Source organism: Eublepharis macularius, chromosome 5 (genome assembly GCF_028583425.1).
Source record: "Eublepharis macularius isolate TG4126 chromosome 5, MPM_Emac_v1.0, whole genome shotgun sequence".
NCBI classification, from domain to species: domain Eukaryota; kingdom Metazoa; phylum Chordata; class Lepidosauria; order Squamata; family Eublepharidae; genus Eublepharis; species Eublepharis macularius.
Genome location: NC_072794.1, coordinates 146,597,490 through 147,111,720, shown reverse-complemented (window position 1 = coordinate 147,111,720; position 514,231 = coordinate 146,597,490). Strand labels below are relative to the sequence as shown.

General features: G+C 43.3%; 3 protein-coding genes and 2 long non-coding RNA genes across 8 annotated transcripts; 3 read left to right on the top strand and 2 right to left on the bottom strand.

Annotated features, from left to right (window-relative positions):
• Positions 1 to 7,949: 7,949 nt before the first annotated feature.
• On the top strand, positions 7,950 to 11,048 carry LOC129330816 (uncharacterized). Its single transcript, XR_008597073.1, has 3 exons — positions 7,950 to 8,006; positions 8,146 to 8,277; positions 10,602 to 11,048. It is a non-coding gene; the product is annotated as an uncharacterized LOC129330816 (long non-coding RNA).
• A 1,546-nt stretch (positions 11,049 to 12,594) lies between these two features.
• CSE1L (chromosome segregation 1 like) lies at positions 12,595 to 48,759 on the bottom strand. 3 transcript variants are annotated; one of them, XM_054981020.1, is made up of 25 exons: positions 48,675 to 48,759; positions 41,934 to 42,029; positions 39,219 to 39,361; positions 37,992 to 38,093; positions 35,411 to 35,556; positions 35,166 to 35,256; positions 32,452 to 32,559; positions 31,743 to 31,835; positions 31,074 to 31,241; positions 30,851 to 30,980; positions 29,729 to 29,794; positions 26,465 to 26,667; positions 25,086 to 25,170; positions 24,357 to 24,418; positions 23,355 to 23,491; positions 22,932 to 23,035; positions 21,898 to 21,995; positions 20,150 to 20,300; positions 19,100 to 19,308; positions 17,835 to 17,932; positions 17,592 to 17,677; positions 16,312 to 16,393; positions 14,478 to 14,624; positions 14,032 to 14,263; positions 12,595 to 13,092 (listed from the first exon to the last, which is right to left on the bottom strand). In XM_054981020.1, exons 2-25 carry the CDS (start codon positions 42,016 to 42,018, stop codon positions 13,003 to 13,005), a joined length of 2,916 nt encoding a protein of 971 aa, XP_054836995.1. In that variant the 5' UTR covers positions 42,019 to 42,029; positions 48,675 to 48,759; the 3' UTR covers positions 12,595 to 13,002. The 3 variants fall into 3 exon arrangements, with proteins under 3 accessions (XP_054836995.1, XP_054836997.1, XP_054836996.1); XM_054981022.1 differs by lacking the exon at positions 48,675 to 48,759 and adding an exon at positions 48,626 to 48,662; XM_054981021.1 differs by lacking the exon at positions 48,675 to 48,759 and adding an exon at positions 48,105 to 48,325.
• Positions 48,760 to 48,887: 128 nt separating this feature from the next.
• On the top strand, positions 48,888 to 76,697 carry LOC129329629 (uncharacterized). The gene is made up of 4 exons (XR_008597000.1): positions 48,888 to 48,973; positions 50,230 to 50,347; positions 75,027 to 75,155; positions 76,611 to 76,697. It is a non-coding gene; the product is annotated as an uncharacterized LOC129329629 (long non-coding RNA).
• On the bottom strand, positions 50,942 to 113,569 carry ARFGEF2 (ADP ribosylation factor guanine nucleotide exchange factor 2). The gene is made up of 39 exons (XM_054979132.1): positions 113,273 to 113,569; positions 104,857 to 104,887; positions 102,951 to 103,074; positions 102,327 to 102,473; positions 101,420 to 101,599; positions 98,133 to 98,352; positions 95,276 to 95,347; positions 94,824 to 94,987; positions 92,417 to 92,547; positions 91,479 to 91,713; positions 91,133 to 91,232; positions 89,159 to 89,298; positions 87,594 to 87,702; positions 86,202 to 86,403; positions 85,261 to 85,372; positions 84,262 to 84,467; positions 83,508 to 83,592; positions 82,500 to 82,671; positions 79,491 to 79,642; positions 79,025 to 79,153; positions 78,127 to 78,285; positions 77,331 to 77,478; positions 75,951 to 76,050; positions 75,221 to 75,261; positions 74,957 to 75,126; positions 73,286 to 73,437; positions 73,002 to 73,174; positions 71,710 to 71,870; positions 70,675 to 70,805; positions 70,454 to 70,583; positions 69,593 to 69,728; positions 67,151 to 67,289; positions 67,013 to 67,067; positions 66,617 to 66,731; positions 65,039 to 65,169; positions 61,743 to 61,911; positions 59,063 to 59,201; positions 58,007 to 58,124; positions 50,942 to 55,593 (listed from the first exon to the last, which is right to left on the bottom strand). Exons 1-39 carry the CDS (start codon positions 113,421 to 113,423, stop codon positions 55,417 to 55,419), a joined length of 5,406 nt encoding a protein of 1,801 aa, XP_054835107.1. The 5' UTR covers positions 113,424 to 113,569; the 3' UTR covers positions 50,942 to 55,416.
• Positions 113,570 to 163,968: 50,399 nt separating this feature from the next.
• On the top strand, positions 163,969 to 465,112 carry PREX1 (phosphatidylinositol-3,4,5-trisphosphate dependent Rac exchange factor 1). Of its 2 annotated transcripts, none has more exons than XM_054981047.1 (40): positions 163,969 to 164,303; positions 280,895 to 280,966; positions 286,903 to 287,025; positions 300,539 to 300,643; positions 307,264 to 307,365; positions 330,357 to 330,518; positions 342,739 to 342,872; positions 352,850 to 352,965; positions 355,475 to 355,624; positions 363,594 to 363,741; positions 370,855 to 370,955; positions 373,072 to 373,175; positions 374,134 to 374,183; positions 376,387 to 376,462; positions 381,232 to 381,304; positions 386,164 to 386,306; positions 400,031 to 400,123; positions 407,754 to 407,902; positions 408,883 to 408,968; positions 410,115 to 410,254; positions 413,419 to 413,590; positions 416,369 to 416,556; positions 419,698 to 419,859; positions 421,866 to 422,076; positions 424,566 to 424,842; positions 426,885 to 427,091; positions 438,763 to 438,851; positions 439,866 to 439,948; positions 441,141 to 441,231; positions 445,028 to 445,156; positions 447,403 to 447,444; positions 449,109 to 449,326; positions 453,863 to 453,962; positions 455,566 to 455,709; positions 457,067 to 457,181; positions 458,424 to 458,490; positions 459,268 to 459,446; positions 460,511 to 460,613; positions 461,575 to 461,642; positions 463,543 to 465,112. In XM_054981047.1, exons 1-40 carry the CDS (start codon positions 164,139 to 164,141, stop codon positions 463,583 to 463,585), a joined length of 4,980 nt encoding a protein of 1,659 aa, XP_054837022.1. In that variant the 5' UTR covers positions 163,969 to 164,138; the 3' UTR covers positions 463,586 to 465,112. The 2 variants fall into 2 exon arrangements, with proteins under 2 accessions (XP_054837022.1, XP_054837021.1); XM_054981046.1 differs by having other exon boundaries at positions 330,357 to 330,530.
• Positions 465,113 to 514,231: the final 49,119 nt, after the last annotated feature.

Below are 514,231 nucleotides of genomic sequence, written 5' to 3'. Positions count from 1 at the left end.
TTGTGGCACTTAAGAGACTACCAAACATTATTCTAGTATAATTTTTGTGGTTGTGAGTCAGAGATCACTTCATCAGATGCACTGAACTTATTAAACTGACACTTTTATATTTGCAACAAAAAGGATTTGGGAAGGGCATTATAAAGCAGCTGGTTTTAAAAAGAGTAACAGGTGGGTGTGGGCCACACCCTACTGTTGTTAGATAGGCAAAGTAGGATTACATTTAGTGTAAGATAAATCCATACAATATGAATTTACAGAGAGATAGCTGAACTAATTGACATCTGTAAGGAGTTGGATTATGCAAGACAAATGCCAACAGTGAGTCAGGAATTCCAAGTCCCTGTTTAAGGAAGCACTATTCAAAAGCTCTAATAAGCATCAAGATAGTAGCCAATACTTTAGCAATACTCAATTCTATCACGCCAGACCTACTGTTCCTCAGAAACTTGTTGGGTTTTTAACATTCAAGAAATATTTAATCTATTGACTTTAGCATGATCAACTGCAGCTCTCTAAAACATTTTTTAAAAGCATGAGGTAACACTGAAGCCCAAAATAGAAGAAGCAAACCCTCCCGGGAAAGGATGGTAACTTTGATAATTTTTCTTCTTCATGTAGTAGGATCAAAACATCCACCTACACCATAGACCAGATTTCTATTATGTATTTCCCTTTGCACTCCTGTAGACTTCTGCACGGCAAGGAACAGAGGATTCTGGGTCTTGTAGTCTCCACCAGAACGGCCTCCAAGTCGCTGAGCCAAGCATGTTGCTCTATTTAAAGCAAGTTAATTGGCGGCCCCCCGGGGGCTTCTGAAAAGTGCTTATGTGGCAGTTTGGTGAGTGCTTTTGCAAGCTGTACATCACGGCATATCTTGATAGTGCTCACAGTGGCAAGGGAGCAGTGCCGGATGGTTAACTGCAGAAAAATCTCTGTGTGCGCTGTATATTGCAGTTTCCGATTACAGCACAAACAAACAGGAGTCTTGCAGCACCTTAGAACTGAACAGCCATACATTTTTGAGGATTAGACTCATGCAGCAAAATTCAAAGCACTTGGAAGTAAATTCCATGGAGTTCAAGGGGAGCTTATTGCCTAATGAGCATGCTTACTCGAAAATTAGTGCCTCCAATTTAACTGAGTGGGACCAATTTCCAAGTGCTTTATTTTCGGGTGACATGTAAATAGTGGATGATGGAAGCGGGGTAGCTTTCTGGATTGAGAATCGAAAGAAAAGGGAACCCCAGATTGAACTGTTAATCCTAGCTCTGAACTGCTTCTGTAGAAGGGTGCCAGTTTAACAACAACAACAACATGTGAGGTGGGTGGGGCTGAGAGTGCTCCAGAGAGCTGTGACTAGCCCAAGGTCACCCAGCTGGCTTCAAGTGGAGGAGTGGAGAATCAAACCGGCTCTCCAGAGTAGAGTCCCGTGCTCTTAACCACTACACCAAACTGGCTCAGTTTGCAGTCCTATGCATATTTACTCTGCAGTAAACCCCTTTGAACACAATGAGATTTACTTCTGAGTAAACATTCTTTGAAGCACACTGTCAGATTGCCAGCCCACTCACATTTACTTACGAGCATACAAGGAGCCCTGCTGGATCAGACCAGAGGTCCAAAGTCCATCAACCTGTTTCACACAGTGAGCAACCAGTTGCCCTGAGGGCTAACGAACAGGTTACAGAGGTTAAGGCCTTCCCCTGATCTTGTCTCCTAGTGTTGGAATTCAAAGGTTTGCTGCTTCTATATATGAAGGTTCCCTGTTTAGTCACCATATTTAGTAGCCACTAATGAGTCTCTCCAGTTAATCTAACTCCTTCTTAAATCTATCCTTGCTCCTGGCCATTGTTACATCCACTAGCAGTGAAAGTAAGTCTTAATTATCTCATTGTTGCTTGCTTATGAGTAAATGTCCATAGAAGTGCATTGTATGGTGCTGGAAGCAGGATACTTAACTTCTTAGATAATTACTGCTGAAATATCCAATATTCAAAGTAATGCTTCTAGCCTTCAGGATTATTGTTTTGGTTTCTTGTGATTTTGATCATCACCTTGACTGTGTAGTTATTCCACCTGTGTGTACATGTTAGAAGTATACAAATCTCTAGTTTCTTCTCTGTCCAGTTTATTTTATTGAACTTCTATTCTGCCCTCCCCTCAAGCATCTGATACAGTCCTAGAATGGGCCACAACCTGTACTCTTTTCACCAGGCAATAGTCCAAATGCCTAGCCCAGGAGCCTATTTTTTGCACAAACTGGTCCTTTAAAAATGTGTCAGATGGGATAATAAGCAAGGCTGCAACATTTAATCAAACCAATTAATCATTGCCTTCCAAATTATTACAAGTATTCCTAGGGGGTGGGGTGGGGAGCTGGCTCAGTTTAGAGTATCTGCTTGGCATGCCCAAGATCCCAAGTTCAGTCCTTGGAATCTCCAGTTAACAGGAGCGGGTGATGGGAAAGCCCTCCGCTTGGGAGGGTAAACAATGCTGATGTTGATAGACCTGTGGTCCGATTCAGTATAAGGCAGCTTCATGTATTCCTGTTGCTCCTCCTTTCCTCCTCCTCAAATGCGCTTTGTATTTCTCTATTCTCTCAGCTAAAACAAGACCAGGAGCTGATTGCGATACAGATCACGAGTTGCTAATATCAAAAATTAGAATAAAGCTGAAGTGAAACACTAAAAGAATCATAATTCCAAAATACAATCTAAATACTATTCCTGAAGAATTTAAAGACCAGGTAAGGAACAGATTTGCAATACTACACTAGTGGCCAAAATTGTGGAAACCTTTTGGAAAAAGTGCATTTTTGAGGTTTGATGGCTCATAACACCACTTTATTTTGGAGTAATACCATAAAATTATATATCAATGGAAAGATAATTTAATCAGGAATGTAATGCAACAAAGTTTGTTCAATTATCTGTATTCTATCAAATGTTATAGCCAAATAACCAGGAAAAGGAAACACAACTTGCTTAGGTTGATATGAAGTAGCTTTCCTTCATTTGAATGTAGCCATTCAACGTAATACGATTAAAGAAATGGCACAAAGAGTTGACTGGTCACCCAGAAAGCGATGTAAAATAGTACTATTAAGTGAACAAGGCTACAGTTATGAAGAAATTAGAAGAAAAATTGGTGGAAACTTAACCAAAGGTGGCATTTCTAAATTTTTGAAGAGGTATAAGGCAACTCAGTCACTACAAAACCAGACTGGCAAAAACAGGAAAAGGTGCACACAAGCAAGGGATGATAGAAGAATTGAGAGACTGAGCCTAAGTGACAGAAGAAAATCGTCGGGGTGTATACAGAACGAAATGGCACAATTCAATGTGAAGTTGAGTGCAAGGACTGTTCGGCGCAGACTGGAGGAATTTGGTCTTAATGCTAGAATTTCACGAAAAAAAACATTGTTATCTCTCAAAAAAAGGTTGAAATATTAAACGGAGCTAAAACCCATGTTAGCTGGACAGCGGAACAATGGGACTGTGTTATTTGGAGTGATGAGACCAAAATCTCCCTGTTTGGTAGTGATGGCATAAAATACGTGAGAAGAAGAATCGGAGAAGATTTGCATCCTGATTGCATTACACCTACCGTGAAACACCCAGTTAGTGTTACGATATGGGGTTGTATGACATCAAAAGGTATGGGCAGAATTTGCGTGATAAATGGCAATATAAATGCCCAAAAATACATAAATGAAATACTTGAGCCCAAACTGAAGCCTTCCACACATATTTTCCAAGATAATGAAGCATTTATATTTCAACAAGATTCAGCTCCATGTCATGTTGCTGCTGTGTGCAAAAAGTGGTTTCAAGATAATCATATTCCACTGTTGGAATGGCCTGGGAATAGCCCAGACCTTAACCCCATCAAAAATCTATGGAGCCAACTAAAGAAACCGGTTAGTGAGAAGCAACCCAGCAATAAACCGCAATTAATAGAAGCAATAACTCAATCGTGGTTTCACATTATAACAGCTGCAGAACTAAAACACTTGGTTCACTCCATGGGAAGGCGTTGTAAGGCCATAATTAAAGCAAAAGGTTACCCAACTAAGTATTAACTGACATGGTGAGAATTGTATAACTCGTTTTTTCTGTGTGTTTCAATTTTCTTCTTTATAACTAATGTTCTAAAAAAAAATTCTTTCATTAAAGTTATTGCATTACATTCTTGATTAAATTATCTTTCCATTAATATATAATTTTATGGTATTACTCCAAAAAAAGTGGTGTTATGAGCCATCAGACCTCAAAAATACACTTTTTCCAGGTTGCTACACTTTTGGCCACTAGTGTAAGTTTAATTGATTGTGAGCCAGAAGAACTGTGGGATGAAACCAGAGATATTATCAAGGAAGAATGTGCAAAGACTATTCCTGCTAAAGACAGACGAGAAGCAAAAGCAAAAGGCAACAGAAATAGGGTCAAAATACTAAATGCAGCTTTTCAGAGGCTTATATGCAGACAAAGAAATCTATTATAATAACTAGTGCAAAGAAATAGAAAAGAACAACAAAAAAGGAAGAAGAGACTTTTTCCAAAAGATCCGAGAAATCAAAGGGAAATTCAAGCCACAGCTTGGGATGCTGAAAGATCAACATGAAAATACAGTATCTGATCAGGACAAAATAATGGAAAGATGGAAACAATACACTGAAGAACTATACAAAAGAGATGGAAGGATGACAGATACTTTTGACGAAGAGTCTTTTGATGAAGAGCCAGAAATCCTAGAAAATGAAGTAAAAGCTTCACTCGAAGCAATTGGGAGAAACAAAGCACCTGGAGTAGATGGAAAATCAATAGAGCTATGTCAACAAATATGGAAAACAAAACAATCTACATTCCAATCCCAAAAAAGGGGATGCCAAGGAGTGCAGCAACTATTGGACAATCGTGTTAATTTTCCATGCAAGAAAAGTGATGCTCAAAATTATACAGCAAAGGCTCTTACCATATATGGAATGAGAAATGCCAGCTGTTCGAGCTGGATTCAGAAAAGGAAGAGGCACCAGAGATCACTTTGCGAATTTATGATGGCTAATGGAACATATCAGGGAATTTCAGAAGAAAATCAGCATGTGTTTTATAGATTACAGCAAAGCTCCTGTGTGGATCATGAAAAGCTATGGAGAGTCTTAAAAGAAATGGGGGTGCCATAATATCTGATTGTTTTGATGCACAACCTATACTCTGGAGAAGAGGCTACTGTCAGGACAGAATATGGGGAAACGGAAGGGTTTCCAATTGGCAAGGGTGTCAGACAAGGATGCATATTATCTCCCTACCTGTTCAACCTCTATGCAGAATATATCATAAGGAAAGCTGGATTAGATCTAGAAGAAGGTAGAGTTAAAATTGGTGGAACATTAACAATTTGAGATACACAAATGATACCACATTACTAGGAGAAAATAGTGAAGACTTGAAACGACTAATGATGAAGGTTAAAGGAGAAAGTGCCAAAGCAGGATTACAACTGAACTTCAAGAAGACAAAAGTAATGACTACTGAAGAATTACACAACTTTAAAGTTGACAATAAGGAAATAGAAGTTGTTCAAGATTTTCTATTCCTTGGCTCAATCATCAACCAACAGGGAGACTGCAATGAAGAAATCAGAAGAAGATTGAGACTTGGAAGAGCAGCTGTGAGGGAGTTAGATAAGATCCTTAAGGATAAAGATGTCTCTCTGGGAACCAAGATAAAAATAATCCAAACTATGGTATTCCCCAATGCCATGTATGGAAGTGAACGTTGGACAGTAAAGAGAGCTGACGGGAAGAAAACTGATTCATTTGAAATGTGGTGCTGAAGGAAAGTTTTGTGGATACCATGGACAGCCAAAAGGACAAATAAGTGGGTACTAGATCAAATCAAGCTTGAACTCTCCCTAGAAGCTAAAATGACAAAACTGAGGCTATCGTACTTTGTTCACATCACAAGAAGACAAGATTCTCTGGAAAAGTCAATAATGCTAGGAAAAGTGGAAGGCAGCAGGAAAAGAGGAAGACCTGAAATGAGAGGGCTTGACTCAGTAAAAGAAGCCACGTCCTCCAGTTTGCGGGATCTGAGAAAGTCTGTTAAAGACAGGACATTTTGGAGGTCTTTCATTCATAGGGTTTGCCATAGGTTGGAGACAACTTGATGGCACATAACACACACATACACATTTCTCTCTTCACCCTTGTGCAAGTGGATGGCTAGACATAGGCAAAAGGTCAGAGCTGTCCACTGCCAGAGTTAAAGCTGATCCTCATCTCATTGAGTAGGATCAAAGTAGGTTCAAAGCCCAACTCTACTATGAAACTTGTTGAGCCGGCTTGGGTTGCAGTTGCCAACAGGCCTGAAGAGAGACATCCTACCCCTTTAAATTTAGGCTTAGTGTGTGGTAATGGGCAGTCCCAGCTTTTCAGGGCATGATGGAAAGTAACACCACCTGGTAAATAACTTCCTATATTTAACATCCTGGTAAATATAACATAAATAACTCTTCTATTAAAGGGAAAAATTTTTGTCCTGGCCTGTTGTCAATGCAAGCTTGAGCCAGTCACTCATTTGGCCTAACCTACCTCACAGGGTTCTTATGAGGACAAAATAGAGGAGTGGAAAGAATGGGATGAACATGTACTAATAATCCCACCGAAAACTGCTTGTGCTTCTGGGAGACAGCGCCCCTTACCCTCAGTTTCTTCTGAGCTGCCAAAGTCTCCAGATAACAGTGAAGAGCATCAGCAGGGCAGGAGGAAGGGTATGTGTACCTGCTCAAAAGACCTCAATGAACAAGTTACAGAATCAGACAGTTGGAAGGGGCCATACAAGTGTATCCCCTATCCTGTATTTGTGCTTTACATTTTTGTGGCCAAGATGTAATACTGTGCACTTATCTATATTGAATTGCATCCAGTTCACAATCTCCCACTTCTCCAGAGTATTCAGGTCTTGTTGAATTTTAACTCTATCTTCTTGGGTGTTTGCCACTCCTCCCCATTTGGTATCATCAGTAAATTTACCCATTTACCCCTTCATCCAGATAGTTGATAAAAATATTGAAAAGTACCGGGCCCAAAACTGAGCCCTGTGGCACCCCACTGGACATCTCCCTCCAATCTGATGAAACGCCATTGACCACCACTCCTTGGATGTGGTCCTCTAACCAATCCCCTATCCACCGAACTGTCCTATAGTCCAGTCCGCAGTCTTCCAGTTTTCCCATTAGAATGTCATGGGGAACCTTATCAAAAGCTTTACTGAAATCCAGATAAATCACGTCGACAGAGTTCCCCCGATCCAGTAAGCTGGTCACTCGATCAAAGAAGGAAACCAGGTTGGTCTGGCAAGATCTGTTAGGAACAAAACCATGCTGACTTCCCCGAATCACTGAGCAGTCCTTCAGATGCTTACAGATTGATCCCTTTAAAATCTGCTCTAATATCTTCCCAGCAACAGAAGTCAGACTGACTGGCCCGTAGTTTCCCGGGTCATCCTTCTTCCCTTTCTTAAAGATTGGGATAACATTTGCTCTTTTCTCCAATCTTGTGGCACATCCCCAGTCCTCCAGGAGGCCTTGAAGATAATGGACAGAGGCTCTGCAAGTTCTCTAGAAAGTTCTTTGAGCACGCTTGGGTGCACACCATCTGGCCCAGGGGATTTGTATTCATCCAGTGCAGCTAGGTGCCTCTCCACAACCTCTCTATGTCAACTAGCCCCCCGGGTGTCCTGTCGTGTCTATTACCATCTCTAGATGGGCTCAAGTTCTTCATGGAGAAAACAGAGGCAAAAAAGTCATTAAGCCTGTCTGCTTTTTCTCTGACCTCCATCAGAGTTTCTCCTTCCACTCCCAACAGTGGTCCAATTGCCTCTTTTACCCTGTGTTTGCTTCTCACATATCTGAAGAAGTTTTTCTTATTGTAGCGAGCCCCCCTGACCAGACCCAGCTCATACTGAGCTTTGGCTTCTCTGATGGCTGATCTGCAGTACCAGGTAAGTGCAACTAAGTTTTCATTCTTTTGTGCAGTCCCACATGGGAAATTAACAAGCCACTTACCCATGGAGGTGGGTGTGCCCTTTATTGAAATAATGACTGAAGGACTGCTTGGCCTGCTGCTTTTTTTCTATCCAGCACATCAAGGCATAATGTCTGAAGAATGTCTCACCGCTGCTTTACATATATCTTGTAATGGCGCCCCTTTCAGGAACGCTGCTGCTGAAGCTTATGACCTGGTGGAGTGAGCATGCTCTTCCAATGGATAAGGTAGGTTAGCTTTCCCATAAGACACCTTGATAGCCTGCACCACCCAACATTCAATGGTCTGCAAGGTGGCCTTTTCCCCTTTATTAGGTCCCGCATAGCATATAAATACTTGTGTATCTAACCTAAAAGATGCTGTATGATCTAGGTAAAACAAAATAGCCCTATGGACATCTAGTATATTGTGTTCTCTCAGCCTGTGATGCTGGTAAAGGGAAAACTACAGGGAGTACTGTCTCCTGAGACATGTGGAATTTAGTAGTTACTTTTGGAAGAAATTCCAAGCTCAGAACTACTTTTTCTTGATGTATCTTAAGAAAAGGCGGGTTGGTTCAAAGTGCTGCCAGTTCACTTATTCTCCTGGTAGAGATGATTGCTATAAGGAACGTTATTTTCATTGATAAGAATCTCAGATGGCATGTAGCTGGAGATTCAAAGGGTCGTGAAATCAGTCTAGCTAGCACTAGACTGTAGTGGCCAATCCTAGATATTGTTGGAAACATTCTGTAGACCTTTTAAAAAAAAAGGTCTACAGATGTATAGAGGGAGAAAGATGTATAGAAGGAGAAAACAGTTTTCCTTTCTATAGGGGGATGAAATGCAGAAATTGCTGTCCAATTAATTGATGAGTTTGAAAGACCCTCCTTGTTTAAGAAACAGTTGGAATCCCAGTATTTGGGCTAAAGGGCAATCAGAGGAATCCAAGCCCTGACTCCTGGCCCAACCAGAAAATTTCTACCATTTGTATGCATATGATTTTCTTGTATTGTTTTTTCTGGAATTCAATATGTTTGCAGCTACTCCTTTTGTCAATCTGCCTATTGCAGAATTAACCATGCTGTTAGTTTCAGTCTGGGTAAATCGTGATGTAGAACAACTGAGGAGGTCTGGAGTTCATGGTAGATGGTAGATTGAGCTCTTGGACAGCTGCACTAGATGAGGAACCATGGTTGACGTGGCCAGAAGGGAGTCACTGCAATGACATTTGTTCTGTTTGGATTTTGCTGACCATACGTGCAATGAGTGGAATCAGAGAAAACATAAAAACGATGTCCTGGCCAGGTAATTTGGAATGCGTTTCCTAATGACCATCTGACATATTCCGCCCCCTCTTTGAACAAAACAAAGGGGGGGTTCCAATTTACCTTTATGGCAAATAGATCCATCTCTGGAAATCCCTATATCTGAAATACTGGTCTTATATAACCAGAGGAATTAGCCGTGTTAGTCTGTAGTAGCAAAATAGTAAAGAGTCTAGTAGCACCTTTAAGACTAACTAACTTTATTGTAGCATAAGCTTTCAAGAGCTACAGCTCTCTTCGTCAGATGCATCCATAATGGTCTGTATTTGTCCTAGTAATGACCCTCTAGAAGGTGCTGATATGAGACAGTCATCTAAGTAACGACTTATGGAACATCCTTGGTCTTATATCAGCAGGGGTTGAGTGAGACCCGTCTTTGTTTGGCTTGCATTTCTTCAGTCATGAATGATGACGTGTGTGAACAAAAAGGAGCAACATCTTCTCTAGTGTTATAAAGGCTTTCTGTGTTCTTTGATGTGAAAGGTACTGAAGCAGGCTTCTCACAAAGATGTCATCATCTCTATGAATCCCTTAATTATAAGGAAGGCAAAGTTTGCAGGATTTCTGGAGTACAGATGTTGCAGGATTTTATCTTTAGGTTTTGGTTCAGGAGAGAAAATCTTGAGATCCAAAGATTTAGCCATGCACAACTTTTTTCTGTGTACAAATGGAAGTCACCTGTGGGTGAGGTTGATCCTCTTCCATGACTGTTTCATATAGGGACAGGTCTGATGGAACACTTGGGCTCCTATCACCTGGGTAATGCTCCTGATCAGATTAAGTGAAGTTAAATGCCACTGCTGATGTAGGCATATGATATAGTTGTCTTATGTCCTTTTGATTGCGTGAATCCCTCAAAGGTAGATACAGTGGACTCTGTTCTATAAGGCTCACCCATGTCAATGCAGTAAGCAGAGAGTCCCTCCTGCTGGAACCATGACTGACATTTGCGGGAGCAGCATGGTTGTTGAGATTCTTGCTCCCTAGTCTAGGAAATCGGTTGCATTGTTGGTTCAATCAATTCCCCTTCTTCTTCTGAAGAACAGATGGACAGTGACCTTGAGTGAGGTGATGGGAGCGTGTGGTGCTTTGATGAATTGTACTTCAGGTACATCAATCTCTTTGGCTGAAATATGTTTGGATCTCCTTTCCCTTTGTGGAAATATCAAGATTTTGTTTTAGCCTTCTTAGGTTCAATGAATTCTGGAGATATCCCTTGCTTATGGTTGGGTCAATCTCCCACAGGTTGGATACTGAAACATCCGTTCCGATGATCACCACTGTCAAAGGTTCCCTCAACTTTGGATGATAGAAGGTCGCCTGTGGCTGAACCAGTTCTGACAGACTCAGTGAAGTCGGTGCCGGATGTTGTTGGGTCCATGGGGCCTCAATCAGACTCTGCATCTCTGGAGTTGGATGTTGATGCTGGATTCGAGTTGGTGGGATTGGATCCAAAGGGCTCATAATTATCAATGTCGAGGCTGCTGTCAGAGCTGAATAGCGAGATCAGGCCTGACTCATCAAGTCAAGTCTTTTGTTTGGGTAATAAAAACAGCTGAAAATTTTCTATATTTTTTGTATCTGCAAGCTCATCCAATTCAGATAAGATTCTTTCTGAATTCTGACCAGATTACATTGCTCCTCAGCGAGATTATTTTTGCCAAACCTTAGATTGATGGTACAAAATTGCCTGAATTTTATGATGAAGAGCTTTTTCAGACTGTATGATGGCAGAAGGGTGTGTAACCAGCACGCCTTGGAGTCACTGCATAGAGAATATTCTTTTTATTATCACCGCTTAAGATGCAGTAGTGATTTGCTCAAGGCCACCTTGTGGTGGAGGGAGGATTTCAGCCTGTACATGCAACAGCAGATCCCATTATAAACATTCTGAATGGAACAAATTGTGCAGGAACAACCACATTATGAAACATTAATCTTTCAATGAGCAACCAAAACAAGATTGTACAATTTGTGTAAATCTTTTTTCAGGAAATTAAAGAGATACATGTTCCCAGACTTTTGCTGCAATTTTTTTTTTTAGTATTCACACTTATTCAAAATACTTACGTTACCCTTACAAATAAGAGAGACCTCCCGTCCCAACTAGTGAGACAGCAGTGATCTTATGGTTAAATTAGCCTCCATAATAACTGAAATTGCAGCCAGTCACGTCTGTGCTTGTTGCCCAGTTCAGACATTACATTTTCTCATATAAGTATACACTCAAGAAAGGGCAGAAGAGTAAAAATACTTCCTATAAAGAGGCTTCAAGTTTAAAGCAAAAGCTTTTTATATCGTAGAGCACTAAGACACTTAGAATCATGAGTTCACCTCTTCCTACCTGGACTGTGCTATACCAGAACCAGTCTCTGGCACTATACGTTCCAGATCACAAATCCCCAGCAGAAAAGAATTTCAGCATACAGCTCACTTTTAAAGAACGAGGCTGATTTCACTGTCCTATCCTTCCTACTTAAAGTAGCTTGAGACCAGACCCACACTTACCTTTATCAGGAGAATGGTATTACGTGTCTTCAGAACATTCTCTGGGCCTCGGGATTCTAATAGGAAGGCTGCAGGGGCCTTTACTTTCAAGGAATGCCAAATTCTGTACCATTGTAAAAATGTCTAGCACTCCTACTTATATTGCACTTTTGATTTGCAAAGGGCTGTTCAATCTTTGTTTGCCATCTCAGCAACATTCATCAGAGAAGCCACTAAGAGGCTCCCCTCATGTCATCATCTTTTGAATATTTAGAACCCCAAGCCAGCTTTGTTGAATAAAAGTCTCTCAGATACTCACAGCATTATTCAAACTAGCCGATTACTCTCCCCTAAACAAAATTTAGTGGCACATGAAGTTCTCTCTACCACAGATTTTCAGTGTTTGGATATTAAATGAAGAACACCAGCAAGTCTCAAATATAACTAAACATAGTTGCTTAACAAGAACCACCTGCATGAATTAAATTTAACAGACATTTATTATTTTTTAAATAGCTGTGCATTGCCTGTAAAGATTGAGTGTGTTTGTAAAGGAGTGCTTCCTTACATTTTTGCCAATGGAAATCAAAATGCTATGAAGGTGCCTCTTCAAATACAATTTTAACTTCATCATGAATAGTGTTAGAGTGGCAAGCAAAGTTACACACACTGCATATGGCATGGGACCAATGGCATCACTTGCAGACAGTTACAATTTATTCTAACAGAGTAAGACATACATTGTTAGACAGACCCTTTAAACAAGAGCTTATTTATTCACAATCCAGATAAACTTTAAAGACACAAAAGAAATTAAAATGAGAAAATTTTTAGTGACACAAAATGAGTTTGCAGCCAGTGCTCTTTACATTTTAAAATGTTACCCAAAACACAGCGGATGCAGAACTTCAGTCAATCCCAAAATGAGAAACTCCTATTACTAGTTCCCTTTGAAAGCAAACCGGGAATGGGAAAGTCACTTGCTTCTTTACTATGATCACGTGAATGAAATCTTTTGAGATCTCCATCAAGCAAACAAGTCGGTGAAATGTTTTTGAAGTAGCAACTTGCTTCGTCCTCTCTAAGCTTTGCTTAGAAGACAGTCAGTATCAGCGGTCTTTGACACAATTTTGAAACTCTGACACCAGAAAGGAAAAGGTCAGAGCAACGTGACGCTTGCAGCTTGTAAGTATCCTTGGAGAAACTGCAAAGCTTCTGCATTCAGGCTGGTGCTCAGCATTGAAGGCACCTTAAAACACAAGACACAGTGCCGCTATGAATATGCATTCAAAGTCACAGTATTAATGGCAACTTCAGCTTGGTGGGAACCATTATGCTTCCCTGAGGCAAAGCATTAACCAGCACATAGGAGTGTGCAGTTCGGTTCAGTATTCAGATTAAAATATTTAATTTTGGCTGTTTTGGCGAAATCTGGGTATTCCAGATCATCAAAGTGAATGCTGAACTAGATTCAGTATTCTGGATTTTTTCCTGTACTAATTCAGTAAAGTTTGGCCGTGGGAAAATCATTTTTTTCTATGGGAAAATCAATCAGGGGACAATCCAGTAGGCTGGCGGTGTGTGTGTGTGTGTGTGTGTGTCATTTTTCAAGCAAACTTCACCACATTTTCAGGGGACCTACTCCTGATAGTCCTTTAAAGATCCCCCAAGTTTCAGGAGCCTGGGGTCAAATTCTATAGTCTCCTAAACAAGGCGACCCCAGCCACTCCATTGTTTCCTATGGGGGAAAATAGTCAAAGCTGACTCCCACTGCAGAATTGCACTGCACTGGGGCAAGGCTGCTATGGCCCACTTCAAAATGCAAACTGAGCTCATCCCAGAGAAAGCCCAACAGAACCAAACTACAGCATGGGAATGGAATCCCCTCAGAACCAAAGTGAAGGGGACCAACATCACACCAGAGAATCACCCCATTCCACCCAAACCAAACTGAAGCAAGATACATTGTTGCAACTTAGCCCAAGAGATGCAAACTGAAGCAAGGGAATGCCTTGTGCTTCTGGCTGGGTATTGCTTGGTTCTGTTTTGTGGTGTTCCCCCACTGGCTGAACCCAGGGCCTGGCTGATGCGAATGACATTGGTTCATTATCTCCTCCACCACAGCTGCCCTCCCCTCAATCCTATCTCCCAAATTAAGAGATTACAGGCACACACTGAAGTTACTTACCCTGCCTGGACATGCAGTAGATAACTTATGAAGGGACTGTGCAAGATGGATTTTAGGATTGTTCACCATTTGGCCCACTGGATCATGTTCTTTTTTCCCAGCAAAGGCAAGCTGGGAGAATGCAGTCTGGTATCCTGGTGTGTCTTCTATGTCAATGAAATGTTCTTCATCCGGAAGGGTGTCATCTTCAGGCAACTCAAAGAGACCAATGAGGGACTGAAGTAGAGGTGTCCTAAAGGGGAGACACATCGTCAGTTGTTTTGTGTGTTAAAACTTGCTCATTTGAGCCAGAGTAAAAGTAAATTTAAGCAGGGGAAGTCTTACAGAATTCTGTTTGCATTATGGTTGGGCTGCGGTTGGCTTTCTGAAGGGGCCAAAGATTATTGTATTCCAGTTGCCACAATCATCTGAATGATAAACTTTAACAAGGGAATAGTTGAACGTACCAAAGTTTTGTATACTCTGTGTCCATCATAGGAGGACATTCAGTGAGTATTTTTGTGATGCCGACAGCACAGATTTTCTTTTCTACTTGTCCAGACACTTTCTGTATTTCTGGTATTATGATCTTCTCCAAAACCATTCCAAACATCCTGTTAGGCATGAAAATAAATCATTTTAAATTTTAACGTAAGACAGCTCAAAGACATTCATTACATGATGTGCTAACAACATTTAGAGATTATACAAGTTAAGGTCTGCAACATCATTGACTCAGAAATCTGAACAGACCTGCAGAGCATTATGAGGGCTTAGCATTCTTGTGGAGAAACTCTTTACAAACTTGATGCTAACTGAAAAGACATCTACTCAATACTCATAGTTTGGTCTTACATCAAGAATACAGGGACCTTCCCACCATGCACCCAGTATACTCATGTTGGGGCTACTGTTGCTGACCTCCCAGATCTCCTGTCCCCTACTAGATGCAATAGCTTTTACAGCGAACAGAAAAAAAGGGCAAAGCTTAGTCAGTAAATGCTCATGACCCATACGACTTCTGGCTAAGCCATGAGGCTTCTAAGAAGTTAAAAGCAACTGGTGGCACAGCTCAAAGAGTATGCTCTTTACAGTACTTGGATCTTTCAATCCCCAATCTCTGTCTGCTTACTGTTTCTAACGGTTCCTCAATACAGAATATTTGTCTCCAAAGCAAGTCTAAATGTCTTGCCATTAGGAGAACCAGCAAGCAGATTCTTAGGAATTCCTTTCTCTGAGTGGCGACGTGACTGTAAATCCGACGACTTAGACACCATTTGGCATTTTTTAAATAGATTGTAATAAGTACAATTTGGCTCGTGACAAACAGATCAAAATCTGTCTCCAAAAATGCTGCAAAACAAGATATTGTAGCTAAATTATTATCAGATACTGATCCAAATGTGACTCTGACAGTAGTAAAAATTTTTGTCTATGGCATCAAATGGCATCACTCTGATCTAAAATTGTATACTTCAAATTGCATATTTATGCAATCTGAAGTATACAATTTCAATATATAATTTCAGTATACAATCTATACAATTGTATAATTATGCATTTCACAATGTTTTTATATTAACATAATCTTTCTTGTATGCTTATGACTTGTTGGTCTATGAGTATTAATAAAAAACTGACTGACTGAAAGCAACTCTACTCTTTTTAATTTCTACTCTTTTTAATTTGTACAAAGCTATGATACAGGAAACGGGAAAATGTATAAATTAATTGTAGACAGATCACTGCTAAACAACTATTGTGGCTGAAGAATAAGCGAAGGAATTTGTTTTTAGCAGAGTAATACTTTTTTCCAATATTAACCAGAAATATTGTTGCATACAAATGGTTCTCAACAGGGGCAGCCAGTGTGGTATAGTGGTTGGTGTTGGACTAGGATCTGGGAGACCCAGATTGGAATCCATGTTCTGCCATCAAAGTTTGCTGGGTGGCCTTGGGCCATTCATACACTCTCAGCCTAACCTAACTCACAGGGTTGTTATGAAGATAAAAATGGAGGAGAGGAGAATGATATAAACTGATCCGGGTCCCCAGTGAGGAGAAAAAGAGGGTATAAATGAAGTAAGTAAATATTTTACCTTGACCAAGAAAAGGGCTCATGAGTGTTTACTAGTCTCTGCAGTGAGCTACTCCTGCTTTTCTCAGAAGTGGGTCTGATTTTCAATAATGAGGCAAGCACAGGACAGACAAAATTTGGATCCTACTACAGTGGCCCTTGAGAATACAGATTATTAGCCATCCCGATATGAAGCAAATGATATTTTTAATAAAGTTACTAACTTTGACTGTATACTGTCAAATATTTCCTGAAGTGCTATTGCGCCGTATCTTACACAGTACAAGTTGATAAAGACCAAGAAACCTGTTGAGAGAGAAGTAAGAGTCAATTAAAAATGTAAAGAAAACTCCTAGTACAGTATGAGAACATTGTGTTCTTGTTCTCCCAACACACACTCATTCTCTTGCAGAGCAACTGTCATCAAGAGCAACTGTCTGCCATAAAACCCTCACTGGTCCATCGTAAGCACAGATCGAACCAAAACTCAAGCTTTTCAAGTACCACCCTTCAGGCCCTTCCTTCTAGGGGTGTATGCTTTGGGTATCCGATCTGCTTTGGGTATCTGATCTGGGTAAAATACCTGAATCGAGCTCGATTTGGAAAGCTTCGGTATTTCCGAATTGGGGGCAGCATGTTGGCCGCGATTTGGAAATACCGAATCAAAGCTTCCTGAAGCATTCATAATGCTTCGGGGCCCCAGGAGTTAAGTTTAAAGGGCCCTTTCACAAGTGGCAAGGCCCTTTAAACGTACCCATTCCCCACCCTTACTCTCTCACCCCAACTTACCTGGCACCATGCTGGAGAAGGCAGCCCTTCCGCCTCCCTGTTGGCTTCCGGTGGCAGTGGTCCTCTCTGCCGGCCAGCTGCCGTGGGCCGCAGCTGCACAGTGACAGTGGCAGAGAAGGCCCTCTCTGCTGGCCAGCCATGGCTGCACGGTGATGGCAACAGGGAAGGCCTTCTCTGCCAGCCAGCTGGCTAGCATGGCGTTGCCTCCAGGCTTCCACCTGACCAGGTCAGTGGTGTGTGTGTGTGGGGGGGGTTATGCTTGGAATCTTTATGGAGCATACCGAAGTGACTTAGAAACCTGAATCCGAAGCGGCACCAGGTAAGTTGGGGTGGGGGAGTAAGGGTGGGGAATGGGTAAGTTTTCCACACCCCTACTTCCTTCACTTTTGAAAACAAAAAACAAAAAAAAACCACTGCAACATTTTAACAGCTCACACCAAAAGTTGAAGTGGATATTCACAAGTTAAGCATCCATCCATCCAATATAACAGCATTTATTAATCCAGGAACATATTTTTAAGATTGTGTAGTAATGCTTTCTAGATCACAAACTGCAATCCTATTCAGAGTTATTCCAGTCTAGGCCAACTGTTTTCAATGGGCCTCGGACTAGAGTTACACTCCAATCTCTTACATGCCAGATTTCTCTTTACAGGAAATTTACACTATTTAACAGTCTTCCCCAAAATTATAAAGCCATTGACACAGAACCTACTTTTGATAAATTTTGTTGTTTTGGAATTCTGAAGTCTTTGGAATAGCAGCATGAAAATTTGCTTTCTGTACTGATCAATGGACTCTCTGGAAATATAAACGATACACACAGAAATTGGTTAGTCAGTATAATATACCATGGCACTAAGAGTACATCTTAAACACACACACCCCTCATATTTGGATCAAGTGTCATTAGAAATGCAAGCAAGGAAGAGCAAAAATCTATGACTTTAGTACTCACGGAGGCATATGTTCTATAATACTGTTGAGAAGATAGAATCCTTGGTGGTCATTAAGTTTAGAGGCAATAAGTTTCTGGAACACACCTAGTAGGCCAGGCTATAGATTTTAAGACAAAAACAAGTTTGAAGTTATTATTTGGTTAAAGAGGCCACAAAAATCACTCCAAGGGAAGATGTCTCCCATTTATGTCTACTGAACTTAAAAAGCCAAAGTGTTTTGGAACCCACTGTACCCCACAGTTGCACCTGACCTGGCAAATTGAAGCTAGTTTTTCACTTCAAACTTTAGTTTTCAATTCTGGCTTGAAGGACCAATACTAACCATGGTTTTCATGTTGGACACTGTGTCTAGTGATAAACCAAAAACAGTTGGAAGGTATGCACAACAGGAGAGGAGGAAATGTGCAAGCCCGTGTCTGAGCCAGTTTGTAAAGAAATGTAAACAAAACCATTTGAAAGGAGTTTAATTAGAGATGGGCACGAATTGGAAAAAAACCAAACCGTGCGGTTTGTGGTTCGACGCATTTCACGAACCACGACCTTTCACGAACCTACCCCGGTTCGTGAACTGGTTCATTTAGTTTGTGAAAACGTCACATCCGGGTCAGCAGAAGGTCTGCAGGAAGTCCATCCCCTGTTGCCTAGGAAACTGACTGATTGGTGCCAGGCTGTCTGCAGTGATGAACCAAAAACCAAACCAAACAAACCAGCCTAAAATTCATGGCAGCTCGTCAGAAATGGGCTCTGACGAACCGCCGGTTCGCAAACCATGAACTTTAGTTCGTATTGGTTTGTGCCCATCTCTAAGTTTAATACAATAAAATATACAAGGTCTGTAGATTCTACCTTTGGAGACTGCCATCTAGTATAGCCTTTTGATTTATGCTGCACTTTGGCAGCTAAGCACAAACCTACCTCAATAAAAACTAAAGCACTTTCCATTCATCTGGCCATCCAGTAATAAACAAATTGATCTACTAATCTTTATTTTCTTAAATGGAGAGCCAGCGTTGTATAGTGGTTAAAGTGCTGGCCAGAATCGGGGAGACCCAGGTTCGAATCCCCACTCTGCCATGGAAGCTCAATGGGTGACCTTGGACCAGTCATACATAATCAATCTACCCCACAGAGTTGTCATGAGGATAAAATGAAAGAGAGGAAAACAATGTAAGTTCCTTTGGGTCTCCATAGGGGAGAAAGCCAGGGAATAAGTGAAATAAATAAAATGCAATACGCTGTGGCACCACGATAAACTTATACTTACTATTTTGTCGGCTGCGGCACTTGCTATCGTATTGGCACCTCTTTCCAAGTAGGCCTGAAGGAGTCTCACCAGAGGGGGAATGTTCCCTGATCTCTCCCACAACACTGGCTGAAGCAGATGTGGAAACAAGGACATGTAGGATGAAGGAATATCATTCTTATGCATCTCCAGGAGTAGAGACATCACTTGAAACACATATGGAATGAACTCTGTCAAAAGGAGGAAGACAGTATATATTTCATACAAGTAAGGGACAAGTGTTTACAATAGATACCTTTTTAAAAAACTTATCTACAACATTTTATTTACAGTATATTCCTGGACAGGATCTGTGGCTCAGTGTGTGAGAGGATTTTCCATTTGCTAAGCATGACCAGCATCTCTGGCCTCAATCCCAGGCACCACCAGTTAAACGGATCTTGGATAACAGGGGTGGAAACAACCTTTATCAGTCTGAGATCCAGGAAAGCTGCTGCCCATTGACAATGCTGAGTTTGATAGGCCAATTGCCTGACATGACATATGGCAGCTTCATGAGTTAAACACATTTTTTTAACAGCATCTCTCCATTAAAAAGACTTATAAAAGATATGGAATAACAAATCCCCAAACAAAAAACTAAGACTGATTCCTTTAATACTGGACTTGGCTTGCGCAAAAATATGAGATCTTCTCAATCTTTATTTAAAATGAAGAATTACATTGTAAACTGAAATGAACCGAGTCAGATAAAAAATGGCTGGGATCCTAAGGTGCTGTTCCATCCGGAAAGCAGCAGTTTCTCTGGTGGAATGGCTTTACCATCTGCGGAGGAGGGGAGGGACAGTTTTATCAATTCCCTCATTCCGCTACAGACTCCTAAGAGGCTCCCCACACTGACCCACAGTAGCACAGTTCTGGGGATTTGCCTTTCTCTGGTATGATTCCTGTTGCACTGCTTTGGATCCCAGGAAATGTTATTCAAACTACAGGTATTTTATTCAGCATCTGCCTACTGCCGTTAGCCAATTTATGTAGTTTAGTTCAAGCGACTTTATATTGTATTCATACCTTGCACGTCATTCTGCAGAATTTCAGTGAACACCATGAACAACGCCTCTTCAAAACTTCCAACTGCAGTGGGGTTGGCTTTGCAAGTTATCCTTATTGACAAGCAAATTGACTCAAACATATAATGATTGAAGTGAGGCTTGCTTGGATTCTAAAGACGACATCAAACAAACAGCACAAAGTTGCTGATGTGACTTCACAGCAAACAGAAACAGGATATTGTTTTGTATACTGTAACCATGTGGAATATGAGAATTCTGTTTTTATCTGACAGCAGGCAGCCGACTACTTACATGAGCCTCCCCAAATCATGCCTTTAGGTATGTGGCCTAAATCATTATCTCTTCTCTGGAATTACCAGGCCCTTCTAATACTTTTGTAGTACGAGACATATTAATGTAACTTTACATCACACTAACATCAAAGTATATAGATCAGTGGTACTCTCTCTGTGGCCCAAAAAGAGCCACTTTCACAATTACAATCACCTAAATGAGCTACATTTACTTCCATCTCTGGAGCGAGTGTCAGTTTACTAACTCCTCCAGTAGTGGCTGTTTCAAGGTGGAAACCACCTGCCAACCACAAGACCCACCACATTAGGCCCTTTCCCTCTTAGGATACATAGGATAGGTGCCACATTAGGGAACAATGCTCAGAACAGCGACTAGTGGCATGTCAAGGAACTGCATGTGGTTCCTGAGCCACTGAGGATTGCTAGTGTAGACAGAGCTGTCATGAGTCTACAGAAAAGAGAACATTGTAATTATAATTTCATACCGAAGCCTGAGTGATGCCTAGTCCTTCTAGTCTAATGTGTAAGTTGAGTACATGAATATGCAGCAATAACGAACTGAATAACAGCAATAAAACAAGCTGGGGAAAAAGTCAACCAGTATTCCATTCACAGTGTTCAGGACACCATGTCCCCTTCTTCAGCAGCTCATCTGCATCTAAATTTTTAGTTTAAATCTAAGGCAGGTATTTGTTCTTCAGTAGTCACAAATATTAATGTACAACAGGAATGCTGACAACAGTGTTTTTGCATAGGTCACATTTCTTTTAACGAGGTTGGTAAAGGAAAACTTTCGAGTGGATTTGTGCTCTTAACACCTCAAACACGCCTAGATGGTCTGCAGGAGAGAAAAAAAGCCACCCATGGAGTGCACAGAGCTTAGGACATGTGTGTCAAATTCTGAACATGCTGCACGTAAAATGCCACTGTTTGTTTTCACAATGTAAACTTTTAACATATAGCTTCCAGACAAAGAGAAAATTTTCAAGTGTTTGTGATCAGCCAAGTGATCCCCCCCATCCACCTTTAAACAGCAGACCCTCGTGTGACCTCATGAGCCACTTTTGCTACTCCAGGGCTACTTTTCAAGCAACAAAGTCCCAAGCATGGTTGGGCAAACAAACCAGGTAAGTGTACTTTTGGAACCTGGCAAATCTCTTTATCACCTGACAAGTTGCTCCTGAGCTTTGGGGATCCCTGGGAACAGTGAAGGACAACAAGTATGAAGTCCGTGGAAATGGCACTCCCTTTCAACCTCTGCATGAGTTAAAGTGTCTTCTGCTGTAGGATCTAGCCCACAGGGTGATTCTCTAATAACTGCACTGCACCCAATCTACAAGCAAAGTGTATGGTCTGTAGGGTGACTATTATCAAGCATCTAATCAGGTTGACAAAAAGAGAACAGAGGAAGATATAATTAACAATGGCAGTTTTATATAATATATATATTTACCTTACTGACAGCAAGCAGTTTCTGTGTGAGCTGGGTGATGAGAGAAGGGATATAAGGAATTATGGCTTCCTGAAGCAGAGAAAAACTTCTCATGATGGCTGGAAATTTAGAAAATTGTATTAATACAGGCAGGAAGGATTGCAATGTCATTTTATCTGTGTTTATGAATTACAGAAAAATATAAACCTTATAAGCTTTAATTACAGTAAGAATTTTGCAAAGCAAAGGTAATCAGTTGAGCTTTCCTCTTTGTTGAAGACTGAAAGATCATCCCAACTAAAGTTTGGTTTTGAGGGTCAGGTCTAAACAATAAAAATGAGGAGTTGCACCATGTGCCCTTAGAATGCTCTTATGATGTCAGGAAACCAAATCAGGAAGCCTGAACTGGACTACGCCACATCTAGCTACAGGAACTCTTAAGTTTATTCAGAACAACTCACTGTGCCTTAGCTTCAGCTGCCTTTCACCAAAATGACATCATTGGTGCAAAAGCAGGGGGGAGCTGTGAAATACTCTGCACATTTCAGAGTACTGTATAGAAATCTTACATGGTTGGTAATTTCAGTCTCCAAGCCTATTGAGGCTATATGAGCAGGGTAAGATTTATTTATTCATATTCTGCCCTATGACTGAGGTTCAGGGTGGCCAGTGAATTAGCAATTTAACACATATGTTCAAAGAAAAGTAGAAAGGACAGCACTCAAAGAACCAGAGGTATTTCTTGGAAGTTCACAGAACGAGCTGTTTGAACAAGTGCTAGAAGGAAGGGAACACACTGGACTCAAAAAACAGCATTCCTCTGGCCAGTGCGGGAGGAAATGCTTTCCAGCCCTTGCTAACGGACTTCTTGAAGATATGCTCTGAGCAGCCACTGGTTGGCTGGGTGCTAGGTGAGTCTTTGTGTTTTTCCCTTTGCCTTTTTTCCCTGGGGGCAGTAATGGTTGTATTTCGCAGGAAGGGACACAGTGGTGTACTTGAGTGTGTGCGTATGCATGTAAAACTAACATTTCTGCTCCCTCAGCGCAACCTCTTACCTTTCATAATATATTCATTTTCAGATGACCCTGGAAGTGTCAGAGCTTTGAAAAGATTTGTTAGTAGCATTTCAACGTATGGTGCCATCTCTCCAGCTGTAATTCTGCAGAAGGAAAAACACGTTCGAGTACCTAGAGAAATGTTCAAATTGCTAAGCTCCCCTCACCCACCACAATGCCCTTCTGGGTAAGGAAGTCTATTCCAACCAGACACCAGCAAGAATGTATGGACCATTACACCGCAGGGATGTACAAGGGACAGAAATCAAGAAGGCCAACGTATTTCAAAATTTCTGTAGAACTAGTCAATGGTTAACTTGGCTCAACAGAACCTGATTTTGGAACCTTTGTATCTAAATGTGGATGCTGTGCTCAATTAAGAATACTTTTTAAAAAACAGGAAATAACAGGATGCAAACTTACAATGTTGTATTGTTAGCCCCCTTCATCGTAAATAATCTTTCAAGGGCATGAGCCGCGTAAGTATGAACTACAATACTTTCTGCTTGAAGGTGATTGATCAGGAGAGGAATAGACACCAAAAGCTGTTCTTTAGGTACCTAAAAAATAGACACACAGGTTAAAAGTATTTTAGAAGCAAATACCAAAAAGCATGGAAAAATTCAACATCTGATCAAATTTTATCCACTATATCTTGAAACCTGCACCTGTTATGAGAATGGCTTCCATAATTTCTTGATAATGGAGACAGAAGACCATAGTCTTCTTTAACTTACAGACACATCTTTATTAAACTTTTAAAACTGGTGCTGTGTATTCTATTAAACCTAGATCATGGGTACGGCCAAGACCAAGTAGAATTTACTTGGTTGTTAGATGACAGTTACAAGATGACTGTAGCTACCATAGGCAAGGTTTTGCAGAAATTACACACGGGAAAGCAAGAGCCCTGCTTCTAACTCGCTGTCCAATGTGAAAGCTGCATGCACCGTTTCCCCCTTAGAATTCGATACTGGCCACCTTCTTGGATGTCAGGGAAAAGAGTGTCCCATCAGTGGACTATTTGTGATCCAAGTAATGCTAGAGAAGATATCTGAAACAGCAAACAAATCTGAACCCCAATATTAACACAATGGGTTGGATCCAGCCTAAATCTGCAATTCCCTTCCTGCTGCAGATGCCCCCACCCCATGTCACTCTTCAAGGTCCCCTATTCCCCAGGAGATCAGTGGGCTACAGCAATGGGAAACAGGAGGCAGCAAAGCTCTGTTCTGCTGATGGAAAATTTAGTCTGGATCTAACCCAATTGTTCTTTTAGAGGAATCCATAATATATTGCAAACGCACGTCATATGAAGGCAGACATACATTTAAAATCTGGTAGAAAATTTCACATACAAAATACTGTTGCATAAAAAGTATTTTAGTTAGACGTTTCAAAATTCGGAGTAACAATGCAACTTACTTGGTTCCTGAAAATCATGATGTACTTGATACCATCAGCTTTAAGTACAGGAAATTCATTCACTGTAAAAAATAGTTACCTTAGCTATCTATATTGTAGTACATAAAATTCAATAATATAGGACAGCACTTTTAACGAGTAATTCAAATTACACTGTACAATTCCACTGACTCTCTCAGCTGATAGTGAGACAAGGAAACACCCAATTATATTTATCTATTGTTGATGTTTTCTGCTTTTTTTTTTTGGTACAGACCTTTGCTTTATCCAATTGGTCATTTCTGTTGACTTGTTCTATAGTTTAAATACACTTTGGGTGGCTTTAGTTGTTAATTAGTTTTGTTAGCTGACATGTGCAAAGGCGGGAAATCCATTTTTAAATGAAAAATAAGACTGCAGAGTGTTATGTAAAATATCACATCTGCACATTACTTGCTTTTTCTTTATCTCTTTCTCTATTTTCCACTATGAAGTATTCTAGCCTTCCTCTAACCTACACAGCACCCAAGTTTCCTCAACAAAAAAAAAAATTCCAAAAATATCCTTAAGTCTTCCCGAAAAGATAAATAAAACAGTCTTGCAATGTTTTGGTAACTTGTATGTTTTTCTCCTGCAGTTACATAGGCACAGGGGCTTTCAAATAAACAGGAACTACAGACATCCTAACAAATTCTCATGTTAATTTGTATCTATAAGTTTAAGAGATTACACATAGAATTACAAACTTACCATTAGGAGACTTGAGATCTGGTAGAATATGGTTCACAAAGAACTCTGTCAGATTTACAAGTTCATTGGCCTGTGTTATTCCATGCTACCAAAAAACCAAAAATGCGTTTGAAATAACCTAAAATAATTTCTGGATTGGGTTATATGGAAACCCAGCTAAATAGGTACTGCTAATGCGCTCACACACTTGACAGTTTCTCCTTACACATTTTTCTCCCATAAGTTCTGAATTAAAAACAGAACACAAGCAGTTGAACAAAGTCCTAAATAAACGTTTAGATATTAGAAGCATAACAAATATATCGGTCCTTCCTGTTCTTCCAGAAGCACTGAAGTGTAAACTTTTAGAAGGCACTTTAACACTTGTTCCCCATGGAAATCGATGAGACACATAGGTTTAGGTATAATGCAAAAGTATGTTTTATTTTAACTATGCTTCATTTGTGAAAAAAGGATTCCGCTTACAGACAATCACTCAAACCCTGGTTTGTCTCAACAAATTTCATTGCCTTCTCTCTTTAGCCTGGAAGGCATTGCCAGGGTACAAATACAGACATCCTGGCTTGTTAGTCATGTGAAACCATAGTTAAGACTAACTGTGGTTAAATCAAGGTGTCACAAATGCCAACTAACCAGAATTAGTGGAATGTCCTGCTTTCAGACAATCACACTCACTAACCATAGTCAGTGTACTTAAACTACGGTTTTGTGTGATATCTGGACACTCACTTACAATATTCTAGGTTCTACTGCCTCCCCTGCTCCTGGGGGAAATTTCAGCCTGCAGCAAGGGAGGATGCAGGGAAGTTCCACTATGTTATCAGAAATTCCTTCTATCAGAGACTTTCCAGAAGCACCCAACCCTTACTATCCAGTTTCTCAACAGTGTGGGCAGCGTGTACTTGGGAACAATGACCACAGGACCAGTCCCCAAAGGTCCCATTTTATTAGTGAGTAGATAAGCCCAAAGTGAACTTTTGTCTTGGTATCCACTTATCTATAAGGCCGTGTACCACAAAAATCCCTCAAACTATTATGAAGAATGCCTACGGCCAGTATGGTATAATGATTACAGTGTTGGACTAGGACCTCAGAAACCCAGGCTTGAATCCTCACTCTGCCACAGAAGCTTGCTGGGTTACCTTGGGACAGTCATGCACACGCAGCCTAACTTACCTCACAGGGCTTTTGTGAGGATTACATGGAGGAGAGAAGAGAAGGTGGGGCATAAATGAAGTAAAATAAAGCAATAGGATTATATAGCAGAAATCAAGCATTTCTGAAGAACCACCCTTTAATTTTAAACAATGGTTTTGTTTATTTGCCTAGGGCAGGTAACTTTTGTAGAAGTAAGTAATTCCAGTCAATACTGATGGTACCTTTTGTGTTTGAGCTTTTGAAGCCAAAGACGTTACAAGATAAATAGCAGCATCTTTATGCTTCCAGTTGACAGATGGATTCTTTGCATATTCTTGCAGCATAGAGTTGACATAACCAGAAAAAATCCCCGTCACAGGTCCTTCAAAAAATTTGCATAAACCCCGTACGAGATCACAAGCTGCTCTACGTCTTGTATCAATATCTACAGAAGACACAAATGAAAATAAAACATATGGCATATTACACACGAACAATGCAGTCTCATCTTGATTTTGAAGAGCTACTTGGCCAGCACACTAGAACTTAGATCCATTCTGCTGTGAATACAGAACAACTCAAGTCGAAGCCCATAATTTTATAGAGCTGGAGCAATTTAATAGGCTAATGGGAGCATACTCTAATCTCAATAAAATCATGATAGCTGTATTAACGATAAAGGATTACTAATGTACCAAGTTGTTTACTCTTATGAATAGCAAATTAAAGCAGAAGCTAGGCTACTGTGTTCATAAAGGAGGAGTAAGGTAAAATCCGGGGCCAGATTTACTGCAATGTGGCCAGCACCTGCTGAATCCTAGATCTGAGTCTTTAAATTCTCAAAAACAGGGCAGTAGTTGTGACACTTTTTGCAAATCTTTTGCTGATAAAATCTGTCAGATTTGTTCCAGTTTGGATGGTGGTGAAGAAAACTGCCATCAAGTCATAGCTGACTTATGATGAGTGACCCCTGCTGTGGTTTTCAAGGCAAGAGACGAACAGAGGTGGTTTGCTTCCCACATCTGATGGTGTACAGCTGACCCTCAATGACTCAGTTAACAGCCCAGAGGTTATTCTGAACTAAGCACTACCGCTAGAGAAGCAAGTTTATTCAACGGCAAAAAGGCTTTATACAACCTTTACTTAGTTTGCAAGATAGCTTCCTTGACCTGGCCATGTGGGTTTATGCCACAGTGACCCTGAAGCTAGACTACTATAATGCACTCTGCATGGGTCTGTCCTTGAAATCAGCTTGGAAACTGCAACTGGTACAGATTGTCCCAGCTTAGTTACCATAAGGATCTAGGTGGAGTATGCATATTGTACCCATTCTACAGTCACTTCATGGCTACCTATCATTTACTGGGTACAACTCGAAGTATTGGTTATCATCTACAAAGCCTTTTATGGCCTTGAACTCATGTATCTAGAGGACTGCTTCTCCTGCTATGCTCCACCATGACAGATTTGTTCTTCTGAGCTAAGTGTTCTGAAGGTGCTACCATGCAAATGTTTAAAATTGATAGCTGCCTGTATATATGTATCATCTGTTGTGGCTCCCACCTTGTGAAATGGCATGCCTGAGGAAGCCAGAAAGGCTATCACACTTCTGTCATTCTGCAGATTGTGTAAAATAGGATTGTTCACAAGGACACTTTTATAAAAAGAGGTTAAAAAAAGTTAAAGGTAGACTCCTGTGCAAGCACCAAGTCATTACTGACCCATGGGGGGATGTCGCATCACGACGTTTTCTTGGCAGACTTTTTACGGGGTGGTTTGCCATTGCCTTCCCCAGTCATCTAAACTTTATAAAAGGAATAGGTCTATAATTTAATAGAATGATTCAAGAGGACACTTCATTATAAAAGGAACATATTGTAGTCTACTCCGATGTTTACTGGGGTGGTTTTGTCCTGCTCTTAATGCATTTAATCTTTAAATTCCATTTGGGGCACTGCTTATGATATATCCTGCATGATACTGTTTTCTTTTGCATTTTTTCTAATGTTGTAAACGTAGTCATATTGAATTGTTTAGTAGATGCCTTGTGCTGTCTGCTTACATTGTTTACATCACATGATATGCCTTGAGTCTCAGCGACAAAGGTGGGGTATGAATAAAGTAAACAAATAACTATTTGTTTCTTCTCAAAAAGCAAAAAAACCCTCATTCTTGACAGGCTAGTAATACTGAGTCAGTCTCCTCGCCATTATAAGACGTAACCGGATACAAAGATAAATCAGTTTAATTATTAGCATTCAATAAATTCTACCATAGAATTTTACTAGAAAACTGAATTTAGAAAGCTATCTAGTCTAGAAGGATGGCCTGCATCCTGTGGGCACTGCATTATGACACACAAACTCTTGCTACTTGGTCGTATGCATTACTAAGAAGTAAACGCCAGAGAGTTCATTGGAGACTTTGTCTCAAGTGGGTATGCAATGTATTCATATCTTCGAATAAGTAGTTAGTGGAGCACCGTAACCCATGTCTGAGCTAGGCCTTCTGAAGGTGCCACCATGCAAATCTGATAGCTGCCCGTACAAATGCATTCTGTTGTGGCTCCCACCTTATGGAATTCTCTAGTACTCATAGGAACTCATAGTACTCACAGGCAGATCATGAGAGGGAGGGCAGGAAGGGTTACGTCAGTGCTTAGTTCTTGTGGCCCCTTCTTACATGCCCAGGGTAATGCCAATAGCCACCTTGGGGTCAGGTAGCAATTTTGCCCAGGACAGTTCAGCTAGGGATCCTGACAGTGTTTGGCCATCTTCTGGGCATGGAGCAAGGGTCACTGGTTGTGTAGGGGGGAAGGAGAGGTAGTTGTGAATTTCCTGCATTGTGCAGAAGGTTGGACTAGATGACCCTGAAGGTACCTTCCAACGCTATGATTCTATGAATAAGTCATATATATGAGAACAAAGGGAAAGTACTGCTGTAAAAAGGATGGAGCAGTGTATTACTTACAGGACGGTCTCCAGGTCACTGATATAAAGCAGAAGTATATGCATATCTGCTTGGGACAACCTTGGAAACTGATACATTTCCAGAAGTATAAGGATGTGGATATTAATTAATTGAAGGCACAGCAGGTGACTTACCATATGTCATGCTGCTGAAATATTTTCACATACACACCCAATCTTTTAACAACTGTAATACAACTATCAACACAAGTCAGGAAGCAGTTAATACTCCGATCAAGCAAATTTGCTTTAAGGACCATCAAATGAATCCCATCAAATGAGTTTTGAAAACTCATTATCCTGGAAATATAGTTGGTCTTTAAGGTGCTACCCAAATCTTGCTCAACTACTCTAGCCAGAATCTCAGGACAAATGCAAAAATACACCCATTATATACCTGAAGCCTAAAGGACAACAGCATTTAATACAATAATAGCTGACTGCCTACTTTAGGGTCAAAAGATTTTCCATTTTCAGTATCAAACTCCAGCAAACTGCATCAAGTTCTTTAGCACCAATATAAAAATCTGTGATTACCTGATCCTTCCAAATCTCTTCGTATATATTCTTCAGAATTATCTTCAAAAGCTTCTTCATCAGCCGCTGCAGAAGTAGGTCGTAGAAACATTTTAAAATCAGTCACATCCACTAAGATTTGTGTTAATATTAAACAATTGTTGTAAATAATGTATTAAGTTTGCAATACACTTTTTAATTGCACTGGGGCTGAAAAGCCACCAATAATTTCAGCTGGAAATGCCAAATACAAAACTCTTTTATGAGCTATTTCTGATTCAGACCAGGATCCAAACCATCATGGAGCTAGCTTCATGAGCCCAGGCAGGAGTCTGACTTGCTTTTTAAAAGAGAGCTCTCTCTTGTTGCACTACAAACTGTGTATGAAACTGAGGGATTATTTAAAAGCCCTTCGTGATCAAAGAAAAAAAACCCTTCATCTGGTCCTCTGTAAACAGCATGAGTCTCATTAGCTCCTGGACTCTACTGGCACGCACTTTATATAATAGTCAATACATTTTGATGATTACTAAGAATAGAAAGAAACTTTTGAGAACAACATACTGGGGAAAACAGAATACTTCAACAGCTCTTACCATGAGCATATTTCTTAACCTGAAAGCAAACTCTACTTTTAAGTGAAAGAAATAAGACTTTGGAGGCAGTGAGGTGAAACTCAACTTCTCCAGGAAAGTAGTTTCAGGTGGGTGGCTGTGTTGTCTGTAGTAGAAGAGGAAGATCTGGGCCCAGGAGCACCTTAGAGACCAACTATATTTCCAGGGTGTGAGTTTTTGAGAGTCTGATGAAGGCAGCTTCCAACTTTTGAAAACTCATATCCTGGAAATATAGTTGGTCTTTAAGGTGCTACTGGGCCCAAATCTTGCTCAACTTCTCTAGAGGTCTGAAGTAATTTCACTACTCACTATTAACATGTATAAGCAGAGGAGCGCGTTTGCTATTCTACCTACTCAAATTCATGTTGTTATGTTAGCCTATTTAGTATGTTAGTCAGCAAAAAGCTATCACACTGGCTATCACTTAAACTTTCTGACATGATATACAAAATGTCCTCCATTGAGTATTTAGCAGTGTGTGTTTCCTGGAGAAACTATCGAGCTTCCTTTTAAAAAGTAAAAATATTACCTCTGAATTCCATGTTGGGAACAATGACTTTTTCGCAAATACTCGTCAGCGTATTCTGGTCTTCAAACAGGTGTGTATAATGGGGTCTCTCACAAACTGAAGCCAGAAACTGAATTGCATTACTTACCAACTGGAAGACAAGCCATAAAGTCAGTTTAGTTTAAACAAGTACTAAAAAGTTCATCTCCAGCTGGAGAGAAAAGACCCATATAGATAAACTTACCAAATCATATTTAACTTCTTGACCAGTTGTGACTAATAAATTCCAAATTGCTGTGACAAAACGGGGCAGGTAAGGCTGAAATTCTTCATCATACTTTTGGGCATACAAAGCTGCATTATCACAAATTTGGGATTTCAAAAGTTCTAGCAGACCAGCTTCCTCTTCATCCTGATAATAAATAAAAACACCCCCCCAAACCCTTTATTATCTATTTTTAATAATAATAATAATAAATAATAACGTTCAATTTATATACTGCCCTTCAGGACAACTTAATGCCCACTCAGAGCGGTTTACAAAGTATGCCATTATTATCCCCACAACAAAACACCCTGTGAGGTGAGTGGGGCTGAGAGAGCTCCAGAGAACTGTGACTGACCCAAGGTCACCCAGCTGGCTTCAAGCAGAGAAGTGGGGAATCAAACCCGGCTCTCCAGATTAGAGTCCCACGCTCTTAACCACTACACCAAACTGGCTTTTTACCATTTTTACCCTACCTTTCCCATACAAATATGCTTATGTCACAAAATATTAAAAATGACAGCAACAGAGATAACATTTTATTATTAAGCTGAAGGATATAGACAGTTCTATTTCTTTGTTTGTTAGACAAGCCTGAAATGTTGTCCATTACATGAAACTTTACAAAAGGTTTATGCAATTACTTACATCTGTCTGTAAGAGTTTGTTATCCAAAGTTAAAAGGTTGTGGAAATTCATCATCCAGGTTTCCATGTTATCTTCAAAAAATTCAGGAAGGTCCTAACAAAATTAAGATCCAGATTTTAAATTAATTTGTCCAATTAGATAACATTTATTTAAATTTATATTTTTCCTTCTATTTTGGCAAGTAATCTGCTTAAAAAAGTAGTATCACTTGAGGAAGAATATCAGCGCACCCACTCATGGATCCTCTGTCATGGTGCATAAAAGTTACAGTTAAGGACTTTTAAATTGGAAATTCCATTGTCTATTCTTAAATAAGTCTAGCACTCTCAGATTAGAAACTCTAAAAAGCCATTACTCCTTTTTTCCTGTTGTCTCCTATCATAAGTTTATTAAACTGACTCTTATGAGAAGAAACAAGTGGCATCCAAATCTGAAAGACCAAGATTGTATTTTAATGCCAAGCGAGAATTTGCTCCTTCCTTTAATTTGTTAGCGCTTCTTAAAGTAATTATTCTAGCACATTTACATATCCAGATTTCTGAGGATTTAAAATATTTCATCATCTTTGACTAGTAATACTGTGATCTTTGATCACCCACCCATCCCCTCTTGAAGCTGCTCTTTGAATTTTCAGGCACCTTGGACATGTTAGAAGATGGCTCAGATTTATCGACTAGTAGGAAAACGAATTAAAATAAAGACGGCTTACTTGAAAATTTAAACTGTAGAACAGTTTAGCAATCAGGATTAGAGAGGAGAAGAGCACTTTCAAAGCACTGGCATCATTGGCATGAGTACTGCAAAGCTCAATTGTGGCCTAGACAAAAAGATTAACACCGCCAGCAAGATGTAAGTACAACACACTAGACAATGTTTCATTTTGATTCCAAATACAGTACTAAGAGCTTGAACAACTCTAGAGGGTAAGAGTTCAATATCCTCCTCCTGTTCTCCCAGTGATGAGATGCATGCACACACTATCAGTTACTATGTTCAATTCAAGGTATTGGCTATCACATACAATGCTCTTCATGGGCTTGGCCCATCTTATCTATGGGACCGACCTCTCCCTATGTTCCACCACAGCAGCTGTAAGGAAGTGGTCTCAGAGAAATGTATCACTAAAGAGATAGGGACTACAGACTTTACTACTATGTATTATCTGTTGGTTTAAATATAATCCTACTAGGTAGTTCTACGTTGCTTAATATGACAGTCTTAGAATTGCTTATACTCTGTTTCAGCATTTCTTTAACTCTGTGTTACATTTCTGCTGGTTTAAATCTTTACAAATTTGCATTTATATACAGTATTACATTGTTTATTGAAACGTCTTTGAAACTGACTGTATTAACTCGCATGGCGCAATCACCTTGAATCTCAGTGAGAAAGGCAGACTATAAACAAACAAAATTAAATAAAAATAAAATTTTCTCAATTTAGCTTCAAGTTTTACTTATCCTTGATTATCATATTAATGGAAGGGGATGTACCATCCAACGAATGTGAGACGTGGGTGCAAATTTCATCTCAGCAGCAAAATTGAGCCACTTAATATAAATGCATCAGCCTTACAGATGTATACTTCATGCATCTGATGAAGTGAGCTCTGACTCGTGAACACTTATGTTGGAATTAATTCAGTTAGCCACTAAGGTGCACTGAACTCCTGCTTTATTATGCTGCTGCAGTCTAACTTGACTAGACATCTGGAACAGTATGTTAGTATCTTAGCCCGTAAAATAAAATTAGTGATGCCATATCCAAAAGCAACACTGAAAGGTGGCTGTGAAGGAAAAAAGAACTTTCCACAGATAATGGGCACTAAGAATTCAATTCTCTTGCATTCGGTTTCGTTTTCTCAGCCATGTCGGACGCTCCTCTTTGCAGGTCCGAGAGGAAGCGCCCGAGCACCCTGTCCGGGCGGCTGATCTGCGAAGATTAGCCCCCAAAACTCCCAGTGAGGGAGGCTGGGTCCGGGACGCTGCGGGAAGAGCCCCCCCGGAATCAATGCGGGGGGTTAATTGCCCGTTTGTCCCTACGGAGGCCGGCAGACGTGCACGGCGCCTCGAGTGCTGCCGGGCCATGGAAAACGGCAAAGAGCAGAATTAGGCGAAAGCCTGCAAGTAAGCGAATCCCTTCTGTTACTACAAGCGCACGTGAAGGAGTGGTGGGATCTGAAGCTAAGAAGGCTTGTTCTTCCCCTTCACTGAGTTTCAGAATCTGGTTGGCGGTTTCCCCCCCCCCCCTAAAATGGCAACAAAAAAACAAAGTCCCGCTCTGGGCAAGTCAGTTTCGGCTGCCCTGAAGGGAGAGTCGTTGGAGGAAGTAGTGCGGAGGGCGGTTGGTGAAGCCATAAAACCCTTTGTTGACAAGCTGAACGAAACAGATCAAAGGGTGGGCTTAATTGAGAGCGAAGTGAAAACCATTAAGGAAGCAGCGGGGGGGGCAGAGAAGTCTGCTCGGGAAAGTGCGTCACTCGTGAAGGCTACGAATAAAGAGCTTAAGCTGGTGGAGAACCAGCTGATCGGGCTACAAGTGGAACGAACACAGACAATTTTGCGCCTCCAGAATGTGAAAGAGGAGGAAAATGAGGATTTACGGGGTCTGGTCTCGGAACTACTGGCGACACCCGCGAGGGCAACTAAAGAAGAAGTAAAAAGCGCCATTTTGGAAGTCCGTCGGGCTACTTCAAAATATGCAATGAAGCGTCAGCTGCCTCGCGAGATCATCATTGATTTTTCATCTAAGAGGATCCGGGACACTATCCTATATAATTCATACAATGCAGATTTGGACTTTTTGGGTAATAAAGTTAAGATATTGAAAGACGTCCCATTTCTAGTTCGGAAAAGACGTTTTAAGTATAAAAAGTTCGCAGCTCTTCTGAGAGAACGTGGAATAAAGTACAAATGGTTATTTCTGGAAGGAATCTGGTTCAGTCACAAAGATCAAGCTTTCAAGATATTATCAGAAGATCAACTAAGGGATTTTGAGGATAAAAATCCGGAATTTCAGTGCACCAAGCAAGACGAAAAGGAGAAGTCTGGGGGGGGGGGGGAGGAAACGAGCACTGCGGCTGCAGTTGCTCAGAGAGAATTGCGTCCGGGACCCAGGAGGGGAAGGAAAATTTAATTTGAATTTAAATTGTAATTTGCATTTAGTAAGGTCAACCACTCCATCAATATAACATAAAGCTTTAACTTTTGAATAATGGCAGTATGAAGGGAAAACATTTTGTGTAGCATAGTTGTTACATGTTATAGTTGTTGTGTTTTTTTTTCCTTCCTCCCCTTGTTCCCTTTCTTCCCTTTGTATTGTTAGTTAATGTAGTTAATAAAAAATAAAAATATTATAAAAAAATTAAAAAAAAAAAGAATTCAGTTCTCTTTTAAGTAAACTCTAGTTTTCACAATGTTGTACCTTAAAAAGATTTGTCAGTGGTAGTGCAAAGGCATCAAGGACAAGTTTGATCTCCGTCCATAGTTCATTTGATTTAAATTCATGACGGTACCTGTCAAAAAACAGAAGTCATACTAATGTGTATCTGATAATTTCTAAGGAGGGCTGACAGTCAACAGTGAAAAGAAAACGAGGCAGTAGTCTAAAGCTATTCTTGCTACAACAAAGCTTTTGCTTTCAAATCGAAACTTGATCCTTCCCCATACCTTTTAAATAAAGAGTGTGCTGTGCGAAGGACTCCGTTAATAACATGGAAGTCTCCACTCTGAAAGCGATTCACCATTTCTGTTAGCAGGTCAGGCCATTTCTGAGGGAAATCTTCTCTACCAATAATGCTGATGGCATCACTTAACTAGAAAGAAATTATAAACATACAGTGATTTGTAAGAAAATATAAAAGCTAATGACAAAATTGAGGCTATCGCACTTTGGTCACATCATGAGAAGACAAGATTTTTTGGAAAGTCAATAATGCTGGGAAAAGTGGAAGGCCTAAAACAAGATGGCTTGACTCAATAAAGGAAGCCACAGATTCCAGTTTGCAAGATCTGAGCAAGTCTGTTAATGATAGGACGTTTTGGAGGACTTTCATTCATAGAGTTGGAAGCGACTTGATAGCACATCACACACACACAAGAAAATATATCATTAAACACACATTAAGTTGCCTGATACTGAATCACACCATTGATGCATCCAGGTCAATACTGTCTACTCAGACTGGCAGCAGCTCTCCAGGGTCTTGAGTAGAGGTCTTTCACATAATCTACCAACTGATCTTTTTAGCTGGAGATGACAAGTATTGAACCTGGGATACTCTGCATGTCAAGCAGATGTTCTACCACTGAGCCACAGCTCCCTCCCCCTCAAGTTGCCATAGTGTTATCTAAATGAAGGACTATAGTATTGTGCTAAACACAAGGCTGCTAATGAAAATAGCTGAAATGTGCCTACTGGTTCCCACACTCCCTACACATTGTGTAGCATGCCCCAAAGTCACAAGTTCATATATTTCTGTGCTTCGTATATTTAGCAACTTACTAGCACAATATGTACATGAGAGGAAAAAGGAATGCCATGATGTCAGCACGTAGACAAGCTTTACTGGATGTGTTGTACAGAGAGCTAGACATGCCACTGGCAGCAGCTGCCCATTTAGTATCACATCCAGTTTGGCCTCCAATTTATAGAATCTACATCAAATGTTCTTGGCTTATATGCACCTGTGCACATTCATGCACATTCTGTCTCCCGGGCATCAAATTAGGGCAAAATATTGCCATGTGAGCACTGGAAAAAGTCACCATAGAATAAAAATACTAGCTCACACTTAATTGATCAAAGATCTATCCAAATGTCTGTGGTATGATATTCTCCCCACCTTCTTCTCTGAACTACTCATCTGAGATAATATCTGTTTCTCTGTAGGACCTTAGACAACACTTCAAGAGTTTATTCTGACCTCTTCACAGTATCAGCTGTATTGGAAATATTGAGAAGAGATGAATCAGATCCTTCTGAATTGTTAATGCAGGCTCTCCATCACCTTTAAGAACAAATAACTACAATGTGTCTTGCAGAGACAAGAGGCCTGTATCCTACCACTTGATTGGAAGCCTTCCCCCGAAAAAGAACCTTCTTTCAATTAAGTAGTTCTTCCTCTAGAGGAAGCATTGCTTAAGTTGGAGGAAGGCTTCCAGCTTAGCTGAGCAGAGCTTCATGATGAAACAGAAAAGAGGAGGGCTCCTCCGAGTCTGGAAAACTACCCAATTACAAAGAGAAAAACTTCGGAGGTACACTGGAAATTAAATGAATACATTTTTATAATTTTTGTTGTGCAGAGTGCAAAGTGCCAAAATATAATTCCTAATAAATATTATATATAAATCTCCAATAAATACTTACAAAAATACATATAAATTCAATCAAGAGTCCAACCGGTATATTTTCACGACTAAGGTGATGAAGTGAAACCTCCGGAGATGTAGTTCATAATGTTAAATCCTTTTTCTGTTCTTTTGTAGAACCCTTGTGGAGTTTCCTCAAAGGACAATGTAGTCTAGTGGTTATAGTCTAAGGCCAAAAATTATGGCTGAAGAGCCATGACCATCTCCTCCCTATTTATGCATAGCAAGTAGAGATAGGCACGAACCGGGAAAAAACTGTGTGGTTCATCGCATTTCACGAACCACGAACTTTCACGAACCTGCTCCAATTTGCGAAATGGTTTGTTTGGTTTGTGAAAATGTCACTTCCGGGTCAGCAGAAGGTCTGCAGGAAGTCCCTCCCCTGTTGCCTAGGAAACTGATTGATCGATGCCAGGCTGTCTGCAGTGACAAACCAAACGAACCAGCTTAGTTTGTGGCGGTTCATCAGAAATGGGCTCTGACGAACTGCTGGTTTGCGAACCACAAACTGGTTCAGTTCATGCGTAACTCTGGTTCGTATTTCAGTTTGTGCTCATCTCTAATGGCAAGGCATGAGCTGCCCCAAGGCCACAGAACCTGGATTCCCATTCCTGTCCATCCATGCTTTACTGAGCTAAGAAATCATGGGTTTTCTGAGATGAAATAATTATTAATATATAGACAGATATTTAAAAACATATCTATGTTTGAAAGGATATACCGATATCCCAGCTTTGTTTTAAAATTATTTGCTTAAATCATGTGTTATTGTATCTTATTTTGAAATGAGTATTTGGTAACACATCTTTCTCCTCTGCACATACACAAACCTCCCCTGTTGAAATAAGCAGGCTTCTATTTGATGTCATTGTCTCCTTACCTGCTTTTGAATTTGTTCTGGACTGCTAAGCATCAGGTGTACTATGTTGGATTTAATGGCTACTCTGTCTGCTTCACAAATTTTGTTTGGTTCATCTTCGATCTACAAACAAAATGTTAAATACATTTTGACAATGCCCAAGGTGGCTTAAAAATATAGAAATAAAACACATAAAATAATGCATATCAACTGCAACTGATGCAACATATACCATCACCAGCTGCCAGAGACATTCATTAGTTATTTCTGCCAAAGATGCATCAAAATAAGTCTGCTTTGCACCTTTTATGGAAGTGAGATTGTGGAAGCTAGCTGTACTACATCCAGCAGGCTGTTCCAAAGTGTGGAACAGCCTGCTGGATGGCCATGGAAAACGAGCATACATGTGCTGTACATAAGTGGACCTCTCATAGAGAGAGGACTGCCGAAAGTGATGCACCTGACAATCTTAATTGGTGCAAAGGATCATGTGGGGAAAGGTGGTCTACTAAATATGTGGGTCTCAGGCTGTGAAGGGCTTTAAAAGTAGCAATTAGCACCTTGAATTGTGCCCAGAAACAAACAGGTAAGCAGTGAAGCTGCTCAAGCACTGGTGTCATACTGGTTAATAATTCAGGGCAGTGTTTTGTGCCAACTGAAGTTTCAGAAGTTTTCAAAGGCAGCCCCACATATAATGCATAACCATTTATCCTCAAGGTTACAGTGGCATGGATCGGCATTACCAGTTACTAGCATCACAACACCAGCTGTATCTCCGCAAACAAATGTTTTCACAGAGAAAAATCTGGACAAGCTCAGTGCGTCTCAAACTAAAGGGACACTTCATACAGTTAGTGACAAATCCTTTAAAAGGTGGATCAAGATATTTGCATCAGCGAATGCTCTAAGTGGCAGATGGAATGCATGAAACCAGAAACTTCCAGTCTCTGATAAAAAGTTCACTAAGTCTACAATCAAACAGCCTGACAATGGCCCCAGCTGTACGGTCTACATTGTGGCATCTAGATGCATTGGGCAAAATGGGTGACATCTGCTGACCAAAGCAAGCAAAATTCTCCTAAGGTGCTGGTTTTAAAAGAGCAGCACAGAGGCTGCTATTGCATAGCTTTAGTTGTCAGTTCTCTTGCCAAACTTCCACTGTTACTCACACAAGCTCAAGGGCTACTTGCAGTTCTATAGGATCCAATCCCTATGTTATGTGCTGGCATGATTTACCAAAATACTTACAATTCTCCAGTTCCTTTTAATGTAATTCTTGAATGTGACAGAGGCACAGACTTTGATAACATTATCCTGTGACTTCTCCAGCAGTGTTAACAGTAGTAGTGGGTAATTTTGGCTTCCTTCAACCGATTCAAGGAATTTTTCCGCTGGAAAGTAATGCCCTGAAGTTAGCTTAAAGTTTTAACAATTTACAGTTTACTTCAATAGCAGTCAGGCAGATGTTAATATTTAATATGGCTGATAGAGGGAAGCAATAGAAATGAATATTTTCATGTTTGCTATACTTTCAGTCTGACAAGTACTACATTTCTTCCCTGACAACTGCAACCAATTCTGAATACAGATTCAGCGGCTGCTGCTTAAATTCTGAATCCCTACTCATTTCTGATAAACCGGCACAGTCCAAACAATCTTCCTCTCTTAGTTTCTTTAGACTTTTAATATGCAATTCAACAAAATAAGAGTACCCACCCAGTTTCAAATGTTATTAGGAAAAATCCTACTTAATAACTGATTATTTAAAAGTAACACTGTACTAAGCAGAGAAAAAAGGCAGTAATGTACTAGTATATTTGAAGTCTGGAACATATAGAAGCTGATTAATTAAATACATTTTATATATTTTGCAGAACTGAATATCTGAATATTGATAATATAGATTATATTTTTGTGTTTGTAGAAAGTACTGTATTGTAGGGGTGTGCGTTTTGGGTCTCCAATTCGGAAAAAATACCCGAATCGGACCCGATTCGCAAAGATTCGGGAGTTCTGAAACGGCCCCAGCATACTGGGGCTGTTTTGGAAACCCTGAATCAAAGATTCCAGAAGCTATTTGTGTAGCTTCGGGAAGCTTCAGGTCAAGGAGTTGAAACGTCCTTCTCCCTGACGCTGCACTGTGGCAGGGAGAGGGGCATTTCACCCCCGACTCAGCCGCTTGTCAGGGGTTTCCCTGACAAGTGGCTGAGTGCAGCCTGCCAGGGTTTAAATTTCCCTCTCTGTGCTGCTGCGCAGTGGCACAAAGAGGGAAATTTAAATCTCCGACTCAGCCGCTTGTCAGGGGTTTCAGGGGTGACAAGCGGCTGAGTGCAGCCTGCCAGGGTGAAATGCCCTTTTAATTTTTAATCTATTGGGTGACTCAATCACTCAACGAAGGGGAGATGGAGGAATTTCCCCGTCTCCCCTCCATCGGTAAAAGAGGCAGCGGCGGCCACAGCAAATTTGAGCTTGCTAAGTCGCTGCTTTCTCCTTCACCCGACGGAGGGGAGGAATTTCCCCGTCTCCCCTGCATCAGGTGAAGGGGAAAGTGGTAGCCTGGCAAGTTTAAACTTGCTGCGCCGCCACATTCATCCAATGGAGAGAAGATGGAGGAATTCCCCCATCTCCTCTCCATCCGGTGGATGAGGCAGCGGCAGCTGAAGCATGTTTAAACTTGCTGGGCTACCACTTTCTCCTTCACTCGACAGAGGGGAGCTGGAGGAATTTCCCTGTCTCCCCTCCATTGGGTAAAAGAGGCAGCGACAGCAGCAGCAAGTTTCAGCTTGCTGAGTCGCTGCTTTCTCCTTCACCCGACAGAGGGGAGATGGAGGAATTTCCCCATCTCCCCTCCATCGGGTGAAGGAGAAAGCAGCAGCTCGGCAAGTTTAAACTTGCCACGCTGCCACTCATTCACCCAATGCTGGGTTGATGGAGGAATCCCCCCGTCTCCCCTTCATCACGTGGATGAGGCGGCAGCAGCTGGAGTGAGTTTAAACTTGCTGGGTCGCTGCTTTTTCCTTCACCCAATGGAGGGGAGATGAAGGAATTTCCCTGTCTTCCCTCCATCGCGTGAAGGAGGCAGCAGCGGCCACAGCAATTTTAAACTTGCCACGCTGCTCTTCATTCATCTGATGCCAGCTAGACAGGGGGATCTCCCCCGTCTACCCAGTGTTGGGTGAAGAGGAGGCTGCGGGGCAAGTTTAAACTTGCCACACCGCCACTCACTGACCTGTTGCCAGGGAGATGGTATTCCCCCCCTCTTCCCAGCTTGCTGCTTCGGAAATTGCTTATTTCCAACTCTTTTTCCTGCTTCATAAATTATGAAGTGGGAAAACCAAATATTTTTTGCTGCACACCCCTACTGTATTGCTTTCCATGTTTAAGAAGCTAACTGCCTGAAAAATTTTCCTATCCTAAAGCTAGTAAGTACAAGGCTGCAAAATATGATCCCTTATTTTACTGAAATTCTTTCTGCATCTCTTGCAATTCCCACTTGTTATACCTGATCAGAATTTTGTACCAAAATGATTTTTATATGCAACTGAAATTTTAAAGTGCAGTTTTGGAATTCTACTGTTGCAGGCTTTGAAGAGAAAAACTGCCAAAATTCGGAATTATGCACAAGCACCTGCTTGGCTTCAAACCACAGCTGATACTGTCTTCTTCTCGACTCCCAACATCATGAGTGTTATTTTGTGGCACTGGCAGACTAAACGTCAGCCCACTCCTTGTCATACATGAAGTTCTCTGTGACTTGTTTATTTGATTACCAGGATGCTGTTTCAGATAAAAGTCAGGTCCCAGAAAGTTTCAAGCATGTTTCTCTTTAATATAGAATGCTATTTTGCAAAACCCTTATTCTTGAGCAATATACCATTACTTCTGAAAAAATCTAGTAAACATTTAAGGCTGAGAATGGCTAAACAGACACAGAACACAAATGCTTGCATTTTAACTGTTTACCTGGACGCCTTATAGCAGGATCAGGATCTAGTGTCTTCTTCAAATATTCAGTCAGAGTCTGCAAATTGGCATCACTCAACTCCATAACTGTAGAACCTAAAAATTAACAAAATGTTCTTGAATACACTTTTAGGTGACAGATAAACAACTATGAGACCCATTTTATGCTTCTCAACACACATCTGTTGCTTTGTTCAGGACACTGGTGTGAGAACATCTCCCTGTAATGCCAGAAAATACAATATACTAGAAACTTTCCTATCAACAAAAATTAGATAACTTATTACTAAAGCAGAAATAACTTGCCATTTACATGTGCAACTACCATCCGTTGCACCCTATGTGGCTTTTTCAACCCATTTACACATCTAAAGGATGACTTCTCAAATACTGTCACCAAGTTCTATAAATGTTGTAGAAACACTGATTTGGTTCACTGATTTATAGAATACCAGCAGACACCTCTGCAAGTCACAGCTAAAGACCAGTTTGAGAACCACAGGTTAAAGAATCAGTATTTTCCTGCCATGGGGAGCTTTCAAGATAAATGTTTCCAGAACAACAGGGTTTTTGAAAAATACAAATGCTATGCCAGGAGCATGCGATTAGACAGACAGCCCTGAAACCAAAACCAGTTTACATTCGTATGTGCCAAAAAAGGATTTTTCCACAGCATACCATTTAACATGGTGCTTTGAGCCTATCTATTCACTCTGCTGCACAAATAACTTATCTAACTATTGGAAAAATATTTCAGTTATTTTATATGTGCAAACATCATACATTTAAACTCCCAGGCTACTAGGGTGCCTAGAACTTTTCCTGTCCTGCCCATCCAATTATTCATGCAGTCTATCGCAATCCACAGTATTGCTCTTTCCCCCACAGCACTGATCCTTTATATGCCTCATGTTTCTCACAATGCCCATTCAAGGGCAGCTTTCAGAAAAATTTTCAGACTGAAAGAAATGAAAATCACCCACATTATACACAAGAAAAATTAAACAGGACTAGCACTTCTTCACACATCAGCCAACTAGTAAACTGCAACATAAATGAACTCTAATCCTCATGAAAATTCTTACTGTGTTTTTTCAACAACAAAAGAGACCATTGGTTCTAAAAATATACTAAAGTAAATTCTTTTTAAAAAACCCTATAGCCTCAGTGATACTAGTTTTCTAGAAAATTTTGATTTGCAGAAATTTCCAATGAAAATTGATTGGGATCTGATGTATGTGTATTTGACATATTTAATAAACAAAACTAAAGAATTCCAGAAGAGAACATGAATTTGCTAGCTACATCAATATTCTTATGAAACCTTGAAAGCTTTCATAAGTCAAAGATACTTTATCAGAATTACATTACATAATACATAAACAAAGGCTACTGGGAGAAGGAGGGGGAGGAGTTTTACAGATAGATGCCAAAAGGCCCAGGAGCCCAAGACATGTGTCTTATATTAAATTGCAGAGCACAGGCAAAAACATAATGCAAAAACATAATGCAGTCTAAAGAGTAACAGATTCAATGAATTAGTAAAAAAAGATGAATATGAATATAAATAAAGTAAATTGCTTTACACAGCCAGCGAGCCAACAAAAGAAATAAACCATGTTCATTTGACATGTTATATAAATCTTTCAACTGCTTCTCAATAGCCAAAATAAGCTGAACAGCAACGTATCAGAAAAGCAAAGCAATAAGACACACTTACTAGGGTATATTTAATTTATTATGAATATTTAGATCCTGCTCTCTCTCTTTTTTAAAATTTCATTTATACCCCACCTCTCTCTTCCATGGGGAACTAAAGTGGCTCACATCATTCTCCTCTCCTCCATTTATCCTCACAACAACCCTGTGAGGTGAGTTAGGTTGAGAGTTTGTGACCAGCCCAAAGTTCAGTCCATTTCCGTGACAGAACAGAGAATTAAACCCAGGTCTCTCAGATCGTAGTCTGTCACTCTAGATACTACATCACACTCAAAACTGGAACTCTTATTTATTTACTTCCTTTACAGCCCATCTTTCTTCCCAACAAAAACCCACAGCAACACTGTTCTTTTTTCCTCCATCTTATCCTAACAAAATTCTGAGGTAGGTTAGGCCAAGAGCACGTGACTGGCCCAAAGTTACCACCCAGCAAGCTTTCATGGCAGAGCAGGAATTTGAACCTGGGCCTCCCAGATCCTAATCCAACACTCTAACCACTATACCACCCTAGCTCTTGCTTGTTCTGCCTGAAGCACTTCCATCAGTGCTAGAAGATCTGCTAATGCAAAAGGCAGAGAGAAGTAATTTTGCTCACTTTCCTCTTCCCAATGCAGCCATCTGTATTGAGTACCTTTTCATACACACAGGACCCCAACTTTGAACACTGCTCTTTGATGCTGACTGGTGGCTGCCTCACCAATGCCTTTTGTTGGTGCTGCATAAGCAGGTCCCAATCCACAATGCTTACTTCTGCCCCTAAGTTTCTGGACTAGCCCTCATGCACTGATCCTCTGCATCCTGAAAAGGCACTCTTGAAAGTTCAGGGCTTTTTGGTTGCCATCCTCAACACAGCACAATAGAACATGAGGACAGGGTTGGAAGAAAAATACCAGAGAGCTCTAGTTCATGTGTGAAAATTCTTGGTTGCATGCACATGGTTCTTTGGAGCCAGTCCACGGTAAGTAATGACAACATATGTGGCCCTTAAATCTATTTTCATGTTGGGGTACAGACAACATAATTGATATTAGGTAGTACTTTACTCACCATAATTATCGTTAGTAACCTTTATCAGTAAAGGATTCTGCTAAAGGTTCAGAAAAATTTTGGAGAAGTACAAAAGGGACCATTTGAGGAGTCTGAGGTGATCTTGGACATGGTGCTAGAGATCCCTAGAGTCACTGTATTGGGTGATTTGAACATTCACATCATAGTCTGGTGCAACTGAGAACTTCAGGGACTCCACAGGACTGTCCTAGATCGTACTCAGCCCCTCACATACCTGCTGGATTTATTTTTCTACATTGACCAAGGTTCTAATCTAAGACAACTGCCTGCTACCTGATTAAGCCACATGTGAAAATGAGTAGTTTCCATAAATCTGATGACTGATTAGTCTGGTCTGTTTGGGAAAGCTTACAGATCCAAAATGGATACTGGAATTCTCTAGGGGATGATGATACAAGGAAAGCTAAGCCAAATTCTTCTCTGCTTCTCCACATTTTCTATTCTAGTGCCAGACTGCAAAAAGGCACACAGCTTTAGCAGCCTGGGTGGATCATCATCTTAGGTTTTTTTCCACACAGGGCTTTTTTTAAGATCAGTTCTGACCCCAAATTGCATTGATTTCTCTCCAGAGTTCTGCATGCACAGTACAAACATCCTGATTTGGTCTCCAAACTGCTTCCCAGGCGTTTGTGTTCTGCACACAGAAAGGTTGCATCTGCCAGAGAATAAATCTTTTTGCGGCTTTCTACAGCTTTTCTCCCTGTGCGCATACCACAGTGTTGCAAGGTAGGTGCTTTAACAAGAAAACAAAAAAACCCTTGATTGACAGGTCCTCAGTTTATCAACTGACAAAACCGATGTGTTCTCTAAAAAGCCCACAGCAGAAATGGGGAATTTTTCTAGTGCAGAAAAAATAAATAGACACTATTTCAATTTGACTCCTTCAAGTATACAATTATAGAGGCCAAAAGCTGATCCGATCCTCACTGATCAAATATCCAGACAAGCTGATGTAAATATCCATGCAGAAGACCCCCTGGCATGAATATAAATAACAATACAGCTTTGTTAATCTTGTTGGGTCTACCACTGACTTTTGATGCTATGAACCACATCATTCTCCTAATATGTTTGGAACAATGATCAGTTTATAATAACAACATTTGATTTTATATACCACCCTTCAGGATGACTTAACACCCACTCAGAGCAGTTTACTATGCCATTATTATTATCCCCACAACAAAACACCCTGTAAGGTGGGTGGGGCTGAGAGAGCCTGAAGCTGTGACTGACCCAAGGTCACCCAGCTGGCTTCAAGTGGAGGAGTGGAGAATCAACCCCAGTTCTCCAGATCAGAGTCCCACGCTCTTAACCACGACACCAAACTGGCTCTATTATAGCTGGATCTCCATGGTTTCAATCGATTTTTGAAATTAATGTCAGAAGATGCTCTTGAGTGAGATCAGTTCAAGAAGAGTTCAATATGTTTGCAACAAATATTTATTTACTTCATTTATATCCCACTTTTCTCCTTAATGGGGGCCAAAAGTCCAAAACTCTAACCACTATGGAATGCTGGCTGACATGATTGCCCAGGCTTTCAAATATCTAACTGAAGTTCCTGGGAGAGGTCATCTGTAGTTCTGGAATATGATAAAATAGAAAAGAACTTTGTAGCCCCCTGGAAACTAACGATTTAAAGCATGAGCTTCTGTGAACATAATACATCTGTTTCCCTTGACAAGACTCTTGTTTTGCTGTAACACATTACCTGGCTGCCCCTTTGGAATCGGGAAAAAAGCATCTCTATTACATTGACCACAAGCCCAGGAATCGCTGTCTGCATCCCGAATCAGTACTTGGAGGCAGTGTTTGTGGGTGGGGGTGGGCAAATAGATTATAGATGAATCCAGACTGTGCCACTCAAGAGAAATCCTTGTGTGTTTTCCCTGTGACAGATAATGTTGGGATTTCCCTGTCTAAATGAACTGGGTCCGCCTGAATCTATTTTTAGAAAAGCGGAGAGGGAAAGTAGGCCAATTTAAGCATGCTATTAAAGCGGCCAGATATAAATCCAGTAAACAAATATTTTAAGATCAGCATAGTGAATAACTCAAGAAATTTATAACACATTCTTCTTGTTAATAAGCACAAGCAACACCAAACTAGTTCTGTCTGCAGAAGAAAAACATACCATTCACAGTTTCTGCTTATTACTTAAAACATTTTCCAGTGTATAACAGATCTCATTGTATCATCTTAGTGAATAACTCTCACTATTTCTTTTATAAGCTTTTACAGTTCCTTTAAACTGAATTACGTTACTTCAAACTCTCTTGAACTCTCAACAATAACGGATTGATGATCACAAGTCTAAACTAATTTTTAATTTTTATTACTACTAAACATTTATGTACTATTCATGGCAATTTAAAGTAACAAAGAGAAAACATGTGGCTCTGTACCAAGGAGTTCTTTTACATTTCTATAGTAAGAGAAACAGCAAAATGAAAGACAGAAGGGAAGAATAAATAGCTTCCAATGAGCGTATATCAGTAGGTCTCTACTGTGAATGAGGACTAAGCAATACAAATATTTCAAGAGCACATTTAAGTTTAGTTGCCAGCTATATTTTACTTGATAAAAGTATGCATATGCATGCCCAAAGAAAAGAAGGAAAAACAAATTCTGCATTCTGCAGCAGATTCTTCAACTAGCATGCTACCTGCAAGCTACAAAACCAAAAATAAAGAAAAGACACACTTCAAGCACAGTCTCAACTGAAGTTGCAGTGAAATGAATTGGATCTTCTTCCAGGTACTTAAAATTGAGGTGAATGCAACCTCATTCTTAAATATGCTACTAGTGATTACAGAGAAAGCAGCAAGGTGGGGCTATGGCTCAGGTGCAGTGGTAGTGCATCTTCTTTTTGTACAGAAAATCCCAGGTTCAATTCCTAGCTTTTCCAGTTAAAAAGGTCAGGCAGGTGATGTGAGTGACTAGAAATTTTGGAGAATACTGCCAGGGTAGAAAATATTGACGTTATAGACCAATATCCTGACTCAATGTAGGCAGCTTCATTTGGGGTCATACTGTTAAAAAGCTCGTTTTGAGCATCAGAGCCCAATGCAAGATTTTACTGATAAAACACATATGATGCTACTTTATACTCTGGATCTTGTAAAGCAACAATACGATACTGAAATCTTATGTGGCGTTTAAAGGTTAAGAGACTAAACTTTGTCATCCTAGAAATTCCTGGCAACCCTCTGTCACAAACTCAAATGCTATTTATCAATTTCTACCTCTGCATAGGAAAGAATACACCATGTTACAGGAGATTGCCAAAACACTGAAACAATGCCAGCAGATCACTTTAAATATGTTAAACACTAAAGAAACATGTGTCCTCTAAGCATATGCAGATTGGCTTTCTCTTACCACTTCGTAACTGCACCAAACTTTTGGCCCCCGCGTATTAAGAGACACCGTACTTCCATAAAAGCTTCAAGTGCACCACGCCTTCTTATAAAAAGACATTAAGGTTTATTGGGTTCCCTTTACACCTAGGAGCAGTAATGAAAATCTATCTCTTTCTTGAGGGTGAAGGTCTCTTCTCCCTCCATCCAGACTCAAGACGTAAAGAAGGGTTTGCTCTCCCCGGGTCGATGGTGATGGAAGGAAAATGGAGAGAGGAAAGAGAGAGACTGAGTGTGTTCAGGCCACACTAGCCCGTCACCCGTCTGAGTGACAACCACGAGGTCCAATCAACACGGGTCTTTTATGGCGGACTAGGCTCAAGAACCATTCGCGGCGCGCGCAGCCAAAAGGGGCGGGCTCAAGTGGACATAGCATGTTCAGATGCGCCTCTCCGTTGCGCGGTGGGCCCGCAGCCCGACCTCCACCCAGGGAAAAAGGCTAGCCTCGAAGGTCTCTCACGGCGTTCCTTCCTCCTACCTCACCTCGCAGGGAGGGAGAAGCAGGTTACCGCTCCCAGCGCCGCACCCTCACCTGACGGGTCTCCCAGCAGCGACTGTGGAAGCAGCAGCAACGCCTCCTAGAGCTCCAGCTCCGCTTCACATTCAAACCTCGGTGAGAGGGCGCGGCGGCTGCGTAATGATGTAAGGACGCGGGAGGCCGCACCGTTTTCCCTCTTGGAACCAATCACAGGCCGGCTCCTCAGAAAGGCCCAGCCAATCTCAAACGCGCTCCTTCCTCAGCTGGGCCAACCGACGGCTCGCGCTTCTTCCCAGGGCCGTCCCAGAATGCAACGGAACATGGCCAGGCCTTACCAGCGGGAATTACTTTAGGTAGGGTATATAATTGCCAACCTCCAGGCGGTCGTTGGAAATTTCACGTTATAGTTGCTCTCCAGGCCACGGAGAACAGTTTTCCTATAGAAGATGGTTGCCTTAGAGGGTGGACTCTATGGTCCCTCTGCTCACCAAACCGTGCTCTCTCGGGGATGTACCCCTCAAATCTCTAGGAATTTCCCAACCTGGAGCTGGCAACCCTAGCTAACTTTATCAAGTTACTCTACAAATCACTCTCCAGCCCAAAAGGTAGAGTGGATTTAAAAATGGAGCTCACTCCACAAAGTCACCTAGGCTAACTGGGATCAGCATCCTCAATTTCATGACCAGCGTTGCTGTGACTTGGAAAAGCATGGTTCTATTCCTAGCTCAGCAGTAGCGCTCTCTGGGTAACAGGCTGCTTACCCCCATTGCAGCATAGCAATGCAGAAGAGAGCAGCCCAAGATGATTAAGGACTTGAAACCAAGTCCTTTTCCTATGAGGAAAAGCTTCAGTTTAGAAAAAGACAACATGAGAGGGAAGATATGATAGAGGTTTATAAAATGGTACTCGAGGCAGAGGAACCATGTAGAGAACTTCTTGCTTCCTCTTCTCCACAAGAAGTCAACTTCAGCACTGTGAGAGATACCACATCCTATCTATCCCTTTTGTGGCTGTGTCCCAATTCAGACTTATCCTTTCACAGCATGTGTTACGTGGATTATCTTGGAAGTTTATCTGCAGTCTTCCCAGATTATCAACTGGCTGATGAATGCTTCTAAGGATCAGGAAAGACTAAAAAGAGTTCCCGGATATGGTCTGAAAGCATATGATATAGTAAACTTACTGAAAGTCAGCAAGTTTGATTCTAATAAATTACTCAAAAAGTACTAGTGCATTGACACACAAGACAGTGAATGCTTTAAAAGAGTACTATAGTGCTGTGCTTTAAAAACAGAAAAAATTGAGATCACAAAAAATTGCTACACCTACTGCTATATTCACTGAACTTTCTCCATCTAGAAGCATTGATGGGGGTGCGCCTCTCCACTATCTAGTACAGTTATCCCAACCCTGTTGAACTTGTGGGCATATTTGAAATTTTGAGAACAGGTAGTGAGCTCCATAACAAACCATCTACCACAGGGTGGATGCGACCAATTATAAAACGGCTGCTATGGGGGCTGTGCCCAATCTCAAAATGTTGTGAGGGTGCAATCCAAGCATCTTCCTGTCATGGAGACAATTGTTTCTGAATGAATGTTCTCTGCAGACAGGTTCTTTTGAAGCACTTCCTGCTCCAATGAAGTGGAGGAAAGACTGGATAGGCTCTTTGCTTTGATGAAGAGATGCTTTATAGAAAGACCAAGTGGATACCAATAAACACACTGGTGAGTATCATGGCACCACGATCTGGTATACATGATAGGTTATCAGAACTGACAGTTCTATACTTTAGCATTCTTGTAACAGTTTTGCAATTAGAAATGTGTACCTGATGCAAGTGGATCAATTCCTCATACCCAGCTGCTAGGTAATAAGTTACATGCAATTAACCCATTTTCACTGTGATCAGGAAAGATATGTGAGAATAAACCATTTCCACGTAGAGATCACTGTTGGCTGAACTGGGTGATGGGAATAATGTATTTGTAAACAGATTCCAAAAGACTGTCAGATGATAATTGAAAGCAATGTTAGAAAGTTTTATATTTCTATTGGATATAAGTATGAAGCATATTTGTTCAATAAGTAAAAGCATGAAGCCTATTTGTTCACTGAGTAGGTAAAAATAAGTAATTTTTTTCATCATAACTGCTAAAAGAGGGAATGGCCAAAGCCCTATGCCTTGCCCGCGTTGCAAATTTCCAAGTACTGAATTCAAACGTGACATTGTTCAGGCACATCAGCAAACCATGGTTTGCTGTTGAGTGAACAATCCTCAAAGGAGCTTTGAGTTCCGCAGCTACTACAGTCTCTTTCCTTCCCTCATATATAGTGATGAACATCCAAACAGTAGCTTACTTCTGCTATGAAAAACAGTGGTTTCATCTTGGTTTGTAGGAAAAACATGATCTATAGTTTACCAGTTCAGATACAAGGACAACTATAGTTTGTTACCATCCTGGAAATAAAAAAAATAGGCCTCTTGGGTTCATCTAAGCAAGCTTGAAGCACTTTCAAGATCTACTGATGTCTATAAATCATGCCTTTGATTCCTCTTTAAAAGCCTTCATAGTACCACCATCAAACTAGATGCAAACTGATAGTTTATGTATGCTTTAAATCACTATATAAAAAGTGATGTTTGTTTTTAAACTTTATTTACCACCTGATTAAAGCATGGAGTACAACAATATTATACATAATATTTTATGTAAAAAACTTTACATTGCTTTTCATATTATATAATTATTCTGCTTTTCTCTCAAAAATGTATACATCCATCGGGCAAGGAATGCTTTTCATTAACTTAATGATATTAAATGCACTTCATAATAGAAGATCTCTTAAGAAAAAAGTAGCTTGTAACTTATTTTAGGCATTATATAGATAAAACATACATTTGCACAAAGTATATTTTATTTAAAGTTGCAAAGATATTCTGGACAAAATGTCAAGACATTAGAGAATTGCACCTCTCACAGATCACTGTTTTGTTGTTTGCTTCAAAAGCTATGGATCACATCACATCACTGGGTTAGTTTTTAAATAGTTAAGGGCAAAATTTTACTGGCCACTTACAGTGGCTTACATTAACTTCAGCAGTGACCAAACTGCCCTTATAAAATGCAATGTACAAACTATTTCAATTAACCTGACGCCATCCATTCTTATTAAAACTAAGCCTGCTTATGTGCAAATATGCAGGCTTGAGACATCTATGGTCTGTAGTCCTGGGGTATATTTGTATTGCAGAATTTTAACTGTACTGAGCATTTGTTTCATGTTTTAGAATTTATATAAAGAAAAAAATTACTTCCAGATGGGGCATAAGAGAAGACAGATGCTATTTGCTCCATCAGACAACAACGCAGGGATCCAAGTTAAAGTCATCTTAAGGACTTCTCTCATTAACAGGCTCACCCTCTTCTTTCCTTTTTGTGTAGGGTGCCACTTCAGTACTGACAGAATGAGTCTACGAGTAGGTCTATGCATTTTGTAAGACTGGATTTTAAATACCCATTTGCAGCATGACTTTCTGTAACTAGTGAATTTTAATCTTATTTAAAATATAAAAAAGAGTACTCTGGCCTACGGCAGTAATCCTCTAACTATGGTTCAGAGTTCAGGAGCAGATTGTGGATTTCTGTGCTCTTCTCTGGTATGAATTTCTCCTTTTGTTTGCTTCAATCACTATTAGGATTACATCTGCACTGACATTAATGACAGTTAACATTAACTAGGGTATGCTTCTTCAATACAAGTTTTGAAGCAGGTTTGCCTGCTGGGGTTGGGAGGAAGCCTATTCATGTTCTCCATGATTAACCACAGTGTAGATGCAATCTTTAACCATGACCAAGTCCATCAAGGAAAGAGAGAGAAAGGAGACCATCCTGGACAGGGCAAAAGTGGATCTACATTCCATGTGAGCTCATGACTTGACCCTGATCTCTTAGCCATGATTAAGAGAGACTGATAACATTACACAGGTATTGTAAAGGTGGCAGATGGAAATTCTGGGAAGAATTTATATCATTGTTATGATTGTCCACAGAGCTTGGTGTTGCCAAATAGGGAATGAAACCCCCAGAGTACATTGGAGAAACAGCCACTGTAAGAACATGTTCAAACATTACATCTACTACTTCATCACTCTCTACAAATCTAATAAACACACACAGACTCTCAGACACATCTGGAATAAGGCTGTTATGGAATCTCTTCCCATCCCATGATAACCCACATGGTAATCTAGAGTTTATTTTCCAAATATCTTTAACAATCGGCCATTTGAAGATGCAAGTGTTGACTGCTAAACATAGCTTTCCTAAGGAAATAAAGTCATTTAACTCTAAGGCTTTAAAAAGGCTGTAAGTTTTATGATCAGAATATTCTACATATAAGCAAATATCTCATATATATATATATAATGCTTCACAGTATTTTACATTGCAAAGATTTGGAAGATACTGTGTCAGTCCCATATGTATTGCACTTCTCATTTAAATTTTGAAAGATCAGTTGTAATGCTGCCACGGTTTCTCAAGTAAATCAAATGGATGTGAATTTGAACAGGTAATGTTTGACAAGTAGGGACGGGACCAAGCTGCATTTGTACTATACATTAATAGCAGAACTATCACAGTGAAAAAAATAAATAAATAAACCCAATTACAAGTAGGGTGTGGAGCAAGATAAGGTTTAAAGAATATAAAAATAAATGATTTCCTGCATTACTTTGTGAAATGCCTCTTTAAATTGCAAAACATAAAAGGCTTAATTATTTCAAATACAGAACAAAGTTAAACTTCTATTATTTTTTTCATTTAACCTTTTGCCAGTAACTAAATGTTCCCCTGATCCTGTCTTATAAGTCAGAGGCAGTTTTGCCAACACACTTCACATGGGACAAAAAGCCGCACTTGAAAAATCTTTGGTAAAGAAATTAAATCTCAGAAAGTGTTTTCACTCATCCTACTGATGACCAAAAACAAAAGAAATATAAAACACAAACTGCTAAGTTATAAACAAAAACTAATTAAGAGAAAAAGAGAGCACCAGTATATAATAAATCCAGCCAACAATTCTGGCCCTCCAATATCCAACACATTGGCTTCCAATGTTAAATTCATTTTAACTCAGATGCCACCATCTTCAAAGGAACTTACTTGAAAAGATCTTTGCTGAGAATTACACTTCAGGACACACAACCTCCCCCCACCCCCACCCCACTTTAATTAATACTCTTAGAATTCTCTTTTGTAGATATGGGTAGCATAAAATATAACTGATAATACTTTTCCAATTGCATTTTAATACATTTGAATAGAATCCATTTCCATCCTTCTCCTCCTTCATACAAATAATATACCCATTATAGTAGAGGGGAACATGATTACACAGATTACTAGCCTGCCTTACCTTACAAAACTACTATTGCCTTCAGTGGGCCAAGAATTCTATAACACAGCATTACAAAGGAAACAAAAAACCCTGCGACCCTAGAGTCAGAAGAGCTAATAGAACTGAATTGATAAAATTCAAAATTTACCTCATTTGCCCCCTAATAAGCGGGCTTTTGTTGCAAATACATGTGCATTTATATTAATAAACCAGGTGGTCCCAAAAGGAACCAGACTTTACTCCCTCACATCACCACTGACAAGTAGCACTAACCAAACAATTAACCATTTCTCTCAGCAACACTGTAAAAATATAATATATCTTGACACATGCCAAAGATAGACCGCTTCTACCCAAATGCTAATCTAGGTACTACTCAAAAAGGGAAACTGTTGATTAACCAGTAAAAATGTTAATCCATTCCATGTGAACTTCAAAGATTTAAAGTTTTGTTTTACCATTTACTTTGTATTATTAAATATAAGAATCAAAAGGATTTCTAAAGCTCTCAAGAGTTTTGCCCACTCAAATTATCAGAGATTTCAAATTGGATCAAGAAGCTGTGATAATGGTGTCCTGCTGGTTTTTTGGGTGGGGTGGGGGTATATTTCCTTTCCACAAGTGACTTTGTTGAACTTCGACATCACAGTTTAAATACAATCTTGGTATCAAGGGGTGGTGGAGAAAACTGGCTACAGGCCAATCCAATATCGGCAACCAGAGCACCACCATACAGCAGGTATCCTATAACATACTGCTACTTGGCAATATAGATAGGTGCAGATAAAGACTGCTGTGGATTTTTGCTGGCTCCAACTGTCCAAACACTGTTGCTATGTGTTTACAGAAGAGGCAGCACCAAACCATTTGGAAAAAAGGGACCCATTTTAAACACGTAGATCATTTTTAAATCAGATGCACAACAGTGAGAAAAAATTATTCCAGCATGATTTTCCCAATCATCTTCATTACTTTCTTAACTATTAATATATTTGCTAATATCACAAGCCTGTATGAATACATTCAATATTATCTGTGGGAATTAGTTTCCATTGATTAATCATTTCCAGCAGATTAAGGGGAATTATGCTGGAAGGCATTAAAAGAGGGGACCACTGCAAACAGATTTGAAGAGACAAGCTTAGTGATCAAAATGACTTGACATTTACTGCATTAAATCATGAAAATGCTAACAGCTATCTTTATAGGGCAGCCAGAATTTTAAAAGACACATTTTCCTTCAGAAATACCAGCTTGATCAATATAACCCTGCGGTTCTCAAAGGTTTTCTTCTTTTTCTTCAGACAGACCTGCTAGTTACAAATTTTTCTCCTCCTGCCATCATTCTTTAAATATAATATAACTCAGGCTTTTGAAAAGAGCAGCTATTGAGCTACCATGCAAGCGAGTGGGTCCCAGTTGTCCGTAACTGTTCTTCAGGAATCCATATTTTGAACACTACACCTATACGTAGGAAGAACTTCCGCAGCACGGCTCGGAGCTCTGGGATGAGGTCAAACTGCATTATTTCACAGAGATAGGGATAATATGTTGAAGCATGAGCTCTGAACTTGAGGGGGAAAAGAAGAAAGGTGAAAAAATTAATGATCATACACAAAAAAGGTAAAAGTTAACTTCTATTTACTTAAATATTGTGGCATAGCAATATGCTACACTGAATTATCAACAGCTCTTGAGACCACTGCTAAGCCTATTCACTAGTTTCTTCTCAAATCGAGATCTATCTAATGCAGATTGGCCAACTGGCAGCCTATAAGCCAGATCTGCCCCATTTTATTTATTTATTTATAGTCTGACTTTCTCAGTGACACTCAAGGTAGAACACAGGATATAGAACAGTGCCATCTAAGACAACCAATTAACAATACAGTTGGACTAGAATTACAGAATGAGAGAACGGGGGGAACAAAAGCAACGGTATACTGTAAACAATACAGAAAGTGGATCACAAGGTATAGTACAATGTGGTAAAAGCAGGAAATGCCTATGATAATCATTACAGTGAACTACAAGGTGCCCTCCTGGTTTCTTCCATTCTACTACAGTTCTAACCTTTAAAAAAAAAAACTCCCTCCTGAACATTTATGTTTTGCACACCATGAGGAACAACAGAATAGTAAAACTTCTTTGGCTAAAAACTTCCACTCCTCTCTTTGGGAAGTGGCCCGAGCACCAATAACCACATATGTTCCACAAGTGTGAATTGCTTCTTCTTGGTCATCCAGTGATCCAGATAATGCCTTTTCATTTTGTTATCTCAACATGTAGTTATATACAAATGGTTTATGGACAACTTCTTACACGCAGGGTGGCCATTTGCAACCTCTTAAAAAATTCAGCCTTCAAGTCTCAAGGCCCAATACACACTGTACTTAATTTAGGGGCTGGTAGTTTAGGGGTTGTCATTTGTCATGCACGTTTTTTTATAGGAACAAAAGTATTTTGTTCTGCCATAGAGAAACCCTCAGAAGCAGGCAATTGCTATTCCAACTTCTCACATGGAAAACTGAGTAGGTTACCTAGTACAGCTGAACTAAGATTTTAAACCTGGATTCCATGCACTTGGGATGGAGCTGCTCTGGACCCCCCACTTGAAGCTCAAAATAGTCTGAACCAGGTAACTTTGATTAGTGCCAGTACAAAAACTGAATAGGATGACCAGCTTCTACCATTCTGTGAACTTCTCCTTGGGGCTCTGAGGAATCCCAGCAGCTACAAAGAATCTTGAGCCTGATTTATCTCGTGGCGTTTTCTTGCATGTGACTTTGACTATGAGACACAAGGCTGCTTCTCTTGTATAATTTCATATACATGCATAAATGCTTCTTGCAATGCAATGTAATACGTGACTTTTGTGTGTGTCCTGCTACACCCATTTGAAATCAGAAACAAGGATCTCCTCCCAGAGCCAGACTCATACCTTATTACAAAAGACACATAGCTTCAAGTAACAGTACAAAGGTACATATATGAAACTAAGGTAATAAGTAGCCTAGTGATCTGTTCAAAATGCCTAATCAATCTTTTTAATTAAAAAAAAACAGGCATCTCGCTCTCATTGCTACAGAGGACCAGCTGAAAGCACATGATGGTGTTTCACAAGGTGCATAGTAGCCACCACAGGGACACTGTAAGTCTCATGAGTTCCTTATGGGAACTCAGTTTGCAACTGTGCAGGACTCTAATTTGGATCAAGTCTGCAACATGCAGGGAGAAGGGCTCTCACCTCCTCATTCCCACATGTGATTTTCTCAACCCATAACTGCCTCTGGGAGGGGCTGATATTTGCTCTGTTGAGGGATGGGCTACACATGCAGTTGCCAGTGGGACAAGTAGCACGGTGGAAAGCAAGAGCCACCATTCCAAGCATGCTACAGTCCAGAGCCAGTTCGGGGCCTCACATGCCTGAGAAATAAGCTAACTTTGAGATCTTACAGCTGATGTCTGAATTTAAGTCTCGTGGTAATATGTCAAAGTAAGGTGAAGTTTGACCCTAAGAATTCAACGTCTTGGGACAGTTCCTCATCTCCCCCTACCCCACCCACTGTCCAGCATGCCTGGTCTCAGGTCACCTTCCCTTAAATCTCCTTTTTTATCTAGCCAAAGCTTGTTCACTAGTTGTGGCATTTGGTTAATAAAAACTTAGCTCCTGGAACCTAAACCATTGTTAAACAACTATGCGCGAGATTACTAAATTATCACAATAATCACCTAATTTACACACTAATGCATTTCACATATGGAATCTAGCCACTACCTTTTCTCCATGTTTGGTTTGTGTATGTACTCTTCTCTATGCATTTGGTGAAATTAGAACCCCTTTGCTTAAACCAAAGGTAATCTTACTGCCTATGCTTTTAATTATCTAGTATTTTGTCCAGTAAAGCCAGAAAGACTGAATGAACCAGAGAGAGGAAAGAGACATTTTGTTCATATTCATTTCTTACAATTTAATTTCTTACCTTTTCATCACTGACTTTAAGTGTTTTTGTTAAAAGCAGCAATAAGAGATTAGTCCAGGCCTCTCTGTGGCTTTCTGAGTTCACGGTAATAAAATAGGCCAGTGCTTCACTGCACACACTAGAGGAAGATAATGCACATTTTAATTCATATCAAAAGGAACAGTAAGCAAACAGCTTAGAAAGGTTTTTCTACCTACCCTCCTGTCCATGCGGTATGTGTGAGTTTTGATAGGTGCAGTTTAATGAAAAGGGGAAAATAACAAATCCCACTTTTTTTTAAAAAAATGTTAATTATTTAACATAATGTTGCCTTTTTAAAAATCATATTGCTGAAGTCCCTATTGAGTTTGCAAATATTACCACAGGCTCTATAAAGGTGGGATTGTCTTCCATCTGGTACAAAAAGGCTTTCATTATTCTACTTAACAATGAAAGAGGTAATTATAACTTGGCTTTTATTTTCCCAAAGGAAATAGAGATTTTGTTCTTCTTTGTCCCAGTAACTTTTGCTACAAACTGAAGTGTGTTGCACCTAGCACCATCTAATCTAATTAATTCTGCACCATCTTCAACCTTTCATCTTAGATTTGGGTCTTTTTCATCATGCCCTGAAACACCTCTGTCTCCCTCTTTTTTTTCTTCTGAACATCCAGCTTGATGAATTCTGGAGAATCTTGCAAGCTTGCTCTCTAGCTGTAACATTTGAGCCATCATTGTCCTACTTCGATAGCCCCAAATTTCCCTTTTCCATCTTCAAACAACTTTGTCCATCAAACTGAAAATAAAACCTAACAGTGGTACACTGAAATCAGGATCAGTTGCCTCTTGTACAGAATAGTATGGATGAACTACATGTCCTAAGCCAGATATTTATGTGCACGTCCTAGCTTTGCATCCATAAATTTCAACAGAAGTGTTCAATCTGCATGCTTATCCCTTGGCATGTCTGGACTACAGTCCTATAGTGAAATAGATAGGGGCGTCTAGAGAAAGGTATTGGAATCCTGCAACCACTAGCCTGTATCCCAATGCCACAAGGGAGGAAATCATTCTTACTTCAGAAGTCTTTCTTGTATAGCACCCCAGGAATCTTTGCGGTTTTCATCAACATACATTCGGAAAAGGATTCTCAGACAACAAGCCAAACTGCTGGTCTCTTGTTTTAAAAGATTGGGTTTTGATTTACCCTTGAACCCTGGAAAATGAAGGGCAATACAAACCTAATGAGTTGAATTAAATAACTTCACATGTAAAAGCTAATGGAAGAAGTATCCTGGTAATGGAGACAAAAGGGTCCAAGATCTGCTCCTTAAAGATTTAGATGTTGATCAGTTATTGCAAGATCTAGCCACTATCAACACTGCAGGACTTCAAAACCAGGAGCGCTGGAAGTCAGGCACTATGTCTTGGACCCTATGTCCACACACTTAGCTCAAGCTGCAGCACTGCAATCATTTTGTATGCTTCTAGATCAGAGGTAGCCAAGCTTTTTGAACCTGGGGGCAACATTTGGAATTCTGAAAAAGTGTGGTGGCCGCAGCCACAAAATGGCTGCTGCAGGAGATAGAATCAGTCACAAAACAGCGGATACAGCTTACCTTCAGTCACACAGTGAAGATCCTTGTGCTGTGGAAGCAGCTTCTGCCAAAGCAATATGTTTAAAAATCTGCATAGCCCATCAATACTCCAATGGCCAGTCAGAAGCCATGCTTTGCAAAAGCCCCAACTGGCTCCACCCACTTTCTAAAAACACTTGGCAGGGACCAGAATAGGTGCGTGTGGGCACAATTGTGCCCATGGGCACCACGTCAGGGATCCCTGTTGTTATGACCCCTTTCTTTCTCTCAGTTACATTTTGCCTTTAACCCTTTTCTTCTTGCCCCCTCTGGTAGATTGCTGCCACCAGGAATTATATTCCAAAATAACTTAAATTTCCCCTTTAATAACATGCCTAAGTGTTAGGCTCCTTTGTGGGCCTATGTGGCCCTGAGGATAGGAATGGGATATGGAAATAACAGATACTCTGGGTTGGAAAAAAACAAAATAAACTTTTATTTTTACAATAAGTGTATCATTTTCATATTATTTCTTAAGCTTGATGGTTTCAAAATAATGTTATTTGTTCTTCAAGTTACTTTTCATAGACACAGTCACTCCGATCTCTCAGCCTGCACACGCAGTTTGTCTACTTCTGATATCAATTTCTCACTCAAATGACTTTCTCTCAGGCGCACACACAGTTTGCCTCTCTTGCCCTGACTGAATGTTCTTTCACCAACAAACACAGTTCAGGCTTCCACACAGGTTATATTTCTTTTAGAAATTCACAGACACTCTCAGGCTGCAAACAGCTTGCTTCTCTTGCCCTGACTCAATATTTATCTCAGAAATGCTTAGACTTGCTCAGGCAGAACACAGCTTGCCTGCTTTCCCCAGACTGAACCTTTTTTCTCCACTCAGTAACTGAAACAGCAGTTCACTCTGCCCACATTCTCAGTCATCAGCCAATCATATTACTCACTCATCCCTCTCTTTCAACCCCTTTTCATCTGTACCACACCAAGCATTTAAACACACACACACACACACACACACACACACACACACACACTTAAAATCATTACACCCGTGCTAGAACTTCCATTTGTGCAAGGCTCTTTGAAAACCACTGATCATGCACAAATGGAAGTACTGACAACAGAGGAAGCAAGCTGCGCTGTGGCTGGAGCAAAGCATGTTTAGAACACAGAAATAAGATTCAAGCCAATCTCCTTACATACTGTATCACTAGGACAGCTGGCCAGAGAGAGCAATGAGCAGAACTATCACAGGAAAAATTCTCATAACCACGGCTTGAGAACCCAGAGTGATGGGGGCTGGGCAGGTGGAGGAAGCTCAGGGTTTGATGAAAAATCAGTGTCCACAAATGGAATTTGCCGGGAGGTATATGGACCCACAGCTAACACCTTTGGGAACACATGACAGCCCAACTGGTTTTTGAAACCGAAAATCCACTTTGGGGTAGGACAACTGGTATATAGGAAATGGTGGTGGACAGGACTAGAGGAAGATGTTCAACCCTTTACCAGTCCACAGCTCCACTGACTCAAACCACTCTCAAGCAGTTTTTCTACCCTGCCAAGTTCCAGGCAACTTGATGTGGCAAATCCCACTGTGACAGGGGAAACTTGGTAGCACAGAAAGATAAGTGTCCTACCTAGCCATTTTACTGCTTCTCCTGGTCACTCCCCTCCTAAAGTGGTTTTTTCCAGTTTAAAGCAGTGTTATTTGGGTTACCATTTCATTCACATGCACATAATGTATCGTTTGTGCCTTGGTGGAAATCACACGGTTTGGTTGAATGAACCTGTATAGATCCACAGAAAAATAAGCCTTGGGGGCCAACCTCATTCCCAAAGTCTATGAAGTTGGATCTACCACCTAAATGCTTCAGTTCCCTAGAATCCAATCTGCAGAATTCTTCTGTGATGCAAGAAGCATGAAAAGCCATTTTATACAAATGATCACCACATCGGTGATGTAAGTTTTCTGGAAATTCTAAAGAATATATTTAACAAGAAAACCAAAAATCCAAAACAATGATTCCATGCCATTAGATGAATAGTCTAGATTTTTCAATTTAAGATTTTAGTCAGTGTAATCTGTAAGATAATGCCAAGAAACTTTAAAAGCATTTTGTAAGCCCCTTTGTGCTTTACGCTTTTTACATACTTACCAGCTCTCCACAGGACAGTTCGTTGTTCATAATTTGAGTTAAAAGCTTTTGAGAATGAATGAGACTCTTGCAGACAATCCAATAACTTGAAAAGATGTTGAGAAGACATGTATTTGTACATTCCTTGATCCTCAGTGTCAATGTGAATGTCTGTATCTAGGGTATCCCTCTAAAGTAGAAAATCCAATGATAAGGTATATTGTCTGAAAACGTAAGTGTTCTCAAATCCAAATGTTTCCCCCTTTACCAAGAACTCCACAGTTTTCCCAGAGATGATCTTAGTAGGACACACTTTTCCCAGAGATGTTCTTAGTAGGGCCCAGGGCAAAACTCAAGGATGTGCCCTCAGAATCACACAGGCAGAGGGGGAGAGGGATCAGCTGTAGGACAGCAGGGGCCACCACCTACAGCTGGTCACCCTCCCCATCTGCATAAGTCTCATGCAGCACGGGGATCAGCAGTGACTACATGATGGTGGTGGGGCTTCCTGTGTGCCCCCCCACCCAGTGCAGGGCCTGGGGCATCTGCCCTTTATGTCCCATGGCCAAGACTGCCTATCATATTGGTAAATGCACTAGGAAAGCAGCAACATGCTCCATACACAACCAGAATCAGAGCAAATTCTAAAAGTTCTATATGATGCAATCAGTGAAAGTCATATGCCACACCAAAACACAATGGATTCAGAAGCATGGTGCCTTGCTTTGAATGTATACACACGCAGGTCCTTTTTGCACTAGGACTTTAAAGTGTTTCAGTATCTGAACTCCTTTTCTGCCATTTTTATCAGTTAAGCGAGGTAAGGGTCATACGGCTGCTTCTCAGTTGGCTTCCTTCCTCCTGGGTATTCATGCATTTTCTCATTTTTTTTCAAAGCCAGAAACAATTCCCAATGTTGCTGCTTATTCCCTACTGGCTTTAAAAGCCAGCAAAGAGTTAAATGGCTGCTTTCCCCTTCCTCCCTTGGGGTATGCACACACTGGTTTTTTTTCCAAAGACAAGAATGTGTTGTAACATTGCAACAGTATTTATTTATTTATTTATTGGACTTCTATCCTACCCTCCCTGCAAGCAGGTGCAGGGCTTATAAATAAAATAATTTACATTTAAAAACATCAATAAAACAGAATTCTCATTGATACTACCACCCCACCCCACCCCGACAGCAGCCTTGCAACCACCCCCTGCCAGTAAAACACAAAGGGATGGGTAAAAAGAGGGGGAACAGGCCTTTTCAATCAAGCAGTAACTCATACGGGGGGGGGGATGATCACATGGCCCCCCTGCCAAGAGGCCGGTGGGGAGGCTTTTTGGATGACGGCTGATCCAGCCTCAACCATATGCCTGGTGGAACATCTCAGTCTTGCAGGCCTTCCAGAACGCTAAGAGATCCTGGCAGGCCCACATATCTTCTATCAGTTCCACCAGGTCAGAGCCAGGACCAAAAAGGCTCACGCCTCCAGGACCACCAGTAGATGTTTATTGGCTGACCTCAGCACTCTCGGGCTCATATGATGAGAGGCAGTCCCATGGGTATGCTGGTCCCTGTTTGCTAAGGGCTTTAAAGGTCAAACCCAACACCTTGAATTTTATCTGGAACTCCATGGGGGGTCCGTGCAGCTGCTGCAAGATGGGAGTAATATGTGTCCTATAAGGAACACCAGTAAGGACGTGTGCAGCAGCATTCTGGACCCGTTGTAATTAACACTGTAACATTGTAATGTTATGGCACATTCCTCCTAAATGACTGCTTTCCCCTTCCTCCCAGTCATGTTTCAGGTTCTGCCAAAGAGAAAAAAAACCCAAGCCTTTTGCACAGCCCTTTGAAAACAAAGTGGCAGGGAAGCTGCCATGAGGGGACGAAGCATCAGCATTTTATCCCTTTCTGGCTGGGTTAAAAAAAAAGAGAGAATGCAACAAGCATGAAAAGTACATTCCCCCCCCCCTAGAACTCCGCCACCAATTGCCTCTCCAGTGGGCATGGGAAAGCCCAATCAGCAAATATAGGGGAAGGGTCCCAACATTACAACGTTACCATGACTGCTCAAAGTTTTTTTTTTTTAAGTGTGACATGAATTGCAAAGCCCCGAAAGCCCAAAACTGCACTGAGGCTTCAAAGCCCGTATAAAATGAAAAGCAAGACATCAAATTGAAACTACCTCAGACAGTGTAGAACGTGGGGGTGCCATGCTGAAGCCACTGTGGCGAATGCACATAAATGGCAGTTTAAACAAAAAGCAGTAATCACATTGAAGGAAAACATGCAGAATGATCTCAGATAGTTAGTCAATATTATAATGTTTAGATTTACACTGCACTTACACATACTTTAGGTTGGATCCAACCAGCTTTTCTGCTCAATCTCACCCAATTCCCCTTCTTACCACAGGTCCCTGTTCCACATGGCTTGTGTCAATGCAGCTCCCATGGTTCCCAAAATAGCATTTCTAGTGGCCAAAGGAGACTCCCTCTTCCCTTTTACTTAAGCCAAAAACCTGTTTGGATCCTTGTTGTAATCCTTATATCCCTGTAATCTTTACGACCACCCTGTAAAGTCAGTTTTAAGTGGGTAGCTGTGTTGGTCTGCAGCAGAACAGCAGGGTTTGAGTCCAGTGGTACCTTAGAGACCAACAAGATTTTCAGAGTGTAAGCTTTCAAGAGTCAGAGCTCCCTTCTTCAGACACCAAAACGCTTACATTCAAAAGCTTACACACAGAAAATCTTGTTCGTCTCTAAGGTGCCACTGGACTCAAACCCTGCTATCCTGTAAAGTTAGTATTACCATTCCCATTATTATAGATAGAGCATTGAAGCCAAGACAGGATAGCTTGCCTAAGCATATTTTGTGGTTTTATGGCAGAAGTAATATTTAAATCAGAGAGTTCCTTAATCTCGTAGCCACTTTGCTGCAACTGCTCAGTTCAAATGTGGTTTTTACCATCAGAGAACTATGCATTTTAACAACAAGTTCTGTCCTATATAATCTGCAAGTCTTTCTTCCAGTCTGGAGAAATCCAGGGCAGTATCTGTTTTGGACTTATCCTTCCTAATCACTGCCTGCTCTAACTTTAACAATTAGTAACTTGCAATATGTAGCTTAAGAAAAACTTGCTTAGTTTAGCAGCTATGCTTTTGTGCACAGTTAGGGGGAAGTGCTAAACCCATTTAGGTAAACTAAGTGTTTCAGGGAGTTTCAAATACAATCTATAAGACCTTTCCCCTTTTCTTCCTCTCCGCCATATCATCAGCAAACATACAAGACATCGTGAACTTGGAACATATCAGAGGTTTCTTACCTGAGCAGCAGCCATATGCTCAGCATCTTCCTTCTTGCTAGTTGCTGGGTAAAATACTATGTTGTCAATAGTCTGAATCAGTTCCAGCTGCACAACACATTTGATGAGAAGGCTGGCAAAAAGTTTCTGGTCTGAGAAAATACCAGTGGGCTGAGCTTTATTCCAAAAGCAATTTCAATTTGTTCACACAAATCAATGGATGTAGGCACAAAAGCCCTTTTGGCACCAAAGCCCCCAGACTAGAGATGGGCACAAACCGAAATACGAACCAAAGTTCATGACGTACCGGGCCGGTTCATGGTTTGTAAACTGGCAGTTCAATCAGAGCCCATTTCTGACGAACCGCCACAAATTTTAGGGTGGTTCGTTTGGTTCATTTTTTGGTTCGTCACTGCAGACAGCCTAGTGCCGATCAATCAGTTTTCTAGGCAACAGGGGATGGACTTCCTGCAGACCTTCTGCTGGCCTGGAAGTGGCCTTCTGCTGACCTGGAAGTGATGATTTGCTGACCTGGATGTGACATTTTCACAAACCAAACAAACCGGTTCGTGAACTGGGGCAAGTTCATGAAAGTTCATGGTTCGTGAAAGGCAACGAACCACGAACTGCACAGTTCGTTTTTTTCCCGGTTCATACCCATCTCTACCCCAGACCTTTCTTCCAACCAGCCTCTTTCGCAAGCATGGAATATATGACATCCGCTACAACCAGGGACCCATGAAGGCCCAGATCTAGTGAGGACTGCCATTCCCCTTTAAACTACTTTCATATCATTGGTGATAGTGTCATTTTGTGAGCCCTTCACAATAGAATACATTCTTCCTTGTAATTAAAGTAGCAAAAGACTCACCAAAACACAAAATTGCATCTCCTATAAATCTCAATAAAATGGTTGACTTGAATTGAGCTAAAAAGGAAGGAACTAGAAGAGCATGACTGGGCTATCAAACACTGATCTATGAATCTACTTAAAAAGCATATACATAAGGTTTGCACTGGGTGTGGAGTGAAACTACAGGCTTGGATCCTATGAACTATGAACAGAACAGTTCACAGGAAAAATCTTTGCCACCTCTCACTTCTCACTGGAGTACCTTGAGGTTCCCCCTCCAAAAACCACCTCTGAGAGTCAAGGGACCCTTGAAAATGACCTGAGATATATTGCAGGAAGCAACTGCCCCCTTGCCCCAAGTTGCTGAGCTCTTGATCCATTCATGGAAGAGCTCACACAAGAGGAAAGGACAATTCCTCCCAGTTCCCATCTCCAGTTATAGCCCCCCATAATGTTCTACAGCTTGTTTGGACTATCACGAGCAGCTTTCTGGTGGATTTAGTGGAACAACAGAGGTAGCAAAGTTCCCTTCTGTGAACAGTTCATAGGATTACAGGCTATGTTTCCAAACCTCTTGCTCACTCTGACAAATCAGACAACAAGGATGCTGGCATGGCTTCCTCAGAGCCCTCTTTACTGCCCTCTCCTTAGGGTATTAGGATGGGGGTAGCTTGTAAGGAAGTGTGAATGAAGATCAGATCATTTTCACATAGGCAGATGCTGAGGAAGCTGAAATAGAAACTTACTTGAATAAGGGCCACCTTTCCAGCTTTCATCTGTGGGATTTGAAAATTGGCTTAGTCCTCTTTCTGAAGCATTTTTATCAACACTGCTTAAAGACTGGCGATCCAGGTCCACATCCTAGAAGTAAACAGAATCTACATTTATGTTCGTTGAAGTTTTAACTCTGTGTTTCAAAGTGATACAACTTATTTCTTTAGACACTATACAAATTACTACTACCACCAATTTCAATTTTTATTTACATCCTTTCATTAAGACTTTATAATGACAACTGACTTCAATGGACAGAAAAATTCTTTGAATATCTTCTATTCTCACATTAACATTACCTAGTCACAGAGACCTTTATTTGGCACCCTTCCCTCCAAGTGGAGATGAGGAGAAGTCAGAGCTCTTACCAAGTGCTTTTCAGATGAATCATCTTCCATTCCTGCTGGCCTCCAAGTCAACAATCTGCAAAGGAAGAAACAAATATGATTATAATGGTGATTGTGAGCCACCTGACAATGTTCTGCAACATCTGGAATTCTACTCACACGTGAGGAATTGTCGTTTTGAAGATCTCTAGCATACAGTTACAGGTCTGGTCCCAAACCTCTGGACTGAATTTATGCCCATTTAATATAACCAGGCTTTCTAGGCAGTTGGTACCCGATCGAGCCAGCTGCTCATTATCTATTGGGGAAAAGGGTTAGATTAAAAAAAAATTTAAACAAAATTCATATTCATTGTGATTATGTTTGTATCCTTTCAGGATTCAAAACTAACTTTCTAAACAACCTGACCCGAAAACTGGCTTTGCTGACATGCAGCACATATTGTCAGCAGAACAGACAAAATGTTGCAAAATGGGATCTGAGCAGTTCTCTCCCTTGTCCCCACTTCAATTACATGTGCACCAATAGTAAACTTGGTTCCCTTGAAAACCAGAATTTAAAATTGTAACTTGGTTTGTGCAATAGACCTGGTTTTCAAAGTAGGACAGTATTAACCCTGGTGTGTATCTGCAGTATATAGAAAGAAAAACCTAGATTAATGACAAGTGGGAAGGGGCAGGAGGAGGGAAACTCCTCCAGAGAGGAGGAAGCATGAGCTTCCAAGGCCAATTGTATTACATCTTTAGAAGATCATAATAATAACAACAACAACAACGTTAGATTTATATACCGCCCTTCAGGACAACTTAATGCCAGGGGTGTGCGCTTCGGGTTCCCGGTTCGGGGGAAAAATCCAAACCGGGCCCAATTTGTAAAGATTCAGTATTTCCAAATTGGGGCCAGTATGATGACCCAGATTCGGAAATAACGAATCAAAGCTTCCCAAAGCAATTCAGATTGCTTCAGGGCCTTAAAGGGTGCCCGGGTTCCTGCCCTCCCACCACCACCCCACTTACCTGGAGCAGTCTTCTAGTGCCGCCGCGGGTGGCGCCAGCACCAGCGTTCGCTACCGCTTTGCCGGCCGCCGCAGAGGCCGAAGTGGCGGAGCAGACAGTGGCGGAGGCAGAGTTCGCTGCCGCCCTGCCAGCTGCCGCTTCGGCCTCTGTGGCAGCGGCGGTGTTCGCTGCCGCCCTGCCAGCCACCGCAGAGGATGAAGCAGTGGAACGGGTGGCGGCGCCAGTGTTCACTCCTGCCCTGCCGGCTGCCACACAGGCCGAAGCAGTGGCGAGGGCAGCAGTGGTGCCGGCATTTGCTGCCACCCTGCTAGCCGCCGCAGAGGCTGAAGCGGCAGAGCAGGCGGTGCTGGCACTGGCTGCAGCCTTCCCCACCACCCTGCTGGCCACAGCAGTGACAGCAGAAGGCCTGCTCCGGCCTTCAAGGTAAGTGGGGTTGGGGGGAGGGGCAAGGGGGGCTCAGGGGGGAGGTGGGAATCTCTCTTCGGTATGCTCCAAATCACTTCGAAGCATACCAAAGCGATTTCCAAGGAGAATTTGTGATGGGTGGCTGTCATAGGCTGTTGGGCTTCTTCAGGCTGTTTTAGACTTGTACATATTGATGCAATTTTATGAGTTTTTTTAATTGATATCTTACCCTGGTGTCACATTTGTAAACTGCTTTGAGTCTTTGGAAGAAGGGTGGGTAATGTGTATAACTGTTTTTCATAAATATTATTACAGCTTCATGGGCAAAGATGATCAGCAGAACACTTACATACAGAGCACTAATTTTTGCATTTCTCATTTCCGGGGGTGGGGTGGGGGGCTAAACGTAACTTTAAAAATCCAGGAGCTGAGCATTGGCTCCAAAATATATAGAAAATGTTAGAAGGTGATTTTTTGTTCGTGCCAATTTTCAAAGTAGCCCTAATAGGATAGTAGGAACTATTTAGCCAATCAACTGAAATTCCAAAGACTAGAAGTATTCATGAGAGTTATTTAGTAAATTTCAGCATTTAATAACATTAATATTCGATTTATATACTGCCCTTCAGGACAACATAATGCCCACTCAGAGCAGTTTATAAAATATGTTATTATTATCCCCACAACAACAAGGGGCTGAGAACTCGGAGAGAGCTGTGACTGACCCAAGGTCACCCAGTTGGCTTCAAGTGGAGGAATGGGGAATCAAACCTGGTTCTCCAGATTAGAGTCCTGCAGCTCTTAACTACTACACCAAACTGGTACCAAACCGAACAAATGATAGGTAACTGAAAGAATGGGGGAGATTTTAATACATAATTCCTCAAAAGGGAAATCAAATTTTAAAGAATCTAAAAACTTCGTATCAAAATAACAATAGCTTTTTTAAACACAGTGTTAGCAACAGCACCAAAATTTTTAATAAATGGGTAGCTAAAATCATTCCACACTTGTTAGTAAAAAATGAACTTATTTCAAGAAAAAACATTTTTTTCTGAAGAGTTTGTCATGGAAAATCATCAGGTAGGGATGGAAGGGAGAAATGAAGACCCAGTTTATAGATACCTTCCCATAAATGGTATTCATTCAGAATAATGTGACATGTATTTAAATAAGCTACCTTGTTTTACACACCAGTGTAACTGTGCAAATATGTCAGAAAGCAGGATCTCATTCAAAGCTTCATAGAACTGTGTGAATACATCACAGATTGCATAAAGTGCATGGTTACATGTAGTGGTCATCCATTCAGATTTCTGTTGAGAGAAAAAGCAGGCCTGAATTCTTGTTCGGATAGACAAGGAAGGGTTTTAAATGAACCATTTAACGAAAATCATAACAGAGCTTATAAAACACACAGAACACACATGAATTGCTTCCTTCTATCCATGGTCAAAAAATATATTGCCATTTTTGCTTACGTTAGTCTGTAAGGTACTATGCCCTATAAATGGCACAAATGACATCAAATAAGTTGCCTATTGAAGAACAGAGTATTTGTCATTTTCCTTAAAGTAAGAGATGCACAAAGGCAGAAGGGAGAGAAAGCCCTAGTGTTACCATTGTCTTTGCTGTTCATTTCTTATTCTTCAATTTTTGTATATTGCCTTTTGACAAAATCATTATACCATATGATGGTGGTGGAGAGTGCCCTCAAGTCATAGTTGACTTATGGCAACCCCTGGTGGGGTTTTCATGGCAAGAGACTAACAGAGGAGGTTTGCCACTGCCTGCCTCTGCAACTCTGGTCTTCACTAGAAGTCTTCCATCCAATTACTAACCAAGGCCAACCCTGCTTAGCTTCTGAGATTTGATGAGATCAGGCTCACCTGGGCTATCCAGGTCAGGGCCATTATAACCATGTACTGCATCGCAAAAGAAAACTCAACTAAGAGTCCCTAATTTCATTAACAATAAAGCTGGCTTTGATTATTGCTTTGAGGAACTCAGATTGGATCCCTTCTTAGAGAGTTTTTGATACCTCTGTTTGCTGTTCTGGTAGCTTCATGTTATCAAATATCCTGAACACAATGCGAAAGAGATCCTGCCACCAGTGATTCTCAAAGGTGTGGCCATAGCTCTTCATAATTTCAAACATAACCGTTAGGCCTCTACAATATAAAAAACAGAATGCAAATTAACAGGGAAGAAATCTGAAAGCTGAGCAGAGCCCCTATGACCCACTTTGAAAAAACTGTTTACCTTGTGCGCACATCAAGCTTGCACCGATTGATAATACAAGAAAGCTCAAATAAAATGGGGAACCACCCTCGGACCCAAACTCTGTCTCCAGGAGCCACATTCATATCGTCACTTGTGTATTCTCTCAAAACCTGTGAATGTAGATACAGATATATATGTTTGCGTACACATACACATAGAGATGACAATGCATTCCAGTTTGAAAAAAAGCTTACACTACCTAAACAGGTTTTGCTGCAAAACTGAGAAGTTTAACAGTTTGGCGAAATGACAAAAGCTCAACATAAAGCAAAGCACAGATTTATGAATACAAAAGTCACCCTACAAGATCCATTACATTTTTATTCCACCTTTCCTCCAAGAAACTCAGGGTCACGTATGTGGCTCTCCTCTCTTCTTTTTTAGGGAGCAATCCTGAGCGTGTCTACTCAGAAGTAATCTCATATTATTCAATGAGGCAGCCTTATTCTCATAACAGGCCTGTGAGATAGGTCAGACTTGTCTACTCAGAAATAATCTCATATTATTCAACGAGGCAGCCTTATTCTCATAACAGCCCTGTGAGATAGGTCAGGCAGAGGGTGACTGATTAGCCCCAACGTCACCCAATGTACTGCACAGCTGAGAGAGGATTTGAACCCAGGCCTCTCCAGTACTAGTCTGACACTCCAACCATAACATCCTACTGGCTCTGTTTCTAATATTTTAATAATATGTTTGATATCCATATAGCAGCATCTTTGTTCTCCTGGTGATGGCAGTAATTTTAAGATGTAAAATCCAGGGTATTTCATGTGGTAACGCTAGACTTCTCTAATGCCTGTTAATCTTAGGCGGGGCAGGAGAGGAGAACTATGATTTCCTAGGGTTATGGTAAAAACATGTTATATTTTCTTACTAAAACAGAAAACTATGAGATAAGATTTCCCCAGCTAGAAAATAAGTTCATGATCCTCTTAAAGTAGGTCAGCAGTGCAATACTTATTTTTAAGCCTCAGCAAAAACCCAGAAATATAATCAGGAGAGAAAAAATACCTGAGGTCTTTCTGAAACATATTTAGCACAAAAACGGATAAGTCTAATTGCTTCCATGCTGGTATCTGGAAATGCAGCATTACAGGAAAACTCTGACAAACACTTTACAGCGTCCTGGAATGAATCTATTGCTGCAGGAAAATGCTGTTGAAAAATATTCGCTGAGGGATTGAAAAACAGAAAAGATTTTTTTAAAAAGCACAATCACCACTTTTCAAAAGTTATTTCTACTGTGTTGGGACCTCTCGGTAGATCAGACAGCTCAAATAATGAGGCCAAGTAAGTTGGGCTGTAATACCTGCATGTAATACATGCACAGTTGCAATTCCGGCAGCTGATCAACGATAATAAGCCTGTATAACTCAGGACTCCCCACCAGGCAGACCAAATATGATAGGCTGCCAGGGGCTGAACAACTCACTGGTTTTTACTGCCTGCCTAGGTCTGAAACACAATTGGGTTGTCAAGAACCTACAGGCCCCAATGAATGGCCTTATTTGGCTCAGAGGATCATATGTGGTATATAAACTTGAACTGGCATAACGTATTTCACAGTAAAAATCTATGCTTGCCTGGCTTTTTCCTATGTGACTTGTCTAGGATTAAGCATTGAGTCATGAAGAAGGAATCCAGTAAAAATAAGACACTGTTCTCAAAACGTTCTTTAACTAGAGCATTATAGTTGGAAGCAAAATGTCAAAAAGGTTAGTGGCAATTGCTTCCGATTACTTCCACCATCTTCTTCAAGAGGTGGATTTTAAAAAGCATCTTATTACCCTTAAGTGCTTTCTGTCAGCTGCCAGTAGCAACTATTGATTAGGAGGTGGGAAGGAGAAGGAGGAAGAGAGACAAGACCACACCTGAAATGAGAGCCACAGCCCTGATTTTGCTAACAGGAGATTCAGTGACAATTCAGCCCTGTTCATTCTCAGTGTAAGCTCTACCCACACATCTTACCATGAGCAGCAAAGGCTTGCTCCCATTTAGAGCAAGCCGCATCAGGCCAAAGGGGTGAACACGTAACAGGGGTGAAACTTCTGAAATGCATCATTTGCTGATGCATGCGGAGCTACAGACATGAATGAATTTTTGAACATATGGGATGACTGATTCTCCTACTATCTAAAGTAAGATACACAGGGCGGGGACAGGATTCAATTTCTCTTAAATTGAATTTATTTGATTTTTTATAATATTTTATACAATCTAATATATTGAAGTGCATGTTAGAAACAGGTTAGCTGTTTCTATTACTCTCTTTTGTCAAATCAGCCATGATAAACTTTACTTACTAACTATATGTCCTGTTGTCTGGAATGCTAACTCCACGATATTCCCATCATGATCCGATGCTGCCTGATGAAATACTGCAAAAATATTTTTCCACCCTGAGCGGATATTAGCAGCTTGAGAATTCACCATCTGAGCAATGCAGCGAATCACCATGTCACGAATTGTTGGAGATCTTATTTTAAAAGACAGAGAAATAAAGATATGCTACCTTATTTATGGTATTGCACATGACAGCAGTAGCATGCACATGAGCATAATCTTTTGTGCTGTAAGGAGCACTTACCTATTTTTCTTCATAATGTGCTCAAAGGGCCTCAGAAAGTCCTTTTGAAATCGGAAGTTGGCCAGCTCTCCTTTTTCAAGAAACTTCATTGATAGCTGTCTCAAAGAATCAACTGCAAATATGGCCACATCTTCATTAGGATTACAACCAACCTACCAAAGAGAAAAAGGCATTCCTTCAGAAAGTCTGGAATTCATGTCTTGGTCATAGTTACACCCTTGAAACGAACCAGAGATTGAGAAATGTGGCCTTTGAGAAAGGGAAAGCTTTTAATATCACAAATAACTTGAAGTGCATTCTGCCTGCTTAGTCTCTGGAATGGCTGTGGGTCAGTGCTCAGAGCTCGGAGGTGTGAAGCGCAGGCTTACTATTGGAGACCAGCTATCTCCAGGATGGGAGTTATCCTGGGGGGTTCCACAGGACACAATTTTATCATTCATGTTATTCAACCTTTATGTAAAGCCTAGATGAAATAATTTGTAGCCATGGAACTTGATGTCATCGATAGGCAGATGACAGCCAGCCCTATGTCTCTCTATCCAAATCCCCTGGTAATGCACTAGAGGTTTTAAATTGCTACCTAACAGCTGTGGTCAGATGATTGAAAGCAAATAAACAAACTGAACCCAGGCAAGACGGAAGTGATGCCAGTTGAGAAGGCAGAGATCTTGAAGGACATTATGCTCCCCACTTTCAGTGCTATTCAGCTGACCCTTGCAAACTCAGTTAAGAGCCTGGGGGTTATACTAGATCCAGCACTGCTGCTAGAGAAGCAAGTTAATGCTGTTGCAAAAAATGCCTTCCACAAACTTAATCTAGCCCAGAAGATGGCTCCCTAACTTGATATGGCTGATCTGGCCATCTGGCTCCACAACCATGGTAACACTGAGGCTTGACTACTGTAATACATGCTACATAGGACTCCCCTCAAAGTCAACACAGAGACTCCAGTTGGGACTGAATGCTGCAGCTCAGTTGTTATCAGGAGCTAGGAGGAGCTTGCATATTATTCCCATTCTGTAGTCACTCCACTGGCTACCAATCAGTTAGCAGGCACACTTTGTGATTTTGATTATCACATACGAAGCCCTTCATGGGCTTGGCCCCTCATATTCTCAGGAGCTCCTCTCTCCGTATGCTCTGTCATGGCAGCTTCACTCATCTGAACAAGGCCTTCTGCAGGTGCCACCCTGCAAACTGGCAAAATCAACCGCTGCCCAGACATGCACATTCTCTGTAGTGGCCTTATGGAACAGCCTGCCTGAAGAGGTCAGGAGAGATTCCACTCTCCTGGCTTTCCACGAGCTGTGCAAAACCTGATTATCCAGGAGGACTTTCTTACCCAGGTAAGATGGCTGTGCTGTAAGGAAATGATTTAAAGAGATGCTTTGATAAAGGGACAGAGAATGTAGACTATATTATTCTCCACTGTCTCTGACCATTGTTTATTATGTTATATCAAACTGCTTATGCTTTGCTTCAACATTGTTTCAGCTCCATATCTGATTCCTGTTTGTTTTCAAATTTCTGCAGTTCATTGAATGTGCCAGCTGTTGATCATATTGTATTACACTGTGTAATTTATAATAACAGTGATGCGATTGTGTACACCAGTTAACCTTGGTGTCTGTCGTGACAGTTGAGAACAACTTGTTTACAGGCTTCACATACCTTATTGAAATGATCACCAATCACATGCCATATCCTGGACCACTGTAGCCTAATTCTATTCATGTTGTAGTAGGAGATCTCAACAATCTTCTGTAAGCTGAACATGCGAGGGTGGTGAGGGGAAGCCAGCTCATCCATGGAAACAGCGCACAGCCATCGAACGAAGTCAACTAAATGTTTTAAGAGATGAGATGTAAAAGTAAGTCTGAAAGAGTCCAATACAACTTGCTCTTCATTTCAGTGTATTTTGCAAAACGTACATACCTATTGCATTTCCATCCAGTCTTGTTGACCCAGTAAATATTCTGTGGAACAAGTTCAGATACACAGTTGAACAGAACATGAAGAACAGAGTCAGTGCATGGAAGAACAGTATACAAATGTTAACAATTTAAGCATGAGGGGTGGGGTTGGGAGCAGAGTTCCACTCATGGAAAGGGGCTTCCGTGCCTCCTCCTTCATGCAAGACTATGAGTTCCCAACAAATCTACAACTGTTGCTAGAGGGACCCTCAGGAACAGCATCAGATGTGGCGGTGATGACTGCAGTTGGCAGGGAGACCTAAAGAAATCACTGGACCACTGCCATCACTGTTTTGCAGTGGAAATGTCTTCTGCCCACACAAGCAGGGGCTGGGTTTCAATGTAGAGAATGTTACAATTTGACTGTTATCAATAGGGAAGCATTTAATTCATGTAATTCCACACTGATTACAGGGGAAACTGCTTTAGATTCAGGGCAATATATCTCAGGGAGCGGGGAGAAAGATGAGAGATGGAGATACAGCAGTGGTTACCTATCTTTTGTTCCCCTTCTACATTTTTTTTAGCATCTTGGTCCACTCTGCACACAGCCCAGGGATCAGCCCTGGAATACTGTGGATTTTTTTCAACATTAAAAACAAACTATTGTTTGAATCCCAGAGTAGAACATACTGTGATAATGACTACAGCTTCATATTTAAAAATAAAGCAAACACACACTCAAAAGTTACCTGTCCACTGCCACCACCACACTTTGTGAACTGGTTTCTCCCACAGATTCTTGAATACTGGCTATTTGCCTTTTATCAACACTTCCACCAACAAGATTGCCTATACAGAAAGAGACCCCCCCAATCATTAAATCTAATGAAGAACACATCACTAAGCATCTATTATGATTGTATTAAGGTGCCATCAGTATTTAGACCATCAACCAAAAGAAAATGGAGAACTAGAAGGACAGGGTAAGGTGGTTTAAAATAAGAATTACAGAACTTTCCAGAATATCTTTCTGCAACAAATCATACTGAGTGCTCAAGGATGAATTACCCACAGGTACCTGAAAAATATGGTCCCTCTCAACACATACATTTATCCATTATCTGGCATATTGATGAGCATTTTGCTAGTAAGTTAGAGATACTCTTTAGATGGCAAAAGTGCAGAGTGCTCTTTGAAATGTTAGAAGTGGATTATTCCATCCTTCTGCCATAACATTTAAATGGTTCAGCTCTATGGATGAATAGCCAATTGCCAAGGTCTTTCTTACGCAATCACCTGGGTTTGCGACTTCCTTACTGCTACCATTATGTACAAAGCACTAGATTTTTAAAAAACTTATATTTTAAAATACTTATATTTTAAAATAATGGCATTTTAATTGTTTCTAGGTAGTGTTTTCTTTACAAGCCAGCCAGCAACTGGAAGAGTATTTTCAGCCTAGAATCCCACCTGTAACATCAACTTGATAATAGGTAGTCACTTTTTGCATTATACTTGTCTACCTCCCCCCCGCCCCGCCTTTTAAAAAAGAGACAATTAAAAATGGTGGTGATGTTATCTGTGTGATACACAGGTCACACAAATTCTGGGTCACAATGATTTTTAAAGGTGTAATATTACATATGCAACAGAATTCCCTACTTACGTGAAACAAAAGCATGCACGCTTTATTCAAGCAATAGAATCAGGTTTTCCTGGATCCAAAGGGAGTAAATTAGAACTGAAATGCTATATAGAAGCACACTATACACACTGTAAAGCACACAGTAGATTTGGGTGAAGAATTTACTATTTTATATCTGCTGGAAAATGTGTTCCTCTTTATATAATGTCTTCTTTATGTAATATTTAATGTTTAAAAGTTTAATTTACTTTATATTTCAAAAATGGAAATATTAACTAATCCACCGGATTAGTCTCTTGCTCACTTTTTAACAAAAAAATTCTGAATTCAGTGAAAAAGCATCATCTAATATAAAGTTCTCCTGCACTTAAGGTTTAAGCAATTATTGATGCAATCTGAAATAAAGGAACTGATCATTACTCACAATCACAGAACAGCTGGTTTCAGTTAACTTGGAGAAGAGAGTCAAGGATATGCTTCTTACCTAGCCCAAGCCCCATGAACTCTTCACCTCCAGATGTAAAACTTTTGAGGCTCCCTTCTCTCTCCCGTCCAGACCCAGAGAGGTAGCGTGTTTTAACTCCAGTACCTATGAGTTGAGCTAGCTCCAACTGGCTGATGCATTTCAAGATCTAACAAAGTATATACAAATTCAGTGCCAGTGCCAGCAACTATAGACCGCATGATCAGAAGCACCATGATCAGAGTTCCAGCACAAAAACAAAGTATTTAATGACCAAGACTTCTCCATTCCATTCACTGCAGTACTGAGAGACAGGCTGGTGTACATAATGCCCTTGTGAACCCGCTTGCTGGAGAGCTTTACACTCCCTTTTCAAACCAGGTCACAGTTCTGACTTAAACATACTCCCTCTAGGCCACACTTCCAAGTATCAAACAGCTACCACCACTCTCTGGGACACTATCCCACTGCCAGATATGAAGTCACTCATGTGCCATTCAGTACAGCCAATCCAAAAATATAACTGAAAAATACCTTATTGGTATTTTTCAGGTATATCTGGGAATCCCAAATAAATATGGGACTCTCAGATATACCAGTACTGCCATTCCTGGATAAACCTGAAAATATTGCATTTTAAAGGTTACCAGCTTGTTTGTTCTCCCTTTGCAGGTTTCCTGGGCAAGAGGAGGGTTGGGGGCAGAGCTAGCTCTCATGGGCAAATGGAATTTGGCATTAGGGGGAGCTCTAAGTGGCTGGCCAACTGCAGTGATTCTCTCATGGGGTAGCCTTTTTCAAATCCTCACATATTGTTTACCTCATGCCAGGAATTCCCCAGATAGTTGCCATCAGTGTGGGCCACAGTAATAAGAGTCTTGATTGTATCTATGTTCTTTTGTTTCATTTCTGTGATGCTGGAGCTGGCAGTCAACAAAGAAAAGCGGGCAAGCGCTTGCACATAAGCATCTCTTTCAAGCTAAAATATTAAAAATAAAAATAAAAGCAGAGGTAAGCCATAACAAATTAAGAGCTATTTCCCAGTAAGTCTTGGGAGGTAACCATGCGGTGGAGACCAAAGCCTTGATATGAAGCTGAGGAATTTGAATGGGAGTGAACAAGATGAAAGAAACCGAATGCAGAACATTTGGAACCTTCCATCCATTTTTAAAGAACATGGGACCAAGGAAAAGACAGACTGAAAACAGGGCATTTGAATGGAGTGGGATGTGGAACTAGTCACTGCAATGGGAGTAAGTTGGTACAAAGTAGTGGAGGAAAAACGCTTTTTAATATATTCTTAAGCTAGGCAGAACAAGTGCTATCCCTGGGGAAAGTAGGGATCCAGACTAAATTTTTCAATGTCAGAATGGAACTCTCCTGCCTCCCTTTCCCCACTGATTACCATGGAATGCTGCTCCTGGAGGACAGGGGACCCTGAGGAAAGCCATGAGGGGTGTCTGCAGTGTATGGGGGAATTAGTAGCAATTTCCCCATTTAGTCCGGATCAAACTCACTTCGTTTAGCAGCCTATAGTTGTATGCTCTAAGATCTGTATTTTTAGACTAAATTACTCATACATAGGGAGGCAATTTCTGCAATTGGATAGGAAACACACACTTCTGTAATCAGTGCTACTGAATACCATTTTGACAATATCAGGAACTTTAATATTGCCCTGTAGTATCCTGGATATAGCCAGCCTGCTATATACCAACCTGCATGCCAAAAATGCAGGCGATTCTGATAGCACATCGTATTCCTTCCAAGCACAACGATGCAACTTCAGTGTCATCACAGTTCTGAAGGCCGACACTATAAGCAGCTAGTAATGGAGTCCACACAAGCTAACAAAGGACAAAGAAGAGTTTGTACATTTCATTATAATACAACTACATTTTGCCCTGGATTAATACCTGTTTTACTCGTTCTCTTTCATGTGACATCAACCAGTCCAGGAGTATCACAATACTTAAAAAAAAATACCAAAGGTATCTTTCACCTGTTATGCCCCATTACTCCACTGTTTCTATCTCCCCTTCCACATACAATTCATCACTGTGCATCCTAGAAAACTTCAGCTTCTTAGCTTTAGCTTCTTTGCAAATATACCCTTCAGAGATGTAAAAATTCTGCATCTGGCACACTTGGAAGCCACCCATGACTTTAGAGATCCATACTCACTTTGAACATGGGCCTGACATGATCCAGATGAGTTGCACTAGTAAAAGGGGCTTTTGCATGGCTGACTGCCTCCATCAGAGCTTTAGCAGTCTTTGCCATCTGCTCCATCTCCAAGTTGTACAACAACCGTCGCTGCTTCTCACTGGCTACGTCTAGGAAATACAGACAAAGCTTTTAAAATGTGTCATTCAGGCACCCCAGGCCTAAGTTCTAAACAAGTCAACAATACAGACTTGAAAAACAAAGACTACTTTTCATATCTCAAAAGAAACAGCAACTTAAAGAAATTTACGTTACTGGGCCATATTTTTGCTGAGCAAAACACTGTCTTAAGAATTATAAATATACTTTATTGTATTTCTCGGGTACGTTTCATAAATACAGTGAAGTGTTTTGCTCGTCACTGCTTCTTTCCCCCGCTCCCTGCTGAGAGGAAAAATGACTGCCATCAAAAACCTACCAGTCTGTCAACTCTGGACAAAAACTGGCCAATTCATGTCTTTTGTAGTTTTGCTTTGGGAAATCAGTAAGATTATCGAATGTTAACATTTGTGTTATGCACAACTAACCTGGAATTTTCTTTTAGCTTTAATCTTTTTAAAATATATAAAATAAGGGACCTGGTAATATTGAAACTGCAGTGTTTTCTTTTAATGACAAAATTCTTCATTTATGCACAATATGAGATCCAATGTGCTATTCTGCAGTTTTCAAAAAAGTAGAAAGTTCTTGGGAAAACAGAGCCTGTAGCCATCTTCTTTTCCAAGACTGCCTACTCTGTCTCTCCCACATTACATGGACAAAAGATCCCTGGGAGTTTATCCAGTTTTAAAGGTATTAAAACTGTTAACAATCTTTCAGTGTCTCTCCAATCTGACTTTTATCTGTTGCAGATTTTCAGAAGAAGACTTCTATACCCTCACTTTCTTTTCAATTAAACATGCAGCTTTTGTTTAGCTATGGATAGGATTGCAGAAAAATCTGCAGTGATTAAACATGCAGCAGTTGCTCTGAGTCTTACTGTACTTTTCTCAGCCCTGTCTTCTTGAGACATTCCAGAAAGGGGTGGGGGTGGGGAATCACCAGACCAAATCAAGCTCTTAGCATCCATATGGGAGAAACTGCTTCCATTAGCAGTGCTTTGTACTGGTTGGGTTATTCAGGAGTTTTGCTGAGACAAAAGCTGCCAGTTTCATTTCCTAGCAGAATTACAGGTAGCTGCAAAAACCCGGGTGGATAACCACGTCTAAGGGAACAAACAATGTACCATTAAAGACTCTCTTCAAAATTATATTATGTGAAATGTTCTTAAAGTGGCACAGTGCATATAAGACAATAATTATTTTAGGATTGGCTCCCACAAAGTGCTGAAAGTTCAATAGGGGATTGCCAACCAAGTCCATGCTGAAAAGTGCAAAATAGTTGCTGTTTGATTGTAGATATTTATGTTGTTGTTTTCATATTTCTTGACAGATGGAACAAGGAGATGACACAACTTAAAGGACTAAGGACCCGACAAGGAACCAGTTATTATAAACGCTTGTTTCCAGACTGCATCAGGGGTCACCAGACCGCCTCCCCATGCACTTTCAAAGCAACGCTGCCGCTTGGGCAATCTCAGGCAGCATACGGCGCACCCCTCTTTACTTGGCCGTGCACACGGCCTTAGTCCTTCAAGTTGTGTCATCTCCTTGTTCCATCTGTGAAGAAATATGAAAACAACAACATAAATATCTACAATCAAACAGCAACTATTTTGCACTTTTCAGCATGGACTTGATTGGCAATCCCCTATTGAACTTTCAGCACTTTGTGGGAGCCAATCCTACTCCCATTATTGGTCGGACTTTTTGTCTTATAGTCACTTTGTAAATTGGTGTGAATTAAGTATGAAATTGTAAAAAAAATAATTATTGTCTTATATGCACTGCGCCACTTTAAGAACATTTCACATAATATAATTTTGAAGAGAGTCTTTAATGGTACATTGTTTGTTCCCTTAGACGTGGTTATCCACCTGGGTTTTTGCAGTTTACTTCTAAGGGTGCTTCTCTTTTCCTTACGAATTACAGGTAGCAGCAGCAGCAGCAAACATCTTAGCTTCAGTCTTGCTGTAATTCCTACTCTTGCAGTACATGCTTCAGATATTGCTGCATTGAAATGGGGGCCTCAGTTTACAACTAGCAGGAGGCAAAGACACAAGGCAACCGTAAAAGTGCATAGAAGCCCTTGCTGATGGAAGTTTTCCCTCATTTAACAGTTATAACTTAATTTCATCCAGAAGGATTGGTGGTATGATATGACATCTTAACTTCCCTTTCAAATAGCCACAACACCTCCCTCTTATCTGAACCTCAGCCCACTTGCACATTAAAACAAAGCATCCATCTTACAGAGCTATATTCCAATACCACCTTCCTCCTTTCCACTATGCTGTGTAATAAAGAGCTGAAATATATTTCAAATTTGAGGGTTTAATCTCATTTCAACTTTATGGGTGTTTACATTTGGACATGGTAAGATAGAAGTCCGAATGACCTGAATATTATTTTGTGCCATGTTTAATGATCTCCTATGTTTCTCTTTCATGAAAACCAGTATGTGCTGCTGAAGTTGAATTTATCTTACCCAAGCTTCACAAACACAGAATTGTAGAGCTAGAAAGATTGTAGCCTGAACTCCCCTCTATACTACTATATCAAATTACCCACCATGCCCAATCTATTCTTATTCTCCCATGATTACGTATACCTTCTTGGAAGAAAGGAGGAATCAAGTCTATGCACGCTTTCATCCTCCCAACAATCTCCCAACAAGGTAGCTTAGATTTCGTGCGTGTGAGAGAGAGAGAGATTTAGGACTAAGTGAAGACTCAAACCCTAAATCTCTCTTGGTTAAGTCCAATAATCACTAATCCAAATCTACTGTATGTCAGTAGAGACACTAAGAAAACAAAATACTAAAAACCGTGGTCATTTTATATGCTGAAGTTTACTGCTGAAATCTTACTTGGCTTAGCAGATTTCGTTGCAATTGCATATTCTTTTGTATCCTTCATTGCTATTTTCTTCCCTTCTATTTCATCATAGATAGTAGACAAGTAATCCTCTGGAAGGTCTTTGCTGTCATTGATGCCACGGTTCATTTTTATGTATTGCTCTTTTGTCATCTTATTCTTCACCTTTAAAGGCAAACAGGAACTTTGGCAGACAAGTTTTGAGAACTGGACAGAGACCCACCTATGTGTCTGCCAGACACAGGCATCCTGTCCATCCAGTGCAGATTAAACCCACAAACATTTATGGCCCATTTTCTCCCTAGTGAGGTTCCAAAGGGGCTTATAACATTGTTCTCCTTTCATTTTATCATCATGACCCTCATGGGAGGAAAGTTAGGTAGAGAGTGACTAGACCAGAATCACCCAGAGAGCTTCTATAGCAGACTGGGAATCTGAAGTTGCACCTCAAGAATCCTAGTCCAACACTTTAGCCATTACACCATGCTAGCTCAATTGGGACCACACAGGACTATGTTGTAGGTAAATCTGAGGAGAAACTTCAGATTTACAGAAAATACAGTTTAAAAAAAGTTACTTAAAAAAAACAGTAAAGCATGGTATCTGCACATGCGCAGATATCACAAACAGGAACCACAGACCTCCTTGTCGATTGAAATCTCATGAGAACATCTCAAGAGACCTTGGTCACCATTTTGGATTGCTGAGACAACTGTCCACAAGAACAAGACCTTTACCTCAAGTTCTGTTCTGGAGAATCAGCAGTAGGTATTGATGCCTTCCTTCAAGTGTTGTGTGATCCTTGGCAGAGGGCACTAAAACCTACAGCAGGCTGCCAAACACAACGTGAGGCAGAGACCTTGCCATTATGGGGGGGGGGGGTTGTTTTGGTAACAAAGAATGGTTTGGTGGCAGTAGCCATAACAAGGAGGAGGAAAAACATGAAAGAGCGATAGGGGTGCAGTTTCTACCTCTTACTTGTAACATGTTTAAAAATATACCTGAGGACTGTGCAAATCTGTTGTCAACATTATAATAGAATATGCTAAAACATAGGCAGTGTCGGCACTAGCAAACAGAGTTTGTCTGAAAAGAAAAGAAAACATATTTTTAGAATCTTAAAACTTGCTCAGTCATCTCATTACACACAGAGATTCAACTGAAAGAAAAAACCTTTACAAAGAGTTCACGGCACCATTTCCTAATGAAAGGTAGAAGCTAAGCTGCTCATCCAGCTATGAGTGACAGCTTAATATGACAAAGTCACAGTATTCATTCAACCTTAGCAAAAAGGGGGAGAGGGGCATTCCTTCAAGAACATCAGGATGGCATGAATGGTCCTTCCATTCCCATTTTATTCTCGTAACAGCCCTGTGAGATAGGTTAGGCAGGGAATGCATAACAGGCCCAAGGTCACACAGGGAAGTTCACAGCAGCATGGAGATCTGAAACTAGATCTAAGACCCTCTAATTTTCTTAGCATTCTAGAGTTTGGAAACAAAACCTTGATGTTTTTAGAATACATGTAGTTGATTTGAAAAATCCATAGGCTTCTGACCACAGCCTATTTAAATAAAATAGGTATTAACATAAGGAATTTTTTAAAAAACTTATTTAAATAGCTGCTAATATGCTTTCTTTATGAACAGCCTGCTTAGCAATTTCGTAGGTTAGCCTAAGAATCATCTGCTCCAAATGGAAATTCTAAAGATGAACTTGTTTCAGTGATGGCTTGCCCAACGAGTTTCAAGTTACCCTTGGTTGCATTCAATATATCTAGCAGCAAACTTTTCCATTAGTCTATCAATCTTCTGGGCTTCACCAGGTAACCGAAATCCTTCCAGAAAAATGCGCAAAGCGGAGACAAAGTCCTTTCCGCAGAAATCAAGCTGGTCTACGTAGGCGTACATCACTTCTTTGTTAAACTTGTTACTGTCCCCCAGAAATTCTCCCACTTGGTTCTAACAGAAAGCAAGACAAGACAATACAGAGAAAAGAAAATAAACCACTTGTGAAAAACCTTTTCTAGCAACTAACACTGATAATCTGCTTCTCACTATTCTATTACAAAACCAAATCATGCTGTGACACTCACAGCCATGGACGGAAATGAGGCAATATAATGGGGCTTGTTGTTACATGTTCTCTGCACAGAAGCAACTGTTTGAAAGTACAATTCCTGTACTGAAATCTGATCATATAATATCATTCTGTAAGCTTCACTGCTCTTCCTCTAAGCTCCAGCTCATCCCTTTGTGCCCTTCTTCAAATCTTAGCCTCATCTAAAGGTATCACAAGCATCGTTCTCAAGTACTCATAGTAGAACTCACAGTAGAACTTACTTTTTCAATACAGCACAGACTAACAAAAAGATCACACTAGGCGTTCCAGCTGCATACAGAACCTCTTTGCCTTTAATCCGATTCAATTAAATTTAAAAGGATACTTTCTACAGTACTGCTATTTTAAAAACAGAAGCACTATTTAAAAACATGCCTAACATGTTTGTAAATCAGAACTGTGGGATTTGTAATTAAGCCCCATGAAGCCACAAGCAACAAAGCATGTTAGGCCTCCATTAAATAATACTGCTCAGATTTCTTCAGAAGGAAATAGCTAAAACAATTGGCAAGCTCGTTAATGTGATATTTACGCACACACATCACTCAGGTACTATGCTGTATGAATTGCATACAGATATACATCACTGTTCAGAGAGTCACATGGAGCTGTTAAAGCAAGATCCAGTCTTACAGAAGAGAGACGCTCTTCTTGGTGCAGGAACTGTGCTATGTCTTCTACTGTTAACCCAAGCATTCCTTGCTCCTGCAAATACTGCAGCCCTCTCTTCGATTTTTTATTAAACCTACAATGTGGAGGGAAAGATTAGTCAGTCCCAGAAAAGAAGTCACTGCAGTTTTTAAAGGCTGAAACAAATGTGCATCCTAAATTATGCTGACCATAAAATGTGCATTTGGAAAGTATGAAGTACAAATCAGATTTAAGATACGAGCTTAAATCTCAACTTACTAACTACAGTATCTGAACGTTATAAAAGTTCCAACATTATTTAAAAATATTATTATGTGCACATCACAAGAAAGAGAAAGCAGAATTAGAGAAAAGCTATATATAGGACTGTAACGACCACATCATGAGATAAGAGTTAATTTTTTCCAATAGATTTATATTCAGGACAGAAGAATAACTCTGCGGACCTACAAATGTTCAACCAACTAAGTAACAAGCAGAAGCATCCTTTCATTACTGTAATCCCCACAATTTTCCATAGGTGGCCTATGAGAATTTTGTTATTAATCTGCCAGTCTCTCTTTAACCTCCATAATATAATATATAAGAAAGCTAAAAGAGAGGTGAATCTCAAACATGCCAACTGAAGAACTTACAATAGGATACCTAATACAACAGCAGCAACACAATCCTAAAGCACATAGATTCAGAAGTAAGTCCCACTGAATTGAATGAGAGTTACTCCCTGGTAGGTGCATTCAGGAATGTAACAAATTCCTCATACAATTCCAATATGGCGTTCGCCTCTCTTTTTACATCCTTGCCCACTTTTACCCTCCTTTTCATTTCACTGCTGCAGTATGTAAGAAGTAAACTCAGCAAACTCTAAAAAACATACTCATAAAAAAGCACATTTGATTCTTTAAACGATAATTCCAACTCACAATTCAATCCCATGTTCAATTATCTCTTTTTGTTGCTTGATAACCTCAAATTGCTCCGGATCATCATGGAGAGTGGTCTGGGTGCCAACGCTCCCGATTCCTGAGGAGACCGTTGAATCCAAGGAACTTGCACTACTTCTTCTTCCTCCCATCTCTAAACATTTGACTTCACCCATTTCCTGATCGGAAGATTTCTCGGGACCTACATGTGAAAGTGACACAAAGGAGATATTCTTATTTGAATAAGCAATTAAAAGAAATTGGCAGAAAACAGCCTCCCGCCACTCCACAATTTTATATCACAGAATTAGATTTAGAGGAGACCAAAAGTCATCTGGTCCATTTGTTTATTATGTCCCAAAGGCTTGGATCCCACCTTTCTCCGGGGGGGGGGGGGGTTGATTGTTTTTGGACCCCCTCAGCAGTAGTCAAAACTCCCACAGAGGGCAGAATTGGAGAAAACTGCCCCTTACCCCTACAGAAATTCTAGTCAGAATCCAAGCCCTTTTTTCTCCACCACTGTTTTTGCAGGCATACAACATAGGGACAACTGACTTTGGATAGTGAATATGTGGGTACCTCAGAGCAAAAGGTACCTGTTTTCATCAGAATCGGTCTTATGCAAACAGCACCCAACTGGGAAGCCACCATTAATATAGGCCCCACGTTTCCAGTCACTTCCAGATATACATCTTGCTCACTGTTCTTTGGTATTAAACAAAATATCAAATCACAAAGCTTGTCCCAGAGATTCCTGCACTGGGATGATAGAAGACAGACGTGCTAAAATCAGGTCTTTGAAGCATGTTGTAAGATAGCTGGAATCTCACATGCACCTTATTTTAAGTTTGCTTTCTGCCAGGCTTATGGCTGAGAGGGGCAGTCCTTTATTTTTTGGCCTCCTTACTCCTGCCTGGGCGACTCTGGCAGTTCTCCTCCTGACCTGTACTGTGCAGTTGGTTACAGTTGCTGCATTTTAAACTCCCATGTTGAGTTTTTAATTGTGTTTTAATAACATAATAATAATAGCATTCAATTTATATACCGCCCCTCAGGACAACTTGACGCCCACTCAGAGCAGTTTATAAAGTGTGCTGTTATCATCCTCACAACAATCACCCTGTGAGGTGAGTGGGGCTGAGAGAACTCTGAGAGAGCTGTGACTGACCCAAGGTCACCCAGCTGTCTTCAAGTGGAGGAGTGGGGAATCAAACCTGGTTCTCCAGATTAGAGCCCTGCCACTCTTAACCACTACACCAAACTGGTGCTTTGATGGTATTTACTGTGTATTGTTCTGGTTGTAACCCACCCTGAGCCCATTTGCGGGGAGAACAGGCTAAATATACAATATAATAAATAAAAAATAAATAGAGAAACACAGCAATGTCTTACCGAGGCTGGCCTGATGGTTGGGATTCACATACAGGTCTTTGCTCCATTCTACCATGCACTTTAAAATAGAGACTAAACATTCAAGACCTTTCTTCCTTAGGCTTAGTTCCTGTATAGAAATAAACAAAGAAGAAGCTATCAAGAGGTCAGATACCAAGAAGAAGAGAAAGTTAAGAGGAGACATGACTCCTCTCTTTAAGTGTTTAAAAGGCAATCACTTAGGGGAGGGAGCTGTTCCTGTTGGTAACAGAGGATAGAACTCAAAACAATCACTTTAAACTATAGGAGGGAAGGTACTGGCTGGACATTAGGAAGAACTTCACGTTAAGAGTAATTCAGCAGTGGAATCAGCTGCCTGGGGATGTGACAGGTTCCCCTTCACTGGTAGTCTTCATGGAACGGATGGACAAATACTTGTTGGGAATGCTTTAGGCTGTTCCTGCATTGGGCAGGAGGTTGGACTAGATGGTCTGTAAGACCCCTTCCAGCTCTGTGATTCTATGATTAAAAAAACACACTCAATTCAGGCCTCAATCTGAACCAGCCATAACTGGAATGCAGACTTCCAGTCTGAACTTCCAGATATACAGGAAAAAAACAGAGTTAAATCAACTTCTTTCATTTTATTTTCTGTATGCCTGAGAATCTCGTCTCTTGATTCAATGGCCTCTAGAAGCTGAACTACAGCTCTAATGATGGTTCATCCCTCCAAGCTACACAGTTAACTCAAACACAGCTGTAAACCAAACATGATAGCACTCCAAACTGAAACACGTTTTTGATCTTCCAGCCAATCACAAGCCATGTTTTGCTAAGTTTGGTGTGAGAGCCAGTTTGGTGTGAGAGTCAGTTTGGTGTAGTGGTTAAGAGCACGGGACTCTAATCTGGAGAGCCGAGTTTGATTCCCCACTCCTCCACTTGGAAGCCAGCTGGGTGACCTTGGGCTAGTCACAGTTCTCTGGAGATCTCTCAGCCCCACCCACCTCACAGGGTGTTTTGTTGTGGGGATAATAATGGCATACTTCATAAACCGCTCTGAGTGGGCATTAAGTTGTCCTGAAGGGTGGTATATAAATCGAATGTTGTTGTTGTTGTTGTTGTTATAATGCATAAAGCTAATTAAGCCATGGTGAAGCTTTCTTAACCTTGGAGTTTGGCACGATATTTGAATTAAGCCACAATGCAGAAACATAATTTCACATAGATATAGGAATCCCCAGTCAGCAATAGACTATGATTTTGGTGCAAACATAACCAGGGTTTAGGGACTAAACATAGACTGTGCAAATAGTGTCTCCAAAACATCTCCTGGCCCATGCGTGAGTCACCACAATCATCTGCATTACATTTCATTCAGCCCACTTGCACTAACCCAACTGTGAACCGACACTATCTTACGCTACAGGACATAACAGAAGAACTAGAACATACTTATTGAAGGAAAGAATAGTGCTAAATGCCACTAGCAGTGCAATCCTAAGCAAAGCTCTCTACTTCAAGCCCATTAATTTCAATGGGCTTAGACTGGTGTAACACTGCATAGAATATCACTATAAAAGCCTTACCTGTAGAGGTGTCATTCCTAATTCATGCCCACTCCGTCCCTGCGCAATTTTAGACAAGTCATTTACTAGCCGTTCAAAGATATTAGCAGCATTCAAATCACAGTCATAGTTAACATATATGTCCACTACACATTGAGCATCTGAAAAAAAAGTTTACATGATGAGAATCTGGTTGCAGAAAGCCAACAAAACTTCACAACTAATAGGTTAGTTTCCATTTTTAATCTAGGAAATGTATTGGGGAGGGGCGAATGAAGGGATAACAAAACACATTGTCTGTAGCAGACTATGAGAACTGATGTTTTAAAAAATGCATTTCCTTCCCCCTCTAAAAAGATACTGAGTACCTAATGTTCAGAAGGCAAGGAACACCTGAACTTCTATCCCTTCTTTTCACCTCACCTTCCTCTATATCCTAAGAATCTCTAGACTTTGCCCTTCAGCAGACTACTTCAGAGTTCAGACTGTACATCTAAAACATACGTGCAAAGTAGAGTGGTATGTTGGGATGCAAGAGGCTCAGGTTTAAATCCTTTCCAGCCAGCCGCCGAGCACATCAGGTGACCCTGGGCTACTCTCACCATGCCTCAAACTCTACCCTACCCTCATTAGCTGCTGTGAGGATGAATGCTGGTAAAGCACTCTGTATGATTGCCACTGGAGTGAAGAGACTTTGACTGGAGAAGAGATCCAACTAAGGTACTCCTTCCTAAGCAGCCGGCAAATCTGCACACCCTCACCCCCTTTCTCACCCCTCTCTTCCACTTGTCACTGTTAACCCTTGGAGCACACTCTGTTCTCGTTGCAACCAACCTGGTTTTAGGATTTTCCTATAACTTGGGGAGGGTCCAGCTAATTCAGCTGGTCCATCTAATTTCCTGGACAGCACCTCCTTTCTCAAGCAGAGAGCAGCCCAGATATGCAACCAAGGTGAAAACCCAGGAAGAGTTTTAAAAGGATTTATTAAAGGATTATATTTAAAAGACAAAATAAAAAGGGTACAGGGTTAATAACTTGCAATTTGAAAATACCTACTCTTTGGTTACAAATTACTCCTAATGAATAGAAGGCAAGAAAATAAAGTCCTTAATGTGATTACCTTGAAGTGGTGCCTAGTTCACCTATATTACCTGGGTCCTGGCCTTTGAGCCAATCAACAAAGCCACACTTCCTTGTGGGAGGACACATTTTCCAACCTTGTTGAGCAACTGTAGGAAATGCACATAGAACTCTTTGGGAGAGGTGTTTATCAGTTTCCTCAGGCTCCTGCCCTATTCCTCAGAACTAGATACAATTTGTCCTCCAGAATGGGCCAGGGCCAGTCCTGATCTCCTGGGAGCTTTAGTTAGGAAGAGAAGGACTAGTGCCTCCCCACCATAGCAAGAAATTCTCCCTTAGGCGCAAGGCTCTCATTAAGGAGCCCAAATGTGAAAGACATAGCCATGAGGGCCTAGGAAGGCCATATGGACCCCAGAAACCACGGCCAAAAAAGGGGAAATTTACATGCAACTTTAGGTCCAAGTTTCATGACAATGAAGAAAGGCCCTTCTTTAGTTACTTTCACTTCTTCAGGAATGTATTGTGTTGTCCTGGTAGGTTTATCGAGGGAATACCTTAAAAGCACATATTCTGGGATTGGTTTCAAGGATTCTGATAAGCATGTCTCCACTAGTGGTCTTTTTGCCCAACTGTACTTAGATTGTTATATCAGGTTGGATCTGACCACATTTTACTCTTCTGAAAAAGGCTATGCTGGGAATCATTGGACCTGCATGGATAAAAGAAATGTTGGACAGGAGCTATAGTAGGGAGAGGAACTGGGCAAGATTGAGGGGGGGAAAGCTGTCTGGATCCAACCCACTATATCTACTTTTTATTCCATCTTGTACTCCTTCTATATTTATATTCTAGGTAACTACAAAAAGAAAATGGCCCCTCAATGATGTTAAGATATTTATTTCTAAAATGAAATACCTGCAGAAATTCTAGTCAAGGTCTGAATCACCATCCATTTGTGCTCAAAGGAACTAGAAGAAGTTTCTAAAATGTTCAAGAAGATCTCTTTGAAAAATACCTGTTGAAAGCAAAGGTAAACACAGATGTGATCTCTGTAACAGGAGACCATATTCTGAGTACCTCATTAACTTATTCTGAGCACAGTTATCTATTACAAGAAACCATTTACCACTTATTCTTAACTAGGTAATATACCAAATTGATAAATACATTGGGACTGTAATATGTAAAGCAATGCAATTTCCTTTTACTTTTTCACATAACAGAAAGAGACTATCAGATGGAGAAAATACAGCTCTCTTACCTCAATCTGCATTTTTAAATGGGTCTTAAAATTAGAAAGAAGGGTGAGGAAGATAGCAAGAGACAGCTCAAAGACATCAGGAACAGAAGACACTCCATTTTTGGATAATGCTACACAGAGATATTGCTTGATTGCATTTATAAACATTTCATGTGTCCGGAAGACTGGGCCAGCATTTTGCAAAACCGAGAGAAGCAGCTGGAGGGACACTATCTTGGAGCGCAGCTCGTGGGATCTGAAAATTGTAAGAAGGAAAACTGAGTCAGTGTCTTGCTTTTCATAAACTCTTTATGGGCTCTGTTGACGATGGCCTCAGTCTGACTGTGCCTCCCTGTTCAATAATGGATCATTTCTAAGCCATTTCAGAACATATGATAGTTTTGACTATACTCATGCCTTTGAAATAGACCTTCCCAAACACTGGCCTTTATAATATTAGAGTTCTACCGAAGGTTGCATCAAAACGTATATGCCTTTTACTGATAACATATGCCTTGTACCCCATAAGAACCTTCATCCATTTTCCATTCCAAGAAACAAAAGCAACCAGTCAAGAATCTCTCAGACTCCTCTATCTTCTATCATTTATATCCTGAAGGTGCTATTCCTATTTCTCTCTTCTCACATTGAGCAACTAATCCATACACATACTTGGGTCTTTCTTTTTCTGTGGGAAACAAGAATACACACAAATGTGTTGAGAATGTGAAGCCAAGCCAAGCAGCTGGCCACACTGAAATTTCTCAGAACATGTCTCATGGCCTTGAATCAGCCATCATCATTTGGAAAACCATAATTTGCTAGTTTCATTAATGGGGAACATTAAAATCATCAATGACATATTAATGCAGATAGAAGGCACATTCATTATAATTTCCCCATAGAGCATAATTTTTATATGGCAACTGGCAGAATCCAGAAAGATTTATCTTTTTTACTTGGGATCCGGTGGCCCATCACCAAGTGGTTTCATTGAAAGCTTGCACAGTGACCGGAACACAAGAAAGGCATCCTTCTGAAGGATATGGGAGAACTTGGCAGCTGCCTGGGGTCCAGGGACATCGGTTTCCTAAAAACGCAAAATGAAAAAAAAAATAGTCAGAAGAACAGCTACACAGGCCTATCATGTAAGAAATGGATCAGACAGATGTCTTGGTAAAGGGACAAGGCCTGCAGAATGTGTATTATCTGTTGGAATAGATGTGCTCCTACTGAGAGTTTCCATGTCATTTAATACATTCATGTCAAATTACTTGTTTTGTTTCTGCAGTGTTTCATAGGTATTTCAGTTCTATGCTTGCTCTCAAATTTCTGCAATCCATATTGTTTGTTGAATGTACCAGCTTTTGATCATATTGACTTACACTGTGTAATCTGTCTTGAGTCTCAGTGAGAAAGGCAGACAATCAATCAATCAATCAATCAATCAATCAATCAATCAATCAATCAATCAATCAATCAGTGCTTAGAAGCAGGATATGGCCTGGGGTGTTATACTTAAGATAAAGAGGAATGCTTCTCAGCAGTGATGCTTACATCAGAGAAGTTTTAAAGGAGAGAAAGTAGTATTTGTAGCCAAACAGCAACACTGTTTGCATTGTCAGAGAACTCAAGACATCTGGTTATAACCTACTAAATGCGATCAGCACAACAGCCCTTGACAAAGGAACAGGAAAGAAAAACAAAGCAAATGTAAGCAGTTATTACAGTATTTAAGAGCACTACAAAGCTATTCAAATGAGGCTTCAGAATGGCTCATACATAATCCGAAACCATGATTCAGAACTATGTGAAGCAGGCCTGGGCTTGTGTTCTTCTCCTCTTCCCCCACATGCAGTTAAAGTCAGTGAATTTCATTTTAATGCAAGCCACAGCTTGGCACCACATTCTAGCCACTACACTGTGGTTTATTCAGGATTGTAAACTGATCTGAAAAGTTGATGTGCAATCTGGTTTGAAGAGAGAGCAACCCATTGTTTGGTAATTCCGATGCAACACCAAATGATGGTGTGTAACAACTTGCAACCATTAACCAACTCTAACTGCATGACTGAATGGACTGAATGGAAAACAGCACGCAAGCATAGGGATCAACTGTTAAGCCACATTTTAGCACTGAACCACCCTCTCGCTTTCAAAAAGAGTGCTGTGAATAAGGAAGGGTCAAGCCAAGTGTTAGCTCATGAAAATTTCACATATACATACGCTGTAAAACATTTCTGATGGGCCCTCTACCAAACAAGCTACTTCACCATTTCAGCTAATAAACCATCTGGTTAATTTAACGAACTAAAAATAAATATTAATATTGCACATTCAAAATCCTTCATGGCCTTGAACCCTCGTAACTGCAGGACCACCTCTCCTCCTATGTCCAGCTCCATCCTCTTCAGTGATCTACAGGGGCCATCCTGCAAATGGGCAAGATCAACAACTACCCATGCACAATCATTCTCGGTAGTGACCCCCCACCCCCACCCTGTGGAACGGCCTGCCCAAGAAGATCAGGAAGGCACCCACACTTCTGGCTTTCCACGAACCGTGCACAACAGAACTGTTCAGGAGGGCATTTTTATAAAGGAAACAGGGCTGCATTACAACAGAATGATTCAGGCATTTTTGTCATAATCTCTAAATCATAAGACAGTGGACACATGCAATCGTAGGACGTAAAAAGCTTGTCAGACTGCTGGAAGTCCAAAGGATCAGAATCTGATCTTTTAAGCAACTGGGATATCAGTGGTGGGAGAGGGGTGTGTGTGAAATGTGAGCTCATAAGATTTTGTCATTATCCCTATAATTAATAATTATCCCTGTAATAATTAATAATTATCCCTATAATTATAATTAATAATTATCCCGATAATTGAGACTGTGTGTGTGAAAGTCTACTTGTGCACACAAATCTCCTTAGCTGGATTCAGGCAATAATCAGTTTTGGTAACTATTTCCTATATATTTGCTAAATATCATGATAGAATCTAGTACTGGATGGTGGAGGGGAATAAATCCGCCTTGAATCTTCTTGAGAAGGGCGGACTGCTAGTGTTGTCTATTAAATAAATATATGTTTCCATTTGATACAACAGACATCATGAAAATGTCCTGCATTATCATACAAACCTTTTAAACAGAGTACATTTTTCAAGCTTCTCACTAAGATTCATTCAATCCTAAACGCTTAAGAAGCTGATGAAGCATAATTGGAGATTTGGTTGTAACGCATTTTTAAAGCTATTTTAGCTATGCCTTTCCAATGTTCTAGTTTCTCTTAATCTCTCCCCACTTCCTACCAACCCTCCCCAGGGTGTTAAACTAAGTTTAACGCAAGCATATGAATCCTACCAGATTATCAGTGGAAGAGACTGACTGCCTATCATCTGGAATCCCATTTGCTTGTGAATTTTCATTCATTCCACCAGGAGAGGCAGGAGCTGCAGTTTCCAGTTCAGGCAGAGTTCTACCCACTTCCAGCACAGCTTGTTTTTTTGCTTCTTCTTCTAAAGAGGCTAAGAAAACAAACATTTTACTACAGATGTTCGCATAAATATTTATTTTTCAATAATCTCAGAGAGGTCAGTTGAAAAGCATTGATAGAATACAGCACTGCTAAAGAATTAGAGGGCACTTCTCTTTTATGACAGAGATAGGAGGTAACAAGTCTAATGCAGAACTCTAAATGGAGAAAGCATTAGCCATTTTCTTATTTAACAAACTCAAGATCTAAAGTTTGGAAAAAAGTGGCTATATCCTTAAAGGCATGAAGAAAGCAAGAGACTTCCCCAAAGAAGTTTTACCTCTAACAGCTGAAGTGACCACATCCTCCAAGATTTCCTTAATAATTTCTTTGCCTCCATCAGTTTCTTCTTCTGATAAAATATATCAAGAAATCATTTGAAAATGTTTCCAATTTAATTTTTTGTTTAAATGATATTTTTGAGAATTAAGTTACACAAGACACCATGTCATAGGTGAGGGTTCGTTTTATTTTTTGTAGTGTTTCTAAGAACTAGCATTATGAATTGTGCCTGGAAACAAATAGGCTGCCAGATCAATATCAGGTTAAAGTTTTGGTGTTGACTCTTAGTTTGGCATTAATTAGTATTGGCTGAGAAAAGCCTCCAGCACTGCTTTCTATTTTCACTCTTTGTCTTTTAACTGAGTCATCCAACTATATAAAAGGCTAAGCATATTCAAGACTAATCATTTCCTACCCTGGTGCGCCACAAGAGGGTGCTGTTGTGGAGGGAAGCCAAGATGAGGCAGCCAGACCTCCAAAGAGTGCACCACGATGGGAAAGCCCATGCTAGGATCAGGAGGGGAGCAGGTGGGAATGCCCATCCCCTGCCATCACCCAGCTGAGATCAGGAGTGAAGCAGGTGGCAATGCCCATCCTCCACCTTCATCCAGCTGGGATCAGGAGTGAAGCAGGTGGCAATGCCCATCCTCCACCTTCACCCAGCTGGGATCAGGAGCGGAGCAGGTGGCAATGCCCACCCTCTGCCTTCATCCAGCCGGATCAGGTGCGTAGCAGGTGGCAATAATAATAATAATAATAACAACAACAACAACAACATTCAATTTATATACCGCCCTTCAAGATGACTTAACACCGCCTCAGAGTGGTTTACAAAGTATGCCATTATTATCCCCACAACAAAACACCCTGTGAGGTGGGTGGGGCTGAGAGACCTAGAAACTGTGACTGACCCAAGGTCACCCAGATGGCTTCAAGTGGAGGAGTGAGGAATTAAACTCGGTTCTCCAGATTAGAGTCCCGCACTCTTAACCGCTACACCAAACTGGCTCTCTACACCAAACTGGCTCTCCCCTTTACCCAGCCAGGATCAGGAGTGGAGCAGGTGGCAGTGCCTTTCCCCCTTTCACCCAGCCGGGATCGGAAGTGGAGCAGGTGGCAGTTCCCGCCCCCCATTCACCCTGCTGGGATCAGGCGCAGAGCAGGTGGCAATGCTCGCCTCCCCTCCACTCAGCCAGGATCAGGTGCAGAGGAGGTGGCCATGCCCGCCCCCACCCCCGCCTTCATCCGGCTAGGGTCAGTGATGAAGAAGGAGGGAATGCCTGCCTGCCCACCCTCCCTTTCTAGACGCCATTGTATTTTTTCCCACAACAGGCTTTGTTGCTAGTCCTCTTATAATAGAGATAAACAGGGATTAATATTAGTGACAAGATAAAACCAAGAGCTTGGATACAGCAGATCCTTTCCATTTGGGTAATTGCTGTATCATTAGCAAAGAGCACCAACTGTCTTATTGAGTAACCTACTACTATGTGTAAAACATTGTCTCCAAACTTGGTTTTCTACTAGAGCAAGGAGCTGTAATAAGATGTCAGGACAAGCTGCAATTAAAATGTGATCATTCATGAGCACAACATGTTGCCTTGCAAGCAAGCCCACTTGTTCTGTCCTCCTCTTCTGCAACTTTCATTCAAAACTTCCTGAAATGATCAAGCTTCAATTGGCCGTGACATCCAGAGTCACCTCCGTAAACTGATGTTTGTTTACAAGCCTGGATTCTATGTGTACAAACACATTTGCCAAGACACCTCCATTGGGATATCATAGCCAAGTGGAGCATGACTGTTCCAGGATCGTTTGAACAGAGTGCAAGGAGAGATGGGGGAAGGATGAAGTGGAGTGTTGGCACATGGAAACAAGCTGTGTTAGTGAGTGATAGCACAGTTTGCCCCAAAATCTGATTGTGGCCTTTGCACAACCTCAGGAGTATAACACAGAAAGACACAAACATTAAACAGTCTGTGCCAAAGGAATTGTAAGATTTCTCTTTCATTAATTTTCGTAAGATCCAACTTAATGCTTACAGATAAACATGATCTGAACTCTTATTTAAGTCAACCCCCCTACCTCATTGTTTCATTCTACAGATGATTAGTCTCAATCCCACATACCATCTAGATGTAACATGCTGAAACATAATTTCAATCTAATTTGCTTTATTTCATATTGAGCAAATCACTAGCTTTCAAAACTTAGACATAATGACTATGTTTTTGCAATATGCTTGCACGCCTATAGGAATTTCCCCTACTAACAGTCTCCAGAAAGGCTATACAGCTTGTATCACAGTTCCAAATATAAAAGTCAAATAATAGCTGGTTATGCTACAGTAATGACATTTCTATCTTCTTTTTCATTTTTCCCCAAGGCCACCTATTCTCCATGGATAGACTTTCTAATGTTGCCAAATAATGTTCACTTTTGACACCAAAAAACTTGGGAGGAAAAGCTATTAGAAGCTACTGACTGCATATATGGAGAAACTGTGCTCTGTTGTGGATGACTAGATTGGAGAAATACCTAGTGTACTAATTTCAGAGCAGTAGATAGGAATTAAATCTACTGGCTCACTAGTAGATGAACTAAAGTTTGTACATTTCAAAAGCTTTTGTAACTAGCAATGCAACAGTAACAGGGATTAGAAGCAATTTCTTTTCTTTTGGGTGAGTGGGTTAAAATTGCAATAGGAGAAAAACTTACACCATAATGACTATTACAAGGTACACTATCAAAGCTCCAAAGTATGCAAGTCTCCTGAGAGGAAGTATAAGTCAGCATTCTCCTCCCAAACAAATCATTTTACTTTAAGTCAGCAAAAACATCACAAGCTTATTTACCAAATACTGGAGGAGTCAAATCGTTCTTTGGTTTCCGCTCTCCATTTTCTGTACCTTCTGGCTCACCGTTAGTCAGGTCTGCTTTTACAGGAGTTGAAGGTTTGCTCTCCTGCTGGCTATGTTGCAGTCGGCCGAACTTTGGAGACCCTGACAACGTATGAATCACGGGGGAGTGGGATTTTTGTAGGTTTGTTTTTTCTAGTTCTCTAGCCTCTTGTATCTAAAAAAACAAAACAGAAGTGCTTCTTCAGCATACATCACAGTATACATCACAGTATACAGCGAGGCCAATTGCCAGAGCATACTTTAAGTATGGTTCGGGGAGGGTGTGTGTTAGTCTGTTTTAAGCAGCCAAAACAATAAGATATATGACATCTAAGAAATTTACACATTTATTGTGTTGTAAACTTCCATGAACCAGAGCCCACTGTGTCAGGTGCACAAAGCTTTCAAACACATGACTTGAAACCATGATGGTAAGTGGGTTTCACAAGCCATTTGTTTAAATGCAATTGCTGGTGAGCCTTATCACAGTTAGCCTAATTCAGACTTCAAGTACTGTCTCTGTCTTCCACTGCATCAGCTTTCTAAAGCTGTTCAGCTTCAACATTTCCAAGACAGTTAATGGATATTTCAAGATTAAGTCAGGGTTCCCACATATAAAGTTCACTTTAATCTACACGTAACATCTTAACTTTAAGGGAAACAGGGGCAAACCATAATGTGTACCTGACATCTGATTTCTAAAATAAGGACAGTTTGCTTTGCCTGCAAATGTTACATAAAGAAAAAGGACAGGAATCATTTAGACAGGAATCAAATTGCGCAACAACAAAATCAAAGCATGATACAGAAACAGTGGTGTGGAATACACACTAGGCCACTTCAGACTAGAGACGGGCACGGAATGGAAAAAAACCGAACAGCTTGGTTCGTGGTTCATTCATTTTCATGGAACATGAACCATGAACTTCCAAACCACAACTGGTTCCTGAACCGGTTCGAAGTTCGGGGTTCGTCTGAGCCCAGGACAGCCCCCTTCATGCTCAGAGAGCCCAAACTCGCAGGGAGTTTTCAGCAGGCTCTGCTCCATCCCCTGTGCCTGCCCGCCTGCAGACAGTAAAGCTACCCATGCAGTTGTGAGTCAGCGGACAGCCCCCAAAACCACCTCCATCCAGACACTGTCCACAGCTGGAAAGAGTCTCAAAATAAAATAAAACAGTGTGCACGGTGACCGTGTGCATGTGCACAGCAAAAGCAAGCTGCACTAGAGAAGCGTGCAAGTGGGGAGCCTGCAGACAGTAAAGCTACCCATGCAGTTGTGAGTCAGCGGGCAGCCCCCAAAACCACCTCTACCCAGACACTGTCCCCAGATGGAAAGGGGATCAAAATAAAACAAAACAGTGTGTGCACTGATGGTGTGCGTGCGCACAGCAAAAGCGAGCTGCACTAGAGAAGCATGCAAGTGGGGAGCCTGATGGTGTGTGCAGTAGAGACAGTTGAGCAACCTCGTGCAGATGTGAGTCAGCACACCAGAGGCATGAGCCCACTGGCACTGGCTGGAGAGACACTCCAAATAAAAGTGAAGGGCACTGGAGGAGTGCGCAGAAAAGAGGTCAGACTTCACTGCACCACACAAGTTCACAGAGAGCAGCCCCGTGCAGGTGTGAGTCACCAGAGGCACAAGCCCCCTAAAACACCACCCAGTCAGTGGCACAAGCTGTAGAGGCACTCCAAATAAAAGTAAAGGGCACTGGAGGAGTGTGGAGAAAAAAGGAAAACTGCACTACACCACACAAGTGCACACAAGTGCACACACAGGGAGCCAGCCTACAGAAAAGTGAGGCTCCTTGGGGGGGGGGGGAACCCACCCAAAACAGAAGACAGACCCTCCAAAAAGCAGAGAAAGAAAAGCAAATAAAAGAAGGGCTCCCTGGGGAAGGGGGCCCACAAACCCCCAGAAACCAAACCAGAAGATTGGAGCTCCAAAAAGCAGAGGGGAAGAAACAGAGAAAAAGCAAATAAAACTCACTTAGAAAAGCAAGAACCCAGCTCTACTCAAAGGCCTAGGACTAGGCTGTGGTGGGGGGAGGTGAAAAGCTAAGACTGGGATGAGGTGGGGGAAGAAAGGAAAAAAGCACCCTTTCCCAAAAAATTCCCCAGTCCCCAGTAAGAAAAGGCAGAAAGAGAAAAGAAGATTTTCAGTGTCTTTCCAAGAAGCAAGAAGTACACTGTAGGCCAAAGATCCCTCCCAAGTTCCTCTCCTAGCAATACAGCCAGCCAGCAAGCTCTTTACTTCCTAACTCACTCTGGAGAAAATGAAACCAGGTCACATGGCTTCCCCTATTTATGGAAAATGCCAAGATTGAACAACACAGGAGCACTCTGGTAGGCAGAAAGAACTGTCTAACATGGTTTGGGAGGAAGAGATTGGTGTTACTGTGGCTGCTGAAGGCCCATTTCCTCAGCTGCCTTAGAGATCCTAACTCTCCCCCCCCCCCCTTTTCCTGCCTGGATTGGCCAGAAATGGGAGCTCTCTACTTGGCAAGGACAGCTGCCAATCAAGCATGAAGGTCTCAGATTGGGGGCAACCAAAAGACTGCAACCGTTGCCTGGCGATGGATTGAATGGTGCCAAAGTGTCTGGCTTCCCAGAAAAGCAGAAACAGAACAGTAGGTAAATTCGTTTGTTCTGTAAAAACGTGGAGCCATGGAACGCATTTCTTTGCAAACGAACCAGACGTTCTGTTTGGAATTTTGTTCTGTGTTTTGTTTCGTGCCCATCTCTACTTCAGACATAAGATTCCTTTCCTCCCAACTATAGAACTGCGCATGTGCCAAGGGCCTGCACGCTTCTCCCGTGTACAATCTCTCTCCTCCTTTCCCTGTTTGTTATAATCATAATTTCCTGGGCCATTCAAATTAGGCACATTAACACAGCCAGGAACTGTTTCCAACCCATGACTTGAAAGTGGGTTCTGCAAACCGTGATTTGGAGAAAATTCCTGGCTAACACTATCATGGTAAGCCCAATTTGGACATCATGAAAAACTAATTACAGAAAACCAGGAAAGGAAGAAGGGAGTCCATGTGGGATGGAGCTGGAAGGAGTGCACAGACCCACAGCATGGCCCCAATCATCAAACCCATAGTTCACTGGTCTGGAGCCAATTGCTAATCAAGCCATTTTTTCTATCTTACCACAAGGACTCAAGAAGCAGCAGCAGTCAACTATACATTTTCAAGACAGTATATTAAAGAGAGATCGATCAACATGTTACTACATACAGCTTGGTTCTCCATTCGTGTGAAAATAACATTCAGCATCTGCGTGAGGGTAGCCTTGGCAGTTGTCTGATTGATAAGATTTTTACTGGCTAGATAGATGTTATAACAAGTTCTAACAGTCTGAAGAATTGTTCCTTCATGAATTTCTATATATGGGGATGTGACAGCAGTAAGAAGAGCCTGAGGAAAAAACAAAACAATACCAGACAACAATGATAACTAAGGAACAAACCTTACATATCTATATGCACACAAGAAACAGTACTAGCAATCTATAGCACTTCTAAGCAAATGCATTATTTGATCTAAGTTTTCAAGAAAATAGTAACGGATGCATATTACACCCATCTTTCTGGAGGATGCGGGATTGAGGGATTGAGGGAGCACTATAGAGAAGAGAAAGCTGTTTCGCTAACAAAGGCATCGGCTTTTTCTGGATACAGGTTTGGTCTCTCAACACTGAACTGTATAGGACTACAGTATTCCATGAGCTTAAAAGTTAGCAAGAGCCTTTTTAAAGATCTGGAATTTTTACTGTAAAGGCAATAAATATTGAATTTGTTACTAGTTCAAAAGGAGTCTTAAAATAGCACAGGTGATGTTGCAGCAGGACATATCATCTAACTACTGTACACAGTCAGTCAATATCCATTAGACAATGGGAAATCAGATCTTAAGAGATAGGGGGCAGACTCTGAGAAAATAAACTGAGTATACAGAGCACAACATGCAGCTGGCACTCATATTTAGCAAGATGTCAGCTCAGTTTGGTAACTGAAGGAATAAACTGTACCATCTCTCTAAATTAGATTTGGAGATCGTCTTACTGGAATATAATACTAGCTTTTTCTGTAAGCAAAGCTCTCAGACAAAACAAGTTTTATAGAACAAAGCAAAAATGAAATACCTTTATTATTTGTAGCTGCACACCTTCATCAGTTTGAGGACCTTGAAAACAACTGCAGATTGTTTCAACTATCCGGTCTATCAGTCGTTTTCCAGGAGCTCCACTGTCTGGAGCATTACCAGTGATATGTCCATATGCAATAAGTTTCTAGGCAAAAAAAAACCCCTGCATTAGCACTATTTCCAAGCACTAACTGCTTTCATTTTCAAGCAGTAAAGTCATTTAAAGGATCTGAAATGTCAAGGAAGATTCACTAATACATTCGGGGGGGGGGGTAAAATGAGTTAAAGCCATTGATAGAAAAACTGAGGGGGGAAAACTAAAGCATAATCTGATGCTGCACCTAAGATTTCCCATAGACCCGTATGACATAAAAGCCCCATTAGAAGTGCTCATTTACAAGAGTATGTGCAAAACGGTAGAGTGCTTGCAAAGCTAAAAGTATAAACAATGATAAAAGCCTATAAGCTGAAGACATTTTCAAGAAATACGGCGAGAGAGAGAGTTATGAAAGGAATCAGATTTTTATCTCCCATCTGTAGATTTGCAATACATACATATATGCAAATGCACACAGATAAAATTGCAGCAAAGTTTGGCAATGTCTTAGTTTAAATGGGATACCTGTAAGCAGTCCAAGGAGGTGCTGACAATTCGCGGAGACTTTGACTGGCAGGCTAATTCAAATGGCAGGAAATATTTATCTGCTTCAATGAAGTTTGCTTTTGGTGTAGTTACACTGCCTTGGCTAATGAGGAAAAAAGAAATAAAATCAATATGCTTACAAATTGCTAGAAATCTATTTTCCCATTAACTGCTCACACACAGAAAGTAGTTAAATAAAATCATTTTTAACAATACAATTTTAAAACATGGAATTTGTTCAAAATTATTCCTATATCTGAAAAGGGATTCTTAGAAAACTAAATGTACACAGCTACTTCCAAGACACATTTGGAAACTACTTAGAACACAGTGCATACGTCTGACTGACAATTCTTTGCAGTTCGAAGATTTGGGCTGCGATCTTTCATACCTGCTTGGGAATAAATTAGTGAGCTGGCGAATGAAGACTTGAAGACTAGGGCCCCAAGCCCAGATGTCCATGTGTGCCATCTTCAGCAGACACACATGCAGGGGCTCTTTCCATACGCTATTCACAACAGCGGCTCACTGCCAGGCTTGCTTGTGCAACATGACAACTGGCTTAACTCCACCCCACGTATGTTTGTTGGTTGAGAAAAGTCTATGGAGAAATTCCTTCCTGCATGCACGGTTTTCAGGACCACACAGTATGGTTAACTGAATGGTTCTCTCAAGAAGGCATGCCACATTTTTTCCTTTTGTGCCCCAATTCTGACATTTCTGTCAGAGTGGAAACCCTAATGTGAAAAATCATTAATTTAAATATTTTTAATTGTTAGCTCTACGATTATTCAGGAGGGAGGAAATTTCAGATGAATCCTGCAACTCCCCAGATTACATGTATGCAACGTGGGAATACTCCTGCATGTCACCGCCATGTCCAAAAATCCTCCTAAAACAGGAGAAGGATTAACAGACGTATCTACCTACACACACAGAGTGGGGAGAGGGATCAAATAATCAAGCTACTTCTAAATCAAGAACCTTAGAACAGGCAAGTAAGGAAAGTGGAAAAGCACAAAAAAACCATTTTCAAAGAAGTCCAATGCAAAAGTGACAAACACAGTTTTTGATTTTTTTTGCCTTCTTCTATGTTACAGAAGTCTCATTAAGAGACTCTTCCTAAAACATCATTAACATCTGTATCAGGAACAGTTTCCATTAAGGAAATAGGGATGCAGAAAACCACAACATAACTAATTTTAAAAGTTGATAACATTAGAGAGAAAGCCAAATATCAACAGACAAGGTTAATTAAACACAACAATAGATTGTTATCTGATCAGGCCAATTAAATACAGGATTTGTGGCCATATGAGAAAAGGTTACAGATGAAAAAAGAAAATAAGATTTTGGACTAGTAAATAATGGCCAGAACATCGAAAGCACTGAAAGAAAAATCCAGTTGAAAGAAAGGAAGTGGTAAAAACAACATGTTTGGGAAGTCGTTTCCTTGTAACTGAAATACAGTGGTAGTTTTACCTTTACCACCCACAACCTCAAGAATTGCTTAAACCTGCACACATTCTCCATAATCTCCCACATGATGCAACTAACACCACTGGCGGCAGCTCTTGGTGCGCACTTACCACATCCCAAACTGTCTTTTTGTATTAATTGCTCAGGAACACACACAAAAGCAACCCTGAGAAGTGTGTTCATTCAGATACTTCTGTAGCACACAGGAGAAAATATACCCCCAACAGAGAAGACTAATTTGTGTATTGGTATATTAGCTTTTAGCAAATTATCTGGAGTAGATAGATAAATGCAGTCTGGACATGTCTTTGCATGCACAGTACCAAGCATGTTGGTACCTAGAAGCCATGCTTGTATTTGCATACTAGATTTGGTCTTTGATTTGCAAATTACAGCTTGTACTCACCTTTGCTTTTCTAGTTCTGCTTTTATTTCATCTGGTAAAAGAGAGAAGAGAAAATCAGATTATGTTGCAGATTCATACTATAAACTAATGCTGATACCAGACAAAATTTGGTAACTTTTGGCACAGACACAAGACTCCAGCAACCATCTATATACTATAAAGACAAAGTGAATGGTACATAGAATAGCTGTACTTGGAGGTGAGACACATTTTTACAGATGCCTTTTAAAGAATTTTACAAATATAGGATAAGAAGCAACAGATTATTAAGCCTGCTAAACAGCTGCTTTAAAGTTTTGCTGATAGCAACATTTCTTATAAAGCTAGCCAGCTATTAATATATCTCAATAGCTAATGTACAATTTAGTATGACTAATTTCTTATAGCACCATACAAGATGCTTTAAAAACTTGCAAATCATCTTCAACTGGAACCACCAAGAGGTAGCCCTTGGGGAGCATTCAGTCTATAAAATAATTTTGTTTACCCTGTGGGCGCTGCAAATCCTAGGCAAAGAAACACCATGCTATGCAGCTGCCCACCTTACCCATACAAAAGCAACAATGTCATAGTCAGGGAGGGACAGGATACAAACTTTAATAGGAGAAATAATCCTTCCTGCTAACTATGACAATCTACGTATCCAGAATGAACCAATCCGTAAAAAGTATATGAAGCAACAGTAAAAATCATATGGACCCTTTGCTTAGAAAGCCAGCAATATCTGTGTTTGGCTGCATGCCAGGAAAACAGGTACTGTTAGTTTTTCAAGCCTACTCTATTAAAGCAAATACAGTATTAGAGAGAAGTAAACACATCAACCTCCTAGCATTTATAATGCCAAACACTTTAATAGCAAATTGCTGTTCACCATCATTTATCTACAGTTCCTACACTCCCATACTCTACATAGCCTCTGTACTGGAAAATGGCATAAAGCCAGGGCATTTCCCCACTCCTGCCATTTAAGAAAAATTACGTCTTAGAACAAGGGTTTTTCTCATTCTTATGGACCATTGCATTTTTCTGAGGAAGAGTAATGCCTAATTTCAAATGATACCTTCCCTTTTACGTGAACAGGGATGTTTTATTTAGTAACCTACTAGCTAACAGGTTTTTCACTGAAACAGCTGAAGACTGGTGTGATTCAAAAGACAAAATCCCAGTTCCAACAGCAGTCACTTGGATTAAAGTGTTTAAGCACTGGACTGCTGTGAATCATACACAATACTCTAGCAAAATTTGTTCTGGAGCTATCTTCAGGGGAGGTCATATGTTCAATATTGCTTCAATTATGTGGAAATTCTTTCATTCTTTTTCTTTTAACAGAGCAACAGATGCATATTACTAATGTTCTGGCTGACCAAACTACCTCTTTAAAACTGGCCAGGATTCCTTGTGCTACTTCCTAGGGAATAAAAATATATCTCAGAAACGTTGCTTCTCTACCATTAAAGAGCAAGGAGATATTTCTTTCTTTCTCTCTCTCTCTCCCCCCACCCTCCCCCCATTACAAGGGCTGAATTATGCTGTACAAGATTGGATTGGATCTCTCAACATTTATGTTTTTAATGAAATGCAGCTTCACATGGCACCATCTGATCAGATCAGGGGAACTTTGCTGATGGAAGAGAGAGAAGGGAGGGAGAGAGGATATTTACCTTCGCCCTCCTTACTGCACCCCCTTCCCCAACTTGGCCATTAACTCGCACAGGCCACACAACCTCAGGAATAATCTTTATGGGAATCAAGAGACTGCAAGGGGAGAGGAGGATGCAGGTGAAATCCACATGCTTTCTACTGGCAGTTTGTTGGACACGAGTCATTTTAGCCATATTTGCAACGCTGCGTTGAACATTTATACTTTCTGGGAGATGGTATCACTTTTACTTAAGGAAAGTCTGGTACAAAACACTCACAGAGAGGCTACTTTTCAAGGGATAACAAAATCACATTCAAGCTACGATAAACTGACAACTCAACCAACAGACAGTGCCCACTCAGGAAAAACAGCATCACACAGAATGGAGAAGGCAGTACTTGTATAAGACCTCCTATACAAATGTTGGCTTCAGCAGCCAAGGACTGTTGCACATCACCAGTATTCTCCATCTAGCTGCACAATTAGGGCAATCTGGCCCTGCCCTTTTAAATTATGCCAAGATCTCTAATGCAAGGAACAGATCCTTAAGAACAGGGCCTGTGTTGTCATGCTAGTGGCTAGTCCGTGAGTCAGGGTGCTAGATCAGCCCAGGAAGAATCATGAGCACCGCACACATTATCCAGGAAAGCTTAGCCATTCACTAGCCCATTGCATTGAAGTGAATGACTGCTTTTTATTCAGAGTGAAACCTCCCATTCCTTACAGGCCAGTGTGAGACAGCTAGGACCTGGGAGTCCCAGGTTCAAAACCCCACTCAGCAATGAAACTGAGCTTGGCCCAGGGACTTTCTTCAGCCTAACCAACCTCATAGAATTGGGGTTTTTTTGTGGGGTTTGTGTGGGAGAGGGAGAGAATATGAAGGAGGACCTCTAGGCCGCACTGATGAAGGGTGCTCTAATTATCGTAAGCTTGGAAACCTAGTTGGTCTTTAAGGTGCTACTGGACTGAATCTTGCTCTTCTACTACAACACAGCTACCCACCTGAAACTATCTAGGCCACACTAAGCTCCTTGGAAAAAAAGGCTGGATAAAAATATGATAGTCAAACCCTGTGCAATGGGATAATAAGGACATAAATATTTATCATGGCTTCCACTTACTAGAGTCTGTCCTGAACAGTGTGTGCATGTGCAAAGGAGGGACTGGTTTCTGTGAGGAAAGAATTAGGCATTTTCTATGTACAGCACAGGACTCTCTGCTCAACTCCTGCTTCTCTTTGTATCTTTAGAAATTAAAGACCAAATGCTTCATCAGCAGAAAGAGCTACTTAAAGCCAAGCTGCTTTGAAACTTTAATGTGGCTGCTTAGAATTGTTATCCAACAATCTCCTGAACAATGTTGTTATTAGAGCTTTTAAAAGCTCTAGGTTTGAATTTTAATTTGCAGTGAAGGAACTGGAGTGGAACAAGAAAACAGTAGTGTGGGTCTGTGACAAACTGGGGTCGTCTAGTGCAGTCTAACAACTAGGATAACAGGACTGTTAGCTGTCAAATGCCAACAAACATATAGAGTTCTGTGGGTGATAAGTCATGAACTGCTTTTCCAGAATATTACTGCTGAAGCAGTAGTCAGTGTTTAACAAAATGAGAACAACCCAACAGCACGTTCTTCACAATGAGAGTAATACTTCCCATTCCTATAAGAAATGGTGTGTGGGGAGGGGGGGAGGTTGCTTTCATTGAGAAGCAGTCATTTGGTTTGATGTTACTAGCTAGTTCTGAAAGAGCCCATTCGCTGGGTGGTACCTGCAGATAAGGAAATGATTTGAAGAGATGCTCAAATAAAGGTTGTCACTGTTTATTATGTCATGTATGCTTTGTTTCAACATTGTTTCAAATTTCTGCAAACTATACCCTATCATATTGTTTATTAAATGTCCCAGCTGTTGATCATATTGAATTATGCTGTATAATCTGCCTTGAGTCTTAGTGAGAAAAGTGGATTATTGTGATGGACTGCACTTTTTAAAAGTTTAAGTGCTGTACAAACAGCTGAAGGACTGTGAAGGGTTAATGGTCCACAGAAACAGAGAGCTTTGAGCGACAGGCTACTCCAAGGAATCTGATTGGGTAGCATGAGCTAAACAGAGGAAGACTTCTGAACTGGTTGATGGAGTGAGAAGAGTCTGATTTCAGCCACAGCTGAGAGGAGTCAAGTACTGACAGTTTGGAGATTCAGCCCTGACTGAGTGCAGTTTAACACAGACAGGAGAACTGGGGGAAAGTTGGCAAGGAAGTTTGGGAAGTAGGTGCAGACTCCCATTTGAGCCGAAGAAAGAGGACAGATCTTTTAGTGAGAGGAGAATTTCCCTACCCAGTCAAACAGGGAGTTAGCTCCGAAAAGTGAAGAGATCCCTGGTCTGGTTTGAAATTGCCTTTGGAGAACTTAAGGGTCAGTTAAAAACTCAAGACGAGTACTGGTGTTTCAAGATAAGGGGTTTGGAGACTGGAAAGAGGGTACCAGCCTTCTGAAAACCAAAAAAAGAGAGTACTCAAAGAAAATGTACTGGAGTATTTGGGAAAACACTGGAACAAACAATTTAAGTAACTGTGAAGAACTCTCATTAGTGAGAAACATAAGACCTTCAGTGTGTGCATGTCCTGATTTTAACTCAGAGTTATCTATATTGAGTTACCTCAGAAATTTTCCACCTTGGTTTCACCTGACCTTTCCCATCTATGTTAAATAAAACGTTTTGTTATTTTTTTTAATTTAAAAATATTTCTTCACATGCAGATGACTAGATTCCAAGCTACCACGTTTAACTGCAGGAAATTGTTAGAAATCAACACAGCAACATATTCCAGCAAGATTCCAAACACCTTTATTTTCTGTATCTGGAGAACTGTAGATAAGACCATTTTTGCAGTCCCAGCTTTAAATAATGCCTTAACTCACAATCGGGAGTCATTTCCTATGGAGTATAATGAAAAGGCATCAACGGCACCATCTGGGGCAAGCAATTTTGTAAAGAATGTAATTTTATAAGCCATCTAGGTCACAACCTCAACATCAAAGAGCAAATTTTCTCAGGAAAACACCAATACCAACTAAGAAGTAATGTATGTATTTTGTTATTTGAGAAACCCACTGCACTTATCATTCCTATTTACCAACAATATGAAAGAGTCAACAAAATTAAGTTTCTACTTTCACTTTACTGAACAGCAAAAGAAACAGCATGTGAAAGAAAAAGTACCTGCTGAATGTAGTAAGATTTAACAAGATTCTGCTTACTATATTTTAAAGAAACGTTTCTCTCATAAAATATTTCATAGTTTATATGTACAATTTTTAAAATAAAAATGAAATGAAAATGAAATCCAGTCATTGGAATACCAACAATGCAATCCTATACAAAATTACTCCAGAGTAAGCCCACTGAAACAAACAGGTTAAGACTAGAGTATATATCAGACTGCACTGTAAATGGCCTTTGACTAATGTTACATAATGGGGAGGCAGGGATTGGATCAAAATTAAGCTTGTGAAAAATATGTTTCAGAGTCAGGATTACATGCTGCCTGACATTTAGTGTTGCTGATGTGAGAAGTCTCATGATAGGCATCTTAATTACTGATAGAAATGGTTTACTGAATGCTAATACAGAGTCTTGCTGCATTGTATACAATTTAAAAGTCTTGCTACTACCATAAATATCCCCCCATTATTACCTTGGATCTCATAATGCCTCTTCAGTCAATAACCAAATGTCAACTTTTTATCAAGATGATTCCATGCTTTACTCAACCTGTTACTTGCTAATCAAACTGTTACTAATTTGCAAGTAAAGTTCCTGGCTGTTGTTTTCTGCCCTATGTTTTGACTCAATGATAAGTTCCAGATGGCAGGAAATGCCCATTAGAAAGGAGCACTAAAGATGCTCTGGTAAACAACAGAAGCGCACCACACTGTCTGACATGTGCATTCTATCATCCCCTGCATCCGTTCTTTCTCTCTTCACTAACAAAGATACATAAACACATTATGATGCTACTGGACCCAAATCATGAACGTATCAGACTATCTTATACAGTCAGACCCCTCGTCTATTTAGGCCAGTACTGTCCAATCTGACTGGCAGTGGCTCTCTGAGTGCCAGGTACAGGTCGTTCCCATCTGCCGCTATCTGACCCTTTAATTAGAGATGCCAGGTACTGAGTGACCTTTGACATGCAAAGCAGATGCCCGCCCACTCCTAAGATGTCATTCAGGATACAACATGAAAGCACAGATGTGATCCTTCTTTTTCTCCATCATCCTCTGGCCCAATTATTACAATTATTCTCATTTATATAGCACTTGAAGTCATGTACAAATACCAGAGTTTAAAACTGTAGGTCCAATAGCAATTTCTTCCTATGGTAACATAAGAATTATTAAAGTGCTGCATCAGCCTACAAGGTTCTTTACAGTAAACTCTTCATCCTCATGATACTTATTTGGATCAGGCCATAATATTCCCATTTTACAGACACGAAACTTGCACAGATGGGTAACTTAACAGTAATGTGACAAAAATCAAAAAATATCCTAATAGCTTGAGCGGGTACTTTAAATGCTATTTCAAATCTCTAAACTGACTGGATAAAAAACATAATAGTGTCACTGAAGTAGATGGCCTACCTTAAACAAAATATCCCCCAACATAAAGTAATAAAATCTCAGTGTGCAGTGCTCAGAAAAGGCAGTTAGTACATTTTAACTGGAAAGTTTGTAAATTTTCATTTTATATGGTTATAGGAAAAAATGCAGAACCATAATAAATGAACAAAGATTCTCGTGACAGTTTCTTAATGGTCACATTAAACAGCTAGTTCCCCAAAATATTTTTACCTCTATTTTCTTTCATCCTACAAATATTTAAATAACTATTTTTCATAACACTAGTGACAAGGTACATTTAATTTGTAACACACTTTTATAAGATGTTTTGACCCAAATAATTCAGAAAGTACCACTGGATTTATTAAAAAAAATTACCTGACAGCGCTCTTTCTACTTTTCGGAAAAATGTTTCACAGACAGTCCAGCCATTTTTTAATCACTGCCTAAATATTTTATTTGTTTAAAACGTTTCTATGCTGCCTTTCCATACTTTCCCCAAGGTGGCAAACATTAAAACAGCATTTAAAATAAGGCATGTGCACATATATATAAAAACATTTAAACAATTTAAAAAAATAGAGAGGTTTGTTCCTAGCTCCAAGATCTCCTGAGCAGTTACTACTGCTTATTACTATCAGATAAGGAAAATGAACCTTGCGCTTTCTGGGGATATGTGTGTGGAAACCTTCTCTTTCTCTCTGCAAACAGACACTTCCTGTTCATAAGCAAGGGAAGATCCAACGTGGCAGATTGATCTGCAGAGCAGTAACTGATGTCAACCTCAATCACAAAGTACACTCAGCTGTTTATTAACACATGCCAGTTTGAACATGCTCATCTACAATTGGAAAAGTTGGAAAAAGTACATATACACTGGAAAATACCTAGAGGCCTTGGCAGAGCTTATCCAAGCACCTATACCCCCACATCAGTCTATGAGAATAGTTTACCAGCACATGGAAGTTTACCAGCACATGGTCTGTAAGATGTGAAGAACACACTATACAGGGCTTACCTACCAAAGTAACAGTCTTATGAACCCTAAACTGTTAACAGTGGGTTTGGGGTCTTTCCTTCAATTCTGCCAGTTTATGCTGCTAATGAGCTTGGGTCTGTGATCCTATATCAACACTGGGAATTTGGGCTCTGCAGAACTTGTATTTTCAGCAGATACGCCTGGGGCCAGGTTGCAACTTTTACAGAAGCTGATTGTACAGTTAGGCTGATAATCCCTGCCAGATTTCCCTTTAAATTAACTGGTTAAACTATGCTTGGGAATATGTCTGTTGGTCTTTCTGGTGCCACCGTTTTATTTAATTGGGGGGAGTAAAGCAAACATTTATGAAGAGAAGACAGATCAGTAAGAACAGGCTTTTGTTTCAGGAGAAAAAGGTGGATCCAATTCCCGGTTGAAGAGACGCTTAATAGATCCCCCTAGGGCTACCAACCTCCAGATGGTGGCTGGAAATCTCCCAAAATCACAACTGATCTCCAGGTGAAAGAGATCATTCTCCCTAGAGAAAATAGCTGCTTTGGAGGGTGAGCTCTATGGCATTACACCGAGCTGAGGCACCTCACCTCCCCAACCCCCATCCATTCAAGGCTCCACCTCCCAAGATCTCCAGTAATTTCCCAACCAAGTGTTGGCAACCCTAAATTGCACTCTTATTTCTCAGGAGTCAGTCCTATGGAAATCTCTGCTGAATAAAAACGCCTAAGAGCACACAGAAACACGAGTGACAATTAGAGTTGTCAGATCTAGGTTGAGAAATTATTGGCGTTGTGGGGGTGCAGCCTGCGGAGGTGGGAGTGGGAGCTCAGCAAGATGTAAAGCCATACTGCCTACCCTTCAAAGCAGCCGTTTCCTCCAGAGGAACTGTGGCCTGAAGATCAGTAGTAATTCCGGGAGATCTCCAGGGCCCGCCTGGAGGTTGCCAATCGTCCGTTGACAGGTCCGCCTTGCCTGCCCGGCATTAACATTTCTGAGCGAAGGGACCAAGGCTTCGGGTCAGGCGTTGGAAGGAGCGGGAGGCGACGGAGGCGGCTGTGGGCGACCAGCCGGCGACACTTGACAGCCTCCCTCTGAGGGGGCGCGTGCTCTTGGCCGGGACGGGCTCGGGGGCGGCGGGGCCTCCTGGCACTCACCCAGCGCCACTTGGCAGGCTCTCCGCAGCTGCCCGTGAGGGGGCCGCTTCGCCTCCTTCTCGGAGAGGATCTTCTCCAGGGCCCGCGACACGAACATGCTCTTGGTGCGGGTGTCCTGCTCGCGGGCCGAGGGCGACTGTGGCGGCTGCATGGCCCTGACAAGCAGACGACCTCCCGTGCCAGTCCTTCGCCGAAGGGCGGGAAACGGCACTCAGAGACTCCGGCCACGGCCGGGCTCCGCGATCCGGAAGAGACGCGGCTCCCTCAGAGGGAGTGGACAGCAGCACGGCGCCGCCATCTTGGAACCGTCACGTGACCCTCTTCGGCTTCTCGCGGCCACTTTGTCGAACGACGCTCCCCCGGCCGGAGCCAGTGACGCCAAGGGGCGGGGCTTGGCTCCCCTGCGGGAGGGAGGGGCGGGGCTTGCCGGCCACGTGGAGCGGGAAGGAACGGCAGTGTAGCGTCGCTCCTGCCTCTGTTCAGTGCGTTGGAATCAGCGTTGCCGGAAATGTGTTTGGCAGCTTGCTGCAATGGGAAAAGGCTCTCTGCTGAGGACTAGTAGTAGCATAAAATGGTGTGTGTCTTATGTCACGTTTATGTGTGTTGACTGAAGAATCACTACATGCATCTGACAAAGTGAGCTGTAACCCAGAAAAATTATGCTACTGTAAATCAGTTAATATTTGCATGCCGTCAAATCACAACAGATATACGGCAATCCCAGCAAGAGGCTTTCAAGGGAAGTGAGGAGCAGAGGTGGTTTGCTGGTGTCTTCCTCTACAGCGTCTTCCTTGGTGGTCACCCGTTCAAGGACTGACCCTGCTTAGCTTACGAGATCGGGCTATACCATGCTGTGCTCCCTCCCAGTTAATGCTTAAAATGCAACATTTTTAAAAAATTCCTGGGATTAGTAGATGTGTATATCTGTCTTCTCAGTTGTCTTATTGCCAAATCATTGTTTCCACAGCATGTTACAGTTTGGCAAGTACCGAGTATTACAATCCCTTTTTTCCCTCACACCAACTTTGTGATGGCCACTGCATCCCTCTTGCAGAACCAGCACTGAAAGTTCTGTACTCACATTTATTTATTTATTTACTTCACTTTTCTGCCCAAAGACGACCTGAAGTAGCTTATATCACTCCATTTATCCTCACAATGACCCTGTGAGGTAGGTTAAGCTGCGAGTATGTGACTGGCCCAACGTACCCATGGTGGAGTGGGGATTTGAACCTGGATCTCCAGCTCTGGACCACCACTCTAACCACTACAACACACTGGATCTCAAAAAGATGTTAATAATAAATATTCCACTTTTCTCCCCAATGGGATTGGCTGCTTTAGATATGTACTCCTATGCACCACCAGTGCTCCATGTTGTCTAATGTCAGTCCTAGAATTGATTATGTTCTGCTTTAGTATTTTTTCTATTGGATTCTTGCTAATACTACGTCTTTTAAACTATTTACCCCATGGCTTTGCTTACTGTATGGAAATGTATGTGTTACTGATTGTACTAATCTCATACTGTGTAATCCGCCTTGAGTCTCGGTGAGAAAGGCAGACTATAAATGACATAAATATTAAATAAATAAATAAAAACATATTACAGCATTGTTATTTCCTCCTCTGTCCCCATCCCCTCACAACAATGACCTTGAGAGGTAGGTTAGGCTGAGAATGTGCGGCCCACGCTCACTCCCCAAGCCTCCATGGACTATGGCAGAGGAGGGATTTGAACCTGGCTCTCCCAGATCCTTTACATATCTTAAATTCCCTACATAAATCAAAAGAAGGGGAAAAAGTGTGGGGGCATTGTTACTATCTATATGCAGATTCAGTCTTGGGGATGAGCCCTAGGTGAGTATACACTTTTCATGCAGAAAATCCCAGGATTTTATAAGTATTCAAGTAGGTAGTCAGTATAGTCAGTATCTGCCCTAAGCCTGCTGGTGCGGGGAGGGAAGAATACAAATTGAATTAAATAAATAAATACATAAAAGTAGTTTCAGGAGATGCTAGTCAGCAGCAGAAGAGCAAGATTTGGGTCCTAAGGGTGACATAAAAATGTCATAAAATGATTAGCGTGCAAAGATTTGAACCAAAGTCTATGCCTTTTTTCATCTAAACTATCTGCTGCTGCCTTCAGTTTGCAAGACCCGAGTGAGGTTTTCAATGTTAGGACATCTTGGAGAGCATTCATTCATAGGGTTGCCATAAATCAGAAGTGACTTGATGGTAGGTTGTCAGCTCTGGGCTGTGAAATTCCTGGCGATTTTGAGGGTGGGGTTTTGTGTCAATTTATATCTTTTGTGTAGGAATGCACCTGTCCAATGTAGAAAACAGAAGGGCATTGTTGGTGGCATATATCACACTGGACGGAGAATGAAGAAGTGGCTATGCCCAAAATGGTTCGGCATAATAATAATGTTGTCACTGTATAGGGAGAAATTTGGCATTATGGTTTGTTGCAGGGCCCTGGGTTTCTCTCTCTGTTAGGCGGCCACTGGTCTGTTTAAGAAGCATGTTTTAGGCAAAGAGCTGTTTCTATCTCTTCCTGCCCAGGGCTAATAGGGACATTTTGTTTCTAACTCGCTGTAAGTGCTATTTTTTCTTAGGAAAACCTGGGACTTCCCACCTATTACAGATATGAACTAACTTAGCAAAACTAGTGAACGGTTCCTGCATTTTGCATGCTCAGAGGGATTTCACATACCTACATTTCACCCAGTGCTCCCTGCATTTCATGGACCCTTGATCCTGTTCTTAATTTTTTTTTCATATGTCCTGCATAATTGGTCTGCCTGTGAGGATCCACTGCATTGCATTTGAGGAAGTAGTCTCCAGACCACAAAAGCCTATATTGGAATAAAATGTTAGTCTTTTTAAGTGCCACAAAGCAATCATTGATAACAGTTTAGCCAGTTGCTGCTTGTCCGATTTTGAACTTTGCTTTTCATCTAGTTGCAGCATGATGGTACCATGCTTATGTTGGCCCTGAGGAGCCTTAAAACAAGCATCCATAAGCAAGTGGCTCCTGACCAGATTAGCAGTGCAATCCTATGCAGGGGGACTCTTGTCTCAAACCATTAAAATCAATGGGAGCCCCTCGCATAGCATTGCACTCTTCACCACAACCACAAGGTTTTTCATAGCACGGGGCCTTCGGTTTTGTTTGGCCAATACTATCCATGATAGTGGTGGTGAGATTCTTGAGATATGCAGGCCTGAGCAAATGGGCAATCTGTTCCTCATGTGCTGACCAAGTCTTGTTTCCCACCCTGTAGGTCCATATAATGAGGCCGCCAGTATGAGGGTTTGTTCTCTCTCAGCTACCAGATTCAGCAGCCCAGGAAGGAACTGGAATTGCCTCCTGGACCCACTTTGCTGCAAGCCAGATTCAAATTCAGTTTGAACCTGGGTAGTGTTAGCACAGAAGGAGACCGAAGGTGTACTTTGCTTGGCAGGCTAAATGCTCTGAATCAGCTTTGCCCACCCTGTATCCTTTCTTGGTCCTGTTTTTGTTTTTCTGGGTTGTGTATCTGGCTGCTTCTAACCTTGGCTCTTGTTCATTGTTGTGCTTGTAACCTTGGTCAGATCAGCTCTGAAAGTCATTGAGCAACCTAGCGCCAGTCGCTATCTTTTAGCCTAACTTAATTCACAAAGCTGGAAGGACAAAACGGGGTGGGAAACTTGTATGTCGTCCTAAGCACCTCAGAGGAAGGGTGAGATTAAAACGTAATAAATGTTGTGGACAAGGTAGATTGCAGGCTGGTAAGAAAAACAAAGCAGATAATATTTCTGGCCAGCTCAAGAATGTGTGTATAGTTCTGCTCCCAGAGAGGTTTTCCCCTCAAGCCAGTTTAGTATAGCAAAACATGTATAAATCTTCTTTTGTAGGTTGGAAATCACACAATTACAGCATGTAGTCAGGGAGATTGTATTTGAACTTCTAAAGGAGGCTTTGACTTTTGTTCACAAGTACTGAGATTAGAATGTAGTTTTGGTTGTGCAGGAATATTTTAGCAAAGCTCTTGTGATGCTTATAAACAAACGCTATCTACTTGGACATAACCTGTCCTGACAGCCACCACTTCTTACAATTAACCTTTTTGGCTTTTCCAGAGTCATGCCTGTCAGTTTAGTTTAATGCCAAGCAAAATCTAAGAACTGACATCTCCTGATCTGGGATCTTGCTATGAAATGGATGTATTGGGGGACACCTCACCAGTCAGAATTCAAGCAGGTTTTGCATTTATCAAGGTACCTCTAACAGATTTGCTGAATACATAAACATTATGCTTTGACTAGACTTCAGACCTCTAAATGTCAAAGCCAGGCATGTAACTACTTTGCTAATTCAGAAAAGTGCAAACAGCCTGTTCCCAGACCATTTGATATATGAACTTGGTACACTATCATAACATGGCCAGGCAGAGAGAAAAAGGGTCCACGACCAGGATAGTCCAGGTTAGCCTGATCTCATCAGATCTCAGAAGCTAAGCTGGGGACCAGGGTTGCAGAGCCAGGCAATGACAAACCACCTCTGTTAGCCTCTTGCCCTGAAAACCCCATCAGAGGTTGCCATAAGTCAACACTGACTTGAGTGCACTCTACCACCACTCCTAATCCACAGTAAAGGCACAATATACTACAGGATGGAGAAGCAACAGTTTCTAGAGCATGAAGTACTGAACACATTTGCAAGCATCTTTTTTTTAAATTCTGAATCCTATACTGTTAAATCTAGTCCCATGCTAGCTATAAACCACATGGTTTCCTTCTGGTCAGCTATTCCTCTCTGCCTACTGGCTTAGTCACTTCATATTAAATTTTTAAAAACACATAGTATCAATAAAAAGATTTCTGCCAAATGATTGTAGTTGAAACAGTGGAACATATGTTATTATATTGCTTATTTTACAAGGGCATCTGTTCTATATACATTGGTGGTAGAAATGCTGTCAAGTTGTAGCTGGCTTATGGCCGCCTCTGCTGGGGTTTTCAAGACAAGAGACTAATGGGGGAGGTTTGCCATTGTCTGCCCCTACATAGCAACCCTGGTCTTTCTTGGAGGTCTCCCATCCAATTACTTACCAAGGCCGGCCCTACTTAGCTTCTGAGATCTGACAAGATCAGGCTGTACCCGTACTTTAAGTTCCCTGGAAGAGCTGATAACTTCCCTCCTCCTCACAGATTGCTCTATTTACTACTACTACTACTACTTATTACATTTATAGTTCACCCTCCCTGCAAGCGGGCTCCGGGCGGATCACAGCAATACAATACAATAAATAAAACAGTAAAATCACAAAATCCAAGATGTAAGTTCAGCAGCATCAAACATAGCTCCACAACATAAATTCCCGGTGTTCCGAGATTCCCTTCACCCTTCCCTGTAACCCATACAAGGAGAAGAGGGGGGGTGGAGACGTGACTTGATGCTTAGTTGGTCTCTACTCATATGTGTAATGAATCCACCTGCAAAATGCCTAAATCCTGTGCTTTGGCTTGGTTAATAAGAAAGAAGAAATTAATAACCTTTTTTTTTTATAAAATTTTTATTGGATTAGAAATTATGTAAATATTCAATACAATCATTTCCCTTTAAATAATTTCAATTCTAACCCCCTCCCTTCCCCCCCCTTTTGTTGACTTCCAACAGTTTTCCAACCCCTTGTCTATCTTTTTTCTTACTCATTTCAAACTTACTTTATACTATTAAACCTACACTTTCATTCTCTTCTAAGCTTCAATAGTCATCATGTGTTAATTTACAGTATAATAAGGCTATAAATTCTATTGTTTGTATATAGATATTGTAATTGTATGCAGACCGTGCTGTTAAGTTGTTGTTGGCTGATCTTTTAATTTAATAAATGATAACAATGATGATAATGAACAATAGGATTTCCGCAAATATCATTGTAACTGACATCAGCCATTAGTGTGAGGCTGTGATAGAGTATGGTGCCAGGTTCTGTTCCCAGTTATCTCCAGTTAAAAGGCTTCACTAATGGATGTTGATATGAAAGACCTGAGAGGCCCTGGAGAGCTGCTGCTAGTTAAGAGTAGACAATCCTGACCTTGATAGACTCAGTAGGCAGCATCTGCATTTGACACTGCAGGCTGTACATCTTCTCACAGGTTTAGGAAATATTTATTTGGCATTTATTCTATCAGTGGCAGGACTTCTCTTTCTAATGCACTATCAGTCACTTTTTGCTCTGATCAACTGCCCCAGTGCAGGTTTTGTCGTTGCTCAGAAATTGTTCAGAAATAAAATTCAATGGCACCTTAAAATTAATAATTAAATTTAATTAATTTAAAATTAATTTTCTGCAATAGCCTAACTTGGCTACCCCTTTGCAATCCATTTGGAAAGACATGGGGAGATTCTAGCTGTGTGAAACTGCTTTCCTCCACTTGAGGGCACCATTGATCTAGTTTGACCATCGCAATGAGAACCTGAGTATCCCCTTGTACTTTGTGCAGAGCAGTTATAAGCCTATTAACCGGTAAAGTCTTACTAGACCTCAATAATTGTAAAAGTTTATAGCCAATATAATAATAATTCTAATAATAAGCCATTAACTCCCCAGTAAACGTGCTTAAGGTTGCAGCTTTAAGGAAGTACAAGTTCAAGTGTGCCAAGCCAGAGCAATATACAAGTTGCCACTCTTAATCGCAGTCACCAATGCCCTCCTCCTGTGAATTTGTATGTGAATGCTTCTGTCTTCTTTGAATAGTTCCAAATAAAGGATGATATATTGCCTTAGAAGATACGCTTGTGTGTGGTACAAATACTTCCACCCAAATAACATGTTTATTGCACAGCTCATTTGGGATGGGCGGGGATAGATTTATTTTTTTTATTTCAGATATTTATACCCCACTTTTCTCCTCCCTTGGGAGTGGTTTACATGGTTAGAGTGTCAGGCTGAAATCCAGGAGACCCAGGTTCGAATCCCCACTCTGCCATGGAGGCTTGCTGGGTGACCTTGTTCCACTCACATTCTCTCAGCCTAACCTACCTCACAAGGTTGTTGTAAGGATGAAACGGAGAAGAGGAGAGTGGTGTAAGCCTCTTTGTAAGTCACTGGAGGGGAAAGTGGAGTATAAATGAAGTAAATAAATAAAAATTCTCCCCCACGTCCTTACAAGAACCCTGTGAGGTAGGTTAGATTGAGAGACTGCAACTGGTCTAAGGGTCGCCCAGTGAGCTTCAGTAGTAGAGTGGGTTTCCAGATCCCAGTCCGACACCACCTGTGTCTATATTTAGCCTGTGGTATAGTGGTTACAGTATCAAGACTTGAGTTCAAATCCTTACTCAGCCATTAAGCTCATTGGATAACCTTGGGCCAATCTCTCTCAGCCTAATCTACCATACAGGGTTGTTGTGAGGATAACACAGGTGGGGAGCCATGTATGCCACCCAGAGTTTCTTGGAGGAAGGGTGATTTAAAAACAGATCAATAGTATGTACCCCATGGTGCATAGTGGTAAACTGCAGTACTTCAGCCCAAGTTCTGCTCACAACCTGAATTCGATCTTGGCGGAAGCCAGGTTCAGACAGCCGGCTCAAGGTGGACTCAGCCTTCCATCCTTCGGAGTTCGGTAAAATGAGTACCCAGTTTCCTGGGGGTAAAGTTTAGATGATTGGGGAAGGCAATGGCAAACCACCCCATAACAAAAGTCTGCCAAGAAAACATCGTGATGCAACATCCCCCATGGGTCAGTAATGACTCAGTGCTTGCACAGGGGAGTACCTTTACCCTTTTTTAGTATATGGACAATAGGGAAATGATATGCAAAGAATGTACATGTACCTTTCCCTTCAAAAGTTGAGTCTGGATCTATGCTAAATCTCAGTGGCGCAACACGTCTTTGTTTTATTTCTCGTTTTGTTTTTTAATTTGGAGGCTGCAAATTGGCACGGCTCCTGTTTTGAATTTGTCTCAAGCCCTAGTTAGCTCAGATGTTTCCGCAGCGTCCTTTGAACAGAAGGGGTGATTTAGCAGCCTTTTATAAGTATTAGACAACCACTTCCTTCATTTCTCTTTGCAGCTGCATCTGCATGCAAGCCACACAGTTCTTGCTAAATCCAATTCACAGGCACCACAGGCAACTGAGCGTTCATTTGATGTCATGTGCAAAGGGACATCTTACACATGCCTAATGTGTTTTTCTATGGGGAGGCTTGAGAAACTTGGGTATTTTTGTATTTGATGTCCCAAATACCTGGGCAGTTATCTTATTTCTTTGTGCCAGTCTGCCCTATTGTTTCATCCACCTGCAATATGTGTAAAATGAACAAAGGCATTGGTTATTTAGACTTTGCAGAACGTTGCTTCCTCAACAGCTGTCTAGCTGGTTAGGAGAAAATCTGAGCATGTGGAAGTTGAGAATCCTTGTTCTAGACTGCTTATGGGAGCTGATCTTTCTGGGATGTATGCCATGAGCAAAAGTCCAAAGCGTACCCTCCCCTTCGCACACTATATAGATATGCAATTTCCTTATACCCCAAATCCTTGATGTGTCTTTTCCTCTGATCTTGTGAGCTGGGAAACAAGTATCAATGCAGCAATGTGCCAACTTGACTTAGGGCTACCGTCAGGAGCATGGAACCAGTCTGTTTTTGTGCAGGCATGCTACAAATCACTTCTTCCTGAGCTGTCCCTACTGTCATGCTAGGGGCTAAGAATATGGCTCATGATTTATTTAATTCAATTTATATTCTGCCCTCCCCACATCAGCAGGCTCAGGGCGGATTACAACTGGTATAATAATTTAAAATACAAATAGCTTAAAAACCTCTCATGCCATTCAATGAGATAGGGCCTCTCATGCCGTTCAATGCTCTGGACAGTCATCTGAGTCAGAGAAGTTTTTTTTTCTCGGGGGGGGGCTGTCTTTCCTGTCTCCCCACATTGTCAGCATAGCTTGGACTGTGAGGAAGTGAGCTTCCTATTTCTGCTTTGCAGAAATGTGCCAGTTTCTGCTTTTTTAACTTCCTCCAGCTGGTTCTGTCTTAACCCAGGTCACAGCTTGGAAAATGAATCCTCTTTTAGACGGCTTTTTTTTTTTCGAAACCATTTTCCTGACTTTTGGATATCCCCTTCCACAAAAGAGTTATATAAGGTCAGGTGACCAAAGACTATCTCAGAAGATAGTCACCGATCTACACAGATGAGTAGGCTAGGCGAGATAACCCTCACTCTAAAAACTGAGTCTCCATCAGGAAAGGTTAGGCCAAGCTGGGCTTGCCAGGCGTAAGAATTTGTGGTGATCGTTGGAGGCTGGACATCTTATGCTAAGAAAATTCCATTGATAGATGTATTCTGAGGCACCCAATCACTCAATTTAAGTATTCAAACATAAATAAGAAAAAAACTCAGTTCTCTTCCATGGAAACTGAAGAAGGCCCTAGGCCCCAGATTATTTCTCTTCAGGATCTCCTGTTCAGGAACTTCTGTTCAGGAGATAACCCCTGCTCAGTTTGCTGACTGAAACAAGGATTCCTTGTTTAAAATGTCGGTACAGACATTTTAAATGAGACGTGTGTGTGTGTGTGTGTGACATTTTAAGAGGATGGTTCTTTTTTCCTTCCTTGAAAACCATGAATAAAAGCACAGGGTACTATTGGCAAAACCTGGAATCTTCTATGCTGCCCTGTGGGGAGGTAGGAAACCCTCGCCCACATGCCTTGCCCCCACCCCCGTCCCCACCACACCATGGGGAAGAAGAACATGTCACCCACCCTCTTCCTCCCACACCATGGGGTAGAAAGGAGAAAGAAGGCCTGCGAGGGCACCTCCCAGGGCTGCTGCTTGCTGTGGAAGAGTCCAGCACTGCCAGTGAAGGAGGCAGGGCAGAACCAGGGCTAGTTTGAGCCCTTTCACCTCTGGAGCTCTAGGCAATTGCCTAGTGCACCTAACGGACAGACTAGCTCTGTTAGATGCTTGTATACCTGTTTGGTAGTCTGTTCTCTCAAAATGGTCCTTTGGATACCGATCCTGCTCTGTCTTAACAGCTGCAGCAATTATTCAGCTACCAGCTCTGTGTGTGCGCTCAGGCCAGGCTCCTGAGACTAGACACAATCATATAACTGACAGCATGTCCATTGAGGCTTTTACACTTGTACTTTCTCTCTTTGGCACTGCATGGACACGCAGGGAAATTTCAGCTCAGTTGTCTGCTGATGCCTGCTGTTGGGCGCGGGGCGGGGTGGGGGCGGTCATGAGAAGGATTTGTGGAACCACTCCCCTAGCAAGATTGTGAAATTAAAAATTTGCCTATGTTCTGTTTATTTGGGAATGCCAGTGTTTGCAAAACTTACACTAAGTCTGATATTGAGGATGCAACAGCATTTCCAGTGTCCAATTTGCATATTCTCCCCCCCCCCCTATTATTAGTTTAAAAAGCAGAAGAATTTGGATAAATAAAACTGAAAGCATGCCTTCTTTTCTGCTGCAGTCAGTCCAAACAAGATGGAAACATGCTCACAGCAGGAGCATCCAAGTACATGTAGTCAGTCTGGGTCCTGGTTGTCCAAAACTATTCCTGATTGTTCAGCGACTGGGATACAGGAGGTACAGGGAAGGTGCCTTGATTGGTCTGTAGTAGCTGTGTTTGGTGGCAACAGGTGGTTGCTAGGGCTGCCCGTGCAATCCTAAGCAAAGTTACACCCTTGAAGTCGATGGATTTAGAAGGGTGTAACTCTGCTTAGGACTGCACTTCAAATTACTTTCAGTTTTGCAAATGCTTTAACCTGTTCAGTGATTTCACAAAAATGTAAAAACTTGTTGCATTAGCCAGGAAGTGTAAAACGACCCCATGATTTCCCCAGTGTAGCACTCTAGTCTTTCCCCATCACCAGCTTCTTGCTGACTCAAGGAGGACTTCTGATTTGTGTTCTGCATTCTTTGCATTCGCTGAATGGGCTTAGAAGGGTGTAACGCTGCTTACAATTGCCCTGTAAACCTGTCTTCTGGGTCCTAAAGCGAGGCAGTCAAGTTCAAAATGGGGAGGAGCTATGATATAGTAGTAGAGCATGTGCTTTGCATGAAGAAGGTCCTAGGTTCAATCCCTGGCATCCCCATCTAAAAAAATCAGATAGCAGGTGATATGAAAGACCTCAGCCTGAGATCCCGGAGAGCCTGTCAGAGAAAACAGTATTGACTGTGGCGGACCAATGATTCAGTTCAATTAAAGGCAGATTCATGTTTTGATATGTGTACAAAGGTATGTTTTTCTTTTGATTTATTGTATTTTTCTTTATTCTGTTGAACTATTCCAGTTGTTCATTTTTTGCCTTTCCGGACGAAACTATTATGCCCAGAAACATATTATATGGTAATTCTGGACAGATAATGGAAGAGAATCTGGGAATGGCCAAAACAGGAATTTAGGGTTCCTTTGTTTATTATTTTATTTTAATCTTCCCCTTCCTCCATGGTGTCTAGGACAATACACAAAGCTTAAGGCCTCATCATATGTTGATCTGGCCTTGATACAAGCTCATGTAGGGACTCCAGGTGAGCTTATGTCCCGAAAACACTTGGTATCCCCATCTCTCTTAATAATTTTGCTCTTAGATGGGAAAACAGGAAACACCTTTAATTTGTAGTGTCCAGGAAGCTGCTATGATATCAGAGTGGCTTAATAAGGCCATCCCTTCTGTAATTCCCTGTGCAAGACATATTAGCAATCAACTTTATCATCCAATTAAAAAAGGAAATCTCTTTCTACTCTGTACACCTGGTGTGAAATCTTTTGTGTGTGGGGCGGGGGCGGGGGTTAGCTATTGTTTACCAAAGAAAAACCAACTAAGCAAACTGCAACAACAATTTTAAAAAAAAAACTGCAAAGGAAGCATTCTGTCATCATCAGAAAACATTTTTTCAGGAAGACTGTAATCTGATTGATGCCTGAATACTTGGGACAGAACTTTTTTGGACTCTGAACAGGCAGCATAGAAATAAATAATTAAGATGAATGAAAGTAATGTTACCAACACCTCCGTCTATGATTGAAAAATCTCTCTTAACTGTTTTGGCGAACTGAAACTGAATTTTTGAGGTATACTTTCCACAGGCAGAAATCTCTTCCATCCACAGAAATGCTTCAGTGTATGTGAAGCCCTTTGAACACCCAACTATGTGGCACAAATATTAATCAGTATCTGATGACGTGAGCTTTGACTCACAGTAGCTTGTATCCTGGGAAATGCTGTTGGTCTTTAAAGAGCTGCTGGTCTTAAATATTAATGGTTATCATTGGTCCAATACTGATTTCTCACTCATGTAAAAAATGGCAGCCGGCTCCATCTCCTCAGAGTTTAACGTTTTCATGTTTTGATATGGTGTCAGTTTGGCCTGAGATATACGACAAGCATATGTCCTTGAGGATATCTTCTTCACAATTTTGTGTTGGTTGTTATCTCCCATTAATAAATCAGGGGAAAATTGCCCTGCCCCGATGTGTGATTTTATTCAGATAAATTTGGAGAGGGGGGCTACTGGCACTCACATTTAGAAATATCTCCAACTTTCACACACTTTTCCTGCAATTCATTTTTCTCTTTATGACTATGATGCTGATTTCAGACAGGACTTTTACATGGAGGATACGGACATGGACATATTGATGGTACCTTACGATACAAGCATATGCGTACCTTTCTTGGACTAACAGTGCAATCCTCTGGAGAGTTACTCCAGTCTAACCCCATTGACTTCAATTGACTTAGACTGGAGTAACTCTGCATAGGATTGCACTGTTTGTACCTTGGAACTTCTGAGTAAACATCCATAGGACTGAATGGTGTGACTGGATTAGATCATACAATGCCATTGATTTTTTTAATTCCAGACAGTGTTTTGGTTTTTTAAAAAAGGGTTTCTATGCATATGAATGTCTAATCTGAATGCTCACTTTCAAAAAATAGATATGCTAATATCCTCAGGAATATTCCAGGCTACTTCCCTAAATTTCCAACCTCCATTTAAAAAAAAAAAAAGTAATCTCAGAGGATTTCCATTTGAAGAGATCAGGAAAAGCATGTTGTTATTTTGCCCAGCTGGAGATGTGTTGCTGAAGGTTTGCTTCCATGTGATAGCCTTTTTGCACTGTTGAAGGAGTCTTTTTTTTCTGCGGTCATCTGGAAGCAGTAACCCAGACAGTCGGATCCATGCCATGGTAAAATCAAGACTAGAGTTCTGTGTTGCATTCTGCATAGATCTCCCCTGGAAGAGTACATGTGAAGCTGGAATTATTATTTTTTTTGCCCCAGTATGCATCACTTTACTCTTGCTCACATTGACATTTTAATGCCCATTTCCCCAGTTTAGAGAGATCCTTTTGGAGCTCTTTGCAATGTGTTTTTGTTTTAAGCACCCTAAATAATTCGGTGTCATCCTCAAATCTGGCCACTTCACTATTCACCCCTAACTCTGGATCATTTATGAACATGTTGAAAAGCAGTGGTCACAATATGGATCCCTGAAGGACCCTGCAGCTCACATCCCTCCTTCACAAAAACTGACCACTTATTCCTACTCTCTGATTCCTTCCTGATTTTTTTTATTTTCAATCCCTAAGAGGGCTTGTCCTCTTATCCTATGACTGTGAAGTTTGCTCAGGAACTTTTAGTAATGGACTTTTTCAAAATCCTTTTGGAAATCCAAATAAACAATATGTACTGCCTCATTCCTGTCCACATGTTTATTAAAACTTTCTGCAAAGGTAAGTCCTGTCTCACTAAAGTTAATGAGACAGGTTAGCAAGACAGGACTTAACTTTGCAGAAGCCACATTGTCTTTTATGCAGCAGGTCTTGCCTTTCTATATGCTTGTCAATTTTATCTTTAATAATGCTTTCTGTCAATTTCCCTGGAACAGATATTACGCTAAGCAGCCTGTAATTTCCTGGATACCCCTAGATCCATTTTTAAAAATGGGTGTTACATTGGCCATTCTCCATTCCTCCAGTACAGAGGCTGATCTTAGGGACATGCTACATATCTTAGAAGATCAGTAATTTCACTTTTGAGTTCCTTAAGAACTCTAGAATGGATACCATCTAATCCCGGTTAGTTGTTTGCAAATTGTCCGTAAATTCTAGAACTTCTTCCTTTGCCACCCCTATGTACCCCAGTTCCTTGTCCTCCCTTCCTGAAAACATCCATTCAGGAACAAGTATCTGCTCTATATCTTCAGCCGTGAGGACAGGGGAGAAGAATTCATTTATCTTCTTAGCAATCACCTTATCCTCCTTTAATACTCCTTTAATTCCATTGCCATCCATGCAATAAATAAAACATATGTTTTTGTCATATCAGCTGATTAGAACAGACCGAAAGGGTGAGGTTACACAGCCCAAAGCTAAACTCATCTTCTCAGCCCACTGCTTATGGGTCAGAGAATAGAAAGTGGGCAGAGGGTCTCTTGCCTCTCTCTGATGGGCAGAGGGTCTCTTGCCCAAAACAACCTTTCTTTGATTGCAACATGCTGTCCAATTTGTGAGCCAGTGTGGTGTAGTGGTTAAAGTGTTGGACTAGGATCTGGAAGAACCCAGTTCAAATCCCACTTTGCTATTGAAACTTGATTGGTGATCTTGGGCCAGCCACACATGCTTAGCTTAATCTACGTCTCAGGCCATTAAGATTTAAATGGAGGAGAGGAAAACAACGTAAGCTGTTTTGGGTCTCCTTTGGGGAGAAAGACAGTGAATGAATGGATGGGTGGATACCATTCTGTGGATGAAAATGGAGTTTTCTACAGGGAGGTTATAAAAACTGAACCAGTGCCTGGAAGTAGTTTTGGAGCGGATGTGAGCTAGTAAAGTGATACTTAATCCCTACAAGATGCAGTGCTACTGGTGAGCAGAAGGTCTGACCTGGGATTTAAGGCATCACTCATTCTGGGTGAGATTGCTTTCTTCCTTAAGAAACAGGTTCATAGTCTAGGGGTGCTCTTGGACCCAGGCCTACTGCTGGATAAGCAGGTGGCAGCTGTGGCCAGGACTGTGCCTTGACTGGTTACCCAGTTACAGAGTTTCCTGGGCAGAAAATATCTGGCTACTGTGGTACATGCCCTGATTGCAGGAAGATTAGATTATTGCAATGCCTCCTGTGTGCGGTTGCTCTTGAAAAGTGTTTGGAAGCTTCAGTTGGTGCAGAGTAGTGGGTCATAAGGACCATATCACTCCAGTCTTAGTCCACTGACAGTGGCTTTCAGTGCCACTGAATTGGCACAATTCAAGGTGCTGGTGCTGACCTTTAAAGCCATTTATGGTTTGGAAACAACATAACAACATGCCCCTACTCCCCATGAACTTATCGTACCACTGTGTTCATCGTCTAAGGCCCTGCTTTGGATTCCCTCGCCTTCTGAGATTAGGTGGGTGACAACCCAGGAAAGGAACTTAAACTGTGGCACTAAACTTTACAACTTTCTCCCCAAGGAGATTCATCTGTCCTCTTCTGTTGCCATCTTCCACCAACAGGAGAAGTCATTTTTGTTTTGTTTGGCATTCCTTTGGTGATCCCTTCTTCCTGCCCATTTTTAAAATTGTTTTTATGTTGTTGTACGTATTTTAGACTTGGTTTAAATTATATTAATGATGTATTTCTTGCTGTGTTTCATAGCCTTTAAGATATGATTTTATTATACATGTTTTAATTCATTATCTGCTTTGGTGGCCTTTATGAGGGCAGAAAGGCCGGGTATAAATGTTGTAAAATTTAAAATAAAAAATAAAATTTAAAATAAAAGATTAGTTGTGCCTACTAATAGACAGATCTGTGGGTACACTAGTAATGCTTTGAGGTTCCAAAAACAATTGTTTGTTTTTAATGATAGCCTAATAGGTAACAACAACAACAACAACATTCAATTTATATACCGCCCTTCAGGACAACTTAATGCCACACTCAGAGCAGTTTACAAAGTGTGTTTTTATTGTCCTCACAACAATCACCCTGTGAGGTGGGTGGGCCTGAGAGAGCTCTGAGAGAGCTGTGATTGACCCAAGGTCACCCAGCTGGCTTCAAGTGGAGGAGTTGGGAATCAAACCTGGTTCTCCAGATAAGAGTCCTGTCACTCTTAACCACTACACCAAACTGGCTCTCTGCACTGTGCAATAATTATTGTGTGTGTGTCCGTCTTAGACCAGGGAGGCCTGGGTTTGAATCTCCATTCAGACCATGAAGCTCATTGACTGATGATGATGATAACAACAACTGTGCTTGTATACTGCTCTTCTAGACAGATTAGCGCCTCACCCAGAGCAGTGAACAAGTTAGTGTTATTATTATCCGCCTTAAGCCTGCTGGAAATGTGGGGAGGGTGGAATAAAAATCGAAAATAAATAAATAAAATACAGCTGGGAAGCTGAGGCTGAGAGGAATGGCTTACCAAAGGCCACCTACTGAGCTCATGGCAGTAGTGGGATTTGAACTGGTAGAGTGCTGATTTGCAGCCAAACCACAACCACTAGGGTTACCAGCCTCCAGGTAGTGGCTGGAGATCTCCCGGAATTACAACTGGTCTCCTGGCCACAGAGATCAGTTCACCCAGAGAAAATGGCTACTTTTGGGGTGGCCTCTATCGAATTATGCTATGCCAAGGTCCTTTCCCTCCCCAAACCCCACTTTCTCCAGGTTTCATTCCCTAGATCTCCAGGAATTTCCCAACTTGAAGCTGGCAACCCTATTAACCACTATGCTACAGCAGCCATCTCTTACTTTCAGCCTAACCTGCTTCATAAGGTCTGTCAGGAGAAAAATGAGATAATCCCACTCCAAGCTGCTGAGAGGAAGGGTGGGATAGAAATATGAAGAATGAATGGAGAAGAGGGTTTTTTGCCTTTGTTTGAAGCACAAGATGCCTGACAGAGCAGAAGGACAGAAATGAGAATTAGTATCTCATGTGCATTTTGAGACCTGAGATGTAGCACACCAAACAGCAGGGTAACAACCCACTTTGCATTCCTTCCGGCATCTGAGAGAGGTGATAATGAGGCTCTCTGGCAATCTGGATGTGGAGTGGCAGCTACTTGATAGACTCTCAGGCAACTGATTGCCAACCACACACTTGTCTTGACTTGTGTATTCAGATAAGACTGTTTTAGTTTCAGCTTTGCTTTCCGAGTCCCAACACATCCATGACTGTGCTTCAGACAACATACGACTGATGCACAGTTTCTAGTTACGGTTAGGTGCGTTTAAACCTGATAATTAACAATAACACTGATGTTGCCTTAACCAAGCCAGTCTGCTGGGTGAAATCTGGGGAAAGGAAACAATTTCATTTCTGTACTGTGGGACCAGCCATATTCTAATCCACAAAAAGCCAAGGCGTTTGTCACATGTAAAAAACTTATTTCACCAAATAGTGAAGATCAGCTTCAGAAGATCAACTGTGCTGTATGCATTTGCCTTTCAGAAGCAAGGTAGGTGAGGACCAAGGGAAGTCATGTTCTGCTGCAGTGCTGGGGCTTTAGAACTCCTTCGGGTTACCAGCTCCGAATTGGGAAATTCCTGGAGATCTGGGGGGAGAAACCTGGAGAAACCTGGAAAAAGTGGGGTTTGGGGAGGGAAAGGACCTTGGCTTGGCATAGTTCCATAGAATCCACCCCCCAAAGTAGACATTTTCTCCAGGTGAACTGATCTCTGTGGCCTGGAGACAAGTTGTAATTCCGGGAGATCTCCAGCCACTACCTGGAGGCTGGCAACCTTAGAACTCCTACTCCACAGAGGTTTGCCTGGCACAAGTCAACTATTTTTTAAGCGCCAAGCAAAGACATAGGGCTGGATCTTACAGTTGCAAAAACAATGGGGCTCATGGAGGCAGCTGTTCTCCATTTCTCCAAAGCCATGATGCCCGAAAATGCATTGCTAGGAGTTTTGGAACTCTTGCAGACGAAAGCCACCAGGCATGGGCTATAACAAGGCAGGAAAAGGAGGTGAAATCATTTCCACTTTCTTCTGACAGAAGAAGCATGGTACAACACATTTTCTGTTGGTGCAAGAATGAGGGAGGGGGGACCATTTTTGCCCCCTCTTCCTTCCTCACAGCAGCTCCCCAGGGATCCCTGGTAATGCCATTCCCAGGGCCCAGAAGACTGCTATGGGTAGGAGTGCCTTTGCCTTTGCCTCACACAATTATAGGATCCAACCCATCTTTGTATTTTCATTCTTTTTGTTAAATAATTTCCCCTTCCTCGTTCTGTATTGTTCCCATATTTTTTACTGCTAGTTTTAATAAAGCCCAGTTTCTCTGTTGGCTCTTTTGTTAAATTGCTGAGTTTTTTTTAAAAAAAAACACCTGGAGTACTGTCGCTGTATTTATTATTGTCAGGTTTCTATTGTTCCTTTTAATGATTTCATTTTTGTTGCATTGATTTTTAGGCTGCTGGCTTTGATTCATATTTTTGTTTTAATGGCAATGGCAAGCTGCCTTGAGAATCAGGAATATATATATATTTAGTTCCCAGCATATTAATATTTTAAGTAAATAAACATATACATTTAATTCCATGCATATGCTCTGGGAAGCTATAGCTAATCACTTGCTCGAGGAGGGGGGAGAATAATGACTGAAGGAGTTATAAGGTACAAATCAGGTAAAACCTAGAAGACACCAGGGCTTTTTTTCAGCTGGAATGCGGTGGAACGGAGTTCCGGAACCTCTTGAAAATGGTCACATGGCTGGTGGCCCCGCCCCCTGATCTCCAGACAGAAGGGAGTTTAGATTGCCCTCCGAGCAGCGCAGAGGGCAATCTAAACTCCCCTCTGTCTGGAGATCAGGGGGCGGGGCCACCAGCCATGTGACCATTTTCTCCGAGGGCAACCCACTGAGTTCCACCACCTCTTTTCCCAGAAAAAAGCCCTGGAAGACACGATTACAGCTAGAAAAAGAAAAAGAAAACCAGTAGCATGGAAACAAAACAAAGTTAGAAACTTATAAACAGATGGAAAGAAACACCATGGTAAAGATAGACTGGCCATATCTGATTCATATTCCACCTGTGTTGTGGGAACTATTCAACTTATGGCTTCTTCCCACATATGTACAAGTAAGAACCATGTACACAAGGACAATAATGTGGTCCTCTTTGAAGGGTCACAAAGCTGACTGAGGGGAGGGCACAATGTTCATATCAAGAAAGCACCATATATTTAACCCACTCGTATGGTTCTTTCAGGCACATATCACCAGAGTGGTGTGGGGAAAAAACACCACAGGGAAGTAGCTCTGATACTGATGCTGTTGCCAGTAAACATGAATCACTTCTGAAAGGAGATGAGGCCTAGGAAGTTCATATAGAGCAATAGACTGAAAGCCAGTCAAAGCCTGAGGAAATTGTTGCCACACTTTCTTGGCCTGCCAAGCTAGCTCAGATATAGGGGTTTTTAATGCCATGGGTATGCTCCCATAGAAAGGATCATGAGACTCCGTACATGTGTTTGGGTGGGGATGGAGAATTTTAATAAAATTTAATGAAAGTGCCAAAGTTAATTTTCACATTGCACATGATGGGGAGGCTGCTGAAAAACAGTAGTGAATGTTCTTCTCACAGACTATGATGTATAGGACATTAATCGTTGCCACCACATGGAGAATTTCTGTGTGCCTGCTGTGGCAACCGGAAGGGGTGTGTGGTGGCATTCTGTGGAGAGCAATACCACTGACCCACATAATCACTGATAATTCAAAATGGCATACTTTGTTGAGTAACAACCTTCCTTTGGTAGGTTCTAGGATCTATGATAAAAGAGCGGGGCGGGGCGGGGCGGGGCGGGGGGTGGGTTGAGATTCTGCACCCATTGAAGGCATCGACTAGCTTAGCAAAACTAGTGAACGGCCTCTTGTGTTTTTCATGGTTAGATATGAATTTTACATAATTACATTTCACCCTATACTTTTCATGGCCCCTTGACCCTGATGCTTATTGGGTTTTGGGTTTTTCCTCCCCATGCTAAGGAACATGATGACATGAGGATCGACTTCCTGCATCTCAAGAAGTAGGCTGTAGGTCACAGAGGCCTTTGCTAGAACAAAGTATCGTTAGTCTTTAAGGTGCCACAGAAGTCCTGCTTATTTTTGCTGCTCTCTCTGAGAAATGATTCTGCTTTGCTTTCTTGTTTAATGGATCTGTAGTGCCTGATAATCTTCTGTGCTCCGGAGCTCCTCTCACCAGTATCTACAACTGATTCGCAATGCAGATGTTACAACTTGGAAAGGTTTTCTGACAGCATGGATTGCACCACCTCTTGTGCAATGAAACCTCTGTGTAAGTCTCACTCAGGCTTGGGCAACCCCACCTAAACTAGCACAATAAAAATGGAATCATTAGGCCTTCAGCTTGTTGTGTGATTAGATTCACGGAACACAACTTCTGATACTGGACAAAGAGTGAGGATAGATGGAGACTGGAAAAGGTCAAGCTTTTCAGAAGCAGTTCCAAAACACAGCAGAGTCAAACAGGCAGGTAGTCTAGTTTTCTGTAAAACCGTAGTGATAACTTGTCAAGGGGTCAAAGTGACCCCAAGAGAAGTCTTATTGATTAGAATGAATGGGGCTGGAATACTCACGTTCATAGCAGTTTCAATGGACAGAATGAATGGCTCGTTTGTGGTTGCCACCAGGAATTATCTCACATCCATCACGCGCACTCATTCTAACGAAATAAAAACCTGCCAATGATACCAAAAAGAGTAAGTCTGAATGCCTCTGGATGATCCCAAAAATTTAACAGTGCCAGTCTAAGCAGAGCTACACCCATAAGTCTAGTGAAGTCAATGGGCTTAGAAGGGTGTTAACTGTACTTAGGATGGGACTGCAAGAGTAGAAAGTTTTGTCCCAAAAGGAAAATTCTCACTAAAAGAAAGCGTACAAAAGGATGAGGCATGCTGAAAATGTGCATTACAGCACTTGTTGCTTGCAAAATGCTACGAATCTGGAATGTTTTGTGTCTTTATAATATCCAATGATCTGTGTCTCTTCATTCACGTTTGCCACCTCCAAAGGATTCAATTTACTATCTGGGATTTATCTTGGTAAGGCTTGTCTAAAACTTGATTGACGCAGCAGAGCTTTGTAATGTCCCAAGTTGATACTGTAAATTGAACAGCATCGGCTTTTATTTTCTGCAGGGAAATAGCTGCAAAAGGAAAACTGGTTATCAATTAAGAAGGAATAATAATTACACTGTATTCCTCATGAAGTCTGTGAATTGTTCGCAATAAGTTTCACCCAGAATGAAATGCGTTCAGTTCAGTGCTACCCTGGTCAATATTTCAGGATTAAACAGAACACACGGTAAAGAAACTGCATGAAAACCTATGCATTTTGTTTGTGATATAATGTTCCCAATGGATGGGCTATGGCTATAGAAAGGAATAATGCACCCAACATGCTCTGAAGCAGCATTCTTCTTCTACGTCTTGTTAGTGCCAGCTCATCTTTGCTGGCAGAAGAGATAGACTAATGTAGCCACTAGGCATCCACAGCAAAATTACCATTTGGGATATAGTCAATGCAGTTACAAAACAGTTTCTCAGTGCACTTATAGAACAATTTCTGAACATAAAATCAGCAGTGTTAGTCTGGGGGAAAAACTGTTCCAGTGATTGTGAGGCAATCTTTCTCACAGTCCTTGGGATCCTCTGCCTTTAGGCATTATCATCACTTGATAACTGCAACTTAAAGTCATGTGTGAATGGGTCATCTGTAGATAGTGCTTCCTTATCTCCTTATGTTGCCCTAGACACACACTGCTTTCAAACTGGAGTCAGCTTTTGCATTTGGCAGCTGGCCATCAAGTAAACACTAATCAAGTAACGTGTGAACCAGTCCCATACACATTCACATAACCATTTTACAGAAACTGAAGCTCTTTTTATCAAAGAAACTAAGACAAAATATAGTGAAAATATAGTGAAACAGCCTAGAAAATCCACAACAACCATCTATAGTGAAACAGTTCCTACTAAACTAATGCTTCCTGGCTGCATAGCTTACTTTTCTCTAGTATGTTATGTGTGAGTTGTACATGAAGGTTTATTCACAGATATATTTTCCCTACAACAGCTTCAACATTGTCTGTTTTTCAGGTATGCCCATCATATTAAGGCAAGATCATGACGTTTTCTTATAACTGAGATCAACCACTGTAAAAGCACCAGAAACAAGGAAGCAAATCACTTTTTAAGAAGCAGCAATTTTTGTAACAAAAATAGCCACATTTGTGCTAAACATTACTTCTAGCTTTGTAAAGTATGGAAGGGTATATGTGTGTATGAAAAGCATGCTCTTATTTTTTCAGCATAGAAATAAAGCGAGATTATTTCCCCAAATGTTTAAAGGTGTTCAGTTATTTGCAGGCTTCTTTTCTTTACTGTTCCATTGTGGGAATATGTCAAATAGTGACATTTTAACTTGATTCTACCTGGAAATAAAAAAATAATGCTTGCCAATGATGCGATATCTTATTTATTTAATGTTATTTATAATCTGCCTTTCTCACTGAGACTCAAGTATCTTATGTGAAGATAATTTCAGGTGGGTAGTCATGTTGGTCTGTAGTTGAACAGCAAGATCCAAGACAGGGCTGCTAGGTAGAGGTGCCAACTGCTCTGGTAAAAACTACCCTGTCCAATTAATAGAGACTTGACATGTGGAAATGGACAGTTGAGGCTTTTCATGGCATGGAAGTAAATAATACCACCTGCTAAGCCACCTCCCATTAAACTCCATTAAAGGGACAGGACATTTTTCTCCTGGCCAGCTGGCAATCATACTGTTGGGGGGACACACAAAATTTTGGAGGGGTGGTGGACAAAATTTTGGAGATCCATGCAGGCAAAACGGCCACAGCAAATGATGGACAGAGAAAAGTGCTCAGAAAACTCATGTGGAAGCTCTGTTGCCAATGCGCTTCTCCATTCATGGTGGTAATGAAAGCAACACAGAGAATCCTCACTGGGTAGATACTGCCTGTGACTGAAAGTTGGGTACACTAAAAGGGGAAGGAGTAAATAGTTTGGAGATGCGCACATTACTAATTCTACTTCTTAGAGTAATTCCTGCTTGTGGAATTGGATTTCCCAAGTATTCTAGGAAGAGGAAATCACCATTAAATCAGAGTAAGTTTGCAGCATAGATATGCCCTTACTACATCATCATCATCATCATCGTTTATAGTCTGCCTCCTTCAATCTATGTATTGCTTTTAAAAAAGGAAATACTGTTCTTCTTTCCTTAAAATATTGTTAAATGTTAGAAAATTAATACATTCTCATACATAAGTTACAAAATTCTTAAACAAAGCATCACTATCTCACCTCTACTATGAACTCACTAAACAGGCTTTGGCAAACCACATTCTCCAAGCCTTAGTCTTACCATATATTAGTTGTTTTAAAAAACTGCAACAAGATAATGTATGCAAAGCACTATGAATGCTCTAAAACGCTGTATAAATGTTCATTATTTATAAACACCCCGATCCAGATTTAGTTAATACTGACTTTATGGCTGTCTTGATCTAAATTCATTCCTGCAGACAGGAAAATGAAGCAGGGGATTCTTTTTCTTTTAATCTCTTATTAATTTTTCTTTTAATTGCCTGCCAGTGGGGGGGCATATGTTCTCCGTCTCTGTACTTATTAGATCATTGGCCACCTCGCCCCATGGTCCCTGTTGTTGAGAAATAGGATGCAATATGTACGCTGCATCAGAATGTTTTAAATAATGTATTTATTGATTGCTACCAAGTTTTTATATTGTATGTGGCTGGCAAAGGCCAATGCTGATGGTCTACGGTCCTCATTGGAGGCCATTGTTAACACGTCCTTGGGCACTGGGGGTTTTCCTGGGCCATTAAAGGAAGCCGTAGTGAGACCTCTCTTGAAGAAACCCTATGGTCCTGGTCAATGACTGCCCAGTTTCGAACCTCCCGTTTCTGGGAAAGGTGATTCAGCAGGTGGTGGTGGAACAGATACAGGGTTTCCTGAAGGATGTCTCGGCCCTAGATCCCTTTCAGTCCAGGTTCTGGCCAGGACATGGGATAGAGACGCTGCTGGTCACCCTCACGGACGACTTTCGCAGACATCTGGATCAAGGTGGTTCGGCGCTGCTGATATTATTGGATTTGTCAGCAGAGTTCGACACAGTTGATTACGATCTTCTGACCCACCACCTCACTGATGTGGGGATATGAGGGACTGCCTTACAGTGGCTTGTCTCTTTTCTCCATGGTCGGGGACAGAGGGTGGCACTTGGGGAGAAATTGTTACCTCATCACCCATTGGTGTGCGGGGTCCCTCAAGGGGCAATACTCTCCCCTTTATTGTTTAACATCTATATGTGCCCCCTTACCCAGTTAGTGCGAAGTTTTGGGCTTGGGTGTCATCAATATGCAGATGACACCCAGCTGTATCTAATGATGGATGGATGGCCCAACTCAGCTCCCGATGTCCTGGAACATGCATTTGCAGCCATGACTGATTGGTTGAAACAGAGTCGACTGCAACTGAACCAAACAAAGACAAGAGGTCCTGTAGTTGAGCCACGGGGGACTGCATTCAGGACTCCGGCTCCCGGCCCTCGATGGGGCACAGCTTGTGCCAGTTCCGAGGGTCAGGAGCCTGGGGGTGATCCTGGATGCCTTCCTGAAAATGGAGGCACAGGTCGCAGCGGTTGTCAGGTCTTCTTTTTTCCACCTGCGGCAGACCAGGCAACTTCTCCCCTACCTGTCTACCTGTGACTTAGCTACAGTGATCCAGGCAACGGTCATCTCTAGGTTAGATTACTGTAACACACTACGCGGGCCTACCCTTGAGCCTGACCCGGAGATTGCAGCTGGTGCAAAATGCAGTGGCACGCATCATTATGAAAGCACCAAATAGGGCGCATATTACACCAATACTGCACGAGCTGCATTGGTTGCCAATGGAGGACCGGATCAGGTTCAAGATTCTGGTATTGACCTATAAGACCTTGTGCGGACTGGGGCCAGCATACTTGAGGGACCGTCTCTCCCCATATATTCCCCAGAGGACCCTCCAGTCAGGAGAAAAACATTTGTTATCGGTTCCTGGCCCCAAGGAGGCCCGCCTAGCCTCGACTAGATTCAGGGCTTTCTCAATCCTGGCTCCTACTTGGTGGAACACTCTGTCTACTGAGACCAGGGCCCGGCAGGATTTACTATCTTTCCGCCGGGCCTGTAAGACAGAGTTGTTCCGCCAGGCTCATGGCTGAGGTTGGGCCTCCGCTGGCCGGAGGATGCAACATCTACCTCCTCCCCTCCCTGTGAAAGCTGTTGTTTTTCAGCGGCTGTTACTGTGCTGCTATATCTAGTTGTACTACTGTATTGTTTGTTAATAGTTGTATTGCTGCCGCCAGGCAAAGAGTGCTGCTATTTTTATATGATGTTTTAATGTTTTAATATGGAATGTTTTAAAATGATTTTAAGGTTGTTATCCACTCTGAGCCTGCTTGTGGGGAGGGCAAAATACAAATATGATATAAATAAAATAATAAAATAAATGTATTTTATTATGTAGTCTATCTGCTCTGAGCTCACTTGTTGGGAGGGTGGACTACAAACAAAACAAAACAAAACAACACAAAACAAAACAATGACCAGTGGTGAAAATGCAAAATACCCTGTTGGAGACTGAGATAAACACACTTCATTAACACAAACCACATGCAAAGACATACCTAGCAAGAAGCTGCAAGCCTCACAACAGATTTACTCCAGAGGAATCCCCTTTAGCTTTGCATAGGGGAGTTAAAATGGCGTAAATGCATAGGGGATTGTTGTAGCCCTCACTTTGACCCAAAGCAAATTGGGACTCCTTTACCAGCATGACTGACTTATTTTCTTCACCAGCCATCTTCAGCTTACTACCAGGTGAAAAAGGCAGACAAAAGGAAGGCTTGCCTGGCCCCTGGATTTTTTAAAAATAACTTTTTATTTCTAATTTTAACTTTTTAACCATCAACATCATAAAACAAGATAAATGGATTTCTTTACAGGAGATAGTTCTGCATCAGTTTTTTCTGGTTTGGGCCCGTGTGACAATGGCAGGATGCACATGCCTTACAACTTCTGCTTCAGTCAAAACAGCATCCTTCCTATGAAAAACTGCTTAGGTTTGCTAAACAGGACCCATCTAGTTTGGCTTTCAGTGATGAACGTGGTGCTTCCTGTTCCTGCTCATCCCCTTCCTTCAGATCATTTGCCCTAGAGAGAGGCACTTTTTCAATCAGCGTTGCAATTGGTAAGAGCAAGAGTCCAGTAGCCACCTAGAAGACTGACAACATTTCTGGTAGGGTTTCAGCTTTCATGAGCCACAGCTCACTTCTTCAGAACAGCTGAAGAAGCGAGCTGTGGCTCACGAAAGCTCATACCCTACCACAAATGTTTTCGTCTTATAGGTGCTACTGGACTCTTACTCTTTTCTACTGCTACAGATAGACTAACACCAGAGCTGGATCTAGGGGCGCGGGCGCCCGGTGCAACCCTTGCCCGGGTCTCTGTGCGTGCACAGTGCCAGCTCCACGGCGCACTGTACGCTGGGGTGACCGGCTTGCCACGCAGCTGTCTGAGCACAGGGCTAGGAGGTCCTCCGTGTGGTTCGTGTGCCCTGCTGCCCTGTGCTGCCCGTGCAGCAAGCCGGCCGCCCTAGTGCATGGTGTGCTGCAGAGCTGGTGGCGGCAGCGGCGGCAGCGAGGGCATGTGCTGGGGCAGCTGGCTTGCCGCACAGGTGGCTGAGCGCAGGGCTGGGAGGTCCTGCGCGCAAGGCAAGCCAGCCACCCCATTGGCAGGGCTGGCGAGGGCCTCCTAACCCTGTGCTCAGCCTCCCGCGTGGCAAGCCGCAGCATGCTCCTGGGTGGCTGGCAGCCGCACCCGGTGCCCCCTCTTTGGCAGCGCCGGGGACAGGCTACCCCCCCTGCCTCCCCTCGATCCAGCCCTGAGTAACACGGCTACCCATCTTGATCCGTTGCAATAGATGGCAGTGCAATCCTAAGCAGAGCTATATCAGGCTAAGCCCACTGAAGTCAATGACCTTAGATGGGTGTGACTGTGCTTAGGATAACATTGTCAGTTTCTTAAAAAAATTCTCATAGATGTGAGATATTGTTATTTTAGATTTACCCACATTCAGTGAGAGATACTTTTGATTCTGAGTAAATGTGCAGGCTTATATTTATTTATTTGGGTATTTATATTCCACTATTCTCCCCGCTGGGATCTCAAAGGACCTTGCCAAAAAAAAAAGTCAGAAACGTTTGCCTTGGACAAACCACCAAACAAAGCAAAATAAATATATACAGGACATCTCCATGTACTTGATCCACAGGGCTGACTTAATCAGGGCTATTGGTTGCTACATGTGTCTAAGAGGCAATGGCCAGGACATTTGTTGCCTTTCAGCTCATAACTCTGGCCGCACCCAGGCAAAATACCTGCAACAGAAGCTCAACCCAAATCTTGTTTAGTTAACAAAGAGAAACTTCCCTCTCATGAAATAAAAGCTTTGGGCTGCTCCCGGTAACAATCAAGCTGCAGCATTCTGCGCCAACTGGAGTATATAGGAGGACCATAGGACAGAACAACAGCCTAGTCATGTGAATACAATGCACACCCTTTCTGCTGCTTTTGTAAGACTAAAAATTAATATCGACTTTCAAGCACCCTCTTAAGCACATATATATAAAACCAGTATGGAAGGAACTTGCTTTCTACTGCATTCACATTCTCAGTAAATTCTCAAGACAGGTTCTTGATGTTTGCTCGCTAATGTTTATTGAACAACACTTTATAACTGAGATTTTCCTCCAGGACATGTTGAGTCGGTCATGCAAAAGACTGTGTTCTTGTTGGTTTTTGTAATTGCTACTTGCTAGTTTTTGCTGCTTCAAGGCCTGACTTTATACTATGAGCTTTACTAGCAGCCTGGTAAAAAAGTCCCTTCAAGAACTGGCAATTTAACACAAGGCTCTTCTATAATAACCCCCCACATATCTGCTAGTCTTCATCTGCCTTCTCCTGGCACAGACAGAAAAAGTAATGTCTAAAAGCTGAAAAAGGAAAGAAGAAAATAGACGGCATTTGTGAGACTTGCAATCTTTCATCTGAGAGAGAACCTCTTTGTCTTTGGAAATAGATTGAGCAGAAGCACTGCTAGCTACTGCTTTAGGGAGGCATACGCTCCTTAACACCAACAGCCAGTACTCCACTTTCTACCTTCAGCTCAGATCCATTTGTATCTCCGGCTACCAAGAACCCTCACACTATGGAACAGGGCAAAGTCTGCTATGCTTAACAGCAGGAAGCAAAGAGCGAGGGATTAAAACAGCGCATCCATGCCGTACACATTCCCTCCATTTGGTGAGAATTTTGCTAACGTTATTATAAAATAAGGTTGCCCAGTTCATAAGTTCAGAAGCGTACAATTCCAAATGACCATCTGAACTGATCTGGTAAAATTCATGACTTCAGATCGGTACAGGCACTGTGACATCTTTGTGGAATGACTTAAAAACAACCCCTCTTCCCCAGCACAAAAGCTGTATTTTCAAATGAAGCAAATACATAGGACAATAAACATTTCCTATAAAATGAATAGCAGTTCTGGAAAGCTAAAATAAGAGCTGCGAAGTTAAAATGACAGTCTTTTGAATGTGTACATTTTCTTGAAAGCTTTTTGATTCTCATCAAAAGAAGTCATTCCTAGAGCAGGAACTGCTTTGTTCTCTGGGAGCGTCAGACAATAACTGATACAAAAATAATTCTACAAACTATTGCCTTGAAAACAGCATGCAGAAGTGAGAACAGACTTAACAGTTGTGATAAACTGCGCACTTCAATTACTGAGCACAATGCTGACCACAAACACTTTTGAGGCTGGGGAAAAAAACCTCACGTTGGCACGTTGTACATTTTCCCTTTTAAAATGAAAAATGTTTTGTACACACTTTAAAGTGTCCAGGATAAATCAAGCATTTGGTGGATCCTTAGACTAAATGTATGGTGTCAAAGGGAAAATCAAAGAATGTAGATTACATATTCACTTTGACCACTAGTGTGGCTGTATTTTACTATGCCTATTGTCAAAAATTGACTCATGGTAATATAAAAAAAAACTCTGAAAATATCAATTATAATAAAATAAAGAGATTATCATTGTGGCGGTACTCAGCAAGGATTCCTAACTGCTGCCTCTTCTCTCACAACCCTTATCTCAAGTTAAAATAATCCTTTCGCAAATATTAGAAAGATTTGCGGGGGGGGGGGGGTTACAGCTTAATTGGATGTTATTTAGCAGATGATGCTATTTATCTCTATGCCATGAAAAAGCTTCAGCAGCCCATTTCCACACATTAAACCTCTATTAAAGGGGCAGGACATTTTTCAAGCCTGTGAGCAACCATACAAGCTTCATGAGGCAATGTGGTCTAGTGGTTAATGTGCTGGACTAGAATGTGGGAGTCCCAGGTTCAAATCTCATCTCTATCTGCCAGCTCACTGTGTTAACTTGGGCCAATCGTGCTCTCTCAGCCTAACTTATCGCCTAAGGTGGTTGTGAGAATAAAATGGAGAAAAAGAGAACGATGGGCACTGCCTGGAGCTCCTTGGAGGAAGGGTGGGACAAAAAGTACCACCACTCCCACCTAGAGTTGCCAACCTCCAGGAGGGGCCTGGAGTTCTCCCAGAATTACAACTATCTCCAGACTATAGAGAGCAGTTCCCCGGGAGGAAATGACAGCTGCAGAGGACGAGTTCTATGGTATACCAATAGATTCTAGTTGAAACTCATGCCCAAATTCCCCCTTCAAAGGCACCACCATCACATCTGGAATTTCCTAGGCTGGTAGCCCTACCAGCCATTTGGGTTGAGCCTCTTATCCTTTTCCTCTTAATTACCCTCAAATCCTCTGATTCCCACTTCTCAGAATTACAGAACAAAAGTGCATGTAGGAGATACGTGGGTGGGAAGGATGCAACCTCTCGCCATTTGATCCCCGGTATACCTGACCTGAGCTGTAAGGACTTGGAACACCCCGCCCCCACACTTGTTACCAACTTTTTGAAAGTTAATAAACATTCCGGAACAAAAAGTAGTTTTTTACTGGCCCTTGACATTTGCAGGCACTGACAATGAAACTTTAGCAACTCTAATGGATTCTCAAAGCAAAACCAGGACATCGCATCTCATTTTGGAATTACGCTGGAGGAGTTAGTCAGCAGTGACATTAACAACATTCGCCATTCAAAATGGTACTTAACTAATTGCTCAAAGAGCATCCTGTGTAATTTGTCTCCTGCGTCATTCACTCCTCCAAAACACCTTCAGTTTTTTTGAATGTCTCCTTTCTGAAGTGTGGTTGCCAAACTCCAGGTGGTGTCTGGAGTTCTCCTAGCATTACAACTGATCTCCACACTAAAGAGATCTGTTCCCCCAGAGCAAATGGCAGCTTTGGAGGGCAAACTGTATGGAATACAATAGATTCTAGGTGAAACCCCCCCTCAAATTCCCCCTTCACTGGAACCAGCCCCAGATCCCCAGGAGTTGGCAATCCTATTCTGAAAGCTACATCTGCTCTGGAAGATTCAGGTTTAAGAATGTAAGTAGAGCTTGCAGATCACAGCAGTGGCCTATCTAGTCCAACACCCTGTTTCACACTGTGGCCAATCAGTTGCCCTGGAGGGCCAAACAAACAAGGCCTAGAGGCTGAGGCCTTCCCCTGATGTTGCGCCTCCTCACACTGCTGTTCAGAGGTTCACTGCCTCTGAATGTGAAGGTTCCCTTTAGTCACTAGAGCTAGTAGCCACTGATAGACCGATCCTCCATGATTTTGTCTAATCCTTTTAAAGCCCTCTATGCAGGGGCGTATACTTTCCAACTTCGTGGGGGCGGGGGGAGGCTGGGGCTGGGCCAGAGGCATTGCTATGCCAGTGACATCACAGGGAGGGGCCAATGACATCACAGGGCGGGGCTTCCATTGCCACCATCTATGGAGGCGGGGCCATGGGAGATTTAGGGAGGGGCTCCCCACATCCTCCAGCAGCAAATTCCACAGCCTGATCATTTGTTGAGTAAAGAACTATTTCCTTTTGTCCATCCTGAATCCACTGCTTCATTGGATGCCATCATTTGGGGAGAGGGAGAAAAAGTTTTCTCTGTCCACGCTCTCTATCCTGTGCATAATTTTATCATGTTTCCTCTTAGCTGTTATGTTTAAAAAAAAAAAAAAAGACTGCAAAGTCCACTTCAGGCATGGGGCGGGGGTGTAGTTTTGAGTATAGAAAGCTTACAAGAATAGAAACCAAACAGGCAAAGGTTCAGTTGGAAACAGGGTCAGAATTTCAGAGAACAAAGAAGAAAGAAATAACCTGCATTTTTGTTTTATCACAGGCAAAGATGAAAGAAAATCTAAACGCTGCAGCAGCATTAAGAATACAACAAAAAAGTGTAATTAAATCAAACTCAAAGGAAACAAACAATGAAATCAAGAGTTTATTTTATTTATTTATATCCCGCCCTCCCCGCAAATGGGCTAACATCAACAAAACATCAATAAATACAAGCTTAAAAGTATACAAGACTATCACCAGTCATAGTAATCCAATTCCAGGTGCTGTTAAAATACACAGGTCATTATAAAAAACATAAAACTCAAATCCTACAAGGTTAGCTGTGGTATGGCACCCAAAGTGAGATGTAAAAGGGGGCATAACGGTCAAGAAAAGGATGGAAAAGGAGACAGACACCAGTCATCGGCCAAAGGCCCAGTGGAACATCACCGTCTTACAGGCCCTATAGAACTGCAAGAGATCCCTCAGGCCCCAAATCTCCAATGGGAGTGCATTCCCCCAGGCTGGAGCCAGAGCCAAAAAGGCCCTGGCCCTGATTGAGGACAGGTGAACATCCTTTGGGCTGGGAATCACCACCAGCAATTGCTTATCCGCAGAGTGCAGGGCTCTACAGGAGACATAGTGAGAAAGATGGTCCCGTATGTATGTTGGCCCCAGTCCGTTAAGAGCTTTGAATACCAGAACCAATACCTTGAACTGGATCTGGAACTTGAATCAAACATGTTCTAGAGGGCTTGCTCAACGTCCCTCCTCTCTACTGGGGTCTGACGTGTAGCTGTTTTTTCCCGTATCTCTCACCTGTAATGCATCATTACAAGGTATAAGACTGAAAATAAACAGCGTTGGTGCAAATGTAAGTCCAACACCCCCTTAGCTCTGGGGATGTGCAGGTGCCATTCCAACACCCAATAGATTAGGGGTCCGCACCCTTTGGCTCTAGTTCAGTGTGGATCAAAACATCAGCTCTTTGAAAAAAAAGGGATGAAACATTTGTGTTTAGGTGTATTGGAGATATAGGTGGGATGCTAGAATAACCAGTACGTGAAGAGAATAGCAGGCAGAGATTTTAACAAGACTGAAGAGATATTTTACAGAAAGCAAACTGACAGAGTTAAACAGGCACCAGGAATCTAAGTGCAAACACACAGATTTATGTCAGTGCACTAAAACAGTCACACAGCGTGCTCCGGAATATATTTATGATTGATTGTGAGACCCCATGTGTGCCACTTTCTAATAAAGGACTGACAACAACTGGGGTTTGGGCTGGGGAAACGTTATGGATTGTTAACCAACATGTCAGCGATCAGTAACTAAGCTGTATATTTTCATGTTATACAAATGGGCTTTCTTCTGCTGGCTTTTTGTTGATCTCTCACTCTGAATGTTGACATCATCTGGCTCTTTACTCGTAAAAACTTGCTGGGCCCTGCAATAGGTTAACTGCTGCCTCTCCAGGAGAGCAGCTCAAACAGGCCCATGAATGCGCTCTAAAGGCATGGCCCCACAGCCAGCCAGAAAGAGGCTGCCCTGTGTGTGTGTGTGTGACTGTCTGTAATGTGGAGATGCTGCATCAGCGTAGCATTTGTGGTCTTACACATGACTTCTAATTTTGGAATTCAGCAATTGTTATAAAACCCCTCTGCCTGATGCAATGGTAGTAAACTGTTACCAGAACTGCTCTTTATTATAATGGGGAATTAGCTGTAGCAGTCTGTAACTTTAAAATTAAGCGCGGATCATAACCTATGTTTACGGAGGTCCCGATCCCAGACACTCTAGTGAAAAAGAGGCAGACAAGGAGTAAGGTCCAAACACGTGTATTGAGTGTAGCGTAAGCCTAGCTTGCACAATCATACAAGGAACATACAAGGTCTAAGAAATACAGAGTAGGAAATACAGAGACGTTCGCATTAGCTGGTTCCCAACGATGATAGGGGGAATACTCACTTATCCTGGAGCGAAGCAGAGACGCAGCAGCGAGGGTGGCCCAATGCCAGCACTGGGACCACAGACGGACAGCAAGGAGGTCTGGATAGGGAATGGCCTGAGCACCGAGTGGTCTGAGAGACCAGCTTAAATACCCCAAAACGTACCCTGGGGCTGGTGCTGTACTTGGTGGTTCTCACAGTTTAAAACAAAGGGTCTAATGGGCTACTGAATGGCTTGGATGGGCCACTTTAGTAATCAGATTGTGATAAGTGACACCTCAGGAAGAGGGGACAAAAGAGGGAGGGGGAAATATTACAGCAGCAGGGTAATTGACACGCAGGCAGGAAACTGACACGTGTATTAGGACACACACGTGCTAAGCAGTCTTTGTGCAGCAGTGAAACAGTAATGCAGGAAACTTTAACACAGTTCATGGCAGGCCTCAAAGCAGGGGAGGGGGCCTACTTGGCAACAATTCCCCCCCTCGGAGACCCCGTGACGTCAGGCACGCGGGTCTCCGAACTTGACTTCAAAGGCGAGGTGGTCGGCAATGTCCGGTGGTCGAGCTTCGAGCGAGGAAGGAGTGGGAAGGGAAGGGGGAGGAGGCGTCACTCAAAAATTTAGTTTGGAGAACCACCTAACCGAATAAGTGCAATTTAGATCAGCCAATGGGCTGCAGGTCTCTGGGTTCACACCAGGGGGTGTGCTAAGTGCAATTGTCAGAATAAATAGTAATAATTCATAGCAATAGTAATTCATAGTAATAGGCAGCACTGATCAATTCATGCATATAAATAGCAATAATTCATATTTGTGTACATTGATTAATTCATGGATGAAGGTAATTCATACGGAATTCATGATGGGTTAAAAGCACTAAAAACCAGGAGCAATTAATATACATGGATCAATTCATGGATAGTTAAAATCATAAATAGATACATAGGATTAAAAGCAGGGACAATTAAAAGCAATTCATACAGGGTAAAGTGAAATGTGCAAGCATGGCATAATTCATCAAGGGTAGAGTAATTCATAAATGGCTAAAATCATAAATACATATATGTGATTAAAAGCAATAGTTCATGAAGTCAAAAGCAGCAAGAATAAAAGCAAGTGCGTGGAAACAATTCATGAGGGGTAGGCGGCGGAAGGGCTCATGGGGGCAGAAAAATACACTCTGCAATTAAAAACCAAATCAATATGGCTGGATTAAAATCAAATTCATAGACTAGAACTGCCTCGGCGGAGGGAGTTGGGTTAAGAAGGCAATTCAAAAGGTTAAAATCAAATTCATCGGGATAAAGTTCATGGGCGCACTTGCAGTAAATAGAGGGAGGGACTAGTTCGGGGCTAAATTCATGGGAGTTAAAATTCATAAAAGCAATGGAAAGAAATTCATAAAACCATAGAGTAACAAAGATCACAGACGGCTCAGTCCGCAGTACAGCTGCTGGACTGGGTTGCATATTTACAGGAACAAGCAAGCTTAGTCCATGTGTTTCAAAACACACTTCCACCCCCCCTTGCTGTCTGCGTCAATCCGCAGAGCAGGGCCGGCAGGCGGCGAGAAGGGCTTCAGGCACACAGTTCTAGTCCTCATGGAGGTAGTGCCGCTGGCGGTCGTTTGGAGACGGGCCGTGGGCTGGGAGGCAGAGAAACATGTCCCCCCCTAGTCCACAAGAGGGCCTCGGAGCGGTGTCCGGCAGCAAAGCGTCCATGGGGCCGGCTCAGGATCCGTACACGTAGTAAAATACAAGCATAGTTCATACCAGCACAAGCAATAAAACAAACAAGGGTTAAAGGAGGGCGCCAAGAATCACCATTAGGGCAAGAGTGGGTCTGGATTGTATCGATCCATGCGATAAGACAGCTGGAGTTGCTGGAGCTGTCGGCGGCTCCAACAGCCCAAATAAAGTAGTGAGGTGCACAATAAAACTTGAAAGGCCAAAATAACGATGATTGGGTGCAAAGCCAAATTGTAAATTCCAGTGGCAGTGGGGCTCCAGCCAAAGAGGGTTTCCCACCACGAGTGCTCACCGGTGGTCTTGATCCGCTGGGCAAGGTCCAAAATCTCCTTTCCGTTGTGGGACACAACCAAAGCAGTGGTATCCCCGTCCCTCTGGATGCTCTGGAGGGTGCGGTGGAGCTGGGGGTGGGTCAGGAGCTCGTGGATTAATTCCAGACCGATGCCAAGGGGAATGGGCTTCACATATCGATAGATGGAGGGTGCCACCAGGATCTCTTCTTGGGTCCAGACCGGTACCGTGTAGGTGAAGTCGCAGGCTGCTACCGAAGACAGGTTGCAGAAGCAGCGGTTGACTCCCGGGACCGCGGGCTTGAGCTGGAACGAGTTCAGGATCACGAAGTCACAGGCCGTTCGCACGCAGGCACATCCTTTCCCAATATAGACCACAGCAGAGCTGTTCTCCCGGACGACCTCGAAGGGGCACTCGTTGAGGGCGTCTACTTGCGGGGCTACACAGGGGTGATGAGGTGCAAAGGCTTGGTCCTGGCAAATGAAGCCGGTCTGGTCTCGATGCTGGCACCCTTGGAGGCTGACGAGCTGCCATCCGGTCGGGGTGAAGCGGGCCCAATGGTCGGGGTGTCTGGCGTAGAGGACGTCGGTGTCGCTGACTTGGAGTCCCAGAGGCACAACTGGATACACGTGGAATGACTCGTGCGCACTGGCCGTTAATAAAAATAATTTAAGCTCCTGGGTGGTCGGTGAGAATGAGGAATTTACGAGAGACCACCAGGATTCAAGCTCCAGTTCAATGGGTGACAATTTGGGCATAATCAATCTTTTAATTTCCAGGGGCAAGTGCCCGTCCGTGGCTTGCCGAATTAGCCCCATGGCCACAGCCTGGTTTAATTGTTGGGCTTGCATACATGCCATGGCTATTGACACGTTGCGTTCAAAAGACTGTGTCCCTTTGAGCAGCAGAGAAAAATCTCTTTCAATTTGACTCTCCCAGTTAACTAAAATGGAGCTGATCTCGTGTTGCCCATTCGAAATGGAATTTAGGGACTGCACCACCGGTTTACCTAAGTCGGAGATGCTAGTCGTGACATGGGCAAACTTATTAGCGAGAGTCTCAATGTTGACCGAATCCATGATTGCTAGGCCTCCGGCTGCAGGAGCAGTCCAGTCGGCAATGCTTCGTTTGGCACGCGAGAGAGAGGGAGAGGGATCGATCCACAGTTGTAGCCATGCATTCCAACCCTTGCTACCGGCCTCCAGATAGGGAGCGCACTGCGGCAGCCTCTGGGTTACATTTAGCTCAGCTAAGTCTATGCGGATCTCTTTTAAAGACATTTGCGGGCGGACTAGAACTCTCTCTCGAATGTCAGTTTTCAAAACATGGGAGCCCACTATATGCGTGCCGCCTTGGCTTAATTGTTCATTGCTAGCAATCAAAGGGTCAATTTGGATGGTGTGGGTCTCCTGGGTCCGGATCAGCAGGGAATAATTGCCTGGTTCGTGAGTCAAATTTACAAAGAGCAGTCCAAGCCGGTGAAATTTCTCTACTAGGGGCTTGGTTTGGCATTCGGGCGTCTGTTGAACCAGTATCCAATCGGGTGGGCCATGTTTGGCTAGGTCTTCCTCTTTTACGATCCAGGTCAGGTTCTCCCAGCGTTCTATAGCAAAGGAGAGAACTGCGCCTGAAGGGGGCGTGATAGTGACTGATGCAGATTCAGTGGCAGTGGTGCCTAGTAGGATGGTCATTCTAAAGGGGTCTCCTGCCTTCCATACTGCGGCCGACACTAAAATAACTTCACAGTATGGTCCGAAAGCCTCAGTGACAAATGGCGAGGTTTCGACATTGGCAGGGGTGGTATATTTGTCTACCACCGGGACTGCGGTGGGGGCTGGCCTTATACGGGGAAGAAACATACATGGGATCGGAGCAAGTGGTGACACTGTGTCAGTAGGTGAATAGCACACTAGCTCTTGGGACATGGTTTTCACTCCCACACATAAAATAACAAGCTCTGGGGGTCGGATCCACTGCTCTTCGCAACTGCGGAAGTTAGTGCGGTCCGTGGGGGTGGTCATATTGATCTGCTGCACAACCTTGCAGACCATCATTTCATTTTCTGCTAGGGTATTGATACATCTCCAGTGGGGGTAGGGCATTAATTTGGACGGGCGTCCCTCTGTTAGGGTGCCTGTCAGCACGAGCAAACACAGAGTAGCCAGGTGCCTCATCTCCTGGCCTTCTTTTCCTTTCTGTAGTGAAAATATCCTGGGGAGACCTGCAGATATAAGTACAGGCTCCCTGAGTTCATTGCAGCAAAAATAAAATAAATGAAGTGAAGTAGGGAGAAAGAAAAGGGAGGGCGTTTTTCTGCCAGCACTGTATGTTAAGCGGGGTTCGAACGAGAAGTCCCGGAGCACTAAGCGAGCCTTCCAGCTTGTTGCTCTGGGGAACTCCTGTGCGAAGGTTTCTTCCTAAAGCATGTATATTTCAGGGGGGACGTTTTTGCGTCGGGCAAGGGTCGGCTGTACGTTAGGCGGGATTATGCAAACTCGCCCCAGGGGTCCCTGGGTGCCTAGACTATGTGGCCTTCAGGTGCCCCTTGCTTGGCGGCGGGCTACTTTTATTTTGCGGGCTGAGAGCTATCGGTCCGGCTCGGCCTGGCCTTGCCGCTTTAAAATGGGAAAAAAAACCTAAAGAGCGGCTTCCATTAACTATAAGGGTTGCTGCAGACGGGGGCCCTCGCTTTAATTTTCAAAAATAGGCCTTCGTCATATGTTTGCAGGACAACCAATTTTTGGAGGGACTCCCTCGGGAGGCCCCATTTTCTGGTTTAAAAAAGATACATCGGGCAAAAAGAAAAATATACTGAGCAAAAGAAAAATGCACTGAGCAAAAAGAAAAACACACGGAGCAAGAAGCATACGGGTCTGGGGTGCTTTTAGGTTGCCCTTACTTGGGGTGTCTGGCAGGGCTTCATTATATCTTCAACATGTCTCCCCCCCTTCTTTTCCCTTATACGGTACGGGCAAGGGAAAAGATTACGTGGGGCGGGCGGCTGCTGGCGGAAAGGGCCGAAGTGGAGCCGAGGGCGCTCGGCAGCGTTTATCGAAAAGCGGCGGAGACGGCCGAGATCTGCCGGCGCCACTGGGTCTGGGTTGTTCGGGGGTCATCTTGGCGCAGGGGATCCTGGCTATGTAAATGAGGCACGCTGCCCCTTGTGCGTAGCGAACGCACCCCAATAACATATTCCAGAGGGCACATATTTACAAAATACTGGCGGGTCTTTTACCTTTGCACTAAAGCGTACTAGATGGTGGCGCCGTATAGCAACTCACCATGACGAATATGAACATTAGTAAAAGAGAGGTGTTGGGCTATCTGGGGGTCCTTTCCCAGGGGAGGCACGGCCCTCAAAGCCAAAGCCGACCATCATGCGAAAGCGTGGGTCTGGCAGGTGAGACCCCGAATCTACGTAGATGCGGGATCTTCACCAGCACGGCGGGTGAAATGTTTTCAAATACAGAGATCACCTTCATTGGTGTGTCTCCAATATTGGAAATGCATTCACTCTTGGGCTAAAGCCTCTCCAAACACTTTCACACACAGCAAATCTCTTTTGCCTGTGCAATTTTTTTCCGAACATGCGGCTTACAATCCAATTACGAATCACTCTCGGTGGTGGTCCTATTTGGCTTTGGTTGCCGTGTCTTCCCCAAGGGTCCCAACTGTGGGGCCCGCCTAATGAAGTTAAAGAATAGAACTGGAAAAACTTTTGACATTCACACCTATATCTACATATTCTACTGTTTCTTTTATACTAAGGCTAAAAAGGTCTGGTCTAAGGGGACACAGGGTATCTCTGGCCCAGGGTGAAGGGATATCTGGCGAATCACTGGGCAGAGGGGGGCTAGGCTGGTGGCGGCTCCCCCAGGGTCATACACAGGAGGGGCAGTTTGCAGCGGCTTCCCTTTCCATTCTTTTAACTGAGAGGCGTGAAAGTATTTTAACCAAGTGCCTCCTGTCTTTCTCTGGATAGCTACCTGATAGACGGCTGGGGAGACTCTTTTCGTGATGGGGACTGGGCCTTGCCATTTGGCTGCTAGTGAATGCGCCTTTTGTGAGAACTTCCTGTACAGAACGAGCTGTCCTTCCTCCCACTGCCTGGGGTTCCTGACCCATCCTAATTTGCGGTCCATATCTTTCTGAGCGGTGCCCAACTTCTGGGCCACTTGCATGTGGACAGCGTGTATGGATGAGAGCAGATCCTGGACCCAGGCGTCATTAATCACTACAGGCTGTATATCAGAAGGGAGCTGCGTATCTAGCCAGAAGGCTTCCGGGAGCTGCATTCTTCGCCCTGTCATTACCATATGGGGGGTGAGCCCGTGAACTGCGGTGGTGCCTCTGATGGCCATTAGGATTATGGGGAGTTTTTCATCCCAGTCTCTCCCGGAGGAGCGAACCATTTTGCGGAGAGCCTCCTTGAGGGTCCGGTTGGTTCTTTCTATGGCGCCCGAGGCTTGAGGGTGGCCGGCTATGTGGAAGCGCTGCTGGATGCCTAGCGCCTTGCAAAGCTCCTGGGTGACTTCTCCGATGAAGTGTGAGCCTAAATCAGAGTCCATGACCCTCACAATGCCCCATCGCGAAAAGACATTGTTGAACAATAGTTTGGCTGTGGTGGCTGCATTGTTGCGCTTGCACGGAAACGCTTCGACCCATTTGCTAAAGGGGTCTATGACAGTGAGACAGTAGCGATTGCCGCGAGGAGTGGGGGGAAGGGGGCCGATAAAGTCAATTTGTATGCGAGCCCATGGTCCGTCAATTCTCTGATGCTGGAGGGGAGCTCTAGGTCCGGTGGGGTCTGCATTGACCATAGCGCAGGACAGACAGTTGTCTACCCATTGCGCTACTTCGGTGCGCATGCCAGGCCACCATCCAACCTCTTTTACCCTTTCCAGAGTCAGGTCCTTGCCTCGGTGTCCCTGCTCGTGGACAAACTGAATCAGGTCGGCCCTGACTTCCAGTGGCACTACCCAGTGGCGTTCGCCGGTTGCATCTACTGCCCAAACTATGCCTTCCTCTTCTCGGATCATTAGTCTTCCTGTCTGATCTCTTCCTGCGGTTAGGAGGTCAGTTATTTCTGGGTCAGATAGCTGTAGTTGCGCTAGGTCTAGTGTTCCCGTAGTTCCCTGAGCCTGGCTGCGGGCTTGTGCTCGAGTGGTGACAGGGTGTAAGGGGCAATCGGTAGCTGGTTCCGGTAGGGGAGCATTTTCAGTGGCGGCTGCCTTGGCTGCGAGGTCTGCCTGGTCATTCCAATAAGCGGTCTCTGAGTTTGTCTTCTGGTGTCCCTTGACATGGGTAACCTGCGTTGGGCCTGAGCGGGACTGAAGGAGTGCTGCTACTTGTTGCCATAGCTGTAGGTGGGCTACGGGTTTCCCATCACTAGCTCTCCACCCCTGATTCTGCCATACCGGGAGCCAGACCGTGGCGGCTTTGGCCGTCCAATCCGAGTCTGTGTAAATGGCCAGCGGGCTTTCTGGGGGCTCAAACTCAAGCACTGCCAGAAGCGCTTGCACCTCAGCCGCTTGGCTGGAATGGGGGCGGGCTGGACCTTTGAGAGTACGGGCGTCGCTCACTCGCACGGCGCCGTAGCCTGTCCGGGGGGAGCCTCCAACGTGGAAGGAGGAGCCGTCACAGAACCAGCATGTGAAGCCGTTCTGTCGGGCTTCCTCTAGCGGGACTCCCCAAGTGACTGGCCAAACAACCTGCGGTGGCGGGTCCAGGGGGCACTCGTGCTCGGTTCCAGTTACTAACAGGCCATAGGGGGCTGGTGGCTCGGTGGCTTCCTTTTTAAATTCCACTCCGCGGTTGACTAGGGCCAGGGTCCACTGCGCTATGCAGGCGTTTGAGACTTGTCCATCTTGTATTTTTCCCGACAGGATATATTTGAGAGGCGTGTGAGTGGTTTGAACTATTGTGCGTGACCCTCCTATGATAAATTCCCAATGGGTCAGACTCCAAACTAGAGCGAGGCAAGTCTTTTCGCATGGGCTAAACTTGGTCTCTACTGAAGTTAGATTGCGAGAGGCATAGGCTACTACTCTAGCGGTTCCCGCTTGCTGCTGGGTGAGCGTGGCTCCTATGCTCTTGTCTGATACTGCTAACTGAATAAAGAATGGCTGGGTGACATCTGGATGGGCTAGGGCCGGGGCTGCGGCCAGACTGCGCTTTAGCTCGGCTAAGGCTGTCTGTTGCTCCGGTCCCCACTCCCAGGGAGTGTTCTTCTTGAGGAGGGCGTAAAGGGGGCGAGCCTTGTCTGCAAAGGACTCGATGAAGTCTCGGGAAAAGTTAAAAGTTCCTAGAAGGGCTCTGAGGGAGGGGACATCGGTGGGTGCAGGCAGCTTGGAAATGACCTCCATTCGCTGGGCATCCGGGGTGCGACCCTCGGGTCCCAGGGTCAGACCCAGGTACTTGACGCTGGTCTGAACCAATTGGGCCTTTTCCCTGCTTGCCTTGAACCCAGTCTCGCGGAGGAGTTCCAGGACTTCCCTGGTGATTTGGCGGGCTAATTCTTCCGTGGGGGCGTGGACTAAAATGTCATCCACGTAGCTCAGTACGTGGGGCCTCGAGGAGGGTTGGAGGTGTTCCCACATCTGAACCACATGGGCATGACAAATACTGGGGCTGGAGTGGAATCCCTGGGGTGTCCGTTTGAATGCGTATTGCTGGCCGCGGAAAGTGAACGCGAACTTGTACCAGCAAGACTCATGCAACCGGATGGAGTGGAAAGCGTTGGCCAGGTCTATGACCGAGTAGAACCGGGACCCAGCGGCAATGGCCGTTAGGATCTCATTGTACTTGGCCACAACCGGGGCAACTGGAGGGGTGGTGGCATTCAGGGCACGGAAGTCGACCGTCATTCTCCAGGTCACTCCATCTGCTTTTAGAACTGGCCACAATGGGGCGTTGCAGATGGACTGCATCGGGAGTATGACGTCCCACTCAAGGAGTCCTTCTATAGTTTTGGCTATCCCTGCCTCAGCTTCCGCTGGGTACTTGTACTGTCGTTGGGGAGGGGGGTCCTTTCCTTCAATCAGGACGCAGGCGCCCTTCACTATCCCACACTCGGCCTTGTCTGTCACCCACACTTCGGGAAAGTCCTGAACCCAGGGGTCTCCTGTGATGGGGGCGAGAGGAAGGGGGGCCTTAAGGGCTGCGCACCGATGGATTGCATTGACGAAGTCTGGGCCTCCTGGGATGCGCCACAGGAGCCCATTTGCTAGGTGAATGGTCAGTCCCTCGGCACGGAAAAATGGCATGCCCAAAAGTCCATCATCTTCTCCCCGGTTTGCGCATGCCGAAATCCTGGTGGCCAGGTTCCCAACGGAGAGGGGGATATCCTGCCAGACCTGGGATTCCTGCATGCCGCCTCCAAAACCGGCGAGCTGCATGGTGGTGGGGGTCTGAGTTCCCTTAGTGACTAAGGTGGGCCGGAGTATATTAAGTGAAGCCCCGGTATCTATGAGGAGAGTGGCAGGCTTCTTCTTTTCCCCGGGAGTCCCGATCCCTGCCTTTACTGTCGGTCTCCCCCATGTGTCCGGCTTTAGTTTGGCAACTATGCCCACGGAGGGAGACTGGGACTCGGGGCAACCCTATTCTGATCCTGCACACTGGTCGGTGGAAGCGGCGCTTCCTCTAAAGGGGTTGTTGGGGCTCGGTCGTTCCCGGACCGCAGCTATCGGGGGACTCGAGAAGGGAGGGTCTGGCGGTAAGGGGGGCGCTGACGGAGGTACTGGGGGCTGTTGCTGGTCTTCCCACTCCATGATCGCCTTCATTAGAACGGACGTGGGCTTCCCATCGAATAGCTCCATGTTCGCTCCAATGTTTTTGAGGCGCATCCACAGTTCCCAACGGAGGGAGTCCCTGGACTGGGGCGTGCTGCCGCGGTCCCGGTAGCCCTCGTGGTCGCCCTGCGATGCTCCCCAAGCGTTAGACTGATCTGGAGGCGGGTAGACCTGATGATTGTACGGGTGTGATGCTCGCGAGTGAGAAGGGGCTAGGGGCGCCTCCTGTAATCGGGGCTCGTGGGGTCCCTGCTGGGAGGAGGAACTGTAACTCGGGGTGGGCGCAAAGGAAACTCCCGGGCGGTAGTCCCTTGGTCCTCTTCCCCGGTTAAAGCTACTGCTCCTTCCCCTCAGGATCCCTCCCCTTGCCTCCGGGTACGGGCTGCGTCCCTGCGGTCGGTATTGAGAGTGGGGGCCATGATTGGCATAGGTGACTGCACTTATCGGCTCGCTCTCCTTTCTACGAGAGGCCGGGGACTTCACATGGCGGATGGCGCCGGTCTCTCGCAACAGGCCAGCAATGCTCCTGATGCGGGATTCCAGCTCTCCCCATGTAATGCTCCCGGGCTCTACTCCTGCTAGGGCCAGGCGGGTGGTGCTGTTGAGTCCATCTATGACTGCCCTCCTAAATTCTAAGTCGTCGAAGTCCGGCATGTCGCTCAAGTCTAAATCCACCTCGTCTGCTAGTTCGGCTAGGAGCTGTTTCCTGGCTAAATATGCCTCTGGATCCTCTCCGGGTTTTTGAGACTCTGCAATATACAGGGCTTTTAAACTCTTGGTGGGCCACAGGAAGGCGCACAACTCTTTCATGGCACCGTACTGACTGCGAGTGGCTAGTCTCCGGTTAGAAATATATGCGTTGAGAGAGGTGACTATTTCGGGGCTGGCACAATGGCGAGCCAGCTGAGCTACATCGGAGCCACTGGCGGAGGGCTGGGACATGGTCACGTGAGCAAACCATTGTATAGCTGAGTCTCGGTTCAGGGGTCCCATTCGATCCGCTATGGCTTGGAGCTCATCGGGCCTCCAATTGCGGGTCTCCTTAACTATTCGGTCTGTCTTCCTGCCATCATCGTCTGTGGTTACAATTTCTTTAGTAGCTATTGGATGGAGGGGCTGTGGAGCTTCCTCGGGCTGGGACGAAGGGGGTGACCAACTGTCGGTACTACCTTCGGGGAGGGCCAAGAGGGCTGAGGGGTGCACGGCGGAAATTACGGCCTGTTGCATCCCCAAGTGTCGCTTCAGGGCCTCTAGCTCCCTCTTACAAGCGGAATGGTCCGCGGCTGCGGTTTTAGACTGGTTGTGGTCCGCCATGAACCGGGCGGCATGGGTGAGCTTAGTAATCTCCTCTTGTCCCTCAGTTAATGCGTGCTCAGCCATATCGGCACGAGCGGTGGCCGCTTCAGCCTTGTGCTGGGCGTCCTGGAGGGCGGTAGTTAATCCTTGCTTTTCTAGTATGAAATTGACGCGTTCGGCGCGCCACTCAACTGCCTTTTCCTCATGTTCTTTCTCCTGTTCGGTTAGCTTGGTCCTGAGAGTCTGGATTTCTAGGCGCAAGGCGTCCTGTTCTCGTTTGGACCTCTCCTCTAACTCCTCCTGTGCTGTTTGCAACTTGCTAATTAGGGACACACTGTCCTGTAGGGCGGTGAAAAGTGCCCAGGCTCCATATCTGTCCTTTTTGCTAGACCTAGGTTTCTCCTTGTCACAGAAGTCCTGGAAGGCGCTTCTAACTATCTGGAGTGGGTCGGGTCCCTTGAAGGAACCGGCTTCCCAAGGGCAATCTCCCTTCTTAACTAGCCACTTCTCCAGGCGGGGCACGGTGGGGGCTGCCCGGTACATTTTTCTTTTTTAGTTTACGGCTGATCTCGGGGGAGGTTAAAGAGTGGATCAGCGACACCAGGGGTGGGGCGATTAAAGCTGCTCACGGGTTTTAACAACTTCTTCCTCTCTATGTCCCTTTTGGGAGGTTTATCCTTCCCTCAGGTCCTCAAGGGTTTTTACCAGGGGGTTTTAAGGTTCTACTTTTAGGTTCACAAGGGTATTTTTAAGGGTTCTACACTCGGCTCTTCTCCACCGGGGGAGAAGGAAAATTCCTATTCCCGTTTCAAGCTTGCCTACAAGCCACGGGACCAGGAAAAGTTTACTGGCTCAGAGGGTGCTCTCAAGCTCTCTAAGCCCAAGAACCAAAAACGCTCAGTGCTTCCAAGCCTCTGCTCAGAAGCCAAAGCTCAGGGGTCTCCCAAGCCTATACTCGGAAACCAAAAAGTGTCTCCAAGCCTCTGCTCGGAAACTGAAGTGCTCCCAAGCCTCTGCTTAGAAGCTGCAATTAAGGGGTCTCCCAAGCCTCTGCTCAGGCAACCAGAAATGCTCCCAAGCCTCTGCTCAGAAGCTGCAAATGCTCTCAAGCTCTCTGCCCAAGAACTATACTCAAAAGTGTCCCCAGGCCTCGTGCTCAGAGACAAACGGTTAAACTGTCTCCAAGCCTCGACCAAAAGACTAAAAGCGCTCAAGGACTGCCTCTGCACGTCCCCAAGCAAAAGTGCTCAGGAGTAAAACCACGGTACTCCCAAGCGGAAAAAGCGCTCAAGAGTTCTACCAACTCTCAAGCGAAAATGTGCCCAAGAGTCCCACTGACTCCCAAGCGAGGTGCGCCCACGAGTCTGACTTAAAAACTCGCAAGCGGAAAGGCGCCCAAGAGTCTATCTTAAAACTCTTAAGCACGGTGCGGCCGGCTGCCGCGGGGCTTCAGGAACCTGGCTTCAGATTCCCAAAGCTAAACTGACTGAACAACCAAACGGACTAACAATCCCTTCACGTTTCCTCCGGAGCGGGGATTGAAGCCTAAGTGCTGGCAGGAACGGGGTTTGGACGGGCTTAGGAGAGACGGGGGGGGGGGCGGAAAAGAATTTTATATGTGCTTCTTCAGGATGTATATATATATCTATAGAGCCTACTTCTGGGATCCCACCCACATAGACGCGTTTAGGCGGCCCGGAAGGTGGCCAGGAACTTCACCAGTTCAGAGGTCCTCACCCACAGTACACCGGTTATAACGGCTGGAGGGCCTCGCGGTGCACCACAAAAGGCAAGTAGTCCAAAGCTGGCTGAAGGAGGAAATGGGGAAAAAGCCAACCCACAAGATAGAAATGCTCACTAGAGCCACACACACTCACACTTTTAATTCCCTGAGCTAAATTGCGCTCTTTACACTGAGGTCTGGAAAATTTTCCTCTAAGTCAGTTCGCTGAAGACACGCGTGTCGACTCACGTGTATTCACACGAACTGGGTTATGCCCGCATATTCTCCACCAGTAAACTGTTACCAGAACTGCTCTTTATTATAATGGGGAATTAGCTGTAGCAGTCTGTAACTTTAAAATTAAGCGCGGATCATAACCTATGTTTACGGAGGTCCCGATCCCAGACACTCTAGTGAAAAAGAGGCAGACAAGGAGTAAGGTCCAAACACGTGTATTGAGTGTAGCGTAAGCCTAGCTTGCACAATCATACAAGGAACATACAAGGTCTAAGAAATACAGAGTAGGAAATACAGAGACGTTCGCATTAGCTGGTTCCCAACGATGATAGGGGGAATACTCACTTATCCTGGAGCGAAGCAGAGACGCAGCAGCGAGGGTGGCCCAATGCCAGCACTGGGACCACAGACGGACAGCAAGGAGGTCTGGATAGGGAATGGCCTGAGCACCGAGTGGTCTGAGAGACCAGCTTAAATACCCCAAAACGTACCCTGGGGCTGGTGCTGTACTTGGTGGTTCTCACAGTTTAAAACAAAGGGTCTAATGGGCTACTGAATGGCTTGGATGGGCCACTTTAGTAATCAGATTGTGATAAGTGACACCTCAGGAAGAGGGGACAAAAGAGGGAGGGGGAAATATTACAGCAGCAGGGTAATTGACACGCAGGCAGGAAACTGACACGTGTATTAGGACACACACGTGCTAAGCAGTCTTTGTGCAGCAGTGAAACAGTAATGCAGGAAACTTTAACACAGTTCATGGCAGGCCTCAAAGCAGGGGAGGGGGCCTACTTGGCAACAATGGTCAAGTTAGCTGGGAGCACTTCGGGTCAAAGAAAGAGGAAAGTCAGGAAGGATGGTGAGGTTGTTTTTTAAAAAGGCGGAGATCCGGTGTTCTGATTCTGTCTTTGGCTCCTAAGCAATGGAGAAATGAGCAATCCACCTGGAGGAGCTGTACCTGGACGTGCACATGGTTGTATCTGGTTTCTTTATGCAGGCACCAGCTTTTGGAAACTCCATACAAATGTTCATATGGCTCTAATTTTGGGGGCTCAGCCTCTAGAAAGTGCTATTTCATGTCCAACACATCTGATCCCAATAACACAAGCCAGCAAGGCGCTTCAGGCTCTTCTGGTCCCCTGCTAGTTGATGCAGATATCAAATGCCATTGGAGGACCAGCGGACGCCGTGCATCCTGCCCGACCTGCTGCTGGCTCCCTGCCTTGAACTGCAGAGGTGGATTTTCCATTGTGAAAAGATAGGCCCTGTTCTTGCATTCCATGGACATGCTTGTAATGCAGATACAGACCAACAGTACAATCCTAAACAGAGTTACTCCAGTTTAAGCCCATTGAAATCAATGGGCTTAGACTGGAGTAACTTTGCTTAGAATTGCACTGTAAGAACTCAGGAAAGAAGGCCTGAAACACAACTAACCGTTTCAGATGGAGAACAAGATTCGAGTCCAGCAGCACCTTTAAAGACCAGTAAGATGTCCAGCTTTGTATCTGATGAAGGGAGCTTGGACTCTCAAAAGCTTATACCCTAGAAATCTTGTTGGCTTTTAAAGTGCTGCTGGACTTGAATCTTGTACATCTAACTGTGCAGTCCTTGGCAGAGTTACTTCTGTCTGAGAGCAGAACTACAAGTGACAAAAGGCACAGATTGGACACTTGTCAGCTTCCCTCAAGTTTTGATGGGAAATGTAGGCATCCTGGTCTCGCAGCTTCACTCTCTGACTGCTGTCCAATCGCCTTTTCAACTGTCACTTGTCCAACATTCCGCCAAGCTGCCTACATTTCCCATCAAAACTTGAGGGAAGCTGACAAGTGTCCAATCTGTGCCTTTTGTCACTTGTAGTTCTGCTCTAAGCTAACTGAAAGTAATAGGCTTAGACTGGAGTGATTCTCCACAGAATTACCCTACAAGTTCTTCAGCAATGAGACAAATATGTTTTGTGAGAGTGGTGCCCTCAGTGCACCCACTCCACTCCTTCGGATGTTTCTTAACGTCATTAAATGTTTTCAATTTCTTGTGTACATAAAATGAATTTTAAAAAGATGTGTCAGTTTGAACCTATACCTAAAAACATCTGCCCTGCCTTCCGTACTGCATTATCAACAGAGATGACAGAATGGGATTTAGACAGATTTCACACGTGCCACCTAGAATGCTTCTGAGCTTCTCTCCTACTCTTGGCATGCGTGTGTGAAAGTCAGAAATGCAGTTTTCAATGGTCTCATATCAGGTGTTTAGATCTATTGAGAGCCATGCAGGAAACTGCATTTACAATAGCATTCCACCTTCCTGTGATTTTATGTTACTCTGTGAAAGGATGTGTTTTGTCTGAAGTGTCTTTTTAGCGCACCGCCCATTTTTCCATAGGAAAAGGCCTTTTCACATTTGATTCTTTTTTCCCTCTGCAGAAATGTTTCCTTCATCACTATTAACAGGCAGGACTCCCTTCTCTCCCCCCTCCTTCCCTTTCGGTCTTTGGGGAAGCTGACTTGTTTGAAAGAAAGACTTTTGGCTTCAGCCTGCTAGTTTCCCTCACCCATCTCTGTCCCTGGACTGGATAGAAATTGATATGGTGGAGAAAAGCTCTGTCAGTTTCACAGATGAGCACCTTTTCTCCAACCAAAGGCACTCACCTACCTAAAATGAAACAAACAAGCCTGACAAAGCGGGGGCTTTCTCTTGGATGTGCCAATTTCACCAGTTATGATGATGCTAACAACAATAATAATAGAGATGGAAGAGGAAAGAGGGAATTTTAACATTTTTAACTGCATATTTTGTTTACAGTGTGTTGAGCTGTCTTGGACACTAATATTCAACCAGATAGAAACTGGTAGAATATTTTATTTATTAATGTAATTTATAGACTACCTTTCTTGCTGAGGCTCAAGGTGGATTACATAGTGTAAGTCAATATGATCAATGGCTGGTACAGTCTACAAATGTTACAATAGGGTAGAGACTGCAGAAATTTGAAGCAAGCATAGATCTTAATGCAGGTATGAAACACTGCAGAAACAAAACGTAAGTAATTTGGCATGAGCATATTAAACACTGCAGAAACGTGCAGTTGGAGCATATCTAGACCAACTGGTAGTGCCCAGTGGTATAGAATAGCTAGATACGTATATAAAGAGAGAAAGGGGACAGCCAGCGAAATATCAATGGCAATATATTTCCATGGGAGGCAATCGTGTTCAAATGTCATAGGTATTAAGTGGACCTGGGTAGCTCCTGTCATCTAGCTCAGCCATGGCTAAGGAATTACGCTACCTCCTGCTGGGGAGGGGGGAGACTTCAGATAAGTTGGGCCTGGCGATGAAAGGAAACAAGCCGTGCTGCTAGTGAAGGGGGGCAGAAGGTCTCAGGTTCTATCCCATTCATTTCCAGCCAAAGAAAAGATAAGGTTGTGGGTGATGTGGAAGGCCTCTGCTGACCCCCTGGAGGGCTGCTGCCAGCCAGAGCATGAAACAACAACAAATGCTGAGTCGATAGACCAATACAAAGCAGGTTCATGAGGTAGTTGCAGCTGTCATGATTTACAAAACCAAAAGTTTCAGGTGGGTAGCTGTGCAACAGAAGAACAAGATTAGGGTCCAGCAGCACCTTAAAGACCAACTAGATTTCCAGGGTGCGAGGTTTCCAGAGTCGGAGCAGCGGTCATGATCAAGGAACTCTTCTGCACCTGGTAAGCAGCAAGTAAGTTCTGAACAGCGGGAAACCAAACCCTTCCTCGAGAAGCCTCCTAGAACCGCTTCCACCTGATGAATCCCCCCTCGAACGCGGCCCGCACCCTGCGCGCCGCCGCCGAGAGACCCGCTCCGTTCTCTGCAACGCGCGCCAGCCAGACAAAAGCGCCTTTGCAACGCACGCTCGCGTGACCGGCTGCAGCTCCCCAGAGGGTTGCGGCGCACCCAGCGCGGCAGCCTCCCGTCGCAAGAGCCGAGGCGGCCCCGGGGCGGCTCGCCAGTTCCCAGCCGGGACTCCTGCAAACCAGCGAGCCCCGGGCGCCCGCCGCTCCGCACCGCTCCCGGGAGGCTTCCCGCCGCCCCTTTGTCTCAGCCTCGGGCTTCCCTCCCGGCTCCAGCCCCGGGGCTCGTCCCGCCACCGCGCCCCGCCTCCCAGGGCCGCCCTCGCCCGGCCTCAGCCCTCCGCGGCTGCTCCTCGCCACGCCCCCGGCCGCCCTGCCTCCCTCCCTCTCTGCCTGCCTCGCTCGGCGCTGGGGCTTCCCTCGCTCGGGCTGCGTTCAGTGCCGTCCGCGCCGCGCTCAGCTGTGCTCCGCTCGTCTCAGCATGTCCCGCGGCGCGCATCCGGCGGGCGCTGGGAGCTGCTAGGTGGCCCGGGCAGCCCGTCCGCTCTTCGCTGCGCGCTCGGGGATGGAGGGCGCCTGAGGCGGCGGCGGCCAGTGCGGGAGCGAGAGGCAGCCCCTCGCCATGGAAGCGCCGGCGGCGGCGCCCGCCTCGGCCCCCGGCCCCGGCGCGGCTCCCGCGGAGCTGGCCAAGGATACCGACCGGCAGCTGCGCCTCCGCCTCTGCGTCCTCAACGAGATCCTGGGCACCGAGCGGGACTACGTGGGCACCCTGCGCTTCTTGCAGTCGGTGAGTTGGGTCAGGCGCGGCTCGGGCGAGGGGAGCGAAGCGGGGAGGGGGCGTGGGAATGGGGGCGCCGGGGGGCTCCTGCGGCTGCGGCGCGTCGACCCAAAGCGGGCGATCCCTGCCGCCAGGGTCTTGCTCGGAGGGTCTTGCGAAGGGGGACCCTCCCGGGGGATTTGTGTTGGTGCGGCCAGGGTGGGGGGCTGGCCCCTCGCTGAAGCTCGTCATTTGGCCGCAGGATTGGAAAGGGGTCTCGTCCCTACGTGAACAGGGATCGATCCCCTTCTTCCCCTGTGCGTTTGGGAAGCGCGGCCACCGACGGAGTTCGGAGTTTGTGGCCGGCGCCGCCTGGTCGAAAGGCATCATCACCTGTAGAACCGAAGCCCCCGGTGGGCGGCCCCGGGGACAAGGACTGCACGGGGGGTCGGTGAAATGCCACGGCTTAGAGAGGGTCGATTGCTAAGGCGAGGCTGTTCTGCTCTTGCATAGAGTGTCTTGCCGAAGATCCGGGCTTCAGGTGGCACAGCGCACTCAGGCCCGGGGTGGGCAACACAGTTGGGCCTGACTTGACCAGAAGACACGGCCCGGCCTGTCTGCATTGGGGAAAGCAGAGTGAAGGATTTCCAGGGTGGGATGTCAACGCAGCAGGGTGCAACATCCATTGTGTGGGTTTCCTTCATCTTCATGTTGACTCTGGGGGAGGCGCTCTGCTTTCAGGAGGTCTCCAGAGGTGGTCTTCTTACCTCAAGCGGCAACAGCATTTCTTCGCTTTGGAGGGATAGCTGTTTAGCCCACGTTGGAAACGCAAACCCGGTGGCTGATGCTGGGCATGGTGTTTAAATCACCCCTCTCAAGATGGGTATGCAGTTGCTTGTTCCTGAGGTTGTTCGTCAGGTAGTGGAGTCGGCGTAAGAGGGAGCTCTTTGCAAACAACAGTAACGTTGTTCTGTTGGTAGGGCTTGTTTTAAGGGCAAAGCAATTGGAATGTTCCCCGTTTTAAGATTTGTTTGCCTTATTTTTTTTAAAGTTGCTTTTGATTCCTGCCCCTCAAACGATGTCTAGCAGAACATATGTGTGTAATGCTTTGTGCCCTTCCTGATTTCTCCACAAGTGCGTTTTAATGCTTGGAGATCCTTTTGCTTTTAACTTGTGGCTGTTTGAGAAAGTTAATTTCTGTTACTTGCAGCTCAGCTGGAAACTGCTGCTTGAGGTTGTTGTGTTTTTTTGTTCTGTTCCGTTTTGTTTTGCTTCATCGTTGTCAAGTTAGGTGCAGGCTTGTTTGGAGGGTGTTTTGGTGTGGGCACAATGAGTATCCTCAGGCAAACCAAAAAGTAAAAAAAAGAATCTGGCAACTCCCCCCCCCCCCCCGCCCCTGTACTTTACATCAGCATCCCACCGCATTTCTGTGTGCAATTTTGCACACAACCGCTTTGTGGCTAATTCATTTCTCACAGTGTTCTAAAAGTGTGAGAAGGGACAGTTAGTTTTGAGCATTGCCTGCAAACATCCGCAATTGTGCTCGTTTTCTAGAGAGTCTTTGTTAGTGGCACAGAGAGCTTGGATTGGCATAGCCCTTCTGTGAATTCATCATGTCTGTCCTGTGCCAACATCATATGCTCTATAAATGCAAGACCGCCTCTAGGAATCAAATTGCCGGAGTGTGTTTCTGTATTATGCACTACAGAAGTCTGAATAATTCAGAATACATTTTGCAGAGTGCCTATCTGCATTATTTTGCTCTTGTTTTTCAAATGAAGCTAGTATTTCCCTAGTAACAAGGTCAAATGGCTGGATGCCCATATCCCCCGAAAGAAGTGCAAGCCAAGCTGTCTCTGACCGGGTCCCCTCTGCCCAATCCAGCCACCTTTTCCAGAGCTTTTCTGCCAGCGTTGCCTAGGGATTCGTTTGCACCATTAACCTGCCCTGGATGTAATGGGAGGTATGATGCGGAGGCATGCCTTGCCGTCTTGCCAATCTGAACGTCTTGCCTCCTGTGCCGTTGGTTATGCATCTGCTGCTGTATTATGCATTTCTGTGTACATAGGCTCCTTATCCATGGTGTCTACCTTTAAGGCGCTATCCAGCTTGGTGCTAGGGTACTTGAAGGACTGTCTCCTCCCATACTGTCCAGCCCACCTTTTAAGGTGGACCCTGTTCTCTGTATTTCTGAGGCAGGTAGTGGTCATCTTTCAAACTGGTCCTATATGTTCCCATCTTCTCTTGACAATCAGCAGAGATAGAAACTAGTTCTTTAAAATTGTATTGTTGTATATTGTAGGGAGGGGATCTCAAGATGATCCGCAAATGAGTTAGGAGCCATAGACCTCATCACTATGTTGTATTGGATTCCTACTAATGCTATGCCTTTGTGAACTTGTATCTGTTTACCTTACAGCATTGTTTATGGAATTGTTCTTGATATTGACTGTACTAATCTCACACTGTGTAATCCACCTTGAGTCTCAATGAGAAAGGCGGACTATAAATAAATAAAATGGAATTTGCTATTCCTAGAAGCCCAGTTCTCTTCCTGTGCTCTGCCATAGCAGCTTCAGTCATCTGAACAGGACTTTCTGCAGATACCACCCTGCAGATGGGCAAAATCAACAGCTGCTCATACACACATTCTCTGTATTGGCCTTCACCTTATGGAATGGCCTGCCTGAAGAGGTCAGGAAAGCTCCTACTCTTTTGGCTTTCTGCAAACTATGCAAAACTGAATTATTCCCAAGGCCCCGCAGTGGCTGAAGAAGTGGCAGAGAGGCCCAGCATGGTGGCCAGCCCTCCCAAGGCCCCTGTAGCAGGGGCCTGCCAAATCAGTTTTCTAGAGCCCGTTATATTTTTCCACACAACGGGCTCTGTTGCTAGTTTAATATATCATGTCATTACTTCTGTTTTGTTTCAGCAATGGTTCATCTCTGTATTTGTATTTGGAGAGCCCCCACTCTCCAAGCTTTCTGCAAACGATACAAAACCAAATTATTCAAAAAGGCTTTTGTATTGTAGGGAGGGGTCTCAGATGCTCCGCTAATGAGTTAGGGACTATAGACTTCATCCATAGACTTTACCACTCTGTTGCCTTTTGTACTATCTGTTGCTTTAAATGTGTTCCTATGTCAGCTCTAGAATTGCTTATCTTCTGTTTCAGCGTTTCTTCAGCTCTGTATTGCTAGAATTGCTTATGTTCTGTTTCAGCATTTCTTCAACTCTTGGATTCTTCAACTCTTGGATTGGATTCTTGCTAATATTATGTCTTTGTAAATTTGTGTTTATTTACCCTATTACATTGTTTATGAAATTGTCCTTGATACTGACTGTACTAATCCCACACTGTGTAATTTGCCTTGAGTCTCAGTGAGAAAGGCGGACTATAAATGACCTAAATTAAAAAAATGCTTGTTTTTTAATTTCTGCAATCCGTATCTTAGTGTATTACTTGTTGCATGTCCCGGCTGTTGATCGTATTGACTTGCATTGGGTAATCTATCTTGAGTTTCAGCTAGAAAGGACTATAAATAACATAAAAATAAACAATAAACTTTGTGTAGCAAAATGACATGCTGAGAACATTGCCAGCAAGATCGAAGTCACACGTGGGACATGCTTGAGGGCTTCCCTTTGGTGATCACTTGGGAATCTTCTCATGCTTCAGTTAATGTGCAGTACCGTTCTTCGAAAGTTATGCTTGTCATGTTTGAAATGCCAATATACCCTTCCAATTGGTCATGGAAAATGAGCGGGAATCTGGCAAGGGAACTGTGCCCCCTTGCTAGTATGCAAAAGGGTTATTTCCATACAGGAAAGAGAAGTTAAATTGTGAAAAAAAAAATCCCAAATATGTGCAACTGTATGAAAAAAGGCAAGTGTTGGACTAAAACGACACTGCAGATCTGTTCACATGTGATGCAAAAAGCAAGGAAGATTGAAATGTGATATTGAATAAAGCCGAAGAACAGAAGAAGAGCCCAACTGGGCCAGACCGGTGGTCCATCTAGTCCACCATCCTGTTTCATATGGTGGCCAACCAATTGCCTTGCAGGGCAAATGGGGCACAGAGGGTAAAGCCCTCTCCCCAAATGCTTCCTAGCACTGATAGTTAGGGGTTTACCGCCTCTGAATGTGGAGGTATCCTTTAGAAACCATGGTTAGTAGCCCTCACTTGACCTCTCCATCATGAATCTATCTAATCCCCTTTTAAAGCCATCTATGCTCATGTCCGTCTTCCCGCATTGGTCACTTTTAAAACCCTGATAACAGGAACATTTAACACACTGCAGTCTTGCACATGGGCATGCCAGCAGCAGGAGAGCGTCTCATGTGTGAAATCTGAATTCTGTGCATAACCCCTCCGTTTCCCTTTGTTATTTGCGTTGTTGGCAGCATAGAAGGTGTGGGTTTTCTTCCTCTTTCTTTTTTCCTCTGTTCCCTTTTATTTTTCTAAAATCTGGCAGTGTAAAGTGACTTATTCACAGCAGACTGGCGAGATAGTTGCTTTAAAAATGACACTAATTTAAAATCTGGTTCTCTCTCAGAACTCAGAAGTATATAATTGCTAAAACTTCTCAGTTAAAAGAGGCTGCTGGCTTCATTTCTTGAAAGTGTTTCTATAAACAGCTGCTGTCCCTCTTCAGGCAAAACAAATCAAACATCTTTGACCCAAGTACTGAATTTGTGCCTTTTGCCATTATCCAGTGACTCCTTGCCAGGAATGAGCTGCAAACATTTACCTTTGACATGGCACAGGCGTTTATTTTCATTGAAGTTAGTTCCTCTAACTGTCACACACAGGAGGAACCCCATGTTCTCTTAAGAGGTGTTGGGGTCCCTCAGAGGACAGGAGAAATAGAACCTGTTTCTTTGTAGGCATGGGACTGTCTGGTAAGAGAGACTGATTAAAGTAGCTGTCTAAAAAAATAGCTGTACATAGGACAGACAGGCCAAGTGTGGGAAGGTGGAAGAAAGTAAGTGCGGGGAGAAAAGTTGGTAGCAGTGCTGGAAGGAATGAAACCTCAGGGTGGTCGTGCAGAGGCAGAGACCAGGGCCGTCGTCACACGGGCATCTGTTCCGTTAAATTTACAGCATATAGCGTCATAGCTGATATCGGCACAGTAACGTTTCTTTGGGTCACCTCGCGTTTCTTCGCGCTCCCAGCTGTCCACACCTAAGCACTCTGTTCCGTTCTCTCTAATGGGCGCAGAAGCAGCTCCTCCCCCCTTTTAAAAAAATTTTTTGCCGTTTAATTCCACTATAACGGAATAACATTAAGCTACCTAATCTACTGCTGTTTCCTGAATAATCTGAAATCCGTGTGCACAACTGAAGTTGTTGTCAGCTGGATGAGGCTGCAATTTTCCGCACCTAAGATCCTCTCGGTAACGCAAAACTGAAAGCGGAAGTCAGATAGAATGGTTGCAGAGTTTAAAATTTTCCTGCACAGACAAAAAAATTCATTATGTTGCAATAACAGAGTTATGTTAAAAAAATTAAAAAACCAAAAACGACTTTACATGGACATTTGTATCGTGGTGTGTTTTTGGGTTAATCTTTCTCCAATGGCGATTGAGTCATTTTTACTTCAGCAGAAAGTTTGCATAGTGTTATGTTGTTATGGCGTTATAAGGACATAATAAAATAAAAAAAAGGGGAGTCGCGGGAAGAAATGGATTCTGGGATTGAAGGGAGGGCATAGGGTGTTGCGAGGCGAAATACATCGATGTGAGGCATTCACACTGAGGCACAAAATAGCGCGACTATCAAGCACAAAGCAGAAGAGAGAAAATTGCTACAGTGTTGGAATAAGGTGGGTGTTTGCCAGGAAATAGCGCCATTTTAGTGCTAAATAAAAGCCAGTGTGACGACGGCCCAGAGCAGGAACAAAGCTTGTAAGAGATGGATCAGATCTAGTGGTGGTAACAAATACAGCACTTGTAGCAGTGTCGCACACAAGCAGTTGGCCTGTGTGAGGCACATGAATAAACCAGATCAAAAAGTGTGTTTACATGTGACAGGATGTGCGTCCAGTGCTTTCATGGGCAACTCATGACCACCATTTTGTCTGTTGCATCCTTGAATGGTACACAATAGGTGCTTTGTCTCACAGACGCATGAGTGGGGCAAAACTCAGTCCAGAGAAATACTACTTCATGCTGACCCATGGAGTGACCTGCTGGGAAGAAGATTCTCTCAGGGGCTTTTCCAAATTGAAGCGTTCTCTTTTCTTTTTCTTCTCTTCTGGAGCTGTTAGCAGGGGCCCAAGCCAGCACCACCCAGGATTCTCCAGACCTCTGGTTTCTGTGCCTTGTCTATCAAGAAATCAAGAGTTGTGGGAAGCAGGCCTCACTTTGACTAAGTCTGTTCATAGGGTGGGGAGCTTCTACAAATCCTTTTCAGAGTACCCACTTCCTCTGTCAAACGAGAAGTACTACCTGGGTGGAGGCCTTGCTAGGAGCTCTTAGGTTTTGCCTAGCCCACTCAAGTGCAAGGAATGATCAGTAATCCAGATAGTTATGGGCACAAATCATGTGACCACAATTCTGTCCCCGGTTCCTTGGGAACAGTGGGTAATGTCAGAGCAGATTGCTTCCGGTGCCATCCATAACACCACAGAGTTTGTGGAGGTGAGGGGGAAGAGCACTTCTGAATTCTATGGAATGAGGAAGAAGCAAAACTGCTCACATCTGTGACACATCTGTGTGTCTTTACCTACTGGAAGAGTACAGTAATCTTTTTGGCTCTTAACTTCCTATTGTCTGGATCTTTTTGAGTAGCCAGGTGTGCAGGCTGGTGGTTAATGTCTTACCTTCTGTGAGGACCCCGCTGCTCTTATCCATCTTTAGATCCTCTTTTCCTCGGCTGATGGCAATGTGTCCTGGGTGGGGCTACCATTTCTCCTCTCCCTCAGCTTAGGTGTACCTGATAGCAGTGGCGCTTGCTACCTGACCTTGATTAATTGGCTGTTTCTTCAGGGATGAGAGCTGCTGGCAGGAATTCATCCGTAATTTGGAATGTAGGGATGAAAGATATATGCTGAATAGTAACTAATGGGCTGTAGCTATGGCTCACTGAAATGGTGAAGCTGTGTGTGGGCTGTATCAATTCAGACTGCTCATGTGTGTGAATGTTCTGCCCTGTGAAAATGTTCTTTTAATGTGGAAAACTCGCACATGAAGAAGGCTGGACCAAATCTATTCTCTTTGTTTCCTACTTTTCTGTGTGAAGGGATTTTTAAAAAAATGTATGGAGGTGCATTCCGTCTTGTGAGTAGCTTGGAGTAGTATAGCTCAGACACAGTCAAACCACCTGAGTGAGAACAAGGCCTCAGTCATGTCTTCCTACATCTTCCTTCTATGCATGCTCATTTGGGGATAAATTTCACTGAGGCCAATAGGTCTGTAGTAAGCTATGGTCAGTTTGGCAACAGGACCAAAACCTGATTTGTGACTTCTTGTGTGGCAGATTGGAGGTAAAAGAGACTGACAAGCTTGTGTAGAGTTTTTCCAGCGGTTGCCTCAGGAACCTTGGTTGTAAGACAATATAAAAAGTGGTGCCAGTTGTTTTAAAAATGAGAGATTTTCTTCAATGGTGCAAAATAAGCACTTCCTGGAGTGGGGGAATTGGGCGGTTTAGGCTGGTACTCCTTGTTAAATATTTAGAATTCACACCCTAGACTTCACTTAGTCCTCCCAATAAATAATGTGGTGGAATCAAACATCAGAGTTCGGTGAGTAGCGTGGTAGCAGGCCTTCCAGTGACTTCCGGGCTTCCCTGGTAATGTAAAAGAATCCTCCTCTTTGTTTGATGTAACATACTTGCTTATAAATCAGCCTCTACTACTGTGGGCATTTTTACTTTCCTTAGAAGACTAGTATGTGGCCATGTTGCAGTTAGGGAAAAGTTTTCTTTTGTGTAGGCCTAGAAAATTCCCCAACCCCCCTGCGAGGTGTGTGGGGGTTCTCTCCCACACATAAAGGCCCTATTTTTATTTGTTTTGTACAAAAAACTCTGTGGCCTTTATTTTACTTTTCTGAGTCAAAAAAGCATTAAGTGGGACAGAGAGGGTGGGAAGAGAGTTTGACTGAAGTGACAAATATTTTCTCTAAGTCCCCTGAAGAAGCCACAATACAAGCCATGCAAAAGGGATGTGTTTTCAATGAACACAAAAAAGTACTGCTCTTAAAAAAGGTTTAGGTTAGAAACAGAAGAAAACAATATTTCCCTGAATATCCAACAGCAGATAGCAACAGGCTGCGTGATTTTGAATTATGAACAAAATAAATTTTTAAGGCTGCAATCACTGGTTTTGCCTTTTGCATGCTTTAATTTGTCCTTTTGCTGAACTTTGAATCACTCTGTGGATGCTAGTGTCCAAACAGCTGCATGAGAAAAAAAACACTTTGGCGTGTGCAGAGGTGTGTGTATGTGTGTGTTAGCAATTTCCCCCAAGAGTTGGATCCCCCCCAGCAATACACTGTGTACCTCCACTGGGTCTCTTACCCTTCAAGAGTGGTTTTTCTGGGCTGCAGCAGTGGGGTCAGAAAATCCCCTGTATGCACACTCTTTGCACACAACTTTATACAATCGTTTATTTTGCATATTATTAAGTATTTCACAAGGCTGCATATTTTCATTGACCTTTACTGAATGAAATTTTGAAAATCAACGTTGATCATTTAACATGGAACTGTGTGCGACTACTCAGAAAGAAACTTCAGAAAGTTTCTAATGATTCCTAGAGCTATCCTTTGTCACTTGTAGGTTGTACCTGAAAGTGATGTAGCAGTGTTGATGGCATCAGATGCACACTCATGATCCCTGCTCCCAGTGCTCCTGCAAGTTGCCAGGCCTGGCCTGGCAACCCTAGTCATGCATGAATGGAACTACGCACTGACTAAGGAAAGCCTGCGTGCTTGCTTACCAGTCCCCACTGAGCCTCTAGTGGCTGCGGCTTCTATTGCAGACATGGCAAATCTTTTTATTATTTATTTATTTATGTATTTATTTTATTACACTTCTAGACCGCTCTCCTCGTCAGACAGGCTCAGGGCGGTGTAACAACATACTACCTCTACATAAAAATTAAAAACAATAAACACATTATAAAAACATTGAAACATTCATTTTTATTTGAATGAGGGCAGCAAATAACAAGCCCTGCCTTAAATTGGCCGTGACTACTTTCTGAAACGCTCAGTGGGTGCCAGGGGAAATATTGGTGGGTGCCATGGTGCCCATGGGCGCCATGTTGGGAAACGCTGTTCTAAGGCATGACATGCCACAGTGTGGAAAGTGGGTTAAGGTAGAAGATGGTGCAGTGAAAGAAAGTTGATTCATACAAGAAACACTGCAGTGAACGACAGTCCTATTCTCTTATAAAAGCAACCCCTTGAATTGTTCCATTATACGACAGTTGTTATCTCTTTAAAAGCAAAGCTCCTGAATAGTTCTTTGTTGCACATTCTATGAAATGATTAAAGTATCAGGGCCTGGTAACAGCTTCATCTTAAATATGTTTATCTAGAGGAAGGCCCTAGTGATTTCAGTGTGATTTACTTCTAAGTATGTGCATCCCAAATAGATTTTTAGTATCCAGGACTCATCATAAGAATGGGGGATAGCAGATTGCAAACATATTACTGCAGTAAAACATGTGGCAAAGGAGCAGAAACCCAGTCATGCAAAGGAATTTTTTTCCACACACGGAGCATGCAGGTTTTAGCCACTATTAACCCTCCCCTCCAGCTTGCCTTTTTGATTTGTGCAAAGATAATATTACATACATATGAATTCAGCTGCGATCTTTATCTTTAAAATATTTAACATGTGGGGAGAACTTTATTAAGCTTGCGTGTGGGCCAACGCAAGACGTTTGTGGTTGCAAAAGTTCCTTTAAACACACCAACTGATATTCATATTTTCAGTTTGAAATGTGAAGAAAATAGTGTATGTGTGGGGGGGAAAAGCCCTAGATACTAACAGAGATAAAGAAATGTGCAACAGAGGAGAGAACAAGGAAACGGAACAAGTCAAGGTTTAAGTCAGTTTCTGGTGGAACAAGATGCTTTCAGTTTGATGGGAGGCTTTAATAAAAGTTTTGAAAATAATTTGGTGTTACACTGTACTGCATATAAGTTCAATTAGTTGCTTCTCAAAGCTACTGCCTTTTACTCCTTTGTTTTAAATTAAAACTTACGGCTGTTTTTTGATGTATTATTTTGACCTTTGCAACACTGATTTTCTTTGCTTGAAATAAAGCAGGAGTCCAAAGTCACTTGACAAAATCTATTCCAGCACAGGGTGCCCATGGATGTATTGGTGCCTGCTAACACCTTTCCAGGTGTTTTTAGAAAGTGGGTGGGGCCAGTGAGGCTTTTGCAGAGCATGGCTTCTGATAGGCCATTGGAGATCTGATTGACTGTGCCGATTTAAAAAAAAAATGCTTTGGCAGCAGCTGTTGTCGCAACACAAGGATCTTCACTGTGCGACTGAAGGTAAGTTGGGTGTATGCAAAAAATATCTTTAAAGACTATGTTCATTTTAAAAGGCATCCTGTTAAACAGAGCTTCTGCCTGAAATCTTGAAGATTTACTTTTAGAGTTATGCATAACCCCCTACTCCCTGACATTTTGTGATTGTCCATCTCCCGCAACAGGCATTTTGTGACCCTGCTCACTGCCTTGAGTCGGAATTCCAAAGGTTCCCCAAGGTTCAAAAAGCTTGGGGACCCCTGTTCTATCATAAGCTTTCATGAGTTAGAGCACTTGATGAAAATGAGCTCTGTCTCATGAAAGCTTGTGCTTTGGGTTGCCAGGTCTTCCTGGCAAACAGCAGGAGACTTACCTCTGTGGAGGGAGGGAGGGGACAATCACTGTCAATGTGACAACATCGCTGGTGATGTGTTGATGTCATCAGTGTTGTGCTGACATCACTCTCTGTGCACCTAGAAGTGACATTAGTGCATCATCAGGAATGCTCTAGCATGTCTCAAAAACTCTGTGCTTTTATGATAGAGTCTATGAGGGATACCAAAACATCCCTTGTCACTTCTGGTTTAAACCAAAAATGGTGCCAGTGCTATGGTGCAACACTGCATGCCAGACCTCCCCCCCACTGTTTTCTCCCCAAGCGCACTGGTGAGCATTGAAGGGAATTGATGGCATCCCTACTTAATGCTGAAATAAATTTTGTTCAAGGTGTCAGAGATTCCTGTTTTGTTTTACTGCTACAATCTAATATGGCTGCCTGTCTGGAATTTTCTTAGGGTTGCCAACTTCCAGATAGGGCCTGGAGATCTCCTGGAATGACAAGTGATCTCCAGACTACAGAGATCAATTCATGAGGAGAAAATGGTAGCTATGGAGATTGTGCTTTATGGTGCTATTATACCTTGCTGAGGTCCCTCTACTCCCCAAACCACACCTTTCCTAGGCTCCACTGCCCCAGGTTTTTGAGAACTTCCGAACCCAGAGTTGGAAACCCTCATTTATCTTCTTGGCCAGAGTTACAAAACAGAAGTCAGCTGATGTCCTCTGGGCCAATTCATGCACTAGCTGAAGCAATCCTGGGTTTACCACTCCGTATGTTCCTCCGGTATGGCTCTGCAGCCAAACTCCCTCGCGAAAGTAACCAGACAATACATGTCTTTGCAAACCTGTGTTTTCCACGTTCATGCTTTGTATAAGTAGTATGTACTTACAACATAAAAATATGTGTGAAGTAGCCATTTTATCTAGGTTCAAAGTTCCAAAATGCTCTTTGTGAATGCAGCATGTGCTACTGTGCTGCATGAAGAAAGGAGAGGGAAATCTGGGGCTGATCAACAGCAACCCTGTACACACTTATTTACTTGTCATACAGTTGGGGAGGGGCAGGTGTTGGGAAATCAGATTGCCTGCAGTCTTACTTGAAATGCATCACCCTGAAGAGCAGGGCTTTTTTGCCAAGGGCAATTTAAACTTTAAAAAACGCCCCCCTTGTTCCAGCTGACCCAAAGTGACATCATTGTGCGGTCCTGAGTTCCACCACTGAGTTCCACCACCTCTTTTCCCAGAAAAAAAGCCCTGCTGAAGAGTCTTTAGTTAAATATCAAAACAATAACCATATTCATATCAACATATTCAGGATTTTGAATCTGAATTGAAGGCTCCCAGGGCAATCCTAAACAGGGATTTCCTCTTCTATGTGGGTTGAAGTCTGTAGGCTCTGAAAGGCGAAACTCTTTAGAATTGCACTGCAATTCAAATAATGCTCATGCTTGCTTCTTTTTCTGTTTTATTAGATTTTTAATCATGCTGTGACCCTAAGGAACTCAGAAGGGCATGTGTGTGTTAGCTGTCCTCAAGTCGCAGCCAACTTATGGTGACTCCGTAGGGTTTTCAAGGGAAGAGACGTTCTAGAGGTGGTTTGCCATTGCCTACATCTGCATAGCGACCCTGGACTTCCTTGGGTGGCCTTCAATCCAAGTACTAATCAGGGCAGACTCTGCTTAGCTTCTGAGATCTGAACCAGTGTGTGCTGAGTGGGACATGCGTGCCGTTGATATTCTCCTCTTAGCAATCCTCTGAGGTCACTTGTGCTGAAAGAGAGTGACTGCCTAGGAACACCGGGTCACCTTTTATGGCAAAGTAGGGGTTTGAACTGCAGCCTGCCTTGATCCTTGTCCATCATTCCGGACACTACAGCCTGGGGTTATGAATCCCTTGTGAACTGTTGTGCTAGTTATTCCTCCTGCGTTGGAATTTGGAGCTTTGTTTCCACCTATTGTGTAAATGGGCTGTGTTAGCACACGTACTGCCATCAAATAAAATTTACCCACGTCCTGCTGGCTTAAAAATATTTTGTTTGGTAACCCTGCTAAATATTCAGCTGCTTAGTATATCTGTAATGCCTCCCTTGCCTTGCCCGATTTGGATGTTTGCTGCTCCTTTGTACTCTTCTCCGGCAGCATTCTCTGTGTTTTGCGATGGATGCTCAGGCCCTTGAAGGAATGCTGGCCTTGGCTGCTTCTTGGCTAAAGTTTCCTTTCTTAACTCTGTGCCTGCTTCCAGGCCCAATAGGTGCTGCTAATAAAGCTTCTGCTTGCTGCTGCTGCTGGTGGTGGTGGTGGTGGTGGGGTGTTCCATCTGGTTTGTGTAAAAACAAGTTGTTTCCTTTCCTGCAAGGCAGCCTGGAGAGGAAGGAGGGAGGGAGGTGGTGAAAGAGAGAAAAGGGCAGGTCTCCGTGAGCTTTTCCTGTTGTTGTTGCACTGGGTCAGATGCATGTGCTCGGCAGTTGTGGCAAGGTGTCTGTCTGCAAGGCAGCTGGGTTTGTGTATGTGCACGAGTCTGTGCTCATTCCAACCCCCCCCCCTTGTCTGTTTTGTTAGATCAAGAGGCTTCCTTCCTCAACAGCATCCTCCCTTCCAGGGTTCCCTTGTTTAACTGCAGGCATCTCCTGAAACAAAGGAAGAGTCAGCTCAAGCGAGGGAATGTCTTTGGGAAGCAGTTTAACTGTGGGAGGCAATTAGATTTCCCTCTTGGAAAACCACCTAAATTTAAGAAATGAAACAGAAGCAGACAGTTTGAAAAGGGAGGAAGGGAAACTCCTTTGAAACATCTAATAGCTGTGCTTCCATCAGTCTTAAAGCCACTTGGTGCATAGAGATTTGGAGCTGTACGCAGAGGCCATAGTACTGCTGAAGTATGTGCATGTTGGAGCATTTAGTCCGTATTGGTCTCTTTTTTGCAGACACACAAGAGTGGCTGTTAAGGCCGATAAGAATGTTGGATTCAAAACTTGGAACGTATTCCATAGGAATAGGCTGGAGAACAGTGTAGTGAGAAGAGTGTGACCTTTGCATTTCAAAAGAGAATTGACGTGGATTATTTCAGGGTTTTCTATATCTTCTTGCAGGCTGTATTCCTAAGTCTGGAGGCAGAGAACTATTTTAGGAATGATGAAAGTAGTCTGAGAGAAGCTTCACTTCTCGAGGTGTGTTCATACATTACTTTTGTTCCACAGGTGCTTCTGCTCAATGTAGCTTTGCATTATTTTTTGGAAACCATATTTACTGGAGGCAAAAATGAAATGAATGTACATACTGTGAGCAGCGGCGACCCTCTGAGGAAGACTGCCTGTCCCAAATCCGTGTGAAATAGACAAGAAATGTCAGCCACAATGCAGCAAAGTGACTGACAGGCTCACAAGCACTAGTTGCCTGGGTTTCTGAGAGCCAGGCTACAAGTGATGCCTTACACAGGTTGGACACTTGTCAGCTTCCCTCAAGTTTTGATGGGAAATGTAGGCATCCTGGTCTTGCAGCTGTAATGGAGAGCCAAGCTGTAAAACCAGGATGCCTACATTTCCCATCAAAACTTGAGGGAAGCTGACAAGTGTCCAACCTGTGTCAGGCGTCACTTGTAGCTTGGCTCTGAAACATGCCCTCTGTCAGCAGCACCCCTTGTTCAGCTACAGCTTGCTTTTTCAACACCTGGGAGAATTGAGGAGAGCTTCCAAAGAGAGAAGAGCTAGGAGATCCTGGGTTGCAATCAATGCAAGGATTGTAGATCATCCCCACTTAGGGTTGCCAGGTCCCTCTATCCTCCCAGCGGGAGAGTTGGGACCTGGCACTTACCTTTTGCTGCCCAGCTTTGAATCCTCGCGTGTGCGCTCCAGGTGCAGCATGATGACGTCACTTCCATAAGTGGTGAGTGCGTGGCATCACTTCTGTAAGTGACATCGTCATGCCAGTCGTGGGAGCGTTCTTGCACGCTGCACAGCTCAGATTTGGCCGGTTTGGGGCCTAAATTGGCTCCATATGGAGCGCAGGGACACTCCCACGGCCAGCATGATGGGTGGGAGCATGTGCACGGTGCATGCTCCTGAGGTGCTTGCTGGGCAGCAAAAGGTAAGTGCCAGCTCTGGGAGTTTGCCCCCTCCCACTGATTGCTGGGCGATAGGTGGATGAGGGGGCAAATCTTCGGGAGTTTGCCTGCCTCCAACGGGCACCTAAGAACCATATCCCCACTTTCTGTCTCCCTCCAAGCAGCCATTTTTGACCTAGTGAAAATTTCTTTCTTTCTGGGGTTAGAAGACCCATGTGAAGTAAAAGCTGCATAGGCCAGTGCGCTGCGGTGAGGAGGGGGCAAAATGGCTTTCTTCTTCCATTAGTGAGACTCCATGATGCAAGAGGCAGGAAGGACAACTTTGTCCCTTTCCTCTTCCTCACTGCAACCTTCTGACCCCTGTATTAGTCCCGTGATCCTGAGAATAAATTTTTCCAATTCTTTAAAAAATGTACTCCATTTATAACCTGCTTTTCTCTCCAATGGGGATCCCAAGTGGCTTATATCATTCTCCTCTCCTCCATTTTTTCCTCACAATAATCCCTGTGAGGTAGGCTAGTCTGAGAGAGTGTAACTGACATAAGGTCACCCAGCGAGCCTCCGTAGCAGAGTGAGAAATCGAACCTGATTTGCTCATATCCTAGTCCATCACTCTAGTCACTACACCAATCAGAGTTGCCAGGTCCAGGTTGTGAAATTGTTGGAGATTTGGGGGGTGGAGCCTGGAAAGGGTGGGATTTGGGGAGGTGAGGGGCCTCAGTGGGGTATAATTAGGGTTGCCAGGTCCAGGCTGGGAAATTCCTGGAGATTTTGTGGGTGGATCCTGGAGAGGGTGGGGTTTGGGGAGGGGAGGGGCCTCAGAATGGTATAATGCCATAGAGTCCACCCTCCAAAGCAGCCATTTTCTCCAGGGGAACTGATTTCTGTGGCCTGGATGTCAGTTGTAATTCTGGCAGATCTCCAGCCACCACCTGGAGGCTGGTAGCCCTAACCACAGTGGCTTGGGGAGGGTAAAGAGGAGGGATCCATGATTGTCATCTCCTTCTGCTGACAAATCTCCTTTTGTGTGTTCATGGCTCCAGATCTTAGACCTTTATTCATATATTGCTTTGTTGGGTTTCTCGCCTGGTTCTTTATGTAGTGACATGTGCATTCTTTTGTTAAGGAGAAGGAAAATCAAAGGGAAAGATGGAACAAGTCATTGTGTGTACTGAATACAATCTAGCATTTATTTTTGAAGGTCCACTCACTGCTGGCCATCCATAGTCCACAAAGCATAGAGTGAAAGTCACTTCTCTTAATGTTTCTAGGCTTTTAGATGCTTGACATGAAGTTATGTCAATAACTTCATGGTCTTCGTGGCCTTAGTCCCTTGTATCTGTGGGACTGTCATGTCTGTGCCCCATCCATGCCATTACTTGATGCTGACCTGTTGTTCTGAACCAATGTTTCATGCTATAACTTGATGTCATATTGCCAATGCCATAAGTGTTGTGCTTTCACAGGCTTATTGAAGCTCCAGGTGTCTTATCTAATGGACTGTAGAAGATCTCAGTGCTTCTGACCTTGTACACTGCTCACTCCCATGCACTGCTATGTTTCAACTTTGATCTGCTTTCTCAATGTAGACTTGATAGTACAAATATGTGAGACGTTCTCAGGACAGGTTCACGCCAAAAGTCCTGTTTTACTGATGGGAAGGGGAAGGAGTGAATGTGTGTGTTAAGAGGAAGGGTTTTCCCACATGTTGCCATTCCTGTCAACCTGTTCTTACTGCTTAGTTGCTTACCTTGCTTCTGAGTAATCCTCTGGACATATCTGTGGAAATGATCTGATTCCTGAATAAAACCTTTAATCAAGAGCCTGGATTCTTGCTGTGATGGTACAGGGGTCTATCTGCCATAGCTTGTCATCCATAGTCTGACAGGAACTGTCTCTCCCTCTGTGCTCTGCCACAGTAGTTTTGCTCATTTGAACAGGGCTTTTTGTAAGTACCACCCATCATATGGACAAAATCAACCAATGTCCATACATGTGCCTTCTCTGTTGTGGCCCCCATTGTATGGAATGGCTTGTCTGATGATGTTAGGAGAGTTCCTACTCTCCTGGCTTTCCATAAACTATGATGTCCTGTGTAGTCTGGCTTGAGTCTAAGTAAGAAAGGAAGGCAACAAATAACATAAATTTATAATTATTGGGAATTAGCAGAGTTAATGCAAAGATTGCACATTGGAATTAATGAGAACAGACACGCACACCAGTGTAGCTCTGTAAGAATACTTTACTAAAGGATAAAAATAGAGTTACATTGGAGAAAAATAAGAAATTGCTAAACTGACTACATCTTGCTAAAAAAGCAAGTGAGAGAGACTAAGAAAGCGAGACAAAGAGCAATAAAACTTCAGTACATAGCATCACTTAATTGCCCCCCCAATAAACAGGTTGCCCAATAGAAAATCCTAATCATTATGCTTAGAGACTCCCCTTTCTATGGCGGGAATCCAAATTCAAGGCCTAAGTGGTTATATGCAAATAAGTTTACTAACTTAGTAACACAAATAGTTTAACTCTTTCATGACTGAAATGGAAATGCTGAAATCCCAACAATAATCCACCTATCTCATTGAGACTCCCGGAGGAGTGCACAATTTCAAGGCAATGTAATAGGGACTGTGTGATATAATTAAAAGGAATTCAAATATGGCAAATATAATAGGTGCAATAAACAATAAAATGAACATAATGGTTTCATTAGCTTTTTCAGGTGAGGTGGGGTAGGAATGGTCCATGTGAATGTGAATAGCCTTGACCTCTACATGTATAGTGGAGGCCGCGCTGATGGTAATATGATAATTATTGTAGTGCTGGTTTGAAGCCATTTTCCATATTGGCTGAAAGGGCCAATAACTTTCTATAGAGTAAGCGTGGACAATTTTGAATTTGGTTTGTCGTTGGGCCCTCCTGCCAAATGGGGCAGATAAGAATCCTTGCCTCATGCTGTGTTACGAGCTTTTGTTAATTAAGTTTTTTTTAAAGGGCTGCAGGTTTCTCAGATTAAAGGGGAGCCAAGTAATTACCGCTCTTTAATAAAGTCTCCTGCAACTGCCTTGTCACGATGGCTATATAGAAGTGAACCCCCCCCCGCCCCTTTAGAGAAATGATAAAGATCAGTGTTGCTGTGTGAGGCATCCTGTGGTTTTTATGGTTGCCTGCTTTGAGCTGATATTGGACAGTTTTGCTTGTGCCTCAGGAGATTTCTTACTTGGCCCCCAGAGAAACCAAAGAGCCCTCCCCACCATGATTTAGATTGGAATGAGGAATGTTGGGTAATGCCTCACTATAATTCTGTTTGTATTTAGCTGCCATGTTATGAGCCTTGGCAATTTACTACTGTCGGCCCAGCCCAAGACATTTTCCTTGAGGCAGAACGTTCAAGCAGCACTGCCCCCTCCCCCAACAGTAATTAATTCCATCGTTTCATGCAGTGTATGTTATTGTTTTATCTTTGAGTTGTTGTAAGCCACCCTTAGGGCTCTATGGAGTCATGTGCTTGGATAAAAAGAGAAAAAAAATGTAAACACTAATAAAAGGCAGAGCTTGGGAGGCCTTGCTCATGGCTAGCTGTTTAAACCAGGGAGCGACATCCCTTTACAATTAAAAAGCCAAACTAAATCAAAATTCTGAGGAAGAGATTGACAAAGAGACAGTATAAGAAAGGCTATTTGCTTAGCTGAAACAGTACAACGTTGCTGATAATTGACATGCTGGTTAATAAATAGTGGCACACGAGTTCTCACAAGAAGTCATAAATAAGTTCAAGAACACCCTGTGCAATTGTTTTAGTGCACCAGCATAAATCTGTGCATGCTTTTTACTTGAATTACAGGCAATGGTTCACCTCTATAATAATAATAATAATAATAATAATAATAATAATAATAATAATAATAATAATAATAATAATAATAGATTTATATATTGCCCTTCAGGGCAACTTAATGCCCACTCAGAGTGGTTTACAAAGTGTGTTGTTATTATCCTCACGACAATCACCCTCTGAGGTGGGTAGGACTGAGAGAGCTGTGACTGAGCCAAGGTCACCCAGCTGACTTCAAGCGGAGGAGTGGGGAATCAAACCCGGTTCTCCAGATTAGAGTCCTGCTGCTCTTAAGCACTACACCAAACTAGCTTTCTTTCTATAACCCATCTGCAAAAATCCTTTTCAAGGCAAGAGACTTCCCTGGTGGCCTCCCATCTGACTACTAATCAGGGCAGACCCTGCTTAGCTTTTGAGATCTGATGAAATCAGGCTAGTCTGGACCATCCACTATTAGCTGAGTTTGAGATTATTTTAATATGCAATGTTGGGATTGAATTTGGGATTTGCTGCATGCAATATATATATTTTACTATGGTCTAGGAGTTATGGGCCTACTCAAGTATGAATGTAAAACATACAATTTTATCCTGAATGGGTATGCAAGTTTTGATTCTACTGTCTCTTTCTTCAACAGAGGTTTTATATTACCTTGTGTACATTACCTTGTGATGGTATTCAAGCTGAAGATCAGACTTGAAATACAGAATGTTGTCATGAATGTACATACCTGTTTTCGCTCACATGCCTCTGACTTTAAGGGTTTAACACTTTGCATTGTATTTTGCATTTTCTTGTGTCCCACTAAAAATCAGTATGTGAGACAAAGTGGTATTTGAACTTAAAACGTAGAATCATGCCCTGAATGTATGTTCCCACAGGTAGGTCTGTATTCAATGGAGTTGTCATCGCATTGCAAGCAAGCCAAACAAACGTAATGGAGAAAGTGACTTGTAGTTCAACTAAACTTTGCTCGGCCAATAGATAAATTAACAAAGTGCCCAATTCACTGAGGATTTCCCCAGGAGGGTTCAGCATTGGCTCACATATTCATACCTTTGATCAAGGAGAAATGACATTTTCTTTCACTTTGCTTATGCTGTGGATTGGTTATATGGGTTGCCTTTCCTCAGAGCTTAGCCTTGGCATGTCTCATCTTCCAGCCCTGTAACCTGTATCATTTATTAATAAAAAGAATGACCCTAAGCCTGATTAAGACCGTTTCTGTGTCATCAAAACAAGTGCCCTGCACATAACTGGAACACTGAGCAAGTCAGAGACTGTGGCCTTTAGGAAGACTCCAAGCCACCGGCTGCTCTCTTTTTAGAAATTAGCTTTGACTCTTTGCCAATGGTTCTGTCTCTGCTGTAACAGCCAGCTCCACCTCCTCTAAGCACTGCAAGTGCACCACTTGGCTGGGCCACGTTCATCAGCCGTGAGTGGGGGTAGGGAGAAAGAGTGGCACTTTTGCAGCCGCCCTGGGGTGCCTCTGCAGCTGATGAAGCCTTGCAGGCTGCAGCAGCTGGAAGCGGAGTGGAGAGGAAGTGCACAGACCCACATTAAGGCATCTTTATATAACCAAATATACAAAACAACAGAATGGTTGAAACTGAAGGAGCTGGCCGCTCCTTCCTGTTGCAAGATACATTTGTAGGCCCCTGTAGTCTCTGCCATGGCCTGAGACCGTTTTGAGTCCATCTCCCCAATCTAAAGAACAGCTTATACTTCTTTATCTGTAGCAAAGCAATGATAAAGTCATCCTTACTGCTTCTATCAAATGCAGCTTATTCCCCCCCCCCCACAAAACTTGTATGTTAACAGTGAAATCCTAAGCAGAGTTACTCCCGTTTAAGCCCATTGAAATCGATGGGCTTAGATTGGAGTATAACTGTTTAGAATTTTACTGTAAATCGCGTAATATTTTTTGTATCGGGAAGGAGAGAATGAGGGATAAATGTTAGTAGTGTTAGTGTAGGTTAACGTGCTGCATTTCAACTGTATTACTCCTTGCTGAACAGCAGCATTTAGTTTTAACTGCGTGGATTTCTGGGCGAATCCCAGTACAAATGGGTAGAATTTGTTATTGCGAGTTTGTCTTAATAGAAAAAACAGCCAGATTTGGGGTCAAAAGTATGAAGTTGTGCAGTATTATTTTTATTTATTTTATTTATCTCATTTATACTCTGCCTTTCTCCCCATTGGGAACTCAAAGGGGCTTATATCATTCTCTTCCCCTCCGTTTTATCAGCACAACAATCCTGTGGGGTATGTTAAGCTGAGTGTGTGCGACTGGCCGGAGGTCACCTAGCAAGCTTCTATGGCCGAGTGGGGATTCACATTTGGTCCTTCCAGATCCTAGACTGATACTCTCTTAATGGCCTGCATGTGCTTTTAAAGGTTGCACCCACCACATAGTTGGATAGTATGCTATCATTGTGCTATAGCAATAGTTTGCAACTGGATTTGCTTGTGTATCAATACAAGGCATTTATTAATAATGCAGTTCTTCTGCCTGTTAGCTCTGACTTCCATTGGCAAGTGTCACCATTTTATTTTTATTTGTGTTCCAGAAACGAAACAGTGCAAATATAACATGCACGTTTTATATCTTATAGAATTGTAAACACTTGTCTTTTCAAGATTATATCCTCCTGACAGAGCACATTTCAATAGTTTACAATAGGGATCATTGAACCATGAAATCATTTGACTGTACTCTGAGTTTAGGAACAGATATTATAGTATTTTGTTTCAATTTCAACGATATTCAAAATCTTTCTTACCTATTGCTTCATAGCAGGTATGCAAAAGAATAAATGGCACCTGCCATTAAAGCTAGTGTGGTGTGGTGGTTGGAACAGGTCTGAGAAGAACTGTACACAAATGTTTACTGAGCCATAAAATGGAATGGGCGGCCACAGCCAGTCACTCTCTCTCAGCCTAACCAACCTCACAGGGTGGTTGTAAGGACAATCAGGGAGGAGAGAATCAGATACGCCACACTGAACTCTTTGGCGGTAGGATGAGATAATATCTGATAATTTAACAGTTTTAAAGGCAAATAAATGAAAGACTTCAAAAGCCTTGTGACACTTTCTGAAGTAGTGAACTGAGTCTCAGCTATCTGTAGATTTCTTTTAATTCCTTGCTTAAGACACTTTGGAAGATGAGGGCAAAAGATGTTAGCCTCCTTCCTGCCTCATTTCCTTGTTATTTGAGAATATTGCGTATTGCAAAATAATGTCTGTCTTGATACAAAATAATCCTCCTTTGTGAGGGTGAGATTGCAGCATGTCCACAAAGGCCATTTTCTTACCTCCTCTGAGCAACTACACTGAAGGCCTAGCAGGTACCTCCGCAGCTGCCTTTTAACTGTGGAAAATGCAGAGCCTTTTGTTTGGGGCTTTGGATGACAGGAAAGAATTTGCAGTTCATTAGTGCTGGTGATTTACTTCCATCCACTTTTGTATTGGGGTGTGGGACACTTAATCCGTGTTTACACAGCAATCTTTCTGTTATGTGCTCTGAATTGACAGACAATCCCTTGATGGATAGAATCAGCGGGGTGGTACTGTTTCAGAACACATGAGGGCTCATTGGTTTAAAATGTTAGAAAGCTGCCATATCAGGTTTTACATTCTGTCATCTTCCTTTGTGGCTGTCCTGGTTCCTCTTCCTGCGCTGTCCTGTGGTAAAAATCTCCCTGTAATTTGCCTCTTCTTGTCTCTTGCAGGAATTTACATAGATTGTTCTACAACAGTGTTGTCAAAATCTGTCTTTTAATAGTTTTAGGGCAGTGGGAAATCTGACTGGCACTAAAGCTGTTCCTGTTGAATATTTCTGCCTCTTATGAAACTATCCCAAGACACAGAAACATTCTTTAAGACCAATAGCCACCCTAGCCTGATACTGAGACAAAAAGAGAGTGCAAAGGGTACCAAGGGACTCTAGACACAGTCGCAGTGTGTGCAGTGACAGCGACCCATGTGGTAAGTTGACATCTCTAGGTACAGCATGGATGGAGGACTGATTTCAACAATTTCCCCGTAGCTGATATCCCCCAAACATGACTGCACATCAAGTCAAGGTGCCGTTCTGGTCCTAATCCTAGTTGCCAGCAGTTACATGTTATATATTTGAGGAAAGAGCTTAAGCTAAAGGCCTTGTGGAACATAAACCTGTAAGAGGTTTTCAGGAAATATTTGAAGGTAGCACCTTGCGTATGCTTAGAGGGGGATTTTCAGGCGTAGGCAGCAGTGAGAGAATGAATGGAGTCTCATGAGAGAGATCAAGAGGCTTTCAGACTTCCCTCAAGCATCAGTTTCCCAATGTTAAACTGACCTGGTAGGGTGCTATTTTGGGAAACACGTGAATTGTCTTTGATACACTTAGGTTTCCTGATAGTGCCGCCTTAAACCGTTACGAGTTGGGAAAATGGCGGGGGGCAGGGAGAGGAGAGGCTGAACAACCTCCTCTATTTATGTCTCTGTCATGATCTTAATTGGGCTCCACAGGTGTAGGAACTGAGGAGAACCCATAAATCACATTCAACTGTGTTAATCAAATTCAACCTGTTCTCCATAATGTGCGAATCAGTAGTGGGCTTGCCTAGGCTTTGACCTCCTGTTGTTCAGTTTTGGAAATAGTTCTGATTTAATCTAAATCTGTCTTTTTATAGTTTAACTTTATCACCTTTTGCCTGCTCCTTCTTGAAAAGTTTCTTCCTCTTCCTTCCCAGCCTTCTATCCTTTATTGTTTCTTCTTTACTGAGGCTGATTTGGCTTGCTTTCTCTTGAACGGGCTGGCTTTTAGGCCATTCACTATACATACAGCTTTTTGGTTCCTTTCCAAATTGTCACATGGCCTTCATGAATTGAGATGTCAATACCTGAACAACTGTTTCATGAAAGGTCTCTGGTCAGATAGGTAACAATTTCCAAGATTCAGGAAATGGTACCGTTCGGCATTGGAAATTGTTATCTAGCTGGAAATTGTTACCTAGCTGTCCAGAGAACTGGTGAACATCTGGGCAGGACCTCAGCTTGTATCCTGTGCAGATCAGCTTCCTGTAGATTATCTAAAGCCACCAATAAGATTGGACTGAGAAGAGATCAGTGAGTTTTCATTGGTCAACAGACTTTACAACTTATTTCCTCCCCCCTCGTTCCCTATCCAGTATCCTGTACTTTGTAGAAATGACTTCCTTAGTGAGGCCCAGGGGCCCTTTGAACTACAGACACAGGCCAAAGTGAGAGAGAAAACAGGCCCCAGGCTTTCTAACTCCATTCTCTGGGTGATGTGGAGGCTTCCTAATTGGGAGCCTATTCCCCCTGCTTATACAGCTGATGGCCAGATGTCAGAGCACAGGAGAGGCACAGCCAGCAGCTGAATGGCAGCTTTTGATAGCTCCTTGGAAGTTTGATGACAGAAGCATGGGGACTTGGCCTCTGTGGTACCTGTGCATGAGAATCAAACTTGTGCTAGTTCCTAAGCAAGTGCAGGTGTGATTCTCATGCACAGGCACCACAGAGGCCAAGTCCATCGCAGCTGTAAGCATTTGCAATTAGACTAGCTGCCAGATGTATGGCAAGTTGGAACAGGGCTTCCCTGTTAGGTTTCTTTTGCATGTGTGACTGGATAGGGGTTCTCAAGGTTATTGGATCTCTGTGGATACCTGGTTGATGGAACATGGACCCTTGACTGGAAAAGCACTTGCTTAGGAACCAGCACAAGTTTTATTTATTTATTTAATTTTTACTCTGCCTTTCTCCTTAGTGGGGACCCAAAGCTGCTTACATCGTTCTTCTCTCCTCCATTTTATTCCCACAACAACCCTGTGAGGAAGGTTAGGCTGAGTGAGTGTGACTGGCCCAGGGTCACCCAGTGAGCTTTTATGTCTGAGTGGGGATTTGAATCCAGGTTTTCCGGATCTTATTCCGTCACTCTAAACACTATACTGTACTTGGCTCTCTTCTAGATTGGAGGCAGTTGTAGATTTGAGGCAGGATATGTTAAACTGTGACAGGTTTTGCCATTCTCAGTCTACCCTAATAGGCCGTGGTTCTTCACAGGTGTCCTTCCCAACCGTGGATTCTGTAACAGATCATAATTACAGGCTCAGTTTACAAACTTTGTTGGCATGTAGTGCTTATTTCACTGTGACTTTGTTGCTGGTCCCTATATATTGTAATCTGAGCTAGAAAGAGCTTCTTTTTGATTTACCTTCCCTCCTTGTTGCTTTCCCCTTTACCTGGCAGCAGTGTTGGCAGCAAAGGGGGGCTGTGTTGAAGCCTGGGGCCTCCTCCTGTGGTGTAAGTCAGTAGCAGAGCATCTGCTTGGCATTCAGAAGGCCCCAGGTTCAGTCCTGGGCATCTCCAGTTAAAAGGATCAAGTAGGAGGGGATGTGAAAGACCTCTGCCTGAGACCCTGGAGAGCCACTGCATTTCAGAGTAGACAGTACTGATGTTGATGGGCCGATGGTCTGATTAACTATAAGGCAATTTCAGATGCCATATTAACATACTCCAACCGCTTTTTGTAAAAGCTGGTGGAGTGTGGCTGTGGACCACGAAGTCAGGAAGTCTCTGGATCAAATTTCGTTTGGCCAGCTACACAGGGGGGATGTTACTACTCTAGCCCTATAGGGCTGTTGTAAGGATTATGTCAATTTATCAGTCATTGTAAGGGTTATTGAAATAATATAGGCAGCCCTTTGAATTCCACAGAAACATTGGCATGTATACAAATCCCACAGTCCTTCCAAAGGAATGGCTTTTCTGTTTGCAGAACATGTGGTGGTGATTTCCATTGATTTCCCCCTCCTACTTTTCCCCTTGCACTCTTCCAGAGGGTCTGCTGGCTCCGAGGAACAAAATTTCAGGGGCGTAGGAAGGTTCGGCTGCTTGAAGTCTGAGGATGGTTGGAAATGCAGCACTTTCTAAATGGTGACGTTATTGATATTGCCTAATGTGTGTGTGGGGAACTCAAGTCATAGCGGACTTATGGCAACCCCTAGGAGAGTTTTTCTGTTAAGAGACTAACAGAGGTGGTTTGCTATTGCCTGCCTCTGCAACCCTGGTCTTTGTTAGAGATCTCCTATGCAATTACTAACCAAGGCTGACCCTGCTTAGCTTCTGAGATCTGACGAGATCAGGCTCACCTGGGCTATCCAGGTTAGGGTGGTATTGCCTAATAGTGAAGTTGAATTTGAGGACTGAATCCGTCTGTCTGTCTGATAAATAAAACAGGAAAAGACCATTTGGTAGCATGTTGCCACACGCTGAGCTTGGACTTCTGTTGCAGATCTTGGTCTCAGAGCGCCAGCAGTTAAGTTGCATTTGGCATCTGTGCACATCACCTGCTGGAGATTGAGCTTGTATTGGGTTCAGTGAGTTCAGCAGCTGTTTGTCAAACAGCTGGAGCACAATTAGTTCCATGACAGAGTAGTTAAGTCCTAGAGCTTCCTTGCTGGAGACCCCACATGGCTGTGGCCTCAGGTCACCTTTCTACTAACTAATGCATGAAATCAAGTAAGTAACACCTCTTACATCTTCACTTGGTAAAATTGGAGGACTAAATCCCAGCACAAGCAGCCTGTGTTAAATAATATCACATATACAGAATTTTTAAAAAGAGATGCAAATTAAAAATGTTTTTGGTCAATGGTGTGTTCTCTAGGCGTTGTTCCAGTTTGATTGTTCTGCAGATCCTGTAGAAAAGAGCTGTTTGGTCATCTGCACAGTTCACCTGAAGCTGTGTTGAAAGAATGAGAGAGCTTTATTAATTGCTATTGAATTCTGAGGCTGAGCTATGATTGGAACCCAGGTTGAAGTCTTACACTAAGCACGAAAATTCTTCCTTTTTAATACTTATAAATGATGGCTCATTGACATGTGCATGAGTGTGACATGTTAGTTTTCAGAAGCCCTGTGGTGTTTCATCTGTTAGGCTTGCCAAGCTCCAGGTGTGGCCTGGAGATCTCCAGTAATTACAACTGATCTTCAGACTAAAGGCATCAATTTGCCTGGAGAAAATGGCAGCTTTGGAGAGCGTCACATACCTGTGGAGCACCCTCTCCTTCCCAAACTCCATCCTCACCAGGCTCCACTCCCTAATCTCCAGGAGTTGGCAACATTAGTTGTGAGACGCGTACGCGCACGTGCGCGCGCGGAACTTTTACTGTTGCGACCATCAACAGATGGCCAGGCAAGTGTAAATCAGTTTCCCAGACTAGTAACTAGTATTGTGAGGAGGGCAATCGGGGAAAATTCCTGACAGAGAATTCTCAGGACTGTTACCAAACTACAAACTCCCAAGATTCTTTGGGGGAAGCATAGCAGTTGATGGTATAAATCTGGATGGTATAAATGCCTGTAGAATTTGCATCTGTGACATCTCTCAAGATTAGGTGATCCATTGCAACAGGTCTTTGACTGCACATTCTGCACAGTTTGAGTACTCTACTCAAGGCTTCCTAGTTGACTAGCTGCTGCAAGGCCCTGCACTATTGTCCGATCTATCCCTCACCTTCTCTAGACACCTCCCTTCCTGTCTCATCTTTCTCCTTCCCCTTTTTCTTGGTGTGGTTGTACTCGTTGCCCAGCCCTCACATAGGTGCAGTACAGCTCCTGCCTGATGGGCCAGGATGAGCCCTTAAAGGGCATCTTTGAGGTAAGGGGATCTCCCAGGGTGCTGTCATGGGAAACCTTTCGCCTGGGATCCTGGGAAGAGGATAGCCAGGCAACTGGTGCTTGTTCCATGGAAGTCCCACTTTACTAGGCCTTGCCAAGGGAGCTGACAAACTTACCCTCTTTGACAAAACACAAGAGGGACTAGCCCAGTAGGGCCCTGGACACAGCATGGCTTCTAGTTATGTAGAGAAAAAGAGCCACAACCCTCTTCCCAGATGTAATTGTTAAATCTCTACTCTTGATTCTAGCCCAATTCAACTCTTGGTATAATTTCTACAATATGCTACTTTAGAGCTGGGCTGTATTGAGAAAATCCCTTTTCCGTTGTTCTCTCTTTCAAGTTTTGGTGGTACAGAACTGAAAAGTCATTCTTAGACCTTGCAGTGGAGCTTAGTAATTTGATAGCTTGGGCTTGATGATAAAGCTTATGCAGTTCATGGAGATTTTATCTCATTGAAGTGTATCAGTGTGAAAAGTAACAAGGCAAGAGACTGCAAGGTTTCCAAAGAGGGTTCTCCCTTGCTTCTTTGGGGCCATTTGTTTGAAACGCTTTTTAAATCTTGGCAACATAGGATCCCCTCTCTTTCCCTTTGAAGGAGCAGTAATGGCAAGCAGTTAAACTCTTGCCCTTGCTAAAGCTCAGCAATTTGCTCTAGCCTGTTAATGCTTATGGCCCCCTGTATACTCTTTAAGCACTGAAAGGTGTTGAGAGGTTCTCAGTTGTTTTTTCTGTTCATCAAAACTCCTTTTGGAAAGAGTTCAGAGGATTGCAAGGAGATGCAAATTAAATCAGTAAGAGCAAGTTGACAAATTGCTACAGTAGAACCCTTCCTAAAGCTGAAGTCTAAATAACTCTTTTGTGGGCAAGCCCTATTATATAAAATGGGTCTTACTTTTGAGTAGACCTGCTAAGGATTGCTCCCAACAGAGGTACATATATCCCAGTTAGTATAAATGTCCCTGATCTGGTTGGTCCAGGCTAGCCAGGTCTTGTCATATCTCAGAAGCAAAGCAGGATCAGCCTTGATTAATATTTGGATGGGAGACCTCCAACAAAGACCAGGGTTGCAGGGGTAAACCATCTCTTGCCTTGAAGACCCTACAGGGTAGCAATAAATTGCCTGCTATTTGTTTGTACTTTTCACCACCAGTTCGTGTATACCTCCCCTTATTAAGTCCAAGTGTAGTTATTGTTTTATCAATGTATTTTTATCTGTATGTTGTAATCCGCCCTGAGCCTGTTCGTGGGGAGGGCGGACTATAAATTTAATAAATAATAATAAAATAATAATAATAAAAAGAGTAGTTTTGTGGATTGCCAGGGTCACCCTTTTGGGATGCTGATAATCAAGAAAGGTCAGACTGCTGAAAAGTGAGTGGGAAATGTTTTATTTTTGAGCTTATTGTTTTGGAACAATGGCAACAACACATCTTTGAGCCCAACCCACTCCTTGTAGTGACTGTATCCACACCAAGTACTCATCTGGAATGTGTCTTAAGCCATGATTGAGCCTGCAGTGCTGGGGAGGGGATCAAAGGGCACCCCCAGGTCAAAAGGGGCCCTTGTCCTCACCGGCATAGGCTGCTCTTGCCACCGCCACCACCCACTCTTGCCACTGCTGCAGCCCCTTTGCACCAAATGAGAGCCGGCCGTGGCTGCAGCGAGAGCAGCCTATGCTGGTTAGGACAAGGGCTCCCTTTGACCTGAGGGCGCTCTTTGACCCCCGCCTGATGATATCACTTCTGGAAGTGACATCATCACATGAGCTGGGAGTGCAAAGATGGAATCTGGGGTAAGTGCCAGCTCCCAATCCCCCACCGGGAGAGTCCAGGGACCTGGACATCTCCTGTCAAGGGGCTCCAGGTCCCTGGCAACCCTACTCAGAACACAGGACAGCCAATAAATAAGGGTTATCAATTAAAATACATAGAGTGCCAGTGCATCGCAGACTTTGCTCGAATAAAATTGTAGAGTCCAGTAGCACCTTTAAGACTAACTAACCAACTTTGTTGTAGCATATGCACAGCTGTCTTCATCAGATGCATGCCAGCTGTGGCTCTCGAAAGCTTATGCTACAATAAAGTTGGTTAGTCTTAAAGGTGCTGCTGAACGCTTTACTATTTTGCTTTTACAGACTAACACGGCTAAGTATTTTGCTACTACAGACTAACATGGCTAACTCCTTGCTCAAGTAAGCATCTTTGTTGGCTCACATACAGTTACATGGAAACAAAATATTACATGAAATTTTTAAGTTGTGATAAAAAATGTGCCATGTCAATGAAGCTCAAAACTGTCCATAGTGTATTTGAGTTATCTTTGATGTATGCATATAGTAGCAATGGCAGTTCTGGTTATAGAGGTTGCACACAGTTCTTTTTAAAAATGTCTCATCGCACCTTTCATGTAAACCACAAATGGTATAGACAGTTTTTTGGTAGGACTAGTACACAAGATGAAGTTTTCAATCCTGACTGCAGTTCATCTGCATCTAGACACTCAGCACAAAATATTAATTGTTGAAAAATGGAGAATCCACCATGGATGATTAGTTGTTGGAAGTTTGGTGAGTACTGATAAGATCGAAAATTCAGTTCAGATTACCACAACTGAGCAACAATTTTCATGTTAGGTTCACCTGCATTAAAAAGTCATGGCCGGGCTTTATTGCAGAGCAAAGTTCCAGGTTTATCACTGATTACTTGGAGGTCACGGCAGCTTATTGTGCCCTTTGGGGGAACTTCAGTCAGAATGCACCTGGAAGTGCATAAAGCACCCTTTGAAAGACCACTTCTCTTTGGACACTCCTGTGTCTCAGTTTGGAGGCTGTCCATGTGTTTTAATTACAGTCATTAGCAGTGTGCATGGATTGGGGTCCATTGTAGGCTGGATCTCCTATGGTTCCATTGTCTTCGTTTCACCTCATCTCGTGGACTTCAGTGGCCTATCGGATTGGGCACTCCCCTGAATTCATTCAGTCTCAGCAATAAACACCGCGACACTCAATTGTTCATTCTCTTCAGATGCATTTGCTTTGCTCAGAGTAATTTTGCTTGTGTGTCAACTTCTGTAGCAGCTACTTTGCTTCTCTGCTCCTATACTCACTGTTCCCTGTTTATGGTAGTTTATCAAACTGGGATATTGGCAGAGGCCTTAGCTCTGTGGTAAAGCATTTGGTTTGCATGCCGAAGGTCACAACTTCAATCCCTGTCATCTCCAGTTTCTGAAATTAGATCAGGTGATGTGAAAGACTTTTGCCTGAGACCTGGGGAGCTGCTGTCAGTCAGAACAGACAATTTTGACCTTGGTACTGCCAATGGTCTGACTCAGGAGAAGGCAACTTCTTGTGTTCAAGATTTGATCAAGGGAGTGTGTAGGATTGTCATGAGTTCTATACTGGTTCTCATAATTCCATGTTTTAATTCAGCTTCAAAATCAGGCAAGCTCTTAGGGCAGCCTCTCTAGTAAGAGCGAGAGGAGTTAGCCGTGTTAGTCTGTAGTAGCAAAATAGAAAAGAGTCCAGGAGCACCTTTAAGACTAACCAAATTTTACTGTAGCATAAGCTTTCAAGAACCACAGTTTTCTTCATCTCTGCATCTGACGAAGAGAACTGAGGTTCTCGAAAGCTTATGCTACAGTAAAGTTGGTTAGTTTTAAAGGTGCTACTGGACTCTTTTCTAGTAAGAGCGAGAACTGGTAAGTAAATTACAAAGGCCCAGAGTGTGGGATAGGGTTTCTCTTCCAAAAAGAAACAACCAATTGGTGTGCTTAGCACAGGAAAAGAGTACCTATCCATGAAAAGGGCTGTGATTATAGCAAAAATGGTACATGGGCCACTTTCCTTTCCCAGGCCCATATCAGGCTGATGTGGCTCAGTTCTGTGAACTATAAGCCATTAAGCTACAGCTCCTGTTCAGTCATGCTGCATCAGCTTTTGGTGATGTTTTGTCTGTTTTATAGTATTCTATGTGTATGAAATCCTTCCCAATTTTCTTTGTTTCCCCCCTGCAAGTAATTGCATAGCCCTTCACTTCTTACTCCGTTTTCTCCAAATAAAGTTAGAAGCTGTTGTTTAAGAGAGCCTGTGCCATCCTGAGCTGAGAGCTGAGGTGTAAATGGACTGGGTTATGTCTAGGCCAACTCTTAAGTGAGCCAGGCTGTGTATTTAATTGAACAAGTGCGTTTTTTTTAGGGTTGCCAGCTCCAGGTTGGGAAATTCCTGGGGATTTTGGCAGTGGAGCCTGGAGTGGGTGGGGGTGGGACTGGGAGGGATCTTAGCAGGGTATAATACTATAGAGAGCATCCTCCAAAGCAGCCATTTTCTTCAGGGGAGCTGACCTCTGTGGCCTGGAGATCAACTGTTATTCTGGGAAATCACCAGTTATTACCTGGAGGTTGTCAACAAATGTTGACATGTGTGTGAGAGAAAGAAAGAGGGAGGGAGAGAAAGAGAAAGAGAGAAACAGACATAGAGAGGCTGAAGTGGGCCTTTCAAATTCTGCCTCCGATCTCTAAGTTATGGGTGGTGGCAGCTACCTGGTGAGTGTGTGGGAGTTTCCCCCTGCCTTTCTTGGACATGACAAGGATGTATTTGATTTGGAAGCCCCGGTCATTTGTTAGAAGCATGTATCCTGAGTCCCAGAATTATTTGCAGTATTCCTTTAACACCACCTGCTGCATATAATCAGAAATAAGACCCACAGATTTCAATAAGATCAGAACTGGAAGTTATAGATGGTGCCTGGCTCCTATAATTTCTAAGAGTCTCTCTACACAAGACATCTTACACAGGAATACTCAAGTGAAAGATCTTACACTTGTTCTCCCATTGTGGATACATATGCACTGCTAGGGAGACAGAGTACACTTCAGTATAAGATCACACAGAAAGTAAATCACTTGAGTGTCTCTGTGCAAGATGCTTTGTGTAGAGAGACTCTAAGAAAACGTGTCACTATGGTCCACTTTTCTCTGCCCACCCAAGAGTCAGTCAATGGAATGAGTGGGGAAACACTGGAAAGAAGTCATGTGTTTTATATTATTAGACATGACATGGGCAGGGAGGAGAAGGAGTGGTTGTTTTTTGCTTCAATAATAATAACAATAACAACAAACAACAACATTCAATTTATATACCGCCCTTCAGGATGACTTAACACCCTCTCAGAGCAGTTTACAAAGTATGTTATTATTATCCCCACATCAAAACACCCTGTGAGGTGGGTGGGGCTGAGAGAGCTCCAGAGAGCTGTGACTAGCCCAAGGTCACCCAGCTGGCTTCAAGTGAAGGGGTGGGGAATCAAACCCAGTTCTCCAGATTAGAGTCCTGCTCTCAACCACTATTCCAAACTGGCTGTAGTTCTGGAGGCTACCTAGTTCTGGTTTTACTTTCAGATAAGGTGTAGTGTAGCGTAGCGTAGCGTAGCGTAGTGTAGTGTAGTAGTCTAGAACTGCTATTCTATATGCACTTAAGCTCCTTTGAAATAAATTGTACTCACAGTGAAAGAACCATTTGGAAATGGTTGAGCCTTTCCAGCCTTTCAGTGGTGAGATACTTCTGGTGGCAGGCTGAACAGTAACGTAAGGCCACATGTGTGTGACAAAGATTCATCGTCTTGCGTTCATTGTTACTGCAAATGCAGAGGCATGTGGATTGGCTGTGGAGCTTCCACATGGGCATTTTCTACATATTTTCCTCGGTCAGCTGCCATTTTCCTTGCTGTGCCGCTGGAGAGATTTTGGAAGGCTTTAAAAAAAATTATAGTGCTGTGTCAATTACCAGTATAAGAAAACAAACAAAAAGGCTGTCAGTGTCTTGATGGAGAAAACGGTGGCTGCAAGGGGCTTGTCGAGGGAAAATTGTACTAATGTGGGCAGGACCTTCATTAACATGCACCTTTGTTCCTGGGGGTATGATAACCCACTTGTACTGCATCTTCCCCAAAAGATTGCTGAAAGGAAGGTTTGGGAAAGTGTGTAGTATATGGGGAAAGGACAGTTAGTTCATAATCACATCAGATGTTGTGCGGATGCTCCAAGAAAAAGCACTCCAGTTTGATAGCCAAAGCAAAGAAAATCTTCCAGATGAAAGCAAATTAAGAGAAGGCTTTTAAGAATACCTCTTTAACCCTTTAGTCCTTTGTTCAGTGCATTTTTGGAATATTTCAGAGCCCTGGCAAGACTCTTCCTTATTCAAAAAATTCCTTCCCATGTACTTCTTAGGCTCCCTCTAATCTTTTCCCCCTCCAGTTCTGTTCTTCTGATGCTGGCCTGAGGAATCATTCTTATCATAGAGGTTACAGGTAGTCTATTTAGGCATGAGCCTAAACCAAAAGTTGTATAATAAGAGCTTTTCTTAGGGCCAACCAAAATAAACTCAAGATAGTGTCCAAGCTTTCCACTTTTCTAGAACATTGGACTAGATGTTTTAAAAACAAAACAGAGTTAACAGCCAGCCTGATGAGGAGTTCTGGAGAACTTGAAAGCTTCTGCACTATTTTGTGTTATTTTGGTTGGTCCTAATAAAAGGTTGTAACACCTTTGGTTGTTGTCTTATCACAGTTTGGGAGGAGGAAGAAGGTATTTTGTCTCAGAGCTATAGGAGTAGCCTGAAGGAACAGTAGGGGGCTAGGTCTCTCACTATATTGGGAAAACTCCTGTCATTAATCTTCCATTCCCCACTGTCACTTCTCAGGTCAGTGAGAGGAAATTGAAGGGGGCTCACCGTATTTTGCTTCCTGCACAAATCCAGAAGTGATGTCATCACATCAGGTGGTGTTCTAAGATTCGACCCAAACTCTATGGTTTAAATATAGAGTTTTGGGGCAAATCTTAAGAGTGTTGCCCCGACGTGATGACTTCATTTCCAGTTTCATGCCTGAAAGTGACGTTGCATGTTGGTGCAACACTGAACCTGTCCCTGCCCCCAATTTCTCCTTGGCAACCCTATGGAAAAGAGATTTCTGAGGGGGGAAAGAGAGTTTTGCAGAAAAAAGGGAGACAGAAGCCATCTGGGTCTTGGGAAGAGAACAGCATAGCCTAGTGAGGAGCTAAACCCAGAGCTGCAGTCTCTAGCGATTGGCATGAGGGCCAGCGAGAGCCAGCCAAACTGTGGGACAATTGGAGAGAGACTTGCAGAAGCCCTCTGAGAGTCAGTAAAGGCTCTTACCTCTATTGTTCCAACTTTAAATTGTGTTGCCTAAATTTGAGTTTTATATATGTGTGTTTGACTTTGTCTCCATCCCTCCTTGTTAAATTAAAGCCTACTTGTATTTTTAGTCAGAGGAGTTGTTGCACTATCTCAGAATAGTGCAAATGGGAAAAATGCTGGGAGTTAGAAGAAAGCAGAGCTCCATGTTATGGCAGAGGTAAGGCTTCCATTGAAAACAGCGGCCTTCCTCTCTCCTCCATAATGTCTGATAAGGCAAATGCATTACATAATTGAGTTTCAAATTTCCCCATCTCTGCCCAGCTTCCTTGACTGTTGCTTTGAGAACTGGTGGAACTCAAAATGCAATAATGTCACGCTGAGAATTTTGCATTGCTAAATTTTATGGAGAAATGCAGGAGGAGATGTAGGGTTGCTGGTTTTGGCCCCGTCAGATCAGCTATAGCATAGATTTAAATCAAGGGATCTTTTAGAAAGAAAGCTGGAACAAAAGGCCTGACAGCTTTTTCCTTGAAAATGTCAAGGCCGGCAAAGTGACTGAGGAGGCAGAGGCATACTGAATCAGTGAGTAGTGTGGCTGAATGCATTGTGTACCAGTCAAGAGCCAAAGAAACAACACACGTTGATATCTAGGAGCTCACAGTCAGATAGGAATGTAAGAAAAAGATTCCAGGACACCTAGCAGGAACTAGAAACTTCTTGCTGAAGATAAGCTTCTTTGGGTTAGATTCTCCGAAATGGAATGAAATCACACCTAGAGAAAGGAAAGACATTTGAAAAGATTATCTGCAACAAGCCTATGAAATTAGGTAAAGCATTAAATGCACTTAACAGTGTAAGCCTAAGCAGAGTTGCTTCTTTCTAAGTGCACTCGAGTTAACGAGTTTAGGATTGCATTGCAAACTAATTGGACTCACCTATAAGAAACACCAGTGACAGAAACCTTAGATATTAAAGATGTCTTTTTATTTATTTCTATTCCGCTGTCAGAGTAAGCAGAAACATCACTCAAGAAGACTACAACAGTAACCTTTTCTTAACAGTCATGAACTGAGGATTTTTAGTCCCCTTTTCAAGCTAGTTTCAGTGCAGTAAAAAAAAAGTATCAACCACCTGGAGTTTCTTCCGAGTAGGTTCCTCTATCTAGTCTCATTTTCTGCTCCATGTTGAGGCTAGTTCACACACAGATAGTTGCCAGTCAATGAATGTGACTTGCACATGTGAATCGCCTATCTCAGACCAAACATTAGAGGCAGAAGTTACAGATCATGGCAGGTGCACTTCAAAAGAGATTTTCAATGTAGACAGTTCAGATGTTCATCTGTGATTCAACAAGTTACAAGAATTCGATTGATCAGGCATAAGATACTAGATGAGTTTCAGGTACAGGAGTCAGCAGTACATTAGAGGAAACTTTCTAACAGTAAGAACAGTTCAACAATGGAACCAATCAGCTAGAGATGTGGTGGGCTGTCCCTTGCTTGAAGTCTTCAAACAGAGATTTGGATTTTCTGCAATGGATTTTGGATTTTCTGCAATGAACAAGGAGTTAAACTAGAGGGTCTGCAAGACCCTTTCCACCTTTAGGATTCTATACTCTCGTATTTCCTGGCCTCTGTACCACAGATATGACCAAATCTGTTATTTAATGTCGGTAGCTGTGCAGTTATGTTTTATCTTGAACTGCCTATTAATTTCCAAGCCAGGTGCACTGGGATGCTGCAAGAAATAAATGAGTTAATGTCTCCTTTGATCCCAATGGATTTACACACACACAGAGGTTGCATGGTTCACTGCTACGGGCTCTTCCTGATCAGCAGAGCAGGCAATTCTGCCCTGTTTCTGCATTGGGTGTGATTGGAGAATTCAGTCACTTCCAGTGCAGAGATGCAGTACAATTGCCCCATGTCTGGGGTCGGCATCGCTGCTTGCCTGCCTCTGACCTTGATCTTTTTGCAGCTGTCCAGAGACACATGCCACTCAGTGACAATGGCTGGCTGGAACCAAGCTTGGGTGTGACTTGGGTTAGCTCCTTTCCCTGGAAGCACAGACAGAGGAGGGAGATAAAGAGCAACCTAAAAGGAGGAGGAGGACCTGGGTGAGAGAGAACCCCTTTTCCCCCACCTGTGGTCTCCAAGTTGGGGGGGGGGCAATGGGCCAAGTGCAACAGAGTGACAGTTAAGGCCAGCACTATCTTGGACTCTGCAACACCCAGTGGGAGACCACCTGTTGTGTCTCTGTATGATTCCTTGGAGACAACAGGTGGACTCCTCTGAGTCACTGATCAATGGAAAGTTTTTGCCCTTCTACAGTAAAAGTAAAGAATCATCTGTTCCCACTTGCTATTCAGAGAAAGTGTGCTGACTAAGATTTCAATGAAGCTCTTTAAGGAAAAAAACCCCTTAAGGATCTCTTTATCTTCCAGCTTTACACGCAACTTTGCTTTCTTCCATTTTCATTGTGAATCTCAAGCTTTTTGACAAGGCTGGAAAGGAATGCTGAATGAGCTGCCTCCTGTCCTCCGGAGGAAGCTGGGGGAGTTAGTTACCCTTTTGCACAGCAAAGAAACTTACCACCTTTCTCAAACAATTGCATAACTAAAGCCACAAACTCTGGTCAGCAAAGCATGAACCAAAACTTTACTGTGTGTTGCTGGAGGAACTGAAAATTGAAGAAAGGAAATTGCAGCGGCCACATTTGGAAGACTGGAGTGCTACAACATTTGTTTTGAGGTGGAGCTTTCACACAAGGTTTCTTTTAATGTGGTTCTGGAAGTATGTTTAGGAGGTCTTGGTATCAGGAAGTGGCTCAACCTGTTGGGGAATAAAATCCCCTAAAAGCTCTTGGTCTTCTTTTGTTTACTTTGGAGAGCAGTCTAAAAGTGGGTGGGGAAAGAAGGACGTTTTGCAGTTGTCCATTTTGACATGCCTGAAAAGTTAGGCTAACTGGGGGTCACGAACAAAAGAGCTGGCAAGCTTGGGAATAAAGCGGAAGGCTCCAACTTCATTTTTTTCTCACTTCCTTTTACAGGCAACGAAGCCAAATAAATGGTAGACTATGAAAGCAAAGGCTTATTTAGCTGAAGGAGTGGCATAAGAAGTATTCACAATTCTGAGAATTCTTTGGCAGCCTCTGAGGTGCAAGTTGGTGATCTCAGCTGAATTTTTGGGGCCATAAGAGTTAAATGACAGACGCAGTCAGATTTGTGATGGAGACACCAGGGGCTGCTTAGGAATAAGGGACACAGCTACTTTCTCCCCCTTTAGAATCGCATCTTCTGGTTCAGGACTTTAAAGGCATTTACTTAGACTTTGTTCCTTTTTCTGTATTTTGTAGATGGAAGGAATAATTCTCAAGGACTGCAAGTTACCACTTTCTGTTTAGAGTGTGAAAGAAAGAGAAAATAAGTAGGACTCTTGAAGACTAATGTGATGTTTTTATTCCAGTTTAAATTTTTGTGGACTAGAACTCACGGCAACCTTTGCAGGGTTTTCAAGGTGTGAGATGTGCAGAGGTGGTTTTACCATTGCCTGGCCCTGCTTAGCAGCCCTGGACTTTCTTGGTCTCCCATCCACCAGGGCTAACCTTGCATAGCGTCCAAAATCTAAGAAGGTTAGGCAGACATTTGTATACAAAGTGAGCTCTAGTCCACAAACTTATGCTGAAATAAACTTGTTAATCTTTGAGGTACTACAAAACTGTTCTTAACTTTTGATGCAACAGACTAACACGGCTACCCTTCTGGAATAGCTAGTCCATATGATCCTTGAGAGGCAGGGACTTGCTTTCTCTCAGTTGACTAAATATCTATGTAGTCTAATGGCTAAGAGAATGAGCTGTGTTCTGGCAAGTTTGTGGTTCAAGACTCGCCTTTGCCGCAAACACACAGTGGCTTGAGGCAAGCTACAACAGCGACAACAACAACATTCGATTTGTATACCCACTCCCCCCTTTCAGGACAATTTAACACCTACTCAGAGCGGTTTATGAAGTATGTTATTATCATCTCCACAACAAACACCCTGTGAGGTGGGTGGAGCTGAAAGAGCTCCTAGAAGCTGTGACTGACCCAGGGTTACCCAGCTGACTTCAAGTGGAGGAATGGGGAATCAAACCCGGTTCTTCAGATTAGAGTCCCACACTCTTAACCACTATACCAAACTGGCTCTGAAAGCTACTCTCTTAGTATAACAATCCTGTTCTACCCTATAGGGCAGTTGCGGTGGGTTGAAAAAGATAAAAGATATGAAAGTACCATATAAATTTTAAGCATTATTATTTATTGCAAGTGATCTCTACAGACAGCACATGCAAATTTTGCAGAAGCTGCTGAAATGAGAAGTTGTGGTTTAAACACTTTATTTATTTGTGATTGCTATTCTTCCAAGGCATACAAAGCAGTGTTGTAGCCTACTGGCTCGTGACTTCTTGAGACAACAGTGAACTTCATAGCTGAACAGGGATTTGGTTCTGACTTTCCCACTCGCAGAAGAACTGAAGCCATTCCCATCATGTAGAACAATGGTTCCCACTTTTTTGGTATGGTGACCCACTTATCAAAACAACAACAGAGCATTCCCAAATCAGTAAAACTGACCCACTTTCACAGGCTTCACAACCCACTTTTCGGTCAGAATGCACAGGTAGGGAAATGTTGACGTAGAGGGCTGTGTAAAGAGACATCAGTGTAAACGGGGCTGGAGCCCACAGCCATTTCTGTGATTTTAGTGGTTGCAGCCACAGTAAACAAAATGGCCCTGAGTGGATTTATGAAATATATTCAGAAAGCCTGGGGTTTTAACAAAATAAAAATATGGCAGATGCTTCCTTTTAGGCTTTTAGTAAGGGCTGAAGTAAATCTCTCTCTTCAGATGAAAACTTTATTCAAAGAAGAGTGTGCTGAAAGCAACCTCTTTTCCTCCACATTTTTACACATCAGTCAATACCTTCAGCCTTTTGTACATTCTCTAATCATAGAATCATAGAGTTGGAAGGGGCCATACAGACCATCTAGTCCAACCCCCTGCCCAGTGATTGTTCTTGATGCAGTCCTTTCAGTCTTTCCTGCTTCTCTAGGAATATGCATCTGAAGGTGGGGAGGAAGAGAAGAGTGTGGGAGCCTGCATAGCAGCACCACAGTAATTGCTTAAATTAGTCCTTAGGCACACCTAGAGTGGTTATTGTATTGCCTCTTAATTGAGGAAGCTCTATGGGCAGGCTTAACTTGTGGTACTGCTTATCACAGCTGACTTCAGGGTGATGTTTTCGATGCAACCTTGGAGAACTGTGCAATTAGGATACCTTAAGCCACTTCTATCTTACACTTCATGCAGAATCATACAAAAGTATCCCTTGTCTCCTTTTCACAGGTTATGTAAATGCTGTTTGAGAGGTTGCCAATATATATTTAACACCAGAACAATTTATCCTTTGGTCGTTTTCAGTGGAAGGATAATGATACAGTGATTTCTAGAGTGGTGGCAGAGTTTTTAGTGGGTGTGCTTAAGATTCATACAAGCTTTGTGTAAATGTATTGTTTTCTGATATTTTATGTAATTTTATAGTGACTTGTTTGCTGTTTTAGATGCTTCTGTGCCATTAAAGGTATTTGATTGATTGATTGATTGAAATGCTGTAGGGAGAGATGATTAACCCAGGTTTCTTGATATGCATTTTGCAGTGTTAGTGTGGATTAAAGTGGTTAATGGTTAAAGCAGTGGACTAAAACTAGGGAGAGGGTGCTTTAGATCTCAGCCTTAACCCTCCGCACAGGGTTGTTGGTTGTTGTGAAGTTAAAGAGGAGAGAACATTGAAGGCTGAGCTCTTTGGAGGAAGTGTGGGGGAAAATGGGGTAGATATTATAATATATTTTAAATGAAAAAGAAGAAGACGCACAATGTAATTTCTGGCATGTACAAACTTTATGACCAGGAGGTCAAACTCAAGAATCTTCACCACAGAGAAGACTCTGCAGCTATAATTTTTCATCAAAAATTCTCCAGTTATTTATTTATTATTTCTTTAATTCAATTTCTATTCCATTTGTCCTGCAAGCGGGCTCAGAGACTATCACAACCAAGAATAAAATCAACAGGGTAGCATAAAAATATAAAAACATCAGTAACAATTAATTAAAACTGCAGCACACATATGTTGCACGACCCTCTGGTATCAGCAGATCTGTGGGGGCACGGTGGCCAGCTGATCAGCAGCAGAACCAGGGGGCATTTTAAAGCACATGGCCCTCCAAACCATCCACACCTTCCTAGGCTAGTCTTATACGGATGAAGTGCGGATATAAAAGAGCAGGATGGGAATGCGCAAGAGCAAGAAGGGACAAACAACAAATGAAGAAATCAAAACAAGGCATTCTGGCTGCAAATTCTGGAACATCACACTACTGCTTGCCTTATTACTTGCTACTCTGAGCCACAAATTAAATAAAAACATATTATTTCGTGCCTTGCAAATTTTATTGGAACGGTTGCAGGGTTTGCTAATGATGAGGCACACAGTAGTAGCTATTGGCGTGGAATGTGGTGGGGCACCCTAGGCTAGTTTCGGGATGGCAGGGGGCCTGAGGAGGCCTTTTGGTTGCTTTGCTAAAACGTGTGAAGTTAACTGTGCAGAATGCCTTTCCTTTCCATCCACTCTCCCAAACCCAGCTAGGATACATATGAATGTTGGGTCAGAGGCAACAACAGAGTGAGAGCCAGGAACCACAAAGCAGCTGATAGACACAGTAGATGTTGTTGCTGCCCAGACAAAGTTCCAGCCAGACCCAAAGCCCTTTAAAGGCCTGGAATAGTACTGAGATGATGGAATGGACTGAGTCTGGATAGAGAGCTGGTGTGGTACACTGTTTTTATTTAAATCCCCACTTGGCTCTCTGGGTGACCTTGGGCCAGTCATTCTTTCTCAGTTTAACCTGCCTCACAGGGTTGTTGTGAGATAAAATGAAGAGAGAAGTTGTATATCATGAAGGCTGTGAATGTGGGTGACAGGCATTTGCAGTTTTATTTGGTTTCCACATGCTTTTTTTTTTTTTAACTGGGTCACTATACCGAGTAAATTTGGACTTTGTGTATAACCATATCATACCAATAAGTTTAGGAACCACCAATGACTTCAGGTAGTGGGACTAGGATTTCTGCTTCATGCCTTGGAGATCTGACTATTGCTAGTACAAGCAAACAGTTTTGGGATAGATGAACCAATGATCTGAACTTCATTTAAGGAGGTTTCATATATTCATAATATTTATTTTATTCATCTCATTTGTAGTTCACCTTTCTCATGGGAATTCAAGGCAGATTACACAGAGTAAGTCAATAGAGTCCGGAGGATGGGACATCCTATAAACAACCACTACTATGTCTTGGATCCTTGCTAATGCTATGTCTTTAAACTTGTATATGTTTACCTTGTGGTATTGTATTGAAATGTACTTATTTGATACTGATTTTATTAACCTCATACTGTGTAATCCGCCTTGAGTCTTAGTGAGAAAGGCGGACTATAAATGACGTAAATAAATAAATAAACAGAACCAATCACAAACCTGAAAACAGAACTGAAGCAAAGCATAAATATAAAGATGATGTGTTAAGCAATGCAAAAATTACATAGTGGGATTCTACTTTCAACATCAGGCAATACAAGCTATACGTAGCAGTATAGAACACAGACCCTAAACCTTTATCCAAGTCACTTCCTTAAACCATTTTGTGCAGTATAAGCGTATTATCTGTATAGAAAAGCTTTCCAGAAAAACTCAGTTTTGTATAGTTTGTGGAAAGCCAGGGGATTGAAAGCCTTCCTGACCTCATCAGGCAAGCCATTCCGTAAGGTGGAGGTCCCAAGAGAGAATGCACATGTACGGGCAGCTGTTGATTTTGTCCATTTGCAGGGGGCACCTGAAGAAAGCCCTGCTCAGCTGAGCATAAGGGGAGAGGTGGCCCTACACATATGAGGGACCAAGGCCACAAATGGCTTTGTATGTGATAGCCAGTACTGAGTCCGGTAACTGATGGGCAGCCATTAGAGTGACTGCAGAATGGGAGTAGTATGCATGTCCTGTGTATGTCCTGATAATAACCGAGCCATGGCATTCTGCACCAAAAAGCACTACCCTACTTGACTTTGAGGGGCAGAGATCCAGGGCACAAGTAGTGGCCTTCACACATCCCAGGATCTTGTCAACATCCAACATGGAAACTGAGTCAAAATGGTCCATAAGTAGATCAGGCGGTGTAACCTGTTGATCTTGCTGTTCTGCTTGAACTGTCAAGGGTGAGCCAAACTAAGCCGGGAACACATAGTTTGTTGCTTGCTATGTGTGTGAAGCAAGTTAGATTTAATTTATCCGTCTTGAATCTGTGGTCATTGCCATAGCTTCCTTTCATACATGACAGTCCTATCCTGGACTGGGACATAAAAACAGCCCTGGGGCAAGTGAAGCCAAATGCCCCCTAAGATGCTGTCAGTGTTGCAAGCTCCACTGGGTTGGGTTGCTGTCACAATGGCGACTGGTGTAGGCTCATCTGGACATGTTTGATATGCCCTGTGATAAAAATGAGGCAGATGATAGTTGGAGAATGCATGCCACTTTTTTTTTAATTGAGCATTTTTGCACCATGGGAAACATTGCTATTTTTCTTGGGCTGGTGTGATCGCATAATACGTTGCTTCTAGTCGCTGCCTCTGAATTTATCCTCGTTTTGACATTTATTAATCTATAAACATACATTCTGTCTATGCTTCTTTTCGCTGTTGCCATGTTACTGCCTAGGTTTACTAGGAATTTGGCATCCATTATTCAAGGTAGGAAGCATTTGGAACATTACCAGAGATTAATATCTACCTCTGCTAAGTTTGCATAGCAGGCACAGCTTGAGAGGTGTAGTCCCTTTATGCGTGGCGCTAGCTCCAAATGCATGTAAAAGATTCAAATGCTGGGTGAGTCTGGAATGAATTATGAAGGGCAACCGTGCTTACCTTTTCAGGTGTGAATATTCATGATGGTTCTACTCAGGTGCTTCATTTTTCTTTTCATGGCTTCTATTTGTCTGTAGGGGGGCGGTGAATTCACATACTTGCTTTGTCTTTTCTAGAGATACCTCTTACTTCTATATATGATACAATGCTATGGGAAGTATGGAGGAGGACTTAACCAAGAGGCACAACTGAAAGTATTGCACAGTGTGTGAATTTTCTAAAGAAAATATCTCTGGGATGATCTGGTGATGGGCCACTTGCATTGCAGCTATGGGAGAATAGCACTGCTCTTCTATGTACTTCCTACTGATGACAATTTTGGCTTCCTTCCATTTGGGTTGGATCCACACTAAATTTTCCATCAGCAGAATGAAACTTTCCTGCCCTTTTCTTTCCATTGCAGCTGAGTGGTCTCTATTAAATGCTGCTCCAAGAGGATAGGACAGCATGACGGGGGAGCAGTCTGCTTCTGGAAGGGGGAGATTGGTAGAAATTGCCCTTCCTCTTCTCTAAGCAGAAAAGTTATACTTGATGCCACTCATATTTATGGGAGTCAAAGAAAGAAAGCGAATGAGAGAGAGAGAGCGTTATAGGAAGAAATAGAGTATCAAATATGAAGTGAGGAAAAAGAAACTACGTGGTGGCATTAGGCAAATCAACAAAACAACCAGGTTCAAATCTCCACTAAGCCATGAAACACATTGGATAACCTTGGACTCATTATTTTCTTTGGGCCTGATTTACCTCATAGGGTTACTGTGGGGGTGAATTGAATTTTTAAAAATCATGCCTGCCACCCTAAACTCCTTTGAGGAATGCGAGATAAAATGTGATAGCTAGAAAAACAGAAACAACAAATAGGGGAACAGCTATTTTTTGTTTATGCTTAACTATATATGGAAGAAACATAAATAAGGCAGACCCGGGGTGGACGGGTGGGGAGAGATTCATGTGGCCCACCAGTGACCTCTCACGTGTTAATGGGACGGACACCTGCCTTATTAAAAAGCATGTTGCATTAATAAGATGAACTGTCTTGTCTACATAGCTAATGCATTATTTAATATTGGAAGAGTGTTAACATCTGCTTTATGTGTTGCTACAAGATGTTGCCCGTTCCTCTTTTTCTTCGTTTAATAATGTTACAACACACTTGGTTCTTATGGACTTTTTTGTGTGTGCTTACTTCCATGAAGTCCTTCCTTAGGGACTACTAAGTATTCTGGACAGGTCAGCCGTCTCCTTCCCTTTTTCTGTAAGTTGTCTTGCTTGCACTTCAGATAATACAGGAAAACCATGATCCTGTCTGTCTGTCTTATTTTATAATTAAAACAACTTTCCCTTTAATTTTAAAGTGCTTCAGGGTAGAAGACAACCATTCCCGTGTAATCCTACTATATAAAAGGCAAGCCGTATTGGTGACGATTCACTTTCTATCCTCACGGAGGTGCGTTACTGATGACTCTGGCCTCGAGGCCACTGCGAAGCGCCTGCTTGCTGCTGAGAGGGGGCCACTGAATCGATGGCCTAAGCCATCCCTGCACCTCCCCTCAGTGCCCTCCTGCTCTGGCCTCGAAGCCACTGTGAAGCGCCCGCTTGCCATCAGGAAGGGGCCCGCTGAATCAGTTTTCTAGAACCTGTTGTATTTTTTCACACAATGGGCATTGTTGCTAGTAATTAAATATTTACTCACAGAGTCCAAATGGGAACAAAATCTGGACCACTGGAATGTGTTGGGACAAGAAACCAGTTTGGGGGGGGGCACCTTCAGTTCTTTCCCTTTCATTTCCCTTGTAGCTCTCTTCATTTGGGAAACTTACAACTGTTGAGATAGTTTGTTATTTCACTATTAACTGGTCAGTGTGTACATGATATACGATTGCCTCAGAAATTGTTGCTGGAACAGATTTCTAAACGTGCTGTAGAGAAAGGCTTGGTGTGGAAAAAAACAGAAGATGTGATTCAACAGTGTATTCAAAGGGTGGTTTTTTATGAGCTGTATTCTTAGTTTACATCAGATAGTTGCTAAATTACAAGTGAAAAGTGGCTTGTAGTTCAGTCCTATGCAGAATTACCGTATACCCTTCTAAGCCCATTGACTTCAGTGGATTTAGAAAAATATATTTCCTTTTAGGATTGCGCTGTTAGTGTGTAGGACTCTGAGTAAGGTTTGGATGGGGCTTGTCTGGAACTGGTCATCTGGCACTGATCAGCAATTATCAGGCAATGGCTACTGGATCCTAGAGAACAAGTTTCCAGGTAGTAAAGAGAGGTCAAGATCTGCAGCACCCAGGAGAGCTCCCAGCAAGAGTCTTCTGGTAGAAGATATGTTTCTTCAACAGGCTGAGTTTAGCTAGACAACTAAAAAGCAAACCAGGCCCACCGCCTGCCTAAACCATCCACCTTAGTTGAGTGCTGTCCTGACCAGGAGAGCCCAGGAGAGCCTGATCTTGTCAGATCTCAGAAGCTAAGCAGGGTCGGTCTTGGTTAGTAATTGGATGGGAGACCTTCAACGAAGACCAGGGTGGCAGAGGCAGGCAATAGCAAGCCACCTCTGTTAGTCTCTTGCCATGAAAACCCCACCAGGGGTTGCCATAAGTTAGCTATGACTCAAGGGCAGGATTTTGTTTTTTACTTGAGTGTTAACTATAAATGGTACAACCACAGTGTATCCTTTATCTTTTCAGTTGAGAGGTTAAAAAAGTGAGTAAACAGGCATTGTTGAGATGGTAGAAATGCAGATTTTGGTTCTTTGAGTGAGGTGAGGCCGTAGAGGCTGAGTCAAGCATATCTTCTTCTAGGTAGCTTTCTTCCGGGTGCACTCCACCACTGCTGGATTACCAGCTGACCCATTATTTGTTTTGCAGAATATCTCTCTGGCTTAAAATCATTTTCCAAGTAGAGCATTTTTAAATATTTGGACTACGTTGTTGCTTTATTGTGATTTTATTGAATATGTTGTGTTTTATATTGGTTTTAACTGTTGTGGACGGTTTCAAGCTCTTAATTGAAGAGAAGGGGTGTAAAAAAAATCAAATAAAAATAAATAAATATCTGCAGACTAGCAAAAACTAGCTTTGCTGTACAGAGATGGGAAATAGTTTGATTATAGTCTACTGGTTCTATATTTCCTTGCTAGTTAGAAGCCTTTGCAGCATTAATGTATCCTGACAATTTCTTCCTTGACTGTGTTGGGTTTTCAGACAACAGAAGGGAAGAGCTTTTGTCTTGCATGCCTTCTGACTAATAAAAACCATTTTATTACAAAAACAGTTGCCTCATTTGCAGCATTGTTGGCCAAATTACTCAGGGAGTTTTTAATCAATACTGTCTGTTGTCAAGGGCATATGCTATAACTTCAATGTTACAATGTTATTGTTATATCACTTAGTGATGTGTGTGTTTGTAAGATTGCTGTGACCTTTGGCCAGCAGGCATTATGAAAAGACTAACCAGTTTGGTTAGAGGCTAAATAAATGGATCAATATGGCTAGAAGCAGAGAGAGAGAGGGAGGCTACAGACTTCTGTTGGATTGGGAATGAATGGGAAACATGTAATACACATTGCTGAATGCATGACACAGGCTAGTGTATATTATCTGTTAGCCAGGCAAATGTACAAGGTGGCTGATAGGAATACTTAAACCAGCAAGGATTGAAACTCAGCTGCAGCATTATATAGGGAACTGAGAGCCCCACCCTTTCCTCTGTGCCAGGGCTAGTCCCAAATCCTACAAAGATCTAGAATTAGGTCATTGATCTAAACATGGTCTAAAGAGCTGCATCTTCTTCCTGTGAGACGTAAGAGTGTGGGAGACCCTGTGCTGCCGATCATGTACTCCTGTGCCTGGTCCAGATGTCATCTCTGGCCCTCCATCATATCTGTTCCAGGGGGAAACTCTGGTGGTGCAGGAGATGGACAGATCCACTCAGGGGGTTCTTGGTCTGCTGGCTTTGAGACAACTTGAAGGGGAGCATGCTGTTGGGGAGGAGGCATAACACCTTCCCCTGGAGCTTCTGGTGTAGCCCTGGGAACTGTGGACAGCTGTTCTTATTCTGAGGAATCTTCTTCCCATGTGCAGGCAGGCCTTGACACCCATAGAGTGAACAAGTTCTTTCTTTGGTCTGCCCTGAATATATTGCCTATTGACTTCATTGAGTACTATAGTTGTAATGTTATGGGGGAGAGAGAACTTCCTGTCCTCTTTCTCCACCCCATGCATCATTTTATAAACCTGAATCGTGTCTTCCTCCTTAACGGTGCAGTGCAGATCTACTCAAAAGCCTACTTAGGTCAGTTCTGTGGGGCTTGCTCTCAGATAAGTTGTTCGTAGGATTGCACTGTTAGCCATCTGTTTCTAGAGTGAAAGCCTCTCTTCCTAGGAAAGGTGCTCTAACCTCTTAATCAAGCTGGATCTCTAAGACCAAGAACAGCTGGAAGTTTTGAGCAGAGAACATGTTAATTGAATGCAGCAAAAAGTTGGGCAGGAGATCACTGATTCAAAGCATGTTGAATAGAACAGAATGGAAGTCTCTGGAGCAGTTTGAGGATCCGGGTGAAATATGGCCATTAACATATTTTGGCATTAGAGTAATGTTTCTTAAACTTGTAGAACTTGGACTCTCTTGATCTTCCCGCAACCATCTGTTCCACAGGTGAGTGAACAGAGATCTCTGCGTAAAAGTTACGCACATCCAGCTTACTGCTGCAGGCAAGGATTTGTGGACTGAAATGCTGAGACAATGTTGGCATTAGAAGAGGAATAGAGACACTTACTAAAATCATGTATAGCTAAGCGTTATAATAAAGTAGTAACTCTTCTTCCCAGTTCAGGTTGGGATGATGGATTAGGGTAGGACCCGTCAGTGTTAGGAACCTCCACAAATCACGTGTGCATCAGTGAGTAATCCTCTACAGGGGACATCCAGGTCTTGGCTTATCCGAGGGTAATCTCCCTCTGTAGATTAGTTGTCCCAGATCAATCTCCAGGTGTTCTACATTCTTTGCATTTTGAGAAGCAGTACTTAAACAAGAGATGCAGCATCTTGAGGATATTAGTCATACTCATATTTCTTGCTAAGAATGTATGTGTTTTCCTAGCATTGATACCTGCTGGGTCACTTATGTCAGCCTAAAGTATTTCTGGTAAGAGTACTGCATCCCTGTAATTGGTGGCTAACCAACTGCAGGGGGACATATTTAGTTTGGAATATTTCTTCCACTTAATTTGATTGATGGTATTTTATTTGTGCCTTTCCATTAACTGGAAATAAAATGCCTTTCCATTAACTGGTGGCCAAGGAGATGTACAGTTAGTGATTCGATTCAGGTAGCGTCAGAGTAGTTCAAAAGTGGAATCAGCTGCCTAGGGAGGTGGTAAGTTCCCCCTCACTGGCAGTTTTCAAGAGGAGGCTGGATGAATACTTGTCAGAGATGCTTTAGGCTGATCCTGCACTGGGCAGGGGGTTGGACTAGATGGTCTGTATGGCCCCTTCCAACTCTGTGATTCTATGATTCTATGAAGTCAACCAAAAAAAGATAATACTACAAAATAGCAAAAGAAGGCTGCAACAGCTTCAGTGGCACCTTCTCTTTGGAATGTTAGGTGAAAACAGGGAGGCAAGTGTGTATGTGTTGGACAAACACATGTGTGCACATGCGCACACACACCCTTTCTCCAAGTTTATATTTTCCTGATTGCGCTACCTAAGCAACATTACTCTCTGGTGGTAATTACGTATATATGTCATTGCAAGGTTAGAATACCATGACATGCATCCTAATGAGGTGGGTAGAAGCAACCTCTGCCAATAGTTGGAGCAACCTGTTCGATGTTGACTGTTGAGGGATCTTGCAGACGTTTCACTAGCTCAGTTTGTAAATGGAATCCAGTCAGCAATGCTGCGGTACGTTATTTATTAACCCTGCTTTTCTCTCCGAAGTGATTTGCATAGTTCTCCTTCATTTTATCCTCACAAAAACCCTGTGAGGTAGGTTGGGCTGAAAGAGTGTAACTGGCCCAAGGTGACCCACTGAACTTACATGGCAGTCTAGGGATTTGAATTTGGGTCTTTCAAAACTCTAGCCCGACACTGTAACCACTACACCGTGCTGACCTCATTGTGCACCGGAGTGTCACGTCATGATGACAGTATAACTTTTTCATATGCTATGGGCCTCTTCAAAATCTCTGTTCCTGATTCTTGTATTATCACAGTGTGTTCTGTGGATTGTGAATGCTAAGAATAGACGAATGTTTTTATTAGCCAAAAGTCTGTCCGGATCTTCACACCCTAGCAAATCTTATGATGTCATTATGATGATGTCTCATTCCTCCATGAGTCCTACAGGACTCAGTTTTCAGCCCTTTTCATTGCATTAGGATTTAAGCACTCTTCAGTCTCCCTGGATTATTCCCTTTCACACAATATGTGGGAAGATTGATGGCTCTCTGGCATATTCACTCTTCCATTGAATCAGTCGCATGAATCACTTTTCTAACTAAAATGGTAATCTTCCGCATAACTCATTTAAGGATAAGACTCACAGCAGTCACTGAGCCTTACTCCTGAGTAAACATGTACAGGATCAGGCTGTTCGTCTGCAGATGTTCATTGATGAGGACATAAAATGACAAAGAAATATATTGTAAATACATTTTCTCAGGTTTACCAGGTAATATTTAGCAGATATTTTGATGATCTGTAAGGAGTCAATAGATGATTCAGGTAGCAGATGAGCCACCACGTTACATGTTATTGAAGAGGAGGTTACTAAGGCATGGGAAAGGAATTATCTACAAGTAACTGTTTAAGGAAGTGAAGCAAATTAAAGGAAGGAAGGCATCATTCTGGTCTGAGGACCTTTGATGCTAAAGAATTTGCAATAGGTATTTTATGGAATATGCCCCGGGTTATATGGCTTTGGTTTAGAAACGCCTTTGTTTAGGGTTTTTTAAAAAAGTGCTATGTATCATTATTAAAAATAGATGTTCAGGTTGGTGTGTAAAAATCTTTGCCATTAATTTCTATGACTCAGGGAAAATATGTAGAATAAAATCTTATTTTGTGCTTTACTATAATTGTTTGTCCTGTCGTCTTTTTGCATTCCAACTGCCATCTTTGGTTTACCTCTCCCACCTCTTGCCTAGGATATAAAAATAGAAAAGACTCCAGTAGCACCTTTAAAATTAACCAACTTTACTGTAGCCTAAACTTTCGAGAACCACAGTTCTCTTCATCAGATGCATCTGATGAAGAGAACTGTGGTTCTCGAAAGCTTAGGCTACAGTAAAGCTGGTTAGTCTTAAAGGTGCTACTGGACTCTTTTCTATTTTGCTACTACAGACTAGATCCAGGAGTTATAGGATATAAAGGCTCAGGGAATTCCTCTCTTGTAACTGAAGAAGGGAGCTTTGACTCTTGAAGAAAATCTTGTTGGTCTCTAAGGTGCCGCTGGATTCAAATCCTGCTGCTCCACTGCAGACCAACATAGCTACTTACCTGAAACTTTGTCCCATATTTGAGATGTTTGAATGATTAGCTGCAGTACAAAATATGCCAAGTAATTATTTTTTATTGACCAACTCGTACAAGGGTAGTAATATGCTCCCTGCGTCTTTTGAAGCATCTCTGTGACTTCTGTCTATACAGACTGTTACCTGAAATCATGGTTGCCCCTGCTCAAGAGAGATGGGGGTCCTGAGGATTTCCATTGGCTATCTATACTCAGCAGACTCTGATCCAATAAAAGATATCCCCTAATCTGTATATGATGCCGTTCTCTGATCATGTATTAGCAGTGAAACTCTACATGCCCTCTAACTGCTACAATACCAAAATTTCTCCATGTTGGTACATTTATTATTTGTTTAGAACATTCATAACATTGCTGTTGATGCATACTATATTTCTACTTTAGAAATATACTATATTTCTACTCTCATCTGATGAAGAGAGCTGCGGTTCTCAAAAGCTTATGCTACAATAAAGTTGGTTAAACTTAAAGGTGCTACTGGACTCTTTACTAGTTTGCAACTACAGACTAACACAACTAACTCCTCTGGATCTATTTTAGGAAGCAAGCTTTTGTAGCAGACTGCTCACCTTTGTCCTTCTTTAGCATCTCCTTCACCAATATCAATGAAAAGATAGCCCCATTATGGATTCTTAGTGGAATTGGCTGTTTGTGTTGTGTTATATACTGGTACAGCAATGGAACAGGGCATTGTTGTAGTAAAAGTAGTTGAAGCAGAACGTGTATTTATGTATTCATACATTTATTCTGTGATTCCCCCTACAGTGAGGACTCAATGTGCCTTACAATACCATTCTCCCTTCCTTCATTGTATCCTCACAGCCACAATGCTGTGAGGTAGATTACGCTGGCTGTTTCCACACACGTTGAATAATGCACTTTCAATGCATTTTAGTTATCCTTTAGAAGTGGATTTTGTGTTCCACACACGAAAACCCAGTTCCAAATGATCACTAAAGAGCATTGAAAGTGCATTATCCAACGTGTGTGGAAGCAGCCGCTGAGAGAGAGAGAAAGAGTGGTTTGTTCAAGGTCACCTGGGAAGACTTCCATGGCAGAATGGGAATTCCGACCTCGATTTCCTAGATCGTAGTCCTACACTCTCACCATTACACTGGTGTTCCAGTCCTGCTTAGATGTTCTGGTTTCTCCAAGAGCTGATTCCGATGTTGCTGCAACAGTCTCACTGTTCACACAAATGGCTTTACTCATACTGTCCGTGTCGTATCAAAAGAATGAACTTGCACAAGATTGCTGCTTGTTTTCCATGAAGAGGACTATTGTAAACTGTAGGTTTTTCCTCCTCGCGCTGTTTTGCCATCTCTGTCTGAGAACCCCATGCTTTTATAAATACATTTGTCGCGTTGCCATCAGCCAGCATTCCTGGATGGGGTTGCAAAACTCACCCAGATGGTGCTGTTTTCTGAAATCTGTTTCTGAAATCTGTTCGCATGATCTGTTACGATGGAGCAGATGCCTGGCTTTTGGGGAGATCTCACATTTCAGGGCCATGGCTAGAGGTACATTGTCAGATGTGCCCTTCCTTGAGACAGGATCCTCCTTAACAGTTGCTTAGATTCTCCTGTTGTTTCTAAGAGGTCTTGTGCTGACACACTTGCCTAACAGTCCTTGCCTAGTGTTTAAGGAAAATTGTAACCCACTTAATGTAATTGTTGAAAGCCAACCTTTCATCCCCAGAAATCTGTTATTCTGTGCAATTGTTCCAATGGCACTTTAGTCAGTCTTTTCAATAACGTTTGCTTTGCTTCCTATACACACATTTGATGTAAGAGAGGGCTATGTTGTTGTGATCCCCTTTATCAGGCTAGATTGGCCTTCTGTTTCAGGACAGTGGAAGCACACAGTTTCCAAAGAATAATGAAAATGTAAACCCAGTAACTGCAAAAGGAAGAGGAGAGAGGTATAATAAGAAACCTAACAATGAGGACGTAATCTTTTTTTAAAAAATGTGTGTGTGTGTGAAATCAGTTGTTGCATCATTAGTAGAGGTGGGCATGGACCGGGAAAACCCCATGGAGCATTGGCCTGTGGTCCTTCATGTTTCACGGACCATGGACCACGAACTTTTCTCGGACCCACCCCGTTCATGGACCGGTTCGTGGGTCTGTGGTCCTTCACTTCTGGGGGCCCTAGGACCACCCCCTTTGCTCTCAGAGATGCCAAACTCACAGTGAGGCTTCAGCTGGCTCTCCTCCAGCCACCCATCAAGTTTGGCCAAGATTGCATTTTGGAGGTCTGAGTTACGGACCCCCAAAGCAGCCGCCCCCGGGAAACTTCCAGTAGATACTAGGAGTCACAAATGCCAATTGACTTGCATTGGCTTGCAGCACCAAATAGTTGCAATGAAGCAAAGTCAAACAGAAAAGGGTGGGGGAAGAGCCCCCTCACTCCACCACACAGACAGCTTCCCAGCCATTGCCTATGGAATTAATTCTTGCTCCTTACTCGCATAGAGAAGAATGAGAGCTCTCTGATTGGCAGCCAGAGCTGCCTATCAGGTTTCTAAGGGCTAGGATTGGTGTGTTCCCTGGGCTGCAGAAGGTCTGATAGATCGGTGCCAGGATGTCTGGACTCACGTACCATGGACCAACAGACCTGCCCAAATGGACCAAAAATATGAGTCCCATGAACTGCGTGTTTGTGAACCACGAACCGAGCAGGACCATGTCAAATTTAGGTCTGTTTTGCGGTCTGTGCCCACCTCTAATCATGAGTAATATCACACAATGGTATTCCACACAGCAAAGAAGCAATTATTGTACTTTCTGGGAGAACAATTTGGGGCACGCAGTAAAGGCATTTTGAGTGCTAGGAAGATATGATATCCTTTCAATGGAAAAGCAGTCTTATTGCAAGATGTGTAGAGTTTGCATGACCGTGAGGCTCCTCCTTCTTTGGCAAGGCCCCCTCCAATTCTCCACTGTCCTGTCACAGGATCAGAAAGGCTCCCTCAGGAGAGGAGGGAGGGGGTTATGTCACCTTGTTCCTCTCCCTGAGACCATGGCTCCCCCCATATCTCCATGTCCAATCCTGCGAATGGAGCTTCCCTTTTAAAGGCCTCTTTCCACCCCTTCTTGCCATCCCTGCTGCTGGGCCATCCTCTCAGGGAGCACTGGGGCTGGCTCTTGGCTGCAGCTGTAGCTGGGGCCCTCCTGCCTCTCCTTGTCTCTTCACTGCTGCAGCGGTGGTGATTATTCCTAGCTGGATGAGTGAATCTCTGCCCAATGTCCCCACGGGCCCTTGAGATGTGAGTGTAGGGTCCAGGGGCACCTTGGTTGAGTTCGGGCCTAGTGTTGAGGCCCAGATCTGATCAAGGCCTGATGTCGGCTCCAGACCACAACAATTAAAGAAGTGTGCAAGCTAGGAAGAGGCACACACGAAAAGATCTATGCTTTCAAATGTGTAGCTGTCTGAATGACAGCTCCGAAGAAGGCTGTTTCTTTAACAATGCATGTGCTGAGGGCAGGATGTCATTATGTCACTTGAAGATCTCTTGCCCTGGACTCTCTGTGCCCGCTATCAGCTCACACCGTATCCATTTCAATCTCCTATGCCAACTTCTCTCCAAAGCCAAGCCAACTCAGTTTCTCTTTGCCATTCTCGATATCCATCTCTCAGTTGCTTTGTTCTACTCTCAGTCTTTCTGCAGGTAGAGCGCTTGGCTTAACACCAGAATTGTCTTATTTTCCTGGATCCTCCTTAACTTTTCCTAAATAGCAATGGGCTAAACCAGACTTTGTTGTAAATGTTCACCATTGAGATTGACAAAGAACAAATAGCATCTCGGTCCATCACAGTATGATGTGTTTTGTTTGTTGGTATACACCAATAGCATTAGTTAAAATTTTTATGAGCCATAAGGCACATTGGAATTGCAAGTCAGTACTTTAGATCTGTTGCTTATTGTGTGACTTTCTTCCTATGAGAAAGAAGGGGAGGAGGAAGAACAATATTGGATTACCATGTCCATAACCATTAATCCTGCACATCTGAACCCAACCTAAGAACCCTTTTGACTTTGCCAACTCCTTGGTACAACTTAAATAGATTGGCTGATGGGACAATACAAAGCTAACCATCATTGTGCTGGGCCATTACCCTCTTAGATCACAAAAAGCCTCCTGTGAAAAGTGTTTCAAATGCCATATGCTATTGTAAAGTGACAAGGCCCTTCAGTTTCAGCAGGTTCAGTGCAGGGCTTAAAGTCTGTTCTGAAAAGAGGGAATATAGCAGGAATATATACATGGTCGGATAACACCCAATTCCTCTGCCTGGATTGAAATGCCTCTGTTTCTGCAGCAGGTCTCATGCCAGATGAACTGGCTGTGAATCTCTGGTGACAGAAGTAGGGAGAAGGGAATGAATGAATGGATGGACATTTCTAGTTTTAGGTAGGCTAGCTGATGAGCTTCCCTAGATCAAGGGCTGTTGGTTCCTGGGCTCCATGTTATCGATTCAGATGAGTTCTCCCATGGTTTTGAACTTGCCTGATTCTTCACCATCCAAGCTCTGGCTTCCCTGCCATTCCAGACAGAGCCCAAAGTTCAAGTGAAGCTAAAGACTAATCAAAGGAGAATGCAGCCAGGCAGGAGGCAGAGATAGAAAGCCTGGACTTAGAGATAAGGTGAGCAGAGAGAACAAGGGGGTAGATAAAGCCAGCAGTGAGGATAGGCAGAAAGGAAAGACAGCAGAGATGTTTAAAGCTAAGCTTGAACTGAACACAGTTGGGTAGAGGAAACCAGTGTAAGAAATAGAAGAGTCAGGCAGTGGTAGGATGTGCCTCTAGAGACATAGATTTTCAGGCCTGGGGGGGGGGGGAGCAGGTTTTCCATGAGAGGGGGGAACTGATTCTTTGGAAATTTATATGCAATACTTACTTTCTTCCCAAACCTAAACTGTTTTAAGAACATAAAATACATCATTCAGGACTTTGTTGGCACGTACACTAAAGGAGAAACCGATCTCACTTCATGAAAGCCATTTAGACTGTTCCCCCTAGAGTTTGTATGATAGGTTTATTAAGTACATTGAAAAATACGCAGACATTGTAGTATTTTCATGTAAATACATGTCTTGGAATATGTACATTTTGAAGTTAAAAATCCTCAAATTCTTTAATGGAATGGGCCTATCATCAACCCCCCATGGAAGCTGCTTGCAGCTGTTTTTTATCCTACCAACTATAGAAACCAAGAAGCATCATCCAGTCCGGATTAAGATGCACCTTTTACTGTCCCGTGGCTCTCTCTCTCTGGTGCTGTGGACAGCTCCTGAGTAGTTGAGCAGTCAAGGTGCCTGCCTAGATTTGTTCTTCCTGAGACTGCCTGGAGAGTCAGTTGCTAATGATGGATTTCTATGGAAATGGAGGCAGGTAGAAAGACAAAGGTCTGCTATGCATTAAAAGTGTTGCTATGAATCATGGTTGTGTGCATAAATCTGCCAGATTATGTTAGCAGGGGGAAAAACCCCTTCCCAGGAGGATAACTGGTGTCAGCAATATGTCTGAGACAAATGTCAAGTCTTGCATGCCTTGTATAGGATGCGCAAGGATGCCCAGTCAATGAAGTCTTAAATTCTGGCCTCTTTTAGAATCTCCTGCCTGAGAAAGCAGCTAAAGTCTACGTTAAACCTAGGCATGCTCGCATTATAATTCTCTTACTGTGCATTCTGTGAGAGAGCTGGTATAGTGTAGTGGTTACACTGTTGGACCTCATTCTGGGAGACATGGGTTCGAATCCCTACTGTGCCATGAAGCTAGTTATGTGACCCTCGGCAAGTCTCAGCCTAATTTATTTATTTATGACACTTTAAATTTGACTTTCTTTAAAAAGGACTCAGAGCAAGTTAGATTTTTGTTTAAAACCATAATAAAAATGCCAGGCTCTAACAACATTAAGGTCAGAAGATCAGAGACCACAGGTTCAATAAAGGCTCATTTAAATAACTGTTTTGCACAGCTTCTCAGGAAAGCAATCACATGAGTGTCCCCCTAACGTCCTCATAAAGAACAAATGGATGTCTTTTTAACCTGCCTGCAGTGTGACACAGCTTGATCTGTCCAGCAGAATTCTCACAGTAGAGCATATTCGGACTTACCTCAAAAGGTTGTTGTGAAGAAAAAATAAAGAAGAGAGAACCATGCCCGCCATTCTCAGGTCCTTCGAGGAATGGCAGGATAAAAGTGTATTACAGGGTTACCTGTACTTGTTGTGCCTGCAGTCACTTTTGAAATTTTGAGAACAGGTGCCACTACAAAATGGCTGCCAAAGGGGGTGCAGCCAACCACAAAATGACTGCTAGGGCCAATTGCAAAATATTGGGGTTTGCAAGCTAAATATCTCCAACTGGCCTGGAGAGAAATGTCCTGTCCCTGTAATAGTGACTTAATGAGATATTATTTACCAGACGATGCCATTAAAGACTTCAACTGTCCATTCTCCCTCTGAGTCGGAGGACATCTTGGGTGATTCCCACCATCCAGTCAGGGAGGCAGGAACTCAATTATTTCTTCCTTTTCCTGTTGGTGTGTGGGTCACCCCTTCTTTCAGTTCTTTCCTGCCTCCAGGGAGAGCAGAAGCCTACAGTGAGCTCGCTGAATCTTCTTTCACTTTCGCTTTCTTCGCTTCTCTTCTTTTCCAACTACTACTTCTACTTGGTTTGGCTGTTTTCTTCTTCTTCTTCTTCTTCTTCTCCTTTCCCCTCTGTCTTACTCTACCCTCAAGAGCAAGCTCGGCTACCAGTCGGAGATGGACTCCGACGTGAGCTTCATGGGGGAAGATGGAGAAGAGATGAGCCTCCATGCGAACGCCACAGTTGTGGTCGTTTCGCAGCTAACGGTGCAGTCCTACCTTTGCGGCTGGAGTCTGTTCCTGGCTTGTGGCTGGAGTTGTGCATTCCTGCTAAGAAGCCCAGACGACAAACACTGGAGGCACAATCATCGGTGCAGCTGTGTTCCCAGACAGAGCGAGGCGCCTTGCAGCACTCAACCCAAAAGGCGGGAAAATGCATTGGCAAGTGCACCAAGCTGTGAGCAGGCAAAGAGGATGTGCTGACCAACCTCCCGCCGGGAGAAAGCCTTTCCAAGCCCGCGAGTGCATCCCATCACCCACAGAGTGCTGCGATGGAGAGGGGTAACATACTCAGCAGTGTTGCGACCCCCCTCCCCTTCTGCTGAGCTCCTTGCCCTTATACAGCAGACGATGAGGGATGAGTTGCAAGGCTTTGCCAGCTGCCCTCCAGGGCCAGCAGTGAACTATCCTTCCCTCCTCCCTCCCCCATCCGAGGCAGCTCAGGGGAAAGACCTAGAAAGCCCAGGCCCAGGTCAAAGGAGTTTACTCCATCTTTTTCACAGTCCCAAAGAGGAACGGAGATTGGAGACCAAGTTTAGATCTGAAATTTGTGAACAAATTTCTAAGAGTAAGAAGATTCCGGATGGAGACGCTCTGCTCTATATCAGAAGCCCTCCAGCTGGAAGAGTTTATGACGTCAATAGACCTGATGGAGGCTTATCTTCATATCCCCATCAATCCATCCCATCGCCGTTACCTGCGCCGTTACCTGCGCAACCATAATCACAACCACTACCAGTTTCATGCCTTACCTTCAGGCTGGCCACATCACCGAGGGTCTTCACCAAGGTACTCACCAATCCAATAGTCTGACTCAGGGAGAAAGGAGTCCATGTTCATCCTTATCTGGACGACATCCTCGTCTGAGCCATCTCACAAGAGAACGCTTCAGGACACCTGGACAGTGATACAATTCCTGCAGCTTCATGGCTTCCTGATAAACTTGGAAAAATGCTCCCTTCAGCTCACTCAGACTGTCCAACACCTAGGTCTGGTAATCGACACAAAAAAGTGCGGCTTCTTTCTGCCTCAGGAGAAAATACAAAAGACCAAGGACTTAATAAGAACAGTCCTCTAGAGCAGGTTGGTACCTCTGATGACACTATCCAAACTCATGGGCACTCTAACAGCAAACTGTGAGGCCATTTACTGGGGGCGACTTCACTCTCAAGATCTAATGTTGCTATTATGCTCTTACCAATTTCTCATCATGACGAAGTCACAGATGTCTACATACTTACCTTGAAAGGTCAAACAGAGCCTCTTTTGGTGGACCAGATTGGCTGAGCAGACAAGCCATTCAGCCAGGGGAGTGGGCTCTCAAGAGAGAAACTTTTCAGACAATAGCGAATCATGTCCAGATTTCAACACTCACGCTCAGAGAACATAGACGCACTCACTTCTCAATGACCTCAGGGTCTCCTGTACACCTTCCCGTCAATACTGATCATTCCAAAATTCCCCTGAAAGATACGGGAGCAGGGAGCTCAAGTCATACTGATAGCTCCGTGGTGGCCGAGATGTGCACGGTTCTCGTCTCTACAGAAGTTGGCGGAGGTGCCTACCACTTCAGACAACTCTAGACCTTCTACATCAGGGGCCATTCTGGCATCCCTGCCCAGATGAGTTGTGCCTGACCTCCTGGAAATTGAGAGGGACTCCCTAGCTGGTCTAGGATTCCAACCGAGGGTAGTCAGTACGATACTGGCTTTGAGGAAGGTTTCAACTATAAGAATTTATAACAACACTTGGAAGGCTTTCACGAGATGGGCTAGGCAAAAAAAGGTGGATCCTCTACACCCATCCCTAAGTGAGGTGTTGACATTCTTACAAGATGGCCTAGATTCAGGACTAAAAGGCAAATTGCAGTCCTGGACTCGACTTTACCACTTACAGAAGGGCTAAAGTTGTCTATCCATCTGCATGTCCAGTGTTTTCTTAAGGGGGGCAACTTTACTAGGCCCACTGTCAATCCATTGGTTCCCAACTTGGAGACTCAATATAGTTCTCCAGGCTTTGACTAAACCTCTGTTTGAACCACTGAAAGAAGTTTCTCTAAAATGGCCAAGGTTAAAGACTATTTTCCTGGTTGCTATCACATCCGCTAGAAGAATATTGGAACTCAGTGCACTGTCAGTGAAACCTCACCTATGTATATTTCACAAAGACAAGGTGACCTTGTGCATGGACCCTACCTTCATTCCAAAAGCAAGTTCCACCTTCCATAGACGTCAAGAGATTAGTCTGCCTTCCTTCTGCCCAGTGCCGAGGCTGGAGAAGGAATGGTATTGTCTAGATGTGAGAAGGTCCCTCAAAGCTTATCTCACCAGGACAAAAGGCATCAGAAGGTCAGAGTCCATCTTCATTAACATCAGCCCTCCCAACGTTGGGAGGAAAATGTCTTCGGTAGCCATAGGTAGGTGTATCAGATCCTGCATCACAGAGGCATACAGAGCATCAAATAGAGAGGTACCCGAAGGCATCACAGCTAATTCTGTAAGGAGTGCAGCTACCAATGCGGCATTCAACAATCAAGCATTGGTAGAAGAAGTGTGCAAGGTGGCCATGTGGTCGACAATCTCCACATTTTTAAAACACTATAAACTGAACTTGTATGACACGGCAGATGCTGCCTTTGGGAGGAGAGTTCTCCAACATGTGATCCAGATCGAAGACCATAACTCACCCGAGGGAAACTGACTGCTTTGGGAGTGCCCAAGATGTTCTCTGCCTCAGAGGGAGAACGGACCATTGGATACTTACTGTGAAGGGTCCTTCTCCTCTGAGGGAGGACATCTTGCCCTCCGAGGGTCTTCGTATACGGGTATCTCCTCACTTTTCCTTTAAGTACTATATTATACTATCTTTTTACATCTTTCTTCCTCTTGCATTTCACAGTTAAAGTTAAAATTCAAGTTCAAGTTCAAGTTAGGTATTAAGTTAGTGCTTCATGGAGTCATCTGAACTGAGAGGAGGGGTGACCCACACACCAACAGGAAGAGGAAGAAATAATTGAGTTCCTGCTTCCCTGATTGGATGGTGGGAATCACCGAAGATGTTCTCTGTTCCTCAGAGGAGAAGGACCATTCATAGTAAGTATCCAATGGTCTGTTTCCACACACTAGGCCTCTATTAAAGGGACAGAATGTTTCCCCCAGGTCAGTTGGCAACTGTATCCTTAGAGGAAGATGGTACTTTCTGAATGGGTGCTCCCTGCAGATGCAAAGGTGGGGTTTTCTGATGCACCTCCTGCTCCAGTGAGGTGGAGGAAAGCCAGGATTGGCCCTTTGCTCTGGGGAAGGAGGAAATGGGCACCAAGAAATACATCTGTAGGTGCCATAGTGGGGGTACTGGTGTTCTAGATAGTAAGTGTAGTATAGCTTTGTTACTAATACCTGGTTTTGCTTCCAATGTCACCCGTAGAAGAATTCTTTTATGAGGTCAAAGTGTGTTCCTTTATTTGTAATATATATTTGTTTGCTAAGGGGAGATAGAGAATGATCTTCCATAATGTTCCGAGTACAATAATCAACCCATGATCTGTGAACTGGGTCCGCTCTGCAGTTCATACTCTCATCTTAAACAGATGCAGATGTAGTCTTTGAATGGTCGCCTGTGCAACCAAATGAAAGCCACGCCTCAGAGAGATGAGCTTTGCATTCAATCTCTGAGGCAGATCTTAGAACTAGTTGCGTGTGTCGTAATTCAGACAGAGTGTCTGTGTTTATTTTTGGATGTGGGAGTGTCTCGCAGGTCAACTCATGAAACTGTAATGCGAGAAGCAGCCTATTAAAGTTTGCTGGCCTCATATTCTGTGGCTTTCCCGGTACAACCTTTCTTGCCTCACCTTGATCTCTGTTCCTTTGCAGTGAGCATTGCACTGGCTAAACCTGTCTGAACTGCTGAACTTCTGTTTGAACATAACATATGCAAGATAGTATTTGATTTTACTTCGTTCTGAAAACGTTTGACGCAGGAAGGAGAATATTCAAGCAGAATTCTAGTGCAGTGTGGTTCCTCCCCCCTTCCATATAACATGATTATTTTCTCAGCTCTCCAACATGACTTGTAGAGTGTAATATTCAGTAAATGGCAGCTTTGCCTTAACAAGATAAATTAGTAAGGGGTGTAGGAATGAGTGGTTGGAAGAGAGAAAAGGGGAGGAAAAAAGATTGTGGAGAGTGGTGGGGGGGCTGCATGGGGAGAAGGACTGGGAGTATAAAGGAACAGAGGAAGAGCTGTTCCTCTTTTTTGGGGAGTGGGGGAAGGAGCTTTTGAATGAAGATTGTGGAGTGCAACTACGCAGGCTAGTTAATACCCATGAATTCTCAATTAAATGTGGAAGTGGCGGACAAGAAAAGGGGTAAAAGGAGATATTGTCCAAGGCTGTGTGGTAGAGGATGCAGGCAGAAACTTGGGAAACAGTCAGAGCTGGAGTCATGAATAAACACTCAGTTTCCTGGGATTTGCTGCCGATGGGTTTGGGGGCAGGGTAGGGAACGGGGGGGGGGGCAGGGGGCGGCTCTGTCATTCAGAAATGTTGCCTTGGCAGAGGCCCTTTGTCCTTCCCCACTGGACACTGCCACAAAGGAAAGCTTTTATTCGGCTTCACGCTGCCAAGCTGACAGGCTCTTTTCTAGCATTGCCTGGTTGGGTGGGGGTCCTTCCCCAGGCCAAACTCTCAGAGCCTCTCTGTGAAGTCTGATTGTTGTTTGGCTTGGAAGTGCATTGTTAGCAGCTTGAATTTTTCTTGATCTTTTGCCTAGATAGCCTCAACTGGCTCCCTTTTTTCTTGTTATTGAAAATTACAAGCACAATATGCTATGGGTTATTCTTCACTCCTACCCCCAGGTTTTCTCCCCCCTCTTCCTTCCATGGGATGGAGACACGGGGAAATAATCAATCTTGCTGTTTAGCCAGCTTGCCACAAGCCGCCTTTAATGTTGTATTTTGATTTAGGTCAAAGGGTGAAAGTTCAGGTTCTCTCCCTTCGTCACAATTGGCTCAAAACTGCATGTGTCCATAGTAACCTCTCCTGATTGGGAGGCAGGAAGAGATTCTTACACATTTTATTCAAGCACTGCCTGTTGTAACTACCAGTGGTTGGAACAGATATGCTCATTGTTTGTCCATGGAGGGAATTTGACATAAACACTTTGCAATTCTCTGGGCTCCAATATATACTTTGGACCCTTGTCAACCAAGTCTTCCTCAGAGCAAATCTAGGAGGTATGAGTTCCATGTCACAGAAGTGGAACTGAAGTTGAGGTAAAATGCTTTTCTTGAGACGACAAATAGAAACTGGTTCCCATATTTCTTCCTCCTGCCCATCCCTAGTCTCCTTGCATAGTTATAGTTGCTTTGTGATTTCCTGTTTAGCACAAACCAAACTTTTACTTGATAAAAGTTCTGCTTTAGTGCAAGCCATGCCTCCAAACTGGCAAACGGCTTTGCTCTTCCATCCAAACTATGAACGTAAACTGCCAGTTGAAGCTGGTTTACAACTGTTCTGTGGAAGGGGAAAGGCAAGCCATAATTTTCCAGTTCTGATACAACAGCAATGTTTAATATTTCATTATCAGCTAATCATTATTTTTAGAGAAATTTAGATGAACAAATACAGTGTTTAAAGACTGATTCTCGTGTTCTCAGACTCTCTCAGGACCCTTTGGCTCTGATTTTCCTGCCTCTTTCCTCCCATTGCAGGAGCAACATTTTGGAGGGCCCTGGGGGCTGCAATGGAAGGAAAGAGGCAGGAAAATCAAGCTCCACAGACTGTAATCCTTCCATGTGTGTAAATTTTAGGTGGAATTAGAGCCAAAGGACCTTGAGAGAAAGAGAGAGAGTCAGGCCTTTATATACCGTTTGCTTATCTTTAGATCTGGGTTTTTTTTTAATGAAAGTGCATTTCACAATTATCCAGTAGTACAGATTTCTCCCAACTGCAAGCGTGCATGCACAATGTATTCATGCAACAGTAATAATGATCAGTTAAAGAAACAATACACATCCTTTGGAACCTTGCTAAAAAGCTCAGTTTCTCTAAAGACAATGGTTAGCTGATACGGGAATATGAATACCAGTAAAGTATGGAGAATATGATTTGCTTTGCCTCACCAGCAATAAACTCTGCCTACTGTTTCTGCTGCAACACATAGCTTGCTGTTGCATCAGAACAGGCAGACTATGTTTTGCTCTCCCCCACAAGGTCAGACCTTTTCCTGACTGCTGTGCTGCCCCCAGACTCACCCTGGGCTCAATGGCTGAGCGCAGTATCAGCCATAGACTCCACAGTGCTGCGAAGAATGCCACCTCCGAAGAGAAGGAGGGTTGGCACCTCCACATTGTGAATGGCCCCTTTAATGGGCCAGCAGCAGCCACGGCTGGCCCGGACAGTGGGTGGGTGCAGGGACGGGGCAGACACCCTACAGTGGTTGGAGCTGTCTGTCGAGAGGAGACTCTTAGCTGCCTGTTAACAATTGTCTGTGAGTTATCTACACAGTGCGAATGGCTGGCAGTCAGTGCTACTCACTGTATGATCAAGACAAAGCACAAATCTGCAGTTAATTTTTTAGTTTACTTTCTATCATCCAAGCAAACTTTCCAGATGTTAGAAAATTGTATTAAAGGAACATTTTTTTAAAAAAAACAAAACACCCTCTTTTTTAAAAAAAAAAAAAATTAGGAGTGCCGTTAACAGATACTCATGACATGTATTTCAGCTTTGCCTCTCTCTGTTAAAAACAGTCAGAAGTATAATACATATATATATATATATATATATATATATATATATATATATATATATATATATATATATTTGGTCATAATCGGGACAGTAAATGACCCAATATAGGGCTATAGCTGGTCAGGATGAGTTTTGGGGTGGATGACAATGCAATCCTATGTATGTCTTCTCAGAGGCAATTCCCACTGTGTTCACTGGTGCTTACTCCCAAGGAAGTATGCATAAGATTGCACCCTTAGGTTACTGTATGGGTGGGTATCTTGCTTTGGCAAGTTCTAAGCCTAGCGTTGTCTTCAGTATATTGTCATTAGGCCAGCAAATCAACTGCATCTGAGTTGTATAGTTGAGGCTTCTCCCATACCACTGTCCCATACTGTTACCATTCAGCAAGGGTTAATAAAACTAGGCCTTCAATGCTAACTAGTTAGATAACAGAGATAGATAACATGCATAGGATCAGACCTTACATGTCTGATCCTATGCATGTTTTCTCAGAAGCACACCTGACTCTATCAGGAGTGAGACTGTGGTGTAATGCTAGAACATCTGCTTTACCTGCACATCAGGGAGGGGAATGAATGGAAAACAGCCTTCAATACCCCTTTGGGACAGTTTGAGTGCCAAACAGTGACAAAGTCATCACAAATCTCCCTGGGGTCCAATGCAGTCCAGGAATCCTGCTTGGCACAGACAAATGTATTATCCCGTCCTTCTGGAGCTCACAACAAAGGAAGCCTGCTGATGAGAAAAAGCATAGCTGGGGAGGGGGGCTGGTTTCAGCAAAATACATACAGGAATGTGGTATACAAGCAAGGGCATTTTGCAAAGCTGATTTATGTTTGATTGGATTTATGTATGTATGTATGTATGTCATTTATAGTCCGCCTTTCTCACTGAGATTCAAGGCGGATTACATAGTGTGAGATGAGTACAATCAGAATCAAAGACATTTCCATACAGTGTCAAGGATATTTCTATATGGTGTCAAGGACATTTCCATAAACAATGTCATAGGATAAATAAAAACAAGTTTACAAAGACATAGCATTAGCAAGGAAGGATCCAATATGGAGTTGAAGAATTGCTGAAACAGAACATAATCAATTCTAGGACTGACATTAGATAACGTGAAGTGCAGGTAGTATATAGGAGTACATATTCAAAGCAACAAATAATATGCAAGGCAACATAGTAGTGAAGTCTATGGTCCCTAACTCATTAGAGAAACAACTGACACTCCCTCCCTACAATACTTCCCTCCTATCTGAGTAAAAAGCCTTTTTGAATAATTCGGTTTTGCATCATTTGTGGAAAGCCAGGAGAGTGAGGGTTCTCCTTACGGAATTTAGGAAAAATGTAGGAAAAATTCCCAGAGCCTCCATCATGTAGCTAGCTGCATAGATCTAGAGCAGGCGCACAGGGGAATTGGATTCTTATGCCTAAATCCAGGGATCAAAAATCCCTTCTTATACAGATAATCTTCCTCCTCAGTCTCAGGAGCCTCAATGCCTGCCAGTAAATGCAGTTTAGCCAGATTAACTCCCTGCCTATTTAGGCTGAGGCTTGAGAAGACTGCTGTACTGGATCAGCTGGTCCACTGGGTGTAAGCTTCGTGCTCCAGCCCCTGCTTTCAGCTCCAGGTTCCAGTCTATGCTCCTAAGTCTAGTCAGCTAAGTTGGTGGCCTTACTCTAGAGGAGCCCAGACCTGACCAGCCTGCAGAGCACAGGACACCGAATGAACTTCCATTGCAGAGCGGGGATTCGAACCCAGTCTCCCAGCTCCTCATCTCCCATTCTGTCTGCTAAATCACGTGGGCTTTATCATGGGGATAGTTAAAATGATGTCAATTTGGGCTATTCTAGGGATGAAACAGACCTCACTGTGCCTGGGCAATGACAAACCTTTAGCAGAAATGATGTGATTGCTTTACTTTCTCTGGTGTCTTTTAATTTCGAGAGATCGATCATTGCACATACCATCTTTGGTGTGTTTGATGAATTAATGGTTTGCGCTGATGGTATGTTTTGCACAGCATGGCCTGGGAACTCAGTCCCTGCTGCTAGAGAGAAGCATTGACTACAGATTTTTTCACGTCCTGCATTTGGCAGGGCTGTTGTCACTTGAGGCCCCGATGATGTCAATGTTACCTCTGCTGGCAGAGGCTGTTAGGAAGCAAAGCAGCAATTATTTTGCATGGCTGTGACAGACTTCTGAACAACTGTTGTCGAGTTACGTGTGTCACTCCTCGCCATTCCATCCAGATCTTAAAGTAGTAACTCCTAAAATGTATGCGTAAGCACACTAGTGTGCTGTGAAAGAACTGCTAGTGCGCCGTGAGAAATAAATGAATTAAATAAGTAGCATTTCCTATTAGCTCAAAGTTTCTGTTTGCAGAGGTAGCCGCCTGGTGCCTGTCTGCAGGATTCCCTGCTTTCTAGCTTTTCTGCCTTCTGTTCAGCCTCTGCCTGGGTGGGTAATTCTGTTCCCTACTTTGTTGAACATAATTTAGTTATTGCTCATGCAGAGGCACAGCCAAACTAGCACCCCTCACAAGTGTTTGCCCGTTGCATCACTGCATGTTACTGTTTTGAGGTAATTCTGTTGCAGCTACGTATATAATTAAGCATTTAAAAATGGCAGAATCGCTTACTCTCAGAAGAGGCTGCTTGATAGATCTCATCACGCTCCTGGTCTGTGCTTCTCACCAGCTTTAATTTGGAAGAACTGTGTTAGATGCTTAGAAAACATTGTTTTAAAGATCACTTTAAAGATGTATACTTTTAAATACGTAACTGAATAAGCATCAATTTAAAACGTTTCATGTCTGAAAAAAGGGACTGTTGAAAAACAGCATGGATTTTCAGCAATTCATATTTTGAGTGTACAACATGTTCTAGCAGAGAAGGGTGGGAGAGCAAAGAGCATCTCGGTTCCTAGGAAGATAGATTGCATGTCAACAGCTGGAATTGACATCCATCAAAGACACCTTTGTGACTGTCTGTCCCAAGCCAAAAGCCATATGGTGGAACGAAGGAGGAGTGACATTTCAGATGCCGCCCAGCTGTCCAGTCCACCAAAGCAGGCTTTTTTGGTGTTTTGCAGCCCCCTTTCTCTGATCACTTCTCCTGTTTCTTCTGCTTTATAATAGTAGCTGTTAACATTTCTGAAAATAAAAACTGTAGGGGTTTATCTTATGAAGTTTAGGGATATTTATTGATCGATTGATTTACGTCATTTATAGTCCACCTTTCTCACTGAGACTCAAGGCGGATTACACAGTCTGAGGTTAATACAATCAGTATCAAGTAAGTACATTTCGATACAATACCATAAGGTAAACGTATACAAGTTTAAAGACATAGCATTAGCAAGGATCCAAGACATAGTAGAGATACTGAAGCAAAACATAATCAATTCTAGACAGCATGGAGCGCTGGTTATACATAGGAGTACATATTTAAAGCAGCAGATAATGTATAAGGCAAAAATGGTGACGAAGTCTATGATCCCCAACTTGTTAGTGAAGCACCTGAGACCCCATCCCTACAATGCAGCCTTCCCATTTGAGTAAAAAGCCTTTTTGAATAGTTCGGTTTTGCATCGTTTACGGAAAGCCAGGAGAGTGGGGGCTCTTCTGACTTCCTCAGGCAGGTCATTCCACAGGATAGGGGCCACCACAGAGAAAGCCCTTGTACGGGCTGCTGCTGACTTCACCCATGTGCAGCCTGGTACCTGCAGGAGACCCTGTTCAGATAAGCGAAGCTCATTTTTGGCTAAAACATAGAATGAGACTGTATTAGTCACAATCTGGCTAAATATGAAGTTACTCTGGGTTGATTTCTTGATGGCCACTTGACCCTTGATTAACACAGGCAGCTGCTGTTCCTGCAAGCGCTCGATACTCTCTTTGGAGATAATACTGATGTGTGAAAATACCTTTTAAAAAAGGCAATAGAGCTGATGTCGTCTTCAAGGTCTGGTTTGCACTGCAGTGGGATAGGGAAAGGCGATTGCAGTTTCCTCCCACAGTGTCATAGGAATTGGCAGTCTTCGAGAAGTGTGGGGCTTTCTGGCAGAATTCTCAATAAATTCACAAAATCACGGTTGTTTGCACTCCTCGTGGAAAGCATGATGGTTTTCAAACAGGTTTATGTTGGCACTTTGGATTACCGAGACCAGGACAGACAGCAATGTTTTCTCAAGAGCTGTACTATATATGACAAGCAAGTGACTGACTATCAAACGATGGTTATGCACCCAAAAAATTTCTGGGAAATCCAGCTATGGGTTTCAGGGATCCCCAAAAATCTGAGATCCCTGAAACTCGAGAAAGATTCTCTGATCTGGTTAAGAAAGATCAGAGAATCTTGGGTTTATTTGGCTATTATTTCCTAAGGGGTAAACTGAAGGTTACCTGAGTGGGGCTGGGGGGGGCATTTTTTCAAGAAAAATCCACCAAATTAGCAGAGAACCTACTCCTGATTATCCTCTAAAGATCCTTCAAGTTTCAGGAAGATTGAACCCCAAGATCCAATTCGATGGTCCCCTGAAGAAAGTGTCCCCAGCCACTTCTTGTGTATCTTCTAGACGTAGCCTCTCTGAGTAAATGAGGAAGACATAGCAAGATGACTTGGAGACAGGAACTCCAAAACTTGGTAGAAGTAGTAGTAGAGATGAATTGATCTGCAATTGAAGAGCAAGATCCTGGTCCAATAGCACCTTAAAGACCAACTCGATTTCCAAGGTATAAGCTTTTGAGAGTCAAAAAGGAGCAGTGACTCTCGAAAGTTCATACCATGGAAATCTAGTTGGTCTTTAAGGTGCTATTAGACCCAGATCTTGTTACTAGAGATGTAGATGCCATAACTTTGGCTATTGTACATTTTTTTTTGGTTTGTCCATCCATCTATCCAGGCCATGTATTAGCGCAAAATGTGTGGTTCTGGAATATTGAAGTATGTTTGTCTGTCCTCTTACCCACCTAGTATATTTTTATCCCATTCGTTGTCTAAGGAGCATATGGCGCCAGTGTGGTTAGAGAACTGAGTGAGGATCTGGGAGATCCAGTTTTAAATTGCTGCCATGAAGTTCACTAGGTGATCTTGGGCCAGTCACACTAGGGTAGTATCTTTGAAGAGATTTTTTTGCTAACTTTAGATGGGATATATTGTCGAAGGCTTTCACTGCTGGAGAACGATGGTTGTTGTGGATTTTCCGGGCTGTATAGCCGTGGTCTTGGCATTGTAGTTCCTGATGTTTCACCAGCAGCTGTGACTGGCATCTTCAGAGGTGTTGCACCAAAAGGCAGAGATCTCTCAGTGTCACAGTGTGGAAAAGATGTTGGCAGGTAATTTATATCTACTCAGGAAGGTGAGGTTGGGCTGAGTCATCCTGTAAGAGTTTCAGGGTGTGGAATGCTAATGGAGGGAGGCTTCACTGTATCCTGAGGAGGTTCTTTTGCATATGGATTGGTGCTTGATATGCTAATCTTCTCTGCAGGGCTATTGTAGGGTATAGAGTATTTTGTTAGCCTGGTGCTTTTCCAGGACTGGAAACCATGCTCTCTTCATTCTTAAAGTCTCTTCTTTCCTGTTGATATTGTGTGTATACGGGATGCTGCTCTGACTTTCTTGGAGAGGTGAGATAAAAAATATTCTAGATGGATAGTGTCAGTTAGATCCCCAGTTACTTCACTGAAGACACTTCAAGAGTCCAGTAAAAGTTTCTTTATTAGAGATCCATCAGTATCAGTGCACTCAGACAGCAGCATTGGCAGAAGTGACGTAAAGGGAGAAAGTAATGTTAGTTATAGGTCAAAGTTCCTGCCCTGGGATAAGGACCGTTAGAATTTAGGCGCGCAGGGCCTAGGAGGTTAGAGGGGGTAGGAAGGGGAAGACAAAGATGAGCTCATTTCATGTCTCAGGGAGATAATGGCTCCGGCCAGCATTTCGAGGAGACGTTCCCATGCCAGTCGAGAAAGTGAAAGCAGCCACCTGCAAAGATAAGCTACTCTTGGCTACATAATCAGACAGTTACACAAATAGTTCTTTACACATTCTCAGAGGCCCAGAGTACAGAGAATAATAGACATACATGGCAGATAAGCAGGGTGCATCTGACAGATAGCAGTGTCCATGACTCCCTTTCTCATTTCCCCCCTCACATCATAACTATTCCATGCAACTGTTTGATGTACTATTTAGGGTGTCTGACTAGGATCTGGGAGACCCAGTTTGAATCCCCACTGTGCCATGGAAACCCAGTCGGTGATTTTGGCCCAGTCACTCTCCTGCAGTCTGACCCGTCTCACAGACTAGTTGCTCTGAAGATAAAATGGAGGAGGGGTGAGCAATATTGTATGATGATCAGAGAGAACAGTGGGCTATAAATATCTAAATTAGTATAAATTAAAAGAATGCAAACAATTCTGTGAGGTGGGTCAGGCTGAGAGAGAGACAGACCAGGATAAGATTGCTCAGTAGATCCTGTGGCTGAGGTGATTTGAACCCCAGTTTTCTAGATTACTCTGGATTACACTGAAAATAATGTGATCTGGTCTCCAGGGACTTGTTGCTTCTTGAAATAAATAGCACTTTTACAGGAGCTGAGTTGTGGTTATGGGCGAGCACCAGTTTTTCCTAGATTTTAAAGCCCCATTAAAGAGTGCTGTACTTTGCAAATCCTTTCACCAAAGAATTAGTCTGTGAAAGACAATGGTGCTTCTTAGGAGTAAATGGATTAAGGATTGTGGCTTTGGTCTCCAGGACATGCACATTCATCTATTTTTCTGCTTTCATATGTTCTTCCTGGGGATGTATGAATAATATTTTTTCATTTATTCCAATTTTTTTGTGCATGATCAGCAAGATTATTTGGATTCTGCCTATTTTTGTTTTAAATTCCCCATTTCTAATGTTATTGTGTTATTTATTTATTTTAATTCTGTCATATTATGTCATTTTAACACCATTGGTATGCAATCAGTGAGGAAAAGGCACCAGTTTAAACAGCCGTATTTCAGTCAAGTTTCATTAAAGTGGTAAAGAAAAAGGATAATTACAGTTTCATCCTGAGCGTGAAGAAAATTTGTTCTATAACTTAAATCTTAATAACCCCACAACCCTGAATCAGTCCCTATGTCTCTTGCTTGATCATATGAGTTATGAATTCAGAGCTACACATAAGGCCCGGACTGATATCATTGGATGGAGCTCCTCTGGCATCTTCCGTCCATATTCCTTATGTAAGCATGTCAAGCAGAGCAAACTGGGACTAATTGCCAAAGCAGAGGCAGTGGTTTCTGCTGTCCTCAAATGTGCCTGTGTGTTGGACACACATGTGTATATTTAAGACCACATCAAAAGCCCAGTCATAAATAGAAAGGGTTTCCGATGCCAGGAGAGTGAACCTTAAATTAGAGGCGTGGCAGCTTCCAAAGCATTACAAAACCATTCCCAAGGAAAGCGAATGGCCATGTAGTATACTGCACTGATTAGTTTGAACTTTCCTGGCATAGTATCTTTGTGCTTTTGTATAAATTGAGATGGCCAAGTACTTTTTAATGTTAGAAAGGCAAAAGCTCTCCAAGTCTTGAGTAAACGCTGCAGTTTTCACGCAACTAAGGGTGGCTTTCCCCATCCACGTTCATTTAGGCACATTTTTAAAATTCCAAGTGTATCCGTTGAGATTAGTGTTGATTGCCAGGGTTGGTGAAATTCTCTGTTCTGATCTGAGTTGCAGGTAATAGGGGAGAAAGTACTGTAGAAAAAAAATTCTTGAATATCAAACAATACTATTTCATCTGCCTTCAGGGATGAAAGTGCTTCACATAGACTTTTCACCATAATCTTTCCAACAGTTCTGTAAGGAAGGTCAGCCCTAGTCTCATACCGGGGTGAGGGACTGAGGTGAAGCATCTGCTTGGCAGAAGGTCCCGTCCAATCTCCATTATCTCCAGTTAAAAGGACCAGGCAGTAGGTGATACAAAAGACTTCTTCCTGAGGCCCTGAAGAGCTGCTGCCAATCAGAGTAGACTGTACTGACCTCGAAGTACCAATGCTCTGATTCAGTAGAAGGCAGCTTGGTATGTACATAGTAGTTGTGGTGTATTGGGCCTAGCTTCAGTAAACGGTAGGCTCCTCTGGTCTCAAATCTTATTGGTAGTTACTGTTGGCAGCAGCCAACTGGTCCTCTCTAAATAAAGACCAATCTCTATTGTGCAAATATGTTATATTGTATATAGCTGATGCAAATGAAGGATTCTAGTTATGCAATTCTTATTGGTTATTATAACACAGGGCGGGGCTTGTGTATATATATTGATTCCTGTTGAGTCTGGGGTTCGGCTTCTGTGTGTACTGCTCAATAAACATGTTGCATTGAACCTCTGGCCTCAGTATTTAATAGTAGTACTCTGCAGGATCTCATGTACAGAAGGGTTGTTGTTGTTTTTTTTGCTAACTTGTGACCTGAAATCTTTTAACAAGTAATGCCAGGAATTGCGACCCAGAGCCTTCTACATGCAAGCATGTGCTCTGCCACCTGAGCTATGGCATTTACATCATCTCCAGTGGCCTTCCTTATTTCCATCCATACTGGTTTTATATCCCTTAGCTGGTTAAAAAGCAGTAGGCTCCATTTGCTCTTAGGCTGATAGAGCTAAGAAGCAGCGTAGAGCAATTGTGTGTGCTCAGCACTTGCAGGTGTTTGATCAGAAGCAAGGCAGTTTCCACCTTCTTCCTTTTTGAGGGATGGCATCTCGCCTTCAGCGGTTTTCTGAAGTTTTCCGAGTTTCCACTGGAGAAGAATTCCCATGCTGAGAGCGGGACCACAAGTGACACAGGTTGGACACTTGCCAGCTTCCCTCAAGTTTTGATGGGAAATGTAGGCAGCTTGGCGGAATGTTGGACAAGTGACAGTTGAAAAGTCCATTAGACAGCAGTCGGAGAGCCAAGCGGCAAGACCAGGATGCCTACATTTCCCATCAAAACTTGAGGGAAGCTGACTAGTGTCCAACCTGTGTCAGGCGTCACTTGTGAGTCTGATGGGGGTGGCAGGAAGGTCAGAACGGAAGTGCTTATGCATGGGAGCTTGTGGACAGGAGAGAACCATAAGCAAAGCAAAATTATCAGACAATGTTATGGACAAAAGATAATTCTGCCTGCAGAAATTCCAGCAGCACTGGGATTTAGTTTGGGAAGCTATTTCTGAAGAACTCTGCCCATTTAGTATGAAGGGAAGATAATGTGGCGCAAAGCAGTGTAACGAATAATTGGAGGCCTGTTCTTATATTCCTAGTGTTTTATAATGACTTTGCGTTTGGAAAATAAAATAATAGCTTTAAAATTGCATTTGTTGTGAGAATTAGAGCTGCTTGCTGTATCTAGCAGCACTGTAGGGACAATACATGCACTAAAGCCAGAGACTTCCCCCCTTCTTTTTTTTCTTCAAAATGGCATAACATTAATTTAAAGCTATGGCTCTAATGCTTTGGAAAACAGCTTTGCATGTGCATCACCGACTCAGCCTCCCTTGCTGAGATGGGGGAAATAGCTGGAGAGAGCTGCAGGGTGAGATATGGACAGCCCAGAATTTCCAAGTCCTGGCATTACCCGTTCAGTTAGTCAACCATAGCCTCCAGCATTTCACAGATGAAAATAGGACACATTCAAGAGTCTTTTGTGGGAAGCCATAATCATTAGCAATTGTGGTGCAGATATGCCGCATTTTTCAAGCAATTGCAGCCCTACTGATTCCATGGGAAGCGCACCCCAATTCTCACAGAGGATACTGTCCAAACTTCACCTGCATCCACAGGGCCATCTGCTGAATTTATTTTCTTTCCTACTGGATCGAAAAGCCGGGACCGTCTTTGTTCTTTAGGGTGAAGATACATTTATAACGGTCTTAGAACAGTTGAAAAGGAGCCTCACCAGCAGGGGGAACATGCTGTGCTCTAAATGGCTCCAGTATTTTGAGTGTGTGCATATTCATTAGATACAAGCATCCGTAGCCCCTACTCAAAGATTTAACTAGAGATCCTGGGCAGGGGCTGAACCCTGGAGAATAACTCAACGTTTAGCGATCAAGCATTTAGCAAGAGCAATTTTGTTAGGCTGAGGAACAGGAAATAATGGCATGAATTGTCCCTGGCAAATAGGGAGTCTGTCTCTAAGGGTGTGTCTATTAACAAAGCTGTGCTCGTAGACTGTAAATGCAGCATCTGATCTGGGTTGGGATGTTCATGTTTGCCTTTAGGCCTTTTTTAACTAGTGGTTCCCAGGAGAGTTTGCACTTCCTGTTGTAAAACCTGCATTGAGCCTCGGGAGGTAAGGCAGGATATAAATATTTTAAATAAATAAAAACAGGCTACAGTTGCTTAAAGGAAGAGGGGATATATCTGAGACAAGTTTAATTCTAAAGGCTCCTCCAGAAGAGTTTTGAGTAATGAGAGTTGTCTTGTCTTCAGTATGTCTACCTACCCATTCAGTTCTGTAGGTTTCCTGGGCCGAAGAAACATCTGTTAAAATGCCGGTTAATCTGAAGGACTTCCTTTCCCCTTTTAAACTGTGCACCAGCCACACTGATCTTCTTCGGCTTTCCTTACTGTTCCTTCTCATAAGGAGGTCCAGGAGGTCTTAGCCCATCCTATGGCTTTTTTCAGCCCCTACTCCAAGGCTCTGGAATGGGCTACCAGTGGAGGTGAAGAGGACTATTTCTTCCTTTTTTCTGGTTTTCTGGAGAGCTCTTTTTATTAATTTTTATTTTGAGGAGTTGGGCAGTTAGATATTGTAGTGATGTCATCATGGTATATATTGTTTTAAAGTTGATTTTCAGTATGTGGTTGATGTACTTTAGTGTTGTTTTTTAAATATTGCAAATTGTGAGGAAAATCTCACATTTGTGAGAAGAGGCGGTTGAGAAATATTTCCAATAAACAAATAAACAAGTTTCTGTCTGTAGTGCAAGTCTGTAGTACATTTTTATCCTGCTGTTATGTATTTTGGCCCTCATTAAGAAGTGTGCACCCCACCCAGAACTTCTTTAGTCAGTCATTTTGAACATAACCTTTTTCAAGAGTGAGTACTCTATCACTCCCTCTGGTATACAAACAAGCTATGCCTCTAATATACTCTCTGTTTGGTGTAGTGGTTAAGAGTGACAGGACCCTAATCTGGACATGGGTTTGATTCCTCACTCCTCCACTTAAAGCCAGCTGGGTGACCTTGGGTCAGTCACAGCTCTCTCAGAGCTCTCTCAGCCCCACCCTCCTCACAGAGTGTTTGTCCTGAGAATAATAATAACACACTTTGTAAATTGCTCTGAGTGAGTGTTAAGTTGTCCTGAAGGGTGGTATATAAATCGAATGTTGTTGTTGTTGTTAAGCATGCCCTTCCTTCTAGGAGCTCAGGAGAGGGGGCATGGCTCTCCCCTTCTCTCTTTTACCCTGACAAATTCTAATAAGATACTAACTACTATACCATGCTAGTATTCAAGGCAGAATGTTGTCTTTTCTGACTTTGATGGCTTGCCCATATCTCATGAAAGAGAAGATGAAGTGGTTAGACTAGAATCAGGGAGACCCAGGGTGGAATCCCCACACTGCCCCCTGGGAGCTTGCTGGGTGACCTCAGGCCTGGTACACATCCTAAGCTACCTCACAGAGTTGTTATGAGGGTAAAATGGGAGTCAAGGAGAGTGATGTAAGCCACTTTGAATTCCCGTTGGAGAGAATGGTGGGGTATAATTGAAGTAAAACAACCCACATGCCCCATCATGCATTTTCTGGGACAGTTTGCAAGGGAACACGGCACTGTTCTCCCCTTGCCTTGAGCACCCTCTCAACAGGCCTCTGCATTTGCAAACAGCATCCAAGACTAACCTCATTATGTAGTGCTGTTCCTAGCTGAGGGAGAACTGTGGGCCCTTATCAAGGGCAACTGCGTTGGCTTATTACAAGAACCCCAGTCATTAGTACGTCAATTCAAAGCTCTCAATACAGTCCCTCGTCCGCAATTATAAATCAATCTAAATCTCTTTTCAAGTGAAACTGCAGCCGAGCTCGCCTGGGCGCATTCACCCAGAGGGCTTACTCTAGTTTCCAGTCAATGAATATCTTTGTAACAGCTTTTTCTTTTGTGTGTGTGTGTTAAAAAAAACAACACTGTTGTATTTTTCAGACTAAACTGTGGCAAAACAGGCAAGATTTCACATCTTCTCTGGGAAAGTGCTTCAGAACTAAATAAAAAGGAATATTTTTTTTAAAAACATCCCATCTCTCACTGTACTATATTGATTAGTTTTATGTGTAGAAGTAATTTCTTTATAATATTGATATCCTACTTTTCTCACAATCAGTGGGACTCCAGCATCTTACTAACAGCATCTTTGCAGGGTTGGGTGGGTGGGACAGTTTCCCTAAATTTTGCAGTGGACCACATGAGGGAGAAAAATGTCTAGGAGGCAGGAGAAAGATTGGGACACCCCCTCCCCTCCATTGTCATCAGCAGGGCTCATTTTGAGGGGGGAACGCGCAGGAACACAGTTCTGGCAGTTCTCCAAAGAGGTCACAGGTCAGGTGGCCCCGCCCACCTGACTTTCCACCATTTTGGGCCTGTTTCGGCTTGGATTGGGGCCGAAACAGCCTGGATTGGATTGGGGCCAGGCGGGGGAACCCTCCCCTGCCCAGAACTGACCTGATCTGGGCCGTTTCGGCCCCAAACCAGGCCCCAAAGGGCCCAAAATAGCCATTTTTTGGCCATTTAGGGTCCCCTTTTGCCATTTTGAGCCCAGTTTTGGCCCTGAATGGCCAGGATTGGGTCCAAAGCAGCCAGGATAGGTGATGTCAGTGGGTGTGCCATATGCAAAAACAGTTATGCTAATGACACACTTCTGGTGTTGTCAAGGGGCATGGCATATGCTAATGAGTTATGCTGATGAGTTATGCTAATGAGTTGCTCCAGCTCTTTTTCTACGAAATGACCCCTGGTCATCAGCAACTGGTTGAGGACTGGTTTCTTCTTGAAAGGAAGACCAACCTTTCCAGCTATGCAGAGAGAACTTTTCCAGAGTGCTCTTTCCTTCCTCTCCCTCCCCCTCAATCTTGCCACAGTCGTTGTGAAGATGCAAAGAGCCACTGGTAAAATTCGAGGTCTACAAGGACTTGAGCATCACACACACACTTTTGTGCCGCCCCACCACCTGACACTGTGACTCATGTATTTCATTTCTTTTAATGGTGAGCTGTCTTAGTTTGCCTTAAGTGGCCTGCTGATAGATAAATAATAAGAGAAGCATTTGAAGAAATTGCTGCCCATGGGGCAAACTGTATATGACTTGAGGTCTTTACCTGTACTTATTCATGTCTTCTTGTGTAGAATAGGTGGTGGGTGAGGGGCTATTAGGGTATGTCAGTTGGGGATGCTGAGCCATACTGCTTGGCTCATGCTACTCTGGTTGGATAAGATTTAGCTCTAATCCTGGCTCTGGTACTAGTAGCAGGCTGGTCTTGGTCAGATCACAGAGTGACCTAAGGTGAGGGAGGGGCAGGATTTAGCTCTCTTCTCCTGCACACTTGTTTTTTTTGTTTCAGATTAGTAGCTGTGTTGGTCTAAAGTAGAAGAGCAAGATTCGAGTCCAGTAGCACCTTTAAGACCAACTAGATGTCCAGGGCATGGGCTTTTGAGAGACAAGAGAGCTTTGACTCTCGAAAACTTATACCCTGGAAATCTAGCTGGTCTTTAAGGTGCTACTGGACATGAATCTTGCACTCGTTTTTGTGTCACAGGCAGAACCTTTTTTGCCTGTTTAATACATGAATGGGAGTACACATAAATAAACAGTGGCTTCTTCTGTCATGCCTAGTTTAACTCTGAGCCTCTAAAATAAATGTAGTTTCAGGAGGGTAGCCATGTTGGTTCGCAGTAGAACAGCAAGATTTGAGTCCAGGAGCACCTTGAAGACCAACAAGATTTTCAGGCTACATGGTTTTGAGAATCAAAGCTCCCATCTTCAAGTACAAGCCTGAAAATCTTTTTTTTTTTTTTGAAAATTTTTTTATTGGGTTAGAATCCATTATTTTTAACATTACATTCAATTTTCCCCAAATTTTTCACTTCTAACCCCCTCCCTTTCCCCCCCTTTTGTTGACTTCCAACAGCTTTCCCACCCTTTGTCCCTTTTCCCTTACTTCTATTAAATTCCTCTATCTAAAACAAATATACATTCTCCATTATACTAAGCAGTACATCCTTAACTACTTTTCTTGTTATATACCCAAACTGTAAGTCTTTGTTTCCATCTTGGATAAACAATTTATCCCATTTCCAGTTTTAAATATTTCTATATATCATAAACCTATATATCATAAACCATAAAAATCTTACATTTAAATCAAACAATTTGACTTATTCTCTATATATTACTCATTGTATCTTTTTATGGTAATTCTATATAACACAAGCCTGAAAATCTTGTTGGTCTTTAAGATGCTACTGGACTTGAGTCTTGCTGTTCAAAGGAAACCTTCATCACTCTTTTCTACTTACTGGGTTCGTAAAACTGAGGTGGGGGGACATGGAATGGTGTGGGATAGCACAATTCAGATCTTGGAAACTAGGCAGGATTGGTACTTGAATGGGTGACCACCAAGGAAGACTCTGCAGAAGAAGGCAACAGTGAACAACCTCTGCTTCTTGCTTGCCTTGGAAGCCCCTTGCTGGGTTTTCCATCAGTTGGTTGTGACTTGACAGCAGATTCATACATAAAACTGAGCTGGGCCTGCCCTTTTGCCTTGAACAGCAGCTTCATATGCAGCAATCAACAGGGGAAGCTTTTCCAGCATAGAGGGAAATATCCATGACCAGTGGCCACAGGTCAGGTGTTGTTAAAGGCACAGGAACATGGGCTGATAAAATTGGGAACCCTTTTTATTTATGAAATGTACATAATCTGCTCTCTCTCTCCTGTCCACTCCCACTCCAATGTACACTTCCCAGCCTGATTCTACAGTCTCTTGTAAAAAGGTGAGATGGTGCATGGCTATCAATGCTATTTGGAGTTAAGCTCCCCGTTAGGAATGGAATCATTGTTTAGCCAGGGATTTGGGCTTTCTCCTCCTGGCAGCTTCAGTCTATGTCAGTTTACATGTTCACTGGTTGAGAGGAAGGATAGCATAGGATCTCTTTTCACTTGTATAGCCTATATAAATTTTTTAAAGGTAAGATCCAGACCCACCATTTATAGGAAATAAACCAGATGGAGCAATTTGCATTCCTAAGAAATGCATAGAGCTCAAGACCTTCACCTGCACTCTTTATATCCCATGCCTCTAATATTCCCAGTTGATTTAAAGGTTCTTTTAATTATGCCAGGCTACAGTGATTAAAAGCTTTCTGGGCTTCTAACAAGGGTCTTGTCATCTCAAGTGGTGCCTCGTACATTGCAGTGAGATTTGCTATGGAAAGCCCCAGTGATGACCTTGGAAGGAGGAGGAACCAGGGGAGTTGCTTAAATGTTATTTACTTAATGTATACCCTGTTTGTTGGCTGTGGATACATATATTTGTGGATATATATTTGTGCCTTGGAAGTGAATGGTTACTGCAATGTTAAATTGATGCTTCTGGGTAGGGGTGTGCAGGAAAAAGTGGTATTGTTTGGATTCAGGTATCAGAAAGGCTATAAATACTAGTATCCCCTTATGTTTGGGTTCTCCCATACTGGTTTTCCCCCTCCCCCAGTTCTGAAATTAACCAGATCCATTGTTCCTTATGGGGGAATCCTATCTGGATTGGCTGTTTTTGAAGCAGACGACTCCAAAACTGCAGTGGAATGAGGGCTGCCTGCCCACTAAACGCCCTGCAAGTTTCAAGAAGATTTGGTCAAGGGGTCCAGTTCTACAGGCCCGTCCCACCCCCAGTTATTCTTTTGTAACAAAGATTTTATTTCTTTGTGAAGGGGCTTTTGCTGTTCCCTGGAGCTAGTGAATTGCATCCCAGGAGCAGAGAGGGGAAGTTAGGCACGATACAGAATTCTTTAATCTGCCAACTGTCTGAAAGATTGCAAAAATGGAATTTATTTCCTGATCAATGTGTAGGGTTGGCTGTTGGGGAGGCGGAACAACCACATTTGGGAATATATTAGGGGATTTTGGCTCTAGTTCACTTACCTGGTTAGACATTGCCTAATTTCTTTCTTAATATTGGCAGATTTAAAGTTAAATGAATGGGGCAGGCATGCCAGTTCATTAACTTGAAGAAGATCTGCTCCAAAATGAACAAGGAAACAAAAAGAAGAAAATAGGCCTGGCTTTTATAGAGGAGGGGGAAGCCATGCTGTACTGAAAAAGCCTTTTGATGTGTTGCTCATTAAAACCCTCTCTTTGGCTTAAAATGACCTTCTCTATTGGCAGACCTCCTCCCCTTTAGCTCAGACCCTAACCCAGTTACCCTCAGAGAACCACTTAACAAACACTGAGTCTTGTCCTAGATTGTGCATCAAAAAGGATGGCAGATCATAGGTTGGATCCAACCAGCTTTTCCTCTGAAAAATGAATGATTGCTGAAAGATGAAGCTAGGGATTGTGGTGCTTGTCCGAACAAAAGCCATATGGGTTGGGGGCTGCAGTAAGGAGGGGAACCTGGTAAGGTTAATTGCTGGGTGCTATTAATGTTTAAATAAACAATGCTTTTATATTAAACATCTATATCCCACTTTTTCCACTGTAAAGCATTTCAAGGCATCTTACAAACTACTGTATAAACACCAAAAATTACGACATCCAATAAAGCAAAATCAGCAATATAACAGCACTGGAGCTATAATGAACAACAACAACAACAAAATGAACTAGCACTTAAAGCTTGGGCAAAGAGGATTGACTTAGTGATGACACCAGGCAAATCTCCTGGGGAGGTAATTTCATAGCCAGAGGGGCCTCCTTAGAAAAGACATTCTCTTAAGGTGTTAATCACCTGCAAAAGCAGTTCTGGATTATATAATCTAACCATTTGCAGAGGGCATTTTCCTCTGCACTAAATAACCATATTCAGCCAGCCAGCCTCATTCAGTTCTGCCTGTGAGTTTGCTGACCTTCACATGCAGAGGCAATAAACTTCTGAGAAGCAGTGCCAGGAGGCAACTTCAAGGGATGGCCTCAGCCTCTTTGTTCCGTTTTTGGTCTTCTAGAGTTGACCACTGTGAGAGACAGGATGCTGGACCAGATGGACCACTGGTCTGATCCAGCAGGGCTCTTCTTATATTCTTTTGAGCCTGTGCGCTTTAATTTTCGTCTGTTTTTAAATCCGAAGGCTTTAAAATTTGTAACTTGTGTCTTTAATTTTGTTATTTGAACTATTATTTATGCCCCTGTAGCTTGGTTGCTGCATTGTATGCCCTCTGGAGTCCAAGGTGATAGAGCAGTACGGAAGTAGATAAATAATTTTGAATTGAAAAACTGTTTCATTTCATAGAATCATAGAATCGGAAGGGACTTCTAGGGTCATCTAGTCCAACCCCCTGAACAATGCAGGAAATTCACAACTACCCCCCCCCCCACTCCCACTGACCCCTACTCCATTCTCAGAAGATAGTGAAAAACCTTCAGGCCTGGCCAAACTGGCCTGGAGAAAATTGCCTCCCAATCCCAAAGTGGCAACTGGCATTACTCTGGGAATGCAAGAAATGGTAATGCCAGTTACCACTTTGAGGTCGGGAGGCATTTCATTTCATTTCCACCCTGCCTTTCTCCCCATTGGATACCCAAAGCGGCCTACATCATTCTCCTCTCCTCCATTAAAACAGCCTCTCCTCTCCTCACAACAGCCCTGTGAGGTGGGTTAGGCTGAGAGTATGTGACCAGCCTAGGGTGCCAGGTCCCCCTGCTATCACTCAGTTGGCTGACGGGGGGACGGGGGGGAACAGGCCTCCTGGGTGCACTCCTGGGGTGGCGTGACAATGTCATTTCCGGAGCATGCATGTGAAAAGAAAAAGGTCCCCTCTCCCACTGGGAGGACAATCCTAGACTGGCCCAAGGTCACCTAGCAGACTTCCACGGCAGAGAAGGGTATTGAACCTGCATCACCCAGATCCTAGTCTGTCAGTCTAGCCAATATACTTCGAAGCTTCTCTTTCTGGTTTTCAGGCAGGCTTGAACTCTCTTGCTTCTTGCTCTACGCAAACTTCCCTTCAGTCCAGCAGTGAGGACAGACCTCTAAGGGTAAAGTTCAACAAAATTCTGGGGGGATATGGCGTAGAATTAGACTGCAAGTCTGTAATATTGTGCATGCTTACTAGAGAGCATGTCCTGTTGACCTCAGTGGAACTTGCTTGTTAATTAATATGCACTAGGTTGTATATAATTTATGGTTGCCCTGAGAAAAGTACAGTTTATTTTGCTTTCTCAGGAACGAGTAACTTTTCCCTTTCATTATAATGGAAGCGGAGGTGCAGACTCTTGCATTACTTTTGAAAAAATGAGCCTCTGTGCATATATTTATGGAAAAGGTATACCAGGATGGATTATCCGTGTAACCTTTCCAGAGACATTCCTGTAAGCAAGGTCCTTGAATCATTCCTGGAAAAGTTAATTTTTTCATGGAAGGATTTCAGAAAAAGAAACCATCACAGGTGTGAAATATGAGCTCAGAATTGGCCCGGAGACTCTTGCTCCTTGGAAAGTGATAGAAACTCTCCAGCCTGGCAGCCACAGAGTGTTCCTGGCACTGAAATGGGAATCTTTTACTTTGCGTGAAGATTTAGCCTCCCTCTCCCCTTGACTTGAAGAGGCTTTCAGGCCACGCTGTGCCTATTTGATTGGATTAGGACTTGGATAGGATCGAGTAAGGGAACATGATAACAACTACCAGCCCCGGGGAGGGGGAGGGCTAAAGGAAGGAAAGTATGGAGAAAACTGCCCTGTCGATGCTCCATTGCCCCTGCAAATGCCTCTGCATTCGAAGCAGCATGAAGAAGCAGCCGAATAACATGAAGGTGACCGTTCTGTTTGGTGGCTCTGGGCTGGAGCCTGTGTTCTGTGGATGTACGGATCTTGGGAACGTCCTTGCTGTCTCATGCCCCTGGAACACTTTTGAAAAGTAGCCATATGGGTCCGGAAGCTGCAGAGGGGAGGGGAGTGGGGTCCAAATTGTTCCCTCCTCTTCCTCCCTATGAGTGGAACTCCACTGATAGGAGAAGTTATTCTGTCCTCTTCTTCCTCCCCCCTTCAGCCTCCAACTGCACATGGCTATTAGTCCACACAGATCCTCTGACCTCAGGGATAAACTTTGCTAGTGCCATAAATGACTTGTGTGGGGAGGGGAAAACAGGGAAGATTCACAGCCATCAGAACTTTCCTCAGGCAGATGGTTGTCAGATCCAACCCACTTTCTGGGGTGGAAGGGTTAAACCTCCTCCCTCATCCAAACCAGGCCCCTTCATGGCTGAAAGGGGTTGGAGTGGCTTTCTTATGAGGAAAGGCTGAAGAGTATGGAACTTTTCAGTTTAGAAAAAAGATGACTGGGGGCACAGAAACATAGAGCTGGAGGGAACTCCAAGGGTCATCTACTCCAACCCCCTGTGCAGTATATGAAATTTACAGCTATTTCCCTCCCTCACCTCCCCCACTGACCCCTGCTGTATGCCCAGAGGAAGGCAAAAAAACACCAGAATCCCTGGCCAATCTGGCCTGGAGAAAAATTCCTTCCTGACCCCAAAGTGGCGATGGGCATTACCCTGGGTATGTAAGAAAGAACCACGAGAGCCTATCATTAGCTTATCCTTCATGCCCTCCCTCTCCCGATCTGTGTACATTCATATTGAGTCACAGAATCATATTACTGTCAGGTGGCCATTAGCTTCTTCTTAAATACTCCAAGGAAGGAGAGCCCACGACCTCCCCAGGAAGCCTGCTCCAGGGAGGAACTGCTCTGTCAGGAAGTTCTTTCTAATGTTTAGCTGAAAACTCTTTTGCTTTAATTTTAACCCATTGTTTCTGCTCTGACCCGCCAAGGAAACAGGAAACAACCTCATTCTGTCTTCTGTATAACAGCCCTTCAAATACTTGGGCTGTTGTATGACTTCTCAAGTCATCTCCTCCCTAGGTTAAACATACCCAGCCCTTTAAACTTTTCCTCATAATTCTTGGTCTCCAGACCCCTCACCATCTTTGTTGCCCTCCTTTGTACATGTTTCAGCTTGTCAACATCCTTCTTAAACTGTGGTGCCCAAAACTTGAACACAGTACTCCAAGTGAGAACATGATAGAGGTTTACAAAATTATGCACAGGGTAGAGAGGGGTAGACAGAGAGAACATTTTTTCCCTCTCCCAAAATGAAGGGCATCCAATGAAGTTGCTGGGCAGTAGATTCGGAACAGACAAAAGGAAGCACTTCAGTAGATTCAGGACAGACAAAAGGAAACATTTATATCCTTCTTTTCTCTCCTATGGGAACCCAGCAGCTTGCAACACTGTTCTCCTCATGTCCATTTCATACTGACAGCAACAGGTTGGTTAGGCTGAGAGTGTGTGACTGGCCCAAGAGCACCCGGACAGCTTCCATGGCTGAGGAGGGATTCAAACCTGGGTTGACCAGATCCTAGTTCAACACTCTAACCTTTACACCACACTGCTCTGCCATCATGGTAGTAATAAGCATGCTGGATAACTTCACAGGTTATTCTTCTACATAACAAAATAAGCATATTTTTCTGGCATGCTTTCTCCCTTACATCACTTGCCAAAACCAAGAAAGAGCAACAAAATAAGGAAAGCTACAGATCCTGTGTTGGAAGGGACCTAGGCGTTTGTCATTTTCACTGAGAAATTTGAAGTAGTCGTACTTGAAATTTGAAGTGGTCCTCCCCCTGCCCCCCAATGCCTCTCAAATGCACGCATGGTTTTAATTCATTGAGATTTTTCTCCAGAGCAATCGAGAGCCACATTGTTGAATTCAGAAATGTGCTCTAGTGTTCTTGCCTTGTTGGAAATTGTGTATCTCTTGGCTGAAATTCTGTACAATCTGCTTTGAAATATTTCCACTTGGAACCCCAAAGTTGTGCTGAGCTGAAGCCACCCTGCCCCCTTTTCACATCTCAGATGATTTATAAAAGATTCACTTTGAATTTGAGTAAAAGGACTCTGATTTTGAAGCAGTATTATTATTTCATTATTCCATTCCATTTCACGTGTTTCTATTATTCTTTGCTCAGAAACCTCACTTCGTAACTGTGCTTAGTACTTGGCAAAACTGCAGGTTTGCTTTCATGACATGCTAGTTTCTTCTTGGCATTAAAGCTGCAGCAGCTGCCCTGCACTCATCAAAGAACCTGTGAATATTAAAAAATGTCTTACAAAGACAATGGTGTCAAGTCCTTGTTCACGAACTTTTCTTAGCCCTTTTCAAATATGTGATTTTGACTCAGCAGGCTAATGTGGGCTGTGCTCACTTCTCCTGATATGGCAGTGGTCATTTGTGCGAATGGAGCGACACATGTATTTTCCATGTGTATACAGATTTTGTATGTGCTAGCATGTTCCCTTAGAAATATGAGGTTCAGTTGTCACATAACAAAGCTGTATGCACATAGAAAATACATGTTTTCCCCTTTGCGCCAAATAGTGATCACACTAGTATGAGGATCACACATACTTGCACACTCCATGCACTGTAGGAACAACAAAACCGAACATCTGAAAAGGGCTGATATAACTAGTTTTAAAGTGGGAACTTTTTGTCCCTCTTGATTCTGCAGATACTCAGTTGAACAGAATATGCGTTGGCTTTGCAAATGGTTATTTAGGGCAAAGTTGTTGTGATCTGCCATTCTGGGATCCTCCACTTCCTCACAGCCGTCCTTCACATGAGATGAGAGCATGTGCAACCTTGCTTCTCTGGCTTCCAGAGGGAGAGGGAGAGCATGTCACCTTGTGCAAGTGGTGTTCCACCTGGGGCAGTTATTCCTTGCTGCTGGTGAAAAGCAAAATACATGGTGGAAATATGTTAATTGGTTGTGAAAATTGTTATTACTAAATGCTATTCTCTTGTTGTCTGTAGCTTGTGGTAGTTGTTATGACTGCACCTCATCATTTTAATGGCGTGCATTGCAGTTAGTTTCAAATTAAACCATATTAAAAGAACTACAGATTGAATACACATAATAACATTAAAGCCAAAAAACAAGAACAAAGGGAATGATCCAGTTAGAGCAAAGCTATTTAAAAATTCCATTGATAATTACTGGTTGACATCTATGCACATGCCTAATTGCTGTAGTGAAGTCAATGTGAATTTGAAGCATTTTGCCTATATTATTGTTCTTCCTTGACCACAGTTCCCACCTGATTTATTTAGGCTTCTTCCTCTGAAGCACAAAAAAGTACTGTGGTTGGATAGATCTTTTACTATCACATTAAAAAAACTCTGAGCACTGAGCACTCACCAAACACAGAAAGTTTGTCCTTCTGGAAATTCAATTATTTTAGGAGTTACAGACTTGAGGGATGAAATGGAGGGGGAGCGGTGTTTAGTAGCTTTTGTGTTCCCTGGGCTCATAAATCTCAGATAGTAATAGATTGGGGTTTTGTTCTGATTGGTGTTTGATCAAAGAATACACTGGAGTGGGGGTAGGGTGGGTTTTTAACTTTTTGTACTGTTTTCGGATCCCAAACATTCTCCTGGAGCTGTTGTTTTGCCCTGTTTTGGGACACATGCAGGTTCTTTGTAAGATGCCTGTTATGTTTTCTCCAACAAGACAAAGAACAGCTCTGAGAAAGGACCATTTGAGGTCAGTGGAAAAGTGTGTATTTGTGTGTGTTGTGGGTGGGAGGAGAGATTACATCCCTTCTTTCCTCAATCGTCTTTCCAAAATCTGAATCAGGGCCCCCCACAGCTGACATTTACCGAGGAAAAATACATTGTCAATTGATTACAGATCATGAGTCATTCCTTTTGGTTCATAAAACAGTTCATGCAAAATCAAACAGAAAACGAGAGCCAAAAATATCATACAACAAAATCCAAAAACCATCAGCATCAGAGATGGCCCAAGGGATTGTGGAGCCTGAACCAGAAAATACAAATGGGTTTGGAGGTCCAGTGACAGATGTTCCAAATGAGAAATAAAATCCTACGCACTTTTACTCAGAAGCAAGTTCTGTTGAAGTCAGTGGGACTTGCTTCAGAGTAAATTTACAGAGGATTGTGCTGTAAATAATGGATGGGTTGCTATTTTTAACTGCATCCCAGAATTTCAGGTCTGAGACTTTCCTGATGGCAGGGCAGCCTCTCCAGTATTTTATGATTCGGAATAATAACACTTCACTTGAAAGTGAAGTGATAGAAGTCTGTCATCTCTCTTGTGGCCAAGAGTTCCATAGAGTAGGCATCACAAGTTTGAGAGTTGTTTCGAGCCATTGTACATCTTTCCTCACTCCACATAGTAACACAAAATAGGCCTGGAAGAGACAGCAACTAGCTCATATAATAAAGAACATTCATATATCTTGGTCATCCTAGCATTGCAAAGGGGTACCCTGCGTGATCATCATGCAAACCCTTTTTACTCATAGCTGAGAATCCCCACCATTGTATGTCTGACACACATGATTTTCTTCTCTTCATAGTTAGCTGTTGCACAACAAAACAAATAAAAATAAATTTATTTTGACTGGATTTTTAAAAAAAACCCTACACCGTAGCATCAAAATACAATGCCATTTTAAAGAAATCAAAAATAATCTCAGCAGCCTTGGGGTATTCCGATAAACAATGAGCAATCCCTTTCAAGTGGCTTTGGCACACTTTTTTATGTACTTGGACAAGACAGATTCAGGAAATAATAAAGAAAGAGATGGGAGCGTAACACTAAGGGTGGGGGGAGGTTGATTGGAAAATAGCAGAAGGCGAAACAAAATCCCTGGCATTTCCTGTCTGCCTTTGTAAAAAATTTAACATTATTATATGCAATTAAAAAAGGAAAGAGCTGGTTATGAGATTACAGCTGGATGGGAATTGTGAGTTTGCACAGTACTTCGTTTCTTACGTAGCAGCGTACCTGCCTGTAGTCAACTCTATCCTGATAGGCTGGGAGACTGAAGCATGGGTGGACTGTGTCTTTACTGGGAGCTGTCGTGGTGTAATGGCCAAGAGAATGAGCAGGGAGGTACTTGTTTCAGATTTTATCTCCAGGTGAAGACACTTAAATGGCCCTTGCCTTAAGGAGAGCACTTTAGCTAATAAACAGTAAAGGCCACAGAGGGCTTCTTTCAGCATACTGAACACATTTTAGCATTTTAGTAGTATGCTAGGGATTCCATTTTCATTCCACCCGCAGACTCCCAAAGTTAGGCCTGTGGAGGAGTTACCTGTCTGATTTCTCTCTCCTGCCTCTTAAAGTCACCAGACCAGGATCTCTGTTAGTTCTTTCTGGTGGATTATGATGTCCAGATTTCAAGTGCTGACAATTAAAGGGACATTACTCATGAATTTTTGTCCCAGAGGACTGATCTAACTGGTGTCTAGAGCAGGACTGTCCGTCCCTCACAGGAGGGGAAAACTTCCAACTAGTACAGTGTTTAGGGATGCGTTTCAAGGTTGCTGTTCATTTAAAGGGATATGATATTGATACTTAGAAGGGATGCTGTTCAAAGCGCTTCACGCTTTATCAAGCGGTAATTCTTGTAGCAGACCTGTAAAACAGGACAGTGTTATCCATATATAGCAGAGGGGCTGTGGCTCAGTGGAAGAGCGTTTGCTTTGTATGTAGAAGTTCCCAGGTTCAATCCCCAGAGTCTCCAGCACCTCCACTGGAGCTTAGCAGCCCCCCATCTTTAAAAATTATTTGAAAAAAAGAAGGAAAATTAAAACAAGCCTCATACACATAAAAATAATGTATGATAACAGTGAGAAATCGGATCCTAGTCTGATGCTCTACCTATTACATCACACAGGCTTACTCATTAAAAAGCACTTTCACATTCTGAATAATACACTTTCAATACACTTTCAGTGCACTATGCATCTGGATTTGACTGTGTGATGGCAAAATCCACTTGCAGATGATTGAGAAAGTGCATTGCTAGTCTCTGTCATTTTGGTGGGAAACTCTATCAGAGGTGTTAGTTTTTTATGCTGGCCCAAACCATTTGCTTCTCTATGCACTGGAGTGCTTGGTGCTTGAAAAATTAGTGATGCATCCCATGCGCCATTCCCCTTGTCAGCTATGAACTGGTAGATGGGTGTCAGTACATGAACAGAGTGCTGTTCTGATAATTGAAGTATCTATGAGATGTTTGTGGTGGAAGGCATTGTTCCGCACCCTGCACCTCCTGTTAAAAGAATCAGGTAGCAGGCGACATGAAACACCTCTACCTGAGACCCTATCAGAGTAGCCAGTACTGAGTGTGAGAGACCTAAGGTCAGATTAAGTGAAACGTCAAGAGATTAGCAAGGAGCAGGACTATAACAGAGCTCATCTCCCAGTTTGATGTGGAATGCCGGGGACTATGAAACTCTGTATCTTAGTGAAATTGCAGCACTTTCCTTCTTGATTACACTTTTCTAAATCCTGAATGTTGTTATGCAATTACATTCCCTATAAGCATTTGGGCTACCTCTGTGCATAGGGATAGAATAACAGAGAGCAATGACCTGCCTCTCTGAAGCATTCAATAATTGACCAGGGTATTGGAAGCAACCCGAGGAAAGCTGTGTAAATTAACACACTATGATAATGAGCTTCTGTCACTGTCCGAAGAGAGGAATGGTGGCCTAGGTCAAAGCAGTTTCCGATCTGAAAAGCTGGCCCAATTCATTCTGCACGTTTGTTCTGAATACCAATCAATGATTTCATTATTGCAGGGGAAGGGTTAGGGTGTATTAACTGGGGGCCGATACTGAAGGCACCTCAGCTGAAACCGATGCCCATTTGGGGCAGTCAGGACAGGGGGAACGAAAACAACTTAAATTTGCATCAAGGGCAACAACAGGAATGACAATAATAGGGTCACTCCGGGTTGCTTTGTGCGATTACAAGTTGCATGTTGTTATATAATCTGTTGAGCATTTGGTTGGTGAGCGAGTAGCACACAACTGCTGAATTTTTATTCTGCACCCTCAAGTGTGAAAGATCTAAGTAAAAACCTCAAAAAAAGTTGAATTGTGGCTAAGAAGTCATAATGTTTGAAAAAAAATACTGAATTAGAGTCTCTGTCCCCTGTAACCCTTGTTTGTGGCCCCTTGCTGTTTGTGGCTAATACAACATGTAACCTTGGAAGCTAGAAATTTGAACTAAATTAAAAAAAAAACCTGGTGAGTTTTTGGGATTCTCCCAGGACCTCATAGACAGTCTAGCGGTATCTCTAGCCTCCAAGAAGTTCCCATGTACCTTATGTCACCCACCTGCAGGGCTTTTTTTCAGCTGGAACACAGAGGAACGGAGATCTGGAACCTCTTGAAAATGGTCACATGGCTGGTGACCCCGCCCCCGATCTCCAGACAGAGGGGAGTTGAGATTGCCCTCCGCGCTGCAGCGCAGAGGGCAATCTAAACTCCCCTCTGTCTGGAGATCAGGGGGCGGGACCACCAGCCATATGACCATTTTCTCCGAGGGCAACCCACTGAGTTCCACCACCTCTTTTCCCAGAAAAAAGCCCCGCCCACCTGTATTTTCATATGGTAGGGGCAAAAAAAGTATGCATTTTTGAGAAATGCAGCCTGAAGTTCGGTTTCTTTCTCTTGCAGCACAGGCATTTACAGGCTCTTGCATGAGGTAGACCAACCATATTATATTAGTTGTGTGATCCTCTTGCAGGTTCCTCATAGTGCTGTATCCGTTCCCAAGGGCTAATTGAAGGAGTGTGTTGGCCCTGAAGGCCAAGTGAGCTGCTTCATAGAAATGACTCTGTGTGTTCTTCTGAGCTGGGAAAAGTGAACATAGAAACAGAGCTGGAAGGTACTCCCAGAGTCATCTAGTCCAACACCCTGCACGATGCAGAAAATTCAAAGGTACCCCCACCCTGCTCCCCTAGTGACCCCTGCTCAATGCGCAAAGGAAAACAAAGAAACTTCAGGAGCCTTGGCAAATCTGGACTGGAGGGAAAATCCCTTCTGACTCCAAAATGGCAACCCGCATTACTCTGGGCACGTAAGAAAGGGTCGCAAGAGCTGAGCACTGGCTGCTCTCCCTCTCACAATCTGCCTAAAGTAGTACAACTTTCCTGTCTCACAAGGGCTTGGTCAGTTTCACTTCTGCTCTCTCAAAAGCAAGGGAAGTATCATTACAAGACTTTTTTTTTGTATTCATCTTGGCAGTGAATCTCTCCATAAAATTTAGAGAAGCGTCTTAGCTGGGCTGGCTGCTAAGATGAACTGGACAAGGTGGTTTTCCAGACTGCCTACCGGAGAAATTTTTTTAAAACAGTCAGTTTCACCGCAGATTTTTCTCTGCACCATTTAAAATAATTTTAATTAAGAGAGAGCGAGAGAGAGAATGAGAAAAGAAAAAGGTCACCAAATGATGCAGAAGGGAATGAGGATCGGGACCCCTATCCTTAGTCATCTTATGCAAGGAAATGGAGGCATATTAATCACAATTGCAAAGTAATTATTCACAATTGCAAAGAAATTGTGTAATTGCAAAGTAATTGGTTACTTTGCAATTGCACAAATACAAAGTAACCAATTGCAAAGTAACCAAACATACTGTCTAGGCCAAGAATGGTATTTTACCCGAAATAAATCTGAGTACTAGAAAAATGAGCAATGCTTTTAACAGAAGCCTAACTCTGTGTGAAAACATGAGGCTTGTGCACTGTGAAACAACTGCATGTTTGTTTCTCATTCACACATACACAGAGTGCAGAGAGTCTCTTTTTTATTTACAAAAATATCTCTGCCGCTTCAGACCAAGGCTTCAGACTACTCAACAAGGCATCATAAGATGCCAACATCAAGTAAGGAGTCTTAAAATGTAGCAATATACAAGACAAATAGCAAATACATGGATAACCAAAAGAGGTGGCCAGAGACAGTAGATGCAAACAGATTCACCTTTCCAAAGTCAGCTAAAATAAATAAATTTCAACCATCCTTTGGAATGTAGGCAGGGGTGGTGCCAAATTACTCTTTGCAAGGAGGGCATTCCAAGATTTTAAAAACAGAAAAGAGGAGCAATGCATAAATTAATTAGAAATAGTTATCTGGTAGATGCAGGTAACTTACAATGCAGTCCTACGAATACTTTCCTGTGAGTAAGCACTATTGTGTTGATTTCAGTAGGATCCTGAGTATACTTGCTTAGGAAGACACTGTCTCGGGAAAGCGTTCCAACAATCTTATTTTTAAAATATGCACACATATTTAGTACTCATAGTTCTATAACATTATCCTGAAAACAAGGACATACAGTTTATTTATTTCATTTACTTCATTTAAATCCCACCTTTCTCTCCAGTGCAGATTCTGAGCAGTTTGTGATGTTCTCCTGTCCTCTGTTTTGTCTTCACAACAACCTTGTGAGGTTAGGCTGAGTGTATGTGATGGCCCAAGATTACCCAGCAGAACTTCCATGACAGACTGGATTTGAACCTGGAGTCTCCCAGATCCTAGTACAGCACTCTTACCACTACACCACACTGGCTCTCCCTGGAAAGGTGCTTTAGTAATCATCTATTTCACATTGGCACTCCTGCCCCTGGGCTCTTAATATAATGTGTAAGGGTAGATTCTGCAGAGCAGGTGAGAGAGATCCATGTTTCTCAGCTGCTCCATACTTACTGGGGAGTCAAGCAGAAGCAGTGGGTGTTTCAAAGCCGCAGAGATGGAACGATTTATGAGCCAGTAAGAGAGTTAAGAGACTATCTGGGTGGAGGATGTCAGGCAAGAGATTGAGACAGCTGTTACAAAATTTAAAGCTGGGGATGGAGTGCCATAGACAGAAGTTGAGAAGTCCTGGTCAGTGAGAATGGCGACTTATTTTATTCGAGGCTAGGATAGGAGAAAGGGGGCTGACTTGTTTTTTGAAATGCTCCCAACAAATATGAAATGCCTTGGTGTCGTGGTTAAACCTTTGGACTAGGAACTGGGTTTTCCAGGTTCAAACCCTCACACTGCTGTAAAGCTAGCTGGGCAGTCTCGGGTCAGTCACACACTCTCAGCCTAAACTGCCTTACAGGATGGTTGTGAAGTAAAAAAGACAAGGGGACAATAATAATGTATGCTGCCCTGAGCTCCTTTGAGGAGGGATACAAATATGTTAAATAGATACATTTTTAATTCTCAATAGGGTTATAAAAAATTATTCCAGAAAGTAGGGTGTTTCCAAAAAGATGTTAATTTGGGGTTTGCTGCTTTTGTTTTTTAAAAAATAGAAACTTGTTTTTGCTCACTTTGAAATGTTTTCCAAGTTTCAGGCTTTATAACGGGGTCAAGAAGTGTGATCCTTTTTATTTTATTTTTGTTTTTCTCCCTCCTGGCTCTATATATAGCTTTCAGATGTTGGCAGGGTGGAACATGTTATCTCCTCCAGGACCTTCATTACAGGCCTGTAATGAGAACCAGTCAAGTCTCCGCTGACCTTTAAGATTGCATGGCATTGCATCGCCTCCTTGCAAACGGCACTCTCTTTAATAAATAAAGAAGCACTATAAGGCTATTTGTGCATCTGGCGCACAGGATCTGCTGGGCTCAGATCCATAAGCCTGTTTTGCAATCTTCTTCCGTAGGTGATCACAGCTTGGTCATGAGTTGCTTCCAAAATGTGCTTACATACCTGGCCATTAATAGCACTGCATTCCTTGCTGAGAACACTTTTCTTTTTTTCCCCTTAGCAAATTATTGTTACCATGCTTGCAGGGAAGAAGAGTGTGTATGGATAACAGCAGAAGTTTCTGAGTCTTGCATTCTGCAGCGCAAGTGTCCCTTCCCGGTTCACAGTAACATCTGGGATGGTCATTGGCATATATGGGTTTGCAAGCCTAAAAGGGCTTTTCAGCACTTTTTAACTCTTGTTTTTCCTATCAGTGGCCCCTTGGGTCTGTTCCCTGTCAAGGTGCCTTCCTGATTCTGACGCCGCCACTTTGCACATGAGTCAGATCATTGAAATGATCGGTGCTGCTTCTTCTGGCTGGCAGCCGCTGTCCAGGGTTTCAAACAGAGGTCTTTCACATCACTTACTATTAGAACCTTCCCTCTGGAAAAGTCAAGGATTGAACCTGGCACTGCCTGCATGCAGGGCAGATGCTCCACCGCTGAGCCATGGCTCCTCTCTTAATTGCTCGATAAACCTCCCTCACATCTGTCCTTCTTGAAACATCTCAGATGCAGGGAAAGATGGAAACAGGCTCAGGTGTGAGAAAAGAAATGGGCAGATGGGCTGGAGGAGGTCATGTGGCTTTTGTCTTCCTTCCCTGGAGGAAAGAGTGTAACAGGGGGAACTCTTTATCTTGTTGACCTGCCTTGTATGTGGCTTCATGCTTAGAAGACAGAAGGAAGACCTTGCAGAGGGGATGAAAATTAGCAGGTGGAAGAGGACCCTTGCCATGTGTCTGGGATGCAGGCAGCCTATGTTTGTGGTAGTTTCAGAGAGGGAAAGGGTTTTAGACACTTAGTGTGGCTTCAAATCATTGTTGGGTTTTGCCTGGTTTTCTTTATACATTGGGCTGCCTGTTTCCATTGTCTGGTTTGTGTTCACTCAACAGTAGATTAAAGTCTGTTTTCATTTGTATTGGTGGTACGGTATCTGCTCTGCAGAGGGAGAACTGAGCACATCTGTCTTATCATGGTGCTGGGTTTTTGATGTGATTAGAGATGTAAAATTTCCAGAAATATCGAAGCTATGAAAAAATGTGGTTTTTTCATATGCAATACTTACTTTCTTATCAAACCTAAACATGTTTCACAGCTGTATACAACATAAGATGCGTCATCCATAACACAATTAGCATATAAAAACATGGTTGCCAGAAGCATTCTTGTACAGTTGCAATAGAACTGCCAGTATATCTGGATATCAAGTTAAAGGGAACGTATGTAAGGTTAGCCTTATAGTGTAATCCTAAACAGAGTAACACACTTTTAGCCCATTGACTCTGTTTAGGATTGCTCTGCTACTTATACAAGTTTGGTGCCCCAAGGAATTGATATAAGTTCATAAATAGATATGAACTATAAAGTGTTTTAGTGCAAATATAAATGTATTTACGCCCCAAACCAGTTTAGTCTGTAATAAATCTGAAAGCAGAGCAGCTGTGACATTATTGAAAAAGAAATAGTGCCATAATTTGTTCATTAGTATCTGGTAGTTTAGGAAAACATCAAATCTTCCCCCTAGTTCCAAATAAGTCTTTGGAAATACTGTTGCAAACAACTTTCTCTTGCATATCCTATTCCTTGCAGAGTTTCTTCACCCATAGTTTCTGGATTTTTAGCAGAACTCCTGTAGTATGAATCTAGCCAAAGAAAGAAATATCTTGTCTGGTCTTTTAAGATAGTTACGGCAAAGTCATTTATTAGGGCGTCTTTAGGATATTCTTCCTCCATGACTTTGGCATTTTTACACACAGGATATAAAGAAATGGCAGGTCAGGATTAAAAAAAAACCCTTTCAGGTAGATATGCCTTTGCACAAATTAAAAGGCCTAGCAGGAGTGCCTTTGAAACAAGCCCCCTAGACTATTCCTGGCTCCAAGTCTTATCTGAACCCTGCTTCCAGAACTTCCTGCAATAGACCAGGCTAATAGAAGCAATTCCAGCCAGCTCATACTATCTTGAAATGAAAGATAGAGTAGGGCATTCCCAAAGTTTTGGGCGTGTATGTGAAGGGGGACTGTGCCATTTAAAAAATAACTCTTTGTAGGATGGAGTGAAACACCAGTTGTGTTTTATGTAGGCTCCTTGACCAGAGAGGCCCAGGCTAGTCTGATCTCATCAAATCTCTGAAGCTAAGCAGGGTTGGCCCTTGGGTTGCCAAGGCCCCTTACCCTCCCAGCGTGGAGGGGAACTGAGCACTTTCTTTTACTTTCTTCTCATATGTGTGCGAATTGGCTTGGTGCGAAGCCTGGGAGCATTCCTGGGGCCTGCGTGATGACATCAGTCCTGGGAGTGATGTCATCACACCGCACCAGGAGCGCACCCCCCGGGAGGCCTGTTCCTATGCCTTTCCCCCTGCTGACCAGATGAGTGGTAGTGAGGGGAGGAGGCTGGGAGCAGAGGATCCCCTGCCCCCACTGGGGGAACAGCAACCCTAGTTGGCCCTGGTTAGTATTTGCAAGGGAAACCACCAAGGAAGTCCAGGGTTGTTGTTATGCAGAGGCAAGCAATGGCAAACCACCTCTGTCAGTGTCATAAGTTAGCTACAATTTGACGGCACTTTACACGCATGCACACACTTTCTTGCCCATCCCCTTGATATCATTGCTGCATCTAGACATTTTGACAGTCAACAGTTAATCGTGGATGGGGTGCAACTGCAATGTGTTGCTGTGCTTGAGCATGCACTGCGCCTCGCTCCCTCTTCCTCAAGTAGGCAGGGCTTGATTGAACACTTCCTTGCAAGTTCCAGTTCACCGTGTCTTTGGAATTCAGGGACCGCAGTGGAGATTGTTTACGCCACACAAAATGGGATTCTCAACTGGGATTCAGTTGAGGTTTAGAACCCTCGCTTGCGGTGGTGGTAGGGGCTTCAGTTTGTGAACTTATTGTGGCTTATTTTTATATTGATAAATCGCACTTTGTTTTTATGATTTGATTAGGTGGTTTTTACTTTGTGAGCCACCTGGTTCAGGATCTGAGAGAGGCAGCAGATACATTTTCTAGATAAATAAATCAAAAATAAGGAGCGATGAGCAGTGTCAGCTCAAGGTTGACTCAGCCTTCCAACCTTCCAAGGTCGGTAAAATGAGTACCCAGTTTTCTGGGGGTAAAGTGTAGATGACTGGGGAAGGCAATGGCAAACCACCCCATAACAAAAAGTCTGCCAAGAAAACGTTGTGATGCGACGTCCCTCCGTGGGTCAGTAATGACTCAGTGCTTGCACAGGGGGAAGCAGTGCCTGTGAAGATAACATCAACCTGTGTTTTAACGAGATTATTAACACTTTATATGATATCTGAATGCAAATGGTTTCTATACATGAAAAACAGTTCTTTAAACAGGAACGATCCAGAGGAACGGTTTCTTTCCCCCTTAATGGAGGAGATTCATCACCTCTATCCAGCATTTGAAGAACTGATTAATTTGGAACACAAGCCCCCGTGTGTGTGTGTGTGTGTAAAGTTCTTATGGTAGGGTTGTCAGGTCCCGCATAGGCCAAACGAAGGGCTGGGCGGGGCGGGGGGAAGCGGGTACTCACCTCCTGCACCCACTTAATGAGCTGGAACATGGTGTCATTTTCTGCCTCAATCTGAAAGCATGCAAGTACTTTGTATGCATGCCCCCCAGCCCTAGGTGAATGGAAGCAGGGGGGGGGCAAGGTTGGCAGCCCTGTCTTGTACCAATGATGTCTGTAAAGATTAAGTGGATTTTTTCTTGGACCTTAGTTTTGCTTTCCTTACTGCAGTTCCTGCTATCTTACCAATTCAAAGAAATAGGAAAGAAGCACTGGATTGCCCTCTCTAAACTCCCCTCTGTCTGGAGATCAGGGGGCGGGGCCACCAGCCATGTAACCATTTTCACCAAGGGCAACCCACTGAGTTCCACCAACTCTTTTTCCACAAAAAAAAGCTCTGGTCACATTGCTGTCCTATCATTTTGCCAGTACTAGAGGTTTGGGAGGAAGTGAAGGGCAGCTGTCCTACTACCCTCAAAATTTCCAACCATTTCCAGGTAGGCCAGAATATCAGGGCGTTGCTAGGCAGCTACCCAGTGCTTCTTTCCTATTTCTTTGAATTGGTAAGATAGCAGGAACTGCAGTAAGGAAAGCAAAACTAAGGTCCAAGAAAAAATCCACTTAATCTTTGCAGACATCATTGGTACAAGACAGGGCTGCCAACCTTGCCCCCCCCCTGCTTCCATTCACCTAGGGCTGGGGGGCATGCATACAAAGTACTTGCATGCTTTCAGATTGAGGCAGAAAATGACAAGAGGTTCTGGAACTCCGTTCCCCCGCGTTCCAGCTGAAAAAAAGCCCTGAATATGACAGTGATTTTATGTGTGGGCATAGCTGTTCTGCATATGTGAGTCATTCTGCTGCAGTGTGGAGTTTGTTCTTGTTCAGGACACATGGCCCAGTCAGACAAACCCCTCCCCCCCATGTAGCTTCTCTCCACCACCACCAGCTGACTTCCCTCTGTAGCTTTGGTCTCTTTGCCCATATTGTCTGGCCACAAGTCCAGCCCTTCATGTTTCGATTCTTCCAAAAGCAAATTGGCAGGATTTTCAAAAGCGTTTTGCAGGGCTGCAAGAGTTTGGTTGGTTGAACAGATGAATCCATTCATCACCTTTAAAATGTGAAGCTGTCCATTTGGAAAGGATATATGCTGCTGATAGTGCAATAGCAAATAATTTTATAGCATCATGAATTCCTCAAAAAAAAATCTATTAAAGCTGCAGTGATTTCTGTCCAGCCTTGAATTTGTTCTAATGTCTCCCCTTATGATATCCAAATCAAAAACTCAGGTTAATATAAATGTTTTTCTTGTTCTCCCCCCCCTTTTTATAGGAAACTTGTTGGGTATTAATAAAAGCAGTTCTTTGTTTTTAGGATGATGCATTTCTGTTTAGCAGCAGGCACTGTCCTAGAAGAGGCATTCCCTCCAAATTCCGAAAGAAGAGAGAATGGGCATGAGCAGGATTTAGTGAAGGCACTGTTCTTTGAGATGTATGGCTTTTAATGTTTCTATTTATATTTTAATATAGTATTTATATTATTTTAATGTTGTGTTTGTGGGATAATATTTTTAGTTGGTTGACAAGTTTTTAGAATTTATGCATTGTAATCTAGTAGTGTGCTCCTAAAACTCGAGCAGAGGTTGAACACAACATTCTGCTTAAAGAATCTGTTTATTCAACTGGCAGTGGCTGAAAGCTCAGTTTGATGCAGGGAATTCCATGAGGCTTGATGGATGTACCACAAATCCTGGGCAATTTTGGAGTATTGCTTTTTATTAAATTTGAGGGAATTTTTTCCACTCTAAATATTTCATTATGAATAAAAGCCCTTCTCTGTGCTAACAGTCTGGGGCTGGCAACTGGCTGAACCAGAGGCTTGCAACAGCGACATTCAGTCCAGTGTGTAAATTGGGGAGGAAAGTGTTAAATTAGCTATTTGCTTTGGCTGGGGAAGCTCTGGTGGGAGAGCTGGGGCTGGCAACCTGATCCGGAGCTTCTTTGAGGGTGGGAGGCCGGTTAAAGCAAAGGCGGTGTCAGAGGGAATGCTGTGGGGACAGTACCTGGAAGAAGGGAGAAGATGCTGATAGTTTCTGGGTGGCAAGCCCCCCTACCGAGAGAGAGTCTGAGTGCCAGGTGTGTCAGCCCTGAAGGGGGCTCTTCGTTTGCATTTTCTTGGCTAGAGAATAAGTGCTACTTTTTTGGCTGAAATGAAAGTTCAGCTGAAGAAAGAGAAACCCCAATGAATGAGCTGCTTAATGTGGCAAATCAGTGTCCTGGATCCTTAGACTTGCATGCTTAATGTACTTTTTGTAAAAAGCGGTATTCTTAGTGGTGGGATTAGGAAGCCTTGGCTTGGATGATAATCCTACCTTTTTAATCCTTGGCTGCCAAACCGCCTGCTTTCATGGTCAAACCAGCCAGTATCCAGAGACCTGAAAGTAGGTACCTCCAGTGGCTGCTTAGCTAAAGGGGTGACATCCATTTGGAAGAGCATCAGAGTTTTCCATATCTTTTACCAGTTGAAATAGGAAGGATCCGTTCTGTATTCTGGTCAAGGCCAGGTTAAACTCTCCATGCCTGCACAGCAGGTTGTAGAGAGCCAGTGAGCTCGTATGGTTAGTATGGCAGACTGCAGTCCATGAGACCTGGAACTGAATCTCTGTTCTGGCAAAGTGCTGTTGGATGACTATAAACCAGTAACACCCACTCAGCCTAACCAGCCATGACGGAAGAACCCTGTATGGATCCTTAGAGGGAGAAGAAGATGAAGATGCTCTAGATAGGCAGTCCTCAAGGTTTCCAGGAAAAACAGACTTCTGTCTTTCATGTAATACGGTCACACACCAAGATAGCTCTAATTCAAAATTCATGGTCTGGGATTTTTTACTGCATGCAGTTCTGATCGCAGTATCTCAAAAATAGGTTTGCTAACCTCCACGTGAGGCTTGGAGATCTTTCAAAATTACAGCTGATCTCCAGAGGACAGAGATCAGTTCCCCTGGGGAAAATGGCTGCTTTGGAGAATGAACTCTTGCTTTATACTTTGCTGAGTCCCCACCCCCAAATCTCCAGGAATTTCCTAACAAGGAGCTGGCAACCCTAATCAAAGAGGACTAGTCATCAGCAAACTTAGCCACTTCACAGCTTACTCCCAACTCCAAATCATTAATGAACAAGTTAAAAAGCACTGGACCCAATACTGAGCCCTGCGGTACCCCACTGCTTACCACCCTCCACTGTGAATATTGCCCATTTATACTCATTCTCTGTTTCCTATTCATTAGCCAGTTTTTGATCCATGAGAGGACTTGTCCTTTTACCCCATGACTATTGAGCTTACTTAGCAGCCTTTGATGAGGAACTTTATCAAAAGCTTTCTGGAAGTCCAGGTAGACAACATCTATTGATTCCCCCTTGTCCATATGTTTGTTCACTCCCTCAAAGAACTCTTAACAGGTTCATGAGACAAGATCTTTCCTTACAGAACCCATGCTGAGTCTTCCTCAATAGCTTTTCTTCATCAATATGCCTACTAATTCTTTCTTTAATAACGGTTTCCACCAACTTACCCAGTATTGACATTAGACTGACTGGCCTGTAATTTCCTGGATCTCCTCTGGAACCCTTTTTAAAGATGGGGGTGACATTAGCTACCTTCCAATCCTCAGGAATGGAGGCAGATGTTAATGAAAGGTTACATATCTTTGTCAGGAGATCCACAAGTTCACATTTGAGTTCTTTCAGAACTCTTGGATGTATGCCATCCGGGCCTGGTGATTTGTTAGTTTTTAAATTGTCTGTCACTTGTAGGACCTCCTCTCTCATCACCTCAATCTGACTCAGGTCTTTCCACACTCCTCCCGAAATCAGCGGTTCTGGAGTGGGCAAGCACCTCTCATCTTCTACAGTGAAGACTGAGGCAAAAAAAAAGAACGTAGCTTCTCGGCCATTTCCCTATTGTCCTTCAGAATTCCTTTTACCCCTTGATTATCCAGGGGCCCCACTGCCTCCCTGGCTAGTTTCCTGCTTCTAATGTATTTGAAGAAATGTTTATTGTTGGTCTATGTTTTTTGCAATGTGTTCCTCATAGTCCCTTTTTGCCTGCCTGATCACAGACTTGCATTTTCTTTGCCACAGCCTGTGTTCCCTTTTGTATACCTCACTCCGACTAGCTTTCCACCTTTTAAAGCAAACCTTCTCACCTTTTATAGCATCCTTTACTTTGTTTGTTAACCATGCAGGTCTTTCCCCCCTACCTATTTGTGCCTTTCTTAACCTGTGGTATATATTTTATCTGAGCTTCTAGGATTGTAGATTTTAATAATCTCCAAGCTTCCCCAAGGGTTTTGACCCCTTTGACCTTTCCTTTCAGTTTCTTCATCAGATGCTCCCTCATCTCAGAGAAGTTACCCCTATTAAAGTTAAAAGTGGTTGTGTTGGTCTTTTTGGGCAGCTCCCTATTTATGCAAATGCTGCAGCTGAACTCAATAACCTGATGGTCACTGTTCCCAAGCGGTGCAACCACTTTGACATCTCTCACCAGATCTTGGGCATTACTTAGGACCAAGTCCAGGATCGCCTCTCCCCGGAAGGTTCTGCAACCACCTGCTCCATAGCACAGTCATTGAGAGTGAGAGAGGCAGCAGCAGGGGAGGCCTGTTTGCTCTCCAGGGCAACTGGTTGGCCATTGTATGAAACAGGATGCTGGACTAGATGGACCACAGGTCTGATCCAGCAGGGCTCTTCTTCATATTCTTATGGACAAAGCTCTTTCAGGGCTTCCCATAATACTTTTGCCCTGAGACGTCCCTCCACAGTTGCATTTGCAAATGCAGCTTATACAGGACGGGCTTTTGCAGTGACTGTGGGGAAAGGTGTGTGTGTGTTTGCCCAGGGTGTTTTCCTCAACTCCACTGCAGTCTCACATGGGAATACAATTAGCTGCCATCTGGATGTGCCCTACTGTGAAAGTGGGGAAGCAGAAAATCTCCCTGCAGCAGACTCTTTGCACAAGATCTCTGTGATTTGTTCTCTTTCTATCCCATTGTTCTTCTCAATGTTTCCTCTTTTTTCTTTGGCCCTTGGGGCTGCGTGGATGCAATGTCCAGCGTTAGGTGGACGTTTGGTTGCACCTGCTGCCATTGTGCCATGCATGTGCTGCTACAAATGAAGTGCATATGAAAATGGCCTGTGCTGAATTTGCGCGCACATTGCACAGGGTGTTTGAGACCTGGATTCCAGACTGGCTCCAGTGAATCACAAAGGCAAGGGAGTCACAAAAGGAACTTCAGGGATCCTGCCAGCAAATCAGAGCAAGCAAGCAACGGGAGTTCCCAGAACCAGGCTGAATGCAGGGGAAGGCTGGGAAGAGGAGTTTCTCGATTAGCATTTCATTGCCATGTATGCTAGCAGGCTTCTTTCCTCCTCAGCTTCCCCTTTATGTTTCAAACAAGAATGGCCTGATTCTTCTCCCTGAGCAAGAGGAAATTGGCACTTGAAGCTACTGTGATATGATTGTGTTTTTGCAAGAACTGCACTCGGAAGAAATGCCACAGCACAGAGAGAGGGGAATGGCTTTTTCTTAAACGCTTTAAAACAAAGGAAGCATAGGATATGGGAAATGTCATGGAGAGGACTCAGTCGTATACTTCTGTAGGGCCTCCAGTCCAGCAAAATATCTTTGGGTAACACAGACAGTTGATGGCTGTCCAGATCTAGGCAAGTTGACTTTCTCAGTATCAGATCTGAAATTGATAGATGACTGTGGTTGGAAAAGGCTGTGAATTCCTACGGTCTTCCTGCCTATACAAGCACTTGGGCACACACACAGACAATGCAAAGAGACTTTGCTGGGAATGGGAGATATACACAGACTTCCTTTTGCCTACAGTGATCTCTTGTGACTGTGTTGGTGCAGAGAGATTTAAAAAAATAAGGCTCTATGAGTTCTTGGAGAATTCCTTGCCTTCGCCTGTACTTAACTGGGGCATGTGTTGCATTTAAAAAGGATTTAAAGTCTATAGGTAAGTATAACACCGGTGTGATGTAGTGGCCGGAGTAGTAGAATAGGATCTGGAAGCCCCAGGTTCAAAATAAGGAAAGTAAAATAAATAACATTCAAATGACAAATAAGAGAGTAGTATTTCTTTCTACATTAAAACCAATCTGAAGTTTTGATTTAGCCAAGGTACACTGTGAAACAAAGAATGGTATTTGTCCCTTGTTTTTAACCATTAAAAAATCTTGCTATGATTATTGTTATAGGTGACTTTATTTTAGAGTTTTAGAAATTGTTTTTAATTTTACATTTTACTTAGTTCAAGTATGCTATCAGTGAGAGATGGTTATATGTACTTTTTGTATGGTATCTATCATCGCCGTTAAAAAAGTCCATATGTTAAAAGAAGTAGAAATAAACATGTATATTTTTAAAAGTCTAATAAAGTAAAATATCTTGTAATCAGATCCTTAAAGAATCTCACTATCCAAGTTTTTAAAAAGCCCTCATGATCTTTGAAACACAATTTTTCAACCATTGGCACAGCAGAAGGAAAGCTTCAGAGTTCAGACAATAGCGTCCTTTGCATAGTAGCCTGAATTTCGACTGCTTTTCCATTTGTGTGTAAAGGTTTGATCTTTTAGCTTTCAGATGCTCATACATAAAGTGACTTCCAGTGTCTGCCAGTTTTCTGAGGTGGAAGAATCCACAGCAGGGAGATCTCAGCGTGCGTTTGGATTTCAAAAGCTGCCAAGTAAACTGTATTAGCCACATATTATCTTAGATAATAGAGAGATGAAAGGAATTCTCAGGTTCTAGATTTTCCTCCGTTAATCAGGCTTGAGATAGAAGGCCCTTGTTTCCATGCTAGTGCAGTTCCTCTAGTAAGATACTGCAAGTGTTTTAACTGTCCATGGAGATACCACCGAAATAATGCCATGGTTTCCCTGTACATTTGCAGGCTCAAAGGCCGAGGTCGTGGCTGAGGCTGCCCCTGCTATTGGGTAGGAGAAACTGTTGGAATGGATCCTTCTTTTAGAAGTGAATGATCTTCCTGCACAATGCTTCCTTTCTTTTGTAGTGGTCAGTCTCACTTCATAACATAAATGACTAAATGATTAAATAAATAAATGTATTAGTCCTGGTGCCCTGATTCTCCCATTCAAATCTAGTTTCAGATGAGTAGCTGTGTTGGTCTACAACAGAAGAGCAATATTTCGGTCCAGAAACACCTGAAAGACCAACTAGATTTCCAGGTTATGAGGTTTCAAGAGTCAAAGCTCCCTTTGTCAGTATCTCTCCCTTGGAAATCTAGTTGGTCTTTAAGGTGCTACTAGGCCATGGAAAGGTAGCTCAAACAAGACTGGTCTGCCTTTTCTGGGAAGTGATCAAGCCCAGATTTTGGCAGCCTATCATTCTAAAAAGAGTAGAAGTGTCATCTAGCTTATTTAACACTTTCACTCTGAAGTGCACAAAAAAGAACTATTTTTCCTGTCTTGTTTTCCTTGGATGTCTGTGTTGGATTACCAAGTACTGGCGTTCATGAATGTGCTGAGACTTTGGAAGATGCTCAGTAACTTTCCTCAGTTGGAACCTATTCACAGTGAGGGAAAGAGCTCCAGAATAGTCAGGGGGCTTCATTGGTGCTCTTCTTTCACCTTAGGACAATTTACTGTATAAACAGTCCCTTTGTCAGTGCCTCAGGCAGGAGACGGGTGCAAACAGAGTGGTGTGGCTGGGAGTGCTGTCACGTGCCTGCTGGAAACACTCTCCAAGACCTTTCACAGTTCACATTGTTTGCAGCTTCTTCATGTAGCTGTTTCCTCAGGCTGTGTCCAGATCAGTTAAAACATTTCAGTTCTCTAACTATCCTTATGATAACAGGCCCTAGATAGCAAAGGGTGCTGTCGCTGAGTTTTTCACACCAATGCACATGATGGCCTTTCTTCCAGCCTTAAGGGCCTTTCCTCCCATGTAACAACGACAACAACAACAACAACAACAACAACAAGATTCGATTTATATACCGCCCTTCAGGATGACTTAACACCCACTCAGAGCGGTTTACAAAGTATGCCATTATTATCCCCACCACAAAACACCCTGTGAGGTGGGTGGGGCTGAGAGAGCTCCAGAGAGCTGTGACTAGCCCAAGGTCACCCAGCTGGCTTCAAGTGGAGGAGTGGGGGAATCAAACCCTGCTCTCCAGATTGGAGTCCCACGCTCTTAACCACTACACCAAACTGGCTCTCAAGTAAGTGGCTTGTCCGTACTGGAAGAAGTTTTGAAACTTTGCTGTGTGGCATGGTAGGATACAGGCCATGGTGGCCTGTGACCAAACAAACTCAGAGGGAACCCCTGCATTGAGACAACATAACCCAGTTGAACTCTTGTCGAGAACCACTCTGGAATCTCTGATTCTAGGCCCTGGTCATACATAAACAGAAGAAGCTGCCTTATAGGACGTTTAATGTGTCATGTCTACACGCTTATGCTTTGTTCCTGGTTTCTTTTCAGTTCTGTTTCAGATTTCTGCTTGTTTTCAGATTTCTGCAGTCCTCTTGCACTGTTTACTGGATGTCCCACTCTGTTGATTATATTTGATTTACACTATGTAATCTGTCTTGCAGACTATAAATGATATAAATAAACAAACAAATAACATTGAAACAGGCTATCAATGATAGTGTTGTGTCATCTTACTGACAGCAGCTCTCAAGGACCTCAGCCTGAGGTCTTCGTTATCACCTACTACCTGATCCTTGTAGCTGGAGGTTCCAGGGACAGCACCTGGGACTACCTGCATGCTGTACCACTGAGAGCGGAACTACAAGTGACAAAAGGCACAAGTTGGACACTTGTCAGCTTCCCTCAAGTTTTGGCAGGAAATGTAGGCAGCTTGGCGGAATGTTGGACAAGTGACAGTTGAAAAGTCCATTGGACAGCAGTCAGAGAGCGAAGCTGCGAGACCAGGATGCCTACATTTCCCATCAAAACTTGAGGGAAGCTGACAAGTGTCCAACCTGTGCCTTTTGTCACTTGTAGTTCCGCTCTCAGTCATGGCCCTTCCTTGTTTAGCTGAAATAACATCTCCCAAGGAGACAGCTGCTGGCGGGAACTGGGCCCTCCACCTCCATGCATGCTCACGTGGAGGTGTAATTTCTTGTCCTTCCCCCACAAAGGGAAAGGCTTTTGAACTCTTTCAGGACTGCTTTCTGCCGAATGGATGAAATGGGGTGCGGAATATGTCTGCCTGTTTTTGAGCCCCTGTTGTGTTGAGTATCCAGGCCTGACAAAGCAACAACGTTTTGTATTCAGGAAGGCTTGGCTGCCTACCAAGTGCTGGCAGTTGCTGTCAAGACCAGGAGAGGAAGATGCTGTTTGGATCTCTCTTTGCTGGTCTTCTGGTCCAAGATCCAAATGACACGCATGATCTGTGAATTCACTGCCATGTGGAGTTTCCATTGTGATACCATGAAAGGGGAGGCTGTCCCAGTAGCTGGTGCATGTTGGAGACTGACATTTGAAACCAGTAGGAGCCATCTGTGTGTCTCACAACGTCCTTAGTTTTGTAAATGTGCAGGGTTTTTTTTTTTTAATTGTTAAATCTTGGCATCTTGTTTAGGTTTCATTTGCGGAGGGTAAAACACAGTTGCCGTTTCAGGAGGAACCCTGCCATCAGTTATGCGTTGGCCAGTACAATTGGCTCCAGCTGCTCTGGTTGTGAAGGAGAATTTCTAGGCAGAAGATGGTAGCCTTTGATAATAGCGAAGAAGGGCTAAGATGGGGGAAATTCTTTTGTACTTCATGTGAACTGGCAATCAGCCAGAGAAGTCTTAAAGTACGTCGAGGAACAAAACGCTGTTCTGGTATTTTGAATTTTTCTCTGATGGCAAACCACAGTTATTTTGTAAGTGGTAGAGCAAAAATGGACTCAGTAACTTGTGTCCCTTTCCTACGGGCTCTTTAATCCACTTTGCTTTTGAAGGCAAACAATTTTTTTAAAGGTTTTGCATGCCTCAAGGAAAGGTTTTTAAAGGTTTCACATACTGCCCTCCCACAGTTAATGAACGTTTCATTCAAGTTGTCCAAACCCCGTTTTGCTTCAGTTTTTTTCATTGTGCTTTATTCTTAAGGTGTATGAAACCTTAAAAAAAATCTCTTTACCCTCAGCAGTTAAAGCCCTTTAAAGGGAACTAAGGAGTGAATTAGCAACATATTTTACTGAACAACTGCATGTGAGTAGGTTTGCTGCTGCTCCCAGATGGGGGAAATCCCCCCACAAATTTGAATATGCTAATTGGAAATGCTAATTTATTGTAATATATAAACATTCACACTAATCTAGTTTAAAATATTCAAATACTTGTCCCAGAGGTTTAAAATAAATCATGGAGGCCATTACAACAAGCCAAAATGCAATTCCAATATAACATTGAGGAAGCAGTACCGCGTTTCTTAAACCTTTGAATTTGTTTCCACTAATTGTCTTTTCCTTGGGGAAGGACTATAGCTCTGTGGTGGAGCAGTTGTTTTGCATACAGGATGTCATAGGTTCAATAGCTGGCATCAAAAGATAAGCAGATATTGGGTTGTAGGTTTTAAGGAAGGTCTTCCTAAGAGTCTCTCTGCATGAGACATCTGACACATGAAGAACACATGTTGGGAGGTGCAATGTTTGCTGGGAAGAATAGTTTAAAAAGACAGAGGTGGTGGCAAGGCAAAGGCTTTGCTATATGCTGGAGCTGTGTGAAGGGGCCGTGAAATGCCAGAAGGGAAACCCAGCCCATTATAACCTCTCAAGGTCCAAGCCTGGCTCTGGAAGGCAGCTCCAGCCCATTTCCATTCCTCCTTGCCTCTGCGATCCCACACAGTTTTAGACTGGAGAGGTGAAATTGACAGAGTCTTCAGGGAGGTGAAGATGAAATTAACAAACCCTCTGAGGAGCAATCTCCGCCAGCTCTGTCTTTTAAAAACTATGCTTCCTGGCTAACATTGCGTCTCCCTACACTTGACAAACACACGCCGAGGCGTCTCATTTAGAGATACTCTTAGACCCTGGAAAGCCACAGCTAGAGTTGACAATACTGAATTTAATGTTGATACTCAGGCATAAGGCAGCCTTTTATGTTCTGCCGTGGGCAAACTGTCAAATTCTATAGCAGCTGTCTTTTGGGAGGATGAGTTTGAGATCCTGCCTTCTTTTCTTTCGACCGTGTCTTGGAACAATCAGACGCAGGGCTTTTTTTCTGGGAAAAGAGGTGGTGGAACTCAGTAGGGGAACTCAGGACCGCACAATGACGGCACTTTGGGTCAGCTGGAACAAGGGGGGAGTTTTTTAACGTTTAAATCGCCCTCGGTGAATATGGTCACATGGCCAGTGGCCCCACCCCGCCCCCTGATCTCCAGACAGAGGGGAGTTTAGATTGCCCTCCGCACAGAGAACAATCTAAACTCCCCTCTGTCTGGAGATTAGGGGGCGGGGCCACTGGCCATGTGACCATTTTCAAGAGGTGCCGGAACTCCGTTCCACCGCGTTCCCTCTGAAAAAAAGCCCTGATCAGACGGATGCTCTTGCAAGGCAAGGGCATGGAAGTGACGAGAAATGAGAGAAGGGTGAGTGCATGCCTCCTGTCTCCTCTTTTAAGACCCACAAATTCTTGAACACAGAAGTAAGAGCCCACTGCACCAGCAAGCTGGTTGTGATGGGAAAAAGTTTACCTGTTTCACCAGCTGATTGTCTACCGGAACAGCTTTCAAAATAGTACTGGCTGGGTGTACTCTTCTCTGTTGCCCACACTTTGGCTTTCTAGGATTGTGACCTAAGAAAACAAACTGTTGGCATAATTCAGGTTCAGAGTCCATCTGACTCATGAATTTACCATGTAGCTTAGTAAGATGGACTCTTTTTGGTGTCTTTGGGAAAAGTGGGGATAGTACTGTTTTGTAGGGACTCCTTTATATGATAAAGGTGAAAAAATACATTACGGAAAGCATTATGTGACTATTAAGTGTTTTATTTATTTGCATATTCATGATTATTATACTCCCACCTACGGTATTTATATCTTATCTGGGAACCCAGATAGTTACAATCTGCGTCATTTGGCAGACTTTTAGAATAAGCCATAGTGCACAAATAAATCTTACGTGGTTTGACTAGGTTATTCATGGCATTGTTTGTGAGGATGTATTTAATTTGAAGTCTGCTGCTGATTGGAAAGTTGTCTGCATTCTCACTTGAATTTTCAGTGGCTCAGTTCTAACATGATGCAAAACCGTGGCTGAATTGAATGGTTGTTAGTTTGCTTCAACAAATACTGGTTCTATTTGCCCTAGCTCTATGCCCTCCCTGTTCCGAAGCAGCATGGCTGATAACAGGGAAGATTTAGATGCATGGGTACTTCCTCTGCATGTTCATATCATGCAGATGGCTGTGTGGAGGTGGGGGTAGGGGTTGGGGGTATGCCCACTGTCCCTCCCTATGCAGTGAGTCAATGCATGGACAAGTTGTCTGTGCTGGGTTTCTTGGTAATCTGAGAGGTTATTGCCAGAGAACAAGCAAGAATGGCTGCATCCAAACTAAGAGTAACTGCTTAATAAACCAACTTCAGACCCTAACTGACCATCGTTAGAGAGGAATGGCCTGCATGCATGAACCATTCATTAAACCATAGTTTAATTCAACCATGGATTTTTGTGATATATAATAATAGTGCTTATATACCATTCTTCTAGACTGATTAGTGCCTCACACAGAGCGGTGAACGAAGTCAGTGTTCTCATTATCCCCACGATGCAGCTGGGGAGCTGGGATTGAGAGGAGTGGCTTACCCAAGGCCACTTGCTGAACTCATGGCAATATTGGGATTCAAACCAGCAGAGTGCTGATTCACAGTCCAACCACTTACACACTATGCTACAGCAGTGCTTGATCTGGATTTAGCCAATGAGAGATCCCCCCCCCCTTTCCATTTACTTTAAAGGCTTTTACTGAACATTTGCAGAAGTTTTATGGGCATCGTTGCATTTTTCACTGGGGATTTTATCATAGTTCTGTATTATGCTGATTTCTGTAATGCTTCCTTTCTTTTGCATTTTACTGTTTCACGTTGATTTATCTGGCTTGGATCCTGTGTCATTGTTCCCTCTTGCTTCTCCCTGAGTGCAGCACAGTTTTACCTTCACTGCAGCATTCACTTCTTCTGATGCTAGTACTTCCATGGCCCCCACTTTGTGAAATGGCCTGCCTGAGGAGGTCAGGAAAGTTCCCACGCTACTGAATTTCCACAAAGTATGTAAAACAGAATTGTTTAGGCAAGCATTTCTGTAAAGGTAATAAGGCTAGAATACAATGGAATGGTTCAGGAAGGTGCTTTTTACAAAGAATGAGACCGTGGACTAGACCACTATGCATAGTATGCTTGCTTCTGTTTCTGTTTCTGTTTCTACTTATGTACAGTGCAATGGGCTTAGACTGCAGTAATTCTGCTTAGGATTGCACTGGTAATGTCACTTTCTGCATTGATTGACATATCACATCTAATAATTTCTACTTTGTTTTAGATTTCTGTAATCCTAGTCCAATTATATTGCTTATTAGATATCATATCCTGTTAATTTACTGATTTACACAGTGTATCTCCAAGCCTTGATTGACTTGACAGGTGACCATAATGCCCTGCCATTGCCCACAAATGCCTGCTGGTGGGGAGGGGGAAAGAGGAAGGAGGAAAAGGGGAAGAAGCCAATGGGAAGGGATGCTCTAACATTACTTAAGGACTCTGTGGGAAAACAATAGAATTTATAGGAAATGTCACAGCGTCCCCAGCGATGTGCTGATGTCACTTCTGGGTGCATGGGCGTGACATTGGCGCATCACTGGTGACATGAGCTTGTTGCGGGCACCATCTTGAAATTGCTCGTGAAGTCTCCCCACGCCAACAGAAAGTTTGTCTCCTGCCACTGTCAGGGGGGACCTGGTAATCCAAGCCTTGAGTCTCAGTAAGAGAATCAAGATGAACTCTTACATAAAGTAAATAAAGAAATAAATTAAACATTGTTCTTGCACATGCAGCAGAAGAAATAAGCACCACAGGGAAGGAAAACCTTTGCAGCAGCCTGAGATAAGCATGAGGTGAATAATGCCATTAGGAGTGTGCACAGCTAAATTCTCAAGTCAAAGACGTACACAGAAATGTCTGTTTTGAATCATTACCTTAATTTTCCAAAATGGTAACACAAATCCCAAGATGCTTGGGATTTAGGAAACCCCCTCCTGAAAAAAAATCCTTGGGTTTTTTTTTGTTCCAATGCCTGCCCGGCAAGCTGCATGATTCTTTGATTTCAGATCCTTGCAAGTGAGGAACATGGAGTGCTCCCAGCCAATCCCAACCAATGACAAGCTGCAGTCAGCTGCCTTCTCCTTCCCTCCTCCTTTAAGGAGATTTCCCTCTGAAAGTATAAAGCTTGGAAGAACAAGTGGCCATAGAGATGGAACACTTGGTCCAATTTGCTTGAAATTTGGTGGACAGTGGACAGGCTATAGTCATTCCCTTGCAATTTTGGAGTCATTTGGTTGAAAAATAGCCTCTCCCCCTAAAAGTCCCTAAATAATGGAAAAGCTGCCAATCTCCTTCCTTTATTTGTGTTTCACAGACCGTAACAAGGAAGTATGACAAACAGAGAGTTTTTAGCAGAAAGGTAAAAATTGTTATTGTCAGTCAGCCAAAGTAAGAGCAGGAAAATGAATTGAATACTGGCAAGGGGTTTTTTTTTAATGCCAGTGCCCACTTGAAGCTCTCCTTCTGTGAATCATTAGAGAGAGAAGTACGGCTGAGTAGAGAGGGACTTACTTTGGGGGTCTGTAGAATTGACTCCCAGTTTTCAGTCATGAAACTTAGGGGGAGTCTTTAGATTAGAGGGAGGACTGTACCATTGGTGCCATTGTCTTTATAAACAGGTGCCCCAGACCCTTGAATAGATTTCCCATTTAAAATAATGGTCCTGGAGAAAAACTATACAGATTTGACTCCTGAACTGGTAATATCCTACCTGGAAATAAGCAGTCACTGTAAAGTGCCCCCCTCCCAAAGTCCGAATCAGAAATCATCATGAAAGTTTTCTTGATGCACATCTCTAGATGTCATAGGACTGAAGACTTTTGTCTTTAGAGAGTAGCTTTTTTTAAAAAATGCTAAGTCTAATTTTCTTATAATTTCACTGATGATTATGGTGTGAAATACAAGAACAGTGCTCTTGTGGATGGATTTCCCATACATTTATTTCTTTAATGAGTAGAAGAATTAATCCCTGCATATTATTATGTTTTTAAAAGTATGGCTTTGGTTTGATTGTGTCTTGGCCATTAGTAACCAAATTCTATTCAAGCTGTTTTCTGTTCAGATAAAAAGAAAAAGGATCCATAGGCCATCCAAGTAGCTTCTGTTTTTTTCTTGGGTTTTCTGAGACATTTACACCTTGTGTAAACATGTGTGATATGTTGGAAGTTATTCCTTGTCCATGTGTCATTTGGTAGTCCTTTGGGATCAGACATTATGCATCAATAAATGTTATGTGGATAGAGTAGCCCGTGGATTCAGAAGCAAACCATACTCTTAATGGGTTTCATTTTGGCACAACTGTGCTTCCCTTGCAATTACCACTCCATGCAAACAAGGAAGTAGAATCATATGTGTACTTTCTAAGAGGAAGAAGTATATATCCTTACTGATTGGCTTGGGTGCGGAATTAGTCACTTGCATTGGCCATTTGTGTGATCTTTCCAGTGAGAATTGACATGTCGCTTCTTTATGGGAAGAGTCATGGCTCAGTTGTTGAGCACACATTTTGTGCGGAGAAGATTTCCAATCCAATCCGCAATTCCAGTTCAAGAATCTCAGGGATCAGGCCAAGGATTTCAGGGAAACACTCTTCTCTGCCTGAGAACTGCTGTCAGTCAGAGCAGTAAGCTGTTCTGCACTAGAGCAACTTCATATGGTCACATGAGACGAAGAACTCAAATGTCACAACTGTAGCTCGGCTGATAATGGTGCAAGATGATTTAGGCAGGCGGAGCAGAGGTGCAGGCAACCACCTTCTGTCTCATGCTGTTGCTTGTTTTTCTGGCTGCAGAGGATTGTACTCTTGGTATTTCAGCCTTGATCTCCTGTTCCTCTCCCAGTCTGAGTGTTGTAGTGCCCTGTTGACTGCTGTCTTTTATACCCTTCATACTGGGCTGGCGTCAGCATACCCTCAGGTGGAGTAGCTTCCAGGGCTGTTGACAGGGCCAACTGCTGTTGACCCCCCCCCATGCCTTCCCTCTGCCTGCTGACTTTTGAGTGCTCCCCTATTCATGCTTGCAACTACATGCATAGCCCAGCACCATCTGGGAAAGGGCTGTGGGCAGGGCAGCCACCTGTGAGCATGGGCAGTGGGAGAGCTCGCAAGCAGAGCATGGGTAGGATGCACAGGCAAGTCGAGGGCACATGGTGAGTGGGCAAGAAAGGAGATACAAGGAGGTGATCTGGTGATGAGCAGGGGAGGGGGTCCCCAGGAAATGTCTTCCCACTCCACCCCACCCCAAATCTAGAATCATAGTATCATAGGGTTGGAAGGGACCTCTAGGGTCATCTAGTCAAACCTCCTGCACAATGCAGGACATTCACAAATACACCTCCCCCCCCGACTGCCCCAGTGACCCCCACTCCATGCCCAGAAGATGGGCCAACCTGGAGCTTTTGGTGGCCCCTGGCTTCATCTGTCTTTATCCACCTATAGCAAGAACAAACAGAGGATATTACCTTTATTGTACTTGTATTCACTTTCTTCAACATTTGCCTCTTCTAATGGACTGATGGTTTTGTGGAAGTCTTGGATGCCTGGATAATATGAAGAACGGAAAGTAAACGGACATTTATAAAAGGATTTTTTTCCAGCGCTGAATGACTTTCTGTAGGCTCAGTCTTATGAAATTGACAAAGTCATTCACAGTTTAACCTACCTCACAGGGTTGTTGTTGTATGGATAATATAGAGAATCTTGTCATAATTTGCTTTGGGATCTCAGTGGGGAGAAAAGCAGAGTATAAATCCATAAGCAACATGGCATGGGGGTGCTTTGAATCTCTCCTCCTGATACACATGGTTTGATTGGTGGGTCTCACACAGCTGCTCTCGAGCTAGAAAATTCTCAGCTTCTCAGCGCTAGCATGTGAGGTGCGTGCAGCCCATGCTCAGAGAAGGGCCCGTCCCAGGAAAGGGGTTTAAAACATTGCCGCTGTCATTCTGTACCAAAAGCAGCAGCACCCAAAATATTAGCAGCGAGGAAGACGAAACAAATCTTCTTTGCACTCTCAAAAGACCTCACAAGCTCTTAGTGCAGCAGTTAGAGATGGAAAAATCATGAATGGCGACTGTCAGAAAAAATCTGCCTTTCCTTCTTCTCCCCCTTATTTTCATGCCTGGACCACTTAATTAGTCCCAGGAGATTGTTTCCTGGATGGATTTGACTGTTTGAGCCTCACCTGCAATCTCTTCAGAGAGGGGAGGGCAATTCCCCTCCCTTTATATTTTAACCCAATAACAGCCAAACACTGTGCAAGGTTTATGCGACATTACAGACCCGCTTTGTGAATTTCATAGCGGCTTATATCCAGTCGCCATTGTGAGGCTTGTCGCTATTCTCTTTTCCTTTCTTTATTATCTCTAGCCTCTAAAAATGTGGAGGTAGCCCTTGATGAATTTCCTAGTGGGCTTGTGGGCCTTTGGCTAACCTCTGATGGGAACAGAGTGTGGATCTAGCAATGCCATCCTACTCAGAGTTCTAAGCCCTTCTAAGCCCATTGTAGTCAGTGAGTTGAGAAGGGTATGAATCTTGCCTATGACTGCACTGTATTTGTCACTTCTGTTACTTCAACAAGGCACTTTGTATGTGCAAAGTGTTGATAAGTATTGCAAATCCAAGTGGCCAGTAACAAAGACGGCAGTCAGGTTACTCCTTATGGACCACCGTTTCTCTGCTCAGGAACTACTGTAGGAAAATGAGGTTACGTTGAGACCCTGGTTCTAAACATCAGCGTGTCTTGCTTGCAGAGAAATTGCCCCCTCCCTTTCTTTGCAGAGTTTTTCAGTGACACCGATCCCTTTGTTTGATGAGATCCAGGCATCTTGCTTTCCTACTTAATCATGTCAAAACAACCGCATTTTTGGAGAAAGGAGGGGCAGCCGCAGAGGGAATACACAAACAACGACTTCCTTTGGTGTGCTGATGGTACTCGATATGGAAGTAAAATGAGTGTCAGGAACACTTCAGAGGGAAGGATGCTTGTTGCCAGGCAGAACTTAAGCAACTTTAAAGACATGCCGCTTCCCTAAGATGCCGGGTGTCCCAGTAATGAAGTAGTGCCTGTTTTGATAGTTTTAAGAGTGTAAAGCGATCTGCCCTTTGCGCCCAAAGCTCCGGATTTCCATTTGGGTGGCTGGATGCAAATGAAAGCTCTGGAGATCAGTGAAATTAAAGCAGTTTGATGATAATGCTTCCCCCCCTCTCCCTTTTGTTTTCCCTCTTAGGCATTTCTGCACAGAATTAAACAGAATGCTGTGGACAAAGCTGAAAAATATATTACAGAGGAAAACGTCAAGGTATTTATTTCAGAATCTTTGTTTTTTTTCTTTGCAAATTCTTGGAATAACAATGACACAGTCCATTTCAGTAGATACCAAATGCTGACAGGGCAGGTTCATATTTATCTTAGCAGCGGACTGTTGTGAAGTGGTAAAGTCAGAGGATGGCTGCAACATTTCTAACGCATGGAGATTCTGCATCTTTTCCTGGTGTGGAGATGCAGTGATGGTAGAAATTTCACCTCTTCATTGCAGTCTGTGATGCTGCAGTTAAAGCTACAATTCCTCTTCTATTTTTTTTTTAAAAAGTCAAGTCCCAGCTCTGACCTCCACTCTGGTGTGCCTTTTTCTCCTGGACTGCTGGAAGGCAAGTCGGATGCACCTTAGGATGCCAGAATACAACATGGAGGTTCTTCCCTTTCAATCTATTGTGCAATTGTAAGATCAAGCTTCTCGGTGCCTTCTGCACCCGTTTTGCCACCAGTCCTGCCATACAACCACCCTCCTCTTCTCTGAGATACACCTGTGGTCTCAGACACTGTAGGGAGTGAGAGGGAAACAGGTGGGAGAAATGGTAGCCTTATCAACACACCATTTGTGGAGGGGATCTCTGGCGTGAATTTTGCAACCCTAGATCCTGCAATCCGTGTTGCCCCGGGGCACGGGAGCCACTGGCCTTCCTGTTTCCTTCCTTCATCCTCTGGAGCATTCTGTTTTTGTGACCCTCTCTAGGTCATAGGTTTGCCGACAGTTCGTTTCTTTGTTTTCATCAGGGTTCGTGTGCTTGTAACAGCTGTGCGACAAGCAGAGATTCAGCCAGTGAAGTGTTTTTCCCTACCTGCAGATGCAGCAATTGGAAAGATGCTGATGAGCAATATTCCTGTTGTTTTCTGTTAATTTATCACTGCCCAAGCTACTAAATATAAATGTCACATGGCAAAATGCCACGTCCAGAATTCATTTGCTATCGGTAGGTGATTTGCAGTGCAGTCCTCAGCACAGCGATGCCCTTCTAAGTCCATTGAAGTCAGCAGAATGAAAAGGGTGTAACTACATTTAGGATTGAACTGCAGTCCTGTGCCAAGTTACTCTGCTCTAAATCCATTGATTTCAATAAGCTTAAACGGGAGTAAAGCTGCAGAGGATTGCACTGTAATGTGTTTGTGGCTGAGCTGCTTGGGGGTATCTCTGTAGATGTGCCTTGATTTTTCTCTTACTCCTTTGCTGGAGCACTTGAGTGCTGGAAATGGAAAGACCGTATTTTCATGAATTGACTGAAGTAGGATTCAAACCTCACGTTGCTTATTTTCCCAGTTTGAAATCCTTTTGGTGTTCACTATAGCAAATAGTCCTATGTAAATTTTGTTACCTTGACTCCGTTTAAATTTATTATTCAGGCTATAAGCTTATGCATGCGTACTTGGCATTAGACCCCACTGAACTCAGAAGAAAACGTTAAATACGATGAACAGATCCTTAAGAATTCCCTGTTGCTTATCCACCTCACACCTGAGAACCCTCCACTTATTTGTATTTCCTATTCATTCCTCTCATGCTTGATTAAAGCTTTGAGCACAGATGCATGCCTCCTTGCTTGATATGATCTAGTTTTTGATACTGGAAGTTGTAGAGTGTTGTGGCTACAGTGTCAGACTAGGAACTAGGAGACCCAGGTTCAAATCCCCCCTCTTCCATGGAAACTTGTTGGTTGACCTTGGATCAGCCACACACTCTCAGCATAACCTACCTCACAGGGTTATTGTGATGATTAATGGGAGGAGAGGAGAACTACGTAAGTCACTTTGGGTCCTCACTTGGGAGAAAGGTGGGATACTAAATGAAGTAAAATAAAAAATAAAAATTGCCTGTGATTGTCAGTTCTTTCACAGCTGATTGCTTACCAGGATGCTTATTTCCTCTTCTTGGGCTTCCACACAGTTGCCTAGCCAGGGGGAGCAGTGTGTCTGGAAGTTACACCAGTTCATACAGACAGTGAAGCCATAAGCAGGTCATGAAGTTGCAAAAGGACTTCATGAAACTTGGTGAAGAGGCAACAGAGCAGCAAATTTAGACCAAATGGGTTGGATCCTGCCAGCTTTCCACCAGTGGAAGAGTTTCAGCTTCCCTTTCCCCCGTCAGCATCCTCTGAACTCCAAAACGGATACTGATAACTGTGTAAGAATCTTGTGGCTAAAATGCCACAGGGCTGTGGAGCTTAGTGAAGAGGGGAATTGGGCAGGAACATCCCTCTTCCTCAGCAGAATATAAACCCTATAAAACCGATAGGGTTTAATCCAGGAATCCATCTGAGGAAACTTCTGTTAACTGCAGATTTTCCACACATTTCCATTTCCTCAGAACTTTCTAAATCTGAAAATGTTTATTCCAGGGCCATAGGACTGTGTGGACTAATAGCCATATGGGTTAGGAGGCTAAGAGAAGAGAAGTTTCTCTTTCTGCCTCTCCCGTCTGTGGAACTCCGTGGACAGAAGAAGGATCGATTTCATGCTCTTTACTCATTAGCCCCCCCATGACTACTACTACTACTACTACTACTACTACTAATTAAATTTCTAACTCGCCCTTCCCACAAGCAGGCTCAGGGCGAGGTACAACACTTATAAAAATATAATACAAATATTAAAGCAATTCATAAAACAACCTGTATTAGTCCTTGTGGGTCCATGACCCTAGGAATAAACTTACCCTGTCACAAAGGATGACTGAGGGAAGAGGAACATGGGAAAATCAATAACCTTTTTGTATGTGGACTGCTGGATCTAACCTGTAGTAAGAACAGGAGGTGGGCTATTGCCTTACGCATTGCCCAGAAATTACTGGACTAGATGGATCTTTACGTTCTGCATTGACACTAACTGGCACTAACCAAGTGGATAGTCTTCAGCTGATTGAATGATTTCGATACCACCTTTCCTTCAAAGTATATTTAAGGTGTTTTATAAAATACAAGCAATAATAGATTTAAAATAAAAGATACTAGGCAAGAATAAATGGTACATTGAAGCAAGGAAAAGCCGTTCAAATTCAGAGCAGCTAAACTATACAGATAAACAAAAACACTTTCCTCCGTATAAGATAACCACCTAATGCTAAAGGCACAATAGAACAGGGGCCATATGCACTTGTGCCAAAAGAAAAGAAAGTGCCAAGCAGACCTTCTTTGGAAGGGTGTTCTGCTACAGAGAAGGCCAGTAGTCACCCAAAGAAGGATGGCCTTCTGGTGATGATCTCAGCTGCTGAGTAAGAAAAAGCAGTCCTTCAGTTCAGTGGTGAGTTGCTTAGATGGTGCAGGAATCTTTCATGCACCCACCCAACCCAAGACCTTGGAATGACTCCATTGACACTGACTTTTGAATTAGACAATCCCAAATAGATTTCTCAGTCTTCTGCTTTAGATGATCACAGCTTGAAAGCGACACAGAAACTTGGTCCAAATCTTTGCAGTCGTCTGCATGTCTTATGATAGGAATATCTTAAAACAAACCCCACTGGCAAATTGGAAAGCCCTCCATGGCTTTGACAGCTGGCTGAACTGAGGAGTGTCTTCAACAGGAAGCAAGAAGGTGATGACAGATGGAGGTCTATGCCTGCCAAGCAGATAATTAAAGCCAATCAAAACCCATTAACATTGTTGGCCTCTGCTCCGCAGCCCAGTGCACGCTGACAGGGGGACTGCAGACGTAACAGGCAGATCAGGCAATAAAAACATGAGGAATGCACCCCTATTGGGCAGGTCCTGGCATGGAATTGGGGTTTGGCATGGCTGGATACCTGCTCATGGAGATGCTGGATTGATTGCCAGTTTCCCAAGGGGAGAAATGCCTGGGGTAGTGTGAGTGTGGGAGAATTGTGTTGTGCTGCATCTTCTTTTCCCAGTCAGCCCAGATACCAAAAAGCAAAGACTTTTAGGAAGGAGTGTGAGACTGTAGCAGTCTGTTCCCTCCATCATTGCCACTATTGTAGAGAAATTAACTACAAATATACCCACGATTGAGAGGAATGTGGCCACATCTGGGAGGGGAAAGAGAACTGTGATGGTGGGGTACATGGAAACCCTCTCCCAAAGTAACTTCTGCAGCCAACCAAGCACCTTTTGTGAAACCAAATGTGAGCACTTCTGAAGTCTTTCCCCATCATCAGCCACCCTCCCTGGCTTGGAGTTTCCAATGAAAACAGTTTTTTTTTTTCAATTTAAATTTTTTATTAAACAATAACAACTTTCTAATACAAATGACAACTCGATGTATATAACAACTTGGTGCATATAGGATGACAGTCGTATTGTAGGGCTAACATATCAATCGTATTGAAAACAAAATTTTTTAAAAGTGTAATACAATATAGCAATGAGTATATCTTTGAATATGTTATCATGGCTCTAAACAGTGAACTTTAGTATTAATTTTTATTGTTCTAAAATATTACGGTATAAAGAACTTGAAGGCGGCATACTTTTTTTCTCAATGAACTCAAAGAAGGGCATCCATTTCTCATAAAAATTTGTTTTCCCAGTAAGTGAATTAGAACCTTGAATCCTATCAGTAATTTTTTCAATTATAAATTGGTCCCAAACCCGAGAGTACCACTGTGACATTGATGGGGGGAGGTGGCTTTTCCAATTAAGAGCTATTAAGGACTTTGCTACGTTCAGGAGACTTGTTATGAGTTGACGATATATGTTTGGGATCTGTACCTCATGCCAAAGGTCAAGGAATATCAATTTAGGGTCTATTGGAATTTGGTAAGTTGTTATATTTTTAATTTGTTCTATGATATCTCCCCAAAATTTATGTATAACGTCACATTGCCACCAACAGTGTGCGTAAGTGCTGATCTCTCCACATTTTTTCCTGCATAAGGGGGAATAAGATGGAATAATTTTAGACAGTTTTTTGGGAGTGCTGTACCATCTTGTAAGAATTTTAAAAGTTTGAAGTCTTACATTATGAAAACAATTTTATGAGTGACCTTGGGCAACTTCTTCTACTGCCCCAGTCTTAGTACGTAGGAAACCATTCCCTGATATCTGGCTTAAATTTTCATTGCTGTAGCTTGAGCCTTTTTTCTTTTGGTTAGTCTGTGCTTTTCTCAAGATATCTGCTCAGTAGTTTGGGCTTGGTTTCCTGATGAACTGTTGCCAGTTTTCCTCCATGCCACACCCCCATCTTAAGGTTACTAGTCCCCTGGTGGGATAAGGGAATTCCCTACTCCCAGCCTCCACACCTGCCACCATTTGCCTAACCGGTAGGGGGGAAAGCATGAGCCCATGAGGTCTGGAGTGTGCCCCCACACGTTCTGGGACTCTTTCTTGTTGTGCCAGGAATTGCATCATTCCTGGTGCAACAAGGAAGGGAAGGCCGCTGATGAAAGTCAAAGGTAAGACCCCCCCATGTGCTCCCACGACCCCACCCCCAGGTTGGGCTCCAGGGAACCTGGCAACTCTACCCTGTCCTTGTTTGTCCAGGATATGTGGAACCCCTTACCTTGTCTGATGGTTGCCCGGCTTTGATGCCTTTGTTATCATAATAGTAGCTGTCCAGACTGTTGAGATTCACAATGGCACAAAGTGGATAAACAATTTGGAAATCTCTCACATACTCCTCCAGATCTCCCACTCTGGGGCTTGAGGAGATTAATTTCTCCCCTCTGCCCCTTTTTTTCTTTTCAAGTGAGCTATTCTTAGGGTGCCAGTCTTTCTGTTTCTTTCTCCATTCTCATCAAGCTTTTTCCCTTTGATTGATTTTCAAAGTCAGTCCGCCAAATAGTAAGTCTTTGGTGGGAGGCCTGTTTTTGATACCTCTTTATTATTATATTCAGTGATGAAATTAAAAGTTTCAAAATAAATAAGGATGATTTTAGTGTACGAGGGTGTAGCTGAAAGCCCTGCTCTGCTTACTTTCGCAGTTATTACTAGAGATTTCTTTGTATTGCAGATTTTATTTTCCAACATAGAAGACATACTTGATGTTCACAAAGAGTTCCTGACTGCCTTGGAATTTTGTTTAGAACCGGAACCTCAATCTCAGCATGAACTTGGAGATGTTTTCTTAAAATTTGTAAGTACAATATATTAAAATGCTGTTCGACAGTTCATTTGTATGATGCTCCATTTCTTCTGAGGCTTTGTGATTAGATGTTGACAATATATATGTTGTACACAAATAAATGAGAAACATTATTATGTTTATAAAACACTATAAAACCTTTCAAACCTGGGCCATTTCCACACGGCTTACCTTTTGCCGGGATGCAGCGTGTTCTCATATGAAATCGCGCCAGGAAGACGTTGTTATCGCACGATTTTGCATGAGATCATACTGTTATTGTGCGATTTTGCGCTGCATCCCGGCAAAAGGTGTGTGGAAACGGCCTTGGTTGAGCCAGAAAATATCTTTGGAACTCCTCCTTTTCGCTTTGTGGAAACCATTCACATTTTAAAAACATTTTGTTTACTTCATTATAAAACAGTTTCAAAGGGGTTCCCAAATTTAGAACCAGTGAGGAAGAAAATAATTACAGAATAAGTTGAAGAACTGAAAATTTTCCACTGCTGCCCCTCCACCAGACTGTTTGGAGCAAACCTTGGGTATATTTCCTCCCTTATGTTCCTCTTCCCCACCCACTGTGAGATTAAATGAGTATATTGAACTACTTTATATGGAGTCAGCCCATTGGTCCATCTAGCTCAGTATTTTCTTATCTGACTGGACAGCTCGCCAAGGCCTCAGGCTGAGAAAGATCTTTCTTGACACCTAATAATAACATCATAATAATAACAACAACTTAACAACAACAACAACAACAACAACATAATGATGATGATGATGATGATGATGATGATGATAATAAATCGAATAATAACATTGTTTCAGTTCCTGAAATTGAGGGAATATATGGGTCTAAGGCTCACTCCTGATGTCTCCCTGGATACAGTCTTAGTATTAGACCCAGGAGCTTTGTTATACAAAGGGCTACCATCTTTGTACAAGGCTTCCTTATTTATCTACTTCCTTTACATACACTCCTCCTGCCTTTCTTCCCAGTGGGGACCCAAAGCCACTTACATTGTTCTTCCCTCCTCTATTTTATCCTCACAACAACCTGGTGAAGTAGTTTAGGGTGAGTGTGTGTGACTGGCCCAAGGTCACCCAGTGAGCTTCCATGGCAGAGTGGAGTTTTGAACCTAGGTCTCCCCAGGTCCTAGTCTAGCACTCTAACCACTACACCACACTGGCTTCCTGCAGAAGGATGAACCATTATTGAGGCATAGAGACATTTTGATAAATGGAGTAGGGCTTTAATAAATTAAATTGGTTAAGAAGGTACTGCCGTAAAGGGAATAGGGCTGTATTTTATTCCCCTGTTTATTGTATGTCGTATCATACTGCATTATATTCTCATTTTTGTAATCCAGTTATTGCATTGTTTATGGTATGTCTTGTACTATGATTATTGCATTGTGTTTCTACTTTTGTGGTCTACCTTGAGTTGGAGGGCAAAACTAGATGTTACAACGTCTCTGGGTACGACCTGGGGCTGGCACTGCCATTTTAGAGCTGAATGCAGACCATTTAAAAATGCCATGAGGCCCTGATCCTGATTGGGCCTACAGGGCAGTAGGACTGGGCAGTCTTGTTCTCCCCCCAATGCCTTTTCAAGAGCTGAAATAGCTGCCCCCCAAGCATTTTTGTACTTGAAAAAATGTGTGTATGGGTGGGGGCCTGTTGTGTATCCTGTGCTCTACACGTGAGGCAGGCCTAGACGTCTCCGGAGTAAAGCCCCTGGCTTGACTGAAGTTTGGAGCTGAAGGCAGGGGCTGGGACACAGGGCTTGCACCCATGGACCCACTGATACAGCAATGCAACTTTCCCAAGCTTCCCACTCATACGCTTCCCAAGCTGCTAAATAGGCTGGGATTTGTTCTGGCTCAACTGCACTTGCTGGCAGGTGTTGAGTCTCCTGAGACAGAGCTTTGCCTTGGCTAGGATCCTGTGAAGCAGCACTACTCTCAAAGCCCTGTTCAGGCTGGGGTTGCATGCTGTCAGTCAGTCACTTCACCTCAGCCCAGGCCTTCCGCCCAGGCCTTCTTTGCTTCAGCCCAGGCCTTCTGTCGATGCCGTTTTTGTGGAGTGGGAGCCAGTCTTGAGGGACTACAGGCCTGGGTTCATGTCCTGCCTAGCAGAGGCCTAGTGGTTATCTGGTGGCAAGGTCTTCCTGGCAGGAAGGCCTCTGGTGCTTCAGCGTCAGACCCTCCTGATTCTTCTGGCCCTTCTGGTTCCCTGGCCTTGGATCCTCAGGCTCTTCCTCTTAGCCCTCCGAATCAGAATCACTGGGGCTGGTCAAAGGGGGTCATGACACTGTGGTGCAGGCCCAGTCAGTATTGGGCCCTTGTGGCATTTTAAAATGACCCACATTCAGCTCTAAAATGGCAGTGGTGTCCCTAGGTCATCTCTGGAGATGCTGCAATGTCTAGTTGTGCCGTCAGTGAAAAAGGTGGATGATAAGCAAAGTAAATACATAAATTAGTAAGATTGAAATTAAAGGCAGTAAAACCTTATTCTTGATCCTGAAGCCATTGTCCGGGGATGAGCAGTCCCGGCACCCCAGGCTTGTCACAGTCGACGGCACCCCAGCAGCAGGTTCAGGGGGCCCAGAGGCTCCAGAGAGGGCAACACAGCTCCAGCCAGCAGCAAGTACGGGAGTGGGGGAGAGCCAGAGGGGGGAAGCCAGCCAGGGAAGCGCAGCCACACCCAGCCCCAATGGACAGGTAGCCCAGACGCTGGCCGAGGCGGCACCTCGTGAGCAGAGGCAGAGACAGCCGAGGCGCATCACCTGGAAAGGCCCTGCCAGCCCCATCCTGCAGGAAAGGCTGAGGGAGAAGGAAGGAGGAAGAAAAGGAGGCCCACCTGGGGGAAGCGTCAGCTGGGACACATTCACATTCAGCCCCACCCTGCTAGAGAGGCAAGGAAGGCCAGGAGGAGTTAGTGAAAGGGTAGGAACACCTGAGGGCAGACACAGCTGGGCAGCATCAGGAGAGGGAAGAAGCTTGGAAGGAAGGGCGGGGGAAGGTGAAGGAATCCCTATAAAAGCTGGCCCAGGAGAGTGTTCGTGGTGGGTTGTGTAGGAGTGATGGAGTGGAGGAGGAGTGGAGATAAGCGAGAGAGTGCAAGGAGGCAAGTTGACAGAGGAGCAGATGGAGGAGAGTAAGAGTTTTAACAGGGTCAGGTTGAGTAGGCCAGCGAGTGGACTGAGAGGGAGCCAGGGTGAGGTATCCCGCTCCTCCTTCCACAGAGCAGGGTCCTGCAGTATCCCTGACACCCCCCTGAAGTTGGAGCCAGGTGTGATGGTGCCCCGCCCAGTGGTGTCTGCAGTGAGCCCGGACAGCCATCATTAATAAGGGTACTAGGCACATAAATTGCTATGCTACACTTGTGTAAATTTCTTCGTGCTCATGCAGTGTACAGCAACTGTCATAGGTTCTCCTTACACTGCATAATACAGCAGCTTACACACTAATAGGATCATTTGCATATTATCATCTGCTCATGTGAAACACAACAATTGTCCTTGCGGTAATGGAGCAATGTGTGGTCCTTAGTTACAGAGAGGCCCAGGGAGGGAATTTGCTTCATGAGAGGTGCTGTTTTTAGGAAGATGCTGCTAAAGACCGTAAGGCGCTTGGTAAATGCAGGTTCAACTTTCCAGGGCTAACGTCTGTAATTATGTAACTGATAATTTCCTCATACAGCAAAGAAGCCTCAATGTCACCCAGAGAGGAAATTAAACACTTCAGGCACTGGGCAATTTAAAAGCATCACTTTCATACTTGTGGATCTTGTGCATGAAGGGCAGCTGGGAAGGACTTGATGAAAGCCCTCTGGCATGTGTATAATTACTGAATATATTGAGTGGAGTTTTGCCAGGAGATGTCATGATCTAAATATAACCTCTAAAAGGTTGCCAAAGTCAAAGAGCTGAAGTTGCAACTGACACATGACATTGGGTCCTATGTGCGTTGTTCTTATCTGGAAAGGGTGCTGTGATGCCAACAGCTACTGTATGAAAGAATCTGATTTAACATAGTGAGTGCCTATCAGGAGATTGGCATCAGGGACTCTGGGCTGCCAGTGGGAATTAGACTTTCGCTCCCAGTGTGTTTATAGCCCATTTATTGTGTGACTTTTCAGTTGTTCTCCCATGTTGGTGATGTGTTCATGTGACAAACGGAAATACTTTAAGTATCCTGTTTCCCATGTGTGACAAAATCAAAATCAAGCAGCTATAAACGTGCTTGTACCAGGTTTTGGCATTGACTCAAGTTCAAGAAGGGGAAAAAATGATTTGCCATCATTCTTCACTCTTCTGGTATTTTATTTATTTGAAATGTTTATTGGCTACATCCTGTACAAAACTGCCCGAGGTGGCTATTGGTAAATTTGAATTGCACACCATAAAATGTCACTAAGGAAACAAAAAAACAATATAAAATAACAGATAAAAGGAATGAAATCCAACTGAAGATAGAGTAATGTGACAACAGGGGAAGAATGCTGAGAGCCCTCAGCATGGAAGAAAATAGGGGTCTGTAAGGCTGGACCTTGTGATTGGCAGGTAGCATGAAGTTTTGGGATTGGCCAGGTCACACTTTTTATAAAAGCCTGGTACAGTGATCTCCATCATGATTCCCATGAGTATCATCATTGTATTGATGTGTTTCTTGGTGCCTAAGCATCTCTTCCTCAAAGCAAAGAACCAGTCCTGTTTTCCCTCCATTTCACTGGAGTAGGAGGTGTTTCTGTCTTCAGAGAGCACCCTTTGGAAGCAGCTGCCTCTATCATAGGAAGATGCTTGGGTGGGGGCCTCCTAACATTTTGCGAAATATCTCAATGCTTTGTGATTTCCCTAAGTCCTCAAATCAGCCATTTTGTGATTGCTATGGGGGCATAGCATCCATTTTGTTGTTGTGCTTACGGCTTTTTCTCAAAATTCCAAAGGTGCCCACAGGTTTGCCAAGGATGGGAACCCATGGCTTAATGTTGCTGTTTTTCCTCCTTGTGATGTGTATTGCTGTGTCTTCAGAAATGTGGTGGGGTGACTTTTTGCCATTCCGCACTAAATGCCCAGAAAGAAAGGCAGCAGTCCCAAATATTTTTAAAGCTTGTGGTGTCTGGGATGTATAAATTGGCCTTTAGAGTGGAGAACAAAGTCAGGAGCCAGCCAGTGATCTATCTGGCCCAATGACTCCCAAACTGTGTCCCTTGAGAGGGACTGAAGTTTATACTGCAAAATTAAGCCTCTATGTCAGATATGTATATGATACTAGTTTGGCATGAAATCTCCCTTCACTTTGCCAGTGTATCAGAAGAATATATCAGGTTAGAAAATTCTTGGAGATTTTGAGGGTGGAGCCTGTAGAGGGTGGGGTTTAGGGAAGGGCCTCAGCAGGTATAACACCATAGAGTCCATCCTCCAAAGCAGCCGTTTTCTTTGAGGGAACTCATTTCTGTTGTCTGGTGATCAGTTGTAATTCTGTAAGTTGACAACCCTTGGGAGTAATGATATACTTAGATTCCCTAATGCAGCTCATGATACAACTGACTGGCATAGAAGAATCCCAGACGTCTTGCCATTGCCCGGGAAACAAATCCCATTCCTTAGCTCCAATTGATGAAGCCAAGAGGAGGTCAGAAATGATGGGATGGAATATAAACTGTGCTGTCCTGCAGCTGCAAGGAGAATGCCTGCTCCTTAATCTAGCAGCTGATTGGGAAAATGATAGAATAAGATATCTATAAAAATTTATATTTTAGTGTATATAAGAACGATGTATGCCTTATTCAGGGGAAAAACTGGGCCCTGGGTATCAGAAGTTTGGCAAATAGCTCAATGGTCTTCAACCCATACTGCATGACCCTCATGTAGGTAATGAACCATGATACAGCTATCATTTTTGCTGCCTTTTGGAAGGCCCTTGCTGCTTATATACATGCATGGAGAGCAAAGCACCACCCTCCTGCCTCTCTTTGCAGCAGCAAGATGCTGAAGCCAGTGATTGGTGGAGATGATTCCTCCATGCTTTGACCCTTGACTTGTTCCTCACTTCCTGGTGCTTGGCTTGTGTTTCATGACCCTGACCCTTTTGATATGCTTCCCATGGTCCTGACACCAAGGAGGTCATGCCTGCCTCCTTCCATGTCATCGTGTAACTCTGATCTCATGTGACTTTGCATCGTGTGCTTGCAGCTCAGTGAGTTCCATGCTCAGTTTGTCATGGGTCTGAAAAGGTTAAAGATCATTGACCTGTCCAATGCCTGGCTGGTAGCTGTTCTCAAATGTGGCTCTTCATGGTATCAGATGCAATGCTTTCCCTTTGCTGTTTCCCAGTTACCTACATGTTATGTTCAGTTCTGTGAATATTGCAACCATGGAAGCTGCAAATTAAAGTGGTTAGATTGATGTAGGGAGAAAGGAACTATTGACCTGTTATTTTTTCCTACCAAAAATCATAACCATTGATATGTTTTTACCTGATCTGAGGACAACTTACAGATGCTTGTTTCTTCTCCCGCCCCCCACCCCAAGGTAGTTCCTCTCTAAGAAATGAGTGACTATTGGAAATTAAGGGTTGGTTGGACCATGAATGTTTATTAAATAATATTTCACACTTTGTTTCAATTAAAACAGTTAATCGGATAATAATTGTTTGTTCTCTAAGTGCAACGAGAGAGACACTTAAGTTTATTTTGTAATAGTTTAGTAATGAGCTTAGACTGCCGGCAGGTACTGGTTTATAAGGCATTAATTCTATTGTTTAGCATGACTGCAGGCTTTGTTTCTGGCATTGGTAAATGGGTTGGCTCTTAGGTCCATTGTATTCTTTATTTTAAATCTCCGTACATACGAAGCAAATACTCACTCCTCCCCCCTTTCTCTGGCCTTTCTGTTTTCTTCCCTTTCTGTCATATGTTCTTTTTATTTAAAAAAAAATCCCACCATTGCCAGTTCCCTCTTTTCTGTTGCATCACACATGCAGCACTGCCATTTATTTTAAATCTCCGTACATACGAAGCAAATACTCACTCCTCCCCCCTTTCTCTGGCCTTTCTGTTTTCTTCCCTTTCTGTCATATGTTCTTTTTATTTAAAAAAAAATCCCACCATTGCCAGTTCCCTCTTTTCTGTTGCATCACACACGCAGCACTTCCATTTCCTGCATCTGGTGGCCAGGAACTTTTGCCTTTATATTATTCCCAAGCCTTGACTCAGAAATGCCTGAAATGGAAGTATTTGTAGCTCCAGATGTGTAGTGCAGAGGATAAATCCCTAAGCGAGTTGCTTTTCAGCTCCTTTCCTTCATCTTTTTGTGGCTGCTGCTCCATTGGCTGCTATTGTTGTGTTTGGATGTAAAGATAAATAAAATGGCAAAGCAACCATCTCAGCAGATGAATGAACAAAGGCCGTTTCCACACGGCTTACCTTGTTCCGGAAAACAGCGAAATCTCGCACGAAATCGCGCAAGAAGACGCGATAACAGCAATCATGCGAGATTTTGCTGTTTTCCGGAACAAGGTAAGCCGTGTGGAAACGGCGCAAGTCTTGACGAAGGAGGAAGAACCAGTGTTATGTACAGAGGGATCAGGGAAACCAAGGTTCAAAACCCTATTCAGCCATAAAGCTCACTAAATGGCCTTGGGCAGGTCATTCATTCTCAGCCTAACCTGCCTCATATGATGGTTGTGAGGATAAAGTGATGGAGGAAGAGCCGTGTTCATCACCCAGAGATCATTGCAGGGAGGTTGGGCTAAAAAATGTGCTAGATAGATTGATAGATGGGTAGATAGGTGTTGGGGATCCCCCGTCCCTGCTCCCCACACTCCACCCTACTTACCTGAGCAGCGGGGGGTGCGCACCTTCCTCGCGCACTCCCCTGCGGTGCAGCGCACTCCTGCGTGCTGCAGACACTGGGATCGGGCCCGTTTTGGCCTGGATTGGGGCTGCTGTGGAGCGCGGGAGCGCTCCTGCGCTCTGCAGCGCTCAAAACGGGCCAAATCCATGGCAAACCGGGCCCATTTTCAGCAGCGGCAGAGTGCAGGAGCGCTCCTGCGCTTTGCAGTGCCGCAAAATGGGCCTGTTCTACCACGGATCAGGCCCGTTTTGAGGTGCTGCAGAGCGCAGGAATGCTCCCGGGCTCCACAGCGCTCAAAACAGGCCCGTTTTGGCATGGATTGGGCCTGTTTTTGAGCCTCTGCGGAGCGCAGGAACACTCCTGCGCTCCGCAGTTCCCAAAACGTGCCCGTTTTGCCACAGATCAGGCCCATTTTGAGGTGCTGTGGAGCACAGGAATGCTCCTGCTCTCTGCAGCACTTCAAAAACGGGCCCGATCTGCGGCAGAATGGCCCGTTTCCGGCGCTGCAGAGTGCAGGAACGCTCCACAGTGCCCGGAAACGGGCCTTCCCAGGGTCCACACGATGATGTCACTCCTGAAGTGACATCATCACGCCTGTGGGGGCGCACATGTGAGCTCTGCATGCACTCACCCCTCTCTCCCCAAAGGTAAGTGCTGGGCCCCTGTCCCCCGCTGGGAGGTTGAGGGTGCCTGGCAACCTAGTAGGTGTTGGTATAGATAGGTAAAAGGAACACATTAATTGTCTCAGGGTCTTGAGTAGAGATGGGCATGATCCGCAGTACGATCGAAAAAACCCCATGATCGTACAGTCGTGACCCGTGCAGTCGTGACCTGGCAGATCATGATAATCTACAGCCAACGATCCAGCGATCGGGATAGGCCTGAATCGGGCGATTGGGCTTGGTTCGGGGATCCAGACACTCAGGCTCCAGCAATCTATTCCCCTGGCAATGGAGCCAGGGGAATGCCTGAGCTCTGTTTGCCCTCCTTCTGTCGCCCTGGAAACCCAAATGGAAGCCCAGCTTTCCTTGATCAGCAGGGCTTCCTTGCAACCACGGAGCAGCAAAGCAGTCACAAGTTGGGAGAAGACACCCGGGGAGGGAGGGGGAAGGGGATGTTCTGTAGCCATGGGCACTCCAATCTCATCCCTGCAAACCCTGATAGGCAGCTCTGATGGCCAAACACAGACCTCCTGTGTTGCTGAATGGGTTCGTCACCGTCTCCCCGTGCCCGCTGGGCCCGGCGGCTGCTGCCAGCACCCACCATTCATGTATTGCTGGGAATACCAGCGCGCTCCACTTCGGCCTGGCGGGTGGGCACATGGGGGGTGCCGCCGGCAAGCGGCCAGACCCCCCGCCCCCTGAGGGGAGGCAGCTCACCGCCGCCTCCCCGTACTCGCCAGGCCTGGCAGCCGCCAACACCCACCTTCCTTTCTTGCTGGGAATACCAGCACGCTCCTTTTTGGCCTGGCGGGTGGGCACATGGGGGGTGCTGCCGGCGAGCGGCCAGACCCCCCGCCCCCTGAGGGGAGGCGGCTCACCGCCGCCTCCCCGTGCCCTCCAGGCCCAGTGGCCGCCACCAGCACCCACCTTCCCACATAGCTGGGAATAGCAGCGCGCCCCACTTTGGCCTCCACGATCCACGGCTCGGGAACGGGAGATGATCGGTGCAGATCGTTAATTTGGGATCGTCGCCGGTGCCGATCCACTATCAGCTGGATCGTTAATTTTTTTTGGATCGTGCCCATCTCTAGTCTTGATTCTCAGTGAGAAAAGGAAGAACAAAATATACATGTGGAATTCACTGCCACAAGTTGTGGCCTGTGAGGATTAGACATGTTCGAGGAAAGTAGATGTGCCAGTGGCTACTAGTCCGTTACAATTCAATACAGTGTTCGGAAACAGGATAACTCTGATGGAGGCAGCAAGATTTGAATTCAATGGCACCTTAACGACCAACAAGATTTTCTGGGTATAAAGCTTTTAAGAGTCAGAACTCCCTTTGTCAGATTCAAGATTTTATCTGATGAAGGGAGCTTTGAGTCTCGAAAACTTAGACCCTGGAAATCCTGTTGGTCTTCTACTGCAGAACAACATAGCTGCCCACCTGAAAGTATATGATAGAGGCAGATATAGAAGATGATCTCACATCCCCCCTAGAGGCATCTGGCTGGCCACAGTCAAAAACAGACTGTTGGACTACATAGACCTTGCTAATGTGATGACCAAGCCAGAGCATTAGATATGTTGGATTGTATAGGTTGGATCCAACCTGGTTTTCTTCTTGTGAAAAAGGGTGGAAAGGGTCTCCTTTGTCCACAAAAATGCTATGCTGACTGCTGAGTTTCATAGTATTTTCATGGACAAAAGCCCTGTGGAACTGAGCTGTAACCAGGAGAGGAATTGGGACTGACTGAGTAAAGCAACTTGACTGGATCCAAGCCTACATATCTGTTCTCCAACTCAGAATCCAGTTGCTGGAGCTAGGGTTGCCAGGTCCCCTGGAGGCCAACCCAGGAGATGGGGGGGGGCAGTGAGGGGTGGGAGGTAGTGGAGACTACACCGCTTGCTCCCATAATGATGTGATTTCTAAATGATGTGCAGAATCCTCTTATTGATACCCGGTTGCCAATACTGGTTGCCAATCCTAGGGACTGATTTTGCAGAAGAAGACTCTGCGGCCTAGCCACTCTCACTAGCCTTGGTGTCCTTCACAAGTGAAATCTGAAAAGATCACACATAAAGCTTCCTTATGCTGAGCAGACCATTTGTCTATCAAGCTCAGTATTTTCTACTCAGGCTGGCAGCAGGTCTTCAGGGTCTCTGGTGCAGGTCTTTTAGTTTGGTGTAGTGGTTAAGAGTGCGGGACTCTAGAGAACCGGGTTTGATTCCCCACTCCTCCACTTGTAGCCAGCAGGGTGACCTTGGGTCAGTCACAGCTTCTAAGAGCTCTCTCAGCCCCACCCACCTCACCGGGTGATTGTTGTAGTGGGGATAATAATGACATACTTTGTAAACCACTCTGAGTGGGTGTTAAGTCATGCTGAAGGGTGGTATAAATCGAATGTTGTTGTTATTACTATTATATCACCTAGTATTGGATTCTTTAACTGGAGATGCTGGAGAGTGAGTCATGCAAAGCAAAAGCTCTTCTACGGAGCCATAGCCCACCACCCATTACTCACTTTGGTTTTTTTGTAGTCACAAGTATACCATTTGAGCAACGATCACATATTGAATTACATGCTCAGTAGTTGCTGGTAAAGGATTGTGATTCCAGCCATAGAAAGAACCTTGGATTTGGGCCCAGGGCTTCCTGATCTATCCAGCACTAAGAATGAATTACACTGTCTTGCTCTCAGTCATTTATGGGGGGGAAATCAAAAGCTGTTCAAAACCAAGTGTTGGAGCCCATAACTCCCTTTTGCCAAAGTGGGCCTAATGACTTGTATCCATCAGCTGCACGGAATGGAGATTTTAGCCAAAGTTTTGTTCCTGGCTGGCAGGGGAGAGTCCAGAACACCATGAGATCAAAGTAGGGACCTACAGTGGAAGGGAGGAATAAGCTGAAATTCCTTCCCCAAACAGAAGTGTTTTTTCTATAATACACACAAAAAAATTCTTCATAGAGTGAAGACTTAGTATAAGTGAGTTACTGGATTCAACTTGGTGGAAGGGAATCATTGGATTCAACCTTATTTTAGCTTTTGCTTTATACTAAATAGTATTTAATTACAAGCTTGAACAGTATTGTATGAAGAACATGTGTGTCAGCCACGAAGATGCCAGACGATCAGGAGCTAAATGAATATTTAATACCAGGGAAAAATCTCTTAGTTTTCCTGTTTATACCGTGCCGAAATAGTCCCAGCAGGCTTACAAGATATGCAGCCAATCTCTTTCAGCCATGAAAGGTTTTATTAGTCCTTGTCTGATTGATTCAGGCATGGAAGTGGTTTTACTGCTTCTTTAGAAAACATTTCATGGCATTCTGCTGATGACTTGATATTTGGTGGTGGTGGGGAAACTGAGGACGTCTGATCTTTATGCAACAGGAGAGATTTCTTCTGCCCAGCTTAAGTGTGATGTAGAAAATATAGCTGTACTGTTATGGCATTTGCAAGGAGGGAGAATTAATTTAAGTGACAAGGCTGGAGAGTTCGTGTCAAAGAGAGAGGCATGTGTGTATGTGAGAGAGAAAGAAAATGAATGAATGTGTTGTTTGTTTTTAAGGATATTTATCACAGACATACCCTAACCTGGATAGCCCAGATAAGCCTGATCTTGTCAGATCTCAGAAGCTAAGCAGGATCAGCCTTGGTTAGTAGTTGGATGGGAGACCTCCAACAAAGACTGGGGTTGTGGAGGAAGGCAATGGCAAACCTCCTCTGTTAGTCTCTTGCCATGAAAATCCCACTAGGAGTTCCCATCAATCAGCTATGACTTGGGGGCACTCTCCACCATCACAGACCTGATGTTCCTGTGCACAGCAGAACTCAGTGTATAAATGCAACTTTTTGTGTGTGCGTCTTCACCACCAAAGAAACAAGCTACACTTTAGATTGAGAATGGCTTGCCCCTTCGGCATTGAGAATTGGTGCATCATGAACAACAATGTTGCAGCTGCATAGACCACTCACCTGTCCCATATCTCACATCAGGTATTTAGATTTTGATCACATGGAGTGTACTTAATATTCTCTGGGTTGTGCCCGTCATGAATAATGTTTGTGGGAATTCTCTATTCTGTGTGTGAATGTGTGTGTATAGATTTAGGAATCTATTTTTCCCCTGTGCAGACCTTTTATCTTCCCCGCCCCCTGTCTGTGCCATGGCTGATCTTTGTATAACTTTTTTTTCTGATAGGAGTCTGAGGTTGATGCCCCTCAATTTAATTTTGAGTTCTGGTTGCATCGAGTGTTTTTGTTAACATGGATGTAATGCCAATAAAGGTTGCTGCTGCTGCAATTTAATTTTGAAACGAAAGTTTGAGGTGCCACATTGATTGCATACATATGCATACATATACATTTTCCTTTAAAGTGCATCTTTGGAGGATTCTCATAAAACCAGTGGTTTGCTTACAGGATAGACCTTAGGATAGACAGAAGAGAATCCAAGGGTCTTTTAGTACCTCCCCCGTGCACACTTCCCCCCTTTGTCTTTAAAAGAAAACTGCAAGTGCTTCATTTGAAAACACATTTCTCAAAAGTGGAAATCATCCACACAGTGTTGTGAAGCTACAGCTAGTTTCTGCAGACTGCCAGTCGCAAGGGATTTGGTAATGTCCATCTCTGGTGAAACAAAATATCCGCATACAGTTGAATGAACTGGAAATCCCGTCCAATAGCACAACAATCGCTTTAAACTACTTGAAAGTCAATATTGTTGATTCAGACTTACTTCACCTGAAAGACATGGGAGTTTGGGAGGCAGTCTTCCTGAAGTATGATGTAAAATTTAGTAGCAGCAACAGACAGACTCTCCAGTGTCGGCACTATAATGCAAAGGTTTCCCATAATGCCCAGTGTATGCAGTCCATATTCCTTTGTCAAATACTTTCAGTTTGTATTAATTTGAAGGGGGGGGGGGAAAGAAAATACACAAATCAGAGGGATGCCTTGCAGTAACACAGACATTTTCTGTTCTTTCCCTCTCATTGCAGAAAGACAAGTTCTGTGTTTATGAGGAATATTGCAGCAACCACGAGAAAGCGCTGAGGCTCCTCATGGAACTGAACAAGATCCCACCCGTCAGAGCATTCCTCTTGGTAAGCAATGGTGTCCCCAAAACCTTTGGGCCAAATTAACATGTGATGTGTTCAGTGGGTATACTTCCTGGGCACCCCCCACCCCTTGGCCACAGAAGCGGCAATCTGTATCAGATGGCCAGAGAATGTGGAGGAGGGCTTCTCAGCCTTTCCTGCCCAGTGACTTTCCCATCCACGAGCTGCTTCATCTCTGCCTTGTTTGGGAGAATAGAACCCAGCTGCCCTTGGAAAGGAACCTTGTGATGCGGAATGTATTGGGCTTGATTGGTTCCTGGGCTCCTTTGATGTTTCCTCTTCTCTCCATTTCCTGTATAGGTGCCTTCTCTCTCTGCCTCTATTTCAATTCCTTTAAAACAAAACAAAATGTCACTTCCCATTTCTTTGCAATAGATTGCCACTATGTGTTATTGCTTCTGGCCTCTACTATGTAAACATTGTGTGAGAGACCACAGATTATGGGTAGAAATGTTCCGGGAAGTAAATTGTGGTGACATTATTTCCAGATTACTAAAATGTCTAGACTCTTAGTATGTCTAGTGAAAGATTGAAGGTTGCTTTCCTGTTTTCCTGGGCCACAGAGTGGGTGCTTTGTATAAAATTTTGATTTGTGGGACTGGGTGCTTAATGGGGACACCTTAATCAATTATTCATTAGTAGTTCAATCAAAATTTGCTCCATGGTACAAAACCAGGGCTCATTTCGAGGGGGATTACACAGGAACGCAGTTCCGGCAGTTTCCCAAAGAGGTCACATGTCAGGTGGCCCTGCCCACCTGACTCAGCCATTTTGGGCCTGTTTCAGCCTGGATTGGGGCCGAAACAGCCCGGATCTGGCCTCTGACGAGTGGTGGATCACTCTCCCACTCAGCAGTGGCCCGATCCTAACCATTTTGGGCCCCTTTTCAGCCATTTTTTCAGCCCCTTTTTGCCATTTTGGGCCCAATTTCAGCGCTGAATGGCCAGAATTGGGTCCAAAACAGCCAGGATAGGTGTTGTCAGGGGGTGTGGCATATGCAAATCAGTCATGCCAATGACACACTTCCGGTGATGGCAAGGGGCATGGCACATGCTGAGTTATGCTAATGAGCTATGCTAATGAGTTCCTCCAGCTCTTTTTCTACTAAATGACCCCTGTATAAAACTATTTTAAAAAGATCATCTCAGAGCCTTGTACTTGGTAGATATAACAGTGTATAACCTCACAACAGCGTGTCTGGATGTGAGTTTTTAGAGAGAGATGTAATTTTAGAAATTTTAAAATGAGTTTTTAACTTGTAAAGGCCTATGGCCACATAAAATAAATTCGTTTACTACTAGTAGTAGTATAAAAAGCCTTGTTTGTTGAGCAAATGTCACTGGAGAATTCCCTTGTCAGGGGCCAGGATCCCCTCTTCCCATACTCACTAGCATCTTGGGGGACAACTAACCCTCACGCCATGTCAGTCTAATGCGTGGCTCCAGCACTGCCTGAGCCAGAGGCCTGACTGAGATGAGGGAGGCATTGTCCAGGCAAACAGTGGAGACAGAGGCAAGGCACTACCCCTATATGAGCTGACTGTGGCCACTGCCTAGCCTGGAGACAGGGTGCATTGCCATTGACATGCCATGCCTGCCATGTGCCTGGAAGCATGGAGGACAGCTTCCATATTCTCTCAGGGCCTGCAGCATCTGGGCAGCTGGCCTATTGGTGAACTGGAGGGAGGGAAGGGCCAGTGGGAGAGTTGGTTGGTCCCACCCCTTTGTGCTCCTGACAAGGCCACACTCCTTGAGGTATGCCAGGAAATTCCTGGGCCAACCTCCCCCACCCAGCCCTTCCTTTTAAAAGAGAGGCTGGAGGTGAGCCAGAGAAAAAGGGCCAGAATCCTCTCCAGCAACTTAGGTAGAGGATTGAGACAGGAGAGAGGGGGCTTTGGTTGTGGTTAAACCCCCTTTCTCTCCAAAGTCAACTAAAAAGACTTGCAGAGAAAGGATGCTGGAGGGTACATCAACCCAGGAACCTAACCCCAGGGAGTAGGGTTGTCAGCTTCCTGCTGGGAGCTGGAGAAGTCCCAACCCCTGCTCTTGTTGCCTCCCACCACTTAGTTGGGTGGTGAGCAGAAATTCGCAGGCAAAAGTGGGAGGGGATTGGCATAAACCCTAGAGTTTGGGGGAAATGCTAGAGTGCCCCCTGCAATTATGTCACTTATGGATCATGGCGGAAATGACAGCATTGCGCTAGGGTTGCCAGTGCCCCCTCCCCCCAGAAATCCCTACCTCCCCCCTTTTCCCCCAGGGAGCCAGATCCTGACATCCCTCTTATGCCAGTAATAATGTAAGAATTGCCTTTTTAAATCAGAGCAAGATCCATCTAATCCCATATTACATCAGTGACTGGGGCTTCTGATTAGAGATGGGCACGAATCAGAAAAAAACCGAACCATGTGGTTCGTGTTTCGTCAAATTTCACGAACCACGAACTTACATGAACCTGTCCTGGTTCATGAACCGGCTCATTTGGTTTGTGAAAACGGCACATCCAGGTCAGAAAATCATCACTTCTGGTTCAGCAGAAGGTCACTTCCAGGCCAGCAGAAGTTCACTTCCAGGTCAGCAGAAGGTCTGCAGGAAGTCCATCCCCTGTTGCCTAGGAAACTGCTTGATTGGCACCAGGCTGTCTGCAGTGACGAACCAAATGAACCAGCCTAAAGTTCGTGGCGGTTTGTCAGAAATGGGAACTGACGAACCGTGGTTCGCGAACCACGAACCAGCCAGGTTCGTGCTTAATTTTGGTTCGTATTTCGGTTCGTGCCCATCTGTACTTCTGATTCCCCAGGGAAGCTTATAAGCAAGGCACCCAAAAAAGTAAGAAGATCCCTGCTGGATCAGACCAATGGTCTTTCTAGCCCAGCATCCTGTTTCCTGCAGTGGCTGGCCAAATTTCCATGAAGGCCCACAGCAGGGGTACAGGGCTTAAAGGTTCCCCTGTAGTTACTCCCCATCATCTGGCATTCAGGATATATTGCTTCTGAACATGAAGGTCCCATTTGGTAGTCATGGCCAATAGCTACCAGTGGATCTTTGTTCCATGCGTCTCTCCTTTTCCATTTGAAAGTAGTGACAGTCCCCACATTCTGTGGCAGTGAGTTCCACAAGGTGATAACCCCCTTCTTGAATCAAAATCTGAATCAGACCATTGGTCCATCAGAGTCAGTATTGTCTATTCAGGCTGGCCGCAGCTGTCCAGGATCCTAGGAAAAGGTGCTACTACTACTACCTGATCTTTTAAAGATCAGGAGATTGCATGGAAAGCAAACCCCTGAACTAGGGCCTCTCCCCCTCCTCTCTTAATGCAGAAGTTCTGTTTCATTGTTGTGGCTGCTGGCCACAGTATCCTCCATGAATCTGTCTAAAGTTCTTGAAGTGAGAGGCCATTATCACATCAATTTTATTTCCCTTCTGGCTCTTCCTGCCTCTTTAAAAGGCCCTTTAGTGCTAGGGCTAACTTGGATCAATGCAGCTACCTGTGTCTATTGTCTACTTTGTGGATACTGGATTTAGCTGACAAAGAAATTGATTCTTCAGCTGGAGGAAATATAACTTGGTAAGACACAGTTAGGTAATGCCAACCCAGTCTGGCTTACATGCCCTAAAATTAACCCCCAGTAATGGCAATACCAGAACTAGTATGGTTTTCCCTTTGCTATCAACTTTTTAATGGATGCATGTGTTCTGTTTGGTGTCAGAGAGGCATTTGATCAACTGCTGGTTTTTGTATTCTTGACTGGTTGGCTTCCATTTGTTTTTCTTTCTTGCCAGAAGGCCAAAGGTGGAACCTTGTGCTGTCTACACACTGCTCCCATTAGGGTGGCAGAGCGTTCTAGCCAGGGTTAGACAGATTCTTTAAGATTGTTACCCCAAAGATTTTTTTCCCTTCCCCCCTCGTATGATGAAGAGTTCTGGAGAACTTCAACATTTGTCCTCTATGTTGTGTAATTTTGGTTGGTGCTTTAAAAACAGTATGACTTTGCTTATGCTTTTGGACAATATTTGCAAGTTTAGTGGTGCTCTGCCCCTTACTTGCACATATCATAAAAGTCGCCTCAGCGCAGGGCAGAGAGAATATTTTTCGGAAGCTGAATCCTCCACCCACCTTGCTATCTTACTTTACTTCATGCATCTTGAAATTAATCCCCAGTAGAAAGATAAAATACTTGTTTTGTAATGTGAAAATAATTCATTGTGAATTGTTTAAAACTGGAAAAGTATCTGCTGTTGGAGCCATCATTCCAGAATGTTCTCTGTGCTTATTCATTGAACTCTTGGAGACGAACATTTATTGATTGATTTGTGTAAGGTGCTGTCAAGTCACAGCTGACTTACGGTGACCCCATAGGGTTTTCAAGGCAAGAGATGAGGTGGGTTTGTCACTGTCTGCTTCTCTCCACTGACCCTGGTCTTCCTTGGTGGTCTCCCCTCTGAGTACTAACCAGGGCCAACCCTGCTTGACTTCCAGGATCTGATGAGATTGGGCTAACCTGGACAGTATTGATTTACTTGTATTTGTATTCCAGTTTTCTCCCTAGTGGGAACCCACTGGTAGCTTACAACATGTTTCTCTCCTTCTCCATTTTATCCCCATGATAATAGCCCTGTAAGGTAGGTTAGGCTAACAGAGAGTGAGTGGTCCAAACGACACCCACTGCACTCTATTGCAGAGTAGGGATTTGAACTGGCCTCTCTAGACCAGCACTTTAACCAGTGCTTTATGCTCGCTGTTCAGGTTTGTCACCTCATCGCTGCACTGGCCAGGGAGGACTAGAGATTGTGGTGTCACACTGCTAGCTGCAGTTTGTTGACACCCCCCCCTCGATTATTCTTTAAATAGTTGTATTCAATGTGGATATCAGTGCTTGTGGCTTGTATTCCTTTTTGTCATTCTTCTTTCTCAGCCTTCCTTCTTCAATCCTGCCCATCTTTGTAAAGTCACCATTTAATGAGGTCACATTAGAATAAAAAGAGCTTTTTGTACGAATAGAATTGGCCTGGGCCCTCCCAGAGTCTGTAACAGATGCCCGTCTTGGAAAATGTGGGAATACTTCAGTTCTGAAAATGGTGTGATTTAAAGGGGCAGTGTGGGGGCAGGAGAGAACAACAAGAGGACAGAAATGGCTTATGATTCACACAAAAGGACTGGAAAATTGGATGGAAGGTGAGGGCCAGATCTTCCAGTCGGAAACATTCTAAAGAATGGGTGCCCTTGGAGGAGAAGAAATTTATGACTGGGGTCTAGCAAGAACATTTCTGAAAGGAGAAATTGTTCAAGCTGCGTAACGTCTCAGGAGTTTTAGGTAATTTTGTCCTGGAAAATTTTCTTGTGAGAGAGCAAAGCAGGCAAAATGTGGCAGGCCCAGAGGTTGAAAGGATCTACCTATAGTTCTAAATCCAGGTATTAAATGTAAAAGTAATACCTCCATTGGCTGGAATGTACGATCAATTTAAGATTGCTCTCTTTAACATTCAGTCACTCATTTAACAACATACACATATGCTCGCAAATAGAGGCAGACTCAAAAAGTATTTTTTGTGTGAGTGCTAGTGTAATGGATTGAATGCCAGAGTAGACCCATGTTCAAAGCCCACTCAGCTATGAAGCTCACTGAGTGACCTTGGACTGATCGTTCTCTCAGCCTTAGGGGGCAAATAGGAAGAAGGGAAAACTGCACACATTCCCTTAAGCTCCCTGGAAGAAATGGTGTGGGTAGACTTGCCTATTTAGTCTTGTGTCTGCTCTGTTCCTTCATAGAAGGGGGGTGGGCGGGATATATGAGGATCTGCTTTTAGCATTAAAAGAGGTGTATGGGCAGGGAGGGCAGAAGCTGAGCTGTTTCCTTTTTACTGCCTTTTCCCATGTTCCACTGCTTTTGGAACTTTTCTGTTAGCCCAACTCACAGCCTATATTAGAGCCAGGGGAGGGAATTGGGAGCCTCTGAGGGAAGGAATATTATCTAGGAGGGAATTGAGGGATGGAGAGGAGAAAGCTCCATTTTACACATTGAGGGTTGTCTGGCTGGAACAAAACTGGAAAACGAACCCTCGCTAGTGCAAGAAGTCTATGAAATTTTGGGCGAGTTTGAGCTTACAGATGGAGATAGAAATGCTGTCACATCATTAGATTAGAGTGTGCTACAAAGAAGGAAAGTTCCTGAATACTATTATGACTCTAATAATCCACAGTTCTGACTGGAATGCTGTCAGTAGTTCGGTGCATCTTTAAAGTGTTCTTTTAAGGCATTTTATAGGATGCAAATACAAACACACGTGCACATACTTGTCTAAATGCAATAATTTCCCCAGAATCACTTTGCATTTAGAATACCCTACAGAGTTCAGTAGGATTCCTTAAGGGTTTTTTTTAAAAAAAATTATCTAAGTCTGCATAGAATGGCAGCCCCAGTTGTAGAATTTGGAAGTTTTGGGTGCAGAATTTGTGTGTTATGATGATCCTCTTTTCATTTTCTGCTATACAGTAGATTGATACTTTTCTCAGCTCATAGCTTGTGTGGGGTTCTGTAAAAATATTGTTATTGGCATATTTGGAGGCTTCATGTCAAGGGTAACATTATTGTTCTTTTCTCATTACAGAGTTGCATGCTTTTGGGAGGGCGGAAGACAACAGACATTCCACTAGAAGGTTATCTGCTAACTCCAATCCAGAGAATTTGCAAATACCCACTTCTCCTGAAGGTAACATCACAAATGGAAGAAGTTTGTTTTGATAGCAGTGTTCCTACATAACCCATGCTAAGTTTCAGCTATGGTTGCTACATATTCAGTTCTGTACTTTTGCATATGTGAATGAGAACTTGGCTCTAGTTCAGGTGGAAAAAATATCTGTCTTTCTTCATGTGCATGTACAGTCAAAGAGGTGAGGTCTGGAAATAGGGTTGCAATGCCTGGCAACCAGCAGGAAGGCTGTGTGAGGTGCAGTGTCCCAGTAGAAAAATTAAAAAGAAAAATAAGGCCTCATCTACTTCCAGAAAGTTCTTGTATAAAGTTCTGGTGATTCCTGGAGCTACCTAGAAGTAAAATGCTGCAGCTCAGTTGTTATCAGGAGCAAGCAGGAGCATGAACATCACTCCTATCCTGCAATCTCTCCATTGGCTATCCATCAGTTACCTATGCTCAGTTCAAGGCATTGGTTATTACATACAAAGTTCTTCATGGCTTTGGTCTGGCATACTTATGGGACCACCTCCCTCCCTATGTTCCTAAAAGGCAGAGTCGCTCATCTGAACAGGGTCTCCTGCAGGTGTCAGGCTGCGCACAGGTGAAGTCAACAGCAGCCCGTACATGGGCTTTCTCTGTGGTGGCCCCTATCTTGTGGAATGACCTGCCTGAGCAGGTTAGGAGAGCCCTGACTCTCCTGGCTTTCTGTAAATGATGCAAAACTGAACTATTCAAAAAGGCTTTTTCCTCAAATGGGAGGGTTATATTGTAGGGATGGGGTCTCAGATGCTTCGCTGATGAGTTAGGGACCATAGACTTCATCACTATATTGCCTTACATATTATCTGTTGCTGAACTCCTATGTACCACCTGTGCTCCATGTCTGATGTTAGTTCTGGAACTGATTGTTCTATTTCAGTATTTTTTCTATTTTATATTGGATTCTTGCTAATACTTTGTCTGTTAAACTTGTATCTATTTACCCTATGGCGTTGTTTATGGAAATGTCCTTGATGCTGTATTGAAATGTACTTGATACCAATTGTATTAATCTCATACTGTGTAATCCGCCTTGAGTCTCAGTGAGAAAGGCGGACTATAAATGACATCAATTAAATAAATAAATAAATAAATAAATAAATAAATAAATAAATAAATAAATAAATAAATAAATAAATAGTAAGAAATCCTGGCTTTACTATAGAGCATTCACTAGAGCTACCCTTTGTTATTTCTGGGTAGCTCTGGGAATTGCCAGAACTCTATGGTAAGAACTTCCTATAAGTAGATGAGGCCTTATTTTTGGCAATGAGAACTGGGGGCAGGGGGTTCCTCACCCACTCTAGGGTCTTGGTAGCCTTAGCTGAGACACAGTGATGGAGCACCAGAATTATATGCAGGAAGTTTCAGGTTCATATCTATGACATCTTTAGTTAAAATGTGTCTGGGAGCATGTGTTGGGAAACACCTTTCTGTCCTTGATACCCTAGAGAAGTTTTGCCAGTCACATAGTGCTGAAATAGATGAATCAATGGTCTGATTCAGTTTAAGGGCCAAGCTACACATAATGTTTTAATGAGTTGGGTATGCTTTCCTGGAAGTCGTGCAGCAGCTCTGGGGAATGTTGCTTTTGAAGCATGCAGGGTCTGATTTGGCTCCTGGCTCCCCTGTGCCATTTCTCTGAACCAAAATGGTTCTGGTTGTGGGAATGATTTGCTCCGTTTTGCAGCTGTACATGCACAAATTGCTCCACGTCTAGGGAACCAGGGCCTTATTCGTTATTGTGTAGTTTGACTCGGAGATAGTCCAAAGACAGCTTTGTATCCTATCATATGTACACAGATTGCTTGTAACTGTGGAGCGGACAGCATCCATTTGGCAGAGTTATGGAAGTATGTTTTGTGTCACTTAAGAAGCTACATCCAACCACTTCCAGAATGTTGATGTTGGTTGATCCGTAAATAGATATATAATCCTCGCTGTTGAGTCCATTGGTTATTCTACACTTGGGGCCTAACTACATGTTATGTTTGTCCTGGGGATGTCCGTGGGATTTGTGAAGAAGCATGTTTTGAGGTTCTGTGCTTCCCAGGAACATAGAGAAAGTGGGCTTAGACCTTCCCTCCACATCATTTTCTCAACCAGAAGCATGTTATTTGCCCCATTATGGAAATGTAATGTGTATGCATGCGGCCCCCAGTGAGACAAATAGCAGCCCTCTAGTTTTTTCAGATTTAATTGAGCTCAGGTATGCCTAAGAAGCATGGAACATGAGAACATAATTCTCCACTGCACTTGGGGACATTCCTGTGGAAAAAGTAGCAGAATATATGACTTGAAGAGGAATGTGTGAAAAGTATGGTCCGTGAGGTGATATAAGGCAGCATATAATCTTTGTCTGTGGTGCTTTACCTCGCTCCTTGAATGTCATCTCTTGATGCTGCAATCCCTATGTGATAACTGTGTGTTTGAACTCCATGAGCATCAGTCAAGAATAAGCAGATTCAAAGACTGGGAAATAGTGGCAAACCTCATGTTGAATTTAGTTCTGTACTGGTTGGTTATGTGTATTAATGGCAGTGGCAATGTGTACAATCAGTCTTTCTTATATTTTGACGTATATTTATGCTGTAGCTTATTGGTTAAGTGGCTGGGCTACGAATCAACACTCTGCTAGTTCAACTTCCACTACTGCCATGAACTCTGCAGGTGGCTTTGGGTAAGCCACACCTCTCAGCCTCAGCTCCCCAGCTTTATTGTGAGAATAATGCTAACACTGACTGTGTTCAATGAGTGTGGCAGTAATCTATCCAGAAAGGCAATATATAAGAACAGTTTATTATTATTATTATTATTATTATTATTATTATTATTATTATTATTTTGTATTCATAGTCTGCCTTTCTCACTGAGATCCAAGGTGAATTACATAGGGCAAGTGAAAAACAATATAATCAACAGCTAGGACATTCACGGAACAACAGTTAGGAGATTCAGTGAAACAGATACCACAGGGTATGTTAGCTGAAAATTTGAACACAGAGAATAAATCTTTCTGAAACAAAACATAATTAATTACATGGCATGTTTAGCAATGTAGAAACTCCTTCGTAGGTGCATATCTACATCAGCAGTATACATTAGTGTAGTGTATAATCCCTTTCTCTACCAAGCATCTCTCTGAGCTATTTCTGAAGACACACCTTTCCTCCAACAATCCTCCATTTGATCCTACAACAGGTAGGTTAGGCAGGCAGGGAGAGAGTGACTGGCCCAAGGTGACCCAGCGAACTTCATGGCAGAGTGCGGCTTTGAGCCTGGCAGTGTCATCTAAAGCCCCATAACCCTTCTAAGCCTGTTGTCTTTGCTTAGGATGGCAATGTGGGTCTCCCAGATCTTAGTCCGACACCCTAACCACTACACTGCCTTGTTTTTCTCTCAGTATCTCTTCATTTCATCTTGTCTGTTTCATTCTCACTGGTGCTGATCTTTATGGCAAGCTGCCCTGTGTTTTCTAGCTGTCGTATGGAACAGCTGCCAAGCAGAGGCTGTTTAACAGTATATCTAGGCTGCTGCTATAACATATTGGCTGGTTCTTCAGGAAGTCAAATGAGCATCCTAACACATGCACAAGCTGTAGTTCAGCATGTTGGTTTAAACAGGCTTCATACAGGGTTCAGTCCAAGGTGGTGGCGAAATAGTATAGCAGAGGTGCAGTGTGAACTTTTTGATTTTTTTTTTAATTTTTAAAATTTCAAACACAAGATAAATACCATCTAGACTAGAGGCATAATATTCAGAGTTACATAAGGGAATAGAATAATTGAGAGGGAAAGGAGAAATAAAACAACGGTGAATCACCCTGTTAATGGAGGACTTTTCAACTTTATCTTGTACTATATAGAACTCAGAGAGGAAATTTTTAATGACATTTTTTCCTTTTTTCTAGTGTGGACTTTTTCTCAGCCTCAACGAACTGGGTGCTCTGAATATGCTGGGCCATATGTGGACCATTCCCACGCTCTTGTGGATGGCTCAGTTCATACTGGAGGCTATCAGCACCATATTTATTTTATTTAAAGCATTTTACCCCATCTTTTCTCCTAATTAGAGACCTCAAGGGAGTGAACAGTTTAAAAAAATTATCAACCAACATTTAAAAAACATGTATTAATTAATTAATTAATTCTGATTTTATTGCGATATATGATATGTGATGTTATCCGGTCTGAGCGGATGTAGTCAAAGCAGACTATAAATTTAATAATTAATTATTAAATTTATAGTCTGCTTTGACTATATCCGCTCAGACCGGATAACATCATATATCATATATCGCAATAAAATCAGAATTTTTAAAAAGCATAACATTCAGTAAATATAGAACTTTAGGTGGCACCCCATATCGCATTAACCCGACCAAAATATCCCTTGAGATGGGAACTGGCAGACAGTACCTAAAACAAGAATTAGAAGCATAAACAGGAAGGAGGGTCAGTCGGGAATACCAAGTGAAATAAAGAGGGTCTTCATCTACTGGTGGGAGATATGGATGGACAGGGATAGATTAGTCTCCCTGGGGATGGAATTCCAGTACTTGAAACAGGGCCTCCAAGGATGACCAATATGCTCATATAGGAGTAGGTGGTTCTTAAGTTATGGTGGTCCCAAGCTGTATAGGGCTTTACAGGTCAATACCAGCATCTTGAATTTGGACCACAAGCTAGTGTAGAAGGAACAAGACTGAAGGATGAGGCTCTTTCTCTTTTGCAATCACATTGTTTCAGTTCACTACCAGTTGAACCTATGAACTGAGGCTTAGCATAAGACGAGCCCTGCTGGATCAGGCCAGTGGTCCGTCTGGCCTAGCATCCTGCCTCACACAGTGGCTAACCATTTGCTCTTTGGGGCCATCAATGGAACATAGAGGCTGAGGCCTTCTTCTGATGTTGCCTCACACTGCTGTTCAGAGGCTCACTGCCTCTGAATGTGGAGGTTCCCTTTAGTCACCATGGCTAATAGCCTCTGATAGACCTATCCTACATGACTCTGTCTAATCCCCTTTTAAAGCCCTCTATGCTTGTCACTACATTCTCTCATGGTGAATTCCACATCTTAATCACTTTTGTGTAAAGAACTATTTTCTTTTGTCTGTCCTGAATCTAATGCCCATCGGTGTCACTGGATGTTCTAGTATTTGGGGAGAGGGAGAAAAAGTTCTCTTTGTCTACTCTTCCTTCCTTCCTTCCTTCCTTCCTTCCTTCCTTCCTTCCTTCCTTCCTTCCATCCATCCATCCGGCTCAGGATGGGTTACAACTAGACATGGGCACGAACCAAAAAAATTTAATGAACCAGCAGTTCGGTGGTTCGATCCCAAAGTCGCAAACTGCAACGAACATTTTCCGTTGCCGAACTGGTTTGCGGTTCGTGGGGTGCGGAATGGCCCCCGTGGCACTTAGAGAGCCCATATTCCTGGGGAGTCTTTTGCAGGCTCTCCTACAGCCATCACCCAAGTTTGGACAAGATTGCAAAAGGGATCTTGGAATTATACCCTCTCCAATTCAAGGCCCCCAGGAAACTCCCACAAAAATCCAAGCTCAATTATACTCTCAGTCTCTCTCCCCAAAGGCTAGCAAGTGGCAAGCAAGAGCTCTGTCCCACTCCACTGCTTGCTGAAAGTGAAACCCAGCCTGGGAGCCCATGGCTATTTATAAGCACAGGTCCCATTGAGCAACACAGGAGGTCTGTGTTTGGCCGTCAGAGCTGCCTGTCAGGGTTTGCAGGGATGAGATTGGAGTGCCCATGGCTACAGAACACCCCCTTCCCCCTCCCTCCCCTGGGTGTCTTCTCCCAACTTGTAACCGCTTTGCAGCTCTGTGGTTGGAAGGAAGACCTGCCAATCAAGCTAAGCTGGGCTTCCATTCGGTTTTCCAGGGCGACAGACAGAGTTCAGGCATTCCCCCGGCTCCGTTTCCAGGGGAATTGATTGCTGGCGCCTGACTGTCTGGCTTCCCGAACCACAGCCGAACACACCGAACCAGGCCTCTCTCGAACACTGGTTCGTTGGCCGTGGATAATCACGAACTGCCAGATTGCGATCGTGCGATCGCCAATTCCGTGGGTTTTTGAAGTTCGTAATGCAGTTCGTGCCCATCTCTAGTTTCAATTTCAATACATTTTAAGATCACAATAAAAACAACATCAAAATCAATTATCCCCAAAATACAGATTCAAAGCAGCGATTAGTGCAGCCCACCCTTGGGTAAAATGCACTAATTTCTACTCCATGTATAATTTTGTGAACCTCTGTCATGTTCTCTCTTAGTTGCCTCTTTTCTGAACTGAAATGTCCCAGACCCTTAAGCCTTTTCTCATAGGAAAGGTGTTCTAACCCTCAGGCATCATGGTTGCTCTCTTCTATACGTTTTCTAGTTCTGCAGTATCCTTTTTGAGATAAGGTGATCAGAACTGTATGAGGCTTAATATTGAGGCTTAGTATTGGTAGGATGCTCAGTTGCAATCTGTGCAATGTTGCAGAAAGTTTAAATGTTTTATTGCAAGCCCACTTGAATACGGGATGTGAATCTTAATAGTATAAAAGTGCTCCTAAGTGTAATTAGAATTGTTCCGCTGACATGGTTAGACTTCAGTGCATTCTGCCTTGTAAGTGCTTTTGTTCATGTTCACATAGCAAGAATTTATTTATGTATTTATTTTATTTAGAAAATGTATATGCGGTAGGTTTGAGAGCTGATGTAGCAAAGCAGATGTGACATAGAACACTCCTTGTTTAAATCTTAAAGTTTAGCCAGTGGTGCACAGGCTGAATCCCTGTCTGTTTGACTGTCAGTTCAGGACCCATTGTGGGTTCAAATGCAAACTTTTCTGTGGCCATGGTTTGGGCACAGTAAAGTGGCAGCTTAGTGGCAGAGAGCACATGCTTTGTTGAAGATATCCAGATCCGTCCCTGGCACCTCCATTTCATGAATCTGGGTAGCAGGTCACATTTGCCGGAGGGAAAAAATCATAGTATACCCTTTTCTGTCACAGGATTACTCACTACTATGTGAAAACCAGGCTTATTTCTTATTTCAGCAGAAATTTTTGGTATGGTCAACAGACCTTTAAATCACAGATGTTCAAAGATTTTTATTTGGTAGTGGTTAGGACCTAAATGGTCCAGGCTATCCTGATCTCATCAGATTTTGGAAGCTAAGCGGGGTCTGCCCTACATAGAGGTAGGCAATGGCAAACCACCTCTGTCTCTTGTTTTGAAAATCCTATGGGGTTGCCATTAGTTGGCTGTGACTTGATGGCACGTTACACCAACACAGAGTACTTAGGGGTTGTAGACTTTCAGAACCAGAGAAAGTCCTTCATGAACCAGCGAAGCTGCGTGCAGTTGTGAAGCTTTCAGGTGTAGTTAGGTGAGCCCTATGATAGGAACAAGGGAGGCAGACCCGGCTTGATTCTTCTATGAAAATGTATTGTCTGATAATAATAAGTTAATAAGTAATCACACTTGAGGTAGGTCAGTGCTGCAGGATATCCCGAAGTCCTATCAGCTTTAACATACCAAAGTATCTGAGTCAGATTGCAACAAATCTAAAGCCTTGCTGTAAAATGCTGCCTCAGGTTTTTGCAACGTGCTCAACTTAATCCTGCTGTGTATATTGACCCTGGACTAACTTGGAGTGTGGGGGAGGAAGTTTGTGTGTCTTCATTCCATGGATTTTCTTTGGGATTATGTGTGACATGGGGCTTGCTTAAAGCCTCTCTATGGGGAGAGGGTGGAGGAAACAGGTCAGAGGATGCAGGGATTTGATAAATGGGGTGTGCGCACATTCCTCATCAAGGACCTCCATCATGTTTACACTTCCTTCTATATCCCTTTTGGGGTCAGTTGCTTGGCTGACTTCCAGTTATTTTTATCAGAGGGTTGAAACTCAGAATGGAGTAGTCTGAAAAGCTGAGATTCTTCAGATTCACAGAGATGGCCTTCATTGGAGAGTCTTGTTATTAGGCAGTCACCTGGACTGTGACTTTGAGCTTCAAGTAGAGGATGTTGGCTTTGAATGTTCCCCAGTACAGAAAAAAATAACTTAAGTAAAAAACTTAATAATTCACGGGGACAGATCTTTTACTGCTATACTAGTTTTTTAGTTGCAGGGTATTTTTAATGTAGGGGAGCAAGAAAATTGTGAGACAGACTCTCGAGGTCTATTCAGAAGTGACTTTTCTGCTATCTGGTCAGACCGCCTCAAAACCACTCTACCCATTGCAGGTGAGCTAGTACTAATTTTACCTCTATTAGAATTGGCATTCGCCTGAATTATAAATTGTATTTCCCAGGGCTTAATGTGAGCTAAGACAAACCTCCAGAACCTGTTTTTCTATTATTAGGTTTCAGCTCTGGTTAATATAATTTGATAGTAAAGAGGAGGGCATATGGATATGGAAATGTGCAAAATGTGATCTTCAAGCGCATTCCTCCATTGTGTCCTCAGAGGCCACAGCTGCAGTCTCTGACACATAATGTGCTCGGTGCCCAAGCTTCTCCCTTCAGGGGACAGGTAGCTTACCTCATCATAGGTGAGAAATGTTACTAAAATTCAGATCCTCAGACATGCCAGAAGAAAGTATTCCCTGTAAGAGATCCTGGGCATTTTTCAGCACTCCCTGCTGCCTTCCTGTGGGGTGCCTACTGGAGTAACACCACCCAATTACTTGGATCCCTCTAATTGTCCTTTCTCCAGAGGTGTGTTACTCCTGGCTATGGTTGGAAAGCCTCTTCTGTGGGGGCAGCTCCAGGCTCTTCACACCAGAGCTTCTGTCAGTCCACCTGCTTCCATCCAGCCCAGAAGAAGGCCTGAAAATTATCTCCTCTGTCTGGCATCATGACATCATCCCTGTTTCCTTGTTGATGTTACTTCCTGTTTTAATGATCTACTGCTGGTGGAAGTTGCTGGGCCTGAAGCAAGAGCCGATATGCTGGCTTCCCCTTCACACAGAGTGCCGTGTACTCAGTACTGAGCAATTGCAGCCATCCCGCTTCCCAATTTGCATACATCAGATATTAGGTCTTCCAGGTCATGTTTCATAAATATGATACATAAATCTGCTACTGGGTACCTCTTTTTTTTTTGTAGGAACTAGCACTGATATAAACCACTCATTTGGAGCGGGTATACTAAAGGAAGCAACACCCTTATGTTTAATTCCTCCTACCCCAGTAGATCATCAATTACAGTTTGCCATATAGATCAGAACTATTAAACTGGGAGTTTCCCTGCCCCTGCCAGAAAATGCCATTAATGTGGATTGTGGGTCGGGAAGCTTTATCCTGTGATGGCCTTGACTCATGTGATGAATTCAACCAATGCCATGGCTGGGGACAGGACATTTCCCATGATCCACTGTTGTATATCTTATGAATCCTAAACAGAGGGAGTTTAAGGGTAGCTCTCTCTGCTTTCCCCCTGTATTCCCAAACCTGCTTCTGAAGCTCAGGGGAACCATTGGGAACGGAATGGGGAGGTAGGTGCAGAATTGGACGCAGAACTAGATTTCTGCAGATTTCATCCTCCTGATACAAGAAGAGGTAATTGGCAGAAATGCCCCCTTCTGCTTCCTCTGGGGTGTGAGCCTTATTGCATTCATGGATGAGCTTGGATAAGAGAGGAGGAGTGGATTTCCGCTCAGACGCTCCTCACCCATGTTCAGCAGCAATGTTTCATGAGGCTGTGGGGGAGAATGAAAGGGAAGAGATCTATTATGTGTGCATCGTCTATTCTTGGTTTGTAGGCTCCAACTCATCACATTTTAAATTGGGGGAATCTTAGTGATTTTGGGGCCCTAGGCAATGAAGGATGCGCCCATCCAATAGTGGTCTTAGATGTGGGACTGCCTGGCCAATTACTTGATCTGGGTATGTTTTTCCACTGTAATGACATTAAAAGACAAGGCTGATCTTGTACACTGGGGGTGGAGTGTTACCTGGGAGTGCAGTGGCACTGGCAGGCAAGGCAATCGTTAGAGTGGTCACCCAGTCACTGCCCTGGGGCAGACAGAGTTAGTAGTCTCCATGGTGGGCAGTAGTCTCCCCCTGGGTGTCCCCCACCCCCCACAACACAGGCCCCAGGGCAGCTGCCCCAGCTGCCTCATGCTTAGGACCAGCCCTGTTTTGAGTTGCTAAGAAACCCTAGTTAAGAAGACAGGGTAAGCTTGCTCTTGGCACTGGGACTTTCCACGGTAATTGTAGCATTGGCCTATTGAGTAATTTAGAGATGAATGCAAGGGGTGGCGGTGGTCATTAGGACACTGTACTAGTTTGATTCACTTTTGGTTGATTGATTGATTTAGAACATTTTTGTGCCATGTTTCCAGAAACCTGCTCAAGGTGGCATATGATATAAAAATAATAAAAACAAAACATTAACAGATACTAATTAAAATCCAGCCTTTTTAAAAAGAAGAAGCCCAGCCTAATATAGATCATAAAAACAGAGAACTGACAACTTAAAACAACTTTTTAAAAAATCCACCACTTAACTAAAAGTCTGGGTGAACAGAAATGTTTTGGCCCGATGCCGAAAAAAGAGCAATGCAGGCACCAGGCGAACCTCAAGGGGAAGAGCATCCCACAAGTGAGGGGCCGCAATGGAAAAAGCCCTGTCTCTGGTTGTCAGCTGCTTCACCTTTGAAGACGGGGACACAGCGCTCAGGGCTTGTGAGGCAGATCTTAACTGGTGGGCTGGACGATATGGGAGGAGGCGTTCCTTCAGTGTTAGCTGTATGTTTTATTTTGTTCCTGTTCTGTTGTTTTAAATTGTGTAAATCAAAGAGAAAGGCGGAGTATAAAGTCAGTAAGTAAATAAGTAAAAAAAACAAGTGGCAGAGTAGTGCTTTGAACTCAGATCTCTGTGGTCCGAGTCCAACATGCTAACCAGGACACCCCTCTGATCATCTTGATTTTAGGAAGGCACCATCCATCGTGTTGCTTGTTAAAACCACAGCAACATCACAATGGTATGTCTGCATCTTAGAAGAGTGGCAGGAATGCTGTTCCGTGGTGAGGCAGCTGTTATGTGGAGCCTGAAATAGCTGTTTCTCTTTAGAGTGGGCAACTTGTATGAACAAAAGGAAGACCTGGAGGCGGAGCAGAGATCCTGCCTTAATAACATCCTTTGGGTGGGAATTAGCAGGGCTTTCCTCTGTTCTCTTACCCTTTAATATAACAACAGATGTGGCCCATAGGAACCACACCCTTGGAGTCACTTGATTGACAGCTGTGCCATGCAGGGATCAAGGAGGCTTGCTGAGATTTTTGTTGTTGTTTTTTGCATCCAGGATTTTGCGGGTACTAGTCAACTCCATTTCAAGCCCATTCTTTTGGTAGCCATGCCTTGCAGCAGTATGAGCCACTTAAAAATACGGCTGATAATTATAAGCTACATCCTGGGCTGGGAGATCCTTGAGCTTCCAGGAAGGGATAACCTGCAGGCAGAAGCTGAACTGCCAGACTCCGAATCCACTTGAAAGGTAAATGCTAAACAGGGTGGCATTTGCAAGTCTTAATGATTGTAGGTGTCAGAAATGTGAAATGGGTAGGAGTACAGATAACGAGTGTGATGGAAATCTGACAAGGTGCCCTTTATCCCCCCCCCCCACCCCCACACTCCCTGGTTGTTTAAAAAGGCAGGATACAGTTAATGAGCTGGAGGTTAAGGTGCTAAAAAGCTAATCTTCCTAACTCCAGATTTATAGCTGCGTGAGCTCAGAGCTCTGCAGGAAAATTGAAATGATTCTATTTTTAATTTGTAACAATAGATGTTCATCCTGCAGTGATACTGGTTGTTAATTGTTTTGCAAAAGAGCAAAAGGAATAGCATTTAAAATAAGGTAGTACTCCTTTACGCTGTTTCCTCATTCTTATTTCCTTTATGAATTTGATGTTGGCTCAGATCCACCCGAGATTCTCCACTGATTGAAGTTGTTTGCCGGCTGAGCAAATTTTGGGCTGCAGCTGGACAGGGGAGGAAGATGAGAAAGTCATGGTCTATGGGCAGAAATCCTTCTCTCTGCACAAGTGTTCCAGTGGATCCAAGCTATGTTTCCATAGTGTACACTTAGGGCCTGTTTAAGCACTTAGAAAGCAATCCTTAGTAGATCTACTCCAGATCTTACTCAGGTCTGTTCAGTGGGACTAATTCCCAGGAAAGCATTCTTAGGATTGCGTTGTTGGCAGAACACACTAGTAAGGCTCAGTCGTACTATTTCAGACTGCTTATGGAGGTTAGTGTGTTTCAGTATTCCACCATGGTGAGGAAAAAACCCATCCCCGAGCCAGTTTGGTGTAGTGCAGGGGTGGCCAAACTTGCTTAATATAAGAGCCACATAGAATAAACGCCAGATGTTTGAGAGCTGCAAGACATGATGCATTGAAGTGACTTCAGATGAAGAGGTGGGTTTGGGGGAGTGTCCTGAAAGTGACATCACAGGAAGAGGTGGGGGTTTGGTACAGTATGCTGGAAGTGACATCATCGGAAGTGGTGGAGCTTGGGAAGAGCCATCACCTGACCTTTGACTTGGAAGTGACATCACGAAAGTGATGGCACATCCTTGCTAGGCTTCAACTCCAAAGTCCCCAGGTAATTTCTGAGTCAGACCTGGCAACCCCAACATTTTTATTGAAAATATGAAAGACATGGAAAGAAAAGGAAAAAAAGGCAAAAGGAGGGAAAGACATGGAAAGAAAGAAGGAAAGGGAGGGAAAGACATGGAAAGAAAGGAGGAAAGGGAGGGAAGGGAGAGAGGGAAATAAACTAAACTAAGATGTATGGCCACGGCAATACTCAGAGACCTTCGGGAGCCACGCAATATATCTAGAAGAGCCACATGTGGCTCCCGAGCTGTATTTTAGCCACCCCTGCTGTAGTGGTTAAGAGCACGGAACTCTAATCTGGAGAGCCGGGTTTGATTCCCCACTCTTCTACTTAAAGCCCGCTGGGTGACCTTGGGCTCATCACAGTTCACTGGAGCTCTCTCAGCCCCACCCACCTCACAGGGTGTTTTATTGTGGGGATAATAATAACGCTCTGAGTGGGTATTAAGTTGTCCTGAAGGGTGGTATATAAATCAAATGTTGTTGTTGTTGCTGTAGTAGTAGTAGTAGTAGCAGCAGCAGCAGCAGTAGTAGTAGTAATAATAATAATAATAATATAAAAATACTGTATCAAGGGGAATGTTAAGCAAAACTCTTCTTGAGGTATCTCTTTGACTTGCTGGTTTTCTGTATGCAGGAATTCATTTTTCATGTGGGAGCATTTCAACATTCAAGGCCTCTCTACAACCTGAAGCGATACAGTCCGTGCAAAGTCTTGCCGTTACCTATTTATCCTGCTGATTGTATGAAACGATTTTGTAGCCCAGTGCTCATGTACCATCGATACCTCAAAATTTGAGTTTAAATTTAACTTTGTTATTGTGCTAGGACTGAACTGGCAGAGCACCTTCTCAGCGGGTCAGTCTAGATGTTCTCAGATGGTATCTGAGTGGTGACAGCTTGTTGCTTTCCAGGGAAACCTTAGTCTAAGGGAACTCCCAGGAAGAAAAGGCACCTTTCTCCCCTTCCTAATTGTTACAATTTGTTAAATTTGAGTTAAAGAGTTGAGGCTGCTCCTCTGGGCAAACCATGCAGGAAGAGGCTTAACATACAATTTTGGTGATTTTACCACATTGCCACAGAGCGCAAGCATTAGCAGCAGTGTGGTTTGAACAGCCATAGCTACATGGTGAGTGGCTTCACCTGAGTATGTCAGTCACACTGATGGGCAACAGTGAAGTTATCAGTGTTTATCATTTATGTACCCACAAACCACTGAACACATATCAGAATTGCTTCCAGGCCAGATTGCCCACTGCATTAGCATAGCATCTTAGAAACCCACTTTTGTTCACATGCTACTAGGAATCAAGCCCAAATCCATTGCTGCTCCATGGCAGCTGCTGACTTAGCGATGCCATTTCTTCCATTTTCTGTGCCTCGAATGGGATGTGCTGTGCAAGGCGGCTTATGTGGCTCTCGCCAGAACAGAGGACTTTCTGATGCAGCAGCGGGAGAGTCACTAGGCTGGTTCAGGAGCCTCCGCATCAGCACCCCTCTCCATTAGGGCTTTTGGCAAGAAAGGGAGTATCACTTTTTTAAAAATGGCAAATGGAGGAAATGGATAACGTCACCCAGCTTGCAAAAAAATCCTGCCGCGGCCGAATCAAGGATCAAGTTATACACCATGCTTTGCAAGTTTGCTGGTTAATACCAATGTTTTTAGAAGCCAAATTCTGGTCACCCTCAGAGGACATCCTTGTGTGGTAGGATTATTATTATGACTGTGATGCAGATTGAAGATGGAGAGGAAAGTGTTTTGTGCACAGGTGGCAAAGGCTGTGGTGTCCCATGGTATCAGCAGAAGGTCTGCTGGCATATTTCAGGGAAACGACGCATCAGGAGCTTCCAGCCCCAAATCTCCACATCCAACCCACTTTATACATCTGTTTTTGAAGATGTATGCGGCTGTTCTCAGTGAGTGCCTGTCTGAACTAGGATTTATTTGTTTAAATCCTGTTCGGTTTTGTTGCCTGAATCACTTTTCTGAATTAACTGTGCTGTTTAAAATGCTGTTGCGCTCATGAACACGGAACAGGAAATGAGACTGATTTGTGCAATCTCTCTTTTGCGATTAGTCCTAGATTTTCAGTAAATTTGTTCTGCACCAGCATGCCATGTTTTATCACGCAAAGCAATGTGCAGAGCGAACGTTCCACTGTGCAAATTATTTGACATGCCCTCCAAGGGGAGTATTCTGAAATGCAGGGTGGAGGAAGCAGGGTGCTGGTGGCGGTATGCGGATGGTTATAATTTTCAGCAGCAAAAGTATGCGCTCTGCTCTATTATACAAATGAAGATGAGAAATCCGGAGCTGAGGAAGACACAGAGGGTGGTGGCTGCAGAGAGATAAAAACAAGGCACATTTCAGTAGAATAACATCCTCTCTTCTAGGAAATTTGAAAGATGGGCTTGGTTTTGAATCTCTCCCCCCTCCCCCATCACTTCAGAGAAAAGACAATTGTTTAGTGTGGTAGCCTGGAATGGCCCACTCGCTTTTAATGTTCTATTGTGTAGTCTTGATAGTATATTTGAATGTTACAGGGAAGAGTAAGGTTGGTATTTAAAAGGTTCAAAAAGGTTAGGAAGCCTGTGGAAGAACTTAGTCAAAAGTAGTTTGGCAGTTACTGCTGTTCTCTCCATTCAGAAACAATATACATAATTAGGGAGGCCAGGATCTCCTCTATGGCTGCCACCGGCAGCTCTCATAGCCTGCTGCCATTCCAAGCAGTGGTGCGATATAATTTTTGTTTTAATTGATGCTGTGTGCACCATGATGTTACTTCTGGGGGAGAACCCAGAAGTGATGAAGTGTAGCGCTAGGAATTGCCTAGGGTAGCTCTAGGAATCATGACACTCCCTATGTCCCTGCCCCAATGCTCCTGTTGGTTGCCTCCCTGGCAACCCTATATATAACCTGTAATGAAAATGTATCTCCAGATCTCACTTTCTCATGCAGTCACATTTGTATAAAGTTGATCTTAAACATGCTTAGTTTATTTTCCCTTTCAAGTACAATAAATCTGTTTTTTGTTTTAAAAATCTCTTGTTTTTCTCTGTGGTAAATCAGGGGTTGACAGGGTTAACTAGGAGTTTTTACCAGGGAAGGGCAGAGTGTGTGTCTCAGAAGTTCCATCATGATTTACCTCAGGAGTGGCTAACTGTAAATAGTACTAAGTACTGGCAGGCAGTGAATACATATATATTTGCCTCTTTTGCAATTCTGCTTGGTGATGTGATGTGGGTAGCAGTTCTCAGTTAATGTGAAAATCAGCACCACACTACCATCAGGAGGACAGTAGCACTGTACTGAGTGAGGGCTTGTCCCTCACAAAATATATTGCTGCCACCCAAGGCCACCACAACAATAGAATAAAAAGCACAGAACCCACATTCCTGGCAGGTTCTGAATCCTTTGGGTAATGTTAATTCGTTCAGGGCCCAGGGGTCATAGGATGCAAGGCAAGGCCCAAGAGCTGTTCGTTGTACCTTCTAGTATTGTTCATGGCTTTATACCTGCAGAGAAGAAGAGGTGGGAAAAGCTAAGCCTTGATAGTATATGGATGACAGTCTTGATCTCAAATCCCCCTCACTGCCAAAATCTAATATCTTCTTCTCTGATATCTTTCTCCCCTATATAATAATGTGTCCTTTAAGATATGTCACTGGGGTGGTGCTTTGGCCAGGCCTTTTTTTATCCTTTTTTTTTTTTAACAAAGCACTTCTGCTTCTATAGGCAAACTAGACTGCTCATAGCACAAGTCCTTTATATGTTTCCATTTTGAACACAACTTTCATTGGCAAAATTAGTCTTTATTAGGGCTGCCATTCCCCCACTGGAGGTAGAGGATCCCCAGCCCCTGTCCCTTGCTGCTGCTTACCTGGCTGACAAGGTGGGGGGGAGGGGGCACTTGGAAGGGAGGCACACGCGCAAACACTAAGTTTAGGAATGATTTTTAGTGATTCAGCCCTCAACGTGACTCATAGCATCCATGTTGTGCCATAAAAAGATGTCATTTTCTGGCATGACAGCTGGGCACGGGGAAAGTACCTATTGCTCCCCTGCCCCTACCTCTGGGTTTTGCCCCTGGGAGACCTGACAAGGCTAGTTGTTATATGTCTGGTCCCAGATGTAAGTTATCATCATCCTGGCTGTAGAATAAGCCAGGCTCTAACTTGAGCTTGTCCGAATGCACGCACTCTCCACTTGATACAAGTGATTAGCATAATTGCATGTGAGGTGTCAGTCATGACAACGTTTGTAGCTTCTGAAATATACTCACAGGATTATAGAACTTCCTGTGGCTGAGATTTGTAAACTCTCAGTTCACACATTGCTTTCTTTACAGTCGTAGACGATAGTCACGAGTAAATAAAGTGACACAAAGCAACTTTCAAAGCGGATGCTCTTCTACTGAACCATGCCCCCTCCACCTTACTCCATATCAGTGTTATCTACCATTTTGTAGTGCATTGCTGTTGCGGGTAATTTTTAACGAGGGAATCAAACCCCAGTCTAGACTGAAGAACTTTCATCAGGGGTTTGCTTTTCCCACAGACTTTACTTTGGGGAAAAGATGGGCTGTGTAGGCTAGAGAAACAATAGATCAGTGGACCTTGGCCAAACAAGATAAAAGAGAGAGCTGTTATTTTCACAGAAGAAGCAAAGAGTGTTCATATTTTGTAAAATAACACAAGTGTTGTTTTTAATTGATACATTCTTTTTATTATGGAAGGGTGTAATCTGCCTATGAAGGTATGGGAAAAGTCGTCATACTTGTAATTTTCCTATTTTAAGCATAAGTGGAAGATTGTGATGAGAGGCTCCAGAGGTGGTGTGTTTGGCTGGAATGCTACATGGCAGCTTGCATGCCTGGTTGTAGGGCCTCTCGGGGGTTAACGTAGACTAACAAAAAGAGCAGTTGTCCGCACAGTCAAGTGGAAGAGCCCAGCACAGGACCAAAAGACCAAAGCTGCCATTGGATCTGCCTTTTGCAATTGTCAGCTGAGAATTCAACATCAAGGTGGAGGCTGGGCAAGCATTTGTTGCACAGCCTGTTCCAGTTAAGCATCATTAGCCTTGCTCCCTTAATGGGGATTCCTAGCTGTTAGCACAAAATGTTTCTCCTGTATCAGTCATTTGAAAAAAAAAATCCATTGCAAATCTCAGATTCTATTCCTCTCCTTCTTCCCTTTCTAGAAGTAAAATGTGCAGCGCAGTTTCCTAAATGGTTTCTTTTAAACAAGAACTGTGACAAAAGGAGAAGCAAGAAAAAAAAAAGAAAGGAATTAAACTGATGAGCTTGAATTTGCAAAGAATCCGCTGTTTGTTATATGATTAGTACCGGTATCAGGAATATGTATATTTACAGCCAAGCTATGACCATGTTTCCAGAGGCCAAACTGTGAGGCTATGAGGCCGTGAAAAAAAGAGCATAAGGGACCAAGCATTAGTGCTCTGCAAGTCTCTTGAAAATATGCCTGGCTGTCTCAGTATTTAAAATATTCAGGGTCTCTTCCATGTGCATTTGGTTTTGGAGCAAATCATTTACATTGTTTAAGGCTATCACAGGTAACTCGGGAAGCAGACAGGCACTCTCCATAGTGGTGGCACCCAGCTCCATTGTGGACTTCCTTCCTCCATTTTCCATGGCGGAGACCATCAGTTAGAATGGAAGCATTAGCCAGGCACCCCTTCTTCATGGTTGCTCCTACCTCTAAAGCTTTACGATGTAATTGCGTGGGCTTGGATCCTGTGACTGCTTTCTGCGTGTACTAGATAGCTGGTGCCACAGATTTAGCTTCCTCTGCTATTACCATTTCCATTTGCACAAGATGAATGTTTTTCAGTGAGCCTATGAGCAAGCAGAAGTGCGTTCCACAGTGGAGGCTGTCCAGCATGCATGGAACACAGTTGTATAGGATCCAAGCTGTAGTCTTTTTTTTAAAAATGTAAATCACTTAGATGGCACCTGTGTTGAAAAGCAGACTAGATAAGAATTCATTCAGTTTTAAAAAGATTAAAAACCTGTTTCTGTTATTGCATCCCTTTATTGTGTGAGCAAAAACAACAACTTCGGAATGAGGGTAAATGGATGAGCAAGGCTGGACAGATGGGAGTAGGCTTGATTTTGAAAGGCAGATGAGGAAGCACACTTAACTCTCACATTCACTTTGTCAAGTGGACTCCTTTGTCCTATGTCTACAGAGAAAATGAAAGTGTTGCTGTCAGAGTGCGAGAAAAATCTGCCTTTCATCAGTATCACTAGCTTGGATCCACCAGACAACTTCCACGTGCACTAAGGTTCTTGTGGAAGTGTGGAAAAAAACTCATGATAGCTTCTTGTGCTAAAATAAGCATAACATTATTTTGAACTCTTTTTCCTCTTGTGGAAGGCGTTGTACTATCAATTTCTGATCACTATAAGATATAAAGAGGAAAGCATTCGATATTGGATAAGATCTTGCGCAAGAGGAACTACGCTAAGTCTATTCATTTCTCTGCTTTCACATTGCTGGATCTGAGTCAATGAGTGGCCTGGTCCTTGCTGACAAAGCTACCAGCACATGTGTGTGGCATGCTTTTGTATTTGTAAGCCGAATGCTCAGACAGGCATTGAATCCAATAGGGCAGTGGTTGTCAACCTTTCCAGGCCTGTGAATCCACTAAAGATGGGACCCACTGAACTACATACTTATAACAGGAAGTTATGTGACAGGAAGAGGTGGAGTCACGGTTGTGGCCTTGCTGGTTTCAAGGTCAGAACTATGAGTGGCAGCCAAAAGTTCTGAGGATAGGAAATACAAGCAAAGCACCAAGAGGAGCAAGCCAAAGGAATCCTTCTTTACTCAGTATGTATGCCAAGAGGGGTGAGAGACATGGCACCCTTGTTCGCTACACAGCAGATTCCTCTGAAAGATAGACAAAAATGAGGCTTCTGACCTAGCCGGGATGGGGTGGGGGTGGCTCTGTGACCTGTCTGAGGTGCCCAAACCATGGGCTGAAGACCATTGAGCTAGAACTTATAGTCCCTTTCTCAACACGTTCTACCCATTGCAGGGACAGGCATTTTGCTAGTCATTAATCAACAGGCAACACTGATGGTTTATTTCACAGTTTCCTGTTGGAGGTAGATCACAACAGAGAATATTTGACTGGGGATTGAGGATACTGCCCTTCTTGAGGCTGAGGCCCAGGGTGCTGAAGCCAGTGACACTATAATATGGCTGTTGTTCAGTCAAGGTTGAGGAAACCTGAGGTCTTGAATACTCTTGCAGAGGAGGTACGGGCTCCTGCCATCCATGAGCAAGCTACCAGTACTGAAGGTTGTGCTTCTTGGTTATGGTGGTAAGTGCTGCAGCAGTTCAGGGTGTTGTGAGGCTTGAGGGGTCCATTGGGGTACAGCAGCAGGCTGTGGGGTGGAGAGTTTGAGGTCCAAGTCCAAATCAGAAGGCAGGACTGTTTTTCACAAAGAATTGAGTTCTGGGGCTCTTTTTACATATCAAAGGTGCTTCTGGAGATGCCTTAACTGCTCACAGGGTCTTGCTGCGAGGATAAAAGGAACTAATGTTCCTCTCTGGAAGTTCCATTTAAAGTTGTTCTCCCAAAACATCGAATGAGGTAACAGGGCACCCTTAAGCTTCTTTGGAGGAATGGTGGGGTAAATGTAAAATTATTATAAGAAATAATGGTAATGATGCTTGATGAGGGTAAAGTAAGTGTAGAGACATTAGCAGAATAAAATATGCTGAGTGAACAGTGTTCCCACTTACCTGCTGGCAGCAGGAGACTTCCTGCCCCCTGCTGCTGTTGCTCACTGCTGCTGAGCTGGGAGGTGGGAAGGAAATGTTGGGCAAAATAGAGGGCACAATCAGGGTCCTTGATGTGATGACACCATTTCCGGGTGCAACCAGAAGTGACATCATCACATTAGGTGACACGTCAGCCTCCACCTGAATGCTAGAGCATTATGCTGGCATGATGATGTCATTTCTGGGTCAAACCAGAAATGGCATCATTACAATGGCGATGCCGATCATGCTCTCCGTAAGGCCCTACCTCCTGCATCTACCACCAGTTGCCAGGCCATGCCTGGCATCCGTAAGAGCAGGTGAATATATTTACATTTTCAATATGTATTCAGGAGGTAGAATCAGTCTTTTCCTCGGACACACCTGATAAATTTGGCTCAGAATTTGAATTCCTTTTCTTTTTAAGCAGATTTCCCCCCAGAGAATACACTGATCTAGTTACCCAGCTTAGTTGATTACTAGCTTTGTAATGCTAGTATGCCAGTCACATTTAAAGTTCCTCTCTGGAAATGTAGAATGAGGCAGCTGTGCAGAGATTTTACCATTTGGTCACAGACACAGAGCTAAAAACCATCAAAGCTAAATTTAAAAAGCAATAGGAGTATTGGAAGAATGTGAGACATTCCAGACAAGCTAAAAATGTCACATTTTAAACATCTTATTCTGTACCAGGAGGAAACAAACACGTTTAGTAGGACCTTATTGAAAGGATCTTTTATTCAAAAGTGTCTGGCCGTAAAATATTATAGGCCTGAAAAAACGATTAATTCTGAGTTGACGCTGCCATGCTATTTGCCAAATCCTTGTCATCAGTTTCCGAAGTCTTTCCATGGGTTGATTTCCAGCAAGCCAATGCTGGTTTGGTGGCTGTGATCTGAACCACTCAAACCATTCTGCCTCGTAAATTCTTCATTCACACAACTGATTGTTTCCTTTTTATTATCATCATGATTTCTAGAACTCACTGCCACTGGAAATAATGATGAACAGATTAATCTGGAATAGGAGTATGGGTCCATCCTCAGCCAACAGGACCAGTTCTGGGGCCCAGCAGCTGCCCCATCTCAAGATATTCTGATACCACCCCTGTTAGTCAATGACTCATCTGTGCCTCATAATTCTTAGCAGCACTTTCTTGCTTAAGTAGCTCACTGTCAAGGGCTGTGTCTGATAGTGGAGATTAGACACACCTGAAACACTCACTACAGTTTCATGTTAAGCAGATGTAAGTCATGTGAATTGGCCTGTGAGCCCAGATCTTCACAATGGGAAGATGCTGAAAAGCACTGTATGAAAGTATTCTTGAAAGTGAATGGAACATATGCAGTTTAGATCAGTGCTGAAGGAAGAACAGGAGCTAAGGACCAAGAAACCAAAGAGAAGAGCCAAAAAGGAAACACTGAGGTGCAGTAGTCAGAGCACTGGACTAGCACTGGGAGGCTTGAGTTCAAATCCCCAATGATCCTCAAGGCTCACTTGGAGAGCATTCCCAAGCAAGTTTACTCAGAATCCTACTCAGGCCTATTCATTTAAAGGAAAGTTCTCTTAGGATTGCACATTAAGTCAGAGCCAAAACACACGTTAAGAAATACCTAGGTTCAGCACGTGTTCTCTTACCTCAAGGTTTGCCGGGATCTGTAGGCGTCCTGGAAGCTTAAAGTAGGCGTCCTGGAAGCTTAAAGATCTGTAGGGGTCCTGGAAGCTTAAAGTCCTGGAAGCTTAAAGGATCTGTAAGCGTCCTGGAAGCTTAAAGGCGTCCTGGAAGCTTAAAGCTTAAAATACAGGCGCCTGTATTTCCCTTCCCCTTTTTGCTGCTCTGTAAATGCTAAACTTTAAGCTTCCAGGACTCCTACAGATCCCGGCAAACCTTGAGGTAAGAGAACACGTGCTGAACCTAGGTATTTCTTAACGTGTGTTTTGGCTCTCAGTTGTGCTCTTTCTCAATGTGAGAACTCTCAGATTAGTTATGAGGATGGAATCAAGGAGGAAAGAACCATGTATGCTCTCTTAGGAACAAGAATAGCATAAGAAATGTAATTGATATAGCCTTTGTAGCATTTGTCACTTATGGCCAAGCTGGTAAGACAAGAAAGGTGGCTTGGATTGCAGTGTCCCAACATTAACGGATGCTCTCAATGAGTTTAGTGTCTGTGTCTGCATCCATCTTTACTTCAATTGCGTCTCCGGTCGCAAGAGCATCATAAGAGCCCTGCCAGATCAGGCCATTAAGCAGTTTCACTCAGCAGCCAATCAGTTACCCTGGACAGGCAACAAACCTCCAGGTTTTGCTTCACACCATGGGTCCATAACAGTTGCTGCTGAAGGACTTGAGCCAAATTACTCCTGCAATGGTGGTAGAGCATATGGGTCATGGCTCCGTTTGTCCCTGGCTACTCACTGCCCTTCAGATCAATGGTCCACAGGGAACTTTCCTCGTAATTTAACAGGCCAGTCCACCCACTGGTAACTGGAAGTATACTACTGTTTACCCTATGAAGTTTCATTTTGTTTTGTTTTGTCTCTTCTCTTGTAGGAGTTGGCTAAGAGGACGCCCACTAAACACCCAGATTATCAAGCTGTCCAGAATGCATTGCAGGCAATGAAGACGGTTTGTACCAACATCAATGAGACCAAGAGGCAGATGGAAAAGCTGGAAGCTCTTGAGCAGCTGCAGTCTCACATTGAAGGATGGGAGGTATGGATGGTGGTACGTGGTCCAATAGGGTTCCCTTCTGAAGTTGTAAACTTGTCAGTGATGCATTCCCAGGCAGTGCAGTCCTAAACAGAGTTGAAGACTGTTGAACTCCGTTTGCCCTCGAAGTGGTTTTTACTGAACACACTGGGGGTGACTTCTGACTAAACTTTTGTAGGATTGGGCTGTATGTGGGGAGAGACTGACTTTTTTTTGTTTGTTTGCAAATTGCATACTTTCTCTTGCGATTAACTCATCTTGCAGTAAGACTTCGCTCCATGCTCTTGCACGGCAATCCTACACAGAGTTACATCATTCTGAGACCATTGAAGCTGATGGGCTTAGAAGGTTGTAACTCTGCTTAGGACTGTATATTAATGTGTAAAGTTTGTGGATCATAGGACTACCAGGTTTCAAAAAATTCAGCAGGGATTTTTAAAAGGGATTTTTTTTAAAAAATAGACAATTTAAAGAATCCAACTCAGTCTAGCCCAGCTGATGGCCCCCTACCTTGACATGGACAATCTGGCCATCTGGATCAACGCCATAGTAACATCAAGACTAGACTAGAGTAATGCACTCTATATAGGTCTCAGCTCAAAGTCAACTCAGAGACTCTAGTTGATGCAGAATGCCACAGCTCAGTTGTTATCAGGAGTTAGGAGGAGCTTGCATATTATTCCCATTCTGTAGTCACTCCACTGGCTATCAATCAGTTAGCAGGCACACTTTGTGATTTTGGCGATCACATACGAAGCTCTTCATGGGCTTGGCCCCTTATATCTACAGGAGTACCCCTCTCCGTATGCTCTGACATGGCAGCTTCACTCATCAGAACAAGGCCTTCTGCAGGTGCCACCCTGCAAATGGGCAAGATCAACAGCCGCCCAGACATGCACATTCGCTGTAGTGGCCCACACTTTACAGAATGGCCTGCCTGAAGAGATCAGGAAAACACCCACTCTCCTGGCTTTCCGCAAACTATGCAAAACTGAATTATTCAGGAAGGCTTGTTTTACACAGGTGATAGAGTTGTACTGTAAGAAAATGGTGATGCTTTGGTAAAGGGGTAGGAACTGAAGAATATCCGGTGGTTTATATAAGTGTGCTCCTACTAGGAAAATTCTGCATCATTTAACATGTCGTATTTAATTGCTTATGGTTTGTTTTAGCTGTTTCAAATTTCTGCTTGGTTTCAAATTTCCGCCGTCCAAGTCCTGTTTCCTTGTTTATTGGATGTCCCAGCTGTTGATCATATTGACTTATACTATGCAATCTGCTTTGAGTGTTAATGAGAAAGGCGGACTATAAATAATGTAAATAAATAAAAATAAAAGATGAAGCCCCTTAATTAATAGCCTTGGCGAACAGAAATATTTTAGGTTGACACCAAAAAGAAAGCAATGTAGATCCCAGGAGAGCCTCAGGCGTTAGGGCATTGCATAAGTGAATTGCCAATACTGGAAAAGCCCTGTCTCTGGTTGCCACCTACTCTCCTCTGAAGGCAGAAGAATAGAGAGCAGGGCTTGGAAGGCAGGTCTTAACTAATGGGCTAGACCATTATGGGTGCAAGTGGTCCTTTGAGTACTCTGGCCCCAAGCCATAGAGAAAGGAAGAGTTAACTTCTTAGTCACCAGTTAACTTCTTAGTCACCAGTCCTTGGTGCCCAGAATTTAATATAATCCTTGTATTGTCTGCAGTTTTGGAGATCTGTATCAAGTATATGGATACAGAGAGCAGCTCTATACATCTTTTGTATAATTGTACTTTTTTTTTTACATTATGGGTAACATTCTAAATGGATGACTCATGCCTTTATAAGACAGAAATAATAAAAGAAGGGAATTGTTGAGCCTCTTTGAAATAGCTAACAGAATGAAAAATGAACAGTTTTGTAGCTTCCAGTACATTCATTTGAGGAAGCATAGAATAATGAATAAAAAAGATGAACTTCTAAAACAAGTAATTCTTATTTTTTTAAAAAATGAAATGGTAAGCTTCCAGTTTACTACCCACTGAAAGATTTAAATGACAATCATGGAAATAATGGTGATTAAAAATGGGGGGAAAGCTTGAGGATGCCTGTTAATGATCCAATATGGGCAAAGACTCATGATCGAAAAGTTTCTATGGCCTCACCATTGTTATAGATAATAACTTGGATCCTAACCACATTTTCTGTTGATGGGAGAAATGTCTGCTGTTTTTTATGTTGTTAAAGCAGCAAAATAAGTTTAAATTTGATAAAGAATTATTATATATGTCTCAGTTTCCTCCCAAATTTCCATTTTTTTCATGGAATAAACTTGTTCTCTTTTTTGGTTTTGGCTTTAAATTTTCCAGAAATGTAACATCTGTGGCAGAAATTCCTGTAAAAAGTAGCAGAAATTCCTAAACTGACAAGTTTGGTAGAAAAAGAGATGATAAACAAAAAAGTGTTCGGAAAGTGTAAGGCTTCCGTTGAATGAGTTAATGTAAACAAGATTAAAAGTGAACATAGAAAAGGAAAAAGAGCAAAAAGGAGTTCAGTATTGTGTGCTATGGGTTTAACTGTGATCTTTGTTTTGTTATGTAGTGTTATGCTTCCTTATAATAAGTAATAATAAACAGGGAACGCTCCCAGCACTATTGTTCTGAGATGCCTTAGGTTATTGAGGGCAGATTTGATCTATCTTGTAGTTATTTTTGCAACTTCTTTCTGAGTTATAGTTTTCTTGGCACACTGGGCAGTCCTAATCCATCTTCTGCCTTGGAGAACTGAAAGACAAAAATATGGATTTACAAATTCCATTTATTGTTCATTTATTGTCGCATACAAACCAACCGGGTTGCTTAAGAAAGTCATAATGTGTACTGAAAGAAGTCGTGACATCAATTCACAATTCATTTCTTTCTTTACTTAATTTATACCTTGCCTTTCTGCCCATTGGAGAACTGAAGCAATTTTCATAGTTCTCTTCCATTTATCCTTGGCTGTTTCCAGACGGCTTACCTGCCTCCGGAACGTTGCGCCATGTTGTGGGGAAAACGCGAAATATCGCGTTTTCTCGCATGAGTTTTGCGCGACGTCATGTGATGTCGCGCAAAACTCGCGCAAGAAAACACGATATTTCGCGTTTTCCCCGCAACATGGCACGACGTTCCGGAGGCAGGTAAGCCGTCTGGAAACAGCCCTTATCCTGTGAGATGGGTTAAGTTGAGAGGGTGTGACTGGCCCAAGATCACCCAGCAAGCTTCTGTGGCAGAGTAGGGATTCAACCTGCAGATCCCAGGCTGACTGTCTCACCACCACACCGGCTCATATAGGGTTGGATCACATTATTCATCCTTGGAATGTACGGGTGGTTTCTGGCCTTCCTCACTTTTTCATGTCCACAGGAACCATTTCTGACTGTGGAAAAGATTATTCCCAGAGTTGCAAGCTCCACAGGGCATAATAGCTGTGGAGGTGGGGAGGTTGCAGTGGGAAGGGGGAAGAGAATAAAACCACCCTTTCAGCTTCTTCTTTCACCAGTGCTTTGGTCATGGAAGAGGAAGAAGGAAATGTTTTTGCTTCCTTATCCCTCTCGACTGTGGCCTCCTTGCCCACATGACCATTACTCCAGGTGGGTCCAATGATCCTGAGAATAAACTTTTCCTGGGTTGGAAGTGGATTGTGGGAGGATGCTTAAGGTAGGTAGATGTCCTGGGGTAGTTAACTGATTCTGGAGCACTGGTATTGTTTGAAGGGGGAGAGAGGCCAAGAACCCAGAAGAATGAATGATGTATTAGCTGTGTGTCTCTTTGGCAGAATTAATGGAAGTAGAATGAAAAGTAAGTTGTTTACAGTACACTTGTAAATACATTCACAGATACTACTGGTCCACAAAAAGCCTACCCAAATGTACATAAATTAGTTGTTTGCATCTGATTAAATGCCTAGAATAAACAAAAGAACCACCTTCTTTCCAATTTGTAAAATTGTTCCCTGTCAGATCACCTGGAGATTATTTTTATTTGCCATCAGTGACTGCGTGAGCAGTTATTTAATAGGTTGCCTAGGAAGGAAAGGAAATAATAGATAACCATTATGATAGATGCTGTTAATAGATTCTCCACATTTTGATAGATGTTGGAACTTGACATCTGTAAGATTAGTAGGCAGAAATGCAGACTTCAGTGTGACAGTACATTTTTATTCTGCTCTCTGGGCCTATAGTTGTTGAATGACTTCACTGCCATATTGATGTAGAGGGAGAGAGTAGTTAAACTTTCCAGGCTGACGGTTGCCAGCTGAGGATTCTTTTGCTGAAGCCATCTTCAGAAGGACATGTAAACTTCCTCATGTTCAGGCAATTGGGCGTGCTCCATGGCTGCTGCTGCTGTTGTTTTGTTTTAGGCATGCTCATTTCCCCCCTTTAAAGATGTTCTTGGCGTCTGTTTAGAGTCATGTGAGCAATTCTGATCTGTGCTTTTGAATAGCTGTTTCAGCAAACGAAGCCCAGATAGCATGTTCAGTGCAGCAGAAGTCCAGACACAGTTGAAAAATTGGTCAGTGTTTATTATGACTTGGAGCTTGCAGGGGAAGGAGGGTTTTGAACTCTCGGGTCCCAGTGGCCAATTGCCAGTGTATCCATGGAGGGTGATTACAAGCAATTGTTGAGCATGGGTTTTTAAAAATGGCCTGTAACAAAAAAATGCTTGGAATGGAAATTGATCATGCTCTATGATGCCTTAAAAAAAAGCTGCTCCACTGTTAATTTTACTGGTCTGTTACTTCATTACTTGGAAAGTTGAAAAAGGGGGAGCCAACATGTCCCGCTGTTAAACAGAATTCTCATATTGTGCTTCCAAGTTTTGAGTAGGTGATTGTTGTTTTGATTTTTTTTTTTTAACCAGCAGCTGACCTGGGAATGGTACAAGCTCAGAATTACCCATCAATTTAATTGTACTGCTTCACAGTGCAACCCAAACAGAGTTACACCCTTCTAGGTCCATTGAAGTCAGTGGACTTAGATGGGTATAACTACCGAGGATGGTGCTGTTAACTTCCTTCCAAGCAGCAAAACGCAAAAATGGGGAGGCGCCTGAGCTACCTCTGTCATTTGGCTGTTGTGGTTGTTCAGCTGGCCTTCTCCTGTATCCTCCGTTGCTATTTCCTCAAATTCATGCTTCTTGTAAAAGATGATCAGGAGCCCTCTTAATTAGCCGGTGGATTTGGGTTTGCTTTTTCCCCCTCTTAAGGATATTTCGTAACGTTGAGTTTGCTTTTTCTGTGTCCTTAGGGCAGTGTGAACCCCCCCCCTCCCGCCCCCCACCAATAGTCCACTGCTACAGGATCTAGGAGGGTAAGGGAATGCTCTGATTGCAGGATTGTTTGGGAATAAAGTCAAACAACACTAACTTTACACATATAGATTACTACAAGGGGCAGCTGCCTTTGCGTAGCATCTTACCCATTCTCATAATCAACAATAAATTGATAACAATGGGTTGGATTCTATGAATCCATTCCTTTAATGACGGCTCTTTCCTTTGGCTGAAGGAACCTTCCACTGGCAGAAAAGCCTCCTGTGTCTGGGGAAGACTCTCGTACCAGTGGAAAGAACTGCCATTAGTGAAACGGATCCACAGGACCCGACCCCATGACTGCACTCCAGCACCTAATGAAGTTATACATACCTCATAGTGGTCAAGTAAAAGGAATAATCTCAACCTACACTATGAGTCCCCTACTGTTGTTATTTCCATGTCCCTCTTTGTCATGGCATCTTTTGGTACCATCAGATAAAGGAAAGAGAATGGATGGAATGTTTATCCCACTTTCAACTAATCTTTTGGTTTGTCTTTTTATTTCTCCTCCTCCTCTTTCTTTCTATACTCTCCAGCGATCAGAGCAGCCCATGCAGTGTTTCCTGTCCCAACATTCCTGGAAGATTTCAGCAGAGTTACTCTCTCCATATGTTAAAAAAAATTGTCCTGTTTTGAAAAGGATGGAGGTTTCAGGAGGTGCCCGGTGCCAGATTGTTAATAGTTTAGCTCCCTAAGCAGGAAACGAGCAGTTTACTTCTTGGTCTTTTAATCTAAGAGCATTGTTTTCCCTAGTTTGCCTAATTCTTTAGGTCAGTTTATTGGGCAGGCCAAGTCATGTGGGTGTGAGCTCCATGAATTGCAACAGACTTTGTTCTGAGTAGATCTGCTTACGATAGCACTCTCTGTTACTGTGTGTGTGTTATGTGCCATCAAGTCACTTCCGATTTATGGAAATACTATGAATTAATGACCTCTGAAATGTCCTTCCCTTGATAGCCTTACTCAAGTCTTGCGAACTGAAGACTGCAGCTTCCTTTACTGAGTTAATCCATCTCACGTTAGATATTCCTCTTTTCCTACTACTTTCCCACTTTCCTGGTATTATTGCCTTTTCCAGTGAGTCTTTTCTTCTCACAATGTGACCAAAGTACAAGACCCCCAGTTTCATAATTTTAGCTTCTTGGGAGAATTCAGGCTTACCATAATGCTTACCATAGTCCCAAGGATACTTCCTTATCCTTAAGAATCTTTTCTAGTTTTCTTCAAGGCTGCCCTTCCAAGTCTCAATCACCTTCTGATTTCTCGGTTGCCGTCTCCCTTTTGCTTGAAGATTTAAGACAAGGACTAGAAAATCATTACAATTTCACAACTTTATAGTTGTGTAATTCCTCAGTAGTCATTACTTTTATCTTCTTGATGTTCAGCTGTTATGCTGCAGTTCTCCTTTAACCATCCCTATCACCATTGGAACTGGTCAGTTCTGCTGATGGGACTCTTGATTCCTGAAAGGGATGGATGCTTCTTAGTCTGCTGTCTCAACTTTGACCTTTCCACCTTGAGTGAGTCTGCTAGGATTTTAGACTCTTGACCTCTTAGAGGGGAGAATGTACAACTGGGAAAAAATAACTGAAGTTGTGAAGATACATACAAGTCTGACTTCTTTCAGACCTGCTTCTGGAACTCTGCACAGTACTTGTGTTGGTTTTTGTTGGCCATTGCTAGGAAGCTGTCTGCTCAAAATTACAATTGGAGTAATTTTGTAGCATGGCTAGAAAGCTACTGTAGTGCAGTGTATTATAACTGCCTTGAACCAAGAGAAAATATTCAAACAAACAAACAAACAAACAAACAAACAAACAAACAAACAAACAAACAAACAAACAAACAAACAAACAAACAAACCAGTGTAATGCCTGTGGGGCTGAACTGTGAACCAAGAAGATCCCAGTTTAATTCTTGCCATTACTGTGAACTCAGTAGATGATGTTAGAAAATTTGCAGCCCTTTGTTTTTTAAAAAATATTTAAAATAACATATAACATACAAAACATATAACATAAAAGAAAAAACGATAAGGAAAAAAATTGATTAACATCAATATAATAAAAGAGAGGCAAATACAATGCTTCAGCTATTAGGGGCATTGAACCAGTTCATATCCCCATCAGAGAAACAATTAATGTCCATGCCCTCAGATATAAATCCAGTCCCGAGGGTATACATTAGATGGAATAATCTCATTCTCACCAAAATATTGCAATATCAGTAGCCAAATGCTTACAAAACTGCTGTTCATATTGTTGCAGGAGTGAGGGTTTAGACCATCAGTGATCTTTTCCATCACAAATTGTGTTCATAATTTATCAAACCACAGCTCTAGAATTGGTGGTTCCTTGGCTTTCCAAGTAGAGGCTTTGGCTAACATTGCTGCCACTAATAAGATAAAAATTATAACCTTCTTACCCTTACTCAAGGAGAAGTTGGACCACAGATCTAGCAGATCAAGATAGATAGATGACCTGGCCTGCTATTCTACCAATCCTAGCTAAGATATCTTGCCAGAAACCTTGGATGATGGGACAGTCCCACCAGCAGTGTTGGAATGTGCCAACTTGGCCACATGCCTTCCAACACAACAAAGACCTTTGTTTATTTTATGTAGCCTAGAGGGAGTGTAGTACCACCTGGTCTGCATCTTAAAGGCTTGAAGCTGAATATTAAAAATCTTTGAGAAACGAGCACCCGAGTTACGAACCTGGTGCCATTCAGTAAGTGAGAGTTCCCTACCCAGATCTAGTTTCCATTTCTCCTGCGCAATTGTCTGGCCCTGTCGGAAGACCTTTATGAGGATTCTATAAATAGAGGCTAAAAGGCCTCTCAAGCCCCCATCATAGATCTTATAAATAGTCTCAAGATCTGAAAGCAGGAACAAGAAGCAGTGACAGCAGAAGAATCTGCTGCTGCTCTAACATGCCCTTCCCCTGCTCCTGAGCTCCTGGAGAAAAACTGGAATGAGGGCATGTTAGAGCAGCAGCAGAGTCTTCCACTGTTGCTGTGGCTGGAGCTTCAGCGACACAGCAGCTTTCTCCAGAACAGCTCCCCGGGAGCAGGACGCCCAGGGAGAAAGTAGCAGCTGCCCGCCCCCAAAGATCGTTGAGAGCCCTCTTGTCCAGCAGGCTTGTGACTGGAGGAACGATTTGCAAAAGCTGCTGCTGCTGCTGGCTTTTTCTGGCTCTTCAGGCAGTGATTCTAACAGAGAGGGGAAGGACACTCGGACTTCAGTTTCCAGGAAAACTTGCGAAAACAATCAAGTGTTCTCCATGTGAAAAAGGTCACTTGTAGCTTGGCTCTCACTATCAGATCATTGTCCCCACACTACACATACAGTTGCATTGTATTTCTCAATCGCTATGTGGATTAGGGAGTACATGGTTAATTCTGTCGACTGATATTGCTGTTTTTGGTTTCTGCCCTGCTCGATCTAAACTGTTTTATTGAATGCCAATAAAAGGTTGCTGCTGACTACCACTGAATTGTAGCTTTACCTTTTACTTCTGCCATAGATCTTTTCATCATTTTCTCATTACATTCCCAGTCGATAGGGCGTGATAACCCAGCCGGGACCCATTCCTTAATGATAGACTTAAATGGCATTAAGGGACATCCCTCCGTAATGGAGAAAGGAAGTAACAGTGAGACTACTTGGACGAGGCCTTTTTTCATATGGTCCCATATCTTCATAGAGGTGTTCAAAGAACAATTATAAGATAACTTATTCCCATTTAAGTGCTGGTTTAAGCCAACGGGTTGCTGAAGTGAGAATGGGGCTGAAAAGGCTTGTTTTATAGGAAAAAATTGCAGCCCTTCTGCAAAATGGGATATATACTATTGAACTACCTTGCAAGGTAGCTCTAAAGATTACTGATATAATGTGTATGGAATTTGTGAATATGTTAACATGGTATATAAATGCTTCTGATCATATTTGAAAAGTTGGCTCCCATCCCAGCTGCTACCCTCATGTTGCAAGTGTGAAACTATTGTGTGTGCTCAGTGAAAATGGAAAGGAAGTTATCTTGCTGACAATGCGTGTTTTGCAACTCTCAATCACTTTTCTCTTTTTTCCAGTAAAGCATCAGTAGGTCAAATTATCTAATCCACTTCCTTTGTCTGGTTTGCATAGCAGATAAGGAAGTCAGAGGTAATAATTCCCTCCCAATCATATTACAAAATAGGACACACACACACACATTCTTTCTCTCTGTTCATTTGGAAAATTTATACGCTGCCTTTCCAGAGACCTGTTCCATTTAGGGTTGTCAGTTCCCCAGTGGGGTCAGGGGATTTCCTGCCCCAGCTCACAGTGGCCAGAGAAAAATAAAATAAAAAATAGCTGGGTTTCCCCTGGATGTGATGGCAGTCCTCTCTAGGAATTGCAGGAAACACTATGATTTTAGCTGTGTTAGTCTGTAGTAGCAAAATAGTAAAGAGTCTAGTAGCACCTTTAAGACTAACCAACTTTATTGTAGCATAAGCTTTTGAGAGCCACAGTTCTCTTCATCAGATGCACAGAGGGTATGAAGAAACTGGCCAGAGATATATAGGTGGTGAGGGGAGGGGGGAGAGGGTGCAGGGAGTAAGGGTCATGTAAATGAAATAAGTTACAAGAAGTCATGAAAGATGTGGAATGCACAGTCCAGGCTGGGTGTGACCCCTCCCCTCCGTGGCAGAATCTGAATAGAATGCCTGAAGGCAGTTACTTTTGGTAATGAGCTAACCATTCATAGTCTCTATTCAATCCAAGTCTGACTGAGTCAGATTTACATATGAATTGCAATTCAGCAGCTTCCTGTTGGATTTTGGTTTTGAAATGTTTCTGGAGTGGAGAAACAATGAATTATTGTTTCTTGGAAGAAAGTCCTTGGTATCTGTTTGTTTTTAATCATATCCTGTTTCTCTCCCATGTGGGTACTCAAAGCTGATTATCACATTGTTCTCTTCACCTCTGCTTTATCTTCACAACAACAACCCTGTGAGGCAGGTTAGGCTGAGTGATTTGTGACAGGGCTGAAGTCACCCAGCAAGCTTCCAAGGCAGAGCAAGGATTCAAACTGGGTTCTCCCAGTTCCTAGTACTTCACTCGGACCACTGTGCCACACCAACTCACAATCTGGAGGTCTGCCTGAATTTTTCTGTCCTTAGAAAATTATGCTAAATGTTCAGCAAAAAATTTAGATAATTGTTGCTGGCCCATCTTCACTCAGTGCACGGAGAGAGCTTAGGTGTCTGTGTATCAATTTTGTATATACATACTAGGCAGCCTACAGAACAAAATAATACAACTTCACACTTGCATTTAAAACATTTTAATCCTGCTTTTCTCCATAAGCAGACTCACAGCACGTTGTCATTCTTGTCCATTGTTACCCTGTGGTGGCTTTTTTTCCTGTGCTCCCCTCCATGTCCTTTTTATTTTTAAACATTTGTAGTGGTATTGAGAAAATCACTTGCTGCGAGCAGAGAGGTCAGCAGTGGTTGTGAGCAGATAGAATTCTTTCCCTAAGAAGGCCTACCTGGAATCGTCTTTGCTGATTTTACCGCATTAAGTAAAGACAATTTTATTTCAGTAAACTTCTGATTGGATGGGCTGTGCCTCAGTGGTAGCATATTTGCTTTCATGCAGAAGGTCCCAGGTTCAGTCTCAAGCATCTCCAGTTAGCAGGTAGTAGGTGACATGAAAGACCTCTACTTGGAGAACTGCTGCTAACAGGGGTAGACAGTGCTGACCTTAATAGACCAATGGTCTGACTTCATACTAGGCCGCTTCATGTGTTGATTCTGCTGCTTAGTAAGTGTTTATTGGTCTTTGCTATTCTTTATTGTACAAGCTCTGCTTTTTGTTTAGCTGAGTTTGGGGAATATTTTATGGGTTGAATCTAAACCTTATTTCCAAGTAGTTTTTCACACAACTTCCCCTTTTCATCACCCCCCTCCCCCAAATCATGCCCAGCAAGGTTCCTAGTGGTCCATGACCCCCAGGGCAGCATTTGGGGATGGATGGCCTGCAGTAGAAGTGGGAAGCTGTGAAAGTTTAGTCTAGCTTAGTTTATTCGATTTTTAACCCGTCCTCCCCACAGGCAGGCTCAGGGCAGGTTCAACAGCATTAAAATGACTACAGAATAATAAATAACATACAATAAAAACAATATAAATATACAGTAGATCAAAGTGGGAAGCTGTGAAAGTTTAGTCTAGCTTAGTTTATTCGATTTTTAACCCGCCCTCCCCACAGGCAGGCTCAGGGCAGGTTCAACAGCATTAAAATGACTACAGAATAATAAATAACATACAATAAAAACAATATAAATATACAGTAGATCAAATCTATGATACCTGTTCCACATGTAACACTTTGGATCCATCCCTGTTTTCATGCAATGTGGTATATTTTTATATGCTGTTTTGTTTACAGGTAAAGCGGCTTATGATATTTTGAAATAAATAATACACATGTAATGGCACCTTGCATATAGTATGAATTAAAGTAATACAGTATTAGCTTAAGTTATATGCTGTATCTCTCTTACAACATTTAGCTCTTTGAGTATCTTAATAAATTATTATTATTGCTATTATTTTTGACTCTTTGTAACAGACAATTTTGATGTGAAAATTAGCTGTCAGAGCTACTGTAACAAATTTCTTAAAACTGGGAGAATGTTTAGTTCTGAAGTCAGTAATAAGCATAACAAAAAGGGGAGGTGTCAGGGGAGCAGAAGGCATCAGATTTATTGTAAGGATTTCACCTTGTAATTAAAGTACCCTTCTGCGAGATGGATGTGATGAGCATAAATATCAGCACTATGTAGAAATTCTGATTGCAGCTTCAATTAGAGGGGAGATTTGAGCAAATTGTCGTTTTGTGCTCCAGGGATCCAACCTGACAGACATCTGCACCCAACTCCTGCTCCAGGGTACCTTGTTAAAAATCTCAGCAGGAAACATCCAGGAGAGAACGTTCTTTCTCTTTGATAACCTTCTGGTCTACTGCAAGCGGAAATCCAGGTGAGCCTCCTCGTATTTGCCACTTTGGGGATTCTGAACATCTTTCCTGGCTGGATGATCTGTGCAAATTATGCACGCCTCATTTTGTTTTTCTTTACAGGAAAGTAATTCATCCACTGCTTCAAAGGCAGTGGTGTTATAGCTAGTCCATGCACAACAAATTAGAAAGAAATAACCTTGCTGCAGGGATGTTATAGTGTGTATGGAGGAAATAGCTGTACTGGTGTCCCTTTGACCCCCAGCCCCACCTGCTAAAAAGCTGGCTGAAGGTTGTTGCAGCTCATCATAGAGGCAGCACTCAGCCGACACAAATAGAAGAGTCTAATAAAATGGTTTATTTCCAAGCCAAAGATCTTGTCAGTTTCTCTATTGACAGTGTCCACAATATAGTAACTGTAGCCTACATGGAGAGGAAAAAAGTTTATTTGAGTTCCTTTTGATGTACCTACAAAATTATAAAAGAGGGATTGTGCTAATAGCGGTAATCAGTTTCATTCCAGGTATTTTGAATGTGTGTGTGTGTGTGTCATGAGAGTCTTGGAGGAGCAGGGACCTTAAAGAAGAGGAGGGTCCTTGAGAGCTAGCTTGGTGTAGTGTTTAGACTATTGGACTAGAAGCAGAGAGACCTTGGTTCAAATCCCCACTCACCTTAAAGCTCACTTTTTCCAGTCTTTCCTTCTTTCTCAACCTAACCTATCTTAGAGGGTCAGTATGAAGACAAAATGGAGGACAAGACAGAATCATGGATGCCACCTTCACTGGGTAAAAATGAAATTAAAGGGAAATGAATTTACCAATGCCATGAAACTCCACAGCATACTTTACATTTCCTGGGAATAGAACATCAAGGAAGCCTATGAAAAACAGTATAATTTTCCATCTGATCTCCCTACATTATCTTCTGCCCTTTTTGCTCTGATTTGACACGAGTGAGGGGCTGAGTCAACCCTCAGTTAAATGGGTAAGGAGGAGTCTGCCTGGGACAGCATATTTTGATATATCTTTATATCAGAAGCTGTTTACGCTGTGCCACGAGTATTTTCTGTTGCTGGCACCCAAATGTGAGGAAGGAGAGGAGCTCTTGTTTTCCCACACCTGCTATGGGAGACACACTTCCCGCTCAGAGACCCATGACTGTGAATAATGCTGCTGCACACCGCCCTTGAGCATGCTTCACAGCATGCTGTTAAGAGTGACGGGAGCTGATGCGTTGCAGAACAGAAGTGATGCATCCCAACACTGTGCTGAATGTCAGTCTCCCAGCTGCGCAAACCTTCACAGAACAGGTGGTTTGAGACTGGGCATATCGCCAAGAGTAATTTGGAGGCTTTTTCAAGCTTGGTGTGAGAGAACACACAGGGATTCCTGAGAATACTTCAGGCAAAGCAAGTGACTGTGAAAAAAAAAGATGCAACCATAGGCAGTACTGAAGAGGCAAGAAAAGAGGGTCCTTCAGCCATCTGCAGCCCATATTTCTATCTAGCTCCCTCCTGTAAATATGTACTTTCTTTTTGGGTGGATGAGGAGATACTGAGATTTTAGCAGTGACTTCATTAGCAAAGCCTTAGAAGCAATTGAGAGAATGTTACTGACAATTATCTGGTTGGCTTTCATATTTCTTTCCTTTTTCATTTCCTAGTTGGCCTTTTTAAAATTCCAGTTTTTTCCCTCTCTCCCTCCTTGCCTCTTAGATCTTGATTTTTCATCTGTTTGCATACCTTCTTTCTTACAAATAATTATTGAACCTTTTTCAAGCCTCCTTCATTCTTCTCTTCCCTTTTTTCCCTCCCCCTCTCCCTCTTTGATTCTTTCTGCTTCCGTTTGTAGTTGGGATTAATGCAACCCCTCCCTTCTGCAGTTTTCTGGGAACACCAAGTTGTAGGAAACAAAATGTTCTACTGTCTTTTGAGAGAGGCTTCTTGTTTGTACCAAGCAGGCATTAGTGAGCAAGTTTTCTGTAGTTTGGCTTGGATTTGGATAAAGCAGCTCTGACGCTTTACGTTCCCTAAAGGATCTGTGTTTATATTTCCTTAATAACTATAGCAAGAACTGTTCAAATCACTAGGATCTGATTTTCATTAAAAACCAGAGGATTTTAAGAAATCTGAAGTGTGTTACCTCATATTTATAAAGATATATTTAGACACAGCCAAGCCACTATACTTTTGGAGAGTTCTTCTGTCTGTCTGCTATTTAAAGTCTGGTCCAGGGTGGAACTGAATAACTACCCACTAGTAGAAGCTGGCCAGCTGCAGGTCTCAACAAGTGACACTATAATGGAATGCAGCACTGGAAGGCTGCTTTACATTATGTTAATAGGATGCAGCTTTTCCTTGCAGCCAGAGAAAATTGACAGTTTCACTCAGGCAGTTTTTAAAACTTCTTACAACATTGAGTCTGTGTCTGTTGTCCGTACATGATCCCACTCTAAGGCCTCTTTCACAATTTGCCGCAGTAGTGCGGAAACTATTGTGTGATCCCATGGGGCTGTGTTATGTGTGTGAATACCAGAACCCCATGGTTGTGGGCCAGTCACACAGGCCTTTTTTGTTCTGTCATCACCTGACTAAAATGGGCAGTTTGGGTTGGTAAGACCTGCGTGATTGCCTCTATCTTTTTGGTTCCAATATTCACAGCTGTAGAATCGTCATGTTTAGCACACCCCTGGGAAATTAGCTACCATGCTGAAATGGACACTCCAGGCAGGGACTTGAGAGTCATTAAAAATCAGGCTCCCCTGTCTTAGATCAGTGTTTCTTAAATCTGTGAGTTCTGTCTCAAAACTGGGGCATGAAGCCTATGAAAATGGGACCCAGGATTTGTGGTTTTATTGATTTGCATGGGCTCTGCTTTTAAAATAGGTCATTGTACCAAGTAAATTTGGATTTGTGGGTCACCATACCAAAAATTTGGGGACCATTAGTTTAGATGGATTTGAATAATAGCAGGTCTATTGATGGCTTAATTCCTCTGGCTTAAGAGTCACACTCTCTCTTCTGGAACACATTTTGTGGCTTTGAAAACATGGCCAATTATACCATTATATCCTTTAAAACATGTACACAGTGCTGGTAGGAGAGAGTATATTGATGTCTTCTTCAAAAACATAAAGTGTGATGAGTACACATAAGCTACCAGGAGTAACTCTGTTGTTCCAGCACCCACAGTGGCACTTTGTGGTCATGATGATTACTAGGCGTGAACACACAGTATCAGGATTCTAGCATGCGGTAGATAATCATGAGTGAGGTACAAAAAGGATGTCAAGCCAGAATTGTGCCCCACCACCAAACTAAGGCCAATGGAAAGATGTACAAAGAAACCAACCATATCAGCAGGGAAGCAGGTCAGGTGATATTCCCTGATATTTTGTAAAGACTTCCTAGTTAGGATTGCTTGCTGATTTTTGCAATCAGGAGGTTTTGCTCTGGCTCTGCTGAACTGAATATAGAATGCTTTTGCCAGGTTTCCCTTTTGCCTGATTTGCCACAGGAACCTGATCTAATCCATGGACTTCTTGAAGTTGTGTTTGGCTTTGTAAAGGAGCAGCGGCATCTAGGACTACTGCTTGAGCTCAGTCCCATTACACAATGCACCATAAGTCCACTTTGAACAGGCTGGAGAACATTTTTTTTTGCATCAGCTCAGGTTCCCCTGAAAAAAACTATCTAAGGCCTCATGTGAACAGCAGGGGTGGATTGGCTACTTAACAGGGAAATTTTCTGGTGGGCCAAGCTCCAGTAGCTCTGCCAGCCCCACTTGGTTCAGACACTTCATTGGTAATAGGTGTCAGTTAACCAATTGTTTCGTCCTGCACTGCTGCCCTTTTGTGGTTTGATGAACCACTGTCCATTGTCAGTGCCCCTGAGTTCAGCAGCTCCTGAAGTAACGGCTTGTAGGAGCTGCTCAGCTGGAGTTGTTCCAGGGCCATTTTTACTTCCCAGTCTGCTCCTGGATAACGGGGTATAGCTGTAAAGAGCAACCATTCCTCCTTGTATGTACTTTTATAAAAATGTTTTGGTAGAAAATTGACTGGAGACAGTTTAGGAAGCCTTCTTATTTCAGAAATACGTTAGTAGGATTCTAATGTGTTTTATGCTATCACAGCTCCCCATCGGGTAACCCTTCTTTTTAAGGTCTCCCTTTTCTGTGTTAAAGAAGAATAGCATGACATCTTCTTCCAGCAGGAAATTGTCTCTACTCAGCCACCACTTTTATTTGGGGTCCTGACAGGGTGCCCCCACCCTGCATACTAGTCCTTCATTGTTATCAGATGTAAGCCTCACACAGGTTTCTTGCTTATATTGTAGGAGAAGTTGTTTTTAAACATGAAAACCAAGTAAAACTCACTGGGAAGATAATAATTATAGTTTTCTATAATTGTACAAAAGGGTTTCCTTAGATTGGTCTATTCTTCTTCACTACATATGAATGCAAGTGCACAATTTTGTTCAAAGGAACCAGAAATAAATCTCCAGAAAGAGTAGTAGTTTGGGTTGCTGCAACATGCCCTCATTTCCCCCTGATCATATACCTGGCATACAGGGCAGAGTATCATTTTGTTATGAGTTTTGTGGCATTTGCAGCACTTTGGTTGGCAACATTCATCTGCAGGCATTGTTACTGTTGAAGTCTGCTTATGACATTGTAAGATTCATTATGTAAGTAAACATGTGGAAGGGAGGTTTATTTTTACTCATTAAAATATTTCTGTCCCCCCTTTCCTATGATCCAACCCACAAGGTGGCTAACAAACCAAATTCAGACATCTAGTGACTATTAAAAATGGCAAGTCTGCATAAAAAGCAAAATCATCCCAAGCAGAGAATTCAGCAGTTAGATTAAACAAGTGGAGGACCCACAATGATTTGGAGGAGGCATTTCATTTTCCCTTCACCCACCATGTCCTCTTTTCCTTCTCTGTCCCCCATAGCTTATCCCCTTGTTCCTGCTTCCTTCTCTCCTTCCTACCCACTTTTGTCTGCCCCCTATCACCCCCCCCCCCCGCAACCTCTCCCATATGGCCCAGTTGCGTGGTGGAGAAGCTGCATGGACTTATGGGGGTGGTAATTCCTCTTTCCTTCCCTCTGACAGTCTCTATGTGCTCACCTTTCCCTACATCCTTCTTTCTTTCAAAACCACAAAACAATGTACCTTTCATCTGCCCCCATCTTCATCTGTATTTATTAATTTACTTCATTTATACCTTGCTTTTCTCCACATTGGGGACCCAAAGCCTCTTACATTATTCTCCTTACCTCCATATTATCCTGACAACAAACCTGAAAGGTAGGTTAGGCTGAGAGTGTTTGACTGGATCAAAGTCACCCAATGAGCTTCCATGGCAGAGTGGTGATTCCAACCCAGGTCTTCCACATCCTACTCTGAAACTCTTAACCACTAAACTACACTAGCTTTACAGGTGGCTGCTGTTTAACAGTAGCAAGCAGCTGGGCCTGGGTGAGTCACGGAAGCCATGTGCTATCAAGTTGTCTGGTGGTTGCTTCTGGGCCTGGCCCCATTGAGGCCTCCCTCAAAGGCCAAAACAGCCTCTGAGGGAGGCCAAAACAGCCTCTGAGGGAGGCCTCCTCCCCCTGCCTTTTACCGACAGAAACCAAGCCCAGAATACTGTTATGGTTGCCTAGCAACAGCCACTGAGGGCATCTGATTTTTAAAGCTACAGCATTTTTCAGATGTATAGGAAGATCTATCTTGTCCATTCATGGGTCCAGTCTCCAGATTTAAGCATCCACAGATCAGGGCCACTTGGCTATTAGCATATAAGATGCAGAGCAATATAAGGCAAAAACAGCAACCAGTCAGAATGTCTAGCCTGGTGTCTCCAAAGCTTCTGGAAGAGTATGGATTTGGCCTGGAATCTTAATGCCATCAGAGATGGAGTGAGGCAGGATTCCCTGCCTCATAATTTTTGTTCCACTGTTGAAAAGGTCCTATCCAACATGAACTTTTGAGATTGAGGCCAAATGGAAATGGGACTCTGAGGAAGAGTTTAGTGTACATTATTTATCTCTTTGCCTCATTTATAGTGGAGTCAGAAAAGTTTACATCATTCTTCTCGCCTCCATTATATCCTGACAATAATCCTGCAAGGTAGATTAGTCTGACTGTGTGTGACTGGCCCACAGTTACTAGCAAGCTTCCAAGGAAGAGTGGAGATTCAGATTTGAGTCTCCCAGATCCTAATCTGACACACTAACCACTATACCATACTGGCTCCCACACTATATAAGCTTTCATACTACATGAAGGCTCATATGAAAATAAGTGGTCCTTTAAGTATTTTTGACTGAACATGGTGTGTGAAATATCATGCCTTAGGGTAGGTTTGTCAGTTCAATGGATATCTGGGGAAACAGCCCCCCAAATGTTGATTTTTGAGGCAGAAGATATAAAGGGCGTAGCATTGATACACTTATCTGGGCTGCCCGTTGTGAGTGAACTAATGCTAGATGCAAATGGGACAGGGCAGACAGCTAGGGTTGCCAGCTGAGAGGCAACAGGCAATGGCAGTGCGGGTGGGGAGATTTCCTGCTATACCAGGAGACCTGGCATATGTAATAGAACATGACAGTGCATATGTGTGCTGCGTACAGACGTGTCTTCTGGCTTAGCTGTTTGAATTACCTTACTTATTTTAATCAGTTTTTTTGTTTGGTGTTTACTGTGGTTGCCCACCTTGGATCATGACTGTTTGAAGAAAGGCAGAGTGTATAAATACTCTAAATATTTGAGTATGCTCACTTTATCCCATATTGTCTGTTTTGGGACTAAATGGACATAATTTTCAACATCTGGAAATGAGAGAGAGTGCATATTAATTTTTCGGAGCATTCTAAGATCGACCTTAGAGTCACCGCACTGCAAAAAAGTTCAGGGGGAGGCTAGAATGGGAAGCTGTTGAGAGTTCATTAGGCAAAGGAATAGGATGTCCTTACCTCTGATTGAATTAATCATTGCTCTGCATTCATCTGTGCTCTTGACTCCCAACTAGATTGGGATGCTCATGATTCTAATTATAAAACAGTGTAATTAAAGACAGTTTCTCCCCCCCCCCCCGCCCCATGTCCCTGTGCTTCAGCTATGGTTTACACATCCTTACTCTAAAGTCCAGGAAGTAGTCCCTTAACCTCCATCCTTGTTCAATACAGGGCATTAAAATTATAAGAGTCTGAAAGTTTTATGTTGTAAATGAGTCAGGCAATATCTTTGGGAGAATCGTTCTGTCATGACTGATTTCCATCTCAAAGGATCTGGGAGACACCCTCAGGTCACTAGACCCTAGGAAGCAAAACACTTGCATGCTTGCTTAGAGCTGTCAACATGGCAAAGTCTCTATTGACATGTGGCCCAACAGGGGCTGCATGCGTAATGAGGGAATTGATGCATTTGTAATTAAACAGTCGCATACCCACAAAGAGCTAAATATAGCTTCCATTGGAATGCCAAAGGCTTTAATAGAGCAGACTGATTGTCCCTCACGTCAGCCAGATTTAAAAGAAGATGTATGGTACCAGCTACTTGCCTTTATTCTAAGGTTGCGTTGGTGACATTATTAATTAATTAGTTCTAGCTTCGAACTGCTTTAAAAAAAACACAGTAGTAAGTTCTCACTTGTTAGCAAACCAAGTTAATCTTTATACAGGATTGCTCAGAACAGAGAAGGCTTAAAACTAAAACACTAAAATGTATGCATGTCTTTTTAAAATATGTGATATTTATTTCTTACTATTTTTAATCCAGAAGAATGGTGGATTGCAGTAGGGTAGTTCAAGTCATGCCTAAGGACAACGAGAACTACCTTTTTTCCCTCAGGGAGCCAAGACTGGGGTTGGGGGCTTATCCCACAATATGCTTATTTCCTTTAGAAACTATATTTTCTTCCACTGGATCCTGTATTTCTGTGATAAGGAAGCTATGTCTGTGATGGTATTTCACATAACTGTATTGTTGTACGATAACTTGACTTATCACAAGAAATATATTGACCATAAAAGAAGCAGCTGTGATTTGCTCCTTGTGTCATGAATCTTACAGCCAATGCTCAAGGGTGCATTCCTGTTATATGAATGTACCACCTCATAATGCATATGAAGACATGTCACATGGAAGACTTACGTGGCAGAAAGAGAGCTAGGCTAGAAGGAGACGTGCTTTCAGATAAGCCGTCTGACACTGCCGCATGCCTAAACCCTCATTTTAGGGAGTGCCTTAACCTTCTCGTCAGTTTCTTCCTCTTTGAAGTCCAAAGAGTTGGACTGTCTCTATTTTCTTATTCCTGAAGGTAAAATAAATCAGGGCACAATGCAAATTTTTTTTTTTTGTAGCAACTCCTACCCTCTGGAACTCTCAAGCTAGAAAAATCAACCTGGCAAGTTTAGGAGCCTCAACCTTCCTCTGGAAGTTGATTTTTTTTTTAAAAAAAAAAATATTATTTCCAAAGGTCTTTTGAGTGACTGTTACTAAGTTCTGATTTTGCCTCTGCTGTTCTAGTCTTCCCTTTTTGCTGTTCTGTCCCAAGAAAAGTTGCTTTTATTTTGTTCTTGGCTTTAACATGCAGAAAAGAGTTTCATAAATCAATATATTTATTTCTCAGCATGCCCCCCATCAGTGGATATTTAAATCCAGAGACTGGAGCCATTTTCAGACAAGACAGATCTTTCTACAAACCTGAGGAAGCCACAGATTTGCAGAAAAATCTGAAATCTTTTAAAAAAATGGAGTACCTGTAGCTTAAAAAACAGATAGAAGGAGATAGGAGTGCCTGTAGCTTTAAGAAACAGATGCCCTCAGTAGCCATTGCTAGGCACACACAATAACATTATAAGTCTTCAAGCCTTGGTTTCTGTCAGTAAAAGGGAGAGGGAGCAGGGACCATTCCAGGGCTGTTTGACCTTTGAGGAAGGACTCATCCGTGCCAGACCTGGCAATAACTACTGGGTAACTTGATACCACGCAACTTGTATGAGTCACCCAGGACTGGCTGCTGGCTACTGTTCATCAGTAGCCATATCATAAAAGTCAGTGTGGTGTAGTGGTTAGAGTTTCAGACTAGGCTCTGGGAGACCCTGGTTTGAATCCCCACTCTGACATGGAAGCTCACTGGGTGACTGGGAGTTATACAATCTCAGCCTAACCTACTTCACAGTAAAATGGTGAAAAGGAGAAAGATGTGAGCTGCTTTGGGACCCCATTGTGGAGAATGGTGGGAGATAAATGAGGTATATAAATAAGAAATATAGCTGACAATTGGTTGCAGATAAAAGGTAGGTTTATTGTGGGTGGGAAGGAGACAAGGAAGCAAGGAAAAGGATATGGGTGCTGCGGAGATGAGGTAAAGAGGAGAAAATGAGCTGCCCCATGCTTGCATGTGTTACAATACATTTCAAACAAGGACCATCTTTTGATGCTGACTACTGGCTTACTGGCAAAGATTTTGCTTTGCACTCAAGATTGTTCCAGATTCAATACTTGGCATTGACAGTTAAAGTTTCTCAGGAAGCAGGTGTTGCAGCTTATTGAAAGATGGTTTATTTTTGGATAAGCGTTAAAATAAAAAATGTAAAGAGCATGTAGACAGTATGTTTTGTTCAGCACTTGCATCCTTGCGTCACAAGCAGAGAGCCAAAAGTCCAAAGATACAAGGGTCCCAAAGTGTCTGCACAATGTATCACCCGCCAAATCAAACCTAGTCTACCAGCCATGAATGTAAAGGGGTTCAATAAGCTTTGCAAAGTTTGCAAAGACAGGCATCCAAGCATCTTATGGGCAACATGGCTGGTGGTTTGTATTCACATATTGCTCAGGTCTGTTACAAGCAGGGATAAATTTAGTGACATAACACTTCCATGCAATAGTGTGGCACAAAAGAGGGTTGTAGGAAAAGGTCCTGATAAAAATGCATGTTTGTATTTAAATAATAAAAATATCATTGATAACCACACTTTTCATCACTGCAGAGTTGCTGGAAAAAAGACATCTAAACGCACCAAGTCCATCAATGGATCCCTCTATATCTTCAGGGGTAGAATAAACACAGAAGTCATGGAAGTTGAGAATGTGGAAGACGGGACAGGTAAGGGATATTTTAAACAAACTCTTCTAAAAGGGAGTACATGACCATATTCTTTATGGGCTAAGATGATACTGGATCCTGGTCTCTGCAGTCAGGAATCATTAGTCCAAATGTTTATATTGATATTTGTGTGGCCCTTTGAAAAGGCCACACTGCTTTGAAACTTTTTATTAAGATCTTGCCAATAACCTGCCTTTTAAAAGTGTCCTGCATCCTGCCACTCTTCTCAGCAAAGTTCAAAGCCTTCTAGTCTAAGGAACCTTCTTTCGATGGCACTTCCAGAAGTGGAAGCACCACTTACCCTGGAAGTTGCCTCCTTAGCCTGGGGGAAGGCTCTAAACTTTGCTGAGCAGAGAGGCTTACAAGCTACTGTAAGTTGTCTGAAAGTTGTCTCCCTTTGTCCTTGCTATGCGGATTCAACATTTCTCTTGAGTCTCAGCGAGAAAGGCAGACTATAAATAATGTAAATAAAAATAAATACGTGTCACTGATTTCACTCATGGGTAAGAGGGAAGGAATGGTGCTTCATGTCTCTCTTACATTATCACTAAAAAGTCATCTATGGTAGTGCATGCCTCCTAGAGGATGGGGAACCCAAGATGGCATCATCCCAGATGTCCCTGGTCAGAAATGAGTTTCACTGGCGGGATACTTTGAAGAGGGGATGGAGCCCGGCAAGTCAGCAACTTCACTGCCATTTTCCCAAGTGAGCAGCTGCCAAGTCTCATGCCACAGCCACTGCTTCTCAAAGTCCTTCCTCTTCTGTTTCTCTGGGGTGGTGGATGGAAGGGATGGTGCTATTTGAATGCCAGATTAAGCACAGAGGATACTAGTTGCTGATCTCTACCTTAGACTGGTCCCTTAAAAAAAAAGCAAGCTCATAGCTGTGCATGTGTCCCTGGCAGTGAGACTATCCCAAATTTGCACCTCCTTAAATGAAACCAGAATTCATTTCTCTAAGCAAAGATTTCATACCTGTTTCTTCATAAGGGCTAAATTGGTTATCCTTACTTTCAAAGGTAGATGTGCTGAACACTGTCAGAGAGCCAGTTTGGTGTAGTGGTTAAGAGCTGGGGACTTTAATTTGGAGAACCGGGTTTGATTCCCTGCTCCTCCACTTGAAGCCAGCTGGGTGACCTTGGGTCAGTCACAGCTTCTAGGAGCTCTCTCAGCCCCACCCACCTCACAGGTGGTTTGTTATGGGGATAATAATAACATTTAACTGCTCTGAGTGGGTGTTAAGTCATCCTGAAGGGCAGTATATAAATCAAATATTATTATTATTATTATATATTATAACATACAAGCCAGTGGGGTGGTTGGTGTGTTGGACTAAGACTTGAGAAACCTGGTTTCAAATCCCAACTCAACTGAAGATCACTAGGGCTGTGATACTAAGTACACTTGCTAGAAATTAAGTCCCATTGAACTCAGTGGGATATACTTCTGAGTAGACCTGCATGAGATTTTATTGTAGGAGACCTCAATCCAGTCACTCTCTCTCAGTCTAACCTGATTCACAGGCTTTTTGGAAAGATAACATGGATGAGGGTGGATTTATGTACACCACCCTCAGCTTCCAGGAGGAAGGGTGAGATAAAAATGTAACAGATAGATATGGGCAGGGCTTTTTTTCTGGGGGAATGCGGGGGAACGGAGTTCCGGAACCTCTTGAAAATGGTCACATGGCCAGTGGCCCCGCCCCCTGATCTCCAGACAGAGGGGAGTTGAGATTGCGGAGGGCAATCTCAACTCCCCTCTGTCTGAAGATCAGGGGGCGGGGCCACCGGCCATGTGACCATTTTCTCCGAGGGCAACCCTCTGAGTTCCACCACCTCTTTTCTCAGGAAAAAAAGCCCTGGATATGGGGTAAATGCTATTGGAGATCTTTGCAGGGACCATATTACTCCAGCTTTCTTCCATTTACACTGGCTCCCAGTTTGCTTCCAGGCCCAATTCCAAGTGTAGGTTTTGACCTTTAAAGTCCTTTAAGGCTTGGGCTCAGCATATCTTAAGGACCACCTTTTCCCATATAAATGTAGCTTCCCCTCCATTCATCTTTGGAGACCTTGCTTTGGGTGCACCCACCATCTAAGGCTAGATGGGTGGCCACCCGAGAAAGGGCCTTCTCAGTTGTGGCAACAAAACTTGGGAATTCTCTCCCTAGGGAGATTTGTCTGCCTCCCTCTATCATTGTCTTCCACCAATGAATGAAGACTTTTCTGTTTCATTTGGCGTCCTTCCAGTAGATTCTTATTGGCCCTCATATAGTCCCCTATCTTGAATGCTCACAGGGCATTGCATTATGATGTGTCCACATTTCAGCTGTGGCCTTTATTCAGTTTTATAACACTGAAGCTACTGGAGATGCTTGCCTGGCAGGCTTTGCAGCAAGTAGGACAAGCAGCTGTACATTTTTCCACTGGCTCCTTCCAGAAGGATTTATTTTTCACAAAGTCTCAGAACTTGCACTCACCGTTCCCTTGTGGTTCCCTTTGTATTTTTGCAGCAGATTACCACAGCAACAATTACACAGTGACAAATGGCTGGAAGATACACAACACTGCCAAAAACAAGTGGTTTGTCTGTATGGCCAAGACTGCAGAGGACAAACAGAAGTGGCTGGATGCTATAATCAAGGAAAGGGAGCAAAGGGAGAGTAAGTTCATGACTGTAATTTTTAATGTACCAAGTGAATGAGAATACGTGGCTGTGTGTTTTCAGAAGGATGGATTTATTGATCTGAGAAAGGGCGAGAGAGAGAGAGAGAGTTTGTTAAAGTTTCTCTGGGTCTCGTGATGTCTTTTTAATGCATAATGGTTGAAAAGTTGCTCTTTTCACTTTAACACATGGACTCAAGAAGCACTCAGGAAGCATTGTGGCTACAGGAATCACGCTGACTGTTTCTGTTGTGCTCTCAAATACTTTTAGGGCACAGTTTTCACCTGATTTGCAAGGCTTATAAATCGGATTGTTGAGGAAAAGACCCACTCTTTGACTTTTCACCAGACATTTACTCTGGCCTCCCTTTTTGCTGAGGAGTGAATCTGCATCTTCTGGAATACAGATAACAAATAAAACATCTGTTGGAACATCCAGAGGTAGATCAAAAATAGTGCGACTTTCCTTTCAGTTGTCAGGGAAACATCTGCCTTTGTATCTAAATGGTTGCGTGATCAAAATCATCGTGTTGGCAGAATGTAGCCTTGCAGTTGATTCTGACATTGTGGACAGACACCTGTTTCTCTGAAGCTGAGCAGGGAAACAAGAGGGTAGCTCTGGGCCCTTTTCACTTGGACAACCTTATTAAATTATAATCAAGGGGTGGTTTAAATGTTTGTTGGCAAGGGGAAAAGGTCATTTCCAAACCTTTATGTGAACCACTGTCTGGAGAAGAGAGTTGAGATATCGTTACAAGAACATAAGAGCAGCCCTGCTGGATGAGACTCCTGGTCCATCTAGTCCAGCATCCTGTTTCACACAATGGCCAGCCAGTTGCCTGTAAACCTATAAGGCCCTATGTGGACTGGGCCCAGCATACCTTCGGGACTGCCTCTCCCCATATCTTCCCCGGAGGTCACTTCGATCAGCTAATAAGCAGTTGCTGATGGTCCCTGGCCCAGGGAGGTCCGTCTGGCCTCTTCCAGAGCCAGGGCCTTTTTGGTCCTGGCTCTGACCTGGTGGAACTCTCTGTCTGAGGAAGCTAGGGCCCGGCGGGATTTGTTATCTTTCCTCTGGGCCTGCAAGACGGAGATGTTTCGCCAGGCATTTGGTGGGGGCTAGGCTGTCCTCTCACCGGCCATACCACTGAAGACTGTCCACCACCCATGCAGGAGCTCATAAGTGTGACACAGGGCATGATGTAAGAGCCAAGCCCTGCGCCTAAAATGCTGTATTTTAATATTTATATCCACCAATTGAGACATTTTTATTGTATATGGAATAGTGTTTTAATGTTTATTTATGATGTTTTTATTGTTTTTAAACTGTATGTTACAAACTGTATGCTGTTATACCGTCCTGAGCCCATCTGATGGGGAGGGCAGTCTAGAAATGCAACAAACAAACAAACAAACTGGACCCTAGAGGCCAAGGCCTTCCTCTGATGTTGCTTGCTAGCACTGGTATTCAACACTATTCCTTTGGAATATGGAGGTTCCTCTATAGTCACCATACTATTAGCTATTGATGTATGTACCCTCTGTGAATCTGTTTGATCTTGTTTTAAAGTCATTTAAGCTCATGACTAAAGCTTTACCGTGCCTCTGGAACTGTACTAATGTGGGGACTCTACTGTCCCCCTCTGGGAGACTTTTCCAAAGAACAGCTGCCATGGCTGAGAAGAAATATACTTGAGCTGTGGCAGAAGTGGTAGCCCCAAGGGACAGGGGGAAAAGCCCTGGAAAGGTCTCAGTTGAGGGAAGATTGAGTGCTTCAGGTATTATGGAACTGTACAATTCATACTGTAGCAACTTAAGAAAGAATGCAAGAACAATTTTTAAATATGCTTTGTTGTGTGTGAGTTGTTGGATGCTTGCCAGTGATAACAATGGAAGCAGTTTCAGTGTATGACTCAAACCTAGCCTAGATTAACTTATGGGTTGATATATTTAAGGGAAGGAATGCCCCTGAAGACAAGCAAATTAAGAATTCTCCATCTTTACATTTTTATGTGTGTGTACATTAGAAGTAGGAAGAAAACCCAGTATTTAATCCTAGCAGTAGAAGGATGAAAAAGTAGGACAGCGTAAGTAGGATCTTCACATACTTAGGTCCTTACTGTAGAATACATGCTCAATGGTACGGCAGGATATCCCCTTCTCTCTCTCTTCTCTCCCCCCCTTCCCCCCTGCCCGGCCTATTCTGCTATACTACCTCCTTCTAGGCTGTGTAAAATTTGCTTTTGGGACTCTAAACAGTCAGTTTCCTGAATAAATATGTTTGAGCCACTGTGGTATAATGGTTAATGTATCAGATGATGAATATGATCTGGAAAACCTTGGTTTAAATACCCATTCTGCCATGAAGCTTGCTGGGCCAGCCATTTTCTCCAAGCCTAACTTACCTCACATGGTTGGTGTGACAATAAAAGGGAAAGGGGAGGGTGATTTATGCTGCCCTGAGCTTCTAAATTAAAAGAGAAGACACTCTGTTTGAATACCAGAAAAGAGGGGTTTTGTTAGTAACTGAAAGCAGGAATTGATTTATCTCTCTTTAGACAATGTCAGGCCAGGTGATTTAGTTTAATGTAAGTCTGCAGTGTGATGCAGCTGCAAAAAAGCCTAATGCATTTTTTTTGGGCTGCATTGGTAGAAGCTTAGCATCCAAGTCACATGAAGGGGGAGCCTCTATTATGTGCTAGTCAGATCTCAGCTGGAGGCACTGTGGTCCGTTCTAGGTGCTGTGTTTTAAGAAGGATGCAGACAAAATGGAGAAATAGAGGAATTATAAGGGGGTCTGGGAAACATCTTATGAGGAAAGCTTGAAGGAAATAGCTTAGATTAGCCTGTAGAAGAGCATAGATGATGGATATGATGAAATGTCCCAGTTGAGATGTGGCCCCTGGCCCTATGGGCTTGACAGGTTGTCAAACAGAAGAGGGCAAGGACTTGTTCTCTGCTGTTCTGAAGGTCTACAATGTAGTAGGTTTAATTTGAAGGAGAGCAGAGTTGAGTTGAACATTCAAAGAAACTTGGTTAATGGTAATAGCTGACAGTGGAACCAGTTTCCTGAGGGAGGAGTTCTCCTTCATTGGAGGTCTAAATATAGAGATGGGACCTCCATCTGATACAATGCTTTAGGTCTGGATTTCCTTCACTGACCAGGGGATTTCACTAGATGGTCTATAAGGCCACTTTCCAACTCTGTTTCAGAAACCCTTCCTGATCTTAAAATCTGTTTTTAAAAATATTCTTTAAAAATATTCTTTCTCTTGAAACTCTGTAAAATAACTGAGAGACAACCAGGAGTGCATATGCTCAGTAAGAAGGTGAAACTGCAAAACAAAGAATAATACATCTGATCAAATGGGGAAAGAGTACCTTTCAAACAGTGATGGATTGAGTTAGATAGTTAAAGCTTAGCTCTTTCTGTTATCAATGACTTCATTTACATTTTTTTTTTATGAAGAGGGATTTTCCCCTCCTGCTTGCACTTGCTTGCACTGGAATTATTTTTTCAATATTTGGTTGCACAACGTGATCCACTGCCTACTCGTACAGTCCAAACAAGGGATAGTAATGATAAGGGAAATAAGCTGTTGATCAGCAAGAAACTGCAGAACAAAGCAATAGAGTTAAACTATCTTATCATCAAAGAAGCCATTGTGGTGTAGCGGTTAAGGTATTGGACTTAACACCCAGGTTCAAATCCCCACTCAGACATGAAGTTGAACAGGTGACACTGGGGAGAAGCTATGATAGGTATTGTTTAGAAATTGCTGTGAAAAACCTCAAGCCAAGACTGTGGAGAGCCACTTCCAGTTATCGTAGGCAATATTGACCTTGATAGACCGATGGTTTTTGATCCAATATAAACCTATGATCAAAGAGCAACTGCATCAAGGTTTGAGAATTTTTTGAGATTATAATAATAATAAGGATGACTGCACTTATATCCTGCTCTTCTGGACAGTGCAGAGCAGTGAACAAAGTCAGTGTATTGTTATCCCCACAATACAGCTGGGGATCTGGGACTGAGAGGAGTGGCTTACCCAAGGCCACCTACTGAGCTCACGGCAGTAGTGGGATTCACACCAGCAGCAGAGCGCTGATTCACAACCAACCATTTAACTACTATGCTACAGCAGCTCGATGCCACTGTCCGTGCTGGGATGAAACATCTCAGCAGTCCTTTCTCTTTAGCCTCCATCATAGAAAAACCTGAGTAAAAGATGCATTGCAATCTTTTGCTTACTTCAGAGCTTGGGGGAATTTGATAATATTGCAGGCGCGGAAAGGCATAGCATTACACAGGCTGCTTTCTCTCACAACCTGACTTTGCAAATTACCTTTGGCAGAACTTGTCAGCAAGCACAGTTGACTAACATCGTGGTATGGGGGAAGATGGCAATCTGCCAGGATGCTTGCCCTGCCAAAATCCTTTCACCAGACATCATATAATGAAAACAAATGTAGATTCTGCAAAACAAAACATTACATATTCTTTTTTGTTTCAACAGTTAAGAGTACCTAATGTTGGAGCTTATGCCATATGCTGAGCACTACTGTTATGAAGGTTCTGTAATGAATTTCCCCCCAAATATTAGGCAAAATAAATGTATTGATTTAGGTACTTATACTGCACCATTCTCCCCAAAGGGGTTGCAAAACAGCTTACAACAGTCTCCTCTCCTTCATTTTTCCTCACAACAACCTTGAAAGGTAGGTTAGACTGAGGGACAGTGACTGCCCCAAGGTCATCCAGCAAGCTTCTGTGGTAGACTGGAGATTTGAACCTGGGTCTTCTAGCTCCTGAGTCTGATACTCTAGCCAGTATGCCCTTTTAGAAGTTACCTGCATGGCTCTCTTTTCTATGCCTTGCCTAAAGATGGGGTATCTTGATCCTGGTAGATGGTTCCTGTGCAGCACCATTCCATTTGACTTCTGCAGCCTTCTGATTTCCACCAACATGCTCAAGCCTGGCCTCCATAGCTAAGCCATGTCAGCCATATGTTAAGACAGTGTCACAAATAGTGTATTGTCGAAGGCTTTCACGGCCGGAGAACGATGGTTGTTGTGGGTTTTCCGGGCTGTATTGCCGTGGTCTTGGCATTGTAGTTCCTGACGTTTCGCCAGCAGCTGTGGCTGGCATCTTCAGAGGTGTAGCACCAAAAGACAGAGATCTCTCAGTGTCACAGTGTGGAAAAGATGTAGGTCATTTGTATCTACTCAGGAGGGGTGGGGTTGAGCTGAGTCATCCTGTAAGAGTTTCCCAGGGTGTGGAATGCTAATGGCGGGAGGCTTCACTGTATCCTGAGGAGGTTCTTTTGCATATGGATTGGTACTTGATGTGCTAATCTTCTCTGCAGGGCTATTGTCAGGGATAGAATGTTTTGTTAGCCTGGTGTTTTTCAGAACTGGCAACCATGCTCGGTTCATTCTTAAGGTTTCTTCTTTCCTGTTGAAGTTTTGCTTATGCTTGTGAATTTCAATGGCTTCCCTGTGCAGTCTGACAAAGTAGTTGGAAGTGTTGTCCAGTATTTTGGTATCCTGTGCTACACCTCTGAAGATGCTACACCTACACTTCAGGTGTAGCACCTGAAGGTGCTACACCTCTGAAGATGCCAGCCACAGCTGCTGGCGAAACGTCAGGAACTACAATGCCAAGACCACGGCAATACAGCCCGGAAAACCCACAACAACCATCACAAATAGTGGTTGCCCACATAACTTTTTCGGTACTTTAAACAAGACCTCAGTAGATATCTAAAATCCTGCCTATGACATGTATGGGATCTCTTCAAAAAGAGACTTTAATAGTAACAAATACTAAAGGGGAGGAGTGGCATTAGAATAATTTAACACGAAGCTAAAATAATCAGTATTGTTTGAAATGTCTGTAACATTTCCAACAGTGCCACCTTTTAAATTTTCCTGCCCAATTCCAGTGCATTCTTTTTTTTTGAACATATATAAATTAGCACTATAGCCTTATAGTGTTGAAATGATAGTTGTAGCAGGTTCTCTGAATTCCCAGCTTTAATTTTTTTAAAAAGTCTCTAGTCCCTTCTGTTGTGGAGATAAGCCTTTTTTCCTTATATCTGTGCAACAGAAGGAGCTAGAGACTTATTTTTTAAAAAATGAAAGCTGCGAATTCAGAGAATGCACTACACCTATCATTACAATGTTATAGCAGTATTTTTGTTCCAACTTTTTTAAAAAAAATGCAAAAACCCTAGTGATCTTTGAGGGGGGGTAGCATAAACAGATGTAAATTCTGTTTGAACCTGCCACCCCCAATGGTTTTACATGAAGTCAAGGCAGCAATGGATAACAACCAGGTTGAAATGGAAATGTGAAAGGAGCCTCATTCTACACATCTTTTAGACTCTGTCATGCTTGCTATGTGGATTGTCTATTGTGTGGAAAGTTTCTATACCAGCATCAGATACTTTGAGGGATATGTGGTACAGGTTTAAAAAACATTGTGAGGAAAACCAGACTGCATGTTACCATTGGAGTGTGAGAGTCACCAAGCAAACATAACCTTTGGCCCTAAAAGTACACAGCCACCAGGGGTGTGCACCCAAAAAATATTTGGGTTTCCTACTTTGGGTTTACCCGGTGTGGGAAAAAGCTTCGGAAAAACCTGAAATCCGAAGTGGCATGCTGCTTCGGATTTGGGTTTCTAAGTTGCTTTGGTATGCTCTGTAAAGATTCAGAGCATACTGAAGTCATGGGGAGGGGGGAGGCCCACCCCCACTTACCTGGCCAGGCAGAAGGCTGGAGCCAACGCTGCGCTGGCCAGCTGGCCAGCAGAGAAAGCCTTCCCTGCTGTCGCCAAACAGCCGTGTCTGTCGTGACCAGCTGGCTGGCAGAGAGAGCCACCACCACCGCTGGGGGCTGGTGGGGAGGGAAGGGTGGGGAATGGAAAAGTTTAAAGGGCCCTGCCACTTGCAAAAGGGCCCTTTAAACTTAACCCCCGGGCCCCCAAAGCATTACGAATGCTTCGGGAAGCTTTGATTCAGGATTTCCAAATCATGGCCAGCATGCTGGCCCCGATTCAGAAATACCGAAGCTTTCTGAATCGGGCCCAATTCAGGTATTTTACCCAAATCGGATGCCTGAAGCGCACACCCCTAACAACCACACTAATGTCTGGTGGTAGGTATATATGGCGGAAATGGACAAATTAACAAGGAAACTGAGAGAGCAAGATCCAAAGGAATGTTTTGAGGACTGGGGGAAATTGAAAAAATACTTAGAAAAAAGATGGGATGTTAGAGGACAATTATGGTCTTTTGAGTGTTATTAAGTAAGATAAGATATAATGTAAATCTTTACCATTAAGTTTAAAATGACAACTAAAAGACAGTATTTGTAACAAGAAATGGGGGGTTGAAGTGCAGTTGGAAGTCAAGAGAGGAAAGGAGGAGGGGAGGGGGTGGGGAGCATATACTATAGATATAGGGGATAATTAATAAGTAAGATGTAATAACATTATGTATGTTATGTTAACCATCCAATAAATTTTTTTTTTAAAAAAACCTAATATGCGGCGGTAGGTAATGTCTGCCCTTGCGCTGCCAAAAAAGGGAGAGATTAAATGTAAGCACTTTGGAAGATGTGGTATATTTTGGGTCAAGGCTTGTTTATTGTCGAAGGATGGGCCATGTATGACAATAGACCGAAACCAGTGATGATGACCTTGGAGAACAGAAGAGGAAGGAGAAATCCCTCAGAGTTTATATTTAATCTCTTACTGTGCCATTGAAAGATGAGGACTCTTCATCAAAACTGGATGGTTTGTTTCCTCTTCTGTGTTCATGAAATTAATTTCTATCGTGAGAACTAAAAATCATCTTTCTGTTATCTGTCTGTCTGTGTGCCCTGAGTTTTGGCTTTGTAGCAGATTTGTTGATTGATAACAGGGAGAGTTTAAGGGGAAACCTTGCTTCTGTGTTCCAGGTCTGAAGTTGGGCATGGAGAGGGATGCCTATGTCATGATCGCTGAGAAAGGGGAGAAGCTGTATCACATGATGATGAACAAGAAAGTGAACCTTATCAAAGACAGGAGGAGGAAATTAAGCACTGTTCCCAAGTGCTTTCTTGGCAAGTAAGTGGCCGTTTGGGTTGAAAAGGCTCTTTTATACCAATTAACGGAAAGGGCTGTGGGTTTTTTTCTGTGGACGGTATTGTGAAGCTGAATCAAACATGCTTTGATGGGACTTAATTGGAAAGGTCTTTAACCTCCATTACAATTAGTTTATTAAAATTAATCATTAATTCTTTCTTTGGTCTCTTGATGCATACAATGGCAGGAAATCTGGGGGTGGGAAGGAGGGAATAATTAACAAGTGTCATTCCAGATCTGCAGGAAGAGTGAAGAGAACTTACATGCACAATGAGTGTATGGATTACAAGTTTGTAAATGCTTTCGGCAGTGTATATTCCTGGCTTCTTTCTTCTTCCTATTTCTCTTCTTTTTTACTTAAAAAAAGATTCTTTTTTCATTACTTTTTGGACTTCCCAAGAGCTGTGTCTGCCTCAGTATCAAATCCAGATGCATAGATTTAACAGGCCACCTCCTGTCTCGGGAAAGACGAAACTCTTTTCAAAGGCAGGGAAAACTATCATAGCTGTGCCCAAGTGTAGGAAGTTATTTTGAAGAGCACAGAGATTTGCCTCAAAAAGACATTCACCGTGGAAGGGATAGAGAATGCAGTCAAGATGCATTCGACAAAAAGAGATTTATGTGGAGTGTTCATGCCAGCAGTATGCTGAAATATCCGGCAGGAATCTGTGGAGTCACTGGAGGTAATCTGAGAGGGCTTTTCTATCTTGGCCATTCAGAATTGAAATTATCCTCCAGGAAGTCTGTTCTAGGGGCAGCTTATCCAGCTGTCTTGCCTCCCTCTTGTTTCCCTGAGCAACAAGGCAGTTTCAGTGTTGTGGAGCAGAAGCAAGGCTGTGTCCTCCTGACTGACTGAAGGGCAAACTTGAAAGAAAGGCTGGTATTTCTGGCATGGTAGAGTCACAGAGCAAACTTTGATAACTTTGGAGGAAAGAGTGGGTAAGACTTTCCATGTTTGGCAGACTGGGAAGGGACATGCATAGTGGAGTGTCCTTTGAACTTTGGGCGCATATTTTTGCTATCCACATTACAGATAAGGAAAAGCCAGCTGCAGAATTCCTTGTTCTTCTGTTTTTTAATCATATTTCTTAAGGGTGGTGGTGGTAAATATTTCATACTGATCATTCAGTTTTCTGTTCTGTCTGATATCTGCCCTAAATATATCCATAAAGCTGCTGCCACAATGCATTTTTACATCTCGATGTGAAGCTTCCTTCTTCCACAGTTTAGTCCTGGCAGCAGATATGGAGCTATCAGCATGCCTTAATCTTATCCTGTGGCAATCTTGCTATTTCAGGCACAGCTCCCTAATCCCTCTGAGGAAGGGGGGAAAAAAAGAAGAAAATTCTTTCTGAATTGCTAACTATAGCAACTCTGAGGCTATTCTAGTCTTGACCACCCAGCACTTCAGCCGCTACACTTCAATCAGTCCAGCCAAGACCGTTGTTGCAATCCTGTTATTTCACATCTGGCCTTCCCTTAAACAGTCTCCCCCCCACTCCAAAACTTGACCTGCATATTTTCTTGCTATTCCAGACTTAAATACCAGACAAGCCTCTTGTTATGCGTATCAGATGGCGCTTGTGTAGTTTGTTTGACAGTTCTGAATGTATACATTGCTGTCGGCAGAAAATTTGGTTTTGGCCGCAAACGTATTTGATCATTTTATAACAGCCTCGCTTAATTCTCTCCTGATCCCAGTTTCTTTAGTTTCGGATAACAGTTGAGTCTGACGTAAGGTTTTGCAGTCATGTGTGGGACTACTAGAAGTGATCCCATGGGCAAATTGCCCCAGCAGTGTTGTTCAATGACATGTTCCTTGGAGTCTTGCCGTTTTTCGCCAACCGTCCTGCGCTAACAGATGATATCCTAAAGGAAGTGCTGTTCCTGAGTTGTACTTTGGGCCATTGCTTTTTGGTGACATAATAACAATTCATGAGTATGCCTGCAGAAGTCATACTGGAATTTGTGATGCATGTAATGTTTTGAGGGACCATCCTATGAACCTCCACACAATCTTCTGTAGAAAAGTTACAGCTTCTCTAAAACAGGTTTTTTTTAAAAAAAAAAACCCTTCAGCCTTCCCTACAGCATGGATAAACTACATACATGGATTACACTAAGATGGATACTCTTTTCAGATGACCTTCTCAGCTGATGACCGTCTCAGCTGATGACCTTCTCAGCTGATTTTAATGTGATCTGTACTGTTTATTTATTTTAAAAATGAATAGCTCACATGCTCAAATCTCCCAAACATGGCTTACACAATCATTACTAAAATTATCAGCAATAGAAAGCACCATTTAAAACACCAGAAAATGTAATACCCAATAATTAATGCAAAAATACCATGCTTAATAAGGACCTCTCGTCAACAAAAGAAAGAATCTACAACTGTAGGGGAAGGGCATGACATCTCCAGTATAAGGGGTCAAATGACGTGAAATACATCTGCCCCCCTGAAGAGCAGCTTCCAGTCAGATTAAACAATACTGATGATCTTAGATTAATAGTCTAATTTAGTATAAGGCAGTTTCAACAGCAAACAAATAGCAAAAATGATCAGAAAAGATTGGGTATGAGGCAGGCGACTGTGGGAGAGAACTTCAGAAGATAAAGTGCCCCCACAGAGAAGGTTGTGTCTCTGGTAACTTCTCCTTTAATCTCTAAAAGTGAAGGGTATCAAGAGCAGGGCCTTCGTTGAAGATCTGAACAGACTACTATATTTATCTTGCTCGTAGTCATATCTCATAAAGCAGAATTCACATAATATAATTATGTTTCCTGTAAAAAAAACCCAAACCCTCTTGGTAGCATAGAACCCTTGTCCCTGTTTCTATATGGAGGAGCATTCAGTCATATCTTCAGTCAAAAGAGCTACATCCCAGGCACAAGAGTTTAGCATGCAAGTGATAACTAAGCTTCTGCAAACATCTTTCTGCATGTCCATTAATTATCTCTGTATCGCGTTGAAGATCATGGCAACAGCTCTTGCTCTGTAGTCCTTAAAGATATCCTTTAGAGAACATGTACTTGAAAAAAATGTACTCTTAAGTAAAATGAGCAGGTGCAGACAACGCAGGTAATCATTTATCAATTGCAATGCAACATGTTATTCCATGAAGACTGTGTAAAAGCTTGGAGACAGTGACTTTTTGATTTTTAAAAAAAGACCACTGGGGGGCAGGGGAAAACATGAAGTTTATGCAGGGGGCAGAGAGAGTAAATAGAGAAAACTTCTCCCTCATTCAAAATACTTGAACTTTGGGTCACCCAATAAAGTTGAGGGACAATAGATTCAGGACAGACAGAAGAAGTACTTTATCCAATGAGTGATTAAAATGTGGAATTCGCTACCAGAGGATGTAGTGATGGTCACAAGCATAGATGGCTTTAAAAGGGATTAGACAAATTCATGGAGGATGAATACCAGCACCAGAAGGCCTTAGCTCTTATGCCCTACTGTTGGCCCTCCATAGTAACTGGTTGGCTGCTGTGGACGCTGGACTAGATGGACCAGTGGTTTGATCCATCAAGGCTCTTCTTAGGATCTTTTGATGTTTTCTTATACTGATAATTTAGGCACACAGTTGTAAAACTTTGTGTGACTCACAAAGCACACAAACTTGGACTGAAAGCACAGTGGCATATGTGCTGTCTCTAGCTTAAAAAAATGTCCTCCAACTTAAGCAGCTTTTCTTTTGGAGGAAGAGCCACAAGTTTAAGGAAGTCTCTCTGGTTGTAGAAAGGCTTCAAACTTTGCTTAGTGGGGTGATAGGATAAATACTAATGCTGGAGTTCTTTTTTAAAGAAATCTGGGGAGAAAAGGCAACAACAGTTAAAGACAGACGACACAGTAACATAATACAAGGTATTAGAAGAATAGGAAAAAATGTTCTCGCTACTGACATCTGTCCATTATTTGGCATTCTTGTTTTATCTACCTGTCTCAACCTCTAGATGCATATTTTCCTTGATTCTGACAGGGTCAGTTAATTCAACCATATCTGCCATGCATCAAATGTAGGCCAGCCATTCCTTTGACACTGGAAGAACACGTTTCCTCTGCGTTTGCATATGCAGTTGCCAGACTTGGACAAACAGTTCTGCTGTTGTAATGGAATGTGAATGAAACCCCTTTGGAGATTAAAATGCAGTCATTCTGCACATTCTTTGATTGTGTTTTAAGTGCTGAAATAGCATTCAAAGAGAGCCAGTTTCTTGGCAGATTCCCAGCATCTTCCCTTTTAAAAAGACCAAAAAAAAAAAAAGTACACAGGACTATTTCTGGATCATGCACTTATTTGCTTGCAGGGCAAAGCACTTGTTAATTTTGCTGTGTATCAAATTCCTGAGAAGTCTGAAAAGTAGTAGCACCTTTGGAAGTTGTATTTCTAAGGTTCTGGAAACTTGGGAACTACTCCAATGCTTCAGCTTATCCAAAATGTTTTGCAGCTTGGTAAATAAATAGAAAGCAGTTTAAAATTATGTTAACTCTAGAAATTTCAGTAAGGTGAAGGAGAGTTTCCTCTAAGAAAGTGGGCCTTGATTGTCCTGATGTCCTTTCTTGAATTAATACTTTATTTTATAAAAATGTCTCTTTTCTGCCGCTAAGAGCTGCTCACAACAAATTTCAGTATAGTAGTAACAAAATCCTGATAAAACTATTAATCCATTTAACACAAAACAGGAAGCAGCAGGAAAAAACAGTAATGCAGAAGTCAACACTGTTTTGAGGCTGCTTGTCAGGCTCCCCTCCGTGGTTGTCGGAGCCTGGGGGTGGGGGCTGGTTCTCCAGGTTGGCTCTCACGCTTTCTCACCTTGTTGGGGTGGTACAGCTCCAATCTGCCCTTCTATCAGTCTTGTCACCCTCTCTCTCTCTCTCTCACTCCTTCATGCTCGTCTTCACTCCCAACTACTCCTCATTGGCCACCCTAGAAAGTGCCCTTATATAGCCCCTCTGGGAGGGAGACTCCCACTCCTTCCCCCAGGCTTTGCCCTGACTGTGGCCATCCAGCCTCCTCCCTGGTGAGGGACATGGCTGTCCTTCTCTCCAGGCTTCTCCATGATCTTGGCCTGGCCCCTGGCCCCTCCCCGTGCCTCCATGAGCACCCTGTAGGGCGGGGCTGGCTGGCCTTCACCTGGGGGTGACTGGCCCGTACTCCGGGGCCTCTGGCGCCTCTCCTGCACTGCCGTGGCTGGGCCTCAGGTGTCTCCTTCCAGCACATCATCTGCCCTTTGCTGTCCTGGCCAGTGATTCCCAGGTGAGCGGGTTGGGTGAGTCCAGGGAGGTGGTACCTCTTCCTCCTGACACTGCTTAAAAATACTTCTACCTTCCACAGGCTTCGTTCTCAAAAAGCCTGGTAGAAGAGAACATCTAAAATTCCAGTGGAACACATCTGACAAATAAATGAACTTTGATGTTTTACGAGTTCTGTTTGGCTACAGTTGCCTAAGGATGCAAAACAACGGGGATCCCTTCATGTTCCTTTTGCCTTCAAAAGGGCAACCTGTGACTTAGATGAACCAGCCACTCCTAAACACATGCTCAAAATACGACTTTCAGAGTTCTACAATTGAGTGCCGGTTTTGATAAGCAATAAGCCTATACAAACTGGAAGAGTTATAGCTGTTTTATTGGACACAGATTTTTCTCAGCAGCTCTGCTTTCAGAACTCTTTTGTATGCATTGTGTGCATTTTGCACAGTAGTGGAAAAATTCCTACCAACACCAACAAGTGTCCCAATCTTCAAGGTTTTTTTTAACCTATACCAATTGTCTTTTTCTCTTTTTTTGTTCATTGCTACATACAAAACAGAGAAGAAAAAACAGTGCAGTGGGGAAAAGATATTTATTATCTTTCACTCAGAAATCCCTGCGTTTACAATTTCCTCCCATTCCTGCCATAATATATAGTTTCGTTTACCTCATAGCCTGACATTGCGTGTCTGCCTGCTTCTAGTTCACATCATTGGCTAGTGGAAGAACATGGAGTTGTGTTCATGGTCCTTAGCACAGGTGTACTAATGAAAGAGGGAAGTCGGGTGACTTTCCTCCTTCCTCTTCCTGACTGCAACCCCTTGACTCACACAGTACCTTGCAGGTTAGGTGCTGCTAGAAATAATCATGCTGAGGTTAGGCTACAAGAGGGGGAGAGAAATGCATGGGAAATCCACACACCTTTTATTGGCTAATAGTTGGGTAAAGCCATTGTGCCTTTCCAATGATGTGGACTATAAATAACGTAGATAAAAAAAATAAACAAATGAGCTTCTACTTCCTCTTTTGCAAACACAGCTATACTGAAGAAAGGGGTTGATTTCATCCCCTTGTCCCTCCTCATTCCAGCCCACCAATGCAGATGGCTGTTCCTCTGCATGGATCCTGCGGACCCTAGGAATGATCTTTCTGGAGCAGGAAGGGGCTGCCTGAATGTGTCTTCTGCTCATGGATGGTTGAATACATGCTACTACTACCTGCCATGTTCTATGTGAGAGGCCTAGTGCTCAAAGATTAAAAAAACCCCAGCACTCTAACCTTGATGGAAAGAAGATATACATCAGCATAAATGAAAGCTGGTTCTGTCTGTCTTGATTCGTTGTTTTTTTCCTGCAACTCTGTCAGAGGAGATCCCAAAATGCACTGTAGTGAATACTTATATAGACTTTGGTGCATGCCCCATCCAATGTCATATTTGTGACTTTTCCCAGTAAGATTGCTTTCATAGTTCAGATTGTGGGCTGAAGCACAACCACACAGGAAACCTCCCATGTAGACCTTTACTTTTTTTTAAAAAAAATGTCAGCCAAAAGCCCACCTTTTTGTATGGACTCATACTTTGCATTTGTTTTGGTGCAGTGTGTCTGGCTTTTGCTGTGTTTCTGAAAAACTAAATACACGGAATTTGGTGGCATAGTGAGCAAAACCTGTCCATTCTGTCTAACAGCAGAGCATTTTTCCAGTGGTTTGGAAGACCACTCCTCATCCCTTCCCATTTTTGCAGGGTCTAGGATACATATCTGTCAGTTTGCTTCGTTTGCCTGAAGAGAGCAGGGAATTAATTGCTGTTGTTGCTCTACTTCTCTCTCCAGTGAGTTTGTATCTTGGCTCATGGAAATCGGAGAGATAAGCAAACCAGAGGAAGGGGTCAACCTGGGACAAGCTTTGTTGGAGAATGGTATCATTCATCATGGTGAGTGCATTGTATTGCAGCAAAAGATCGTATCTGGTATTGTAACGTACTAGAGACAGGAGCAATTAAAACACACACACACACAGAGTTGTCCCAGAGATGCTTAGGCATTTGCAGCCAGCATTTAAAATGGTCTTTCTTTTACTCTGAGTGGCATCAGTGGGAATAATATCCTTGCTGATTTGGTTCATCAGAATCTATCCTAAAGCCTTGCAAGGACATGCAAATGAATTAGGAAATCACTTTGTTAATTTTTTGGAAGTTTTCTGTCGAATGGGACAGCATATGGCATATGTTCCAGAGGGCATATTTTCAAGAACTTTACTTATACAATTTGCACCCAGACAATCAACTTTTCTTCTACAAAGATATATTTGATCAGATTACAGCACCCAAGTGAAGGCACATAATTATAGATTAAAGCCATCGCTTCTGATTTGTTTGTATATAATTTATTCTTTAAAAAAATCAAATTATAGACACAAAGAGCTCCTCAGATTTTAAAACACATAAACAAACCAAATGCCTGTTGGTTTATTTTGTATTTTCAGTGTCGCATCCATTTCTCAGTTGTGGGCTGACTTCCACACTTGCTTCTTGAGAAGAGGCTTCATTCTTAGCTGCTACAGAATTTTAACAAAATATTTTCTGCTAGATGATGAAGAGGGATGTCTCCCTCCCTTTGCAATTTAGGACAAAACGAGGGTGATTGTAATGGAAAATAAATTTATTTAAATGTCATTTAAAAATGTTACCTCTTAGCATACACATTTCAGTCTTTTTTCTTTCTGCAACTGTGGTGTATCACTTGAGACTGACAGCATGATAATCAGCCATGTGGCTGGTTTTTTTCTGTTATTTTATAAGCACAAATACTGAATAAATGGGACATCCTATAGTTACTGACTAGTGGGATGCTTACACAACCCCTTTGACATTGTGTTCTTTATTTACTTAATTTATTGCCCACTAAGTGCATGCATGACTACTTTGGTGGTATAAGTACTCTTAAATCTATATGGATTAAAAGTAGCATCCCTTATAGAGATAAGAAACCTATAAGTAGCATCCCCAGTCTGTTGCACTGATTATGTGAATTGGCCAAAACTCCTTTCTTAAGGGAGAATCCAAACATTTGGCTCCTATAGGCCCTTCTGCTCATTACATTTTTTAATAAAACAAGAAAAAAGGGTTGTGTGTGTGGGGGCGGGGGTTGTGGCTCAGCAGTATCTGCTTTGCATACACATGGTGTCAAGTTCAGTTCCCAGCACCTCCAGTTAAAAGAATAAGGTAGCAGGCGATGTGAAAGACCCCAAGATCTTGGACAACTGACTGCAATACTGAGTGCAATAGACTGAGAATCTGATTCAGTGTAATGCAGCTTCATGTGTTCAAGTGTATATCTGTGAATGCAGCAGGTATGTGTTTTCTATCATTTGTCTCATTCTAGAATGTTCAGCCAGGGTGAAATTCTCTGCTGAGTGTTTAGTCAGTGGCAAATCTGGGTTTGCCCTTTCATCTTGTGAAAAATGCCTGGATGGCAGGGTTCTTTGTTTCAAAGGATGGCTGCAAAACTTAGTTTCTTCCTGATGCTCTCTGTTATTATTGCAGAAAGTGGTGTCATCGAAAGAACAGGTTTTGTGTTTGTATCCTATGTCTGGAAAATGTTATTTAGAGCAATGGATATTTTTTCCTAAGGTCTTAACCATCAGGAGCATCAGTTTCTTTGCAAACTCTGTGAATCCCATTTGGGGTTTATTTGATTAGATCTGGCTGACCCCTGCAAATTTGTTTGTTTTGCATTTTACTCATAGGTGATTATAATTTTTTTAAAAAAAGGGTAACTGTTGACTTTGTTCACTAAAACATCAGACTGCATTCACATACCTTGCGCAGGAAAATGTGTATTTATTGTATTGTATTTTCAAATGTGTTCTATTGTTATTCTTCATCCAGAATACTGGAACCTTGAAAATGTGGCCCTTATTTTAAGTAGCTTAATGAAAAACCTGGTGACAGTTGGGGTTGTTAAATGTGTGGTATTTAGTGAAAGTATAACTTGACAAGCGCCGAACATGTACTCTCTAAATGATTGATTATTGTTCTGTTGCTTCAGTTTCAGATAAGCACCAATTCAAGAACGAACAAGTGATGTACAGGTTTCGTTATGATGATGGGACTTATAAGCCAAGAAGTGAACTGGAAGATATCATGTCCAAGGTATCTGTCTTTTCCTACCTGAGCTAGAGGCAAACTCTGATTGACTGTTGGACTCTTTAGTGTCACTGAACTATTTATTACAGTTTGTAGAGGTGGTTTAATATCTATCCTGGACTAACTTCCCCTTTTCCCGGCAAATTTCCTTCCTCATTCATTTATTGGTGGTGTGAGTGATCTGCAGTGTCAATTGATGGAATTGGCTAACAAAGCATATAGAATCCATAATCATCATAAAAAGACAATAAAACAATAAATATCCAAAACATTAAATCACACCAATAAAAATAAACAGCAAATAAAATAAAATAATATAAAATAAAAGAAACCCTAACTAGGCATACAGCTTAAAAATTTAAAGCTAAAATTTGCAGCATAACAGAAAGGCAACAATGTTTAAAATCAATTTGGAGCAGAAAACAATGAAAATCTCCAAAAAGCAAATAAAAAGTGCATAGAATCAGTATGACTTTCAAAACTAAGTGCGGGATAGATAAACAACCAAAGCAAGAAAAAGACCTAGGTAAAAATAAATGCTTTTCATAGACCGTCATTTATCTTGATGAGTAAACAGAAAATTTATTCGGTCAAACAGGTCTGCTTTGTCTATTAAAGGAAGATGGTGTGTTTTAGAATAGAAGCTACAAAAATATCATCAGAGAGAAGCCAACTAATAAGCAATGACCAATAGTTAAAAAGCCAGTGGGTGCTTAGAGTTTCACTGTTTCTGGATGACTTTAAACTGTATACTTATTCTGCTTCAGCATATTTCATAGGAAATACATATAATTAGTGATACTTATCTCCTCATAATGCAGTTTAGGATTCAACATTCAGGATGGGCAATAAGCAAATTGTCAGTGCAGCTGGTTGCTCTAGATTTGCTAGAGTGCTTCTGTGAATTTTGGATTACTGCATGCCTTCTTTGAAATTAAAAGCCCATATTTGCTTCTCTCCGCAGGGTGTGCGGCTCTACTGTCGGCTGCATAGTCTTTACACTCCAGTGATCAAGTAAGTTTGTTATCATAGTGTTCGCATGTTTTTCTATTACTTATTTTGCAGAGATCTGATTGTCAAAATATATTAAAAGAGATGAAGATCATACTTTTTCTAAAACAGATTCTGGATAAAGAAGTGCGACTTGTCCCACAGAGAGCTTTTTTTTTATTGAAGTGAAGATGGTTGAGTGCAACACATCCTTACTTATTATAGTCACTCTCCTGTCCTGTGTTTCAATGATAGCTCAAGACCAATGCAAATACAGAGAAGAGAGGGCAAGCCTCTTTAACTTGCCTTATAATTTTTCGGCTCTTCTCAGTGTGCACGCAAAGAGAGGCAGCAAGCATATCAGCCTTGTGCTCTATACATGCATAGTAGCAGCAGGTCCTTTCAAAGGGCACACGCACACACACTCATACTACACACTGCTAACTGGAGTAACTCCTCATGCATCTGAAGTAGGCTCTGATTCACAAAAGCTTGTACTATGATAAATTTGTTAGTCACAAGACTCTTTGTTGCTTTGGTTGCAACAAGCTAACATGGCTACTCTACTGGAATTTTTCCAGATTATTTGGGATACGGAATTGTCACTTAGCTGATGTCCTGTTTCAGCTTTCAGATGAACAAAACAACTGTCCTTTCACTGGTTATATCTGAGAAGGGTTTTTTTAATTAAAAAAAAAGCTCTGTTATTTGGGGAGGAACCAACCGTGAAGGAGATGTACTAAAAGGAAGAGGTTGGAGTCCCAGTTTCTGCAGCTGACCCCTTATTCCCCAATTATTTAGCAGATGCAGTGATGTGAGCGACAAATCCCTGTCATGCTAGTAGCATCTGGAGCACAGAGACATTTCATGAATCCTAACGCTGCCTAATTGAAAACACAGTTACCACAGGGGGTGACAGAGCTATAAGGAAAGAGAGTGGTGTGTTAGTGTTCGTATGTATGCATGCTCATGCTCATGCATGCTTTGTCCATTAAACAAGCAATTTCTACATAAAGCAAAAAAAAATTGATCATCAGTTCAGCTGAGAAAATGTTACTGACCCTCAGGCATACCATTAGTGGGTTGTTTTGCACGCATCAGCCTTCTGCATTAGTTATCAACAAGCAAGAACAACTGTTGCTGTCCCAATTCTGAGAAGATGGGTAGAAATTAAGGTCCAAGGGAGTTAGAAAAAGAATCTCCGGACCCAGCACGATGTCTGACACAGATTTCCCCATCCCCACAATCCTATCTTGTACATATGGTCTTATGAGTTATGAAACAAAATTCTCTTTTATTTTTAAAATTATATAAGTAGATCATCTGATGATAATGGGCTTACCACTCCCCCATGTAATTTGGGCAGCACTAAATTCTAACCATTTTACGGGCTGCTGAGACCTCCTAGCAAAGATTCCCAGTGAGCCCCCCGTACCACCAAACCCAGTCCAAACATCATATGAAAATGATTATCGATTCAGCTGAGAAAATGGTATTGATCAGGCCAATGTCTTGTGAATTACATGGCAAATCACATGACATCTCAATTCTGAACCCCCTCCTTGTAGGCCCTGTCCATTTTCCTCCTCCCCCCAATGCTTGGGCCATGGGAGAAACCTATTTTTTTAAAAAGTTTAGCGCATAATAACAATAAAACATGCCTACAGCTCAACCCCAAAAAACTGCAAAGTAGTTTATTATAAAATTGCAGGTAACAGATAAAAAGCAAGTTGACATTAAGGTGAGGCAATCCAGTATGGTCTGCACTCCCAAGCTGAGCCCTCACTGGAAGGTCTGCTCATCCTATCAACAGTTAGTGCTCATGAACTCACCTGAAACTATAAACCTAGTGGGAGCAGGGCTTTTTTTCAGGGGGAACGCAGGGGAATGGAGTTCCAGAACCTCTTGAAAATGGTCACATGGCTGGTGGCCCCGCCCCCTGATCTCCAGACAGAGGGGAGTTTAGAGTGCCCTCGTGCAGAGGGCAATCTAATCTCCCCTCTGTCTGGAGATCAGGGGGTGGTGCCACCGGCCATGTGACCATTTTCTCTGAGGGCAACCCACTGAGTTCCACCACCTCTTTTCCCAGAAAAAAGCCCTGAGTGGAAGGATGCTATAAATGCCACAGGGGCTACTGAGAATTATTGTACTCCATAATAAATCCTATTTGCTAAAATGTCTGCTTGATTAGATTTTAAACAAAATTTAACTTTCTTTTCTGATTCAGAGATCGAGACTACCATTTGAAGACCTACAAGTCAGTGATCCCAGCAAGTAAGCTAGTGGATTGGCTGATTGCTCAGGTAAGGAGCATTCCCTCCTGTCTTTGTGTTCTCTTTTCCCTTTCTATCTTGCTGTAAACTGTAGTTTGGTATTGTTTGAACAAGCAAACTGTGATTTGAATCATAGTTTGCTTGTTCAAACATAATACCAAACTACAGTTGTCCTCCAAACCAGAACTGGAAGGGAGGGAGATTTATGCCGATACTTTCCTCTCATGGCAAACTTCCGATTCCTGCTAGGGAGGTGAGAAAGGTCCACTTGGCTGATAGATTTCTTTCCAGCAGCAGATACATTGGTCATAGTTTACTGGTTCTAATATAAAACATATAGAGACAGTAAAAACAACAAACTATGACGGCCATAATTGCTTTTGGAATTCTTTCCATCAGTAGATATGGTGATCATAATTTACTGGTTCCAGTGTAAAACAGAGAGTGGAAATTGTAGCATGCAATAGATCAGGGAGCACAAGACTTTGATATTGGATCATGTAACACAAATCTGTGAACTGGTTCACAGCAAGATTGGGGTAGAGGAGGGAAAGCATCCAAACCTTCACTTGGCTCAAAGTGAGTGCTGAAAAACTGATAGAAATTTCAAAGATTTAGCCCTAATTATTCCCACAGATATTGGTGTAAAGATTTTCAAAGATGATAAGGTAAAAGAGAAGCATCTATCCCATACTCTGTGGTTTGAAGTACTTATGAATGTTTAGAAATAAACCCTGTAATCTTCTGAAAGAAGCAACATCACATTCCAGGGACTTCTTAGGATCATTAGTAACTCTGGATATTTAAGGCTTGTACTAGGCCTGCAAAGCATGTGTTCTCCATAAATTTATGTCTCCTCCTTAAAAAATATCTTCTCCTTTCAAAAAAAAAATGTCTATTCCAAGGTGTTCAGTTTCTGTGTTCCTGAAGCTTGGTTCTGAAAAGTGCTTAGAGTGGGAGAGTTCATGCTGTAGTCCCAAAGTGAGATCAAAAGCCTCGGCATCTCGCTAGCATTCCTTAAGGACCCGTTTCAGTCATAGAAAACAGATGTGTTAATATAAATGCTTAGGATCAATGTGCCAGTCCTCTAAGTATTGGAGAAAAAGTGAAATTCTATCAGAACGTAACTTGGTTTTGTCAATTTAAAAAAAAAACATATTAGCAAGAGTTAAATAAGGAAGACAAAACATCAATACTTCCTTTGCAATGTATTGGTACTTTTTGATTGATTATTAGACTAATACAAATCAGACCTAGATTATTATGACATGCTGTATTTTTAATTTCATAGACTTTTTAAAAAGTTGATGTTTTAGTCTACTGGGCTTCGATCTTGTAATCTGTCAAGAGGAGGATCATATGGCTGACAATCTTTCTTGTGTCCCCCCCCCCCCGCATTCAACCCCTGGACAATTGATTCCTGGATTTGTAGGACCCACATAGAATAATAGCCATTTGAGCTGATGGGCTTCACTGAAGAGGGGGAAGGAAGTGATATCGCCCTTCCCATCTTTTCCTTTAGCAGAGCTCTACTGATAGAAAAGGGAGCAACTTTATCCTCTGCCCCTGCTTAAATATTTTCTTGGAAATATTCAATTAAATATAAAATATTTTCTATGGTCCATTTTCAATTACTCCCCCTCTTGTTGCAGACTCCCATTTTGCCCTTTGTGCTGTTTGTGGGGCCCATCTGGGCAATAGAATTTTTGGTATCTCAGAGGGCTGCAGCAGGACAAATAGGCGTGAAAGTTATTTGCCTGCATGACCTCCCATGTACCATTCAGGTTAGAAAAATGGCATGTGGGGAGGGCAGGGTTTCCTTCCTCCATGCTGTAGTGGTCCTGACCAAAATCAGGCCCCTGCAAGAAGTTCCTGGGTGGGAACTCACTGTTTAAAATGGTGGTGCATCCCGGGCAAGCTCTGGGATGCTTTTCTCATCATACTCAACTTTGGAAAGCAAATATGGTTGTCTCTTCTTCATTCCAACCACAGGTATGGCTTCTGATTTTGCTCATATTTCAATCATGCAAAAGCCCTGTTCGTATGTTACAGTGAATGCACGTACGCCTGTTTTTGACAAAAATCCAACACACATTCACTTTACAGATGAAACTACGGACCAGTACCTAGATAAATGTAGGGTTTTATTCAAAAATTTAGCTGTGAATGTGTTGACTGTAACATGAGAATGACTCAATATACATATAAAGAACTATCAGGTGTACACTGTACATGTATTATACATGCATTTACTATTACTTGTATACAGTGCTGATGACATCCTGGTATCAGATCATTTTAAAGTGATCTTTCTCTTAACATCCTTACTCCTGTTTTCTTTGCATTGCATATCTGGAAATATGCAAAGAGAATTTCAAATACTTTATTTTTAGTCACCCCCTTGACCCGAAAATTGCTGTTTTGCAAGTGATGAGGTCAAAGGCCAACCTGCTTTCCTGGAAGTAGCCAAGTTTGCAAGAGAAGTCCTCTCCTCTCAGATGTTTACATGCAGTTGCTTATAAACAAATTATATTCCCAATAGCTAATTTAGGAATTGTGTAAAAAGGCATTTCCTCTTCCATTTACAAACAGCTGGGCGGGGTGGATGGGCTAGATTGTGAATTCTAATCTTTATGTATTATGAACTCACCATTTCCTCTAATAAAAATCACATATTGAATAATAAAAGTAGCCATATGGCAGGATGTTGAAACAGAAGAGATGCATGTTAAACTTAGAAATTCTGTTGCTTGGAAAATTTCATTTTATATTTGTTTGCCTTTACTGGTGGGGGGAGGGAGAGGTTGGGTAAGGTGAAGTAGATTGGATCAACACTTGTAGCTCTTGTGGTGTGCGCCTTCCTAGAAGTAAGCCTCCTTGACTATCATAGGACCTACTTTTGGATAGACCTGCTTAGGAGGAATGCTTTCTAATTGTAACAGCATATGGAAAGACTGAAATGAGGCATCATGTGTACCAAAGCCTCCATGTGCCTGTTGCAACTCGTTTCTGATAACAACTGCAGGCACCAATTTCTGCAGAGCCCCCTCCTTGTCCTGTGCTTCCAGCAACCACTTCCAGGCAGTGTCTTACTTTTAGTCTAGCAGGAAAAATAAAAATTCATGATGCCAAAATTCATGCTTTTCTGTTTCCTTATTTCCTTCCAGTTCTGGCTGCTTTCCTTTGTTCTTAGTTGCAAGGGAAAGCATCAGCATCAAAGATAAGAAGAGAACAAAATAATGCAGCAGCTTCATTTCCTTGTCTTACGTCTCAGTGAGAAAGGCGGACGATAAATAAAGTAATAAATACATTCCATGCTGAGACGACTATCCATGGAAAAGGCTGAAAAGAGGCTATCCCAGTTACATGCTTATGTAGCAGAATCAATAGCTGCAGTAGGCAATTGAAGCCTTTGTTACACTTGCAGTGTAATCCGAAGCAGAGTTACTCTAGTTTGCTGTTTGTTACTACTGTACTAGGATTTCAGCCTAGTTTAATTAAATAGCTGTGTTCCTTGCTAGATGCTCCTGACCAGAATAAGGCCACAGTGCTCATAATTAGAAACATTTGGAGGACTATGAGATGATAAAACAGGATTGGAGCCAAATTCTGTCTAGTCAATCCCTTGCTTAGCTGTTAGGGCATTCTCTCACCCTTCTAAATCTCAACTGTCTCAACCAAAGTGAGAACCAAGTAGGTTTTCTGCTAAGAGGGACCTGGAAAGTAGATGGACTCAACAAAATATGGCAAATCCTCTACTTCTCTTCAAGATTCTCCGTCCAGTATGACTGCAGATAAATTCCATTCTTGATATCAGTCAGGCTTTTAAACATTAGTGAAACTTGTCTGCTAAAAGTAGTATGTATACTAATAATACTTGTGCTGTTGATCATTTAAGTAGAAAATATACATCTGTTGGAGGAGCAATATGACCCAGTGTTTTTTCCTTAGTTGAAGCACTACCTCTGATACCTCTAAAGAGTGGGAAAATATCTCCCAAGTTTATATACAGAATAAAATCCTTCCTGACCTCAGTGGGACCTCTCTTTTTTCAGAGCAGTGGGGAAGGAGAGAGTTGTAATGGTGTAGTTTTAATATCACTCAGATCACGTTGGAGCGTCTCAGTTTCTCCTCAGAGATGCATCCGTGTTGTTCATTTCCAATTGGCTGCTCAGATAAGTCGTGGTCGTCCAGCATCAACATAAAACAAAAAGTCCACTTTCGCTGGTTGTTCAAAACACCTATTGTGTCATTCTTGGAAGTGTGCACTATTGTGATTGAGGGTTGTGTTTGCTTCCCCCCCCACCCCCCCAGCCAGTACTAGGTCTGAGGAAAAAACAAACTCTGAGCAATATAAGAATTGTATCTGATCTGACCTTAGAGAAGTCTAAAGAAATGTTGTCCCCCTCCTCCCACATCCCTACATGAGTTTGGCTGCCTCCCATTCTAAAGAGGTGTTTTATTGTCTATGGCCAATGGGCAGAGAATGCAGACTATCGCAATTGCCAGTTAAAGAAGGTCTCCGTGTTGAGGTAATGTGCTGCGTTTGCACTGTTAAAACAGCTGCTTTCTGGAGTGCTGGCTTTTGTCCTTCCAATTCCTGTGGGAGTGAAGCAGTGCTATATATAGGAATGAATGGGATTTAGGCAAAGGGAGTCCTGTTTTAATTGCTTACTATTGTTTCTTTGCAAAGAGCGCCATGCTAATTTGAGAGTGGAGACCTGGGTCACAGGCCAGGGGGAAATTGTTTGAATTAGGAAGTGGCCTGAAGTATAACATTTGTCCTCTCTTGTTACCAGGGAGACTGTCAGACGAGGGAGGAAGCTGTCGCACTGGGTGTTGGACTCTGCAACAATGGCTTCATGCACCATGGTAATTCATCGATATCCCCTTATCCTGGCCAATTAGCAGGGACCTTGCATTGTCTCAGTAGCCAGGAAATGTGGTGAGGGCCTGTTCTCCGAAATATTGTCACCAACGCAAAGAATGACCGCCTTATAGGGACCGTGAGATTTAGGGAGATCCAAAAGCCTCAATAGGATTATGGTGCCATGTGCGGGAAGTGTAAGAGATACAGTAGCCCCTATAAGGCAGCTGCAAAGTTATTATCCTTCTAGAAGGACACAGATTTTGGAAATGAACAGAGAGAGAGCCTTTCCTTGCCAAAACTTCACAGCTCAGTCTACAGTATCTAGACCACGAGCAGAAGGCAGAGGCCCCACTGTGATTGGTCTCTTTTTGTCCCTAAATAACTACTTCTTCCCTTCAGCTGGCTTGTAGTTTGTAGGCTCCATCACCCTGCTTTGCCCTTGTTTGTCCCTGCTATGTTTTTTTTTCAGTCCCACATGCCTTTCCCTGCTTCCCTGGTCCAGCCTATGCTGCTTCCTGCTCCTCACTTGCGTTACTCATCTGAACTGCCTTCTAGAACCTTACCTTAGACTGACATTCAGAACAAGGAGAAACTGTGCCGCAGTGATTGAATCCCCCCACTCTGCCATGGAAATGACCTTGGGCCAGGCACGCTGTCTTAGCCTAACTGACCTCACAGAGTTGTTGTGAGGAGAAAATGGAAGAGAGTGGAACGATTCAGTAAGCTGTGTTAGTTGTCCTCTGTTTGATTTCCATTTCCCAGTTCATTTACCACTTCCAGTCACAGCTTGGGCCTAGTTCTCACAAGTGTTAAAGCTGTGTCCGGACTGTGCTATTCCACAGGGGATGGGGTTCACAAGACTGAATATTTCCCCATACAAATGGAATCCCCACATAAAAAACTAGGATATTGGGGGAAAGATTGGGGTTTATGGTCATTAATTCTTATATGTACGCTCACATATACCATGCCTGAGTGGCGAACTCCATCCCTTATCCTGATCACTCCCAGCTGACAGTGAAAATCTGGCCCCAGATGAAAACTACTCTCTCCACATCAGCCCTTTCTCTGATGTGCTTTGTTCATGGTACAGCAAAATTAAGGCATAATAAGACTCAGCAGTTTCTTTGACAGTTTGCCAGAAGGCTTGATTAATTATTGTACTTCATTGTCCTCCCCCTCCCATCTCTCTCTTCCTCTGCAAAAACTATTGTTTATGCATTTCTGGATACTTGGAGGGAAGACATGTGACATAGCCCTTTGTCTTATTTTGAGAGCTAAACCAAAACCTAAACTTCCATGAATGAAGACAAGTATTTAACAGTATTAAAAATTTCTTTGTCTAAATCTATGGGGACTTCTTTTGGGGATGAGGTAGTATGTGACACAAATAATGCTTGTGGAATCTGTGTTATATAAATAGGAAGAAAATCAGAAGGTGTTTTAATAAGTGAAAAAAAACATCAGGAAATTAGGGGTTCAAACCCTGGATTAGCATTTCCCACTTTAGTAGGATAATACCATATGTATAGATGAGGACGGACCACTGACTCAGCTCTAACTAGCCCAGTATTGTCTCCTCTGCCTCCTACTGCTCTTTGAACTCTCCTGCTATCCAAACTCATTAGCTGATAATGCTCAGCATTGCATACAATTTAAGAACACAAGAACAATCCACTAGACCAGAACAGTGGTCCATCTATTCGAGGACATATCAGACAGTGGCTTGCCACTTGCCCTGGAGGACCAACAAAGAGGCCACAGTGTCCAATGCTTTTTCCTGCTGTTGCTGCCTCTGAATATAGAGATTCCCTTCAGACTTCATGGCTAGTAGCCACTGATGGACTTATTCTCAATGAATCTGTCTAATCCCCTTTTAAAGCTATCTATGCATGTGGCCATCATGACTTCCTCTGTCAGTGAATTACACAATTTAATTACTCATTGAACAAGGAAGCGTTTCCTTTAGACTGTCCTGACTCCTTTGCCCATCAACTAAATTGGGTGCTGTTAAGTTCTAGTATTACGGGAGAGGGAGGAAAAAGTTCTTTGTATCCGCTTTCCCTACACGATGCATAATTTTATAAATCTCTATCATATTCCCCCAGTCACCTTTTTTTCTAAACTGAGAAGTCCAAGACACTTTAGTGTTCCTCATAGGAAAGATACTCTCCACCCCATTAAACATCTTGGTTGCCCTCCTCTGGCCTTTTTCCAGCTTTGCAGTATCCTTTTTCAGATATGGCAGTCGGAACCACTGATTGCACAGTCACAATTCCTTCATCTTCAGGACACATTTTGTACAGTGCCTCAATCTTACATGGTTTTTGAAGGCTACTCAGTGTGGATTTTCGTGTGCAAATAACAAGCAATGGCAAATACAGTGGCTACAAACAGAGATTATGGGAAGGAATATTGGTCAAGGCATCGGGAGATGAAATGGAAGAAAGTAGAGAGGAACTCAGATCTGGCTGAGAAGTGTACAGAGTCTCCTGTAAGATTTCTGTAAATCTTTCATAGTCAGCTGTTGCAGTAGCAATAACTTGAGATAAGTCCCTCAGAAGATGAGGGTGGATATTAGGACGTGACCTCTGTATTCAGACTAGTTCAACAAATTCCAGCCAAGTAAATGATTTTCAAACTGCCAAAGGAGAAGAGATGCAGCTGAGAAGTTAATTTAGTTCCATGGTCATTCTCTGTCTTTCTATGAAGCTGGCTGGCCTTTGGGAGCCTCACAATGGTCCTATGTTTACTCATTGGAATTTATCCAAGAAGTGGATGAAAAGCAGCCGTTGTTTTGTGTCCTCCCTGGGATGTTTTGGATTCTGTGTCAGCAGCACAAAACGTAGGCCCATGCCTGTCTGCTGGGACAGAATGTCACACCTGCTGCATGGACAGCCAGCTTGTTCCATTAGGACCAGAAGAATGTGAGAAGGGAGAATGATGAGTAGGTGGGATCCAGAATAGCCATTTGTGGGTGCATACACATGAGGGTGTAGTGGATCTTATATTTATTTATTTTATTTATTTATTTTTAACCTGCCCTCCCCACAAGCGGGCTCAGGGCGAGGTACAACATTGATTAAAATACAGCATAAAAACAATAATCACATCATAAAAACAGCAATCAATAAAACCATTCCAAGACAGGGCAGTCTTGCACTCCTGCCTGCCAGCATACAAAAAGGGGAGATAGTAGCAGACAGATAGAATACTATCTGCTGTCTTCAATATAGTATCCACCTGTGTGTTCTTTAAGTGTTCATTTCACAGTCAAACTCATAGTATACATCAGTAATAAAAAAAACATTAGTTTTTTCATGATGGTCTATCTACTTCAGTGTCTATTACACTGCTAGTCATGAAAATACCATAAGCCATCAATTTATGTTGGTAATACCATCCTCTTTATTAAATTCTCTGTCGTAGTATCAGACTTCCATGGTCTGAAAGACAGAATGCAACTGGAGCACCTGGAAATTGGAAAGGATTATGTATCTATATCTATATCTCGCTATCCAAATCCTGATGTAGTAGAGGCCTTAAGCCACTTCCTGACAGCTGTAGTCAAATGGCTGAAAGGGAACAAATTGAAACTGAATCCAGACAAGATGGAAGTGATCCTGGTTGGGAAGGCAGAAATATTGAAGGACATTGTGTTCCCCATTTTTGTTGTTGTTTTTGACCCTTGCAGACTCGGTTAAAAGCGTAGGTGTCATACTGGATCCACCACTGCTGCTAGAGAAGCAAGTTAATGTAGCTGCAAAACTGCCTTCTCCAAACTCATTTTAGCCTGGAAGATGGCTAAACTAACAGGGCTAATCAGGCCACCTGGATCCACGCCACAGAAATATTGAGACTAGAATATGGTAGTGCGTAGGTTTTCCCTTGAAGTCATCTCAGAGACTCTAGTTGGTGCAGAACTCTGCAGTTTGATTATTATCAGGTGAAGCATGCTTATTACCTTCATTTTGCAGTTACTCCATTGGCTTGCTCGCAGTTACTGAATTCAATCCAAGGCTCTTTATAGCTTTGGTCACTTATATCTGTGGGACTACCTCTCTCCCTATGCCTTGACATGCCAGTTTAGCTCATCTGAACAGGGCCTTCTGCAGGTGTCACTCTGCACATGGGCAAAATCAACAGCTGCCCATACATGTGCGTTCTCTATTGTGGCCCTCACCTTCTGGAATGGCTTGCCTGAAGAGGTCAAGAAAGCTCCCATTCTCCAAGCTTTCCTCAAATGATGTAAAATTGAATTATTTAGCAAATGTTCTTTTTCACAGGTAATAGGTCTGCTGTAAGGAAGTATTTCAGAGAGATGCATTTGAAAGGATAGGGAGGGACTGTAGACTATGTTACTGGGTACTGCCTGTTGCTTGTTTTCAAGTTTTTGCTATCCTTACTCTTTTGTATTTGTTGAAGGTCCCAGCGTTAATCTTATTGATCTATATTGCATGGCTTGTGGGCTGTAATAATAATAATAATTAAAAATTGACTGATTCAATAGAATTTTATTTTAAACTTTTTATTACTGAAGCAGGGGGTTTTCATTGATGGGATGCAGAAAGCTATTGAAGGCTTCATAATGAGACTCTAGACAGCTCCTGACAACCAAAAACTGTCATGAATGTGAATGAATACATCAAAAGTCCTACTGTTGCTTCTCAATGTACAAGGAGGGATATGGCCAGCATATGTTACAGCTTTAAAAACAAAACAATATGTAGTGCTCTGGGGTTATTGGTGATTTGTTCTCAGTTTGTAATTTTAAAAATTATGAGGTTTTTTATTAAATAGCCTTGTTGTGTTTTTCCATGTTTGTGACATGTTTATCCGTTTTCTGCTTATTGATTTCCAGTACTTGAGAAGAGTGAGTTCAAAGACGAGTCTCAGTATTTCCGCTTTCATGCCGACGAGGAGATGGAAGGTACAAGTTCCAAGAGCAAGCCATTACGAAATGACTTCAAGCTTATTGAAAACATCTTGGCCAAAAGCTTGCTGGTAAGTGACTGATATGATGCCCACAAATGCCCAACATTATGAAAGTGTGGAGGAAAAGCAAAGACTCCTGGACACAAAGAGTATTTTATGGTTGGCTCCACTTCCTGTGGCAGCTGATTGGTGGTTGCGCCCACCACCCTGTGTCAGAATTCCAAAGCTGCCTTCAGGCTTAAACGTTTGGGACTCCTGGTCTATTTTATGTCCCTGTGATGTTCTGGTTTGTTTTGAGGTGTTGGCTTGTTTTTAATTGATTGCTCTTGGATAGTGTTAGCTTTTTTTTAAGTATTTGTGTTTTAATGACTTTGTTTTATTAGTTGTAAGCTGCAGCAGGTCTCTGGAGGAGCAGCATATCAATTATCAAATTAAATTTAAATTAAGAAATATGCTCTAGGAAGGAGGTTAAACCTGTTCTTTGCTCTTTTTGACCCCAGCCTGAGAATTGAGCCTGCTTTTAATCTGTATTGTTGCATCGTAGATTGAGTTTCTTGGTCATTCTACAGTGTGACATAATATTCAGTGCTATTTTCTGCAGAAGATTCTGTGATCTAAGAAGTTTTAAACAGCCACGTTGGCCTACGCTAAATCCAGAAAATGAAACGAAATCATGTCATACCTTTTATTGAGACCAGCCTAGATGACACAGAACATTTGAGTTCTATTGAATCCTTCCACTAGGCATGTGTTACAAAATTTAAAATATGAAGGTGGGGAACAAGTAAAATTTCTAGGTCCAGATTTTAAGACCCTGGCCGAATCCACATTCACCTCTCACCTGCATTTTTCCCAGTATTTTTGCGTTTGTCTTCAATCCGCAAATTTCTCCCCTCCGTTCACATTCCATCCTCAAATGCGCTGTTCTCGCGCGCTCCTACAGTCACACAGCGACTGGAATATTCGCTTTTGTGGATATTCCCATTTTTTTTTATTTTTTTGAACTGACTTTTCCGTTATTTCGATCTCGCCTTATAAGGAAACATCAATGAAGCGATATAACATGTGACCGTGAAAGCAAATGGTTCATGTTTTCTGGCGTGGGATTTGAAATAACTATAAAAAGGCAAGCATTTTGTGGAGATTTCTTTGTGGGTGTTAGTGGATCGTGGGTTTGGTTGGTGTTGGAGGCGTGATGGAGGTCCTGCTCTGTGTTTTCTTAAATTCGAATGATTGATTCACCATAATTACGATATTACAGTAATCCCGAGAAAAATAAAAAACAGTTAAAAAGGATGTTTCACGAGTCCTTTCTGAGGAGGGATTCACCCCAAAATGATTTTTCAAATGACCAGATTTGATTTAGAAACAACATGATCAATAAATCCAACGCTATGAAGTCAAAAACAGTCTTTTGCAGACTAGGGAGCACTTGAAAGTTGAATCAGCCAATAGGAACTCTCGGAACGGCCGGAGAGACAGGAAGGGGGGTGGTTTTTAAAAAAACCACGTAAATTGCGCATTTGCCTGTTCACGTCCACCGTGAAACTCCCGATGAAAACCTGTTACCACGTATTCGGGAGAAATGCGAATGAAATGCGTTTGTTAAATGAGGTAATGTGACCGGCACTCGGGATTGCGTGGAGAATGCGGGGAACATGCGACTTAGATTGAGTAATGTGGATTCAACCCCTGTTGCCAGCCTTTCATGCTGGATGCTGCTGACAGGCTCACAGTAGGATTGCTGTAGGTGTTGGGATTACAACCCTTGCATTCTGGGAAGAAGAAACAAATGAGTGGAGGGTAATCTCATCTGAAAAAAGAATCTGGTGTAAACTTATTGATTTCAGTGGGCACAGACTAGAGTAAATTAACATAGGATGTACATGGTTAGCAACTAGCTTTTGTAGTTAGATAGATAAAAAGGCAAAGTTGCATTCTCATATATCTTCCCATCTGGTACTGCATTAGTATCAGAACTCTGAAAGATTAGAATGTTCGTGTTATTAAAACCAATGATTGTGAATCCAAACCACATAATTCCATAATTCCAAGGATTCCAAGGATTCAAGGACAATGGTTGTTGTGGATTTTCCGGGCTGTATAGCCGTGGTCTTGGCCAGACCATGGCTATACAGCCCAGAAAATCCTCAACAACCATCGTTCTCTGGCCGTGAAAGCCTTTGACGATTTAAGGACGATTTAAGAGGGGGTGGTAATTCCCATCAATTGCTCCTCCCACTGCAGAACCCTGCTTTACCCCCTATGTTGTACACGAGGGTCACCAATTTACAGGAACAAAGTTTGGGAGGCTCAGTGGATTAGAGTGGGAAGGAAAGTAGGAAAATTATGTACCACGCAGTAAAATCCATAGGCAAATCTTGTTAGATACAAACCTTTGGGATTAAATCTGTTTTTGTGAAGATATTCTGAAATGTAGGTTTAATTCCTGAATACAGTTATTCTAAATGCACAGTCCATGGTTAGAACCTATGATGGACATGAATTGGCTTCACTGTACCCACTTACTCAAAAAGCCACACATTATTACTATAGTTGTTATTGTGATTATTACAAAGACTCCAAAGAACACTTTTGGATCTAACCCCTACAGCCTGGTTTGGTGACTTATACACTATGATTTTGATTGTGTAAATTCTTTCCCCATTCTTTCAAACTTTTGAGTGGATTTATCTTACTATGTCTTCATCACTGCTGTTTGTCTGTGGAAGGATGTTTCCTGACAATGGGCCATAGCTTGTACCACTCTCATCACTGACTGAATATAAGAGCAGGAAGAGTGCTCAGGTCAGCAGCAAATGAAACAGCATGCTGGGAAAGGATCCAAAAGCCCATTAAGGGGAAAAATTGTTTCCCTGTGGATGGATTCATCTGCCCCTGAGTTGCTGTTTTTCCTCTTAGTGCAGCAGGCACACAAATCAGCATTTCTTAACAATGCAGATTATAACTAGCAGGGAAAAAATCTCTTGTATTTGTCAAACTCTGGATTGGATCTGTGAGCCGGACACCATTGGACCTCACTAGGCTTGCTATCCCCCCACCCAGGGCGAGAAAGCCCCTGCCCCCAACTGCTGTTCCCCAGCCTGGCTAACCTGGCCAGCAATGGGGGGAAGCATGGGGGTGGGAAGAAGCTCTTGCATGTGCTCCCCCTCTGCAGAGGAATCCCAGTACATGCAGAGTGAACCTCCCCCCCCCCTTTGGATGCAGTTTTCACTTTGAGTGTGTACACACATTCCGCAGCTCTTTCCTTCGTCCCGTTGGAAAATGAGTGGGATGGACTCTTTCATCTCACTCATTTTCCAACGAGAGGAGGGAGGGAGCAGTGGCGTGTGTTTGTTCAAAGAGAAAACTGCCTCCAAAGGGGTGGTTTTCATTCTGCATGCACTTCTGCAGAGGGGGAGTGTGGAAGCACGTGCATGCTATGCTCCTACACAAGAGGTAAGTGCCCACTGTCCCCAGCCCCCTGCACTCCCTCTTGGCAACCCTAGATCTAACAACGCCATCCTAAGCCAAGCTACATTATTTTAAGTCCATTGAAGTGAATGAGTTAGAAGCAGGCTTGCTAGCCCCACAGTGAGAGTTGAGGACTCCCTTCTGCCATGCTCACTTCTTGCCACTGTTTGTAGCAGCAGTGAGAGAAAAAAATTAAAAATTAAAAAAGGCCACCAGGACAATGTGTGGTATCACTTCTAGGGGAAACCTGGAAGTGGAGCTAGATCTCTCTAGGAATCATGGGAAACTCCATGATTTTACCATAGAGTTTCCAGTTATTCCTAGAGAGGTGTGATGTCACTTATGGGTTTTTCAGGAAGAGATGTTATGCTATTGCTGATGGCCATCCCTCTATGTCCCACCTGTTAGGTCTCCTGCTGGGCCTAGCAACCCTAGTTAGAAGGGTATAACTCTACATAGATTAACAGGCTCCACTTGTTTTCGACACTGTTACAGTTATGCCAATAAAGGTTCTGTCTTGAACTCTACATAGAATTGGATTTTAACTTACTCAGTTCCTAAATTCTGTTTTTTACTGGGGCATTCAGACTTTATGTCTGTGTGTGCTTGTCGTGCTTTTATTATATAATCACTTTTATACAAGATGGCTATTGAAACAATATTTATTTTACAAAATTGATATCCTGCTTTCTGCTCTCACAAGGGACATCAAGATGGTTAACAAATTAAAACATACATAATAAAATCACATTTTAAAACCATTAAAGCCAACCAAAACCAAAACATTAAAACAATTAAAACCAGAATTAAAATATATACAAAGACATCTCAACAACAATTAAAACATTGGTCAGGAAGGACGGGACACACCAAACGAAGCGAAAAGAGTTTTCAGCTGCCGGTGGAAGAAGGCAATGGGAGGAGGCAGAAGGAAAATCATATCCTTAGCCCTTTCAGTGCTGCTTTTTAAAATAAAGCTCATTTATTTCTCATTCACTGTGCATCATCCAAACATTTCCTCAGCAGACAGCTATTCCATTGCAGGGCTATTGCATTTCCCCCAGAATTTGTATGGCAGCATTTTGTTACTGGGACATAAAATTCTTCTCCCCAGATATCCTGATCAGCTCTGTTGTGATTCCATCATTAAGTAGGGTTTTGTCGATGTCTCAAATACCTGTTGTTTGCTGTGCGTGATGGGGTTAGTGATGAGCAATAAAGTTCTTTCTCCCACTGCCTCCCATTATAATCCTACCTTATAGTTTATAAAGTTTTCACATTTTAGTCTTTGGAATTACTGGGTTGACACGCTGTGCTACGCCAGCATTGGTTGTGAGCCAGTGCAAGGTAATGGCTTGGTTCTTGAATAATTGATCAGTGTCCCAGTGGGGAATCAGTTGCTGCTGCTTCTGCTGTCAACAGCTGGGATCTGTAGAACTGTGTTTTATACAAAAAATGCTCATGAGAGAAAAAAAAATTCCTGGCTCGTTAAGGTCGAAGTGCAGGATGAGTAATATACAGGGCTTTTTTTTCTGGGAAAAGAGGTGGTGGAACTTGGAGAAAACGGTCACATGGCTGGTGGCCCCGCCCCCTGATCTCCAGACAGAGGGGAGTTTAGTTTGCCCTCCGTGCTGCTCAGCGGCGCGGAGGGCCATCTAAACTCCCCCCTGTCTGGAGATCAGGGGGCGGGACCACCAGCCATGTGACCATTTTCAAGAGGTTCCGGAACTCCGTTCCACCACGTTCCCGCTGAAAAAAGCCCTGGTATTATATGACACTGCAGATAAGCCAATGTCCATCGTGATTATGGTCACTTTCCCAACCAGCCCAGTGACTATCAGGGTGCTTTCAAATCACGGTGAAAAGAATTTTGCTTTTGAATTGCACTTTTAGAAAATGTATTTCCTTGCTCATCAAAAACATTAATGGATCACAAATTGGTCTTCGGCAAGGCCCAGCTTATTTATTTAGTAAAATATTTTTACACCGCCTACGCGGTGGACTCAAAGTGATTCACCGTAATGTGCTGCTGACACACAGAGAGCAATTATCTTGTTTTTGACTGTTAAAGCTCCAACTGGCTGCCCTCACTCCCAGGTTTTGCACTGGGCACCTGTTCCCTTCTCTTCCTTGGGGCTGCTAAGGGAGCACTGAAATTGCATCTACAAAGAGGAAGAGGAGGGAACAGGTGCCCAGTGCAAAACCTGGGAGTGAGGACAGCCAGTTGGACCTTTAAGAGGCAAAAACAAGATAATTGCTCTCTGTGTGTCAGCACATTGTCATGAATTTTCCTCTTCTCTGGTTTAGGTTGGCTTGCCTTTTTATTCTTGATAGCCAGAGTCTCTTTGAATATACCCTGTGCTTCTTTCTGCTCCATAAGGGCCTCAACGTGGCATTTCTATTGCCACAGAGATGGAACTGTCAGGCACAGTTGCCCCTTTGGATATTGGTGTAAAGGTGGTGTTCCGCTATGCTGTAGCACCGTAGTTAAGTGGTTGGACTGAAAATCAGCACTCTGCTGGTTCGAATCCTCCTACTGCTCAGCAGGTGGTCTTTGGTAATCTTTTCAGCCTAAGCTCCCAAACTGTATTATGGGGATAATAATAACAGTGACTTTGTTTACCACTCTTAAGTGGGGCACTAATCTGTCTAGAAAAGCAGTATATAAATGCAGTTGCGGTTGTTGCTGTTGTTATTGTTATGCATGATATTGCTGGCCCCCTTGCTGGCCCTTCCACAGTTCCATGCTTCCCCATGGTAATGGAAAACTGCTTCAGACAACTATGTTTGGCTGCAGGTGTCTATTGAGAATAATATAAGAGAGCCCTAAATTGCCAGAAGCGATTGAGGGCCTTGTGTGTCTAGTCTGGAATTCTGCCTTATATTGCATCATCTACACTCATATATTACTTTATCAGGCCTGATTTTGAATGAGAGTAAGGGTAGGTTTCCTTACCCCGGGTGGCTTTTGAAACACATTATATGCTTTTGCAATATATGCCGTGTTGCATAAGACTAACTCAACGGCATCTCTGTATTCCCCCTGGTCTTTTATCCTTTTTCCTGACCTTACGCACGAAGGATAAAACATCAGATATTTTTTGCCAAATAAAAAATACAGATGCCAAAGGAAAATTATTCCAATGTGAAGAAAATGCTCTTCAAACAAATTCTTAATTTCTTTTACTTATGAAATTGTTTCAGTTCGTGATAATGGATCCTTCCTGACCTGCTATAAAAAAAATACACAAAATGCTCTGCAATCTAAATGAGAATTAAAACCCAGGCCTACACCCAGCTGCTAAAAATGTATCAATGCCCTGATATTTCCTCTGTAATTTGTAAATGATGAGATTTTCAGAACTAGGAATGAAGCTCAAGGGGTGGGTGTAGATTTTGAGGGTGTAGCCTGGAGAGGGTGGAGTTTGGGGCAAGGAAGGACCTCAGTAGGGTATAATCCCAAAGAATTCACCCTACAAAACAAACATTTTCTCCAGGTGAACTGATCTATGTTGCCTGGAGATCACTTGTACTTCCTGGAGATCTCCAGCCAATACCTGGAGGCTGGCAGCCCTAGGTGGGTGACTCCTGGAAGTTCCCTGCTGAAAGAAAGTCAAGATGCCTGTAGAGCTGGCAACCTATGAAATATCTATGAGAAGCTGAACTCCAGCCATGCTGCACAACTGTCTGTTAAGTGGGGCCTCCTACAGAACTCTTTCATGCCACACTTTAATTCTAATAAAAGCAGCTGGATGCTGTCTCTAAATTTTAAATATACTATGCCCATGGACTTGTTTCTCCTGATCCAGCAAAGGAGATCCCTATGTGAAACCAGGCTCAGGCATATGCTGCCAAAGTAGAAACACATTTAGGTGGTCACCCGCTTGTTCTTCATTGTTTATTTGTCTGGATCCTGTTAAAGCCTTGGAGGCAGATGGGAATGTGCATCCTCAGCCAGAGCCACTAGCTCTTGCACAAAGGCTGGTGACATACAGCTAGATAAAACAGAAGTGCAGTTGCACCTTCAAAAATGAACAATTATTTCAATATGAACTTTTGTGAGTTACAGCCCACTTTGTCAGCCTGATTTGTGCAGGGAAATCTTACGGGGAAAGTTGTGGCAGGGTGTTGTCAAGGTTTGGTGTGAATTAGCCCCATGAGCAGGGCTTTTTTCCTGCTGGAATGCGGTAGAACGGAGTTCCGGCACCTCTTGAAAATGAGGTGCAGAGAGCAATCTAAACTCCTCTCTGTCTGGAGATCGGGGCAAGCCCACCGGCCATGTGACCATTTTTGCCAAGGGTGATTTAAACTTTAAAAAACTCCCCCCCTTGTTCCAGGTGACCCAAAGTGATGTCATTGTGCGGTTCTGAGTAGACATGGGCACGAACTGCATTACGAACCAAAAAAGCCCACAAACCACCTGATCGTCTGTTCACGATCCGGCAGTTCGTGAGGGTCCATGGCTAATGAACCAGCGTTCGTTGGAAGCCTGGTTCATTGTGTTCGCCCCGCGGTTCGTGAAGCCAGACAGTCAAGCACCATCAATCAATTCCCTTGGAAATGGAGCTGGGGGAATGCCTGAACTCTGCACTCCTTCTGTCGCCTTGGAAACCCGAATCGAAATCCAGCTTACCTTGATCGGCAGGTCTTCTTTCCAACTGTGGAGCTGCAAATTGGTTACAATTGGTTACATGGGAGAAGACACCTGGTGGGAGGGAGGGGGAAGGAGGGTGTTCTGTAGCCATGGGCACTCCAATCTCATTCCTGCAAACCTTGATAGGCAGTTCTGATGGCCAACCCCTTGTACACTGGGCCAATGACAACTGGTGGCTCTAATTGCATCAAGTGGGAGTTTCCTGGCGACCTCGGATTGGAGAGGGTATAACTCCAAGATCCCTATTGCAATCTTGGAGAACCTGCTAAACACTCCCTGTGAATATGGGCTCTCTAAGTGCAACAGGGGCTGTTCCGACGCCCGTGAACTGGTTCGGTAACGGGAAATGTTCGTTACGGTTCGTTTGTTTGGGTTTGTCGGCAGCACCGAACCATGAACAGCAGTTTTGTTAAATTTTTTTGGTTCGTGCCCATATCTAGTCCTGAGTTCCACCACCTCTTTACCCAGAAAAAAAGCCCTGCCCATGAGTCTATGAAGTGTAAATCTCAATGTAAGGGGGGAAAGGAGGAGCTGATGTAGAAAGGCTAGGTGTGAGTATATAGTGAATATATAACTAGAACTGGTTTGGGGCTATTGCTCCTTGGGATGGTGAGCTTGGAACTACTGTGCCTGTTACTTCTGATGCAGGAAAGAGATGGGTAGTTACCATGTCTGTTTCCTACTCCTCCTTCAAGAAACATTGGAATGCCCCACTTTATCTTCATTAATAACCCCTTTGCTCATCTAAACAGGGCCTTCTGCAGATACTACCCTGCGGTTGGGCTAAATCAACAGCTATCAGTACATGCACGTTCTCTGTGACAGCCCACAGTTTATGGAATGGGCTGCTTGAAGAGCTCAGGAAAACTTCCATTCTCTTGATTTTTCTGCATGCTATGCAAAACTGAATTATTCAGGAGGGCTTTTTTACTCAGGTAATTGGTTTATGGTGTAATAAATTACTCAGAGAGATTGTTTGGTAAGGGGACATAGATTGTAGACTATACTATTAGGTATACCAGACTCAATTCATGGTCACGACTATCACGTTCAAAGCCATTATCTGTGCAACCACCTCTCTCCCTATATCCTACCATGGCAGCTTTGCTCATCTGAACAGGGCCTTCTGCAAATAGCACCCTGCGATTGGGCAAAATCAACAGCTGCCTGCACATGTACTTTCTCTGTGGTAACCCCCACCGTATGGAACGGCCTGCCTGAGGAGGTCAGGAAAGCTCCCACTCTCTTGGCTTTCTGCAAACTGTAAAGCTGAATTATTCAGGAGGACTTTCTACCAGATTATAGGGCTGTCTCATAAGAAATAGTTCAGAGGGATGCTTTGGTAAGAACAGGGACTATACACTATGCTGTTGCGTACTGTCTACTTGTGTAGATATGTTCCTACTAGGAAGTTTCCACATTGCTAAACAAGCCATATAAATTAATTATACATTGTTTCAGAAAAATGTTGTCTCTCTGCTCAACTTTGTTTTCACATTTTCTGCATTTCTATTGTATCTGTTCGCTGAACGCCTTAACCATTGTTAATTATTGTACTTTGCCCGGTGGATGTCCTAGCTGTTGATTATGTTGTATTTCACTTACAAGGTGTAATCTGCCTTGGATCTCAATGAGAAAGGTGGACTATTAAACCAACCAGCCAGCCCAGCCCAGCCCAGTATTGTCTGTTGATGTAGATAGGCTCCCACTGGGAAGTTTCTGTCATTAAATATGCCATGTTTTATTAATTATGCTTTGTTTCACCTCTACATTCAGATTTATGCTTGTTAAGCTAACGTTCCAGCCATTGAAACATTTAGCACATATATTGTGCTAAATGGGGGGAAATAAGTGGGCAGTTTCCGTAAAAGCCTAGTGATTAACCAGTTTGAAATCAGTGGGTTTAGAAGGGTGTAACTCTGCTAGGGTTACCAGTCCTGCCGGTGGGAGGAGAGGATCGCCTACTCCCAGCCTCTGGCCCCCCCATCCCCACTTGCCTGGGCAGTGGGGAATGGGCCCAGGAGCTCCGGAGTGCATGATATTGCGCTCCGGAGATCTTTCTTGTTGGGAATAACATCATTTCTGACGTGACAAGGAAGGGAAGGCCCCCTTTTGGTGAAATGTCCTCTAATCAGCTTTATACACCCTGAAAACACAGGGAATGCCCCTTTTACTTTACTTTTAAATGCAGAGAGAGGTTAAAAAGCAATGTCCTGTTGTTTTCATTAAAACGATTTCAAGTTGCAGGGAATCCTCAGTAAATACTATAAAAGTGCTTTGCTTTGTTAAACTTCTCAAGGGTTAAGATTTCCTGAGGGTCTTTGTCATGTGACTCCAGCGGAATTGTAAAAACTAATTATGCTCTTCACTCTGATCTTTTGAAAGAAGCAGGCTTTCCCAACAAGGCAAGCGATCCTGCAGCCTCTCCAAATGAAAAATGGCAAGCCAGAGAGCCCAAGTCCGCATCCCAGTCACGACTGGATGCAGAACTTAACATGGCCATAAAGAGCACATTGTGCCGGGGGATAGGACTCTGGCCTCTTTTAAAATGTTCAAGGCCAAAGTTTCACTGGCAGGGTGCTGAGTTCCAAGGAACTCTTTGTACTCAACCTCCTTGTGTGCATCATTGTTCCCAGAGTGTTTTGTTAGGAGGACCCAATCTCTGTGGCGGCCTTGCTGAGCCGTCTCCCCTTAATAACACCCTCTTCTGAATAGGCATTCCCCCGGCCATTACTTTAAATTACAGGTAGCCTAGAGTGTTGCCTTTGGCTGGTACATTCCAGTTCTTACGGGGAAGAAGGCCCAATTTCCTGAATCTTGTGTTTATGATGAACTGCTGCAACAAAAGGAAGCTAATTAGCTAATCATGCTCCTTTGAACCACATAAAGACTGAATTCTAACAGTGTGGAAATGGTTAGAGCAGGATAAGGCACTTACTCGCCTGTGATGTTTTCATCCCCCTGTAGACCATATAAAAGTGAAAGGAGTCTTTGATTTAAAACGGTAAACTTGTATCTTGCAACATGGTTTTGCAGCACCTTCTAAAGGGCTCACAAGCGAATCTTTCCAGAAGGTATGAAGCCAAAGTTAAAAAGAAAAGAAAAAAAGGGTGTTTGGGGGGCAGGAAGCTAAATTTGATGGAAATGGAAATTTTGCAATATTTGTAAGTGGTGGAACCCATGCTTTCACCTGCCACTAGGGTTGCCAGCTCCAGGTTGTGAAATTCCTGGAGATTTGGGAGGTGGAGTCTGGAGAGGATGGGATTTGGGGAGGGGAGGGACCTCAGCAGGATATAATGCCATAGAGTCCCCCCTCTAAAGCATCCATTTTCTCGAGGGGAACGGAACTCTGTCACCTGGAGATCAGATGAAATTCCAGGGAGATCTCCACCCTCCACCTGGAGGCTGGCAACCCTACCTGCCGCCCCTGGCCCCGCTCATCTGGCTGGTGGGGGGATGGCAGAGGGACAAAGAAGCACATGCACATGCTTCTGCACTCCCCTGTAGCACTGGTGACAGAAGAGCCATGGGGCACACTGGGTTCAGCCTGTTTGGAGGTGGTTTTTACTGAACTGGGCTTCAGTGCGCCCCGTGGCTCCTCTGGTAACCCTAAATATTTGTTTTCTCAAACCCTTTTATTGCTTTAACAATATAAAATGCATTGTTTATAACTTAATTAAGCATATAAAATCTGCTGTTTTTTACGGAGTTTAAACATATAAGTGGCTTATAATGCAATCCTAGGAAGACGCTTCTGAGCACAGGATTCTGCAAACGAAATGAGACAGAGAACTGCAAACTGCTGCATTTGGTGCTATCTCAGCACATGCACTTTAGGGTTTTTTGCCGTCTTAAGAGGTAGAAAAAAATGGAAAACAAATTTTGTAGTAAACAAAATAAAGTGTGTTATTTATTACTGATTCATGTATTTGGACAATTTGTGTGCTGCCTCTTCAGACCTGCTCAGCAGAAAGTGTCTTGGACTGTCACAACAGGACTAGCAGCATATTTTGGTGTCAAATTAAACTCTGTAGCACTTGCACTCTTCAACACTGTATTATCATCATACACGTTAGAGCATATTAATTGTGGACCAAATTAGTCTCAGTTAAACATCGCATTCCTAAGTAGCTTTACTCCTTTCTAAACTCACTGAACTTGGTGGGTGTAGAAGTGGTGCAATTCTGCAAAGAATGGCTCTGCAAATAAACTAACTTGCAAATAAGCCAGTCTGAAATTAGAAATCAGCCCTCCTTCATAGCACAATAAGGTTTTTACTAGTTTCCTAAGAAGAACAACTCAGCCACCTTGCAATGGCTTATCTGGAGAGAGACTTCCATAATGTGGGTGTCGTTGCTGAAAAGGCCCTGGTCTTTTTCTCTTACTTTAATTTCAATAAAGAAGAGATTTGAAGGTTCTCTTCAGGCGTCTGGTTAGGATTGTATTCATCTTGGAAGATCACAAGTTGTATTGTCCCACCATACGATGACGCAGCAGGTGACAGGGACTCCCCCCCCCCCATCCACAAACTGGCTTATACTGTATCAGGTCCTCATGGTCAGTACTGTCTACTCAGACTGGCTGCAGCTCTCCAGGGTCTCAGGCAGGGTTGCCAGGTCCCCTTACATTCCCGATGGGAGGAAGGGGTGAAGCTGGCACTTACCTGGAAGCTGTTTTCACGCATGTGTGAAGTGCATGTGTGCTCCTGCTGGGCAGGATGACATCACTTACAGAAGTGACATCATCACTCCCAGTGGTGGGCATGTTGCTGTGCTTCACAGGGGCCAATTGCCTTAAATTATGTTTTCATTCATGTATATAGAGGCAGGGCTGTGGCTCAGTAGTAGAGTAACTGTTTTGCATGCAGAGCAAGATTTGGGTCCAAGAGCCCCTTAAAACCAACTTCCACAATATTCTCCTCCCATTTTATCTTCTCAACAGAACCTTGTGAGATAGGCAAAGCCAAGAGAGAATGATTGGCTCACATTCACATAGTGAGCTTTCATGGCAGAGTGGGGATTTGAACCTGGCTGTCCCAGATCCTAGTCTGACACACTAACCACAGCATACCACGCTGGCTCCCCAGTGCTCTTCGGTGTTCCTCTATTGTGCCCTTTCTTTACTATTAAACACAACACTCCCACCTCTACTTTTATACATACCTTACAGAAATGTAAAACGAAAAACTGTAAACAACTCATGTCTACCTCTAGCACAACTAGTTTGGCCCTTGATCTATTCTTATTTAAGATGATGGCGTGGCAGATCAGTTGACTGTTCTGCAGTTCAATGCAACGTCGAGATGCAAAGTGCACCCTTTTGAATTATCCTCTAGAAACCTTTAACACTGTTGGCATTTATTCCTGTGCCTGTAGTGTCACTTAACAAGTACACACAGTACTGCAACCTTAGCCAGGATGCCATCAGCTCCAAAGAGAACAGGTCCAGTTATTTCTCATTGCCTTCTAGTTTATAAGTTTGATCTGCTTTTTTATACGTTCCTCTATGACTATAATGTAATGGGAAAAATAAACATTTTATTTTAAATTGATTTGGGGTGGGGAGACGGGAGAACAGCTATTGAATTAGATACCAGAGACTGTAAAACTCAGGACTTTTTGTGAAGTGCCTTGCATGGTTCTCAAAGACATTCTTTTCCTCCCAGGTTTTGCCAGAAGAGGATGACTACGGCTTTGACATAGAAGAAAAGAACAAAGCGATTGTGGTGAAATCTGTTCGCCGGGGGTCACATGCGGAGGTGAAACTTTCTGACATCTGTAAACACTTCCCTTTTAGCATGAGAAAGGAGAGGAGTCCTTTGAAAGGGCCCCCGAAATAACATGCAGAAAACCCATTTCATTTTAATGGCAGCGAGTAGGAAATTGAGGATCTTTTTTCGTAATTCCTCTCACAATAAACTGCCTTTGTGCATTGATAGGTTTTTGGCTCCTTTCTGCCACATTCTTGCAGAGTAATTTCATTAAGTGATAAGGCAGCAGGGCCCCCCTATGTCCCAGAGAGATGATGGCAGACCTCATGCTGTGTTGCAAGATGTGAAAGGCAAGGCAGGAGAGGCTGTGTGGAGACTAGAATCAAATAGCAAGCATATGGGGCAAAAGAGCATCGAGCCAGCCGGAGGCTGCAATCCCTCGTGTAGCAAGAGCAATACTTATACTGTCCATGTGACCATTTCATAGTGATCTGGATAGCACTAATTAAGGATAGTCCAATAACCCTGCTTCAGCCTGCCTAGTTGTGCCTGTTGTCACTAGCAACGGTGGTAGTAGGGGTTGATGGTGGAATATCACTCTCCAAAATGGAGCCACGTGTGCCGAATCCCAGTTATTTTTTTTTTGGTCCATGCATATACACTTGGAAGCGCTGCCTTGAACGCAGCATCATTACCACTCCTACCACAGCCACCGAGGAGAAGGACCAGGTGCACGTTAGGGGAGCAGCGTGGACTGGGCTGAGGAAGTAAGCAGAGAAGAAGTGTACACGGGAGCCAAAAAGTTGAAGCCGTATCTGTTGTTTGCCCAGATGATTATTATGAAGGACCTCAATGGCAATATAAAACCAATACTCTCGTGGAGTGTTTCCATCATGGTGGGAGACCCCGATATATGAGGCTTGACTTTCCAAGTTGTCCGGTGTATCATTATTCCTCTACAGCTTTGTTTTGATTAGCATTCTCTCTCTTTTTTGCCAGAGCCAGGAGTTCTTAAACTTTTTGTTATCTGGGGCCACTTACTAAATCCACTGGAATCTTAGGGACGACAATTAGGCTTCCAGCAATAAATGGATAGACAGATAAATAGGTGTTGTCTTGACTAAAAATTAACTTCTTTAGAAACCACTCCTCAAGAACATGTTCAAGAAAATTATCAGATTTTGTTTCTGCTTCCTGCTGTCTCCTTACCTCTGCTCCTTCCTAGCCCCTCTACCATGCTTTCTCTCCATGTCCCATCCATGCCTCTCCACCATGTTCTCTCCCCACCACTGCTCCCCACTCTGATGCACGTGCTCTCTCTCTCTCGCCTGGGCTCACCTGCCACTGGCCCCCAGCGCTTTCCTTGCACCTACCGCAGCCTTCCTTGTTCCAACGCTTCTTTCTTCACTTCTCTGTCTCAGTCTGGCATTTTCTGAGGCAAACCTCTCAGGTACTGGTGGCACTGTTTGGTTTGCTCCCAGTGACAGTACACCCATCATTGTCCCTCCCCCCAAAATGATCTTGAGCAAGCTCTGTTCACTCCCAGCCTGTGGGAGGGAGGTGACAGACATTTACTATGCCTGTCATGTGCTGGAAACATGGCTGCAGTGGCCTGGTCCAAACACTGCTGTCCTTGGCTTACTTCTGGTGATAGCATAGGAAGAGGGAACATAATGTATACCTTTTGTTGTCTCAAAGATGCATGCTGCAAGCATCTGAGCCCAGTTTCCCCCTGACTATCTACAAACCACAGGTTAAGAACTGCAGGCCCAGTCCTGTTTAGCTTTAGAAATGGAGATGATTCTTGTGCCTTCAGAAACTCTCCTCACTGGCCATTTGTGTGCATGATTGTGGGTGAAATTCCTTGATTTTTTAAAATTGTTATATGATCTTTCGCAACACCAAGATTTGTCTGCTCAGATTTGCCAACCATTTTATGAATATGAACCTCTTGGTAAACCACTGCCTGAAAAATAATCTCTCCGTCATTTCTTTGGACAGCTGCCTATTGAACATTCAGTGCTGGAAAAAAATCTGTTTGTATTTTGAGACTACAGAAGCACACAATTTGCTAAGGAATCTTTTTCTTGACCTTCCAACAATAACTTGCTTTGACCATCTGCCCCTCTGTCCTGTTTGACCTTAAGATATTGCTACAAACAGGAACAGGATCCAAATCCCAGTGAATAAGAGGGCTTCTGGCTCAGATCTCCATGATTTGGAACCTAGCAATAATGCTTTTTATGGCGTTCTTGAGCTCTTTAATTGCGTTTTGATACTACAAAGCTATTCAGCATATGGTTCAGTGCCAGTGCAGCAGCTGTAAACCATTCGGAAAACCCTCTAGTGGCTGGATGCTCCTGGCGGGGTGGGGGGGAGCCATGGTTGCCTACCAAATGCAGAGCATTTTTGCTGGTATTTTTCAGCCTTTCGCTTTTAAACAAACCGACATAAAGTTTAAAATTAGATAGATTTCAATGGCATTAAAGATGGATTTGTAGAATAGAAATGAAGATGTAGGTAAGAGCCAGTTATACCTGTGGGCTGATTATAAAAAGGACTGTGTATATTCCACACTTTTTAAAAAAATCTGCAATTAAGCTATCCATATTCTGTGACATGTATAAATTATGCACGTTGTATAAATTTGCATAAGTAATTTCTCTTCCCTGACCTAGTGCATTTTTATTCAACCCTTCCATCAAAGAGGCTCGAAGTAATATACTTGGTCTTCCCTTTTCTAGTTCATCGTTACAATAAGCTGTGAAGTAGGCTAGGCTGAGCGAACATAAGTGACCCACTGAGCTTTATGGCAGGGCGGGGATTTGAATCCTCCATATCCTAGTCTAACACTCTTAACCACTGCCCTACATTGCATATTATACTCCTGATTGTAAGAAATCTTCAGCTATTCCCCGGCCTCTGAGATTTCAAAAGGTGGTCGCTCAACTATTGAAGTAAAATCAAAAAGAGTCCAGAAGCACCTTTAAGACTAACCAATTTTATTGTAGCATAAGCTTTCGAGAATCAGGTTCTCTTCGTCAGATGCATCTGACGAAGAGAACTTGATTCTCGAAAGCTTATGCTACGATAAAATTGGTTAGTCTTAAAGGTGCTACTGGACTCTTTTTGATTTTGCTACCACAGACTAACACGGCTAACTCCTCTGCATCTACAACTATTGAAGGATATCTTCCCAGCCACAAGGACTAGAAACCTGCTGTTTTGAAAAAGAAAAATACTCAAGAAGTTGTATCCTGTGCCTGGTATGACATTCTGAATTCTTGAGGAATACAATAGCTTGCTTGCTTGCTTGCTTGCTTGCTTTATTTATTTATTTATTTATTTATCGTCTGCCTTTCTCACTGAGACTCAAGGTGGATTATACAGTGTGAGATTAGTACAGTCAATATCAAGGATATTTCAATAAACAATGCCATAGGGTAAATAAATGCAAGTTTACAAAGACCTAGCATTAGCAGAAATCCAATACAAGGTTGAAGAAATGCTGAAACAGGGCATGAGCGATTCTAGGACTGACATTAGACAACTGCCCAGCAGGGTAATACTTGAAGCAACAGGTAGTACATAGCAGCACATAGCTAAAACGACAAATAGCATGTAAGGAAACTTAGTAGTGATGTCTATGGTCCCTAGCTTGTTAGTGAAGTGTCTCTTTGAGACCACCTCCCTACAATACAGCAATCCTATCTGAGTAAAAGCCCCTTTTGAAAAATGCAGAAGGTCAGAAGAGTGGGGGCTCTTCTGACTTCCTCAGGCACACCGTTCCATAGGACAAGGACCACCACAGAGAATGCATGTGTATGGACAGCTGTTGATTTCGTCCATGTGCAGGGTAGCACTTGCAGAAGATCCTGTTCAGGTGAGCGAAGCTGCCATGGAGGAACAGGAGTGAGGCAGTCTCATAGGTATGCTGGACCAAGGCCGTGAACAGCTGTGTGTGTGATAACCAATACCTTGAACTGAGCATGGTAACTGAAAGGCAGCCAGTGGAGTGAGTGCAGGATGAGAGTGATATTCATGCTGCTCTCACTCCTGATAACAGCCGAGTCACAGCATTTTGCACCATCTGGAGTCTCCTAGTTAACTTAGATGAGAGCTCTACATACTGTGCATTACAATAGTCAAGTCTTAATGTTTCCTTAGCATGGATCCCAGTGGCCAGATCTCCCAAAGATCTGGTAATGCTTGGTGTTTCGTGCTGACTCTGCCCTAAGGACATCACTCAAACCACTTACGTTATGCATTGGAAGAATAAATATGCAAAATATTATTTAATAAGGATGGGGACTTTCTAGAACTGATCGGGGGGAACAGGAATGGACAATGCATGTGCCTTGCAGACCTTTCATATAAGATACCTGCAGATACTTTTTTCATGTCTTCCTCCAAGTGTACTCCTCCATGGAGCAAGAATGTTATATTGGAATGGGCTCCCAGGCCAACGCTTTGTTCTCATCTTCAAGATCTGAACTTGTGAAAAACAGGTCATGCCATTTTCCTAGAAACATCTGACTGCATTAAATGTCAGCTATGACTTAATATTTGGTCAGGTTTACTGAGATCAGTTTGGATATTGCTTTTTTCTCTTGAATCTAGGAGAAAGCTGCATATTTCTGCTTTTACCTTTCAAAATTCTCCCACCACTGGATCCTATAGCAGCTAGCACCTTCCAATCAGATAGAATGACTTTCCCCTTTGAATACCATGACTGTATAGTTTTGTGCCATCACTCTCTCTCCACTGAAGAATGAAGGGGTTTGCTCTCACTACCACCCTCCAGCCAACCATCTGCTCCAGAGCAGTATCTTAATGGGAAGACTACCACCTCTGACAATGTATCTGGTAGAGGACAGGCACTTCTATGGTTGTGATAAGGTAGGAAGGCCCAGTACTTCCTCACCATATTTAGTTATTGGAATGTCTTAAAAGCCAAGAGTGTTTTCCACTCTCTATGTGCCTGAATAGCAACGGGAAAGACTTTATGGAGTGGAATTATTGGCCCATGGACCTAGGGGATCCTACTCCTGGGGGCCTACTTCTAGGTCTCCCAGGTGTGGCCGTGATAGCTGGAGACTGAAAGTGTTACCACGTTGGTCCAGGCTGAGCAGACTGAGGGCTAAAGTGACCTCTTCCATGTCCCCAAGCAAAGTCTAGATGACTAGCTATGCTGCCCCTGCATTAAGCACCCTCCCTCACACCCTCGCTCTGCCAGGTTTTGAGAGAGAAGGCAGTCTTGCTTGTCTGGCTGCTGACATTGCCATTGCTGTTGCTTAGCAGCATCTGCCTGTTCCTATCTCTGACACTTGCCTAAGGCCACTTGATGAGTTCATAGCAGAGGCAAGATTGGTTCTGCACTGATGAAGTCATTATGCTATAGCAACTCCATATGGCACCCTGGATATAGCTCACAGGTCTCGTGATACATTTACGTGCTGCTATCTCAGTGCAGGCAAATGTCACACGTTCTTTAGTATGTAACCCCCCCGTAGATGATGCTGAGAAGGAAGTGAGGCAGGGAGCCTATTCATATTCTATTGTTGACTGTGGCTGGCACTCATAATTAGACTCGGGGTGGGAGGAGTCATGGAAATTTAGCTAAATCTAGGTAAATGAATGCCTTTAAGAATGTTCTTATTAAATCTAACATTCTAGGTGAATCTGTCACTTCCATAGGCTGGGCTATATGTACTAAAAAGAAAAAAAATGTAACAATAAAGGCTAATTCCTGATGGGTATAAATTATCCAAATCAGTCTGTATATTTTTTGTTCCTTTTGCATAAATCATTCTGCTTTTGTTAGTCAGAGAAAGGGAGAAGGACAGGACAGGACAGTGAAATACATCTCACTGACAACTCAAAATCTCATTCAACCTCATTTGCTTCTGTTTCTGAGATTTCAGTACACATTGCTTGCAACACAACCCCACACCTCTCTGCATTTGAAAATGTTAAAAAAGTGTCCTTTTTAGAACTTTGGAGATGGCATTCTCAGAAAGCTGAATTCCACACTGGAGTTCACAAATATTGAGAATCAGAAAAGGCATATACAGGCACCCTTGTAGAGTGCTTCAGCTCTGTAGAAAATTTGTTACCTCTGCCCATGGGGGGAGTCACATCACGGCGATTTCTTGGCAGACTTTTTACGGGGTGGTTTGCCATTGCCTTCCCCAGTCATCTACACTTTACCCCCAGGAAACTGGGTATTCATTTTACTGACCTCGGAAGGATGGAAGGCTGAGTCAACCTTGAGCCCCTCCTCTCTCTCCCTCCCTCCCCTACATTTCTGTATGTGGTAGAATACATTCATATTGAAGGGTTTTCTTGAAATGCTTCAGTCTTTGCATGCTTTACAGTGCAATCCTAGGCAGAGAGTCATCTTTCTAAGCCTATTAAGTTCAGTAGACTTAGAAGGGTGTAACTCTATTTAGCACTGTTAATTGTAGAACAGATTTGTATTGATAAACCCAGAGTATACTAGGATATAATGGCGCTAAAAGAAGGATGCCATTGGGAGACATGTTGAGCATTATCCTGCTTTGAAGAAGCAATTAACAAGCAGATGCCTGATAATTCATTGAACTTTGTCCAACATCTTTTTGGCCATTGGCCATGCCAATAGTTAGAGAAAGCTGGTGTCTCCTTTCTAGACATTGCACTCAGCTATAAGAAATGTGAAGTGCAGGAAAAATTCAGAAGACAATACAGTAGACTGTGGCCATCATGAAGGCTTTCTGTCAGCTGTGTTCTTGGAATTTCTACGTGGCAACAATTCTGGCCTATGTGGGCCCAGTTCAAAATGGGACTATCGCACAAGGAGAAGGGACTTAAAGCCTCCCCCTCCCCACATATGGGTTTCTTCACCTTGGGAGCAGCTTTTTCCCCCACTGGGCAAACTTAATTGTGTACTAATGACTATGTTTAAGCTTCCTCAAAGGGTCAAGTAGAAACTCCCTGTGGTCCTTCCAGTTGAGGATTAATGGCATGTGGGGAGGACCTACAGCCTTTCTCCTTTCATGATGCAGTCCTGATCCAAATCAGACCTGTGTGCACCTGAGAATTGAGTTCCTTTTTTTTTTGTAAATGTATTTTATTTTATTTTTTAAAAAAGGAATACAGAAAAAGGGAAAGAAAGGGATAAGCAAGACAAATATAAAGCTGTATGCTACAAGAATTATTATAATACAGAGTACAAAAATTGAGTCCTAGTGAATTCCAAGACAGAAACACATCTTGCAGGCAGAAGGACTTTCTCTGTATGAATTGACCCTCAATGTTATCCTGTTTAGATTGCTGTCAACTCTTAACAATCTGTTGGCCAGATATTAAAACATCCTTGGACTCATATAGAGAGATGCAGTCCTTCAGGTACCACATGCAATGTGGTAACCACTGCAGCCGCTATGAAACAAGTTGAATATGTTCATGGAGCCCTCAGTCCGATATAATTTGAACAGCTGTATTCTTTACCAGCTGAAGCACCCAAGTTGTCTTTAAGGATAGCCCAACATAGGGTGTCTTGCAATAATAAGCATCCAAGGAACTCTAGAGTGGTCAGAACACAACATGAAGACCATTGCTCTAATGTACCTTTTACCCTGGGCAGACTCAAAAGACAAAGTGTGATCTTGTGTGTGATGCTTGTATGTCCTTTCAGATGGCGGGTTTGCAGGTTGGACGGAAAATCTATTCCATTAATGAAGACTTGGTATTCCTGCGCCCATTTCAGGAAGTGGAGACCATCTTAAACCAGTCCTTCTGCTCTCGGAGGCCTCTTCGACTTCTTGTAGCGACTAAGTCTAAAGAGTAAGAGCCTTAGAAAATGGACCTCTTGGCTTTTGGAGACTTGTTCAGAGTTGTTACCATTTAGTTGTTTGCTTGCTTATTTATTTATTTACTTTGTTTATACCCCATCTTTCTTCCCTGTGGGGATCTAAAGTGGCTCATATCATTCTGCTCTCCTCCATTGTAGCCCCACAACAACCCTGTGAGGTAGGTTAAGTTGAGAGAGTATGTGGCTGGCCAAATGTCATCCAAGCAAGCGGGGAATTGAGCCTGGGTTGCCCAGATCCTGGTTCATCACTCTAGCCTCTTCACTAAACTGCCTTATTGTCTACCTCGATGAGAATGGCGTAAGCATTTTACAAGCTCATCTTTGAACAAATGTATATGTGAAAAAAATATAAAAATAATTAATCATGACCATAAAAAGGAATATAGAGAATACCCTTAATCCACTGGAATTAATACTTTTGGCTTCTGCACACAAATGAAATTGAATTAAGAGGAACATAAATTAAGTAGTAGTGAAAAACTGTCCAGCGCAATGGCTAGCGGAGTGAGACCTTTAGAACTAATGGGTGCTTTTTCCTAATATTGATTATATTTGTCTCAGATTATTTCTGATAGAAAGGTAAAGGTAGTCCCCTGTGCAAGCACCGAGTCATTACTGACCCGTGGGGGGACGTCGCATCACAACGTTTTCTTGTAGTGGAGGTGACTGGGGAAGGCAATGGCAAACCACCCCGTAACAAAGTCTGCCAAGAAAACGTCGTGATGCGATGTCTCCCCATTATTTCTGATAGATGATTTAATTTTCTTCTATCTGGATTATAATAAACATGGTCCTAGGAGATGATTTTATCTTTGACTATAACCAGAGAATTTCCCATGGAATCCAACCCATAGTCATTCCTTGAAGAATAAGGAAGAATAGCACGCTCTCTTTTCTCTGTTTCTCTGCAGCTAACCAGTAATGGCTATTTTTCTCCCCATATTTTTGACAGGATTATCAAAATCCCAGATTGCAGCAAAATGCTATGCTTCCAGATACGAGGAGTAGCACCGCCATACGTCCATGCTGTGGGGCGAGGTAAGAAAAGGAAGTGTGATATGAAGGGTGGACATAAAAGGTAGCCTACTTAGGTTGTAGGAAAGCTTCAAGTTTTGCTGAGTGGAGTAGTAGGATACAGGCCGGTGGATTTACTTCAGTGTAAAAGTACTGCCTTGCAGACCAGGGCTCTGTGGAGGATGGGCTGATACTTTCAAGAATGTGCATTCTGACCTTCCATTGTGTATAATGGCTGGCTTGGCATAATGTGTGTGTACTGTGGGCTGGCTGTGGTGAGCAGTCAGACAAACGGGCATCGTGAAATCCTGCGGCAACTCCTCCCACTCAGGGATGTGCCCATGCAGGGAAGAGGAATGAGATCATGCTCTAGGGGATGTTGGACTGACTTGGAGCAACAGGCAGTTTCCCTACTCTCGGGTCATCCTTAAATGCTCATCAGTGAAATAAATAATATTTAAAATGGAGTATAAAAAATTACCAAACCCAGTTCTTTGCATCATGTTTTTTTTTTAATATACCACCCAGGTCCATAACTTCAAATATTATAAAAATAATTTAAACTAGGAGAATATAAATGTGACTATATCTTTGCATGCTTGAGTTATGATGAGTGCTTTTTTACGCGACACTCAGTTACTGTATGTCCAAATCAGGATCTACCATGGACCAGATTTGCTCATGCCGCAAAGTCCTCCTCTGATGCAGAATGGATTAGGATTGTGTAGTCGCGGCCTCTGTGATTCATAGGCAGCATACAGCTTCTGGATTGGCCAAGCTTGGTATAAATGAGTCGGGCCTTTTTTGGCCCAAGAGAGCAGTCCTTTTTTGCTCTTGTCCTTCGAACTTCAGCAGTTTCCTTAGATCAAGTAATTGACTTCAGGGACTTTGAGTGACATGAGACAGATCTGGAAACAGCTGGCCATGGTTGTCACCTGGCCCAATATCCAAACCTTTTGATATTCATATTGCTGGGGGGGAAAACAGGTCATAAAGGTTCTTGAATGTTAACAATCTTAAAAAGTTCTTTTAGCCAGTTTCTACAAAATTTTGCAAAAGAACCACAGGGTTGCTTCAGAAATCCGCCTTTGTGCAGAAAACCTTGTCCCCTTCCTTGCTTACTGGATTGCCGCCCCTTCTTAACATGACTCCTGTCCACTTCTCTTTAAGGCTCAGAAGCTGCAGCCGTGGGGCTTCATCCAGGACAGTGTGTTTTGAAAGTGAATGGAAATAATATGATGAATGAAAATTACACTGAAGTTTTGGAGCACTTTGCAGCTTACAGGAACAGGCAGCGGCAAGAATTTCTGGTGAGCAATTAGGGGCTGGTCAGGGAGGTGACATTTTCTTAAAATAATTTTTGGGGGAGAGAGAATGTAATATGTTGTTATGCAAGTCTGTGCTGGAGAAATCTGCTTTGAATTACATCCCTTCATCAGCCAGGGAGGGTGCTTAGGATCCATGTCAAAGTAGAAATTGGTACATTTCTTTTAGCCACAAAGATTCCTGGGCAGACAGCAACAGATGGCTTCCCTTTTAATAGTAGAAACAAACCCAAGAGACAAAAATAGGATTTGGTTCAGAATCTTGAGCACTACCCTAAATCAAGTCTCTAGAATTTTGTTTTGCATCATCTAGAGCTATGCTTATTTTCCAACCTCTCCTTTTTTTTCTTTTCACCAAGTTCAGTGTAGTTTATACGCTCTTAAATCTAGACTGTGCTTTGGCAATTATGGGTAGACTAAATTTATCCCATTGGTCAGTGATTCCCAAATGTTTTACTAGGGAAACCCACCAAATCTTACCCTTGTTTTGTTTTTTGTATTTTTGCACAATCAAACTTTTACCGCCTCAAGTATTTTTGCAGTGATACTATTGGAGGCTGCATTTGCTTTGTATGTAGAAGGCCTCCGATACCTCCTGTTAAAAGGTAACAGTTTGTTGGGGACAATCTTTCTTTGCTGGAGACTTTAGAGTTGAGTTGAGTTTATTGCATTTATATCCCACCCTCCCAGCTCAGGTCTGACAACAATTAAATTCAAAATTAAAATATGCATTTGGAACCACAGTAAAACACATGGAAACGAATCAATGAATAGGTGTCAATGCTCACAGAGGAGGCTGTACTGAAACTACAAAATGCACAGAGCATAGATCCTGCACACATAGCCTTCTTCCCAGTCAGGGGCAGATTGGGAGGGGGAAACAGCCTGGAAAGGGTCCCTGTCCCCAGTTCTCTCTGGCTCCACATTCCCTGGAAGGGAAGGAGAGCCTGCCTGGCCAGCCCTGAACAGGAGGTGCCTGCCCAACATCTGTAGCTGGGGGAGGGGTGCATCCCTTGCTGGTCCAGGTGAAGCAAGGCCAAGTGGATGCTTCCTTTGTTGTGGTGACAGGGGTCCAGGACCGGGCAAACACTTATCTCACCTTGGTGAGCCCAGGCTGGGCATGGCAGTGGAAGAGCTTTTGCCATGCTCTATGGGGCGAGGCCAGGCCAAGTGGGGTGAGCATCTCTGGCATGTAGCACTGATAGATTGTGCCAGCCCCTTTCTTTGGGCCAGGATGGCATCAGTGTTGGGGGGCGGTCCCTCAGGCTATCAGCATATGAGACTTTTCCCTTAGTGATATTTCTGCTCCTGTTCCAGTGGTGGGGAAAACTCCCTTTTCTAACATTTTAAATCATGGGGATTGAATTTATGCATGTATGATGTGCATGTATGGTTAAGCACACATGCTTCCTATGAGTGTAGGTTCTATGCTCACAACCTGCTGGTCATATGTATGCCAGCGGATGGGCCGACATGCTTGTTTCTGTGTCACCCTTTGCACTTGTTTATTTCAACATGTGTAATGTTATCTGTGGAAGGATAGAGGAAGGCAGCTTCATGATATTCCATTTGATTTGAAATGGACAGAGAAACTTGAAGTGGGGATTGGCATTTACTGTTTGCCCTTTCCCCTTTTTAAAATTAGATGAGAAGTCCTTCACAACAGAAGGGAGGAACAGAACCTCCCCCCGTAATTTTTGGGGGGTCAACCAAAACAACTGCTTCACAAAGTACAGGGCTGCAATTCACTCCGTAAAAAAAAAATCACAGGAGTAGATGGTTTGATATGGCTGCAGAGATGTTAAAGGCATGAGGATGGCCTGGTGGGTGTCTTCTTAAGTATGTCCCCAGCATACCTGCTCAGTCACAGTAGGGAAATTGTGATGATTGGGGTCAGACTAGTACTGGAAATTGAATGCACATGGAGGTCTGAGAGCTTCAGAGGACAGAAGGCGATTGCATTCACTTTCATTGCCAATTTACATTTGCATGGGTAGCAACAAGAACCTGGGTTTCTCTACAACTATTGTATCCAGTGAATGCATACAGCATTAGGGTACCAAACTGGGCACCATACTCAGAAGGATATAGACAAATTGGAACGGGTTCAGAGAACGGAAACCAAGATTATAAAGATTTAAAAGAACTGGGCTTTTGCGTTGCCTGGAAAAGAGATGACCAAGGGGAGACACAATTGAACTCTTCAAACACCATCAGTGTTGTCACATGGAAGAGAGCAATGACTTGTCCCCTGCTGCTCCAGAAGTGAAGGCTAAGTCTAATAAACTTAAGTTACAGGGCGTAAGCTACTATTTAACAGTGGGACAACCTCCTAACTGTAAGAGTGGTCTGACTGCGAAACCAATTTCCCAGGAAAGAAATGGGCTCTTTCTCATGGGAGGTCTTCAAGCAGAGGCCATATTTTGGGGATCCTCTAGTTTTGGATTTCCTGCCTCAAGCAGGACTAGATGTCCTTTATCTCTATTATTCTACATATAGGGGGAGTCACAGCAAGCAGTCCTAATCAGGCCTATTCAGAATCCTGTCACGTCTGTTCAATGACCCTTAATCCCAGGGAAGTATCATTAGGTTTTCAGTGATAACCTTTGAAGGAACTAAGAACAGATAGTGATAAAGCTTGTTGTTACCTTCACTCATTATATAAAAAAAAGTATTTGCTTCCCCATGTGAAATGCAATTAACACTTCCACCCAGTGTGTGCAATGAATATGCTATCTGGGAAAATACCCTCATTTCCCAGGGGTTTAAAAAAAAAGCCTTTTGGATGCTCAGAGATTGAGTCACCTCTTTAATGTGCATAGTAAATTGAATAACAAGTGACTGGGTTTGCTCTAAAATACAGTCATGAATGGTGAAGAGCACACTAGACGTAATTTGGTCAGAAAGGAACATGTGAGAGAGGAGGGGGTGCTGAATGTCCCCTGCTCATCTTACCTAGGACTGTATCCCATACCCCATACTTGATATGTGGTGGACATAAGAAAAGAACAAATAGATCTCTGCATCTAGTTTGGCTCTGAGACCATTTTGTCCTCCTGACAGTGATCTCCCTGTGTCCAACATCCATCTCTCCGAGTCCAACCTCTGACTCATTTTCTCACTGTGCTTTTTACCTGCTCTCTTTGAAGGGGTTGTACCAGTGGGTTTATCGAACCCATGAAGATGCTGAAGAAGACCGAGCTCAGCAATCGGCATCCAACTCCTACTTGAATGGAAGTCATTCTGAGTCTTGCAGAGGAGACCCCTCAATTGAAGAAAATTCAGATCTTGATCCCTTGAATGACAGCCAGCAAGAAGAAGGTATGAGGATAACCCATTCCTAGTCAACGAAGGATGTGATCTAGGAAGAATCCTTGGATCTGTTCTGCTAGGGAAAGTGGCTGTAGCTCAGTGAGTGTTTTGTATACAGGAGATCCCAGGTTCAAGCCTTGGGCACCTACATTTAAAGTGAGGTTTCATATTACAGGTCTGGGAAGGACCCTTTGCCTGAGACCTTAGGATGCCATTGCCAATCAGAGCAGATGAACCAATGGTCTGACTCTGTGTAACAGCAGGATTTGAGTCCAGTGGCACCTTAAAGACCAACAAGATTTTCAGAGTATAAGCTTTCGAGAGTCAGAGCTCCCGTCTTCTTCAGGTACCTGTCTGAAGACCAGGTCTGCAGACCAACACAGCTGCCCTCCTTAAACTGACTCTGTATAAGGCACTTTCTAATGTATGACGCTTCAGAAGTTAAGTGACATGGAAGTGTGGAAGAATATCACTTTTTGCTGAAGGAACATGACAAAGGGGTAATAAAATAGAACTGGATCGCTCTAGATCATTGCTTTTCAGCCCTTCCAAACCCAAGATCCTCCTTTAATTCCCCATGTGGAGGCATCCGACCCACTGAGTTGCAAGCTCATGGCAGGAAGAGATCAGAGTCATGTGACAGGGAAAGAAAACGTCCTTGTGCTAAAAGGGGATTTTTGCATAATGGAGTGATCTCGCCTTGCCATCTTACTGCCTCTTTTCTGCATACATGCAGAGAGAGGCAGATACCCTTACTCTCTACATTCACTTACCCAAAACAGGTTTCCAAAGAGTATGTTTTGCAGTCTGAGAAGCAGCGTGAGTAGCATGTTTCTGTAAGTGTTGGTGGCTTCAGCATTGCCTGGTTTTAATTTGTTGCGTTTTTCATGAATTTTAATACGTTGTGAACCACCTGCAGCACAAAAATGGTGAGATGCATTAAAGAAAAATAAATATGTACATTGTACAGTGGACCCCACCGATGCACCTGTACTCTCCTCATTTTAGTAGTGTCAAGTATGGTCCTGTAGAGGAGGAGAGGCTAGTAGGAAAGGTCTTGCACAGAGGAACACACATGAATTGGCTCAGTTCTGCAGCTCCCCCATAACCTGAGAGAGCATCTTTGCCGTCTCCCATGATGGTACTTTATATAAACACTTTATATACATCTGTTTTTATTGACCATGGGATTGTTGACTTAGTCATGCACTACAGAAAATCACTGCGGTGATACAAGACAATTAACTTGGCAGTACTAATGTCAAGCCACAAACCAACATAATGACATAGCATCTTGGACTGTGGTCAGTGTATTTCACATTGGGCAATGCTTTTTACTGAATAACTGTATCTCTTGTGCCACGTAGGATGCCAGCTCAGTCAGTCTCTTTCAATCAGCCCAAATGGAAGTGATGATCTTACTTCTAAGCGGTGGCATTCTTGACTGCAGAAGAAGGGACTGGAGGATAGTATTTACTGGCAGTCCCAACAGCTGGTTTCAGCTGTAGCATGAGAAAGACATGCCAGGATTACAAAGTGGGGAGATCACATTACAGAATACACAGGTTGAGTCTTGATCTCCCCTCTGTATCAGTCATAACACATGAGTTGTGGTTTCTCCTCAATTCCTGTGTGTACAGTTTCATACAGTTTCCAATTAGGATCATTACCTCCGTTTTCCCAACCTGAAACAGTTCTAGGGGGCTCCATTCTCCTGTTCCAAAGAGGAAACACTCCCCCCTCCTCCATGCCTGTTATTAGACTCAATAGAATAAATGATAGGAACTTGCGTTTCCTCTGCTTTCCTTACCGCGAGATCTAAAAGCATCTTGGCCAGTCCAGTTTCTCTAGGGAAAATGATACTGGAGCAGAACTGAAGCTGGCTCACCAATGCTGCTGGATATGGGTCTACATATGAAGGAAGATGTTACAAAATCACAGACTCTTGAATTAAATTGCAAGATTGAAATTTATGGCCAATTCTGATGTGACTCTGTGTATAGCCTACCCACAATGAAGGAGAAAGAACCTGCACACCTTTAGTCCCAGTTGTTCTTGTCCTGCCTCCTACTCAATGTATGTCTTCTGGGGTATAGAATTCATACAGGTTCTACATGTCTAAAATGCAGGTATGTGCAAACTGTCTAGAGCATAAGCCACACACACAAGATTGTCAGGTCACCCCTGGCAACCAGCAGGAGGTAGGGGACAGCAGGTACTCACCTCTCCTTTTGGTGTGCTCATGTGCCTGTGGCCCCAGGTGATACTATCACTTCCACCATGACCCAGAAGCGTGTCACACCAGGGTCTATTCTATAACAACCGGATCAAAAGAGGGTTGTCATGTGCACCTATTTCCTTGGCCTGCTTCCTCCCACTGCTCAGCTGGTGATCATCAGGCAGAGGTGTGAATCATGTAGGCTCTGTGCAGATATAAAGACCAACATATAGGCATCTGGAAAGCCTGGAGGCAGTACAGATGTAAGCAGTGGATGTGACAAGAAAGCAGACTGCTGACCCACCATCCTTTGGCCGTTGTGTGCATTGAATAACCCTTGAGAATATCATTATAAACCTTATAAATGCTGAGGGGACACTGGACTGTTTTAATCAATGAAATCTGAAAGACCACCAACTCTTACTGATATAGCTGGGGTTTTGTGGAACATGGGCTGCATGGTAGTCATGTTCCTTCAAGGACCCTAAATATTAGATTATGACATGCATCGTGGTCTCTGATGAGCGGAAACAGAAAATTGCTTAATATGACTAAACTTTGGTTTTTAGATATGACGCTTCATGCTTTTGGGTCTCCTCTGGTCATCAATGAAGATACTCCTCTAATCAGCTTAACGGTGGACAATGTACACTTGGAGCATGGTGTCGTGTATGAATACGTCAGCACTGCTGGGATCAAATCCTATGTCCTTGAGAAGATTATGGAGCCAAAGGGGTCTTTCAACCTCTCTGCAAAGGTTTAAATTGGGCATTTGTGTCTGTATGTCTGTCTGTCTGTCTGTCTGTCTGTCTGTCTGTCTGTCTGTCTGTCTGTTCATGCATGCATGCATCCACCATCTTAATATTTACTTTTCTCTGTCCTTGAGGCTAGTATCTAAAACAGAAATAACAGATTTAAATCACAGTATATGCCAGACAACTAAATGTCTATCTGAATGGGAAAGCTTTGTTGTGCTTACCTTAAGAGGAAGAGTGTTCTAAAGCTAGAGAATGCCTCTTGAGGATGAACATAATCCAGTCGGTTAAGCAAGTGTTAAGTTCCATTGATTTCATCTCTCCAGAAGAAACTAATGGGACATAAAACAGCTGAACCAGGAGCTGTTCAGTAATATTTATTCACTACTCAGAAGACACGTGATAGGAGATCGTTTCCATCAGGCCATGGAGATTTCAAGAGGACTCCAGGAAAGAGTTAGTCTCATTATGTATTTATGAATTATGAGCCACATTCTGTTTACTTCCAGTGTACCTGAAGCAATGTACAACCCATAGAACACAACTGAGTAAAACAACAATTAAAAAACATAAAGGTAGCCAAAGGGAATAAATACACAGAAATGAAGAGGGGGAAAGCCATAGCGACAGCATTAAAACACAAGCCTACCATAAGATCAGATTTTTAACCACACCAATAACAGTCTAGATGCTTGAAAATGTCTTCCTAATTAAGATCTTTCCAGGGAGAGCATTCTGAAATATGGAGACAAGCACTGAAAAGACCCTGCTCTGTGCCCTAGCAGAACTCACTAATGTGGAATACAGACCAAGTCCTGGAAATTAGAGCAAACACAAAAATACATATTAGTGAATGTCTTTCCTAAAATGTGTAGAACTCAGTTCTTACAGGGTTTTAGATTGAAGCATAACTGGAGCTGTGCTTGGAACACTGTTGTGTAAGAAGCCAGTGCACTATTATAACATAGTGTCTCACCCCGGTCGAGAGGCAGACTCTCACAATCTGAGCCAGACAAGTCTTCCAGGGTAGGCTAAAGCCTATTGCCATAGCCAAGATTACAAAGGAATGAATAAATGATTGTCAAAGTCTGGAAGAAAAGTAGACTTCCTTTCAGATCCCTGTTGGGAAACCCATGACTGAACTATGCCTCTTGTGTTAGGTTTGCTACTTTTAGGAGTGTTGACAGAGCAAACTATGGTGTTTACTGTGCTTGGAATGTATGCTGATCAGTAAGAATGCAGTGGAGTGACTCCATATGGTGCACTGTTAAGTGTAACCAGTCTCCCCATTGGCTATTGGACATGGCAATTGAGAGCGTCATCTCTGTTGCTACTGTCGCCTTTCCCAGGAAATTTCAAGGCTGTGTGCAGTGGAAACCAACTGAGTCTGAGAGTACATTGTAGCTTTCAGTTCTGTGCAGCTCACTCATGCATGTTTATTCAGAAGGGAGTCCCACTAAATATAGTGGGATTTCTTCCCAGGAATTTGTACATAGGATTAGCTACATGCTTTTACCTTTAATAGCAGACGATACTAAAAAAGAGACCACAGTCAGTTGGTCATTCTTTATTACAGCCCACAAGCCATATAGAAGCAGAAAAAGAGTCCACACTGTACCCTTACTTCAAATGTTAGACCAAACTCAATGAAATTATTAATGTAAAAACTCAAGTGAAATCAATGAAATGTTGTCGATGGGGCTAGGGCCATATAAGCATTTATGAAAGAATAAGATGACATTGCTGCTCCAATGCTAGAGCCTAGAGAAGAAATGTTGCAGAATATTCTCAGCATGATGTAACAGAAGTTGTTGGGTTAACATTATCGGTTAACATTATCTGAGGATGAATTTAAATGGCCCATAGGCTCCCTTGTAGATGCCAGCAAAAATACAATCAAAATTAAATTGCAAAAAAAAAAAATCTACCAAAGTATCTTTAAGAGCATTCATTGTGATTACATTTTCAGGCCCTGTAAACCCTTATGTGCACCTAAGGAATAATTGCATCATGGATCCAAAGCTGCCCTAATTTAAGCAGACGACTTTTTCTACTTTTGCAAGGTCTCATGTGCAATATTTGTACACTTCTCACTCAAGGTTCAGCTCAGTCTGTCTCTGAGAGTCTCCCAGTCTTAAAGAATATTTGTGGGGGGCGGGGTGATGTAGAGACCTGCAGAAGATGAGATGTAGTAGGAAAGTTCCATTCTTCAAGTGCAGCTCTGCTTGCTACACAAGTGGCTGTATGGGATGCCAGGCCAGCTGAAGGTTACAGCAGTTATGATGCACATGTAGTCACTTCCTTCACTAGTGCCACTGCTGTTGGGGGTCTACAGTAGACTGCAGAAGTATGCTTCCTTTACAATCCATCTTGGAGCATGCTCAGACAATGGGGAGAAGAACTCTTTGGGCATCTCAGTAGCTTCAACTAGCCCTGCCACTCATAGTTCTTTGGATTCAACCCAACGTATTTATTTATTCCATTTTCAATCACTTCAACCATAGGTTGTTTGGATTATGAATAAAACCGAAACAGAACATGTCCCTAAAACAATAAATAATGAGATCATTTAAAGACATAAGAAATCTAGCAACAGCTTCCAGCCAACCTCTGTCATTTGAAAACAACAAACCAATATATTTAAAACACAAGAAGGGAACAATTGTTTGCTAGGGCTTTTGATGGAGTATGGACAGCAAGCATCTTTTACGGGCAGGAGGCATTTGGGGTCTTTTATTTTATCTGGTTTTAATATGTGATGTTTTAATTATTACCTATAAGTTACCTTGAACCAAGAGAACAGGCAAGGTACAAATATTTTAATAAATAAATAATAATAATGAGGCCACGTTTTTCATGCCACTGTTGCAAAGAAATTCCCTTAAGAAGTAAGTTATTGGTGCTGGAACGTTTCGGTACAAGCAGAGCCATCACTCAAGTCAATAGATCATCCGAATTGGTGCTAGCAAAGATGCTCTAATGTTGGAGGTCTAAGCGATGGGTAGTTCTGCTGAAGTTAGAACAAACCTGCCTGACGTTTGATGTCGCATGTTTCATCTACTAGTTCTTGCCCAAAATGTTGTTCAGAGGTTCTTTGCATGGTGCTCCTACTAAGAAAAATAATATATCTTTTCTTGCTTTAGATTTTAGAGGCCTTTGCTACCGAAGACAACTTGTTTGTGAGGAACTGCAAAAGGCTCATGTCCCTCAGTAACTCTGTTGAGACCATGCCACAATACGAATTCTGGCAGATCTGTGACACGAAGCTGGACAGTATCAGCAGAAGGGTTGCCAACTATCAAGAGGTAGGACCCCTGTGCAGAAAACATGTGGGATCATTGTATTGGTGTGTTCAGGCAGTAGGTTTGTAACATGCCCATTAAGGAGATTGATTAGGGTGCATGTGCACATATTCAATTATATTTAACTGATTCAAGCCACTTGGTTTTCTTGGGACTGTAAGCTCACATCATTGGGCAAGTTGGCACAATGGTAGACCATCGGTTCGGCATCTCAAGTTTAAAAGATGAGGTAGTAGGTGACGTGAAAGACCTCCACCTGAGAACCTAAAAAGCCTCTGCCAGTCTGAGTAGACAATACTGACCTTGATAGTCTGATTCAATATAAGGCAGTCTCCATATGCCATGTCACGTGAGCAGTTAGTTTTGAAAAGCTCATGCCCAGTCCAGCTGAGGGCCTTGTGAGCATCTCAAATCCAGCAGCTGAGTCGGTGTCAATAACGCCCTTTTCCAAAACCCGAATTATCACTGATCAGGTGTTTGGGAAGAGGGAGTGAGAGGCTAGATTCATCCCCCCTCCCAACAAGATTCTCTGGAAAAATCAATAATGCTAGGAAAAGTAGAAGGCAGTAGGAATAGAGGAGGACCTAAAATGAGATGGCTTGACTCAATAAAAGAAGCGACGTCCTCCAGCTGGCAAGATCTGAGCAAGTTTGTTCATGATAGGATCTTTTGGAGGTCTTTCATTCATAGGGTCGCCATAGGTCAGAGGCAACTTGACAGCATTTAACACACACACACACACCCAATGAAGTTGAATATTCCAGGGCTTAGGGCCAAACTAGACAAGATGCTGGATGAGTATTCCGTATCCAGAGCTCCTAACATTTTAAAATTCATTTACTAAGCATTCAGGGGCCCAGTTTGGACCAGGACGATGGTGTGTGCATATGGCGGGGGCATTCCCTCTGGTCCCATTTTTGCAATCTAAAGCATCTTCTTTTTACTGCTGAACATCAGTTACTGGGAATTAATGTCAGATAAGAGCTATTGCCTTCATGCCCTTTTACAACGCACACACACAGAACTCCTTCTGGAGCCCATTCCAGAGGGTAGGAGTGCAGTGGGAGATGCTCTTACTGAAAAGTAGCAGCAAGTGCCATCTGCAGTGAAGGCACTGTAAGGAAGAATCTTAGGATCAATAAAGTTTGTGCATGGATCCATACAGGGGTCAAGAATATGGCTCCTAGGACCAGACCTTTGAACTGAGCTTGGAAGTACATTGGTAGCCAATGGCATTATTGGCACATGATAGACCTAGAAGTTGATATCAGCCAGCAGTCTATATTCATTGAAGCTTCCAAGTTGTCTTCAAGGGCTGCCCCAGTATGTCCAGTAGCACTTATAAGACTAACAAAATTTGTGGTAGGGTATGAGCTTTCATGCGCCACAGTTCACTTCTTCAGATAACATATAGAGGGGGTTACAGTAATCTAGTCTACCGGTTACAAAACATTGATCAGTATAGCTAGTTTAGCTGAGTTTAGGGCTGAAGACTACTAACTTATAAAATGATTGTGAAAGAAAGCATGCCTACCCCAACTGCTTGAAGGAGTTTCATCAGCAAGGCTGTATCCAGGAACACTCCCTCACTCATCATATGGATGATGAGTAATGGCAGCCAATTCCCATCTGAAGTTGATAAGCCAGTCTAATTGAGAATATCAGCTTTCCAAACTAACACTGTCTGCGTTCAGTGTGAGCTTGTTCGCCCTCATCAATTTGACCCTAGCATTCAGACATTGGCCTAAGATCAGTATCCTTCCTAAGCAGTTTCTCACAGTATCCTGGAGTCGATGAGTATTTTGAATATTTCTTATGCAAATTAAACATAGATTTCTGTAGTTCCCTCAAAATGCTTTTTTCTAAGTGATTTATTTAAAAAAGGCACGGGTTCCCCTCCCCTCTCTTTTGTACTGTCAATTGAATAAAAAGGGCTGTGTTGCATTTGGTGTTTCTGGGTTGATAGTGGACTGGAGGGTTTATGGAAGAATCTGTTTTCCCTTTCTTAGTTTGCAGATGAGTTGAAAATGAAGGTGAGCCCATCCTTCAAGCAGGCCAGAATGGAGCCACACCCCCTGAACAGCATGGATTTCTGCCCCACCAACTGCCACATTAACCTCATGGAAGTGTCGTACCCCAAAAACACTACCTCAATGGGAAGGACGTTCAGCATTCGTCTTGGACGGAAGCCTTCTATTATTGGCCTTGACCCAGAACAAGGTGCTGACTAGCTCTTAGAGGCTGTTAGGGTACTATTGGAGGGTAATGTTAAGTTGTCGTTCAAGGCCAAATCTGACAAGAAACAGCTTGTGTGATGATGACAGGCAGGCTTTGAAATTTTCATTAGAGTGAAACGTTCAGGCAATGGGATGAAAAAATTTTTAATGGCTTTGAGCTGATTTCTCTTGTAAAATGGTAGATTTGTTGACTGGAAGAATTACTGTGAGATGAAGTAGAACCACACTCTGCAAATGTACTTTGACCACAGGGCTTGGAAGCTGTAAATGGGCAATCAAGTAACAGAGGTATTCCCTTAGCGTCTGTAGTAAAAGCAATTCCCCAGCATATTGTGCTGACTTGACGCAAGGAACTATTGATCTGCAGGCAACGGAGAAAGGGGAAGACCGCAAGTTTAATCCATGGCTGTGGTTGCACCAGAATCTGAATTCTTGTACATTTCCAACTAAATTTCACAAGTAGAATTAATAATAATAATAGTAATAATAATAATAATATTCAATTTATATACCGCCCTTCACGATGCCTTAACACCCACTCAGAGCGGTTTATGAAGTATGTTATCATTATCCCCACAACAACAATCACCCTGTGAGGTGGGTGGGGCTGAGATGAGAGCTCCTAGAAGCTGTGAGTGACCCAAGGTCACCCAGCTGGCTTCAAGTGGAGGAGTGGGGAATCAAATCCGGTTCTCCAGATTAGAGTCCCGTGCTCTTAACCACTGCACCAAAAGACTTGGTAGTTTAAGTACACTTACAGTGCAGTCACTGAAGTGCATACTGTGCAGTGCATTGAAATTCTGTATAGGATTGCACAATTATCATTGTAAAAGATTGTGAGGTTCAGGGGCATCCATGCCCCTGCCCTTAGCAGCTCCCTTATCCATCCTCCTCTTTTTTGCCTTGCTTGGGCTTGCAGAGTCTCAGACTGGGGGAAGGGGTTTGCAGCACCTAGCTTCTCCTCCAGTGGGTCTCTCCTGTTCAGCCTGGAGAGAGAACCCAGCCACTTCTTCACCGTCCAGCCTCTAAGCCCGTTATGCTACTGCAGCAGCTGCCTGTGCTCAGTCAATTCCCCTGAAGTCTTGTGAGAACTAGCATACCTCGGTGGAATCTTGGGCAGTACCTGCAGCCTCTTTCCCCCTCCCTTTCTCCTGGCTGGACTAAAGTGCCCGCAGCTATTGGCAGTGATTGAAATGGGGCCTTAAAAGGCCCAAATTTGTTACTGCTGATGCAGCACTCCTCCTTGTTGCTGTTGTTGTTTTGGCTGGCTTGGCAGCTGTTGGCTATGGTTGAGTTGGGGCCTTAAAGGACCTGTATTGTGTTGCTGCTGCTTCAGCCTTTCTCCATGTTGCCACGGTCCCAGTGGGCTTTCCTGTTGCTGACACCACAGGTTCCCAAGTGGACATCCTGTGACTCCTGGGAAACTTCAGGGGCGGCTCTGGCAATGGTGCTGGACCCCTTCCCGGACACAGGTTGTCTCTACTAAAGGCATTGAGACTACAAGGTGTATTCAGTGGTTAGGTGAAAGGAACTGCTTCACAATTACCTATTTTTGTTGTTGTTACTTTCTGCCCATCCACAAGTCCTTTGTATTACTTCACTATTGCACTATTCTAGTCACCTTGGCAAGTAGACCTATCCTCCATGACTCTGTCTAATCCCCTTTTATAGCTGTCTACGCCTCTGGCAGTGAATTCTGCATCTAAATCACTCATTGTGTAAAGAAGTATTTCCTTTTGTCGGTCCTGAGTCTACTGCCCATCAGCTTCATTGGATGCCCTCAAGCTTTAGTACTGTCTTGAATTAACTCTCACCATTTCCTCTGATGTTGAATGAAATTTGTCTCTCTAAAATCAATCCAATAAATGACAGTATGTATCAAATGAGAGAGCATTTTTTCTGCTGCTCACAAAATGTTGCATAATGTTGCATAATTTGGCAGTCCTGATCTCAGTTTCCTTTTATTAAACATTGCAATAAACCATTGTCTCCAGGTAGGGCATTGTCCCATGTCTGAAAAATATGAATATAGTTTCAGGTGGGTAGCTGTGTTGGTCTGTAGTAAAAGAGCAAGATTCAGGGTCTTGTAGCACTTTAAAGACCAACTAGATTGCCAGGAATGTATCTCTGAGAGCAGAACCACAAGTGACAAAAGGCACAGATTGGACACTTGTCAGCTTCCCTCAAGTTTTGATGGGAAATGTAGGCAGCCTGGCGGAATGTTGGACAAGTGACAGTTGAAAAGTCCATTGGACAGCAGTCAGAGAGCGAAGCTGCGAGACCAGGATGCCTACATTTCCCATCAAAACTTGAGGGAAGCAGACAAGTGTCCAATCTGTGCCTTTTGTCACTTGTGGTTCTGCTCTATATCTCAAAAGCTCGTACCCTAGATCTCTATGAATTTCAGTATTTATCTTTCAAGATTCCATTTTAATCTTCCTTTGAAAATATGCTATTCCCTGTGTTTAATAGGTAACTTAAATCCAGTTTCAAATACTCAACATTGTATAACCACCATGGCTGCACCATCCTGGAAATGCTTGTCTCTGGAAAATGGAGATCTCAGTCTCCACGGACAGTTTGATGGATGCTACGGCCAAGAGAATGGAGGAAACACCCAGGAGGAAAGGGGGCTTAGCTTTCTACTGAAACAAGAAGATAAGGAGATTCAGGACTCATACCTACAGCTCTTCAACAAACTAGATGTTGCTGTCAAGGAAATGAAGCAATACGTCCTTCAGATAAATAAGTAAGTTGTTTACATTTTATGTTTGTGTATCTTTGATGGCAATCTTGAATGTTATGGTAATAATCTGTTTGCACCTGCACATCATGACGTCTTTATAAATGAAAAAGACAGGGGGAAAGGATACAGTCATAGGCAAATTCATTTATCCATATTAATCCCATGTGTTGAGCCAGTGAAAACACTCCTTGGGATATTTAACCTTTCTTAATCTTCTCCTATTAAGAACTGAATCTTCAGGAGAAAGCTGAAAGAAAAATGGGTGGTAACTCTAGTCATATGGAGAGAATATGAGACCAGGACAAGTGCAGATACAATGATCCTGGTGCCTTAGTTGTGGCTAAGAAAGTGGGACTAGACCACAGGACTGTATAATTGCTTCTCCCTCCAACACACATCCTCTTATTTTCACTAGTGTTAACCATGGTTAAAGCATGCATTGCCTAACGTTAGCCATGGTCAATATTATTGACAATGCACTATATTAATTAGTGCTTGAAGCTGTTTTCAGATCTTCTGTTAAGAACAAACCCTAGTTAGCATTCATAATTTTAAGGTTGGTGCCATCATAAGCCTTAACCATGGTTAAACCCATCAAGAGATTGGGGACATTTGTTGTGGAGAGGAAAGGAGTCATGGAGCATGCCATTGCTCAGCTCCTGATCATATCTCAACCAGATGGAAACAAAGATCAGTTACAGATTGCTTATCTTATACATGTGCTGCATAGGTTTCTGTTGGGAGTATTTTTTAAATTAAATTTTATCTTAGAAGGAGTGCAACTTCTTTCTTCTTTGTCTGGATAGAACTGTTGGAAGCCAGTAGGTTGAAAAGCAAGAGCTTCTGTTAATAAATCTGAATGCAGGTTGTCTAACTCAGAACCTCTGAGAAAACTAGCATGCATTCAGGCAGAATACGATACCCTCCAAGAATGATAGTAAAAATGGTAAAAGGTCTCCTACTATTGGCCAGTGACAGGTACATTCATTATTCTGATTTCATGGGTTTGTGAATGCCAACTACCATTTCCCTTTGTTCTCTATCAATGTGAAACTGTATTTACGGCATTTATTTTAGCACATAAATGGAATTATAAATGCTTTACAAACTCTCGGTTGCAGAGAATTGGGCCAAGCCTCACCCGTTATTCCTTTATTGACCTAAGATGTATATTAGTCACTGCTTACTTTCCACAGGTTTTAATGAATTAAATTTGTGTTTCTTATGTTCTAGTGAAAATCGATTTTGATTATATATTGCTTATAAGTGTTTGTTTCCATTTTGTTGCTTCTGTTCATTGTTTTCCTTTGTTGCTTTTGTTTGTTTGTTTTTTATCCTTTGTTGCTTTTTTGTATGCTGCTTTTTAGACCTTGTTAAAGAGGAAAAGCAGTCTATACATTTTCTCAGTAAATGCCTTCCTTCCTTCCTTCCTTCCACTTCACAAACTCTGTATTGTTGGAAATATCTTAATTAGTGCTTTTCAAAGTGTTTATATCTCAGTTTCATCCCATGATGGGGTTTGTTTTGTCCTCCAACTTCTACACTGGCAAACTTTTCCAGATGAAATTAAGGGCACTGTTTATAACTACAAAGCCTTAAATGGCTTAGGTTCAATATATCTTAAAGATTTCAGGGTGGCTGCCAGAAATAACTGTAAGGCTACCTGTTTTTTTAGCTGTCTTTGGGAAAAAATATTGTGGTTTAATAATGTTATTCTGGTTTGTTACCTACTTCAAACTTGAATGATGAGGCAGAATATAAATCTGAATAAATTAGTATCAGAATATGAATCCAAATGGTTTTTAAACCTGTATGTGGAAGCTTCCTTGTTGCTTTCCTATAGTTTTGAAAAAATGAAATGCGCAAATTGAGTGGTCTGCATAAATCAAAGGCAAAAGTAGCAGCAAGGACAAATCTGCTGCCCATCATTCCACAAAATTCATTGTATGCACAACTGCAAATATGTAGTTCAAGTTATTATTATTTGGTTTCTGGAGTCCTTCATTTATGTTACAACCAATGAGAGATACATTCCATATTCTCAGGCTTTTGTCTACCATAACGGAACCCACAGCAACCGGTTTGTGTGAACCTCCATCCACAGAGGAGACCCCTCCATCTTCTTTTGTAGCTGAAGAGAATGATATTGACAAAGCAGAGCATGGTGGGATGAAGAAGGTTTGTTTCAAAGTATCTGAGGAGGACCAGGAAGATTCGGGACATGATACAATGAGTTACAGAGACTCCTACAGGTGGGTTCTGCAGCATACAGTACTTTGAAGCCGTTTCCATTGGGGTTTGAGGTGAAAAAAGGCCAACATTCATTTTTATTCAAATGAATAACATGCTGCAAAAAAGGAATACTTTTAGAATTTGTGACATCAGAGTACACTTTCCTACTTCACGCATCTAGGAATATGCTACTAATGGTCCAAGAGTCACAAGAGATTGTCCCTAACATGCACCCAGTTAAAAGAAAACCTCCTTAATTCCTCTCCCTAATCTTAGTTTGTCATTTTAATACAATATCCTTTACCACAAAAGTTTGAAGCACATGATATAATGAATGTCTGTTTGAAATGCCTATAAGAAGCAATTTGGTTATTGACAAACATGTAAGAAGAAATGATTTAGTTATTGGTTATTGACAAACATATTTCTGCTGTCTGTCAGGTGAAATATTATTGCAGTACAAGAATCCAGTCTTACATCCAATGATCAAAGGAGGTCCTGTACCTAGACAATAGATCAATAACTTTTATAATCAGTTGTTTTGTGGATTGTTATTCTGAGTTTGCTTGTTGAGTACATCCTACAGCATCTTTGTTATATTATGGCTGCCACATTGGGGTACTTCAAAGACGTCCATATTACACATAAATTCCTTCTTCATGTACATGGCAGTACTGAATCCACAGAGTAAATAGGCAGAAGTTCATTTTTTCTCAGTAGTTGTGTTTTTGCCTAGCAACACCCCCTGTACATGTTTACTAAAACAACAGTGGACTGCTGAAGGAGTTGAATTTTAAGTTGGCACTCTTGTCCTGGAAAGGTTGTTATTTTCTTCTTGTGTTGTCTTTGTAATCTTGGGGACACCATGAAAGTGAATCATAGGCCTCTGCTGGTCTGTGTGCCACAGATTTTAGAATAATTGAGAAGTGGAGAAGTATGCTTGTGTCTTTAGAAACCTAGAGAAAAAATAAAGTGCTGACCGTCGTGTGTATATGGGAGAGGGGAAGTCAGTCAGTCCTAGGAGCAGTGGGAAAGCAAAGCAGTGCAGAAAATAACTAAGACGTTAAGATTAATTTAAGTAGTAATATGAAAAGAGGAGCCAGTGGGAAAGAAGGAAATGCACCTGTTGGCATCACGTCACAAGCTATTCATGATGTACTTAATGTACTTAATAGTTGAATCTGGGAAGCTTGGGAAAGAAATACCCGTAAGTGGCATTGCATTTCAGCTCAGCCAAGCTGAAAAAAGCACCAAAGAGGACAAATGATTAGGGGTTTGGAGCACCTGTCCTATGAGGAATGGCTGAAGAGTCTGGGACTTTTCAGTTTAGAAGGAAGATAACTAAGAGGGGACATGGCAGAGGTTTATAAAATTATGCAGTAGAGTAGACAGAGAGAACTTTTTCTCCCTTTCCCAAAATGTTAGAACTTGAAGGCTTCCAATGACACTGATGTGCAATAGTTTCAGGACAGACAGAAGGAAATATTTATATAAGTGATTAAGCTGTGGAATTCACTCCAGAGATGTAATCATGGCCACAGCCATCACTGTGTTTTTCCCAGAAGTCATGTCATGCTGTCACTAAGGGTGATTTTTAAGATTATTTTTCTCTCACTGGCTGCAGCAGCGGTGACAGGGAATGAGGCCTGATAACAGGGGAATATCCTGCCCCTGCTGACTGACTGACCATACTTCATCATTGGGTCCAGATGGGACATCCTCTCAGAATGTGTTTTTCACATGTTTGTCCTTGGGTGGCAGTTAGTCATCATGCAGATTTCTTGAGGTGTTCCTACAGACCTCCATGAGTCAGGCAGGACCTTTCCTTTGCTAACGATAACTAACTAGTTTACCTCAGGAGCCTGGTCTTCAGTTTTCAGGCTGAAACCTTGCTCTCCTCAGACGTCAAACTTTTGCTTAATTCTTGCAAAGAGCAGAAACAGAACCTTCAGAAAGGGATTAGTTTTGCTTATTTTTGTAACCCAGTTTGACTGTTACCTCCAGATTACTCACCAGTCTGCTCCTCATCGTGATGGCTTGGATCCAGACTAGCCGTTTCCACAGGCCCAAGGATTTCCACCTGAAAAGTGCAATGGTCTCGCATTCCCTGTTCTGCACCAGCCCTAAATGCCCCCCTAAATCCTGTTTCTGGGGACATGAGACACCCAGGAATAGGATTTTGGGTGCATTTCAGGCTGCTGCAGGAGGAGGAAGAAATCCTTGCACCCATGCAAATGCTAGTAACATACTTTTTGTTAAAAATAACTCTTGCGTTTGTGTATAGCCTGCTGTTAATTTTTCTGTTTATGATGATAATGATAATAACAATAACAACAACATTCGATTTATATACCGCCCTTCAGGATGACTTAACACCCACTCAGAGCGGTTTACAAAGTATGTTACTATTATCCCCACAACAAAACACCCTGTGAGGTAGGTGAGGCTGAGAGAGCTCCAGAGAACTGTGACTAGCTCCAGGTCACCCAGCTGGCTTCAAGTGGAGGAGTGGGGAATCAAACCCGGTTCTCCAGAATAGAGTCCCGCACTCTTAACCACTACACCAAACTGGCTCCCCATATGTTTTACTGCATGAAAGAATAACTGTTGTAATAATAGTAATACTAGTAATAATAGTAAAGGGAAGGTATGTTTGTCAACTCTGGGTTGGGAAATTCCTGGAGATTTGGGGAAGGAGCCTGTGGAGGGCTTGGGGAGAACCTCAGTGGAGTATAACTCCATGAAGCCCACCGTCCGAAGCAGCCATGTCCTCCAGGGGAAATGATCTCTGTAGTCTGGAGACCAGCTGTAATTTTGGAAGATCATAAGCCCCGACGTGGAAGTTAGCAACCATAGGAATAGCCCCTGTACAGATAGCCAGATTTACAAACGCAGCCAAATCTGCACAAGGGGGCTAGCTTGTGGTCACAGTTTGCAGGGAAAAAAATTTATGTTGTTAAAATAATAATAATGATTTGATGGTAAACTGCCTCCTCCCTCAAAACACTTTATTAGTGATATTTGTGCATCATCCACAGGTGTCACAAGAACAAAAGTGTTGGAGTTCAGACACCAAGCAATACAAATTGCTGCCCAAATAAGTAGCATTGTGTAGGAGGGGAAGGCGATTAGAAGGAGGCTGTGGAGAAAGCAGATGGTGAGGAGGAAACGGGAAAGGGGCTACGAAGAGGTGAGGAGGAGAAGGGATAGGGTCAACTAAGAGACAAAGGAAGGGCTTGCCTTGCTCCCTCAATTCCTCACAAGGCTATTCTCTTGGATTTTCTGTTTCCCAAATCATTATTGATATTGTATATCTTTGGTTTATATTGCAAATTATTCCTGCTCATTCAAGGAATACTGCTTTTCTCCACGATTGGTGTATCCAAAATCTAGCCCAGCATATCTCAATTATTTGATGGTTCCTAAATATCGACGAGTTCTTATGTTGGTTTGTTTTAAGGCAATCCCTACGGCAGAATTATCTGGCTGCGCTGGAAGGGTCTCGTTAGTTGATAGACTTTGCAGCTGTGACACAGGGAGCCTTGACATCTTGCTCCATTGCTTGCTGGATTGTCTAAAATTCCATAGGTATAGGACTATGTTTGCTTCTCCCTTTGTAAAGGATCTGGCCTGTGTCCCAGCCCACTATGAGCTACAGATCCTTTTGGACGGAAGTGATCATAATATTACTGTGGTAGTAGCCAAATTCTCTCCTATGTAATTAAATCTGATCGCCAGATCTGGACAACTTGGTGTTCCAGCTGTGTTGGTTATATACATTGTTATTATTATCATTACTTGCTGTTATCATTGTAATTGCTTTCTGTTCTTCTGTATTGTTGATGATCAAGACTGTAGTCATAAGAGCAGAGAAGAAAGAAAGGAAGAACAATTGTTGCTTTTCTCCATCTCTTTTGTTTTTCTGTTATAGTCAGAGAAACTGAAAATCAAAATGTATTTAACAGTTATTGGTTCCTTCTCTGCTTGAAAAGTGTTGGAAGCTAAAAATGAGTGAATAGGTTGTCCCTTATAAGCTGAAGGCCTGAACCTGTTGCTAGCTAACAGTACAGTAACGGAGGACACTATCTTGTTTGTAATACCAGGCCAGGCCCTACAGGCTACTACAGTATGCACTGAAGTGTATCCAGCCCAGGGTTCCTGACAATTTGACACGGTTCACGTGTCTGTCACGGGATCAACTTACAGCTTGGTCTCAGTTGATCATGCGGGTCGAGTGAGGTCAGGAGAAAGAATTTTCCCTTTATCCAGTGAAGCACTGCAGCTGGAAAGAGCGAATCGTTTGTGGGTTTTCCAGAAGCAGAAGCTTGTAAGTTTAAGACTTGCCCAGCAGCTGTTGTTAGTGAAACTGATAATTTGTTGTCTTGTGTGTACAAACACACCATCCACAGAAAACACAGACTAATTGGGATTCAGAGTAGTGATTATGCCGTCGGCAGAATCTTCGCATGACTAAAATCAGCAGGCACCACCAGTCTGAGGGCACTTCAGAATAGAAACAATTAACCACCGCTCCCTTCATCTGGAAGACCTGACAACCAGGAATATGGCGAAACTTTGTTGGACTTTGTGACTTAAATTGAATAAATTCAAATGCATGAGGAGGGTAGAACAAAATCGTACTGTTTCAGAAGGCGATGCCCACCAGTGAGATTTCTTAGCTGCCCAAATCAAAACTATACAATGAGGCTTCAGAGTCCTAAAACACCATTCTTCTGCAAAAACCTGGTGTCAGGACAGACAGATGAGGGAATGACTTGATCCCTCTCCATGGGCTGTGAAATTTTAAAAAATGGGAGAGTTATCTATGCCTCAGGCTTCACTGGGCCCCCTTCTAGATGTGTTATTCCATCTCAGGGCAGAAAATGTGTTTTAGCCAAGGTATGCAATCCTTTCTTCTTCTTGTCTAGTGATTCCATCCCCCTTCTCAGCATAGCCAAACTATGTGTTAATGTTTTAAAAATCACCTCATGGTAGAGAAAAAGTTGTTGTTTGAGCTGGCTTTTTTGTGGATTTCAGACTAAATCCTGTGGCTAAATTTCAGGTATTCTGTATTTGGTGTTTTGTGGATCACAGCACCAAGAAACTAAGGCACCTACACTCCAGAGTACAAATTAGACATTCTTATAGGGATGCCAGCCCTGTAGTGGTGGTGGGGAATATGCTATTTGCCCCCAGCCCTGCTTACCTGGCCAGCAGGGAGAGAGGAGAAGGCAGGCAGGCTGGGAGCCACCACAGCACACAGCGAAATGGCACCTGCACTCTGGAGGCCCTGACGATGTCACTTCCAGTTGAAAACCACATGATTCAGAGTGTCAGTGGGGCTAATTTGCTGTTTGTGGCCAGTTTGGGGCCTGCTGAGACCCCATTGCTTCCAGTTTTCAACTGGAAGTTGATGCCATTGGTGTCTCTGGGAAGCATGCTTGCAGAGCAGGCATAAGAGGAACATGAATCAGCAACCCTCCCACTTGCCTACCGACCCCCATCCCCCACTTTTCAGGTAAGGGGGGGGCTGACGTAAAGTCCTTTGCTGCCAATGCCAAGCAAGCAATGTGGCTTCAAGTCCACATTTTTATCAAACAGTAGCAAAATCATGTCCTGATTACACCTAGCACATTAGAAGGAGACTCAACCACTTTGCTTCCTGAATACTATGCAAGGTCCAGGGGGTTTATTTTTCAGAATGCTGTAGCTATGTAAATCCGTAATTCAAGCCTAAACGCACACTTGCTCTTATAATGAGCCACGGTCCTGGTCTCTCAAGTTCAATGCTATCTACTCTGACTGGCAGTGTCTCCCCAGTGTCTAACATGCATCACTTTACTGCCTGCTTTTTTTTCAACTGGAGAGACCAGGGGTTTGCACCTGGGACCTTCTGCCGGCGAAGCAGATGCTCTACCACTGAGAGCGGGACCACAAGTGACGCCTGACACAGGTTGGACACTAGTCAGCTTCCCTCAAGTTTTGATGGGAAATGTAGGCATCCTGGTCTTGCAGCTTGACTCTCTGACTGCTGTCCAATGGACTTTTCAACTGTCACTTGTCCAACATTCCGCCAAGTTGCCTACATTTCCCATCAAAACTTGAGGGAAGCTGGCAAGTGTCCAACCTGTGTCAGGCGTCACTTGTGGTTCCGCTCTCAGCCACAGCCCATCCCCAGACAGGTTCACTATTTTCTCCGTTTGCTATACAACAGTGAACTGCAGTGGAGCTGTAAAGTTCTCAAGCTATCTGGATGTATTTGTAGTAGCAGTCGTTGTAAAAGAAAAAAGAGGGGATTTTTATTTAAGTGTATGAATAATTTTCTTCTCAAAAGGCTAATACGTTGAATAGCAAAAGAACAAATGTCTGGATTCTGCCTTCCTTCTTCCCTTTCTAAGTTAGTTTTGAAAACCACAGTTCCCAAATATTTATTCAGGTGTCTGAAAACGTTGTTTTCCAAAAGCAGGACTGACCTGTTGCTTCTCCTGGAATATTTGTCATCAATGAAAACATCATATAGTTCAAGCTGGGCCTTTTTAAAAAAAAAAAACACTGAATCAAAAAGAAATGAAACAAGGGACTTTTTCCTATCCAGTAGACGAAAGAGCACATTTTACAGAATAACGTGGCAGACTAGAGGCAGATCCAATAAAGATACCAGAGATTTACATAGACCTAATTCTGTGTTCCTATTTAGGTCAAACTAACGTTAAATTTTCTTCTATATTTGTTGTAAAAGGCTTTTATTTTTCTTTTGCAAATGCAGCTGTTCAGCTGCTTTAGCAAGGAGGTAAATTGCATGGGGGGAGGAAGGAGGCTGTTTAACTCTCCTGCAGTTTTTATGCTGAAAAATATTGCCCTGAGCTGCTTACCCTGGAGGAATCTTACTTGTATTATTTTCTCCAGCCAGGAGTACAAGCACGTTGTGTTAGCTTTTTTAAAGTGAGAAAATGGCAGGAGAGGGATGGGTTAAAATTTTTCTTCCCTACGCTGTTTTCCTCCTTGAAAAAGAACCCCCAGTGGCTGCATTTGGAAAAGAGGAAAAAGAAGTCTTCCAGAATGAACTTGGAAGAAAACATGTTATTTGATCTTTAGTGGCACTATCTGCAAAGAAATATAAATTATATTAAGGGTTCATTCAGAAACAATACTTTTACTAACAGTTACACCCTGATAGTTTCTCCCTTTGTATTTATCAAGCTGATATTTCATCCATATTTGCTTCCCTTCCTCTGCAAGCTCTTCTGCCAACACTAATGCAATCAATAGTTTGTGCAAGCCAGTGTCCTCCGTAAGAACAGAGCATATTGATAAAAAGTGTGATATGAACAGTTTACAATGCCAATGTCATAGACTCTAGCAGGATTTGAGTCTAGTGGCACCCTACAGACCAACACAATTTTGAGAGTCAAAGCTCTCTTCTTGAGGCTTAAAGGTAAAGGTAAAGGTGCAAGCACTGAGTCCCATGCGGGGACCCATGCGGGGATGTCGCATCATGACGTTTCCTTGGCAGACTTAGTTATGGGGTGGTTTGCCATTGCCTTCCTCAGTCACCTTGAGGCTTATACCCTGAAAATCTTATTGATCTCTAAGGTGCCACTGGACTCAAATCAAGCTGTCCTACTGTAGACCAACACGGGTACCCACCTGGAATTATGAATTCTTTAGTTGCTGGTGACACTTCAGCAAAAGCCAGCCTGAATGGCAGTAGTGGGGGAAACAAGAAACCCAGCAGGAAATGCCCCATTAAAGAGGTATTTACTCTTTTGAGCATTTAAGAGCTACCTTTCTCATTTTGGCTCTTTCTCTCAGACTCATTTTAGTATCTGTGGACTAGCAGCGCTAAGAGTGGGAACCCTCCTCCGCAAATAGATCATTGGGATACGGCTACCAATTTCCAGTTTCCAGTTGTGGCCCGGAATGCTCCTGGAATTATTATTACTAATGGATCTCTAAACTACAGAGATCAATTCTGGAGAGAATGACAGCTTTGATGGATGGACTGTATGGCATCACGCACCAGCTGAGCTCCCCTCCCTCCCCAAACTCTCCCCTCCCCAGGATCTACCCCCAAATCTCCAGGAATTTTCTAATGCAGAGTTTGGATGCAAATGGCTTGAAATGGAAATGGCTTGAAATGAAAATCAGCTGAGGGATATGCACATGTGCTATCCCTAAGGTTGTTGTGAGCATACGTGCTCAGGTGGACTTAATATTTTTCCTGTAACTGCATTGCAGGGGAAATGGAACTTTGGTAAAGTTGCCAAGTCCCCTGGGCTTGAAAGCTGGAGAATGAGTTTTTGGGGGGGGGGGGTGTCAGGAGGACTTTCTGGGAAGTGCATGCTAGGAGGATGCGAAAGTGACAGGTCGCTCCAGGGGCCGATTGGGTAAAAATTGGCCCTGTTCATGCCTTTGACCCTGCCAGTCATGGGAGAGCTGGTGGGGGGCAGAGGCTAGGGGAATGGGAGCTCTAACTTTGTATGAGCTTAAAATGGTAGAGTTTAAAACAACTGCTGAGCCCTGAAAACTACTGAGAAACATGTCAAATTGAGTGGCTGATAGAAAAATCCCCAACATGTTTTGAAATCAGCACATTAAACAAAATAGGCCACAGCAATTCAATTAGAAGTGCTATTTCCTTTCCTTTCTAAATTTAAACCTCCACTGTCATGAGCTCAACATTCCTAGTTACAGGAATCAACAGCATTTATTTCCTCTAAGAGCCAAGCACTGAACAAGTAGAAAAGCACATTTTTCATGGTTTAGCTCCCCAGTTTTGGTACAGTAGAAAAGCATGTGGTGGGTGGCAGGTTAGTCGCTTCGAGGGTAACGTGTCTTCATATTTGAAGCTACAGATGAACAGCAGACATATTTCAATGCAGTAGAAATAATTGTACCCATCGTTTCATACAACGCCTACTCTTCCACTGTGTTTTGTTTAATGGGTTCTATAATTGAGCCTAATCTGTCCCAGATGACATAGTGTGATCAAAGTCAAATTCCCAGTGGAGCTGTCACTTGTTTCAGAATTTGGACATAAATGAAAGATGAGAAAGATTATTCCGTCTTATCTCCTTTAGACTCAGGCAGACAATTAAGCATACATAACATATATAATAGCTATTCATGGGGGAATCAAATTGTTTGGATGGTTTTAAGCCAGAAAGCGGATACCATGGAGCTTACAAGAGGGAGCTAAGAATGTATGACAAAGAATATTTGCCTGCATTTGCCATGCTTTGTTGTAGGAGATCTAATCCAGTCACTTGATTTTCCATAGGCGTCTGTCTCTCCACAACCTTCTTAAAAGTGGTATATCACTTTCAGAAATGCAGAGAAATGCAGTATCTTTGAGAACACATGTCTTACAAGCAGAAATCAAGTACAGATGGGAAGAGGGATTTTATTTTATCCTCACAGTCTCGGTTGAGAAGTTTGGAGAATATGATATAGTATTATTAAGCAGTATTTATGCAGTAACATAATTCCAAGAGAGCTACAGAGGCAAAAATTGGCAGAGTTCTGCCCCCTAGGAGCAGTGTGATGTAGTGGTCAGATTGTTGGATCGGGATCTGGGAGACCCGGGTTCAAATTCAATAGGGGATGGTTACAAACATTTGAAAACAATCATAAATCCAAACACAGAGATGAAATGTAGATGAAAACATTCCTGAAACATAGCGCAAGCAATTAAACATGACATCTTTAGCAACACAGAAAAGTACATCAAATGGCAGTACCCAGTAGAATATTCTACGATTCCTGCCCATTTTCCAAGGCATCTCTTTGAGCCATTTCTTACGGCATAGTCCTATTATTTGAGTAAAAAATCCCACCTGAATCATTCAGACTTGCATAGTTTGCAGAAAGCCAGGGGAGTGGAAGCTTTCCTGACCTCTTCAGGCAGGCCATTCCTTAAGGTGGGGGCTGTCACAAAGAAAGCACAAGTGTGGGCCGTCACTGATTTTGCGCAGCTTCCAGGTGGTATCTGCAGAAGGCCCTGTTCAGATGAGCAAAGCAGCCGTGGCAGAGCATAGGAGGAGAGGTGGTCCAAGATCATGGAAGGCTTTGTACATGATAATCAAAACCTTGAACTGAGCCTGACACCTGATAAGTAGCCAATGGAGTGAGTGCAGAATGGGAGTAATAAGTGTGCCTCATCTAGTTCCTGATAGTAAACTAGCTGTAGCGTTCTTCACCATCTCAGGTCTCCAAGTTGCCTTTCAGGGGAGACCTATGTAGAGTGCATTACAGTAGTCTAATCTCGCTGTTACTATCGTGTGAAACCAGGGGCCAGATTGGCTGTGTCAAGGTAAGGGGACATCTTCTAGGTTAGTCTGAATCGGGAGAAGGTCTTTTTTGCAGCTGCATTAACTTGTTTCTCTAGCAGCAGTGCTGGATCCAGTATAACTCTTAGGCTCTTAACTGATTTTGCAGTGGTCAACTGAACCCCATCAAAAGTGGAAAGCACAATATCCTTCAAGATCTCTGCTTTCCCAACCAGCATCACTTCTGCCAACGACTGATTGATGATAGACATCAAAGGCTTGCAAGATTTTAGCAACCAGGATGGGCAAGGGTCCAGTGTATAAGTAGCGGTCTTCGCAGATGCCAGAATCCTGTCAGTATCCATCACAAATTGCTACAGAGCCCATTTTTAAAGCGAAGAACTGAGTGTTTGGTCCAGTGGAGTTGAATTTGGGTTCAAATATAGGATCTTAGTTACAACTTTTCTGGATGTGGAATATCCTTAGAGAAACCACTGCCTCTTGGGACTCCTGTTTCATATCTTTAAGAGGGAAGTATCACACACTTACCTTGCAGATTTCAATGAGGACTTTAAAAAGATTGTAATGCACTTCACATGTTTATAAGTAGTCATACTATCAAACCTCTTTATGGGATCTGCTGAGTGAGTGCCATTCATCAAATGCAGGAATCACATAGTAAGAAGGTGCGACTCTTTCAGGGTTTTGTAGGCTTAATCCCTACCAGACTGATATTTATCCAGTCTTGTCTTAAATATCCGTAGAAGGCAATTTTTTGATTGCCTGGGTCCATTGCTCAGCATCTCTTACATTCATAGGCCCCATACTTTGATCTGAGATTACTGTGTTTCATGTTGTAGTGGGGAATACCGTGGCATTGCTTTTCAAGTAGGTCTTGGAAAGTACATTAAAGTTTAGAACTATGTGAGAACCGGTGTTCTATTATGTGAACGTGTCTCCATAGGATGTAGATAGGAGGCAAAACGGAGACATCAAAGAACAATATGGCTTCATTCTCTGTTTTCATACAGAATGCAATTAAATCTATACTTTGAAGTCAACCCGCTAGGCTTCAGGGAGTGCTGTGATGAGGTTCCTGTGCTCAGACATCATGGAGAATCAAGCACACTGGGTTTAATTTTGAGCTGCTAACCCTGTCCTGGTGCTTAGACATGGATAGGCAGTCTGGTACTAAAGAGGAAACCCACACACACACTGATGTCGCCATCCATATTCATCAGAAGAAGAGTGCTTGGTGCAAAGTTCAAAAGGTTGCTGGAACTTAAAGATGGTATCCTATTACTCTGTTGAATTAGGAGAGCCATTGTCGGATGTAAGCCACCTTGAGCTCATGGAAATGGGCAGAATAGGAGCGGGATCTGGGAAGTTTTTAATGGCTCCTTATTCTCTTTTTTTCTCACAGTGAGTGTAACAGTAACCGAGACTCCGTGCTGTCCTATACCAGCGTGCGGAGTAACAGCTCTTACTTGGGCAGTGATGAAATGGGATCTGGTGAGTGAGTGCCTTTGTAAAGAGACATTAATTGCATAAGAAGACTCTGCTGGATGAGCCCATTGGTCCATGTAGTCCAGCATCTTGTCTCACACAGTGGCCAACCAGTTGGCCTGCAGGGCCAGCAAACAGGACATAGAGCCAATGCTGCTGATGCTGCTGTTTCCTGGTACTGGTATTCAGAGGTTCACTGTCTTTAGTCACTATGGCTGATGGCCACTGATGGACCTATCCTCCATGAATTTGTCTAATCCCCTTTTAAAGCCATCTGTGCTTGTGACCATCACTAGCATCACTCTGGCAGTGAATTCCACATTTTAGTCACTCATTGGGTAAAGAAGTACATCCTTTTGACTTTCCTGAATATATTACATATCAGCTTCGTTGGATTCTCCCATGTTCCAGTATTTTGGGAAAGGGAGAAAAATTTCACTCTGTTCACTCTATCTACCTGCTACATAATTTTATAACTCTCTATCATAATTTCCTCCTTAGCCATTCCTTTTCGAAACTCAGAAGTCTCAGATTCTTTAGCCTGTCTTTGTTGAAAAGGTGCTTCCACCCCTTAATCATCTTGGTTCTCTACTTTTTCCAGCTCTGCAACATTCTTTTTAAGATACGGCTTTAATAGAGGCAGTCAAAGAGAAAAGTACAACTGTTGGGCCATAAGTCAGTTGTAGACTGTAGGGTTCTGCCTGTTGGATTTCTGTTCACCCGTACCCCATCAGTGCTTCCACTGCTGCTGCCATCCATATTTTTATTCATCCATTCCAAAAATTCATAATTCACCTTCTCCTATGTTAGAAGGGGCTCACAGAATCCAGATATCAAAACTAGGAGAAAAACACAGGGAACCAGGAATGGAGCTCTGAGGATTAAAGTCAGAATGATAGCTGTGTGAACATATTGGAGGAAGGGCATCTGCTTCAGAAGTTCTTACTATCATTATGTTAGCATTGAAGTAAAAAAAAACCCAAGAGAACAAAACCAAACTTGTACTTCTTTCGGAATTAGGTGATGAACTTCCCAATGACATGAGGATACCTTTGGACAAACAAGACAAACTCCATGGCTGCCTTGAGCATCTTTTTAATCAGGTGAGTGACACAGGCATCTCCACTCCATGTAAAGCAAAGCTATCGGTAACTTTGTTCTCAGGTTCTTAAAATATTCCATGATCCGCATCCTTACAGCCTGGCTTGGAAAGTAGCAACAGGAAACTATGTTCAGGGTACATAATGCTGATAAGGGGCTGGTAGAGCATACGTTCTACGTTGCCCTGATGAACCATTGCAAGACCTATCTGTGCCAGGTTTCAGTCCAAATCTGGCCAGCTGAAGTATGTCTGGAGTCTCATTATTGAAATAAGAAGATGATGAACACCAGCCAGTGTTTGTCCAAGAATTTAGTATTCTGAACATGGAGGTTCCATTTACCTATCATGTCCAGACCTAAACGGCATATTTTTGTCTAATCCTCTTTTAAAACTAAGTTAGAGGCGATTGCCACATCTTGAGATGCTAAGTTCCGTACTTGTGCTGGGTCCTAAGCAGCTGTTAACCTCTTCCTGAATGGAAGGGTTGGCTCTTGCCTCTGGGTTATAAAATAAATTTTTACTATTGCTCTATATTGATTGTTTCCTATTACCATTCCATTTCCACTTAATAACAGTGTTGATAATAATTCAGCAGCATGATCTGTTGGTTTGTCTTCATACAAATGAACCTGGTGGACCCTTGGTCTCATTCTCTCTCCAACCCCTGCTGTTGGCTGGCTAATGAAAGATTTCTGCACACAGCAGTCTAATTAAGGAATTCTGTTTTTACAATAAACCATAGTTTGTCATGTCCCTGCCAAAAGGTATGGTTTGTACTCATCCCTACAAATCTGATTTATAGGAAAGAGAACAAATCATAGTTTGTCGTTTGAACATAATAACAAACTATGGTATACCATGAAAGCCATGATTAGATTTCTGAATGCAAGGAGGGATTGTGAGCCCAGATTTGCGCAAGCCTTAGGATCCCGCAGGGTAATTCTTCTTTATTGTACTTTATGGTTTAAGTCATCATGCTGCCATGTTCTTCCCGCGCTTTCCCATTCATAGGTCTGCCATATTTTAAATTCTTACTCAATAGTAGTATTTACTAAATGTTGCTCATCCATTCAAGTGATTTTCTGTGTTTTTAAAGTACAGCGCACATAATTTGTTGTTTGCCTTGTAACAATTCAGCTCACTGGAAACTGCTAGAGAGTCTTAAGAATGACCAAAGATGCTTCTTTCTGCAGGTGGATGCTATCAATGCCCTTCTCAAAGGACCAGTAATCAGCAAGGCTTTTGAAGAAACCAAACATTTTCCAATGGACCACAGTTTGCAAGGTAAGCTTCAAAAGGAAACAGAAAAATAGAGCTGGAAGTGATCCCAAGGGACATCTAGTCAGCCCCCTGCACAATACACCAAATTCCCAGCTATCTCCCCCACTCTCATTTTCCTCAGTGACCCCTGCTCTATGCCCTGAGGGAGGCAAAAGATCTCCACGATCCCTTCCTGACCCCAAAGTAGCAATCAGAATTACCCTGGACATATAAGAAAAGGCCATGAGAGCCTAGCAATGGCTCATCCCAAGAGAATCAGCATCTTAGAATTTAATGGCCTAGTGCAGACGTCATTTCTTCAATCTCTAACTGTGGTTAGGAGCTTTGGAGTGGGCCATAACCCCATAATACTCTTTCCTCCTCCTCCCTCCTATATTCTTGAACACCATCCTCCCCAAAAGTGCCTCCTATCATGGTTAACATTGACTAGTACAGTTGTCACAATTGTGTGAGCAGAGACAGTGGGTTGGATATTGTGATGTGTCAGTGGAAGTCCTGATGTCTGCAGATCTTTGTGCATTCCCCTCTCCCCAGCAGTCTCAGTTAGCCCCAGGAAAATTGGGGTTGCAGAATCTTCATGGACCAATAGCCACACGGATCGGGGAACTACAGGTAGGAGAGGAAACGCCCATATCATGCCCGTTCCTCTCTTACCTGCAGTTCCCCAATCCATGTGGCTGTTGGTCCATGAAGATTCTGTCCTTTTGACAGAAGAGGGAGGAGAGGATTATCTCGGCCCCTTCGCTTTTCTCAGAGCAACTTCCCAACCCTTGGGGCCAGGGTTTCAGAAGTTACCGTACTTTACAAAATAAACTTTGCCAGGATTGTGTGAAAAAAGCCAATGGGTGCTACAGAATGCAAACAGTAAAATATCCCTTTTGTTTATTTTACGTGTGTTATCGTTGGGTTGGAACCTGCAGTGCATCAGCAGAAAGAGCTGTGCTCCTATGTTCCCCTCCCCTAGCAGTTCCAGGAAAGTTGATTTCTGGGGTCATGAGATCTGTGTGGATTAACAACTATAACAATGCATGAAATTCCCTGCTTCATTTCATTTTGGGCATTTCTGATCCTAAGCTGTGAATTTTGGGCAGTGTTTCAGATGGGAAATATCTGAACGCAGGCCTCTATCAGGGAGCATGTTCCCAATCGCCTTACTGTGGTTCAGACAAGGTGAATTCTGAAAACCTTACCCATAAAGTTCAGGCTCACTAACTTCTCAGACATGCCTATTTTTACCAGGTGACGAGCACAACATGTACAGTTTAACGTGTTTCTGTGCACTCAATCCCATTTTAGGCCATCTTAAAGAATATGAAGGCCGTATGTTGAAAGTCATGGAAGCAGAGCAAAGTGCAGAAGTGTCTTGCCCTGTGGACCATCTGCCTCTTTGCGTGTTCACATCCAATTTTCAGTCACAGACATTACTTCCCTCACCCTGAACCACACACTCCTTCTTTCTAGGCTTGTACGGAAATAATTTTTAGGACAGACAATGATTTGGTTTCAAAGGAGTGTTTCTGTTGGCAAAAGGATTGCCATCTGTGGAACGTGATTTTCTCCCACCACCTCTCTCTTTGCAGTCTAAAATGCCCCCCCCCCCCGATGCTGTTCCATTGAGTCCCCAAGGAGCAGCATTTTGGGGAACATTTGGGCCACTGTGGGAGCGGGGAGGTTAAAAAGTCAAGATTGTAAATGGAAATCATTCCATCTACAGAAATATTTCATGTTCTTTACATTTTTAAAAAGAGAGCGTTTTTAGGGAGAGAGATAAAGAGGAAACGATCATCATAGCCTTTAGGGATAAAACCCATGTCTCTCATACTTACAGGTAAGCTGCGGTATAATAAGCATAATGCTTCCACACATTCTTTAGTCTTCACAGGAAAATGCTCCTCTGAAGAGCAGGGGTGCAAGAAAACAGGCAGTAGCCACTGGTGGCCCAGAGAACAGAGCCTGGCGTCTGGCCCCTGGGCAGGTTGCATTTCAGGTGCAACCTGCCCAGGGGCCTTGTGGCTGCCTCTTTTGTGCTCCCCGCATCCCTACTGTATTACTTCCTGAGGGTACTTAACTCCCCCATTATAAGAGCACCGCAATGCAAATAAAGGGAATGGCTGAACCTTGCATTTCTCACCCCGGAATTACCGTTTCTCCAACTGATTCTCATATAATTTGACAGCTACATCTGTTCAACTATTCTTCCATTTTTTTCCCAAACTGTAATTAAGTATAAACAACTTTTTTATTTTTACCTGCTAGCTTTGATAGGTACTTTGGCTAGGGTTTTCACCAACCTTTTAAGTATTAGAATTTTTCAAGGAATAATTTAATTCTTTGGAAGGCTATGTACTCTGCTGCAGTACATCTCTAGCACCGTAGTGCTTATCCAGATCTTTCTCTTTTTAAGGGGAAAATGGCTGCAAGGCTGTGATTTGCCCACATATCCCACTCCCCATCTTGGTGCCCTGGCAACAACGTCCTGCTACTTTGCTCAGAATTCTCTTTATAAACCCCTTTTTGTGTTTGCCTCCGCTCTTCCAAGTGAGAGTGAACAGCATCATGTCTTTTCCACTCACCCCCATTCTGCATGTAGTAGAATAACACACCATTGTAATTGAAAAAGGGTCTTGCGGGACTATTGGGCTAAGCCTGAAACTTGACTGTGGAATGCTTTGACTAATCATGCAGAAAGACCCCCAAAGATTCATGGAAGATGAATGGCCTGAAGAGTTCACCGAGGGTCAGTTGTGTTCTGCTGTGAAGCAACCCTGCAATCCACCTTCAAGTTTTTCAAAGAAGTTGCTGTGGCTGTGATGGCTTACGGCTGGAGTGAATGAATTCTCAGCCTGTGACACAGTCACTCTTTCTTAAACAGACACCCGTAAAAGCATGCAACAAACAGTGCGTTTAGCCCATCTTCTAGAAAGGGAAGGTTTTGAGAGAGGAGAATGGGACCCAGGATATGCTTGGGTGCATTTCTTCCCCTCCTTTCCCCTTCCCCTCTTTGCCGATGCAAAACACATTTCTTGATCATGTGCTGCATTTCCTTTGCCTCTCTGAATCTGAACTCTCTCTTTGCTGTGGTCAGAAATGTTCCTTCTTTAAAAAAGGCTTCTATATTTGGCTAGATCAGCAAATTTAGAATAAGGAGATTTCTTTTATTTATTTCTGCACAGATGGTACATAGATGTTTACTGTAATCGTTGGAGAGCCTCTTTACATTTGAAATGTTCTGATATAGTTTTCATCCGTTTTTGATACACTGCAGACTCTTTGAATACAATATTAGATCAGCAGAGTGGCTCAGGCCGGAGCTTAAGGTTATGAATTTCATGTGTTGCCACTGAAAATAGCAGCACTGTATCTCAATCTCATCTCCTTCCTAGACAGTCTTAAGGTACATGTTGTGACAGCCACATCCTGAAAACCGCAACTAGTGAAATGTGGGGTGGGGGGTGGGGAGAGAAACTGGAAGCATTCAGACATCACACGATGTCTTTTGAATGACTGGGTGGTATGGGGGAACGAGGTGGAGATGATGCAGAGCTGCTGCTTTCGGTGGCAGCCATGCAGCTCCCATATTACGTAGTTCCAGTCTTAGCGTTTCTCTTAGTGCTTTCGTTTGGCTCTATATCTGCATTGCTGCACAGTGCAGGCTCCCCACTGAGTTATATTTTCCTTCTTTGTTGGGGCAATTAGGCAGGGAGTATGCTTGGCAGGGTGTGTATTTATGCTCTAGCCCAGTCGATCCTTTTAACTACTCTGGTATTGCTCAATTGCTTAAAATATCTTGTTTCTGCAGAATTTAAACAGAAAGAAGAAACAACCATTCGGAGCAGGAATAAAATTCAAGTCAGCATCCAAGAAGACCCCTGGAACCTTCCACTCCGCATCAAGAATCTGGTTGAAACCATACAAAAATACGTGGAAGGTCTGTGAATGGGGAAGCTGGGAGAGAGCTCTCTGTTACTAATCTCCTTGTTACACAGAAGTTGCAGAGGATGTGGTCAATGAGGTGGAGCAGAAGTAAAAAAAATGCTTCAGACTATGTTATTGCCGCATTTCATACAAACTGGAAACTGCTTGCAGTTTGTGTGTTCCCCCCACCCCATGAAATTGTGAGTGGGTTTCCTTCTTGTGCTGACATGGACTTAGTCCTGTGCTAGAACCTGGAGACAGCAGCTCTGAAGGCGTGGTTTGTGGCCTTCAGGCAATCCAAGCAGAAGACCTTAATATTCCTGTGCATGGGATCTGTACTTATTGCGATACACAATTTATTTATTTACATCATTTTTAACTTACCTTTTCACTGAGACTCTAGGTAGATTACAAAACATAAAAGTAATGCAATCACAGCACATAAGATATCCAATAAACAATGCAATAGTACTAGAATTACAAAATTAGAAGAATTACAAAATTAGAAGATAATGCAGACGGCTCCCCCCAACCCTGCATAAATACCTGACATTCCATAAACATTGCCAACACAAACTTCAAAAGTAGAGGCCAAGGCAGCAGAAGCAAGATGACAATACAGTAAACACTGCAATAAACTGCAGTCAAATCCTGTTTCCTTAATTAAAATGCCCCCCCCTCCGAACATATCTGTTTTACACATTCTAAGAAATGACAGAAGGGTGGGAGCCTTACGGACCTCCTAAGGCAGACCATTCCACAAGGTGGGGGCTGCAACAGAGAAAGCTGAGGTATGGGCAGCAGTTGTACCTACCTGTTTGCAAGGTAGCACCTTCAGAAGGCTTTGCTCAAATGAGCAAAGCTTTCATGTTGGAGAATAGCAGGAGGGGATGGTCCTGTAGCTATATGGGTCTAAAGCCATGAAAAGTTTTTAACACAATAATCAGTACCTTGAACTGAACCAAGTAGCGTATAGGCAGCTGCTGCAGTGACTGCAGAATAAGTGTCATAGGACTAGCCATCTAGCTCCTGATAATAATTGATCTGTGGCATTATGTACCAGCTGGAGTTTCTGGATTGACTTTAAGGGCAGGTGCACTAAAAATAGAGCTTATCCTGATCGGCATAAGTGGGTCCCACTCTGCCATTAGGTAAATCTTCAGTAGGCGCATTGTACATGTGTTTAGAAATGGGTTCACATTGTGAAGATTCCACAAACCTCTGGCATAAGCCAATCCTATCATAAGTCCACTCTGATGCCTAGAACTTTTAAGGCTTTTTAAAGACTTGTGAATGAGCTCATCGGGCCCTCCCTTCCTTGCTTATTGCAGATGTTGTTTGGCAGGATTTTTCATGGAAATCTGCAGCTCAGAACTGGTTGGGTAAAGTCCCCTAAGGAATCCCTAAATCACAGCAGGAAGCACCAGGGCAGTTGTGGCCACATGCCCATTTCCACAACGACCTCATGTTCATCACAAGATTAACTTGAGGGCCTCCCAAGTTGGCCCACGTTCCTGACATGGGAAAACTCCCATTGCTCTGTTTTAACTAAGGAGAAGAGCTACAGTCATCCATAGCTAAAAAACACCTGACTTCCTCCCCTCCAAAAACTTCAGAATTCTCTGTGCCTAGCAAGGTAGGAAAAGAGGTGGCCATCACTTGGAGTATTTCAACAGATGTAGAGTTTGCTCTTGCGTTTTGTAACCAATTGAACAACCCTAAGCTGTCCTTCTGAGGATGCCTTATACTGAGCCAGACTCTTGGTGTATTAAGGTCCGTATTTGGTACTCTGATTGTCAGCAGCTCTCCAGGGTCTTTGGTAGAGGTCTTCTACATCACTCCCTACCTGATCCCTTTAACTGGAGATGCCAAGGACTGAACCTGGGGCCTTCCACATGCAAAGCAAATGCTCTAACATGGAACTGTAGCTGCTTTCTGGTTTACTTTTTGCAAACTGTTTTTCCTTTGTGCCCGGACTCAGTGGAGTCCTATTCAGTCTTATTCATTGGCAGGTGTGGTGGGGAGGGAGAGACCTGGAGCCTGAAAAAGCTTCCAGGATGTGGACTTTTGATCATGTTCAGTGCATCTATCTCCCATCAATAAGTAACAACAGTCAGCCCTTGCCTAGCTGGGATTAGGAAGTTTGTACGCTTCTGCTTGAGTCCCTGAACTTTAGGCATGAAGCATGGGTCAAAGTTTGAATTAAGCAGAAGGGGACCATTCCCCAGTTTTTAATTTGTGCTTTATTTTTTTTTCTAGATGGGAAGAACCAGTTGCTGTTGGCCTTGCTGAAATGCACAGGTAATAAATCTCCTTGATTTCCTGCTGTTTACAGAGCACCCCATCAGCACTGCTTGGGGACAGGTGTGCAGGTTAAATGCCTATTTACTTTCTGTTGCATAGAATCATAGAATCATAGGGTTGGGAGGGACCTCTAGGGTCATCTAGTCCAACCTTCTGCACAATGCAGGAAATTCACAACTACCACCCTGACTGCCCCAGTGACCCCTGCTCCATGCCCAGAAGATGGCAAAACTCCTTCAGGATCCCTAGCCAACTGGCCTGTGGAAAATTGCTACCTGACCCAAGGTGGCAATCGGCATTACCCTAGGCATGTAAGAAGGCCACGAGAACTAAGCACTGATGTAACCCGTTCTGCCCTCCCCCTCATGATCTGCCCAAGTTCACAGAATCAGCATTGCTGCCAGATGGCCATCTAGCCTCTGCTTAAAAACCTTCAAAGAAGGAGAGCCCCTCCCGAAGAAGCCTGTTCCACTGAGGGACCACTCTGTTAGGAAATTCTTCCTAATGTTTAGCCAAAAGCTCTTTTGATTTAATTTCAAGACGTTGGTTCTGGCACGACCTTCTGGGGCAGCAGAAAACAACTCCATGCCATCTTCTATATGACAACCCTTCAAGTACTTGAAGATGGTTATCATATCACCTCTCAGTCGTCTCCTCTCCAGGCTAAACATTCTGGGCTCCTTCAACCTTTCCTCATAGGACTTGGTCTCCAGGCCCCTCACCATCTTCATGGCCCTCCTCTGGACACGTTCCAGCTTGTCTATATCCTTCTGAAATTGTGTGCCCCAAACTGAACACAATACTCTAGGTGAGGTCTAACCAGAGCAGAGTAGAGCGATACCATCACTTCTCGTGATCTGGACACTATGCTTCTGTTGATATAGCCCAAAACCGCATTTGCCTTCTTAGCTACCACATCACACTGCTGACTCATGTTCAGATGGTCTACTAAGACCCCTAGATCTTTTTCGCACATACTACTGCCAAGACAAGTCTCCCCCATCTGATAATTAGAAATTACAATAATCACAATTATTGGGTGCCCTCAACTACCGAAAAGGCATTAATATAGAAAAAGGCATTAAACTGCTGTGATTGCTGTATGTTTGATATTACATACAGATGGTCTACTAGATGGTCTACTAAGACCCCTAGATCTTTTTCGCACATACTACTGCCAAGACAAGTCTCCCCCATCTGATAATTAGAAATTACAATAATCACAATTATTGGGTGCCCTCAACTACCGAAAAGGCATTAGTATAGAAAAAGGCATTAAACTGCTGTGATTGCTGTATGTTTGATATTACTGCAAAATTATGGTTGTCTTCCATGCGTATCAAATCGATGATGCCAGAGCGTCCCATTTACAGGCTGATCCTCTATTAGTCCACATTTGGTCATGATTGTTGACTCAAATTGAATTATTCCCCTTGGAGAAATAGAAACCTTTCAGTACCCAATTGGCCACTACTCTGGAGGATCTTTGCCATGTATATGAATTTGAAAGTTGGAATCCCCTGACAAAGGAAGTAGGAAGCATTCCATGGGCAGTTCTCCAGTGCTCGTGTGTTTAAGGTTGCTTGTTGACTTCTGGAAAGTCAAGCCAAGTCTATTCTTTTGTTTCATTTGGTCCTGTTCTCTTTCTCTCACTCTCCCAGACACAGATCTGCAGCTGCGACGAGATGCCATTTTCTGCCAGTCCCTGGTGGCTGCCGTGTGCACGTTCTCTGAACAATTATTGGGCGCCCTCAACTACCGATACAATAACAATGGCGAGTACGAAGAGAGCAGCAGGGAAGCCAGCAAGAAGTGGTTAGAGCAGATTGCAGCCACAGGGGTGTTGCTCAACTACCAGTCCTTGCTCTCCCCCAGCATGGTAAGGATGAGTGACAGTTTCCTCAAAAAAACAAACAAACACCAAAACAAGGAACTGTACAGTTTTCACCTTACTTATCCATTGACCAAGTAGGGAGGAGCTGTGGCTTTGTAAATAATGTTCCACATTCTCTGTCTTGGCATTTCCAGTTAACAGCTCTAAGGTAGCAGGTGTCAGAAAAGATCTTTCTGTGCATGAGATCTTGGAGAGCTGCTGTTGGTCAGAGTAGATGGCATTGAGAGCAATATTCTGGCTGTGTTTAAAGCAACTTCATATATATATTTTAAGTATACAGCGTATATCACCAAGAACTGGAAAAAATGGAACTTTTTTTTTTGTTCTGTTGTGGTCATTAAACATGATGATAAAGGCCCCCAACTCTATGGGACCTTCTTTCCATCTGTGCTCTTCTATACAACTTACAGTATGAGTATAGATTACGTGGGTAGCCGTGTTGGTCTACAGTAGAACAGCAGGGTTTGAGTCCAGTGGCACCTTAGAGACCAATAAGATTTTCAGAGTGTAAGCTTTTGCGAGTCAGAGCTCCCTTCTTCAGACACCTCCATAGTATGAATGTGAGTATCTTTATCACATGAGCAGGGTCCTTCTTGAGAGACTTTTGCTGACATCATTTGCACTCTTCTGGTGAAGGATGAGAAAGGCCCACTCATTTGGCCCTGTCTCTACGATGCAGTATTATACTCACACCACAGTTACATAAGGAAACACCAGTTCTTGCTACTTTGACTGACCTGCAGACGTTCTTAATCTCAGACTATAGTGTAACATCCTGTATGGGACTAATGGACATCAGTATCTTTTGTCAACCCATACTGAAGGATGTTCTGAAAAATTGAAAATAAAGAGTTTTAAAAGGGTAAAGAGTGCTATGGGGAAGCAGCTCTCATGCAGCGAGGCCCATAAATGGAAGGGACCAAGCTGTGTGAAAGAGGGAATTTTAGCTGCCACAGTTTTCTTCATCCTTGCATGACAAGCCTACCTACCTAAATTTTATTTATTTATTTTATTTATGTCATTTATACCGCCTTTCTCACTGAGACTCAAGGTGGATTACACAATGTGAGATTAGTACAGTCAGTTTCAAGGACATTTCCATAAACAATGCCATAGGGTAAATAGACTCAAGTTTACAAAGACATAACATTAGCAAGAATCCAATACCGAGTTGAAGAAACGCTGAAACAGAACATAAGCAATTCTAGAGCTGACATAGGAGCACACATTTAAAGAAAAAGATAATACGTAAGGTGCATAGCAGTACATAAGGTAACATAGTGGTAAAATCTATGAGTGAATTCAGTGGTCCCTAACTGATTAGTAGAGCAACTGAGACCCCTCCCTACAATACAAAAAGCCTTTTTGACAACTATTAAAGTTATACGAGCTCTAGCTTCCATGGCACTCAAGAGACAAAAAGCAAAGCAACTGTTTTAAAAATTAAAAGTGGGTCCCATGTTGCAGATTGTGAATAATGGGGGGGGGCATGATTTTGAAAAGCTTGGAAGCTAATGTTGTATATTGCAGGGTAGAAAAGAGTGGGCTGAGACCATATATTTTGTGTGTCTTCTGCCCTCTGCTGGTGAGAAGATGTGCCTCATGTTGTATAAAAAGGTCATTTGAGATTTCTGAAGGAACCAAGTACATAGGTCAAAAAGCAGTGAGAGACATAAATCATGACTACACCCCCCTTGTTCGATTTGCATAATAACAACAACAATAATAGATTTGATTCCCAAAGGACTAACTAAACAGGATAACAACTGGTCAGTTGCAAACAGCCGAAACACTTGAAACATGCCACTTACTAAGACGATAACCTCACTGCCTCCTAGATTCTTGGATAAAATCTAAGTGAGTGAGGGACCAAAAACTCCAGTCCAAGCATTGGTGGACTGTGGAAAATAGAGATAATAATAAATAATAACACTAGCTACCATCTGCGAAATATCGGCAAGAACAGAAGGCCAAGAAAGTTGCTGAAAATGAGAAAATTAAGATCCAGTGGGATTTCAAAATCCAAACAGATAAGAAGTTAGAACGTAATACTCTGGATATCACTTAGGTTGAAAGTTAAAAGGACAAACTGATCGATGGGGCAATCCCAGGTGAGAGTCAAACTGAAGAAAAAGAGATTGAAAAGATAACAAAATACGAGATCTAAGATTAGAAATTCAGAGTCTCTGGGAGAAACATACGGTTATTATTCCAGTTGTGATAGGAGATCAAGGTGCAATTCCAAAAGAACTAACTAAACACCTAAGCGATATCAGCATAGACAGAATACCAGTTGGACAGTTAGTTGCAAACAGCCACACTACTTGGAATATAACACATACTAAGGCGATATCTTAACGAGTTCTATATTCTTGGATAAAGTCCAAGTCGGCGAAGGACCAAAAAATTCTAGCCCATGCATCTGGTGGTCTGTGATAACATCACATAATAATAATAATAGCATGAGCAAGGTTTGAGTCCCGTAGCACCTTAGAGACCAACAAGATTTTCCAGACTATAAGCTTTTGAGAGTCAAGCTCCCTTTGTCTGTTATGAGTAGGAATGGAGATCTCTACTGCAGACCAGCACGGCTACCCACCTGAAAATAATGGCACGACTAGGCCATAGATGGAGACCTGGACAATTACATTTTGCTCTTGTTTTAAAACCATACTCTTTGATAGTTAAAGATGAGATTTTTCTTCTGTTTTTTATTTAACAGATATCTATGTGATTTTTATATTAATACAGGGCTCATTTCGAGGGGGAATGCACAGGAACGCAGTTCCGGCAGTTCCCCAAAGAAGTCACATGCCAGGTAGCCCAGCCCACCTGACTCTTGGCCATTTTGGACCTGTTTCAGCCTGGATTGGGGCCGAAACGGCCCGGATCAGGCCTCTGATGGGTAGTGGATCATTCTCCCACTCATCAGCGGCCCAATCCTGACTATTTTGGGCCCCTTTTCAGCCATTTTCAGACCCCCTGAATGGCCAGGATTGGGTCTAAAACAGCTGGAATAGGTGATGTCAGGGGGTGTGGCATATTCAAATAATTTATACTAATGACACACTTCCAGTGATGGCAAGATGCGCGGCATATGCTAATGAGTTATGCTAATGAGTTCCTCCAGCTCTTTTTCTACGAAATGACCCCTGTATTAATATACTAAAATGGTTTACAGTGTAAAAGCAATTACAAAAAAATAGTCAATATAAATTATTGCAAAGGCAGCAGAATGCAGCCAATCCCATAAAACCATCTGAGTATTACTCATCAGATTTTAAAAAACCTTCAGATTAGACACAGCATAAAATGACCTTATTAAGATCTCTCATTAGAAACCACTGATCAAGAAATGCATTTAAAATATTTATATGCCTACCTTTCTCCTGAGCATCTCAGGATCCAACCATTAAAATTTTCAGAAGGCACTGAAAGCCATTAAAGGCAGTTCATTAAAAGCCAAGCAGAGCTTCTTATCTCCTAAAAGGCAAAAGTAAAGTAACTAAACTGGCCAGCAAAGATGTAAACAGTTACAAGAACATTAGACATAAAGTGAAATTTTAAGCAGAGTTACTCCAGTCTAAGCCCACTGAAATCAATAGGTTTAGACTGAAGTAAATCTACTTAGAATTTTACTGTTAGATGATGAGATACAAGGTGCTGAAGTGATACTTTTATGAAACATTTTTTTTCCTGCACAGTGACTATTTAGTTTTCATCAGCATACATAATAGGAAATGAGGATATTTGTCCAGTTTCAAGTATTTGTCCAGGATTTTTGTTTCAACTTGAATAATTTTCAGCTTGGCTAATGCTTGTTTGATAGATTTTTAACTATGGTAATTCTGTGACAACATCCCATTTTATTCTGTGTGATATATTTTGAGAAGTGTGAATGTGGTCAGTGAAACATGTGATAAGAAAGTAGAGCTGGGGCGGGGAACTAGAGGGACAAAATTCCAGGCGAGCTCAAAAAGACAGGACTCTTTTGGGGCTTGGGTCCGGATGGTGTGACAGGGGGTTTAGAAGGAATCTTTTCTGGGGATCCATTGTTGTTAGAGGCCCTGCAAAGAACAGCCTTAGCTAGTATCGCATCACACAAAACATCCAGAGAGCCAGTTTGGTGTAGTGGTTAAGAGCACGGGACTCTAATCTGGAGAGCCGGGTTTGATTCCCCACTCCTCCACTTGAAGCCAGCTGGGCTAGTCACAGCTCTCTGGAGCTCTCTCAGCCCCACCCACCTCACAGGGTGATTGATGTTGTGGGGATAATAGTAGCATACTTTGTAAACCGCTCTGAGTGGGCATTAAGTTGTCCTGAAGGGTGGTATATAAATCGAATGTTGTTGTCGTTGTTTTTATTATTATTATATCCTTCAGTTAAATTGCATTGTGAGAATTTGGAGAAAAATGCTATCATTTTCCCTCTGGTTCCATACACCTTGGAGTGGGGGAGGGGGGCGATGGACCTGTGATTTCTTGCAATATATCCATCTACTTCTGTTTGCTTCTTCCTTAGAAAGACGAACGAACTATGCTGGAGGATATCCAAGCCACCCTTTCAGAACTGGACAAGGTTGCCTTTTATTTCAAACAGCTGGACGAGTGCTTTGTAGCAAGTGAGCCTATTCCCTAGTTCCTATTATTTTGTGGCTAATTTTTCCTATGACTTTGCATTCACTCCTGCCATGCGCTGAGCCATCTGCTTTGTGAAGCATTCTGTTTCCTTAATCTCTGTGGATTGTTAATTAGAACTGCAAGTACTGCAGTTTTTGCTAAACACCTGGCAGGAGTGCAGTTAATTTTGAAATAAACTTGTGTGTTCAGTTGTTGGCTTAATTTTATTGTTTTATAATGTTGTTACATAGCACTTGTAGATATAGTGGATTAAAAATATTTTTTTAAAAAGAAACCTTCACTTAACTGGGCTATGATAGCCACAGTAAGTAGAAGTGATATACATTTATACTTCTGCTCTCATTGTATCAGTTTTACTGATATTAGTTGTCTACCTAACTTTAGCAAGCTTCTTCAAACATTTTTTTGGAGAAAATAGCAAATAAATATAATAAATACATAAATGATAAGAGCTGCAAACACCATCAGAACTCTGCTGCTTCTGACACAGTAGTGCTCAATAGAGATGGGCACAAACCAGAAAAAAAACGAACCATACGGTTCGTGGTTCATCACGTTTCACGAACCACGAACTTTCACGAACCTGCCCCAGTTCACAAACTGGTTTGTTTTGGTTCATGAAAACGTCACTTCCAGGCCAGCAAATCACCACTTCCGGGTCAGCATAAGGTCTGCAGAAAGCCCAACCCCCATTGCCTAGGAAACTGATTGATTGGCACCAGGCTGTCTGCAGTGACGAAGCAAAAAACGAACCAAATGAACCGCCCTAAAGATTGTGGCGGTTTGTCAGAAATTGGCTCTGATGAACCACGAACTGGCCTGGTTCGTGATGAACTTTGGTTTGTATTTCGGTACATGCCCATCTCTGGTGCTCAGTGCAGAAGAAACAAGCCAGTTGTTTAAAGTGGCTTATCTCTTCTGTAATAGTAACTGATGTGGCAGAAATAGCAAGTGACTCTCTGGGCATGCAGGCAGTACTTACCTGCATATCACTTCTTGGATTGTAGTTGTGATCAACTGTCATCCTCATGCAAGCAGTATATGTCAGTCAGGAGGGAGACTCGCTTTTGGTAAATCATTGCAAACACCTGTTGCATGTTGCATGGCATATAGAAAGAAATTGTAGACTGTGTGGATGAGCATTTTCATTCACCTTGCAAGACAAAGATCTGCCCGCATATCTCCTTTGTTAACTTTCTTTAACTTTACTGCTGCAAGACGCTATTGATGAAGAGATCTTACAAGAACCTGCTTTATCTGTGGCACAGAGTAAGAGTTTATGTTGGAACTAGGATTTAGCCCCCAGTAATGGCTTTCAATGTCAAAACTGAACTTTAGAATATGTAAAGTAATAAATGAAGTGAAGCATGTTCAGAGTGCATTTTCTTCACTGCATATATGCCGCTTGAAACAGAATGCTAGAATAGTGAGACCTTTGGTATAATCTAGCAGGCCTTCTTCGTTAAGAGATCTCTGTTGCCCAATGAAACTTCAGAATTTGAGTTCTACAGTCGCATCATATTGGCCGTCTCAGTTATTCGTTTCCTTAAAACACTGGAACATCTATATCCTTGTTTCCCCCAGATACGCATGTCTTCTATCATGTCGAAGGAAATCGGCAGCTTCTAAAGGTTATCTTTTACTTGGACAGCTACTACTTTTCCAGACTACCATCCCGGTTTCAGAATGGAGGAAGCCTGAAGTTGCATGCAGTGCTTTTTACAAAAGGTATGGGTGAAATTCTTCCCCCCTCTGCCCCTTAAACCATGAGCTGTACATGCAGTTAGGGTACTAATTGCAATACAGATGAAAAACACCCCCTTTCATAGCCTTCTTACAGGTAAGCAAAAAAAAATGAAGCATGGGGATTAAATTTTAAAAAGCTTAAACTTGATCATGGCAGGAGGTAAATACCAATTAGGAAACATGCTTGCAATGCGGACACTGTGAGAGTAAGTAAACATACGGACAATTATTGTAAGCTTTGGGGGGTTCAAAGCACATATGAAGGGTTAGACCTGCTTGTTTAACTTGGACCTTTCTGAATCTCATGTAGAGAGGAGAGTCCTGTTTTTAAAGCAAAAGGAGCATGGAGTGGTGAACATTTTTTTAAAGCAAAAGGAGCATGGAGTGGTGAACATGCGCACTGAACCAAAAGTAGGCAACTTTTTTGGCCCGAGTGCAAACAAATCCCTCAGTGTCTACCCGTGAAGATGTTGATGTGCTGGCAAACAGAGGGAGAGAAGGTTAAAGGAGGATTGCATTTAGGATTGCACTTGGTATCAAGAGGGGCTGTGGCTCAGTGGATGAGCCTCTGCTTTGCATGCAGAAGGTCCCTGGTTCAATCCCTGGCATCTCCAACTAAAAGGAATGCACTTGGTGTGGTGCTGGTCGCCTATTCTTGCAGATCTCATGCCTGCAGCACTACACATATCCGCGCCCCCCCCCCAGCATTTTTCTCCCTGGCTGAGCTCTATTGACCTGAGTGGGAATTTGTTGGTGGGCGAGGCTGCAGGAAACGAAATAATGGATTCATAGAGGGTTCGGGTCCCTTCATCCATGTGTCTCTTTTGCTCTAAAAAATTGGACCCCGTCACCTGCTATACACATGATTGGGGCAGATCTAGATTTCAGTAGCCTGTGGCTTTCACATATCAGTTGAGTTACCTTTAGTAACTTCCACAAAACTGTGCCAGACCCCTGTACAGAGATGCTTATGTTACTTCGCGTTTGCTAATTTATTGTTGCATTAACAAGCAAATAGAAAATTGAAACAAAAGTGTCCGCAGGATAGCTTTTTACAAAAATTACATTTTAATGCAGCCACAGACGTGGCCAGGTAACTGAATGAAAAAGGGGATTGCATGCTTGTTAAGTGGAATGTGGGAAGTTACGATTTTTGGCTCAGTCTCAGTACTCCATCTGCAAAATGGAACAGCTCATTGGGCTGTAGCTGAGGATGAATAAAATGAGGAGTGCGGCTTGGGAAAAGTGCTGTTCTCATTGCATCTTAATGGTAGTAGAAATAGAGAAAAGATGAGAATATATCATAGACACATGACAGCTTCCATGAAAATCTTTACAGCCCTCGAAAACCTGGAAGGCCAATCCCAGCCAGGTGGTTCGTCTCTGGAAGAGCTTCAGCAACAAATTAATTCCTCTTCTCTTGGAAAGGTGCAGCAGTATTATCGTAAACTCAGGTACAGCAAACTCAAAAAAGTATATTGTGTGTTGATAGTAAGCATTTTACTAAATCAAAATGGATTCTTATTGTTGTTATTAATACAGTGTCCTGTATACAACCACACAGTTAAAAAAAAAACATAAGTAACTTTGGTTGTTGTGGGTTTTCCGGGCTGTATTGCCGTGGTCTTGGCATTGTAGTTCCTGACGTTTCGCCAGCAGCTGTGGCTGGCATCTCTGTCTTTTGGTGCTACACCTCTGAAGATGCCAGCCACAGCTGCTGGCAAAATGTCAGGAACTACAATGCCAAGACCACGGCAATACAGCCCGGAAAACCCACAACAACCATCGTTCTCCGGCTGTGAAAGCCTTCGACAATACATAAGTAACTTTACGTTTTTTTTTAGGAGGGAGCAGTGATTTCTGTTGATTTCTGCTTCATTGCAGCCCAGTGGCCTTCCTGAAATTTTGTTCTGGGGTCCACTAAGCATCAGGAACAACATGGTGGAGATCTATAGTAGAACTGGAGAATCAGCAGAAATTTACTGCTCCCTCTTAAAAAAATTTAAGCGCTCTTAACTCTTCAAAATGTCGTTGAATGCAGGGCAGTGTCATCAAAGTACTTCACAGATAAATAAAATTATGTCCCTGCCCTAGGCAACTTACCATCTAAAGTAATTAAATATTTGGCAGTTGCTCTGTCTTGAATAAATATTTTTCAATTGATATATCCATAATTAAAGATTTCTTTCAGCCTCAGATAAAACAAAGAGAACCCTTTTAAGTAGCAAGAAGAGAGAATTAGTCAAGTGGAAATGCATGGCTGTACAATCTTATACAGAATTGCTCCAGTCTAATTACATTTATTTCCGTGGATTTCGATTGTATTAACTCTGCATAGGATCGCACTGCAAAACGTGTCATTCCCATGCTTTAAGGTTGAGCCTCTCTTGCTCCTTTCTCACAAAAGATGAAACCTGTACTTTTGCCAAGCGTGAGGCAAAACCACACATTTTATTTTAACTTAACACTTGGTGTGGGAAATCCTGAGCTCACAGACACTTTCCCATATTCTGGAAGAAAACAATAACAATCATAAAGAATAGAACCCTCCGTTTTTAATGGACATGAATATCCTTATAACTGACCCAAGTCCTTGAGTCCAGGAGATGAAATTATCCCCGCTGTTTTGGAAGAAGGGGTGGTCGAAACTGGACAATCCCAAGCTCATGCAGTTTTTTTAAAATGCTTTATTCCAGGACGTTTTACCTTGAGAGATCCAACCTGCCTACAGATTCTAGTACTGCAGCTGTGAAGATTGATCAGGTACCGAAGCCATTTTCTTGGTCAGAAATGTAGTAAAGTGCAAACAAAATAGGTTGTCGCTTTGGCTGTTCTGAGGAGCGTCTCTGATTGTGCTATTCCTCACGGTCGCCATTTTCTGCCCCGGTGGTCTAAGTCTGTCTCTTTGGCTAGTTCTGCTCCATGTTGCTTTTCAGCCTCTCCACATTCTATATATTTTAGGTGTATGTGTTAAAAAACTGCATTTGACAGCCATTTGAAAGCATTTTACTTGCTGTCTATTTTAATCTCTATATAGTTCTTTTTTAAGGTTGCCATAGTTCATTTTAATATAATGTCTTTTTAATTGTCCCCTTCAGTAGCTACTGTTTTATCCTGTTTTGTGTTTTGTTTTGATACTGTTTTGAGCTGAATTTTTTAATAAGCTGCCTCAGGAGCCTTTAAGTAGAATGAGGCTTAGATTAAATGAAATGAATAAAGCAATGTATAGTACAGGAACATTCCTAAAAGGATTTGGATTGGCTGAGAATCCCCGTTGGGAGTGCCCTCAGTAGCCAACTTAGATTTCTTACTGTGCAATATGTGGAATGACTTTTTGACTGCTTGTCACATCATTCATAAATCTCCCTGGCCAAATATCTGAACCCCAGTTTAGCGTGTTTGGAATTCTTCTTGTGAATGGGTTGTTGGCATAAAGACTCAGACCTGGTATAATTTCTGGCAAAACTGTACGTACAGAAAGACAAGGACATGATCCACTGATGCACTCTTTTTTGTTGTTTTTGCTGCATTCCTTTATAGCTTATTCGTCCCATCAATGCAATGGATGAGCTTTGCAGACTGATGAAGTCTTTTGTCACCTCCAAAGGTAGCCAGTCCAGCAGTTACATATCAGGGGCCGGACTGCTGCCTATATCTTCAGAGCTCTGTTACCGTCTTGGAGCCTGCCAGGTCGTCATGTGTGGCACCGGCATGCAAAGGTAGGCGAATGTCCAAATGTCATGTTTCTCTGAATTGAATTTTTTTTTTGCATATAAGGAGTCCATATCTAGTTTTCACTGAGATGGTACATATGTGTTGAGAGGCCGGTACCACATTATTTGGCAGAGGGGGACTTGACTGATCTTTTCTCATACAGAAATATCCTCTACATATAAAACTAGTTATCAGCCTGAATAACAGTGGAATCCTAAGAACACTTTCCTAGGAGTAAGCCCCACTGAATAGACCTGGGAAGGATTCTGCTTAGGTTTAAACACCTTTTTTTCTGAGATGTTATTTTCTGTGTAGGGGGGAAATGTTTAGAGTAGCATTCATTCATACGATTTTTCCACCTGCCATCTGAAGTAATACAGTTCAGTCATAGGTTTGCTCACCTAGTTAAGAACTAGTTTGCTTGGAGTTTCTGCTTCTTTTCTGTAGAAGATGATTCTAGAGCAAACTATTTTACACATTCCACGTTAGTTCCCTTGATTAGGTGAAATAATGCCCACGCTTTTGAATGAGATTGTTGCCTCAGTCTTCTCTTAACTTGTTCAGACTTGGACATTTAAGTAGTTTTAAACTTGAGATCAGAACACTAGGGTGGAATTTTATTCACATAGAGACCGGAGGAGAACATAACATCTTGTTTGGACCTGACATTAACTGGTTAGCGTGCCAAGGTCATTTAAGATGTTTCCAACCTTTACTGTTTATTGGCTTACTGCTGTTTCAAAATACGACGGCTTTCTTATAATTTTAAAATGCAGCTGCGTTTTTCTTGCTGTTTTAATTGATCTTGATTTTATTTTTTAAGATTGGGTGTATTATCACACATTTCTGTTATTGTAAACTACCTTGGATATTTTAAAAATAGAATGGAAGGATACACATTCTTTATACAAATAAGTAAATAAAACTTTGGAAATGTCAAGAGTGACCTATGCAGAATTGTTGTCTTAAAAAAAAAGCAATGTGCAAATTTGCTTTGTTAGAAACAAGCCATTTTATGTGAAGCATAAATCCATTTCTGAATGCAAATATCTTTATATCCTGTTCTTAGATGTACACTGAGTGTCTCCTTGGAGCAAGCAGCCATATTAGCTCGAAGTCATGGACTCTTACCCAAGTGTATTATGCAGGCAACAGACATAATGAGGAAACAAGTGAGTATTAAGGAAAGCATCAGAAAATCATATTAGCAGCAATATATATATGAGAAATTGTATATTCGTGTATATGACAGCCAAAGAACAAAATGTAATGGGAACTTAAGACTTTTACAGGCCGAGTATCAATGAAATTAAATTATTTTTACAACTCCCATCAAAATAAAATTAGGAAAATGTGCATATATTAAATATTTATGGACCAGCCACATCATTTACACTCCATCTTTATCCCCAAGTGGAGACCCAAAATGAATTACAACATTATCCCCTTCCTCTATTTCATCCTCACAACAACCATGTGAAGTAGGTTGGGCTGAAAATGTGTGACTGGCCCAAGCTCACCCAATAAGCTTCCATGGCTGAGTCGGGATTCAAACCCAGGTCTCCCAGATCCTAGTCCAGTATTTTAACCACGACACCATGCTGGCTTTCATATAGCAGGTTGAGGAGGGTGTCATGGTTACAGCTTTGCAAGTAAAAGGTCCCTGGTTGATTCTCTGCATCTCTAGTTTAAAAGATATGGTAGTAGGCGATGTGAAAAACCTCTCAGGTGCTAGGGAGGTGTTCCCAGTCAGGGCAGACAGTGCTGACCTTAAGAGTCAGTGCTCTGAATCAGTCCCAGGCCCCGTCATGTATTAGCCCTGAAAAGGCTTCATGCAACAGTTCATGCAAATTGCTTACCCATGCAGCCCTGTACCTGCTGTCTGTCTGCATCTCAGTGTATTATAGGACTCTTACAGGGTTGGGAAGTAGCCGCCATAAAGTGCTTTGGGAATCCTTTCAGGTTAAGTAAACACGGATGACTAATGCTCTACCTTGGTGCTTTCCGAAGCCACTAACAGAAGTTAATGGATTTTCAAATAAAAACCATATATTCCTACTTTGGTGATTTTCCCACAAGGCTTAGATGTTTTACTGGTACTGTCAATACCATCCGTTCTTGTGTTTGCTTCAGGGACCAAGGGTAGAAATCTCTGCGAAAAATCTGAAAGTGATGGATCAGATGCCACAGTCTGCACCTCGGTAGGTAGCTTTGTACAGATGGAACTTGTACTGTGGAAACAAATCTACAAGAACCAAGATACACACAGATACATCCAACCAATGCTTTGCTCACAAAGTGCAGCAGAATTTTTTTTTAATACACTGTTCATCTTTCACTCCTCATTAACCTTTTTACGGCTCTTGTATTTCTGTATAAAATAAATCAGAGATGGTTGTCTTGTGGTTGTCAGAGTGCTGTCAGCTTAGGACAGTGGAACTGACATCCTGATAAGCTAGCATGATTCACCGTTCTCCGGCCGAATGCACTGTATGAGATAAGCAAAGATCATTCATGAGCTAAGATCATTCATGAGCTACAGGAAGTGTTTGGAATAATCTGATCATTAAAATGATTTGTGCCAATGTGGGTCTTAAAGAGCAAGTGGGGGGTACGGATTTAGGATTCCCAGCTTTAGAAAAAAACCCCAAACCAGTGGCTCAGTAATGTGGGCATGCAGCTGTTTCGGGGGGCCCTGCCATGTTCATGGGAATAATGGATCCAGATGAATAAACTCCTTCTCATGTTTCTTTTCTCGTTCACATGAGCGGTGAGGATTTAAAATTGGTGGGAAGAGATCCTTGATCCCAGCATTTAATTTATAACTAGATCTTCCTGGGCCCATAAGAAGTCACTTCCACTGACCCAAAAGCCCCGTCTCCTAATCTGAGACATGGCAGGGCTGAATGTGGTCACTCCATGAAGAGGAAAAGGCACACTGTACTCTCTGAGAAGTATTCTATTGTTCCTTATTGTTGGAAATGTCTCAAGGCCCTGAAACAAGGTCCACAGCAAAGCATCGACGAACCCCAGCTCTTGTTAAACTCCTTTTCTTTCCAAAACATGGATATTCAGAAGAAAATCGATCATATTGACTTACACTATGTAATCAGCTTTGCATCCCCACCCTAGCTCCAAGCCATTTTCATGATCTCTATCCACCCCTTAGGATTTATAGAGAGTCTTTATGGAGCAAATAGCATCCTTTTGAGGAAAAGCTTTACCCTGTGCCTCCCCTTCTTGTACCCTGCCTGATCAGCTTTGACTGTTAGTGAGAAAGTTGGACTATAAATAATACAAATAAATAAATAAAATACTTGTGATAACGTTCCATTAATCTTGAACATGTTTTTTATCCAGGCAGCATCTCTGTTTATCTGGATTTTCAGTTTGATTCACTAGCCACTGGGAGGCACCATAGGTCAATGGCAGAGCACATAAAGGAGGCTCCCAACTCAGTTCCTGCTGCCTCTGCAGACCTGGTGTTATATAGGGTGGTCAGCGCTGAAATGAGCGGTCAGAGGATTTGAAGGTTTAAATAGATGAGACAAAGATTGCTATTTGAAACTGGCTCATGTGCTCTTTTTTTAAAAAAACCTTTCATCCTTTACAATGCAAATAGCAGAGCAGCTAATTTTCTATAGAAAACCAAAAAGGGTTAAACCCCCTCTACCTTTGTGCAGGGAATTGAGGCTCCACTAGCCTTACACTGCAATCTGACCTATTAGTTCCAGTTTTAAAATTAATAGATCTAAACCTTCCATCATCATGCGTGTTGTGACTCTGTGAGAAGCTGATAGATAGATAAGGTTGAATCCAGTAGACAATGCGCTGATGATCATGCACCCTGCGTCTTCAGAGAGGACATTTGAAAGCATGTAAAGCCTGGGCCATTTGCACACGTCTTACCTGCCTGCGGAACATCGCCCAGAAGACACCGTCTTCTTGCGCGAAATCGAGCCAGGAAGACGCTGTTATCCGAGAGTTTTGCGCGAAATCGGGTCTTCCGGATCTTTCGCCCGATGTTTTGCAGGCAGCCCTTTGCTACAGTCCATTAACATTTCCTTTCGTAACACCAATTTTTATGTTGAACTTTTACAGAATTTACAAGTTGTGTCAACCACCTTCAGATGGAGACTTATAAAAAGAAGAAGGAAACTCCTCGTCCTAGGATCATGGAAGCGTTCAGCAGAGCATGATGCTGTTTGGGCACTGATCCAATCTTCTGCCAATGGTGCTGAGTCCAGAGAGAGGACGGTACTAGGTTCTGTGTTTCTGGGCAGTCCAGTGCACTGAGAAACTGCCTTTCCGCTCACTCCTTGCCTGGGATGCATGGTTGCCCTTTCTCCTGGGCTGCTGCAGGAGCTCTCAAAAACAACCCCCTCCTGGAGCTTGGATCCAGGAATCGCCTACTGCTTGATGCCGGAAGGGAAGAGGGGAAGGGTGTGGCAGAAACAGTAATGGAAAGATTTGGCTGTGCTGCTGACTGATTATTGCGACTTTGAAATATGACTGGGCAAAGGAAGGTGAAGCACCTCTACCTATATCAACTGGTGTTTTGGGCTTTCATCTAGGTTCCAGCAGAGTTGTTGACCAGTGGCCTCAAGTCTCACAAATATACCATCTTGCACTTTGGAACTGTGAATAGCACACACCTCTGGTTTGTCCAAAGGATTTCTTCTGGAGGTATTTCTCACTTCAGCCCACTATGAACCGAACTCTACTCTGCAGATTGTACATTCCATAGGACATCCTCCCAAGAATTTCCTTTAAACTTTTATTGTAAAGTTCAGGGTTTGCAATTAACAATTTTTACTAATGGGCCATTACGTATTCTGGAAATACAATGATATTTTACACAGGAGATTAGCAATGAAGGATTTTTTTTTAAAGAAAAAGACATTATGAAAGGGTAGCACAATGCAGTTCTGTACTCTAATAATTTGAACAGATGAGGAGTTTTAAAACAAGGAACAGAGAAACTATACTTATTTATGTGAAGTGGAATATCTGTTTTGGAAACATGTCGTTATATATACAAGAATTAAAATTAAAAAAAGAAAAGTATTTGTTTCAAATGGGGCCAATATGCTGGCAGGTATGCAGTACATCCCAGATCACTGAAAATAATTTTACGTTATTTAAAACCTTTCAGTATTTAAGTAGTCTTTAATATGTGTTGTTGTTTTTTTAAAAAAAAAGTAGATTCCAGCAAATTGTAAGTTAAAAGAGAAACATGGTTCTGTATATAATGTATGTTATGATTCCCTCCCCCTCTTGTTTTAGAAATGTTTTCTGTTGAATCAGTATTATCATTAGCGCGGTAATTTGTTTCCAAAATACCGGCTGCAATGTAATGAAAAATATCAGCAATCTCAGGCCAGAAATAACATTGTTTTGGAGTGAGTGCCTTAAGCGTTTGAATCCATGTTGATCAACATACAAAAAAGAAAAATGGGTATAAAAAGCGCAGACTAACATACTTCTGTCTCATAATAGCCATAGTCTTCTCTAAAATGTTCATTATCGGGCATGTATAGAAGAAGCTCTTTAGAGTGACTTCTGTATTTAGCACATGGAAGGAGGGTTATTTTGATTTTGGCTAAAATAGGGCATTTAATAAACTCCAATGTTTCTTAACAATCCAATACTTCATCTGTTGTGTTACATTAAAAACCATCTGTTCCTATTTTGGCTGTAAAAGGCATTTTTTTTAAAAAAACCTTAAAACAACAAGAAGGCGGAGGAGGGAATCCTCAACCATATGTGAATGTTTAAGATACTGGTTTGGATAGTCTCTTTAGTGTGTATCCATAATTCTACCACTCTGTGAGAGACTGCACAGTTTCCCCTCATTTGCCTCTGCTCCAGCCGTCCCTGCCAACTTCCAGAAAGATAATTCCCAGGTGCATATGACCCATGTGGAGAAATAGCCATGTGGGTTGGGTGGGTGAAGTGAGAAAAGACAAAGGAGTAAAAATGACTCCTCCTTCCTCTTTGGAAAGCACAGCTTTATACTTTTCGTTCCAGCCAACCAGACTCACAAAGGTATTCCTGTACATGGACCCTGTGATCTCAGGAATGAGCTTTCCATGGGTCTGAAGGAGTTGCAGGAACAGAACTGAACGGCTGTGCCAAAGGTAGTATTTGAGTGTTTGTACAGTCTGCCTGAAATGGAAGAAAGCAAGATTTGAACCAGAGAACTAAGTTAGCCTTCAGGATGGTTAGAACACTCTTGGCCCATCGGTTTCATTCAGACCTCTAGGAAACTGAGTCACATGACTTAGGGGTCCAGGGACCTGTTTTGTAATCCCCATGATTGAATGTGGAGATGGCCAGAGTGTTACTGCACAACATGCCCCAGATGTCAACGCTGTGTCATGATGACAACCATCAGCTGAAGCGTTCCCAGTAGCATGCTAAGAGCAGCATGGGATGTGACAGATCCTAGAGAACATTGTGGACATTACCCTTTTATATTCAAATACTGGAGAGCCTGTGTGATAGAGGGGTTAGATTGTCAGACTAGGGTCTGGAAAGCCAGGTTCATATCTCCATTCTGTCATGGAAACTTGCTGGATGACCTTGGGCCAGTCACACAATCTCAGCCTAACCTGTTTCACTGAGTTGTTGCAAGAATAAAGTGGAGGAGAGGAGAATCATGTAAGCCAACCTGGGTCCCAGTTAAGGAAAATGAGGTGTGGTGGAAAGTGCCCTCAAGTCACAGCTGAATTATGGCAACCCCTGGAAGGGTTTTCAGTGAAAGAGACTAACTGAGGTGGTTTGCCATTGCCTGCCTCTGCAACCCTGGTCTTTGGCGGAGGTCTCCCATCCAATTACTAATCAAGGCTGAGCCTGCTTAGCTTCTGAGATCTGACGAGAGATCAAGCTCACCTGGGTCAGGACCATAAGTGAACTAAACAAGCAAAAAAATAAACGTACATATTTGGGAGATTAAAGGTATGAAAGCAGCTGAAATAGAACAGTGTGTAGGAAAGTAAAAAAGCATTTCTCAGACTTTCAATTGGAATAGTGAACGTGTGTGTGGGGGGGGGAGCTTTCTGACCTGTGCATGTCCAGTCTCCTGTGGAAATAGGAAAGCCGTTTTCTCAGTCACCTACATCACTGTGCCATATGGAACTTCAGCTTTTGTGGGAAGAGAATGAGCATGGACTCGTGGCTAGCAGGAAACCAACACAAATCCCAAGGTGTGTTAGCTGTCAATGAAGTGAAGTAGGTTAGACAGCAACATATTAATTAATTTACCTTGTCACATAATAAATTGGAATTCAGAATCCATACCGTTATAGCTAGGAAAAATAAAATAACCTCTCTGGGGAAAGACTTCATAATAACCAGGTATCATGCATCTGAAGTGTCAGACTACGACCTGGAAAACCCAGGTTTGAAGGGGTTGCTGGCTAACTTTGGACTAGTCACACATTCTCAACCTAACCTACCTCTCAGGGTTGTTGTGAAAATAAACTGGAGGGGAGGAGAATTATATAAGCCACCTTGGATCCCCATTGAGGAGAAAGGTGGGTAAAAAAATCGAGAGTTTTGAGTTTCTAATCTGAGGTCCTTGCAGAGTTATGGCTGGTGGGGGCCTGGAGGAGGGCTTTTTTGGCTCTTGCCCTAGACTTTGGAACTCCATCCACAGAATGGCCCTATTAAGGGCAGCTTGGGACTGAGCCACCTGGCCTCCTTATCCGGTACCCTTCTGTAATGAGCCTTCTCTCATGAGCTTCAAGGAATCCTGCTCAAACCGACTTTTTGGTCATCTCTGAAACAGCAGTTCCTCTGATGTCAAAACCTCATCCCAACTTTAAGATTCAAGTATGTTCTTTTCATGCTGTTGTGCTGTTACTCTTTTTTCTGAGCAAAATGAGAAAAGATAGCAGTTTCTCTTCACTCTGCCAAATTTCTGGAGCCTCTCCTCTGTGTGGGAAAAATAGTATTGTGGGAGAGGACTAGCATCTATGGGAAACCCAGTAGAAAACATGTCTATAGTTCAACACAGGCCTGATTTGTTAACATCAGAAGTGGTTAATTAACTCAGTGGGTCCTTGAGATGCATAATTGCATATGCCTTTGAAGTCTGGTATTTGGTGCAGAAGGGTGAATTCCTGAATTGTTTTTTCTTTTATTCACAACAAACCTTTCACTTTAGGTTTGCAAGTGTTGGCCTACAAAACATGCAGCTATTTTCCTGGAGCTGAGGTCCATGTGGATAACCTTTTTGTTCCTACTTTGTTCATGTGCAAAATCAGACTCCAGTCCAATATGTGATTGGTTAACAAACCATTCTCTTTGCCCATTTCAGTACTTGTGGAAAGTAGAAAAACCATCACTTTAATGGTGCCATTTAAAGCACAGTTACACCCTTCTAAGCCCAGTGACTTCAATGGAAGGGTTTAACTATGCTTAGGATGGCACTACAAATTATCAATATATTTTTAACCAACATCAGTTCAGCCATACCTGCTGCTTTTGTTGATTAGATTTCAGACAACCAGCCTGGAGAAGATAACTTGCTGTTTGGAATACAGCACTAAGTAAGGCAGGTATCACTTAACCAAGGAAGTGATGTGGTTAGATAATTGGAATGTAGTCCTAAATGTTAAAGAGAAGTGACTCAGCATGCCTAAACACTGGAGGGTGCTAGTTTTCCCTTTACATTTGAAGCAGATTATGTATTTGTATCATGTCTCTCTTTGTCGGATCTGGAAACTTCCAACTCCTCTTTCTGTGCTCTTTGTTCTCTCTCTCCTGCTGGTCTTGGAAGAAGCAAGATGATTCTGCAGAGCTCTCCTGTGCAAGACTAAAAGAGGCACACTCACATGCAGCCAGTTTAGCGGGCCACTTGTAATAGGGAATTGTATTGTTTAGATCCGGTTTCTAGTCTGCTATTACAAAAATGCAAGTGAATGTGAAATCAGCTTCAACAAAAGTAAGTTTTATCTATTGCAGTATATTGGCTTGGAGAGTGTTTCACCACATGTGATTCCATGCTTTTCTAACTGTGCAACTTTGCTACATTAACTGACAAATATCCCCAGTACTAACCAGCATTATACTCTTCTAACAGTATTAAAGTCACTGGCCTGAGAAGAGTGTTAATGCAGAGTTGGACTAGGACCTGAGAGACCTGAATTCAAACCCCCTCACGAGCATGAAGTTTGCTTGATCATTTTGGGCCTGTCCAGGGCTTTTTTTTCAGCTGGAATGCGGTGGAACGAAGTTCCGGAACCTCTTGAAAATGGTCACATGGCTGGTGGCCCCACCCCCTGATCTCCAGACAGAGGGGAGGTTAGATTGCCCTCTGCGCCACTCCAGCGGCATGGAGGGCAATCTAAACTCCCCTCTGTCTGGAGATCAGGGGGTGGGGCCACCAGCCATGTGACCATTTTCTCCAAGGGCAACCCACTAATTTCCACCACCTCTTTTCCCAGAAAAAAAAGCCCTGGGCCTGTCACTCTCTGAGCTTCACAGAGTTTTCATGAGAATAAAACAGAGAAGAGAGAACTGGAGCTCTTGAAGGATGGGTGGTCACAAAATGCACAGAAAAATGGTAAATTCTCCCTGAATTGCCAACTCAGGATTGGGAAATTTCTGGATATTTGGGGGTGGAGCTTGGAGAGGGTGGGATTTGAGAAGGGAGTGACTTCAGTGGGCCATGAATCTACTCTGCGAGTCAGCCCTTGTCTCCAGGGGAACAAATCTCTGTTGTCTGGAGATCAGTTGTAATTCTGGGAGACACTTGGAAGATGGCAAATCTATTAATAATAGTGATGACCTTGCATGATAATTTGTTTTTAATTTTTTAATATGAGGAGTGAATTTTTGCCACTGTCATAGACATCAAATTGCTTCACTATGACTCTGTGATCAAGAAGAGTTTCCTCCAAAGTAAAGAAGGGTTTTAAGAGATCACCTGAGCATGTGCCAACAATATGTACTTGTAAATATATCATTTTTAATTGCAGACTCATCAAGAATTCGAAGGCAAGAAGAAAAATTTGCAAACTTCAATGAGATAATCTCAGGCCAGTTGCTCTGGGTGGTGGGGGGAAGTGTGTTTAAAAATAAAATACATATGCTCCATAGACTCTTCAAAATGTTAATTTGTTTTAAATTAGTTTTATAAGTAATCATTAATGCTTGAATTATGTCTTGATGCCTCTTAAAATTAAACTTGCTTTAAAAGCACTCCGAGGCCGGAGAACAGTCGGAGAGAATCATAATTATTTAATTAGCTTCAAATTACTTGCATAACTGCTCATGAGTGCCTTAGTTTAATTTCCCGATAATTAAAAACAATTTGATGTGGCTATATTGCTTGTTCTATGTAAATGTCAAACTTAAGAGCATGCAGAAGGCTTACAAATTTATGTTAGTTGTGACAAATTCTCACAACTTGATTCTCAAAACTCCAGCTATTACTGACTTTGTAGGTGAAGAGTGGGCCTGTATGTGTTGGTGGCTGAGATGCAGAAATTTCCACAAGTCATTTTACTTTGCTGGCAATATCAACTGGCCTAACTTCATGCCAGCTCTTTAGGGTGGCTTGGAGCCCTTACAACACAAGGCACTACCGTGCCAGATGTGCTGTGGTGTTGTAATATAAAGAGCTGTTGCTTGGCACAAAACTAGTGTGATGGGAGTGGAATGAGGGCAGCTGTCAGGGCAGACCCCCTCTGTTTCTTACTGTTTATGCACTACTTGCAAAAGGTACTGCAAGGATGAAAAGGTGCTTTTTGATCTGGCCTGATGATCTAAGGGCTGCATCAGGAGTGTTGTGGGAGGGGAAAAAAAGCCCTGGAAATGGGCCCCGCCCCTCTCAAAGGAGAGAGGAAGAGAGAGTCTGCCCAGCCAACTGGGTGCCTCCTTTGCCATGAAGGGCCAGGCTCGGCCAGGGGTGTCCTTTCCCACCCCCTCTGGAGCATGGGCTGCACCTCACTTGGGGCCGGTGTGGCCCTGGCAAGGGGGCAGCCCCTAAGCTATCCACCCACTAGGACTTTTTTTTAACCTTAATGGCCAATCTTCCCCCAGCTGCTTCCCAGAACTGTGTGTGTCATTGCAAGAGATCCCAGGACACCCCACTTAGATTTCCTATTAATCCATCGTCACCTTGACTAACTCTGCTGCCCAAAAAGGTTTTGCCCACTGTCAGAGGGCAAACGGGAAGCCTAGCTTGAGGTCAGCAGCTGGCAGGTCCCTGGACTTCTGACAAGGTCCACTGTCACTGACCCCCCCCCTTCCACACACCCTTCCCCCACCCACACACCTGAAATTAGAGATTCCAGGACTCCCATAATAGCAGGTGAGGTCCCATCCCTGGGCTTTGGGCTCCTGCTGCTACTTGGTGGGAGCATAATTATTGGGGAAAGTGGTGTTGCCCAATGCCACAACACTATCCAGTTACACACTTGGAAATGACACCACAGCATCACAGCAACACTCTAGGAAATCCCTAAATCTCCATGGTATTTACCCATAATATTTTGGAAATTGCTAGAGTGTTGCTGCAATGCCATGACATCACTTCCTGGTATGCAGTGACATCACCATGCAATTACTCCACCCCCTGTGCTGTCACGGCCAGAGAAAGATATGGAGGTAGATCATGGCAACAACACTCCTGGTAGCCACGGCATCAACACTCCCAGCTGCATGAACTGCCCAGTGTTGCTGGGGAAAGGGCATGTGGGTAGAGCAGGCATCTGTGAGCACAATCGGTGGGAGGATTCCCAACTGGGTGGGGAAGAACACATAGACAGGTAGGGGGCATGCAAGTGAGTGAAGAACTTGAGAGACATGAGTAGGTGCCTGGTGGTAGCAGAGAGGGCCCCTCCCAAAACCTGGAACTGGTCCTGCCCATCCTTCATTTGTTCACTTGAATATGCCCTGTGACAGGCTAATGCTGAGCCTCTCCCTCTCCGTCACACACACGTACGTGCGCGCGCATGTGCGCACGCACACACACACACACACACACAAAGGAATCTCAGGAGGTTGCTTGTTTTGTTGAACCCTAAATCCAACCCTTTCTGAACTTCATACAATTCAAGCGATTTGATGTTTAGGATATGATTATAATGCGCATTTTCCCCTCTCATCGTCATCCGTACAGAACTGTTGCTACACAAAGCTACTTCCCAGATACTCTTAGGGTCTACAAAAGTAACACGAGCTTCCTAGTGCCCCATTATAGTGAGATACAAAACCACAAAGTTACTCATAGAGACATAGATTTAATTACACCGACATGGATCCCCTTTTCCAGCCATGTAACGAACTGGGTGTGTATATATGGGTTACTGTTGCTTACAATTAAGTATAAAGTTACACATAGTTAATCCCCTTTGAAATCAAAGTGTATTCAGTGTGTGTGGCTCTGTGCTGAATTGTGGCCAATGTCTCTAGTAATAGAATTTGATACATGTAGATATTAGTGTGTAATGTCTTTTCCATCCACTGCCAAAGTTGCTAGTGGCTTTTGGAATTGTCATATTGTACATGAATTGATTAGCCTTGCAATAGGCTTCAATTTGCTTTCCAGGTTTCTTACTTGAGTTCTGCTTCCTGCAACAGTCTACGGTTCTTATTCTGTGAAAAGGGTCCCTTCCATAATTTGCAATGTGCAAATCATATGGCAATAATGAAGAACTCCTCATGGCCCACCATTAAAAAAAACAAAACTTGAAACAGAGAAAAGGCTTGACAAGGCTGTGGCTCAATATGGCACTAATATGGCACTATCATTTGGATTGTGTTTCTCTTCTGCCTCTACATTGTACAAAGTAGTACAGATTCTGCAATCACAAACTGAAAACTTAGAATAAGCAGAGCTTTTTTTCAGCTGGAATGCCGTGGAATGGAGTTCTGGCACCTGTTGAAAATGGTCACATGGCTGGTGGCTCCTCTCCCTGATCTCCAGACAGAGGGGAGTTTAGACTGCTTGGCCATTTTTGCCTACGGTGATTTAAACTTTAAAAAAACACACCCCTTGTTCCAGCTGACCCAAAGTGACGTCATTGTGCGGTCCTGAGTTCCACCACTTGAGTTCCACCACCTCTTTTCCCAGAAAAAAAGCCCTGAGAATAAGGCTGTCATTTCCTAAACCAAAGCAGTATCCATTGATGAATACTTTTCAGGCTTGTTTCTATTTGGTAATCCTTTGGATGTCTCTTGCTTGATTCTTTTCCAGAAATATAAAATATGTAAAATAATAGATACAGAACCTCAAAAAATCCTTAATATGTTATGATGTAGAAAACAATCACCTTTCTTCATTATATGTTCATTTATACAACACATTTCTCCCCAATGGAGACTGAAGTAGCTTACAGCATTCTCTCATAAAAACAGAGAGATGGAAGAGATCTCAAGGGTCATCTAGTCCAAGGAAATTCACAGCTCCCCCCCCCCCCGCAATTCCCCTACTGAGCTCTGTTCAATGTTTAGAGGAAGGCAAAAAAACCTCCAGGATCCCTGGCCAATCTTGCCTGGAGGAAAATTTCTTCCTGACCTCAAAGTGGTGATTGGCATTACCCTGGGCACATAAAAAAAGGCCATGGGAGCCAAGCACCAGCTCATGCCTTCCCATCCTCCCTTTCATGATCCACCCACATTTATATAGAGTCATAGAATCAGCATTGCTGACAAATGGCCATCTAGCCTCTGCTTTAAAATCTCCAAAGAAGGAGAGCCCACCACCTCCCGAGGAAGTCCGTACCTCTGAAGATCTGTTCTTACCATCAGAAAGGTTTTTTTCCATTTTATCCTAAAATAGGTTGAGGGCATGTGGCTGACCCGAGGGATCAGATGGTACATGTGCAGGTTGCTCTCCCTCCACATAGTGCAGAGACCACATATGTCCACCACATATGATAAAACATTCCTTCTTGTTTAGCACATTTCCAACATAGATTTGAAGCATCCTTGTACATTCTAGCCAATTTTTCAGGAGTCATATGCCAACGATACATCATCTTATAAACATTTTCCTTAATACTAGAGATTAATGTAAATTTCAACCACCCCTGTCCACAAGTGTTTGTACATTTAACTCATGAAAACAACAAGTAAAGAAGTGAAGCTCTTGGAGAATCAAATAATAGGATTACAAGTGGACCGTGCCCAAACGGTACTGCGTCTCCAGAATGTAAAAGAGGAGCAAAGTGAAAATCTAAAAGATTTGGTGTCGGAACTTTTGGCGTCATTCGCAAAGGCAACTAAAGAAGAGTTAAAAAGCGATACTTTGGAAGTCCGTCGGACATCTTCAAAATATGCAATGAAGCGTCAGCTGCCTTGCGAGATTATTATTGACTTTTCATCTAAGAAGACTCGGGACACCATCTTATATAATTCGTATAATGTGGATTTGGACTATCTGGGCAATAAGGTTAAGATATTGAAGGATGTTCCATTTTTGGCTCGTAAAAGAAGATTTAAGTATAAAAGACTTGCGGCTTTCCTGAGGAAATGTGATGTAAAATACAAATGGTTGTTTCCGGAAGGCATCTGGTTCAGATACAAGGATCAAACCTACAAGATAATATCGGAAGTACAGCTGAGAGACTTTTTGTCTGACCATCAGGAATTTCAGCAAGAAGAAAGTCCAAAGTCTGAAGGGGAGAGTGGGGGGGAGGAGGGAACGAGTGCAGCTATAGTAGCTGTGCAGAGAGAACTGAGACCGAGACGCAGGGGGGGGGGGGAGAAGACCTGATCCTGAATGTAGTCTGTATTTTATAAGATCTACCAATCTGATAGCATGTTAGAAAGTTAACTTTAAAGAAAAATTGCAGCATGAAGGGAATACAAGACATGTAGACGTAGTGTGTGTTTTCTGTTTATATGTTGCTCTTCCCTTTTCCCCAGTCCCCTTTTTTCCCTTTATATTTCTGTAGCTTTTTGTAGTTTTTATGTTAGAAATTAAAAAAAAAAATTTTAAGTGTTTGTACATTTAATCATACATTCTTTTACTTGCTCTTCTGTCTTAAACCTCAACAAAAGTTTGTACATTTTAGAAATAACATGTTCATCATTTGTACAGAGGGCAATTTCAAATTCAGTTTTAGATTGCTCAGAGTCATACTGTCTCCTGTCTAGTTTAAATCTCTCCAAGATTTGCATATAAAAAAACCATTGGCAAACATGCCCTTCTGCTGCTAAATCCTCTCTTGAATTAATTTTAGCTTGAACTTGAGAAAATTCCGACAGGTCATGATAAGTTAACCATTTATTTGGACTCACCATTTCCCTTCTAATATGACCTTCTTATGATAACTAGAGAGGTATTTTCGAACAAAACCTAAGTTTGTATTTGTTCCATACTCTCAAAGTGGCACCCTTTACATAATGATTATTAAACTCTGCATTGACCTTAGCTTTGTCATACTATAAATACCCATACCACCCAAATTTTAAGTCGTACCCTCCAAGGTCCCCAATAGTCTTCTATTTTTTAACAAAATCCATTCCTTCATCCAAACCAGACAGTTTGCCACAAAATATAATCTCAAATCTGGTAGACCCAAACCTCCTCTAAGGGATGGATCGAGGGGGGGGCAGGGGGGTAGTCTGCCCCCAGCGCCACCAGGGAGGGGGCGCCGGGAGCAGCTGCCAGCTGCCAGAGGGTGCAGGCAGCAGCGCGGGCAGCCTCGCAGCCCCCCACACTGCTTTCGCCTGCCCCGCAGGACAGAGGGCGGCCGGTTTGCCGCGCACCCCCTGTCCTGCAGGGCAGGCAAAAGGCAGAGTGGGGGGCTGTGGGGCCACCCACGCCATTCGCCTGCCCCAGGCTGCGCTGCCTTTTGGCTGCCCTGCAGGGCAGGGGGTGCACAGCAAGCCGGCCGCCCCCTATCCTGCGAGGCAGGCGAAAGCAGTGCGGGGGGCTGCGAGGCCACCCGCGCCATTCACCTGCGGGGAGGCGAATGGCACGGGCGGCTTCCCAGCCCCGCACGCTGCCCCCGCCATTCCACCCTGTGTGATGATGTCACCAAAGTGATGTCATAATGCAGCGCAGGGAGCGCGCGCACGCGCGGGAGGTGGTCAGCCTAGGGTTGCCCCGGGTGCGGGCAACCCTAGATCTGGCGCTGCCTCCTCTTTCCTTTGCATCCTGTAGAAACTTAAATTTAACCCTTGGTTTTTTTGCCTTGCCATATAAATCTTGATATATCCTTCTGCCATTGCTAAAATGGTGCCTCAGTTGTCAATACTGGAATTGTCTGAAATAGGAATAACGTTCTAGGTAAAACATTCATTTTAATTGCAGCTATTTTCCCCAACAACAATAATTGAATGTTATCCCATCTTAACATATCCCTTTTAATTTGATTCTAAGTCTTAATATAATTATTTTGGAATAACATAGTTCATATTTGACAAAATAATACGCAAGTATTTAACCTTTTTCTCAATTTTAAACCCTGTTTTGGTCTCCAATTTCATTTGATCCTGTACTTTCATATTTTTAGTTAACACTTTGGTTTTCTGCTTATTAACCTTAAAACCAGCCATTACACCAAATTCTTTCAGTTTTGACATTAAATTCAAATGCAATGGCTACATATCTATAGATGTGAGAACAATGACCAAGAGAGGACATGTTCAGTTACAGAGGCACAGAATATGCTCTTTGGCATTTGCATTGCTGAATTACTTTTAAAACATCTGTTCTTGTTTCTAACCACTTAATCCAAGGAATGCATAATCCAGACTGGATACTTAAAACTAAAGTGATATTGTTTTAGAATGTACTGCAGAGATGTGGAGGAAATCTGCAGTTTAGCATTTTTCAGGGTTACCAGGAGATGGTGCTAATTCCTTGTACATGTCTGCATTTTCCAAACTACTAGACAAACTTTACAAATAAATGTTGACACTTGCCATTTTCAAGCCACATGAGAATATCCTAAACTGTTTCATGCAGTTAAAGGCATACAATAGGCAGGAAGCAGCTTTTTGTTCTTTTTACAGTTCTATTTTTAAAAGAAATTTCTTTACCAGTGAGTGAACACAATTGTCGGCTTCACATACCCTGAAAAGGCTCTGGTATCTTTCAGGAACTGGATAGAAGGGGAAATTTCCCCGGAAATAGTTTCTTCTATCCCCAAATGTGATGGAGGATATTCATGGTCCAGTGCTTAAAAGCTGAAACCTGGGCAACTGGTGAGCAACTGGTAAACCTGATTTCCAACCACAGAGCATGATTTTTAGTGCAATCCTAAACAGAGTTACTCCAGTCCTAACCCTAAGCAAAGTTACTCAATTTCAATGGGTTCCCATCTAACTGTCATTGGGGAATGACACAGAGAGAGCTGTTCTGGAATTCTTATCCTGTCAGATGAACTTGGATTTTTTTTTTGCCAGTCATTTAAAATATGTTGAGATAAATATATAGGAACATTTTCCAATATAATTTTTTTTTACTATGTCACTGTCTTAAAACCGTCAATCTGTAAAACCAAGATATTCTAAAGGATTTTGCGGAAGATCATTTAAAAAAATATCTTTCCATAAAATAATATAGTTATTTTCCAATACAGCTTCCATATTGGCTGTTAGCTTTATGCCAAGGTATCTAACAGCTTTTTCAGAGCAGAAGCGTCATTTAAATGAGGGGGATGCCATGGAGTAACCCCTCTCTGTGACTAAATCTCCAAATCATGTTTTCATGATTTCAGACTTCAGTTTGATTGGGGCATTGGCACATCAAAGGCTAATTTAAAACCAACATGGACCCTGCATATGTCAACAAGAACCATGTTACCACCTCCTCCATATGTTCACCTCCTCCATATGTTCACTTGGCTGAAAATGGATATGGACCGTTTTCTTCACAAACAGTCCTCTAGCTAAAATGGTCACACGATGAAGCCTTGAGATACAGACTTGCCCAAAGTGGCTGCTAAAACAGTTACCTCATAGTGAGTGTGGGGGGGCGGAGGAAACACCCACATGAATGTTTTATTTTCATTTATTTAAAACATTTTTAGGCCACCTTTCCACCCATTACAGCCTTCAAGGTGGTGAGCTTAAAAACATTAAAAATGTAAATACTAAAACAACTTTTAAAATAATAAACAAAATAATTCAATAAAAACATATAAGCACATAAACACACACCACCAAAATCAGGGAGGAGGGCTTGTAACAGTTATTGTGCATATGCCAAACAAAAAACTCTTCACCCACTGACAGAAGACAACGAGAGAGGGAGACAGACTAATCGCCCTGGGGAAAGAGTTCCAAAGTTTCAGTGCCAAGAAGGGCTGAGAATTCATCATTGGCCCCCGGGAAGAATATGGTGGATCACAATCCAACTGTGAAAGCAAATGCCACCTCAGAATTTTACTGAAGCTGTGTGCCATACAAATATAGGGGTACTGCAAACTTAGTAACAAACACTGATTGATTGATTAGATTTTTAGCCCACCCTCCCCACAAGCAGGCTCAGGGCAGGTTACAATCATAAATAAATAAATTACAATAGATAAAACCAATAAAATACATCTCAGATCAAACATAGATTTCGGCATTCCAGATGGGGCACCCTTCCTCTTTCCCTGCCCACCATACACAAGGGAAGAAAACAACGGAACAACTGAAGTCAAATCTGTTAGCTTGTCCACTGTGAATACCTGTCAAACAGTTTAACAGTTATGAAAGAGCAGAGGTGATGGAGTTTCATTTTCTTGCCTTGTAGGGGCACATGCTAGGTAAGATTACCCATAGACAGGAACAATCAATTCAGGTAAATAAACAATGTGAGGGAGGAACTACACCTCTTGTAAGGCTGTACAAAATAATGTCGCTAACACTAACTTAAATTTTTAGAGACCTTTTAAAAATGCAGTGTTTATAATTGCTGCTCACTGTTTATTAATATGGTTAGTTGCCAAGAAGTGGGTAGTAACAATAGGTCTGTAGGGGAAAGGGACAGTAGGATTCCCGCCAGGCTGTGTAAGAATATGAACATGTGAAACTCTGCAGGTTGCACTGTCCTGCACTGTATGTGAAAAACAAACAGCCCAAATGTTTGCCGAAAAAGCAGCTTCCTGATTGCAACTGGCAAACAGGTTGCAGGCCAAACCAGTGAGTATCCAAGTATCCCTGTGTGAAAATAGTGGGCAGGCTTGCCCCTTTTGACCTTTGCAAGGTTGGGATGATTGAACTATTCACTGCCTCAGAGGGATGAAATAAGTGCATGAAGGGGCTTGTTTCAACCAAATTATACCTGCATGAATTCCAGAATGTGGGTTTCAAAAGGGACAGTCACCCCAAAGTTTGTCAGCAGGGCTGAGCCCCTTCTCCTGGCCAGAATAATCAGGCAAACCCCTCCCCCTTCCGATTGATAAAGGAGGAGACATATAGCCTGTTAGGATCCAGCAGAGGATTAATTGCTATGCTTTGGGAGCTGGAATGAGAGAGAGGGAGACAGAGCTGAGATAGAACGTGAAGAGGATGAGTCCTGGTTAGAGATGGGCACAAACAGCAATACGAACAAAAAAAACCCCACGAACAGCCCAATCTGCTGTTCACGAACAAGCTGTTCATGAGGCCCCATTCTAAATGAACAGGTAGTCATTGCAAGCCTCATTTGTTGCTGTTCGTCAAGCCAGACAGTCTGGCACCTGCAATCAATTCCCTTGGCAACTTAGGCAAGGATTGTCTGAACTCTGAACTCCTGCTGTTGCCCTGGAAACCCCAATCTATGCTCAATTTAGCTTGATAGGCAGGTCTTCCTTTCAAGTGTGGAGCTCCAAATTTGTTACAACAAGGGAGCAAAGAACAGTGGGGCGGGGGGCTCCCAACTCTGGCTTAGTTTGCAGACAGTGAAGAGGGAGAGAGTTGCTGTTGGCATTTTTATAGAAAGAGTGCATTGGAGCTTGAATTTTCTTTGTGTGTGGTGGAATAGGATCTATCCCTTCAAGTTCCAGGGCTGCTGCCAGGCTCTGGGGCCAAGCTATTATTTATTATTAGCACCTTTCCTGGTACCTGCTCAGGTCAGGTTTCTGGGAGTGGTGCAGTAGGGCTCTTGACTTGAATGATGGCTGGAGGAGAGCCTGCTGGCCTCCATGAACATCCAACCACGAACATGTTCATGAACAGGGCCATGTCCGTGGTTGTTCATGAGTCTCTGTTCGTGGATGGCAATGAACAACAAACATCATGTTCATTTTTTTTTCTGTTGGTGCCCATCTCTAGTCCTGGTCCTGGACAGTCAGCACTGAGCTCTTCTATCACTCTTCTGTCTCTTCTATCTAGACTATTAATGAACTGTCTCTCTTCTTTTCAGTGCTGAAGTTATTTTGAATTTAATTGGACCCATATCGCCTGCACTCACCTACAGCTGATTTAGCTTCTCTATCCTGTGCGTGATCACTGAGAAGTAAGTCACACTGTTTTTGCACGGGTGATTTTTGCTGCTTTTGGCCCAATACTTCTTTGAGTTTTCTTCTGAATTCCAGATGATTAACTCCCCCTTCAATTTTCAATGTGGTGTTTCAAGGATTCATTTCTGAATTTTCTGCCTGTGCAGAATAAGCTTTCAGTGAGGCTTATTCCCAGGTAGGTGTGCATAGGCTATAATCTAATTAAGTGAATGTTGTAACCCTAATCAAGTGAATGTTGCAACCCTAAATTCACTTCATGAGAGTAAGCCCCATAGAATAAAATAGGTCTTTCTTCTGATGTGCATAGGCTTGTTCCCTGTGTAGCCTCCCAACAGAATCAGAAAATGGGCGTTGGGAAGCCAATATTGTTGTCCTCTAGTTTGAACAACTGTTACTTCCTTGTCTGACACATGAGGGCAGCTGCTTCCTAAGCAAAGGTGGTTAAGATGGGATGCAAAAACATGTCCCTAGATTTGAGCAGTACTGGGGTGTTGTTTTTTTGCTTCCCGAATTGCGGTGCCAAATCTGAATGAAGTGAAACATGTATGGGCGGAGCCCCCCTTTTCTCTCAGGGATGGGAGGGTATCTTATTAGAATGCAGAGGAGAAATTTTGGAGTGTGCATGAATAGTTGTTTGCTCCATAGTACAGTAAATGAGCACTGTTTATGCTCTTTTAAAGTTTCTGTTAAAGTATTTTTGCCTTTTTTCAAAGCACCTTTAAAAATACTTTTCCATTTGCTATGTGCACTTAATACTGTTCCCAGCTTAGTTATTGATTCTCAGCAGGTTTTTGTTGTCAAGTGCAACAACTTAATTTTGTTGGCATGAATATAGCATTTTTCTCTTCCATTTATTTGCTCGCCTTTCAAGTGTTCTGTATCGCAACTTATTCCAGGCAATTTTAGTCATCTCTTTCTACATTTTTGAAGGGCACAGAGTTCACAGAAACAGAATGTGGAGAATAAGGATAAGGAAAAGCTGACAGCATGGTTTTGAAAAAAAAACAATTAGAAGGAAAAAAAACATATTCTTGTCTACATGATAACTGCCTTGTGGTGCCTTAAAAGTTACTGAGTAAAGATACTGTTTTGTCGTTGCTTTTCTAGGACCCTCTGCCAAAAAAGAGTGATGCATTTCTTAAACAAAGGTATTTTTCCGCATCCTGAGGTAAAACGTCTGTTTTTTGGAGCAGAGCTTAATTTGAACCAGGGCTCATGTTCTTTGTAAGCTGTGTTCAGTTACAGCTTCAGTGCAGCTGAAAGTTCTGTGAACAGAGCAAAGGGGTTCCATTCCCCTGCTTCCACCCCCCCACCCCCATTTATATGGCTGGGGAAAAAGCGCGCTTCCTGGAGCCCCTCTGGATGGTGTGGCGCTCTCCCGTTCCCACAGTGGCCCGATTCAGCTTGAATCGCGCCCACAGCAGGCCAAATTCAGGCTGAATTGTGCCCCGCAGCAGGCCAATTTGGACCCCTGATAAGCGCAGGTGCTTTCCCAGGCTGCCCTTTGACCCGTGCAATGACATTACTTCCCGGAAGTGATGTCATTGCACAAGCCTAGGAGTGTGTGTGTGCTGCACGCATGTGTGAAAACAAAAACAGGGACACTGCAAGGTAGGTGCTGTCCGGGGTCAGCAGCCCAGCCCCCGGACTTGCTGACAGGCAGCGGCAGGGGGCAGCCAGGAGACAGCAGTACAACCGCTCTGTCTGGCAAACAGAGCCAGAACCTGCCTACTCCAGGGGGAAGGGGCGAAAGGCCAAAGCCTCAGAAGGCTGGAGGGAGCAGGGAGAAGCCAGCTAGTCCCACCCCCCAGGGGGAAGAGAGGGGGCTAAGCAGGCTAGAGGAAAAGGGCCAAGGCAGGGGGAATAGGGACACAGCAACAACCCAAACAGAGCCCTTACCTTCCAAGGAGGAGAAGCAGCCACTACAGCCCAGAGCCACCCCCTGGCTAGAGGACAGCAGCCTGGCTCAGGAGGTGCTAGGAGCCAAGCCCCTCCAGGTGGAGCTGCCACAGGCATTCTGGGGGAGGAGATGGGTAGCCCCGCCCGGCATCAGTGAACAGGCAGCACAGAAGCTGGCCAGGGCAGCTCCTCGCGAGCAAGGCCAGCCAGGCTCGGCAGCACATAAGCCGGCTGGGGCAGCTCCTCGTGAGCAAGGCCAGGCAGGCTCAGCAGCACAGAAGCCGGCTGGGGCAGCTCCTCGTGAGCAAGGCCAGGCAGGCTCAGCAGCACCGAAGCCGGCTGGGGCAGCTCCTCTTGAGCAAGGCCAAGGAGACCTCAACTGGGGATGGCTCGCATTCAATCCCACCCTGCCAGCAAGGCAAGGAAGCCAAGAAGGGATTAGTGGTAGGAGGGAAACACCTGAGGGAAGGCCCAGCTGGGCCAAGTCAGGAGATGGCACGAGCCTAGAAGGAGGGCGGGGCGGGGAAAGGAAGCCCTATATAAGGTGGCTAGGAAGAGCTCTGAGGTGGTGGGTGTGAGTGAGGAGTGATGATGTGGAGTGAGAGCAGTAGGATGCAAGGGTGGAGGCTTGGAGGAGAGTGCTGGAAGGAGGAGATGAAGGAGGATGCAGGGGGTAAGCAGGCCAGGTTGAGCAGGCCAGCGAGTGGACTGAGAGGGAGTCTGGGTGAGGTATACCGCCCCTCCTTCCACAGAGCAGGGTCCTGCAGAATCCCTGGCCCCCCTGTGACGTCAGGTGCAGACCGCCCAGTGCCACGCCCAGCGGCAGTCGCGGCAAGCCCTGACAAGTTGGTGGCCCGTACGGGGAAGGTCGTTCCCACACAGGCGCCAGGCGAGGGGATGCATCCCAACGCCACGGCAGAGCTCAGACCATGGCTAGAGGCACACCTGGATGAGATGTGGAGGAAGCTGGAGGCAACCTTCCAAGCAGCTCAGGTGGAGCTAGCACAGGCAGTGGAGCACCAGATGCAAGCCTGCACCCCTGCAGCCACCCCACCAGTGGTATGCGCATTTGCGTGGGAAATTAACCCACCAGCCGGCAAGGCGGTGCAGGGTCTGTGCGCCACCGTGAGAATAGGACGGCAGACCCTACAAGCCCTGTTGGACTCAGGGAGTGCAGTATCAGCAATTCGTTCCCAACTCATCCCAGCTGACACCCCAGTGCACCGCTGGGTCCCGGTGACAGATGTGATGGGCCGCACCCAGCCGTACCCTATGGTCTGGATCACAGTGGAATACCTGGGAGCGCTCCGCCGCCTGGAAGTTGCCAAGGTGGCCCACTTACCGCTCCCTATGCTGCTGGGGAGAGATGCCCCGGGGTTCTCCAGGCTACTTAGGGAGGCAGCCGAGGGACTGGCAAACCCACAGGTCGCCCCAGCGCTGCAAGTGGAGGAGGCCCCCGACCCGGATGAGGGTCCCTCTACCAGACCAGGGGCAGGCCCGCTGGCCAAGGACCCAGTGGGGCCCCCGGCCGACCGTCCCTTCTGCGAGGCCCAAGGGGCAGATGAGTCCTTGCAGCGCTTGCGGGAGACAGCAGCTCGTGAGGAGGACCGAGTGCAGGATGAGCGGAGGTCCCAACGGCTTCCCCGCATTGAGAAGCAAGGAGGGGTGTGGGTCCGCCTAGCCCGTGCCCCAAATGGCCAGGGAGAGATCCGCCAGCTACTGGTGCCAGCAGCTTACCGGGCAGAAGTCCTCCGCACAGCCCATGAGCACGCTTGGGCCGGGCATCTGGGGCACCACAAGACCCTGAAGAAGATCCTTGAGCGGTTCTTCTGGCCCTCCGTGAACGCGGACGTGAAGGCACACTGCCGCTCGTGCCCCACCTGTCAGCGGGTGGCAGCCCGGCGCCCACCAAAGGCCCCCCTCTCCCCGCTGCCTGTCATGGAGACGCCCTTCCAACGCATCGCGATGGACTTTATCGGCCCACTGCCACGCACGCCCCGGGGCCACCGCTTTGCCCTGGTGATTGTGGACTATGCTACACGATTCCCTGAGGTCATCCCGCTTAAGACGATGCAGACCCCGGGGATGATACGAGCCCTGTCCAAGCTTTTTGCCATGGTGGGACTGCCTGATGAAATCTTGACAGACCGGGGGGGGCCGTTCCGGGCCAAAGCCATGCGTCAACTCTGCCAGAATTTGGGGATCCGGCAGGTATTCACCTCGGCGTACCACCCTCAGACCGACGGTTTGGCAGAGCGTCTGAACCAGACCGTCAAGGAAGCCTTGAGGAAGATGACACGGGACAAGCCTCGACAGTGGGACCTATACATCGACCCCCTCATGTTCGCCCTTAGGGAGACCCCGCAGGCGTCCACCGGCTTTAGCCCCTTCGAACTGCTGTACGGGCGCAAGCCGCGGGGGATGCTCTCTCGGTTGGCAGAACGATGGGGTCCCCGCACCAGCAGCCCTGCTCCCCCCATACCGGAGTACATGAGCCAGCTCCGCGAGCGGGTGCAGCAGTCCCAGGCCGAGGCCAACCGCCAGCTGACCCACGCCCAGACAAAGCAGAAGGCGGCCTACGACCGGGGCGCAAGGATGAGGACCTTCCAAATCGGAGAGAAGGTCCTGGTACACCACTCGGTGTTCCCACGGGAGGAGGGGGACCCATGGAGGGGCCCTTACCAAATTCGGAGGGTGCTGGGCCCCACCACCTATGAGCTGCAGTGCGGGCCAGGCCGACGCCGACGCAGAACCCTGCACGTGAACCTGCTCAAGCGGTGGCATGAGCGGCCAGAGGACGGGTGCGTCTTGGCTGAAGACCCCTTAGACCTCCCAGACAGCGAGCTGCCATGGACTGCTGACGCCCCAGAGTTCGAGGAGCCGAAGGTGGATCCACAGCTCAACCCTGCCCAGAAGGCCCAGCTACAGGCCCTGTGGAGGCAAGTGCCCGGGGTCTTTTCAAGACGCCCTGGGGTCACAAACCTGGTGCACCATGCCATCCCCACCCAGCCGGGGCAATCTGCACGGGCAACCTGGCGACCCATCCCCCGGAAGCAGTGGGAGGCAGTGGATCGGGAGACGGAGGAAATGCTGCGCCTGGGGGTGATTGAACCGTCCCAAAGTGAATGGCGCAGCCCCATCGTGTTGGTGCCGAAGCCAGACGGGTCGACTCGATTCTGCGTCGACTACCGCGAGCTGAACAAGGTGGCCAAGTTCGACGCGTACCCCATGCCCCGGGCAGATGTTCTGGTGGGGCAGTTGGGGCCCGCACGGTACCTATCCGCCCTCGACCTAACGAAAGGGTACTGGCAGGTGCCAGTTTGCCCCGAGGACAAGGAAAAGACAGCCTTTGCCACCCCCCGGGGCCTCTTCCAGTTCCGCCGCATGCCCTTCGGCCTCCATGGGGCAGCAGCTACCTTTCAGCGACTGGTGGACCAAGTCCTGGGGGGCTGTCGGGACTTCGCAATGGCTTACATTGATGACATCGTCATCTTCAGTCCCGACTGGCCCACCCACCTGCAACATCTGGAAAGAGTCCTCACCGCGCTCCAGAAGGCAGGGCTGAAGGCCAACCCCAAGAAGAGCCACTTGGGGTTCCAAGAACTCAAGTACCTGGGGTTTGTCATAGGGGGTGGGCAGGTCCGCCCTCCCCCTGAGAAGGTGGCCTCCATCGGGGATGTCCCCCAGCCTCAGACCAAGCGTCAGCTCAGGCGGTTCCTGGGGCTCCTTGGCTATTACGGGCGCTTCATTCCCCATTTTGCATCCCGCGCAGCCCCCCTGACAGACTGCCTGAGGAAGGGCAGCTCTAGTCGCCTCAGCTGGACGCCAGAGCGGACGGCCGCCTTCCAAGACTTACGCACCGCCCTGTCAGACACCACAAAGCTCTGGAACCCTGACTTTGAGAGGCCCTTCATCCTGGCAACTGACGCGTCGGCCTTGGGCCTCGGGGCGGTCTTGATGCAGGAGCGAGACGGGGAGAGGGTGCCCATCTTGTTCTTAAGCCGCAAGCTCCAGCCAGCAGAGCAGAAGTATGCCACCCTCGAGAGAGAAGCCCTTGCCATCAAGTGGGCCGTGGGGGCTTTGAGATATTATCTGGCCAATAACCCCTTTACGCTGGTGACGGATCATGCACCGCTCCAGTGGATGCACCGCATGAAGGAGCACAACCCCCGCGTCCTGAGGTGGTACCTGTCCCTGCTGCCGTACCGATTCGCCATCACCTACCGTCGGGGGGCCAACCACATGGACGCAGACTTCATGTCACGGCTCTTCGAGCCAGACCCCCCCGAGCCGACGTCCAGGCTAAGAGGGGGTGTGTGTCCGGGGTCAGCAGCCCAGCCCCCAGACTTGCTGACAGGCAGCGGCAGGGGGCAGCCAGGAGACAGCAGTACAACCGCTCTGTCTGGCAAACAGAGCCAGAACCTGCCTACTCCAGGGGGAAGGGGCGAAAGGCCAAAGCCTCAGAAGGCTGGAGGGAGCAGGGAGAAGCCAGCTAGTCCCACCCCCCAGGGGGAAGAGAGGGGGCTAAGCAGGCTAGAGGAAAAGGGCCAAGGCAGGGGGAATAGGGACACAGCAACAACCCAAACAGAGCCCTTACCTTCCAAGGAGGAGAAGCAGCCACTACAGCCCAGAGCCACCCCCTGGCTAGAGGACAGCAGCCTGGCTCAGGAGGTGCTAGGAGCCAAGCCCCTCCAGGTGGAGCTGCCACAGGCATTCTGGGGGAGGAGATGGGTAGCCCCGCCCGGCATCAGTGAACAGGCAGCACAGAAGCTGGCCAGGGCAGCTCCTCGCGAGCAAGGCCAGCCAGGCTCGGCAGCACATAAGCCGGCTGGGGCAGCTCCTCGTGAGCAAGGCCAGGCAGGCTCAGCAGCACAGAAGCCGGCTGGGGCAGCTCCTCGTGAGCAAGGCCAGGCAGGCTCAGCAGCACCGAAGCCGGCTGGGGCAGCTCCTCTTGAGCAAGGCCAAGGAGACCTCAACTGGGGATGGCTCGCATTCAATCCCACCCTGCCAGCAAGGCAAGGAAGCCAAGAAGGGATTAGTGGTAGGAGGGAAACACCTGAGGGAAGGCCCAGCTGGGCCAAGTCAGGAGATGGCACGAGCCTAGAAGGAGGGCGGGGCGGGGAAAGGAAGCCCTATATAAGGTGGCTAGGAAGAGCTCTGAGGTGGTGGGTGTGAGTGAGGAGTGATGATGTGGAGTGAGAGCAGTAGGATGCAAGGGTGGAGGCTTGGAGGAGAGTGCTGGAAGGAGGAGATGAAGGAGGATGCAGGGGGTAAGCAGGCCAGGTTGAGCAGGCCAGCGAGTGGACTGAGAGGGAGTCTGGGTGAGGTATACCGCCCCTCCTTCCACAGAGCAGGGTCCTGCAGAATCCCTGGCCCCCCTGTGACGTCAGGTGCAGACCGCCCAGTGCCACGCCCAGCGGCAGTCGCGGCAAGCCCTGACAGGTGCCAGGCTTCTGATCTCCCACTGGGAGAGTTGGGGAACCTGGCAACCCTAGAGGGGTGGGCAGAATGAGAGGAATGTCATTGCTGCAACATCTAATATCTGCTATTCCTATCTCTAGGTATAAACTTGGGTGTGGTCAGAGGTTCTTGGCCCTTAGCCTGTGGCTTGTGCCCTGTAACTTTGAATGAGCTGGCCCATTGAATTCAAGACCAATGCAAGATATAGTTGGTTATTTTGTGCTCATTCTATTTAAATTGTATGTTTTTTTAATACTTTATTTTCATTGTAATTTTTTATTAATATTGTATTCTAGTTTAGGTAAACATACTAAATAAACAATGCAACATTTCTAAAAATATTTGTAAAAAATATTGCAATGGCCGTTTCCACACATCCTTAAAAGGACGCCCCACTCACTGAATGCTGCCAGCTTTCCCCCTTCACACATCTCCGATTTCAAAACGGTAGCAGGCTGTTTGCCTTCCATTTTGTCAGCACCTTTTCAGGGGCCACGAGAAAGTGCGTTCTCAGAAAAGGAGCTGAAAAAATGGAAGCCAAACAACCTGCTACTGTTTTGAAATAGAAAATGAGTGGAGTGAAGGGGGAAAGCCGGCAGTGTTCGCTGAGTGGGCTGTCCCTTTAAGGATGTGGGGAAATGGCCAATATTTGTAAAAAAATACAAAATATTAAGAAGTAAATAAATAATTTGGTTCTAAACTTGGATGGGAGAACACTGAGGAAGACCAGGGTCATGATGCAGAGGCAGACAATGCAAATCACTCGGAGTGTGCACTGAAAAAAATTTCATTATAATTTCTGATCTGGACTTTGTGGAGTGATTACTTTTTTCTGGGTAGGATATTACTGGTATGGGAGTCAAATCCACGTCCCCACCCCCCAGGACCATTATTTTCAATGGGAAATCTATTCAAGGGTTTGGAACAGATGTTTATAAAGATTTGCATACAATATAGTCCTCCCTCTAATATAAATACCTCCAGTAGGTCCCTTTTTCAGTAGCCTCAGAGCAGAACTACAAGTGACAAAAGGCACAGGTTGGACACTTGTCAGCTTCCCTCAAGTTTTGATGGGAAATGTAGGCAGCTTGGCGGAATGTTGGACAAGTGACAGTTGAAAAGTGCATTGGACAGCAGTCAGAGAGCCAAGCTGCAAGACTAGGATGCCTACATTTCCCATCAAAACTTGAGGGAAGCTGACAAGTGTCCAATCTGTGCCTTTTGTCACTTGTAGTTCCGCTCTCACTTATCTCTACTGATTTCTAAAGTGGTGGCAGCCTAGCAGGAGAGCTCCAAACCGGTCATCAGCATACCTTTGTATGCTGATATTTCTTGTCTGCATTCATTTCATGTTCCTACTCTTACAGTGACTGAATGACAATAAAAAACCCTTACCTTTCTTCTGAAAACTGTTTGTCATGCTTCCCTGTTGTGGTTCGTTTAACAAAGTAAGGGATGAGATTGGCAGTTTTTCCATTCTCTGTGGGGGACTTTTTCGGGGTGAGGGGCTGGAATAGTTATTTTTAAACCAAATATCACCAACATTGCAGTGAAGTGTCTTCTGCCTGTCCTTCAAACAACTCCTAAGTTTCAAGCAAATTGGACAAAGGGTTTAAATCCTACAGCCCAGGCTTTCTACTTTCAGAGGGAAAGAAAACTCTCTCTCAGACCCAAAAAGGAGGGCTGAAGAAGAATGGTAGCTTGAGATTGGCTGGGTATACCCTGTGATCCTTAGAAAGGTCTGATTGGACGGGAGAAATGTTATTGTCTAGGAAATCAGTAGATTGGCTGGGAGAGCTCTGAGCTCCTCCCTTACAAGTGTCTGATTGGAAGGGTGAGGTATTATTTCCAGGAAACCAATACTGTCAAAGAAAAACATATGCTCATACTTCATGGCTGATAAGCATTGGAACTTGGGAAAAAAATGTTTTATTCCAGGGAGTGTTTTTCATTATTCTCAAGCATCTTGGATTCATGTCACTATTCTAGAGAATCAAGGAAATGATTCCAAACAGTGATTTCTGTGTATATCTTTGGTTTGGGAATTTCGTTTTGCCCACCCCTACAAACTACCTCTTTCATCCCTTGCCTTGAAAACCCTATGGTGTCACCATAAGTCGACTGCAACGTGATGGCACTTGATACACACAAACTTGTTTTGAATGCCCATGAAGTGATAACTGAGAAAAAGATCTTTCTATTTGCAGAATGCTGTTCCTTCACCAAGAAGATCCACTGCCATTTATTGTTATGAGGAAACTCGTATGCTCATACTTCATGGCTGGTAAGCATTGGAACTTGGAAAAAAATATGTTTTATTCCAGGGAGTGTTTTTCATTATTCTCAAGCATCTTGGATTCATGTTAGTATTCTAGAGAATCAAGGAAATGATTCCAAACAGTGATTTCTGTGGATTCTGTGGGACTTTCATATCCCACTTTTCCTCCAAGGAGATCATGGTAAGGATGTGATTCTATGTTTTTCCTCATAACAATTTTTTGAAGTAGGTTAGGCTGAGAAAGATCAACTAGTCAAGGTCATCCAGTTTGCTTCATAGCCTCAGCTGTCCCCAAACAAGTCAAACACTGGTTCACCATGGTTCCATACACAACCAAGACTGAGAGATAACCTTTTAGTGCAATCTTATACAGAATTATGCCAGTCGGTGCTCAGTGAAATTTATGGGTTTAGGGCAGAATAACACTGGATAGGATTACAGTATCAGAAGTATCCTGTTATATCAGACCAAACATCCAACTTTAGCCCGCCAGATGTCTCTGTGTCCTCAGGTCATGAAGGAAATGATCTTCTTGATTATATGTTCCCAATTTCTGAAATTCTTGAGGTAAACTGCCTCTGAATGTGGAGGAGCCATAAAATTGTCTTGGCTAATAATGGGCTTTTATGACCCAGACTATGTTTTTTTGAAGAACAGCTGAGCTTCAGTCATGACTGGTGTTTAAACGAACAACTAGAACATCCATTTGCCTGCTTATTTTCTGTCTCTTCAATGCCTGAACTCAGATGGGGATGAGGCAAAGCTTTCACATGTGAGAAAATGGAGGAGCTCTTTGAAGGGTCTGCTCTTCTGAATACACTCTTCTGCCCTTGTTTTCTGAGGACACAAGTTAGCTGATGAGGCCATGTAGATCCTTCACTGTCTACATGAGTTCCTTTCCCCATTGTATTATGGCTGTTCAGCCACAGACCACTAAGAGAAGCCATTAGTAAATATAGCTTTTCCTAAACCCCTCTATAATTCTTGTCAGTCAACATGAGGAGATTGCAGTGTCCTATGATCAATGCCTCAGTCCTCTAGCTGAATAGATATCCCCCCCCAAAATTTGTTTGCTCACCTTGCCCTGGGAGATCAGTAATTGCTCTGTTATCATTGTTTTCCCATTTCTGTTTTTAGCCTGAAGTCCAAGGGTGTCTGTCCCATAACGAGACTCTGTGAATGTCACCATCTCTCTTTGTTTGGGCTCTGTGTCTCTGTAGGGAAATATGGCAGGCAGAGCTGTGAAAATAAACATTCAAAATTGCCACACTGTAGATCCAGATTCTACATGATTATGCCAAGGTGCATGTAACCTTGCTTCCATAACTGTTTGTCTTGAAAAACATTAGATTGGCAGAAGGCATTTCTCTCCTTTGGGGAGGGGTAGTGCCTCAGTGCTAGAGCCTCTGCTTGGCATGCAAAAGCTCCCAGGTCCAGTCCCTGGCACCTCCGATTTAAAAAGGATCAGGTCGCAGGTGAGATGAAAGACCTTTACCTGGGACCCTGAAGAACTACTGCCAGCCACAGCAGACAATACTGACTTTAATGGACCAGGGGTCTGGTTTTCAGTTGTTATGGTGATTTCCTGAAATGGTAACATGAATTTGGGATTCTTAGGTATTAGAAAGACCACCTTCCTGAAAAATACATGTTTTTTTAGTGTTCAGATGCATACCATCAGCAATGCAGCAGGTGTCTTATTTTTCAGTGATTCTGCTGATTACCCGGGCAACAGCATTTCTCACTTCCATCAGATCCTAGCAAGGGAGGATCACAGAGTGTTTCCAGCCAATCACCTTTGCAGACAAGCCTCAGAGAGCCACAGTTCTCCTTCCCTCCCTCGTTTGTGGGGGCAGAGTATTTTTTTCTTAGGAAATATGATGGCTAGGGGCACCTTGTTCTGAGGTCCATAGAACTGGACCCCTTGGTACAATTCATTTGAAACTTATGGGGTATTTAGCAGACAGGCAGCACTAGCTCCTTTAATTTTGAAGTCATTTGTTTGAAAAAGAGCCCCTCCAGCCCCCCTGAAAAATGTCCCCCATAGGGAATAATCATAGATCTCTGGGATGAGGGGGACCTGCAAAGGAAGCCTTCCTCATCTTGTGAAAAGAAATTACAATAGACCACAACAAAGAAGGATGGCAAAGGCAGAGTTTTCAGTGGAAATGTAATTCTTTTTCTTTCTGTCAGTCAGTCTTTGTGAAAGTAGGAAAATGCAATGAATGCAGACAGAGATTTTTTTAATCACTAGTGGGTAGCCAACACTCTACTGCTAGACTGCCAGTTGACTGTCTTTTTAGGAATCAATCGGGAAAAACGTGCCTGCACAGTGAGGAACCTTCTTCTGGGGTCTGTTAAATCAAACCCTGTTGTTCAAAACTATGGGGGTCTTTAGATTAGATGGAGGACTGTGTTCTGGCCAAATGTTGTGCCTTTATCTTTATTAACAACTGCCCCAGACCCTGGTATACATTCCTCATTGAAAATAATGCCCCCAAACTCTGGAACCTGAAAAACTACACAGATTGAATCTAGGACTATAACATAACACCCAGAAATAAGCAATCATAGTAAAATTCCACATGGACTACTAATGATATGATCCACTTGTTTTAAGTTGGGAGTGAATGGAAAAGACAATACTTTGCAGCCAAATGGCTCCTGAAAGAAAAGGCTGAGTTACAAACTCTGTATCACTTTTAATTGATTCATTAAACCAAAGTGTGCTCTTGAGAGGCAGTTAGCAAAATGACTGAGGTATTGACCATAAGCAAAGCCCTACCCATATCTCTGTCCTACATAGCCTTTGTTATTCTTGAAGCTCGGAGGATAGTGAGCTATTAATTGGGGATGGCTCAATATTGAACAACAGCAACAAAATTAGTTAAAACCATTTCATTCCTCACAGAATTCTTGAACACTAGGACCAAAATGATAACCTTGGTTCTTGAAAGCTATTGATTTAGAGTTTTGTTATGCCACCTCTCTGGAGAATAAAGTAAAGCATAACAAAAACATGATAACACATTACAAAATTCTTAATTAAAGCTAGGTATGATAAAAGGGAAAATGTCATTCAGAAATGGTGTCTAGCAAGGAAATGGGTGCATCAGCCAGTTAAAAAAGCAGCAAAAGATGACCAAGGTTTTGGCATGAAGAGTATGGTAACCAAAGAGAGGAAAATCCCAATGATATCCAAGTGAGGGGAAAGGAACAGACAAATAATTCTCCCAGCATCCTTTAGGGGCCCTGTGCCAGCTACAACATTTGAAAGGGTAGTAACTGAAAGCTATTACCCCATAAAGGAGGTTTTTGGTATAGGCTTGCCAGATTGGAACTAGAAGAGCATGTCTATACCTTTCCATTCCATGTTGTAGCAACTGAATCTACTCCGGCTTGTTCCTTCCTCATGTTTGTCTGTCAAGTCCTACTGCATCTGCTGCATAACATTTCTGGTGTCATCCTCCTTACCACTAGGAGAGAAGACGATTAGGCATGGGGGGAAAATTTACAGTTGTATTATAGACCTTGTGCACATTCTTCGGCTTGCAACCTGGCAGTCCTCATTTGAGTATTTTTATGTTTTCCATTCAGTTCTAAATGGTTGTATGCCTGGGTCAGTGATGTGAGACGGTATCCTTCCCTTGTATTAAGAGCTGATATTTAGGTTAGGAGAATTAAGGTATAAGCAAAGAAGAAGACAGCTGGCCACCTTGGAAAGTTGGGTCTGGTTTTCATCACCTAACCTTTCTGTGGGTTGGTTCATACGTAACAATATACTCTTACTTATCACTACTGGAACAGGTCTGGGGGATTCTTGGGCCCACATGTTCTCTCCTTCACGGTCCTCCCCTCGTTCATGATTCAGAAATGCAGAGTTTCTGGTTAAGCCCACTTTGTGGTTACATCTGAGCCACAAGTGAGGGTACGTTCTCTTCTCCCTAGACCACGATTCCAAACCACAGTTATCACAGGACTAAGATCAAACCATAGTTTGTGGTTCCAGTGTATTTTATGTGAAAATATGAATCTTTCATTTCTGAACAGCATGTGAGGGGAGTGTAACTGGAGCCAGAGCTTAACCAGAGCCAGTTTGATGTAATGGTTAAGAATGGCGGGACTCTAATCTGGAGAACCAGGTTTGATTCCCCACTCCTCTGCTTGAAGCCAGCTAGGTGACCTTGGGTCAGTCACAGCTCTTCTAGAGCTCTCTCAGCCCCACCCACCTCACAGGGTGTTTGTTGTGGGGATAATAACAACACACTTGATAAACTGCTCTGAGTGGGTGTTAAGTTGTCCTGAAGGGCGGTATATAAATCAAATGTTGTTGCTGTTGTTAAACTCAAGGACCCCCACCCCAGACCTCCAATCCAATGATTACAAACCTGAATTTACTATTAGACTGGATCCTGCACCCTCTCAGCAGCAGGTGCACCATTTTCCTTAGCTTTTCTTCTATCCCAGCAGTCCTTTCTTAATCTGAAAGTTTATTCACTTGGTTGCAAGCTTAACATGGAATAATATCCATGTGGGTCGGACTCGTCGTGAGGCTGCAGTGGGGCAAAATTTCAGTCAGTGGAACTCTACTCTTGGAAGAGGCAGGAGGGAATGAGTTTGCTCTCAAGCCAAATGGTTATTACACCATACCGGTCCTGCAATTCTGGGAATAAATGTATGGAGGTAGGGAAAAGCCAGGAAGATCCACAGTCCATATCCGATTGATCCTAATATTGGATCCAGTCCGGTGTATATGAACCATACCTGTGTGTATGGCTTTGGTGACTTGTTTCTCACCTGGGCCTGTTAGTACTAACAATGTATAGTTCTGTTCTTAAGTGCTCTAGGCGTCTCTCATAATATGGCAACCATTATAAATGCCTTATAAGACAGGCTAGTATTATTTCTGTATTACGGATCAGGGGCTGAAGTTGAGGCAGAGTTGCCTCAGGCCTTGGCGGTTATTAGTGTCATCTGATGGTTTTATTGCTCTTGCTTTTCTCAACTGTTCTTCTGTTTAATCCTTCCTTAATGGACGTTCTGCTCCTTGGTGGTTGTTTTGTACATTTTAGAATGCTTAATGGTTTTTATTGTAATGATTGCCTTAGAGTATTTTTTTTTAACCAAGATGAGCTGCCGGGAGAATTCTAGTTGTTGCAGGGTGGATTATGATGTTTTAAATAAATGCATTACTCCATCTAGTGAGTTGCTAGCTGGGCTGAGCTTTGAACCAGGGACTCCAAGTGTATGCTTGTAACCACTGTGCCTCTCTGATTCTTTTGCTCTGCAACTTCATTGGTCGGAGTGGTACAATGTATGTTGTGAATTGTGAGCTGGATTGCATGGTTAGTATCTGGCACGCTGACTACAGCAGTTGCTGTCTTAAGCAGCATGTTAGAACGTGTGCTTCTTTCCAGCACTATGATTATTTGATTGTATTTTTAAAGGTTTGTGTGATTTGCAGTGCAGTCCTAAGCAGATGAAGTCAGTGGGCTCAGAAAAGTATAACTCTTCTTAGGTTAGTGCTGTCAGTGATTCTGTGTGCATGTTATATGCTGTCAAGTTGCTGCCGAATAAAAGATCTCCAAAATGTCCTCTGCAAGAATAAAAATCAGGTGTACACCATTCCACATGAGTACACCAGTAGTTAAGTGGCTGGGTTGTAAATCAGCACTCTGCTGGTTCAACTCCTACTACTACCATGAGCTCAGTAGGTAGCTATAGGTAAGCCCCTCCTCTCAGCCCCAGCTCCTCAGCTGTATTGTGGTGGTAATGATAATGCTGACTTTGTTCACTGCTCTGAGTGAGACACTAATCTGTCTAGGAGGGTGGTATATAAGCACACTGTTGTTGTTGTTGTTGTTGTTGCTGCTGCTGCTGCTGCTGCTATTAAATCAGGAGTACACCATTCCAGTTACCTAATTTTAGTTTTCTTTGGGAACAATCTGAAGCAGGTCTACTTGGAAGTAAGTCCAATTTTATTCAATGAGGCTGTCTTCCATGAAAGTGTTCTTGGGATTGCAGCCTTAAAAACACAGTGACACAATCCATCTAAGTAGTGAAACTCTTTTGAGTCTGACTGATTTCAATGGGACCGAAAGAGTTTCACTTTGGTCATGCCCCAAGCTGTGAAAAATTACTCTCCTGTGGGTAAGCAATGCCTGGTGAAGTCACCAGAGATGGATCAGTGTTGAGCATGCATGGCCTCTGTGTTTTCCATTAGAAGCAGGGCCGGATCTACGGTTGTCAGCGCCCAGGGCAACCGAAGACTGGCCACTAGGGGTGTGCAAGGAAAAAACTTTCGGCTTTCTTGTTTCGGGATTACCCGAAACAAGATTCTCTACCGGCATTAGCCGAAAGCCGAAACAAGAATCTCTTTCGGGATTCGGGATTCGGCATTATTTCGGCATTCTTTCGGGATTCTTTCGGGTTTTTTTGCTGGGAAAATGCCTCCGTCTTTCAGGATGCCTGGAGGAGGCATTTTCCCACCAAATAAGCCCAAAATTGGTGGGGACCTTCCTCTAACCCTTCTCTAACAACCACCCAAGTTTCAGACAGATTGGACTTTGGGGGGCCATGTTATGGCCCCCCAAAGCAGGTCCCCCCATCCTCCCATAAAGGAGCATCTTCTTCATTATTTCCTATGGGGAAAAAATGAAGAAGCAGGCTTCCTTTGCCAGGGGTGGCATTTTGCATGCAAAATGCCCCCCAGCCCTCAGGGGCCCTTCTCCCACCCCTCCTCCCACCCCCCACCAAGGCTCAGCCTGCTCCCACTTGGGGGGGCCATTTCATGGCCTCCCCAAGTAGGTGCTCTCAGCCCCTAAAGTCCACCCTTCACAGCCCCACACAAACCCAATTCCCCCCCAGCTGCCACACACAGACCCAAATCCCCCCAGTAGCCCCTCACAGACCCAAATCAACCCCCACCTGCCCCACACCCACCATAACCCCAGGAACAGGCTGGCCTGCCCTCCCCTTTTGGGAACCCCTAAACTCTCTTTCCCAGGGCAGTTCTGCACAGACAAGGGGTGCCACAATGGTGGCAGTGCCAAATCGTCCCTGGGAAAGAGCACCTGCCCTGGCACACAGACAACCACCCCCCTGACCCCCCCACCACCCGCAGAGAAGGCTGGCCAGCCTGCCCCATTGTTCCCTATGCTGGGAACCAACCTCCCATCAAAGAAGGGAACACAGACACACAATCATTAAGTTTAAAAAACCTTTATTTTCTCATTTTCAAATTACAAGTGGTCAACAAATCACAACATATTACACTTATTGTCCCTCATAGCACAACACAACACAATTAACTACACATCAGAGAATCTTAAACACAATTTTTTTTTTGAAATGGACAAACAGTAAAGTTTTGAACATTACAACAGGTCACATAGTGAGCGGGCACAACAGGGCATGGAAACAGAAGATGATCATAATAACTACCAGCCTAATACAACTCTCCCTCCATAACATGACTTAATGGGGGGGAACCACTGCAACAAAATCCCCCCCAACCCTCTGGGGCCCTTCTCCCACCCTTCCTCCCATCCCCCCACCAAGGCTCAGCCTGCTCCCACTTGGGGGGGCCATTTCATGGCCTCCCCAAGTGGGTGCTCTGCTCTCATCTCTACCACTGACAGCTGGGAGAGGCTTGTCTTGCCAGGGGTGGCATTTTGCATGCCAAATGCCACCCTCACCCTCAGGGGCCCTTCTCCCACCCTTCCCCCCACCCCCCACCACATGCATTCCTTGACAATCAAGAAATCTGGAGTTAAATATAATGTGCATGTAAGTCCCTCAAAGACAGAAGCAATATGACCCATTTGATTTCCACAACCTCAGACACAATTAGGGATCCGTTTCCCCTTGGTGGGGGATCCCCCACTCTCACCTATCACCCCGAAGGGGGAAAGTCAGTGAATGAGCCTTCAAGGTACGCTCCAGGGGCTGCTGCCGTGATGTCACTGATGTCATCTTGCTGCCCTGAGAGTATGCCTGTGCTTTGCAGTGGGCTGATTTGGGCCCTGCAGGCCAAAGCAGGATCCCTTGTGGCCCAAATCTGCCTGCTGTGAATTGTGCGTGCTCCCCAGCCTTGTGTGATGATCACATCACTTCCTAGAACAGACATCATCATGCCAGAGCATTGCCATTAAATGATCATGCGTGTGTGAACAGACCCTAAGTATCCTGTAGGCTTCAGTGATGGTATAGTAATGTTTTCACTCACATTATAGAGAGAGAGAGAGAGAGAGAGAAGGGGGGGAGGCACTGAAACTAGATTATTTCTTCTATTTTACTGTCCCCTTCCAAAGCCAGGGTGGCATTGGCACAATGCCCCCCTCCCCCCGGCCAGAGCCTTAGTACCAGTATGCATTGACAGGCCCATGCATCATAGTCCTTTTTGAGACCCAGCCAAGTTGTGTGCCTTTTGGAGAAAAATGTTCAAGTTGCTGGTGGGGGTATGAACAATTTTTAGATATCCACTGTAGTGCAATGGCTAGAGAGTTGGTCTAGAATCTGGCAGACTCTGATTCTGTGCCTTGTAGGCTTGATGGATGTTCTTGGCTCAGCCTAAGTAAACAATTGTGTTGTGTTTTCCAGAGGCAGTCTAGGTGATTTTGGGGCCCTGGACAAATGTTCTTGACGGGGCCCCAGAACCAGTGCCGCCCCACCACTGGCTCCTTGCCAAGGCCAAGCAATTTGGTAACCTAGGCCCCAGATAGAGTGGGCAGGAGTGCGTTGTTTCCTTCCTCCCCCCCCTCCACCCCCTCATACAACTAAGAAGGCCATCGGTGGAGTCACTCCAATGTGAGGCATGGAGCAGCTGTCTATTGTTAGCCTGGTTGTGATGAGGGTGAAACAAATCAAGGGAGAACAGCAATGTGTAAACCACTCTAGGTTCCCATGGGGGAGAAAACCGGGGCATAAGATAAACCTTTAATTTGGTGGGGAGGGGGTATATACATTTTATGTGTATGTGTCTGTATGTTTTATGCATTCAAATCACTTGTGGTGTACTTTAGAATTATATTGAGCTCCACAGTATCCCAAAAACCTTGTCCATGTATTGCAAACCGAAGTCAATCTACCACATCTAGGGTATTCTTCTTTTCCCTACTGCCTTCAATTTTTCTTAGCATTATTGTCTTTTCTAGTGAACCTTGTCTTCTCATGATGTGACATAAGCACTATCATCAATTGATATCTTCAAGGGAGAAAGCAGGCCTGATTTGGTCTGGACATGTCTTTTTCGGAGTCCATGGTACATGTAAATTGAAACTTTCTTCCCACTTCACAGTGTGAATGCTTTTTCCTCCTATGAGCTTTGTCTAAATTTTACTGTACTGATACTGCTCATTTGGCCAAAAGGCCTGCCCTTGATCAATGCCACATTAAATACTTCATAATAAAAATATGTTTTTAGAACCATTTAAAAGTGTCCTTAAGTGCCATACGCTGATTTAAAAAACCATAAGCTAAATGTTTGGGAACACAACCAGATATGTGAATGACTGAAATGCAGCCCAATCCCACTGCTACTTAAAATCCATTTTTGATGGAGGTCTGGATTGTCTTACATTGGTGTCATTGGGCTTGGAATCAGGAACCTGGAAGCGTTCCATGGGGGCTACAACTTTCATGCCAAGGCTAAGAGGGTGGGAACGGGATCTCTCTGGGGTGGCAAACTCTGGCCTTGGAAGTTACTGGCAATTTGGGGGTGGGACTTGTGGAAAGGAAAATCTGAGTAGGGATCTCCCCCAGAATCCATGGTCCGCATTTGCCCTCTAAAGAGATTGCCCTTGGAAGCAGCCAGTTTATCTGTAGGGAACTACTCTCTCTAACCTGAACTCAAGCCCAACCAGGAGTTTGGCAGCCCTAGGAAAATTTCTGAAAAAGATGGCAAAGGAGGGCCAGCAACTGATAGAGGCATGGAAGCCCACACCAGGACAGTAGCAGGGGCCTACTTGGGCAAAAGGGACGACCAGTGCTCTCATCCCCCATAGTCCACTCCTTACAGCCCCACACAAACCCAGTTCCCCCACCCCAGCTGCCACACACAGACCCAAATCCTCCACTCAGCCCCTCTCAGAACCAAAACCACCCTCAGCTGCCCCACACCGAGTACCCCAGGAACAGGCTGGCCAGCCTGCCCCATTGTTCCCTATGCTGGGAACCAACCTCCCATCAAAGAAGGGAACACAGACACACAATCATTAAGTTTAAAAAACCTTTATTTTCTCATTTTCAAATTACAAGTGGTCAACAAATCACAACATATTACACTTATTGTCCCTCATAGCACAACACAACACAATTAACTACACATCAGAGAATCTTAAACACAATTTTTTTTTTGAAATGGACAAACAGTAAAGTTTTGAACATTACAACAGGTTACATAGTGAGCGGGCACAACAGGGCATGGAAACAGAAGATGATCATAATAACTACCAGCCTAATACAACTCTCCCTCCATAAAACGACTTAATGGGGGGGAACCACTGCAACAGGGTCCAGCAGAACCTATGTCATTTCCTGTGGCTGTGCTTTCAGTTCAGACACACAAAGCTGAACTGGGCACTTCCAAGGCACTGGACAATGGTATTTCTGGAGCAGTTCTGCAGAGGTCTCCCCCCACCCCCACACCAGCCTCAGAATTTACCTGGGAACATCTGTGAGAGATCATCATTGGCCGGTGCCCATCCACCACTCTTCCCGCATCCCCCAACCATGCAAACCCAACATTAACATCAAATTTTTTTTTTTAAACATGAACATTCAATCAACTTTTAAAAAACATAATCACAACATTTTTTTTGGGGTTTTTTTCCTTTTTTTTACATGAACAGAACATCAACTTTTAAAAAACATAATCACAACATTTTTTGGGGGGTTTTTTTTTTTTACATGAACATTCAATCAACTTTTAAAAAACATAATCACAACATTTTTTTTTGGTTTTTTTTCCTTTTTTTTACATGAACAGAACATCAACTTTCAAAAAACAGTACAACAATTCTTCTACAATTTTTTTTACAATGATTTCATCTGATAAAAACACCTAAGCAATCCCTATCTAACCTGTTTCTCCCTCCAGTAGCAATCCATGTTTCTGGGGCATTATTTTTCATAATAAATTTGGTCCCACAGGGTATGTCTCAGTGATGGGAGATGTTTTGAATACCCTGGGGGGGGGGCTTTCAAATTGCTGGGTGTTTTCCCTTTGCCACTGGTTCCTAACCACCCTCCCTCTACTGGCCGGTTTTAACTGTATATACAGGGTTTTATACAGGGGAGAGCGCGATTCCAAAGGATTGGACTCATAGAGGATGCAGGCCACAAGTTGGGCTCACCTCAGTCACTCTGGAAGTCCAGTCCTGAGAAATCGAAGAGGCGAGAGTTGACCTGCAGGAAGGTCAACTGCTCGACTCTCCATGGGAGAAGGCGAGTGCGATGTGGGCCGACAATGTCGCCCGCATGTGAAAAGACGCGCTCGCTCTCCACGCTCGTCGGAGGGCATGAGAGCAGCCGCTGCGCCTCGAGGGAGAGGTCCGGCCAGACCGACTCCTTCCTGGCCCAGTAGCTGAGCGGATCGGTGGAGAGCGACTCGCAGGGCTCCGCGAGGTAGTCCCTGACCATCGCCTCCGCCGGATCCTCTCTCACGGTCCTCACGACCCCAGAGGGGACGAGGGCCCACCGGAGCATCTCCATCTCCATCGGCACTCCGGTGGTGGCCTCGGGGGGGGCCTGCGCAGAGGGGGCGTCAGAGGGACCCGCACGGCAGGGCCCCTCTTGCGTCCCCCCTGTCGACAGGCGTCCCCTCTTGGCCTGCCTGCGCCTCACCCAAGAGCAGAGCCCGTCTCTGGCTTGGGTGAGGTTCCCGTCCCGCTCGGCGAAAGTGCCCTTTATGCGCGGGTCACACATGGTCGCCAACATGTATGACTCTTCCTTAGTGAGAGGAGTTAGCCTGGCAGCTATGCCCTGCTGCAGCCTTCTCACTAATGCGCGCACCGCTGGAACAAGGTCAGCACGGGGCGCGACCCGGTCTGCAAGGGTGGCCAGATTCCTCTGGAGCGTGTGCACCAGGGGAATGACCAGACCGAGGGTCGCCGTGTCTGACGAGACCGCCACAGTGAAGTCCTTGAAGGGCTTCAGGACCTCCACTGTCTGGGTGATGGTGAGCCAATCCTCCCGGTTGAACTCACCCACCTGACTCGCACCGCGGTGCTCGGAGAGCCACGCGTGGAGTGCGGCCTGCTGCTCCACCAAGCGCTCAAGCATGGCGCAGGTGGAGTTCCAGCGAGTGCTGACGTCAGTGATCAGAGCGTGCTCTGGCACACCTGTCCTGACCTGTGTCTGGCGCAGTTCGTGCGTGGCCTTCACGCTGCGCGAGAAGTGACCCGTGAGCCTCCGACATTTCTGGACAAGTAACTGGAGTTCACGGGTCCGGGTATCCACGGGTTCCTTCGAGGAGCCCAACCCCAGCGCATCTCTCACCACTAGGTGAAGCTTGTGAGCGGCACAGTAGACGCTCTCTTGGCTCACTAGATGCGCCGCTGCCCTCATGTTCTTGCCACCGTCCGTCACCATGCATCCCACGGTGGCGGGTCCCTGGCCTATCCACTCGTCCAACTGTCTCCTTAAGGTGGCAGCGATGTTCTCCGCCGTGTGGGACACGTCGAGCACCTCGGCGTGAAGCAAGGCCTTGCAGTAGCCGGCCTGGCGGTCTCGCATCCTTCCCTGTCTAGCTGTGCTAGGCACCTCCCCCCGGCCCCCACCCAGAACCGACTCGGGTTCCCACCAGTGAGCAGTAAGCGAGAGGTACGCTTGCTGCACACTTGGGCAGGTCCAGATGTCCGATGTGAAGTGCACAGTTCTCCCGGCAACCCGGGACAGCTGTGCCTTCACATGATCCCTGGCAGCCCTGTAAAACGAGGGCACCACCGATCTGCTCAACGACGTGCGAGCAGGGACGGCGTACCAGGGAAAGCAATCTTGGAGCAGCCCTGAGAAGCCGAAGTCTTCAACTACGGAATACGGTTGCCCATCCACTGCTATCATGTTGACGATGTGGCGCGTGATGCGCCTGCTCGCCCTCCGGATCCCCTCTCTGGGCACACTAGCGCCCTGCATACCAAGCATCTCCGGGAGAGAGGCTTGGCGTCCCTTTCCTGCAGGTACCCTTGGGGGGAGAGCACCAGAGGAGCCTGCCTCCTTCTGGCTAGCTGGCGGCCGTGCGGCGCCACTCGAACCCTCCTCCCGAAGAAGCACCGCCTGGTGGTGCCTCTTCATATGGTACCTCATCCCAGACGTGGAGAGATGCCACACATCTTTGCCACGGCTGACGCGCTGCCTACAATGCAGGCACAGGGCTGCTCGGGGATCCTCCGTTGTCTGGAAGTGCTTCCAGATTTCGGAGGAAAAGGGCATCCCACGCTTCCCAGGAGAAGCGCGTTCGGGACCACCCTGCGGCACCTCCTGTGAGGTGCTCTGGCCGGACACACCGTGTCCCACTCTCGGCCGGGCAGGTGGGGATGGACGAGGCTGAAGGGGCAGAGATGTGGGCTCTTCCACCACAGTCTCTGCCTCTTCCTCCCGCGTCCTCTCCTCCTGCACAGCCGCGAGAGGCCTGCTGCTGGCCTCAGAGGAAACTGGGGTGGACCGCCCCAGGGGGGGTCTCACGGGCAGTTCCTCCAACATCCTCCGGGTTCCTGGGGTGAGCGGGAGCGCAGGGAAAGTCATGTGCTCCGCGCCCATCCCAGGAGACACCACATGCTGCCCCTCCTCCAGCAGCTGGCTCGCAACCACTGGAGGAGGAGGAGCCTCAGCAGCAGGCCCCTGCCCAGTGCCAGCCCCTGCCTCACGCACCCGGGTTGGGGGTGGCCCTCCAGCAGCTGCCTCAGGAAAGAGAGTCTTGCGAACCCTCTTCCTGTCACCAGAAGCCAGGCTGGTGAACGGCAGCAGCGCAGGGGAGGGCCTCCTCCGCTCAGATGGAGGGGCTGCCGCAGCAGTCCCCCTCCCCCTCCCCTCCTCCCCTCTAGATTTCTCCCTAGCCTTTCCCCCGGGGCCCCTCTCTGCTTTCCTCTCTGACATACTTTCCCCTCCCAAATTCAACCCTAACTAATCAGAAAAGATTTAGAAAACAAAGGTCAACTTTGTTTTCAAGACCTAACTAACCTGCTATAAATCTGTGTTTCTAGTGGCTCTGTGACTTGGAGATGAACAATCAAGTGCCTTTTTAAGCAACCCTATTTATGTCAGGGAACCTGAGCCTGCCAATCAGCTGAATTCCTCTGGAATTGAGCTGGCCCTAAACCCCAATAACAGGTGACAAAGCCTTAAACACTCACACACTAGTATGCCCGGGCCGGCCTGGCACCACCACGGGTGCCAGAGATGGGCAGTGGAACCCTAGTTATGGGGGCACTAATGGGAAGCCTATTGACAGCTATTACAAATTTTTATATATATATATATATATATATAGAATTCAAACCTAACACTCACTCACTAATGCTTTCCCTGCTGAGTCCCTATTTAGTTTTTAAAAAAAAACTAGGCTCGGTTTCCCTAATAATTATGTTGAGGGCAATTATCCACTGATCACCTACCAACTGGCCTACCTACCTAAGAGACACTATTTAGCGGGACCGATGTATCTGTGGTATGTCGGTGTGGGGTGTGGATGTGGTGTTTTGAAGATGAGCCTCCCCCCTCCCAAGCTAGCAAGAACCCACCCCCAAGGCCACCCAAATGTGAACCCGGACTCGCTCACAGTAACACCAGTCCTGCAGTCCAGCGATGTTCAGGCGGTCTTGCAGCTGGTCCTCCTCTCCTCCACGATGCTGTCAAGAAAATTGGAAATGTTAGCAGAGTCAACACCACACGCCGCACACGCAACCCCAAAATTCAAGGCCCCGTTGCACAAGCCAAGTCAGCCCCCCCCTTAAAGGCTAGGGCCAACCAGCAGCAAAACAAAACACATCCACCCAGCAGAGCTTCTGGCCTGTGCAGGCCAGAAGCTGGCACACTCATTTTTTAGTCCTGTGAAACAGCAGTTCATGCCCACCCCACACTCAAACTTGAAAAATGAAACATGAAAGAAAGCAGGCACTGCGATCAATGCTGGCCCCCCTAACCCCCAAACAATATCCTCTTGCCCAACCAGAAAATGCCCCCCCCCGGCCCAAGCCATAAAGACAGAGCCAAAGCATATGCTCGCAGGTAGGCACAGCAGCAGACATAAGCTCAAAAACCAAATTTAACAACAACCCTACCAGTCCACCAGTGCAGATGTCCAGCAATGTTGATCCTCCACGCAGAGATCTGCAGGCCGATGTCCACCAAGTGCAGTCCAGTCCAGAAGAGGTCCACCAACGATAAACAACCTGAATGTGAAGCAAAACAGTGAGTGCCAGGCCAGCAAACGGGAAGGGTTACCAAAGCCGGAGCAGCAGGCCTGTGTGTGGGCCGAAGGCTGGCACAGTTGATCAGGAAGGAGCCTGTTGGGAATCCTTGCTAGCAGGGGACCAGACACAGAAACGCAAGCCACACCATTCCAGATTGTGAAGCACAACTGTGAGAGCCAGCCAGAAGAAAGGCTTCTGGCCTGTGTAGGCCCGAAGCTGGCACACTCTTGTTTTAATCTTCAAACAGTGGATCAAGCTTAAAGAAGGCAAGCACAACAACCAATGCTGAAACCCCCCCCCCCCACCATCAAACATTGTCTGCCCAACCTGTCCCCCAGGCCATACGTGTGTGTGGCCCACAGGCTGGCACAGTTGATCAGGACGGAGCCTGTTGGGAATCCTTGCTAGCAGGGGACCAGACACAGAAAAGCAAGCCACACCATTCCAGATTGTGAAGCACAACTGTGAGAGCCAGCCAGAAGAAAGGCTTCTGGCCTGTGTAGGCCCGAAGCTGGCACACTCTTGTTTTAATCTTCAAACAGTGGATCAAGCTTAAAGAAGGCAAGCACAACAACCAATGCTGAAACCCCCCCCCCCACCATCAAACATTGTCTGCCCAACCTGTCCCCCAGGCCATACCTGTGTGTGGCCCACAGGCTGGCACAGTTGATCAGGACGGAGCCTGTTGGGAATCCTTGCTAGCAGGGGACCAGACACAGAAAGGCAAGCCACACCATTCCAGATTGTGAAGCACAACTGTGAGAGCCAGCCAGAAGAAAGGCTTCTGGCCTGTGTAGGCCCGAAGCTGGCACACTCTTGTTTTAATCTTCAAACAGTGGATCAAGCTTAAAGAAGGCAAGCACAACAACCAATGCTGAAACCCCCCCCCCCCCACCATCAAACATTGTCTGCCCAACCTGTCCCCCAGGCCATACCTGTGTGTGGCCCACAGGCTGGCACAGTTGATCAGGACGGAGCCTGTTGGGAATCCTTGCTAGCAGGGGACCAGACACAGAAAGGCAAGCCACACCATTCCAGATTGTGAAGCACAACTGTGAGAGCCAGCCAGAAGAAAGGCTTCTGGCCTGTGTAGGCCCAAAGCTGGCACACTCTGGTTTTAATCTTAAAACAGTGGATCAAGCTTAAAGAAGGCAAGCACAACAACCAATGCTGAACCCCCCCCCCACCATCAAAGATTGTCTGCCCAACCTGTCCCCCAGGCCATGCCAAGAATAAACTGCAACACCTTTTTGCAGAGGCAGGCCACAGCAGCACATTGCCCGGCATCAAAAAAATTTACAAAAATTTTAAAAAGGCCTACCAGGTGTCCTCTCAGGATGTCCAGCACAGTTGATCCTCCAGGCAGATGTCCTCCAGGCTCCAGGTGCAGTCTCTCTTCTTCTCCTCTCTCGGTCACAGCTCAGCAGCAGCAGCAACAGAAGTGTTCCAGACAGTCTTGCTCCAAATTTAAATCCCCTGCTGCAGCCTCAGCCAAAGATTTAAATCTATTGGCTGGCATGAGAATGCAGCAGTGGGATTGGTGACTCCTAAAGTCCCCAGTCCCCTGCCTTTCCCCACCCACACTCCAAGAGCCACCCTCCTCCTGCTCCCCCTCCCCTACCTGTTAGTTTTGGCGGGAATCTCTGCTGCTTTGCAAATGCAAAGTGCAATGCAATGCTTGCACCTTGCATTTGCAAGGCAAAGCAGGATTCCCTATCCTCCTTTGCAAGAGGGGTGGGGGGTGACAGAAGGAGTGAGTGATTCACTCCTTCTCCCCCCCTCCCCTCTTCTAAGAGCCTGCAGGAAGACTTTGCTTCCAGCAGGATTTTGCTAGCCGCTTGCTAAGGCAAACGGCTAGCAAAATCAAAATGGCGATTCTCGAATGCCGAAAGAATGCCGAAAGAATCCCGAAACGTTTCGGGTTTTTCTTTCGGCAATCCCGAAACGTTTCGGCATTCCCCGAAACGTTTCGGGATTCTTGAAGAATGCCGAAACACTTTTGTTTCGGCATTCTTTCGGCATTCTGAATGCCGAAACGCACATCCCTACTGGCCACTTGTGCGTGCGCACAGCACACGCACGCTCCCTGCACTGTGTGATGACTTCACTTCTGCGACATCATCATGCAGGGCGGCACATGCCGCCCCGCGGCAAGCTGGCTGTCCCGGCGCACCATGGAGCTGGTGGCAGCAGTGCCATTCGCCTGCCCCGCAGGACAGGGAGCGTCTGGCTTGCTGCATGCTCCCTGTCCTGCGGGGCAGGTGAATGGCACGGGTGGCCTCCCAGCCACCCGCGCTGCCTTTCGCTTGCCCTGCAGGACAGGGGGCATGCAGCAAGTGCGCCCCCTGTCCTGCCGCCCGCACACTCCCGGGGCTGGCAGCTGCACCCGGCACCCCCTCTTTGGCGGCGCTGAGGGCAGACTAACCCCCCTGCTCCCTGCCAGTCTGGCCCTGATTAGAAGAAATGTAAATGTCCCAAAGAAACCAAAAGCCTCTCCTTATTTGATTTAAGCCATTTTTTTGACAATATTAAGCAAAAGTGAGCAGTACAATTGGCTGCATAACATAGCAGTTATGAAAGAACCTGGCACCATGAATACACAATGATCACACCATGGCCGTTTCCACACTACTTCCCTTAATCCGGAACGCCGCAGAATGTCATGAAAAAAACGTGGAAGATAGCATCTTCTTGCACGAGTTTTGCGTGACATTGCACAAAACTTGTGCGAGAAGGTGCTATCTTCTGCGGTTTTTTTGCGATGTTCCACAGTGTTCCGGATGAAGGTAAATAGTGTGGAAACGGCCTCTGTATATGGAATCACATCATTAGTTCATCAAGGACAGTATTGTCAACTCAGACTCGCAGCGGCTCTCCAGGGTCTCAGAAAGAGGTCTTGCCCATCACCTACAACTTGATACTTTTATCTGGAGATTCAGGGGATCGAACCTGAGACCTTCTGCATGGCAAGCATTTGCTCTACCACTGAGCTATGATGACTCCTCCCCAATTATTGACTATCTATTACTCAACAAACTACTTTAAAAGAGAGAAAGAAGTACTCACTTCTCCATTCTAATTGCCCCGAAATAGATATGGAGTATCTATTAAATTTCTTTTTCTTCCTCCTCTGCAGAAGAGAAACACATGGCCCTAATAAACTCAATGGATTTTTAATCTTCTGGCAAGAAGGACTGATGTGAGGTGCTTTCACACAGGCAGGGCTTTTTTTCTGGGAAAAGAGGTGGTAGAACTCAGTGGGTTGCCCTCGGAGAAAATGGTCACATGGCTGGTGGCCCCGCCCCCTGATCTCCAGACAGAGGGGCATTTAGATTGCCCTCCGTGCCGCTTGGTGGCACAGAGGGCAATCTAAACCCCCCTCTGTCTGAAGATCAGGCGGTGGGGCCACCAGCCTTGTGACCATTTTCAAGAGGTTCCGGAACTCCGTTCCACTGCATTCCTGCTGAAAAAAAGCCCTGCACTCAGGTATGATTTTCTACTGTGCATTCCTTGGCACTTTGAATGCAGACACATTCGTAGCAGCAATGGAACATCCATATTGGGAATTCTTCATGGTTTCTTTGGTATCTTCTTGTGCCCACTGGATCCCTGCTCCATGACTCCAAAGGGTTTTTTTTTGACATTTAAAAAAAAGGATTGTAGATATATCAAGATAATTTTTTAACACTGTTGCAATGTAGCAACTACTGATTTTTTTAAAAAGCTAGCTCCAAATCTTCCAGTGACGGAGAAATGATATTAGTGTGGGTGGGGAGCTCTGAAAAAATCTTCATTTCTCTCTTCACATAGTGCACAAAGCCACTTTGAATATGATCTTTCTGGAAATATCATACCAAAACAGGTTTTGGGGAAAAACCACAGTGAGGCGGGGGGTGGGATCTGAAGGAAGATTTTTGCATACCATGCAGAATCTTGAGGAGAAAAAGCCTGTTGCAATCTGGGAGGCAAGGCACAACTGAATGTCCATACAGAAGTAGCCATGTATTGTGAGGGACGTATACCTATAGTGTTGGACTCGGCACTGAAGCCCATAGGGCTACCCAGTCTGGCTGAATTTCAGTTTCTGATTGGCAATGAACATCTTTTCAGAGAGGCAATCATTCATGTCTTAGAAATGCTGCTGTTTTTGATTAGCGATTGTATCAACTATGTGAAATGCCATATGGCCTTAATAACACGCCTGTCACTGTTCAGAAACTAATTACTTGAGCTTTGGCGTGGGGCATCTATAACGTTGGCTGGTATTTTGGATGCTCCTGTAACAGCATAGTATGAAAGTGATCAACATTTCTACAGAAGGGAGGGTAGATTTTGGGCTGCAACTCAGTTTGAAAAACTAGGATGCAGGGAAAACAAATCAAACCAAGACAAGCGATGGGGGTTTTGTAGTGGTGGAACCTTGCCTCTGGAATATCCCTTCTCCTGGAGGCTTGCCTGGCACCTACCCTACTCTGTCTTAGGTACCAGGCCAAAACATTTCTATTTTATCCCAGGTTTTTAACTAAAGAATTCTAAAATTTTTCAAACGATTTGCTTCTAGCCTGAAGACTGTTTTTTGAGGATCATTTTAGGCTTCTGAATGTTTTGTGCTGCTTTAATGTTCTGGATGGATTTTTATGGGTTGTTAATTTTAATGATATTTATGCTGTTTTATTGTGTGTTACATTGTGAGCCACCTTGAGCAGGTCTCTGGAGAGGAAGCATATAAATCTTCTAAATAAGCAAACACAAAGTTTCTATTTCACAAATCTGACTTGAACACCGTTGTTTCAAATAAGTTCATTGAGGGTTTGTGATGAGATACTGTTTGGACAGTCATTTTGAAGTCTCCATGAACCTTAATAAACAAATTACAATTTTTATGACTTTAGGAAGCCATTTTAGGTTTAAGTTTTCACACATTTGAGATGGTGGTAATTGTAATACAAATGAACTGTATTGTCTGAACTTTCTTTTAGCTTCCCTCAGAGCTCAGACTCTTCTGATTTGTAATAGTGTTTTTAAACTAAAGTGGTTCATACTATGTGCCATGGATTATTTCATAATGTAGACAATGGTTTCACTAAGCAAAGAGTTTAAATAGAGTTTAAATTTTCTTAATGCAGCCTCCCTTTTGATACTTTGGAGGCAATGACTAATGCCTTAATTACATGTACTTACATTGCAAGAAACATTTTTAGAAGCGCGTTCAAATGATGTTCACAGAGAGAGCTTTTATTCTTTAGTGCAAGTGTTTTGATGAAACAGAGGTGCCCACCACCAAACCACCCACAAAAATGAGTTTCTATTATTTAAGCTGTTTGCCAAATTACAGGCCAAACAACCAGCATCGCGTAGTGACTGAGGTGTCAGACTAGGATCTAGGAGACCCAGGTATGAATCCACACTCTGTTGTGGAAAGTAACTAAATGCCCTTGGGCCAGTCATTCCCTCTTTGTCAGAAATAGCTCCCCGGGTTGTGGCTATGAGCATAAAATGGAGGACAGGAATAATGTTGTAAGCCTCTTTGGGTCTCCATTGGGGAGGGAAACGGTATAAATAGATAACCAGCCCTGCTGAGAGAGATTTTTCACAAGAAGCTGCCAGCAAGAAAGTACAAGATAGTCCCCAAATCAGTTGTTGTGCTGCTAAGGTTGATTTCTAAAATGAAATAGCTTGATTTATTAACAAAAAAGAGAGAGAAAATGACATTGAAAAAAATCATTCTGGGTGAAGGTCTCTTTTCGTGACAGAGGTAATATTCACTGGCAGGTACAGTTTAATTCCCAAAGAAGAGATTAACATTCCTTCTTCTAGGTTGTCCTAGGGAGGCAAATTTAAGCAATCTAAACAGCCCATTCACACTAAACAATTCACTAAGTATTCTGTTGGCGAAGGGGGGAAACATAATGTAACAGAACCCATTTCAGCTGATTAAAAAACAGATGATAAAGAAGCAGACATCTAAAAAATAGAAATGAAAAACAAATGTAGATCAGGTGTCATACTCAAGTAGAACAGTCATCCTTGGCAAACATTTTGGAAATAAGAATTATGAAAGGAACAGAGCAAATTATGAAAGGAACAGAGCAAACTGAGCAAATTTTACACATTTGTCCATCCCCAGAAGATGAAAGAAGAAAATGCTGTCCATGGTGGGAGGAAGGGTCAATCACACACACCACTGTGGTGAAACCCAAAATGTAGATATGAGAAAAATTAAAATTGCTGTATGGAATTAAAGTAAACCCCCCCCCCCCCACATATCCTATGTTTTCATACTCCCCACACAGCTATACCCACTGCATTTTGGGTCTTGAGGAAACTATTTATATTTTCAAAATTCATATCCAATTGTTCTGCCCCCTCATCAGGGCCACCAAAGCAGTTTATGGAGTATCAGTATGACAGGACACAGCTACCTCTAATATTAAAGTGAACATGGGAAATCTCTGTTGCTGTAGGCACCTAAAAATGCAAAAATCTCCCAAAACTTCAACAGAAAAAGAAGTCAACCCATCTGTCCATGAAGCCTCTGGAAAATAGTCCACATTTATCATCCTCTAGAATCAAAGAATTGAAAGGGTCTTCCAGGGTTATCTAGCAAAGAATAACAACATCTGCTGCTGACAACCAATATCTTGATCAGAGCAGAACAGAAATTCATCACATGACCTGTAACATTGCTGGTCCTTGCTTGTCTTGCTGACCATGAAAATCTGAATTGCCTCAGTCAAGGAGTGCTCAGCCTGGGCCTTGAATCCTCTAATAATAACAAATCTTGGGGATTTCTTGTGCCAGATAGACTCTGATAACTCAGGTAGAGAAGGAGTTTGTTGCTACACTTAGAAAATCCCCAATCTGACCTGAACAACCAGTGGCAGGTACAAACTCTTGAAACTGGAGTACCTGAAAAGGGAATTAGAATTTTTAAAAGTCCACAGTAATGCCCCTCCTTAACCATCTAGCTTTAGCTGATGCTGAAGTGGGGATAGCTGAAGAAAATGTTCTCTCACAGACATTTACCAGGCTCCTGTAATCTGTAATACCAACCAGAATGGCTTTTTCTTCATACATCCAGAGGGTGTTCACCTGCAGTAGCAAAACAGAAAAGAGTCCAGTAGCACCTTTAAGACTAACCAACTTTACTGTGGCATAAGCTTATACTACAGTAAAGTTGGTTAGTCTTAAAGGTGCTACTGGATTCTTTTCTATTTTTCTTCATACAGGATCAAATTCTGGATAAGATGTTTTATTTTGAGCTGGTTTGGCATTCAGCAATAGCACATTGAGAGTCGATGGTTCATTGGCAAGAAAACCAAAGTCTCAAAGACCGAGCAAGGAGCCCGGGGGTGGGGGGGACACATTGCATTTACCTGGTCTGTTCCTTTCTTACCACATCTCCTCCCCTGCTCTATTAGGCACATAACAACTAGCAGCAACATTTCCCCTCCTCCAGGCTACCAGTGCAATGCTATGCAGAGCTACTGCAATCTAACTTTATTGATTTTAGCAGGCTTTATGCTGGAGTAACCCTATGTAGGACTGTACTATAAATTGCCCACATACAACATACAGATGTAGCTCAGTGATAGAAGGGTTGCTAACAGGCCTGGAGAAAACATCCTGTCTCTTTAATAGAGGGTAAATGATTGAAAATGGGCAGCTGAAGCTTTTCCTTGCATGGAGGTAAATAATATCACCTGGCAAATAACATGTTATTAAGCCTCTTTTAAAGGGACAGGACACTTTTCTTCCAGCCAGTTGGAAACTCTAGGGTAGTCTGGGTAGAGCATCTACTCTGCAGTCCCTGGTCTTTCCAGTTAAAAGAAATCAGCTGCTGCTTAGTGATATTCTGACTAGGACAACACTGACCTTAATAGACAAGTATAAGGCAGCTTCACACATATGCACCTCCCTATAAGCAGTATTATGAGATAGCACCCTCACAGTGCAAGCCCATGTCTGTTTACTCGGGAGTACGTTCAACAATAGCGTTTACTCCCAGGTAAGCATGTATAAGATCACACACCTTTACAAAACTAAGAAGTTAGTAAATGTAGCTTCAAGTAGTTCAAGCAATATGCAAGATATATGCTCTTAATCGCACCAGGCCATATGTTCACAAATCCCTTCAGTTTCCACTATGCAGTGTTCTAACCCTGCAGCGCATATCGGACAGATGCCTGGACTTTATGATTAGACCAAATTTCCCTGTTGTAGGACACAGGAGAGCCATATGTTGATGCATGTGACTAACCCAAAGATCTCTGTAGTCTCAAATTACCCACTGCCACCTTCAAGCCTTTATCCAAGAAACAAACCTACATCAGGAAAGACCCCTCTCTCCTGGTTTTCCACAAACAATGCAAAACCAAATTATTCAAAAATACTTTTTACTCAGATAGGAGGGCTGTATTGTAGTGAGGGGGGGATCTCAGATGGTCAACTAATGAGTTAGGAACCATAGACTTCACCACTATATTGTATTGGATTCTTGCTAATGCTATATCTTTGTGAACTTGTATCTATTTACCCTATGGCATTGTTTATGGAAATGTTCCTGATATAGACTGTACTAATCTCACATTGCGTAATCCGCCATGAGTCTCAGTGAGAAAGGCAGTCTATAAATAAATAAATAAATAAATAAATAAATAAATAAATAAATAAATAAATAAATAAATAAATAAATAAATAAATAAATAAATAAATAAATAAGCTGCCATGATTGCTCACAAGCCCACCAAGATAAGGAAACAGAACTTACAACAAGGAAGCAAGTAAAGGAAACTTCTGGAAACAATTCTTTATAATTCGTATCATTGGTGGCTCAGCTATTAGAGGCAGTGGACAATGTCATTGTTATTTCTGGATTTCGGTTCCCTCTGTCGTATAAATAACCCAAGAAAAAGATGCTGCTGGAGCACCTTTGAGTTTCTTGCTCAGGCAGCCTGGGGAAATCGACTCAGCGCAGCCACTCCAAAGAGAACCATCTTTGAGTCTTTATTCCTCCGAAGAAACTATTGTAAATGTGTGCAACGCAGTCACACCAGCCTAAAACTGGGAACTCCTCTTAGATTTCATTAATCCCCTGCTCGAAATCTCATTGTCAAAGAGAGTAGGGCCGTCTCCCACTCATGCTGTGCAGGGCACTGATATCTTTACATTTTCTGCAGCTGGAAAGGTTAAGTGCAATACCCTTCTGTGCATTTCTCTATAGCTGGAAGTCCTAAGAATAAATGATGCAAAGGTAGCGGAACACTGGGTGATGACTGATGGGCAGGATGCAAATATTCTACGATGCTATTTGGGTTATTGCCAACAATTTTTTTTAAAAGACA

Excerpts from the sequence above, each read along its gene's own strand:
- CSE1L (XM_054981020.1), bottom strand. The coding sequence starts at position 42,018 with ATGGAGTTGAGTGATGCCAATTTGCAGACTCTGACTGAATATTTGAAG. Across the intron at positions 39,362-41,933 it reads TCCTGCTATAAGGCGTCCAG|CGGAAAAATTCCTTGAATCG; the intron begins GTAAACAGTTAA and ends ATTACTTTCCAG. Across the intron at positions 29,795-30,850 it reads TCCCAACATGGAATTCAGAG|CGGCTGATGAAGAAGCTTTT; the intron begins GTAATATTTTTA and ends CTACTTCTGCAG.
- PREX1 (XM_054981046.1), top strand. The coding sequence starts at position 164,139 with ATGGAAGCGCCGGCGGCGGCGCCCGCCTCGGCCCCCGGCCCCGGCGCG. Across the intron at positions 376,463-381,231 it reads TGGATTGGCTGATTGCTCAG|GGAGACTGTCAGACGAGGGA; the intron begins GTAAGGAGCATT and ends TCTTGTTACCAG. Across the intron at positions 424,843-426,884 it reads TACGTCCTTCAGATAAATAA|GCTTTTGTCTACCATAACGG; the intron begins GTAAGTTGTTTA and ends CCATATTCTCAG.
- ARFGEF2 (XM_054979132.1), bottom strand. The coding sequence starts at position 113,423 with ATGCAGCCGCCACAGTCGCCCTCGGCCCGCGAGCAGGACACCCGCACC. Across the intron at positions 86,404-87,593 it reads CAACCATCAGGCCAGCCTCG|GTCCCGAGAAATCTTCCGAT; the intron begins GTAAGACATTGC and ends TTTCACATGTAG. Across the intron at positions 84,468-85,260 it reads AAGAAGAGCGTCTCTCTTCT|AACCAAGTGGGAGAATTTCT; the intron begins GTAAGACTGGAT and ends GCTTTCTGTTAG.